The sequence below is a fragment of the Synchiropus splendidus genome, chromosome 14, assembly GCF_027744825.2.
Source record: "Synchiropus splendidus isolate RoL2022-P1 chromosome 14, RoL_Sspl_1.0, whole genome shotgun sequence".
Taxonomy (NCBI): Eukaryota; Metazoa; Chordata; class Actinopteri; order Syngnathiformes; family Callionymidae; genus Synchiropus; species Synchiropus splendidus.
The window spans coordinates 18,833,233-19,301,292 of record NC_071347.1 but is presented as its reverse complement, the minus strand read 5'-3'; the positions used below and the strand labels follow the sequence as shown (position 1 = coordinate 19,301,292).

The window sequence follows — 468,060 nt, the reverse complement described above, 5'->3', positions numbered from 1 at the left end:
TGGTGCGTCGCGAGGTTAATTAACATGAACCAAACAGCGAGTGATCAGAGAGAGCGGCAAATCTCCAAGGTTAAGTGTCACATGGGAAAACGTGTTGTCAGACAGGTTTTTTTTTTTTCCTTCCCGGGAAAAGCATGGAGAAGAAGAAGACATTTGTCGACACCTTTCCAAGAGTCGGTGGTGCAGAGCTCTGTCAAGTCAAAGCTGTAATTTGGTGGTGAACAAAAGAGCTTCACACTCGACACTGACTCGTCTTTAATTCACTCCCGCGCCGCGCCGCACCGCGCCGCGCCGCGCCGCGTCACAATAGTTGTTGACGGCAGAAGAGAAACATCCATCACGGAGGTAATCACTGCTTTTAAAGACCCACTCGTCGGAATTGCGTCTCCTCTTGTTTTATCCCTGAGGAAAAACAGCAAATGACTTCATGATCCACAGATATCTTGGGCTGCATGTGATTCCTGTCGGTGATAATTAACACGGCTCCCCTTCTCCCCCCCCGTGGCTCATCGCTGACATTTGGTTCATGCTCGAGTGTCTGCAGAGCTGATTTCAATCTCTTGCATGAAGGCGATGTCTTGTGTGTGTGTGTGTGCATAAGTCCGGCGCCGGTCACTCACACACACTCGCACACACACACACAGCAACAGCGCTGAAGGGATTAAGCATCATGACAATATAGATTAAAGATCCACTCAGTTCTTCCTCAACAGTCCGTACGATCTGTCACCGGCCATCTCTTTTCTGGATGTGTGGAGGATTCACCGGACTGAACTCAGACTGGAAACAGTGCCACAGAGGTCCACTTCACTCAGCCGCACAGTCCCCATAGACCTAACCATGAAGAAGCAACCAGGTTGTTTCAGACTGTGATCGTACGTTCTTTAAGACTTTCAGTAACCAGAGTCTCCCTGACCTCTGTCAGGATCTACAGGTTCACTTCCTCACTTATCAAGAACCCTGCTCCTGTCTTCAATTCCGCAACTAAGAGGAGCCTCAGTCGCAGGTGGAAAGTGATGTTTGTGTCCGGCCTACTCATCAGACTGGATCACAAAGGGCTCCTTAGGGTGGCTCATATTCCATATTCCTCATGAGGCCAAAGCAGAGCAGAGAATCCGTTCATTGTGAACAAGGCTCCTGCATTTGCAGATTGAACCTTGTACCTCCGTTCTTGACTTTCTTGAGCAGTGGTTCTTAACCACAGGGCCGGGGCCCATGGTTGGGCCACGAGCGCCCCCTAGAAGGCCACTGGAACTTTTCTGTTTTGCACCTTTGGGCCGTGAGACGCTCAGTTTTAATACATGAGCCACGTATGGTGGCAGTAGTGCAAATTTGTTACCAACTATGGAGAAGTTCTTGAAAAGAAAAAGAAAAGAAAGTGATGGCGCCCCCAACAGTAAAAACTGTTCACCTGTTGGAGCAGTTTTTAAAATGAATTTGAACATTTTATGGCGATACTTTCATTTACACTTGACTTATATCTTCTTGAGAGTTTGTTTATGAGAAAGAAAATATTTAATGATATTTTGACGTTATTACATTTATTTATTTTTGAATTTTATTCGTGGCAGTTTTTCCAATTTTCTCAACAGTTTTCATGAAGGGCATTTTTTCTTTAGTAAATTCGATGGACATAACTTGTGCCTGCTTCTGCTGCTGGTTGGACTTTTCCATGACAAACGTCTTTGCGCTGATCACACGGTTTCATGTCATTTCACAAGGTTTTGGTTTGTTTACATGTCAGGTGAAGAACCCCTGCTCTAGAGGATTCAATCGTCACGTTTGGCGAATCTCTCAATATATGTTCAGCTTCAACAGCCAGACTCCGGTCTGTCAGTGACAGAGTTTCCTCTTCAGATACGTGTTTCAGACTCTCTGATGGTTTCTCTCAGAACAAGAGCGATCGACTCACTCGGATCCTGAACCTGGGACCAGTCATAGGTTTGAAGCCCGGAACACAAATGGGTCTTGTGTGTTTGCTGAATCACATGACCGGTCGTTTCTCACCCGGTTCTGAACTGTTGGCCCAAATTTATCACTGCCACCTTGATACACTTGGTCTGTGATGACACAACACGCTGATTTACGTCGCGCCGTGACGGAGAAAACAACTCAGAAGTGGCCTGCCTTATTTAATATTATTACATTACGTATGCAGGCGCGAGCCTAATGGATGAATCGGTAGCAAAGCAGTTTAATTACGGAGCGTCGTTCTGATGCAGCCGCATCTCATGAGTCCAGGCGTGAATAAATATGTCCGCCTGCTGCAGCTGCTGCGATGTTGCTGCTGTCCACTGGTCCCAACAGAGGCGGCGGCGGCGGCGTGTGCAAACAGCACCGGAGTCGCCGACTAGGGCCAAATCATTACAAGCACTTGGTGGGGAATTAGCTAGTGCATCTGGCGGGGGGCCACGGGGCCCCACCTGGTGTTGTGCCTGAACTTCCTGTCTTTTGCAAAGTTCAGGATTTATTGGACTCAAAGTTGGATTCTGTCGAGCCACTCACTTGATTCCTCGACAACTGACTTCCGCAAGTCTCTGTCCTGTGTGGCCATCTTTACGAAAACATCTACGCTTCATAAAAGGCTTCAGACTCTACTGTTTTAGACGATTACTCAGACTTTTAGCACAATCTGCCTTCATTTCTACTCAGAAAAAAAGGCTCACTTTTACTTTCTGCCAAAGCTTTCCTGCCCTCCTCCCTCCCTCCCTTCCCCGCAACCCGCTCTGAAGAGTTCAGATGAATTTAGGGTGAAACTTGCTGGCATTGAAAGTTTGTCGGAGCTTGCTAAACAAACAAAACAACAACAATAAAAACACTCTTCTTCCTCACACAAGTGTTGCTGAAGAAGACCCTTGACACATGCCTGTTTCAAGGACTAACCCAAGTTGACACTCTGCCAGGTCCCTGATGCCTCTGGAGTGGTGAGCGCACCTTGGTCCTGCTCTCTTTTAGATTTACTTCACTGTTTATTTTAGCGCTAAGGAAAGGCGCATCTGGCTCCGCCCACTTTCTGTCCGCAGCCAGAGGACTTTAAAAAGCTTGTCAGACGTCCAATGAAATATTGCTCATGGAAGAGCTGCAGTTCCAATTCCAACCAGCAGGTTTTCATTACACGTGGAAACAGAACAAAACCTGCTGTTCAAAAGCATCATATTCCTTGTTCCGTCGATCCATGCTTCACGTCAAATCCAGTCGATCTCAGCAGTCTGCAGGGGTCTCTGAAGACCCTCTGGAGGAGGCCGAGGGGCTCCGGGACGTAAAAAGGTTCATCACCTTCTGGCTCGTGCGCCTGCCTTCATCACGAGGGGGTGAAGAGGAAGAAGCTCGGGGCGCAGAGAAAAGTCAGCAGGCTTCTAGCCTGGAGCCAACTCTTCTGCTGACGTGATCCGAAGAGCTGCGCGCCATCCTCAGGCGTCTTTCTTAACAGCCCGGAATGTGATGCTGAACAAATAAGACTGATGTCAGGCTCGGTGAGACTTCACCAAAACTGAGTTGGACTTCGGGATTTTACCCTTGACTCCAGTGAGTTAGAAAACTCTTCAAAATGAAAATAAATATTACAACTCAAGAGATTAGTGATAAGTTCATTGAACCTTTTTTCTGAAGAATAATGGTAGGAGACTCCTGTAGGGGTCAGTAGAGAGCTCTGACACGCTGGAGGAGAGCAATGACTGGGAGAAGTGTGCAGCTACCGACTCGTGCAAGTCCGTCATTTTCAGGAAGTAATGCCTTCACTTTCATGATAACTTCACCCGAGTGACTTGGGTTTGACCCGGGGCTTCCTCCCGCTAGATATGAGCACCTTTTATGTTTGTAAAATTCATCTAGATGCAATATTTGTATCACATTTCCAGATCAAATATAAAAGCTCCTGCATCGACAAGTACACACATCAATGTCGACCGCAATTAAACACATCCGTTTAAGAAGTTTGCCAAAGAAAATCACTTTGAAAAAATGCGAAATAAACTCTTCCTTTTGATTCTTCAGCCATCAAACCCTCGGCAGAAGCTTCCGGAGAACATTTTCCGTCTCTGGATGACTGAACTCTTCAAAGGCACAGACAGACAGACAGACAGACAAAAGCCCTCGTCTGAACTTTCCCGCGTCTTTTTTGGCGGACGGACGGTTGCAGCCAGAGAGGAGACGTTGCTCTTCTCCCTCCTGTGTTGTTTCACTCAGCCGTCTGCGCTACAAAGGCTGGAGAGTGATGGCACGACGCGCTGCTCCGCCGCCGTCTCGGCTTCAGTGGGCCTGACGGTGCCAGAGGCGAAGGAGCCGCCTCTGAGGTCTGAGCCGGGGAGACAGCAGCAGCTTTAGAGGGAGATGTCCTTCAGTGCCAAGTCTCCCTGGAGGCGGCGGCGGCCTCAGCCGCGGCCCGGTGCTCACCGAAGACCGGATCTGTGCGAGGCCCTAATGAGTGTGTGTCGCAGACAAAAGGCCACACTTTGACTTAAGAAGCCGTGGTTTTGCTGAATTGAAGAATGATAATTAAGAAAATATTAATCAAACCGGCGCAGCCGCGGTGGCGGCGGCGGCGGCTCTCGCAGCCTCGCCTGTAGGACTCTCTCATTTGGAGAGCTGCTGCAGCGCTGCAGGCGAGCGCACACAAACACCTCGCACAATTAAAAGCAGATCTTGGTGGCCTCCTACTATATAATTCAACACCCTTTGGCGCCGCGCGCAAATAATTCCTAGCCGGGTTCAAGAGTGTCACTAGGAGCCGAGCGAGAAAGTTGTGTTGGATGAATTAATCACAAGCACAAACCCAAACCTTCCCGCCGAGCTGTTTCTGTCCGCCAGCGGTTCCACAGATGTACGGTGAAAGTTTAATGCCGCTGGACGCCTGCAGCGCTGCCCGGGCGCCGTCTCACGAGGTGACGGGGCGGAGTCCTCCACATGTTCCCTTCCACTGGGACGGGACCAGACGACGACAGGTGCCAGACCAAGAGGTCATGTGACCAGTGTGTGGCGCTGGTGTTGCAAATTAGCAAAAACGCCAACGCTAAACCCTTCAGTTTGTATTCAGTTGAATGTGCGATTCGCCTCTTGCCTGATGGAGCTAGCTAATAGCCTAGAACAATCACGAAGTATGAAACAGAAAAAAAAGTTTTTAGTGTTTCAAATTTTTTTGTTTTTTTTGCAGCACTTCATTGCCTCAATGGGAATTGCGTTGTTCCTGCACAAGGATCCTCTCGAGGGTCACAGGCGTTTCACAAGGAGGTAGCTATCCTGTTTAGCATCTCTGCGATGTGTGTGGTAAACAGTACTAATGCATTGAATATTTCTGCACTCCTTTGCACGTTTTATTGTTTGGGGCATCAGCAGTGTGTGTGTGTCTGACCTTTAGAAATACATACACCCTTAAATCGTCATGAGAACAGACTCAAACATCCTGGCGAGCTTAGCGGACCTCCATGAAAAAGGATGCTCAGACCTCAACTCTTCATTTGTGTTGTGTTGTTTGTACACATATTTAAACGCAGTCGAAGTTGCCGGCCGGAAAAACCTGTCCAACACCCCGTAGGTCACGACACCCATTAGAAGTGATGCGTCCTTTAGTACACTTTAAATCAGTGTTGAATTTGACCAAGCTTATGTGGGCCACGTAAAATCCCTTGCTCGGCCAGATTTGGCCCCCGGGCCGAGGCTTTGACACAGACCAGTTGGCGAGTTAAGCACTTTTAACTCATGATTGTCGGACGATCTGCTGAGATGTTTCGTTTGATCTTTCATGTTTAACAATGTTCTTGCTTTGCCTTGTTGGAACATACGCAGTAGTGTTTGATGTTCCTGTCAGTTTTTGAGTCAGCCCCGTTTTTAATATTATAACTCCGATTTTTTTTTGGTTGTGTTTACAATTATTCAGCGCTTTTTAGCGCTTCAATTTTTGCCGACTTCACAAATATATTTTGAGATTTTTTTGTGTGCTATTATTTGTGATGATTTAGTTTTTTTCCCCATGTTTTCCTCTCGTGGCCAATGTTTGGTTGGGCTCTTCAGTGAGTAATTCCCGTCTTCAACTGGGCCAGTGTTTTACCTCAGCCGTTTCCTTAGTTTGTGTCCTGGCGTCAGCCATCTTGTGTTTCCTGGTGACAGTCTTGTGTTCATGCGGTAACAGTTGTGTTACGTGAGGAGTTTGTGTGCGTCATTTTTACAAATTGCACTTTTTTTGGTCTCCATTTTCCACACGTCTCCTGAAACCTTCAACCCAGGAAACGCGAAACTAAACTCCAGGCTATAAAAGAGTGAACACAGTTTGGGAAGACTGGTAAATATTGGAGCCGGCCCTGGAGCCCTGGGCTCCTAAATCATGGGAGTGCCGTGTCAAATCCCGCTCTTAAATTTGGGTGATTACGTGGCATTATTCCTCACCTCCGTGGCTGGCGAGTGCTTGTCATTTGGCTCTAGTTGTTATGGTAATGCCAGGTAGTCCGTCTCCTTTCCCGGCATGCTCGCTGTTTGACATTCATGGGGTTAAAGTCCTCTGAGTGATGAAGTGCCGGCGTTTGGGACAGTAAATTGACTTCCCCGGGTGGTTGCTGGAGGTCCCGGCGGGACCGGCCTCCAGCCGAACAGCATGTTCTACATCCTTATAAAAAAAAAAAAAAGGAGGGAGCGCGAGAGAGAAGGAGGGAAATATGGCGGTACTTTCCTCTTTACGGCGCGGAGATGAATCTGTCAGCGTACTCCAGCGTAAATCTGCCCCGCTCTTGGAAATACCGTTTCAACTGACTTTCTGGTTTATTTTCCCACTGCCCATAAACATCACAAAGCGCTAATGTCCTCATCAATATCCGCACAAACCGCCGTAAATCCAGCGCCTTGTTAAAATGCTCAACCAGAGGAAATATCAGACTTCACCAGCGTCTCATCTGCCACAATAATCGCTTCTGTTGAGTCGATTATTCAGTCGGCCTCTTCCTGCCTCGCCGTTCCCGCCGCTGACTTCGCCTTTTGGGGCGTTTTTTTTTTTTTTTTTTTTTTTTTTTTTGAAGAACTTCAATAGAAACGCCTTGACAACACGGCGGTGGTGAGTTCATCCTGAGAGACCGCAAACTAAACAAGAAGTGTATAGACGCTTGTTTGGTCGTATGCAAATGCTCCTCGCTGGAGGGAAAATTAACATTTTTAATGAAAATATTAGCGCCAAACAAACACGGAAAAACACACTAATGATTAAATCATCCGGACAGAACCGCGCCGTGGCTCGGATTCCTCGCAGTGTCTGTTGGGTCACCCGAACTTGGGACGTTGTTAGAATTGAATTCTTCGTCCGGACTCAACACACAAATTTGTCGTTTGCGTCTTTCATGTTTTGAAATTAAATCTATTTTAAATAGCTAATTTAAATTGCTGACAGCAAAATGTGATCGGGAAAATGAACGCATTCTAAAACGGTATAAATAGATGACTTACAGCGTGATCACTGCTGAATTCTTCCATGTAGCAATCACTCCACCTAGCGGACAAAGACGGGCACTACTCGGGAGTCAGCTTTATTTTGTACATCAGGTGCGTGTGTCACGTGTTTGACATCTTCCGCTCGTGTTCACTCAGGTCCACACAGGCCCAGAAGAACCTTCTGATAGTCTCCCTTGGTGTGTTCCTGTTCAACGCAACACATGGACAGCATGAAGAAAAATTAAATACATGAATTACTTTTACTGATATTGAATATAACCATCAGCAGCAGCGTCCTTCACCTTAATATTTCCATCCATCATCCTCTGGTCCCACCCTCCTGAATGTCTTCCTCTCTGCGACTCTTGGTCCAACACTGTCCCTCCTCCTGGTGCCAAACTTCTCCTCATGTCCCTCTGATAACCTCATGTCTCATCTTGTCACTCCCTCTGACAACCTCTTTATCTTCAGCCCGGACTCTTCTCACTATGACTCCGGAGTCTACTATGACTCTAAACCACGGCACCAGATTTCCTGTCAACAGACTCGTCCATTTTGTCGTGATGGTCTCGTGAAGCTTCATGAAACAGTCTCCAACTTCAGAGCTCACTAAATGGTGCTCTCTGCTCGTAAATCTATGGATTTGAACAACCATTCCAATGACACCTTGCATTGTTATCAAACCGAGAGCGCCACCTACTGAGCTCTGAAGTTGAAGACACCGCTTCATGAAGCCTCATCAGTTTAAAGCCTATAGTTTCAGGCTCCAGTGGGCCTCTTAAAAGTGACACCGTGGGCCTCCGGTTTGGCACGTGACCGGAGCCAGAGACACCTTGTTTCTAAAGTCTCAAGTCACTGATAGATGCGAGTCAAGTGCGAAGCTGACGCAGACTGGAGTGCCTGTCTCTGCCTGGAGCGTGAGACCACACCAGTGAAAGTGGACGTCAGGTTTTTCACTCCTCCCTCTTGCGACACTTTAGCTCAGTCAAACAAGTGGCGAGTCATACCTGGATGGTCTTCTGCAGAGACTGTCCGTAGTGGGCCTTGTACTCGTCGCAGATCTTCTTCAGGTCCACTTCACAGCGCGACACGACGATGCGGGTCACCACCTTCTCTTTGGCGCCTTTACTCTGAAAGCACAGGTTCTGTCAGGATCCGAGTCATCCGAGATCCACCACAGGATGGACTTCACCTTCATGGCCTCGTGCAGCTTGTTGGCAAAGAAGAGCTGCTTGTTCTCGAAGCACTGAACTGAAGAAGAGAGAGGGTGGAATCAGATGCTTCGATGCGGCACCTGAGAGGGGAGCGACGTACCCAGGACCAGGAAGGACATCTGCAGGTCTCCCTTCACCTCCTTCACGATGCTCTCCGCCATGTCGTACGGGCTGTAGCTCTTGTACCTCTGGAACACTGCAGCGCAGACCAGCTGTTAGTCGGAGGCTCACGCTCACTTCTCAACCTGACGCTGCACCTTTCTGGAGGTGCGGCACGCTCCGCTCGGACATGATGGAGATCCAGGTGGGCACGTCTGTTCCTTTGATCTTCACTCCAGCATCGTAGAGTTTCTGAGGGCGAGATCGTCCAGGTTCATCTGACGCTCTCTTCGGCGACCCAGGAAGAGCATCCACTTACTTTGGCGTCATCATCGATCTTCTCGTAGTCCACCATGGAGGACGGCTCGGCTCTTTTGGTCTGCACGACACTCAGAGTCAGCCTCAGAAGCTTCGCTGGGCGGCGGAGGAGACCTCACCTGCACCAGAGCCAGCAGCAGCTTCGCAAAGTTCCCCGAGGTGTCTCCGGCGACGTCTTTGTCCAGGTCCTTCTTGAACACTGTCAGGAGCAAAGTCACAAGCGGATCACGATGGTAACGTCCTAGATCCAGCCCTGAAGATCTGGGCTTGACAAGTTTGTGTCCTCTTAGCGGCTTCTTCTGCTTCACGTCGCTGAGAGTCAGGACTTGATCTGATTTAACTGACTAACATGCCACACTTGACCACAGCGCGTGCTGCACAGCAGCAGTTCAGTTCTGACTGAACCATGGAGCATCAGTTCAGTGAAATGCTCAGGTTGGTTCCTAAAATAAGGAAAACAAGAGGAACCGACTGAGCGATTCCCCACTCACTTCTGTGACGAAGAAACAAATGCAATACGACTTTGATGATGATATTTTAGAACTATGTTTCTGAAGAGAGGAAAAAAACGGTGGAGAAAAAAGGTGGGGAGATGAGAAAGTGATGACGAAAGAGTAGAAGAGAGAAAGAGTGAAACACAGAGGTGGAGCGAAGGAAGGCAGGACGAAAGATTGACATGTGAAGAGGTGGAACATGGCAGATGGAGAAGGAGAGAGTGAATAGATAATGGAAGAAGAAAGAAAGAGCCGGTCGTGAAAATGGAAAGAAAGAAGAGAAGAGAGAAGGAGACAAAGACAGAGGAAGAAGGAGATAAAGGAAAGAGAATATCTGAGAAAGGAAACAGGCAAGAGCAAGAGGGAAAAATGGGAAAAGGAGGTGAGGAGTAGGGCGTAAAGGAAGACAGAAAATAAAGGGATGGAATGCAGGAGAAAGAAAGGTGGAGAGCGTGATGAGGTGAAAGAAAGTGGAGGGACAGATGAAGAAAGAAAGACGAGGCAATGGAGTGAGAGAGTGTGGGGTGAAAGCAGGATGAAGAATGAGTGAGAATAAGAAGGAAGGATGAACAGAAAAAGAAAGACAAGAAAGGTGGAGTGGTGCGTTCAGGCACCAAAATAAGCCTCAAGATCAAGGTTCAGAAAGTTCAACCCAGTGTCAGTGATCAAAGCACCCACATTCCTTGTAGACCTTCTTGATCTCCACCAGCTCCTCGTTGCTGCGTGAGCACAGGATCTCGATCAGCGTTTCCTCGTCCGTCCCCAGGCCCTGAAAGGCAGCGAGTCGCACAGTCAGTCACGAGTCAGTCGCCCTGCAGAGGGCAGCGCAGCCTCTGTTCAGCACCAGCACCTTGATGGAGCCTCTGATCTCCGAGGCGTCAAACTGCACCGTGCTCTTCATCAGTCCCAGAACCACGTTCTCCAGGGAGCCGGAGAGCGCCCCCTTCAGGGCTGAGATCATGTCCTTGACAGAGAGTAAAGGAGCAGTGAACAACTTGTAGAGGGAGGAAAACCAAGTGGAGGCCAGGCCCACCTTCTTCGTCCTCCTCTCATAGGCGAACGCGATCTCCCGCCTCTGGGCGTAGGTGCACCTGGTCAGGACGTCGATGATGGTCTGCTCGTCCACTCCTGAAGTTAGACGCTGCTCTCATTAGAAACGTGAGGTGAACGAGTGCACAGAGTGGAGAAATGAAAGAAAACCAGGTGGCCAAACACGCGGCCTGTGGGCCACATCCAGCCTGGAAAACAATCCCATGCGACCCATGAACTGATTCCATCCCAACACTCTTCTAGAGCAGGGATTCTTAACCACAGGGCCGGGGTCACATGGTTGGGCCACGAGCGCCTCCTAGAGGGCTACTAGAAGTTTTTTGCTTTACACCTCGGGGCCGTGAGACGCTCAGCTTTAGCCACATATGGTGGCAGCAGTGTGTCACTGCATTGACTTGACAGCTGCAAATCTGTGATAGTTACCAACTGTGGAGAAGTTCTCGAAAAGAAAAAATGATAAAGAAAGTGATGCCACACCCCCAACAGTAAAAACTGTTCATGAAAGCACCTGTTGAAGCAGTTCTTAAAATTTAGAAAAGATTATGGCAATACTTTCATTTCGACTTTACTTATATTGTCGTTCAAGTTTATTTCAATATAAATATATTTTTATATTTATACATACTTTTATTATATTATTACATATTATATATATACATTTTATTCTGAATGTTGTTTATGACGTAGAGTATTTTACATTTTTCTCAAGTTTGTATCAAGCGTATTTTTTTTTTCCTTTTTTAAAATTTGATGACTATGACTCGCACCTGGTTCAGCTGTTGGTCGGACTTTTCGATGACAAATATCTTTGCACTGATCACATGGTTTCATGTCACTTCACAAGGTTTTTGTTTGTTTACGTGTCAGTAGATTTAATATGGTTGTTGATCACAAATGAAATCAAAAGTAATGAATCAGTTCTACTGCTTGAATGGGCCCGGGCCCCACTTGTTCTGGGAAAGTTGGGCCCCCAGATCAAAAAGGTAAAGAACCCCTGCCCTAAATGATAATTTCAAAGTTGCCATAATGCATGAGAGGCAGAGGTTCCGGGGGCAGCGTGAGGCAAAGAGGCCCAGGCTAACCTCGTATGCTGGGTCTACCCCGAGGCCTCCTCCCAGACAGACAGATGCCACCACACCTGACATCTCCTCACATAGAGGAGGGGTCTCTGGTGTTTACCACCAACGTCCAGTTGAGGAACATCATCTTTGTCCCACTGGTGGGAAGCGGTTGCTGTCAGAGTGATGATTCAGGTCCCCACCCTCAGTCAGAGAGTCCTGGGATGGAGCCCAGATATGCTGCAATAACAGCAGAATCCGGTGAAAATGACTCACCAGATTTCACTCCAACAGGATATGATGAGTGACTGCAGCTTTGCTTCCACAGTGTTTTGTGCTGCCACGTGAACTCGTGTTTTCAGGGAGGAAGGTTGAGAAGCTTGCTCAAGTTTTCCGCCACAGGCAGGCCAGACTTGGAGGGTTTCCCAGCCTGGCCTGTTAGTTTAAGCCACAATCTCTCACTTCCAAATACCAGCCGCTCACCAACGGCGCTGTCGCCATTTTCCTAAAGCTTGCCTTTGGTTTTGATGGCCGTCTCGATCCTGGCAGCTTCCCGGTCGGCGTCGAAGTCCACCGCCGGGAGGACGCTGGGGTACTTGGGTTCATGAGCCTGAGGTGCAACAATGGAGTTTTAATGTCGCAGACTCGGAGCACGTGCACAGAGAGCAAGTCAGTACCGCAGGGTTGATGGACAGCTGTCCCAGGAACTCGGACACCAGGGCCATTTTGGGTTCCTGTCAAAGGTGAGCAGTCTTTAATCACGTCATGGCAAACCTCGACCGGCTCCATCCCAGACTCACATGACCCCTCCCCCCACCGACTTGTGCTTCCTAACAATCATCCGTGATCACATCACTGTCTTGCGTTTGCAACACTCTTGACACACGTCCAGCAGACACGCCCTGGAAAAGCGCTCATCCGCACACACAACACGACACTCTCACAGAGAGTGAAAGAGAAGAAAACTTTGACTAGTACTGGAGTATTCGAAACATTCTGACAGACTTACCGCAGCTGCAGCACACGAGTGGATCCTGGTAGAAGTGGAGTGGGTGTGGAGCTTTAAACAAGAGCGAGACTTCCCCTCTCACCTCCCTGCGCGGGGGGAACAGAAGCCACCCCTTCTCACCCACGGATGACTCCACCCTGTCAGCCAGGCAAAGCTGGACGCTCAGCAAGTTACACTTCACTCCTCTCTGCCCCGCAGTTTTTTCCCCCTAGGGAATTCCCAACTTTTGCCACCAACAAATACAGCGACAAAACAACTTTTATTTTTTTTATACAAACAAAACACCCTGATAAAAAAAGAACCTACTGTGGATATTTATCCTGAATCCTGTTTCCAAATCAAACAGACTTCTGAACAAGTCTTTTAATGTAGTTTTTGCGCCTGGCAGCGCGTCCCTTTTTGTTCTTGTTGCCTCCCAGGCTGAACTTGTTCTGAGGCTGCCGTCCTTGGAGGTTCACCGATGGCCCAGCACCGTCTTTCACCACCTGTAATGGAAACATTGAGACCTTTACACCGCGAGGATTCACATTAGCAACTGAAAGTTTGACAAGTTTCACAAACTGTATTTGTTCTGCGAATTGAAAGCGAAACTGTGACGCAATTAGAATGAGTCCTCACACACACACACACACACACACACACACACACACACACACACACACACACACACACACACACACACACACACACACACACACACACACACACACACACACACACACACACACACACACACACACACACACACACACACACACACACACACACACACACACACACACACACACACACACACACACAAGTGATGGTTGATTGTTTTGGTGTGACGTGAGGCATGTGGTGTTTTACATTGAAATAGCAAAAATAAAATTCAGCAAAATACAATTGTAGATGTGCAAACAGCTTGGAAGCCTGGATCTCTCTGGCCTGAAGTGGAGCAGACTTCAGTGTTGGTTTTCAACATGTGTCCTTGCTCTTTGTCCATCAGGCGTATCTATGACTCCCATCATACAATGCGACACACACACACCTACTTCAGGAAATGGCAGAGAGAACAGTGGGCGGCAGGTCATGGTGAACCGTGCGTGACAGACTGAATCCTGAATCACTTGTGTTTGCTCCAGCATTAACCCCTGACAAGCTGCTGCTGAGATTTGTGTCTTTAGTGCTGCGTGCAGTTTGGTTTAGCCACTCAGCGCCGCTGGTTCGTCCTGTCGGAGGCGACGACAGCCAGAGGCCTTGTTCGACTTGTAAACCGACTTTAAGGAATGTGAGGCACGTTGGAGGGCGGCGGACACACACCTTCGGCGGTGGCGGGAAGGTGCACGGGACCCGCTGGTGCGTTTGGTGGAAGGGCAGCACCACGACTGGATCCACAGGTATCCAGGGGACGCAGCTGGGGGAGGACGGCTGCGGCGGCCCGCTGTGGACCTGCAGCAGGTTGTACTCCCCCCGACCTTTACCTTCAGCTGCCTTCAAAATGCTCACGAAGGGCTCCCCGGGCTTGTGTGCCAGCAGGTAGCTTCCCTCTTCTAACCTGAAACACAGAGCTGAGGTTGGGAAATGAAACTCCCACTGGAGTGAGCAGCAACTCGCCATTTCCTGTGACTGGTCTATTGGGCAACTGCCACACAGATACACGCCGAACGTCCTACTTCAGGCATGTGAACCCGAGCAAAGATTACGACACCTGTCGCCAGCGGAAGCTGAATCAAAGAGGAACCCAACCCTTCCTAAATATTTAACTTGAACTCGCACCGGCCAGGGATGTCACATGGGGGTGGAGAGGATTAACACCAGCGACACATTTTTCATAATCCAGTGTGTCCACAACAACTTACCGGGTGAGCTTCTTCAGGAGGTGGTGCAGGATGTTCAAGGACTTGGACGCCCTGCGAACAGAGGAGAGGGTCACTGAGTCCATGAGAATCATGAGGTCAAACATCTGAGTGCAGCCCTCTCTTTTGGTCTCCAAACCTTCCTATACATGAGCTGTCCTCTTCTAACTCCCGATGAGAACCTGAGCATCTTCATCTCTGCTGCTTCCTGTCTCTGTACCAGAGCTACGGTCTCTCACCCACTCATCATGCCAGGTCTGACTAGTGTCCTCTTCCCACTGTCCTGGCACAGTCGTCTCCACCCTGCCTGCACTCTCCTCTTCGAGTTTTTTAGGAACATTCAGATTCCTAGACACGTCCCTCTACACACCACACATTTCACTCGGCCCTAAAACATTTTCCAACTGACGACAGTGTAACTCTTTTGGAATTGTGATGGAATTTCACCACCACACAATCGTGTTTGTTTTCCCCCTGAACACATCTTCAGATGCCACAGTTTTTTCATCCTGTGTGCAGTGAAGAGGATTTTAGTGTCGGCAAAATGGAACCATTTAATCCGACAGATTATAGAGGAGACACTATTATCTTCAGTAATGCTGCAGGTGTGGTTATATGGTTGAGTGTTCAAGCATCACCATACTGAACATACTTTGTGTATCTTCAAGCATCACCATACTTTGTGTATCTTCAAGCATCACCATACTGAACATACTTTGTGTAGCTTCTTGCTTCAACAGGATTGAACCCGCAGTATGATGTGTTTGGTGTTTATATTGGAGTGTTTCGGTGACTCACTTGAACCCGCAGGTGATGCTCTGCGTCCAGTCGTCGGGCAGCTTCCTGAGCAGCGCCACTCTGGAAGTGTGAGCGTCGATGTGAGCTGCAGACACCAGGGGAAGACGAGGGTCATGAGTTCTGACAGGTCAGTGTGTCATTGTTGGGACACTTCTGCGTCCTGCTCACTTCTCACTCTGATCTCCAGTTGCTTCAACAGCACATTCCTACACTTTTCTCCTGCCAGGCAGCGATCGGAGTCATGAAAACACAAATAGACTTCACCACATGATCCACCGCATGACAACTACTCAGCCAAGAGGGAAGTCGGTTTGGTGCATATGCAATCACGCCACCTTGCCAGGCAAACCTCAAACTGTTCCAAACTCATCTTTAAAGAAAGATGGCCGCTCTAACAACATGACATATAAGAAGGTAGTTAAATGCACACATGCAGCAAAGAAGTTCCAAACAGTATTTAACTGAACTTGTTCCCTATTGTGTCATTCCCGGGAAATAACCCTGTCTCTGGTTGTTATGGCGACAAAGTCAACAAAGGCCACGTCATGATGTTGAGTCATCTGGTTGAGCCTGAATGGGAGGAGCCACAGGTCACAGAGGCTTTTCTAGCGCAGCATAAATGCTGGTTTCCGCTGCTCCTGCTTGTTTCAGACCAGTGAGTCACACACAGAACCTACCTATGTATGAAACAGTGCTGGAATGCAGAGCGGCTTCAGCCCACAGCTGGCAGGCCTCGCCCCGGCTCAGACGCTCCACGCCGTAGCTCAACTGGTACTCGAGTTTAGGCAAGACCTGCACCGGAACGTGCTGCCAGGGAAGAAGGCAAATGTCAGGCCGAGAACTTTTTGGTGAGCACGCATAAGCAGGAATGTGTATTTAAACACTGAAAGTGTTCGAAACTGTGTAAGCAAATATTTTAGTTATTGTAATTATGAAGAATGATTCATATTTTTTTCATATTCAATATATATATATATATATTTATAAATATATATATATATATATATCGACTAGGTCTTGTGCCCTCCAAGTCTTGGTCCTGAACTTGGGCTGTGTCTGCTCTGATCTGGGTCTTGGGTTAGGCGGTCTCGACTACAGCACTATTTTCAAAAACACGCAACATATTTTCCTACCAAATGCACTGCTCAGCCCCCGCTGACGTTCCAAATCTGATCCCGTGAACACGTTTTCTTCAGGGTCGAACCTAACTGTACGTGATGGTAAGGTTGCGACCTGCACACACTGGTACCTGGTTGGTGCTGCTGCTGGCCACTCTTCTGGTGTGAGTCAGCGAGACAGAGCTGCGCACCATCAGCAGCAGGTCCTCCAGACTGTAGAGCTTGTAGAGCAGGTTGCCTTCTTCAGGAGCCTTGTAATCCTGCTCATCTTCAGCACCAGCCTGCAGCTCCTGGGACAGGATTTCTGCCCGAGGAGAACACAGACGTTCATGACACGCTGAAGTCAGGCCTGAAGACTCACGCTAGACGGATGCTCACTTTTTGGCTCCTTGTGGTCACCCTGAGTGAGCGGGACTGTGGAGACCTCAGGAGAGTTGTCGCTCTTGGATCTCTCCAGATACGAGGTCACACAAGGCTTCACCAGAGACACAGGGTGGAACGTGGACTCCACACGTTTTGGGGTCGACGGGGCGTCCTGCGTCGTCGCGGAGCTTTCTGTGGCATTAGAGCTGAACATGTTTGTCTGCATCTGCAAGATCTCACTCAGCTGGTCTCCAGAGACTCTGGCTCTTTTCTGCTGCCTTATCTGCTTCGTCACTTTATGTGGGGTGGATGATGATGATGAAGATGATGATGACTTCACAGAGGGAGAGACGCTGGGCTCAGCTGTGACTTTAGCTGGAGCTACAGACGGAGACAAACAGTCATCGATGACCAATCTCTCGTCCTCTGAGTCTCCAGTGATCATCTGCTCGTCGGTGCTTTCAGGGTCGGAGTTCAGGCCCAGCTTTGGATTCTCTTCAGCGGCGTCACTCACAGGCGACCCGGGCTTGTCACCCGTCGTGTTCTGATCGATGTTCGTCGGGTCATGTGATGCCTTCCGACCAATAAGACTTGATTTTCCAGCTGTAACCACACATGTTGCTGTTGGAGTCACAACTTGAACATCCAGCTGCTTCAGCTTCTTCGGTGACTTCGGGGTTTTAAAAGCTGTGTCCCCAAATGTCTCCAAATCGGTGAGGTCAACGTCAAAGTCAAGAGCATCGCTTTCAAAGGACACCACATTTCTTTGTCCACTTTCCTGTATTAAAAAAACAAACAAAAAAAAAAAAACAGCATCAAATAGAAGCCCACATTTGACAAAAGGCTTCACGCTGGCCTCGGCACCTCTTTCAGCTTCTCGTCGTGAGGCAGTTCTGTCATCACACTGAACACGTTCTGACTCCCGTTTCTCTTGATTGACAGCTTCAGACTCTCTTCATGGAAGAGTCGGCTCCTCTCTCTCACTGTGACCTCAGTTTTGGGCAGAGGTGAGTCCACATACACCGTCCTCTGTTGAAGGCTGCCTGTAAACAAGTAATTTGTCAAACAGTGCCACCAAGCGGCAGCTCAGCGCGACTACACACAGACACAACGAAAACCAAACAGTTGGCGGGAACACAAAACCATCCTCCATCCTATTTGCTTTAAAATTTTCTGTTCATCAGCGCAATTTTCTGTGAAGGTTTATACACAATTATTTGGAACAACTATTTATATTTCTGTCCATGAGTCCGAGACCTTTGATCGAGCTGCGATTAAGCACTTATGTTGTGATGAAGATAAAACATTTTTGAGGATTATAATCCAGTTTTAACATCTAAATAAACTCAGAAATATTACCGAATATTACCGTATAGCTCACGAGCGACAAAGATGTTTTTTCATCTCAATTAAAAAATAAAAGCATAGTATAATAATAATAATAAGAAGAAGAAGAAATACAAAACACAATACCAAAACACAACACACACGTTTGATCAGAAGCGAAATGACAAGTCGGTGTTTAAATTTGTGAAATAGTAGGAAGCAAAAGTGTTTAATCTTGAGTTAAAAAACACTTCCCAGTAGATGATCACAAACCTTTTCGAGGGTTTGTTTTAACCACCACAGGCAGCTCCCATCTCTCCGCAAACTCCGGGCTGTGGTTGTCCAGAAGCGTGACCATTGCATCTCGAGTGAGACAAACGTGGGGCTCGTAGCGTGCGCACAGCATCTCGGCGTTACCGTCGCTGCTGATGGCCTGAGGAAGAGCCAAATAAGTGACAACCGAAGAGAGCAAAACTCTTAAACAGCGACACAAGCTGTGGCATCAGAAACATATTTTTTTGTGAAACAACACCCTCTGGTGTCTACTAAGAAAACTGCAAGAGCTGAATTAAATTTACAAGAGACCTGCGGTCATGAATCCTTTTCTAGCAGTGAAGCATCTTTCAGACTTTCTTTACGGGAATAATTAAGGAGGCGAGACAATGGCTTACAGCGTGCATGTCTTTGGCTTTTTTAGCTGGAGGATTCTCTGATGAAACACTGGGATAATCCGATGCAAGCGGCGCGTCAGCAGGCACCATCTTGTGGTCTGTAATATCCACTTTGCCCTGGAGAAACAGATGGTGCAAATGTCGAGATGAAGAAAGTACATTGTTGAAGAACTTCAGAAGAGTTGACGCTGAAGTTTAGCAGGTTGGAAGTTGGCGTGGCACAAAACAGGTGAAGTGAGGAGTCAGCGTTTTTACATTACCATGATGAGCAACTGTTTTTCAAAGGAGAGAGTCAGAGCAGGGTTGAAGGTTCCTCCGGTCAAACTGGTCATCTCATTGATCCGGTAAAACTGAGGCAGCGTCTTTACAAACTCGGCACAGCAGCTGAAGAACTCCTTCAACACAGGAAGACAGTTTAAGATCCCAAGCTCGTATTCCGGAATATTCCGAGAGAGTCTCTGCACCTCTGAGTACTTCATCGCGCCTGGTGTTATGAAGTTGTAGTCTTCAGCACACACTTTGGCCGCGTCCTGCAGATACCTGGTGAACTGCATGACCTCGTCGTTCACTCGAGCCATTAGGTTCTGGAACATTCCAACATAAATAAAGGTGAGATCCTACAAGGCAGGAGAGAATCCAGAACTCACCTGTGGTGGAATTTTGCTCTTGTTGCTGAGCAAAAACTGAAGATAGGCCCTCTGATCTTTGGAGGTCAGGATGGAAAAACAGGGATAAGGTACTCTGGGTTCAGGAAATGGAGAGAGTGCCGCCTCTTCTTTGACCTTCACAGCCACGTCCGCAGCCGTGTCTGAAGAGGGACCTTCATCCCCGTCATGACTTCCCACCAACGACTCCTCGTTCAAAGTGCCATCAGTATTAGGAACATCTTTCATCTTCTTTTTCTTCTTCTTCTTTTTTTTTTTCTTGCACAAACCATCACCTTTGCTTTCCGTATTTGGACTTTTTTCAGGGCTGGAGAGGGGTTTACGTTTAAGAAAGGGTTAGACTCAAAGAGTGGGAAGTTAGCTGACACTGCAACTGTGTTCAGTTGGTCCTCGAAATAACAAACGCCTTCCAGAAGATGTTAGGAATTACGAGGCCATTTCCCCATCAGAAATCACGGAAGGGGAATGAATCCACTCCCGGTACGGACATCACAATTTTGTTTTTATGCAAAAGCAAAGGAGCAGGATATAACTAAAATTACAAATACAAAAACAGTGTTGGATTAGGATTGGATTTCATTGAATGTCTGGTCACATCAAAACAACCTGCAGTGTTGGGTTCACAGCAGTGTCAGAAAGACTTAAACACTGTGGCAAAATAAACGTTAATAGACTTTTACTTACAGCGACAACACACGCCATTATATCCCATTCTGCAGCTCTCATTCCTCATATGATTTATGAAATTTGTTAGAGTTTAGGGAGATTTTCAGTTCAAAGTTTTTCCAGTTTCCCTCTTCCAGTCAGGAACAAACATACCTTTGCAAAGACTCCCACAACTCTCGGATCGTCGGGGCCAGGGAATACTTGTCGTAAGCCTCTCTGGTGAAAAACGGACTGTCTGGGATCGGAGGATCCTCCCTTGAAAACAACCAATCATAAAAGAAAGCAAGAAAGCAAAGCATCATTGAAGGACGGAAATCTCTAATTTTTTTAATCCATAGAAATTTCGTATAAACATATTATTTTGGAGATTAATGGGACATAATGTACAATTTATTCAAACCAATATTATTACTATTATTTTCTTTTTTGGCAAAAGGAGACATAACAATCTTTCAACGTTGCTATGTATCTGCATACTACTGAAGAAGAAAAACTTGCGTTGAAAACGACTTCAGCTCAAACAATATTCATATTCATATTTCATATTGCACACGACTATAATTTTTCATAAACTCGTCGCATTTGTCCCAGAATCAGTCGCACGACAGTAGCTGCAGGTTGTAATGTAAACACAATTTTCAGCGGACTGCGTAAGATATTTAAATACTTTTTAAATCAGTCGTTTAAGATACACATCCACACAACGTCACGTTTGTTTAGTGTAGTGTGTTTGTTAAGTGTAGCGGTGCAAGTCACAGTTGTCTGTCAAGTGTACCGCGTTTACTTTGAAGTGACGCGGCTATCATTGGTACTTTTATAAAGACACTTTACTCACCAAACTATCTCCATCACTGGCAAAGGTTCGGTGCAGGAAGAAAGACGGGAGATTAAATGACATGCTAGTTAGCTTTAGCAGAAGAGAGGCGTGTCGAGCTCCTGCTTTTCTTCGGATGAATAAATGCGGTTGACTCATGCGCTTTGCGAACACGACTGCCCCCTGCGGTCGCACAACTGAGTGCGATTTTATTTTTAAAAAGTTGAATTAGACTTTACATTTAAATTTGAAATAACATTTTTTTTATAGGTTTAATTACACATTTATAATAATGTACTGCCTCACTATAAAATATATATTTACAGACTGAGAGGAAATGTGTGACAATAGTTCCTTTACATTCAGCAATGGTTGAATACTAATGTTTATTCTTATGTTTAGTCTCTGTTTATGCAAAAATATTTCAGTGTGGGAGGAAACCTGAGTGCCTGGAGTGAACACACACAAACCCCTAAATCGATGAAATATATTAGAAGTTAAATAATTAATAAATAATTGAAGATATTGTTAAAACAATTTCAATAAATTACAATAAAATAACCCTTTTCCATTAAAAAATAGTATTAAATGCAATGTCTGAAAAAAGTGTGAGTACAGTGGAATATTTTTTTTTTTTTACTTTTTTTTTACGTTTCACCAATCAATGCGTGTGTATGTGAATGATAGTCACATGTGCTGGATGCTTTGTACCAAGGTTGGGCCATTGAATCCTCTATGGGGCCACATCAGCTGTTGTGAGGGGCCAAGAGCCAGGAGGACAGGAGAAAAGGAGTCAATTTTACTCACATTTGTTGTTATAAGATGCTATATTTTATACAGCTATATTTTTTTTTTCATAGAGTTCATTTAAAGATTGTCAAAATAAATAATAAATAAAATATTAAAAAGGTAAAAATAAGATATGAAGACACTTCATTTCTCTCTTATCTTGAATAGCTTTTTAATATCTATCAATTTATTTTTGGAGTTTTGTGCTGACGTCATGAAGGCCTCATAAATACAGGCCAAGGTCCTCATGTGGCCCCCGGGCCAACACTTTGACCACCTCCAGTGTGTACAGAAGGCCGTGACGAAGGGAGCCGACAGACAGAAAGACAAAGAAGAAGAGGCCATTACAAGCGGTAAATTTTATTATGGGATAACAGCACATAAAGCACATCTAAAACCGATGTGTCCAATGCACTTTTAATAAAGGTAATATTAAAGGTACAGTTTCTAAGTACAATATAACAACATTCATATTAGAATGAAAAGTATTTAAAAGACAACATTAAATTTCTTATTTTTCTTTACAGCCGTATTTACAAAATGAATCAAAATACTTAATTTCATATTTAAGAATCAGACGAGAAGGAGCAAAACTACGTTTGTGAATTGACTACCTGCTAAAGAGAGTTCAAAAGAGCTGGATTCAAAAGGTACATGATCATCCGCACCCCCCCCGGCCCCCCGTTTCAACATCAGTAGCAAACATGTGACTTTGTGAGGAGCACACACTGGTTTCCCACCATCGGCCCTTCCTCCCTCCCTCCCTCCCGCCACGTCACCCAACAGACTAATGCACATTGAACACAGAACAGTAAAGAAATCCGGATGTTTAGTTTGCATACAAATACTTAATATACAATGCTTTTATGAAAATTGTAGGAAAATAAAAAGCTGATATAAAAAATGTTTTTTTTTTTGTTTTTTTTTTAATTCTAATGACAGATGATTGACAGTTATTTCTCTCTGACAAGGTGAAAGTGGTGACTTTACATGGAAACCCTTAAACGTTGCATATCGACCCACAATTCATAATGGAACTGAGAAACATGTCAGAATGTAAGCTCATCCTGTGGTACAAAACACACTTCACATTTGGAAAAACCACGACAACAACAAGAATGGATGAAAAAAAAACAGAAAAAAAAGACAATCGAAACCTTTTGAATGACACCGAGAGGCACTCAGTGTGATATTGCAAGCGTATTCTTTCCGGGAATTGCTACAGAATGGTGAGAGAAAATACCGACCCTTGGACTCTTAGTGCATGCCACCGCTGTGAAAGAAGCCTAAAACGTGGAATTAGAAAAGTATCTTTGCTTATCACTTGCATCAGAAGACAAGAGAGGTAAATATTAAGTAGCTTACTTAAAGCCGGACGAACTATAGCCTCAGTAAGTTCAGTTTTTTTTTTGTATTTTTTTTTTACAATCAAAGAAAAAAAAAAAAGGAAAATCACAAAACTGCTTGTTCGGTTTAGCTAGTATTAATTCCACAGAACCTTAATTCGCAGATAAACGTCAGAAGGAAATAAGTGCCTTATCCCGCGGCCACACACTGATACAGGCGCAGCGCGGGTAACCGTTAACCGCTATTCATTTATCGAGTCCTAATAAGACAAGAATATGCATCAACAGAATTATTGGACTTATAGGGCAGCCAGGCTGAATTCATGGATACATCGTTCACAAAATTAACTGACCTAGCACCACACGTCTGGGCGACACAAAAGAAACACACCCTACCGAACTAATCCTAAAACCAGGGAGCAGAACTAGAATATGGCGTGGGGCAGGCCTTGGTAGCGTGTTTTTCATCGGACACAATGCTACTTTTGTACAGTTAAATATAAAGGTGGGGGGGGGGGCGAGAGAAATGAACAGAATATACAGATGAAACATCAACTGATAAATAAGAGGTGTATTTACATGCAGATGTTCAAGGACTATATGCACACAAATCCAAAATCATATACACACATATATTATTGCTTGACATTCAATTATGGCTAAAAAGTTTTTTTTTTTTTTTTTTTTAAACTATCATCTTAAAATCTTATTATCTGTGCTTTGGAACAAAAGATGGGTAACACACTCCAGCACTAATCGAAAGCGTGACATAACACTACGGTCAAAAAGCCTCCCGCAAATGTGCGTTACGTCCTGCTCTTCATCATGGATGGATGGATGGACTCTTAAATAAAAACCTCCTTTTGTAATTATTAAAGCCTTGTCTGGGGTTGTTCACACACAAACACACACACACACGCACGCACTATTGCTTTGTACAGACAGACAACAGAGCAGAGACAGAAGGACCAGTACTACACACTGAGAAGGACATCGCTTCACAGGCCAGTGTGCGAGTTGGACTCATATTTGAGGATGAAACCACGACATGAGCGAGCGGAAAAGGATGACGCCTGCACTGTATAGAGACCCGTAATCGTCAACACAAGGCATATTGCTTGTTTTGTTTATTGAAGTACACAATTATGAGCCACTCGTGTGGAAAAAAAACAACAACAATTTGCTTAAAGACAAATCGGCGGTAAAGGTGAATCCAGAAACGAAGAGAAAAATCGGATGCTTTGCAACTCGCCACCTGTTCTCCGCTGAACCCGCACCTCCCTGAGCGTTCCATACATCGTCTTAGCTGTTGTCCTGGATTGTCTAGTGTTTGCTGGGAGACTGAGGTTTGCTCGTCGTAAAAGAAGGGCTTTGTGCATATCCACGAAACAGATCGCTACAGCATCAACACAACAGGTTTCGTATTGCATAAGAATATTTGGTTTCTCCAACAAAGAGGGTTGTTATTAAAAGACCCTGATGACACCTTGATTTTGACGCAAATCCGATGGTTTCAATTGGAGCAAAAAAAAAGAAAAGAAACTCGGGGGGGCGCAGTGGTCTTGGAGCGGCAGTGATGTGGGACTCATCCCTGAAACTAAACCTAACACAGGCTTGCTCTCGGACTGGCGACGCAACTCTTCCCTGAGGGGTGACAGCACCAGGCGGCGACACCTGGAGCGGATTGCACGGCAGAGGAATGATCCAACACAAGGACTTCACGGGGAGGGGGCGCCTGTTGTCATGCTTTCTAAAGGGACAACCTTTTTTAAGCTTCTGCCTATATGTATATATATATATATTTAAAAAAACAAACTTTTTTTTTAGAAGCCGCGACTGCTGGAATGTGGAAGGAATCCGTTCTACAAGCCACGTATACTGTTTGGCACGTTTTTTTCTTGTTACTTTTTGTTGTTTTTCTCTTTACAACCACACTGACAAGAAAGACACACGCAACAAAACAGAAGCACAACAACAAAGCATTCTGAAAATAGCACTTGTCCCAACATTTTCACCCCCCCTCACCCCCCAAATCACACAAACCGCAGCTAATCTAATTATTGCAAGAATATAGTTAAGTGCTACCTGACATCTTCTTTTTTTTTTTTTGGTTCCCCTTCTCTCTCGCCCTCTAAGTTCAGTCGAGGAACCGAAAAACATGTTACAAAAATAGAAGGTTTACACGACCAGACAAGGCTTTGAATATTCACTTTCCCTTCATGGTGTTGGTGAGGGAGCGGGGGAGACATCGGACTGCTGTTCCTTCACCTTCCGCTAGGTGGAGCAGTGGGACCGCTGTTTCACACACGCGCGCAACTCCAGCCGGAATTTCGTTCAAAATGAGCCGTCGACATGCGTTTTATTGATCGCGACTCGAGCGAAGACGTGACTTTGCAAAATTTCAAAACAAAAAAAATTACGGTTCTAATATTAAAAATAATATCTGAACTCCAATTTTCATCCTCTCAAATTCAAATCGAATGTCACATGATTGTGAGACTTCCATAATGAAATAATAATATGCCAAATATGCCCCGAGTGTCTCACAGATGTCAGAGCTTCTTAAATGAATTGGACACACTGGTTTACGCTGCATGATTGAGGATAATAATAATAATAATAATAATAAAATTAAAATGTTGTTGATGTTTTTGGCCTAAAAAGTATATTCCAGTCTAAAATATACCAAACAGTGTAAATAAACATAAATAATAAAGTAGAAGTAAGTTGAGGAAGATAAAGAAAGAATAGCAGTAATTCAGCTTTCCACTGTATCGTTGAATAAGTTGCAAATATTTGATGGCAAATCCCAATATAACACTGTCCTTGGATCACTGAGACTTCAGTGGCTTGACCTCTGAGACAGGCAGGATGAACCTGCTGTTTCCTGCTGGTCCAGGGGTTTAGTGAGCCGCTCTTCCTGTCTTTCCCCAGATCACAGACTTACACTCTTCACTGGGGGTCTGGATCTTTACCCTTGCAATAATAAGGAGGCGACTCACCACACTTGCTAGCCGTGGTTTTAAAAACAAAAATGAAATTGAATAAATAATTTAAGCAAACTAAACCTTTGTGTTTAGTATTAGGAGTGTGCCGCTGTTGTTTTCAGCAGATCTTCATTCAATAAGAAAACTACTGTACAAAACAGAAATCTGTTGTTGGTGAATTGGCATGTCGTTTGCCTCGACTCATGCTCAACCCAGCTGTGATAAACATCTTGGAACTTTCATTTCAAGTTCAGTTTCTGAAGATCCGAAGCTCCATTATTCCTGTGACGCACTGCTACAATTTAACTGTCTGTTCGACGGCGATCTTTCCCTCCCTGACTCTTCCAGTCGTCCAATGTCTCCACCCGCCTCCTCATCCAAACTTCCTCACCTTCCTTCACCAGCTCAATGACGCCCCCCCTCCCCGCCCCCTCCCCGAACTTCCGCTCCCAGGACAAGCCCCTGTGACGATGGTTCAACTTGTATTTCTTGTGCACATGCAACACATCACTAGGTAAATATACAAGTCTTAAATTAACAAGGAAAAAAAGGTGTAAATAAAAGTGCCTTATCAAGTCAACATTTAAGAATGGTCTAACTACTATTATCATACATGTTATTTAAAATAGATTCTATAAACATTACTTCTTCTGTATAGTAAGTACTTATGACCATATACCCTGTAGTACATTATAAAACAGGTGGAATGGACCCTCGTGGGCGCCCCAGCGTCGGCAGGGCTCCCGTCCAGAGCAAGGATTAATAGCAGATGGCCTTACATGATTTCACTATGCAACAATGGTGGATGGAGTCTTTGACAACTAAAATAGTTTAGAATTACCAGAATTCTCTTTCTTTTTTCTTGTTGTTCAACGATTGTCCGTGGAGAGGCGGCGATGGCATGTCGACACAGCCTCCCTCGAAGCCGCCGCGAGCGCCCAGAAATGCGTGGGAATCTGAACACGAGGGGAGAAAGGAAGCCGGACTGGACCCCGTCGGAGATCGGGGTGAGATGGAACAGACGAATTCTTCTGTCGGATTATGACTGGACAGGAAATATTGCTTCTCAAATTGTGGATAGTTAACAATGAATCGACGTCGCTCGGGTCAGAAGCCACCTCTCAGTGGGGTCCGGAGGCGGAGAACCAAAGTTGAGTGGGACGTGAAAGAAGAGGAGCGCGACGTCTGTCCGCTCTGGTTTGTGCAGGCCACCTATAAAGTGTCTCAGATTCCTCCACCACATTCCCCTACGGTGGGCACCAGGCCGGGCTGCTACCCGTCAACGGGCATGGACTGCTCAAAGTCTGATCCAAACAGCTCCTTGTATAAGGGGGGGAAGTGGGCCCGCACAATGTCTGGGTATATTGCTTTGAATGCTGTGAGCTTCTCTGTATGCCTACTGCACAGCGCTCGCAGCGTCGACACTTTGCATATCAACTGTGGAGAGAGAGGGAGAGAGAGAGAGAGAGAGGGAGAGAGAGGAGACAGGCGGTTTAGGCGGGAGGCAAGGACAGTGAGCAGTGCTGGTGGAAAACATCGCTGCCTACAGTGGATTCGCGCTCACATGGGGGCAAACAGACTTGTAAATATTGAGACAGGCGCTCGGGCGTGCGGAAAAACCTGACACTTTTTACTCTGCAGCCTCCATGACTGATTGGCTGACACTTGAAGTTACACTTCAGATCAAGCAAGGAGGCGGGTTAAACACGGGGCCGCGTGAAAATAAACCCACAATTAAAAAATAACTAAATGGTTTTCAAAACAATGAAACAACAATATGTATTTTTTAAATTTATTTGAATAATTTCTTTAAATATTTTTTGTACTGTTTGATATTTCACATTTTATATATTATATATATTTATTTATATTTATTATTACATATATTTTTTATTTTACAATTTAAATTTTGGGACTTAACCTTTATTAAGAATCTAAATTTTGCAATGAATTTTCTGTCAACTATTATGATCTATAAAACACTTTATTACACCTCTAAATAGTTACATTTATTTGCATTATTTCATTATATAGTATTAATATTACAATGGTGATTATGTATTCAAGTTTCTGATATGAAACCATGAAAACTGCAAATCAACTTCTGTACAGTTAAATGATATATTCACGTCACTTTGGATGAAATCTCCGCTGGGGAGTTTATGAAATGTATTCTGACTTGGATGCATTTCTCCAGGTGAAGCCAGACCCACCAGCTCTAGAGGAAACTGTGGAATAGATGTGAGGGCGTTTCTGCCGACCCTACCTTAGTTAGAATACCGTCCTCTCTGTGGTTCTTCTGCAGCACGTGCTGGAGCGCCAGTTGGATCTTCTGCTGCAGTTTCTCCACCTTGACTTTCTCCTGGAGCCAGGACCGGTCTGAAAGAGCAGGCGAGACAGCGGTGAGTCTCAGGTACTTCAGTCATTGAGGAATGTCAAGTTATTTGCATATATTTCAGTACAATTAAAACACATTTTGCATTTGTTATTCACTTCATTCGGATTTCAAAACACTGTTTTTGTCCACTGTTTTGTTTCTTATGTTATTATAACTTTTACACTTTATGCTTATGATGTTTATGCTATGAATTTGTATTTTGAGACCATATATGGACACAGTGATATACAGAATTTAACAACATTTAAATACTATATAACCACATAAATCATAGTCCACGTGTGTTATTTTTGTGTATTGACTTTCACATTGATTCTTTTGATCCACATCTGACGAAGAATGACAGTTGGAGGAACAAAACCCAGATACACTTAGTACGGAAAATAAATACATATGTAATTATGTACTCAGATGACAATCAAATGTGACGTTCAAATCCATTGATAAACTATACCCTCCACTTTCAATATGTTCAATTGAAGCGGGACTTGAATCAAGAATTTAAAACAAAGGGGGTGAGTCACTCCGGTTTCCTCCCAAGGCCCAAAAACACTGACTTGATGGCCGGTCTTTGTGGTCAAAAATGCTTTTTTTTCCATATTGAAATCTTTTTCAGCGTCAGAATATTTTCTCATTTTTAAAAGTTTCACTATAATTATTATTATTTTTATTATTATATTATTTATTATTTATTTTTTCTCCACGGTGATTCCCCCCTAATTTTTGGCCAAGCTTATTCCACTATTTTTTTCGATGACGACCTGAAATACAGCAAAGCGAAAGACAACAAAATCAAAGTGAAACCAACATTGGCCAACGTGATGTAGTGGTGTTGGCACTGTCATGACTGATCATGAAGAGCCCATTAAAAGCACTGTACACAGCGGGGGAACCTTGAAGCTCCTGCTCTAATAATTGAGAAGAGGCATAAGAAGGTGTGTGAATATTGTTTTGCCGGCTGTATTTGCCGGCGCTGTGAGTGACACCTACCAGCAGACATCAACACAAAGGCGGAGAACAGGGCGATCTCATCCTCAGACAGGTGCATAGAACACAAGTTTTTCCCAAACTCGAAGACGGAGCTGATCAAGTCGTCACAGCCTGCCACAGCAAAGGACACAGAGAAAGAGCTGAGGAAGAGGAAGACCAAAGAACAACATTCCCTCTTGATCTTTATTGGGAGAGAGGCGCGCGGGGAGGGAGAAGGAGAGGGGGATCGGAATAAGAGGAGAAGAAATAGCAGCATGCTGACAGCACATGGGCGCGTGGTAGGCAGAACCGGCGATGCTTTTACTGAGTTGTGCCTCCCAGACAAGTCACTTTTGGCAGTTGGGTGGTGTTACGCAAGCAGAAATTAGGTCACTATTGAGGCTTTTAGTTAAATCAATTATCTGGCAGAGAGAAGGACGGGCGGATGCCACCGCCGCTCAGGAAGCCCGTCACTCCCCTCGCTGGAGAATACGCGGCACAGATGCACACGTGAGAGGAGCACGCTCGGCTCCTAACAAACTACGGGCTGCAGCAGAATTTCCTCCTCTGCCTCAGCCACGACTTCATCTCATGACTGACGGCAGCGTTGGTTCAGAAAGATATGGGAGAGGAATTCAACTCAACACGCTAACATCGGAATAAAGGTCGTAAAGATTTATTTATCTGCAGAGAAAAGCGTCCCATAAACAGACACTGGCCCTCAAAAGATACTATCAGCTATGAACCCAGTTGTGTTGCGGCGCTGAGTGGCGACTTTCACTGCGATGTCACTGTTACAGAGGCGGAGGTGGGCGGAGCCAAGCAGTGATCGCAGTGGAGGAGCAACATGGAGGCTATAACGGAAACCGAAGTCGAAGCAAACCTGGGAACCGAGGCGACCACAGCGCACCCTAGCTGTAAGCTTTTGTTAAACATAAAGTTGTGCAGTATGAGCTTAAAAATAGCCATGTTTGTACCTAATTTATTGAAGTTATTAAAATTAAAAATGAATAAAATAGACTATATAATAGCAATAACCTAAAGGTCTCATCTCTAATGCATTACTAGTATATACATAAGACTTATTAAGGTATTTATAAGGATTTTACTGAAGACCTTATGATCAGTTTGTAATCACATATGCTACCTGTAGCACGGTTTCACAAAGTATTATGAAAGATGGACTTAATAATGCTGCATTAATCCATAAAAGATGACTAGTATTTCCAGGATTATGCTCAATATAACTACCATAACCTAATATACTTATAAAAAAGGAAGTAACTGACTCTATGTTATTACATTTTAATAACACTTCATTTCACTTTATGAATGCATTCTGTTCACCCCTGAAAATATGTTATAATGCGTGTCACAACTTGTCATAAACAATGATAATCTATCATCACTTATAAATGCAGTGTAATGCCTTGTAATGTACAGTACAGAGAAACCTGTAGCTCCGCCCACCTAGAGCTCTGTAACTGCTGTTCTGAAAGATGCATCCGGGGTAAATCAACGCGGTGGGAAGACGCAACACAACTGCCTCCGACATAAATCGGCCATGCTGCTAAAATGACTCAAAAAAATCTAAACAGAGAGTCTGATCCCGACTTTGTGTCAGCATTAAAGCCCATTTATGCTCAACGTTACGGACAGAGCCTCTGTCTTCGTTGTTTCCACAAAGCTCACGGCGACAGACCAAACAAAGCAGTACCCCCAGAAACCATGGGGGGCAGCGCTGCTGTTACTGCCCAATACGTAGCTCTAATGAGACTCAAAGAAGACATAACAATGGCGGAAATTCTCCGACCTCCAGTCGCGAGATATTTAACGGCCTCACCGACGACTGCCTCATCTTTGTGCAAGAGGTAATACTTTTTCCACATTCGCAATGTTTGTTTTGGAGTTTGTTGTTGTCATAAACTTTTGACTCTGAGCTGCTCCCCCTGGTGGATACATTGGTGAACAGCAACACCAACGTAAAGAACGAATCAAAGCGTGTGATCAGTGACGGTAAGAATGTTTGAAACAGGCAGGTACAATTTCGTACGTAAAGGGAGCATGAATGGGCCTGAACTCAACGTCCCCTGACTGGAGCAGTTACACTGTAATAACAGACACGCGAGGCTCATCATCTGCTGCGTGTACAACAGTAGATGAAGCGTCGACTCCACTTACCCAATGACTTGAAAACATCAGGTCCGGCGTACTTCCCATCAAAATAGACTGTGTTGTTTTGTGAGTCAAAGGCACGGCACATTCTGACAAACACAACCTCCAAAGAGCCTGCGGAGACAGACAGGAACAAGACGGTGAGTTCTTCTTTTCTCTCTCTTCTCCCCTTCTTTCTCTTCCCCGCGCCTCAGTCAGGCAAACAAAAACACATGATTGTGCTTTGTGATTTTCTCCCACAATAGACGACGCGCACTTTGAAACAGCTGTCAGCGGCAGAGACACAAAATCACCTTGGCAGATGATAATATCACATGCAGGCGGCGATTTACTCCAAACGCTGCCTAATTCAGCGCACTTGTTCATTCAACCTTTCACAGCGAGATAAGTAGGAAATTTATTTTATCCTGCAATTTGTAGCACTGTGGGAGCGGATAAGAGGATCAGATGGAGCAGGCGCTAGCACTGTCTTTTAAAATGTCACGTCTGTATATATGTATATAATATATATATACTATTAAAGACTTTTTTTGTTGTTATTTTTTGTCATGTGGGTTGTCATGATTAACAACCGTCACATATTTTTTGGTGGTTTTCTTTTCATTTTAACATTATCTGTTTAAAAATATAAACGTGCTATACATGCAAAAAAATTTTGACAAACAACAAAAACTAAATAAATCTGGAAAACTGAAACTGAAAAGAATTATATGGACATTTTTTTAACTTCAAAAGAAAAATATATATTTGCAGAATGAAAGTAATGAAAGAATTCACAATGGCCAAAGGAAAAACCCCAACAAACAGCTCAGATTACATGGAGCTACTGTGCTATGCCTCAGGAGTATTGTTTTTCAAGTAGCTTATTGGTGAAGGTAAATTCCAGCCTGGTTTTATTGTTGACTGAGATATTGAAGGGAATTTTGAGGATGGATGAATGTGGTCTGTGGCGGGACAGTTGGTCACCACGCTAGCTAAACACACGCTCAGATTTCAGCTATAATTTGAGAAACAAGTGAATGTTTCTGCCCCGAAACAAACAGAAACGACGCCCTCGTAATGGCAGCGTCTGTGTCGGTCGCTGCAGGTCATTAACAGGAGCTGGAGTTTGTTGAAAACGATGCACAGCAGCAGAGAGAATAGTGTAAAAGCGAGTGGCAGGGTGGTGGGGCGACAGAGTCTGTGCATGTGAGGAAGAGGCTTTGCTCAGTCAGGTCAGCTATGCCCTTGTGACAATGCCAGTGGGGGCGGAGTGGAGGGGGGGAGGTGAGGGCGAGGGTGGGCGAGCCTGACAGCAACAGGCCATGTTGACAGGCTGTCATACCTGCTTTCAGCAGCACTATCTGATCGTTCTGACACAGCTCCATGAAGCCGTCGATGCGCTTGGCGAACTCCACCACATACTGAATGGCCTCTGTTATTTTGATCGCACACAGCTGCCACATGACTTCCCGAGGCTGCGAACAGATAAGACACAGAGTGAGTTATCGGCCGGAATAAAATGGGATCGGCCCGCTGCCGCTGCTAATGTGACGGCGGCGTGGTTACCTTGCTCTGGTAGTTCTCTACCTCCTCCTGAAGAAACGCCTGCCAGGTCATCTGCTGCAACTCCTCTCGCAGGTACTGACAAGTCTCCATGTGTGACTTGGAGATATTCTGGGCCAAGTGCTCTGAAACATCACACCACAGAGTCACTCAGACTGAGCTCTGGCCGTCCCACTGACGGGGGCTTCTGGGATGAGCCGAAGTAGTCACTGACAATAAAATATCATTCCAATGTGAAGTAAATAAGACTGAGTTCTGTGGCAGCCTGTCAAGAAATGTAACAATAACAATAAAAAATAAACCAATTTACAAACCTTTTGAGTTCATTTTTTCTGATACATATATAAAAATAATCTTGATTTTTTTTCAAGCAAAAAAAAAAAAAAAAGAAAAAATATTATAAAAAATATTTTTGAAAAATTAACAGATTAAGTTATTCTTGTTTTTACAAATAACATCGTAATTATATATAGTATATATCAAAAACCCTTTAAATTAAAACATGCGTTAATGATTTATTATTAGAATATATTATTTTTATTTAGATTGCTAACTCGCCACAAAGATTTTTTTATTATTATTATTATTATTATTTATTTTTATTATTTTAAAAAAGTTGATATTAGATTGCTGAACCAATTATTTCTTGTTTTGTAAAAAAAAACAAAAATCTTACTAATGTTTGTGCACACATTAAATAAATAAAAATACTTTGAAAAGAATGTGTCAGTGTGCCTTTTTAAATAAATTAATTTAGAAAATAATAAAAATTATTGTTTTCGGTGTACATTTTTTCCTTAATTCTTAATAAAAAAAAAACTAAAATAAATAATTGATTTAAAAAAAACACCATTAAATCTTTTTGTAAATATATTCAATAAACTTTTGCTTAAATCCGTATTTTCCATCACATTGCAGGAGCTGCGTTACGACGACCCACAAGGCTGCGCACGAGACAAATGATCCAGTGAATCCAGAATAACAGGCAGGCGACGTCGCAACACTTGTATAATGAAGACCTCAGTGATGAAACGCGCTACTGTAAAAGAAGCCCGGGCGAACCCTGGTGAAGGAGCAGATCTGCGTGGGCTTCTTTTGAGTGGGAAAAGGCTTGTTGACATTTCCTCTCTCTGCCTGCAGGAAGCTCAAAGCTCGACGTTGAGGCAAAGCCAATCTAGTTATGACACAAAAGCGTCGGGGGGAGGGTGTGTGTGTGTGTGTGTGTGTGTGGGGGGGGGGGGGGGGGTCGCGTGTTACTCACTGAGACAAAGGTCACATTTTCTCTCAGAGAAACAGTGAGCACAAGAATTTAAATGGTTTCGAAAACACATCTGGTGAGAGGAGTTCCTGGGCGCAGGGGAGTCTAAAAAACTGATTTCCCCTGACGCCTGCCCTGCTGGATCCCGATTGGCCCTAATTAATGGAAACTAATTACAAAAAAAAAGAGGCTCCTTTAATGAGTGCTGGAGATGAGTCTCTAACCTTCTGCTATTTTAAGCAACCTTTGTGTGGCTTGCCCCACGGTTGAGTTCTTCCCCCCCTCCTCTGTCTGTCTGTCTGCCTGCCACGTACCTAGCTCTGCCATGGACACGGTGGGGGAGCTCTCTCCGTTGGTGAAGGAGCAGTACGGGAAGAAGCCCGAGCCGGGGGCGAAGTCGCAGATGGGCTCCGGCTTGATGCCGTTGATGTCCAGGCCCGACTGGTCCGGAGAGGGTTGGATGTCCAGGTAGAAGCTGCTGACGGCCGAGTCGGGCTTGGCGCCGTCCGGGGTGTGGCCGTCCATGTAGCCGCTGAGGTCGTCGTGGAGCTCGGTGAGGCCGTTGGCCGAGAGGCCGTAGCTGGGCGTGAGCGGCTCGGCCTCGCCGGGCTGCTGCTGGTGGTCGCGCTGCTGCTGCTGCAGCCGGTGCTTCTGGACCTCAGCGTACAGACTGTCCCGCTGCTTCTTCGACATGCGGCCGAACTTCACCGCTGCCGGGCACAACACACCGCGGTAAAAAACAAGAACAGAGCGCGCTCGCTTCAGAACCACAAGCACAAGAGACGGTGACATCACATTTAAAAAAAAAAAATCCCAGAACGCAAAGCCATCTCCCACGTTCCCTCTTGTTCCTATAAATCCCAGACTAACAGTAGTGCTGAAGAGGCGACCTCTTGGCTGGAGTTAAAGGGGTCTGGCAGTCTGTCAGCCATGTCTGCGCCTCTACCTGTGTGTTTACGTCTGTGCAGAAAGTGAGCAGTGCAACGACAACAGATGGCTGCAGATATGTTGAGCGAAGGCAAGAGTCACCTTCGCCTGCCCTTCTCACGAGTGGGTGACTTTCCTGTGCTCACTCCAACTTCAACATCTCGCTTCTATGCTTAATTCTGCTCCGTATTTGTTTAGAAAGTCACATTTAACAGGCCTGTCGACGAGAACGCTTGTCCCGCCAAAGCTTTTAATGTCCATCATGAAACATTTTGGGGTGAAAACAAACATTTTCAGGCCTCCAATCGCTTTATTTCCAATGTCTGGGCCCCGAAAACCATAGCACATGTAGCTTAGCCATTCATTTCTTGTTGTATTAGGGTTAAACTTCATTTCCGCAGCTGTAACGGATGACCTCAGTTGAGCAGCAGCAAGTTAGAATACATGGCTGCCACTTTTATATATTGTGCTTCTGCATCTCTTCCCTCTAGAATAATGTTGTTTTCTGGTTGCCAGACACTGATCTTGGAGCCGAGTCCTTCCACTTGGTTACTGTCTGAACAGCAGAGACCGACATCACCACTGAGGTGAATTAGCATTGGGAGGCTCAGACTCCGAGCGGGCACCGGGCGACACGCGCTCTGACTCACCATCTCGGGACATGCCCACCGCCAGGCACTTCTGCAGCCGGCAGTGCTGGCAGCGGTTGCGGCTGGTGCGGTCGATCAGGCAGTTTTTCTGACGCGGGCAGGAGTAGGCTGCATTGCTCTGCTGACTCCTCCTGAAGAAGCCCTGCACAGGTGAGGAAGCACTGCAGGTGACTGGCAGGAAGCTTTTACATCAATAAACTACAGTGAAAAATAACCGACTGATCCAAACAACACAGATTCATCGCGTATAAACTTGCCCCAACTCCAGCTGCGCCCCATTATATATGAGCTGATGCTGCAACCTAAACATCCATCATGAAGGAGACTGAACACTGACACTTTTGTTTTGTCCCGTGCTCTTCACGCAGCCTCCACCCTGATGCTTAAGCTCAGCTTAAATTTCATCCCTCTGAGGTCAAATATTAAAACACAACAAATCGCAATGAATTCATCGTCCACCCTCATTTTTAATGAGTTTTAATTTAAACAAAATAATTCATCTTTCTCACAAGCAAATGGGAAAATATATAAAAACAATTCATGCTTTTTTTTTTGTTCATCTTTGTGCCCAAAATAAAGAGTGGAGATGCAAGCGCTGAGGGTTGTTTCATGGTGCTCCACAGAAATTATTTTTATTTAAAATCCAACCAAGGGTTGTAACTAGTGAGGGGCTCAGTAGGTGGCGCTGTTGGTTAAAAAAAAAACTGTGAGGTTTCACTAAAAAAAGGTTTTTGGAGCAGAGACTGCCCTCTAGTGGGCAACACAATCGTTTCATGAAGCCTCATCCCTAGTTGTAGCTAATATACAGGGCTTCAGATCAATGCACGGCCCTTTTTTCATGATGAGAATTGAAACATTACCTTGAAAAACAGATACACTTGTATGTTTTATTACAGTCACACCTGCCTCAGGATTCAAATCCCAATCTCAAAAGTAACTGTGATCACTGATGTCAGTCCACTTCCTGAAATAGAAACGCTCCGCTTCAAAGAGGACAACAAAAATAGCCGCTTTCAAACGCCACTCTGGAGTGACGGACGCTGCGGCGGCGGCGGCGGCCGGTGGAATCCATGGCTCTCGCCGCCGGGTTCTCAGTGTTGCAGACTGGATCCCTCATCCTTTGACTGAATGAATTGACTCCAGCACATCATTAACAGGCCCTACTCCGCTGCTCCGTTCACATATGTCTTCATTAGCCGCTCATTGGCTGTTTAATTACAAGAAAACAGCTGACAGCTGCCAAGTTGCTGTATAATGGAGGCCATTATGGCAAGAGAGAGCGCTCTTTAACAAGCCTCTGATTTATGGTCCAAACTTCTGCACGCAGCGGTCAGGAGCCCCTCCGCCTCATTGGAAATCACTGCCGACGGAAACACGCGAGGTGGCACAGCCATGCTAACTAGCGGCGGCACAAGAACGCGCTCCAAGCACCAGCGAACGCGGCGGCTGCATTTGAACAAAAGACAGCATTCAAAGTTTTCTGCTTTTGATCATTTTGTTTTGAGAGGAGCAGGACGGGGAGGAAAACGTGAGCACAGAAACAACTTTGTCCTGATAGCTGTCTGCTTCTGTGGTGGTGGCTGACCAGCGCCGCGTCCAGATTCGCCTGTGAACTCACGACGCACAGTTCCTACCTTGCAGCCTTCACATGTTATCACGCCGTAATGGATGCCTGATGATTTGTCTCCACAGATCTTGCAGGGAATTATTTCGATTTGAGCTGCGGAGAAGAAAAGAACACACCGTCAGCATGGATCTATATTGGGACATGAAAGAGTAGCGAGGTGTTTAAAAAAAAAAAATGTTGGATCTTCACAGAGAAATAGGGATGGAGACCTCTTCAAGTTCAAAGACGCAACATTCCAGTGCGAACACGCCGTCGATTTGCATTGGAAACGTAAGGTACATTAGGAGACGTTGACATCAGACAGAAGCCTCACCAGCAAACATAATGGCTGCAGAGATGAGGTCAACAGTGGGGAGACGAAGGTGTGGCTCGGGGGCCACATACGCTCAGTAGGTCAGGGTCAAAGTGAGCGGCACTGCTAATGCTAATATGCAAATGTTTACTGCTAAAGTGAGTTACAACCAAATCAACTGATCCATTTATTAAATACTGTTTTTAGAATGTTATATTCTATAATATATATATTATAAATATATATATATTGCCTTTTTTCCATTTTTATTTATATACAATCAATTTTTATTTTTACATTTTTAATCTCTGCAGATATTAAAATAAATAATAATATTAAAAGGTCATTCAATTACTGTTTTTTGGGGGGCTTTATAATTTTTCCTTATTTATTTTCTAAATATTTTAATACATTTTACTTCAGATATTTTGACCTATACTTTATTCACTGACTTACAACGACACAAATAAATCTCAAAATATCATTCTATATACTGCATTTCAGCTATTCTCTTGTTACATCCTTATTATTAGACAAATAAATAATAACATTCAGAAACCAACTCTGTGGCAGGATTTATTTCTATATTTCATAATTACAGTATATGTGTGGCCCCAGTGTAAATATATTTCCCAGCTATAGTGTTGAACCCAAACCTGAAGAGACCCACCTCACAGCACGACACATAAAGTGAGTCACAGTTGCAATTGTGAGCCATTTGGAACCTAAAAAAACCTCAAATAGAAATATTTTTCAATAACTGTTTATCACAAACTACAGGCTTGGGGGCCAAATTTGGCAAGTCAAGACATTAATGTGGCCCTCAAGAGCTAAGAAATGAAGTGGAATTGAAGCTTCACTAAAAACACAAGCCACTCTTGAGCTTACTTTGTAACCAGTGGAACACATATATAAAGCCCACGATCCAAATGTAGCAGCCGGCGGCAGGAAACCGGACTGTATTGAAACCTAAATAAGGCAGGCGGGCTTTGTTTCCCGTCCATCGGAGCCAAAGAACCAAAATAATCGCTCATGGTTTGAGCCCTTGATATGGCGTCGTTGGAACACTTTCTCAGTCAAACAAAAGAAGGACCCACAGACAACGTCGCCTGAGATTTATGCACCCGTATCTCCGAGGTGATTGGAGTGTTGACAGGTCCATGTCGAGGAGCCTTGAGCAGCAGGCCACGGGCCAACCAATCCCAGCAGAAGCGGACAGAACACACAGACATGGGAGGCACAGAACTCCCAGCTTGTCCCGCCGCTCTCCGTTTTATCAGCGCAGCCACTGATGCAGTATCCTTCCCCACCTCCACCTCCCTCTGTCTTCTCCTCTTTCCCTCAGGAGATCTCTATCTCACAGCCCTCCTCCACATCTCCAGCATCTCAGTCCCACCATCCCTACAGTACAGTGCCGCACCAGACAAACTCGGCTATCTGATCTAAATCGAGGAAAGATAACCGAGGGTTATTTTCTCACGATGTCATGGTTTTCCCCAACCAGCCGCCCAATCACGGCGGCTGGAGCTGGTGCAACACTCGTCCAAACTCATTACGGAAAGAATATTATGATTTTTCTCTTATTAAAACGGAGATAATTAAGAGGAGGCGGTGCATCGGTGGTGTCTAACAGTTACATCAGCCTCTGCCCTCCAGTAATGCCGAACTGAGGAGACTCCAAAGCCTTGTCTTGTCTTCCTACATCCCCTTCACACCTCAACAACCGACCTCTTTAGAGTAGTTTGATCACATCAGAGGCTCCTTCAATCCCTGCCGTTTGAACCAGCCGTCTCCAAGTCGGTAAGGTGTCGCGCGGATCATGTCCCCGTCCCCGAGGTCTGCCCCCGAAGGCAGAGCCTCTAATCCACTAACCCCGGAGCCACACTCCATTCACTCGGCAGTCTGCGCCCCTTCTCCTTGCGCGGCTGGAGTCAACAAGAATGGCCGTGTTTACACGGAATTACCCTGCATTTTAGCGCCACCAACAAAAGCCGCTCCACAATTAGACAACAGCGCCTGTGATTTCTGCTCCTCACATACAATGGAGGCCACTGCACCGCGTCGGGCCGGATTATGGGGAGCTCCAGCAGGAGGGCGGTGAAAACCTTAATTTCTAATTAATCTTTTTTTTCCTTGCTGTGAAGGGCTCCTCTTTAGATGAGATGGGTCTTTCTGTGTTTGAGCCATTGTTTGTTTCTGTGTTCCCCCTCGTGAGCATTCGCCGAGCAGTGTGTTTCGACTCCTTTAGCATTTTCAGCCTCATTACGTACATAATTTGTTCTGACATGCACTCATGACCGCCGAAGCGTAGCCTCAGTTGTGACTGGCTGGGGCGATAGACAGGGTGTAGCGAAGGGCTCCCTCCATTAGGTGGCAGTGCAGGGCTGCTCCTTTTGGCTCCCGAGCTGAGCCAAGCTTCCACCCACCCTGCACAGCCCACAGGCTTTTGGCTCTGAGCTCCAGCCTCTGATAGCTCCAGGCTTAGGTTGATGCTACTACCCCCACCCTGGAGATGCCTTCATCTCTCCTGGAGGAGCGGAGCCGGATGGGCACTCGCTCGGGCCTGACAGAGGCTGTGCCACATCAGGTGGAAGTGGAGACGGAGCGAGGGTGCCAGGACAGAGCGAGCACAAAGCCATATCTGCAGCAGAAAGACGGCGATTGCACTGCGCCTCACCAGCTAACACCCTATCACCCCACCGCCGCTCAAGCCTCTGGATGCTCAGAGCAGTCAACAGTAAAAAGGGTTTGTCTGTGGACCGGCGGAGGAAAGCTCTGTGGCTCCATGGCCTCAGAATGAGCAAATTGTTATTTCCACACTGGGATAAGCTTCTTTCATTAAACTGGCAGGGGTTGAGTGGAGGTCAAGACGAGGAGTCGACACTTATGGGACGCTCTTTGATGCCATCGCTTCACGCGCAGGGGAAAATAGAAGCATCTGGACCAGTAGAACATGAACAGGCTGAGGCAACTTGGTCATCAGCAGTCAGGGTTTCCATGAGAAAAAAGAGGATTTGCTTTTGTGTTTTCGGGGAAGGATCATTCATCAGGAGTTCGGAGAATGAAGCAGAAATTCATGACTCTTCTCCACAAATGAGAGCATGTTCATTCAAAGGCATGTACTGAACAAATGAAGGAGGGAGTCAGAGACAGTTTGTTTCTATCTGAGGATCGGCTGTGTTTGTTCGTAAAATAACTCAAAAACAGAAGAATGGATTTGACCGAAATACTGAGGAGATGTTGCCACGTGGACAAGGAAAAGACGCTACCGACTTGGGGATGCACCGATCCCCACTTCTGAACCCTATATCTGAATTTGGATTCCTGCCAATACCGATATCTTTCCCAATCCGATACCAGAGATGTGTTTGCTTTATTATTTTCATCATTGCTGTTGACAGCGTTTTAGAAAAGGCAACTTGAGGTCAGGATAAGACCAGAAAAGGAACAAGGAATCCGAGCTGGATCGGATCGGATCCCTACGAGCTACGACACCAAAATACCCCGTCAATAATTGCTTGTACAAATAAAACCAAAGTCGACCAACACAAGGTAAAACTGATGAGTATAAGTACCCAAACTTCATGCTGCATGACCCTTACCAAAGAAAGGGCAGCAAACCCTTTGGTCTAGCATGGCGGGAGGGACTTCCTAGCTCAGCTGTGAGTCGTGGTCAATGGTCAAGTCCCCATGCCTCAGTTTGGACTTTGACATTGAGTGGAATTGAACCCCAGTGGGAGTCAGTCAGACAAACAACAGCCTGCTATCGTAAGCGCTCGTGATCTGGCAGTCGATATCTATTGACAGGAGCAGCGGCGTTAACTACCTCTCGGTGTGAAGCAGGCAGCTGCTGGCTCGCCCGAGCCTGACCAGCGCGCTGCCACTGATCCCATTCACCGCGCCTGCCTGCCTGCCTCCTTGCCTCCCTGCCTGCTCGCCTCCCTGCCAGCCAGCCCATCCTTCCCCGCTCGCGACATCAAAGCTAGGCACAGTCAGCCGAGCGGCCATGCTAAAGCCCATCCCTGCAGCCCCACTGCTCCTCTCAGCACCGCGAGATGGCCTCTGTAAGCAGACCACTTCAAAGACACCTGCTGAGCCGCCGAGATTATGTGGAAATCATACCCCAAAACAATCAAACCACGCGCATGAGCACGCAGGGGCCGGACGACGGCGGCTCCCGTGCGCCTGGCGTGGGTGTTGCGGACAATGGGCACGGCAGACAGAGGAGACGGTTGGAGCCGGCTCTTTGTCTGACTGAGGCTGAGCAGTTCAAGGACACTGATTCACCACACTCACGGGGCCTTTGAGGGGATGATGTGTCACTCGGAGAACATGTGCAAAAGGGCAGCGTGGCCACCGCATGTTCACCCGCCGCCCTTCACGGTCTGCTCCGACCATAGTGCTGCAGGACGTTATCAGAGACCTGGACACTGAGGCCGTGTTCGCACGTACAATAGCTCATTCCTCCTCTTTCTGCGTCCAGCTATGATGAGGGGAGAAATCCCGTCAGCAGGGGGCGATGAATGAAAAACAGTCAGTCATGGACCACACAATAAAACGGTAGACTTCTGAAGAGCTATTCATTAGAAAATAGAAACTTTTTTTTTTCTTCGCACATTAAAGCAATTAAGATGTTTCTACATACATCTTCTTTTTTTAGATTTATATATATATATATATATATATATATATATATATATATATATATATATATATATATATATATATATATTTCTGCAGAGGTGAAGTAATTTCCTTTTATTACATGTTTTTCCATTTTTTCTATGGATTAATCTGAAAAATCATGAACTTTATTTTGATCAGATTTAAAAAAATAATTATTTTAAATACTTACTCTAACCAGATTTACAAAATAATATTTTTATATTATTATTATATTATTATTTTTATAATATTTTTATATATTATATTATTTAATTTATTTAACACAATTTTTTAATAATTTATTTTTTAAGTTTTCACTTCACTGTATATTCCTGTGCATATTTTTTCCCGCCCATTTCGTCTACAGTCATGTGTAGCTGCGTTATTCCCCCAGATTAGACTAGATTAAGTCAGAAAAAGAGATCATAGACGGGTTCACAGCTTTATGAAATTGGGTGAACTTGATGTTAAAGGGATCACAGCCTTTCACTAGGCTTCGTCAGCAACAACAGAGAAGCCTGACTTCTGCGTACAGCCAGTGCTTCTTTGACCTAATCTGGGCCGCTGTCATGAACAGTTCTCTTTTGACCCCATGTCTTGCTCCGTCACAGTCACCAGCCCTTGCTAATTACCCGTCTCTATGTTCAACAGCGCAACTATCGTCTCACTGTCTTCAATGAGCGGCGATCGATTTCAGTTTTCAGGCCTGACAACATCAGAAGGGTCATGTTCAAGGTCGCTGGAGGAGCTTGAACTGCCACAGCCAAGTGTAACACAGCACCTGACCTGCCAAGTTCTCTGGACATTCTGAAGAAAAATCCTCCTCCAAAAACCATTGCTTCATCATCACGGGAATTTCATCTTTGTTGGGAAGCGACTGAAAACAAATGTGCAGTTGCTGGGTCAAAGCAGTGTAATGGCCCTGTCAAAGCAGATCCTTAGAAACCGTGTTATTTCCCTGAAACATGAGGAACTTCCTCCACTTTCTCCAAACTGTTTCCACTGAACCCATGAACTACTGACATAACATCCAAGGATTAAGATGATCCCTGACATTGCAGCGCCACCGTCATAATGCCAAGAGCTTAACCCATTACTGGATTGGAGCGGCGAATATGAAGCCATTGCTCCTCTGTTTCTGCTCTCCAAACATTCGCCTGTTACAAAGCGTGTTTGAGGAAAACCGCCCTGTGTGTGTGTGAGTGTGAGTGTGTGTGTGTGGGAGCCATGTTGTGTTGACAGCTGTCATTGACAGAGTGACGCAAGCCAGAGCGCTCATGTCAGAGATTATATAAGGAACTGGACGAGGTACAGCAGTGTGGAAGATCTGTCACCAATGTTGTGTGTAATTACATTATCATGCTGTTTCACCGTCCCAACAAACAAAGAGGAAAGAGGTGATTATTGCTAAAATGTCAAGGATTCAGACATTTTTGCAGCAGGCTGCACACTGTTAGGATGCTGGAGTAGTTTGTAAAATCGGAGGGATTTTGTTTGATTGATCGATGGATGCCACAATGGGGACATTTTTCTGGATCAAACTCTTAATATATTAAGAAAAAACAAACATAGTTATAGAGAAGCCGAGACCCCCAGAACATTTGGGGAAATAATCCTAATGTTTTAATAAAAATGCCCAAACAGAAAAAATAAATAAGAAAGAAATGAAAAAAAAAAAGAAAAATATTTTCAGTGAAAAATAAATTGCACCTTATTTACTCAAGGCAGAAAACTTAAATAAACTAGACTAAAGTAATAATAATAATAATAATGGCAATAATAAAAGTGCAAAATCAGCAGGGAAATTATTACTTCTTGAAATAGATATATTTAAATATTTAATAAATAACTGTTACGGGACAGAGACCACTGGAAAAATTAGGAAAATTATTCTAATGTTATTAAAAAGCACAACAACAGAAGTGAAAAAAGTCATTTACCGGGAGAAACCTAAAGCCAACCCCACTACAATAAATAAATAAAAAAAGAAAATAAGAAAAACATCCAAATAAACAGCTTGTAGGGACTAGAGCCCACCATAATAATGATAATATTGTAATGACAGCATAAAAAAATGAAAGATTATGACAGTACAAACTTATTTACTTGAGGCAGAAAGTTGTATAAAGAAATATGAGCTAAAATATGCAGTGGATTTACTTAAACACTAACTTTGTTATTTTAAAAACTCTGCCAAAGTAACAAAATAACAATGATGAAAACAAAGCAAACAGGCGACACAGATGAGGGGCAGGTTTGAACCCTGACCATATTGATCAAAGGTGAGTCGGGTGAAAACGGCAGGTGAACTGCTGGTTCGCATGGTGAACTCACACGCGTGCTTGGTGTCAGCCTGATAATGTGCCGCTCCAGGCGACACCGGGGCAGCAGACTTGACTGATTTCCGAACACTTCTCCATCATCTGTCTCCATCTTTGCTATGCCACATGAACTTGGCATTTGGCAGAGAAGATCAGCCGCCGACTGATATCCACACTCTCTTCCTAACAGATACCCATGGCAGTCAGATCTTGCTGTAGAGAGACGACAGCCTAACAAGAGCTGGAATCAGAATTCCTCTCTCTCTCTTTTCATCTGCCGGGGCTCGGCGCCCCGCATGTGAAGTTGCACTTTTTTCCCCTCCGTATTCCCACATACACTGCAGAAGAAAGGTTATTTGAATGTCAGCAGCAAAGGACAGTCGTGCCACCGAACACAAGCCGAGGAGTACAAATGTGCTATTTGTTTTTCGGGAAGGGAGACAGTTGGCATATTACCTAATGGTATTTGTAGCACAAAGAAAGCGCACGGTGAAAAAAAAATCACCTGCAGACTAAAATACCGCATCATCATTTTAATCCGCTTCCATCCAACCTATAAGCATGCTGAAGTCATCAGGAAACATTCTGACCAAAGGATTTGGGGCAGAAAGGGAAGACAGAGCAGATCTATGGTGATGTCTCAATGCAGCATCTTCCCCCAAACGTGTCACGCTTCACATCAGACCGGCCACATTTGAAGTTCCTCTGCAGAGAGGAGCAGAGCGGCTCCTCTTTTCTTCCAGCGCAGTGACTTTGCTTCAGCTCAGGTCTGGACCGATGCCCTGGGCTGCTTCAGGGATGAACCCATGCGTACGTCTCTGTGTGTGCGTGCGTGTTTGTTTGTGTGTGAGGCCTATTAATATTTCAGCGCTGCCCAACTGGAGATGCCTGTACAACAAAGCCGCGCTTCTCTCCGCACGTCTCCCCCTGTATTTACTTGACTGTTTTTTTGAAGTGCATTCTGACACCATCTACGAGGGGGAGGTGAGCAGGAAGGGGAGACGTATTCCCAAACCGCGGCACAAGACATCTCCCTCCATGTCTCTTTCACCAGTAATTTGGGCACTAATTTATGGGCTGCTGTGGCAGAGATTGACGAGCTTCCTGGCTGGGAGTCTGTTCGCCGGCACTCAGGGGGGAAACAACAAAAGGGTTTTACCGAGCAGACGATGGAGGGGAGCTTTTTCCCTCCCATGTCTTCCCCACCTGAAGTCAAATCCCTCCTCACCAGCCACTATCCCACTTTCGTCAGCTGCCACCTAAAAACATATTCCACAAGACGGTGTAAAAGACTGCGTCCGTGCGTGTGGCGAAGCTTCACTTAACTGGAGAGGCGTCAGAGGCTCTTGCATTAGCGCGATCAGGACAAAAGAAGCGCAGATTAGCATCTCATCGTCTATTTTTGGATCCTCTGATGCTGTTACCTTCACTGTCATTGCCATGTCCACAATGGCTGCCAACCCAGAAGCAAAAATCTACCTCCTCATCTTTGCTGTTACTCTCAAAGCGCAGTGAAAAGGAGAGAAAGAGGCGACCGTAACGTGCATAAGACGCTAAAATAATAGTAATAATAAGTGAGAAGTATTTGATAGTTATCATATATGATCTGCTGATGGGAGCGTTTGTGTATGACTTAGATCCCAACTGAACCTGAAGGGGAAAACACGACTGCAACATAACAAACATGGCGTCTTTTCAGGGGCAGGTTTTAGCCTTGTTCTCAGGATCAGGGTTCATAATGGTTAACTTGAGAGGATTATTTTCCAGTTTAAGAAATTATAAACATTTGAAGGTCAAAGGGTTCAAGGTTAAACAAGGTCTCATAAATTAAAATATTATATTGAAGTCATTCAAAGATGCTAATAAACGCGCAAAGCTAGCTAGTAGCTACTAATGCCTCAGAAGTATTTGTGTTTTCAGGATATTCCAGGGTTCTTTTATGATACTTTTTGTATGTAAGCATAGTGTAATTTCTAAACAAATGTACAAATAATAAACTATGAATAAATACTTAAGATTAAAGTTGACTTTTTTCTAAGAGAATATATTAATTTGCTATAGTATATTATATTATTTGCTATTTGTATATTACTATAGAATATTAAGAATTAAGAATATAATATAAAATATACAAAAATATTAAGAATTTTTGTATATTTTTAATGTGTGTAAACTAAAAATTGAATTAATTTAATTTGTCAAATCTTCAATTTGAAGGGGAAAAACAGAGCTTTACATTTGGCAGCACAGTAGGAACAAGTCTGAAGCAACTCTAGTTTCCTCCCAAAACACAGTCGATCCTACAGTTGCTGGTGGTGTGTGGAGTGGTTGCCAGTCTAGACGTGCGACCTGTCCAGGAAGTCCTATTCCTCTCGCGCCAAGTAGCGGGATGCAGAGGGCGCTGACCTCTAGTAACCCTGCTAGTAATGATGTAGCAGCATGGCAATGATGAACTGTTGAAGTGAAATAAAAACAACGCTGCATCAAGAGGAAGAAGAGTGGTGCTATGAAGTTCATAGCTTTATTCATGTTAGATATAATACTGAAGGCGGCCTTGAGTATCGTGCTCAACTCAACCATATCCCTCCTCTTCACCAGTGGAAGGCGTCAGTTGTTTGCTTTACTCATTCATCGCGCATACAGGCGGCGGAGAGCACAAACTCCAAACTCACTCAGGCTGAAATCGCACGGGGCCGACTGACTGACTGACTGCTGGGCTGCTGCCGTTTGAATTCCAAGTTTTTTTTTTTTCTTTGCCGATCGGCGTCAGGTCCGAGCTAAAAAGCCGGTGATTCGGTTGCGCGCCTCTTAGGTGGAGCACCTCTGAACACCCCCGTCTCCCCGCGGGGACAACAGCCGCCTTGGAAATACACTGGAATATATAAATAATGAAGCTCCCAAAACATCCACTCCAATTACATGCAGAAACCTTTACATAACAACAAAGAGCCGTGTACTGTTGCACCGGGGAATTCGCCGCTGCCACACAGCACAAGTTCCTTCCTCCTGTAATTGCTGTATTAGTATGCGTTTCTGTAAGACAACCACTATTTCAACTGTGGGTTTTTCAACCGGATCTAACTGTAGTTTTTTTTTTTTTTTTAAGGCACAAAGAAAACAAAAACTTGCTCCGCGATCTATTTAGCCTTAAGAGTGACACTGTGCGTTTGTGTGTTTTGGGTTGTTACAGTGAGGAAGGGGCGAGGAGGGAGGCTGGAGGTCCCGTCTCATGCCGCTGCTCAGGGTCAGTGGGTCTTCGGCACGCGGCCAGAACACACACGGCAAGCTTGGTGAGCAGTTGAGCTGACAGTAATTGTCCCTCTGTGGTCTCCTTAGGAAAACATGTTTCCAGACAAACACTGGCCAGATCGTGATTTGCCCCATTTGAGAGGAAATCTGTGCTCCGGCCTGCAGATGGACTTGGATGACGTCAGTGTGACAGGACACTACAATAATAGAACAACACAGAATGATGGTTTTATGGTCGTCAGTTTAACTCAATACGACAGCACCAACAGTGTTTATCTTCGCTCAGGGACAAAGTGACGCGGCAAGCGCCATATTGTGCCGCAACAGTTAAGATTTCCGATTACACGCCCTCTGTTTGAGAAACGCCAACAGATCGCTACAGTCGCTACTCTGGGGGAAAATAATGACGAAAAATGGTGGCTCCCAAAATGTACCCCTGAAATCCCCAATCTAACGCTACAACTCGGAAAATGTACATCATCAGAAGGTGCTCCATGTTGGTTGTGGGATTACACAACAACGGTGGCTACAGGGTTCGGAAAAAGAAGCTGTTTGTGTGGAACGTCGGTAGCAATGTTGCTAAGAGATAAGCAAACATGCTAGCAAATGATTGCTAACAGAACCGTTTTTAAAAGATGCAACCAGAGACAAGCAACAACATAGCTAACAACGCTCCGGAAATGCTAGCGCTCAGAATTTGATGCAAAGGACTGTGGTTTGAGAGGTTTGAGATGACCCAGCAGGAGCTCCTCATCTTTTCAACTACTAGCTGTGGTTCTTTATCCACACAGACAAAAGAAAGGCACCTATAATAGTGATGTGCGGATTGATCCCGAAATATCCATACCTCCGATACCAGATCTTGATTCTCTAAAATCGAGTCTCAAACCAAAATATCAATACTTTCGATACTTAAGAATTTTGAGGTAATGTATATTCTTAACAGGAACACGAAGAAAAGTGACTGAACTATTGAGATCCTGTCTAGACATGTGGTTAGTGGGGACTACCTTTCTTCCGCCCGTTGTGTATAGGCAGGCAGGCTATATCCAGGTATAATAAATAAATATAATAAAATATATATAATAAATAATAATAATAAAGTAATAGTATGTGTATCGCTGAAATAATCTCACCCATCCTAACTTAAGGCTAGATTAATTCATGTGAGGTAGTTCTCCATTTAAAGTAGGTCTCTTCCTTGGTGAAAAATGTCCAAGAAAAGATTAATAAAACACAAGTTTAGCTACCAAATACTGCATAATTTTCAATCAAACTTAAACTGTTAAATTCATATATATATAACTTGAATTAATAATTTATGTTGGCATTATTTGTTGAAATATTTTACTAGCTATTTCAGTTTTGAGTTGCCAGTATAATCATTTTTTGTAGATAGTTGAACCTAATATTGGTATCGGTATCGCCGATACCACCCTGAATATTACTCGGTATCGGATCGAAAAGGAAATCAGCGGAATCGAACATCACTAACCTATAATAATAAACTTTCTTTATTACGTCTGTTGTCACCCACTTTTCTCAGCTGTAGCGGAGAACGTCTTCATTAGCATACACTAGCTAAATTTAAAGGAACCTGACTCTTCCCACTTTGGCGAGTCTAGTTTTTAAGTCACAAAACCTTTCTGGGTTTCTTCTTCCTTCTACTCTTATGACGCAAATGAATTTCTGCGATTAGAACCCTCAGAAACTGGATACAGGATAAGCTACGACTAGCATGCGGTGAATCTGTCTATCTATTTGTTCCAGTATTGATAACTGGATAGCGTCTGGACACTGGGCATAAACGGCGCTCCAGGAAAGCACAGAATTTCGAGTGCCAGTCACACCTTGAGAGAGTGGTAGCCTGGTTACATAAATTTCTCTAATAGACGGAGATGAAATGAAGTCTAATAATATCTCTTATAACAACATGTTTGTTCTGCACGAGCCTGTTTGAGAACGTCGGAGCCGTCTGCTACAGAGAGGCGCAGTCACAGGACAACAAACCGCTCTTGTAGTTTAAAGAGCTTGTCTGATGAAAAAAGAGCGCAGGTATTTTAATAGTGACAGAATCTTCTCCATCTTAAATAGAATCTGAGCCGCCGCGCCGTTAGTCAACAGTTTTAGCTGCCGGGCCTGAGAGGAGCACTTTTAAAGCAAATCTGCTCGAAGGTCTCAGGGTTTTAAGAAAAAAACAAAACAGAAGACAAGGACAGGGAAGATGAATGACATCAATGACCATGCGATACTTCCAGGGACGTGTGATAGAGACAAATGAGGCTTGTTACTTAAGATGGGCCACTGAATCCTGCTGCAGATCCAGCGCTGGATAAAGCTGAAACCAGAGGCTCACAACCTTTCCACGGAGCAGCGGTGTCACAGACTCACAGAGAAGACTTTGTTGAGTCTGGGCACATTTGTCCGCGGGCAAAACCACACAACAGTCGACTCGCTGAAGCTGGTTGTAGCTGTAATTGTTTCAAAATATCAGTGATGCAGATCCAATGATCACGACCTTTCCCCGACACTCTGTTTTCCTCCCACAGTTCAGAACCATGCAGATGTTGACTGATGACTGGTGTGAGTGGCTGTCTGAATACGTGACCTGTGGTGGACAAGTGACCTTAGACTTAGACTTAGACTAGACTTTATTGATCCTCCCTCCAGGAAATGTACATTTCCAGCAGCAATAGAGGCAAGAAAGGGCATGCAGTCAGGAAGAGCATCACACTGAGAATAATAATACATAATAACATGTAATAATAATAATAATACCAATAACATAAAAAATAAATAAATAAATAAAAAATTAAAATTAAAGTAGATTAAAATTGGTTATTGCACCAGAGATACGGGTATTGCACATTGAACAAGTGTCCATTACTATGTAGTGTAGCGTACCCTGCTACTTCTTCCCCCCAAGTGAGGAGTTGTAGAGTACGATGGCATGGTGTACATGGTGTACCTGGCAAAGCTCCCAGTCAGTCGTGTGAATGAATATAGAGTAAACTAATAGTGTGTTCCCATAAAGGCAATTCTTGATTCACTTGGGAAAAAATGATTGACTACTGTCTTTTGCAGCAAGAATTAAACACATCTATATAGCGGAGCAATGCTTCTGACTCAGTAGAGTAGTTGACAGTTGTCGACTACATGTTTTTATCTACATGCTTTAATGCTAGTTATTCACAGTACCTCAGTTGGGAGGGTGGTATCTGAATAGTGTTAATTTAGTCATGTTTTAGTCGACTAAAAGTCACAACAATTTAGTCTGGTTGTAGTCAAATAACTCAAAAGGTTTAGTCAAAATATTTTAGTCATTCTTTTCATTCCAGAGATGATTGTTTATGTTTATTTATTCCAATTCACTTAAGTTCCAAGGCTTAAATATAGACTAAAAATCTGGAATAATAAGCATCTTGAGTAAACTGAATGAATTTGCAATGCAGTCTTTGCTGTTGGTGTTTCGTAAAAAAAAAAAAAGAAAAAAACAATCAAAATAATCCTCCCTTTGAAACTGCCCCCCTTTGCATCCCTCTCCTTTTCACAGTAAATGGAAATATCATGTGGTAATATTGAAGTTTAAAAAAGGAACCAACACACGTGGTTGTCTGACTGTATGTCGCTCTTTTACCCACACAGCAAACTGTAGCGACAAGTTTTAACTGAATCAGCAACACACGCGACTCAATATAACATACCCTGCTAAAAAATAAAATAATGTTGCCAAAATGATTGCTAACTTTATTTTAAGGCTATAAGACTGTTCTGCTACTTTGCCATAACCCCTTGCGAGAGAAACAGAAGTTGACTTTACTGACTTACAGGCTGTAAGACTGGCTTTAAGTGCCGTCTTAAGTCCTACCGTCTTATAACATCAGGTTTTGTTCTTCAGGTTTCAACATCTTTCTTTACTAATGACCCCTGGAAACCCCACCCTCCTCTGGGAGCGTCCCAACAGTAAGGCCATGGAATCTGACTCTGGGAGGGACTTGGAGTTTATACATTCAGCACCTCATCTCCGAGAAACTTTTGAGGGAATATTGAAATGTGCACAGTGAAGGAGCTGCTGAGCTGTCACCCTCTCTGTCCTTCGCTTGTGAAAGGAATTCTTCCACCGCAGTGAGGGTTCACGCGCTGTGTCTGTGTGTGTGTTGTGTGTGGGGCGAATTCCCTCTCCACTCGTGGAGAGTCCCACTGGTCCCACCACTAACACTGGCCGGGTTCATGCCCAACATGGAAGGATCATGCGCCATTCCCCGCTCAGATGCTACCTTTTGGTGAACTGGCGTCGCTTCTGGTGAACACGCTGCAGCGCTCTAATCCCAGGCAAATAAACAAGTGCCAAGATTAATGATTGCATAAACACATCCCAAAAGCCCGGGAATAATCAGCTCTTCAGCTTGTTCTGATTCCATGGAAAGGCTTGGGGAGTCAGCTGACAGCCAGAATATCCTTTCTGCCGGCAGCAGCCAGGGATCGTCCCCGCTCTGTTGCGTCATTCACAACAGGAAGCTGTCAATATTTTCCACCCCGTCCGCGATCGGACACCGCAGTGAGAAAGGTTACGTTGGTTCCCTCGAGTCTTTGTCCGACTGAAGTCAAAACTGCGCCGTCAGAGAGACAGCAGAGGAAACCAGCCGATCGGAAGCGCTTTACATAGCTATATTCTCATCAGTTCTCTGGAGTACGTCCCTCCTCAGTTACCAATTGTCAAGTGGAGTTTTGAATTCAGCCAAAGACTGGCTTCCGATTGAATCGCATTTCCCTCCCACAGCATTTCCGGATGGTACTGAACTGTCCAACAGCTCCACAAAGTCAAAGTCAGGGAGGTGGCGTCCCTCAAGGTTCCACTTTTGGAGTGCAGTCTCACTTGGTAAATGCAGCACCTCCTGCGATCACAAACTTGCCTCATGCTGCTGAAAAGTTGGCGAGCTCACGGTCACATATGGTACTATATGTGCCAACATCATGAAGCGGAACAATGACCATCACTCCGAAGCGTCCTCATCTGAACCCAACTGCTATTCTCCAACGTCAAAAAAATGCTGTGGGAAACCTTGGACCCTCTTGAAACACCTGTGTATCAACATGCCACGCTGGGTTCTGCTTCAACAATGGACAATATGTGACGCCTTAGAAGTAAGAATGAGTTGATTAAATACGTGTCCTCACAAAAGAACTTTATTTCAACATATTCAATATTTTCAAACTTAAAATCTATTTCCTCGCACACAACAGCTAAATTTCCACGAAAACCTGACTCTTCCTGCTTTGTTGAGTCTTGTTTTTGCGTGACAAAAACATTCTAGGTTCGTTCTTTCTTCTACTCCTACGACATAAACTAATTTCTAACCCCAACCACAGAAATTGGATGCAGAAGTTACTACTCTCAGCTGCTCGTGTACTGTTACTTACCACTATTGATAAATGGGTAGTGTCTCCACACGGCTGAACAATGTTTGTTATTGTTACTCTGGTACTTTTTTACTTGCTCTCTGTACCTCAAACTAGTCGCCATGATTTTAATATTTACAGCCATGATTGTGTCCTTTTGCAACTCTGTACTATAAGTCAGTTAGGAGCATAACTGAAGGAAGGTGAAGAAGAGAGTGCAGGCAGGGTGGAAAATGACAACAAGTCATGAGTGATAATGGAGGTGAAGATGTGAGGTTGAATAGAAGGGAGATGAAGGGACATGAGGCGTTTGGAGAGGAGAGTGGAGAGGAGACTGAGAATGTTGGCGATAAGAAGAGGATGGCAACCCATGAGGTTCATGAGGTATGAGCACATGAAGTTGGAAGACTTGCTGTGGATTGGAGGGGCAGGTGGTAGTAAGGGAGGTGAGATGGTTTGGACGCATAGAGAGAGATGAGACCAAGGAACATGACCAGTGAGGTCCATGGATACAGGTGAGGTCATCAGGGGTGTGCTGTGACCGAAGAGCTAGTAGAAGATGCTTCATTGAAGACTCCACTGTTGTACTTTATGTAGGGGTTATTCGTGTTTTTAGGCGGTTACACTAATATCCACCAGCTTTTTAATGAATTTTTAACCATAAATGCATTTTCTAAAAATGTGTTGTAGAGGCACTGAATGCACCACAGCAATACTTATACTCAAGAGATGATCTATTAGTTTGTTCAGTTACGTCCTGATGTTAAACGGACGGCTTAGTAAGTCATCGTGTTAAAACACAAATATATATATATATATGGAGGAATTTGCCTGGTGGCACATTCCAAGCCCTCGGTGATACATCACACTCACAACAGAGCAAACAAGACCATTAAAATGTCATTAGGAGTCTGAACTGTCCTCTCATCCCTGGTCTGCTGCAATAATCTGAGCTGAGATGGAGTCAGAGACACCGAGGGCGAGGGGGATGAGAGCGAGAGAGAGCGGCGAGGAGTGGTCCACCGGTGCAGGGCAGGAGAGCGTGGGACGCTCAGATGAGATGGGAGGCCCCTCTCCAGGAGGTTGCTCCGCAGCATGAGGGGAGAGGCAGCACCCTGCCTAATGAGGGGTGAAGTGGAGCCCCCTGTGGGACCCCCTCAGGCACATTCATTAGGAGATGAAAAAGCGTTTCCTGCGGCGGAGCAAGTGCCCGCCGCAGCTCGGACATGTTTCATTTAGGGCCGGGCGAAAACACCGGGCCACACCGGGCCAGGTCCCGTCCACACGCGGCGAACTGAAACATTATCTCACCCTCGCAAAAACTCCTTTATTTCGGGGGGGGGGATACAGTCTTTTAAGATGACACACTCGGATTATTAAAGGTCAAGTGCGCCTCCTCCAGCGGTGGGAAGGAAGTCACTTGTCGACAGGCTATTAGAGGGAAAATGTGCAGCTTATCGCAAGTTTCATTCGCTTCAATCCCATTGCATTTTGTTGCATCTTTTTGGCTGCGGGCGAAAATAATAGATTCATTTAGCCAGTGGTGGTTTATGGAAGGGAACCAAGGATTATGGTAATGCGGCGTTCAACGCTGCGAGCGAAATACAGTCGGAGAGAAATCGCTGCAGTCGGGGGAGCAAAGACGAGGGGTTCGTCTCTTCCTTTAAAGGTGCAGGTGAAGACATGGGCGGCAAGAGGAGGGCGCTCACGCTCAGCACCACCACGCTTCAGTGTGTCACCCGGCCTTGTTCGACGCGTACAAGCAATCTCCTGTAATTAGCACTTGCTAACCTTTGGGGTGCTAATCCCCCATGAATCGTGGATTTGTACATCAAAGCCCCCCACTCTCTCATGTCGCTGCAGCTTGAAATGATAGGCAATTTTTAAAACCTGCAATTATTTGTATTGCACGGATGCAAACTCAACCTCTTTTATGTGTCTTGGAATCCCGTGGGTTTCGCAGGAACGGATCCTTAATCCACTCCGGTCCAAATATAGAGTGGTGAGACTCGCACTTGAGCGCACGTACAGAGAAGGAAGTCAAGCTTCGGCTCCTGATGCCATAGGAAACAAAGAGCGTGGCCACGGGCGGAGAGGGGCGCTTCGGCGAAGCAGCCCGGCCGCACTTGCGCTCGCCGTCCACTCCTGTTCACGGGCAATAATTGGAAGCTAATTCAATAATCAATGCCCTCGCTGCTTTGTATAATTTAATCACATGGCCGGCGCTGGAAAAGGGTAAGCGATCTGCTGTTTAGAGTCAGGCGCAATTTGTTCTCGCTCCCCTTCAAGGCCGAGCTAAATCCATTGTGCGAGGAGGGAGAGATTACAGTGAGGGAAAACAAGCGCGGTAGCTTCCCACACACACACGCGCGCGCGCACGCACGCACGCACGCACGCACGCACGCAGCACTCGCTCCAAGTTGCTGCTTTTGCAGAGAGGACGCCTGAAGCGTTTATTTTCTTTAATGAGAGACATGAGACTCACATGTGTCGGTGATGCACAGCATGGGAACAATAGCACGGGCTTTAGCTCCATCAATCTGCCGCGTTTATCCCAGAATCACATCAATACCTGTCAGTTAAGCTGGAGGAGATGAATCATGTCAAGCCGTCTGAGTCAAGGCCACACTCCCCTCGCTGAATATGCAGAGGAGCACTGCTTCAAAGAGCCGCCGGAAACAATCGGCTCTCATTGTTAACTAATGTTTACAGATGTGAGGTGTGACTTGGTGAGTCAGTCGCCGCGCCACACGTTTTGCTGTTTCTGTTTATCCTCAGAGAGGAATTACCGTGAACCTGGACTCGTGAACGTGCGGCTCGGACTCACCCAATGATGTTTGGGTTGTTAAAAATAAATAAATAAACAAAAGCGGTGATTCTCAACTTCTTGGGTGGGATCTAAAAGTGGGTGGCGAATCTGCTTTAGGGTTAATTTTAACAAAGCAAGTTAAAGATAAATAAATGAGAAATGCTGAAGAAACCTGTTTCTTCACTTTATGTGGTCAAATAAAGTTTTGTGATCAGTGTCTTCAATAATTATTTTTTCTATTTCCCCCCTGCATGCCTCAATTTCACAACACATATATATATATATATATATATATATATATATATATATATATATATATATATATATATATATAAATTTCTTTAAAAAATATTCTCAATTTTGCTGTTACCATCCATTGGAAAGGGTTATTTTTTTTGTAAATTTTTCATAGGACGTCTGTATTTTGTATAAGAATAATAGTAATAGTTAGTTAGTTAAAAAACATATTTAATGTGTTTTTTTTATTGGTATTTAATTGTCTTTATATAATGTTCTCCATTTACAAAATACATTCATCTGATCTTTTGGCCGGGTCTGAAAAAGATTCTAAAAAAAGGTCTAAAATGATTGCTTGCTTCTTAAAGAAAAAAAATAAAATTCATTTTCCGTGCACGCCTTATTTATTTTTTTTTTTACAATTTTTTCTTTTTAACTTAATGGAATAGCCTTATATTATTGTAATTTGATCGTAATAACCCATCATGTATACTTTACATTTGCAAGTGAGCATATATACATACAGTATATATATATATATATATATATATATATACATGGATGTTAGGAATATTTCTCTTTTATTGTTTAGCTTTTTGAAAGCTACAGTATTTGCAAGGAACTTTCCAATTTGTCCTCCTCATGGCAGCCACTTTATCACCAGGCCTATGGATGAGATGATCTCGGCGAAGACTCCAGCATATTTAGAAACAAAAGGTGGAAGAGCTTTCCTCATTTCCAAGCGTATGAACAAAGCAGATGAGAGGACACAGTCCTGTCAGATTAACTAAAGCCACTCTGCACTAGTAGGTGATTAGGCCGCCATGAATTAGCCATGATGTTGTTGGGTACCAAGCGGTCACTCGACACCGCCGCCGCCACCTTAGCCCTCAGTGGAAACCTCCTCACTCCCCTCACTGTGAGCAGGATCCTACCATTACAGAAGGCGCTATAGAATGACATGGAAATCCTGAGTCTGTGTCGAGCGTGCAATAACATGAGATTTATGGCGGGATAGAGAGGCATCATATCAAACATTTCATGGATTGGCTGTGAGCGATGGCAATAACACGGTAACCACCAAATGATGATTTATGCAGTTAGGCTGGCGAGTGCACGCCGCCGCCGCCGCCCAGCCCTCCACTTGAGAAAGACTTGGAGAGAATACATTTTGTGTGAAATTGCTTCATCTGTTTACAATTTCATTTGGAGTTTATGAGATCGACAGGCAGGCGCGGGCTGATATATTGCCCCGGTGTCACGGCGTGGCAGCAGCATCCACACAAAGATGCATCTCTCACTTAGAAGCCAAATGATACATCTCATTTGCTGCGAGCACAGTTATTTTTAACCTCTCCGGCTGTCAAATAATGGCGCTTCACTGTCAGCGCCGAGGTGCGCCGGCGTGTTAAAAGGTTGCACACTCTTTTCAATTTACCGCTGCCTTTGAGTGAATTACAAAATGCACATTCCCATTAGTGCACTTGATTGACATTGATTGTTTCTTGTATCAAAGAGGAGTTTTAAAAAGGAGGCAGTGCTGGATGAAGCTCCTCTAAAGGCAGCTAACTTTGAGTCGGTGATTTTGATGCCTCCTGAGTTCCAGCAGGTTGGCGGCGGATCGGAACACGACTTCAGCAAATGATTAAGTGGCTTTGTGCATGATGAAACGTGCGTCTCTGTCAAGTCAGAGTCTCGGCTTGTTTGTGCACGCTGTTGCACCGCTGTTTGTCAGGAGAACATGCAGACACGAATGAAGGGAGTCAGCTGCTCAAAGGAGACGTGGGTGCAGTGCAAGAGATCGCACCTCTCCATCTTTATAAAGCACAATGTGGCTTTGGCTAAAGGACGGTTCAGTCTGTGGTGAAACCTGAATCTAGCTTGACCAGTCCATGTCTCTACTTTGAGTTCACTTGGTCACAAATGTACTTTGAATGGAGAGGACTCCATACTTTGAGGTGAAAACACCTCAGAATGTACATCAATTCAGCCTGTAAAACTGAATACATTAAAAGTGAATGAGGAAAAACAATAAGAGATGGTGTGGTGCCGACAAGTCTCTGTGTCAAGACCTGGTCTTAGCCTGGTGCCGAGGGCATCCGCTTGAGCTGGACTCAGGACCAGTCGATTCACTGTTCAGTCCACTTAACTGTCTGTCTGTCTATTGCTTTGTTTTGAATGCTGATGCTTTGTCTTTTGTCTTTGATGTTGTGTACCTTTAATGTCTTTGATTTGTGCCAATGTCTTTGTTGTCATTGGCTGCTGTGACAAGTTGAATTTCCCCACTGTGATCTATCTATCTATCTATCTATCTATCTATCTATCTATCTATCTATCTATCTATCTATCTATCTATCTATCTATCTGTCTGTCTGTCTGTCTATCCATCCAACCATCTGTTTATCTATCTATCTATCTATCTATCTATCTGTCTGTCTATCTATCTATCTATCTGTCTGTCTATCTATCTATCCATCCAACCTTCTGTTTATCTATCTATCTATCTATTTATCTATCTGTCTGTCTGTCTGTCTGTCTGTCTGTCTGTCTATCCATCCAACCTTCTGTTTATCTATCTGTCTGTCTGTCTGTCTATCTATCCATCCAACCTTCTGTTTATCTATCTATCTATCTATCTATCTATCTATCTATCTATCTATCTATCTATCTATCTATCTATCTATCTATCTATCTATCTATCTATCTATCTATCTATCTATCTATCTATCTATCTGTCTGTCTGTCTGTCTGTCTGTCTATCCATCCAACCTTCTGTTTATCTATCTATCTAGTCCGTCCATCTTTCTATCTATCTATTCATGCATCATTCATCTATTCATCCATCCATCCATCCATCATTTATCTATTCATCATCCATCCATCCATCTTGACTCGATCTCAGGAGGTGGTCTCGACTGCTACAGCACCAGTACATGAGCATCATCAGTAAAATTGCCAACAATCAACAATATAAACATGTGATGTTATAAATATATGTCGAAACAGGAAATAAAAATCGATATTCTACATTCTGCAAAAATAATAATAATAATAAAATATCAAAATAATACAAAATATAATAAATACCAAAACAATAAAAACTCAGCTGTATGTATATAAAAATAATGAATACACAAATACAGTGAATAGTAGTGAGAAAATACACACTAGGGATCAGACTACTATCAACACCATGGTTGTCTTATATCTCTCGATGCCACCCTGCAGTGCTCACGCTGCTCCTGTCAGCGACCAGAATTTCCTTTGTCCCATTAACCAGCTGACCTCCGATGTTTGCTAACTCCAGCTTCGCTGTTACGTAAGAGAAGTGAGGGGGACGTGCGAGGGCTGATCTCAGAGGCAGCGTCCCGCCTGCCTCTCTACATTATAGCACTCTAGCAACACACACACACACACAAAAAACATGTCATGTTCTCAGTGGGCAATAACACTTCACATTGATCAGGTCCGACTTTCTCGCCGAGGTAACTGAAGATACAAATCACTGCTCTGGCACATCCCCAGCTGCTCTCAGCCTTGTGCTTACATGACCAGACTGGAGCTCAAGTGAACCATTATAGAACAGTTCCTGACCTCGGTGTTCCACTGTAATCTCCACGTCTTATTGCCAGTAAATCTCTCAGCAGGGGAAGCTTTTGTATCATCACTCTAACAGTATTAAAGCAATAAATTCCCACCTTCCAAAAACACACGGCGGAATCCTCGCACCTGGCGAGTTCGCTGCTGAACAAAACGCTCTGGTCGAATGAAAGGGCTTCACTGTTATTACCGCTGTTGCAGGAAAGAATATGCAGCGTGAGTAGGATAATACAATAGAGAGAGGTGGTTCATCTTTTTCCGCCTCAAAGAATCACGCTGAATCAACGCTGACGTGAAATAAAGAAGGAGCATCGCCGGCGTCGTTTCTGGTGTTTTCCTTTGTTCACATGGCCACAGACACACAACATCCGCGCTCTTAAACCATCATCTCATCGGCACAATTTTATATTTTGTTGCAGAGTAATATACTCCACATCATTGTACTCTTTAATATATTTAGTTTGACTTTTTTAAAAAGCTTAACTTAAGTTTCAGATCAATGCTATCACCAGTAGCTTCTATCGCTATCAAACTAACACATCAAATATTTGATATTTTTAAGATATCATTGATATTAAACACAAGAAAATACAATACAATACAATACAATACAATACAATAGCTAAATTATGATAAGAATTGTATGATGCCACTTTATTTGAAAACTGCTGGCACTATTAACCAACAAATGAGTCGGAATTAGCCTTAGCTTAGCACGCAACTCACACCCCACCTCAGGCTTTTAGCTAGGGGGGCGTCAGGGCGTCTGCAAAACATGAAAAAATGGACGCCCGATTCTCGACCGTAGCTTGGCCGCCATATTACGCCAGTATATTGCGGACAGGCCACGGTCGAGAATCGGCCGTCCCCCTAGCTAAAAGCCGCACTTCCTCAGCGGCTCCTCCTGACCAGTATGTTTCAAACAATCTCAATATTTCTGTCGTAGCGTTACACTGAACAGGGCCGAAATGTCGCAACCTTATTACAGCACGAGCCTCTTTGTGGACTGAAACAAACCACATCCACCCATTTCTCTTTCCCTCTGTGACACACCAGATCCATTTTTCTGCCTGTTCACCGGCTGCTATAACATCTCACAAAAGAACACAAAGCTTGGGGAATTTTTCTCGAAAACCCGTTGCAATCCTCCTGCATGCTAGTTACATTACAGAAGCAGCCACAGCAGGGGAGTTTGGACACAGCTTCCACTCAAGTGCAGCAAATCTCTCGGCGGCGGTTTGTCAACACCGCGGCCCCGCCGTAATCGACATAATTGTCAGGTTGGAGCCGCGAACCAACCGGGCGTCCTGTCGGCGAGCGCGGGGCCGTGTCATTTAATGGACATGTTTCTGGAGGCGCTCCCGGGGACACGTAACACACAAGCATGTCGCGGCGACAGCTTGCCTGATAAAATGGCTGCCTCTTATCTCCAGCATGCATATGAAAGGCTTATGCCTTCTCCATGACAGATTCTACTCCTCATCACCACGGGATTTGCCCAGATACACCAGAGCAGAAGCTCGGAGAGAAACAATGTATCACATGTACAGCCTCATCTTACTTCAGCGTCAGCTAATGCGCGAGCGTACGCCTCTATATCTGCGATCAAGAACACGCAGCCAACACCACAGTTCTGCCTTGATAACAAAAACGTGCGCTTCTCTCCGGCGCGGCAAATCCCACTTTACTGGCAGCAAAATGATTTTGGAAATCCTGGAGCAAGCTTCAATTATCGCGCTAATCTGTCATGAATACTTGATACTGTAATGATATAGTGTGTATAATTACTATGATGAGGTGGGGTGGGGAAATAATCACCACTGCTGGGTGGAATCATTATTCATCTGACAGCACTTTGTTTGTTTCCACCGACTGCTCTTTTACAGCCAAAATAAATAACGGCGCTCCTTTGAGTTGCGGCGGTGTAATTTGTTTGAACAGCAGCCGCATTTATCTATAAATTTATTTTCAATTTGAGGTGAGCTGCACTCATGAAAGCTAAATCGCTACCAGGGAGAAGATTATTCTAATTGCTAACCAGCTGTCGCGTGTGCGCGGGATGTGTCAGAACACACGGCGCCCCGTAATCAGTTTCACAGAATTGTCTGAGCATATATTTACATCTCCTGCTAAACGCTAAACATGAAACCATCTTGGTTTGTATGGTAATGTCGCTGAAACTGAGCGGCTGCCGTGACTGAAGTGAGGAAACCTGAATTTTACGCTCCATTTGCGACGCCGTCTTGAAAGGCGTGTTTCTCTGATGTGGTTTTGTTTCTGGCTATTTGGGTGGCTATTATTGACCAGAGCGCAGCAAGTCGTAAGGGAATTACAGGCTAAAGATGGACATGGAGGGAATCGGAGAACAAGGCAGTGTCACTGTTCCGTATCTGAATCAGGCGCTAATTCTTCAATGACGTACAAACCCCCTTCATTCCTCTTCATGGTGAACCTTCAGTCATGGTCATCGCTAGCTTCCGTGCAAACTGAGGGACGCCTCGGACTTAGCATGCAGACATCAAAGTTATACAAAAGCAATGCCAGGTCGTCGAAAAACAGCACGACAGCTTTCTTGTTCACTAATGTGGGAAAAAAAGCAAGCTAAACGTCATTACGAACGTCTTCGTAACTTCAACTGAACTTCAGCTTTTCATGTGCTACAAAAGCTGAAGAAGTAGAAGGATATAAATGAAACAAAGTTTTGTGTGTAGCATTATTAGCATCTCATTGCTAAATGCAGGGTACCTGTTTGCCTTTTTAGCATTTGAATACATTCGCATGTATTTGTTTTTCAGAGTATACGCTAAACAAAACTTTGTAACAGACAAATATAAATTAAGGCAAAACTGTGCTCTTAAACACAGCTTCATTTGTATTGCATTTTATGGCTCAGTAGCATAATGAAACAAGCTAGCGTCCTGAATGAGCCGGAGTTGCAGTTTTTACAGTTGAAATAGTTGAGTTTACTTGATGACACAAACATTTTTGGATCAATTTATTATCAGGATTAAACTGATATCACAGCTAGTCCATGCCCTTATGTTTGCTAGTATTATTAGCATTCTGATGCGGCATAAATGTTAGCAAGTGTATTGCCACTTTGCCAACTTCGGTCACTGGAACACACTGAACTCGGCAGTGAGGTCACTTCCTGGCTCCGTGTTTCGATGTAACTGGAACACACCTTAAGACTCACTACCTAGAGTACACAATCCAAGATGGCTTGCCCCAACATAAACAGGAAGCACAAGGGAAACAAATGTGTGTTTCCTCTTCATGCTGCCGTTTTCTTGTTGCAAACGGAACATATTTCTCAAGAAGTTGCTTCTATCTGGACAAGACACGTGTGAGTATAGCTCTAGTGGATATCACGGTCTTGTTTACGACTTGGATAACTGGAACACACCGAAGTCGCCTGTGTTCATCAAACAGCACATATGGCATTCAAAAGCCTCGAGGAACGTCTAGTTGTTGTGTTGAAGCACAGTACCTTTATTTGATTTGACTTTTTATTCAGTTATAATGATCACACACCACGAATGCTCAGGGACAAAAAAAAAAAAACAGAAGAAAATGGCTGACATATTTAAACAGTAGACTCCGATATGGAAACTTGACGCAGGGCTAATAGCAAGTACCTGATCCGAAGCCGGCAAAAACGAGCCTATTTTTAATTCCCACACTCTTTAAGAACCTGCTGATCGTTTTTTAATGTGCGAACAAAAAAGAACCGCTCGCAAATTCGAAATTCAAAACGGCTGCGAGTTCTTGAACACCTACACTGTGGGGTAACAAAGAGCGACGTCATGAATAACAATACGGCTCAGAAATAATGGCAGATGGAGGTTAAACAAAGCAACAAAGCTTTTTATACACATTACACACTCAATTCTGCTTCCATCAAAATTCCTCCTGCAACTCCAGAACAAAGAAAACTGTTCTCGGGGGGAAATGAAAGACAGACACCTGTCAATCACTCGCGACTCCACATTTTCGCGTGTCAGAGGCGGCAGGATGGAGAAATGTGCAATATTCAGATAATATTTCATGCAAACTAATGCAAGTCAGAAGACTTCCCTGCTGGCCAGAAGGAGGGGAAATGAGAACAGGTAATTATCGGATTGCCTCCAGGCAAGAAATGATAGAGATTGCAGAGAACGAGGATATTTAGCCCAGCTAATGAAGGCCCATGGTTTGGGCGCACCGGGAAGGGGGGGGGGCGCCGAGGGAAGCTGGGCTGCTGCTCACAGCAGGCGGGTACGGCTGATAAGGCCGTCTTACATAACGGCCACATCCATTCCTGGCTCGCCGTCCCTCAACCTCATTGACATCCGGTCCAGCCGAGGCCAGCGTGCATTACTGGTGGGCCGATTCAAATCTCAGGTGTCTCCTAGTAAAACATCGGGAATCAGGCTGCTCTACTCTGAGTCTCTGGCTGGTGACTCAGCTTCCCGCCATTTGTAAAGGATGCTTGGTGTGATCATTTACTTTGATGATGCTTCAGGAGCGTAGACATTAGCACAGCAATGCTAACGCTAATAGCAACACGGTATGTTGTGTTCCAGTTACTTCAGAAGTGAGAAGTTGGTGAGGGGAGCTACCTCAAAGCTTGATCAAAGTTGGAACACAAGATCATCCACAAAAGCTATTCTCGAGTGTTGTGCCTTGTTCGAATGTAGGCAAGGCTTTGATAAATACGCACCCTGTTTGCAACGAGAAAACCCACCAGACGAATCGGCTTATTTCTTCCTGTTTTATCTTTGGATTGTGTACTCAAGATTCTCCGATTTTCCGATGTAACCATGCGCAGTGACCGGGACTTTATTTCAGTTACTTTACTTCAGTACTTAAAAAAAACAAAAAAAACAAACAAACTGTGGTTTTACAGTGTAGGCATTAGTGCAAGAACGCTATCTAGCTCAGTGTTTTCAATGATTACTGGATGTCACAGAGCTACCTGAATAGCGATATATATCATACCAGTATTTTACTATCGAGTTTGACTTAAAAGACGATCAAAGTGAGTATCACAAGAGTTCCGACTGAGAGAATGCAAAACATTCTTTTAATCTTTGGTATGTGAATGTATTTAGGAACATTTCCAAAATGGTAAACTCAATCAGACATGGGGCCAAAAACACAAATACAGTCCAAATCACAGGCCAAAAACACAAACGCACGAAGGAGGCCAGCTAGTTTTTAGCGCTTAATTTGTAACAACTACATGTATTTAAAGCTCTTGAGAGTCACATACGATGACTTGGCGGGGCAGATTTGGCCCCCGGGCCTTGAGTTTGACCAACATCTCAACTCCACCAAGGAATACCAAGAGTTTATTAAACTAAACTGACGTCACGTGATGAAAAAAAAATCACTCCAAACACACATCTATGTAGCAATAACAGGAAAGGGGTCGAGCCGACAGATTCCGCCATCCTCCGCTTGGCCCGGTCCATTTAACCTCATTGAAGGGTTGATGTTTGACAGCCTTCCTTAAAGTGCTGAAGATAAAAAAAAACCGCGATGACTTATTTTGTACATGCAGCACTTCCCCCGGACGGACATGAATGTTTAATGGCGGCATTAGGATGCACAGGCATTCCCCTGCCAGACTTGCTCGCAGACATCAGAATTGCTAATTCCGTGGCTTGCCCCGAACGGCTGGCTGGTCGGTGAGACGGCAGGAATGGAAACAGGAGTCTGATTTGTCCAGATAACCTTGAACCCCGACGCTCAGCTTCCTGTGGATGTTCAGAGCTCAATCAGTCTCCGGTTATCGTGTTGATCCGAGGCGCGGCGTCGCCGGCACAGCGGCGCGCTGCCTCTTACCTCGCACTCACACTGTGTGTCATCAGCCAAACTCACTTCCTGTCCAAGCCTTCATTTAAATATTGTGACTGGACGCGAGGCACCTTATAAGACACCAGGCTCACGAGCAGCGCCGCCATCCAGCCAAAACAAAGGATTGTTTTGTTTTTTTTTTTTTTTTTTTTTTATGACAAAAATCTGTTTAATTGCGACTCACATTGGAGCCTGAATAATGAATTCTAATATTGCCTGAGAGGAGCGTCCACCAGGGGCACCGACATGATAAAGAAAAAAGGTCCTGACAAGGTTATGAGTCAGCAGAGATGTGAAATTCAAATTGGCCAGGCTAAGCAGTTTGGAGCTGACGGTGATGTGAGCGGACTCACTGGTCAGCCCTGCAGTACAGTAGAGGAGCCCTGGGCGCAATGATGGCGGACTTACTCATGGACGCAGGTGCTTCCTCAGCAGAGCGCGGGTGGGGGTGAAGCAGGAGGAACGCTCTCGCAACTTAGGGCAGCGAAGGAAAACAGAAAATATCAGTGTTTTATTTCACGCGAGGGTCAAGACATTGATTATTAAGATGGTGAATCGCTTCTTCTTTTTGTGGTTTTAAAGCTCAAGTTGGTGGTGGATTGCGTTTCCACTGCGCAAAGACGGCAATGACCTTTCCTCTGAAGTGCAGGCTGCTGGATAGTTGACAGGCGGTGGAAAGAAGATGGTTCTAACCGTAGTCGTATTGAATGGAGAAAAAAAATGTCTATGTTTGATAACAACAATTTCAGAGGAGAAATATCAGCCACAGTTCTTTTTAGAAATAGACAACAGGCCTGCAGGGCAAGTTGGCTGGTTAGTCCACATCACTCGAGGTGACTCCGATCTGTGGAGTAAATGTAATGAAAGGATTATTTCTATTGATGCTGTGTATTAATGGGCGTCACTCGAAGAAAGTCTGAATTAACAGTTTAGATCAAGACGAAACGTGGACTAAGTCTGAATTCAAAAGGTCAGAAACATAACAAAAGTCTAGATTAAGAAGATATGTGACTAGAGTCTGCAAGAAGAAAGTCTGAGTTCAGCAACTCTGAGTCAAGAGGGAACTCTGAATTATGGTAATTTAAGTTTAAAGTCATAAGACATTAAGTAGGAATTAAACTCTGAAAGTTGGAGGAAGTCTGAATTAGAGTCTAAAACATTAAGAAAGTCTGAATCAACAGTGTAGATCAAGACGAGACGTGGACTAAGTCTGAATTCAAAAGGTCAGAAACATGACGAAAGTCTAGATTTAGAAGACCTATGATAACAGTCTGCAAGAACAAAGTCTGACTGAAGCAACTCTGAGTCAAGAGGGAACTCTGAATTATGGTAATTTAAGTTTTAAGTAATAAAACATTAAGTAGGAATTAAACTCTGAAAGTTGGAGGAAGTCTGAATTACAGTCTAAAACATTAAGAAAGTCTGAATCAACAGTGTAGATCAAGACGTGACGTGGACTAAATCTGAATTCAAAAGGTCAGAAACATGATGAAAGTATAGATTAAGAAGATATGTGACGAGAGTCTGTAAGAAGAAAGTCTGACTTAAGCAACTCTGAGTCAAGAGGGAACTCTGAATTATGGTAATTTAAGTTTAAAGTAATAAAACATTAAGCAGGAATTAGAGAGTTAGAAGAAGTCTGAATTAGAGTCTGAAACCTAAAGTCTGAATTAACAGTCTAGATCAAGACGAGAGATGGACTAAGTCTGAATTCAAAAGGTCAGGAACATGACGGAGGTCTAGATTAAAAAGATATATGACGAGAGTCTGCAAGAAGAAAGTCTGACTTAAGCAACTCTGAGTCAAGAGGGAACTCTGAATTAACGTCATTAAGGTCTGAAAGTTAGAGGAAGTCTGAATTAGAGTCCAACACATAAAGAAAGTCTGATTTAAAAATGTCAAACATTGGGAATATCAGAATTAAGAAGGTCTAAGACGAAAAAGAAGGTCAGAACTAAGATGCTACACGTGAAGAAAGCTTGAATTAAGAAGAGGAAAGTCTGAAATCGGAAGTTCAGAGACACACAGACAATAAGAATTCAGAAGATTTGAGTCATAAATGCCAGGATAAAAATCCAAACATCTTCACATCAAGTGTAAAACAGGAAGTAAATGCAGAGACTCTAAACTCCTTCCTCAGCCAGGGTGCGGATGCAGCGGCTGGATGTACAGTTCCAGCCCCATCTACAGCCGTTTCTCTCTTCACTTCAGTCCAAATGCTTTCACACGTGCTTCGCCAAGACTGGTGAGCGAGTTCATTTTAAGTAACACACACACACACGGGACGACTCACAACCTGCCACTAAAAAACACGAAACACCTCACATTAAAACTCACATCTAATTTTCCAATTGAGAAAGTGACTCCAGCATCCCGGCGTGGGCCGAATCCCAACAGGAACTTGATATGATATCTATCATCGGAGGTGAAGGAGAAAGCAGCAGGCGCGAGAGTCTCACTGTTTCCTGTCACAGCCGCAGCAGTGTGCGCCCCATCTCGTGCACACGGCCATTTTTCACTCCGCCAAATGCTTGCCTCCGCGCCCACTGTGCCCACCAGGCCCAGGCGGCACACACACCTCTGCCAAACATCCATTTACTCCCTGCAGGACTCCTGAAGTGGGCCTGTCATGGAGACTTGTTTAGACTTGGCTGCACAGGCTGCCAGACATGCAGATGAGGGCCTACAGTGTGTGATGGAACGTTGCTGTTTGACATGAATAAAGACTTGTTTAAAAGTGCTAAGTGCAGAACACTGCAGCCTCTTAAGGAGAAATGCACTACACAGCGGTTCCACTACAAAGACGCTGCTGGTTTGACTCCAGCCAGCAGGGGGCGACAACAAATGCTTATGTAATGGCATGCAGAGACCAAGTCCAACACCAAGACTTTGAGACTTTGAGAGCCCAAGTTGAGTTGAGAGTTAAGACCAAGACCAAGTAAACAAACTTACAGTTTGGAGGAAAAATACTTCTTTTACAGCAAGGAATACATGTGTGTCTATATGACTAATAGACTGATGCTTTTGCATTCAGTATTCAGTTTGGGCTTGACCCCCTCATTGGTCTCTGTCTTGACTCGGACTCCCGTCTTGATGACAACGCTACAAATGAGAGAAAGCAAAACAGTCTGTAACTCAATTAAGAGCTGAGCCATAAGGTCCCTTTATGCACAACGTTACGTATTGTACATCCAGATCCGGACAGAAACTTCTGTCCATGCTCTGCGTTCATTTCCTCCGTATTTCAGCACGTTTCCACAAAGTTTACAGATGCTGACCAAATGAAGCAGTACCACCGGAAACCATGTGGGGCAGAGTTGCTGTTACTACCCGACACGCAGCTCTATTGAGACATGAAGAAGACGTAACAATGCCGGAAATTCTCCGTCCTCCAGTCGCGACATATTTCACGGCCTCACCTCCTACAACGCTGCCTCCATTTCCTTGTTTGAGCTACATGATCGATACTTCTTCCACAGTCGCCGTCTTTGTTTTGGAGTTTGTCATTGTATAAACCTTTGTCTCTTGGCTGCTCCCCCTGGTGGATATATTGGTGAACAGCAATACTGATGCAAAGAAGGCATGGCAGCGTGTGACCAGCGACACTAACATCGTTTGAAACCATTTTGTTCGTAACCGTAATAAACATCATGAATAAAATGCCCAAAACAAGTTCCTCATGTCGCTGGAGTTTACTCTTTCTCCAGAATTTCAGAGCCACAGCGTCGAAAAACATTGGTTCCACAATGTAAACTTGGCTTTGTCTTAAATATAGAAGTACACTTTGTATCGGACAAATCCCGATAGTAGGTCCTCGTCTACGAAAAGGTTCCGACATCACATTGTAGGTTGGATTTTGGTGCCACTCACCTTTTGCTGTGCTGTGTTGCAAACACATTCACATGACGCAAGCACATAACAAGCATTAGCATGGACACAGAAAAACAAGAAACCAAGAAAGCGTATCGAAGAACATGGGGCGCCACATAGCTGATGCATCTTCTGCTAGTTTGTGAACTGGGTCCCTACTTCCACCAGAATTAAATTGTCACTAGCAGCATAGCTAGATATTAATGAACTAACTTGGAAGTACTCTCATACCATTTGAAGTGTTACTACCCATCAATAGCATTTGTATGCTGCGCTGTAGGATCCCGAGAAGTGTCCTTTTCACCTCGGAGCTCATGATCATGAAGAGAAATGAAGCGTCGAGCCCGCACCGTGACCCGACCGTCAGACGCGCTTCCCCGCCCCCGACACCGCCGCTGGGGCGCAGGTTTAGCGCTAACCCGCGGTTGCCGTCTTTGAAGTGGCGAGACGGATGCGACGGAACAGATGGAGATGTTGGATGATTTGGAGAATTATTAATGGCACACTGTGATCCCCGATGACCTTCAGCAAATACTCTCCAAGCACCGGCGTACACATGTAAACATCAGATTCCATGGTCAATGAAGAATGAGGGAGCCTTCATGACTGGACTCTAATCCAGTCAGGAGAGGCTTCTCCAAGGCGGTGCACTGGCATCCAATCACATTAAACACAATCGTAGGTTTCAAGAATAGATTTGAGATTTATGCGGCGCGCACACACACAAGCGCTAATTCCGTAAAGCCCAATTTGTTTCTCCCACAATGGGAACCATACATGGGAATTAATCTGCAGAAAGCCTTTCCTGTAGTTCAAAAATAAACCCCTCATCATTGCAGGCTTTGAGGTTGCTCGAGGGATCCGCTGTTGTGACATCGCATCTGTCTTGCGACCATAAGAGCCATAAAATATCTGTTGCCTATGGATAACATTCACCGCCGGAGAGAAACAAACGTACAAGTGCTCCTCTCTATGTAATCCTGCCGGAAAGTCTCTCAGTCCTGCAAATATTTATGGAGAAATTGGAGTTGATTCTTACGTTTAGTGACGAAAACAAAGGATGATTCACAGCGTTTCACACACATTTAACGCAATAATGTGTCAGGATGAATAGATATAGCCATGAAATTATTGAGTTTCAATTCAATTTCAATTTTAACTTCATACTATTTAGTAACCCTGAAAGTTAGACACTTTATACAAAAAAAATCAAAATAAAAGTGAAATGTAAAAATTCTGTATAAATTAAATGATTATTAGATTTGATATTCTTTATATAACAGAGTTTGAGAAGATTTATATTTAATGTTTTTTCATCCGTAAATCCTGACTAAATATATTTGACAACACTTTCTCATAATACTGTGGAAAAATATAGAAATATTTTAGATAAATAAATGAGAAAAATCAAATTGTATTTTTGAAGAAAAGACAAAAAAATACAAAAAATAAAATTACTACTGAAAATATGATCATTCATTGAGGCCATTTCAATTGTTTGCAGGTGACCTGAAGTAAATGTAAAGAAAAATAACTAAAAAAAAAATCACAAAACTGCAATAATAAATATAATAATAAATAATAATAATAAATAATAAGTAATAGTAAAGAGACTAAAGTTGAAAAGAAGAAACATCACCTGCTGCTACTTAAATAAAAAAAACTGTTAATACATCTGCAAAACAGTCAGAAATATTATTTTAACTACACTATAGTACCATTACTTCAGGCACCTTCTTATTTAGAGTCTGAACTAACCTCAACAACATTTGAGACACGGCTGTTTCAGAGTCAAATGGAGGCGGAGCCTCTTCCAGCTACTCCGGGCAGGAAGCAGGGACACCCTGGAAAGCTCTTATTAAAAGTCATCAGCACTTTTGGGGAGCTGGGGAGGAAACCAGAGCGAAAGAGAGTTGCCTCACGCTGGGTTCGAACCGTCAACCATCATCAATGTTTCAGCCTCTCCGCATGAACTTGATGAACCATGCTGCAACGTTTGTACAGTATTTACAAGGCCTGCAACCTGCGCCTGCACCTCCTCTAATAAATACTGTACCGGCGCGCGCTTCAAAGCGCTGCTTCTCAAGGAGGAATTGATCACACACGCCTCTCACAGGCTGCAGGAGAAAAGAAAGGCATACATTATTCGCACCGTGTCCATCTCCTTAAATACCAAAGCCTGTAATGAATGAGCTCAGCGCTCGCTAATGAGCGCGCGCAAATGAAGACAATGTTCGTCGACTTTGCATATCGTGTTTACTCAAGTTTGCTGAGGTCTAGGAAAAAGAAAACTCCCAAATGTATAAATTAGAATAATCCCACATCAAGAGAAAGAAAAAACACAGCCATGCTGAGATCAAAGCGCGACGGGCCGATGTAAACACGTGTCAAAAGATCAAAAACACAACTCACTTACTCACTCAAGGTATTTCAAACCTGCTATAGTTTCACTCTGATCATGCTCATTTGGAGAAGCGCGTGCCGCACCGATCCAGCTCGAGAAAATCCCCCTTTACCTGGCCTTTATCCAGAGTGACAATTGAAGCGTGGCGCCGCAACAAGGCTGCTGAATGGAGCTCCGTCCAATGAGGTATGTATGTATGTACGTTCTTTACAGCGTGTGAAACCGCCAAACTTTTTATTTTTTATTGTTTTCACTCTGGTGGCCCAAAATGAAAGACTGAAGAATGAAACATGACAAGAGAGCTGAAAAGTTGATGCCGTCGGAGAGGAATTCAAAGACGCTAACCACAGAGACGCTAAAATTAGCTTTCAGCGATGAAGCACAAGTCTGACTTTGTTTGCTTATTTCCGGTCGAACCGGGACAGATTTCAAAAAAGGCCACCACCAACAAAAATCTGAAGAAGTCAACCTGTAATGTCTCAGTTTAGCAGTTCGCTTATTGTATTCTGCCGACGCAAATCTGCTTTGCCAAGAAAACGATAGTAAATATGCGTTGAGTGATCTGAGCCGTTTTACTCTTTGACAGAACTGATTCTAGAACAGATAACTGCGATTCTGGCTTCACTTCAGTCACTCAAGCCTGACGTCCTACTTAGAAAGTAAAACTGCATTTTAAGAAACCAATCCCTCAACACTGTGCAATAAAAAGGATGAAAGGCGACTGCATGTATGTGAAATAAGATGACTCTTCTAAAAACTAAAGTAGAAGAAAGAAGGGTCATAATCGGTTCACTGACATGTACTTCTCTTTGTTCTTATTTGACCTCCAACAAGTGACTCTGATCCACCAATCCACACCATCTTTCTTTTCTTTAGAAAAGAAGTGACAGGTTTTAATATAATAACCCAGTAATTAATAATAATAACCCTCATAACCCAGTACAGAGTACGGCAAAGTTTGGCCCTATGCCTGAATGTACGCAGCGCTCATGACATCAAAGCAAAGCTACAAAGGAAAATACAAAGGAATAAAATGGATGTAACTTCAGTTCTAAGAGTAACTCTAACGGACGTCGTGATTGGTTTAATCCTTTGAGGCATCGCTGCCCTAAAAAGATCTTTATATACTCTCCACTCCTCAACTAGGGGAAGGGCTGCAATATGAGCCAACATATATGATATTTTATAAAAAAAGATAATAAAGAAAAAAAAAGGAACGGAACACAGACAGTCCAGAAGTGATAGAGAAACAGGGGGGATGTCTTTGTCATTTAGTGAATAGGTGACACTTCATGAGAAGTAAATCTGCCCCCAATCCAAGCTGTCCTCACGCGACCCTTGTTGTCCGACTGGAATACGCAAATTCGAGTTCCGTTATTCAGTTATTATGAAGTTTCTTTCAGTATTTTTTTCGGGAAAAGTCAAGACTGGTTCTCTTCCGACCTTCTGTCTTTTGGCTCGAAGGCCCCTCACAACAGACTGAGTTTCTAAAGTGGGCCCCTGGGAAACGTCATTGGCGCTGCCCTGATCCAGCCAGTCGTCTGAGACACCAAACCTCCTCACCCGAACCTCAGCATCCCGACGCTAGCGCATAGACTCAGCCGAGGCGTATCACGGTCGCAGCTGAACAACGTGCAAATCTCCGCCTGCCTGCTCAGCCTAAGAATAGTAAAACAAGTGTGTGTGATGTACTTGACAGTGTGAAGTCATTAGCGGAGGGCTGCAGAGCTTTGATAGTAATTGAGAATGCTCTGTTTGGGCAAACTTGTCTGTTGCCCCGAGTCACACATTAAAAGCTCGAAAATACCCATCAGCACACACTTGGAATAAGACCGCCTTCCCATCCCCTCCAACTATTGACAAAAACAAAACTTGGAGACGACAGCTGCTGATTTGCAGCTCTGCGACAGACCCCTGCAGGCGAACCAAGCAGCCGTACTAGTCTTTAACCGAAAAACTGACAGCAATCCTCTAAACCTTTAAAAGTTTACACGAGGATACATTTTAAGCACCTCTTTTCCACTCCGTTCCAGCGAAGCTCTGTCTCCCGTGCGAGCGCCTTGTTCCCTCGCTACACCCGGAATAAAGACCCATTTTGCCCAAATGAAGCTCCTGTGAGACGGCTATCATAAGCAAATCTGGAGAGTCAAAGCTGACGCTGCCGGACCAGGCTGAGCCGCGTCTGACAAGGACCTGCGCTCAGCACTCGGAGAACGCTCTCATCCAGAAAGAAGAAGCCCAGGGGAAACGCAGACAACAACACGCCAAAAAACTTGAAAACAACAGAGCAAGCCCAAAAATTCCTCCTCAAGAGTCAGAGCTGGGTGATTGCCAGCTGCACTCAAGATTACTAGAGACTTTCCGCGGCATCCTTCATCAGTCGGGGATGGATGACGGGGAAACGCCTCAGCGTGATGGAGAACAAACTCATCATCAGCAATCAGGTATCTCACACTTGTCAGACAGGTCAATGATCTCTCCCGGCGCCGCCACCTCTTTGTCTCCGACACCTGAGTCGCACAATGGGCTTCTTCACAGCGTTCCTGCCTCTCGCCACGACGAGAGCAAAGTTGCAAATGTGAACACTCCAGAAGTTTAAAGTGGGCTCCATTAACGCGCCATGTCCCTGAATAAGCCACGTGCCGCGCCTTGAAACAAAGTTCATTGCCTTGCACATTACGCTCCCTTTCATCTTTGTAATTAGCTCTGAAGCAGCATTTCTTTTATTTCAAATGTATGCACGGGCATAAAAACCACTCTGAAGCTCCAGCAAGGCTGTTTGGCTTTGTTATTTATGATGATGGGATTCCTTTTTTAATTCATCTGAGCCAGGACGGGAGCGCCTCACGCCTGTAACCTTGAGAGGGTGTTGTTAGACTTCCGCCGGCTCCTCTGGGAGTCGCTCCTTCACGTAGCTTACGGTGAAGATGTTACGCTCCACCCGCGCTGAGAAGAACAACACTCTTATCATTAGAAGAGGTTTGAGTTGTGAGGTCTGTCCCTGACTCTGGGCCACTTCTCAAGTGGGCTTTGTGGCAGTTTTGCATACATTATCATCAGTACAAATGCAGTCACTCACATTTTCGTTGTCGCGATTACGATTTTGGCAGCCACGATCAAACGATACCGAATGTCTTCAGTCTCTACATACGCAGGCTTCAGACTGCCAGGAAATATTCATGTTTTTGCCAGCATGAAAGATGTTCATGATCTCACGTTGTAATACATTTATTATTACACATTTATTACACATAAATACACATTTATTACACGGGTCCTTGGAAATCAAAAATTCCAGCCTCATTTTATTTCATTACGTTACAAGCTAAAGCAACAACTTGTTTTGATCTTAAAGATGGTCACTACATAAAAATAAATATATAAAATAAATAGTTTTTTGATATGATGCATAGCAGACTCACACTTTGCTTGAGTGGTGCACTCTAGTACTCTAGTTTCCTCCCATGGTTGAGTTTGAAGCACATGCAGGTACATGTTTTAAATTCATGTTTAGTAATTTAACAGAAATAATTACTCATTTTATTTACTTAAAATAATATACAGTGTGTAAACTATGACTGACTGAAGTACTGTTTTTTTTTTAGAAAAACTTGTCTAAAATATGGAGAAATGGAGAACCAGGATGTTATTGCTTCACATAAAAAATAATTTGCAATTGTTCATGACTTCATTCTGTAATAGGACATTTATTACAATGAGGAAAACCCACATTTTCGGTGATTTTATTTTGAAATGAATTAATATCTATAGTTTCTTTTTGCACTGAAAGATGCTGACATTTTATTTTCTAAGTAATAATGAAGGCATTTTCCTTTACATCATGAATAATTGCGACGATAATTTCGAGTAAAACAACCGTGATCATCGTGGTCGTAATCGTGCAGACCCTGACGCAGAGTACGATTTCTGATCTTGAGCAACGTCACAGGACGTAACGTAAATGATGTCATCAGAAAAGATCATTTCAAAAGCGCAAATCAAGAGGCTTCTGCGCTCAACGTTAAAACCAAATGACAGCTATCGACGTGTGACTCTTTATCAAGGTAAGTTCACCATGTAGCTAGCTGTACATCTCCAACGTTTCCCCCAGGGTTTTGGTTCTACTGCAACACTCGCGCTGAGACGGCGCTAGCTATATTGCATAAAATAGAGCAAATAAAAACAAAAAACATTCAGTTTTTGCTTCGTAGATTTTCATCACCAATGAAACCTCTGACTTGACCAATTTATTCAGCACCCCCTAGTGGTCTGGGGGCCTCCCTGGTTTGCTGTGAGAGCAGATGAAGCTGTCCATCCAGTAGCACCATCTAATGGCCTCTGCTGGGAAGCGTAATCGAAAACACTCCTTTAATAATCAAGCGCCATGTTGTGAGGACCTTTGTTACGACTCCCTCAACTCATCAAAATTCCATCTAGCTCTCATTTTTCATCCCCCGCTGAGGTCCCCCGATGCATTCCTCGCGGAGCGGAGGGAGGGTCGCGCCTCAACCTCTGACCTCCTTCTTTCTGACTCCGCTGCGCCGGTGTGCTAATTAAACGTCATAAAAAGTCATTTCTCACTGCAACATTCATCCTTGTCACCCGCGGATTTCACTGCTAAAACAATCGCAGTACATCTGAAATACTGCTGAGTCAGCCGGAGCTGCTCTCATTCACAGCTACTTTGCAGTCACCAGAGGTCAAATTAACTCCTGCAACACACTCCACTCTCATCATGTCTGACACAGGAGGAGGATAAAGGTGATGAAGCACAGAGACGCCGCTCGGCTTCTTGCCTGACACCGGCACAGCGGGCGGCAGGATCTGGTTACCGATGAGAGCAAAGCAGATTGGTCTTCCAAAGGAAACCAGGGTTCGGTGGTGCAGTCGGAATCTTAACACGTCTGAGCTGGTTGAACATAATATAGAGATCCACGCAAGAATTGAAACAATCATGAAAAATAATATGAAGAAGAGCGATGGGAAAACAACGGGGCAATACTCAAGCAAAAATGCTGCAATATTAGTACTAAAACAAACACCATTAGCAAAATATGTATTTATTTTAATGCAGAAAATATGTACGAGAACACCTTGTATTCATATTCAGATGAATAATTATGAGCCAAAAATAATTTATATGAATTATATTTATAAACATGAGGAATAAACATAAGCAATAAGCCCTAAAATGAAGGGGTTAAAAATATATTGAAGGAAGTAAAAGCTCAAATTTAAATGTGCTGAGTTAGCAATTAAATGAATTACTTAAAACTGTGATAAAATTAAGATGCGTTAAAACAAAGTAGAGCAAAATCACGTCATATTAAAAATAGAAATAGGAATGTTGCAGAGGACAGAAAAAAAAAATATATGTATGTCAATTTTTTTTTTATATATATATATATTTTTTTTGACATATATATTTTTCTGTCCACTCTCTCTCTCTCTCTCTATATATATATATATATATGTATACATATATATATATCGTCCAATGAGAGCAGTAAGGAAGCCTCATCTGTGTGAGACGCTTCTGGTTTGACCTCTGAAGGTCAAAAGAGCATCCGCGTCCCCGGAGTTTGAGCCTGAAGTCTCAGGTCACCGACTCCCTCCGGCCTGGCTCAGAAGAACCGAGCTGCAACACCTTGAACTCCTCGTATGTTTCTCTGTCCTCGTGGTTTGAGTCAGACAAAACGTAAAATCAATAATGCCTTCTCTCCTCCATTTCCTCTTTGATGGCGCTTCAAACGGCCAGCGGACAGACCTCCGGAGGCCGGCAGAGGTGCGGAACCGAAAACACTGCTCACTTCTGAACCCCTCCCCGAGCGCGCCGGGGGGCACCGTGACAGCACGCCAGGATCCTAAATAACCACAGATCACGGCAGCAAACATATGCACGCTGACAGATCTATATTTAGAGAAGAAGACGCCGAGAATAAAAATAAAGTGTGTGAATATATTCACAGAAGGAGAGCAGCTAAACGGCGCGTGACAGCGACGCACTTCAAAGGATCTATAAGTGACTGCAGGTATAGTGTGCGGAAGTAGAGACGGGAATCAACCGTAACCTGGCTGCGGAGCCGCTGCTGCTGGGGAGAGCGTCACCTGGACTGTCAGGAGGTGAGACTGACAAGATGGCTGCGGGAGCAGAGATGCAAGATGATCATTCATCACTATTTCATGTCACAAAACAACTTCACTCTTTCGCTGCCACAACAAAAGTGCGTCTAACCAGCAGAGATTTGCTGTCTGACACTGAACCTCTGTCTCTGCAACAAATCGGAGCGAACACAAAGATATCAAACATTTTTTGAGAAGCGACATCACGGGGTGGGAAGTTATTCTCTCTCCCTCTCTCACACGTTACAGAGCAAAAGCCCGGGAACAGGCAGTGGAAGGCCGTGACCTGGGGCAGGCCGGGGTCAACAGCAGAAGTGGCTGAGCAGCAGCAGGTCACATGACGTGGCCTGAATTCTTAGAAACACAGGGTGTAGTGGTTTAACCTCCGTCACGTTGCGCCTTGTGACCCCCGTCCTTGATGAAAGGGAGGCGGTTTGGAACGGGCGACCAAGTCTGGCACCTCACCTAACGCCTTATGGGTCACATGGCTCAATGGTATCACAACGGACGACAGATTCACACCATAAAAAACGACACATTCATGAAGCTCTGAAGCTTAGTGTGTGTGTGTGTGTGAGTCCTAATGCGACTGCGTGATCCTCTTACGTGACTTCAGTCTCTCTGCAGTCACGTGACTCTGGTCAGTGCGTTGCTACGTTACAGCCTGAAGCCACCGTTGAACTTACAGTTCACTTTCACCTCATTGACGGAGACTTTATGAACAAAAATAATGTATAAATTGTGGCTTTTGCGTTTGAAGAACAACATCATGGCACTTTGCATGTGCAGTGTACGCTCCAGTTTCCTCCCACAGTTGAACACACATGCATGTACAAGCATTCAGCTCAAAATATACTCAAGTAATTTCACAGAGGTAACTTGTTTTTTTTTTTTATTCTAAACGCAGTTTAAAGGATGGCTGAATGAAGTACTCTTTACTTCGTGTATTTGTCTAAAAACAGACAGGACATTAAAAAAAAAGCGAGTTCAATCCACACTTCTTTTCTCTCACACGCTTTTCTGATGAAAGTGCATCGGATTCATTAAACAGTCTCAGAAGAAAGTCCTGCTCTCTTCAGAGCCGCCAAATCAAAGATCCATAGCTTCGATGGCCAGTCGATATCTCATTAAACAGCCGCTCGGCCAGGTTGTCCGCCTCGACGCCGGCGCTTGGCACACTTCGCCGACCCTTGGGGACGCCGGCGCACTTCCGCACCGCCGGTCCCTTCAGCCCCAGCGCCTCCTCTCCAGCAGAGCCCTGCCTTTCATGCTCAACCCTCGCAGGTGCTACGTTTGCTCCCCTCCTCATCTGTGGCCGTTTCTACTTCGGCCCTTCGCGTCCCCTCTCTCTCTCTAACTGGATGATGGCCAATCTTGTTAACCTCTGCTTTAATGTGCGGCGGCCCGCGGCTCGGCGGCGTTTCAATCAGCCGCTGATAGAAATAGACAAAGACTGGCGAATCCACGGCAAATATTTACAGCCTTGTTAGCGTCGCCTTGAAGCACCTATCAAGAGCCATTTGGCTCCCTCCGCAGCACCACATCATTCTTTCCAGTCTAGTGAGCACTCGGGCTAAATCACATATTTATGTGGCGTCTGCACGCGCCGCCGCCGCCGCCGCCGCCGCTCCCGGGATCTCAGGCCGCTCTCTTTAATACCAGGTTAATTACACATGCGGCCACTCTATTTCTTTCTTTTTCTTTTTTACCTTTTCCTGTCGCCCCACACTTCAAACAACTTTCTTTAATTATGTAACTGGAATTTTTTTAATTGTGCTGAGTAGGCCGACTCATTTGCATGGGCTAATGAGAGGGATGTTTCCATTACAGGTAATTAGCTCCTTGAGAGGCAGCGGCGTGCTGGAGAGGGAGGCGGAGGAGGCGGCGGCGGCGGCGGAGACACAAAGCCACACGGAAGAGGCTGGCTGTAGTGGGCTACGGTGGCGTCTCCGGGAAGGAGGCGGCGTCTTGTGACAGAAGTTGCTGCAGCACAGTGGATGAGCCGCTGATAACCTGCTTTTATTCGGAGGCAGGAAAAGCTCTCCTCCTCTCTCCTTTTTATGAAACACCCGCCGTCCTATTGAGGGTGGAAGGTGGCCTCATATCGGGGCGCCATCTCGACCCTTGCTTCTTAATATACAGTGGGATTCTGATTAGAAAGACAGGGTCATGGTTTCCTGTCGGAGAGGAGCGGTGTTTCTCCTGCCTTGTTTCTAACATCAGCTGGCAGGTGTAAAAGCAAGGAAAGAGCAAACGCCAAGCCGGATGACGGTTGAAACTCTCGGCGGCTCATCCAGGATGGCAGCCCGTGTTTAATTGTATCAGGAGTGCATGTGCGCACATATGTTGGGATCCCCCATCTGCCGGGGTGAACACATGATTTAGCGTGCGTGCGTGTGGAAGCATGCATGAGAGACGTGGATGACAGCACTCTCCGGATCGGTCGGCTCTGATGTGCGTGCGCGCGGAGGGGGGCGGAAAAGTTGGAATTTGGAGAGGATCATCATCAGAGTCTGGGAGGACCTAGCGCGGCCGCACATGTAAACCCGGCTGCCCCCCCCCCCAAAAAAATAGGTCAGTGGAACACAACACGCTCAATTATGAACACACATACACACGCACGCACCTCTATCACGTCAAAGAATCTGCGACTCACAACGCTGCCACGCACATTCTCCCGCGGAACAGACACGTCCTCTGGACTGGAACAACAGGATTAAGAACTGTGCGAAAAGGAGTAGCGACAGGGACCCTCCCCCCGCCCCCCGCCCCTCGGTGTGACCTCTGATACCCTTTAGAGCAGCCGAACTTTGAAAAAAAAATCCATATCCTGAAGACAATTCATGCGATTTTCCTCCAATAATTCTGATCCTAAAGGATGAAAAAAGTACGGATAAGACTCTTGTCCTCAAACAACATGAATAAGTGAGGCGGTCCCGTCTTCAGATGGATGAATTCAGCACGGCGCCCTCTCCATCCCTCCGTCCCCGTCCCTCTCAAGCGTCTCATGCAAATGAAATGCAAAGAGTTGGCAGGCTCTGAATAGCAAAGGCTGCACTTCCCGACTTGTTACTCCCGCATGCATGTTCTCTTACCTTTCATAGCTGAAATCACAAAATACATCATTGAGCGTCGAGTCCATAAGAGAAGAACTATCACCAGCGCAAAGCCCTCCACTGCTGTCTCAGCAGCAGCTGGCCAGCACAGCTCTGCCTCTCAGCCTCCGAGCATGACCACACCAGAATCCATGTGACTGTGACATCAGCGTTGATGTCTGGCTGCTCCCCTCCCACCAGCCTTTGATTGGCACAGCGTGCAGCCAGTGGGGGCGCTGAGAGCTCAGGCAGGGGAGCTGGCCCTCTTCCCACTGACTGCAGACACACGAGTCTCCTTCGCCGGGCTGCTAGACACAGCACACGCTCGCTATCTTATTCCGAGGCTTATCTTTCGGTGCAAGGAGGGAGTCAGAACCGGTCCGTGCAGACCGCTGTTTTCATGCTTTAAGGAAGAAAAAAAAAAAATGCTGCAAGTCAAGGGTATGGTTTTACATGGGGAGAGAAAGGGGGGAACAAAGGGAGGCAGATTCGGAGGCAGGTTATTTACCCTGCCTTTTATTTCAAGCTCAAAATGTTCTTCTTCAGAGCCACAGATGACTGAACACTCGTCCCCTTTAAATTCATGTCGTCTATGGTGAACTTTTATAGCAGAGGTGGGCGATAACATTTCCTGAAGGGCCACATTAGAAACTGTTGTGAGGGGCCATCATGAAAAGAAAGACAGCGATGACTACAAAACATACGGAAAAATATCCAAAATATATCCTGAACTAACAAGGGCAAGTTGACCTAAAAACACTAAATGTAATAAGGATATTAAAAAGTGTAAATATGCGCTGAAAACTAATGAAATATCTCATTTTATATGCACTTCATTTGAATATAAATCAACATAACTACGACCCAGAGGTTCAGGATAAAAAGGCAATTCATTTAAAAATATATATTTCAATGTTCCTTCATTGCATTTTGATGAAAACACACAAAAACGGCCAAGGAAAAGAAGAAAATATTAGTCTTGAAAGACATGCTATAGTTACTGCTGAAGTGGTGGTGGTGACTAAAGGAGAAAGAACAAAAAAAAAGGCAGAAAAATTACAACATATAAGCTATAGTTATAGTCTGACGTTAAAAGGGCCACAAAAATACAGGCACCGGGCCGCATATGGCCCCCGGGCCACGCTTTGCACAGATCTGTTTTATAGCCTTTGTGAGTCAAGTGCTCTGATGTCATCGAAGGATGATTTTCCCGCCACCAGGATCTAGCTTGTGCTGAAACAACTGTCATCATCACATGACAAAATGGATGACAGTCGTGTTTGCAGTGGTTCACGCTGAGGCGCTGACATAACGTCAAAAGAAGAGAATGGCTTCTGCTGCTCATTCAATTATTCAATTCAGAATGAGACAAGTGCAATGCTATCGATACGTCGACGTCGGGTTAAGCTGTGGTGACTCACTTATTTACAGTCAAGAGGTGAATTTGTGGCCAGAACTCGACATAGAAGAAGACAGGGATGAGATCGGATCGAGTTACGTACGGCCTTAACGTAAACAAATCCCACTTCGGCTGAGCAGTTTGGAACAGATATCACGAGGAATTCCTGCTCCAAAGTTATTGTTTTTTAGTCCCTCATGAAATGCCCAGCTATTTATTAGCGTGGCTCTACTCTGAGTCTCAGATGACCAAGCTACTCCACTGACAGCCATCTTTGCCAACCTTCTCCCTGTGATCAGCGCCCAGCGCTCGCGACTGACAGAGAAACAGAATGAATGAGCTATTGTTGTAGGAACACGCGTCGGAGAACAGTTTCTGCCAAACTGAACCGACGTTTGCCAAACGCCGAGGTATGTTGGACGCAGACGAAAATCAAAGCGGATGATCAAAAACTGCACGGCGATCGACTGAACATATTTCCCCAAATGCCGCTATTGTAATGGCAACAGTTTATCATAAATGGATTCACATTCCCACAGTAACGTCTGCAAAATTCGCACTTTCACGTGAAACTCGCAAATACGGAGCTGTTTCGGGGAGCGTAACCCTCAGCTCCGTCCCCTGTCCTCCAAGACTCCTGCTCCCTTCCATCCGACACACACACACACACTCTCCGACGGGCCTCACACACTCCTTTGACAGGTGAATGAGGGGAGATAGTGGCACGAACTGGGGGTAGATGATCCCCTCCACCCCACAGCGACTCTGCGATGAGTTCCTCGCCCTCATCTCCATCCCGCATGTCTCTCTCTCTCGCTGCCTCTCCATTCCTGGCTCTCCCCCTCTCTCTCTCTCCTCCCCCTCCCCGCTCATCCTCGTATGATAATCTGTTCTGACTCCTAACCAGCTGCCTCTCTCTGATACAATATTCTGGTTTTAGTGCAATCCAGCCTTGGCCAATAACCACAGAGCATTTGGCATTTCCATGAATAAGCTGGAGCTCATAACATCTTGTCTCAAGACCAACATCACACGGCATCATCTTCACCGGTGCATTTTTTTCATCTAAAAATCATTAGGAAAATATTTTAAATATATTTTTATCATGTTTTAAACAGTGCTAGACAGACGTCTCTGCGTATGACTACATTTGTATTCATGTGGAGGTCAGTTTTTTTGCCTCCATTGTCAGGAAAATCTATTTCTTTTATGATTGTGACTCGATCACTGACACGACCCACACAACATCATGTCAGGTTCTCTTTTATATACTGGAAAATAATGTAGTGAGAATGTGTCTCTCATTTATAAACACCACCTTGTGACACAAACAACGGTTGTTATACAGTTATTACTACTCAAATACACAAGAAAACCCAATTCATCTAAAAATCATGGCCGAACCCCTCAAAAACAAAACAAAACAAAACAAAAACAACAAACAAACAAAAGATGGAAACTCAACGTGTCAGTGCATGAGACTGAAATAAACACTTTTCTTAACATGAAGTAGTAATCTAAAATAACAATATAATTAAAAAAATACATCAAGAAATATATCAACAAAAAAAAAAAATGACGGCCGTATTTCGCCCCATGAGCCCTGAGTTGAACATACAGAGTTGCTGTGAATGTTTTCAGTTGTGTATCTGTATGATTTTTTTTCTCCCTCACATTTCTTCCTGACAGGAGTTTCCCCTTTTTAAGATTAAAAAAATCAATAAATTTACAAACTATTCAACACACAATAGCAGCAACACAAAGGCGTAAGCACCGACTTGTGGGTGGCTGAATTACAGCATTCTGGCCTGCAGTTACACTCCACAAACACAAGGGGCGCTGTGACCACTATTGTGACCAAGGTCTTCCAGTGAGCTGGAGGAGAAGATGCATCGTGACAGTGATTAAAAAGCTATTGTTACGTCATTCATGTCTAACAGATGCAAATGTGACCGGGGAAGAGTTTCAGCTTTGTTGTTATCAGCAGGTTGCTCAAGCCTGACCAGCCCTGCAGAGGCACCATGTTTACACTCCAGTCTCTGCAGAGACCTGTGCGACGTTACCGCTCACACCAGAAACATGTTTCAGCGATCAGAATTAAAATGGTAACAACTGAAAAATGGTATGTGAATGACAGAAAAATAACTGTGATCCAAACACATAGCTGTTTTGGATTGATTCATAAGTAAAATGTTGGGAATTTCTTTTCTGTCTTTTAGGTTTTAGATGAAGAAGAGCTCAAGCTTGTAGTTGTTATTGTAGCTCAAATATTTTTATTCCATTCGTGGCCACCAGGAGGTCTAAATCAACCTCACTTTTGAAGTCAGATATGGTTTCAATAGGTTATTACACATGAGAATCCATATGAATTTGCGGGCTTCTGTTTCCCCTTCAAATGCTGCACCACCAACAGATTGATACTGAAGGATTAGGACTCTCTAGCCAGGTGCAGACGTCCACGGTGACCAGCGGCAGAATGTGTAATTCAATGCAAAAGTCCATTGGAAGCCAGGAAATGAGAAGTCAGCAGCCTGTGACACAAATATTCCCGTGACAATGTTTCATTAGAACCTCTATCATCCATTCGAGACACTAAACACATTAAGTCACGTTGTGTCAACACCGGTCTCATATAGCGCGGCGGCTAATGAACAAAATATCATTCTGCGGCTGATAGCATCAAATGGAGCGTGCCCTGGATACAAATTACATCCACTCTGGTAAACCATTCAAAATAATGTGATGTCAGCCATTGCACTTTTCACCACGCTGTCGACGGCAAAGCTCTTCGGCAGATGAGTCACGTCCCGGCCTCACACGGGGAAGGCACCTCGCCGCCGCAGTGGACAGTGGAACAGTTCAGTGAGAGAGAACGTGGCCCACGACATCGCTGTCCTCAACAGTTACCAACCTCTGAGGTCGTGTTGACACGGAAAGATAAGTACATATCGAGGGCATACATGCATATATATATATATATATATATATATATATATATATATATATATATATATATATAGTCCGTAATTTCCGGACTATAGAGGGCACCCGTATATTAGCGACACCCACTAAATTTAAGAAAGACAATAGACATTGTTCACACATGAGCCGCAGTGGTCTATAAGCCGCGGGTGCAGCGGTGCTGTCTGCACCGTAGAAAGGTCGACTTAAAAATGCACAAGGATCACTTCCAAACTAGTTTGGAAAACGGGCTCCAGCATGGAGACTGACTCATGAAACAAACTCTGCAATGTTCGGAACTTGAATCATCAGCTCCTCACAGCTTTTATTGACATTAAAAAGGTTGTCGGTGGATGCTAATTTAATCGCGATTTATTGCTCGACAGCTGTAGTTAACTCACGATGAACCACGAAATAATCTGTTCTGTTCAGACAACTTTTTAAAACAGGGTCCAGAGTGACGATGCCGACTTTGTCACCATGAAAAGACTTCTTAAAACTTGATGCGCCTGGGTGGATTTGTCAAATGTATGTATCGTACAGAACATGTCACCTGATAGAAGCGACTCATTCAAGTCACCTGTGGGCTTCAACATTCATTGACATTTCAATCATAAAACAGTGCTGACTTGGCGCCTTCATATGAATATGAACGAACTTTGATCCAAAAGTAAAGAACTTTTTGGACAAAAACTGACTCTTAGACATGAGGTGGTGAGCAGGATTAGAGTTGAGATTAACTCACTCACATTCCTTTCAGTTTTAAGGGGCAAGTTATGCATCACTTCTTTCATCAGTATTGACACGTTTATTCTCAATAACACCACAGCAGTCGTGCATCTGTTACCAGCCTCTTACGTTACGACAGCTGATAGTCATTATCATACACGCAGTATTTTCCCGTAAATAGTAAGTTGTCTGTTTATTATCAGTATTGAACAACAGGTGTTGTACTGTCATGAGGAGGTGGGCTTGTGACGAATTATCGATAATAATTGTATATACATGAGAAGGAATCACCTTAGTGCACGAGCCCTGAATAACAGTTTGATGTTATTATCACGAATAACGTATGTAAGTATGGGAGTGCTGGAATCTTGTTTATGAAACTATTGAGTCATAAATAATTTCTTGATTCAACACCCCAGTTACTGGGGGCCAGAGGCAGGGGACACCCTGGAAAGTCCACACTGGGCGCCTTTACAGTCACCGCTTCATTCCTTGACTTGCTTCTATTAAGAATGCTTGTTTTCGGACCGTGGGAGGAATCCGGAGTTACTCGTCGACACCAACAGAAGGGACTGTGGGTCACCGATACCTGTGGAGTCTTGTTGCTGGTTCCATTTCCACTTTTCACCCTCAGCAGCGCCGCACATGAGATAAAACGTCGCAACAGTAGCAGCTTCTAGTCACTCGTCCAGCTGTCTAGAATCACGGTGCAAATATGCATCCTCCCCTGAGGAGAGCGGTTTCTGACTTCATTTGCTCACGCTGTCCTTCCACTGCTCCACATTAGGCGTGACAGATCGCCGATACGCCGCTGATACATGTTCATTAGGCCATTGATTAAGCCACAAAGGCAGCGACCGTCTTCAGGCATTAACCTGTCAAACCGTTTCATCAGTTTCCGAGCGATGGGGAGGCATGAAGGTATTCTTCTCGCCTCTCCTCGTGGATTTGCAAATGCCTTGTAAACAGGCCCTGTGGGGTTGGATTCAATTGAGATGAAGCGCAGGGCGTCCACCGCTGCCCCCGGAGGATAACGGAGGACCAGAACTGATACTGGCCTCAGTGGCCGTCGTGACTCTACGTGACTCGCCGTCCAGCTCCGAACCTCACCTGCTCCTCCACGCCCTCCGAAAGCTTCTCTTTCCAGCGCAACCTCAGAGCTCAGGAATCAACAAGCTCGGGCAGCCGCTCCACGAAAACAACACCGATCCATTTAATATAGATGCCAAAGAGAGCAGGGCATAATATTCCAGCCATGACGGCGGCAGCCCACACCACACAATCATGAACCAATTTAGGGCCATTCCAGGCAATATCCTGGGGGCTTCCACTTGTGGGAGGACTTCAATAAATCACACAGACAACAGAAGAGAATATATATTTCAGTGGAGGTGGAGGCTTTGCAAAAGAGGAAGCATTTAAAGGCAAATTAAATAACACAAGTCAGACCTTTATGTGTTGAAATATCACGGGAGGATGTGGCTATGTAATGCGCCTCACATTGAAATGAAAGGAAAATATTCTTCATCCGATTCTTGCAGTCACGGTGGGATTGAGTCTATTCCAGCTAGTGGGAGGTGGGGGACACCCTGGAAAGGTCACCAGGGCATCACCCACATGGACCAACTCGCACTGGAATTGGCCTCTTAGCCTCTGCATGTGATTGGATTGTGGGAGGAAACTGGAGTGTCTGGAGAAATTCCACTAGACAAGGAGAAAAAGGTTGTCGGTGGACGGTGATTTAATCGCGATTAATCGCTCTACAGCTGTAGTTAACTCACGATGAACCGTGATATAATCTGTTCTGGTTTTAAAACAGGGTCCAGAGTGACGGTGCCGACTTTGTCACCGTGAAAACACTTCTTAAGACTTGATGTGCCTGCGTGGTAACTGCGCTCACACACCAGGTCAATAGGTTCAGCAAATAACTTTGGCTCCTTCTCGAAAGAACTGTCTGAACTCGCCATCCGAAGAAACACCGGCATTTCCCTATGGAAGAGACGGCGGGGGGTTCAGGACGTCCACCCCGCGGAGCCGATAAAATTCATTTCAGTTAATGCATATCGTCCCAATCGAAGCACATTCAGAGAAGAACATCAACTTTACATCTAGATATTAATGGAGCTGGTTAAAAATGCTATTTAAAAAAATCGATTCAGTCAAGACGTGTCGTAGCAACCCAAGATAGGAGATAATTCTCAAACCTATTTCTTGTTGAAAACCTAGCGACTTGGGGCAAGGCCTGGACAGGACTCCATTACAGACTGGCAACCACTTGTTACGGATGATTTTGCCATCAACTAAACTCTGAACTCTCTCTGGTGATCGGTTGCAGCCTGCCACCTCTTCAGGACCTGTATGTCTCCAGGACCCAGAGACGTGCAGGTCGGATCAGAGCCGACCCTTCTCACCCTGGACATGGACTGTTTGTTCCTCTTCCCTCTGGCAGGAGGCTACGGTCCATCCAGACCAGAACCTCCCGTCACAGGAACAGCTTCTTCCCCTCGGCCGTCAGACTGTTGAATTCGTGAACAGCTTTGTTGTTATGTTATTCTATTTATTTTATTTTATTTGTTCTTGGTTGCACTTTATTCCAAGACACTTTCCTAGTTAGTGGGCTCCCCACTGACCATGGCAATAAATCTGATTCTGATTCTGATTCTGAATATTTTTTAGAGTTAAACTAGAGGAACATCAAGGTGGTGAATGATATCACCGACACAGCACAGTATATCACCAGAATTGCGATTTCCATTTGCAATGATTTGATGATTTAAAAACTCACGAAATCGATTTTGAAAAAAAAAAATTGTAACTACGCTTGACGTCACTGCACAGCCCGTTCTGGACGCACACGCACGGGAAGTACCAAAACAAAGATGGCAGGGGAGGAAACCCGACCAGCTCCGTCTTCGCTAATGGTGTCATTTTGGGTTTTACCGAACACCTGGAAACACTGAGCTGGACAACGCAAACAATGGGCAAACACTGCCATAGTACCATCAAGCACAGCCCGTACGTTTTTCCCCAAGACATCTGTCCCACAGCTTTACCAAAAGACCGGTCCCTAGTAAAAACCCAGGAGCTGCTGGAGTGGCCATATCAGACTAAGATCTTGTAAACTCCAGCTAATATGTTCGAGGATCAACATCACTCGCTTACAGAAGACCCTATTACGACTGCACCACGTTCACTGGAGACGCGGCAAGGATCCGATCTGCTGAACTCGCCGGTGAATTCCTGGCGGGACTCTTACTCAGGCGACGGATAGTATTTACTGCCCTTCATCCTCGCCTCGCACGCCGGACCAGCTGAGCGCTTCTCTCTCTGCCTGAGTGCTAACACACACAAACACAATATTTTTAGAACGCCGGGTCAAAAGCAGGAGATATGAAAGCGAGCCGTTCCCACATAGGTGCAGTGTACAGCTGTCAACTGTCATGTAGTCAGAATCAACAGCAGTGTTTATGTGAAACGCTGTGACAAGGCGGCGACCTTCCATCTCAGCGACCCGCTTATTTTTAGAGAAGGATGTAAATCCTGTTTTTTCAAGGGGAAAAAAAAAATCTGTTGGCTCTTAAATCTCTCTCTCACACACACACACACACACACGAGTCAAACTGACCATCAACAACCATTGTGATGTTGAGTATCATAACTGTTGGCTAAATAGCTGGCGTCACACTCAAACATGGAGGCATCAAGACATATATATTTTTGGAAATATTTTAGAAATATTTCCCAACAGGCAAGTAATATTATAACTTAGTCATGAAATATTCCAAATATGTTTCTTTACACTATGTATCATCACTGTTCAAAACAAAAGTTCATTTATTTAAAATAAAACATGAGTGATAATAGCAACATCCAGTTTTTGCTGCTCAGCACATTCAAAATTTGAGCGAACTCATATTTCAAGTTGTTGAAAACCAACCAGTCAGTTATTATTTTGGTGTACTTCATTTCACCACTTATAAACAATATGTTAATACAGAGCCACTGTACTGATCTTTACTTCACTAAGACTTTTGTTACACACTATGTTTGGAGATTTTTTTGTCATATTTCTTCCTAATATTGATTTAATGCATGATATATTTAGCAATATTCATCATCCAGCCTCCTGCAGTGTTTCCCGTACTGTTTAATATAAAATACATTAAAAGTAGATTAAATATCGCGGCATATATTTCCCTGAAATTGCATTTGAACGTTATTTAGTTTCATCATTATTACTGTACTTACTTTGCAGAGTAATTTCGTTTTTTTGTCCTTTCATTATAGTTTTAAAAAATATTAACATTTAAAAATATAAACAAATAACGTCCATGAATGAAGTTTTGTAATAATATAACGGTATGTATATATATGTTTTCGTATTTGTATTGTGTGTCTCGCTGAAATATGATGTTTTCGTTCCAACTCATCTCGAACAATCAAAACCAAAAGAAGTAAATAATAGTTAAATAATAAACAGTGTGTTACTCGTGTTCAGTTGCATCCATCCAACACAAAACCATGAGAGAGAGAGAGAGAGAGAGACCACCGCTGACACCAGCTGTGGAACCCTGTGAATTGTAATGAACTGGTAACTGGCTGCTCAGCGCCAAGCAAACAGAGCAGGTCATTTTCCCCGTGATAATTATGGCTATAACCAGGCATGAGGGATTGGTAATGGTCCTGCTTATTCTTCATGGCCGGCGAAGGCCAGCGCGGCGCCTGTCGAGGTGGGGAAAGCATGATGATGAGCTTTTTTTTTCTGCTGCTCGGTGACTCTGGTGAGAGTTGCGAAAAGGGCAGCGAGGGAACTTGGCCTTTGAGGGGGAAGTTAACGAATGAACTTCATTATTGAGGAGCAGAGCGGGGAGACCCCCCGGAGTCTGTGATGTACGAGCGAGCTGGCGCTCTCCTCCCCGCCCCGCCTCACCACCGCCAATAACAAAGACATCAGGGAGGAGGAGAGCATGTAAAACAGTTTACCTGGTGCCTTCAGGAGGAAGAGTGAGGAGTGTGGAAGCTGAAGACGGAGCCCTTTCAAAAGACCCAGCTACCCGGGGTGGGAGGCAGGGGAGCCCCGGTACAGGCTCTTATGCACACCTACAGACTATTAAGCTAGGTATAGCTTTGGTCTGCGGGAGGAAACCAGAGTGCCAGATGGTAAGAAATGGCCGTCAACCTGGAATCTTGCTGTGAGGCTGCATCACCAACCACTACCCCACCGTGCTGCACCACATGTAGCCACACTGTTTAAACATGTGTCGTGGAAATTAAATAAATCCAATTCAGTGTTTATGTACAAGAGGAAGAGGGGACTCAAAAGAGGTGTGGCCACTTTCAAATGCAGCTTCCAAAAAAATGTGAATAATAAATCACAAAGTCACCAGAAAAAAAACCCACTCTCATTACTATTATTTTATTTTGGAATGATCCGACCACAAAAATAGCTCAATGTTTAAAGGTATTGCTTAAAGGTAAACATACAGTAAGTGTCCCACAGAGTTAATGTAATGTAAGAACTGCACAGACTGGCTGGGATTGTTGCTGCTGTCTGAGCCTCCACTTCCTGTGAAGTGCTCTTAAAAATACAAGAAATTAATAATGAGTAGAAAAAATGTGAAAATAAGTCAAATAAATGCCAATAAATCAAGAAAATTTATGTATTAATTCACATTAAAATGGAAGTTATTTTAGTGCTATTTAATCTTATAAAATAATAAATGAATTTATTAAATTATGTGTTTACATGTGAGTTAATGTAATGAAAGTAGACGAAAGCATAGGCAACAAGAACAACAATAGTACTGTTAAAACCACATATGAGAAAGAATGTGAATAATGGAATATGCATGAAAAAAAAAATCTTTTTGAAGGCACTTGAAGTTGAAGATTAATAATAATAAAAATGTAAACAAGAAAATGTGTGAAATGACCCTGAAACAGATGAACGTATCAAACCGCAAATGTGTGATGATTTGCATTTTCAACGTATGTCTGACTTCCGAATACCGAGCCCGATTTCTGTCTCGCGAGCCGCCTGGAAAACAGAGCTAACAGCGAAGCGGCGCTCCAGACTCTGGTCCGGTGAGACGGCGCGGTCAAGATGACCCTCATTTATTACAGCGCAGCTCTGTTCAAGCATGAAAGTAACTTTTCCTGAGTTCCTCATAAAAACAAGCGACCCACCGCAGGGAGTCTGTTTTCCTCAAGATTGAGGGAGATCTTCAGGCTATGTGTGATGCGCGCCACTTAGCCTCCCCGGCCCTCTTCCTCAGCGGCCGGGACGGGGCTCTCTGCGCGGCGGACAGCGGCTCTTTTCGCCGGCCGCACTCTTTTACTCTTGACTTATGAGGATGCCAGGGGTGCAGGGGAGTGATTCATCACGGGGTGTGTTCCTCTCGCACCCTCACACATTAGTAATGTGGTCCGCCGAGGAGGAGTCCTGTCATCAGTCTGTACCTGGACCCTCGGAACAAGGTAGGTCAACAGGAGGCAGCGGCAACTGGCCCACTTTTAGTCTTTCACAGCACCTTTAAGTTTCCTTCAGCTGTACAGCCTGACTGACACATGAGACCGAGCGGGGTGGGAGCGGCCTCTCTGGACCCTGCCGTTGAGAGATTCAGGCGGCCAATGAAAGCGCTCCTCTGTGTCCAAACTACAGCAGGGACGAGAGTAGGGAGCCGGAGCTTTGATACACCGAACAGGGAAGAGCTTCCCTTGATCCATGGCTGCTTGACTGTTTCCAAACCATAGTTACAGTCCAGCTTCCCAAGGTCTTCCAGCATTATTGGATGAATGCTGGAAAATGTCTTTAAAAAGGCCACTCAGCTAAATAGAGGAATAGATCAGTCAACAAAACATCAATACCCAATGTCTTCCTTGACTTATTTTGTACGGCCACTTCCTGTCTTTCCGCGATGTTGCTTCCTGAACTGGTGTGTGTGCAGCCAACCGCGTCAGCCTCTTCTTCGCTTTCAGACTTTTGGACTGCAAAGACTGGCGAGGATTTTTGCTCTTGTCTGAGCCTCCACTTCCCGTGAAGTGCTCTTAAAAATACGTGAAAAATAAGTCATAAATAATGAGTAGAAAAAATGTGTGCAGTTCACAAAAAGTCAAATAAATGCCAACAAATTTACATAACTATTCATATTAAAATGGAAGTTATTTTAGTACGATTTAAGCTCATAAAAATATATGAATTTATTAACTCAAATATCATAAGAAAATCTTGAGTCAGGAACAGTTTTTAAGTTTGACAGCTGTCAATGACTTCATACACTCCACCATTCGCTGCTCATTTATGGAAAACTCTCAAACTCATATTCTCAAAACAAGGTGAGTTATCTTTAGCCACCAAGCCAAGAGGGCATAGCTCAGAGCCACGAAGTAAGAAGTGACTTCCTTTGCCTTTTGCTTGTCAGTTTTGTTTTATTTCAATGACATTTTTCCATATTCTTCTGTCGCCTGTATCAGTATCACTGAAATTGTTATTGCTGTTTTGTACCTACTGTACCGTACTGCTACACTCCTCAAGCCAGGAAGGCATATTCAAGGTGTGACTCACCTCAGCTGGCAGGACGTTTAAAAGCGTGGCGTCACATGTTCACCTCCATCACATGACCAGAAGGCCCATGAAAAAGTTATCAGAAATGAAGACTTCGCTGCAACACAATCATGTGACCAGGACAGCAAGACAACCTCGCGAAGCCAGGTGTGAGTGAGCCACCCAGCGCAGCCTGTTGTGGCGTGAAATAAGGCTTTAATACACTGTAGCAGCCCTCAATCTTTCAGCATCACACGGCTGCGTCTCCTGCTGCACCAACACCAGTGGCAAACGCAAGATCATCTGCTCTTTCATGTATTATAGAGCCACTTTAAGTCCGTGTAAGCCTTTGACCTTAACATCGCAGGTAATACACGGCTAAATACCTACCTCAGTATTCATGTTTGTCATTTTACTTGTGAAGATTAGGTGCGAAAAAAAAAGGCTATTTGAAACCAAAACACAGGATTAAGGGATAATGCTGCTCTGTGTCTTGTGAGTCGACCTTGATTCTGTAATCCAGCACAATACTGAGTGGAGAACGGCGCATTTCTCCCTCTTGAACGTTCAACAGTGTAGAACAGCTCACACTGATGTAATGGCAAAAGCTTCATGGCACCACGCCGAAGGACGAACTCATCTGAATGAAATGAAACGGCCATATTGGCGTAATAGGAGTGGGAATAGTGTTTGGGGATTTGCACAAAGGGAAACATTGACTGTGTTTACATGGACAACAATTACCGCCCAACTGACTTGATTCGAAATGAGATGATATTGTGATTACTGTGTGTATGTGAGGTCCCCGCAGAGCAGTGTGTTCATCATCCAGTTTAAACCGAGCAGGGCCAGGACTCCCTCGCAAGCTCAGTAGTCCAGCGTCGTGTCACCGTCAAGTGTTTTGTTGTGTTGCAGTCGCCTTGACAACCTACTGACCATTCTAAGGGAAATGATTTACAGAACCTCACAAACTTGAAATCTTTATCCATTCTTGATTTTGATGAAAAGTTTGGAACGTTACGACGACACCTTTGCTTTTCATCCCATCCACTAACCCTTGTTGTACTGCACCTTTCCTGTTTGCGGAAGATGCGGACAGCAGGTGGCGACTCTCTGGTCAACTTTAAGCTATGATCTTCTAAGGACATTTTTGAGGTTTTTGTATTGGAAAACAGCAGCTAACACTCTTCTTCTTTCCTCATTTCCCATCAGGTGTTGCTACTGCAAGTCCTCCTCCCTGGTCAGACCTGGTCATGTCAACATTCAACCATGAACCTCAATAGTCTTCTCATCTTCCATCTCCAATATTCTTGGTGCAACACTGTCTTCTATCCATGTGTACAAACCATCATAGTCTGCAGTACATGTAATGAGTTTGTACTCAGACTGTATTTAGGGGATCCTAAAAACACACTACAATCCATGTACAGAATTGTCAGATGGATGTGGATTAACAATCGATAACACAGATAAGATCATGGCCTGGTGCCACCTTATACAAATGCAAAAATTCAAACAGCATGGTACTTGTTGGTACTTGCTGTAGCAGCAGACTTACTCAGGACCAAGTTTGAGTGTGAATTTGAGGGTTAAATTTCCATTATTGTTAGTTGATGTGGGCTGGTACCGACACAACAGCGTGACTTGGCTCACCACGCTCATGTCTGGTTCATATGACCTCAGAGGAGTTACGTCATGAAAAGTCGCAAGAGGTGAGGTGAAAACTGCGGCAAATTCCCGTAGAACGCAGCACTATTTCGGAGTTCCTTTCGGCACGGTTGTAGCACCGCATTCTCACTCTGAAGCCGTCAAATGCCGACTTTCTTCAAGTGACTTTGGCATCCTGTGTTGAAGCGGGAGGCAGATTTCCGCGTTGCATGTTGACATAATAAGCTTTCAACTGAGGCACATTCTGCGGCACATCCTGACGCCATGGGTAGCGTGTCACTTAAAATAGAGACAAACGGTAGGGTGAGCCATGGGATGGCGCTCCTCTCGCTCTGTATTCTAAGATGCCTCTCTTGGTATATAAAGCTCCTCATATGGCCTCTACGGCAGCATCAGTATGGAGCCTCGGAAGGCGCTATATGGTAACATCCAAACAGACGTAGTAATGGCAGCTCCCTTTCGTCCTTTTTGGAAGGGGAAGAGAAAATTGAAACACCTATGTGTCAACATGACTTTGGCGTCAGTATAGGACGCAAAAGGCACTTGAAAATAGTTGCTATTTGGCACCTTGGGAGTGAGCATGGGTTGGTCACACCATATTAAGTCCATGGGTGACTGGTGCGTCCCCCTCTAGTCACGTGCACGATGGAAATGAGAAGAGGACTGACCCCGATAAAAGACAATAAAATAAAGGCCCACATCACTTGTGTCGTGAGGCCGCGCTCTAATGGGGTGATTTGTTCGCGGTGCGTCACACTTGATATTAAAGAGGGTCACTGGCTGGAGGGGAATGATAAATAAACAATTTGATTCGGATTACGCCGACCAGCACTTTGCAGTGCTGAGAAATGGACTTGATCTTTAAAGTCGGCCGCGGTATGATTACGCGCCGCAACACTTCATCAGACAGGACGCCAATTAAACAGGCGGCTAAGTACGCGGGAGGAAAACACGTTATAGATGGCGCCGTGTCACCCGCATCACCAGCAGGTACACACTCCGTTCTACTCTCCGGCTTATTTTCCTGACTCCATGGCTTTTTTTTCCCTCCTTCCGTTTCTCTTTTTTCCTCCTCGGCGCTGCAGACACAGTAGAATGAAAACCTGCCTTTGATGTCTGGGATCCCATAATGCTGAGCAGTAGAAATCCGCATGCCTGTTATCTGTAGAATCTTAATGATGACGGCTAACTTCACAATGGGTTAACTGCGTCTCTCTGTTCTCACACTGTGCAGCCACAGAGACACAAATTAATAGCAATGGAGGAAAACAGCGGTTCTCTAATAAAGCAGATTCAACAAAACATGCACGACGCGATCAGCACAAATGTCAGTGTATAATATCACCAAAGCTTTTTTTTTGCCTGAGCACTTCTGCTTTCTTCTCTGCGGATGTAACTTTGTTTTTCATTATTTATTTCGCAGCAGAATTTGTCAGAGAAGCAGCATTTCAATCCAATCACGCCGAGCATTTGATATTCGCCGCGCAAACACCGCGGTGGAGGGAGCGTCATTGATCTTGAAATGGTGCTTACAAGATATTTCAAAGGAACAATATTAGAGGGGACGTCTTACTCATTGTATGGTTTATTCAACAGTATTCCTGTGAATTATTCAGTAATTAAATTATATATGTTAATTCCACCCACGGTAAGTCATGCGTAATATTGCATCAGGATCCTGAAATAATGCATTATGGAATATTCCAGACTCCTTTTTTTTTTTTTTTTTTTATCCCTCACCGCTTCCCTTCCGTCTGGAACCAAGACTAGGGGATGGAACATGATGTTACACGGATGTTAATAAGAGAACCTGCCCGATTTCTACTCAAGTTTGTTTATCATTGTGTTTGTTTTAGACGTAAAAAAGTCACGTCCTGCTCCCGTTCCACTTTCACTTGTCTCTGGGCCGTGTTTCTTGTTGCCAGTATTTAGAATTAGAATTAGAATTAGAATCAAATTTATTGCCATGGTCAGCGGGGAGCCCACTGACTAGGAAAGTGTTTTGGAAAAAAGTGCTGACAAAAAATAAAACAAAATAAAATGAAATAAAATAAAATAAAATAACAACAAGGCTGTTCACAAATTCAACAGTCTGACGGCCGAGGGGAAGAAGCTGTTCCTGTGACGGGAGGTTCTGGTCTGGATGGACCGTAGCCTCCTGCCAGAGGGAAGAGGAACAAACAGTCCATGACCAGGGTGAGAAGGGTCGGCTCTGATCCGACCTGTACGTGTTTGTCTTTTTACAAGTATCTCCCTTCTTGTGTTTCAGCTACGTTTTGTTTGCCCTTAAAACTTCTCAAAAAGACATCAACGTGACACATGCAAACCATTACTAGCTTTAAGAAAACACATACAGTCAGAAACACTTTTAACTGCATGGCTAACACATTCCACCGCTGTTACACAAAGGAGCTAGTTCAAGAACGAGGGGTGTATTTGCGATGTAAATCTGAACAGCGATTCAGAAAACCGCAAAAACCACAAAGTCGAAGACATTCTTTTGGTCTACCTCAGGTCCCTTCATTGCAAGTCACGACCACTCGTAACGCATCAAACAGTAACTACTCACAAGTGGACTCATGCGTTGACGGCGAAGTCGGCCTTCTGCGTTGCATGTTGATGGATAGGTGGTTCAGTGGAGGCCACTGTTTTCACTTGCCGTGAGGTTCATAAGGAGGGGTCGGGGCTAGGATCTGCGGGGGGTGGGGTGATGCTCTCATTGCTGTATGACAATATATATTTATCGCACCTTATGTGGCTACCATTCTGGCTGGACATATGAGGAGACGGACCGTGTGAGGACGGCTTGGATCGGAGAGAAGTCTTCCTCTCAGGATTAAAAACTCGTTTTACTTTTATTGCATTCTTGGTGGAAACATACCAAGTGACATAAGTGTATAAAGGAGCGTCCCCCAACAGCTTAACCCGTAACCTCCCTCTATATTGCGTCTAGCGTGACACAGAGGAAAGTGAAAGGTGCTTTGATGGCGCATTAAGTGTTTAGATTAGCGCGTCAACATGCAACATGGACAGCTGACTTCCGCTTCACTCGGTGACTATTCAATGACTGACGCCATGGAAGTGAGAATGTGTTGTCCGTCTTCCTCTTATGACCCCAGGCATAGTCACTGAGGCCCAGACTTGCCTCTTCCCAAAAACCTCCCAGGTCAACTGAGACAAAAGGGTGTCCTGGGTCAGCATGTCCATGTCCTGGGTCAGCATGTCCATAGAAATAGTTTCTCTTGAATTGGGTGGGGAGCAGTGCGAAGGAAACTCATTCTGAATTCATTCCTTGTAGCTGACAACGCACCCCAGCTACGTTGGTAGGGGATCCCTAGGATCTGACGCCATGGGACGGAACAAATGACCACCTGCTCACCTGTCTTCTGAACCCTCCTGGACTCTGGTAGTAACCCCAAAGACAAGACCCTTGTGCAGTAGTATACAAAACCTATGTGTCCAACCGACTCCGTAACGACAGCACAAAGACAAGCGCTCAACATAAATTCATCAGCACCATGATGTGGAGAAGCGCCACGACCTCTGCTTCCGTTGCTCCCCATGAATCAAACCTCTCATCCCGAGCTGACAGCGTCGTCCTGCTCTGAAACACCACAGGAACGTGGCGGAGGGCGGGATACCCGATGAGTGACGGATAACTCGCGTAACGCCCGACCCGCTCTCTCTGGCGAGCGCCGCCGTCCCAGCACACACCCTTCCTCCCTCACCTGGGGCGACAGACAGCCGGCAGACGAGAAATCATCCGCAGCAGATGGGACCACTTACTCCGACTGGCCCATCCGAGCATTGTGTCCTTGTCACATGTCACTTACTCTTGTTTTCCACTTTGACAACACTTCAACACAGGCCCTTTTCAGTTGCGGGTGACGCACAAAAAAAAAGGGACAGGGCGAGAAAAACGCTGACAAGGCGTCTCTTTGCTCTGGCTGAAGTTCTCTGAAAGAGCCGCCACCAAAAGAAGAACCAGATTAAGAGCCAACAAAGGCAGCGCACACTAGGGCCCACAAAAAGCTGTCATTCACCCCCAAGACTCCTTTTTTTCATTCTTCTAAAACACTCCAGGCCCCCAGGAGGCGATAATAGAAGCGTCCCTTCTTCGAGAGACCGTTGCATGGACAGAGAGTGGACAAAGGCTATTTGCAATTTTTAGAAAATGAGTTTGACGGAAAGTAAGTGGGTGGAAGAGCAAGGCAAAGGAGGGAAACAGTGGCCTGGTTCACGACAAATAGATAACTCTATTGATTCCCCTTTTACGCTGACTGCCCATCCGTCACTGTTGTGATTACACTGACCCATTTCAGGAAAAAAATGGCCACCTATTTCAGATTCAACTAAAGGACAAAAAGTGTTTTTTTTGGACAGCGGACAAATGGAGTGAGACGGACGAACCAGACGAAGGACCGGGGCGTGTTATTTCAGACTGTTGAGGGAAGCAACAAGTCGCAGAACCACGTTGGGATCAAAACAAGTCAAGGTGATTTCCCATCAGAGAAAGCGACTGAACTGAATTAAAGTGAAAAAAAAAAGTCTTTTCTGCCGACGATGTCGCGTGTGTGTGTGTGTGTCAGCGCGGCGTCTCACCAGACTATGTCTGTGTGCTGCTCAGGGGACTCCGGCTGGCTGATCTTCATTATCAGCCCGAGCTTAACAGTGTACTGGATGCACTTCCCACATGAGCGCAACTAACAAATCCCCACAGAGCTGAATCAAGGCAACAATGTGATGAAATACCTTCAAACAACATGAGAGCATGGAACACTGAGCGATGCAGAGACGACGCCGTCGGCTCCAGGCGCTTCCACAGGAATAGCCAAGCAAAATTAGACCGCAACTGCGACATATTATTTCCCTAAATTGGCAATGGACAGCGCTATCAAACACCATCTTTGGACAAGTAAAACTCCACAACTTCCACAGCCAATTCCATTGCTGCTTCACCACCCAGGTTCTCATGTAAACACAAACCGCTATTTGGATGAACAACGCGCTTTGTTCACTGTGGAGCGGGAAGAAATGTGCTCAAAAGGAAGCCCGCGGAAACAGGTTTTATAACTGGGTGTCACTGACTGAGTTTCAGCCGCAGCAGAATCTAAATCATCCACTAAAGCAGATTGGCTGCTCTGCGCGCTCCGACGAGAGAAACTCAATACAGACCCGACCGGATAGATGAAGATGCAGCAGGAAGCCCATGTTTCTCAATCAGAGTGAGGAGTCTGTCACCGGAATGGAGATAAATACAGAGGGAGCTAAAAAGGCCTGCACATCTGTCTCACCAGAGCTTTTTCCGGATGAACGTTTGTGCTGCTGCCCCCCTCTGGCCGTGGGCGAAAAAGTACTGCAAAGACCTGGACAAAAAAGAATCATTGCTAATGCTATGGTACATGGTGCTGTTATAGTCCAACTATGGACTAGCTGTCTGTCCAGGGTGTCCACTCCTGGCTGAAATGAACAACAGCTACATCTAAGAAGGAGGGTCTATGATTGACGCCGTTTGGCGTCTCTCTTCAAGTGACTCTTGCGGCCTATGTTGTCTTTAAACTCAAGCACATTATCTGTCATTGGTGGGTAGCACGTCATGTAAAGGAAGGACGGAAGTTGCCGTTAGCTTTAGCCGCTCCATCCACTCTGTATAGCACGGTGTGTCACTTGGTATATAAGGTGCCTTGAACGACCATGTGTTTCAGTCGACGGCAGCCTCAGTGAGGGGGTTGAGCCTTATGAAGTGTGATGTATGGCAAGTGACATGCGGGTGCAGTGGTGCTGTCTGCACCGTAGAAAGGTCAGTGGTGCACCCGGCTTAAAAATGCATGAGAATCACTAGTTTGGAAAAGGGGCAATGTTCTGAACTTGAGTCACAAACTCCTCACATCTTTTATTGACATTAAAACACTTAAAGTGGACTCTTTTCGCCCACATTCCGACACCACAGCCGGTCTCAGCTGCTGCTTCTTGTCTCCAGTCCTCCAGGAGGTCGGCTCTGTGGGCGGAGCTGTGGACACACGGGCGAAAACAGCGCATTTTTAGGGCTTTAAGGTCAATAAAACGCCTGTGATTTGAGGTGTTGATGCTCAATATTTTGGCAGCATGACGCTCTTTAACCTGTAAAAATCCATATATTGGCCACGTCGTTGTATAAGCTAAAGTTGCAGCTTATAGTCCGGAGATTACGGTAGTTCCTTCCACCACGGAGCTAATGTTGTCTTTGTCAGGTTGAAAACTGTTTGAAGATATTTATACCCTCTCAAAAATTTAATATATTTTGCTTTATTTCAATGATGCCTTTATACATTCTAGATAGATACAGATTTGACTTACACCTAAATCAACAGCAACAATCGACACCACCGTCAAAGCAAATCAATGGACAACAAGATGGAACATGTAAAAATAATAAAATCCCTCTGCCTTCAATCAGCATCTGCAAATGTGTGAAGGAAATGGTCTGGAAAAGATCCACACTCCACAGGAGAGTTATAGCTCAAGCACTGAACAACTGGGAGTTTGAAAGAAGTGGAGTCCAAGAGAGGAAAGAAGGTCCAAGTTCAGAGCGTAAATCTACGTCAGTCATGAAGCAGACGGAACGCCGAGAGGACGCCATGGTCATTGGCGCAATGATTTAAGTATCTGTTTTCATCAAGAGCACTTCATCTTCTGTCTGATGGCTGGATGATTCCTCGGGTCGGCTGGATGGGAAAGTGAGGAAGAAGAGAGGAAGGAGGAGAGAAGAGTGCCAGCGAACAGCTGCCCCTGTAATTTATATTGATGAGGGGACTGGCATGGCGAGGAGCTTCCAGCAGTTTGATCACTCAGGCAGAGCGGGGGGAGTTAGCGAGAGCCGGACCAGCTCTGCGGCTCCGCTCGGACTCTGAGCGCAGACGCAAACTTTTACAGGCTGCGATTCGATTCAGGATCAGGGTTATGGAAAGGCTGAGGGTGAGATTCTGTGAGGGCACCGAAGGCCGGTTGTTGGTGAGGATGTTAGCTAGTTGAAGAACACACCCAACATGAGTCTCAACATGGTAAAATCCTGTGTGGAATCATCCAATACTGGGAAAAACACCAGGGCCATGACTTTTAAAAGGGTATTTGATCACACAGTGTTTCACTTTATTGAAAGATGTTCAGCATAAACCCTGAATATCTTTGAGTGATACATATCTGGCTAACGTAACTCTGGGCGCAAATATTAAAAAAAAAAAAAAGGTATTTTTTTCAACAGCTTTTATTTTTTTATGTTGAGGTACAAAAACACGGTTAATGAGCAATGAACACCTAAAAGAAATAAGATCAACTTAAAAAAAATATATCACTCGTCCTCCAAATTATTCATACCCTTGCTAACTCTTGTGATTTTTTTTATTTTATTTTGTGATGAAATGAATGATTTTTTTAAAAAATGGTGTGTCAGTTATATGTGGCCAACAATTGAAAAAAAAAAAATCTTTTAAAAACATTTATTTCTGGGGTATTTTATTTCTGGCGTCCCCAAAAACGCCATGTTCAAAACTATTCATACGCCTGACAATCTTTCAACAAAAATGTGCCAAATGTGGTAATTTTTTGTCTTGTACTAACTTAACACAATGAAGTAAACATTGTTGGCCAGAACAGAATAAAAAGGGGGGAAGTGTTCAGGTCCTTCTTCATTCCTGGTCATCATGGTCAAGAAGAATGAGCTCAGCGAGGACCTACGTCAGCATCTTGTTTGTAGCCACACTGAAGGCAAAGGTTGCAAGACTATTTCCAAGCAGTATGACGTCCCTGCTTCAACCGTCCAGAGCATCAACAAGTACAAGCGGTTCGCCACTGTGAAAAACCTCAGTGACCGTGGACGGAAGCGTAAGGTGTCCCCCAAACCTGCGAGGAAAATCTGCCGAGAGGTCAACACCAACCCACAGAGGACAACCAAGGCCCCAATGGAAACACTTGACCAGGCAGGGACAAAGGTGTCACGCTCCACCATTGAGCGAGTCCTGCACAGAGGTAATTTGTTGATGGTCCCTAAGTGATGTCGGGTCGTAGCATTAGCGCTGCCGGTGAGAGTGTGTCCGCGATCAGTGAACCCTAATGGGGACGCGGAAGAGGACGCCGCCGCCAATACCAGAGCGGAGCTCCGTCCGATATCCAACTATTTTCACTAGCGCAGCAGGAGACCAGCATGTGTTGATGTGAACCAAGGCGACTGTGTCAGAGAACCTATGAGGACCCCTCCATCTAATAAAATAAACAGGGATCCAGAGAGTCAGAGTCGACCAGTGTCATGATCAAAGGTTCCCTGGATTAAAAATAAGTTTCAAACTACGATGGTGAACCAAAGTCCACCACACTCTCCACAACTGTCACACGGCGGTGTCGGCTGTCAAACGCCGCGGAGCTGGAGACCGCGGCGCGCCGTTACGCTCTCGTCGTGTTCATGTGTGCAGGTCCTATGCAGCCAGTGAGACGCGTGTTTATCGAATTTATCGTGAGATGCAGGATTGTCATTGCGGAGATTGCGACGGTACGGCCATCCCTAGTCCAAAATAAACCCAAACACTTGGGCGACACACTTTGAAAGACCTTTCCCTGCTTATTTAAACAGACTTTTCAAACCAGGCAGCCGGTTCTTGATGTAGGGCATCATGTTCCCCCTCATTATTTCTCCACCGTCATGTAATGACCAGACTCCTTTATGCAGAGGAGACCCTCCCTCAACCGGCCCTTGAACCTCCTCCTGCCGCACGCAGCCACTGCCGCTTCCTGTCTGCCAGGCACAGCAATCAACCACTTGTTAAGAGGGCTTTACTTTGATATCCTCACACGGACATGATTTGAATATTTCCCAGTGAAATGAGACAGAAGAGTCCGGTCTCTGCCCAGGGCTTTGAACCCAAGACTCCTAAATCATGCTCTTTGATTTGAGCCCCCTTCCGGTGAAGAGGTGCTTAGCGGCAGATTCATTAAGATAAGGAGGAAGTGGCTGGTGGGTCTCCCGCTTTACCTTGAAGATATCTGGACACGTGAACGCGCCGACAAGCAAACAGCGGAACGCTCTCTCTCTCGAGCCGCCGCTGCTGTTTGAGCAAGCTTTCCGGTGAGTTAGATCAAATCCTCTGCCCCGCCGTCTGATGTAAGAGGGAGTTTTACAGGGCGAAGATGGAGCCCTCACTCCAGCAGAAAAGCCCTCTGGCCTTCTCTCTCCACGAGTTTCATCACACTGATCAGAGTGAAAGGATCGGCTGCAGGGCACGAACAGACGCGCACGCTCACACACACACAAGCAGAAAGGCTTTCTTAAACGCGTTTTTGATTACACTTCACGTGTGAAAACTCCGAACAAAACTCTGGTGGAGCGTTGAGGTTTGACTGGCCTTCAATTCTTAATAAGAGAAAGTGTCAAGACTAGGGGGCGATATAGGATCCTGTGTTTCCCGTAATGCAGCATCAAAAATGCTTCATCTGTCTGGCGTTTCTTTTGCAACAGATGAGTGTGCGACATTGTGTTGTGCGACATTGGCGAAGGTGTCATACGAGGAAGACTGAATGGCACAGTTGTTGGTCAGGGATCAGAGGTGAAGGAAGTTTGAAACAGTGGTTGTGGACGAATTATGTGAATAGATAAATAACAATAATAACAGACTAAAAACAACAGTAATTCAGACTTCAGTCGAAGTTAACTGGAGGTTGAACACAAAGCAGCTGTGATCTGAAGCCTTTTCAATATTTCATTCAGTAATTTTAGTCCAACATTTTTAACAGAAAAAAAGTAAATGAAAACAGAATTTTTTTAAAATAGAATTATTTAGGATATACAGTATATGGCTTCAGTCAAATGGTATACAAATACAATTTCTGTATCAATTTTCAAGCTAAAAAATGGAAAAGTCATCCTAATCTGTCAAAAGCATATTAACATTTTTATTTTTATTTTTTTCAGCTGTATCATAGTTGTCAGCTTACCAGCAGTCTGGGGGTTTTCAGACCTGAGTGGTAGTTTGCCAGTAGTTTTGTTTGGATGAGAGTTCGACAGTCTGCTTTCCATGACTTAGAGTGGAAAACAGCTCAGCTCTATTTAGAGCGTCACTTGATTTGACCTCTGACCTTTTGTGGATGTGTCTCACGCTATTACAGTGTTATAACAAAATATATATGAGAGGAGTGTGTGTGCGTGTCAGCGACACTAAGACGTCTGAAATGCGATGTCGCCACTAGACCACCAAGCAGGCGCAAAGTTTCCAGAGGAACTTTGTGGTTATTATACTTGTTATGACTGACTATGTGACTTATTTTGCACGGTCCCTGTTTGCCTGCACTAAATCACATTGTTGTTTCAGATGTGGTTGGAGTGAAGCAGGAAAAACTCAATGAAGCACCCGGCACGGCACAGCGTTCAGCACCATGGACAGAGGTAAAGCAGGAGACTGCAACATTTGTCACTGGGGAAACATGAATACAGCAATAGTCCAGGTGCATCATTGGCACCTTCTCTGACTTCAAGTGGAGCATTGAATCGACAAGAGTTGTTGATAAAAAAATAAAATCTTCTCGGAAATACAGATAAAAAATGTTTACACTCTTTATGTGTTCAATTGAGACACAAACTTAGTAAAAAAACAAGTGAGTATGTTAACTAGCATCTCTTGGAAATGTTCTTCTTGTCTTGATAGTACATGAATACATGCAGGGCAACACATTTTTAGCCATGCTGGGTGTAAATGTACTCACAGGTGTGTGTCTTCTTTGTTACCGAGATACCTGGAAGAGAGAAACACGCGGTTAGTGACTCAAAATCCTCTCATCATGACCAGAAAACGTAAGCGAAATCTCAAATGTATCATTACAAACAGCATGAGGAATAAGAGTGCACGCGTTAATGATGGAAGTGTGTGACTCAGAGGCGCAACTCTGACCTTTAAAATCCAGAATTTAAGAGACGGATTCATTAAGACACAAGTGAGTATTAAGCAGACTCTCATGACTCAGAGCTGGCAGAGGCAACGTTGGGGCCGCTGTCGCTAAGTCAGTCTGTCCTTTTAAACCATCGTCTCATGGAGTCGACCAATTGGGTTCACGCTCCTGCAGCGGCTGCATCTCAATTCTGCAGGATTGGACTAATGCCCCACGAGCCTGAGTCGGGCGAGCGCGCTGCCAGCCGAGGTCCCCAGCGGCCGCCGGATGCTCATGCTTTGCGGGGCGAGAGCACACTAATAGATCCCACTTGTCATGCGGAAGCAATGGCTAATTTTTCTACAGCTTGCGTTTGAAACTCTGGGGACGGCGAGTTGACATGATTCAACGACTCCCTGTGAAAAAAGGCGTCTGGCCAGAGATAACAATGTTTCAGACATGTTTGAGGCGAAACAAGTCAAAGAGCAACGAGGGGGAAAACAAATAAGCCCTCCAGCCTCCTATAGGCAGAGTCACACACACACACACACAGAAACACAGGACTGATATGGAGTCCAGAGAGGGGGCGAGGGGAGACAGTCGCTGAGGGGACGGCAGTCTGTGATGGAGTTCCAGCGCTCGGGGCCAGAACCTTCCAGCCTCTACAGCTGTGACTTCCATGAGGAGGAAACAAACGGTCATCCAGTCACATCACACAGCCGATTTCAGGAGAATATTCAACAATAATGTGGAGCTGAAAACACAAGCGGACTTCACTTTCATGTGTTTGCGATGAAACTATGCCCATTTCCAAAGGACAATGCATATCTGACGTGGCAGCAGTAGAATGAAAACGGAATGCTGAAAAAAAGAGTGGAGAATTGTCTTCCTCAACTGTAACCTATTGTTTAACCAAAAATGATGGTGCAATATCAACTATTTAAATTACTATTTAAATTTAATATGCAAATGATCATTGTTTTAAGGACCATTGAAAAGGAAAGTAAGATTAATCTGCACTGAGTAAAATAAAAATTAAAATTAAAATTAAAATTAAAATTAAAATTAAAATTAAAATTAAAATTAAAAATTAAAATAAAAATATTTTCAAGTCAGAGCAAGGACTTTAATTTTCTTGTTCAAACAATCAAATATGTGTTAAAAATAAATAAATAAAAACTTTTTTTGATTACAATTTGTATTTTAAAACCACATAAAAAAACTTATTTACAAGAAAAAAATATGACATAATGTGAAATACCCTGGGCTGAATGAAGCATTATATAAAATGGAATTTACAATGAAATTATGAAACAAAACAGACATATAAAAACTGAATTATAATTATGCTCAATGAAAATGTGTCAAAAAGAAAACAAACGAAAAAAAAGCCAAGAGACAAGAGACAAGAAAAAGAAATGTTTCTCCAGCACGAGGAGCGACATTTGAACAAGTCCAAGACCCAACAGCAAATGCTGATCCCACCAGGGAGTGTACGTTGGCCTGTGAACTCAGTCTGATCCAGAATCACACAAGACTAACCACCAGAGACAGAGATCGCCGGCTTCATCAAGCCTTACACACCATGCAGATGACAAGGATGTGAGAACCCAGACTGTGTGTTGTTTTTGCTGTTGTCCAGCAGTCATCGACTTGAAAGTGCTTTTACAAGCTGCAGCCACTATGAATATGTAATAGCCACTCTCTGTAGTCAGCAAAAATATACATCACAACCAGCGTCCCAGAGGTGCGGCTGTACCACCTCATAAATAACATAAGGAAACTCAATACATCACGCTCCGCAGTGCCGCCGCTGGTGAAAAATGACACTGCAGCCTAATGTTAAAAACAAATGGCATGACAAAGAAATAAAAAATGTTGTTTCATTCTAACACAAGTCAATTCCACAAGGCCCACCAGTGCTTTTAAAGGTGCATGTCGCAGATTCATGGATCAGTTTTCTCGCTCAGCACAAAGTTGCTGGAACTGTTTAAGGTAGATATAAAATCCAAGTGGAAAATAACCTGATTCCAAAATCCATCTTTTAATGATCTGTGGCTGTACTGTCTCCAAAAATGAGAACCGAGGTTCGCGTTCCTCTTCCTCCTCCAAGTGTCGTTCCGCCGCTGCTGTTGTCAAGGAGAAACGGCCACAAAGCCAATAAATGAGTCAGAGGGTACGAAGGATGCAGTCGGCTTCGGGCTCTGACACTGGCAATAGCTGCCAGCTCATATCTTCTCCAGTGGATGGCAGGTTCAGAGGTCAGTCTGGAGGTGACAGTCTCCTTGGCTCACCAAAACAGGCTGCTCTCAGGCTACCTGAGTCCAAACTATTCTTTAAATCTATCACAGCTACGTCATTATTTTTGAATATCTTGGACTAAAGCAGTGTTCAAATCATCATTTCAAACTGAGAAAAATCTATTAAAAACACAGATATGAACCATGAAGTGAAACTCTATCACCAGCTTGTGTTGTCCAGTCCATTTCTCTTTTTGCAGCAGATTGAGTAAAGCAAAGACCAAAGTCGAAGGAATAAGTAAAATCCAGCACTGAAAAAGTTGCCATCCATAGAGGGCGACCACCACAGAAGAACATTTCAGAAGATGCGTTTTCTTATACTGCGAAAAAATATGGTTCAAGGTGTAAATTCTGCAGGATTCATAAGCATAACATTATCAGTTTAATTGTTGTATTAAAGGAGGACCTGCTGAAGAGAGGCATCAAAAGATGAAAGGAGTTGAAGAGGACAGTGCAGGCAGGGTGGAACTGGAGGATCTGCAACATCAAAGTAGCAGCTAGAATGAAAGTAAAGATTTGTAGGATAGTGGTGGTCACTACCAGGATGTTTGGTTTAGAGATTCTCGGTAGTCGGAGACGAAGATACTGAGGTTGTCATTGAAAGAGACTTCAAAGGACATGATCGGAAATGGATACTCCAGAGTTTGCGGAGAAGTTTGGAGATAAAAGTCAAATGGTTTGGACAGTGTTGGACCAAGACCGGTGGACGGGAGGACCACCAATGAAGACATGAAGAGGATAGGCATGACTCAAGAGGATGACCGATGACAACCAGAGGGACTTGCTGTGACAACCCTCCATCACAAGACAAAGGAGAAAAACATTTCAAGAGAGAGAGTTTTGAACTCGGCTGAACTGTAATTGAAGTCATAAGACAAGCAAAGGTTGACTTTTTGGGACACATTTTCTGTACCAGTGGAATCTGAAACTATTTGTGAGATGATCCAGTGAAACACCCAGGTCTATAAGTCTATTCGTGAACACGTGTTGTTGTGTGTGAGTATTAAAACAACTGCGTTGTCGCAAACTTCCAGCTAAACTGCGATTTGTTCGCGAGGCGTGCCACAACAAGAGGAGGGACACTTGTCACGATGTGGCCTTTGATCAAACACATTTGCCTTTGCCTCGGTAAACAATCCAACATTTGATCTCTTGAGACTCCATACGGGGAGATGACTAGCGGTTAACCTCCATCACATCTATCTGTGGGGGGCACACTTCCTGTAAACACGCCACTCAGGAGTCAAGTGTAACCCAGAAGAAAGTCTGGTTTGGCAGCCACTTTTCTCCAGCTGCTGGTGGAGCATCGCGCCATCTCCAGCGGCTCAAAGTGACAGGCCTGTAATGAAGTCGGAGGTGCGCGGCAGGCCGTACGTCATAATTTCAGGTTCCTTAAAGCCTGACAGGGAATGATGATCATGGATGGTTATTGTCACCCTGCCTCCCTCGGAGACGACGCCTGCTCTGAGGTTGTTGCACCGTGACATTCAAAGTTACAGTCTCCTTCATATAATGGAGCTGTCCTCTCAGTGCGCTAATGGGAGCGATCCATTTAACCTGTGCCAGAAACACACAGACGAGGAAGTTCCTAATGCGAGGCCTCTCCCGTGGGGACGTCACACTCCCCCCCCTGGCGGCTCCCTTCCTGCTGCTTGATTCATTGACTGGCGCTCCTCACTTATCCTCATTCACTGCTCAGTCTGGGGAGACAGGGAGGTGCGCGTTCTGCTTGGTCCTCATGCTGTTGCTGCACGCCCAACGCACACAAGGACACTTCAAACACGACACAAGCCAGGAAACCAGAGCAAGGCGGTCAAGATTATTATCCTCTACCTTCAAACTGTTGTGCCGTGCAGTTGGAGACCGCAGGAACATAGACGTAGCCCTCCTGGTTTTTAACTTCGGGGGGGCTAATTTTAAGTTGCTTCTTTGGTGAGCGTGATTGACGGTACGTCACCGTCTTGCATTGACAAGTAGCCAAGGTCCTTCGAACTGAATCACTGGGTGTCCAAAAAAAAGGTCCAGCTGTCATCAGATGAAGCCGAGATTTTCAGACTTCTCACAAACTTCTCAGAGCTCTTTTGGGGAAATATTGAGGCGTCATCTGGTGAGCTGAAAGATGGAATCGGGAAAGTATCGCAGGGCCCTCTCCAAGCTGGAGATGCCTCGAGAAGTGTGTCTCTAGGGAGGCGTCCAGTCAACTAAGTCAGACACAAAGAGGCTGTACCCCACCACGTTGCTCCACCTAAGACCCAAAACGTTGATCGACCAGTAAAGAGAGCCATGTCTTTTGACTCATCTCCACTCACTGACAATAGACTATGAGTGGGACCTTGGCAGGACTCGGGATCAGTTGCCCAGAATAGCTGGGTTTCTGAGGTAGCAGTCTTTGATTCCACTACTGCCTGATCAACCCGATCGGAACAAAAAAGGTCGAGTCCCAGACAAGTCCCTTTTCAGTGTTGCCGGAAAACATGCAGTTCTAGGCTGCTAAGACATAGACATCACTCTGTGCGTAGCCCAAAATCCTCGCACGAGTCTTTTAAACCTTCCTCCCATCTGCACTGACACACTTCCTCTTATTAGCCATTAGACCGCTTTGCTCCATGCACGTATGACTGTAATGATTAAAGTGATCCGAATCAGCTGCCCCCTAATATACTAAAACTCTTCATCCACGGAGAGTCCAACTCCCCGGAGGGCTCAACTAAAAAATGACTTCTTTGTCTCTGGGCGCTGTTATTTCTGGTCATTTCTAATTGGTTTTAACTAAAAGCAACCGCCCCATGACTCCACAGGTTTCACCAATGCATCGCTACGGACTTGTCCCGAAATGGAAGCTCTGCACCCGAATTAGTTCTAGAGGACACCGCAACTGTCACTCACAAAAGGAAGGGGCGGGAAAGACATTTATACTAAGATAAATATATACTTGTCTAGATATATATGCATATCCTTATCAAAATGATATTCAAATGTCCTCAGGATCAGAGCAGCCCCTCGCTGACTTGAAGTATTACATGCAGCTACAAATGTCTACCACGCTCGGGCACAGTGTCTCCCCTCATGTGGTTCTGCATTGCTGGACCGGGAAGTCTCCAGGTGAGCGCTCAGCGCGGTTTGGTGGCTCGTGAATTATGCATTGCAGCAGAGGAATTGACGTGGCCCAAGAGGGCCGAGAAACAGCAGGCATGGCTCGAAGGCAGATTGAAGGCTCTGATGGAATTTTAATTGTACCTCAGGGAGCGCCACGATAAATGCGATTGTTATTGGTGGGACATGGCTGCACAGGATCACTTTGTTTTACCGCCTCGCACCTGCATCCGGAGCGAGGTTTGCCATTGAGGTGGTCACACGTTGTGACAGAAACAGGGTGCTCCTCGCTTGTCTCCAGTGAAATTCCGAGCAATTTTCCAACCTCTGACGTGGAATTCCAGTCATGAAGAGAATTCAGATTTCAAGATTGAGTTCCAGGGTGTGCAGTATTCTGTCTGTGACTCGAAAAATGTTGTCTTGTACAGTAATAGACTGAAATGAAGGGTGATGAAGAAGAGTGATCGGGACAGGTGGAACACCTGGAAACGATAAAGTTCCTGACGCAAGGTTGAAAGCGAAGATTTATTGGATAATAGCGGTCAGTAACACGGTATGTTTAGAGTCCCTGAACGTAGAGTTGCACGTTGAAGATACTGAGCGTGAGTGAGAGTGACATGAAAGGACTAGATCAAAAATGAGGGTATCGGGGGACAGATGGTCTGGACATACAGAGAAGATAGATAGTGTTGGACCAAGAATGTTGGAGGTGGGAGAAGAAGACGCCCAGTACTCCACTTGAGGGGGTAAACAGGCGGTGGTATACAGGCGGGTGGCTTCTCCTCAGAACAAAAAAAAGACTGAAACCACCCCCCCTTTTCATCCCACCCCTAAAAAAGGGAATCAGTATGAGTGGATGTCTCACATCGGTCCACCCTGCATGGCAAATTGTTGACATCAGTCAACTCAACACGGCAACACAGAAAAACCGGCACAAATCACAAAAAATATTATTGTTGTTGTCACTGAAATAATGAACGATAATGTATCTATTGCAACAAAAATATGTTGCGTCTCCACGTGTAACCTTTACAGCTCATTTACATACAACTTGCCATGTGGTTTGCAGATACATCACCAGGAAGCGAAAGGTTAATGGCGAAAAAAAATCACAATCCGCCCTGAATTATTTTTAGATCTCGACCACTGGCGATAACCAATGACGCTCATGTATAAGGCAAGGAGGACATGGAGAGGTGTGTGACTAGGGAGGACGACCGAGATCGGTTAAGGTGGAGGAAGATGGTTATGGCGACTCTGATGGGAAAATGATGTTAGCATACGGTCCCAACTGTGGGGTTTATCATGTGTGCCTTACTTCGTCTACACTCCAGTGTACAAACATTAATACTCACATGAAGGAGTAAATATCCTTGTGGGTATAGGACAGGCTTTCCAGGGTGTCCCACAATACTAGAAACAACATCAAAGCAGGCGCTCCGATAAACGCAGGTGGATGGGACAGTGAACATGGCATTGGTTTTGCCAGAAGAATAAGGGTATAAAGCTAATCCAAATATAAAGACACTTACTTACTCATCCTCACCCAAGAACCCACACTTCACTTGTCCATTACCGTGATCCTTATTGACATTTAATGTCTCCCCTTTCCCTTGCATTTGTAGCAACACATTCCCGATCTGCAGTTGGGAAATGATATTTAAGAGCTATCAAACAACACAGTACAACGTAATGCCTGTGATCTGTTTACGCTGATCCTGACAGCCTGCGCGGCACAATGGTTCTTATTCGAGCGAGAGACAGTCCTCGGGGGCTTGGCGGATGCAGGAAGGCCCAGGACGCTGGTCAAAGCGAGGCCAGGGGCAGAGGCAGGCCTCTGTGTACTCTCTGCGCTGGCAGTTCCCAGCTCAGTGGTAATCTCTCCATGATCCAGCCTGAACCGCACATGAAACCCAATAGCCTTACAACCTGCACCGTAAATAAAGTCCAAACCGCACTCACCGACCACCCTGGATTAGCTCCTGAACAGCAGCTTGTTTAGGCCACCGCAGGGCATGTTTGCACAGCCTTTTAAACGCACAACTTAGAATAGATTGATTCTCTGCACACCGTTTAATCCGATAGGTGCAAATTGTATATGAAAAAAAAAAAATCACCTCTGATGCATCTGAAAAGCACATTAGCATTATTGCAATGTTCAGGTTACAGCTGTGGTTTTCGATTCAAGAGAGAAATGCATTCCCCAGAGACAACACTTGTAAGCTCTCGGGTTCTGAATTGACTCGGAATTTCCAAAAATCCTGGCGGATAAACTGAGACACTGGTAAAGTTGCTCAGTCACGACGCAAACTCAAGTTTGATGTCTTCCAGAAAGATGGACGACCAGGTAATGAGGACAAAAACACAGCTTTATTAAGATTCAGTTGGAGAAAAAGGAAAATAGAATGTTTCCAAGGTAGAGGAGCGTCGGAAAAGAAGCTAACAAGCAGGTAAAAACAAAAAAGGTTCCTCAGTTGGACCTCAAACAAACAAATAACCAATGAAACACTAGGTTCAAATATAACCTAAACATTTCCGAAATATTTTCTCCTTAAGTCAGACAAACTTTGCATTAGCGAGTTAGCTAATGTTGCAACGCTGCATTCTTAGCAGCGTTACAGCCTTGAATAGATGGCAACATCAAAGGAAGAAACTTACCTTCACCTCATCACCATCAGAGAAACTGGTAAAGGCCTCATCAGACCCTTGTACTGTACAAGTCAGGCTGACACTAGCTTTAGCAAAAAGACAACCTCTAACAAAGCGAGGGGGATTGACGCCATGCGCACTTCTGTTTTCCAAAATGTGTGGGAATATAACATCAATAAAAAGCAAGTTGAACTTAGAACTGACTCAAATAACTCTATTTTCTTTACCGCCACTAGAGAAAGAAGAAAAGCATCAAGCCCAAGATAACACATTATCATCAGTACATTAGCTTGTCCTCTGGTTAAATCACGAACCTTTAACTTAGAGTTTCAAGATTCCGACCGGTACGTGAAGAAAATTCGGAAGCAACATTTACATATTCATCGAATCTGATTGTGTTGTTGCAATTCCCCCCCCAAAAAAAACCCTTCACGAAGTTGATGTTGACTTGGAGAGTTTGAAGTAAGAGAGGACGCAGGCGACTCCCATCCGCATCATCTCTCGGGGCGAAGGACTTTGATGACAAAATAATGTCAGCTAATATGAGCGAGGCAAGGGCTGACTCAGAACCATATTGGACGCCTTTCATTACCATCACTCATTGACAGTCAGAATAGTCACCGCCAGCACACGTCTAATGAACGAGGGTCTGCGGGGAAGGCGGGCTCCACGCCAGTGTGTTGGAAGTAAAAGGTCCCTCAACAGTGGACTTGTGGCTCTGCTGATAAGGACGCGGCTGTAATTGCTCAGGAGGGAGGGAACGGCAGCCCCATTAGGTCTGGACTTGGCACTCGCCAATAAGCCAAACTGCCCCTCTGACGCCTCCCATGTAATGAAAACTTCCTCTGAGATGAATCACATGTATGTCCCGGCCGATAATGAATATCATGAACATGCCTCTTTCGGCTTTGCCGACTGAACCAAACATTCGCAATAATTCACTGGAAGACAGAGCGGAAGAAGCAGCAGAGGCGTGAATCACTGCAGTCATGGTCGGCACTTAGTGTGGCATCTATATTTCATGCGTTTCCTGATTAAAACCTGGGAGTTCTGCGAGTCCTTCACGCCCCACGCAGATCAAAAGCTAGTCGCATTAGCAGGGAGTTCATCAGCAGAGCTGTTTTTCCTCATCCAGCCATCGCAGCCAGGCCACGGCGCCGGAAAACTGCATTCACACGTGACTAACTCGAGTGAACCGCAGTCACATTTTCAACCTGTTTTCCAGCGTGAACGACCAAAACAAGTCGTCTTACAGAGTTGATCTGAGTCGACAAAGTCATTCACTCGAATGAGACACTTTCGCAGACTTCCACGCCACCAGTGACTTCCTGTTTCTGCAGTAGAACCTTCCGTGACGCCAGTTTAATTCCCCTCACCGTTAGAGCAAAAGACGACACCCGGTAACCAGCTGGAGTGTCTTCACTCCAGTCGCACACATTCACGCCAATGTGTGCGATTCAGAGATTTCTGGAGTTTAAAGCAAAGCTATGTTGAGTTGCAGGGACGAACTTGTGCGATTCACCAGTCAGTCTGAATTTGTTCCTGAAGAGGTTTGTGAGAGAGAGCCGATGTCTATCACGTATACATGCGTGCGACGCATTGACTCGAACTGTCTGGTTCCTCGTTGTCACTCAAAACGTCTAAATCATATCTGTAAAAACATGCTTGAAAGCAGGGGTCCTGTGGTTTTCCCTCATGTTACTGGTCAGTTTGCCTCATCTGATGTTGCTATTCATTTACATTAAAATATTTCTCAGCATTTCTCAGCACCACAAACACTGCAGGACTGAAAGGTCTCACTAGCCTCCTTTTTTAACATTCTATATGGATATCATCTGGTCATAATGTTTAAGTCAGATGTGGTGACGATGGCAGTGTTTTGATGATATGAATTGCATTTCATTTATTTGGTTTAGCACTGTAATAATTTATTTGTCATTTTTAATTTACACTGTTTTGTAAGAATCTCACTTTGGACCAACAAAACTGCATCCTGAGCGCCACATACGGTCCACAGGCCGCAAGTTTGAGACCCCCGCTTTAAAGGGACTCGCTTGGATGTGTGCGATTCAGTGAGCTACATAAGACTGTCCACCTCTTTCTTGTACGGTTTTGGCAGGTCATCGACGGAGAACCAGTTTCAGTCAAGTCATTTTTAAATGTCTAAAGTAACGTCGACCTACATGATGTGTGTGATCTATAAAGCGCCTGCAGAGTTTGTCAATTCAGCGAGTGGAAATGACTTGATATATGAAGAACTCTCTCGGCATCAGGGAGCTGGGAGTCTTCAGAGAGGATCAAGTCAGACCAGGCTCTGCCGCTATACGCAGCGTTACGTGTTCGACCTGAGAATCAGAGCCAGAGGAGTTGAAAAAGAAAGAAAAGAGCCGAGACGTCACATGTGCACCAGGTGTCTCTCACTTCTGTCCTCCCTTATCAGAACGTTACAGTGGAGGCTGGGCTGTGAAGCGACCTGACGTTTCCTTCAGCGGGGGGGGACATCACAGCGGCAGACAGACGCACAACGTAATCAAGTGAGAGAGACTTGTTTTTCTTATTTATGTGTCCTATTGACTGCGCGGTAACTGGATACCGCGGGACAGCCTGTCGAGATGCTCGGCCTCAGAGAGATTCTTCCAACCAACACGGCAGCAGCCATCTGATAAACACGCAGCCAGTCGATCTCCTTTCATTTTCAATGAAAAAGTCTGTAATCGCACACCACAATGTTGTGTCGAGAGCAAACTCAATACCCCGAGGAGAATCTGCTTAGGTTACTGTCTCGCTGCAAAGATGTGTTCCCTGATATCAGACAGAATTGTCAACTCCTTGCTTTCCATCTTTAGACCGACTTTGGCTCGGCTGATTTCCGGGGGGAAGGGAATTCAATTTTCCCTAACCAATCTCCGGAGAGTGACTTATCTGCTTAAATTTGATGTCATTTTAAGTCAACACTGATGGCACGCCACGGAAAGGGAGCTCAAGTGAAGGAAAACAAAGTACAACGAGGGAGGCAGCCCAGTCGCTGAAGAGACAGTAAACTTCAGCAGGTGGCTCCGCCGCCCACAAACTGTAGACCGTGATATGCACTTTCAAAGCAGGTGGACGTCTCTATCCACTATTCAAATGCCTTGCTGTCCACGGTCTGACAACCATTAGCGTGACAGCTGGAGTCAAGCTACACAATTGGATTTACTGTTCGACGGTAAAAGCTAGGCACAGCAACTACATCACGAACGTATATACATTAAAAATATTATATATATAATTTATTTATTTTAATTTTATTATTTACCATATATATATATATATATATATATATATATATATATATATAACATGGGCGTGGAACATACTTGTTTTGCCGTATTCAAATATAGTAGTAATTGCATATCCACTCATGATTTTATTTATTTATTTATTTATTTATTTTATTTCGGGCAAACTGATATAACGTTATTGCTCTATATTACTTTCTTTTTTCCTTCCCTATGTTACTTTCTTTTTTCCTTTTCTTTCATGTTAACAAGGATTCAATGTTATGCAGAGGTGTACTTATAATATTTTTTTAGATAAATGGCACTATTTACTATTTTCCTGATGTGTGAAAGTCGACCAAAAAGAAAGTAGCGCCGACAGTGTCTCGAACTGAACAATTATGAGAGCGGAAGCATAAAATCAAAGGCAGGTTCCGGAGAAACCACAGACAGTTGTAGTCCATTACATAGAATTCTTTTCAAGAAATTATTAAAAAAATTGCAGTTGAAATGATTCATCATCAAAGTGGTGGCGGTGGCTTTCCAGAACTCGCAAGAACACTCAAGAAAGAGGGTCGAACTGCTGCCAAAATGGCGGTGACCATTCAGAGTCAGTTGGATCCACATTTCATTTCAATCCTATAATAAGTTTTCCATTTACTTTGTCAACGGACTGAGAAATTATCGCCATGCTAGTGGAGGTAAAAAGGTCCAACTGAAGGCAAGTTCACCGGCATGTTTGTGTGTTCAAGTTAGCATATAGCAATATTAGCTGTTTTGCTATGCTAGCGCTTATGTTTCATCACCGTGTAGCCAGAGCAACTGAAAAAGAGGATAATGTTCGTGTATCGCTCAGCAAAACAAAAACAAAAAATACAATACAATTAACAGTTAAGATCGGAACATTTCTATGTTTATGTCATTAAAATAAATAAAGAAATAAACCTCCAGTTACACATAAAAATACTCTAAAAAAAAGTCTATCCTAAAATCTGAAAAAAAAAAAATGTCACTTTAATAAACCACCAGCACATAATTTCATTATGTATTTTAGGACGATTACAATCTGAATTCAAAGCCATCGTGGCTTCCTGCTGTCAATGGGGTTATTCTTCCGTCATTGCGTAACAGTGTCGGAGTGTAAACTTGCGGTGAAGTCATATGAAAGAGGGGCTATTATTAACCCGCTGAGTACACATAGCGATTGTTTATTTTCCCCTGCTAAAAAAAAAAAGTAGATAAACAGCTCCACAGCAAGAGTCGGAAGCAAAGCGGTGAACTTCCTGCGGGTTCTCCAGGTCACGTACAGTTCAGTGGTCCAACAATAACAGGAAAAGCCTTCGGTGGCCAGTCGCAGGATGACACTGCTCAGATTCATCCATGATGCTGGACAGTTTAAGCTTGGATTTTGACTCGCACATCCTCCCTCCAGGGTAAACACGCAGGGCCAGAGTACTTCACCATGAGTAGGAAAAAACAACGATGAGATCTTTGCAGGAACGCTAGAGGGAGCAGGTGACTTGACTGATACGTCATTTCAAAACATGAAATAGATAAGAACATCACCAACTGCATATGTCTGGGAGGTGAACGTACTCTCCGTTGGGAGGAGTACATGGTTAACAGTTTCACAGAGTTTTTGTCAATAAATAATGTGATCTTGAAATGATCATTGAATAACTGAAATGTGGATGAGAAGTATATACCTAGTACACGAGTATTATACACTGACTGAATACTTGAAAGTATACTTTAGTGAACTAAAACAATTTAGCTCGATGAAGTGTAATAATAGTATACTTACTAGTAAAGTACTTGAGTATGGGCTGGAGTACACTTGTGTACTTACACTGATAGGCAAATGTACTTTATAAAATGAACTTCAAGTGCTCTAGTTTTTGCTAAAGCAAATGGAGTGCAGCAGAAGACAAACTAATGTCCTTCATTTTCAGGAAGAATAATAAAGAATATTGGGCTGGAAGCAGCCTCGAGGTGTAACAGCCGCTCGACCCCTGAGTGGACATACGCACAAACAAAGACAAGGCCAGCGATAAATCTGACTGTACGATGAGGAGGTTTCAAACCAAACTGCCTTTGGTGAAGTGTTCATCCGACTGTTTTCTGACTGTCAGGCGGATCATCTACCTCTTACTGCGAAGCTTTGATTACGTTTTAAAGAGGGCGTCATCCTGTCTGCCTCTTCTTAAGTTGCTCTACTTTAACTTTTACTGCATTCAAGACATCTGATGCGATATTTATCTGACTCAAAACTGAGAACAGTCTATCTGGACGATGCTGAATTGCATTTCCGAGTCATTCGCTGTTGCTCTCTTCCATGTTTCACTTTCATTTTCTCAGTATTAATGACCTTTAAAATGACCTCTGCGAGGCACACACCGGTTTCGAGGGCGACTCCGGTGAAGTAGCGGTAGAAGATGAATGAAAGTGAGTGAATGACTAAAGGTGGAATCTGGAATCCCTCTTCAATAAATGAGTGTGTTCTAAACACATACTGCGACGTAGACAGTCTGAGCAGACGGAGCTGGAAAACATATACCAGACAGCCCCCGACGCCGAGTCCGGCCCGGCCCAGCGCTATAGTGCTGCCGCAGCCATACGTCCTCAGCGATGTGAAAGCTTGCAGCCGCGGTCGGCAGTAATAATTAATAGCATAGTCTATAAGCATTCCATTAGGTGCAAGCAGCTGTCATAAACATCTTCATTAATTTACAAAGCAAGCAACTGGGGAATTATGGCGACGTAAAAATCTGCTTCCCTCTGCCGCTCCATAGCACTGGAACAGATCGGGCTTTTAAATTTTTAAACATGCCTTTCATGTTCTCCAGAGCACTAAAAAGCCTTTGAACAGTCAGGTTGTTAGGAGATGAACCTAGTCGCCCAAAACCTCGTGTTTGACGGCGGCCATTATTTTCTTAGGGTGACAAGAGGTTTGTTTTTTTTTTTTTCAAGGACTCTCTCTGCACCAGTGGCATCACGAAAAAAAAAAATCTTTGTATGAGGAGTCGATTATAAGTGCCAGAAATCCCTTACTTAACTCAGTCCAGAGGTTGTTGTAACTGTTTCAAATTCAAACTACATATTTTTTCATTGCAATTTAGTCAAATATTAAAAGTTCTATTTTAAATTTTACAAAAATGTAAAATGATACAATGACTATTACATTGAGTATTAATCAAAGGAAAAGCGAAACATTTTCATATTTTTTTTTCCTTTGTTGCAAATCTATATATATAAAAAAATATATATTTAATACAAGCAAAACATATTTTGATGATGAACATGTGAGGTTTTCCAAATTATTTCACTATATTTTTTGGGGGAGTGTCACAAATGTAATGAAGTACTTGACTGAGTCATGGTCACGTGAGGCAAAACTGAACTGACAGCGAGGGTTTACAACCACTCCTCCTGCATGTCCACAACAGCTTTTGATGGCGTGTGTTTTGATGTGCCACAGCACAGGTCAGTCGGTACAGACCTGTCCTTAGCTGCTCCCTCCCGCTCAGCGAGGGCCAGGCTCCACTGTCCGCTCCGTTATAGCAGACAGCTTCCAGGGCTGGAATATCAGCAGCTTCTGACACTAAGCGCAGCTGACCCATCACCAAGTCCTTCACACAAACAGTGGCCAGCGTGTGGCACCAACATACACCAAACCCTGACATGCATATCCAATACCTGCAATCGTGAATGTACCAACGCGCAGCATCCTCACTATGTCTTCTGCTAAGTGGGCATCGAATTTGAATGGTCTCGTTCCTCTCCGATGACAGCCAGGCGTCACCATCCCAACCTGACTCTTCCTCTGCCGTCTCTCTCCATTCCAGCCCCTTGCCATATTTGCCTAAACCAGTCAGTGTGACAGCACTCAGTGTTAAGCACTCCCAGGGCAGATGATCAAAGTCAGCAGTCAATTCACATTACAATGCATCGACTTGATGTTTCCGAACCTCCCAGGCCTTTTCTCTCATGCAGCCGAGGACCTCGAGGACACGCCAGCGCGCGCCGCGCCGCGCTCCCCAGCAGCCTCAGCCCACCTTTGCTAATAGAACCGTCAGCCACAGTGTCATTTGAGTCCTGTTTTAACGCTTTCAAAACACAAAAAAAGCCCGACAGCAATTCAAACCAGGCCAAACACTTTTCCTCCGCGGGCACCGTAATGATTGGCCCTTCATTCACCTGCTGCTTCTGGTATTGTTCGGAGTAAATCACTCCCTTGTTCTCATATACCACACTTCGTTTGCTTCTCATCACTTATTCATTTGCAGCGCTTTATTGAGTTGGCGTCTCTGCTTTACTGGGTAGCGTTTCCCTCTCAGGGGCTGTTGCCTGCACTTCCACGTTTGATTCAATTATGACACGCTAATGTGGTGGAGAGGTGCGTGCGGAGAAGCAGGCCTTACTTCACACATATGCATTTTGACTTTGTGTTGACTCAAATAAACAAAAAGACCAAACACATGCGCCCCCCCACCCCTCGCTCCCTCCCTCCACAGACTCCGACAGGTGAATTAAGGACACAGCCAGGCCGCGCATCCACATTATAGAGCTGCTTTTTCTTCCTCTCGGAGGTTGTTGTCATGTTTGACATACTGACCTACAATCGCAGACCAGAACTTCAATCTGCTGTGAGAAACACTGATGCGAGAACTGTGATATATATATATACATACCGTAATTTGCGGACTATAAGCCGCTACTTCCTTCTCACGGTCTGAGCCCTGTGGCTTATGCAAAAGCGCGGCTAATATATGGATTTTTACAGGCTGAAATCAGATTAAATCAGAGGCTTTTTATTGACCCTTAAAGCTCTCAAAATGCGTGTTTTTGCCCATGTGTCCACAGCTAAGTCAACAGAGTTGATCTCCTGGAGGTCTGGAATTGAGAAGCAGCCGCTGAGACCAGCAGTGGTGTCTGAACTTTTTTGGCAAACAACGCATTTTGAGGGGTTTAATGAGAAGAACAGATGTGAGACGCTGTCTCAAGACAAAGCTCTTTCGGGTCAAAATTCCAACGTGAACACATGCGAGTCAAGGGTTTGGCCGCTGACTTGATCCCGGCTGGAGAGCTGCACCTTGTCTCGGGGAAACTATCCACAGGGGGGAGCTTCTCGCCTCAGGTGACTCAGCACTAGATGGCGGAAACTATGTGTACAGTGCGACTCCACACAAACACGCATATATATACAAACATTATACTACAAATCAATGGAGAAAGTCAGATGTTTCCCACTGGCAGGAAATGATGTCACTTGGTTGCTCTAATAATATCAGCGATATCAGCTTGATTTTGCACCAGATTTGTCGCGGCCGACGCCTTCACATCATTGGATCGGATTTCGTACAGTCAAGCACGACACTGACGGGAGAGAGTCAGTAATGTGACATACTTCCCGGCCTGACATTTGTCGTTACGACCTCCAACGACATCTCAGCGCCCCGGGTACTCGCCAGCTGTCACCATGGAAATCATGAACGCGTCAAAGAAGTACTCATGTTACCATTGTGAGCGATAATGGAGCAGTGTGTATGTTGCCTAATTAGAATGTGCCTCAAAACAAGGAGTCATCATGTGTTTAATAGTGGTTGAATAAAGGCAGAGACCGCTGAGTTCAAGTCCAGTCACAGTGGACTGGCTACATCTGTGTCTGTAGCGGTCTGTGGGCGGATGCCATTGGAGTGTCAGTCGACATGTTTCTGTTCATGAATCCACCTAACAAGAGACTTTCGTTATGTCCTTGATAAGCCACCGTAGTCTCAGTTCGCTGGTGAAGACCAATATCTAACAGCTCCTTCCTGCTTTGCTGATCAACACATTTCTGACTACATTGTTTTCTGAGTTCCTTCACATGACCAGTGCCAACTCCACCCTCCCTCCCCCTCTTTTCGTCCCAGAGTGAATAATCCTATGCGGATATGGAAACCCTTCTCCGTGTAGACAGCCTCTGCCTCGGCTCTCTCCCCGAATCAGTCCCACAGGCTTGTTGTGCTCTTATCTTTCGCTAGAGCATTACAGCGCCTCTACAGTGCTGGCATAGCTACTACATAGTTTCTAACCATTTTAGCGGATCCGTGCGACGGCAGAAACAGCTTCTTTTTTTACGGAAAATGTACGGCTCCATGTGGATATAGCCTCAGTCTGTGATCCGGGTCGAACGGATCCATACCTCACGGCCACAATATCATTAAAACACAACACCATAACATGGGTAACTTCACTGAGCTTGAGGACTCCCAGTACTTGCACTGCAGGGAACTTCATCCTGATCTTCGTAATCTTTTAAGGACGTGTTTATCTGAGGAACAACAACCGATATAACCTTGTTAAAATTAGACTCCCAAAGTGTCGCCTGTGACCTGCCAACAATGGGCTTAAAACTCTCAGAATAGAGACATGACCGCCTTCCAACACCCTTTATAGCTAAGCCACGCACAAATACTCCACTCACTTTAGGGAAACAAAGCAGGAACACGCTATGAAATATTCTTAGTTAGATAAAGGACATTTTGCGGCACACCTTTCTCTCAGGTAACGACCCCGTGTGAGGGTACGGGGTGGTTCATCTCAGGCCAGATATGGACAGACACCCCGACACTCACCCCGACACTCCCCCAGTCGTTTCCCTCATACAAACCCTGTGCTTGCTGACAGGATTTGCACCTTCCAATGGTCAAAACAAGTGCAAGAGCGAGAGCGGCTTTATGCTAGCAGCCACCAGAGCCGACGGCCCATCTGGTGAGGTCTTTAAGTGCTACTCAATTGTTATTTCATGAGGACGTCTGTGGAGTTTGAGAGTTGGCGGGCGAATTCCCCAGCATGGCAACACAATACACAGACAGCACATTTAGAGATGTCAGTCGTCTAACTGGAGGAAAAGTCGGCGAGCTGAACCCGCTACCCTCGCGTCTAGCCGGGCTGCTTCGGAAACCCCGGTTAAAAATGCATTTGGTGCGACTGACGCTACAGCGAGTCGTACCACTCAGCGTGGTGAGCGGGAGGGGGGGCTCACGTGTGCCGCTGCGAACTCCCGGTCGGTGAAATGCCACTGCTGTTTGCCTGATCACCGCTGCTCCTCCTGGCACTTACATAATTTACAAAAGCAAAGGGAAGAGAGGAGAACAAGAAGGGGGATGGGTCGCTTTCCACGTGTGTGTTTACAGTGTGTGTTTGCGCCGCACGGCCGGGGGTTGGGGAGGTTAGCTACGGGAACCTAACGTCCAATTGCGTTTGGCCATGCGGAGAGACAAACGCGGCGGTATGTGGGGAGCTGATGCCACAGCGTGCTCTGATGACTACATGCTGAGACGCTCCTATGACATGCTGATAGAGCCAAGACGGAGCCCACCCCTCCTCTGCATTCACAAAGCCACGCGGAGCACAGACGCAACAGGAACAAGGCAGCGAGTCTCAGCACATTAGAGGTGCAGTGATCCACGACCGTGGCATGCTTATTTATTAATCAGCTGAGCTTAGCTAACTGCCGGCTCCGATGACGTTCAAGTGCAGGCTTGACATCGTGCAAGCCAGATTCACGGTGCCGAGGCCTCAGATAATGATGATAATTCTATTACCAGACAGGATCAAGGAATTAAGGGCGAGCGAAGGCGTCAGAGTGGGGATGAAACCTGAACCGTCTTTTTTTTTCGGTTCATCGGGTGGAAATTGGAGAACAGATAAATGATCAAACTCTCACCTTTGGATTGGAAATTGAGAGTCAAACTTGTGCCACACTTGGTTGACATGACTAAGTAGGTAACATATTCTCTCGCTGTAGCTTCCTTCTCCTTCTCAAGTGGATGTTTGAGTCAGCCGTCTGTGTTGCATGTTCAATGCCGTGTTCCGGGCCATTCAATTCAAGCACATGATTTGCATCCCTTGGCGGTTCCTTACGCCGTAGGCAACGTAAAAAGAAGATGGTTGTTGGGGGTTAGGGTCAAGCCACTAGGTGGGGTTCCTTCCGCTCTCGATATTCAGGGTCATGTCACTTGGCACCTCACGTGGCCATAAAGCAAATGCCACATAGGGTACGATCAACGCCAAGTCGCATGTCCAACCCCTGTCCCTCCAGTAAAGCCTCACTTCGCAGCGGAAACATTTCACTCCATCGTACGTTCAAGTCCAGTTGAGACTGTCGGCTTAAGAGTGTTTGGGTGCTGACTCGGTTCCGGTATCTCCTTTACGTGTGTTTTTTGGAGATCCTGACAGCGCTAGTGAGCGGGAAGTGAATCCTAAAATTCGGAAGATTTTTTTCAACCCTAAACTGTATGTGTTAGAACACTGACTGTTTCATCATGGTAACTGAAAAAGCCTGAAGCGGTTTCAAAATGTTTGGATAAAGAACATAAATTTCTTGTACGAATTGAAACTGCATTGAAGGGTGAAGAAGTGCGGGAGTTATGGCGCTTCCTGAGCCACTGAACCATCATGTTTAGGCGGAACTATGGTCATAACCACAACAGCAATCTTATTGATGTGCAATAACAAAAAAAGAAAACAATAAAATGTCTTCTGTTTAAGAGCTTCACGGCTGGGATTAGAGAATATAACAGAAGGCAGTGCGTTTTCCTCATTTCTGAGATGTAAACAACACGAGTATCACTCTTCACATGAATCATAACTGACAGATATCACCTTTAATGAATGGTATGTGACATTGTCAAGTCATCCAGACACACATTACACAACACACACAACTCTACACAACTCATCCTGAAGCTGCAGACTGGGTGAGAGAACAAAATCTGACGGTGAACAAAAGAAAACCGAGCCGCTATCTGAGCTGACTATAAAAAAGAATATCTGATTCAAAGCAAATTCTGACAGAATGCACATCAAACAAAAAATGTTTGCCATTTTGACAATTATTCATCTCGGTAGGGCGAAGCGTATTGATGTGTATTAGCATGGCGTTGTCAGTAAATATAGCCTAACATACACAAAAATCACTGCTTTCATATCGTACTTTCGGAGCGCGCTGTGCACGACAACACACTTCACTGACACTGTTTTTTGCCAATTTCAACACCTCACAGTTGGGGTGTCAGCACATTGAAAATGGAGTTGGGAAACATAGCCTTTTAACTGAGAAGAAACGTCTCGTGGTGGAAAAATGAAGGGTGGGAGAAAATAAAAAACAGAATGGGATGCAATTCTCTGGAGCATACCCCCCCCCTCATGTCTATCCCACTATTGTTTTGGCAGGGAGGGTAATACACAGTGAAGCCTTGGCACACAACATTCCCTCTACCAGAACACAAAGAGGAATGGCTCACCCTGGAGTTTGGGCTTCAGAGACTTCCACCATGCTTACACGTCCACGCAGGGAAAATAACGCTCGCCTTTTCATTGGTTTTACATTCTGGACGCCTGGACGCCAACTGGAAATGATTTAAAATGTTTGAGCTCCATCGACACCAATGCTACTGCACGCTTCTGAAAACCATCAGTTCATATCAAATTGACTACCGGATGAAGTGATGAGCGTCAGAAAAGGACAGAGGACACTGTTTGGTTAAGCTACATCAATGTACGACACAACACCTGAGCAGGTAGCATGTGTCCTGCAGCAGGATTATTATTACTATTATTTTCGTATATTTGATCGGACACACGGCGGCTGAGTGGTAAGCACCGACCTGGACGTCGAGCCACCGTTCTGCATGGGTTTTCTCCGGGTTCTCCGGTTTCCTCCCACAGCCCAAAGACATGCTCACTAGTTTAAGTGGACACTCAAAACTATTTCCCTTGTGTGTGAACGGTGCGTGATGGACTGGCGACCTGGCCACGATGTATTCCCGCCTCTCGCCCAATGACTGCTGGAATAGGCTCCAGCTCTCCCTGCAACCCTGACCAGGACTAAGCGCTGGTTCATTGTCAATGTACGTGTGTATGTATGAAGTTTGAGGATGACATAAAAATAACTCAATGAATTACGGCATGCATTTTAAGGAGGTCATCTCTTTGGTTCTTTGTGAGCTATTACTGTAACTCCATGTAGCAACAGTTAAATAAGCCCTGGGATGAGAATCCTGGAGGGTAATTCACGTGATCCGTATGTCAAGTGGTCAGTAACAGCCTTCACTAGCTGGTAGCTGCTGACCTCGGGACACATCCTCACTCCCATGGCGTCGTATATTGACATTGGGAAGTGGCCTTTAGCGTCGTATACTGACGCCGAAGGCAGCCTTCCGCGTACCATGTTGACGCATAAGGCGTTCAACTGAAGCACATGGTTTTTCTGACACTGTAGCCAGGGTGTCACGCAAGAGAAAGACGGAGGTTGGAGTTAGGTAAGCCATGGGGTGTCGCTCCTTTCGTTCTACATCGAACAACATCTCGGTTGACATCGACATCACCGGGAAGGAAGGGAACGTGTATGAAGGCTTTTAAAGGAACTTAAACAGCAACTGACATGTTAGACTTTCTTCATTGTCATTGCACAAAAACATATCACTATATTATGGCAAAGAAATTTCGGTCTGAGGCCTCCAGTTTCCAAAAACAAAACTATTTGTCCATAAATAAATAAATATGAGATAAATACAAATCAGAAAGATGTACAAAAACAAATATGTACTAAATATAAACAACCTCACCCCAACCTCCGTCGTTCTTTGATGTGACGTGCTGCACACGGTGCCAGAATTGAAAGCCTAATGCGTCAACATGCTACGTGAAAAGCTGCTTTTGGCGTCAGTATAGGACGCAAAAGTCCACTTCCCCAACGTCACTATATGACGCCACGTGAGTGAGGATGAGTTGCAAGTGGTGGGACACACGTGCCAAAACAAATATTGACTCAAAATACATCATAATACGTGACATTAATTCAGTTGAGAAAAGCACATAATTTAAGTTACGCTCTTTAGGAAGTATCTATGATGAGAGTGTGACTCTGTCACCGATAGAAAAAGATGAACGGATGAATGAAGTCTCAGCGGAGAGACGTGGTGGTGGGGAACTCTCGGTCAGTGGCTTTGGAATAATGCAATGATGGGAAATAGGACGGGCGTGGACGTGCGTCGGGCTGGTTTTGATTTTGTGCGCGCACAGCAAACCACGTCTGATAAATGTGCCTTTTCAAAACGTCTCCTCTGACTCGGACTCATTTGAAGCGCGATGCAAAAACACATCAGCAAAGACAAGAGTGATTACTCTCAGAACCTGCTGGAACATAAAAAGGCCATCTAAAGTGGAGGCATCATTATTTCATGAATTCAAATGAACAACACAAAAAGGATATTTCAAAGAATTTTCACATAAAAAAGATGGAGCAGAAATTATCTCGGGGCTTTTTTTCCCCCTCCTCTTTCTTCAGACTTCAGAAAAGAGAAATTTATTTCTGCCTTCATCTCTAAATTGGATGCAATTTATTGCCTCTCCAAAGCTCATTTTTCACTGGCGTGCAGGATCCATGGGCCGTGGCAGGCAATGCGTATCTGCCCACCTCCCCTGGCCTCGGGTGCTAATATGTGGAAACTGGCCTGGGGATATGGAGCCCGACCAATGGAAGAGGAAGCGGGGGACATTGAAGAGAATCAATCCCTAATCGCTGAGGAGGAGGCAGTGAGATGAGTGGGGGAAAAAAGGTGGCAAAAAAAAAAAAAAGACACAGAGCAAGTGTGTTTACCAGCAGACGTTTGGGTGCTGTCAGCTGACTGCAAGAGCTCTGGGATGTCAGAGAAAGACAAGGGAGTTATATAACCGGGCTGTAAAAGCCAGGGGAGAGAGACGGGCAGAGTGAGGCAGAGAAAAACAACACATCGCCATTTAAAGTGACAGCATGATCAAAGCAAACAAACAATATTCCGCCCGGCACAGACGTTGGGCCTTCGACTACACGCTGACCTCCAGCCATTGTGGGTCAGAGCACAGGTCAAAGGTGAACACCTCTTTTTAATTTCCAGGTGTCCCACCAGTTCTTGTATTAAGCCCACATAAATTTACCAAAAATAAAAATAAATAAATAATAATAACATAACAAGAGCAACAATACTACTGCTACTACTACTAATAATAACCTTTATAATTATAAACATAAAAACATAGACTTTAGCATCAGAAACTCCCATCATGCCTTGCAGTCACTCATCCAAACGCAGTGCCAACATGTCTGCAAGTAGCTGTGTACGGCTGCTTGATCATAACAAACACTACATTTGAGCAAAAGAAAACTCCACAAAATGAAACGCAGCAGTGAATGTGCCATGAAGCGACAACGCTGTGTGATTTATGTTTGTCCCTCTGTTGAGGGTGTATGATGGTTTATTTTCCTTTTCCATGTCTGTTTTCTAGCTCTGGACTTCAAAGTGGCACAGAGCGCATCAAGTACGTCATGAGAAATACTGGGACTTTCGACATGTAAATGAAGTGTGAAGTCACTCCTGATTTGCGAGGTGTCCTTGAACGCAGCACGGTTGCTCACACATGAATTCTCAAAGCCGGAAATAAGAGCCTTTCTTTATATATTGTGTCGGTTTCTTCTCATGATTCGTGGGATTACAATATTTCAACGACTGCATGAGAGTTTTTTGTCTCCGGCTGTCAATAGATTAAACATTTTAATCTCAATTAATCGCACTACAGCTGAGTTAACTAGCGATAATTGTATGTACGATCGCCTCAGAAATAATGAGAGAAAATATAAGGAAATATATGTATTGTGCATGTCGGCAAAATAGTACGAATAATAAAAAAAAACTTTTGATTAATTTTATAGACAAATATATAGAAAAAATAATAATAATAACAATAACAACAACAACAACAACAACAACAACAATAATAATAATAATAATAATAATAATAAATCACAGCAATTTTCAACACCTTGATCGTGTCTATTTGATTTCCAGGGTCCCACGAGTTCCTGTATTAAACACACATAAATGTACCAAAAATAAAAATAAATAAATAACAATAACATAACAAGAGCAACAATACTACTACTACGACTAATAAAAATAATAATAATAACTTTTGAATTATATACGTAGACTTTAGCATCAGAAACTCCCATCATGCCTTGCAGTCACTCATCCAAACGCAGTGCCAACGCGTCTGCAACGTGTCCACATTTGAGCAAAAGACAACTCAACAAAATAAAACGAAGCTACAAGGCTGTGTGATATCGAGTGAGTATGATGATTTATTGTCCTTTTCCATGTCTGTTTTCCAGCTCTGGACTTCAAAGTGCAACAGAGAAAAGATGGAGAAGAGGAAAACAGTGTTTAGCGCATCAAATACGTCATGAGAAATGAATGTTAACAAGGACACAAAGTTATGCAGAGGTGTACTTATAATAATTCGTAGAGAAATAATAATAATAATAATAAATCCCAGCAATTTTCAATGATACTATTTACAGAGGCGACGGAGAGTTGGGAGGCGTGAAACTTCTTCCTCGGGGGGACGCAACAGAAAATCATTGAGAAGCACTGACTTAAGCCAACAATGGCCACCAATTGACTCCCATTAGCGCAAACGCTGCGGTGGATCAATGTGTTGTGAGCTTGTAACATCAATTATGTAAGAGGCTAATTTATGGGTGAATGAAGCGGCGGTCGCGCCGCGCCGCGCCGCGCCGGGCCGCGGCGGGCGCACACTTGGAGTACAGTCGGCTCAGGGAGCACCGTGTCCTGTGACCTTGCTGCTGCACTTCCACACAGCAATGAATAACTATCGCATTTCTTTGGCTGACAGCTGACACCACGAGGCGCAGGTGATATACGAGACATGACAAGTGATTCTAATTAAATGTGGAGCTTGTGGATGTAAAGTGGCAGGAGGGGAACAAATCCGGTGCAGGCAGCGAGCAGTGCCATGATGAGCCGGGCTGTCAGAGCTGCCTCAGCTGTCCTGTAAACCTGGGCCCGGCTCCCGAGGGGGACTGGCAGGTTTCAGCTGGAGGGGAGACGGCGCGCGACAAGCCTTCCGCCCTTACACCACAACAAACACAGGACACGCAAACAAGCCAAAAAACGCACGCCATGTGGAGCCAAAACATTTGTCACGTAGCTGTGTACTAACAAGGTACAAAGCAAGTGCTCCGATTAATTCAGTCATGGGTGGACCGAAGGCTGTTCACTCCGCTTCCTGCCTACTTGTCATGTGTGGAGCAATTTGTCAGAGGAGCAGGAAAGTGAGGAGAGCGTGGAGCGGTGTGGCTAGCAACATTAGCAGCTGGAGTGGAAATCATGAGCAAACTCTACACTGTTTTCAAAACTAGAATAGGATGGCAAAAAAAAAAAACTACTCACGCAGCATTTTACCAGGACTGTGCTAATGGCTACAGTCAGGAACCAGCATCCCTCCAGAATTTTACCATTTTCATTTTAGGGTTTGAGACGGTCTCGTCCAACACAGTCTCACTCCAGAGGCGTCACATATCGTCAAGAGGATATGTGCGGCCAATGTCGACGCAGAAGTCAGCTCTTTCCCCTCCAGGGTGACATGTAAAAACAGGCTACTCATGTTTGTCGTCACTTGGTTTTTAGCTCCTTATGCAGCTTATGAAGTGCCAACTAGCATACACCGCGACCAAAGCGCATGGTCATTTTGAGGCGCTGCATACACCACGTAACATGATCTTGAATTTCGGAGGCAAAAGGAGAGTCACCACATGGCTTAGCCCTAACCCCAGCCACCATTGTTCTTTCAGGCATTCCTGAAACAGAGGGCAAAAGAAGGGCTTCAATTTAATGTTTTCCCCCAGTGCTCTAGCAACGTTTTGGGCGTCTACCATGGGGTTTTGGTCCCCTATGCCATCGCTTCTCAAATAGTGCGATCCCGGTCTGAAATGATCACGGACAACCTTCAGGTCAGCACCTAGTGACCACCACCACCAGCTCATATCAGTTCACAGCTGTGTGTTAACTGCTGCAATGCTAAACTCCGTCATGCAAACCAAAGGGTACAAATTGTAGCCACGATATGAAATCCTGTTGCGGATGAACTATCCGGGGATCTCCTACTACTACTTCTCTTCGGTAACGTCCCGTATGCTGAGAAAAAACCTCTCTGTGTCAACCTGCATTGCAGATTAGCAGTGAGAATGTGTCGTCCTCATGTGTCATATCCATGAACCTCAACGGTGGTCGACCTCTTCTCCTTTTTCTTTCCATCTCCATCCACAGAATTATTCATCTTAAATGTCCGCTGGATTAAAACTCTAAAGTTCGCACACTTGTCCGGCGACCCCTGCTGGGAATCTTGCACCAGCTTCTGGTTTGTGTTTCCAGATGTGGCACCCGACCCAGTGGAACTCCTAGCAAACAAGAGTATGTGGCTGTGTGACACAGAAGTGCACTTAACAGAGGACACTCTTTCCGTTCCCAATCACCCCCCCCCCCGGAGACAAGTCCCACCAAATCAGTTAACCTTTGACACAGCTCAAACAGCTCGGGCCCCGAGAGTCACGCTCAGCCAGGTGGAACACAATGTACATCATTCTGTTTGGGAGCGACGGCGGACGTTCCATCGGACGGCATCTGTCACGTCCAGGAAAAAGGAGGAAGAGCAATCTATCATGGGCTCATCGGACGCAAGTCGTTCTCTGACAGGAAGTGAAAGAAACAGAAGAGAAATGCCCCAAATCTGCCGATTTCTTTGTGAACGCCCTCTAAGCCGACTGATCACAAACATGAATGAAAACAGCATTCACCATATTCACGCGTCCCCCTCTGCATCTGCCTCTTTCTTGCTGCCCCCAGCCCAACTCCATTCTTCAGACCTAGGCTCCGCCCACTGTCCCGCCCACACGCCCTCTATTTTGGGTGTCTCACAAAGCCGCTGATGTGATTATTGAGGACGATGGCTGCGGTTGCATAAGAGAATCAAATTCATTTGTGTTCTGAAACACAGAAGCAGCAGGAAATCACGGCAGGCCTCACATCGCGGCGTCGCCCAGAACTTCCGGCGCATGAGCGAGGAGACACGCCCCTGTCATCTCGCGGCCCCTCCCTGCAGTCAATTAAAGTCACCACGAGGGATTAAGAGGAAGTAGGTCAGTGGAGCGCTGCTGGGGGAAGAGGAAATCAGGAGTCAGAGTCTCGACCTTGGGAGACACAGACGGCTGCCTGTGATCTTCTCGGGGTCCGACCGCTTCTTCACTTCAAACCCAGCAGACCACGTGGCGCCCTCACCTTGATTTCTTTTCCGCTCGCAGCGCTTGTCCCGGAGGGCCGCCGGGGGAGACGGCCTTTGGTGTGGGGACACGTCTGAAACTCTGTCTCAAGTCCCCTAAACTCTGAAAATGCTCTATTATCACTTGGCCACAGGCGAGGAGTCCCAGCTCCACCACAGCCGGCAGGCAGGAACCTCGACCTCGACCGCGTAATAGGTGCCATTTGTTTGTTTGTTTTTGTCTGAAAGGCTGCGATTTACTCTTTGAAAGAATGTAATGCCACAACTTTGGACCCTCTTTATTTTACAACCAACAACTCTGGACTGGGTGTTGCAATGTTTCCACAACAGTTTCCTGTATTCAAGATATTTACCGTCCTATTGTAAAACACGTTATGAGATCTCATCTCCATAAATATCAGTTTAACTTCTAAAACTGTTGAAATTTATGGCCAGTTCAGTGTATATGTATTTTTAATGCATACTGTTGAATATATTAAACCCCAGTAAATAAATAAATATTAGTAGCTGCAGTCTGTAGTATTTATTTGTAATTATCCAAAGAATAAAAAGAATAAAAAGTACAAAAAATCTGATGTATTATTATTATTATTATTATTATTATTATTATTAATAATAATATTAATAATAATAATAATAATAATAATAATGCTATTGTTATTATTATTACTATTGTTGTTATTGTTATTACATGAATAATTTAAATCAAAATAAATAAACAAACATTGACGCATTAATTCTTGGGGAAAATGTTTAATTTTAAGTAAAATTACAAAGGAAAAGTTAAGGTGAATAAATCCATTTAATTCTCATTCGCTAACATTGGAAAATTCCCATGAAATAAATAAAAAGTAAATTCGAAAAAAAAAATCTAAAAATCTAGAATACAGTTTAATAAGTGCAAACAGATTGTAGGTAATAAAATAAAATAAAATCTAATAATAAAATAATATATAAAAATCCAAATCATGTCTCTCTGGCTCAGGGGTTGAACTCCCCCACGCGCCTGGTCATGATCCCCGTCGTCCTTGAGCAAGTGCTCGAACACCTCATCTCTTCCTGCGTCATTATGTGGCCGCATTGATTAAAAAAGAAAAAAAAATCCCAATTAAGGATTAGTATTGTGTTAATATAACCATGTAATTGAACACGCTTCTCAAAAAGCCAAACATAATTGGCAGAAGATGAAATTATTTTGGTCAAATTTAACACAGACGGGTCGGTGGGCCAGACATTTTGGAAGCAGCCGCCATGTTGAAGTGCGTCTGTGCTTCAACATGGCAATGACAGGGGGCTTTTTCACATGAGGCTGCACTGGAACGGTCCATCTGTACCAGGGCTGCAACCATCAGTCGACGTCAACGATAACGTCGACAGAAAAAAAAATCTGTGCAGTAATGCGTCGTGTTGCTGTAACACACACGGGCCGCAGGATGGGCATGGAGAACTGGCTGTTATTGAGAAGCAGTGAGAAAATATCACCCTCTCTGGAATCATTAAGATGCATTAGGTATGTTCCTTTCATTGCTTGCTGACTGAGGTCCGACTCCAACTGGCCGCCGTCGCTGAGCAGGCTCCGCGTCACCACCTCCGACTGACCGCCTCGGTCACGGAGGAGTTCGAGCGGCGACGATTCGTAGTTTTCAAAAGTGTAGCTTTGTTTTGTTTGCGACTCCTTCGACACCATGGTAGAGTGATGAAAGAGTGTTTGGTCTGTGACGCCACACACCCTCGAGCTAACAGCTAGCATGTCGGTTAGCATGGAGCTAGCTAGTAGTGAAGTGTCCTCTGTCTTTCTCCTCCTACTAATAACCAGAACTGAACTAGGGCGCTACATTGTTATTATTCGAATAAGACCTTTTGATGTGGATGTTGATCAGATATTTTATATGAGATACATATGTGTGTAGTGATGATTTGAAATTCTTCTCAAGGACCAATAAAGACCTCTGCTTTAAAGACCTGGAGCTCTCTGTCAACTGTTTTATGCTTCCTGCTTCACAGGGTTCATACATGTTCCTGGATTGTGTCTCATTATTTTCATATACTTGTTTCATAATGTATGGTGTCTGAGTATCACAGTGAGATGATTTAAGCAACTTTAGGTGAAACAGAAATTCAAAATAGGTCCAAACAAAGGTCAGTCGACTAATGGGAAAAATATTTTTTTAGTCGACAATGAAAATAATCTGAATTCCTCAAAGGCTCCTTCACCTTCAGGGATCAAAGTCACATGTCTGTTAGGGGGAAACACTGGAGAGAGGTCAGTCTGCTTGGGAACAGCAGGCCATCGCACCAGAAGAGCGGGATCAGGTTTCCAGCGAGGGGGGGATGTGGGCCTCTTTAGATCGGCTGCTGCCTCTGCGACCCAAGCTCAGGTGAGCTCCATATTCACTTGAGCTGTTGCCCTGAGCAAGAAGGACGTTCTACATCAAGTGGCTTTACTTAAACTGCGACGGTATCGAATGCAGCGAGTGACTTCCTGGATCTGTGAAAAGCATTCGCGAGACGCCGCTTACAGCAGACGTGAAACCGTTTGCCGGACCTTCTGCTCTTGATTCCATAGATTGCGGCCTTTGTAGCGCCTTCACTCTGCCAGGAAACATCTGTCAACAACCCATAAAGCAGATTTGCAGCAGCGCGCTGTAAAGATCCGAGGTGTCGGCAGACGGGCAAAGCTGCGGCCGCAGTAAAGTCGGAGGGATTTGCGTCTAATGCTCCCAGATGACCACTTAACGGTCTCGCGGGAGGACATCAAATCTTTTGGGCAGAAAATCTGAACATACATGCGCATTTAAGGAAGTGGAAGAGGATGTGCCTCATCAGTTAAATCGCTGGAAGTTATTTAAACAAGACTTTCAAGAGCATTTACGCCGGATAATCTATTTAAATAATTCTTTTTAATTCGTCTCCACTCGAGTGTTCTGAAAGTATTTTTGAAATAAGCTTTTGCCATAAATCCAGAAAAACACAGACAAAAGAAGCACATTTTTGTTCTCCACAAATCCTCGGAGAAGACGTTTCATCATGCGCAGACACTAAACCAGCCAAAACAGAATATTTACTCGACAACAAACATGGATTTATGTTAGAAACAGACCGTTCGGGTGTCGTGTTTCTATACCACAGCGGCGGATCAGGATGTGTTGGCGATGGAATGCCGCATTTAACCGGATGTAATGAGTCTCTAAACTTTTGTGGATGGAAGTTCTGGATGCAGCCAGTGTGGGGGTGTTCAGTTTGGAGGTTTCAGGAGTCTCAATGTGGTCCTGGTGGACCTGTGGTTGGACCGCCAAGTGTCACCGGAGCAGCTCTGAAAGTCTGAGCCCAGGAAGAAGAGGAATGTCCAGTGGATCTAGTGGCCGCCTCACCTGAGTCCAAGACCTCTGAGAGGGGTGAGTCCAAGACTTCAGGGGCCCGAGACTCTTTTGGTACCAAGACCAAGACCAAAGTGAATACAGAAGGTTTATTAGCCAAACAGAAGAAGACGTTATTTGTAAAAGAAATTAAGAATAAAATCTAGAGTCAAGAAGAAAATAAAGAATTCAGTTTGGTCTCAGTCTTGGTCTCTGTGCTCTGGACTACAACACCAGCGCAAGGGAGCATGATCAAGCTAGGTGCTAATGTGGAGTCTAAGCAATTCTTTACAGCAAAACACAACAATATTTCAGGCTGGACTCATGTCAACGAAGAGTCCAACGCTGCTGCTTCTGCAGAACGTCCAAGGTTGGTCCCAAAGTTTGCAAAATATTATTCAAATTTTCTTCACAGAAACACATGAAAAACATGTTTAAATGGCCGCAAATACTTATATCATATTGTCCAAACTTATTGTCACCATCTTCAGTATGATCTATGAACTCACATTTCCTCTCACTTTACTTTTTCTTTAGACAATATCCGATCCGATATTTGACATTTTAACCTTTTTCTGAACTTGTTTTTGACATGATCAGATGTAGTCGATGTAGCGGCCGCGTCCCCGAGTGTGGACTCTGCCAACGTTCACTTGGCACCAGCCACCGAAAACTCTCCACCAACTTCTGCTGAAGACGGCGAAGCGCGGTCCTCCGCTCTGGCGCGGGGAATGTTTTCCTCGTCTATCAAAACATCATCAAAGATATATTAAGTCCCCATTTTTCCCGAGGTGAACATGAATATTGCTGGCAAGATGAGCGGCTCTGACCCTCCGAGGAAATGGCTGTGACAGTGTGAAATTCCACAGACTCGTCACTGCGGGGATGAAAGTGGGAGAAGAAGGAAGCAAAGCTGCATCCCTGAAAGAGCCGGCTGCTCTAATCTTTGCATTGTGAAGGCAAAAGACGAGTGAGTCAGATTTACGTCACTATTTGTTTGCTCCTTTTTCCACCCACAAATGCCTCTTCCGTCGTCCTCTTTCAGACTCGCCTGGAGCAGATGAATCGTTTTACACTTTAGTTCCTCGTCGAAATGAGGTGGGCGGGATGTGGGGAGGGGATTTTAATCACTTATATAAATATTTGCATTCACTCGGGCTGACCCTCGCGATGGAGTATGACTTCATCTCTTTCAGCGCTGGGCCCCCACCTCTCACCCAGACACGCTTATTTACCTCTTCTGCTCAGCCATTCAATGAGAGCCCAACAGCCCGCAGACATTAGCATAGCCACCGCGCCGCGGCAGCTTTTTTGTTCTCGCCTTTGTTCCGAGGCGAGGCGCGAAGGCTCCGACGCCACAGCCCAGGAGCGGCCTCTCTTTCTGCTTTGACAGCACGTAATAAATTGATCAGCGCTCCGGACGAGACGGCGTCCTTGAGCGCGAGGTGGCCACAGTCCTGAGACTCGACAACAGTGATCTGGGATGGATCTCTGAAGAGACAGGGGCTCCTGCATCTCTAATTGTTCAGAGGAATAGAGCCTCATCACAATTATAGAGCATTCAAGAAGCCTCCAAACTCATTTAGCTCTGCTCTGCTGGGAACAGAAATCCACTAAACACAAATTCCTCTTCTGCCGCCGCCGGCAAAAAGCCTCCTTTTTTTTTTTTTCCTTAAAGATTAATAAGATAAGAGGTTTAAGAATATCCAAAAGACTGAGTGAAAAGACTCACAGTTGAGAGTCTCAATGTCAGGGAAGATTCCACAACAGGCCTCCGGTCGGTCCGACAGTTACATCTGAACCGCCAGGCCACGACACTCGTGACAGTTTGGAGCGAAATCTTTGAAATATTTAGCTGAGACGTCGTGTTTACTGGGGGAAATACTCTCAGAGCGCCGGAAAGACAAAGAGGCGCAACACAAACTGCAATATTTAGCTCAAACAAGCCCATCAAACCGCGAATTATCTTTCAGATATATTCGGTGGACAAATATTAAGAAAATAAATGTTAAAAAAAAAAACATTTCACTGATTTTTTTTTCATGTCATATTTCAGATCTATCTATCTATCTGCATATATATAACTATAACTATAACTATATATATATATATATATATATATATATATATATATATATATATAACTATCTTGTCTTGTCCCAAACATTATACTGTACATTATACTATACATATATACAGTATATATATATATATATATATATATACAGTATATATATATATATATATATATATATATATATATATATATATATATATATATATATATATATATATACAGTATATATATATATATATATATATATATATATATATATATATTCATACATACATACATACATATCATTTTGTTTAATTTCCTTTGTTTATGACTTCTAAAATTTCTGCAGATTCTTTTCATTTTTTTTTTTTCCTTCTATTTTATCGCATCAAACACTGGGATTCTGTTGGAGTAGCATATCCAAAATAACGTGGGGTCAATATCTTAAAAAACATAAATGACCTTTTCTATTTTAAGTTAGCTCTGATAATTACAAATATTATTTGTCATTTAAAGAAAGGGGAATGAGACATATATTTTTAAATAAATAATAAACATAACAGGGTAAGAATACAATGGAAATACATTGAGAAGGGCTGAATGACTGTGTTTAAATGTCTTAGCTTAAATGTGCTATTACCCAGTAAAAGAGAAACAAGCAAATACTGCAAAAGTAAAAGTTTGATTTCAAGACAAACATGACTACAAGCCTCAGTTACACTTTATTAAAATGAATTTTGTTGCTTGAAGCAAACACAAAAAGACACTTGCGGTGGTGTTGCTCCTGACCGGGCCAGTCACAAGATGGGGGCAGGGGTCATGTGATTTAGTCAACACTTAGTTCATATATATATATATATATACACACCATAGCTGTATGAGCAAAAGCATTATGGGATGGATGTCCGCGGGTCACCAGGGAGAGAGCTTTCTCAGGCTTTGTGTTGTCGTCAGTGCAGTTCTGCCGTGAGTGACAGAGCAGAGTGTCCAGGTATCAACACACACACACTTTCATATTTTGCCCCTTCCAGCACTTCAGCTTTCAAGGACCGGGAGTGAATAAATATTTGAGGTTAAGTAAGAACCTCTGCCTTTGAGAGCGCGCCTGCATTTTTAATGGCGCCTCCACTTTATTGTTCTTTTTAAAAACGCAGAAATTGTTATATAAACTATTAAACACAGTGTTTTATCGGACATAGTTGCCCGGAAAGCCCAATCTACAAAAACAAATAAAGCCTGAATGTCCTGCAAGAGGGATCGTCCCCCGCCAGCCTGGCAGACAGGGACGGGCTCAGAGAGTTCCAGGTCCCGGGCAGAGATCCACCAGGTGGAACGTGTAAAAAAGAGAGATACATACTACATCTGCTTGATTATATTCATTTATTCAAACATATTTATTTAAAAAAATGAAAAACTGAAAGGGTAAATTATTATCATTATTATTATCATTATTGTTATTACTATTGTTGTTATTTATTCATTTTTTTATTCCCCCAATTTGATTTTTTTTTCATACTATATTTTGTATTTACATGGCTATTTTGGGCTTAAATTATTTTAATAACAAGGTAAATAAAATGTTATGTCTTTAATTTCTAAAATGTAAATATTAATTATTTCACAATTTCACATTTACTATGGAATTTTCTGAATGTTTTTTATTATTATGCTTCATTTTATTAGTCAGACTTTCAGCACATTTATTTTTTTTTGTCTTTTCATATTTCTTCAATTCCTTTTTCCTACTGCAGCAAAACTTTTCATTTATTTTTATTTAAACTGAATTCAAATAAGCATTTACATAATTTTACCTTTAATTTAATTTTATTTTATAGTAGCACACAGTGATTCTATTGTGAGGAAAAAGCAAAATAATGTCATATTTTATTCACTCCTCTGCACCAATAAGCATGAATCCTGTGTGAAAGGTTCAAAACAGAGGGGGAGAAAGACGTTTCTCGTGAGCCATTGAACAGACTGAAGCAGAGACGGGCCTCTAAATGTTGAAGTTCAATCTTTTACGTCCACTCAGAGTGAAATTCTAGCCACCGAGGAGCGGCCCATATAATCCTGTAGAGGGCGTCGCGATGAGTGTGAAGGAAGTCTGCTGTGCTCTAAGCCTCGGCGGCGACCACAGAGCAGAAAAAAAGACGGAGTGAGCACAACTGTCACCACGGAGCAAGTCTCCTCCTGCGCATCACATCCCCCTCATCACCGCGCTTTAGTCATCATGGTCACATGAGGCGAGTTGGGGAAAGAAGTGACATCATTTCCTGCATTCCAGCACATCTGCCCCACATCTGACGGATTGAGGGAGGTTTTGTTCCCCCCCGCAGAGGAGATTGTAAACAGAACATTCAGCTCATGTTGTTGGATCAGACAAGTCTGTGTGGGACCTTGTGGAGAAGCTGGACTGAGGACACTTCGAGCTCTTCATACACCATTATCTGGATTCAGTGGTTACTGAAAAAATATTTAAAAATAAAATTAAAAAAATATATATTGGCGACTTAATGTGTGAAGAATGTCCAGGATTGAAATGGCAGCAGGACGCAGCTATTACTATTGTAATAATATTTATTCTGCAGATGCTCCAGCAGCAAGTGTATTCAAAGGAGGCAGAAGCCTCGTGGTGAGGGCTTCTCCTGTACTACACTGTTCACATTGGCTCATGAAATAAACCCAACTGCTGTTGCACCAGTTTAGCAAGTTAGCTTCTTAGCTCAACACAGCTAAATGCTAACCGACTAGTCGACACTTTGCATTTCCCAAAGCCTGACCCTGTTCGTAGCAGTGGCCATAATAGTAGTAAGGTAAAGTTTTCTTAGTCTTTTTACGTGTTGTTAGTAGCGGTGGCTAGTGCGCTACTGTACTCCGAGCTAGCAGCGTTTAGCTCGCTATCATAAGTCAAACATGTTTCCTCGTCCGTCAGCCCGATCAATTTGTGAACAGCCCTAGCTGTTTGTGTTTTTTTTATTTATTTATTAGTGACTTATATTATTATTATTTAATTTTATTCATGACTTTTTTCATTTACTTTTTATTGTATTTTGTTTATTATTATTATTGTACTATTATTGTACCAAAGCACTTTCCTCGATGTGGGGATCCTCACTGACCTTGGCAATAAAGCTGATTCTGATTCTGACTCTACAACTCCACCAAGACTGTTTGGGAAAGTTTTGAAAATAAACAGAATACGATGAATTCATTTGTTTTTTCCCCCCATTTTCAGATTTTATTAGACTGGTTAGTTGTCCACGTTTGTGTTTTACTTGTTAAAACATTTGAATGCCATTTTTTAGTTGTATCGAAAATGGTATCAGTCATCCATTATCTTCCAGGGTATTTTTTTTTTCTTTGTTTTTTTTTCTTTTCAAGCAAGTTTAAACAACCATGTAAAATTCCCAAGAAAAATTCAACTGATGTGAACTAGACCAGTGTTTCCTCAGGAGGTGACAAAACCTGAATCCTCAGATTCGCAAATGGCATCAGGAGTGGGATTGTAGCTTTGTGAGTGGACAATTAAACCTGTCATTGATGGACCCAAGAGATGGTGCCACACAGGGTGCAAGTGATAAGGCGAGTGCTGGTGAAAACTGAAGTCATATTATTTACCTCAAACTATGGAGTGTAATACAGGTTAACACACCAGCGATAAGAAGTGAACTGAACTCCAGTTGTGTCAAATCATTTAAAGGAAAATGTGTATGAGACTCATCATGCAAAAGCATGACTAAAGACTCAAGAGCATGTCAGAGAGACAACTGATGCAGAGAGGTTTGAAGAGACCAAGGCTGCAGGAGAGGACGGTACCAGGAGAAAGGAGAGGAGAACCAAGGTGGTGAGGACATGAAGAGGATCGGTGGGACAAACAGGAAATGACTCAAGACGAAGGAGAGGGCCGTACTAGCTAGGTCACCACAGGAGGAGGAGAACCCGAGTTGATTCATAGCCGTAGAGAGAACAAACGGGAAAGAATAACTCACTCAGAATCCCATTTGTATTTTCAAGACGAGTCCTTCCAGACAAAGGTGTCGCGGCGTGGGTTTGTAACGCGGCTAATCTCACACAGGAGATGTTGTTAGACGACTGCTTAAGACCTTTCATTCACTTGCGCCGCGACTGGCAGTCATCCATTCCACCGGCATCATTTAGCAGATAAACACGCTGCCGGTGACAGGTATCAGAGCCGCACTGTGGCATGTCCTCATCTATCTCCCTCCCCTCAGAGGCAGCACTCCCAATCAGAATGGATAATACCCAGTGGACCAACTACATGGCTGTGCAGACAGAGGAGCACTCGGGAGCTAAGAAGAAGAGACAGGCCGGGCCCATTTAGCATCGGCGTGTTGACACTAATGGACACACTGGCTACACCCTCATGTTTGGGAATAAGGACATTATGCAGGCCTTTGCTTTCCACCCTACAGCAGGGTGCTGGCGGGGGAGACAATTGGTTTCATGGATGGTGTGGGGTATCTTTGGGTAAAGTCCCCCTGTCTCTGCTTCTGCTTTGAGCGCTCAGCTTGTGGAGTTTAAGAGGAAGGGGTATTATATCAGACTCTTGCCAGCCCAGTGCTCTCTCTCTGGGATAATGTTCTTATTGGGCACGATCCTCCGACTGCAGAAGTCATGCTGTCTTTACTCAGAAACGCAGGAGGGGGATTCGAAGTGGGTGTCTGGCTTCACCCCAACCACAGAGTCCGCTCACATTCGCCTGAACTTGTGGACAGCATATCTCCAGCCCTGAATTACTGACGCACATTATCACGTAGACGCCTTCGTCCTTAGCGTTTGCATCCTTCTGGTCCGGATTAACGTTGATCTTTACCATTTGTTCTCCTGATTTCCGTTTGCCCTCTAATCACTCCATAATTACACGATAGTGTTTAGATCATCTGTGCGCTTTTTGTTTGTATTGGATGCAAAAACTTCCTCAGCTTCAGTTCTGCTACACAATGTGAGTACTCGGATCTTTTTGGAAGCACAAGCTAATGCCAGAGGAAAATGGTTCCAAGTGTCTATTTCCAAGTTCAAGGAGGGGTTTTCGGTGTCACTGTTCCACAGCCAAGAGACACACACTGGTTTTAAACTCTGACCCACGATTTCCACCAAGTTCAGAAGGGGTCCTAACCCTAACCGAGAGTTGTGAGGAGGGTTTTCAAAAACAATAATATCCTTTCAATGTGTCGATGTCCACTGCTCCCTCCGCTTCAGTTCAGCGACATTTCTATTTCTGCGAAACTCCGCACAGCACCGCAGCGGAGAGACAGCAAAAGACAAAGCTCTCGAACTGTGGGGTGTGAGACTCATCTTAGAAACACTGCTCCTCTGGTTCAAGCATCTTTCTAGGATGCCTCACTGGTGAAGTGGGAACTGGGAGGCAACCCAAAACCCGAAACATTTGCCCATAAGAGCCAAAGGAAGGTGTGCGTGGATAGGTGGATGGATGAATGGATGGATGCATGGATAGGTGGATGGATATGTGGACGGATGATGGATGGATGAATGGATGGATGCAGGGATAGGTGGATGGATGGATGGATGGATGGATGGATGGATGCATGGATGGATGGATGGATGGATGGATGGATGCAGGGATAGGTGGATGGATGGATGGATGGATGGATGGATGGATGCATGGATGGATGGATGGATGGCTGGATGGATGTATGGATGCATGGATAGGTGGATCGATGGACAGATGGATGGATGGATGGATGGATGGATGGGTGCATGGATGGATGGATGGATGGATGGATGGGTGCATGGATGGATGGATGGATGCATGGATAGGTGGATGGATGAATGGATGGATGATTGATGGATATGTGGACGGATGATGGATGGATGGATGGATGCATGGATAGGTGGATCGATGGACAGATGGATGGATGGATGGATGGATGGATGGATGCATGGATGGATGGATGGATGAATGTATGGATGGATTGATGGAATGTGGACAGATGATGGATGGATGGATGCACGGATAGGTGGATTGATGGACAGATGGATGGATGAATTTGTGTATAATGCTATAGTGTCTCAAAAGCACAATGGCTGCGGTCAGCAGATCTTGTTCTTTTGTCCTGTAATTTCTGAAGTTTTAACTTTCAGGTGATCTTTGGAACATTCCTTTGTTGCCAATGATCCACTTCAAAGGATGTTGTTCACCCGTTAAAACAAACCACTCCAGGGGCCACGAGGAGCGAAGGGAAAACGCTTCATCTATTCTCTCCGCACAAACTTTGAAGAAATCTTTTAAAGTGAACCTCTGTCGACAGTGGGCCCAGAATGTTACAGGATGTTTGTGGAAGGCCCAGGGAATGGATGGTGCCATGAGGGCACAATAACAGGAGGAGAATAAGAGAACTGCCCTCTCGTTGTTCCCCACTATAGTCTTAACATCTTAACATGTTGCGGGGCGAATATCTATTTCAGCTCCACACCTGGCTTCCACGGGATTACAGAGCGCCGCCTCCTCAGGATCAGATAAAGTCCATCAGCTCGCAATCAAAAGATCAATTTCAATCTGGAGACGTGGCCGAGCGACAGTGACAGTGTGTCTCCACAACTGTAAACACACAGTGTCATGTCCCCAAATGACTGATGAGAAATGATCGCAGCTCCAAACATGCATTGATTCCGTTGCCTTGTCTCTGGATGTGCAGCTAAGTCACACCTGGAAGGAACTGCGACTGCAGGTACCCTGAGAAGATGGAGTCATTTCTGCTTAAATCAAAGACCTGCGTGTGATCTGCCTCACTCCAGGGCTGATATATACATGTATTTTTGGACACACAGAGGATAAGGACAGAGCTTACATCGATTGTTCTGCACCATATTGATTCCAGCAAAGCTCATCGCACAGATCGGAACTATGACTGAATGCTGACCGCTTGCAACACTTTACTTGGAAAGAAACACTTTGTAAACCAAGACCACAAGGACCAATAGTGAAATAGATAAATAAAAAAAACATGGAAAAACACCTCCTTATATATCAATTACAGCATCTGTGTCTTTCAGAGTAGATAGACCTGGACGCTAGTAGCTTCAAGTCTCTATAGTCTCTGTACCAAGCGTCATGCTGCCATAATATTGAGCCCTGTCACATGAATCTGATGAAATCACAGGTGATTTATTGACCTTAAAGCGCGCAAAATGCGCTGTTTTCGCCCGTATGTCTGCAGCTCCGCCCACAGAGTCGAACTCCTGGAGGACTGGAGACAAGAAGCAGATACCAGCTATGGTGTCAGAACTTTGCTTTAATGTCAATAAAAGATGTGAGGAGTTGATGATTCCAGTTCAGAACATTGGCCAGTTTGTTTCATGAGTCAGTCTCCATGCTGGAGCCCGTTTTCCAAAACTAGTTTAGAAGGGATCCTCATGCATTTTTAAGCCGGGTGCACCACTGACCTTTCTACGGTGCAGACAGCACCACTGCACCCGCGGCTTATAGATGAACAAGATCTAGTTTCTACTTAAATTTAGTGGCTGTGGCTCATCGTCTGCTTCGCACAATAGTCTGGAATTTATGGAATTTCCTCCTTCAGGTCGCCTGTGGTGGTGTCAGACTACAGACTCCGTTGTCACAGTACCTTGGTCCTAACACATGTGTGTGCATTTTTGCAATGTCAAAGGCTTTTCTTGTTCCTGTGGAACTTTGGTTGGGCTTCCTTTGGAGGTCATTGGCGCACTATGATGAGGTCCAACATTCAGGTCCAACATTCAGGTCTGTTGACATGATTCCTTTCTTTCCTTTTGACCCTTTAAATTTAGCTTCTTGTTGCTACACACACTTCTTGTTCCTGACTGATAAGCTCTTGGTAGGAAGCTCACACCACATAAAATGAGACACAGTAGCTACATCAAGTTGACATGGATGGCTCCAAAAACACCTAAAAGAACGAGTCATTTCAAAAATAAGTTGCAGTGTTTTCAGGCCATTCACAGCGAGAATGAAGTAACTTTGTCACAAGGGTCAATTCAATCGCATTAGGAGCAAATTATAATTTTCATATTGGAACGAACGTTATCCTGAGTTGAACATTACTGTCATTTCAGTAACTCAATTATTTTCCACGACGATACGCGACAAACACGTTATTTAGGAACCTGGGCGCCGGTGGCCGTGTTATCTGTGAGTCCGGCTGTGCGACTCTGCGCTTGGCTCCGGCGGCGCCGGGATCCTCCCGTACCTCTCCAGCACTCCGCTTCTCCCCTGCGCTCTAATTGCCTCCATTACTGTATCTGCAGTCAGATAAAATGCTAATTTCACAGCACATTAATTTCTGCGGGCTGAACAATAAGCAAGACAAAGCCCGGGCCGCCTGCCTTTGGCTGGGCAGGCACGTCCGCAGCGCTGGGCTCCGTCCCAGTGGCGGAGGAGTGAGAGCACCATTATGCACAGGTCAATGAAATGAAGGAAAAATCCATCGATTCCAGATTTGAAAAGAAAACACAGGAGAAGGGCCGGGGCCGGGTGATTTATCAGTCTGAGAAGGAGTCTGGCACTCGCAGAGGCAACACGCTCCATCCTCAATGGCCCCTGGCCGAGCAGTCGCTCGCTAACATCTGTATGAGAAGATATGGCGGCCGAACTTGAATCAGCAACGTGCAAGACACTTCACATGATTCCTTGATAACGTTATGTAAATGTGAACGGCGCTTTGACCCCGTTTTCACCTCTCATTAAACTGTTGACCGCAGGGAAGTCGGCAAAACGCAGCCAAGACGCATCCAGACCAGCTACGATCAGATCTGTGAGGCTGCAGATAAGAGTCGGGGGGGGTGGCATGAATGAAGAAAGTCAGAATTATTGCCTGTTATTGATCCTCTTTACGAGCATCAAAGTCATGAAAAGCCTGCTTTGCCCCTGTCCCCGGATTCGCCGCACACTTCGGCAGACGAATCCAAACTACCACCGCCACACTTGATTTATTCACGGCACTTTAATAAGTCATTATTGAACTCTGCCTAATTCTATTCAGCCCCGCAGTTGTGCAGGAGCAGCAGAGGAAGCGCTGTTCAGCCTCTGCGAAAAAATGTGTCTGCGTGTGCATGTGTTTGCGCCGGCAGCCCAGCCAACCCCGACCCCAGGACACTCCTTCTTCCTGGGAGAGGCAGATCTGCACCCCGGAGTGGGGCTGGCCTCCACTCTGACTGATAAGCTCTTGGTGGGAAGCTCACTGGAGGGCTCGCTCTAGTGTTCGCACTCATAAACACATCAAGGCGCCAGTCAGACGACGAATTATAGCTCTCTTTTTTTTTTTAAGTTTGTGTGAGTGAGCCGTTCTTGTGTCGCCTCTCATTCATCCAGGAATCTGGGATCTGACTTGCCTGGTTAAACTCTAAATTGGCAGTCGAAGATGAACTTTAAATAACCCTGTGTGATGCCACCAAAACAAACGGCAGAATTCGAATTCTGACTCTGGCAAAGAGCGGCTCAGGGGCCACACGCGGCACCGACGGATTGGTTGGTGTTCTGACGCCTACTGTCGCGATATTAAAACAGCTACAGTTATTTTACAATATGACTTTATCAAGACTGTTGTGAGGGGCTGCAACCCATCCTCACTACCACAGTGTAATATATTGATGATGGGGAAAGTGGACTTTTGCGTCCTATACTGACGATAAAGGCAGCTTTCTCTGTTGCACAGACATTCTAAAGGATTCAAAGAAATAAAGTTTAGCTTCCGGTCTAGCGTTGCAGGTGAGGGGTGTGGATTGTGCCTTGCTCTGTTAAGGAAGGACGGAACATGTGCTTCAATTGAAAACCGAATGAGTCAACATGCAACATGCCTTTGGCTTCAGTATAGGACGAAAACGTCAGAAGACAGAACGGAGAAAAACAGACTGGAATTTAACTTGTTTTTTTCTTACTTTCATGGCATAAAACAAGAGGAAATATGAGAAAGGCTAATTATGCACTGATATTACATGCTTAAAACATGTTTTTTGACACGATATTATTTTACTTTAAGTGAAAGATTGTCAATATAAATCATAAATATCGGAAATGATGCATATCTTGGTCACATAACTATGAAAAAAACATGTAATTCTCATCTGTTTTCTTCTTCTTTCACCCTTCCTGGACTGGTTTTCTGTTCTGTGTGTTTTTTACTGAACAGTCCTGGTCTGTATTGATCAAGTTATTTTCTCATTTTTCCCACCATTAAAATATTTAGCCAACTATGCCCTTATTATTATTATTACAGAATAATACTCTATTTTTTTTGGGCGACCCTTACACTAATAATAATTACCACTAACATCCATTGTAATGACACATAATAACGCAACACTGAGCTGGTTTGACAGTATATGAGGTGGAGCAGGGGCCTGTGCACTGTGTGGGGCCTTTTTCCTGTGCACATACAGTACGAGGTAATAATTGCAGTGTGTTTGGTGACGTTATTAGCCTTGGAGTAACTTGGTGATTTTGAACTGTATATAGAAGCACTTGCTTTAACACTTGTCACCTGGCCAGGATGCATTGCTCAGGCTGGAACCATGAGTACAGATGACAGCTGCGTCCACCAATACATCAGTGGGGTACCTGCACCTTGACTTTTAGGTAGGTGTTTCTGAGGGGAGTGAGTCACTATATTGTCATGTCTTGGACAGAGAGGAAGTGCGCCGTGTCGCAGCCTTCACAGCTGCAAATTTGAGAGCCCAAAATTTAGGGAACCGTATCACGTTTTGTTGAGCAAACCACAAGACTTGAGAGTAAAACACTTCAAGTTGAGCTAAACTTTGGAGGGTGTGAGTTTACAGTGAGTGATCCCGCAGTCGTTCACACACATAAATGCCATCTGTGTGGTATCACCTCATTTAATTTAGTTTAAAAAAAAGCAGAGCCTCGATATAAAGTATCGCGTTCTCCTCCAAGTTTGACGCTACTGCGGCTCAAATGGCTGCAGCATAAATCAAGTTTCCAGTTTTGGCCTGTGAAAACAAAGACTCCCTCAGCACAGCGGCACAATGAAAACATACTTCCTAAATGTTGACCATCCCACTCACGGTGAGGAACATAAAACCTATTAAACCGCGGTGAATGGCTGAACGTGTGGCGGTTACATCACCCTGAGCCAAGCCGCCCCTCGTCCCCGTGCGGCGGGTTGCTGTGCGTGCTCGCCCCTGTTTCCATTCAGACACTGTGAGTGCTGTGGAAGTGTTGACAGACGGAGCACGCCTGCGCCGGCCGGCTGGCAGGGGGCTGGGCGGGGTGTGGAGGCAGCGTGCCGGAGGACCAGGCATCGACGGCCACTCGCGTGCTCACGGAGCCATGAACAGACGACCTCTGTTGACCTGCAGCAGCAGCCACTGTGTCGGCAGATTTCACTGCAGTTGTGTTCATCAGAGAGGAGAAAGAAAAGGACGACACAAATGAACAGCAAGCCTGAGTCACTGCAGGCCTCAGTCGTCCTGACATGAAAAACTGAGGAGCCATCTTCTTCAATTTAAGGTCACGTTGAAAGAGGCCCAGACTACGACCTCCCGAGACACCCCTTCCTGCTTCCATGAGGGAACACAGAGGGACCTATCCTTCTGGTGCCCAGGGCCTCCATAGGTAGGCCACTTAATATAAGCTACATGACATGCAGAACGACAAGCTGAGAGGGCGCTGGACAGAGGGCGGTGTTGCAGTACGATTCATTGAATGTTGATCACATTAGAAGCATTTGGAGAACCATTAGATCCTAGCGAGAAGACTCATTCAGGAGTGTTGTTTAACTGTAACAGAGTGAGAAGGCCACCAGGCTTCACCGCCCTACTCACAGGAAAGTCCTCTTATCAAACTGAACTGCAGTAGTGCAGGAATTAGAGTTTATTATTGTCAATAGATCAGACAGCTCAAAGTCTGGATCAGTCATCTCCATGACGTTCGTACCAAATTTCCCTTGCAATATTAAAGAGTGCAGCCCCCTCATAACCAGAGGTTCTCCAAAGAAGCAGTGGTTCTACTCTGAGACTCTCCTGGATGACCAAGCTTCTCAACCAAATGGATTTTTGTTTTGTCTAGTTCCGTGCCACGCTCACCTGATCCAGCAGTTAGTTTACTGTATCCATTGCTTTGATTTGGTCTTCAAACTTTGCAGGAAAATGCTCCCGAAACAAGACTAAAGCCCCGCCCCAATACCGCCACTAACCTCTTGTGTAGGGTGTCCTGTTACTGTAGGGAGCAAGAGGGAGTTTGCCCTTCTAACCAACCCTCAAGAGTCGTGAGGTTGGCTGCGGCCTTCAAGCAAATGACCTGACCCTACATGACAGCTAGTAACCCACGGTGTTCCTGATGAAAACAGCAGTTTGCAAGGTCGACTTGCGTGTGACGTATGTCTGTGCTACGTTCCCTGCACATGTTTTCATATAATGTTATCCCATTTTCACAGGGAAAGATTTGCTGTTGAGGACATGTATTAGGGAGAAATGGGGGTGGGACCTAAAGAATGATGAAGAAATCCCATACATCCAAATATACCCATCAGGCTTGGAGTAGTACTGCAGTACCACTAGCACACTGCGCTAAATGTTACCCCCCAAAATCAGCACCATAATCCAACAGTCGTCAAGAAGTCTTCTCCTTCTGGTATCATTTGCCAGGGCCGCAGAAATCTCCCACCTTCATTCAACTGCATTGTTGGTCCTTGTTTCACCTTCATCTTCTTCATGTCATCTTCCTCATCGACCTGAACCCCATTGGTTGTCTCCTTCTTCTCCTCCATCCAGGTGTCACCATCGCCAACATTCTTCGGCTGACGCTCCTTTCCACGTGTCCAAACCATCCGGACCGACTTACACCCAACTAGGAGGTGAGGGACACCCTGGAAAGGTCGCTAGGGTTCATACTGACAGACAACCACTCACACACTCTAACTCAAAGGCATTTTTGAGCAAGGGGAACACCTGAACCCAGAGCTGTTTCAGGAATAGAAGACGATACCGTCTTGCCATATAAACACCACAGATTGTAGCTCTACTTGCCCTTCCTTGTAAAACGACCTTGTTTACAGCATAATCTAATTTTTTAAGGGTTAAATCACATGACCGCTTCCCGGAAAAGACTTTATGATCACACTCAGGAAGTAAGCATTTCACTTCCTCACTTTGACAGACCCCGCCTCCTCGTCCAGATAGTTGCTAAACGCCTGATAAATACGTGATGGCAGGTGGCGCCCCCCTCCCCCCCCCCTCTAATTAAACCATTACTGCAGGGTGTGGAGACTTGGAGGGGATTACATAACGCACTCTAGTGTGCAGGAACGGTCCAGTCCCGCTGGAGAGGAGGACAGACAGAGAAAGAGTAGTGGAGAGAGGCGTTTGAGATTAAGTCCCTTTCATCTTCAACCAGACTCATATTTCCTAAAGTTAAGTACGAGATGAAGTCTGCGCGATTACTCTCTCCCTCTCCGCCTGGCTCACTCTCTCCTTCTCTCTTCCGAACGCAGTCATGGTCTGTCTCTCTCTCTCTCTCTCTCTCTCTCCAGCTCTCTTGCACATTCAGAAATGCACATTCAAATGCCTGTGGACGACTCAGGCTCCCAATCCCCAGCACTAAATACAAGAATTTCTAAGAATCACAGTTCAAAAAAGGAGACACTTAGTTATCTTCTCTCACATTTCACAAGAGAGGCAGAGTCAACGGGCGACGATGCTGAGCGTGGAACACCTGAGAGGATGTTTTAGAGCTTCGGATGTGGAAATGAAGTAAGTGAGTATTACAAATGATGTCTGGTATCCACTCGGAAAACTACTTTTTCCACTAATGTCATCAAACAGCTGGTGGAAAACCTGATGGGAAATGCTATTTAGCAAGAGGAGGCACAGTCATGCGCTGGTGTGTGACTTGCTTTACAAAGAACAGATGCACTTACACATCCTTTCAAATATTCTGGCTGGAAAAACACAACAACGTTCTGGTGCACAGACTGTGTTTGTTAACCACAAAACATTTCGCCAATTTGGAAGTACAACGATTCAGAGTGATTCAAATGTGCTAGTTTAGCCTAGCGTAGCTTAGCCTAGCATAGCTGAGCCACCGCTCCCAATCTTTTTTCTGCAACAACAACAACATCAAATGACAATAATTTTGGGAAAAAAATAGCCATGGCTTCAGATTTTCAACACTCTCATACATAACTGACTATGTGGATAATTGTTTTTAAAGCTGGATTTTGGATTCTTTTCAAACATGCTTTTCTTTAAAACCAACCTCGACTCAGGTAAGACAACACACAGGGAGTGAGTAACCTATGTTTATGTGGTTTGATATGTAGAATGTAAGGTTGGATAAAAATACACGGTTGGCACCGTAAAGCAATTTCCGACGCTTTTTTTGGGGATTCTGATTTGTGAACGTTGGTTTTATCTTCACGCTACACTGCCACCTACAGTTTTGGAATGTCCTCGCACCAGACAGGCTGGTGCGAACGCAACGTTTTCTCAAAACAAATCCAAGCATTTGGAATTATTTTGGAAAACGGAGAGGGTGAATGTCTGTCAGGGTTAGAGCCAGGGTTCGGTCTAAACACGGCGGAAAGTCAATGAGATGTAAACACAATGCTTCCTTTCACATTCGCTCTGTGCATAAGCATATGAGGCAAAGAGAGGGCCGAGGCCCATGGTTGGGTCACGACCCCAGAGGGCCACTAAAACCTTTTTTGTTTTACACCTCTGGGCCGTGAATTGCTCCGTTTTGATACACTAGCCACGTATGGTGGCAGTAGTGTGTCATTGAATTGATGTGACAGCTGCAAATTTATGATAGTAACCAACTATGAAGAAGTTCTTGAAAAGAAAAAATGATAAAGAAAGTGGTGCCACTCCTGACAGTAAAAACTGTTCACCTGTTGGAGCCGTTTCTGAAATGTATTAGCAACATTTTACAGCGATGCTTTCATTTACACTTGACTTATATCTTCTTTAGAGTTCATTTATGGAAAAAGAAAGTACTCTATTGTCTTTAGACATTGTTTTATTGTATTCATTTTATTCAGAATTTTATTCATGACGTACAGTTTTTCCAATTTTCTCAACAGTTTGCTTCAAGGGTATTTTTCTTCTTTTTTTCTTTAGTAAATTCGATGAACATGACTTGTATCTGCTTAGGCTGCTGGTTGGACAAATATCACATGCTTTCATGTCATTTCACAAGGTTTCGGTTTGTTCCCAGAAAGAGAAAAAAGGCGAAGAACCCCTGCCCTACAGAACAAAGCTCCGGCGGGTTCTCCAGACGCTGGATCTGCGACTCCCCTCTCACGTGTCGCCAGAGAGACGCCGGGGGTTTAAATCACAATGATTGTTCACAAACAGCAAGATGCGGCAGAGATAAACTGGAGTGGAGGAGCTATCGCTCAAGCCTCAAGAGACGGCGCACTCCAATCCGCTCTCAGCGCCTCCTCTCACGTCAAGTGGGTGTGATATCTTGACTGGGAAAAAAGGGGCCTGTTCTCCGCTCCAATCACTGCAGCCCTGGTGTGATGATAGCGTTTAGGAAATCAGGCTAATTCCTGGTGTGTGCGCGGCGGAGAGCAGCGGAAGGGTGCGGCGTCTGGACTCTGGATGGGATCACTCCAGCGGAGGCAGCAGACGGCGTCTTTGCCAGCTGTCTGCCAGGCCGCCGTGCTCCACTCTCCTCTCCATTCGCTGCCACGAAGGCTGTCGGACGCTCAGGCCCTTGTTTCCATAACAGCTCCGGCGCGGACGGCTGGCACAGCTGTTCCGCCGGTCCCCACGGCCTCTTAAAAAGGCAATAAATCAATCCAGGCACTCAATACAGGCGGGAAATTGACCAATTAGAGTGGCCCAAGATGCTTATGTTCGCGCCGACGATTTTACAAATTGGCTATCTATTTATACCAACACAGGCAGTCCGGAAGAAAAATTCACTCGCCGCAGTCGGCGCATTTAGGTTCTCGCAGCCGACACCGGATCACTGTTGTTTTTATTTGGCTCAGCTGCTTTTCCACACCACCTTGATACATCACAGCCAATTTACAGCAGGTGGGTTGTCGCGCGGGGCACACGGACAAGGAGGAGGAGTCATGAAACAAAGTTGTGGACAAGTTTGTTTTTTTTTAACATGATGTGTTCATGCACATCTACGAATGATCCACGAAGATTTCCCTTGATTTACAGTCGTACTAGAGATATCCAAACCATCTTTCTATCACTTTGTCCTTCTTATACTTACAGGTTGAAGGAGAAACACTTCTAAAAAGTCAGAGTCAGACTAGCCTGGTGTCTTGCCGGTCCTGGTCTTGACTCAGTAACACTGGATGAGAGCAGTGAATTCAGCATTTCAATATTCTTTCAACATTCTTTCCAGTCTACCGAGACAGTAAAGCACTCTAGTTTCCTCCCATCATCCAAAAACATAGGTGAAGCCCCCATACAGAAAACCAGTTGAAGCAAATAAATGTAGCTTAACTAGCTTAAGTAGCATCAAGCTAGTGCTATGAAAAACAGCTAACAGCAAGTAGTTTCGCAAATGGGATAAACAAAAGTTGAAATGTGCCACTTTTGTGTTTCATTTACACACTAGTAAATCGGTAGTGAAACAGACAAAATGTTGAAAGTCGTGATCAAGTTATCCAGCTAAGAAACTGGTGCAAACAAAGAAGGAAGTGAATGGTAGCGCTTGATTTTTCTGGACTCCACACACTGGAACCACAGTTTTCCCACTCCAACCTGATGTTTCATCACCATTATAATTCATTTTTCGACAACTCTACTTTCCTAAAAGCCATGACAGACTAGCTTGACTTCTAACATTCACACCAAATGCCATTTGGGGGACCCTTGCTGCTGGCGTTAGGACGAAATGAGAAGAGCAAAAGGCGCTTTACACATTTCAGAGGTTCTCTAAACAAAAATACATGCAAAAAAGATCACAGCTGAAATGTTCTCGCTGGTTTTACCAGCTCCACGTGCAATTCTGGTATGGTATTTTTCAGTTTGGTGGTAAGAGAGAGCTTCAGATTGGTTCACGCGACTCAGCTTGTTGTTTCATACTACAAGTGCGACGGTAGAAACCCACGGAAGTCGCACCTCCATATTGACTTTACCGCACATAAATGAAGAAGCCACTGGCGACACATACGTTCCGTGTGGTGTGAGGCGGCGCTGACGCCCGCGCTGGCTTCACAGCCACAGGTGCTCCACCGACTGTCCAGGCTCCAGCGCATCACTGGGACGTACCTCACTTTGATAGATCACCCTCCGAACCACAGGCCACAGCCTCCTGCTGCTGCATGTGCTGCTCACACTTGAGGTGGCGCTGCGTTAGCATTCATCCCCGCTGCTGTCTGATGCAACGCTCGGGCTGAATCAAGCACAAAATCCAGATACAAGAGACAATGGTGTTTTTTTTTCTTCTTTCCTTACGCTGCTGGCAAAAGTCTAATTAGTGCGACTCCGTAACAAAGTCCACCAACTGTGTTCCAAAGAATGCCATGAGCGCGAAAAGAAGTCCCTTATGTTATGCTAAGTGGAACTCCTGAGCATCATTATCATTCACAGTCGACTTGCCTGCAGACTCATTTATGCTTACATGTCACTTTGCCCGCGTAGATTCCAGTCAGCCGACACATGCACGCGCGCACGTGGCCAAGTCTCCGAAAGGTGGCTGCCCTTAAACTCCCCGCGCTCCAGGTGACTTGAGAGAAAACAGGAAATGAAAAGACGACATAGCTTCGGAGAAACTCCCCCCCGTCCCCGCTCACGTTACGACTCCATCCACTCACGCCGGTCATTTTCGTGGCTTCACTCTCGAAGGGCTATTCAGGCACATTGTGGCTCGACGAGGGGAAATATTTAAATAATAACACTGGCTTCAAACACTTCCATTCTGATGCTATCAATTACCCTCTTTATTCCTCAATTCCAGCTCCTTAAATATTAATATGATTCCATAATGAGGCTGAGTGGTCGGAATCACTCACTGTCCCTCCAGGCAGCTCTGCAGTGGACGAGTGCACAGACCTCGCCTGATGAATAAAACCATCCTATTAAGCTACACTTCAGCGCTGGCTCGCTCGCGCGCCTCGCTCCTCTGTTGTCGCGGGCGGGAACGGAGAGCAAGGTGCAGGTGCTCCTCGTGTGCAACACACGTTTGAAATATCAAGCAACAGCGTAGTAAAAATTCCACGAAAGAAAACTAGAACCTCTTAAGAGTGACTACCTCAGTTACGAGGGACGAAAGTCGGTCTTTTCCCTTGAATGATCGGAGGTCAAAGTTCACTAAAATTTCTGCCCACAGAGTGTTGCACCGACTGATATCGCGTATATCAATTTCGTTAACGTCAAAATTATAGAATTTTAAATCCAGGAATGCTGCTGCCACCTGTTGTCCCGGTGAGCTCATTGCATCCAATGTTATTTCAAATGCTATAAAAGGTCTAAATAGAGAGCTGGTGGTTCACAAGTTTTAAATTCTCAATAAAACAGAACAGAATTTCTAAAGATCAACGTACGACAAATTCAAATGGGGCGACCTCATCGGCGCGTCAGTGGAGCTAAAAATGAAAATAACGGACTCATTCAGAAAAGATCGCAGCTGCACAAACATTCACGTTAACTCGCTTTAGCAGCGTTACGTACAATTACGACAGTAGGTTTGCTTTTGGTGTTTCTTTGGTTTTCATTCAAATAAAACATCGTCATGTGGATGTCTTTGCTAAACTATAGGAAATACAAGAGGAAGTCAATTATTATTGCGACGTTTTCAGACACAATAGAGTCTTATTAGAGTGTTGCCCTTGCAAACTTTAAAATGAATATTTGATCCTGGAGGAGACCTTAGTATGTCACAGAGTCAGAGTCACAGACCAGGCTGTGGAACTAGGCGTAAATATGCAGGATGGAATGGTCATATATTGTCTGCTGAACAAGAACCTCTAAATTGTAAAACTGAACTGAAACACACACATGCCTCAAGAGTCGGACACATCCTGAGTGCAGGTAAACAAGCTCTTCAGTCTCAGCAAAGAGATGCCGAACCGTTGCCGAACGGCATCTGGAAGTTCTAATCGGCTTGGGTTGGGAAAGCAATACCCACAGGTTCCAAACGTAAAGGAATATATCGTCATTGCAACGAGAATTGTCCGGAAATGAGTAAGTTGCTTGGTCGTGGCGGACCCATCACCACTCAAGCCTGTTGGGGGCCACAACAAAGAGGCCGAAGAGCCTCCTGCTGCGACACCAGACATACAGTTTATAGCTCCTCATATGACTCACCTCCTCTCTGATGGTGCTGTTGAATCACCTTGACTGAAAAATCATTTGAGGGGCTTTATATATCATGTGACACAATGTCGCACGATGAATTAAAGGAGCGCCACCCCATGGTTGACCCCCGTCTTTCTTTGACAGAATGCGCATGCGTCGACATGCAACAGCGTCTTGACACAGCATCGGAATCCCGATGTTAACATATATTACGGCATGGGAGTGACAATGTGTTTCTCTAGTTACTCTAAAGGAAGTTGGTGGTTAGCTGGGCGTCAAGTTACCCTGAGTTGCCGCTGTAATCGAACAGCTAGTGTAAATGCTACAAAAACACTTCCAATACATCCTTCAGTTCTACGTTTATATGGAGATATTGTGTGACGGCGAGTCAAGCCTGCAGCGCAGACCTTAAGCTGGGCTTCAGACATGTTTAAAATACAGCACTTTCTTTTTCCCGCACCTCCTGATGAGCTTTCGTCTCCCCGCCACTTTCCCCCGAATGATCCTTGTAATCGCTTCTTGAGGGTCAATGGTTTACAAGAAAGAGGCTTCTTCTTCTTCTTTAGCGCCTGATGAGGCCCGGCGACAGCCGAGTGCTCAGGCTGACGAATGAGACTCTTCAGATCAGTGAAATTGTTACATTTCAAAAAGCAATTTCCTTAAATTGCTGAACAAGTTAGTGAAATCAGACACCCAATTAGGATCAGATTTTTGAGGGAGGAATTAAGAGAGTGGCTCGGCGATGGGCGCCGTCTGGGGCCCCGCGCGCACGCGCCCAGCCCGGCTTTTATGTTTAGCAGCGGCGTATCGCGCAACCAACACAATCTAATTAGCTGCTCTCAATTAGACGGGCGTTGGGTTTGAAAGAGTGAAGGAAGATAATTCTTGGGCAGCTGTTATTGTCGCATTTATCGACAGATCCTCCCTTTCATGTGTCCTGTGAAAATGAGCAGCCGTGCTTCTCCAGCCTCACTGTGATGTCAGCCGGCTAATACGCTGTGAAATGAGCAATAGTTCGCCGTCATGGAGGGAAATAAACGGCACTCTGAATAGAACACGGACTGCGCGTGAGCGCGACTTCTGCAACACAAAAACTGCGGCAGTGGAGTGTGGAACTGAACGCTGTTTATCAAACACACCAATGGATCAAGAGACAACAAACAAAGACGTTAAAGTGGCACTGCACAATGAGAGCAACTTGTCAATGAAAACGACCCTAGCCACAAGACTACACCACATATTTATCGGTCTAAAATGGAGATCACACAATGAAATGTCTGAACACAACGCCGTCTGATATCGTCTCGAATGTTACTTATTGAATACTCCGAACTCTGACAAATGACTAAACACATACTTCAACCCACCGCCCCCAACATTGAACAATATTAACACAACATTGTAGGAGATGCTCACGTATCAACGCCGCACCATCAGAAAAATGGTCTCTTTTTAAAGATTGAAATCTCAAGTGAGCAAATGTATTTGGCAGAAACATCGGAACCAGTGGGTAACATGTAAAGCACCATGGAAGTGGTGATGAACATGGTGGTTTTCAATGTGTTTTTAACTGAAAAATCCAGGAAGAAACCTCATCATGACTTAAGTCTGTCGCTCGAGGAACTCCAAAGTGTTCCGGTCGAACATAGAAGAACTGTGTTTTTATTGTCAACAATTCAGTAAAAACTCAAAGCAACACTTCTTGACTGGCTGCGTTCTATGATGGTTTTTATTTATCTATTTTTTGGGGGGGCGCATGCTCACCCCCCTCCCCACCTGCAACCCTGCAAGTAATAAGACAACAAAAGGCAGACAACCATAGCACACACTTATCACTAAATACAACTTAAAATGACTAAATAACACACTAAACCACAGTTGCCATCACAACATGCAGCAAAACAAAGGACAAAATCATTAGCCAGAGAAATACATGACCAAAAACAATGTATCAATAGAGAAAACTTTTGACGCCTCATTACTAAATACCATTTAGATCCACAAAACAAATCACAAAACACAACACGAAACAGCGAACATTTTTGCTAAAATAAACTCAAATCAAATTCAGATTCTAACCAAAAAAACGCAACAACGCCATCAGATTTCTTACTTCTGAACATGACAACACATTTCTAAACACAAATGAAACATATAAAACATCATAAAATATTTAACGGTACGTTCGCATTGCCAAAACAAACTTCAGATTCTATTCTATTCTTTTTTTTTTTCATCATTGTAGTTTGTTATTGTTGTATTACAGTATATTAAAGGCGCATTGGACTGTGTGTTGCAGTATTTAAAAATGCAACCTGGTGTTGATTTGTCTTTCACTTCAGGGCTGATTAAAAAACGCAGTGACCTTCTACTTGGGGGGGAAAAAAAAAACAGAACATCACAGCCTCATGAAAGAAAATTTGCAACGCAAAAGTCACTGGTTGTTTAAAACATGCAAACACATGCACATACATAAACACCAGCATACATTTCCATGCATAAATAAATAGATTCTATGTGCACATACGATCTAATAAACATGTTTATATATAGACAAAAGGCCAATTTATAAAAATTAAAAGGCATTGCTGGCGCATGTTTGGAGGCAGGAGCACGCACAGTCGCAGCCAGGCGCCCGGCGGAGCATGAAACGTCTTTATCCGTCTCTGTTCCCATGGCAACAAGTGAAATCATATTCCTTTTACAACTTTTCTCAAATATGTTTCCATCTGCTAAAAACATACAGTCACTGAGAAAAGTTATCTGATAAATATTTTAGCGGCTTCGCTCGCGGCTGCAGGCGTAATGGTCCCAGGCCAACGTCTCCCTTCAAGGCAGAAAACCGCCACGTTCTCCCCCCGACTGAGGGGGCGCCGTTCTCCGCGCCAGACTGAGATGTTTGCAAGTAAACAGGCGTATTGTTCCTCCTTCGCTCTGACATCAAGTCAACCAAAGGGACGCTGAATGACTCCTGCGCTACAGTGTTTGTTCAGTGAGCCGCAGTCATCAGACTGTGATCGACCTAATGAAAATAACATTTTACACCTGACTTGACTCCAGCGTTTCCCTAAAGCATAATTAACGTAAAAAAAAAACCAACAACAGCCTAATAGGAATTAGACGGAAGTGCTCTCTGCCATCTGCCCAACCATGAAATGATCTGTTGAGCTTCTCAGTGGGCAAAGCCTTTGTTTTGTTCTCCGCTGATGTTCGACAACAATGACACTCTCTTTTCAATAAATACCTCCAACTAGATCATGTTGTTTGGTACTCTGAACTCATGTCTACAAGCGAAACGCTGACGACATTGTTACTATTAGACAATTGATATAATATTTTGCAGGGACCAAAAACACAACAGTGGTAAATGATCTCACAGTCAAACTCAAAAGACCCATTCATTTCAAACACACCAAGCCAGGAGGGCATTTTCCACAACTCAAACTAGCATAAAACTCGGGCTGAGAATTGCAGATTTTTCAGTGCACTGTTTACAGGTGGACCATACTCTACAATGTGATGTCACAGCCAAAACATCCATGATGAAAGAGGGTCAAGGAAATTGGAAACTTTAAGTTTAAAAAACTTCAGGAGAGAAACTCACAAATGCTTCATGCAGCTAAGTGTTCGCTCATCACTGTCACACTTCCTGATGTTGAAGTGTATGTGCAGAGATTAGGGCTGAAAGTAGCGACTATTTCGAACGATTTGTCGATGTGCAGATGTTTACGAATACACCAACACGTCCGATTGTCAGGCATAAAACAGGAACTGTAAAAAGAAAGGAAACAACACTGCTGCTTTGAAATTGGATTATGTTATATAGGAACTGCTCAAAATGCTCTGTAAAGCTATGTGTCCTTTGATGTGTCCTCCTTTGATGAAATGCTCTCTTAGTTTTGGGGTCGCGATGGTCTCGTAATGTCAGCCTACTGTGCTGAGAGTGATGACATCACAGCTCGAAACACAAAAGCAAGAGCCCAACTGTCAAATGGTGCTGCCTCCTCGCGCTTCCAAGTTTGTTGTGCGTTACTCAAAGCAACATCCCCACCACCAGCCCTCTTCCGTGTGGGCGATAGTTCGGTTCGCGGGACTAAAAAGGTCAAATAACACAACTCTAAATGGACTACATTCTTTTTGAGCAACAAAATTGGCACTAGTTTTCAACTTGACGAATGTGAATGATGTGTCACGACTATCACATCATGAGATTCAGCAGACGTTTATCAACCTTCCCTCGGTACAAGCAATTCCTGTAGATGTCTTTAGCTAAATGATGGGCTTCAAGAACAAGTATCAAATGGAGCTCCATTTTTCTCAGGTCTTTTTCGCCTACTTTGGGCAGGGACACCCTGGAAAGGAAACCTTGATACATACAGACACAAAACCATTCACACACCTGCTGACAGTCTGTCAGCTCTCCTTTGTACATTTGTGTGCAAACCTATTCATATGAGCTTCACCAAGCTTGTGTGGACCTCATCATCAAAACATGACGGAGGGACTTTGGATCTGCAGACCAGCCGACACATGGACCAGAGCCAGAGAGCCCTGCTTCAGGTTTAACCCGTGTGTGCACCAGCTAGCAAGCAGCTTGTGTGGCGCATCACAGGTGGAACAAGTCGCCGCTGTATTACGTGCAACATCTTTAATCCATAACAGTCAGCGTTGACAGGCGGCCTTTCCATATTTCAGCTCCAATGAGGTCAATTTCAAGGAGTTCAAAAAAGCAGCTGCTGGAGAGATGCCAGTTTTTTTTAGCAGCACGTGACGCGAGCGATTATTTATCCCACCGCAGCTGCCAGAATTAATGGCTCCCGGAGAGGTAATTATCTAGTCTAATCTGGATTATAATGTATGTTCTCGGCAACAGTTCGGGAAGCATATGCAGCCAGTCGGAGGTGTTCTGCTGACCTCTTGTCGAAGGCTCTCCAGAGGGCCCACTCTTACAACACCAGATGGAGGGAAGAGTGAGCCAGTCCGCATAAAGCTGCGTGGTGAATTCCTGTACGACACAGTCCTTTTTTCTTTTTTTTGAGGAAGTGGTCAAGAGGAAAACGAGAGCGGGTGAAGTTCGACCGCAGACATGTAATAAGCGGCACTGTGGGATTCTAAGTTCATGTTTTACTTGGGAGAAATTGCTGTTCCTTCTTTGGACGCTATGAAAACGCTGATTCTGTGCAAGCTCACCGTTTAAAAAACATGTCAAAACTCAAACTCGGATTCGTCGTTTGCGACTGTTTACGTTTTTTTACTAGCTTTAACACTGTTTTACGAGCTGGTCAATGGGTCTCCTCTCCTCTTCCACGGACGTATTGGAAGGATACTCAACTTTATGAGTTGACTATGTGAAATTACACAAATAAAAGTGATGTTACGTGTCGTCTTCCTCCACCTTGCAATGACACCACTTCAAGGTCGAAAGTGGGAACTTTTTGCGGAACGCTTCACTGGAAATGATGCCAGCACTGAAGACATGTCACCTACTCTAATGATTCTCAGCCATGAACAAAGAGTTTCGGAGGAACACGATAGTACACTGCCACTCAAAGTCCAGGTGACTACAACTATACGGGACAGTCGCAGCACACATGCAGTTTCACTGGCTGTGACTTTTCTCCCATTGAAATCATTTTCGTTGCACAAATTTTGTCGTCATCTAACATCCAAATCAGTTGAAAGTAAATGAACACGAATGGTAAATTCTCAGATTCGCCGATTAAAAACAAAATGGTGGCACATTTTGGTGTCGGAATGAAGTTGGAGATGATGCCACTCATTTTTACTCATGTTTAGATTTTTTTACAGACTCACTCCTGAGGCCATAAAACGCCCTCGCCAACTGTTCAAAGCAAATATTTCAGTTCAAGCTTCGTCGGCATTCACGTTGCCACTTTACTTACTCGCTGAAATATGGAAATCGGATCATGAAATCCAGTTAAAGGACAAATACTCATCTTTGTTTTCAGGTCTGAAAAGGAAAGGAGAAAAGATTTTCCATTTTGGCATCGACACCGATCACTTTGGACAGAGTTCTGACTTTTGCAAAGTGGTGAGTCACTGCTGTTGTTTGGCAGGTGCAGATCTGAGGACTGTGGTGGGCTTGAGCTCTTCAGCTAAGACCTTCCTTCACTTCTCCAAGCTCCGAGAGACGTCTTAAAGCAAATCTCACCGCTGGCCTTCGCCCATTTCCACCACTCTGGAGAGCGCAGAATAAATCATCTGGCACTTCAGGCCCCGTGAGGAGGGCAAGTTCTGCCGGTAAAATAATCACAAACACAAGTGAAAACCTTCCATTTTGAACAGCATGCTCCCTAATGTAAAAGTGGCAGGTGGCATATTTCAAGTGGGCTTTGATTGATCCCCAGCTGTTTGTAAAATTGTCTGTCGTCATCGAATTGAGGTCAGAGTGATAAGCACCGTGGGCACTTCCACCCCGAGTCGTGCTCACATGTTCTCATTCAGAAGCAGCCGGGACGGGGCGGGTCGAACATTCAGCACACGCCAAACACTCGGTGAAAAGAAAAACTATTAGACTGCGCACAATGTTACGGCCATCAATAATTCTTAAAATTGTGAGGCAATTAATAAGTAAGAAATCAAGAATAATAATAAGTGAATTTCCTCATACTATAGAGATAAATAATGATATTCACATATACTATATATTGTTTTATAACTTGCGAAAACACCATGAAATATTATTGAAACACACAATTAATGTATCAGATATTTATTGCTGCAAGATATAAATATATATGAAATATAAACGTATTTTACTTCAGCTTCATATTATTTATCACCATATATATATATATATTCTTTATTTTTATTTTAACACTCACTTTATTCAAATTATATATATATATAATTCAAATTATATATATATATATATATTTATATATATATATATATATTATTTGAATAAAGTGAGTGTTAAAATAAAATAAACAATGTGGAAGTATAATATATATATATATATATATATATATATATATATAATATAATTTGAATAAAGTGAGTGTGGAAGTATAATATATATATATATATATATATATATATATATATATATATATATAATTTGAATAAAGTGAGTGAAATAAAATAAAGAATGTGGAAGTACAATAATAATAATAATAATAATGTATATATATATATATATATACTCATTTAATTCAAATTATATTTCATTAATATTGTCTAAAGAATTATTATTATTATATAACTATTTCTTAAACTACAGCTATATTTTTTGTCTTTCTTTAAATGGCATTTTAATGTACAGTACAAACAGGTCAACAGAAGCATTTAAGAAACACAAACCCTAATCCAGGTCTTTTCATTTCCATAAAACACGCTGCGATTCTCTAATAACCAAGTGCATTGCTGTGTTCTTTCTGAATAATCTCCTCCATTCACACGTATCTGAGGAGAGTTCTCACAGGAAGGAGCTTCAAAAGTCTCCAGAAGAAGTTGGTGGCAGACAGAAGTTTGTTGAAGGAAGTGAAATTGCAAAGGCAGACAGGACAGTGTTACTGCAGGCAGATTATACATCTCACTTCTTCTCTTGTTTTGCTTGCTGCCAACCTGGCGACTAATCAAAGCCTCCAACAAAAGAGGGGTGGAGGAGGAGGGGGGGCATCAAATGAAATAAAAACTACATGAGCAGTCACACATTTCTAATGGGACTCTTTTAATCTTGCAAGAGACACTTTCAATTGTGAATTACGCTTTTCTTTTTTTGATATGACTTTTAACGCTTCCAAGAGAAATGTATGCAAATCTCAGCCTAATGCTAACAGCAGCCACAAAAGGAGCCACTTCTCCTCGCAACACTGAGTTTACGGCGGCGCCGGAGCGCAGTGGCCGGTTTAATACCAGACCTCGGGAAGGATTTAGGAGGAAAATAAATACATGGAGGTGAGAAGATTTACATCTTGTCGCAGGCTGCACCTTTGGTGGAGGCTTCTCCGCGGCTTCTGCTAAAGCCTTTTCGCTACGATTATGACCTGCTGCTGCCTTTTATTTATTTATTTTTCAACAAATAAGACACACTAGAACTCCAGAGCAGACGCCGAATATTGAAGGGTTGTTTTGATGTTCAGGAAAAACCATTGTTATGATCGCAACATATTTGTCGGGGGTGTGGCAATTCCTATCTGAAACCAGGACTTTACCATTACAACAGACCACAGCACTTCTGCAGTAGTAGAAGTAGAACCGTCCAGTGGTATGTGGCATGCTCATGCCATGTCAACTAACTAACTAAGGGGTGTAAAACTCGACTATATACTTCTGAAACATATTATTGAGACTTATTGAACAGTCTACGACGCCCAAACTCAACTTGTGCTTGGGATAAACTTTCAAAATAAAGCACTACTTGTTGACTCCATATGTCCTGACATGACGGTGGAGCTTGCAGCACCAGCACCAAGCCATCCGACCGAAGAGGATCCGACCTGATACTTGACACCACAGACAACAATGTAGACTTGCTTATTTAGTTACTTATTATACATTAATTACAAACATCAAAATGGGGAAAGCAAAATCAACAATATTCAAAACAGTTCTACTGTAATATTGAAATACTTTAAAGCATGGAGAACCATAGAAGAAGTCGTGCACAGATACAGACAGAGTAACCTTTTCCCAGGACAGAGGTGAGTCACTGGTGATGCTATTCTCACCTGATTCTATGAACTGATGAGGGCGCTGTTTCCTTATCACGCCCTGGTGTGAGTCACAAAAACCTGTCTGGGGTGAGGCTCCAAACCAAGTGAGGAATAAGTCATCTGGAGGCGAATAAAAGCCAAAATAATTCCTGTGTTTTGTGTTGGAATCATCATCCTTCACCTCCAACTCAAACATCTGCATCATTTTTTTTGTGTCAGATCGATTTAAGACCATCAAGTGACCTGAACAGCCTGTTGAGTGTTGTATTCTTCTTATGTAATGATCACTGGCATTCAAGATCTTGTTGTTTTTGGTGTATTGCAATTGAAAATCACTTTGTAATTGAGCTAGCTACATGTTTTGGGCTGCATAAAATGATTTTGGCGGGCTGCATCAGGCCCCCGGGCCTTGAGTTTGAGACCCACATTCACAGAAGGTGGAAACAAAGAGTTGAAGAAAAGTTAGAATGTAGTTTTACTTTGGTTAGAGAGCTAGTTGAGCAGCGTTGCTTCCCATGTTTATAACTGAATTATAGAAGGCCAACATTTCCCATGTTATTACCTGGATTAAAACCTGCATTTACCTGTTTCCACAAAGTCTTTTCACAGCTCTAGAAACATACAGTCCAAACATGGAGCTGCCGTCACTGAAGGGCGACCGTGACACGCCACGTATGAGACACACCGTGAGATACGTGGACGGTAGAAGTAACCTCATGCTTGATGTCACGTTCAGCAAATGGTGGTGAAACATGAAAACCCTGCCTCCACGTGAAGCTCGATGACACACGGCCTCTTGAAATGCATCCATTTTGATTGGAGCGTTTGCCTGGCAACGTCTAAACATGGTTAACTAGTCGAGGCAGCTTTAATCCGGTTATCTAGATCCCTGCTGCAGGGGATCCCAAACCCTCCGATTAAAAAAAAAAAAAAGAAAAAACGTGGGCAATGAACAGTTTAAGAATCGTGGGCCCTAAACAGATAAAGGCGGAACATCTTGTTGCTATGGCAGTGCATATGGAATGACTGGCGAATGTTCCCTCTTCGTCGCTCAAATATATTCACATTATTTATGAAATATTTCATAAGTAGCATAGCAAATGCTAAATATAAATCCCAAGGAGGTGCCGCGCGCCTTTCCAGCAGGAGCTATGGAATGCCAGCTGCCCGTGTTACACAGCTTCTTCTTTGGATGTTTGCTCGCGAGCTTTTGATCCAGCCCCCCATCCTTCTATGTTCTTCAAAAGTCAAAAGAAATCTTTCTTTTTTTTTTACAGTGGCAGCTCGAAACCATGAACAAAAGAGACAATTTGATCTGCTCATGTGGGAAATCAGATTCCCGTCTGAGATTTATCCAAGGCATTCCAGGAAGAAGAGAAGAGGCCGAGGAAATATCCCGGCTGAAATTCACAACACCAGGAGTTGAAAGCGACGCGGAGCGGACGCGCGGACTGGTCCTGGCCCAGACAAAGCAGGACAGCGGCGGCGCTGCTCCTCCTGTCAATACTCTCCCAGCATCCATTTTCACCTGGCTGACACCTTTTACCGGTCAAGGGATGAATAAATCACACTTAGTGTTGTCCCCTGGTAGTTTGACTAAAAAAAGGGATGTGAACATGAAGGAGCACTGCAGTGTTTCCCTGCCATCGCCGCCCCTGAGGCGCGGTGAAGAATCACCGCTGATAAAACACCATTTTTCAAAACGCCTTATTGCTCTTTTAATCCGGGCGACACAATGGATGGCTTCTGGGATGCGTTTCATTTCATCTCAACACAAACAATCTTTCAAAAGGCTTAATAACAGTTAGGCAAATGAGGGTCATTAATTACCCTCTAACGGAATAATAGATGGGGCGTCCAGCGCCGCGCCACCGCTGCACGAGGTGGAGACAAATATCTGTGGTTGGGCTTCATTAGCGCCACAGTCCGACACGTGAGCACACGTTGGTTCGCAGGACATTATGGAGAGGAGGAACGAGTCATTCATTACGACCTGTCCGGAGTATAGACTGAAGTAGTATTGATATTAGAAGATAAAATATCAAATATCATTTCCATGTCCTTGTTCATCCATGAACCTCACCTTCTTCCACCTCCAACAGTCCAGGTCCAACTCTGTCTCCCCTCTCCACAAACCATCTGGTCTGGTCGAAGTCTCCAAACGTCTCCACAAGTCCCTCAGATCAGCTCCTTTCTGACCTGGTCACACCCAATGAAACCTTAAAAGTATATTCAACTCTGACTCTTTAACTTCAAGTCCAACTTGACCACAGTCAAAACTGACTAGGATTCACAGTTGAGTATGTTAACCTTGCGAATCGATGAAACTGAATGTCAGATAAAAATGTTTTCAAGTTATCAAGTGATGGTTTTTGAAAGTCAGTTTTCCGTCTCTCTAATACATCTTTAGCACAACATGAATGGGGATCTGTTCCCAACTCAAGGTTCCGGCCAGCAACACTATCATTTCCTCTTTGTCTCGTGTCAGTTTCTCACATTGGTGAAGCGTGATTCGGCCACTTGACTGACTCATGGCGGCGAAGACGGAACAATGTGCCAGTTCAAAACATAACAAGTGCATGCAGTGAGGTCTCATAAACTGTCTGGAACAGAACTGAGTCATTTTTTTCAATTTAGACTGGTTGTTTGTTGATGTTTTCGCCCATTTTTGCTGAGGATTCTGTTTGTAGCATTAGCCACCAAGCTAACCGGTCAGATGTCAGTTGCTGTGAGTCGACCTCCACTAAATACTATTTTATTTTTTTTATTTAAAATGTCCTTGCACGATATTTAGTTATATTTATCAACAATGGAGACTGTTCCCATGTTCTTACAGGATGACATATATTTTTTAATTGAATTTACTTTGTTGTTTGTTTGATGTCTGTTAACTATTTTAAAAAACGTTCTAAATTCGCATTACAGATGTTGATTTGTTTATTTACAGAGCAGTAAAGATGGAAAACAACGGAATTGTGCCATATCACCCACCATTACTACGCACTACTCCTACAGTATTTTGGCGTCAACTATTTGGTAAAGCACCGGAAACCTTCAAGTTAGTGTTTGACATGACGTGTTTGATATCACAAAAGAAGATTTACCAGGTATTTTATTGATACCGGAACAGAGGCTTCACTTTAGGTGGTGGTCTGCATTATTAATGTTCTTTCTACTAGGTTGTGCGAAAAAGTTCTGGAATGCTACTGCCACCTACTCATTTGACCTGGATATTTCAAATGCCTTGGTGCAGTAAGTAAACACAGATGAAACTCATAAAATAAGAGTCTAAGTGGAAATGAGCTGCTGGATTTTAAAATATAATGAAAACTAAAGATCTAAGGGACGATATCAAAAAAGCTCTACGCTACTTTAAAATGCATTCATTTCGTGGCTCCCTACATTTAGGAGCGAGAAATAAAACCTGAAGTGTTTCTGCGGCTCGTCGGCTTCCAGACAAACTCCGAACTTATCAAATGGGATCTGATTGATGTGACGCGCTGGCAGTGAAACCCCCCATTAATCTCCCCGCGAAGATCACAAAATAACACAAGGGTATTTTTCAACCTAACTCCACTGATAACGCTAACAAATAGAGATGGATTTCGGGCAGAAAGCAGTGGTTAATGAATGATGAATTAGAGAGGAGAGGGGAAACATCATAAAGTGCGACAGCGCGTTGTTGTCGGGCGGATGATAAACAGCATCGGCGGGTGGAATCTGCCTCTCGCTGTACCTCTCAGACAGCGGCTGCCACTTTATCTCCTCCATCCTGCTGGATTACACCTCCAGGGTTCAGGTGGGAATCAATCATTGCTATTATTACCTGAAGTCACACGACGCATCTATCACCACTAAGGTTACCATAACCTCAATATTAACGGAGGAAAAAGCCCTCTAATAAACAGCAGAAAGGATGGGCGAGCTGCTGGGATTTCATCTTCCTTTCACTTTTAATAAGGCACTCAGAGGAATAAAGATTACAGGCCATATTTAGCATGCAGAACAAATCAGGCTCTTCCCGGCTCTTCCTCTCCTCCACTTCTCATTCTGGTTTAGTCATTAAGACGGAGGAGAATAGGGAGGGGGTTGCGGCGTGGAGATGTGTTTCTTGGTGCAGCGGGGATGCTGCCGCTCTCTGTGTTCTCCCACAGCCTGCAGCTGCTGTTAATAACACTCATCTGAAGTCCTGGATGTGTAAACTTAGCATCCAGCCTGAATGTGCCTCCACAAGCCCGGTCGGACCTCTGAACCGCCGCGAGTCCCCAGGACACGAGTCTGCTAATGTACATCCGCTTTTATTCATCACCATTGCACAATGTAAGACGCTGGGAGGATCTGGACGGGTGGCCGAATAGGAAAGTGTTTTTTTTGAGGATTAATGGAAAACAGTCGAGTGGGAGTCGGGGAGAGCATCCGGGCCGCGTACGACACCAGATTTTTGAGTCATTACACCTCACCATCCAGCGAGTTGAGCGGACAAAATCGGCAATATAAAGTGAATCAAAACAATTCTAGGATTTTTCTGCTGCTGTGTTTATGGCGACGTCAACAACATTCAGTAGTTTTTCCTCGATAGTACTGTCCTAAAAAAGTCTAGATCGGAGCTCATGCGAACATGAAATCTATGATACCTTTTATGTGACTTGCCAAACATTCGGTCATTATCTACCGCTTCTTTGCTTAAAGGCCCATTTAGGCTCAACGTTACATATGGATCCGGATCCGGGCGGCTCCTTCTGTCTGTGCACTGCCTTCATTTCCTCTGTATTCCCCCACATTTCCACAGAGCTCACTGATACGCACCAATCGGAGCAGTGCCATCGGAAACCATAGGGGTCAGTGCTGCTGTTACTACCCGAAATGCAGCTCTAACAAGACATGAAGAAGACAGAACAGTTGCGATATGTTTAAGGTTCTCACCGACCACCGCTTCCTACAACACTGCCTCCGTTTACTCTTTTGTGCAAGTGGTACGTTTTCAAAACTTCCACAGTCGCCATGTTGGTTTTGGAGTTTGACGTTGTCATCACCTTTTGACTCGAGGCTGCTCCCCCTGGTGGACACATTGGTGAACAGCTATACCAACGTAAAGAAGGCATGGAAGCATGTGATCAGCGATGGCAACACGGTTTGAAACAATTTTGTAGGGAGCATAAATGAGCAGTGACAAGGTCACATGGGGCTCAAGTCCATTCCAGATACCTCAAGAGGTCAAGAGCTGAGAAACACCCTGGACATTTACAGACAGACAACCATTGTCTCTTCATGTTTTACTGCGTGTCCTCTGAGCACCCTGGTTTCCTCCCACACTGAAAGAATATAGAGAGTAACAAAACAGCCAGTGCACACTACACGCTGTGACCCCGGAAACCTTCACTCATGGAACATCCTCATAAAGATGTACTTTTATTTTATCATCATTTTGTTATTCTGTTTTGCACTTTACTTCACTTACTTGCGCTTACTTTGCACTTAGTAGTATTTGTTTTGCACTCTTTAGTATTTATTTTGTATTCAGTATTTATTGTATTGTTGTAAGTTATTATTATATTATTATGATGCAAGTATTATTATTGGAACTGGAAGTCAAGCAACGACATTTCGTTGCCAAGGTCTCACTGCTGTGTGTAAGTCTAAGTCTAAGTCTAAGTCTAAGTCTAAGTCTAAGTCTGTTTTCATTTGGTGTGTGTGTGTTCTTGGCAGTTGAAACACTGCAAATGAAGCACATTTTGTCAAAGACATTGCAGCTTGGAGCTTTTTTTAGGCTAAAAACTGACAATGATTTTTTACAAGGGTCATCGTTTCCTGTCGTGTTGTTCCTGAACCATCAATTGTGCAACTTCCACCGCATTAAAAAAATAAAATAATAATAATCTGCCGCAAAATCAGGCATTATTGGCTGCAACAATCAAATAAATAAAAGATTTTAAAATACATTGTGCAACTCAGACAATAAAAATATTAAAAGTCTTCTTTGTATTACATGTGTCTGACCCACCTCGTTCGGTCTCATGGTTTTGTTTTACAATAAAACTCACTGGTCAGTTCTGTCTGAGTTCAGTTTTTTATGCTTAGAAAATAAGAGTCAAACAAGTCTCTCGTAGAAACCCTGTTGCGTACGTAACCTCACAGACAGCGGGGCATAAATTGTGGCAGAGTGAGACAGCGACTCAAAGATTTGGGTCGTGAAAAGTTACATTACCATCAAGGGGCTTGTTTTCGGCACACATTGTGTGGGATGAGTTATCGTCCATTCCTAGTGAGGCGACCTCTGACCCCAAGTAGGTTTCGAGCAACAAGTGGAAATAAATATTGGCGGTTTGAATGTTCACAAATACTGAAAGAGGAAATCAATAATAGCAATAAAGTCATTTGAGCATTCACCAAAACCTCAGTATCATGCAGTAACAGCTGCAGTGATGATGCCAGGGAAGGGGTCAGTTGAGGGCACTGTAATGGCAATAACAGAAGCTCCATAGAAGCTCTGAGGGTTCTCATCTGTGTTTCCGGGAAACCAAAAAATAGCTGAAAAACATCCCTCTCGCTTCCTGAAAATGTGCGGCATGATTTTCCCATTTCAAAGAAAGACGTTTGAGCTGGAAAAAAAAAATGGCTAATGGAATAACTACAGATAAAGATTGAAAGCTCCAACTGTGAGCCAACATAGTTTGGATGAATACGATGGTTTGTCAGGAGCGTCCACGTGATGCAGGGTCGTATTTTAGCTGCAGCAGACCACAGCTAAGGCCGACACCCGCTGTCTGTTTGTAGCATTAGCCACCAAGCCTGATGTCAGTTGCTGTGAGTCGACCTCTACTGAATCACATTTTATTTTTTTATTTCATTTGTCCTTGCGCTATTTATCAACAATGGACACTGTTCCCATGTTCCTATAGGATTATATATATATTTAAATTGAATTTACTTTGTTGTTTGTTTGATGTCTGTTAACTATTTAAAAAAAACGTTGTAAATTCGCATTACAGATGTTTGAAAAAGTATCATTTTAAAAACACTATTGATTTGTTTATTTACAGAACAGTTAAGATGGAAAACAACGGAATTGTTTTCAGGGTCGTATTTTAGCTGCAGCAGACCACAGCGAAGGCCGACACCCGCTCATCACTTGCATCAAATGAGTAAAGCAGCGCGAACATCATTCGGTAATAATCCACCTCCAACGAAAGCCTGATCGGCTCCTGATGGTAGCTTCACTCCAAATCGCTTTGAAAGTGGCCTTGTTATTCCCCTCGACATCCAACACCAGCACTCATTACCGCCGCTCCCAATCTCGCAGCCTCGCCACCGTGTCAATATTTAAAAGCCCCACAAATATATAAATATTCATTTGAGGATGATTTGACGCGCTAAATAAATAATCCCTTGTTAAATAAATGACACCCTAAATAAAACTTTAAAATCAGCATGGGGGGCGGGGGGGGGGGGGAGCAGGAGATGAATCGGAGGAGGGAAGTGTCAGCTCTCACGCCACCGCGCCGCCAAATCCTGCTGGCAGCCATGAAAACTATTAGCTGTAGCTATCTTAGCTTTAGCTACATGAAAACTACGAGCTTCAGTGGAGCGGGCTGGTCAAGTCAACATTATTCACAGGGATCCAGAATAGAAGAGGAAACCCACAATTTATTTGAATGTAAAATAATAAGAATGTGGCCGGACATGAAGGAATGAACTGTCTACATACAGTATATCTTAACAATGAGCCTCAGAGATGCAGAGTCAAACTATGTCACACTCCTCTTCTGTTCACTCCTTGCTTCCTCTACACTTTAAAGCAACTGACAGTGAAGTGTTATGTAGTGGCAACACGTCTGCCATCTCACAGGATGAGGGGCCCTTATTTACGTGGCCCTCATGAGTTCAAAGTTCAAGCTAGCTTTAGTGTCAATTCTGCAAGAGGTATGACATCCTGTGCAGAGAAGTTACCTCACTCAACAGCCTCGTGACAAAACTATGTGACTATGAAAAGTTATTTTTGTTTTTCTTCATAGCCGTAGCCAGTTTAATTTAAATGTTAAATTCGATTATTTTAAGGACTAATGCTGAATATAACAGCATTTCCTGTCCTACAAAAATAAAATAAAATTATACGTATAAACATAATATATTCAGAAAATGAATTAGAAAAAAATCTGTAGATAAACAATATAAGAAAAGAATGTTTTAATATAACTGTACACATATTTGTATATTATATATATATATATATATATATATATATATATATATATATATATATATATATATATATTAATAATAACAACAAGTATGATAATAATTATAATAACAACTGCAGAGGAGTGAAACTATTTTCCATTTTCTCCTAGATTTAGAATATTAACTAACAAATTCCTCTGTCCGTCTGTCTTCTGGTCGCTCACCGTACTATATAATGTGGCCCCATAGCAGATGTAGCTGCCCACCCTTGACCCACACGCCACCATCCAGTCATCCAACCAGCCACTCATTTATTCATGAGCGATCCTTCATTAGATAGATGTGTCATTAACCTGATTAATAATGTATCGATTGAGAGAAATTGAAGATTGTATGAAACCGCATTCATGTCCAGTGTCACATGGGGCTCTTTATTCAATATGTGAACGGCTGCATGTGGTCACCAGAGGTAAATATCAGAGCCTGAAAGAGAGTTGGGTTCTACGGCTGCTGTGGGCTGGATGACCTTGATCACGGACCCGATTGGCCCCTGAGCCAGGCTTTGGACACAGCTGAAGGAGACTTGATTGAGAAAAAATACAGATTAATTGTTTAATAACTATTGAGTCGCAGTGATGCCTGTACACGTTACTTTAAACATCAGGTTGGAAGTCAAGCATGAAGCGCACAGAACTTGGATCTGTCAAAGTTTTCCTGAACTTCAAGTTTCCTTCAGTCAGAGCAGTTGTTCAGCCTCCTTCATCATGGATCTTTTGGTTATGACTTCACATGGTTCAATGCTGCGCCGCTGGAATTTGTGAAGTGAAAAATAAGGAGGAAACTTCACACACCATTCACCTGTATTACTGTATCGATGAATGACTTCAGCCTGTGACTATAATACAAGTTGGTAGTTGGTTTTGCTACAGAAGATCAGCATTAAAGCTTGCTCACACACACACCAGCATGGTCCTCCACTGTAGCTGACCAATCTCAGCCTCCTCTAGATCAGTGATTCTAGGCCAGAGGCCAATGGTTGGGCCGCGAGCGCCCCCTAGAGGGCCGCTAAAAGTTTTTGTCTTACACCTCTGGGACGCGAGACACTTTTACTCCACTGTTTTAATACCTGAGCCACATATGGTGGCAGAAGTGAGTCACTGAATTGACTTGACAGCTGCAAATCTGTGATAGTTACCAACTATGAAGAAGTTCTTGAAAAGAAAAAAACGATAAAGAAAGTGATGGCGCCCCGCCAACAGTAAAAACTGCTCACGAAAGCACCTGTTGAAGCAGTTCTTAAAATTATTTAGAAAAGTTACTTTGATACTTTCATTTAGACTTTACTTCTATCTTCTTTAGAGTTTATTTTTAAATAAAATATACACACATACATGCATACCTTTCTTATATTTATTTTCAATTGCATTCATGACGTACAGTTTTTCCAATTTCCTCAACTGTTTCAAGGCTTTATTTTTCTATATTCTATATTTTCTTGAGTAAATTTATTGAACATGACTTGCACCTGGCTCAGCTGCTGGTTGGACTTTTCAATGACAAATAAAATAACTCAAGAGTCATGAATCAGTTCTCATACTTGAATGGGCCCCGGGTCCATTTGTTCTGGGAGCGGTGGGATCAAAAAGGTGAAGAGCCCCGGCGCTACACTCTACACCCCCTCTGTCTGTATCATTGGCAGAAGGACGTCGGCATATGAATCGGATCGGACTGTAAAGTCGTGTGAAGGGGAACAGACTCCGCGGACCTGGCTCTCATCATCGACCCATTACCGTTCCGTCGCCCTCCCTCGCGGCTTGATCCCCTCCCGACCGCTCCTACAGGCCTGGTTTGTCCCCGCGCAGTGAAGGAGACATAATCTTGGGTGTCTCTCGGCCCATTCTGGCCGCCTCTCCAGAGAAGCGGGGCCTTTATGCCTGGGCAGCCCTGTCCTGGCGCGCGCCAGGCGGCGGGAACGGCGCTTTTGTGATGGCCGTGATTACTTTTTTGTGTGGGCAGGTGGAATTAAGATGAAATTCTACAGGCAGTCATTGTGTTCCTATCTTCAGGACGCTCCAAGAAATATGTTGCTTCTGAAGAGGTGAAATGAAGCCCGCGGGGCCCTGGCAGACCCGGCTCTGTGGGGAAATACACAGTGGGAACACAATGAGAACAATCTTGTCCTTCAGTTTTCTTTTGTGCTCTGCTGAACCTTAGTCAGTGCTGCCCATTTAGCGCAGCCTCGTTTTCACAGAGCAGCATTGTCTCACCCCAGTCTGCTTTGCCTTCTTTTTTTTTTTTTTTTTTTTCCTTCTCGCCAGGCTTCTGAAAAAGACCCGAAAGCTGATGAGATGACAGGCGCGACTTTGCCAGGCTCGGCAGGACCCTGAGGGTTTATTACCCGCGTTCCCTCCAAGTGTTGGGTATGCAAATAAAGTTTGGGATGAAAGCCTTCATATGTGATAATTATGGATTTATTTGTAAGCTGTCACTTCGCTTAATGCTCAGGGACATCAAAATAAGTTCAAATGCAGCCATCAGAGAGGATCACATGAAGCCACGACACTCTCATGACGCCAAAGGTCTGTCAATAACCACTCATTCAGACAGCCGTGCGCTTCAGAGACCCCCGCCAAAATATTTACATCTCCTCATTTGGTTCCATAGTCAGACATCAAGGTGCTTTCATCAGCGCGGAAACAAAGACGGAGAGCACATTTTAGCGCCACCTCATCCCTTGAAACTGACTCCTCAATTGAGAAACCGAATCTTCTTTGTAGCACCACTACTAACCGTTACGTCATAGCATTTCTTTCATGCACTTTATTCATATTTGAGTCCTTTTCTAGAAAGACAACAAAGTGCTTCATGATGTTTCTTTGTCTCGCGTGAAGTGGAGATTAATGTGGGGGGGAGTAGGTGAGAGCTTCCAGCTGCTGCTTCAGCAGGAGAGGAAGCGCGGGGCCGAGCTCCTACCTGCACATCGCAGCTGAGCGGCCGTCTCCTCGCAGCACACTCCTCCGCCAGACGCTGGGAAAAACTCTCCGTCACGGTGTAAGTGCACATTAAGAGCTAATAAAAACTATGAAACCAGCCATCCGTCTTGATTTATCAGCGTTAGTGAGAGTGGAGTGAGAGCTCTGAAAAGCCGCCAGTCAGTGGAGCCACGGAGGAACAGTGGGTGCTGTAACGGACGCACGCCACTTCCCAATATAGAACACTAGTAGGCACACGCCGCGCTCGCGAGGAATTCTCAAATTCAAAACAAAACAAATTCCAAAATGTAAGGATGAAAAACGGATGAAAATGAAAACATAACTTTAAAACACTCACCTTTTTGAAGACCCCAACGCTTCAAAGCCAAAAATATTCTGATCTTACAAGCAGGAACACACAATATATATATATTGCAAAGTAAAGAAGAAAGTACAGAAGAGCCACTGACAAATGTTATGTGGCGGCTCACGAGTAAGAACGTGTTGGTCAAAGCATCCAAGGTCCGTAAGCCTCCAGCGATCTTCCATTGCAATAGAAGATAATATGTTTATTGACTGAGCTCTATGCTGTTTTAAGTTGTCATGAACTTCTTTTATTGTGTTTTGATTTGCAACCTCGACTCCCATTTCCTCTCCTCTCCGTCTCTACCAGGTAAACGGCTGGAACTCATTCCTCAGTAACAGTCCAGGGATTGGTTCCATGCCTTTGTCCTGCCCTTATTTGTTGCATTCAGTGAGTGTGTTCTGACCACTGCACAAGTCTTTTGTGTTCCAGATTCCTTTCTTGGTTCATTCAATCCCCGGCTTGAGGTTGTCTTGATGTTGGACATCCTAAGATCTGAGATGTGAGGCTCTTGATAATCTTTGGACTTGTTTATTGTGAATGCTGATAAACATTCTGTGATGTCAGAGGATTGTCTGAGATTCACCTTTCATTATACATTTTTTATTTATTTATTTTAAATAAATAACGCAAAAACATTTATTTATTTATCTATTTTTTACAACTTATTTTGCATGTTATTTATCTGTATGTTATATAAATAAAAAAAAATGGTGCTTTCAAATGCATCAGAAGATTCCTGTTTTTGATTGAAATGAGCGGTGAAACTACAAAAATGTTTATTAATCATTAGAAAATGTGATTTTTTTTTGCAAGCTACCTTCATGACAAAAAATCCTCTTGATTTTGTGTGATATAATTTCATCATACTTGAACACTCCGACGAACAGAAGCTAGTGTGTGTGTACGGTGACAAACGCTCAAGACAAGTTCAGTTGTTATTCAAACGTTGAAAAGCAAAAAAATTCAAAAGCTCGTGCTTTGCTGTTGTAGTTTACTTGAAGTGCACTGCTGTATACAGGGATTTGCTGCGGCTAATGTTTCACACCATCGGGTTCGAGTCACCCACTTACCGTGCAGAGTTTCGTGAAAATGTCGAACCATTAACTCCACAAAAGGGAACTTTAATACAGAAAAACTAGGGTGTGTGTGTGCAACATGGAGACAGAAATAAAGTCCCTTACCTTATGGAGCAGAGCGGCGCCACAAGAGGGTCACAGCACCGAAAACAAGAGAACAAACAGTCAACGAAACAACTCAAAAAGTGACTATCAACTGAATCTTCACCATGTTCAGGTGTAGCACACTTTGTCATCAGTTTTAAAAGTAATCCTTTTTAACATAATCTAGAAAAGTCATTTAAAAAAAGGAAAGAACTCGCTGCAGTTAATGACTGCTGTCACACATGTAGAGTGTCAACACAACTGCACAAAGTCATGAGGAAGAGTCACATTATAGTCACATTACCGCCAACGGAAGCCATAGACAACAATAAACTTCTCATGTTTTATTACATATGAGCTCAGTGTCTTGGGAAAATGAATATTTCACAGGCAGCTGAATGGACATTGTTTGTGTCCTGACTCCAGGTGTGTGTACTCTAAATATTTAACATATTATTTGCAAGACTGAAGCCGCAATTGTTCTTTTTTAGCTTTAGAGGTCCATGCAAGTAAGATCACTTTAATACATTCAAGATGGCTAAAGGTGTGGTTGAGACAAGATCCATTTATTAAACTAATAGAACAGTTCAATATCACAGTCCATTGTGTTAGGGCACAGCTTTTCTTCATCACTGTAGACGCCCAGTTTTTTCGGCAGCGAACCCCTGGTCAACCAAGGCCAAGAGGTGCCATAACAACATATAACCAGTCAGCCACAGTAGACAGTTCACCTGCGTGTGGTTTTGGACTGAGGGAGGAAATCAGGGTCCATACATTAACCTCCATCTTCAATTGAAATTGTACCCACAATCCTTAGCTGCTTATTTACTGTCCAATAAACTGTGCTATATGAACAGCATACACAGAAAAACACGGCCACACACTTGTATTTCTATCCTTGTGGGGACATTGTGAGGTTTCTCATTGACATAACCCTTTCCCCAGCCTCTCACCCTAAACCTAACCATCCAAAACACATGGCTAAACCATGTCTTAACCAGGGCTCTGAACCAAACAAACTATTATAATGGCGCAGTTATTTTGAAGCCTTCATCCTCAAATTGAGGCTTAACCTTGTGAGGACCGACAAAATGTCCCCAGAAAGGCATTAACCAGGACTGTTAACCAAACTCGTGCCGATTATAATAAACTACTTTTCCTGACGTTTTAACCCTCTAAACCTCATGAGGAAAGGCCAAGAAGTAGCCCTGTCCAGACATACTTCCAAGCATGGCAAAACACAGTCGATGTTCTTATGTCTTGTGAGGACCTCTCATTGCCAAAAACCCTCTCCCCAGCCTCTCACCCTAAACCTAACCATCCAAAACAAATGGCTCACCTTAACCAGGACTCTGAACCAAACTGAAATTGAATGTAATGATCCAACTATTTTGTAGGTTGCAAGTAGGTGTTTTTCTCAGAAAAATCTGTCCCCACAAGTGTTGCTACAAGCACCATACGCACACAGCAGTTTTGTATTATCTGTTACCCAACTTTTTCCCAGGCTGCGGCCATTGTAGACACTTCACACAAACAAACAAAAGATCATTGTAAACAAATATTAATGACTAAAGAGACGTGGCTGCGGTGCTGTTGTGGCTGACTCCAGTCTATTGGACACGCGCACGCACTTGCGCGGGGAAAGACAGAGCTCACACACTGGCACACACACGCTGCGTCTGCCGCTCTCTCGGGGCTGTTTGACTGTGGCGATGAGCTGCCTCAGAGCACATTCTATCAGCGGCGCCAGATAGCATCTGATGACTTGTGAGATGTAATTGAAGTGTAGATTACCATCACTCATGTGCTCGCAGGATCAAAATAATAAAAATGCACAGAGCGGGAGCGAAGACCGTGTGTGTGTGATGGTGCCTGAGTGGGTGCGTGTCCACTGTGGCACGGTGGAGACAGACAGAAACTCACTACCCCTCTCAGGGGGGCGTCACGCCACTTAGAAAATGGCGCCCCTCCCCCCCCACTTCTATCCAAAAGTACACTCCGGAGGAGTGTATGACAGGCCAGGACGTGTTACGGGGCGAGATAGAGGGCCGGGGTGCGGAGGGACGGCAGAGTGTGGGAGGACACGGGCGTCGCTGAGACTTGACGGACAGCGGTGACAGGGCTGAGATGTCACTGCCAGACGTTACAGTGGACACATTTCAAGGGCAGGAAAAGAAGCACAGCAACCTCCAGACAAACAACAGCTGAGTGTGTGACCTTTTCAACATCAAGCAGAAAAATCAAAACAAGAGTGGAAATCCCACTGACACGAGTAAACAATGACAGCTGCGTAGAACTAGTGCCAGTTGCATAAGGCCAGGCGATGATGCGGTGATGCAAAACGGTCCAAACAGTGCCTATATACGGTCGGTCAAAGGAGTTTTCAGGAAAAATGTGTCACTGAAAACGGCGTAGTACACATGACAGGCCAGCATGTGGTGCTGTGACACGCCTGCAATAAACACAGAAGATGGCAACCACAGAAGAACAACACAAACACGGAGGGCTGAACGCATCGGATGAGTTCAAGACTATCCCGGGTCACGCTGGACTACAGTTCCACCAAGAGAAGGAGAGAGGTGTCCTTCCAAGTACTGACACAAGAGAGAGGCTCGGCACTAACATAAGATAAGATCGACTTTATCGATCTCACAAAGGAGAAATTTACCATTACAGGAGCTCTTAAGTTGTTGGTGCAAAAGCACAAATAGGTAAATGGTTAGTGCGAACAGGTAGTTATGATAACATATTTACAAATATAGAATATCGTGGTGCAACGTGGGGTGGGGTGTTATGTACATTACACAGTGTCAGGGTGTATATATGATGATGGTTGGCTGGAACTACACAGTGTTAACCACGCAGTAGAGTTGTGCAGTCAGACAGCAGTGAGGATGAAGGACCGTCGGTAGTGTTCCTTCCTGCACTGAAGGAGCAATGACACCATCACTGACTCTACGTTTTGGTCCGATAAAGAAGTGAAAACCGGTGTTTTCTATCCACTCGTCGATGAATAAAAGAAGAGCGAGAGCCTGCTCACTTCCCATCATGATGCGGCTGATACCACACAATGATTCATCTTCAGGATATGAGGTCACCCTCAGAGCTGCTGATTCCTGAGTGACGCACATTGATCTTTGTGGACCACAACATCTGTGATGGACTGGAAGAACACAGTTCAGACAGGAAGCCGTTTCAGTCAAGGACGCTGCTTTACAGTACATACGGTGCGACATGTGTCTGCATCCGCCGCCTGGTGATGATGTCACATCCTGCTGTTAGGATCTGAGTTTGGAAAAGTTTTTTTTTTTTTTTTTTTTATGACTACATTATACTGCTACTTAAACACCTAATGAAGGATTTATGAGGACCTTCTACCACGATCTCACTCTCTCTCTCTATTTATATAGATATATATTTATGGTAATAAAAGTTCCCTCATCCGAACTGTGACCATATATATATATATATATATAAATAAGGTCACAGTTCGGATGAGGGAACTTTTATTACCATAAATAAACTACTTCACACACACGTATTCACACACAGCATATTGGCCAGTGATGAATTATTATAAAATATTAACGTCTTGTTAATGTTGACTAGCTTGTACTATGGAACAGTCAAGGAAAGTTTACTGTAGACAACACCATAATTCCCTAGTATTAACCGTGAATAAGCAATTGCTTTGTTTTGTTCGTATGTGTTCCCCAATCTAAAGTGTTGCCAAAGAATAACATCAAGCCAATTCAAATGGCCGTGGTCACATGACTACAGTTGGGCCAATCAGTGGCGTTGTCATCAGACCAGGAAGTAACTGGCACACATTCTGAAAGGTTGAAAATCCTCTAGTGTTGATGCAAATGTTCATGTGTGGAAGTAACTGCCCTCAAAATCTTGATTTCATTCTGCAAAAAAATAAGATGGTGAGGTGATGTCATCACTAGGCGTCAGCACAAACCCATTAGGTACCCGCACCGCTTAAACAACGTAGTTCTGCGAGGACCCCTGTGATCAGATCTACAGTTTCACATCCAACATTTGCTTTGGATCGAACTGTACTGGTGGAAAAGCAGGACGTGGCATCAGAACTGGAGACGGAGACGAGCAGCAGGTGAAGGAAGAGGAAGAAAAGCTGATGAAGCGTCTCAGAGGGCGCACCAAAGTACAGAAAATAAAAGCGAGGCCACCAAATTCGCGGTGGAGGAAGCCCTCATTACCACACCTCTCGGGCACTCGTGTGGCCTTTGAAGTGCTTTGAGGTACATCATCCCACAGAACCTGCCGAGTTAAGCCACTTGTTAATCAAGTGTGCTCATGAGCTTATGTCTGAAGCCGCGCGTTCTCCTCACAGCCTTCAAAGAGGGGGGGAATCACAGGCAAATATATATATACTGCACACATAGGATACCCTACCTGATGGCCAAGAGCTCCACGGCTGTTTCCCTGAAGCTGGATGTGAATTTGAATGCATTTAAAAGTGTTGTTCGTAAAGCCTTGTCAAGATAAGCATCGGCTCCAAGAACCAACACGGGATTCTACTCCTTAGCCTCTTGTATGCTAGCTAAAATATTAAAGAGGCAAATGGGACGGGGCTTGTCTTCCTCTTTCATTCCTGACGAATGGCTTATCTGCGTCTCCCTCTACAGGAAACAGGAAAAAGATGGAGGCGAGAGAGGGGACGGCTGCCTCCGTCTTAATCCCTCCATCGCTCTCCCCGCGAGCCTGCGGGCTGCGTGGCGCTGCCCTACCCGCTGTGCCAACACGTCTCCTTTTCACTTCAATTAATGAGCCATAAATAACCCCGTGAAGGTGTCAACAAAGAGCGCTATTTATCTGGGCCTTCGCTAACTCCGCTAACTGCGGCCCAAACAAAGACAATGCAGAGATTTATTCCCGGACAAACATTCCAACCTCAGATTCATCTTCGGCTTCACAGGTGCGGCGCTTTGACAAATACGCCGGGAACAGCAGCCCTGCGCTTTTGTTAGATCTCCACTGTGAGACTATTTATACAATTGGTCAAGACATCGCTGTGATTGTTCTCCCGGGGGGCTGCCACGGCGGCGCGGTGGAAACATTCCTTACTGTCCCTTCAGGTAGTGGATGACAACTCGGGTCCTCCTGGGTCGGCTTCCGTCTATTTAGCGCATTAATAATGCATTGTGGGTAAATAAAACACGTTATTTACTCTGCCTGCGCCTTGTTCCTGCAGTTACACACAGCTGCTGGGATCACTTCAGTGCGTTACGTAGTGTTTGATCAAAAATGAAGTTGTTACCTTCATTTTAAGGAGCCAAAAAAGGTTACAGGTGTCAGGAGAGCGAGGGGCCGAATGACGGCAGGAGGGCGAACAGTAAAGTCCGTAAACTTCATTACTATCCATGTGCGTTTGTGCCAGGTGCCGACGGTCGCATGGCTCTCAAACAAAATTTTCTTGTTCCTTACTCCGCCCTCTTTTTTTATTAACTCTGTCACCTTCGTAACAGTAGGTTATAAATATATATTGAATGTACTGCAACAGTTGAAACTCTTTTCACACTGCAGATTTTGTCTCAGGTGACTAGAGTCTGATTCGCCCCCTGCTGTGCAGCCTCGCACCTCGCAGTTGATTTTCTCTCTTCAGCTGGGGGCGCTATGCGCAAAATAATTGCAAACCACAGTGGGGCACGTATTCGACAAAAAAGGGATCTGTCAAGTTATGTGGCAACATTCAGTGTTGTCAAGTTAACAGGACATTGTGGGTTTTACCTGCTATTTCTTCATCGAAGTGAGAATTAAACAGTTTTGTTTTACAATAAACACTTTCACGTTATTCACTACGATTGTTATTTAACAGGCAAAAATCGGTATCGGCTGGTTGGGACTTCGGTATTCATTATCGACTGAAAAAATGATCGGCGCACCCCTTATTTTCAGTTTATAATGTCGCAAGTAATTACATTTCCATTTATGTTATCAGATTTCACTCACAAAATTGAATATTGTTTTTCTTCTGTCCTTCTTTTTTTTGGCTTGTCGGCCCCTCATGTTAGTCACAGGAAATGAAGTTGTCCCTTTAAGAAAATGAGTAATGAGTTACTTTGTGTTTATATGGAACATAAGTGGGTGAGAAAAGTTCAGTTCTAGCTACATTTCTAGTTTCTAGGAAACATGGACAGCAGCACTGAAGGACATCCAAGGTCCAGATATGAAGAATATAATTATTTGTTGTGTTATTTGTTGTTGTCTTTTCAGACACTTTTTTCCAAAGGTGTTCGCCGAAGAGAAGCAGGAAGACTCAGTCCGCTCAATGACTGTTGTTTCATTTAAACAAAAAAAAAGGGGGTTAAATAAGTGGAAGCGACTCGCAGACCATCCTCCAAACAGAGAGACCCTCCTAGAAACACGCAATAAGTCGAGGTACAGGACTTCACTTTAAGTGCTCGAGAGGAGAGATGACTTCCTGAATAATATATGACAGCTTGGGTTTTGAATCAAACATTAAAAGTGAAGTACAAACTCGGCCCGCCTCATTTGGTATTCACCAATCTCAGGCATTAGACAGTAAATAGTCTGCTTTCGCCGCCTGTGCGTACACGGGGAAAACAAACACTGCCTGGCAATAACAACAATAAAGAGATTTCAAGTAAATCTTTGTTAAGATGGTATATGATCCCACTAAAGCGCTCATCTTTGGGGAGGTCTGGCTTCCTAAATAATAAAACAAGATGTCCTCCATGCACCAGCAGCCCAAACTCATTGTCTTATAATCTCAAACTGTCGTCTGGAGCTCGCTGCAGATTACAACTCGTCGGTTGTCTACAGTATGACTCAAGGATTTCAATATTTCATGCTGTTTGGGGGACTGAGGAGTGTTGCTGTTGTCACTCAAGAAATAGCTCAATTCCGCTCTTGTTTTTTTTTTTAGATTTATATTCAACATTTCTGCCAAATACAACCAGTAAGAACTTTCAAATTTTCTTTTCTGATATCATATCTGACAAAATACAAATTGTTTTATCTTTCTAGTTATTTCATCAATCTCCAGCTTCATTCAGGAATTCAGCTCATTTTTAATGAAAAAATGAATCATTTAACATCGAATCCACATCCAACCTGCTGCTTTGTCGTGTATGCATGCGTGAACACGCGCCAGCGTATCGTAAACATGAGATTAAAGTACAGCTAAAACTGGCTAGTAAATCGATAAATGACTCATGTTTCAATCTGTGAAAAAAATCTTTTATTTGGTTGAAATGTAGAAATAAAGTAGATAATAATAGTAAAAAGTGAACATGGCAAAAAAAAAAATCCTCTTAAACACGATCACCTTCCGTAGCGTTCTGAATTTAGTTTCGTCTGCCTTACACCTGTACTTTTCCTTAAAAACATCAAACATTTCCACAACAAATCCATGAAAACTGCATCATATAATCCAGCAAAATGAAGTTATAAAGCTGCAGATCACTGCCGCTAATATAATTATTACACATTTTTTGTCATATTTTTTAAATTTCTATCACTGGATCCTCCACCATCGTAACATGAGACAAAATCTCTCTCGCATTATCTGTTTCGGTTTGCTTTATATTTGTGAGGAAATTCCCAACTCCGCCCGATCGGAATGTGGACAAATTCAGCAAGATGGCGCCCCCTCACGTAAACAGGAAGTTTAGACACATTCTGCAAAAAAGTGTTTTTTTGTTGTTGTTGTAAACAGAAAGCATATTTGTCAAAAAGTTACTTACATTCGAACAACGCATGCTTGAGAATAGCTTTTGTGCTTCATGTGCTGTATGTGGAACTATACTTTATTACAGATAACTATACACCTCAAAAGGGTGATGTCACTGAGTGGGGAAACTGCAATGCACTGTGGGCTTATGGGTCATCTGGAGAGTCTATTTACAACACTAGATCTGCTTCGGGAAAAAAAAAAAATGCTTTGCAATCCTTCTTTTTCCTGAGTGGAGGAAGAGCGATGTATAAGCACAAACTACCCAACACTGTGTGCTCTGGATATGACACTTTCCACCCTCATATTAGAAGTTTCCTTCTGTTTTTTTTTAAATCATGGTGGACTTCAGCGAGGCCATGTTTGTTATGCCGCAGGAGCAGTGCATACACAACAGTGAGAGATGTGTTATTTGCATCACAGCTTGAACCAGCCCCTCAAAAATCATCGTTCAATCGCTTCAGTCACCTGACGGACCTGAGTGCAGACTTTCATTTTTTACACAAGTGAATGTGTTTTCAGCAGAAGGCAGGGGAGAAAAGGTAACAGAAGAAAATCCAATCCATTGGAGCGAAGGCCACTATCGGAGAGAAACATAGAATCTGTGCAATTCTTCAAGCCACCCCGAGTGATATAAATGTCCAGCTACTATAATCAGTCTGGGTTACAGACATGGCCAGGAAGCCACGATAAATGACATTTCCTAAAATCACGCTGACATTTTCCTCTTATCGAGCAGCAGGCACCGGCATGGTGAGAGCGGGCTTGTCAGTCAGAGGCAGACAGGCCTCACACCTTATCACAAGGACACTCAGCCTCTCTGGAGCTAATGCTAAGGCGGCGGATGGAGTTCGGAGCCGGGCAAAGACCAAAGAAAAAAAAAAAAAGGGAAAAGGGGGGGGAGCCAAATCTGTAGCCATACCCCTGAAATTGAAAAGCAGAACCACACTGCGCCTTGGATACTCTGGTGTTTCGCAATGGGAGCTTGGAAATGAACTTCAGATGGAGCCGATGCAAAAAACATTGCAGAACTTCTGCTTTGGTTGGAGCCGACTTTAAAGCAGCGGATGCAGATAAGGCAGACGCACACACTGAGTCACACACACCATGCTCATTTGAGCCGGTCTTCCACTCCCTCGGAAGCAGACACAGAGCGGAAAATTAAATATTTAAGGTTGATAATGACGCTCTTCATTAACATGTGATTCGGAATAAAAAAGTGGAATACATAAATAAAGAAATAATAGAATGCCTATAAGAAGACGTGTTGAATGAATTTTGGAGGCGATAAAGCGGCGGGAGCAAAGAAAGTGATTGAAGCAAAGAGGAAGAGATCAGAGGAGCTGGCAGCGTGTGAGAGATGTGAACATGGAGCCAGTGTGCTTTACTGATTGACAAAGTTTCTCTTTCTTCCACTGAACTCTGAGGGGAAAGTGCCCGCCGTTTTTGTCGTGGGTGTTTCTGTGTCAGCGTTGGTGGACTAGTTTTTTGTTCTCTGTCATTTTCACAGTCATGTTTTTATTGTGAAAAACTCAAGACAAGTTTAGAGGACTGGGACACTGCTTGCTTTTTTGATCGTGACTTCCCACCGTCGGGCCAAATACCCCCCCTCTGAGGCACACAGGCGGTTGTGTTTGAATGCAGGGTCAGCCGTTCGGTCCGTGCTTGACCGAATAAGGCCATGGATTTTGATGGAATTTATTGAAGTAGCCATTAGCATAAGTGTAACAGATCCCCGTTTCCTTCTTTTGTTGCGTGTGTAAACCTGAGTCCAGTCCTTATAAAGCATGTGCTATTTAACTAAGTACTATAAAAAGCTCAACCTCTTGCTTCTGAATCACAAGTTTAAAGCGTTACTCATTTTATTGTCTTAACTTTGTATTTTGTCGTGCTGCTCTAAGATCAGAAAATATGAATGCAAATCCAAAAAAGCCCAGAATAGTATTATTTTTAAAATTGTGCTATTGTTCAATACTAGAATTTCAATGACACTTTAAACTGAGAGAAATTTGCAAGTACACACTGAAGGAGAGGATAGTTTCACGTACAAATTTGCATGGACAGAGTAGTGTTTTGCGCAAGGCGCTAGCTAGCAAACAGGGCGCTTTGCTAAGATTGCTAGTCTCATTTCCCACCTTAATGATGCGTTAGCTAGTTGGATAGCGACTTGTCGCTATCTCACTAGGAGCGTTTTGGATCATGTGAATGGAATCTACATAAATCTGAATTTTAAAAGATATATATATATATATATATATATATATATATATATATATATATATATATATATATATATATATATATAATCATTGTTAGCCCTAGCACGATCGTCCCTCTGTTACGTCCTTTGTGTAACTTTTTTTGTTGTATTTTCGAGAATATATCTATATAGAAGTCCATCTAGTTGAGTTCTTTTTGTCATTGTTTTGCTCCAGTGTTGCCCCTCTGCAAACAATGAAACAGATTTGCAATCTTAGCAATATATATATAAATTGTTGGAATCACTTGTTAAATCTTATTTTGAAACTTCACATTTATCTTCTCAAAAGATAACGTGAAAGGTGTGTGTCTTTGATGTCCTATGTCGACTATGTCGATGAGTCGTTGCAGCTCTAGATGCTACGTGGGAGAAAACAGTGATCAGAAATGAAACTACTATTTGCTCATTTAGAAGATTCAACATCTCACTACAATTACAACTGCAGATGTGAGAAGGTTTTACTCGCACACGTTTGCGCCTGCGTATAATTTCTTAAAAGACGAAGTTTCTTGAGTGCCTTAAGGTTTGATGACTCACTTTCGATGAAGTGATTTGCATGGTTTTTTTCGCTTCAGCAAACAGCAATCTACGTGTTTTAGTTGAGACCAAGTGCCACGGAGTCGGAGTCACGAACCCAGGTCGTCTTTATGGTGAAGACATTTGTCATACCGTAGATACCGTGAAGCCAGAGAGAGAAAGACTCCCGCCTACAGTGATGTCAACTCCAGAAAAATGCCCGAACCTGTTTCACCTCAGACGCAAGGGGAGTTTCATTTAGTTCAATGAGAAATGAAACATCTTTTTTCAGAGGAAAAATAGCTCATAAAAAAGGACAAATTGTTGTTTTCAGTTTTTCCAGAATTAGCCAGATAAAGACTTGAGGGACAGAGTGCCTCCTGTGTGACACTGCAAGCAGTTGGAGATGTCTGCAGAACAATCGTGGCACCGAGACAATCCAAAAAAAGAGAGAGGGGGAGAAAGCCTCCATCCTTGGCAGCACATGTTTGAGTCGGAGCAGTAGATCCTGCTAAGCTTCAGTGACTCACAGCGCAGCTCACAGTGCAAATCATCAGCTGTGTTCCTCTGATGTGTAGGAGCTTTTCAACAGAAATCAAAAGCAGCACTTCAGGAATTCAGGGTTAAAATCTGCATGAGATGAGAGATTAAACACATAAACACAAGTGTTTATGAAGCCTGCGCGTACAAAACATGTTATGAGAGGATGGAAGGATGCGAGCTGGATGTGTTTCACCCCCCGAACAGAGGTGATGGATGAGTTAACAGGGAATGAATTAAATAACAGCAGGTAAACGCTATCGAATCATTAGATTCCTGCGCTGCCTTTCCCCGATGTGTTGCCACGGTAATGGATGTTCCACCGCTCTGACAGATACTTTCACTTCGCCACGCTCATTGAGATCATTTACTCTCATGCAAAGTCATAGTCTCTCTGGACGGGAAACAAAACACGAGGCATGAGCCACCACACGCTCACTTCCTAAACATTGGCCACTTGCCGGCGCTAATGATACGACATTTTCAATTAAACAATTAACACATGCTCACTCATAATTCATCAAATATCGTGCACTTTCACGTCCAAGACGCATTAGGCTTTCAGTTAAAGCACATGCTCAGCCGTCTGCTGTAAGCCGCTACGTTTTTCTCGCGGCCTGAACCCTGCGGCTTATACGACGCGGCTAATATGAGGATTATTACAATCTAAAGAGCATCAGGCTCCAAAAATAAAACGAACCTGTTTTCCAAACTAGTTTAGAAGTGATACTCATGCATTTTTAAGACGGGTGCACCGCTGACCTTTCTACGGTGCAGACAGCACCACTGCACCTGCGCCTTATAGACCGCTGCTGCCTAGGTACTGTATGAACAAGATCTTTTTCCTTCTTAAATTCAGTGGGAGGGGCTAATATTTCGGTGCACACTATAGTCTGGGGTGAGGGTTAAGTCATGGCAACCCATTCTCACTCCCAAGGCAACAAATAGTGACTATTAATAGGGACTTTTGCGTCCCATGTTGAAGCAGAAGTCAGGTTCCTGCGTTGCATATACAGTAGATATATATGTACAGTATATAGCAGTGTCAGGATATGCCATGGACGGTGGAACATCTGCTTCAAATGAAAGCGTCAACATGCAACACTGAAGGCTTTAACACAGGAGATATGACTGGAATCTGGTCGCCATTAACATGTCACACTTGTTCACGGCGAGGTTTGGACTTCAGGTCACCAATGTCTTAGTTGACCTCATGTCATGGCTGCTTTTTGCAGAGGACGTGGTGCTGGAAGTGAGGCCCAAGTTCAATTATGTTGGGGTCCATTTCTCGAGTGAGGAATGGATGGAGCGAGATGGATAGTCATGTGGTAAAAAGAGCTGCGCTACAAGACAAGGCTCTCAATTGTCCAGAGGTTCGTACTCTCCTCAGGTTGTGCCTACAATGGGCTTTTCCTCAGAGGCCCTTCACACCTTTCTATGGAACCAGCCCACGTTCACACAAGTTTAAGCGGAAATGAAGTGGGAGGGCCCCGTGAAGAGCTACTCAAGTGGAAGCAAACAACACACAGGCAGATTCATGAGTCACAGTGTTTGTTGCTCTGCTGAAAGCATTTGTTTACAGGACGTTTACATCGGAGGCATCGGGTGTGTAGCAGGTGTGTGTGTACCGGCTGGTATATCTTCCTCAAATACAGAATATGGCACGCCCACTGATGACACCACGCTTGGCAACACACCTTTTCAGGAGCATTTTCCCCAACTGAACACTGCATGCCTGCGGGAGAGGCCTGTCAGAGATAGGCTGGGAAGGTTGGCAAACCAGGAGGGACTCAACGTAGAGCCACTCTTCCTTAGAGAAACTGGTTGAGGCGGCTCCTCCATCTTGTCAGGCAACGGAGGGAATACATCTCGTAGATGTTGGTCTGAAGTCTGGGCCTCTGCTGCCCCCACGACGCAACCTTCGGTGGAAGAAAATGTCTGTATGTCGACAAATGTGACAAGAAGCTGTTCCGGCTCGTGGAGTTTGAAATGTAAAACGTCACGAGATGAGTCATATATAGCCAAACACAACTTGGCGGAGACTTCCTCACTGAATTCCACAACTAAACCAGGGTCAGAGGGTCACAGAACCCACATGTAATGAAGGCAAATTCCAGAGGATTGAATTGCAGTAACGACCCTCAGTAGCGAAACCCTCGGCTCTGCAGCGCAAACCCAAGTTCATAAACAAAATAATTTGTTTACTTGCGCTTCTCTCCGGTTCCGGAGACACCGCTGTGTTTATGTTCCACTTGTGTCACTGTGATTTAATTTCAGTCGACGGTCGGCACAATTACTTTACAATTATAAGTGCGATGGCGCTGCAGTGGCGCGCGGAGGAAATGCGGCGGCGGCTTCATTCGCCGCGTGATTTTATGGCCTCTTGATTTCTGCAGTCGGAGCACTTCTGTGGCAGCAAAGAAATAACAAGAGAATAATAAGCCGGGGTTCTATCTTCGACCGGTAACAACAGCCCAAAAAGAGTTAAACGCGGAGAGGCAATTGTTTTGTTGTTTGGGATCCACTGCCTCCAGTGAAGTCATCATCCCAGGTAGAGAAAACAGGAGCCGACAACACCAGGACCAAATGGGAGTTCTTCACATCATCCGGAGAATATGAGCTGCCATTTCTCTTTACCATCTTCATGAAAGTGAACTCTACCAGTCTATTAAGTGAGACGGGGCAACTCGGAACCCCCAGCCTGCATGCAGGGGAGCCGCGTGGAACACTGCTCCTATTTATTTTCCCTTTGACATTTTTTCTTCATTATGTAGCGCTGCGCCTCCAGCCACTGCGTGCTGGCTGTCCAGTCCCCTCTAAATTGGAGCGACTATCAAGGCGAACGGAGGGGGGGGGGAGAACGGGTTCAGTGGCGAAAACAACAAAAAAAAAAAAAGTTAAACTGGCCGGAGCATGAAGATTTCATTCCAGACCGCATCCACGTCGCTCACAGGGAGAGAATGAAGGAGCCAAGAAGTGAAGGGTAGCGCTCATTTTTCATGGAAGATATGTGACGCCCTGCACGCGCTCTGATCAATATCTCATCTGGAGAAATAAATTGCCACTGTTTGTCTTTCATCTTGCAGGAAATGCATACGCATTCTGACAACAGCGTGGAAGAGCATTCATCAAATAATGATTAAGAGAGGGGGAGAGAAAGTGATATTCACATGACCTCGCTGCGTTGACTGCTGCTTGTTACTTCGCCGAAGTGGCCGGGAACTTTGGCAGAGATCATCTCCACTCGCTGTCACACAGGCGAAGCCACGAATTGGATATCTAAGAAAAGGTATCGCTCCCTCGTGTGCGTTGTGAATAATACACGGTAAGATGCATGGATGTCATACACTTGTGCGTCTGACCTTCCTCTATGTGACAGTAAAGAACTCCTTTTTTTTTCCATTTATTCTCAGCCCCTTTCTTTGCAATTACCATGTTCCAATCTCACCGTGTCCCCACAGTCACCCGCAATACCCAGAAGGATCGGCAGTCCTTCTTCTGGTGCAGCAATTACTGCCCCTATCTCTTTGAAACAAAAAAAAAAAAAAAGTTTGGTGTAGGATATTAGAAAATGTCAAATTCAGGTTATATTTCACTTAAGTCCAAAGGCGACGCCGTGTGCTCTCAGGAAACAGTGTTTTCGCGGCTTCTGCATTATACATGAAGCACGAGGTCCGTCCTTATTTCCTCCGTGGAGACGTGTAGAACAACCAAGCTATTGACAGAAAGTTTTACAAGCAAATCTCAGGAGCAATTCTTTATTAAAAGTTGAGTTAAAAAAGCCAAAAAAAAAAGTTGCCCCTGCACTGATATGCATGAACTGTGGACTCTTATCACCATCCTGCAGGACAGACTAATCACATTCCAGTATTTCACCTGCATGCTTGACATGCTTTGCTAGAGCTCATGATGAACCTTCTCAGGCAGGCATGACACCTCTCACCGGCGCCGCGCTGCCAGACCGCCGTCTGCAAACTCCGCCGCTGCCTCGGCTCCTTCCACTGCCTCTAATAATAATATCATTTATTGAAATTATCCACACTTTTCCCAGTCATTATTTTCTCATCGCATCAACCTATCAGAGCGGATGTCGGTGCGAATCATATTTTCTCCTTCTCTTCTTGAAAAGTTCTGATGAATCCAAAGGTTAAAATGAGTTCAGAATTGATTGGGATTAGAAGATGTCGTAAATAAAATCATTGTACTTCCAGACCCTTTATGTTCCACTTGTTGCGGTCTATGAATGAATGAAATTTACAGGGTATATATATATATATAAAAGTTCTGATGATATATATATATATATATATATATATATATATACCCTGTAAATTTCATTCATTCATAGACCGCAACAGTCTATAAGCCGCAGGTACAGTGGTTCTGTCTGCGCCGTAGAAAGGTCAGTGTTGCTTAAAAATGCATGAGGATCACATCTAAACTAGTTTTGAAAACAGACTCTGACTCATGAAACAAACTGGGCAATGTTCTGAACATGAATCTTGAACTCCTCACATCTTTCATTGACATTAAAGCGCTCAAAATGTGCTGTTTTCTCCGGCATGTCTGAAGTTCCGATACCACAGCTGATCTCGGCTGCTGCTTCTCGTCTCCTGCAGACACGCGGGTGAAAACAGCGCATTTTGAGCGCTTTAAGGTCAGTAAAACGCCTGAGATTTCATCGGTTTGATGTGAGGAGGAGTTCAAACCCCTCACTACTGTCACAGTAGTTAGCGTGGCCCCTTCTCCTTCTCTAATCCAAGGCCCCACCGCTGCTCCATGAACACCATGTAAAGGCTCAGTCTATCCACGCTCACTCCAGCGACTATCTTCAGGTGATTTTTCCATCCTACGTCAACACCAAAGTCAGCGTTGCATTTTAGCAAATATGTATTTCAGTGGAGTAAAAAGATGGACATCCATGATCCTTAGTCCTCATGTCAAAACAGATCGACAGTGATTCCAGCGTAGACCTTGGACCCGCTGTCCGACCTGTCAGTCACATGGCTATGGAGAAGGTGCCTGAAATAAAATCCTGTTTCTTGGTCAATTTAATTTTGTGTTTGCCTTTCTTCAGACCTACCATCCCACAGACCACTGAACAGGTTCATGTTGACACGTCCATGTCACACCTATGAGACCTTAACTTGCTCATACAATCTTCATAAATCACCTGTAAGCAGCCCCAGTACATACAGGGAGCCTCGTAAATCTGACCCTACTGTAAGTAAGAACCTGCAAACCATGTGACACTGCTACACTAAGGGGCGCTGTTTTAGGACACAGAGAAAAGCTCCCTATGAGTCGTGGAAAACTTGCTTGCTTCCAAAATGTTTCCTCAAATCCTCTCCTGACTCAGATGTTGCTCCACAGGGACTTGAAAATTCTTTCTCTGCTGACGTAACACAAACCAAAAAAAGCCCAAAACCAGCCTTGCAGACCAAAGTCAACCAACTTGGTAAACTGTGTCGGGCCTGAAGGAGAAGTGGAAAAGTCTGGTGATGTAATGTCACCACTCCCTGCCGCTTCCACCTCCTCTGAAAAACGGCTTTTCATTGTCCATCCTGCTGTTCGGAAACAGGGGAAGCGCTGAGCCTGAAAAATGCCGGCAACAAGTTTCAAAGATGAGGTCACTTCTCATCGCAGAGACGTTGATGAAGTGTTACCACTTAAAAAAACACTTTCGGGATGGATCTGGCGTCCGACACTGACATCTGTTTTCTGCTAAATTAGCAACTCTAAGTTCAGCCTTTGTTAGAGACGTCGCTATGGAAACAAAACAGGATGGACAGTGTTGTAGTGGCTTCAGTGGGAGGTCTGGGAATGATCTCGCTTCTCTCTGCCTGGAAATTGGAATCATTTTGAGCTGAAAAATCCCGATGTCGTGCTTGTTTAACCTCTGTTGGGGAGGGGCAACACCCGGTCGGGACGAACCAGGACAGAGAAGGTCTCGGCGGGGAATCGTCGGCCCAGGCAGACGGCGTTGCTCCACTTTCCTTTAAGTTCAAAAACAACTTTTTCTTTGTTGAAAACAAGGTAACCAACAAAAACAAGTCACTTCCAATCCAGCAGCGAGCTGAGAACAAAGCCGCTGTAACACCAGACCTCTGTCATGAGAAGTCTTTCTTAGTTAATGCATGTTGGATTTGGACCGGACCAGACAGAAATTCAGCCCATTTTCAACTTGACTTAATTCAGCTTTCCTTCAGCGAATCCTCGCGCCTCTTGTTTTCTCCCCCCCCGCCCCCCGCCCGCATCCATCCCCGGCTCCTGACTGTGGAAGCGGGATTTACATACCGCAGGTAGACTGGGGAATAAAGAATGCAGATCCAAATAAAACTCCAGGGAGCTAATTAGTTACAATTAAGTTTCTGCTTCACTTGTTGTGTGGGATTATTTGGTAAACACCTCCAGAACGTTGAAAGAATCTTGGCCTTTTCCCTGAACTTAAGAGGCACTCTCATCTGACGGTCGCCTTTGAGCAGATATTTCTTGAAACGTATTTGTTAATCGGAGAAAGTCCTTCAGTGAGTTGCCGCGGTTCAGAGGAAAACAAAAGAGAATATACTGCTGCCGAGCGATTACGACACGACGCGCTCGGATATATGATCAATGGAAAGTCGAGTCCGACCCGGGTCATTGGACTGTGAGTGGCAGAGAACAAGACGGGGCCGTGCCTTGTCTCTATTTGGGGATAAACATCCAGTTTTCTATCTATATATCACATATTTTTGTCATGAAATACGTCATTTTCACCTACTTTTAAATGAGTATTTGGATGGATAACAGCAGAAATACACGCATGTCTAATGAAGCATCGTGAAGTTGATACCGTAGGGACGTTTTTCTGGCTGTTATATCTATAATAACACAGTCATAACACTGTTATAACACCCAACACACCACAGACAAGAGCAGACAAAGGCAGCCAGGAGTCACAGCAACAGTGCGTCTTCTAAATCACATTTTGTTTTCAGAGACGGTGCCAGTATGACCAAGCAGAAAGTCATCATGACAGCTAAATTACCAGAGTAAATAGTGGAAACACACTCAGGTTCGGGCTGGAAACCACAAGCTGTTTCTGGCAACGCGGCATCACTCGTGATAAGTGGACCCATTGTTGATGTGTGCTACACCGATGAGGAGGAATGAGCTCACTGGAACTGACTGTGCCAAAGTTACGGTTTTTATTCAAAGATCGTCCAGCATTTTTAGAGGAGCACTTGGGTCTGCGGCGCCGCTGGACCCATTCCACCAAATGTATTTCAACTTGTAAGGAAACTAACTTTTAAAACAACCAGGATGTGTCAGAAAAGCGCAACAGTGTGTGAGGTTTTTCACCTGCTGCCTGTGCACCGGCTCAGTCATGTGACCACACCATCGATTTTAGCCGGTGGCTCAGTGGCGAGAGAGCAAACCCTCCTGCCAACTAGACTCATTCAAATCACAATCGCACAAAGCAGGAGACTCACATTTAACATAAACTCAACACGTATTGTGTTGATACCTTCATGTCCTTGACATGACTGTAAAAGTGACCTGGTCTTGGATCCTACTATTGTTGCTGTGTGCGCTCTCCCCATGTCCGGTGGTGAAGTCAGGACTACAGACTGCACTCCTGCGACACTCCCCTGGGTGGCCGTCTGGATGTTTCGAAATTGTGGCAGAGCCCTTCCTCCCAAAAAAAGGAGTTTCACCCGGTCCGACACTTCATACATCTGTCCAGTTGCGCTGCAAAAGTTCCGCTAGCCAGGGGCATTTAGTTATTAAGGCATTTCCTTCTGGATTTTTCCATTTAAAACGCATCAACACCCACCATGATCACGTCCGCTTCCATGATGTATATGTGTTTTCCACATTATAATGTGGAGGTGAGCCCTGGCATTGTGCCAGGACCATTGACATGTCGCAGAAACTCTGCTCTTACAATAAAGAACAACTTTATTAACATTGTTTTTGTCTTTAAGAGAAAAGACTTCAAGTGCATCAATTTGCCTAAAACTAAAAAAAAAAAAAAAAACTATTTGAGAAGGACTGGATGTAATAATGTATGGATTCCATATACAATACCCCTCACTGAAACTGTTGTATCAAGTTTGTATGCGCATCTCAAACCCCCTGCACAACCAACCTCCCTGAATCTGCTTCACCCAAAAACTGCCATCTCCAGTGGGACACTGTTCAGGTGGAGATAATGACTCAACCAACAATGACGTGTGCTGCTTTGTTTTCTTAATTGAAAAGCCAAAATTTGACAAAAAAAAATGAAACTCTGTTTCATGTTAAACCATGACACCAGAGAAAACCCCGACACAATAGCAAATATTATCCATAACAGGCAGATTACAACCACAGTGAGTCCCCCCGCTGTGCCGGGCCTTCAAAATGTCACAGGGAAAGCTCTCCGGCGTGCCGACGGCGCTCGCCTCCATTATCGCGGCGCCAGGGGAGACGCGCTCAGACTGACAGCTGGCAGCCAAAGTGGCAACTCCTCGGATAGTTAAGAAGAGAACCCAGAATGAAGAGAAGTGAGAAAAATGAGTTGGGAACTTTCATTGTCCGGCGCCTTCCCTCCGCGCAGATGCGCAGCTGCAGCTGGCCGACTGACAAATGGGAAAAAATAGTCCAATTTGAGCTGGTCGTTAGCAGTCGGAGCGCGGCATGGCAGATAAATGAGCAGCTGCCTCAGGTATGGCAGCAGATCCTCCTGAAGCATTCCTGGGAGAGCGGCCGGTACCACGGCAAGCCCTTAGCCAAGCCTTCGATCCGACAGGCCCGGCCGGCGCTGCAGCAGAGGTGACCTTGCAGTGTGGCTCCTGCCGGGCTTCTTATTTTTACACTCCCCTTCTCTTGGCCTCCGCTCTGCGCTTTATTTTTTTCATAATCCCCACTTAAAGAGACAGCGTGTTGCTTCCATCATGAACTTCCCGATACGCTTTGTCGAGCACCGCCATCCATCTGGGCTGGATCCAGGGTGAAGTGTGCCGGGAGAGCCGGCTCCATTAGAAGTGTCTATGAGGGCTCGAGCGGAGTCAAACACTCAGTACAGCTGTTTGAACTCAGACGCTCCCCCTTGTTGACAAGTCTGCCTCTCCCGCCACCTGAGCGAACACCGCCGTGTGCCAGCGCGCTGCGTGCTGCCTAAATATATACGTTTCAGTGCCAGCTGCCAAAGTGTGGCTACTTTCCTCTGCAGAGGATCCGTGGCCCGTGGGACCGCTGTTTTCCTCGATGCCACGCCGCTTACATTCAGCCGGAGCCGTGAACAGAGGAGGCCAAAAGAGCGGACATGTTGAATTTTCTCTATTTTGAGAAAAGGGCGAAAAAAAAGCCTCAGTTAAAGACCATATTTAGACTCCACCACATCAGACCGTGTTGCGGGTGTAAACCGTCTCTTCGCCCCTCAACCCCTCCAGGTGAACTAAGCAAGTTTGTGTGGCTAGTACATATCAGAACTACTTTAGAAGATTAAAGGCACACAATATTCCATGTTTAACCTTCTCCTACTTTTTCCTTCAGTGGGATGAGTGGTGGTGATGGGGGGTGGAGTCATAGAGACAGACAACGACTCACACACACATAAAATGGATTCAATTTTTGTGGGGTCTATGGGAGGAAATTGGAGTGCCAGGAAGGAAAAGCAAGTGCCACGTAAACAGGTGAGGACAAGAAGCAGTAAAACTTGTAGAGTTTCCTCTCTTGTTCAAAGGTGTGGCAGTGCGAAGCCGTATCCTGGCATAAAGCATTTAGCTGTGCAAACAAAGAAGTCACATTCAATTGGAACTGAGTGAGAGTCAAAATTCTGAGAAGCTTAACTCCCACGCTCAACTGTGTGCGGATGCGGCCACATGCTGTGCGACAATGAGATGTTTCCTCAACTTCTGAACGAGTGCATGGGCGAGACAGAGATCATTGAGACTTTGTTGTCACGTGATCTCCACTTCAACTTCCTCAAATGAGGTGTTTTTAATTCTATAGAGTTTTAACAAATACCGTGGAAGACATCAAGGACTTCAAAACTGTTTTTTTATTTGGTTGTTTCAAATGAAAGTTTTGTTTCATTGCCACCAGGTAGATGGTGAACGTGGTTTGAACTTCCACAACTTTCCAAGAGGCATTTTTTCAAGAGAAACCTGGACCTTCTCATCTCAGAATCCAATAAAGGCTTGTAAAACAGTTTCCAGCATCAGGGCCAAAGCCATGGTTTTTACAAGGATCTCTGTCGTCTGGTGATTTTGGTAGAGCCACACATGGTAAAGTGGTTTCAGAGACGTGGGGTTTGAGGGACAAGAAGAAGCCCTACATGTGGCTTAGCATCATCGAAAAGCCTGTGTATGTTTTTAGCCGGTGGGAGGACACGAAGAAGCACAGAGCAGCAAACTTGGGGGAAGACTAGACACAAACAGTTACAATGACTAAGACAGTTGATAAATGTGAGCAAGGTGGTTAGCAACAACTGTTAGCATTGTTTTTCCTCCCTGTATTTTACAATACTCAACACAACTTCTTGGTGTGTCTTACATTAAGGCCGCCTTCACACGTTGACACATCTGGCTTTCAATGGAAGCACATGTTCTGCCTTCGGCGGGTTAAGGTTCGCCATGGAATGGCGCTCCTTTCACTCTACATGCAACAATGTGTCACTTGGTATATAAAGACCCTCCAAATGGCTGTGAGTTTCAGTCACTTATATGTTATATATTCATTTCTATATATAGCCATATATTGTCGCCAATAACGGACACAGGAAAAAAAAAAACGTTTTTACTACAATGAAACACAAGCAACGCAGATGTGCTGTTTCCTAATGTCAGTATATTAGGTGCAACAGGCGACCAGATACTGACCTTGCCGTTCAGACACCATTTTGCACCTTACGCAGTGCTTTGTTTGCATTTTTATCCACTTCTTTTTATTGCAAATTTTGATTTCTATGCCAGAACACAAATTTATTTTTTTTAAAAGCATCAGACTGGCACATATTGCGTTTATAATTCGGTAAATATTGAGATAAGTTTTATCAGTGTGGCTACTGCCAAGCTATCAGTGACTCACTTCCGCTGCTCTTTCTAGCTGACCAATGACGCTGCTATTCATTTGGGTGAGAGCAAATCACAGTTCACACAGCCAGGCAGGTGCTCACCCCTTCGTGTGTGCGAATACCTAATGTCTACATGAGGTCTTCATCACCAGGCCTCAGTCCGCCTCGCACCACTGTTATCACATAAGTCCCAGCAGGACTCAGAATACAGGACCCGACACCTCCAACATCCAACTGCAGACGTCCAAATCCACCGTATTTATCGTTGTTATTTGCTCCTCACGTTCCCAACATCTGCATGTTTCCCAGTCTTGGCTGCGGTTGAAATAAAAGCCCGCGTCTCTGCGGACACTTCGCCTCTCATCCGCCTCTCCACGCTTCACACCACCACTTCCTGACGGCTCCTTCATTGAATAAATCATGACTATTGATTAGCATGCGCACAACAGTCTGCACGGAAACATTCGGAGGTTTGTTTCTTGAGTGCCAAGCTCATTTAACATGGCTCTTTTCATGTGAGTAATTGTGTACGCTCCCAGCCATCTACTTCCCCCCGCCCCACCCCACATGAAACAGAAAATCCCACGGCCATTTCTCCCACTGAAAAAAAAAAAAAAGGGATTGTGATGAGGCAAATTGAATCAATTATTGCCTTAAGATCACAACCCATTAAAAACATTTCCCCCCGCTGCCATCAATTATCCGTTCTGATGTGTGTGTGTGTGTGTGCGCGCGCGTGTGTGTCCTGCTTTGGTTCGGAAACACCTTTCGGTTCGGTGAGGGTTTGTTTGTCCTCTTAGCATGAGTGAATGCTTGAGTGAAGATCATGCCAGTCGCTCGCCACGCAGTGAATCATTATTTGTTTTGGGGGAATGTTGCAGTGATCTTGTTCGAGTCTGGATGTCTGTCACGAGATGACGCAGGAACACAGCTTTGCACTTCATCGCAGCGGGAACCGGGGAGTGAAGCACAGGCCGGACTTGTCAGCAGCACGAGTCGACACACAAGACGTACAAAGTGCTCCGTGACATGGACCCCGATATTTATATTAACCCTACCCCAGTCAATGTGTGGTCCGAGGGCCACATGAGGCTTCAGTTTGCTGCCCATTATGCCAAAATAGAACTTAGTTTAAAACGCAGATATATTAACCATACATTTCGGACTAGAGAGCACAGCGGAATATTAGCTTAAGAAGGAAAATAGACATAGACATAGACATAGACAGTGGTCTATAAACCGCAGGTGCAGTGGTGCTGTCTGAGCCGTAGAAAGGTCAGTGGTGCACCTGGCTTAAAAATGCATCACTTCTAAACTAGTTCTGAATTTTATTTTATCAGACAAAATGTATGCTTCTGTCTTAATAATGTGATAATATAAATATAATAATATACAATGACAATATAAATGTACTTTCTTCCCAACAATACCCAATTTTGAACTAGTACATTTTTAAATTTTTCATTCTGCATGGATCTGTGGTGTACTTTTCACTCTTCATGATAACCTTAATTTAATATAATTAATTAATTATCAGTCTTTCCCTCCTCCTCCCCCCGACAACCAGTCACTGACTTATGTGACTGATATATTGTTATTCATTTTAACATGAACATGTAAAGGTTTTGAGTTGCAAATGCAACTCGGTACTCTTTTGTAGAACATACGAATGAGTCAGTACATTGTGTTTGAGTATATAAGTTTCAGGCTTGACAGGAAGGGGAGTCACGAACATTTGAGTCAGTGCCTTTGACTCATGTCGCTGAAGAGTCTGGTGATGTCACCAAGCTTATAGCGAAACAGCAGTGGGTGTGAGATGCTTTGGTGCCTTCCTCAACATGCGAGAGTCTCTCCACAACATGGCCCTCGCCTGTCGGGCTGCAAAATTCATCGGCGACACAACTTTGGCTGCCACGCTGAAACACTGATCGTCCGAACTGCGACCGACTGCTGGCTGACTGTTGAATTTCAAACCTACTCCTGCAAGTCCGATCTATTTGGCCGAACATTTCACCAAGGTTTCTCATTAAACAAAGCAAGACTTTGCTTCACTCACGTGTAGCGGATACAAACATGTCAGTTAGATACCTTTTCACTGAGCCTGCTAATTCACACGCGACATGGTCATGCTAGCGTGACATGCCGAGGAGAGGGACATTACAAGTGAATTCCTTCCTGCATTCTGTGACGGTTTCTTTCCCTCTCTAATACCACATTTAACCCGAAATTCTTGGGTAGTTTCATTCATTGACTTTTTAATATTGTTCATCAGTTATTCATATTTAAATTTTCTCAACATTTCTTTTCATATTTCAACCCAAAATGCGAATTTACCATTACATTTTTGAGTGCAAACAAGAGCGCTGTTTTAATGTAAGATGAATTAAACTTTTAAAAGAAGCTCCCGTCACAAGGTCCTGCGGCAACAGTCATGTTATATTTGCTCAGCGATTGTTTAAATATAGATATTAGACGAAGCCGAGGTGCAGGAAAAGCTCCGGTTGTCAGAGCCGTGAAGAAGAGAAGAAGAGGAACCCGGAGACGAGGTGCGCGCAGGGACTCGTTGGGTGACCTCCGAGTCGCGGCACGTATGTAGATCCCATCAGCCATCGCAGCAATCCCCAGGCCGGCCCGTCCCGCTCCCTCCCCAGCCGACAGTCCAGCCACCGACACGCTCATTATAGGAAGGATGTACATTTGTGAGGGGAAGGAAGGACCAGCAGGACCTCCCTCCCTCTCCGTGTCTGCTGGACCAGCAGAGGAGGGCGAAAGCATCTGGATCCTGACCTTTCCTCAGGCGCGCTGAGACAAATTAAAAGCAGACATCTGATGAGAGGAGACTGAGGAGACCTTCCAAGCTGCTCCGAGAACAGCCGCGGTGCTTCCACACTTTCAAGTCACTGCACAGAGCCCAGGTTACAATGTCCGGCTATTTTAATAACAAGCCGGGGGGGGGGACGCACAGGAAGTCACACTTTGATTTTTCCGACTTACAGGACCACTGCAAGGAACGCGAACAGAGGGCTCTGTTTTCAAATGTCATCTTGGATATTTAGGAGGCTGAGGACCCAATGTGGTCTGCGTCAGAAACAAAATGGCTACATTCACAGAGAAACTGATCCAACTGGGGTGCGTTCACACGCTGCTCGGAAAGGTGGCGCTTTTCGCAATGTGGCGTTCAAGTTTCACGTAAAACTATATGTAGCGCTGCAAGCTGAATGAGTTGATCAAACTCAGTTTTGACTTTATCGTCACTCATTGCTCATACAAGATCCATAATGTACTGCAGCAGTTGAAGAGAAGCTATCAAATTTGAATTCTTTCCTGATCTTTTTTTTTTTTTTTTTAAAGTAACAGATCTATTTAGGATTAAATATAGGATTAATTATATATAACACCTTTGCGATCCCTGAATACATGTTTTGTGAGATTGTACTGATACCTAGACAAATACAGAGCACTACCTTCAACTGCTATCTTAATTTGTCTGGAGTTTTTCATGAACAATATAACAAATCAAAGTAGGGCTCTTTTCCGACGGCACTCGAATGCACCATCAGGGCTCAGTGGGACATTTTAATCAAATTTAATGTTTTATTCTCTTCTAAAAATAAAAAAAAATACTTTATTACTTTACTTTAATACTTTTTTTTTTATGTATTATTAGTGTTATTTGTAGAAAATGGCAAGTCTGATTTTTGATTTAAACATTATTATTATTATTATTATTATTATTATTAGGAACAAACGTCAGAAGGCTAATTCCAATATTACAAATATAGCAAAGGCAAAACTCTGATACAGATATTTTAAAAAAGTAATGACATTAATATTTATGATTAATAATATAATATAATATAATATAATATAATATAATATAATATAATATAATATAATATAATATAATATTTAGCAGAACAAAAATAAGGTAGTGTATATACATATATATATATATGTATTTTACATTTGAATACATTTAATGAAATGAAATTTCAACTGAGTATTCATGTTTCAAAGTAACGTTTAACAGTCAACATGTTGTTATCAGTACATTTTAACAGTGGTAAGAGAGATATCTCCCTGATCTTGTTCATGTTCTCTCTCTCTCTCCTGTCGCCTGTCAGTTCACGGTGAGAAACAGTGAACTTTAAGGAGCAGCGCCGGTGACGCAGCAGAAGCTTAAAGTCACAGTGAAACCACACAACGCACCACCTCAGCTATGGAACTAATTGTTTCCATTTCAAAGCCGATTAGCAGCCTGGGGGAAACTCTGACAGTCGGACACCACAGAACCAAACATCCAAGAAGACGGAGAAGAGTGTGGCTGCGGCTCAAGCTGATCAAGCAGCACATCTGCTTCTCTGCACTTTGGCTCGCACAAAAGCTCAGCGAGCAGCACAGTCTATCGCAGTCGGAGCGTCGCACATTACACAGCGGCCAGACTAAATAAAGCCTTCTCCCTGTGGTTGAGGCGGAAAAAAGGGCTCTTGGAAAAGTTTATTTTCTCGCCGTGTTAATTGCTGAGGCACTGGGAAAGACAAAGAAGCCTACAGCCAGAGATGCACTGGACGCTTCGAGGAAGTCACTGTGTTGACGTCCACATCAGGCAACACACGCGACGAACTAGGGGAGGTGCACAGGGTCGCACTCTTGTGATCACAACGTTTAAATAGAAAATGAAAAATACAAATATTTAGTGACTGTATCTTAAGCTTTGAAGGTTAAAGCTTGTGTTTCTGCAATTCAGTAAAATTTGCGTTAGCTGTTGAGGATATGTCGCATGTCATTAACCTGTATGAACATGATCCAAAAACCAATATCATTTAGCAGGTTATCTATTATAGATTTTTTTTTCTGACTTGCCTTTTACAACACTTAAACATAAATCAGAGTTTTTATTTTTAATTATGCCCATTATTGATTGACTTTAAAACCTGATATACATATATATATATATATATATATATATTTTTTTTTTTTCATGCTTGATATAAATTAGTATTTATTCATTATTTTTACTTTATTATTTTTGTAACTTATGTATTACGTCTGTCATTGGTTGACTTCAAAACCTTATGAGGAATAAAAAGGATGAAAAGAAAAAAATATATATATTATAATATATATATTATTAAAATATATATATATTTCATGCTTGATATAAATCAGTATTTATTCATTATTTTTATTTATTATTTTTGTAACTTATGTTTTACGTCTGTCATTGGTTGAATTCAAAACCTTATGAGGAATAAAAAGGATAAAAAACAATAATGAATGATGATTATATATAGTTTTTTCTCTTATTAATATTATTCCATTTGGAACTTGAAAAACAAGCATTTCATAAAACAAAAAATAGTAACAGCACACATAATCATAATGATGTTTTTAAATGCGTTTAAAAAAAAAAAGAATCATCTCAAAGGCGGCAACTTCATTGAATGACTCATGTTTGCTCTGATGATAATTGGTACAAAACAGTGGCCAGGTCTTGTTTCACACACACAGTGATGTCACACTGAGGATCATCCACACTCTGCTCCCACTATAGAATAAGGCCCCAGTAACTGCGCCTGCAGCGAGAGCGAATCAAAACGGGAGCCGTTCAGAGCGAGTGTTATTGTGCGAGGCTTCACGACTGGTGATGAAACACCTTTTCCAGTAAACTTCGGGTTCATTTGTTTGGAAGTTGCGTGGAGTCAGGAGAGGAAAAGTCTTTGTCACCAGGTCTAATAATGAGACTCAAGTGTGTGAGGAAGGGGTTTAGAGCTCATCAAATGAATAACTGAAGAACACGTGACGTGCAAGATATACAGCAGAAGAAGTACAAGTGTCTTACCTGACAGGAGGCAGGCGGAGACGTCGGCGAGGAGTCGCATGGAAGGGAAGAGAAGAGAGCTTTGGTTAGGAAACATACTTAAATGACAAGGTTTTGAGACAAGAAAATTCATATGTGAAGGAAGGACGGACAGCCGGTCCAGGGGGTCCCCAACTCTCTGTAGTGGCAGGGGCCATCTAAAGCGCTTCTCAATGATATTCTGTAAAAAAAAGTAAACGTTTCGCACGTCTCCGCTGCCTCTGTAAATAGTATCATTTGTCTATAAAATTCCCATGAGCGCACTTCTGCATAACATTGTGTCCTTGTTAACACTCAGGAAAAGAAAAAATAAAGTAATGGAGATCAACTTACAATGAAGAACAACTTTATCAACATTGTTTTTGTTGAAAGAAAACAAAAGAAAAAATCATAAGTGGATGTGCAATTACACTTTACTCTAGTGCGGCAAAAAAGTATGTTCCGAGGTCACATGGCGACTGGTACAGCTCCACTTACAGGGAACTAAAGATCATACTAGCTACTCTACATAGGAAACAATATCACAGTATAAAAAGAGGTTACGATCGTCACCCCCTAAACCTTGCGCTTCCTCATGCTAACACACGGCGGGGCACGACACAGTTTGAAACCCACTGTGCTAACACCAGCCATTCTTAGCAGTGGAGCCAAAAGTCCACTTGATGATGGTTAATATGTTTTGCCTGAGGAGTGATGGCAAGTTATGAGTGGATTAAAAAACATTCGTAAGTAGAGAGAACTGACAGAGACGTGGAATGGAGTAAAACAAAAAGCACTTGACGGAGAAACAAGGGAAACGTTGGGATGTTTATTGATTTTATGACGATAAAAATGCTAGCTTTTGATCCTACAGAGTGAATTTTAAACGTCCAGGCGTGACTCTGACTTTAGTTCCAAGATCAGCAGTTACGTCCCTGCCATTTAGTCATACGGACTTTCTCATTGCGAAGTATCATTCCCCTTTGGCCTGACCATCGCACTATTTAAATGTCTCGCGGTACAGATTGGTTCGGAGAAATGGTGCCGACAAGCTGTGTCTGACTTCAGTGCAGCATATCCAGCCAATGCTGCCTTCAATAGTGCTATCCAGGGCAGAGCAGCATTGGTCCCATCGCACTCAATAATAAAGTCAGCTGCGGTGACCTGTACAGTTCCCATGATGCTTTGCAGTCCAGTCAGCCAATCACAGAGGTTGATCGCTACTACTTGGCTCCGCCTCCAGCAGCGTGGCGCTCCGGGAACAGAATAGAAGTGGGAAGAAGTCGGAATAAATATGGACCAAGACTGCACTTTTTGCACTTTAATGTCAATAGAACGCCATTATATCATGATCCATGACTGTGATTGGTTGACTGAGCTGCAGAGCATCATGGGAAGTCACTGTTACTGAGCTTATTGTTGAGGTTGATGGCACCTCACCTGCTACTTAAATTTACAGTGGCTGCTTGAGTCCTCACAAGGTCACGCAGTAGGACAAACCATTGGTCACAATTCGTTCATACCGGAAACAGACATACCAGGAAGAAGGACAAGAGGGAAGACCACCAATAAGGCTGGTGATGAGGTTAGTGAGAAAATGTATTTGTGATGATGCTCAAGAAAGAAGATATAAAATTATGAGTCGCTCCAACAACAGGAAGTCGCTGAAAAAAAAACTCTAATGTGGCCTCAACTTAATATGGATAATCTACTGAGACAGGGATCCCCATGTGACATCAAAAAAACTGTCACGCTGCGCGGAAGTTTCACATAAAAATAACAAGTTTACCCAACTATTTTTTTTTTTATGATGGTAAACAGGTTCAGGCTGAGTTCAGACCTGGTTCAGGGTGAATCTGGGTCATTACTGTAACAGGATCTTGGTGCATTATTAGCCAAAAACATACACAGAAAATAATGAATCCATGGATGTGAACTAGTGGATGTTGGAGTGGCAAGCTTTCCAGGGTGTCCCCTGGGAAGCTCCGATTGGATTTACATTTAGACGTCATTGATACGGACAAGGCTGATGGCGGCGTTGAAAGGGTAAACAAAAAGAAGTCGTCTTTGGAAAGATCCCGGCGTGAGACAAAAGGAGGGTGAAGCAGTAACACAAGGAGAGTCTCCATCCAGCGCGGAATACTGATGCCTCTGACTGATTGCCACGTCTGCGGGATCTAATTTGAAAGGTGGACAGTGATGAATGTCTTTCCTTCGCTCACTGGCCGTCTGATGTATTATGCATCCCCACCTGATCAGAGAGGCTGATGAGGCGCGGGGAGACGAGGGGTGTCCATGTCCGACGCACCCTGACATTGCTTATATAAATGACTTCACCTCCACGCCTTTCATTTCCCAGCGCACAGGTCGCAGGAGGAGCTAATGGGGGCGCTGTTAATAAGAGATGACTGACTTCAGCTGGGGCTGCCGCTGCCTTTTTTTTTTTTTTTTTTTGATGGTCTACACGTTTGACAATGTCTCTTAACACAGTGGCTGAACCGTGCTCCCCTGTCAGCCAGGAGTCTAATTGTCAGAGACACAAACCTGGGCAGCGCCTGCAGGATAGTGATATCAACTGCCCGACTGTGATCGTCTGTCTGTATGGATCTGGGCTGGGTGGGAGAAGGGCGGCACTGTTGTTGGCAAGAAAAAGCTTTTCATTGTAACAGACTCTGAGATGAAAGTACTACGATGGGTCCTGGGTTGTTTCTTTTGGTTCCATCAGCAGAACGATGAAGAAGATAATGTGGCCGGGACTGACACTATACCACGCATATATGACACTATACCATTGCAATGTATCGGGGCATTTCTAGATCCATATTTGTGACTTTCCATCTGCATGGCGGTTCTGTTTACTGGGCTTCATATTAAATAAAATAGCACTGCGGCTACATTTTAGTTGACCCCTGGAAGCTTGGCAACTATCACTACACCGAAAAGAATGGTGTTCCACTGCTACTGTTGCTCCTCAAACGTGACTTTGCACAGATCCCATCGTTTTAAAAAGAAAGCTTGGTACAGCTCTTGAGTTTCATAAACTTGCTTGTTTAGTCCAAACAAACAAAAAAAAGACCTATTGGAGGTTTAGGTCTTGTCTTCAGTAGGGATGGACTGATCCAACTTTTATGGACCTGATACCGATACTGACACCTGGGCTTAGGGTTTGGACTGATATCAATATTTAACAATATATTTTAACAATATGCCAGTGTTAAACTATTATCCTTCTTGCCGTGCTGCTGGGATAACACTGGCCAGCTTTCAGCATATTCCTCAGGTGCTTACACATTGGTGGAGTTGAACCTTTTTCACCGAAAATGTGAAAAAGGTGCATCTATGGTTTTTAGTCTCAACTTCAGAAGTGATTGTCCTTGACGGCATCAATTCCTACTTCAGTGTTTTCATTGATTTGTGCATTAAATAGCTCCGACAATGATACATTTTACCACTTGTATCGTCTTCCATCCACCCTGAAACGTTCAACTCTTGGCTTTGCAATGACCCTTTGAGGTCTTGGCTTTGCTTTGAATTAACGCTTCAAAAGACCAATAGGACCAAGCCAGTGACTGCCATTACGTAGAATCCTGTATTTCCTTGTCCACCTCATCCCAAACTTCGCAGTGTCTTCACTGTAACTGCAGGCTGTTCACCACTTAGTCGTCCCAGTCTTTGGTACGAAAAGGCTTGTCCTGGTCTCACCAGCTTTGAGTTCCTGTTTTTAGATTTCATCGTCCAATATGACTAACAGAGACGTCTTAGTCTTGACCACAATCTTGAACGTACACACTCCATAATGGGCTTGTATGTTTGTCCCAATTCAACTCTCAACAATTCTATTTTGCTTGTGTTTGGGCCTCCTGTTACCTGGTCCTCACTCCCTCAACAGTTAGTCTTCATTTCAACTCTTGACCTAACAACAACAGAGAAAACCCCGGATATCAGCACTGACACCGTAGCGGACTTTATCGGAGTGGGAAACCTATTAGCCCTCAGGAAAAAGCTTTGTTCCTCCCTCAGTAAAAACAGGGCTGGTAATTGCGTCTCTGCTGAGAGAAGCCAACCCGCTCATCTTTGTTTAAGTGTCCACCAGGAGAGCACTCTCTGACACCAGCAGGGCTCCTCCGCGACCATCAACTCCACATTTTAATGTGCTGAAGCCATCTTCACCGCACCAGCAAATAAAAAACCCCCAGCCCTGGTGGGGCACGACGTGGGCCCTTAACCAGTTTATGCCCGCCCTAATTGAGCCATTTTCACATCAACTGCTGCTTTTTCTGTCAGATCAGGATTTAAGCTCCCACTTCCAACTGTGACTCTTTCTCTCCAGCCGGCAGCTCGCCGCAGCCGTATCAACCCGAGCACAGCGAAGGTCAATGTTTGCACTGGAAAAGCATTTGACAGAAACACAGAACAGCATGTTTGATTGTTTCTCACAGCTGATAGAACACAAAGAGCCGTGTAGCCGATTTCCTCTCTGGCTTTTCTATGTGAGGAGAGTGAAAAAAAGTCATGATCACAAGCAATACAGACCCGATTGTTACTGTCCTCATCACTGCTTCAATCGTTACATTGCCTATATAGTGACACAGTTGGTTTGGCAAGTAAGGTCCAACACTTTTCGCTTAGCGGGATTCAAACCCACAACCTGCAACACCACTGAAACAAGCCCATATTGATCGCAATATCCATTTAAAAATCTGCTTATCTTACACAGCCCTCTGAATCTTAGCTGGCAGGACACAGGGAATATAAAGAAGACAAAGATGGCAACTTAGAAGCTGCTGTATATTGGTGGTGAAGCATTTTGCTTTCAATTGAAATATTTTTACAGCTATGTTGGCGTACAGTAGCAGTGGTTCTAGAGATGTCGGTTTAAGGAATTAGCAAAAACAATGTGCATGATTGAATGAGACAGGAGTGACGCTGGAAAGGGCCCGGCTGAGGAGAGCCAATCACCAGTTTAGGAAAAAGATCCACTGAAAATGGGAAGAGAGGCAACCTTTTAAACTGACTGAGAAGGATGCCAGAATACACATAAAGACTCAGGGTAGCGATGTGTGTGTACTGAATGCAGTTTTCCCTCAATGATCTGCGTTTCAAAATCTTAGGCGTGTGACAAAACATGGAAAACATTGCAACAAATATCGCAATACTTAATGCCGTGATGTTGGCACCGATATTTTTGCTGAACTATCGTGATACTTCAAAGTGTGACATTGTATTTCTTAAGTTGTCTGAATCAGTATTTATTTCATAGATATTTGGATATGTTGCTGCATTTGTGTGGTTAATAGAATAATCTTTTCTTTCTGTACACCGGAATTATTTCATTGATTCAGGAAGCAGTTCATTCCTCTGTTGGCCTGAGAAACCGGACTAACATTATAACAATAAACTTGTTTTCACACACATAATATTGTACTGCATTGTCGATTTTTTTCCCACTTAAAATAATAGCTCTTGTTAACAAACATCACCGTATATTGTTGAACCTACAGTATCGCATTGTGTCGTATTATCACTCCCGGGATACGGATCACATCACAAGATACCTGCCAACAGAAAATCTGACAAGTAGAAACCATTGTTGTTCACACGTGCACATCTCATCATCTGTTGGCGCAGTGCTGTAGTCAATAGGAGGTGAGACAAAATTGAAAATAGAACACACTAGTAGGTTGATCAATGAAAGCAATTCAAATCTTGATTTATTTGGAAAAAAAGACCATTGTTTATTTTGCAGTAAGAAACAAATGCCTGTGTCTATATCAATTCATAGATAAATTCTGAATTCTGTGTTCAGTATGGCCATCGTCTTGGTACGTTCGGGTCTCGACACGGTCTTGACTTCAACACTACAATCGTGTGCCTTCATGAAATTGAAATAAAATAACAAAATACAATGATTTAACACACACTAGCGAGAAAATAATGGGGACTAAAAAGGATTTAAATTTCAAAACAAAATGTGGAGAGCTCTGGAGATGCCAGACTGGTTATGTCGTTGAACGTGTCGTACAGAGCGAAGACAAACCACCCAAATTTGGCAACAATAAAGTGCTCGGAGAGCGGAGGTAGACGACGTCACGGGGACCGGCATGCTAGTCTCAACACTCCGCCAGGCGTACGTGGGTGCCCTGCATTTTCCTGTGGCTTCTTGGCTGTTTTCTGGATTGGGCGCCTCTGGTGCTGGCACCGACAGCGCCAGAGAAGAGAGTGTTTCTCCTATTCATTTCGCCATCATCCTGAACATTATCTTAATTGTGAATTTCAAACCATGGCGCTCATTTGTGTATGCTGATTATGCAGAAATGTTTACCAGCCACAGAGAAGAAGGGATGTCATCTTTAATTCATTAGAAAAACACACTTTGCAGGAAGGCTTGAGCGGAGGCTTTACATTGGCGCTCTAATGCATGCTGGGTATGCAGAGTGGGGGGCGGATGGTAAAGCGGCGAATAATAGGTGAAAAAGACTGGGGTGAAATTCAGGCCTCCTCCAACCAGCCATTAATTCCAGCTGAAGGAGGTGAACGGCGTGTTGAGAAGCTGAGGATTCTTCATTAGTCAGAGCTGCAGACTGGTCATGCACAGACTCAAGTAGCCGCCCCGGGCAGCACCAAACCCCCGGGTCTGACACCGTCCACTCATGTCCCTACACGGCACAGGCGGTTACTCTATTTCCTGCGGGGCCAGGTTATACATCGTGACCACTGAGAGGGGCCGTCAAACCCAAAAGAAAGGAGGCTGAGAGAAAATTGAAAATAAAAATGAAGTGACGACATCCTGTGCGATGATGAAATGACACTTTAGAAAAACAGAAAATGTTGGTTTGTTGTGTTTTATTTCATTTAAACCACATTCCATTTAAAGATTCTCAACTTGTCTCATACATTTCAAAATGTACTTTATTTTATAGGAACGAGAAACGGAAAAGACGAACCATTAAGAAAAATGATCAAAAGAGAAAGTTGTGTTTCGGTTGCATCATCATGAATAAAAAACAATGCACAAGACAAAAATGTCAGAGACCATGTCAGTTTTATAGTTTTACTCTGACTCCAGCTGCCATTCTCCACTGGCTACCTGCTACTTTTAGAATTGATTTTAAAGTTCTTCTCTTTGTTTTTAAAGCTCTAAATGGTCTCGCCCCTCAGTACCTAGTAGAGCTTTTAACCCCCTATGTTCCTCCGCGGTCCTTGAGGTCAGCTGACCAGATGCTACCTAAAACTATGAAGAAGATGAGAGGTGACCAGGCTTTCTCAGTCTGTGGCCCCCGGCTATGGAATGCCCTTCCTCTCCATGTTAGACAGGCACCATCACTGTCCACTTTCCAATTCTTAGAACGCAGTTTTACTGTTACCTGTTTCAATTTTATGTATTTATTGTTTCTAATGTTTGTTTTACCCTGATTTTACAGTTGTACAGCACCTAGTTACGATGTTGTATTTCTTTTTTAAGTGCTTTATACATAGATATGGTGTACGGTATGGTAGGGCCACATAAATACAGTCAAAGGGCCGCATGTGGCCCCCGGGCCGCACTTTTTGCAGGTCTGCCACACGGTGTCAGCGCTTCCATCCCCGTCTTTGACACACAAGCGCTTTGATTTAAAATACATGTGTCCCATTATGGCGTATCTGGCCCATTCTAATGAGATGACGGGAGCAGATTTCCTGAAGAGGCGCTGCATGTGATCTAATTAGCATTGTATTAAAGCGCTAAATCAAAGTAGGAGCACATGCGCTTGTGTTTAAGGGTTCTTTCATCGTCGGCGGATTGTTGTAAAGATTGTTGGTGCCATTAATCTCTCGTCAGGACGTTAAATGAGACGTTTATTAAGAGGATGATTGGCATGTGGTCTGCGCCACATACTTGTGCTTTAAGATGCTCTGGCTTTTACTCGTGAGATCAGAGAAGTACTCGCATGACACAGGACAGTTCCTTATCGAATCAACTTCAAATATGGAGGGAAGAAAGAGTTGCAAACTGACAGACAAACAAAAGTATATCAACTGTTTCCCGTTGCCATTGACGCTGCAGAATTGTTGTGTACGTTTCAGTAGCCACATGTGCTACGTTGTGTCCCCTGAATCACTGTTAGCATGCAGGGTTCTTTTCTAGGGGAGGTCAGATCGTGACCTAAGTTAGCTTTGGCTGCCCTGTAAATTTGTTCAAAGCTTGTCAAACTGAGCCTTGATGTCTGTGCTCTACGTAATAAACGTAAAACAACTGATTTCTCTATGACTTGCTTGTCTACTTTGCAGTCGTTCCAATGTAATGAATCCGGCCAATGATGGACAGAGACCAAATGGACGGATTAATTGTGACAACCCCGGACAGGAAGTGCCCAATGACAAAGGAGCAGAATATGGTCACATTGGAATCTTCTCTGAGAAGGTTTTCATAGTTTCTTGAATCTGCAGAGCGCAATACAGCCAAACAAACTCAGTGGAAACAAACTTATGGCCAGTTTGTCCATACCCTGGTGGAAAAGGTAAAAGGCCAATCTATGCACCCTTTACAAGCAAAATTGTACCCCTTAATTTCAAACAATGTTGCCGTCGCTGGTGGTCGGTGATGCCTTTAAATATATGGGGACTGGAGGACAGATTATTTCCACCATGTCTTCTGTATGTCTCTTTAGAGCTACGTATTGGGTATTGACAGGAACACTACTGTCAATACCCAATACTACTGGTTTCCGGTGGTACTGCTCTGTTTGGTCCGCATCTATAAGCTTTGTGGAACTGTGCAGAATTACAGAGGAAATGAACGCAGGGCACAGACAGAAGGCTCCGGCTGTATCCATATTCATAGGTAACATGCGCAAAAATGGGCCTTAAAGCAAACAGTCTTCATAACTATTTGCATTTGTGAATTCCTGGACACTTCCCAGCCATCAAGAACCACTGGCCTTGAAAGGAAAAACCATGGGCTGTTCTTCTCGCCTGATCCTGGCAACCAACCTCGTCTTCCATCCCTAAAACTGCTTCCTCTAGGTGTGCGTGTCCTGCCCACCACCCACACGTATCACTGCCACAAAACAATTCCTTGAAACTCCTCTAAATTCGCAGCCTCGTCGCTACATTAAAACAGTCAAACCCATAATGCACCAGGTAGAGTGACATGCTCCAGAGGAGTTTGTGTCGACAGGGGCGTCTTCTCGGTGTAAAACACAGCCTCTTATACAGAGACATGCACAGAGCAGGATCCGGAGGAATATTTGACTCACTGATCACCAACCCACTTGTTTTTCTTTAACCGCGTATTTACTCGCTTCCTGTCGTGATCCGCTCGTAAGTGGCAAAAAAGACCAAACAGCCAAAGTAGGAAAACAACAGCTCCGTCGTCATTTAAAGGAAGTCTATTTTAAGTCAGGGACAGCTTCTCTCTCCGTTACTGAATTAATCAAATCCAAAGGACATCATCTTCAAACTCGACATCCCCCTAAAGGCAAGCATCTCATTCGGTATGCAGCGGAGGAAAGCTTCACAACATCCTAAAAATACAGTGCTCCTGGAAGAGAGGTGCTCTACCAGTCTGAAGGGAGGCATGAAGAACTAGCAGGCCCATGGGGATAGACATTGTGATTAGATGCAAAAACTCGGCTTTCATAAACAGCATTAGTTCATGTTAGACAACCCTCCCTCCCATGGATGCAAGGCCTCGCTTTAACAGGGCCCTTATTTTAGCTCCCTTTTCATCCTCGGTTGACGCCAGCGGACAGGCTCATGTTTGGACCGCAGCGTTCATCACTTCATTCTCCACTGCTAAGTGTGCGACTTTGAGATGTCATGTGACCTCACACTGCAAGTTTTACTTATGTAGCCCTCATTGTTTCTGTGGAAATTGAGTTCACGCTTTACCTCAACTTTGCACCAGCTTAAGCTTCTTATATTGATACGCTAACCCCGGCCATTGAGCTAATTGATTAGCATTTGGCGAGAGGATAAAACTATAAATAAACAAAGCATGGTGGTCAAAACTATTTGCTTGCAAGAGTCCAAGAGATTATTTGGCTTCTTCATATTCTTGGTTTAACTGCCATGATGATTTAGTCACTTGGAAAAGACATGTGCTAACTGTAGAAATGAAGTGTCATGTTAGCGCCTCGTAGTTGGCACTGCAGCCTCACATCAAGGTGATCCCTCTAGCTGGAGGCAACACTTAGTTTATAAGGTGAAGTGCCAAGTTTGTACATTTCTTCTGTGCACTCCAGTTTCATCCCACGTTACAAAAACGTACAAACTCAATGACTGTAAATTTTCCCCACGTTTGAGCGGTTCGGTCCATATGTGCTACGACCAGTTCCGCTTGCCCTTTGTCAGCTAGATGAATGAATGAATAAACAATAATGTAACAACATATTCAGAACGAAGCTAAAGAAACAAAATAATATCTAAAAACACTTGGCTGTTACTTTAGCTACTTTAGTTTGGAATACCATCACTTCCAAAAGACGGGGCATGGATAATACAAATACTGGAGACGCGGTAGGTCGAGAAATAAAACACAAAATCCAGAACTGACTATACCAACAACGAACAAAATCGGAGTCAAAATTAAAACAAGCAAGAGACTACTGACCAACAAAAGTATAAAACATGGCCGACGCAATGACATTAGTACTCACTAACATTAGCATTCAATGTCGTATATCAACCTTTTTCAAACAGCTATGACACACCAGGAGTCAAACTACGATGCTCTTCATAATCTCCTCTGTTTTGTGAGCGCTATTTGAACTAGCCAGCTAATTAGCTTTAGGAGCTACAAAAAATGTTTATGTCTACTTGTTTAGAGTCAACACAAAGGGCGAACAACCTTCTGAATCTGAATTCCAAAACAAGACGGAGGCTGTCGGTTTGATCGGTACCATATTTGTCATGTTTTGCTTCAATAAAACACAAAATTCAACTGCTGTAAGCCCCGAGGTGACCGTGAATATACATGCTATCATTCACTTTGAGCCTCGCTTCTAAAAAGAAAAGATAAATAACAGGAAGAGACACTTTTGTAAGCCATCACTCAATGTCAGCACTAGTTATCAACAAATTTGTCTTTCTGCCGGGTTGTCAGTCTCTGGACTCCTCTATTACTCTTCCGTCGACATACAAGGGAACATATAATTCCAGAGGAAAGTGACACGGTGAATCTGTAATGACAACAGGAAACATGACAGATGATAGGACACCTCTTCAGGACTACATGGCCCCGGAGAGAACAAAAAAAAAAGGCTTGGAATCCAGTGTTGCACAGATTTAATGGTATCTATTTTAAAACAGTGATCTGCGGGGAACTATTTAGGCAGGAAAGAATTAATAGGGACCATTTAGCATTGGATTTGAGGCTGATTTATTTGTCAGGTAGCAAGCAAACACACGCTAGCGTGAACAGAAAGTGAAGGCTCCACGCTACGTTATTTCAAATAGACGTTAGGTAACCTGTAATTACAAGGTTGTTGTTCAAAAACAACAAGTGGTGGGGGGGGTCGCAAATGTGGGCGTTTTGTTCAGCAGTTAGGGGAGTATGGAGTGGCATGATTTACTGGTGGATCTGCACCTGAACTCATCATTTGTGGAGGTGAGCTTTGGGCAGAGAGTGAAAGAACCTGAGCTGAAATGAGGTTTCTTAGCAGGGTTTCTGGACCCTCTCAGGAGGGGAGGAGCTCAGCCATTCAGCGGGAGTCAAAGCAGAACTGACATTTCCAGAGAAGGCAGTCAAGACGATTTGGATGTGTTACTATTTTAAAAGTCAAATCAATTGATTGAACAGACAAATGCTACATAAAACTATTTACTGATCCAAGAGGGAGCACTGCTGTCAGTCAGTCAGTCTGTGTATGTTGTGCAAGCTGGTGTTCTACTCACCTACAGTCACTTGAGAACGAGACCAAGACCAAACGGAACATGCGACAAACTACCAGTTGGTCCCAATGAAAAATGACTACTGTTTCTTCCTTCTTCACTCCAACCATTACAACTGATATCAACTGAAATGTTATCAGTTCTCCACTGGAGCAACTGAAGCTAATGAATCACCGAATAACATAGTAATGATCGTGACTATTATGTCTATACAGAGATCATTCAGGGTTTGACAGGACTTTCTGAAACCTTGGCGGAACCCACCCCATTTTCCTCTTCACTCCCCTCTGTCTATCGGAACGGAACACAACCAGCTTCGACATATATTGAATTGATGACAATAAAAACTAGTAATAATTCTATTATTGACAGTACGCTGTTGAAAAAGTACATTTATCTCCAAACACAGCGCTCTGTTTCTTCATATGCCCAGAGAAACTGACCTCTTCCTGTCATTTATTACGGTGTTTCTTTCGGGATTTTTGTGTTAAAAACGCATAGAAATCCACTGTAACCAAGTGAATTCCTGTATAATTCTTTGTATTTCCTGCTTTGTTTTAATACGTTTGATCACGTGATTTCATCTTTAAGAAAGAGATGATTCTGAAAGCATCTCTACATCTCTACAAGCGTCTCTGCATTCTCTGGTCTTGGTAACCAGTTAGGTGGTCTTGACTACAGCACTAGTGCGAGCGAGCTCCAGGACACTACTGCCATCTGCTGACCAACTGAGCTCCTTGACTGTTGCTGTTATCAGTGAGATTTCAAATGCTTAAAAAAGGCAGATGCAAGACAAAAACCATGAGTGGAAATGAGCTGCTTGGCAGAGGTCAACACTCTCTGAGCACTTTCCTTACTTTATATAATATAACATGACATTCCACTCCAGGCAACGCTTTTTAAGAAAGATGCGTACGATCACCAGTGACACTTGAAGAGCGTTTTTCCTATTTCGATCAGGGCTATAAGGCAGAGCGCCTGGAACAGCCAGGAGGGAGACAAATTCAATTATTAATGTCAATGTCGATTATAATTTTTCTTCGCTAAAGTTTCACCGCCATCGCCTCAAATGAAGCAGTTAATTTGCTCCGATTGTATGTTGACTCATTTCCACAGCCCGCAGTCAGTAAATACATTGACAACATTATTTTTGAGGAAACAATTTAAGGTGAGAATGCTTTCCGCGGCAGGCCGCGCACAGTGTTTCCTACTCCACAATAAGACGGGCGAGAGAGCCGCCACTTTGAAGTGTGCGATCCATCAGAAGCCCCAGACAGATTTGAAAAAGACCTCCGAGGGTGATTGAAGTGTCAACCGGACATGAATATTTCAGTGGGCTTGTAGGTTCTCGGACTGTTGGGAACATTCGGGGGGAAATTTATCAGCCATTACACGGAGATGTTGCTTCAAAGCAGTGGAATATCTCCAAAGTGGACTCTGGATGTTTTTAGCTGATGGTTTAGATTTTTAAGTGCTGTGATCACAGGACTTTTGATTGTGTTGTCTTGTGAGTGTCTTGGGTCCTTTGTGAGGCTTCCTCACTGATGTCATTTCCTCCTCCCATCCCACTTTTGTTCAGTTGGTTTGTGACAGACACTTAAATATTTTCACTCTGTATGAATTCATGCTGTAAAAAAAATCAAAATAAAAAAAGATGCCACTTAATTTCAAGTTGAAAAGGTAATAACTGGAATAAAATAAACCAAAAAAAATGTGTGGAAATAATATACACAAAATAACTGGAACTCCAGCAGGAAAAAAATAAGTACATGTTTCCGCATTTTATACGATTCTGGATGGGTAAAATACATTGAAAAACTCTGTATGCTAGGGTAGTAGCTAGCGCCATATGTGCCGATCCCATGGGTGTGTCAGGACTAGGGGGGAGCAAAACATTTTTTCCCATTATACGCGGCGACGCTACGATACCACACTGCTTATATAGTGTTCTCAGTGCAGTCAGACTGTGTCATGGTTCATTATAACTCCGCATCATTACATTTTGTCAAGACTCAGGTTTCCAGGTTGAAAATATTGACCACAACAAACACGAAAAAACTGTTGTCCCTGGCTAGCGCTACCAACTTCCAGCTTGAGGCAACCCTAGTGTGAAGTTTGGCCCGGTACGGTATGGTTTAGTGCTGGGCACTCTGGTTTCCTCCCACAGTCCAGAGGTTAATCGAGTCCTCTAATATGTCCTTAGGCGGGTGTGAATGGTTGTTTGTCTAGTGACTGGTTCAGTGTCCCCCTTGCCTCTCGGGCCAAAGTAAGTGGAATCTGAGGAATAATATAAATTAATTCAGTGAAACTAGAACATGAGAGAAAGATGTTCATATGAGGTGTTTATATACCAAGTGACATGACATCCAATTCACCTGCCAAATTCCCATCTTTCTCTTGCGTGATGTCTTCCCACTGCGTTTGAGGTCGGCAGGTGTCGCTCTTGGACGCAAAAGTCCAGTGAAAATAGTCGCTATTTGAAGCCTTAGGAGAGAGACTGTGTTGGCTTGGCAAAGGTCTGCGCTCTGTGAGTGCTTTTGCAGTTAATAAGAACTCGTGCGGTTGTTCTATCCACCCTTTCTCTGAGATGTAAACACAGACATTCTGAGAGCATCTCCTCTGAAAATAAGATGCATATAAGGTAATAACATGCAGGGAGGTTTTCCTCCGCACCATGAATGAGTCTGGCCTGCCGTGGGGAGCCAGTGACATGATTGTGATTGGACGAGACACAGAGAATCCAGATCAAAGCCATCTCTAGTGTTTTGGCCCCCAGCGCAGTGTAGCAGGGGCCCACACACATACACACGCGGACTTTAAACACACCATATACCGACACTCAAGATAACTTCTCACTCTCATGTAGACCTGCGCGAGGTGTCACACTTTCTTGCATCAGTCTCCCTGTCTTCCCTGACAGACGCACAGGCCACACTCCTTTGATTTGGACGAGGAAGCAGAGAAAACCACAGGAAAAGAAGAAAAAAAAAATGGATAAAACCTCGCGCCAGTGCCGAACAGAATCTTGGACTGTAGCTAATTACACAACTGGAGTTGTAGCAGCAATGACGCACAACGCAGATTGTGTAATTTTTAACCCACAAAGCAGTTCAGTTCAAATGTTCCGTGCTGACGTTTTCAAACTAGCGCTTTTTTTCCAGTCAGTCTGAAACGCCTGTAGCTCCACTTCCTTATACACATAACCAGTTTGACAGCATTTATCATCCATTATAACCGATTACTGAATGACATCGGTTCTTCACTGCAGTGACTGAAGCTAATGAATCACTCTAAGTAATGATGCTGACTATTATGTTTGTACATAGATCATTCGGGGTTTCTGACAGGATTTTCTGAAACCGTGGCGGAACCCACCCAATTTCCCCCCTCACTCCCCTCTGTCTATCAGAATGGAACACAACCTGACATTTATTGAACTGATGACAATAAAAACTAGTAAGAATTCTATTATGATGTTATGATACGCTGTTTAGAAAGTGTGAATTCTGTCAAGTTATCTCCAAACACAGCGGTCCATTTCTTCTTATGTCCGGCCAGATGTGCGACTTAGTTCTGGGAGCAACTGACCTCTTCCTGTCATCACTGGGAAAACCACCATAATGATGTGAATTCTTCCATAATGCTTTGTGTTTCCTGCTTTGTTTTAATACGTTTGTCACGTGAGATCCTTAAAATGATTCCGAAATCATGCCGTTCTCGTGCGCCACGATCGAGTACAGGTAGAAAAAACACTGTCGTTGACAGTGAATTTAACTGTGGAATGAATTGAATCAAACATCATGAAAGCATCATTGGTTTCTGGTCTACGTCGGGCGTTAGCTTAGCGAATTAAGCTAACACCGAAAAAACCTAAGGTGTGTGTGAGTCAGAAATTGTAGAAGTTCTTCTTCCTCCCGTCAAGTCACTTAGGAGCGTAGATCCAAGAGGACACATGAATCACCGACCGACAGAAGTCATTCGAAGGACATCTGAGAACCTCGTATTAGACCTGCGACTCAAAGAGACTCAACCGAACAGCCAGTTCTGCTCAAGTCATTGTGTACGCGGTCAAATAAATATCGGTTCTTCTGTGACTCGAGCATGACCACAAACAAACACACACATATCAGAGAGTGTGTCTGGTTTTTAAAGCTTCAAAAGATGACAGAAACATGACCCTTGAGGTTCCAAGACCCGACATCTTATTTCAGACTTTCCAGTGGCGACCAAATGGACATTTTCTCTTCCCTCCTTCCCACCAATGCAGGCCTTTATTTAATTGCTTTCATATGGTTAATCCAAATTAAGCATGTCCACAAAAAAGATATTCCATCTCATTTGGATTGATGGCGAGTCCCACAAATCTCTCCCTTCCTGCTCCCTCCATGTGCGCCCAACAATAGCGGCTCATGTGAATGGAGAACTCCACATCTTGGAAAAGTGTTTGCGCCAGACAATCCCAACGTATTGGTCATGGAATGGAGGCTCAGCGTCCGCGGTAGCTTAGGAGAGAACACTCCTCGCGGAAATAAAAGTTAGCTAATTGAACCAACTGGTGGATTGTGTCGCGTTTATATTCTGAAGAGGAGGAAGAATGACAGCATTATCGCTATTCACGCGATAAGGATTCAAGCGTAACCAGAGATGAGGAGGGAATTACCGCTTCACTGCAGAACATTTAGGCAATTTTACTCAATTTCTGAGCTCATTGTTCCAGAACAGAATGCACACTGAACGTGGAGAAAATTGCAAGTGTAGTAGCTTTATGATATTGTCATGTATTTCATCAATTACAATTAAAAAAGTGAACTCGGATGGCAAAGAAGAAACCAACACTATTATAGTGGCTATACTACGTTCATCGGTGTGTGGTCATCTGCTGCAACTGTCTGCTGTCCAGGATGCTCCAACTGCCCCCAAGTGGCAGGAGGCTGCAGTCCTTGGCAGCGTTCATCATACAAGGCTGTCCCTGAATGAGCTTAGTAAGAAGTCAGGCTATTATATAGTATCTCATGCACAGAAGAAAAGAGGACCTTGAATGTCTCCCCAAAGTACCAACAAGTCCTCTCCAAATTCCTGTGCAACCACAGCTGTGTCCTTGTACGGAGCAATAAATAAGTTTAAACTAGAAGAGAGAGTGGTATGTTCCGTTCTTGGAGACACTTGGGAATAGTTCTGCGACTTACCGCAAGCTATCTTCATGCAGTTGACACTTTAATGGAAGGATTTAGATATTTAACTTTTTATTTATGTATTCATGTTTTTTTGTTTGTTTTTTTTTTCAAATTGAACCCAGCAGCAGAAAACATTCAATTCATTCATCAAGACTCAGGTCAACCTCAAAGTCTGGGGACCTTTAAATACATACAGTCGACTCAAAATCCAATAAATAAAAGGGATTTCAAGTCCACCACCAACCAGAGATCATGACCCACAAGGATGACTGGACTCAAGCGTTGAGGTCCACCAGCCGCTTCTGTGCCAATCCATCCTCAATCCCATGACATACTACATTGGGAAAGTTGCTTTTTGCGCTCTATACTGCCGACAAATGCAGCCTTAAATGAACAATGAAAAGGATATCAACATGTGACACCAAAAACCTCCCGTCACAGGAGTGCTATTGTTAGACAGTTCAGTATAGTCACCTTCTGTTTGGACATGACTCGGACTTTACATTTTACACCAGGTTTGACACCCCTGACTCTGGGAAATTTAACATTTCAGAGTGTTGATGATCACATTTTTAATCCAACTGTAAACAGCATTAAAACTAAACCTAGATGTTGTTGTGCGTCGTATCAAAGGCGAGACTTTAACTAGCATAAGGTCAACACATGAACAAATGCCTTCTGAGGTGAACTGAATTCCAAAGTGGGAGATGCTAAAATAGTGAAAAAGTTGAGCTGAATGTCAGACTGAAGAGTCTTAAGATTCCTTTTCAGGGTGTTTACAACTCCACTGCCAAGATCTTCCACAGGCAAGGCGCACAGACTAAATCCCACCTCCCCATTCTTCTTTATCCTTATCCTAGAAAACAACAATTGCCCAGAGTCATGAGGATGAGATGGATCTTGAGGAAATTATTTCTGAAATTAATTCGTAAGGGGGAGCTAAGGACAGGGGAGATCCCTCCTGGTCTCACTGCTGTCTGAACGATACAGCGGATATTAATCATCATTGTGGGTGGAGGCAAGAGGAACGGAATGGAGTTGAAGGATGTTTGAGGTGACCGGCTTCAGTCCGGAGCACTGAACTATTGGTATTAGTTCTGCTGTCACTTCTGTATTCACAGCGTTCGCCAGAAAGAGACTCATTTTTCTCCGCGCTGTGGAGGTCTGTCACACCGGCAGAGCCACTGGAGCTCAAAAAAGGACAAGGCCTTTATGTTGAGCCGCCATTCCGCTGGCCTCTCCTCTCACGGCTTCACTCCTGATTCCGGCAACAATCATGTGGCGCAAAACAGAGACCCTATTCTTGAACGTAACCTGCTTAAAGACAGTAACACACTGGGCTGATTTTGAGGAGCCGCTGCTGTCACAATATAATCCCTCATATTCAGTGCAAAACTGCTCAACCGTTAAATCCCGCCTCTAGGTGCAGACACTATTTTTACAGTTCAAAGTTAAAGCTCAACAGACAAAATAAAGCTGACAATCTTTATCTAACACGAGCTGACGTGTAGAGTCGTCACTCTTCCGTCTGACTGTAGCAAGTCTTTCGTGCAGACGAGGGGGGGGGGGGGAAGCACATGAGTCAGTCTGAGGGCAACTCGGTCTGCGAGTTCACGTCAGGTCGAGCTCCCAACAGCTGTCTCCACGGGAGCTCTTGTGTAATTATCAACAGAAGGGGAAAGTGGAGGAGAGGCCAAACTTTTAAGTCGTCCAGTCCGACTTGACCGCAGCCAGTTCCTCCGTCTAAAATAAATACACGTCGAGGGCACCACGTGCTTCTCCGGGGTTGTTGTGTCCAGAGATGACAAATAAATAGTCACTCAATAAGGAAGTGTTTAAGAAGGACTCAATATTGTTGGGTCATATCCGCGCCAGCGTTCATGCCACCGCGCAGACGAAACAAAAACACGCTTGATTGATTGCGTATTCTGTCAAAGTGATCGGAAAAATAGTCTGTGACTCAGGGCGAACGCTTGGAAACTGGAGCCGTCCAAGAAGCTGGCGAATACGTACAGTAAATGTCAGTGAGCGCCGAAGTTAAGTAATGGTTTGACGAAATGGCTGGAGAACGAAGGCTTAAGTCAGTGTCGGGAAATGACTGCGAGGAAAAGGGTGCGATTTGTCAAACACTGGTGCAGGAAGAAAACGAAAGGAATAAAAACAGATGTGCTACTTTGAACATATTTGAGTCTGTGTTGACTCTGGTAATGAATTGCTCGTAGTTTTCGTCAACACACCGAAATACACAAAGTATTATGATCATTAGGTTAAGCTATATCAAAGCATGACTTCCTGTTCCGTCTGGTGGAATAGCGTGAGGCCTAGGGGCCAGAGATGGCCCTCTGACTGCACTTGCTTGGTCCATAAGAGTTAGCAACCACGCTAACAGCTGCTAACATAAAGGCAACGTCGTCTCCTTAAACCAGCAAACACCGTCTAATCTTGTGGGATCTAACGAAAAACACAACCTGGCTGAAGGACGTTGAAGACAAATCTACCAATCATCGTCGTCACGAGTTACAAAACACAGCTGATGTCAGGTTTGTTATGTGTTCACCGCATACATCGACTAGGACAAAGGAACACACATACTGCATCAGGTTACACACATGACTTCTCGACTGTATAGAAGGTTATTTCTAGGAGTTTGTTTACTTCCACTGCCGAGCTGAAGCTAACACCGCCACACATCACCCAGTCATAGTGGAGCCACTCGGCTACATGCTAGCTTAGTCCAGCTACTAACCGCAATATCCAGGTTGTGTAGTACGAAGACTAAGAGACTAAGAGAAATTCAAATTTCACTTCAGTAGTCAGACTAAGCTGTTTGCACAAATTTTAAAAGTCCGAACTCAGCCAGACTAACACAAAAATTTGGTTTTCTGAGCCGTCATGTGACTCATCCCCATCATTCCTGACTGACCAGACCAGTTCTTAAAAATTATTCTTGAAAAATATTTTTGAAAAAGAGCAGGCCAAAAACGACATTTTAAGCAGAGCTATGAGTCACTGTAAAGCATTTCCTAGCTCTGGCAATTTGGGTTATAATATATAAATATAATATATAACTGTAAACATTAGCTATTTAGCTAATGTTTACTGAGCAGAGATAGAAAAAAAATGGCTTCCCAGCACAAGTATCACGTTGGTAGTTACACATAAAAAAGTGAAAAAAAAGCCAAAATACTGACAGGAAAAAAGTGGATGGAGACCAAGCAGAAGTTTGGAGAAGCTCATCGCTGTTATCTGCAGAGAAGAGCAGCTGCTGTGGAGGGAGAACCTGAAGAAGTGTCAGGGAGGATTAATGCTCCGCCTTAAACCTGAGTTAATAATAAATGGGTTGTTTACTTGAGCAAGTGGGAGGCCGTAGATAACAAACCCCTCCCCTTCCTGCCAAAAAGATGGATTCCGGTTAAGTGGCGACACGTCTGCAATTCGCCCTCCGGTTCCCTGATCGCTGAATAATTTCAGCGAGTGTCACGGACTAATTTAAAGGTCAAGTTTGGTGCTTTGTGTTTGGCGACCTTGCTTGAGAGCTGGGATTTGAACCCACGACCTCCCACACTGTTGTCGCCACGGCTTGGTGGTTCTGTGGTCAGAATTTCATTGTCCAGCACATGGCGCTAGGAACTCAGATTTCCTCCCAAGCTTGGAAGATATGCACCAGCTAAACAAGTGATTAGTTCTACTTTCTAACGGATTTAAAGTTCTCCACTGCAGCAGAGTGAGGGTTTTGTGCGACTCCAGAGCCACAGGTTTCAGAACCTTGCTCTCCAACGGTGGTCTCACCCTGTAGCTCACCACAGACTCCGTCAAGTGAGTCCCACGCGTGTCTTAAAATACCTTTTGCACACAAAGACTCTTGTTTCTAGATGGTCACCAGCCAAAGTGCACTTAAGTTCTGAGGGAATTTAGGCTTGAAAATCGATTCCGCGTCATGATGTCACCTCCATGCCTCGTGCTCATCGGAGAATCAATGGAACGCTCACTCAGAGTAATGATGAAGTGATTCATGAACATCAGTGTGACGATCAATGATGGTTACACTGCTGTGTCTCCAGGCTTGAACTCTGAATGACCCGAAAAAGGGGACCAAAGATTCAAATGGATAGAACTGAACTGTTCGCTAAAATGGTTGTGAAAGACAGAGGTTACCAAAGAGAGGGTCAGGATCACAAGCAGCACGTCGGGGGTCAGATTTGGTGAGCTGTGACGTGGTTTGATCAGGGATGAGCACCAAGTCCATCAGCAGAACAAATGCAAAGCGGCGACCAATTGGAGATGCCCTGACAAAGTTTGTGACAGTGGTCAAGTCCATCCACGCACTCATTGTCACAGTGCTAAATGAAACACATCCCAGTCAAATGTCTAGCGACTCCCCACTGGTGAGTTATCTGATCACAGCAGGTGTATTCAGTTTGACCACCGACGCGGCAGCCAGCTCTGCGAAAAGCTCCAAGAGAACGCTGAAGGCGGCTTGAAAATTGGCGACGTGCATCACCGTCTCAGCTGCTGATGCATGCAAGAAAATGTGGGAAAAAAAAGCCTGAGAAGAAGTCAAAGAAATGTCTCCGTCTCTCCCCCTCTCTCCTTCACTCCTAGAGGGCTGCATTAGCCCACGGTGGGGATTTGACTAATGAGCCTAGCCGCTCTCCGCTGAGGGCATCCCAAGACGGCCTTTCTCCTACAATTGGTTCCAAAGGGTTTAAATGCACCGGTCGCTGCAAAGCTCTACTCAAGTCCAGGAGATTATAAGGTAATAAAATAGATGGAGGAGATGAAGCAGAGGAGCAACGTGTCACATTATTTGCTCTGATGATGACTGCAGAGCAGGAGGGCCCACGGTCGATGATTCACAGGATATATGATGGACTCTGGCTGAGAACATTGAGAGTTCCACCGGAGTAGCAGCCATTTGGAGCATCAGGTTTTATATTTCAATACACAGAGACAACGCTAAACAATGAGAGGAACTGAGTCATCCATGGGTTTGACTCAACGGAATCTGTGGATCGAGGATCACCAAACCCTGATATTTCTCACATGACTACGTACACCATGAGTTATAAACAGAAGGTCAGGAAAAACTGCCTGTGCATCCTTATGTGTTTAAAATATCAGGCTCTACTTTATTGCTACATGAGCTCCTAAGTTATAATAATAAATCAACAGTGGTGCAAGTTTTGGTGATGTATTGGTCTGTCCCTGGGCCTCCTCCCAATTCCCACTGTATATGTGGTTTTTATATCGGCACCGTTTTTTGAATATAAAAATATTTTTCCCTAGAAACTAAGTATTACTTTATACAGGTTATTGAATCCATCTGCAGTGATGCTGTCTTCTGTTGCGTCTGAGCATCTCTGTTGAAACCCCCACATTTGACTGACAGCTGTCCTAGCAACATTGTTATTGAACATGAAGCGATTTGTGTATTTATTAAGAATTCATAATACTCTTTATAAATACACAAATAACCCTAAGGTCATGACCAACCAATTTTCTGCAGGAAACCCGTATGTGAATTTTTGCATTGTTTTTTTGTTCCTTCTTTTTCTCAGTCATTTATTACCTCAGTCATCGCATGATTCAACTTTTGTTTTTAGACAAGCAAACTATTATGGCAATAATCAACACTATGATATCGCTGCAGGAGCAGTAGAGCAGTAGCTTATCTGAATAAAAATAAAAAATATATCATGCCATCCCTGGTACAAAGCATTGAAGATCCTAATTTCTACATGTCATATGCTATTTATTTTTCACTGTTACTGTGATTCTACTTTGGGTTTTGCTACCTGTCCCCCACATCCACTGTGTGTTTCGTTGTATTTCACTTTTTTGTTTATAACTGTACGGAACTTTTAATACTAAGATTTGAAGCTCATTGAACCCAACAGTGCGTCGCCACACACTGCCCTCGGTGTAGATTTACACAACTGTCCGCAGCACTGTCGATATAACTGATCCACCTCTTATCTACATGTGTCACTTTAGAATGAGCCTCCAATGGGATTCAATCCTATTTTTCTTATCTTCTTTACAACATAATTGTCTCTACATGCAGCTTAAATTTTGCTTTCCTGCATCTGATATGGCCCCTCGGGTGATAGTGCTGACCATCTATGGTACCACAGAAGAATAGAAATGTTCTTTTTGAATACTACATCTGATCCAGTATTTGAAGACAGTAGAAACAGCAGTAAACCCAAGGGTTATCTCTGACTGTAAAGGACTCTCCCTCCATCATACGTCCAGGTGGTTCAGAGTGTTGAGTTCCCGAAACACATGACGAAGAGACAGGGGATTAACTGTTGCTTTTTAAGGTGTTCTCTACTGCACCTTTTGGCACCCCACCAGGGAGTCAGGCGTGGCAAGCAGCAGGTTTGCATGTAGATATTCTTCAGCAAATACTAAACACTACAGTTTGCCAAGCAGGAGTCTGAACCCTTCTCTTCCTCTACTTTGCGCTAGGTTATCCATCAATTCTATGAAATATCTGACGGACCCAGTGGTCCATTTCGAGGGCGTGGATTGGTGGAATGTCCATTCAAGCGCTTTGTTTTCATGACAACCGGCGATAAATAAACGTTGACTCAGTCCTCGTGAAGCAGCTCCACCTAAACATGACGTTCATACCTCTGATGCGCAAACAGCATTCCGGCCACAGAACACCCGACGTCAGAGCGAGGGCAGCTCCAGCCCTGCAGCTCCTCTTCCTCTTATTAGGCAACAGAGGAAGGCTCATTTGCAGCGTGAATATCACCCTCAACTGCTAATTCTCAGAGGTCTCCGTGGCGGTATAAATCATTAAGACAGATGCTCCTTGGAGATGCCGTGGTGGTCATACACCTCTTGGGCCAAAACGCATTTGATTTCATTTGTTCTGCGCTCAGTCGTTTGCAAAGCACATAACAAGCGAGGTGATGTCAAACTTAACCCCTTGTTGAGATCATTTGCATTGCTTTCAGCTAAATTAAGCCGGTAGCAAGATCTGTGAAAACGTTTCTAGGGGGAGTCGAGCCAAGGACGATAAATCAGACGGAACGATACACTCGTCCGTGTCATTTTGAAGATTGATGCACAAACGGAGCTTTGTTGTCTCGTTTCAGTGCTTATAGGTGAGTCTAGCATCTGAGGCAGATACAGCCATGCGCTATATAGAGGATGTTCATTGTGCCGGAACCATTGTTCTAGTGCTAATCCTGGCTCAGCTTCTCAACCAACCAGCACTGGAGGCTTAAATGCAGCAGCCCCTTTTTAATTCTCCACTTTGTGCAGCCGTTGTTGGGCTCCACTCGTAAATAAAACCAAGGGGCTCAAGAAACAAGCCGGCGATTGAATATGAAACACGTCTGTAGAAACGGCTTGTGACTTGCAAATTGAGCTTTATATTCTTGCAGCTTTCTTCAGCGGCGGCTCTTGTCGCCTGCCAGGAGATGTGCGGTAACACGGAGATACGACTCTGGTGTCGAAGAGCACATCAAAAGACAGGGCCTAGGAGAGGTCGACTTTACCTTTGAACATAGAATAGGATTGGAGGCTGCGCCAGCTCTCTGCAGGCTCGGCTCAGACTGATCAGAGGCTGCCCAGCACAGCAAATGCAGCAGCAGTGGGCACAAACATTCAGACTATACTCAGTTTCAAAGGAGCCCTCTACCCACCACTGATAGCCTACACAGAGAGGGAGCGTAAGCTTCAGCGCAGAGGGAAACTGCAAGTGATGCCAAAGCAAAACATCCTACAGAGCCCAAGCACCGTCTCGTGGAACAAAGTTACAGCTGCTCCTTAATTCTGCATTTCCCCCCTCGCTAAGCCAGCAAGAGGGAGGGAGGTAAGTGCATTGTTCAATTGCTGGAGCTCAATGGAACCTCGCAGGTAGACACACAATACAACCAAATCAAACATACCTTTGTTACTAGCCTAAGGGGATTGGATAGTCCAGATAAATGCAAGTTGTGCGTGTATTATTTTTTTCAATGGGGTGGATTAAAGTGTTGCATTAGCATAATACCTCACACATGTAGGAGATATCAGTGACAAGCGCTGTGTCATCTGGAGACGGCGACGGACGCTGAGCTACAAAACAACGTATGTAGCATCTAGCCGCGTAGCATCAGCTGACAACACAAAATATTTAATGCTCATGGTAATTAGTATGTGGTGTTTTTGTGATACTGGAGAATGGTGGAATACTGAACAACCGATGTGGTGGGAGTGGCAACAGGAAGATTTGCAATAGAGCAGACGAATGCAGACATTAAATGAGCCATATAAACTCTGCATTCCGGTTAACTCGGACGCGGACAGACAGAGCTCGGATTTACATCACAGCTGTGTTTGCGTTGCACTGATCTAAGTTGGACATTAAGCTGCACAAAAGCCATTCCAACTTTTTAAATACAAGTCTCGTATGTGACTAGAAAACCCACCAAAGTGTGCTAGTTCCTTTCTACTTCCTGTTTATGCTTGGGGCAGCCATCTTGGATTTCATATTTTCTGACTTTGTGAGTTGGAAATCCCACACCTTGTGACATCATCGGGGTAGGAACTTGGAACTACCCAGTTCCAAGCCAAGCTGGAACGTACCCTTAAAAGAAGAAAGGATACTGAAAAAATAAATGGCAACTTGTATCCAGCCATTTTCTTCCGCTTATCCCGGGTCTGGTCGCATGGCCTAAACAGAGACCCAGACTTCCCTTTCCCCAGAAACCTCCTCCAGCTTCAGAATAACCAGATCTGCTCCAGAGACTCTTCTCTGCTGGACATGTAGAACACCTCAGTAGGGACACGTCCAGGAGATTTTTGAGTCACAAGATGATGAATAAACTCAAATTCAGTGGTGAGAGCAGCGCCACAGAAATGACTTCACTATTTAACTACCATTACGACAAAAGCTGCTGACAAATCAAAACATCGTTGTTATAAAACACACTACTCTACGGAGCTTCACGTTGTCTCACACACATGATTAATGGCACGAACCTGAGTCCACTCTCTTAATTGTTTAGCAGCAGAGCATTTCAGAGGGCCACAGCTGAAGCCCGGGAGATGGAAACAGGATGGAGAAGGGGGTGAGGCGTTGGGAGGGGGGAGGAGCTCTAATGCGTTTCCACTGTCAGTGGGCTGTAAAAGGCAGATGGGACACCCATCATGTGTTGCTCACTCAGTGAGTAACCACCTTTCGGTCTCACTCAAAGTCCATATTCATTCACAATTCATAGAATTCATGTCAGCAAACCTATATTAATTGGCTCCTCGGAGCCAGAAGCCGCTGGCATTTAAGTCACGTTTAACTGCATTAGCCAGTAAATGGTGGTAAATCGCTCCGACTACATCGTAATTTGCTTTCAACAGTATCATCAGATGTGTAATTACGACGGATCTCCGCTCAGCTAGTGATGATTTCAGGAGCGATCCGCTAAATGATCGGCTAAATGATCTAAAAAAGAAAAAAAAAAACCACAAAGCTGCGTGGGCACCAATGTGTTTATCAGGTTAAGAGGAAGAAAGCTGTGAGTTGGCAGTTTGCTTGGTCCGTAATCTCCCATATCGATATAACCAATTTAGTGTGGCTCACACCACCCAGGCTGGAGCGCAACAATTAAACTGAGAATTATGCAAACGTAGCCTTTACCAAGTCAGCGAGTGGGCAGCGCTGGCAGCCAGGACTTTCAGTAGGAGACTTTCTTTGTTGCTATATCAGGTGCAACTCATGAGCTGAAGACAGAAATCATGCCCGCACATTAGGGCTGAACGATTTTGGAAAATAATCTAATTGCGATTTTTTTTCTCTCAATATTGCGATTGCGATTAAATGTGCGATTATTTTTCGAGGTCCTCTTCTCATGTATTTTACAGCAAACACAACTAATATATCAAACCATATGTGATTCAGTATATATAATTGTTCTTCCTTATAGGCTATTCTTATGTTAAGATAAAGGCAAATGAAGCATGAATTAAAGTGAAAGATGGTTTATTTGTCTACTTCAGTTTCAACTGTAGACTTACTAAACTGATAAATCACACAAACTAAAGTGCATATTACAACAATAATGCAAACCAGCAAACACGTCCAACTCTTCATGTAAACGTAGATTGCACTTTTTAAGCACTGTCTGAACATAAACAGCCCATAATTAGTAATTTTAAAAAAGCCGATTGGACAACAGACGTCACGTGACTACCGGGAATGCACACGCATACGGATCGTGTTCTACTTACGAGTATGTGGAACGTTTTGGCGGTGGTTGAGGTGGAAAACTTAGCAATGTGTCACAATTGCAGTTTCAAGAGCTCATGTTTAGCCACGTGTATCTGTGCACTTAGAAAATGAAGGCGAAATTACTTTTCGTGTTTGTATGAATGTACAAATCTTCTTTTTACACGCACGTGCCACGGCGTTTACGGATGCAAATGTGCAGTTACGCGTATCTGCCTCTGACGCATGGATACGAGTCTTGTGTTACGGGTATGTGCCACTTTTGCACCCATTTTACCTTCATAAGCTAAAGCCGTAATTTACAGCTCAATGGCTAAAGCTCACCGTTGCGCTGCGCCACCAACGTGAAAGTCACGTCAAATCTTTTGCGGTTAGAAATTCACGTTTTATCATATTGCGGTATAATCGCAAATGCAATTAATCGTTCAGCCCTACCGCACATTCAACCATCCTCACTCCCATAGAGCGATGTTGGGAAAGTGGAGTTTTGCGTCCTGTACTGACGCTGAAAGCAGCCTTTTGCGTTGCATGTTCATGCATAACTGTTTCAATGGTGTAAAAAATATTCTTCTCGTATAGTGTTCCAGTCGATGGTTTGGAGAGGAAAGTTACCTAACCCCAACATCTGTAAAATTTTCCGTGTCATGCTGCCCATGGTGTCAAGATTTGCCGCTGAGGGACAGAAGATGTGCTTCAAGTGAAAACCTAATGTGTCAACATGCAACGCTGCCTTCCGCGTCAGTATAGGATGCAAAACTCCACTTTCCCAACATCAATACATAACGCCATGGGGGTGAGGATGGGTTGGTTGGCACATGAGCTTTGATTATTGCAAGCAAGCTGTGATTTTGCAAAGATGTAGGCAAATGAAGACGAGAATGTGGGCAGGGTGGAACAGCTGAGTTGAAGATAGTGTGGTTGCCGTTGGGAGCAACTATATAAATGAGTATATCAGAGGAAGATGTGGAGGAGTTTGGTGACAAATAACGGAAGTGGAAAGAAGAGAAGGTGTTGGACCAAGAATGTTGTGGGATCCCAGGTAGAAGGAGGAAACAACCAAATAAGTTTCATCGATGCTGTGAAAGAGGACATGATAGGTAAGATTAGGTGGAGGACTAGTTTCATAAATTCGGAAAATAATCCAAAATAATGAACATAATTCGCCTCTAATCTGAGTCAAGGGAAAAAACAGAAGCTGGGTGACAAATAAAAGCAAAAGAGAACTACTGTAGGATGTCAGACGGAGCCCTCGGAGCATGTGGTGCCGTTCGCCATGCACATCGCAAAAATATGGAAAAGACAAGACCTGACAGGATTTCAATAACAGGAAGCAGCCACAGTGTGGAGGGAGTTGGAGCTGGTTGTGTCGGCTCTGTAATCTCACCTGCCGAGGCGCACGCCTGAGTAAAAGTTCGATCTCTGCATTCTGCTTGACCACATGTCAACCCACTCGATGAGCTGCGGCCCGGGTTTCAAGTGCTCAACAAACACATGCAATTCCATGAACGGTTTACATATTTCATGGCTCCGATTGAACTATTCAACCACTCAAACTGAAAATCAAATGAGTGGTGATCCGTTGTGTGTCAGGCACTCAACCTTGCTGGGAGACAATGCACTTCAGGTGTCAACTCAATATGTCCTCACAGGAGCTTCTAAAAGGCCCCATGTGTTTCCGTCCACAGGGCGAGCAGACTAGTGCTTAACCGCAAATCTCCAAACAAAGGACTGGGACCATGCAGGTATTTCCTTTCTAACCACGTCCCTCTTGGGAGGGCGTGTTCTCGTCACCGAGACACGCTGCTCTTTAAACTGAGAGGGCTCACTCTGCAGCTTCCCTCTGCTGCACATGTGTTTGTTCCTCAGTGACTAACTGAGGGCTGCTTTCGCCTGCGGAAAAGACATGGTGAAGCTGACGTGTTTGGATTGGAGAGCAGTCAGGCCTGTCTACATAGTCGCAGTGAGGCAAAAGAGGGCTGCCATGGAGCTAATACTAAGGGAAAAGAGTTGAAACCACAAGGAGCGTGATGTTTTCCTACTGTGGCAAGGTGCTCATGGATACTGGGAGGAAAACAGATGCGTTTAGCTTGACAGGAACTTGGCAGGACTCGTAATTGTTACCAAAGTGAACCCGAGAAACGCTTTCTCAAACTCACTGTCACAACAAATTACCTACTTGAACATTTGTCAGCTTTCAATTTCTGCTTTTAAAATCTTATTCTAAGTGCTCAAGTTGAAGCTCGTCTTTACGAAAACAAACGTCACTTAAGGTCAAACTGCTTTGGTAAATTGTCCTTCAACCCAGATGAATGATTCATGCCAAACAAAAGAACAAGGGAAGCTGTTAAATAATGACTCCCTTTCTTTCGTCCACCGACTTATGTTACACAGTCTGGCAGCATTCTCAACCAGAAGAACGTCATAATTCAATGTTATATAAAGCATTATTGCAGTTATACCCCTGTTTTGTCGATGGTAAACTGTCTGCGAGTTGAATGATGATACACACCATATTGAAAAAACACACTGGAAACTTAAAACACATGAACATATGGACATTGAAGCTGGAAACATATGGTGCTATAACGGCTTTGCTCACTGCTCCGCGACCTCTCTTGACCAGAATCATCATCATCAAGATCAAATTCAAAAGTAAACTTGGTCAAAAACACACAGCTTCTCTTCCTCCCGTCGCTGGGACCGGGCCTCGCACACTGTCACTTCAAATTGCTGTGAATAAGCTGCAGAAAATGCAACTGTGTTACATGCCAATTATAATATTGAGCGTGAAGCTACACGACAAGCGGACGATAAAAATAATAAAAAAAATCTTTCTCCCTGTTACCTCACCAACACTGCATGACAATCACGGCACTTCAGATGTTAAAAGTTGGGCTGCTTTCACTCCAGCACTACGTATCCACAGGCAATCTGCAGAAAGACACCAATTACACAGAGTTTTTAAGTGTCTAATTGAGGCCCTTCAGTCTGAATATGTTATTGCCAGTTCTGATTCAAGGATGAAGACAACATGCTCGGCTGCTGCCGCTGCTGCTGCTGCTGCTCACTCTTCAAGGGATATGTGATGTTAATAGGATGGATGCTCAGCCTTTGGTTCGGCGTCCTCCCACTGAACCAGCAAGCCGCGGGGTGATAATCCTTATTTTGTAGCACTGGCTTATTACAATGTGAGCAGTCAATTTTGCATTTAACCACCGGCCCTAGCTGCTTGATGTCAGAGAGAGCACCATGTCTACAGCATGACCAGATGACCTCCAACACAACTGTAAAAGTACTTCCTTTGACTATTTGCAGGTACTAAAATAATGGTCTTGAATCACAACTCGGCGGTGGCAAAGTGTACTTTTTTTGTCCAGTAGTCTGTCAGCCTTCCACGTTGCATGTTGACGCTTGAATCAGTGCCACATATTGGACAGGTACCATGTATTAATACCCATCAATAAGATCAGAACTTTGAGAAAGTCAAAGTCTTAAACCATCAGTTCATTGAAACCAAGTGAGAAGATGACGTGTGGATAGATTTCCAGGATACCACAGTACTTTATTTAAAAACAATGTTGGATAGGACAACAGGGACATTTTAGTAACAAGGACTACTCTACCGTTGACTTTCTCTCGTATCATACGTCAGCAACCGAAATGTTCTCCTGCGTCTGACAACCTGAATAATACAACATGTATGTACAACAGTATGGTTTTTATTTCTTCTTAACAAACAACAGTGGGCTAGCATCCAGGCTAACGTTAACATCATCATACCGCTTCGGCTCCACCCATTTATTCTCCGTTGGTTCACCAAGATGATTAGCGCAGAAGCAAGAGGTTGCAAAAACGTTGGAGCTAGCGTTAAAATCAAAACGTCTCCAACACTTGATATGCAGGAAACAAAACACAGCACGTTGTCTTTACGCGTGACGCCATGAAGTGTTGTCCCAATTGTTAGGGACGTCACTTCACTTGGTCGTGGGAGGGCACTGCATAGTGGAGGGCACTCCACCAAGTGCGAGTGTTACGGGGGGAAATGGGACACAGGCAAAGTGCAGTGTATCAAAATGCAACACAGATTTCTGCGTCATCATGGGACGAAAAAGTCCACTTGACAACCGTCCGTATGTGATGCCTTTGGACTCGGGACGGGCTACGAGTCCCCATTATCCAAAATGGAGAAGAAGGAGAGCAACTTGAGTCCATCAGTCAGACAGAAAGACAGAAAAAGATGTGCAGATTTAACTTTTAACCTGGTCTCAAAATAGTAAAATACACGTCTGTGATGTATGCAAGAAAAGTAAAATAAAATAAGAACATATTTAAAGTCCAAATACTGTATGAGTTGGGATGAGCTCTCGCTTCACTTTCGCACCACTCCACACACTTGGTCCACAGACTCGGGTCATGCTGATTTCCAATCCTCCAACTCCAAAAACAGCCACCAGACTCTCATTAGGGAACCCATGTCGGAGAACATAAATAATGCAGCACACTCAGAACAGTGGCCAGCGTCTGTACATTCACCAGTGTGTTTGATCTTGTCAAGTTTAGCTCACATTTCTGCATTTATTCTGCGGCGTTCAACTAAGCAAGTTCCTCCGGAATGCACACAAGGGTGTCACAGGCAGTCCCCTGTATTTGATGGCTATAAATACGGGAGCGTTTGAAGATTAACCCAAAAGACTAATGCCGCTGTAACACTTGCAATAGTGCAGGGGAGCTAATGAGAAGCCAGCCCTGGTCTTTGGCATCATAAACATTTTTTACCGAATGTTTTCCAAATCCCCCTGGAGAAGCGTCTCCAGAGTTCTTCCCCACATGCACCAAACTTCCTCTCATTACTAGATGGAGTCAAAACATCGGCAGGAACTTTGAAGCCGCGTGCGCCGGAGAGATCCAGAGAGCGCAGAGGTGAGAGTGGGCATGCTTAAAAAATAGATCGACAGAAAACTTGAAATGGAGCACTTAGGATCCACCCACCGAGACGTGGCGAAAATAAACTACAAGTGTTGGAAAAAGCCGACTTTTAAACTGGATTATAACGTGTGGAGTGGATTTAGGAGGGAGACACATCATTTCACCTCCTACACTCCAGCTTTCTGTGTCTTTTGTGTTCCTTTCCCTGACAATTATGGTGCTTAAAACACAAAAAAACAAGCCCCAAAAAGCCCTCAGTAATGTTGAGGAGTGGCAGGACATTGGAAACAATAATTAAAATACTTATTTTGATGTAGTGCTCATTTGGACAAAGAGCTGTAGCAACGACAAGCTAAGAAGCAGCAGAGGAAGAAAACAAATGCAGTTATGGAGACAGTTCATTCTAGTTCAGTCGAGACTACAAGTTCTTCCGGTTGAGTGACTTATGTATGTGCAAAAATAATTTCACTTGTTCTTAAATGTAATTTTACACTTGCTGACATAACCAACATTACATTTACGTCCGTGATCCATTAGTCAAGACTGTCTGAATGCAACAGGAAAACACAAGATGCATCATAGAAATGGACACGATCACAGAGGTTTTTGGTGTTTTTAAATGGGAAAAAATGCTGCAGCAGATAAATATTTACTTCCTTGTCATGATTATAAGCCAGTATTTTTACTGTCATCAGAACAAGAAGTGGTCAGTTTTCCCCTTTGCTTCCTTTTTTTCTCAATGAATAGAACTGATTTTGTAGGAGGAAAATTAGCGTGTTTTTTTTCTTTTTCCTTTCAACGGAAAAATCCGTATCCAAACAACCTGTACAGCTAAAGTTGTCCTACTCTGAGGACAAGTTAAGAGGTATTTGTTGGGTGTTTTGTTCCTTTCTTGTTTACAAATACTGCAATATGTATCACCGTGCTTATAGTATCATAACATGTCATATTGTCGCACCTGTATCGGGATACGTATCGTATCCTGCCAACGCAAAGCCTGGATTCAAATGTCCCCAGAGTTTTTTTCGTTGATAGACTCCATGGGATATTGCACCTTGTCTGAGGGCATTTATTGGGATTAAAACAGCTTCTTTCTTCCAAACGCTCCTTCAAATAAAAGGACAGATTCAGCAATAGAAAGATGAAAGAAAGAAGAGGGTCATTGGTGTGGCGAAGGAGGACATGACGAAAGGTGGAGCACTTGATCCTTTACGGGAAATAAGCCATTGGAATCGGCGAAAATATTTTGGTGGATCAATACGGCGCTGGGTGTGTGAGGACTGATGAGCAAAAATAAATGATGGCAGTTTAAACCCGCGTCATAAGCCGATGATCCAAAAAGGCTGCAGCCAAAAAGAGGGTAAAATCGGCATGTCAAGCTTAGCGCTATTGAAGGTCAGTCTAGCCCACTTGCAGTGTGGGCAATCTTCCCCTTAAGTCATTTAGCTTTAATTTCCACATCTGATACCACAAAACCTGCTCCCTGTTAAAGGGATAAGCTTAGCAATGGCCGGAGCTAAAAATAATAAGTCTTGGATGTTAAGAGACCAAGGTTTGTTCTCCCAAGTCATTAGCTGCGATAGCCGCTATAGTGACTGGTGCTCCCCGAGAGCAGCGCAGGAGGAACAGCTCTCGCCTTCAAAGTCATTCCAAAGAGTTTGGCCTCCTCGCCATGAAATAAGATTTTCTAAGAAATATGAACCCCAAAATAAAATAGAAAAAAAAGCTGACCTAATAAGGACCTTGTGTCTGATTTACTCGCCGTGTCTGTTACCAGTCACTTATTTGCGAGGCGAGCGCGAGCCAATCAAGTTAATTTAATGATGATTATCAAGTTAGATGACAAGCTGCATCAGCTGCACGGAGATAAGAGCATCTTCAGCGCACGCTGGGAGATGATATCTGGGTATTATCAAATCCCCCTCTGAAAGGCGAGATGAGAAAGTTCAGCAGATTTACCAAGAACTCGCGGAAGAACTCAATTACAGTAAACAAGAATGGCTCATTTGTTGCCAGAAGATCATCAAACTGGATTAGCCTGATAAAAAAAAATATGACGTTAAGGTACTGTGGCAGGGAAGTGGAGCGCGGCAGCCAAAGAGTGTCAGCCGGCTCCTCCTCTGAGCAACACATCGGGACGTTTGATACACGCTCACTCATCCTGCCCCTCTGACGGCGGCGAAGGTACAAAGTTAGAGGCTATAAAAGTGATATACATGACAACGGCATTTCATCATGTTTTGTAGCGGCTCCCAGATACTGGCTGTTAGCTGGGGACCCAGAGGAGCTTCTGTATCTCCATGATAAACTCATCTGGCATGATTTATTAACGAGTGAATCAGACTCTTGCTCGGTAATGCAGACACACACACACACGCAGACGCAGGGCTATACGGCTTCTGCGGAACAGTAAGCCTTTCCACAGGGACAGCCAAAGTCATTAGCACCTCCAAACTTTCTCCATGCTAATTTCAGCTTTGATATACTTGCGAGCTCATTTAAACGACAGTTCAGAAAGCCAGCGTTTAAAACTTTCAACAACTTCCCCGCTGCCTGCCGAGAAGAGAACTTCTCCGCAAATTGGTCAAACATCAATAGCACTTTGTCGAGAATACGTCCTTTCAGTTTCAGCCTTTAAAATAATCATGACCGTCTTTTTTTTTTTTTGTTCAACTCATCCATCATTTTGAGCATCTTCCCGATCCTCGGCAGAATAACCTTCAGCAGGTTAAAGCGGAGGCAGCTGTCTTCTGGAATTGGCCCTACAGTGGTCTGACGCGGTCCGTCGAGTCCACTGCTGGCACCGGACGGCACAAAAGAGAATGCTGGCATCGTTTTATTCTTTGAGCCTCCATCTGCCACGACTCTGACCGAGGGGCTACTTCTTATTTTAGCCCGTCTATTCACATCGTGTCCGTCACCCCCGTCCCACTTAGCCCTCACATCCACTCTTCAAAAGAAAACTTGGGGTCCCAAAGCGAAGCAACGGCGGAGCTCTATGAAATAGACTGGAAATGTCCTTCCCCAAAGTTTGTCAGGTGAAGGGCAGCGGTTCTGCTCCGGCGGTCAGAGGAGCAGGGTCCCACTGTTGCACAGCGTGTCCCGCTCACACACCAGAGCTGATCGTTTCTCCACCATCTCCAAAGCAACAGATTAGAAACTGGCTCAGAAGCGCAGAATTGTCGGAGAAAATCACAGGACTACCGACCTCCAGACGGGAGGCAGGGGACACGACGGACAGGTTGTCAGTCCACCTCAGCACTCACACAAACAGGCAGCCACTCATGCACACATCCACAGTTTTAGACTCCCAAATTAGCTTGTTTGTGGACCCACTCTCACCACCAAGAGACGCCGGTCCTCGATGACCAGCGGATTTTTATGACACCTCAGACCACAAATCAGTCATCAGTTTTCTCAACAGCAATATTACAAAATTCAGACCTCAGTACCTCGATATTTCCTCGGCACGTCACCACAGACTTAATAAATAAACAGTGCTCACTGAATTCGGCAAAACATGAAAAATAAATAGCATTTCTTTATAACCAGGATCTTTTCGACTTCATAACAGACGGAATAATCCAAATATATCTTATTAAATCCAGCCAGGCGGAATAGAATCATAATGCATTCCCTGCCTCGCCGAATTTGTTCTGTCGTTCAAGGAGAGTCGGATTCTTACAGGACACGAACTATAGAGGTTTAATTATTACCTTTTTTATACGGTTGATTTCTTGTTTTATCTGATGTGCTGGGTTGCAAGTGTCATCCGACTCACATCGTGAGGAAATTCAGTTGCGATCAGATCTTACAGGTCAGCGACACGTTACAGAACTACAGCCCAGATCGAGACTTACCAGTCGTAGGCAAAGCGCGGTCCGGGGGCCACATGCAGCCCTCAGAATGCATTAATCCGGCTAACTAACTAAAGTAAAATTATTTTGTGTTTGGGCACTTTCAATTTCCAATTTAGGGTTTTCTTGGCAGAAATTATTCACGACTATTTTTCATATATTCATGGAGCTTTAAGTTGTTTTTTTTTACATCCTCTCTTACTTAGTCTTTTTAAAGTCACTCCCCCGTGTTTATTTTCTATTTTTGTTTTTGTTTTTTTTATTACTTTATTCAGTATGAACATTATGGGAAATATTTCTTGTCTGCATTATTATTATTATTATTATTAGCTATAATCTACACACATTCACATCACACACACATCATTTAGACCAAAAAAAGACACCTGAGAAAAGGAAATATAGTCCAGTCCTCAGTCATTTCAAGGCGGAGAACGCTGTCTCTTTCACACCATATGAATCCGCGCAGACCTACAGACACAAATAGTTCATTTCGGAACGGCATTGGATTTCACGACTACTGTAACCGTGTGACGGAACAGACCACAACATCTGCAGTGATGGATGGCCTTCATGCTGAAGATATCGCTCATACTCCAAAAGAAACACATTAAAGTGACATCCATGTATTATCAAGGGGAAATGGTTGCACATAATTGACTTCAGATGCCGGCAGAGTGAGATACGGGGAGCAGCTGACGGCTCTGGAGACAGCAGAAATTTTACACACTGTAGACTTTGCTGGCGACTGAAGGACTGCGAGGGCCCAGCGTTTAGCAAAGGACATCAATATATTTCAAGTTCACACTGCAACTGTTGTTTCGAAAGCCGACACATAATAAACATAAGGCATGACTTCATACAGCATGGTTTAGTCAAGTTTAGTAGTGTTTTTTTTGAAGGTGGTGTAAAATGAATAGCATAAAACTGAAGGCTGAAATTCAGATGAAAGTCCACAAAGACTGATTCAGTGGTGAAGGATTTATATATCACATGTTAAAGTGTGGAATGAGGAATGAAAATAGCATTGATTATATCAGGATGGAATTGGAAATAAGACGTGGCTATCAATCTGTTATAATGCATTTAATAAATGAAGTTGGTATTTGATAGATGAACAAGGATAGTGTGTCACACTGTCATGGATTTCATGAGTGCTTTGGGTCGCGATCTGCCACTGAAATGCATGTGTTTCCGAGCGCAAGTCACACCATGTGCAAACTTTCAAAGCAGACTGCACCCCTAAACAAAGAATGTCATCCATCCATTTTCCAATGTTTATCTGAGGTTGGGTCTCTGGTGGAGCAGCTGAGGTCCAGACGTTCCTTCTCCACAGAAAGCTCCTCCTCTTTCAGAGGAACATGGAGGACGACTCGCAGACCTCTATAATATTTATGTGTTTTTTTGTTTTTTGTTTTTTTATTAACTATTTTTTTGTTTTTAGGAACCAGTACTGCATGTATTAAATAATTTAAATTCTAGTTTTTATTTAAAAATTAAATAAATCAAAATGACTATTTATTTATCTATTTATTTTTTATTTTAATATATAAAGATTACTATGTCAGGAGGAGATGAATATGAAATTTCAGCCAATAATTTGATTAAAAAACTGTTCAGACTGACTAAACTGTGAAAACTTTAAAATAAAGAGCTATTTTCCCAAACGATATTTCCCGTCCGACGTTACTGCACCACGCAACCATGCAAGTGGGATTACACCCCCCTTCTTCTCACCTGTTTTCCCTTCAGCAAAGCTAAAACTCGAGACCTGAAGACTTGCAAAACTACCTTGACTACACTTGACCCAGCTTGTTTATAAAGCGATTGGTGCAACAATGTACTGAACATCTGGTGCTACCTAAAACACACCTCCGTTGGGATATACAAACTTTCATCTTCCCTCCATGACCTCTCCATCTTGAACATTTGGCTTTTCCATCTTCTGTTTCCAGCGTCCCCCGGCTGCTCCGTGCCAGTAGCCTACATCGCCCCGTCTCTAAGAAGACATCGCTTTGGTGAATCTGAATTGTATTGTGTTTAAAGATTACTCCCCGGAGCGAGCAGCACGGGCTCCCAGCAGTTTGATTCAGAAACTGAAAGAGTACAGATTAATAAATCATAATCCTGAACCCGGCATCCTAAGTCACCTTTTTTGTTGCATCTAACGCCCCAATTCCCAGCAGGCCGGGCACAGACAGGCACGGAAAAACGGAGCTGCTGTGGAGGAGCGAAACAAACAGGTGGCGTAAACCTCGACGGGCCGACATCTCCACGTGAAGCCTCCCTGACTTGGTCCTATCAAAGCAGCCTGTGACACCTTGCTGCTAGTCCCGTGCTATACACACTTAGTTGCCTTTGGGAAAAGCACTCCAGGTGCTCATTGACTTGCATGAAGGCTGGCTTTGGTTCTCACGCTGGTGCGTTCGAGAGACTGATGAGCTGCTATTGATCTGTAGCAGAGGAATCCTTTTCTCATGCACAAAGACCATTATATAATGGCAATGCCAGGACTTTTAGCATTTATCTTTTCCTAGCTACAACTCACCTCTAACAGACATTTGAGAAAACGATTAGCATTCTCTTATTATCAACGCTGAAGACATGAAGTGAATTTACTCATGCACGCAGTCGTAGCTCTTACAAGACGGCGTTTTCCTTCAAGGACACTTAAGATCCCAAGGTACTTGTTGAAGAGGAGGAATATTATTAACCCCAGTGGCACAGCCTTCCATGTCTTTATATTTCACCATCAAACCAGCTATATTACGTTTCTTTGAATGGTAGGAGCTAATTTGACTTGAGGAAAATTGTTCAGCGCAAGGTCAAAACAATGCCACAACAATGGCGGAAATGGGGCGTTTTAAAAATAGCTAAACGTGGAACGAAACTTTGGCAACACAAGCTGTTCTTTTTTTTCTGGGACAGTGCACACAGCTTGCCATGACTAGACACCTGGCTAAAAAAAACTGCCTCGACTTCAGAGAGAAGATCACGGAGGATAAACGCGGCACTCGATTGAAAACTCTAAACTCCTTGTCGCGGCCCAGCAAACAAACCAATCGTGTTCAGTCGCACATCTCTATGAAAGCAACTAGAGGGGCACTGACCTTTATAAGATCCCGACTCCCGATATCTTCGTTCATGTAAGACGCAACTGTATCTGTGTTCAAGCAGAGTTTCTATTGAGGTACTTGATGTGAGCAGTGAATGACCTACTGGGAAATATTTAACAAGCGATTCCTCCATGTTCATGGCGGCGTGGCGGCGACAGAACAAGAGAGAGGCGCCGGCGTGACTCTCACCGAGCAGGTGCGATTTTACTCTTATCTTCGCTGTATAGAACATGGCAGGATGACAATATTCTGTCTACCATCCTTAGTGACACTAGACTCGGGAGCTCCCCTATAATTAACCCTGGCGGAGCTCCAGCCCAGGTAGTGGAGAGGAGTAGAGGATGCCAGCGTGTCTGGCAGACACCATCCATCCCCCAAACCTGGAAATGATCCGGCTCAGGAGACAATTTGACACTCTCGAGCACATTCACAGAGGACTCAGCAGAGCTTCAGCCCATCTGTGGTGCTCAGTATTAGATGACGGCACTACTCTACTCGGTAATGCTCATATCTGAATGGAAATCAACTGTTTTAGTAGAAGTATGTTTGCGGACTAAAGCCCAATTCCAATGGCAGAGGTTAGGCAATGACAAAAATGACCTGACGGTGCCTGAACCCCATGATGGCGGTAAACACGCCTGTAGATTTAACATGAAGACCATCTTTGTCATCCACTGAATTGAACAGTATTTGAAACCTGTGTCCCCAACAAACTGTATTTGAACGGAAAAAAGTTTCCTTCCATGAGCATGGACAACAAAACTGACATCACAAAACTCATCACTATTTTGAGGACACAAAAGCAGGCACAACACTGCCGTTCACAATGGCTGGTGTGACTAGCAGATGCACAGGCTACAATTTTTTAGGTTGCGCGAGTGTTAGACACTGATTTCAGGGTGTAGTACAGCACACACGAGGCAACATCATCATAAGCTAAAGGGAGGAGACAATGGTGCCGTGTGTAGATCTACCCCTCCCCCCCAGCGACGGTTCTAATCCAGTGCGAATCGACCGTTAATATTCCCAGCGTCCCCTGGTGAAGTGGATTTACCCGACATCCCCAGACAAAATGAATCCAATCGGAAGAGTTCTGCAATCCAGTAATTCACCACGTGGGATATAGAATTAATATATTTTGCTTTGTTGTTTTTTTTTTCAAATTGTAATTGTTTCTGTGCTCTTTGGGACTAACAGTACTTGCTGATCTTTGTTTATAGACGTGATGAAACTGTTCTGTTAAGGGCTGGCTGTGTCTTAGTTACAGGCTTTTAGCTAGAGAAGCGCCAACTGAAGAACATGAGAACCTGGACAGACAATTTTTTCAGCAGGACGCCCTAAGATTTCTGATCATAATAGTGCCCTAATCGTAGTGCCATCATACTGCTTCCCATCGAAAGGGTGGTTTTCCACAGTAATCTCGTTGTGTTAGACTGAAATTTGATTCTCGTGCCTTCGTGGATTCTCGGCTAGATCTGTTTTCGGGCAAAATCTTGTGGTTATCCACATTTCGAGAGTTGTGAGACTAGTATTTGATTGGTCAATGCGGCATGGTAGAGTGCTGTTACTGGTTGGATGTAAGATGGGGGGCGTGCCTCCAGAGACCCTTCGAGGGATTGTGACTTCGGTGCTCATTGCGCAGAAACCGCCGCGCCATACATAATGATCAAATAGAAAATTGTGACACCCGAACCTAGCTTAAAACCTTGCTTGAGTTTGACATGTCTTATATAGAGGGTTAGCATGTCGACTGTAAATGGTATCACTAGGTTGTTAAGTACGATTGAATCCAATCGGGCTATTGAATTTGACATGGTAAGTGGATTGGTGAAGGGTAGACTGGCACCCGAGATACAGGCGGAGCCTCCATGGACGTATATGTTTGCTTATGATACAGCGATCTGTGGTGAGCGTAAGGAAGGAAAGTCAGTAGAAGCAAGAGAAAATAGTGTACATGTGTGAATGAGAGAGAGGAAGAAGGATACCTTAAAATTCTGTGTTTTACACATAAAGCTAAAATGCTAGGCAAGAAGGAAAATAAATCTCAGTTCAGCTAAACAGGCAGCTCAGAGTTGAACATATCATCTCCATTATAGCTGGATAAAGACATTGTATAAGCCCCTCATTGTTTGCAGTTTGACCAGGTGCTTGGCTCACAGAACCCTACATTCATCTGCCAAGAAAAGTTGGCTCGCACACAAGACAGCAATGAGCTCGTCTTCACAACAGTAACGAAAATACGTTTGTCATGAAACCACAATGCTGCAGAACCAGGAGGTAAATTCACCAGGAAGAAAGAGAGAAAATATTAATTCAAATGAACAGAGAGAAGTGTAGCTCGGGCTTCAGTGTATGAGGGATAAATCAATCGCGTCTGCTCCTGTGTTGGAACGGAAACAAAAGTTTGAAAAGTGTCTTGAAATGGAAATGAACTCCAGAACTACCCTCTTGATGGAAGAAAAATCAATTAATATTTAACTGGCTTGCAAATTCAATATTGAGAAAATGATGCTTGCATAACGTCCTTGCAAATTTTAATTAAATCCATTCCAGTTCTTCTTCAACTAAAGAAGTGCTTTGTACACTTTTCTTTGCAGTTTGAATTGGAACCGTTCTGATGAGATGTGTTCAGCTGGCAGTCACGGAGCTTGTCTGATGAATCGACAAGAAACCAATGGACTGATCGTCCAGTGAAGCCATTGCAGACAGAGAGGACAAAGACATCACGTACTTGCTTGTTTATCGTTACCTTAAATACAATGAACACATAGGATTGGAAACATTACTTAATTAGCATTGGTGTTGACCTGTCGTATCCTGGTCTTCTCACCCTCTCAAAAAAAATTCTCACCTGATTTTGTAACGTTTATTTTGTGGTATTTTTATATTTTTATTATTATTGTTATTATTTATTTATGTTTTTATTTTAATTTTTTTCCAGCTCTACCCAAGGTTTGCACAAGGTTCCCAGTGCAGTTTTTCTGACATTTTAAAAGAAATAATTTATATATTTTTTAAAAATCAAAAGCAGTATGAATGAATCAGTTCATGGTTGATTATCCCAACATGGTTTTGTAATAGCAAGAGAGCAAGAACACCTTCTGCCAAAAATAAAGGGTGGCTGCAAAGGGTTTTCCGATCTTATCCATGATGCCTTCAAGACACGGAATCAAGGCGGAGCGACTTTGAAGAAACCTTTGCAGAGAAAGAATAAGAAAAGAGGGAACTTGAAATAACAGAAATGGTAGTTGTTTTTAACTGCCCAGACCTACTGAGTAACAATGGAAGCCATCTTGGTTATGTTGTAGGAGCAGGATAAACACTTGTGCAGTCCGTTAAGCAGCAGATTTTTCAAAATTGTTTCTGTTTTTATGATGATTAATTGCAAACATTTATGCACATTAATTCACCATCCATGTTGACCAGCCATTGCATGTTTATGAAAACATGGAGCCTGATAATACAGGCCTTTCAGAAAAAGCTCAGTAGAACAGTTTGCTGTAACCTTGTTGTCACGTATGATCTACCATTGTCTGACATGACGTTATAACTTTTGGTCCAGCACCAGAGCAGAGACTGGAATTGATCATTCCGCGGAGTGGATGGTTGCACCTGCGCTGCTGTTCGGGGTCAAGAAATATCCAAATGTGTGACACAGGTTGAAACCACCCAGAGCTCCGCAAATCATCTGGGCACGAAATACCCTTCTGTTCCCTCTGTCACCTCCTGGTACCTTCACGCTTCCTGGCTATATGAGGGAGGAGGATCGCGGGTGGAAGGGGGAGGGAAGCGGCAGCCAGAAATCAGGGGGCTGAGGCCGTGCAGCCGGGATAAATTAGCCAAACCACTTAGGTGATTTCCACTAAAATTAGCAGTGCTGCCTGTGGGCTCCATCAATTCTGAACTTGCTCAAACTCTGACAAGCATAGGGGAACTTTTCCCCCCGGCCCCGCTATCCAGGAGCCCCCACTCCTCGCGCTATCCTATCCTCTTTGGATCCCTCCAATTAAGGCTCTCTGCCATTTTGCATGATCAGAACAACATATGGCATGTTTCTTCTTCATTTCCATTCACATTTAACTCACAGCTGCAGCATTATTTCAATTACATCTGCCATCGCTCTCATTTTTACCACAATTTTACAACTAAAGGCATCAAAAAACACAAATATATGGTGAATCCAAACATGGAATATTTAGCACAGATCATGTGAGTGTCTGTAACATTTTCTTTTCACAGGCCTGTTGGATCAGACGTGGGCAAGCTAGGGCTCGGGGGCCACATGCGGCCCATTGCCTTGATTTTACAAAAATAAAAATGTTCTTTTTTCATCGTTCTTTTTTTTTTAGATTTTGGTTTTGTGAGTAAAAAAATAAAGAGTATATTTTGTCAGCTAAGTTATGACTTGTTACACAGAAATGTTACATGGAATCATAATAGTATTTCTTGTCTCTCAAAATAAATAAATAACAGATACTGAGCAAATATTTATACAGTTATTTACATGTTTTACCCATAGTTCTATTACCAGGATATTCAATCTTCCAGTATTTGTGATCCATATTGAAAATAAAACGTCATTCAGACAATGTGTTGGAGTTTGAGGGTCGGGGCAGATATACGGATGACAGAGCGGATTGTACATCTTTCTTGGTCTGGAGCAGCACTTTTGTGCAAGAGGTACATTATCAGTCGTTGGTCCAGAGTCGCCATGTTTGTTTGAGAGTTTGTTGTTGTCATAAATTATTGACTCAGGGCTGCTCCCCCTGGAGGCTATATTGGTGAACAGCAACACCAACATAACAAACGCATGGAAGCATGTGATCAGCGACAGTGACATTTGAAACGGACGGATACTATTTTTGAGTAAAGTGAGCATAAATGGGCCTTTAAGCCATGGGGAGAACCCTGTTATGATATCAAGACACTTTATATCATAAGACAAACACAAGGTTATTGTTTTTCCTCAATATTTTGGGGTGCACATTCAAATCATTTTAATTTAAATAAAGAAAAAGAAAGGAAACAGTATGTTTGAGGTTCAACTTTACACTTGCAACCTTCGCTGGAAAAGTCATGTGATCGTCTCACTCTTGATGCCAAAATAGGAGAAGTCATCTGTTATATCGCTGGCATATAGACATGGGATGGGTGAATGAACTGGTCTGCTCCACTTGAAATGGATGTGCAGCCATCACTGCCTCCTGAAACAGACTTTGTGAGGAGGAGACGGGGATGAGGATGGTGTCACTGGAGCTGACCAGGATAGTGTCATGGCTCCATTGAAGTTCGCCACTCAACCAAAAACCAGACATCACGACCGACTCATCACGACAAAGTGATAATCATTGTGTGTTCACAGTCTCTAAACTTGATAATGAGCTCAGCGCTTCGGTCATTCATCGACATATGTACAATTACCATCAACACCTGTTTGTTTCCTGGCGCTGCACTTTGGCTGCTGGCTGGAAGTCAACCTAAACTGACAGGTGGTCCACTGGAATTAAAAATGCGCAGCACTCTCCGCAGCCTGAGCGTGTCAGCGTCTCTCCGGACAACATTTACCAGCAACATTAGATGTTTCATGAAAAAGCCCTCGGGCACTTGATCATTCCGAAACAGTAAACAGGACAACAACTGCTTAGCATAATTCGATAAGCTAGCAGTTCAGGCATAAACGTCCCCAAAATGTTTGATAAAATCTACTGATTCATGTAAACAACTTAATAATGTGAACAAGTGTTTTTGTTTCTCTTAAAGCTGCAGGCTGAGCAGTGATTTACGACCACAAATCAGACAGCAGCTGATCCGCAGCCAGACACACACATGATCACGGCACGCACACACATGTTCCAGCTGAGCACAGAAGCATGAAAAACCCACACACATGTTCACAGAAATGAAAGGCTAAATAATACAAATGATACTACAATGACTCACGAAATGTTAAATCAGATACATCAACACGCTTTAAAAAGTGTCGGATCACATTTTCTGCTCCGGTGACCGCAGAAGCCCGAAAGAGTCTCGGCAGATGAAGTAAATTTCATTGGAGGGAATTCACGACGGCGACCAGCCAAGCACGCCAAATTGACCTATTCTTTAATCGTTTTTAATGAAGACAACGCGAGCGCCGAGAGCCGGCGAGACGGCGGGTCTGGTGCAAGCTGCCACACGAGCAAACACTAGACCAACAAAAACACAGAGGCAGATTTTTAATTTTGGGAACAAAAAAAAAAAACAGTGATTTCCGAATCTTCTTTCCGGAAGATTACCTTTCTCCCAGAAGACTTTGCTCCAATTTGTCAAATTAATGGGAATAGTGTTTCCAATTAAAATGTCACATCGAAATCATTTCAATTAGAGATAAATCCTCGGCTGACGGCAGGATCGTCGGGTGCAGGAACTGAATCCGACAAATTAGAGGGAGACAAAATGTAGAATGCAAAACACGAGTTTAAACGTTCAACATGGAGGGACTGAAATATTGCTTACATATATCACAAATAATCTCAGGGTAACTGCCAATGACTACCTTTGTTGACCAAATAATTTGCCAACATGTTTGCCAAATAATTTGTCAAAAAGGTATCTAATTCCATCAGTAAAATAATGTGCTAGGACTCAGGACAACATGAGCCACACCAACTGAATTTGAAAAGGAAAACTTGATCTTGATCTTGTTGATCCATTAGCCGCTGGGTGCAGTGGTGCTGTCTCCATCGTAGAAAGGCCAATGGCGCTAGTTTTGGAAACGGGCTCCAGCGTGGAGACTGACTTGTGAAACAAACTGGACAATGTTCTGAAGTTGAATGATGAACTCCTCACATCTTTTATTGACCTTAAAGCTCAAAATGTGCCGTTTTCTCCCGTGTGACCGAAGTTCCGACACCACAGCCGGTCTCAGCTGCTGCTTCTCGTCTCCGGTCCGCCAGAGGATGGGCTCTGTGGGGGGATCTGCGGACACGCAGGCTGAAACGGCGCATTTAAGGTCAATAAAACGTCTGTGATTTCATTGGTTTGCTACGACGGGGATCAATATGATGCCCTTTAGCCCGTACAAATCCATATATTTACTGCGTCGTTGCATAAGCTGCAGGGTTCAGGCCACGAGAAAAAAGTTTTCCACGCAAACTTAAATCCAATGTCCAATTTGTGTCGACAACAAAACCATTTCAGCGACATCAGATTTTAAATTAAACCTCAGGGTACATAGCAGAAACTACTTGTCGATTGCGCCACCACAGCATGGATTTAACTCAAACGTCAGGGCTCCTTTAATAGAGGGTTTTTAGTACAAGACTCAACGCTTGGGTCACAATGCATCACACATGCTAGTACACACTGTTTCCTGCACGATTTGAGAGGCCAAGTGGAAACCAAATGTGACACAGATGAGGGTCACTGTTGACAGAAGGCTCAACCAAATAAAGACGACATAAGACATGGACGTCTGTCGCAGCGAGGGAGGTTTGGAAGCTACACGCCTGACACTGAACAGAGAAGTGCACTTCATGGAATAGCAGCCGCCAACCCGCGGAGCTTTTTTACCTACATGTGGATCATGTCAAACAGGACGTGGAGCAACGCAAAATTACAGCTGAGTGCTTCCAAGCAAACCCAGACTGGAGCTGCCAGAGGGTTTTGCCGAGGAGAGGACGGAAGGAGCGAACAGCTGCAGCACCATGAGCAAGAGTTGCAGGAGTAGTTGGACTCTAAATCTTATCAGATGACGTGATGACTTGCTGGAGTGGTAATGATTTCAAACTATCTTTCAATCTCAGGAGCGAGGGAATGAGATGAATGCTGTTTGAGTTCACCTTTTGTCATCACAAGAGCCAGCTGCTTTACTTTGCATTACGCAACTGCAACATCTGCTCCATCCACGTTCCATGTGTTGAGCAGTCGAACCGAACTGAGCTACACTATGAAAACAACATCTTCGGTTTCCCACGAAAAGCAACAAAATCAGGAGAACATTTTCACGGATAAAAGTTGGGAACAGCCTCCCTGGAGGAGTGCGCTTTATTTGTTTAATAACTTAAATGAATTCAATTCTTCCTTCAACCCCACCCCCCCAACGTTTCCAACGAGGCCAAGGCTGGAGAAAAAAATGTTTACAGACAAATGTTCCTGTCTCTTCTGGGACCGTCTAGCAGAGGACATTTCTCTGGGAATACATGAACATTCGTTATTCGCTGTAACGTCTCCAGCGGAGCTATTGTTTGGAGTTGACAAGGTGCTCCACGGAAGCACATCAGCTCTTATATCAAATTCGCCATTTTGACCCTCGCCCCAGTTTTCAAGCGGAGGGGGGAAAGAAGGAGCGAAGTGAAGATGGGAGAAGTTAGAAAGCGCTTCCCAAGGACACGTTCAACTTCCTAATAAAGCACAAAGGAGGTGGAGAGTGAGGAGAGAAAGAAGGGTGTCAATGACCTCTGACAAACACGGGGTGTATCAGAGGGGCGTATGGAACATTTTAGTTTAAATATAAAAAGCAAAAATATTGATTAAAAATAAAACTTAGTGATTGTTGGAATCAAAAAAATTGGGGCTATATTACAAAAAAATGTTTTTAAATGCACAGTACAGAAAATATAAATAAACATGTGGCTAAACCTAACACTTAAAGGAAGAAAAGAATTGATGAAACAAAAATAAAATTAAAATGTATGAAATACATATGAGGAAAAAAACGAGTATTAATGTGTTGGTTTTTTTTTTTATTGCAGGGCCGCATAGGCTACCGCACACGGCCACATATGGCCCACAAGCCACACTTTTTCCCAGGGAGGACAACAAAACAGATCATAAAATTATGTTAACTACTGAAAGGTCCGAGTTTTGCGACTGTCAAACTAAAGGAGACAACGAATAGCGAGGAACACTTTGTGTCCTACGCCCAAAATTGGTGCGGCAGCTCGCTCTCTCGAAGCTGCAGCTCAAAAAAAAAATCTGCTTCTACTTTTATTGGTAAATCATCAACTTTTATTTGAAAGCGAAACAAATGACAGACGTTTCAGCCCCTTGGCGCACCATCATGTGGGCATGAGTGCAAAGCCAGGCAGCCTGACGAATGCCCGTCCAAGGCAAGCTGGAGGGAAGTAAAAAGACCCTCTATTGGACCCGTCGAGCGTTCAAAGACGCAGCCATTAGTGAGAGCTCATCAAGCTGGAGCAGGGGCCTCCCATTTCCCCGGTGAAGGGGAGCAAACGCGAGGCCACGGTGCCTGAACGGGAGGAGGGAAGCGAGATGAGCCCTGGACCCAGTGGTGTTTCAGAGCGGAGTCAAGCCGTACCATCAAATCCCAGCCCAACTGTCGCTGCTGGCACTCAACGCAGCCCCTTCAAGCACATAATCTGTGGTCGTATGGCTGTTAAACACCACACACCACAGTCCTCCCCTCATCCCCTGCCACGCCATTGTTGTGTCTTTCTCTCTATTACTGAGCCATTAAAGCATTTTCATGGAGAACCACTTCTCAGCATATGGCATCTTGATCAGTAACATGGCAACTTGAGGTGGAGGATTGTCGGCAAAATTAGGAAATTATTTTTTATCTGGTCAAGATCATCTCTTACCACGTCATTTGGTAGAAATAGAAAATGTGGTTGCAGCTAATCTGTCCAGTACGACCACTTTAGAGTACAACAGGGCTGCAGTTTTCTCTGCAAGAATATTAGACTGAAGTACATGAGATGCAGAAGGCAACGTTAAAGAGGGGGCCATTAGGTCAACTGGGAAGGGAATGGTGAACAACCAAAACAACATCATAAGCACAAGGATGAAAAATATTTCATGCTTCTCATAAGAAGACATTATTCAACAATGCAATCTAAACAAATCTAGACCGACAAAACCTTCTGAGTTTTTTTTTTGTACTTAACACATGGGAGTCAATCGGAATGGGCAGAAAAATGTCAAGAAATTCTTAGTCATGAGACAATCAAATTGCTTACTATAACTCACAGAGAGCATGTCCAAGGCTTTTTCCAAAACACAGGAGTCCTGAATTAGATTTAAAATCGAATGTAAAGTTCAACGTAAAGCTGCACGGCCACATGAAACGACTCAGCCGTCCTGCTTTGGCCCCCAAGCCAGAGTTTAGCACGTCTCCAAACACATCATCCCATCACTTCCGTAAGCCGCGTGTCAACAACGACACGAACAATTCAATTCATCCAAGACACAAGTACAGGCAGAGCTGCGGCATCGATCGGCACGGTGGGGTTTAGGTTGGCACAGTGCCATGTGGAGATTCCCCACTTAAAGCCCGATGACAGAGCGATAATGTCACAAGGGTCCAGGTGAGTGAGAAAAATATCAGCCTGCGTGACGCTCAGCCGGCGGGTTTAATTGGCTAAAACAAAGTAATTTGAGAGCAGTATGGGGGCATGCGAGGGTAAACGATGGGACAGAAGGTCACTGCTTCTCTTTTACTCGACGGCGTGGCATCTAGCAACACTCTCAGCGTGAGCCGCGCTTAATATTGAGCTCTATTATACGCCGGCCTTTCACCATCTGCTGACACACTGAGACGCCGTGCTGCACACGGTGGTGCTGGATATTCAAGGCTACGGCGACGCAGCATCGGCCGACAGGCTGCGTTTAGCTGGTTAAAGCAAATGTTAATGCTTGATGGTGAGATCATGCTAATGATGCAATAAATGGACATCGAAGGAGGTTTTCAAAATCAAAGGAGTTTTGTGAAAATGATGTCGACTGAGTTCAATGATGTAGAACGTATTCATCTTTAGAGCGAAGGCTGTTGAATCCATAGAAGAAGGCAGTGGAGTTTAGTTGGCTTAACCACAGAGAAAGTGCTGTTTGCATGTGCTGGTCTCATTTCCTGTTCTCCTTTAAAGGTAGATTCAATGAGTTTTGCGATTTTTTTTTCACTTTTTGGGGTTGAGTTTCACAGTTTACCATCCAATGAATGGTTTTCCATGATTTAAAAATAAAGTGTGCAGCCATTTATTTTCTTCTATTTTGTGTTGTTTGTCATTGTTCAAATAAATGTTAGAGACTTGGATAAAATTTTAATTCCCGTAGTGTCACTTTAATGACAGGTAAATTATGTTCCCTCAGGAGTTTCCACTTTTCATGTTGAGAGTTATACTGTGTACAGGCAGGTATCTAGCAATACAATACTGATCCCGATACAGGAGTAGCAACACGATACATTGCGATATACTGCGGTACTGTAAGTTCAGCAATATTTTGTAATAAGAACCATCACTTTAACGGGGAAAATCAGGTAATGAAGTACAATATCATGTGCATGAAAACAGGTTTATTGTTACGTCCGTCCAGTTATACTTTCAGTAAAATTTCTTCAACGCTCCCAGAACTAACAAAACTACTCCAGTGTGCAAAAAGAAAATGTTACGATTAAAAAATGCAGCAGCTTATCCAAGTATCTATGTATGAAATAGCGATACTTGAAATATCACAACAATATCACACAACCAAGTGTCGTGATATTTCCGCAAAAAATATCGATACAATATCGCGTAATAAAGCATTGCGATGCATGAGCATTTCGATATTTTCTTACACCCCTTACCATAAGCTTTCATAGTTGCGAACATAGCTCATTTGGGAAATTCAAAACACCACCTTCAATTTAAGCTAAAACGCCACTTAAAGCTGATAAGTGTGTGCCTATTAGCAAACCGTCCACTAAGCTCAAAACACGGTAATTGTACTGCAGGCACACACACACAGGCTAATAACAATCCTGTTTGTGTGCATGAGTCTGTGTGTTTAAGAGCTACATGATGCACCTGTGTTAAACAAATGACCCTCCTGCCGGTGTGTGTTTCTCTTCCAGGTGTAGCGCTCACATGGATCATGTGGTACAGAGCGCTGTGGGCCGCATCGGCGCAATCGTCCTGGGATCATCTCTGAATTTGCATTGAGTGAAGGAACGGTTCACCTCCTCGCCACAGCGCTCCACATGTCTAGGGTGCAGCCGAGGAGTGGGCCGGACCAAACCCCTGCAGGCGGAATCAGCGGTTATCTGTCTGACTGGGGATGCCGCCATCAATCTCTCCTGTCCACCTTCCTTTGCACAGAATCAAATCAGCTCACGGTAATACATCTGCCGAGACGACACTCTGACAAGATAAACAGTCGGGTGAAGCTAAAGTTTCTTTTTTTTTTTTCCAGAGCGGTCGTGCGTACATCACTATTAGCTCCATTTTTTTTGCGCTTCTTTAGTCGTAAAATCCATCCTGACCTTGGGCTTTTCTGGATGTGACTTGTGAATAGACAATCTTCGTTCATCGGAATAATTCAAGAAACGTTCAACGTTTGTCAGTTAACCTTGGGGTTGGATAGAAATTGGCAAACACAGGAGTTATTTTTCTGAAGGTTCATTGGATTCACCAACATCCAATGGATTTTTTTTTTCTTTTTTCTAAGTACATTGGTTGCCCCAGACAGTCAGACCAGCCCCACTGCGCTCCGCTAGTTCATTTTGACACTAAAAATACAAAATACACATAACATCTGGATGAATTGAATGATTTTCTGTAGCTGGCAATATGGAAAAATATCATTGGACCTGGGATCCCTTTATCAAGTACATTGGAATAGACTCATAAATTCAGCCAAATTGCCATTTTGGACTCCGCCTATTTTGTGACGAACTGACCCTTCCTTGGACTTTTCATCTACGAACTGAATGTTCCATCTGGCTGCTGTCGTTTTTTATTTATTTATTCTTAGTTGAATTCTGTTTGATTTTGTTTTTATTTTTGTTTCTGTTGTTGTTGTTTTGGTTTGGGCCTGGTGCTCTTTGTATGTTTGTTGAATATAAAAATGCATAAATAAAATATAAAAAAATACAACATACACAACAAAAACAATGAGCGATCAATAGCTTAAAATGCCAATTATTGCTTCTAGTTTCGCTGACTTAGGCGCCAGTTTGCATGTTGTATTTTGCACATCAAATCCACATTTTTGAACCATAGATTTTGGCTGATTTTTCAAGACTGTAGGATAAAAATAAAAACACCTCTGGGGCCACAGATTTCAATCAAAGCGTGTCTTTCATGCTCTGTCTCCATTATAACATTTAGCACTGTGACAAAAGACCTGTCACGCTGAGTCGTCCAGTGACTCGGCTTGGTACCACTTCTAATCGCTGAGAAGTGATGAGCACATACACAACTTTTTTACAAGCAAAAGTCGACAAGTAGAGGCATTAATTACTTCAGCTGGCACTCCAGATGAGCAAGGCCAAGTGCAGTCGACGGGGGAAGTTGGGCTCGGTTATTATAATCAAACAATGAGCAGCTCGGAGATAATTCTGGATTTATGTTTTAGTCCTCAGGAATCATATTTATTATCGCATAGTTAAAAAGCTTGCGTCAAAAGCTCGGCTGCATCAAAGGCCGATCGCTTAATACATTTTGAATGCTTTGCTTTGCTGTAGTCCCAAACAATGAAAGCGTTGTGGCAGATTCTCTTTGCTGTGGTTTATTGTCACACTTCAAACATTGCAAGTGCATCTCCACGCACCATTTTTAAAGTCTCCTCGGAGCATCTCGGGAGGGAGGCTGCGGTTGATGAAGTTTATTCTTGTCGGAATTCCACAAAGGTGCTTGCATAACATCGATGCTGATAAATAAACCCTGATATGACGCGATGACATGACAGCGAAGCAAGGTTCTCGAGGAGTCACTTAAGAATCACATAGTGAAGTGCATCAACAACATACAGTCAATTCATGAGGAGGTTACTGCTGCGTATCATAACCCTCTATCACTTCCATCACGCAAGAAGAGCCACACTAGACCGATCGAGTAGACCTGCCTGCATGGATCTAATGGTTCAGTTGGCCACAGTGAGGGACCTTAAAGGTTACAGTGATGTGATACTCACTGTGTAGTTAACGCCACTCATACCACGTTACACGGAGTGCAGCCCTCCACCTGAAACTGCCACTCAGGGGGTCCAGGAGAAACTATGAAACTATAAATATGTAAAAATCTCTTTAAAAAAATCTATTTTGAATAATTCTACATTGTTTTGTTGGTGTTCTTACTGTAATTTTTATTTCTGTATTTCAAATTTTGAATTATTCCATGATTTGTCTTTTCTTTCAACATAAAAAAAAAAAATCATAATATTTCACCTTCATATTCATTTATTTTAATATTGTTCTGGAGATTGTTTTGCCAATTTTTTTGTTTTGTTTTGTTTTCATATTGGCGTTTTAGTACTAATTTGTCTATCCACATGAAAGAGTTAGAAATAAAGTAAACACAAATATTACAACATTAAAAAAAAGAAAATAAATTTTTTTTTAAGGTCAATACTTGAAAATGTTAAAAAGCCATATTTACGGACATAAAAAATGATCGAAAATAGAAAAGCACTAAGAGAGCGCAAACCTCAGTCCACCTTAACACAATTTCCCATTGCCAAAAAAAACTCCTGGGTCCTAATACCAATCTGGAACAAATGGTCGAGCTGCATCGCCTAATATTGAAGAATCCTTAAAAGAATTCCTGGATCCAGATGGTGATCCGAGTCACTCTCAAAGTGGGATCATTTGTTCCTCCTTTCATTTCAGACACTTCCAGAAAGACTCATCCAAACCTGTGCATAACTTTTCTAGTTATTTTGAACAAAGACAGAGGGACAACCAACACTATCAAAAGCATAACCTCTTTCACGTTTGCTGTCAGTATCGCGTCACAAAAAAACAGAAAACTAAATCAAATTAAAAATGAAAAAAACTGTTCCAGTAAAGAGTCAGAGTCAGTAAAATTGTGGGCGGCCATTAACACAACGGCCATGCGCACTTTGATACCCAACAGGTGGGCTGTATCCAGCTGTTTATCTTTGCATGATCGCTCCCTTGTGGCAGAAAATACACTTGTTCAACTAAAATTGAAATTCAATTGCATTCATGGGAAACGTGAGATGCCGGCGTGACAAGAACCAGGAGACGACATCCCACCTGGCACCTGGCTTGTATGATAATATGAGGGGAGTTTGAAAGGCACTTTGTCCAATGAGAAGTTTGCTGCGAATTTCCACCTGCCTCTGACAGAGATGAAGTGGCTCTTTGAGCGAGACACTGTGGCTCGCAGCCAGCCAAGGGAGCTGCAACACCGCAAGTGGAGCAAGCCGAAATTAATGAGCATAACAAAGCACACTTGTTTAACACAAGATGACATCAGATGAATATTCCCTCAGACTATCGCATGGCATGTTATTTCAAATCCACCGACCACTTTAGGGTGAAAGGAAGTGGCTGAGCGGACGGAAGTGGATTTTATTTACGGTGGATCTGTGGACACTGAAAGTATTATTGAATTTGAAAAGACTTGGTTTTCGCTCAAATTAACACAGAACTTGAAAGCAACAGAAGACATTTGTAATGCAAATGACGAGGAATGAAATCACAGCGATACGTCGGCATCAACATGGTCCAACCTTCATCTTCCTATTTCTGTACGTCTATTTCTGTCTTTCACATTAAACAGCCTCCCCTGGCGTTAATTATCGCCTCTTTAAGTGCTGCATTAGTTAAATAAAGCTGCAAATATTGATTGATCAGGCAGATTAGATGTGTCAGCGCGCGAGAGAGGGATCGGAGTATCACACCAAGACTCACTCTGTCTCTCCATCAATGTCAGGAAAGCAGCCTGGGAGCATTGATTGAGCCCCGTCGTGCCGCACTCTGTCTTCGCGCTCCTCCTAAAGCCATCAATCCACAGACACGGGCCACATCCAAATATTCATTAGAGACTTATTCATATTCAAAAGAAGGCTTTTCAAAGTAACAATGGGCGCGGATTGTCTCTGACGGGCACATTACAAAGAGAGTGTGACAAACTGCGTGCGGCGGGAACAATTGTCATCATCTTCTATTATTTTAGGACGCGTGTTCATTATTGTGCACATGAAAGAATGTTGGCGATCGAGTGTGTTGAAAGCCAGTTTCACTTAGTGCCTCTTCGTCCGCCCGCCTCGTCGCACACATCAAGGCTGTCTTGGTAGTTCTTGGGTGGCAAGCGTTGGATCTATTCAGCGGTGCCTCGAACACACGGCTGTCGTCGCGTGTGGTGGCACCTGACCAATGACATCGCAGGTGACACGTTTACTGATCAATACAGATTTGATTTAAACCTGTATTACTGCGATAAGAACTGTTGCAGCGCATTATGGAACTTTATCACCAAGAGGCCCTTGATGCACACCATCGTGTTGCAACATCCGGCCCAGGGGCCATTTGCAGCCCTGACGTGATTCCCTGACGCCCAAATATGTCACTAAATGTTCTAGTTGCGGCTCAAACATCGCAGTTGTCCGTAGAATATCCATGCGCCGTAGAACCTTGCAGTGTCCACAGACTTTGTTCATTTGATTTTAGGGGGAAATTATGGTGAGTGCGAACAAGGGGTGTGACTGAAAGCTCTGACATGTTGGTTAGCAGAAAGTGCTATGTTTCTATATTCATTGGTAGTTCATAGGCGACCGCCATTACCATATATTGCTGTGGGAAAATGCATCACTCTTTTAATGTCAGCTTGAAATGAAAAGCAGCTTGATGTTTTGGTTTATATGGTAACTTGACGCATCACCATGGCTTAAATGAGAGCTGCCACGCCATCTGCAAAATGATCTCTTTTGTAGGTTAAAATGATTCAACGTAACAAAGTGGAAACATCGAAACAAGCTGCTAACATATAACACATCATGGAGGTGGAGGTGGACATGAACATGATGATTTTCGCCGCGCTATTCACGGCACTGTTTCAAAAAATCCTGGAGGAAACACTGTGAGAGTCAAATGAAAGAAAGTTGTGCGGATAAAAGTAGAAGGATAAGTGCATTTATTTCAATTTCCAAACATGTATGCCTGTCGTTCAGTATGAAGAAGTGTGTTGGTCAGCGTAACATGGGCTATATCTGTGTCAGACTGCACAACGTTGTTTACCAAGTTAAGAGCCACAAGGGCGCAACTTCTAAATCACGCTGCGAGTAATGACTGATGGAAGCACAAGAAGTGAGTCATGACTGATGAAATTACGATGAAATCAACATTTCCCCCCCCCCAAAAAAAAATTGGGACATTTTATCATATTTTTTCCGTGCTAAATCAAATCTTGTTTTCGAGTTTCAACAATGCATTATGTACTTACTTAGAGTGGACAGCACACAACCAGCGTCTACAGAGCTGCTTCTTCGTTTTTGACGACATAATTTCATACTTAAAACACGTTTATTTTTAGGGATAAACAATGGAGTAGTCGATCCACTCTTGTTCTGGTAAAAGTTTGCACTCCTACTGTTCAATATAATTATACTGCCAAGCTGATGTCATCATCAAGCACCATAACACTCTCCTCTTCTGCTCTCCAGTAACTCACCCGGCGCAAAATTCAGAAGAAAACATTGCCACCGGTTTCCTGAGTCACAATATTGCACAATAATATTCCAAGATCTCCAGAGGTTTTTTATCATAATACGTTCAGAGCAAACTGCTACTGAATTAGTGAAGTATGATTACATTTAAATACATGTTTAAAAACGTGTGGCGTCAACATTCCTCCCAACAAGACCGTCTTCTTGTCTTAACCTCAGTAACTGGTGAGTTGAAGGGAGGTGCGCTCACCAGCCAAGGGGAAATGAGAAACTACGGACGAGAAAGATGTGGCTCAACTCGTGTTGTAATGGTGTAGGTCACTAACTATTTTTATACATCACAAATGACAACATTAATTCTTGCAAACTCCTCACAATGAAGTCCATATTTATAGGAGGGTCAAATATGCTCTACCACTGACACGCCACGTGTCTCATCACCAATAAAGGCCATTTTCTTCCCACTCACTGGCACTAGATTCTACGTGAGATCAGCTTCCAAACTTGTCTTCATGACTTGTCAAGAAAGAACTCAGCTCGCTATAGCATCCTCACCTCAGTGGTTGGTTCATTACTGCTGTTGATGATTTGCTGCATATTATTTCCACAGCCACAAGCCTCGACGTCCATCCATTCCTCGCAATCCAAACAACAATAGAGGCCCGTCACACAATTATTGTTAGCTTTTTATCTCAATGGACGACTACGATGACCTGCTGGTGAACAGGTTTAGCAGGCCGAGTCAGTTCTTCACGTATTCTTACAGTAACATCATGTCCTATTTAATTATATGCTCTGCATGATTACAGTGCAGATAACAATCAAGAGGGCAACAGCACGCGACATAGCTAGTAGCGTAGCCTTGGCCGCGTCAGCACAGCTGTGTCTCCAGCTGTGATGAAAGCATTGATGGAATTTTGGGAAATTTTGTGTTACTCCTGGGACTTTTCTTCAGTGTTTACAGGGCAAAGAGTTGATGCATCACTGGTTTTACTGAGCTTAACGTGACTTATTCCTCACAACATTCTGTTTTCACTAATAATTCTGGTGCTTTAATGGGGTTGGGTTTCCCCCAAAATTATTGTCTTGGTAATACTGTGCCACAAGGAATATTCATCCTTCGTCAACCACATCTCTCACTTGCTTTTGATCAGGAAGCAGACCAATGGTCCAAGTTATCCGGGGCTTCCCTTATATGGCCACATTACCATCAGAGGTTGCTACCTGAGATGCTTATTAGTAGGGCTGTGTATTGGCAGGTACCTAGCGATACCATACGTATACAGGAGAGGTGATAAGATATATTGTAATATGTTGCGATACTGTACTTCAGCAATATATTGTAACATCTGTTAATAAGCCATTATTTTAAGAGGGAAAAAAAATCGGATAATGCAGGACAATATCATGCGCATGAAAACAAGTACACAAAGAAAATGTTATTAGTATTAAATGCATGTCACAAAAGCAGCTGCATATCCGTGTATAAATGCATTAAATATTGATATATGTATATCGATAATACCTCACAATAAAGTATTGAGATATTTCAGCAAAAATATCGATACAATATCGCGTCATCATCGCTGATGCTAAACAGTTTAGCCGTTAGCATGCTTTTCTATCAACATCAATGAGCTCAAACTCCAGGCTGAATCCAAGTCATCCAAGAGCTTCATATTTAGCTAGAAATTCAACAGGAGTTTAAAGTTCATACGGATATGAAGACTGCTGGACTGAAGCTTCGCTATTTTCTACCGTCATGAATATGAATCATGGCTATCAATGGACTGAAACTGAGCGGAGCGCAGAGATACGTTACGCTGAAGTTAGCCTCCAAGAATTAAAACAGATGTTCTGCTTCAACTCCTTTTTTTCCAGGTTAAAGACTCGCTCATGAAGACTTTCTCCAGGCCCGGACTTGGTCTGTGTTCAACATCGGGTGATTGAGTTTGACATGCCTGCTCCAGAGGCAACCTCCAGCCCAGTTGTTTGGAAGCCAGTAGTGGCACAAGATATGGCAATGGTATCTGCGTGGCTTGTGTAAGCCTTCTGGTTGTTATGGCAACGGTGTGAAACTGACCTGAGCAGAAAGAAGATGGCACTTCGGCTTGGATGGCGACGTCTTTTTCTCGGGGCTAAGACACATTTGTTCGCCATCGCTGCGTGTTGTATTTAAAATAAAATTTACTTTGAGTAATTCGAAAAAAAATCGCAGCTTGAAATAAAGCGAAAGAAGCGACTGCTTTGGCGCAGCAGGATTCCAAAGGATGAATACGTATTTGTACGTTTAGCGACTTGATTACGTCGATAAGTGCAAAGAGAGACGGGCTTTAACAATTAGCGGCCGCTCTGCTCAAAATAATATTCCGTCCAATCTCACCAGATTTTAATCAAAGGCTGAAAATAGCAGCTGATTGTAATCGGCACTCAGAAGTCACCAGGGGTGTTTGAAGAGCCCGTCAAGCCTGAGAGTGGAGCTAATTCGATTAAGTGGCAGCGGGTACCTGGAGGGGACGGATCCGTATCGCTCCCTTTTTTATTTATGAGATTAAGTCGCGCTTGTTATTCCAATATAAGCAATCAAGCCAACAGAAATGACACTGATTTTCAAGTTGTTTTATCTCCCATGTCTAACAAAGTTTTTGTTTATTTCAGGTGGCTAAAAAAAAAAAAAAAAAAAGCTGTGATCACTATTGCGAAAGTGACGATGACTCTCGCTTCATCAAAAGTGGAAAGAAAATCTGCTCTCGCTGCTCTTGTCTGAGGGTGGAAATAATTCAAACAGATTTGTGCAAATTGAAAGAAATTCATTCCAACCCTGTAACGCTCGCAGAAGAAAAGTAGTGCACAGAACCCTCAGCGTCTAGACGCTTCCGTGTTCCATCGAACATATTCTGAAGTCTGCAGACGCCTTTATGACTCACGTTATTATGAATAATCTGCATCAACTACATCTTCCTGGTGAGGAAAACTGTTTCACAGCAAACATCTCTCTTAAGTGCAACATCTGCTGTGTAATAATGGAAAGCTCTGTTACACATAATGAGCACGGAACACTCGGTCGCATAGGTAGGTTTCATCGTCTCTCTTTTTCTTTGGCCACCAAACGTCTCCACAAGCTGTTCTTCTGATAAGCTCATTTCTGGCCTTCCTCTTTCCAGTGAGTCCCAACAATAACCTCAGCTTCATCACCTCTGACTCTTCTAACTCTGAATCCGGAGTCTCTAAAGCAGTGATTCTTAACCATAGGGCCGGGGCCCATGGTTGGGCCACAAGTGCCCCCTAGAGGGCCGCCAAAAGTTATTTTGTTTTAGACACTGAATTGACTTGACAGCTGCAAATCTGTGATAGTTACCAACTATGGAGAAGATTTGAAAAGAAAAAAATGATAAAGAAAGTGATGCCCCCCCCAACAGTAAAAACTGTTCATGAAAGCACCTGTTGAAGCAGTTTAGAAAATTAATTTGAACATTTTATGAGGATACTTTCATTTACACTTTACTTATATGTTCTTTGGAGTTTAAGTAAAATATATAATTATTATTTTATGATATTTAGACATGGTTTTATTATATTTATTTCATTCAGTTTTTCCAATTTTCTCAACAGTTTGGATCAAGTGTGTTGTTTTCTTTAGTACATTTGATGAATATGTCTCGCATCTGGCTCAGCTGCTGGTTGGACTTTTCGATGACAAATGTCTTTGCGCTGATCACACGGTTTCATGTCACTTCACAAGGTTTTTGTTTGTTTACGTGTCAGTAGATTAAATATGGTTATTGATCACAAATGAAATCAAGAGTAATGAATCAGTTCCATTACTTGAATGGGCCCCGGGTCTATTTGTTCTAGGAAAGGTGGGCCCCAAGATCAAAAAGGTTAAGAACCCGAGCCCGAAACCATTACAGCTGGCACAACAGACCAATAAAGCTTTAGTCTAGCTCTTACTCTGAAACTAGTGGTCTCCTTCCTTCCACCCTGCCTGCACTCTTTTCTTCACCTTCCTTCATGTCTGCGACTAAGTTAAATAAAAGACTTTAACCTCTCGGAAGTCATTGATTTGTGACTTGGAATCGAGGCAGTAACTGACTGTTGTTTTAACAAAGGTCACTACAGCATGGCCACAAGTCGAGAAAGCCAGGTCACCATTCACAAGTCAAACCTGTTCAGTTATTTTTAGTCCTTGAAAAGACTGTTTTGCAGGACAGGGCAATGGAGCAACACATAAATAAATAAAATAAAACCAAAAATATGTGATCTTGATTTTTAAATGTTTTTAAAATGCCAGTCTTGAAACATTTTAAATGAAGATAATGGTGTAGAAACTTGAGTTATTAAATCATTTTACTCACATTAAACAAAGAGCAAATTTGGAAAAATACTAGTACTGCAACTAACAATTATTTTATTTTGATGATTAGTCAACTAGTTGGCTAACAACGGAAGTATGTCTCATTGTAGTCTCGTAAATAAAATCAAAATAGATAGAAATTAAAAATATGGATGTAAATTGAGGGAAAACGTATTTTGACTTAACTTCTCAAAATGTGACGTGAAAGCTGTGTGTCCTTTGATGTGACCTTTGTTGTATGGTCCCAAACATTACTGTGGATTGTACTAAGAGAACGATGACATCATGACTCATCACAAATAATGAACCTGTTACATTATAGTCAACCATGTCGACTAGTCGCCCTGACAAAATACGGTACATAGCGACAATATAAGGACATGAGCACAATCTTCACTCTTCTCGAGCCGCAACAACATTCAGAAACATTTGCACTGAAGGAGCTGAAGCACAGGCTCTGTAGTTAGCATAGTTAGCATTTTCGTCTTCCGTCCAAAAAATAAGTAAACATCAGGAGAGTTAAACACATCATTTTCATATTAATTTTCCGCATCAATCTGTGGTCAGAGCATAGATGTTTGTAAACTAGCTGTTCTCGCTACATGCAGCTAATAAGCTACATGATTTGGACTACACTTTTTGGTTGCTAGAAATATATGCGCAGGTCAACAGAGGTCATATTGTGGGCTACAATTGTAATTATTCTACATTGTAAATATCTGTGGTTGCACTGGAATACCTCATTTATTTAATTGTAATGATGAGCTGTGAACAGTTAACCCTTGATTCTTAGAAAATGTGTTTTTTTTTAAATGCGATGGTGCAACATTGTAACTTCAGAATTGTTATGACAGTCGTAAACATGTGATAGAATGAAGTGAGAGGTTTATGGCGCAACATGAATAGCATCCATTCATGTAAAGACGAGTGACCGGAGCCTTCACTCTTCACCACATGAGCCGCGGCTAATGTTTTCCAGCGACGTCAGATGACTTCTTCCCCGTTCAAAGACTCTGGTCAAAGTTGAGCCTGTGATATTCCGAGCGCTGCCGCTCACCTGCCTGCGAGGGAGCAGCGAACCCTCCGCGCAGTTGGAGACGTGACATTCTTGGCCCTAGATGTGACATAACGTTTCCTCTGAGTGAGCCTTCACCACCCTGGCCACCACCGGGCCTCCTCTAAAGGGGCCCGTCTCACATCACAGCCACTCACAGCAGCGCAGAGCCAAGCGCCACAAGTCCTCAGGTCGCTGTGTACTACATTAAATTTAGATTCCTTTAACGTCCTCCAATAATGCATCTGGAGTATTTCCGGTCATTACTATTCAGACTTTTTTTTTTTTTAATTCATACAAACTTCTGAAAATGGGCCAGAGATCTGAGCTTCTCATCGCCACTGGAGGCTTCTCATCAAATCTGGTGTCTGTCACCAGCTAAAACTTTTCCCTGCCAGCTCCAGTGGAGCCACTGGTGACTGAAACTCCAAAATAAACCACCCAAAAGGCTTTTATATTTGGTGGAGGTTGAGTTTGATGTATTTCTACTCTTTCCATCCACACACTATAGTCATGTACGATCAGCTGCTTCAATATAAGGCAGCTAACTTTGAGGAAATGTGTCAGAACTGAGCATACTTGGCGCTGGACAGACCCTCATGGACTTAACCACTGGTGGCCGTATATGTTTAAATTAAGAGACAGGATTTCAGGTCGAGTGTTCACACTCTGGATCCAATGGCTTACCACATAGTGTAGATTCCAGACTATAGAGTGCCCGGGAATCTTAGCCCAACCCACTACATTTAAGAAGGAAAATAGATCTTGTTCAAACATAGGCCGCACCGGTTTATAAGCTGCGGGTGCAGTGGTGCTGTCCACACCGTAGTAAGTAAGTAAGTTAAAAACGCATGGGGATCACTTCTAAACTAGTTTTGAAAACAGGAGACTGACTCGTGAAACAAACTGGACAATGTTCTGAAGTTGGATTATGAACTCCTCACATCTTTTATTGACATTAAAGGGCTCAAAATGCGCTGTTTTCACCCACGTGTCGGAAGTTCCCACACCACAGCCGGTCTCAGCTGCTGCTTCTCGGCTCTGTTGGCGCAGTTTATGACAATTTAGTAAAAGGGACCAGACTACAAGACTGTTGCTCAAAAAATAAATGTAAAAAAACTATACTATACTAAACTATGTGTAATGGCGCAAGTACTTGATATCGGTGAGTACTCAAATGCAAGTAATTGTACACTACTAGTTTTGGAAAAAACAAGTGCTGGTGCAGCCCTATTACATTACAGATCAAGTTGTTGAACCGTAGAACACTGGCAGTGAAGATGGACAAAAGAAGTGGAGGAAGAGAAGCAATGAGCTTCATGAATGTGGTGAATGAGGACCAGAGGAGCGGGGTGACAATGGTGGACAAGCCAGACAGCTGAAGAGTCGAACCTTTCACAAGCGTGAAGACATTTTTGTCAAACTATTTCAGTTATCAAGACTTGATGCAGAAGAGTCTCTTGAATGTTTGCGCCGTGGCTTCCTCCTCACACAGTGACACACAGGCAAGCGGAGAACACACAGCCGCTACAGGAGGAACAAACAACGTTGTTTGTTCACTTCCAGCTCTCAGTTGCATAATGGCTCTTAAGTTAATTACAAAGTCCAATTTCATGTCGAACTGAATGTAAATCTCAGACTCCAAGCAGCCACCGCAGCAGCTCTCACTCCAGTGAAAGGAAATATGTTTTAAACTGACTGATATGAGTGTATCCGTCCAAACTCCGCCAATAAAACACTCCATGATTTCAACACCTTTAAAGACAGTGCCACAGAAATAAAGCTCAATGGGTTGTTGTCGGCAGCCGGCCAGAGCTGCGGCGGGAGTCAATCCCGAGTCCTCCTGCTCGCCACAGACGCCTCGTGTTGAATTTGAAACAATGACAGTGACGCAACAACGTCACACCAGCACGCTTGGATTTCACGTACAAGAGTCTTTAAGCATCTGTGTCAACAGCACGTCCGGCCAAAAGCTCCTATTTCTGCTCCCAAAATAAAACCGCTGATCAAAGTCGGGTCACTTTGACACATTAAGGACGGTGGCGCTGAAAAGAAGGAGGGAGGGAGCCTCGGATTCCTCCATCCGTCCAACTAAAGCTCACACGGGGGAAGAGGAGCCGGTTCAACTCATCCAGAGAGTGAAGCGACACGGGCAGGTGGACTCTGGTTTCTTCCCACAGTCTAATCGTATATAATAAATGGTGAACTCAGATCCTATGTTTACAAAAATCCTGATGACTTTTGAGAAAAAACATGAGAAGAAAATCAATGTATAATTTATTATTTATTTAATAAAAGAATGTATGAAAACAAATTGCAATGGAATAATTACAGAGAATGGAATAAGGTAATAGAAAATACAAGCATACAGTATATGTATGAAATTATAATAGTTAAAAAAATACATAAGAATAAAATGTCACATTAATGGAATTAATATTTGGAATTTAAACATGTGTACATATGTCAGAAATACATGGGTAACAGCAAGAAAAAAAACCCACAAATTTGTACAAGATCAGAAAATATGTCAAAAGAGAAAGAAAATATAGCAGAAGGTAATATAACAAGCAAAAAGAAAAGTTAAAATCCAAGTTTAAGGGGGAATTGAATTGTTTAAAAAAATATACTATTTCAAAATATAAAGGATATTATATACAATAATAAACAATTTAAATGTTTTTTCAGCAGCAACTTAAATGATTTAAATCAATAATACTTTACTATCGTTGATAGTAAATATGTAAATGTGTGTAATAGAATCTGTGATTCCCCTGAGGGCCATAGTACATTTATGAATTTTCATATCTGTGTCCCTTGAATCATGATGTCAAGGTCCCTTCTACAGCCACATGAGGTTCCAAATCAACTTGGACTCAAAGTCGCTTCCAAGCCAGCGGGACTCAGCAACACCTTCCGATCAACCCTGAGCAGGTCTGAGTCGCCCAGAAGAGCACCCCTCCTTACATAACCACGCCATTAATATGGATCGCTCCCAAATTTGCCAACCAAAGGAATCCTGAGGAAAAAAAAACAGCATTTTCTCTTTCCAGTAACGATCTCCACAGCCCTCCGAGGTCTTTTCTCTGACCCACTCACGGCACTGCTGAGGTAAGCGCTTTCCACTTAAAAGGTAGTAGAAGTCGGGGTTAAAACAGCTCGGGACCAGGAAATGTGCATCCTCGGGAAGAGTTTGGGAAAGAAACAGCACGAGGTGGGGAAGTCTGCGGCCGCCCTGGATGCTGATTTGAAACATAGCGCTGCAAACCACAGTCGTGGGAAACGACAGCAGATCTGAACCGGCCATTCCTCAAGTGTGAAACAGCTTCCTTTTATCTCGTCATTAAAGAGCATCAGATTGTATTCATTAAGCTAGCACTAACTGATTCCGTAGCGCCATCACAAGCAGAGTTGAGTCACGCGATGTGAAGCGTATCCCTTGAGTGTAAGCTGAAACTATTTCAATAAATATACATTAATACTTCAAATAAGTTAGAGTCATATATCGAGGGATAACCTGACCCGTATCACCTGTTACCCTGCACATGGGGCGATGAGTCACATCCAAGGTCCACAAATGCGACCCCAAATCCAGTTTCCAGCCCAGAGAGCCTGTTCTTTTAAACGTACGTAACATCTAAAACAATGTTTTCGCTTAGGATATTTTGGAATAATGTCATATTTCATTGGTCAAGTTCAGGGTGTCAAACCTGCCAACACAAGATGCCAAAACTTGATCCACCAGCCCACAACCGTCTAACAGGAAGTAGAAGTTTAAATAAGTCCGTCTCCATTTTATTGAAAGCTAATATTAGCCTGTGTGTGGTTCACCACCGCCTCAGAAAACAAGGCACACTGTCTTCTCCACGAAACACCCACGTCACAATCTTTCATCGAATTCCCTTCCATCTCCACAGATCGCTTCCTGATGAACTGTTGATCCAGACAACAGTCCTTTTCAGATCAATGTACTGACAGCGCATTTTGGGACACTTGACGCTCGTATTGGGTGGAGTTGGAGCAAACTTTACGGCTGTTCTGGGCCATGTCAACAGACTCTGACCCTCAGACCTCGAGTTCGACCGATGAGCTCCACTGAGATTGATAGTCATTTCAACTACCATTCTACTCTGTTTAGACTGATATTTAGAGGCAGCAAAGTCAGAGCGACTTCGGGAGGGAAAACAGGAGCAAGTGCCCGTTTACTTTTCTGACATAATGAGGAGACGCAGCATCCCAGTTTAAGAAGTTTCAACCACCGCAGTGCGACATTCAAGGAGTCCAGTCCTGTTGACTCGTAGTGGAAACTTAAATAACTGTTCTTTTCCTTCACGAGTCTTCAAGTTCAGTGTGTTGTCTCAAAATTAACTTGAATATTATCAGCCCACAATCATTTTTAATACTTTGTAGAGTCATTGCAATGTTTATTTTCTTGCATTCTTGCAACTTTTTTATCCAAATTTAATCAACTTTTTTTCTGGTTGTGAGCACTTAAATTGAGATTCATTTACAGTTGTACAGCTCATTTTTTTATTTATTTAATGGACGACTGAACACCAGCACCACACAATTATGGAACACAAATTGTACAGACTTTTTTCACTTTTGTATCGCAGTTTTTGTCCCAAATTATGACTCCAATAACTATTCAAATACATTGTACAACATTTTCCAGATTGTTCATTCAACTTGTCTTCTCCTCTACATGCCAACCAATTTTAACAACTACTTCCTTGTTATTAAAATGTCACTTAGCTCCACACCTGTTTGTGTTGGTGAAATACATTTTCCAACTTGAAGTTTTGCCTCTGAATAGATATTTTTTCTATAGTTCTACAACTTCTTTTCTGATTTTTCTATTAATTAATTCCATTTTTTAATCCTACTTGTCAGCTAAACTGTGCTTTATTTTTCAAATGTATTCCATTTTTTTCTGGCAGTGAGAGCTTAAATTGTTACTAATTTACAGTTATACAGCTCAGATTTTTAGGGTATTTAGTCGACGTCCAAACACCAGCACCACACAATTATGGAACATAAACCGTACAGACTTTTTTCACTTTTGTATCGCAGTTTTTGTCCCAAATTATGACTCCAATAACTATTCAAATACATTGTACAACATTTTCCAGATTGTGTTCCTGTTCGTTCAACTTGTCTTCTACTCTACATGCCAACCAATTTTAACAACTACTTCCTTGTTATTAAAATGTCACTACACACCTTGTTGTGTTGGTGAACTACATTTTCCAACTTGAAGTTTTGCCTCTCTCATAGTTCTACAACTTCTTATTTTATTGATGAATTCCTGCCCCGATACTCTCCAACTTTTCACAACTTTCTTCTCCGTGTTTGGCCACTTTAATGACCATTACTCACGGCGCAAAGGTTCAACAATAAACCTGTTAAGTAGACAAACTGCTCTCCTGCAGCAGAGGTTGTCCTACTGAACATGGTTTTTTTTTCACCCATTCAGCATTACATAACAGGAGCAAAGGCGTTCTTTTTCCTGTCTTTCTCTCGCAGACACACTTTAATCCTGTGCATAAAGGGGTGGGGTGGATATAGGTCAGCAGGTTAGCAGTGTCTCAAAGTCAGACTTGTCAGGAAGGAAGAAGAAAAAAAACAAGGAGAGAAATCAATCCCAACTACCTGTCTGTGTCTCCTCTCTGGTTGCTATTACATAAGAGCTGTGGCAGAGCCAAGTCACACACTGAACAACAACAGAAATCATCAACTGGATTTGTGTGTCGACTCCAAGGGTGATCATAGTTGAGCAGATCGGACGGTGATTTCTGCTCCCTGTGTCTCTCCCCGCGCTCTGTTTATGGCTAAACCTGTTACATAACCAGCTTACATTCCACATTCACCATATCACACTCTAAATATACCCTCGCGCGCAGGAGCGCGCGCGCGCGCGCGCGCCCCCCCTCCTGAAAAAATAAAGAAGCATTCCGGTTCTTGAACGCATCATTCAAATGCATCGATTGGCATCAGAGAGCGAAGAACTATCTTTTAGTTTGAGTTGTGCGAGTGTGAGGCAGGCAGAGAGGGGGGTGTGGTTAACTACTGTCTGTACTGTACAACATGGACGGGACGCGGTGGATCGATCCGTCGGTGTGCAACGATTCTGGGTGCAGATGACTGACAGCGTGGGGGGGGTGAGGGGGGGTCGTTATAGGTGACCAGGAGGCGCTAACCTCCGCAGACACTCCCGGGCTGTCGCCTCACACGGACGTGCCCGCTCTCAAACGGCATTGAGAGCTGAAGCAGATCGATAAACAAACTTTGCAGCACTTTCGGGGCGCCCGCCACCTTTGGCCAGTCCGAGCCGCGGCTCCCCAAGTTTGTGACCGCTTTCCCGGCGCGCTGAGACCCCGCGAGCCCCCGAGCTGTCAATAACCGAGCAGCCAGACATGACGGGTTCAAGCGATAGATCCGGTGTTTGGCGGGGGGGGGGTGTGAAGCGACGGCTGGATTCGCGGGGCTCCGTCTCCACACCAGCCGCCGCGATTTCATTCATTTTTTAACTTTGATATTTTCACATCAAACGTTTGGCCTCCGAACCCGACGCGGTTCGCTTACCTCTGTTGGTGCTTGAGCAGGTCTGCCTTCGAACCGGAGCCGCGTGGTCCGCTTTCCGGAGCGTCTCCAGGCTGACCGGGGTTTCCCTGCGCGGGGTAGCCGGCTGCGAGGCGCTGTTGCCCGGCTCGCTCGCTGCATCAGGCGGGGAGTCCATGCTGGGCGCTTGGCTGGCTCGCGGTCTACAACTACACGCCGGTCACTTCAAACTAATTCTACACGAGGTGTGAGCCCCGACCCAAGCGCGTCGGTATCTAATTTAGAGCAGAAGTAAGAAATGAGAAACGCGAGTGTGTGTGGAGGAGGGTGTGTATGTCTGATTGTCCAGCGGCGGCGCTGTTGAGTCCGGCACACAGGGAGCGTCAGGCCTGGAACTAATCCGCGGCGAAACGGAGATTAAGTTCGAGTTGAAATCACGAAAAGTATCTGATAAACCTGCATTGTGTGATTACACGAGAAGAAAACATCCCACCTTTTTAGGTTGTTTAATAACTTCTTCTTCTTCTTCACTTATTAAAGCTGAAATTTGAGGCTGTTACTGAAATTATTCTGATATATTGAATCAAACACTGAATCTGCTGTTGAAGTTCAGTCATGATCCACGGGTCATTCATGTTATGGGATGGGGCCGGAGTCCAGCCCACATGGGATGGGAGTCAGGGGACGTCCTGGATGGGCGGACAACCAGTCACACACACACACACACAAACAATGGCTACAAACTCTTGGCTCACACTGGATTCTAACACCCACCCTTCCTGAACGCAGAAGATGAGTGTTCCGCACCGTATAGTCAGAGAAAAGATTTTAAACACTTATACTCAATGCATTTTCTTCCACTCAACTGAAGTTGGGTCGCAGGTGCAGCAGCCATGGTAAAGAAGGCCACACTTCTGTCCACCTGGATTATAAATTTAAGTTAAACACTATTCCAACATCCCTTAATCATGCTGTTACTGGTGAATGTACTAAAAGAGTTTATCTGTTCAATGACGCAGTGACGCTATGTGCATTGTGTTAGTGTGACTTCTGCGTTATGTTCTTTGTTCAAGCGAAACAAAACAAATCAGTGTCACAGTTGCCCACTCTCCACACTGAAAATAAATTAGTACATCACACGCTCATCAAGTTAAAAAATATTAATAAATATTTACAACACCCCCAAATATGGAAATATCGACACTTAGTGCGGACAAATACAATGAGACAGGATTGCACAAGATGAGACAATACACACGAATTAAAAGTGCAAGATGGCAACAAGTACAAAACGTGGTCACGCACCGCTTCAATAAAAAGGGAAGCTGCAGGGGACAGATACGATTTAAAGCTAAAACACACGAAGAAGAAATACATAGGAAGGGCAACACACAATAGACAAACAAGAAACCAGGCATAACTAAACTATGAAAATGGAGAAAAATAAAAGTATTTTTTGTAATTGTATGGCAACTGTTACACTCGCCTTGTTGCATAAGCACAGCACGGATGCAGAACTGAACCACTGCTGTTATTTTAAATTCCATGGAGAGTTAAGCTGTACATTAAATTTCAGTCCATTTCATTGGCCAACCAACTCGCTCATGTCTTCAGTTTGTCTCTTCAGACATGTGGAAAGTGATTATTATTAACTGAAGGGCAATGGAGAGTTTTAAATGCCTGTGTTTACACCAAAAAGGCTGCAACATATGAATGGGAGATATTTACCAGCAATAGAAAAACAAAAGGTATTTGCATGACACATTTCTTTAAAATATATTTTTTATTTAAAATAATCAATCCAAGAATCAACTTTATATTATCACAACAAAATAAAAGTCATTTAACAGAAATGTAATCATATTAAAAAAATAAAATAAAATCATGAAGCGATTCACGTCATGAAGCAAAGCGCCTCCCGTTGCGCAGCAGCTACAAGCAGCACGACTCACACACGTGACGACGAGGCTAAGCCCCGCCCCCTTAAAGAGAGACACGTGGTTTTTGACAGGCCACTGCTGCCAGAAGAGGAGAAGCATGAGTTCGGTGACTTGTGACGAAATTGTTTTCAAAATAATTCTCATAAAACTATTTGGAATATTGATTGTTTTATTTTTAATCGCCAATAAACATAAAAAACATTCAATAAAACATTGAGTTAAACTGTGTTTTATCACTGATCACTTTGATCAGGAGCTGGAAAATACAATTTATGAACCTTCAGATCTATTTTTGTGTGTTCGTGATCCATTCTAATCTCTCTAATTTTACCTTTTAAATTGTACTTTTAATTTTAATTTAACTATTTCCGTCAGGCACTCTGGTTTCCTCCCACCACAGTTGCATGCATTGAATATCAATCACATGGTGCTGGTCTTGTAGTCTGGTACATCGTGTCACTTCACAACATGTCTTTACAAACAGCTCTTATGGAACAACTTTTCCTGGTAATTTACAAAGCGCCCTTCTAAACCGTCACTGAATTGAGGGATTCATATGAAAGTTTAATGACCTCACATGGTTTCAATCGAGATCACTCATCTCTTGTTCACTGTAATGAAGTCTTTCTGGCTCACATGGGAACATCACTGAGGCTGAACAGTTTTAAGCTTTAGTTCTTCAGGCGCTTACAGGGGTCAAACCCAAGGCCGGGGGGCCAAATCTGGGCCAGCCAAGCCAGTTTATGTGGTCTGCAAGAGCTTTGACTGAGTCACAATAATATCAAATTCCACAGATTGTTTTCAATCAAACAACTATAAGCAATAAAATGTACTTAGTGCAATTTTAAATTAAATTAAACAAAAATATTATGCAAAAGGTTTTGATGAAAGACTGGAAATAATAATTGAAAGGGAGATTGGAAGATGACTTGTAACAACACGAGGCAAAGACGGTGACCTGAGAATATGTAATAATATACAGTATGTAATATATAATATGTAATACATACAGTATATTGTGCTATTTTTCCTGAGTTGCAGAGAATCGTCACTTAGCTTCCGGCTATAAATCAGCGCCACCAAAAACATCTTGCATTATTTAGGTCAAGAACATAAGACCAGTTACAGCAGTGTCTCTAGCGCAAGCAAAAATGTGTTACCTGAATGTAGCCGTTAGCACTACAATGCTATCAAGCAAAGCGACTTGTAAGCTTAAATTGTTATATGGCAGGTTGGTTTTCATCATGTGACCTGTTGTGTGACCCCAGACTTCAGGACTTCCTGGGTTCATGACACCATGTTTACTCCTGAAAATGACACCAGAATTTTTGTGCATATGCTGAGAGGCCCTCGGGCGAATGATTCCTGTCAGACCTGTATCTGCAAGACAGCAGATGCGGAATATCGTTTGATGTGACGTGGTCGGCTTATATCTTACCAATCACTGCACTCCATTTCGGAAATGGTTCGTAAAGATACGATTATAACGGTGCTATTATAAAGGGCTCATAGTTTGGTTTAAGAAAATAATCTTTGTCTTTATCTAAATGTGGCTTCATGTTACTAAAAAAATAGAAATAGAGGGACGTCAGTTGCGGTTTGGCCGTCTGGAAACCCTTCTCTCTGTCTCGCATAATCTCTTAAACTATGAATGATTTACTGAATATTTGTCAAAAACTCTTGAAAGTGTGCTTGTTCGAGTCTCTCTGGAATGACGGAGCAGCTCTCCCTGAGCGAGAGTCCAGCTGGCCACAGGAGAAAACTGTTTTCAGTTGCCTGTAGTTTTGTCTCCCACAAAAGCTCGTGACCACGGGGGAGAGCTGGAGCGTCGATCTTTCGTCACCATGACAGAACTGGAGCGTTTGCAAGGAGAAGGACGCCACTCTGATCTACTGTATCTGTTCATTTCACCCTCCATCTTTTAACCCTCATGAAGACACTCCACCTGGGCAAGGACATCATCTCCAACCTGAGCAGAGCTTCCCATCGTGCTCCAACTGAGACCCATGGTGTCAGACTTGCAGGTGCAGATCCTCATGTTTGGCTGTGAACTGTTCCAGAATTTGCATGAAACCACCCCCATTTCTCTCTTAATGGATTTGAAGCAACTTGAGGAGAGATGCGGAGGACACCCTGGAAAGCCCAGCAGTCTATCACACAAACACCTGCACATGCTCTGGAGGAAACCCACGCGAGCACAGGGACAATATAGGAAGAGCATAACAGACGCTGAGATGAATTTCAACTCCATGTTGAAAGGAAACGCTTGATCACTGTCTCGTGTTTACAACAACAAAACATACAAGGACAAGTTTGATGCTGTCGGCTTAATTTCTGAGATAAAATGAATTACGCCGCTGTCACGTCGGGCGGAGGGGGAAGGATGGGGCGGATGTGAAGTGTGTGGCGTAAGCATCCCTGCCTGTGTTTAAAAATGATTGATTAAGCTGACATCGGCTCAGGGGTGCAACGCCGCGCTATTTTTCTCCCTCATTATGTAAGGCGATATTTCAAATCAGGAGTGCACTGGAGGAAGACACCAGCGAGAGCGGAGAGGACACCCTTCAAATAAAAAGTTTATCAGACGACAGCCAAGGAGAGGCTCCCGCGCGGTTGGTTTTCGTCCTGGCGCTGGATAAGTTTGACCAGTTTTGCCACCAGCTCGGATATTCACAATATTTGCACTGCGGCTTAAAAGTAAATATTTGTTTGGAGCGAAAGGAGGAGTAACTCTGGGCTATGAATCATTAATAATTATTTTTCCTCAGAACAAATAAGTTCAAGCCGTAATTAATTCAGTTTCATTTCAAACAGCCGCGCGGTGAAATAACCTCCTTCAGAGGCCGACCGTTCCTCCGGATGCTTATTATTTCATGTGGGCCCGGTGACGCCTTTGTTGCCTTACAAATCGGACATCAGAACCGCAGCGTGGCGAGCATCATCCCATGCTCATGCCACGCAGAGTGTAATGAAAGAGACATATTAATAACCTCTCACTTATTCATGTGTCGGAAATGAAGGGGCGCAGTCGCACTTTTGAAACAGTTGACAGAATCAAGCGGCAACATTGGGGAGCTGATAGCGTTTATGATATCGAGCTGACAGATGAAGGTATCAAGAGAGTGAGTGAGTGGCACTCGCCTGACAGTTCAAAGTGTTAAATGGTGTGATGTATGGCAACAAATCCAGCACTGGCTCTTACATATGTTCTCACTTGAAGACTCTTAGCTGCGGGAGAGCAGGTACTTTCTGACACCACTCCCTGCACCACTAATCTATCCAGTACGTTGCTGCTTATTTTACCAATAACTGCCGTCAATCATCGGCACATTTAAGCATCTGTCTGATCTCCTGGCTCAACGGAAGCAACAGCACCACCTAGCAGCCTCACCGACCGCGCCGTCCGCACTCATTACTTCTCTGTTTATACATGAAGGGATGTTTCTGTGCATGCAAAAATAATGAGTGCATTAATTGAATAGACGCACTAATGAGAGTCTTATTCTGGATCGTATAAATAAAGATGCAGGAAGTGGTTGTTTTACTTTGGCTTTCATAAACAGACTGTACAGCAGATCGGGACGGTCTGACTGAATCCCCCCGGGGGCATGGTTCCCCCCCCCCTCACCCTCCTCGCTGCGGGTCACATGAAATACATCTTCATTTAATAAGCCTCTATCAATTTCTGCACGGATCTGTGATACTTCTAACGTGCAGCCCATTTCAATGTTTGAGCTGAACCCTGGTCTCTGCAGCGGCGGCTTATGAAATGAAATGAGGCGAAACACTATAAAATAAAGATGAGGAATCCTCATATTAGATAAACGGTTCAACAAAGGTGCCTCTGTCAGGAGCAGAAACCGTGGTCACACACCAGCTCAGCTGCGCACCAGCACTTCTCACAAGCCTTCTGTAAGAAGTGTGTTTATGTTCATAGGAACAACAGCAGTGGAGTTGCAAGATTTGGACGACAGATTCACTGCATTTAAATTGCTTTTATCACCTTTCAATTGTCTTTGTCCAGTATAGATTAGTGATAAACTGAATAATGAGGTAATCCATGTAGAATATATTGAAGATATGTGAAGAAGCTTTGGTTAACCTTCACATATCTGAAGCAAACTGGCTGGATATTGAATTCAAATTATACATTTACACAAGGTGCTGGATATTAAATAACTTTCTGGATCATTTTTCCTTTCCCAATCTCATGAATCCAGCTGAGACTTGTTTTTTTTAGTCCTCTATAGGCCACTGTAGTAGAGACTGCTGATGGATCAGTGTGTATTGAACTGCTACCTGCTTCACCTGCAGTGAGGCACTAGCTAACGGAACCTCACCTCGCACTGATAGCGCTAACTGTGTTGCTCGCTCTGCAGTGAAACCGTTTTGTCTCCCTCTGTATCTCGCTATTGAAATGCACAAACCCCTTGCCAACATGTCAGTAGTTAAGCTGTCAGTCTGTCTTTCGTTTGCAAATGTCTGAAAGCTCAGCAAGAAACAGTGATATAAACGGCTGCAAAGTGAGCCGCGCAGTTCCCCTGCCTCATGGTAGGGGGCAGATTCTTCTTGCGACTTCTCCAGTGTTGCCAAATATTGTATAATAATATATAATATATAAGTCTCATATTTGGCCCTCTGTATGATCAACAACCCACGAAAATATCTGATACATACAGCAACTTGATCATATTGTGACTGGCTGTTTGTCAGATTTTGTTTGTGGACTCTGAAGGCATCTTAAGCTACAAAAGTTGATGGCAGACCTTTAGCTAACTAGCTGTATGAAGCTACAAAATGTTGATTTGTGAGTCAGATACGACGAGTAAAGAAAGCTGATTTGAGATTTTGACATTTCAAACCCTGTAAATCTGACTCATGTCAGTGCCTCATCGCGCGCCGTTGGTGTCAGACAGCCCCCCCTGCCCTTTTGCTCAGGGTAGACGTGGATTTTGACCAATCGCCCCTGACTTTAGCAGGGAAAAAGATGAAGAAAGCAAGAAACCGCAGTTCCCTTCAAAGAGCCGGCTCTTAGAGCCTGTATTTGCTGTACGTTCCGCTATATTCTGCGGTGCCACTCGCTGGATGTTCTCTTTAGCCGTGTCCTGTCTGGCAGGTGAAATGGTTGAAATGCGTGTGTCACACGCTGAATGCATGAGACTTGAGAGCCCTGACGCTCACATCATTGCTAATGCCATGGATACCGCAGGCCCCTCTTATACGCTCCCCGGTTACAGTAGCGGTCTCTGAAAGGCTGCCGTTGCTGTTGCCATCACAGGTCGCATCACATTTCAACTCACTCATTTTTAGTCAAATGAATCCACAGTCTTCTCTGTCAGTCAGAGCTTGAATGGACTCAAAGTGAGCAGAGTTCACCTGACCGGGGACCCGAGTGATTTTCTGAGTTACAAAAATCAGAGGGTGAAAAATGGTGTGGTTATTTGTGCCTGACAGAAGTTAAGAGCTTCTCCCCGCGGCCCGCCGCCTCCCCACTGACCGCCGGGCAGCCTTCTGCTCCGGCATCCTCTCACCTTGTGAGCGGCTGCCGGGGCGGCACGTCCCTCCGCGTCGTCGGCGCTGGTGAACTGTTTGTGCAGAAGTTTCTCAGAGCAAGTGCAAGGTCAAGGTTTTGTGCTCGTGTAATTAGCAGTGTAATTACCGCCCAGTTCTAAGACTTATCAGCAGATCCTGTGCGCCACAAACCGGTCCCACAGGAGGAGATGAAAGCAGCGTCTGGGGAAGGAGGATCTCCATTAGAGTTTATGTTTAAAAGGTTCAGAGGGGGAAAACAATCCCACACTCACAAGGTAATAATTCATACAGACGTACAACTTCACAGAGAGATGCTAATTAATTAACCTCTGAGCGAATGCAAAGCCCGAGAAGCTCAGATGAAGCAACGCACTGGACTCGTACTTTTACCACTGTGCTGATGATAAGCTTTACATCACTCATATATACAAGTAACATCTGACTTACGACCTGCTCGACTTAACTTACTTAAGATCAAATGCTTTTTTATATTTATTTCAGTGTCTGCCACCGCAGCACGTAGCAGCCCGGCAACGCATACGGCAATTACGGCAGACAGCTTGCATCGTGTACGACAGTAACCGCTTGCTTTATAATACTATTCAATGAAAAAAGTTGCTTAAAAACACAACAGATTGACATGATGTATCCTATACAGTAGTACCAATAACCCTCGCGTCGGGCATTTTGAATGGAATTCGACATCCAATCTGACTTACGACTGGTTGGTCGGAACCGATCCAGGTCGTAAGTCGGATGTTACTTGTATTATATATAACGGCTAGTTTGGCTTGTACGCTTGTTATACAGTCTGTGTGGAGTGTGCTATTGAAATGGCGCAAATAAAGTTTGCAGATGGTGGGATGCCACATATTCTCACCCCAAAGGCACCAAAGAGCGATATATTTCAAGTGGACTCCGGCATCACTCTGGGACTGTCAAAGACCGACAGAGGCCAGAGTTAGGATGGACCCATGGGGTGGCGATCTTTTCCAAACGGTCATGCATTTTTGTTAGGGTGACTTCTACAATATATAGGTAGCACAGACTCTAAAGTAGTCAGGAGAGCACCCCAACTCACCCTTTTGGAACGGCACATAAGTGGGAAAACCCTTGAGATACTAATGCGTCAGCGTGCGAGACAGAAGGCTGACTTAAGTGTCAATATAGGATGGAAAAATCCAATTCACGATAGTCAACGTGACACCTTGGGAGGGAGTATGCGTTGCAAGGGACATCACCTCAAAGGAGACCAAAGACCGTTGTCTTCAAAAGAATTTTCCAAAGTCCAAATTCAATATTTTCATTTGATCACTGTTGTTGTTTTTTACTAGCAAAGGAAAGGCAGAGAAACACAACTATTGCATTGAGAAAGAAGATTTTTGAATCTAGGACTCAACAAAGCTCCCCGTCATATGTGGAATAATCCTCTTTATCACATATGTAACAGTTTGAAATGTACCCAATCGCCTACCACAGGAGTCAGTGACCAAAAAATGAAATCTAAGCAGAATTAAGTGAGATCAGAGAAAGCTTGAAGGGAAAAAAAGGTATGTTGATGGGGTTCACAGGAGCAGAAGATGAGGCCGGTTGCTGGGGATCAGAGGAGCAGCTGACATCAAAGAGAACTGATTGATACTTTGCTGTCATCTAATGCAAGTGGGGCTGAATGTGAAGATAAACCAGACAGAGGCAGCACTGACTTCCTCGTACAAGTGCGATGCACCATAACACATGAGAGCATGTCTCGATCTAAAATACTTCAAATGTATTCAGGCTCTTTTAAATCCTTTTTTCTGGTCATCATAGAACATGGCACTTGATCACATTCCCGTCAGCTGTTGAGACTGGGACAGGCTGTCTCCTGACATTGGCATGAAGGCTCCGAAATTCAGCCCTTGATATGATGTTGATCAAGACACTGTCAACAGAAAATCAAATCCACAGACCCGACGCTGAGGCGAACATTATTTTGACTCGTCAGTCAACAAAGCGTCGCAGTCGCCAGCTGATGCTGTGGCATGTGCTGATGAAAACCAGGCGGCATCACTCCCGCCTGATCTTATGTGACAACGCTCGCCCGTCCAACATTGACTGTGCGGTCGCTCTGATGTTGGACGACTGCTAATTTAGCCTTTAGCTCTGTGGTACCGTAAATCACAACACTCAGGAAGACAAATGTCAGAACACATGTTGCCAGACCCCGTCTTTGAGCTGCATATTCCTTTAATTGGGTGTGCAGGGACCGGGTCCAATCCCCTGTACCCTCCTCTTCTTCTTCTTCTTCCCTCACTCGCCGTCTCTCCTCGCCTCTCCTCGCACTAACAAAAGGCAGAAAGATGAAAAAGACGGCGCCAACCCACCCTACTTTGTGCCATTATAGAACAGACACACAAGGGGTAAAGAGGTACGATGCTCAACATCAAGCCAAGCTTTATATAACTCTCTTTTTCTTCTTCCCGTTTCATGTTTATTTTACTTCTTCAAGCCATCATGTCTGATTGACACCCCGCGCTGTCAAAACAACTATTACCCGTTGAACCAGCTTATGGAAAGCAGCGATAGCTTCTGGATATATTTGTCTGAGTTTAGCAAAATGTGTAAAGAATCAAAAATGCTCTCCAAAGTATGTTGGGTGTCATCTCATCATCAGTGTTATGATTCCACTCTTCCCCTTCCTCCGCTCACGCTCACTCTGAACTTCAGCAGAGGGAATAGAGATCATAAAGAATAGATATTCAAAGGCTTTCACACAAAAAGCCTTTCCTCAAAGCCAGCCTTCGCCAGATCCGCTGGGCTGGGGAGGGCGAAATGTCCACACAGAGAAATCACACGGCTCCAGTCGTTTTAACAAAATATTGTTCAAAATTTAGATTTCGTGCCATTTTTGTCTTGTCACTCGCCCAAAGACATGCACTGATGCAAAATGTACCCTTTTTCATCGTTTAAACCGTTTTGTCTTTCTGCACCGCTCCAAATTAAAAAGAGCTGAGCCAGAAGGCAGCGCCCTCCTCTGGTCACTCATTATTTGATGCCTGAGATGATGATAAATCCTGTACCAGACTCTTGGTGTGTGTATGGCCAAACTTAGGTCCAGAGAAACACGCTTTAATGGTGAACCTCGAACCTTCCTCTACCTACTAGAGCTTCTTCCCATGGTCCAAAAACAGAACTGGATTCACCGTCCAGGTAATTCCTCCTTGCGTCCACGGTATCCTCATTATCTGACACCATTACTCTAATCCAGGGAGTCAAATTCAATCGCATATTTATTGGACTGTCCATCCAGCAGGAAAGATCAGTGTGTCTTCCAGTCACTAAATGCTCAGTGGCTGGTTAATACATGACACAAGAGACAGTCAGATCTGTCTTCCTGTAGTGCAAAAACATTCATTCACATCCCCTCGTTCATGAAAATCCCTCTAACCTGTTGAAATATTTCACATTTACAGACAATAGTCCAGTTTTTTGGCCACTTTAAATTAGTTTATTGGCAGCTCCTGCCGGCTGCATGAAAGAACTTGGCGGCCAGATTTGGCCCCCAGGCCTTGAGTTTGACACATGTCCCTGAACTCTAACTGGCACTCAGAAACAGGCCCAAAGAAAAATCCGAATTGTAATTCAACAGGAAGAAAAATCAGTCCAGATGCCATCGAGGTCATCTCACCTGTCTGCCACTCTCATTGACCCTCTTCTAGTTCACAAACTTCTGGCCCATTATTCAATTGGAGACAATGCAAACAAGTGTCTCAACTGTACCTGAGGAAGAACCTGGTAGAAGTTGAACCTGTCCACTTATGTACCTCATACAGCTGCAACTGTGCATCGGCAGGAATCTGGCGGTATGATACGGCTCCGATGTATGATGATCTGACGGGTGATAAAATGATATATCATGATATACTGTGATACTATAAGCACAGCAATATATTGTAACATTTGTCAATGAAACCCATTGTCTCCTAACTACACGTTCTACATTAGCTGTATTGCTACACCTGAGCAGCACTGTTGGCTTATTATTCTATAAGTATTTGACTCTAGAGTGGCACATCTAACAAGCCGTACTGCTCTTATCTCTGCTGTCCTCTGAATGCTGCGGCTGTCGGCTTGAACAAGATCTCATCCCTTACAAGGAGCTGAAAGGGAGAGGCGCCCATAAGCCTGAATGCAACTGAAAATAACACAAGCATATGCATGTATTAAATATCATTTCAGAACATTCAAAGTATTGACACAGTGACACGTCATCAGTAACCATTACATTTGGTGTATTTTCTCACACTCCGGCTGTACATGTGATCCAGTGAATCAATGAGTTTGACTTGCTACCTCAGGGAGTGTCTCGTGGCATGGTAGTGACACAGAACCTTCCTCTGCTCGCACATTAGTTACAAGCGAAGGGATGATTTCGGATGCCATTCTCTTTTATGGAACGGCTGAAGTGACGCAGATAAGAGAACGTGGTTGATGGTTCTATAAAACTGAAGATGTTATTCAGCCTTTGAACACGCTTCAGAATAAATGAATCCTACGGTAGTTTCCACAGCTACAGGTTCTGCAGTCTGCCAGCCCAAGTCTTGCAGCAAAGGCCTTTTAAAAGCAGCGAGTGTAACTCCTAATGCAAATTAATTATGCACTTTTATTTTTCAGTCCGGTGCACAAGAAGAAGAATCTGGCTGCGGGCTGTAAAACTCAGCAGGTAAACACGAGTTCAAAAGCAAATTGAATATAAAACAGGTGAAGTTGTTCGGGAGAGAAACTCTGTTGTCACGTACAGTATATTTTTACACCAGCCGCAAACCAACCACCTCTGGAGTCCCAGCGGCTTCCAGAGATCAGGAAGGCAGTCAGAACTTCCTTTTCATGAGAAGTGTTCTTACTGAAATACACGTGTTTAATTCCTAGCATGTGCACTGGTCTTCTTATTGTATCCAGCATATTTTCAAATTATGACCAACTGCAACAACCATGACTGACAAAGGTGAAACGGAGGTCCAATATAGTCTACTTTATCTTCCTCCCAAAGAATTATTCAACATCGTATCGCATCATGTATTTCATGTTTTTATCTCAAACACAGATAAAAACCCTGAAGTTCTGTAGCTCCATCTGCTGACTCCACACACTCTCTTCTGAGTTGTGCTACTGCTACCTGCTGTCTCAGCCAAGCCATTTGACTTTTAGAAATCAATTAATAATTCAAGTGCTAAAAGATATTTATATGAGAGATTCCAGTTAGATGAACCATTTCTAAACAAGCCATGGTTGTTGTGTCGCAGGAGCAGCTCCTTATATTGCTTCTGTATTTGTCTTTATACAAGGGCAGTGAATAGATTTCATTTTTTTAATCTCAATTAATCGCACTAGAGCTGAGTTCACTCCCGATTAATGGCAAATAAATCACACATTTTGTAACTGCTCTTAATGTACCTTGAAGGCAGATGCGATTAATTGAGATTTACATTTTAATCTATGGACCGGCCTACTTTCTATCTTATTTTAAGACTAAGGCTTTTGACATCTGTACAACAAAGGAATGCTGTAGTGCTGAAACAAACCCACAAGAAACAGCAGCATCCATGGCATTTTCTGATTGGCCAGAGGAGCCGTCACAAATGAAGCTTCACACAGACTGATGGACCGAAAACAAAAGAATATTGGGCGGCTCCTAAGGCCAGCCCTATAGTAATGGATCTACGGTAAATCCCAGACTATATAGTGCACCGGAATATTAGCCACAACCACTAGATTTAAGAAGGAAAATAGATCTTGTTCATACATAAGATGCGGGTGCAGTGGTGCTGTCTGCACCGTAGAAAGGTCAGCGGTGCACCCGGCTTAAAAATGCATCACTTCTAAACTAGTTTGGAAAACAGGCTCCAGCATGGAGACAGACTCATGAAACAAACTGGTCAATGTTCTGAAATTGAATGATCAACTCCTTGCATCTTTTATTGACATTAAAGTGCTCAAAATGCGTTGGTTTCTCCTGCGTGTGCTGAGGTTCCGACACCACAGCCGGTCTCAGCTGCTTCTTCTCATCTCTGGTCCTCCAGCACATCGGCTCTGTGGGCAGAGCTGCGAACGTGCAGCCATTTTGAGTCAATAAAACACCTGTGATTTCATTGGTTTGATGTGATGAGGCTCAATATTTTGGCAGCATGACACTCTTTACTTTGTAATAATCCAGATATTAGCCACGTTGTTGTATTAGCCGCAGGGTTCAGACCTGAAAAAAGTAGTGGGTTATAGTCTGGAAATTACGGTAAGTGTTTGTTTTCTTGTGGTAATATGTTGCTCTGATATCTACTGGAAGCCTTGAAATGGCATTTGAGGAAATGAGAACCTCAAACTGGACCTGCTAACAAGGCCGACCTTCAGTGTTGTTCGCAGACAGGACACCAGAAGAAATGAGGTGTCAGTTGACCCAAGACACCGGAGCAGGTGAGCAGAAGAGTCAGAGAGGTTGTCAGTAGGAGTCCAGACAAGGTCAGAAGTGAGTGTGGAGAAGTTTGAAGGCACCAAGGAGGTGCGTGGATGAATGAGGACATCACAGGACGATCAGACGAGGTGGAGGTCAGGGAGAGAAGAAACCGCCTCTGAACGTTTTCCCCCACTACACTGGCTCACTGCGATGAATCGATGTATTTTGCTGATTGTCACATGAGTCTCATAGGCTTCACCACTTCATGCTTATCTCATCATCGCATCTTCCACATCAATCCGGTGGATGTTTCCTGTAACCGTGTGACATGTGATCCACATTATCTGTATTTGTTTAGGCAAGACTGCGGAAAGCTGTGGCGAGCAACGGGCCGTGAGTTGCACAGCACCACTCTAATGAGCCGAGCTGGACACAGACAAAGAGATCCTGGACTGCGTTCAGGTTTCTTTGCCCACCACTGGCTCAGCTCCAACCCTCAGGAAGCATTTCATGTTCCTCATCCCGCGTGTGAAGGAGAACGGTTCCTCACGAAGCTTCGCGTCGACATTCTGCTGTAGCTGGTTACTGCTTTATTTTCTACACAGATATTCTCACGCTTCTATGCACTCATTATTTCAAGCGCCGCTCCCCTGAACACAAGAGAATAACAACCCAAATATTTCCATGGGTGTGAGATGATTCTCCATCTGACACAAATGTGACCCTGTCGCACCGAAAAGTGTTACCCTGCGCTTTGTTCACCCTCGCGTGAACTCGCTGTCACTTCTGTCTGGAAATAAACTCTTGCTCAGCACATTCTCTGCCTTTAAACGCTCATACAGAACAGCAAATAGTGAATCATCTTCTTGAAGGGAAATGTTGTTGTCAGAAGAAGCAAATGAGCACGAACAAATATTTACACGTCAGCAACAAGGATGTGCCATAACGGAGCGTGGAAAAGATGGAGCAGCATGAACAAACCTTCCTATATCAGTGACTGCTCCCTAATATGAATCTCATTTAACATTCTTAAGGCATATTTCAAATGAATATCATACAGAACAATACATGTGTAGAGAGCTTGGTCACATGACTGTTGCCCTGCCCACCACCATGTCATGTGATTGGCATTACACACATCTTATGTTACACTGAACCAGTTACAATTGAATTCAGCATTAAACAGAAGGACTGTGCAAAAGTGTATGACCCCTACTGTTCACCTGGATGGATCTTGGATTCAACCCTCCACTGCAGTTTGGCTGCAAGTGGTCTGACTGCAGGATGAAGTCGTGAAATCCAGAAAGTAAATCAATGGATAAGAACAGCATCAAAGAAGAACACTTGCAAGGATGGTCAGAGATTAACAGTGACATTCAGCAAAATTTACTTAGTAAAATTCAAATTATCCTGAGGATTGTGTTTGGACGTTTCTGAATTTTTACATTCATAACAAATTATTCTTGGGCCCTATGATCATTTCAAACATGTTCTGATACTATTTTAGGTGTTTTGTTGTCAAAAAATTACTGTAATCTGGGTTATTCTGAGCCTCATTGCCATCTATTATCTCTCTTATGTCTTAACACATTTAAGGACTAAGTGGAAGTTTAATTCAGGTTCAGAAGAATTTTTCCGGAACCACTGCAGCTTTATCTGTTTTTGTTTGTTCACTTTTAGATAAATGCAACTCATGGCCGTCAATGTAAAATGTCAAATGTTTGTTTTCAAAATTGAATCTATGGAATTTCTCTGCATCAATTTGTAACTATTATTATTTAAATTCATATAAATGAGCTTCAAAAGTAAATCAGAACCACAGAATAGACTTTGAAATGCGGTCTCTCCATGGAAGCAATCGAGAATTTTGGATTACTTTCCATCCAAAAAAAAAAAAAAATGGCAGGTGATGCGTCCGACGTGGAGAGAGGAGAGGAGGAGATTCAGGCTGGTATTGAGAGAAATTGATACATTCTATTGGGATCTTTTTAGATTGTTCATTGTTTACTAAATAAAACTATATATATAACTATATAAAACTATACAATAAATGGCTTTGTTATACAGTTTGATATTACGAACTGACTGACACAGCCATGTGAACCAAGAGGATGCGTTCGAGCCACTATACTACCACAAAGTCATGTGACCTGGAGCAGGCCAACTTACCATACCTCAGCGTCGCTGCCTCTGCACCAAATCTGAAGCCACCAAAACCACGTTCTCCATCTGTGTGTGGAGCAGAAGACCAAACCGTTTAAAACATGTATTACAAAGGCAAGTGAGACATCTATCAAAGAGTATCATCAAATTCAAGAAAGAAAAGCAATCGCTGAAAGTCCAAAAAATAATAACATGGTTATTACTTCACTAATGAAAGAAGGTTGTGTGAAAACAATTGCACTGTTATTGCAGATTTGTCTTTGTCATTGCATTTGTACTTGTTATTTTATCGTACTTCTTTATGTATTTAAATACATTTATGTCACTATATTTATGAGACATTTGATTTGAATATATCCCACTACTGCTGTCTTCCTCCGTGCACGGATAGTTACCAGGCAAAGTTTGCAGAAAGTGTTTCTCTCAAGCGTTGGACTGACACGAGTGGAGAAGTCACTCAGGACTCGAGCAGACAGCCTGTAAAGGAAATTACCCAGACAACAACAGCCAACGCCGTCGCTCTCCCGAAAGGCTTTCATAAGGTGGAATTGTTCGCAGTAATGTTTGTCTTCAACAACATAACAAGTCTCCCGTTTTTCTTTTTTTTTTCTTTTCCACTGTGGGTTTTTTCCCCCCGCCAGAGCCCACGGTGAGCAGCAGGCACCTGGTATTGATCAACACAAAGTCCCAAATAAATGAGCGCAGAATGAGAGCTATGCTCCAGGGAGCGCAGGGGAGCAGGAGCTCCATAGGTTCCCATCAATTTTAATCACTGCGCTAATGAAGAGGCTCCTCTCTGCTGGACGTCCATAACTCACCGTGCCAGAGCTTCCTCCACTGCCTCAATCACATCGTCGCCGCGCAGCCTACTTCTCCTCACCACTCTAATGACCTTTTCAAAATAAACAATGTCTGCATTAAGCAACGTGAAAAATGCTGCCGCGCGAATAGGAAAGTGGATAAATAATATAGAATAAAAGATTCCATTCAGTATTTACTGAAGCATTTGCTTTTCCAATGGTCATTTAAAGCCACGAGCTTCTGCTTTTTACTTGCTAAAGAAGTGCAATTTTACAGTCATAAAATCAGGACTACCTTTTTGTAAATGTAAAATTGAAATTCATTATTGTATAATTTAGTTTCCCTCTCTTCGGAGAGCGACAGCTACCTACAGCAGGTTACAGCAACCCTAGATACCAGTGGCGAGGGGCGGGGCCTCGCTGGACGTATCACCGGTCAACTTGTCATCGATTGACCTCTGACCATTTTGGAGGGAAACTCCAGACAAAGACAATTCAAATTTAAAGAGGACAAGATGGATATGAGCCTTTGTGTTTAAGCAGCTACCACACTTTAAGTGCTGCTGACAGAAATATCTTTTCAATAACAAAAAATATATGATAATAATAATAAAAAAACAATGGTGTCTACTGTATGTTTGGCTGAATTTTATGGAATGAACAAATCTGAATAGGAATTCTCAGTTGAAATATTGACATTTTTGTTTAATATTTAAAACAATTTTTGGATCATAAAATGTGCCATTAAATGCCAATATTATCATTGATATTATTGCAAGAAAATACCAGTTCTTTTTCAATAATGAACATGCATATCACATACCAGACTGAAGGACGACTTCAACACTGCTTCTTAACTGTCTTTCTAAACAGTGGTGGCCAAAGCAGGTCAGAGTCCCACATAGTCTCACTTCTCGAGTCACGCGTCTTCTCCACTTTAATGTCGTCTCTAACTCTCTCCTGATATCATACTTTAGCTGCTGTTGTCCAAAGGTGCCGTGACCTTGCCACATTGAGACTCTTGTACTCACCACATTAGCGAAGCAAGTTGGCCTCAACAGACTGAAATTTTTTGTAGCGCGGCCCCACTTTTTCTTTGTCCTCTCAAGTTTTGGAAACTCCAGAAGGCTGAGAATATTTCGTGCACGTGCTCTTTACTTATAGTGACATCCAAAATCTGGTTCCAGCATCTGCTCCGTTCGTGTAAGGCGAAAAATCCATCACCTTCCCTGTGGGTTTGCGAGAGCCTCTCAGAGAGGTGGGTCACAGACTTTGGGCTATTTGTTGCCACGTTCTGGGATTTGACCTGTCTTCTCTCATTTGATGAGTGAAAACTGCTGCGGAGTTGCTGGCAGAGGTGAAGGTTCGATTCCGGGTGATGATGAGCTATTCTGGATACGCGCAGAAGCGTCTATTACTTCCATACGTCAAAGGAACGGCAAGTCACTTTCATGTAGAGGTGTGGAGTGGCGTGTGCAGCGAGCCAAACCCGACAACACTCGAGTCCACTCAACTGGAGCACATTCACTTTGCTGTGGTTAGCAGCTTGCTCCATGAGCCTATGGTGAAGGCTGATGTTTGATCTTTCAGTTGTGATGTGGCATATGGGCGCTCTCTTGTGCGCTGTTGTTGGAGCCAGTGGGAGAGCTGTGATGTGTGTGTCGAAGGCAGCGACCAGCCAAATGGACCAGGGATCACTCTCCTCTCAGCCACTGGTCTTAGATGTCCATGCTAAGGTGTAATACTGTATTGATCCAAAGCAAGTGTTCCCTCTGCACTAGCTTCGGAGGAACTTCTTAAGTAAGTCAAGACATTCCTCTGTCACCTCTCCATGCTCTGGTGTTTGTTGGTGTCTTCCCAGGAAGGGAGCCGATGCAGGGCTGTTCGTGTTGCCCCCAAACCTGAGATGGAGTCCACACAGAGCATACAGAGATTAAGGCCCAATCCCATTTCTCTCCCTTAATAGTAGCACTTGGTTCTCGATGAATTCCCCCGTGACGATGAAATGACAAGTAATTGATGTCCCTAAGAATTGGTACAGCACATCATGACGTTACGCTTTACTTAGGTCACGCGTACAGACAACGTAAGCATCATGCTGCCGTGTTGTGTTTGGTTTACTGTACTGTATATCAAGTGTTTTGGAAGAAGTTTTGGAAATGCCAGCTCCAGAGTTTCTGCAACCTCTTACTCTTTGTTCGGTGAACCAATGGACAAGAAATGGGCGGAGCTGAAGCAGGCCGCTGTTTTGTGGTGATACGCCTGGATGCTAGCCAACTGTTGTTTGTTAAGAAGAAATAACAACATACTCATCAATGTTGTAAACTCAATTTTGTCGGACAGGGTCGACCCTTTAACCTGTGATAAGAGGAGAAAGTAAACAAACAGAAGAGTAGTCCTCGTGACTAAAATGCCCCTGTTGTCCTATCCAACATTGTTTTTAAGTAATATTATTCAATTCACAAGTTGGAATCCTGGGTATCAACCTGCACTTCATCTTCCCAAGTCTTTCAAGTCAGCTCCGGAGCTGCCTCAGTTTGAAGGGATCATTTCAACTGATGAAGTATTAGGACACACCACATGTGAACGTACGAAACCGAATGTTAGGGCCAAAAACAACTGATGAGAATTGGGACAGGCCCAAAGTCCCGAGAGACCCGTGACGGGTCTCGATATTGGTCTCACTCCTCATTGGTCAGGGTCTCGACTTGTCTCTGTCTTGGGTTCAATAGTATTGACTATGACACTAAAGGTGATGCTCTCTTTTGGACGACTGATGTGGTGGGGTCAAGACTGCAGACTGTAGGTCTTGGTCTCGTACTGTTCCCTGGACAAATATAAAATCACCTCTTTGTCCTGATGGTTTTAGACTCTAGGGAGGAACTGAAAGTTCTTCAGGAGAACATACTAAGCAAGGCTTGCCCAAAACACAAGGTTGTCCCCAGCTAGGATGCTGAAAGCAGAATTAACCCATTGGGCTTTGAGTTTTTTCAATGAAAAATTCAACTTTTTATCATCACTGTCGTTCACAGCAGGAACCTGAACATCACTGCTGCTATTCACACTGGATTTTCTCCTGCGGCTTCTATCGCATCTGCTGCTATTTCTGTTTATTTATTTTGAATAATTTTTTTAGCATCCTTTGTCACCGTTTGACTGAGCTTGTGTTCTGATTGGACTCGCGTAGTGACTCCTCCCCCTACATTGCTACTGGCCTCACTTGTCTCCACACCTGCTGGTCATGTAGAACCCTGCGCTGGTTGCCTGGTTATCATGCTACAACCCAAGAAGAACAACCCTCACCTCACTGTCACACGTGTTCCTTCACCATACCTGCTGCCCCCTAGCGTCAGCACTTGAGTGACACCATCGGTATTATTTCAATTCTAACAGGGCTTTGAAAGTTTTATCCCTCCTGCGCGTATCAACGGCATGTTAAGCTAACCGCCGCGCGCTGACAAATGAGCTCCGTGGCCGAGACGTCAACGTTAAGATGCGCTTGTTACGATCGATCAAACCAATCAACCTGATGAAGCCGACTGAAAGTCACCTTGATGTAATTCCGACTATCAATCATTCCGGAGCGCGTGGCCGTGGCTGGCAGTGCTATTAGCATCGGCAGCGCATTGTTTGGTGAAGACGACGGGGCTGTTCCGCTGTGATTAACACAATGAAGAATCATATCCTGCTGTCCCACTGCAAAGGCTATTGTTTCCCATTTAGCTCAGTAATCTCCCCGGGATGCTGCGTCTCTGCATTATAAATATTCCAAACTGCTTCGTATGTCCGCTGGAAAGTGTCGTGTCTGCAAAGATACAGTACGTTTGCCCGTGTATTTGTGTTTTTAAGCCTTTCTTTGTTGAAGAGACGTATCACAATAAGGAAATCTACCGTGGATAATGAGCAGAGAATGAAGACTCAGAGAGGCAGGAGATTGCTAAAGGTTTTATTTTTTCCAATAGACCTCTTAGAGCTTTTCCCTTTTTCCTTTTGTAAACAACCGTGCACGTCCAAATGATGCTTGAATGGAATATTTGCTGCTTTCAATTCAGTCTGGACCAGAAACCACAGCACGTTTTTTCATGACATGAATTTATACCTCAAACTGGCACAAGTTTTGGATCGACAGAGTGTTGATATTTATAGCGTAAAACTTGTCTTAGAATATCAGACAACTTTCCAGTCCACCGAGTCAAATCAAAAGGGAAAGAACCATAGAGGGAAACAACATCACACACAATCGTCACATGCTTGTGATGGAGCTTCTGTAACTGCAGCTTGGATCCAAATCAAATCGACTTCAAAGTCTTGCAACATATATCGTGCTACATTTTGGTTATGTAAAAATATTTATTATTATTTACCTTAATGCACTCAAAATGGCAGCGTGTCCACAGCTCCGCCCGCAGAGCTGATCTCCTGGAGGACCGGACACGAGAAGCAGCAGCAGTAGTGTCGGAACTTGGGACACACAGGTGAAAACAGCGCATTTAATGTCAATAAAAGATGTGAGGAGTTGATGATTCCAGTTCAGAACATTGCCCAGTTTGTTTCATAAGTCAGTCTCCATGTTGGAGCCCGTCTTCAAAACTAGTTTAGAAGTGATCCTCATGCATTTTTAAACTGGGTGCACCGCTGACCTTTCTACGGTGCAGACAGCACCACTGCACCCGCGGCTTATAGACCACTGCAGCTTATATACGAACAAATTTATTGGTTAATATCTGCTACGCTCTATAGTCTGGAATATACGGTAGTTCTACATTGATACATCATAATGTTTATATTTAATATTTCAAATTTGAACCGTAAATTAATTTTAAAAAAAGGAAAAAAACATTTCTTAAAAGAACCCATTAGCAAGCTAACTAGCTCATCTTCTTGAACATACTTCTTGCCTCCAGTTCATGAAGTATGACCACTATTCCATTTTTCTCAGCTCACAAAGCAACACAAACACAGCTCATGATTGTTGGAGTTGACAGTGTTAGCACACGAGGAGCGAATGTTGCATGTGACCGTGATGGCCAAATCCAAACACCAGGACAGGTCCATCATTGATTCATTGATAAAGACGTTTTCCATGTGACATCCTAATGCGCCAACAGTCCCTTCTCTTCCAACAAATGATCTGTTTGCTCTTGTTCACGAGGAGCAACACCTGGTCCGGGGTCAGGGAGCCGCAGGGGTTCACCTCTGGTCCCACAGTTGGAAGCCAGCTCTGAAGGTTCTGGGTGACATATGGCTTACCCTGGTGTCATCTAACCCCGGCACCCTCACCATCTGCCCGGAGGCCCAGGTGCGCTGCGTCCAACTGGATCCAACACCTCTGGAATCCCCTCTTTCCAACCCCACCACCATATCCTTCCCCTTGTTCCAATTATGAGACACGCACACGGACAAATCAGCTGCATTAATATCTCTGGAAGCTGCTTCTCCAATTAGACTTGACAGAGGAGGAGCCATCAGCTTGGTGTCGGTGGGAAGACGGTGTGTGTGTGTGTGTGTGTGGGGGAGACAGTCCCGGCCGCCGTTTGTTGACACGAAGGCCCAGCGCAGCGCTCAGGCAGGGAGTTCACGGAAAATAAATCATAAATCATCTACCCTCGGTGACAGGGAGAGGCCCGGGCAGAGCCCATCTCCTGTGTGGCCGGTCTGACTTCATCACGTCTCTTATTGGACTCATGCTAATTCCGCTCGGAAGAGGAACTGATTTGCATGGACCAGAGCACGAGGTGCCGCCGCGTCCGTAGCAGAGCTGCGAAGCCCACTCTGCCTTGATGAATGCATCATCAAACTCATTGCCGCGCGTTGCATCACTGGCACGTATTGTCCAGTCGCGGCAGCCGGCGTGAAACAACACAAAGTTTGAACAACTGCAGCGTTTTGTCAGAGAGCGAATCGCACCAACGATGTGCTGAAAAACATGTTGCGGGAATTGGAGTTGTGAGGCTGCATTCTAGCTGCCATGAGTCTTGTATTCCATCATCAGCTGTTTATAAATCCGTGACAGTGAGGTTATTGATGCATGTAGGCGTCAAGATGAGTCTGATCTGTGGGGTTGTTGGGCCATTTTCTGTTGTATTTACTGTAATTCCCGGACTATATTTCTAATGGTCTGAACCCTGTGGCTTGTACAAGGATGAGGCTAATATGTGGATTTTTACAGGCTAAAGAGTATCATGCTGTCAAAATACTGAGCCTCCTCACAAACTGATAAAATCACAGGCCTTTTATTTAGCTTAAAGTGTGAAAACAGCGCATTTTGAGTGCTTTAATGTTTATAAAAGAGTTCAACTTGAGTTCATGATTCAAGTTCAGAACATTGCCCAGTTTGTTTCATGAGTCAGTCTCCGTGCTGGAGCCTGTTTTCTAACTAGTTTAGAAGTGATACCTGACCTTTCTACGGTGCAGACAGCACCACTGCACCCGCGGCTTATAGATTGCTGTGGCGTATGTATGAACAAGAGCTATTTTCCGGTCCAGAATTCACAGCAGTTCGAGTTGCATCATGATGTAAAACATGTTTTTGTGTTTAACTGTTTGTAGTTTGATCAGTGGTGGTTGTTGATGTCTTCATTTTAAGCATGTTCCTACCTCCAGTTGCAACAGTTAACTCAATGGCGTTTGTCTCTGGGCTTTTATCCAGTCTTTAGTAATGTGTGATATCAGGTGGTGTTTTTGTTGATTTTGTAATTCGTGATTTAGAATTTGTTTGTTTTGTATTAGTAAATAATAATTACTTTTCTAAATGTGTTGTATCTTCCACTCACTTGTGTAGTAGAAATTGTATTGACCATTGAAGTTGTGTTTACTATCCCGCTCGTGTTAGTGAGTCGTTGCTGCATTGACTGCGATTCTCTTTATTTACTGACTTATTAGTAAACACAGTGGAGGCCAAATGTTTGGACTCACCTCTCATCCAATTTGTTTTCTTTATTTTCATGACTATTTAGACTATAGTTATGAACGCTAGTGTTGTCAATAGACCACTCTTTTATAAAGTCCTCCTTTGTTATTTTTAAAACAGATAAAAATGTGATGAATTTGCTATTAATCGCGAGTTAACTCAGCTAACTTGTGATTCACTGAGATTAAAAATATCAAACTATTGACCCATGGAATGATGCGGTCAAGAGAAAAGTGTGAAACGACTCAAAAGCATCTTCACCGTCTGCAATGAGTGTGCGTTGCACGCACTTCATGAGGTCTTCACCTGAACATGCACATCATGAAGGTCATTAAGAGGGCTCAACAAAGCAAATGGCAGCTACCTCTAGTGAAACATAAAACATATTTTGAGATATTCAATGTTTTTTCTTTGCTCCATAACTCCATATATCCAGCTTCTTATATTTGATGTCCTCAGTACGGACGTACAAATCCAAAGGTGAGTCATTCGCAGTTGTGTTCATGACTTTTTTTTTTTTTTTTTTTTTTGGTCGGGACTCAGTTGGAAAACAATTTGTCTTTTGTTCTGGAGTTTTCAGGAAGTGGCTCCGTGTTCTGTGAAGAGGTTTGTTTTCATTTAGCGATTCATGGCTTCTCAAAGTGATTCAGTCTGCAGAGCGATTCATGAGTCGAATGATTCATTGTTTACAGACTCACAGGTGCCTTTAGAGATCCATTTTTGTGATAAGCCATTCACGAGTCAGTCAGGATCACTCGCGATTTTACTGATCCGCGTCAGGAACTCACTCTGAATGAGCCCGACCTCTGGGTCTCCTCACCAAGAGTTCAGCGGTTCCCACGATGCAAGCTCCTTCCCAGAGGTGACTGAACCGGCAGGTCCTCCCTGCGGGATACAGCGGTGGGAGGTGGGAGCTGGCTTTGCATCCCAACTCCTGACAGGCTGGTAGTCAAGAGTGCAAATGCAGCAAAAACCAACAAATGTAGATGCTTTTATAAATATAGTGCATCCAGTCATGTGATGGAGCCTTTAGTAAATATTGAGCACAGGGGTGTCCCAGCAGCGTGGTCTGCAGTTTTATCTGTAGAGGGAGGAGTACAAAGATGAGCTCCCCCGGGGATCCAGGGAAAGATGGCGGGTGTTTGATCAGCCATCAGGTGTCAGCGATGTTTCTGCTGTTAAAAACACAGGAGAGGCTGCTGCTCTTGTTTGTGCCAAGCACATCTCTTCAAAGCGCCTCTGAGGCTCTGCAGCGCCTCATTTAAATGGGAAAGTTTCTTTCAGCAGAGAGCGAGCGCTGGTGGATCTCCTGTTGACACCGGGCATTTCCCCCCCCCCCGCTTGTAAAAACACACCTCGGCTGTGTGGAGGTGATTAGTTGTTGTTTTTTTTATCAGCGCGCCGATGCAGCTGAGCAAATCAGAGCTCTAAACTATTAAAGATTAGGTGCATCACGGCGCTATGACTCCTTCAAATCCATGCTGAGAACTGACAATATCAGGGTGGAAAATAAAAATAAAATAGATCCATATATATTATGTTAGGGTAAATGTTAGCGGCTGCACTCGGTATCACTCTGCTCTATATGAAAAATAGTTTGCTATTTTGGAAGCCCCTGGCAGCCGTAGTGGATCACCACAGACCCAGAGCTCATTTATCTTTTGTCAGAGATGAAGCCAAACTAACGCCATCTCCCGAAGCTGCTAAAGAATGAGGAGGGACGTTGGGAGGGTAAAAATAAACCCGCAGCTCAGGTAGCTGCACAAAGAAGTCACTCGACAAGTAATGGGTGGCTTCTGAAAGTGGAACTCTTGTTTGGAAGTGTCTGAGCACACGGAGACGCCGGGGTTTGTTCGCTCTTCACTGTTTGCTGACTTTTATGAGGTCGCAGATAAGTTTGAAACTTCGGAAGCACAGCCGCTGGCAATTCATATTTTACGCTTGAATTTGAAAGCAAATATACATCTTTAATAATTTAACTGACTTGTTTAAAGTGATATTTTCAAGTGACTATTCAATACAGTTTACAAACATGAGAGGACTCAAACTGAATATGCTCCCTTTTTTAAGATTAGTGTTTCAGATTTAGTGTCATTTTTAGCCCTTCAGGTAAATATTGTTCATGAGTAAAGTTGGCATCTTTCCCAAACATCAACAAAGTAGCTATTAGTACAGCTGTATTTACCCTAAATATTTTAGCATATCTGATATGTATTTCATTCATTCATGTATCTATTCATTTATTTTTTTAAGTTAGCTCTGTCCTAAGGTAAATTGATTTCTTATATTTCTAAATATCATATTTTTGTCCAGCACAACACCGACTTAAAAAGAAATTATTTTTTATTTATGAATTATTTTGTTCATTTATTTATTATTTATTTTACGTACTTATTTATTTTTAACTGTGCAAATGTTGGATCAGTGCCATGATAAAAGTTAACAATTGATAGGGGAAAAAGTGAAACTGTATTATGAAATATATGCAGAATTTTTTTTCATATTTTTATAAATATAATCGTAATAAAGTGCTTTACAGGCAGACCAGCAGAGAATGTTGAATGTGCAGAACTAAGAAAAGATATCAAGGAACTGCGAGCCTATAAAAGTGGGGTTTTAGCAGAGTTGGATGTAAAGATGGATGTAAAGTGAATGAATGAATATGTAAGGACTTAAAGGAGTAAAATGCACGAGGGTAAATTGAATTACAAATGAAAACAGTCATAAGAGAGAAGATTATTTGAAACAGATATATTAAGGTGCGTGGCTCTGCTCTGAGCCCGAAGGAAAAAAACATTCAGGGAGTCGTGGATCACTGTAACTGTTCTGTCTGAATTAAAGCAGTGATAGACTGGTGAGTGGTCAGACCCCACGAAGGGAACAAGGTGGTCGAAAAAGCATGTTCCTCATATACATTTCCCCTTCTATATGTCCACGTGCATGTATTTAACAGCAGAAATATTAATGCCGGTGCCTGTTTCTTGGTCATAACTGATCACATTGTTCTCAGTTTGCTTGCTGCACTTGCAGTCTGCCTCTCAGCGGCTGCACCAAGTCACTGGCGCTAAACTAAATGGTCCAGAAACAGAAAGGTTTTTCTCTCGTATTTTTTCCCTTCAGCCTGCAATGTGTTGTATCGCCATCATCTGAGCCTCTTTGCCCACCTCGGCCTGACCAGTAAATTATCATCCTTCCACAGCGCACGGTTCAAGATACACACCCGAGCGGCGAAGACATCAAACGCGTTTATACGCTCAGAGATAGCTGGATATCAGCCATACTAAAAACCTTGCTTGGCTTTTGCTGTTCTTCCAAAACCTCTGATACCCTGTGAACATATATCCGTGTTTCCATGAATAAGCCAGTTAAAAGAATATTCTCTACACCTGTGGTGCCCCAGATAGAAATGGTCTGCCAAAAAAAAAAAAAAAAGGCACAGCCGCCAGCTACAGCCTGCTTTTTGACTCAGCTTTAGTCGATTTATTCTATTACAGAAAAAGAAATCTTTGGGTATATTAAATTTTCTAACCAGCAGTGTGGTAATAATCAGTATATTTTTGGTATTATCAGCTTTAAAACCGGCCTTTTTCTAAAAAGTGTGAGGGGAAAAGTGGTCGTCGTAGAGGGGCATGAAGGGGGAAGAGGAGTGGAGGGGACGGGGGAAATTGGTGAAGGGCCAGAAGACCTCAAGAGGTGTTGCAAACTGAAAATGTGTGTGTCAGAAGCAGACCTGGAGATATGAGAAAGAGGGGCGTGCACACCCAAAGTTGCAGACCGAGATGAGGAGCATGGGCTGAAAAGTTGAGGGGTAAAAACCAGTTTGCAAGTGTGTGGCAGTCAGCCATGACTTTCCAGAGAGTTTACTGTTCACGTACCGCAGGTGAAATAACCTGGCGTGTGTGTGTGTGTGTGTACCGGAAGTGACATGAAGTACTCCAGCAGCGGTGCCTGAACTGACTCAGTCAGAGGTGGACGTTGGCGAGTCAGTGCATTAGCAAGTGTGTGGGAACTACAGGAAGACTCTGGACTGGATAAGGGGCAATGATGCCTTGCTTAAAGGAAGAAAGGGTCATTTGACTGAAGGTAAATACCTCATCTGCAGCCCAACCTCACTCTCATAGCCTAATATGCTGTGGTTGGGAAAGTGGACTTTTGCGTCCTATACTGACGCAGAAGGCAGCCTTCAGCGTTGCATGTTGAGGCTTTAGGTTTTCAATGGAAGCACATGTTCCGCCTTCCACGGCAAATCCTCACACCAAAAACGGAGGCTGGTTCAGTCAGAGTGACATCCCAGGACTGCCACATAAGGCTTTCATGACTAGCAAGTAAGAGCCAATGTATTTCAGTGGAGAGAGCTTCTGAACGTCTCGTCCCGGGACTGGGTTGAAAATGACACTTTTAACCTTTTTGACTGATGCCACAAATACCTGCATTTTAGGAATAAATGAGCAGTGCATTCTCACATCTAAGGTGTCAAGTGGCACCTATTCTCAAGTGGACTTTTGTGTCCCTTTGTCTGTATTGCCTGTCGCAGCATACGACGTTCACTTGAGGCGCATCTCACTCTCACTCAGCCATCTACCACTGCAGTAGGACCTATAACCCTCGCGTCGGCTATTTTGAATGGCATTCCACTTACGTCCTTACGTCTATCTGACTTACGACCAGTTGGTCAGAACTGATCCGGGTCGTAAGTCGGATGTTACTTGTATAGCAATCCTAGGGTGGTGGCTTTGATCCTGGCTTGCAACACCCTGCCAAAAACTGATCTTCTAAACTTAACCAAAATGTTTTATACCCTGGTGCGTGGGGTTGAACCTGGGGGCGGGGTTGGACCCGGGGCAACCCCATGCATCAGTCCAGCTGGGAGGAGCACTTGCACCTTCCACTCCAGGTATTCGTTCGTGTCACTTTGTTCAGATACCGCCTTCTGTAACCTCCTTTTTCATGTGGAGGGGTAACATTTGACTCTATTGATACTGTAAGCCTGTGTGTCAACACGTAAGTAACCTTGGAAAACAGTCTGCTTTGTTGCCTTAGGTGTGAGAATGTGGCCACCCACTAAGTCCATTCAGTGCCACAGTCTTCCTTTAACCAGAGCTGACACCAAAAAGAAAGGCTAACACGTTGACCAGATTATACTTATCAGTGCTAAACATACATATCTTGAGACAATGCTTGAATAAATATGCCACCGCAGCAGCTGAATCACCCCGTGTATTGACGCTATCATATCCTCGGCTCTTTTGATGATTGAACAGACAAACCTGAGCCGTAAAGAAACATGTGACAACTCAATGTCGGAGCTCTCCACGCCGACAGGAAATTACCCGGCTGTGGCCGCGGTGCGGACAGTATCTCTTCCAGCGTGGCAGGGCTTGATAGCCGAGGCAGCTGAGGCGACACATAGCTTAGAGATGCAGTTGACCGCACACCATATGTGAGACTCGACCGCCGTTTACACATTTATATGCCGCATGTTTGGCGCGACACGACGGGTAGAAGGAGCCGGCATCGCGCGCACCCACTGGGCCTGTCATTGGGGGAGCACACCATGACCCCATGGATGTGATTGCCTCTCCATGCCTGATGTGGTCTGATGATGGCGCGTCCATTGCCCTGAAGATTGAAGGCCAAAGCCGGGACGCTTTAAATGAGAAATCTACTGGCAATTGCTATACGGTAACCGGAAGATAATAGATGCACCGGTGACTTGTCATTGAAAGCAGTGATATATCATCTGTGCCGTGATACACATGTGGAACCTGCGGGTGGTGCATGGAAATCTAGTCCTCCTCCCAAATCACCACTCTATTCTTTGCTTATTTACGATAAATAGCTTGGTTAGCATGTTAGCTTATTTTTATCACACATGGAGACAGCAGCAAACAGTAAAGGGACCTGATAAAGGCCATGAAAGACATCAGGAAACCTGTGTAAGAAGAGTGATTTGTCCTAAAAGTCACAAGTCCCTCCTCACCCTCGACAGTTCGACAGTCTATCAGAGTCCGACCGTGACATGCAGCGGTGCAGGATCCAGAGCATTGCAGTGAAGGATGAAGGAGCGGGAGACTCCTACGAGAGGAAGATCAGCAGGAGAAGCGCAAGAGACATGACGGTGCCTGCTGAAGCCTTGGCAACCGAAAGAAGAGGAAGGTGATGAGGAGCGTGAAACTCAGACACGTAAAGGGCCAAAAGGAAAAACAGTCGCAGGCCGAAGAGAATTTCTGTCGGTTGACTGGCTTTAAGAGGAAATCTTAACAGGCGGAGTGTGACACCAAACCGTCACAAAAACCTTTGCCACTGACTTGACTTCATAGCACAAGACACCGCCGTTTGTCTGCTAGAAACACCAAACATACATCCCATATGTCTTAATCTCTGTTTGCTGGACAAACCTGAAACTCGAGCAGGATATTGACATGCATTGGAATACATGACTTGGCAGGACAGGGTCGCAGGGTGCAGCAGGTCTGATGTAGACCTGTGTTTTCACTCTGGTAAAAAACAGTCAAAAGTCCAACCAGTCTATGTGCGTGAGCCACACTGCAGACCCGAGCACCTCAAGTTGACTCTCCGCTCCCCGGAGTTCAAATGACTTCATGGTGGTGAATAATACACACAATACATGACACAAGTTTTGCTTAAATCATAATAACGTGAAACAGTAAACTCCCTTTAAATCCTGTTGATCATGGATCTCATGATCATCCGAGTCTGAGGACCATGAATGAAAACTGTCATTAGCAGTGAATAAATCCAACACTAGGGGGTGTGGGTGCGTGTTGAACACGATTCAAGGAATTTGAATAGAGTTTTTTTCATCGGAAGTACCTTAACTTTTTTGAATGATTTCCTGTATGCTAACTGCAACTTGACCAAAACAACAGCAGCTTGCCGGAAAAAACAGAACAGAATTCTGTTTCATGAGGCAGAGTTTGGCGGCTAGCGGTTTGCGGTTTGGTGCCAGTCTTCTGTGAGTCATGGGTTTGGTGGTTGCGGACAAGTGTCCTTTGCCAAATGCCCTTTCCTCATTCGCACATTCTCCTCTACCTCAAGGTGTCAAACTGATCCACAAAAGGGCCACAGTGAGAGCGGGTTGTTGTTCCAGCCCAGCCCATGTAGGTTAACCAATCAGGTGCAAGAAGCACCAGACCCACTGTGGCCCATTGAGCGCCGGTTTAAAGCAGTGATTCTTCACCATAGGGCCGGGGCACATGGTTGGGCCATGAGCGCCTCCTCTTTGGGTCGAGAGGGCCGCGAGACGCTCGGTTTTAATACATTAGCCACACATGATGGTGGTAGTGTGTCACAGAATTGACTTGACAGCTGCAAATCTGATAGTTACCAACTATGGAGAAGTTCTTGAAAAGAACAGTTTCTACTGTTGAGGGGGAGAAGAAGTTCTCCCCCTCAACAGTAAAAACTGTTGATGTAAGCAACTGTTGAAGCAGTTTTGAAAATGAATTGGAACATTTTACGGCGATACTTTCATTTACACTTTACATCTATCTTCTTTGGTGTTTAAATAAAATGTATTCTTTTTATGATGATATTTAGACATGGTTTTATTATATTTATTTTATTCCGAATGTATTCAGTTTTTTCAATTTTCTCAACAGTTTGCATCAGGCTGTTGAACCACTTCAGATGTCTGGACCCCAGTCTCAGGACCACCTCTGCCTGACCACACACACACACACACACACACACACCTCCCACGGTGCGGTCACGAAGCCACCCTCCAGGACTTCAACTCTCCGTTGGATCGTAGCTCCTGCCGTGTAGCCGAGGCGAGAACACGTGCCTCTGCGTTGCCTTTGAAATGAATAAAGAAAAGTCTCTCCATACTGCGCGAGTTCTCCCGCCTGCCTGCTGCAGCGTCTTGTTAATTATAAAAGTGCTGAAGCAGACTGCACGCATTGTTTAATGTTAGACTGTCATTTTCAAAGAAAAGTATTTTTCTCTCTTGCTGTAAAAAGATTTCATCACATCTGCAGTGCTCAGGAGCCGTTTGATCTCAAGCTGGCTTTTTAATCAAGTTCTAAAAGGACGTCTTCATTGTTGGCGGCTGTGGCCAGACAGCACTGGGAGACATATGCTAAGTTTATCTGCAGCAAATAGATCAGTGCTGCTTTAATATTTTCTGCTCCATAATGGTCTGCCTTCCCATTGCACTGGGCCCATTTGGCATTATTTGCTGCTGGGCATGACTTCTTAATAGAATCGGAATTCCAATTTGACTCTCCCGCTTAGCCGCCGTAATTTGAAGACAGGCCGTCCAAAGTCTTGGAAAGAGAGAAGCAGTTACTTGCACAGACCCCACCCTCACCCCCCGCACAATTACCGGCGCTGCGCTAAGTGTAATTCCTTGTTCCATCTTGACATTAAAAGGACGGAAAATTGCTTCCTCCAGTTTTAACATCTCCTCGGTGGATTCAGTGATATTGGGCTGAGATCTGCGCGAGCGGCCGTTCATGCCTGGACCCCCTGCGGAGCGGTCAAAGTCCAGGGTCAGCGGCGGCGCCACGGAGCCAGGCTTGGTGGAGATTCATACTTTTGCTCAAGGACACTTCAGGTGGATGGATGTGCTCTGTCAAAGAGCCTGAACCATAGCACCTTCCAGATGAAGGACAGTCCAGTGAAAACTTGAAAAGATCAGAGCACATCTGACCACTCATCTTGTGGACTTCAGTCCAGTTCACCATCTAATCGTGTGTTCCAATAAGTTCGGTCAGTGCGGGTCATTTCGTTCATGGCATCTGTTTCTCTTCTGAGCTCTCACACATCGACTGGGCAAATGTAAATTCGGGCCTCGTCTGTGTGGTGTACATTGTATAATGTGTCACCTTGTGGCTCAAGTTGACTGCCAAGGCTGTCAGAAGGAGCTATGCATCCGTTACAGACGACGTCTGGTGAGTCATGTGCTCTGACATAAGTGAAGTGTCAGGGTGTCAGCAGTCGTGCTGTCACAAATGAATAGATTGATAGGTTAATGGATGTATGTTGCAGGATTTATGCTGCTCTAATTCCATCTCCCACTGCTTCAACCTTTACTCATGCTGAACTTGGTGGTCGGACGTTTGATGGGATTATTTTGGTGAGGCGTTAATGCCCTCACATTTTTGTCTTTGAGCACAAATCAATTATAACAACTATTAGTCATCTGTACAAGAAGGTAAGTCACATTTCACATCAAAAGGTAAAGTCATATCAACCAACTTTAAATACCCTAATTTACAGACTATAAACTGCTACTTTTTTTCTCGCAGTCTGAACCTTGCCACTGATACAACGGACAAGCTCTCAAAATGCGCTGTTTTCATCTGCGTATCCGCAGCTCCACCCACAGAGTCGATCTCCTGGAGGACTGGAGACAAGAAGCAGCAGCTGAGACCAGCTGTGGTGTCAGAACATCAGACACACGGGAGAAAACAGCGCATTTTCAACGCTTTAATATAAATAAAAGATGTGAGGAGTTGACGATTCAAGTTCAGAACATTGTCCGGTTTGTTTCATGAGTCAGTCTCCATGCTAGAGCCTGTTTGCAAAACTAGTCTAGGAGTGATCCTCATGCATTTTTAAGACAGGTGCACCACTGACCCTGCAGCACAAATTTAGTGGGTGTGGCTACTATTACGGTGCACTCTATAGTCCAGAATTGACAGTTAAATAAACAAACTCACGGCTACATTTTAAACTTTTACAATTCAAAACTGCGGCAATAAAACAAGCAGAAAAACCTCCAAATGGTGGCACAACATTTAGACCGCGAAGGAAAATGAATCATTTGGTGACTAGGAGCAAATAAGGAGCTGTTATTATCAGATCAATAGGCAGGTTGAAACCAGAGCGCAAGAAGGAAGCATACAAGCTCAGAGCGCTGCATTCCAACCTTCTAGCTGTGAGCTGCAGCACTAGCCACCTTGCAGTTCTCAAATACAGTGGTACCTCGGTTCTCCACCACAATCCATTCCAGACGGCCGTTCGAGAAGCGATTTGTGCGAAATCTGAATCGATTTTTCCCATTACAATGAGAGTAGAGTAGAGTGATGTAGAGTGAGTAGAGAATGTAGAGTGTCTGCTGCAGGTGCGCTGTTCCTCTATGTGTGTGGCCGCTGCATGTGGGAGGGGTTGCCGAGTGAGTGAGGTCTCTCCAGAAGTGAAGAGGTGCCCGGTGCGTGTCCAGCTCTGAATGTGCGCTTCTGTGCAGTTTGGCTGTGACAAAGTCATAAACCAAGTCACGCTCTGTCCCAGACTGGCCTCATCCCTGTCCCAGCTCCAGCCCACAACAGGACATCAAACCCTGGAGTGTGGAGAGCGAGCACCTCCCCTGTGACACTCTACCACGGTCCATTGTGGAGACAGGAAAGGTTTTACACCTCAATATGAAGAAAAAACAGTCAGTAAATGTAGCTAACGGGACACGTCTGCATACAGAGGCTGCGTTATACACAATAACAAAGCGCGTCGTGGGTCAGCTGATCGGTCACCGCACGTTATGTTTTTTCCGGCTTCTTTCGGAGGCGTTCGAGTTCTGGATTTTCGTTCGAAATCCGAAGCAAAAAAATCTCGAAATTTTTGTTTGAACTCGATTTGTTCAAAGTCCGGGACATTTGAAAACCAAGGTACCACTATATTAAATGTTTGGGGGGGATCCGATCTAACCTGAGACACAGGAGGACCACTCTCATCGTGTGGACATCAATAATAAAATATCAGCTCTGAGGCTACAGACACAAAGAAGCAGCTAATTGAGTGCATCATTACCATAACATGAAGGAAGGCGCAGGTTCATTACAGCGCTAACAAGCGTGCGGACACGTGACACGTGGCTCGGAGCAAGTCGTCACCTCCGCGCCGATCAGACTTTAAAATGAGAGAAACAATATGGAGGGCTGTATTTCTGGAACGTTCCGTCAGTCGTGTGGCGCTGCACATCAGCCGAGGAGCCGTGTGTAATGTGGATGGCTGAACAGAGAGGAGGAGAGAGAGATGAAGGGAGCGGCGGCTGCCCAGACTGCTGGCACTCAGACCCAGCTGGGTTATTGGGAGGCAGTGGCTGCCTAATGAGCCTCTTTTACCCCAGAGAGCTCACCCCTCTCCTCCCCCCAGAGCATCTCATATAAGGATGAAGGACTGCACACACTCCATCACCATCACATGTGTTGCTTCTCCAACACTCGGTGGGGGAGCCGATGAAAAGGCAATCTTTGTATTAAACAGAGACTCTGACACCTATTAAAACTATTTCTCACCAGCGACTGGATCAGATGGATCAATAGGAGGTTTGGTGTTTGGATTTGAGCCTCAGTGGACGCTGCTTGTTCCAGTTACACACAACCAAGAAGACTTGGAGAGTCTTAGTCTGTGGACCTCACTGCCAGGAGGTGTTTTTGTGAGGGAGTCAGACATTCGTCATAGACGTGGAGTCACTGTCACAGGCCTTTAATAAACGTGCAGTGATGCATGGGAACATTACGGTCACTCAGTAACTTAAAAGGGACTTTTTTGTCACAACAGTGCGAATGCATCAATCGAGTACAGTACTTGTTTACAGCTGTATTTCACTGGTAATAAATTCCCATAGAGTGCGTCGGACTATGAGCCCCACCCACTAAATCTAAGAGTGACTCATGAAACAAACTGGGCAATGTTCTGATCTTGCATCATGAGCTCCTCACATCTTTTATTGACATTAAAGCGCTCAAAATGCACTGTTTTCACTTGCATGTCCAAAGTTCCGACACCACAGCAGGTCTCAGCTGCTGCTTCTCCTCTCCAGTCCTCCAGGTGATCGACACGTGGGTGAAAACAGCGCATTTTGACCGCTTTAATGTCAATAAAAGACCTGCGATTTTATCAGTTTGATGTGACGAGGAGCAATATTTTGGCAGCATGACGCTCTTCAGCCTGTAAAAATCCAAATTTTACCTGTGTCGTCGCAGGGTTCAGACGATGAGAAAAAAATAGGGGTTTGTATCCCGGAAATTAAGGTACTTGTTATGCCACAGTCTAGTTAGCAGAAACCATTCAGTCTTGGCTGCTGTAGACTGCAACTCGGCATGTGAAACACTTTTCTGTAGACAACATCCTTCCATGTCACAATAAAAGTGTACAAACTGTACAATAAAACATGATGTTGACTGAGACCATAGAGGACAAGTGGATAAGGTTGCATTGAAGCTGACCATTTGCTGATAATCCGTTGAAAGATGTACCTTTATTTCAGAGACTTTTAAAAAGGGGTGGATCGGCTGTACACAAATAGGTAGCAAAAATACGGTGACTGAAATCTGCCTATCCGATAAGTTGGAGTGGCAATCTGAGCCAGTTCTATAGCTGTGGCCAAGCAGCGTAGCAGGATACGAACACCATCCAGCTCACTCCGTAAAAACTGTCAACGCATGCTGGCTCATCTTAACCTGTGAAAACTGAATGAGCGTTGTTACTTCGGTGTTTTATTTTGATCATTTGAGCAGCTGCATGTGTTGATATGGAAGCCAGCTACGACACAACAACGATAGTTCGGACGAAACCACTGAAACCAGAGCAAGACATTTACAACTGCCTAAAATGAAAATGGACTTTGGACATGTTTGATGAACAACAAATTGTTTGAAAGCCTCAACATCCGTCACTGCCTTGTTAGCAACCGCTCACACACCCAGCGCGATTACGAATAAAGGCACCTCAATAACTGTAAATAAGCGCAAGAACACGGTGCTAAAGGTTTAACAGCTCTATAAAGACATTTCCTTGGCAGGTTTGAGATTCATGGCTCGTCCATTAAGAGCGTCGAGCTTTCCCGAGCCCAGGTTTAATGGCCTTTGCTTTGTAAGGCCAAGCCATAGTTCAACTTGTGCGGAGGAAAAGTCCCCAGACGGCTGTAAATTCCAATAAAAGCTCCGTGCCAAAGTGAGCGTGAGTGAGTTATTCTGTTAAGGAGGATAGTGGCCGGGACTCTGGAGGGCCGTCATTCCATTACCACAGCTCCCCAGCGCCTAATGGTCAAGGCCGGTCTCCGCTGGGTAAATGTTTACTCTCCAGTCGGGGAAGGAGAGGATCACCACAAACAGGGACTGAGAGGGCAGCGTGGTCAGCGAGATAATGAGCCGCTATCAGCCTCCCCGCCTCGACCCGAGCCCGCGCTCATTAGATCCCGGCCGATAGGCAGGAGCGCCGCTCGCGCTCAGTCGGGAAACCTGCGCGGATCTTCGCTACGACAGAGGAAGAATCAGCAGAGAAAATATTTGAACAATCTATTCAAACACCTCGTGGATTGTATCGGCGGCGCCCGGCCAGAGAGCAGTTGTTGAGAATGGGCAATGAAGGCATGGCGAGGCGGCGCAGGCATTTCACTGGCGTCTCTTTTTGTCATGGGTTGCCAAAATGGCTTTGATTTACTGAGGGACCTATTGATAATTAATTGTATCATCTGTTTCCTCCGCCGCTCGAGCCAAGAAAAGCTAAAATCCCAACTCTGCATCAGAGGCCCGGGCACAATTCATCCCAGAGAGGGCGATTGAACCGAGGCAGACTGCGCAGGCTGTCAGCAGATGGCAGCGAAAACTAAACACCTTTCACTCTCAGCCCCGATGAGACCGCAGACTCCTGAACCCACAACTTTGCCAAGGTAGAGAAAGCAGTTAGAGTGTTTGAAACTCTTGCCTAAAGTCTGCACTGCATCCTCTTTGAAGCGGCATCTCCAACCAATCCTCGCCACAAGTGATGAGGCTAGAAATAAAGCCTCATACCAACTAAAGATGGCTGCGCAGTCGATGGAAATTTGTCCGTGATGGTTAGTATAACACTTCATTTTGAATCAAGCTGGACGAGAACACGAAGCTGCTCCTTCTTTGAGTGGAAAAACATTCTTCACTAAACCTGTCAATAACTGACTCAGCATTGTTGAGGACCCACTGAACAATGTTTCTGAAACACAACATGTAATACTGAACTTGAATATGTGGATATTATCCTTATAGAAAAAGTGCCAGTGAGTTAATCTACGGTTTCCATATCAGTACATGATAGAAGTTATATTCAGTTCTTCTGGGCACTCTGGTTTCCTCCCACGGTCCAAATGCAATGAGCTGTGAGTGGTTTTGTGTTTGTATGTTTCCTATCATGGACACATGCCCTGTCTCAGGAGCCTTAGCCCCCTGGTAGCTGGGATTACTCTCATGATGCCAACGAATGGATTAGATTTGGGAATAAATGCAAAATGGATTTTATGAAATTCCCAGTAATGTATTTCTGAGAATCAGTTTTGGGATTTGAATGGATTTGTAAAGCAAAAAAAAACAAAATATAATGTTTTGAATATAATCTGAATTTTAATAATATTTATTTTTATTTAATAAATAATAATAATTACTCACATTGTACTAATGATTTCATTGAACCGTTTCTAAAGTGTATTCATGTTTAAGCTTTGTTTTAATATATATACATCTATACAATATATATGAAAACATGTGGTTCATGTTTTTAAATAACCAAATTTGACTTGCATTATAAACAATACAAGTCACGTGAAGGTAAACTGGTGAATATTCTTCAGGTGAATACAGATGTGGGTTTGTCCACTGTTACATGTCAAACCCGCTGCTTCACACAAACACAAGGGCTTGGGTGTAGTGGAGGAGGGTCCGTCCTGGGCAGGCGAACAGAACACGGTCGTATAAAGAACATACTTTTAGCTCAATAATTCATCATCTTGGAGGGATGCTGAATAATTGACGTGAACTTGGAGGCCTCTCAGTTCAATGGAGCTTCACATGTAGCTGATGGATCTGTGGGATTCCATGCGCATTACGGGAGGAGAGGGGGAAATATAGTGCTAAACTGTGTTTCTGTTTGCGCCGCACATTCATTGATCAATTATTCAGCCGGGCCCTCAAACTGTGACCTGCAGCGCTGAGAGGAGGCCTGAGACGGGTCTGACGGGGTCGGCTTCTCCCTCTATTGCGTTTCACCTTCCTGGCAAAGGGCTTGGATTCCCACCCTTCACACGCCTGTGGTGGGCTGCACAGCTGAAGGAGTGGATGTGGAGCGGCTGCTGAAGACACAGCAGAGTCACTCAAGGCCTGCTGGAATTCAGCATGGGGAAAGTGAGTCGTCTATGTCTCCATCTTGAGCCTCCCAAGTCTGAGTGATGCGTGTACGACTCAGACGTGTGCTCCTTTGTCAGACTCATGTCCCGTAATTTCTGGAGTACAGAGTGCAGGGAAATATTAGCCGCTAAATTTAAGAAGGAAAATAGATCTTGTTCACACATAAGCCGCACCAGTCTATAATCCGCGGGTGCAGCGGTGCTGTCTGCTCCGTAGTAAGATTAAAAATGTGTGAGGATCACTTCTAAAGTAGGTTTGAAGATGGGCTCCAGCATGGAGACTGACTCATGAAACAAACTGGGCAATGTTCTGAACTTGAATCATTAACGAGTCTTCGAAGTTGCTATTCCATTCTTCCCACACTACAACACACAACAAGACAATTGAGCTCCTCTACCTGAGGACGGTACGGACGGTTCTCATCTTCACGTTGGCTGCCCTTTCTGAGTCACTGACAAGCTCTGGCATCAAGGAGATGGACAGGATTGGTGAGTGACTCTTACATGGCAGTTTCCATACTTATCCAGCGCCCAAGGCACTTTACACTAGGTCACACAACGCAATGCACCATCGGGTCAAACAGGGTTAAGTGTCTTGCTCAGGGACACAATGACACAAACACGTCTGGAGTTTCGATTGAACCTCTCAGTCACATGCCATCTCACAGGTCACCGTCCACACAAGACTTGTGAGGTGAATGAAAACACAGGGTTACAGCCCACAGAAGACCAGCAGAATAAAGACCCAAGAATTCACGGTCCGGGGGAGATGTGAAGAGTTTGACAAGATAGTCCCAGGAAGACCACGGGAATACACAAAAACAGCACTACTTCTTTTCCTTCTGGCTTCTCCCTTCACTGGTGGCCACAGCGGATCATCTCCCTCCATCTCACCCTGTCCTCTTCTTCCTCTTCTCTCAAACCTACAAACCTCATGCCCTCCTTCACCACCTCCATCAATCTCCTCTCTGGCCTTCCTCTCCACCTTCTGCCTGGCAGTTCCAACCTCAACATCTTCATCTACCAATGTCATGGCTCTCTCTCCTCTGTACATGTCCAAACCATCTCCATCTCGCCTCTCTGACTTGGTCTCCTAAACACCTGAGCACATGTGCTGTCCCTCTGATCCTATCATCATCCTGCTCACTCCCAGAGAGAAGCTCAGCATCTTCATCTCTGCTACCTCCAGCTCTGCCTCCTGTCTTTTCCTCAGTGCCACTGTTTCCAAACCATACAACATTGTTGGCCTCACCACCCTTTTGGACACTTTCCCTTTCATCCTTGCTGACACCCTTTTGTCGCGCATCACACCTGACACTTTTCTCCAATGATTCCATCCTGCCTGCACCCGCTTCTTCACCTCTTTCTCACACTCTCCATGGCCCTGGACAGTTGAGCCTCAGTACTTCAAACCCTCCACCTTCTTTATCTCTACATCCAGTAACTTCACTTGTCCACTTGGCTCCCTCTCATTCACACACATGGATTCCGTCAACACAAAAATAGCATTACAAAAATTTGTTCACCATCCATGGAAGAAACTAGCAAGAATATTGCTCATCCTGCAATGACCGTGGAAAACAATCAAGGCAGAAAGAAGACTTAAAAACATTAGAAGAAGGTACAAAAGACTATTTCTCACTCACAAGGAGTCCAATAGCGACAATTCCAAGAGTGGTCTTGCGTCCTATGTTGACGACGAATGGTGTTTCAGTGATGTCAAAGGTTTCCCACGCAAGTGACGCTCAAAAGATTACTGAAATACGTGTCGGTCCAGAGAAGAGTACGGTGGCCCTGAAGGGCAAACAACACACAAAAGAAAAGTACGACTACAAACCAAAAACAGCATCGCAATTACAAAAACAAAATCGCTACCCGCAAAATCACAACAGTTTCGATTTAGATTTTGTGCATTTTGTGCATTTCGGTTTGTGGTCCTACTTTTCTTTTGTGTTGTCATTTGCCCTTCTGGGCCACCGTGGAAGAGTGCTGAAGAACGCTATTAAAAATACCTGGGTGCAATAAATCTAAACTTCATGACTACCTTGTTATGTTGCAGGAGCCGAATGCAGTTTATTGACAGCCGTCTACTCTCTACCAACACCTAAAGGCGAAACCCGTTTCACCCACTGTACTGTACTTTGTAACGCAAAATTGCACCGTCCGATTTGTCCGCGGTAGATTAATGGTCGCACCACTTCTGTGCCGTGAAGTTGAAGCATGAGACTGAACTGTGGTGTTAAGTTGGTGAAGACTTTGCTCTGAAGCATCAAATCTGTTAAAGGAGGCTCCTTCTATTTTAAAAACCCATGAAACCAGATTGTTTGCGATGCAGACGGCGCCCGTTGGGATTAAGCGCGCATTGTTCGGCACTCATATGAAGTGAAGCTATCGAGGCCAGAAGACTTGCACGCAGAATCAGAGTAGCCTGATATACAACCGTTTAGAGGTCAAGCTGAGCTTTGTCTGCGATGATTTATGATCCACTTGCTCACCTACAGCTGTAGGCGAGAAGACATGTCATATAACATTGCTTTGTTAGAAAAACACAGTTTGATACCGCTTTGATAGATGGATTTGAAGTTGCCGGGGCTTTCTGACATGAGCCGAGCTGCTTTAGACAGAGGTGTTTAATCTTCATCCTGACTGCCAGGCTCCTCACGTCCCCCGAGCGCCTTGTTTTCCTGTATTGATTAAAATCTGCCCTCTCCACCTTCCTGGTGTAAGAACTCCTTCAAAGAAGCCTCTCTGGGATTATACGCTGTGGAAAAACTTGGCCCCGTCTTTGTTCCGCCGCTTGATCTACCTGGTTCAGTTTGTCGAGTCGGCGCACTGCGGGAGGATATTGGTTATGAACGTGAAGGTTGTTATTTTGAATACCTGGTGATGGATCTGTACTGTCAAGGCGAGCAGGTACGAAGTGAGCGCTCTTTTATTAACACTACGCTGAGAGGGACGGACGGAGGTGGGGAAGACAGAGCTGAGCCACGAGCCCTGCAACGGAAACCAGAAATTCATGTGTGATGTATGAAGCAGGACTCGGCAAGAATTTTTGGAAACTCCACCCCCCCCACTTGAGAAAGAAAAAAAAAACGGAAGGGAACGCAGTCAGTCAAGAGGCGATGGAGAAACAAGGAAGCAGAGGGGAACGTTCCACTGACTTTTTACTGAATAGGTGACAATAAAAAAAAGTTTTCAGTTTTATTTGCGCAACTTGAGTTTGAGCCATGTTGAGCAATGGTTGTTTTTGGATTTTTTCAGGACGGACCAAGTGGTGCAGGCAGCCACGAGAGGCTCAAAGTCGAGCGTGTGATGCACTTTGAGTTGAGGTGACTCCTTTCTCATTGATTCCAATTTCCCTGGTCCGAACACATCAGCGTGCGGCCAGTCAGGGCGACCCCCCGATCTAAAGGCGACCTCAGGGAGCGGCAGTCAACCTCCCTGATATTTCAGTGCGACCCCGGGTGCCACAGTGTCACCGAGGAGCGCACTGAAACAAGGGATTAGTCCGGGAATGAGCCCGGGCCTATCTTTGAATACGGACAGACGGCCGCTTCGCTCTTATCTCGCCTCATTGTTGCCGCAGCCGGGGAAGCAATTTGAGCGCTCACGATCTGTGGAAGTGTTCTACAAAGGTATGATGGCAACAACCACTTAATTTGTGATTAGGGCTTTATTCAAAGGCGTGTTTATTCTCCCAGGAATTCATTAGATCCAGAAGCTGCTTCGCTTCTCCCTCCCTTCCCTGCGACTCTTTCCCCCAGTGAGGTGATTTAAAGCGCGTCTCTGGGTGATAAAAAACTGAGGAGCATGACCACAAATACACTGAATACATTAGCGCTTCTCTCCGCACACAAACACAGAGAAGGTTATTCTATCATGCAAATGAGCCCGCGCAACATTCCTCTTGTGTCTCGTTCCGCAGACATCAAATTATTTTACTTTAGTGCCAGGTGACTTACCTGTAATGTTCTAAAGTTGCCACTGGAAGAAGGGAAAACAACTTTGGAGCTTTTGGCGGAAGATTAATTTGATGCACAGCTGTGAAAGTAAACAAGACTGAAGTTAAAAGTTAAGAACAAGCGGCGGCTCCGAGCTGCTTGTTTGGCTCAGAAAGAGGCCTGCGCCGGGTCAGAGGCGGCTGGAGGCCCCTGCGTGGCCCTTCTGCATCAGAGATAATCTCCATCAAAATGCTGCACTTCAGTTCGATCAAAACCACACCGTGAAATATGTTTTGGCCAAATTGAAAAAAAAAAATCATATTATAATGTAATATTATGATCAAGTCCCTGATATAATTCATTTTCATTCTACATAGTCAGTTGTAAACCTGACAGCTGTTCAGGGCATTTCAAAACTAAAGAAAAGGGAAGAAATGTACCTTTAAGATGAAATATCACACTTATATATATATATATATATATATATATATATATATATATATATATACAACCTTTCTAGTGTTTCATTGCTCCGTGAGCATCTATTTTTTTCTTTTATTTATTTAATTATTTTTCATTTATTGTGTACTTTTTTTATGAATTTCTAAAGCAGTATTTTGATTATGATATGTATTTCCTTTCCCTATTCCAAAGTTCTATCTGGGTTAGTTCTCTCTTTTGTTCAGTATCATCTTTTCTTCAGGGGGTGTCCACATCAAATGCATGTCTTTACCTCTAAATTCCTGACATTTATAAAATGATTTACCTCTCACACTGTCCCCGAAACATGATCAATATAAAGGCTTGACTTGCCAGTCTGAACAGCAACACAACAAAGTGTGTGTTTCGAAACCTTTGAAGGCCTGGTCTCTGCAGTGAGACTTTCTGACCACATGGAAAATGAGACTCTCCCTGACCCTAGTAGACACCTCTATAGTGAGGTGTTCTGCTCATGTTCAACTGAGACCGGCCCCGGGGCCAACCACGGAGACACTGGAGAAACTTTGAATCCCAAAGTAGACACAAAATGGCAGATTCCTTCAACGCTCACGACTATATCAACATTGGTTTATGAAGTCTGAATGTGACAGAATGTTGCGAGCACTGACGGCCCAAACCTGCGCTCCACCATCTGTCTCCGCCGCACAACTGTTGCTGGTTAAATTAGCCACTTCCATCACGGTGATGCATCAGTGGAGGAGCGTGACCTTTCCCTCCACCACCACCGGCTCTTTCCTTTACTAATATAGATGCAAACTCAAGTAGGTCAAACTCCAGGTATAAATCTTCTTTGGCAACGGCTGCAGCGCTCGCCAGCTTCGCTCAGCGGGCCGCTGTGACGGCGGCGCTTCGGCTCAGGCGTGAAGCGGACGCGCTGTCGCTGCTGCCAGACGGCCGGGGTGAAGTCCGCTCGCGGCTGAAGGCTTCGACTCCACGGCAGGTTGGTTCAGCATCTTTCTAAATTGGAATCGTGCTGATGCTTGCAGTTTGAAAATAACTCAACACTCAAGCCATCAAACGCAGTACCTGGTATTAACAGTAGAGGGACGAAATGATGGAAGAAAATCGTTTCTAAATTAACACTGACAGTAAAACATTTAGTTCAAAGAAGATGAATATTTAAACAACAAAATATTGTTTATTTTGCATCAGTTTGACAATAGCACAATAAATCACGAAGGTGGCTATATTCAAGTTTTTATATCACCTTATTTAAACTAAAGCTCTTTTCATGTCTTGAAAATATTTGTACAAGAATTTCAATTTTATAAGAATTACATTCAGAGTAGTAGAAACCCTGGCCATTGTGTAGTGAAAAACATCCCTGAACCAAAGCAAACAGATGCTTTTGTTTGCTTCTGTTCAGGGATGATTCCTCCATGTTTGTTGTTGTTGTTCTCATCCTAGCTGCCACGTGTCTGGTGCATCACTGTGACAGACAGACAGACAGACAGACAGATAGATAGATAGAGAGACGGACAGACAGACAGATAGATAGATAGATAGATAGATAGATAGATAGATAGATAGATAGATAGATAGATAGATAGATAGATAGATGGATAGATGGATAGATGGATAGATGGATGGATGGATGGATGGATGGATGGATGGATGGATAGATCAGCAGGACTCAAACCCTCATCCTTCTTGCTGAGAGGCTTCAGCACTAACCGTGACCTCACCGTTCTGCCTTGTTTTATAGTGGTTGCTTTTTTTCACCATCCCTTTGTCATGATTTCCATGTGGACCTCGGTCCTCTGACCCAGTCCAGCGCAGACATGTCACAGGAGCAGGGGAAACTGCTGAGGGGCATGTTATGATATTAATAAGGCCAATGCATTAGCATATAAAATATTTAGACCCGATCTCAATTAAGTGCTCTATATGAACATGAGTGTAGGCTTTGAATATGAAGAGGCTGCTAAACGGAACAACTTCTCAAAGTCAAACACCGTAAATAATACAGTAAAAATTAATCAATAAGTGAATATGTTTAAGAGTGGAAGATTGTTTCACCCATGCGACGACAGATAATGGCGTTATAATGACTTTGACTTAGCAACGTAAATGGGTTAAAACGTCTTCATCTGAATGGCGGCGCAGGTGCGGAGGAGTCTATTTTCGAGGCGTCCGAACTTCTTCAAAATGGAGCAGGCAAACAAATCAAAGCGGCGGAGCGAAGTGCAGCCACACTTTTGGGAGGTTGAGGAGAGTGAGCGCAGGTCGTCGTGCTTAGCCGCTATAAAAAATGAAGGCGTGTGCTGAGTTTGTGGGCCTGCAGCGCCAGGCTGCGGTGATAAATCCACCTGTGAGAGAGCCAGTATCAGACAGGCCCAGGCCACTGGCAGATAAATGGACCGGCCCGTGCCCTGACTGGGAGAAGCACCCCTGTGGGCTCCCCTGCCGCTGAGAGTTATATTTCCAGCTCTGTCCCTCGCAGGTTGGAACAGCGCTTCGGGATAAGAGCCAGCTAAATGAAACACTAATGCACCAAGTTGCCCCATCAGAAATTTCCATAATTCATTTCCACACGTTTCCTTGAGAGCGCACGGTGGGACTGGAGGGAGGAGCCCGGAATCTAAATGCGGCAGCGGTGAGTAAAGAAGCGTCTGATCAACAGCTCGCTCATGTTGAAAGCCGCTCTGACCTTACAGGTGTATCATTCTGCGAGAGGGGTTTATCAGTGTCAACACACTTTGTGCAGTCAGAATCTAGCTCCGAGGGAGTTTTCAGGGAAAGTATTTTGTACCGCACTTTTCAGCGGAAATCTCTTTGAGCCACTTGCAACGCTCTTTTTTTTCCGACTCAAAAGGAGCTGGTTTTCAATGGCTCAATCACAGCGCTTTGAAGTCAAGGTTGCCGCGGCAGGACAGCGTCATGCTAATGGTATAGTGCTCAGGCTGAGGTCCGGCCAACACTTCTCGGGTTAAGACTCGCGTTACCCCCGTGTCCAACAAAGGGGGAAAGGAGTCGCTAACCTCAGCGCTTGCCCTGGTGCAGATCTGCGTTTGTCAGGAGTCTGGGGTTGGGTTTTATTACGAGGGGGTTCAGTCGGTTTTATTTGATGAGAGATGACTCGAGTGCTCTGTATTGAGTATGGTGTCAGCCCTGGACTTGGTCTCGCCCCTCGCTGGTCTTTGGTCTTGTCTCAGTCTCGGTACTGTATGCTCTGCTCTGGACTCTTGACTTGGAGGTCTTGACTCCAACACCGGTCAAGTCTATTCCGAGTGAAACCATAAAGCACTTCTGCTCCCTTGAGGTTCATGACAGAACAAAACAAAATGGCAACTTCAATGTTCAGTGGAAACAACATTTGTGGATGTAGCCAGGTCGGGATTCTTCACAAGGACATTGTGGCACTAGTTCCGACTGACTTGCAAGTCCATTGTGTTATTTTATATTAACTCTGACCTTGTCACGAAAAAATTCAACACCAAATTCAAACTAGAAAACAGAACAAGAAGGGCCCGAAAGCCTCACATTTCCAGTTCAAGTCCAAATATTATATTTTGAAGGCTCGACACGACACATTAAAGATGCATGTAGGCCACTGAAAAAGAAAAAAAATAACACCCTCCACCGTTTACCGCTTCAGTTACTCCCAGCGACATCTTACAAGAAAACAAACTAGAAAGATTAAATGTTACTTTCCTGTAATTTGAAGCTGGAATACTGGAGCAGTAATGAGAGGCGAGCATTGTTGGACGGAGAACAAATGATTTGTACTAACAGTGTTTAGAAACAGAAATAGTCCGAACACCAGGTGCTGCAGAACAATATTCCCCGCAGTGTGATGAATTGGTCGACTAAAGAGGGTATTCATCCAAGGGCACCGCAGCCTGCTACGTGTGATTGCTAACCCTGACAAAGTCTTGGAGGAATGGAAAAGTTCTCACCACTTCACGTGGAAGATCCAGCGGAGAGTTTATTCACGGTAAATGTTTTATAACCCATAGACTCGAAGTGTTGTTGTTGTAGGTGTTTTGTTCTCCATTAAACATGGTGAACATCTTGAGTCCTCTAATGTCCCATTGTCTGGAAAAGAGCCTAATAGTCTTGTTCCTTCGCAGAGGACTGAGAAAAACAAAGCCAATCCTCCGGGGGAGCCGTCTCTGCCCGGGGTGAGACACAGGTGGACGGAGCCCGGAGCAGGGTCGCGCTCAAGATTTATATTCTAGGTACGGAGCGAAGAACAGAAGAGAAATGGCTGCTCGCGCAGCGTCTCAGTGAAGCGAGCGAAACAGCTGTTCACGGAGCGAGGAAGTGGTCAGGTAAGACAGGCCTGGAAATAATAATCACAGGCCCATCTGCTGACCTGGGACTGCATGGCCCCTGGGCTCCCGGCACAGGCCCTCCGTATGGAGCGCAGCACAGCCCTCGCCCCGGGAAAGCTGGCCACGCTCACTAGGCTGCTGACACTGCCACATGCTCGCTTTCTGCGCGCAGTCTGGTCCGGAGAGCCGAGCGCGTGTCTCCCCGAGTGCGCTAAAGCGGAGGTGACGCGTGAGTGGAGGTGTCGCAGCGGCGAGACATTTACATTCCCACTTCAGACAGTGATGCACTGATCCCGGAGTCTCCAGGTCCGCAGCCTCATGCGAGTGGCTCACCTCACTCAAATAAGATTCCTTTGTTTCTCCCGGCACAGACGGGTCGCTCAATCCGCAGACCAGGTTTAACCCTCGGAACAACGTCAGAGATCAATTCAAGGACACCATAAAGCTAATATGCTGAACTAAACTACTGCACTTCACACTGCTGAGATCGATGGGCCTTGTTGATGTCACTTTTCTAAGCCGATCTGAGTCAATAATACTGAACACAGTGCACCGATCATCACATCCTATGGATCCTCCAAACCTGCTAGATACCAGTGTGCCACAGGAAAAATCTGCAGTATTTTTGTACATGGCGCTGGAGTCACGTACCGCCAGGAGCACATCAATAAATGACTATATTTTGGATGCGTGGCCCTCTATATATGAAAGAAAATCAAATAATGATTATTATTATTAGTAAAAGCAGAAGTATTTTATAAACAAACATAGACAAAACCCCAGAAGAAGAGTATCAGAAGGTACAAAATATGACTGAGAAACATTGAAATCATAACACTAAAATAAATATGAGGAATTAATAACACAATTTTATAAACAATAGCAACTAAACAAATAACAGAAATAGAAAGAAATGATGGGATCAACAAAAATAAAGGTGCTTTTATACATTATATATATATATATAATGTATATATATATCGTACAGTCTCTGCAGTGGCAGAATGATCGATCAATTTTCTCCTTCATGGTGACCACGCGCCGCGATGACACATTCATAATCATATAGTCCTGACTGCAGAAGAGAACCAAGTTCTCCCGGCGGCACGGATCACGGCCGGTCGTCCCTCCCCACTGCCACACCAGGTAATTCCCCTCATTAATTCAGTGACGGATCGCAGTGTGAGGCGGCGTTTTAATGCAACGCTGTATTAAAAGACATTTATCACATTAGTGTGCATATCATAGCATTTCCTGCCCGCGCATCCTTTAGCAGGAGCGAATCGATACTGGGCCGTAATTGAGCGATGAGGAGGTTGAGGAGTGTGAACAGCCTAATCATAATTAAAGAGCGAGCGGCTCCGGAGGAGACGGGGAACTGCACCACCAAAAGTTTCTTCACCTGAACTTGGACATCGCGGTGGAAAGTTGACTTTCGTTTTAAACAAAGTGAGGATGAGGTTTGTTTTGTAAGGAGTCCACGTCCAGGGTCTGGACACAAACTGACACACTCACACACAATGTGCTCTTTCTGTTGGTGTTGCTGTTCACCAATATAACCACCTGGGGGAGCAGCTCAGAGTCAGAAGTTTAGGACAGCAACAAACTCCAAAACCAACATGGCGACTGTGGAAGATGATCACGTAGCTCTTGCACAGAAGAGGAAACAGAGGCAGTGGTTGGTGAGGCCGTTAAATATATCCTGACTGGAGGACGGAGAATGTTCCGACTTCTTTGTGTCTCTTTTGAGCGACGTATAAGGTAGTAACAGCAACTCTCACCCCCGAGGTTTCTGGTGGTACTGCTCCAAGTGGTCGGTGTCTGTGAACTTTGTGGAAACGTGCTGAAATACGGACGAAATGAACGCATAGCACGAACAGAAAGCTTCGTCCGTATCTGGATCCGTCCGTAACATTGAGCATGAATAGGCCTTAAACCTTGCCACCAAGCCATTTCAAGTCAGTGTCGACAGACTCTGACTCTTGTCTCAAGACTTGCTACTTGGAGGGACTCCTCCAATCCTCCAAATCTCACACATACTGTCTAATCTCCTAGTAGGATGAGCAAAATAAAGCTACCTCTTTTTCTGACTCTCGAATACCTGCTGCAGAAACTGTCTGCTTCCTAGTCGATTCAAAAAGTCGTCTGCCTCATGAAGAGAATTCCTTTGAAGATAAATCAAACTCTTCCTGTGTGGCCTTCGTATGTTGTCGTGGGCCCCTGTGGGCACTCTGGTTTCCTCCCAACAGCTCAAAAACATACAGGAGGAATCGCCTCATCTCTTGCATATTCTCAGCAGGGGCTGCAAGTCAGTTTCCCCCACCTTAGCTTTTCTTGTGCATCCTCCTCTTCAACTCCTCCTTCATCACGTCCATAAACCTAAACCGTTGTCTTCTCCTTCTTTTGCCTGGTACTTCCATTTCTAACATTCTTCATCCGACATGCTCCCAGTCTCTCCTCTCCTTGTGTCCAAACCTCCATAGCTTTGTCAACAAACCTTTCCACACAAGTTCCCCTCCTATATCCTGGTTCTTACCCTGCATGGTTACGGCCAATGAAAACCAGAGCAACAGCATTAAAACCGATGTTTGACGGACTGGTGAGCATCATAGTGGTTCCCCACCTCTTACATAGGATGCAAGGGGGGGGAACTCTCCCCCGCTGGGATTGACTCCAACCTTGAAAATGAGTCAAAAGACTCATTGACCTGAGCCACGTCACAGAAATGAGTTAGAAGAGATCCCCGCCCTGAAATCCACTCTGACTCATTTCCAGTGGATAGCTGAACCCCAACATTGCGCTAACAGACGCGAGCTCGACAAGTGTTGCACGGCAACGCACATTAACATTCGGTGACGTATGGTGATCGACTCGTCTCTCCACTTAATAGCGGCAGCGCTCCAAGCATAACGCTAATTTGTCTCAATATTCACCGCGCCGTCTGAAATATGAGCTGCTTCCTCAAAACCCACCTGCTCACACCCTTGAAGAAGAGGCGTCTGAACAAGGCTCCACTTAATCACGCTCTCTTGTCTTGTTATTGTGTCTCGCTCGCGCGCACACACACACTCTTTGCTCTGTGACATGCCGTCAAAGCGCGCCGCCACAAAAGCAACCTTTAATGTATTGGGAAAGAAAAGTGGTAAACAGATTTGCATCAGTACCTCAAATGATCTGCTGACACCCTGAAATGATTTGTTTTATGCACACTTGGCCTTGAAGTTCTGCAAGCAGCTTGTCAGTGATGATAGAATTGAGGTAAATGGTGTAGACGCCGAAGACAACAACTTTGCTGAGGTCCTCACTTTGACTCGCAAACTGCTTAACGCCAAAAAAAGGCAAATTTAATTGTATCGATTCAGCCATACAAATGTAGAATCCCTTTTGAAAAGCGTCGCCGTCAGCACAGTCTCCGTCTCATAATGCCGCCGAAAAGCAGCTAGTTTATTTCATAAAGCCCCTCCAACCACGGCGACGGCGCACAATCGTAGATGGGGTTTTAGTTTCGCATGATCCAACACAATGCTCCAAAGTTATTTGAGCGGTGAAAGTGTGGATTGTTCAGAGCCGTTTGAGCAGCATTGCAAAAAATATATAAACAGCAAGATAAATCATTTTTTCACTCTCGGTGAGGTGCGAAAACGTCAAGTGGCCCTTTGTTGGCCTTTTTAATAGAAGAGGAGGCCGCGGCTTTGTCGGCACACAGATGAGAGCGGGGCTGCTGGACGCGCCACGCTGCATGACAAAGATGGTAAACAGCTGGACGGAAGCGCCGCGATCAATGGGCGCTTTTGTTGGGAAGGATTATAGGATTCATCTTGAAGTCGGCCTTTTTTCCTGCTTTTATCACGTCCGAGATGTCGACCTGTGAATGGCTCATTGTGGAGATTCAATCACGGCAAATGAATGTCTGGAACCACGCTGGTAATTGGGATTCAAACAAGCAATCAGACTCAAGATAATCACATATGATCTACTTTTCTGTCACTGTGGTGTTTAATGAGTCTGACGGAAGACGGGCGACAGCTTCTTCACTCGGACTTGGACGAGACGTACCAAGTGTTTGACTTTTTTTTAAGTTCATATTGCTTTATGAAGACATTTTGTCCATATATATGACGCATTATGATCGTACAGTTGATGCTCAACGTTACCTACGGAGCGGAGCCTTCTGTCGGTGCTCTGCGTTCATTTCCTCCGTATTTCTGCATGTTTCTACAAAACTCAAGGCGGGCTTTTAGCTAGGGGGGCGTCCCGTGGAAAACATGAAAAATCTTTCAGACGGATGCCTTAAATTTTTTTATCAGTGCCTGCGTAATGCTCCAATCGTAGTCTCATCATATCTCCGTGAAAAGTTTCCGCGCCGTATTTTCACTGAATATGATAAATTCCCCGCGTCTCAACCTTGCACTGGCACCGGAACCTTGGCCACTGCAGGCACTATATTTGTTTACGGGCCAGTTATTCACATCTCACGAGTTGCGACACTCGCATTTTCATTGGTCGACGTGGCATGGAAGAGCGACGCTATCAATTGCCTGTTTGACACTGACTACAAGAGGAAAAGCCAGGTAAGTTCAAAACTTTAAACTGGGTGTGGAGTTATGGGTTGGGGGCGGGGCATGTGGGCGTGGCTATGGACGCCCTGTTTGAAAATCCTCTCTACAAGCTTGGCTCACGGATATGGACCAAACAGAGCAGTACCACCGGAAACCATAGGGGGCAATGTTGCTGCTACTACCTGATATATACAGTAGCTCAATGAGACAGGAACAAGACAATGTCGGAAATTCGCAATATATTTCACTGACTCCCACCTCCTACAACGCTGCCTCCGTTTCCTCTTCTGCGCAAGAGGTACATGATCATTTCTTCTTCCACAGTCGCCATGTTGGTTTTGGAGTTTGTTGCTGTCATAAACCTTTGACTCTGGGCTGCTCCCCCTGGTGGATATATTGGTGAACAGCAACACATACGTAAAGAACATCGCTTGAAACGGACAGGTACAATTTCGTACATAGAAGGAGCATAAAAGAGTCTTTAATGGAGCCAAAGAACATATTTGGTGAACAACACGTCATGATGGTGTCAATCGACTGCTGATTTTTTTTTTTTTTAATCAGTCACTGTACATTTGTCAACACTTCATTTGTAACTGTTAAAGTCGTTTTTGGTGATTGTTTTTCTTTTCTTTTTGGGGAAACTTTGACAAAGGAAACAAAAATAACATTTTCACACCTGAATTTAGGGCAGGGGAAATTGTCTGTGTTTGTAACAAGTCAATTTAACAACAAAAAATGCATAGAGAAAAAGGCGATATGCAAAGAAAAGTTGCTAAAATGGTCTGTACCAATTCCACTGTCTGACTGCCAGACAGCTGTTTAGTACTCTCAAACCTTTTGTAAATCATCCCGACTCCTCGCCGCAAATTTCAGAACTTAATTTTGACCAGATTTTATTTTAACCAGAGCAACATCTTTATGATGTTCCAGCTCCAAGAGACCTGCGCCCCCCATCAAATCCTTTTGACACCAATGCTGGCTCCTTTCCTTCACCTCACTGCACTTCAGTTTTGAGACTGTTTCGCAACGTGGTTTCAAATGATTTATATTGTATTTTGAAGCTCTGATTTCAACTGAAGCAGATGCAATGTGCTGAGCGCCAAAGAAGATCTTGTAACTTCAAACCTTCACGCTGATATTTATATTTTTTATAACAATTTTCTACACTTTCATGTACAACAGCTCAGGGTTTGTCATCACAATGCCTCACTGTCACTGCTTTCTTATGAAATGACTTCGTAAAAAGTCGGAATGATATGTGAAGTTTCATATTTACTGCTCTCCATTTCATTAACTGGGAGTGATAAACATTTCTAGTATGCAGCCACCAGCGTGACAAAGGTATCTCAACGCGTTTCCTCTCCGCCTCCTTCTTCTGTAACTCGCTTTTTGAAGTTGCATACGAGTGGATGATCTTAAAGCTAGTGGAGTCTCACAACCCACTTCCTCCCACAGGTTTGCTTCCCACAAAGAGGCTAAGCCAGAAGGATGATTCCATGAAGACATTAAGAACTTTCTTTAAAAGATTTATCAAAGCAGCAGGTGACAGAATCCATCCACTGAACGGAACCAAAAGTAGCTTTATCGTATGTCAATTTCCTGCCTGATAGTCAGGATGTATTCTGGACTGTAACATAACACGAGTGGGACAGGCTCAAATTGACTTCAATACCAATTTTCCACCCATTTTTCCAGGCTAAAGAGCCTCATGCTGCCAAAATATTGAGCTCAAAATGCGCCATTTTTGCCCGTGTGTCCGCAGCTCCGCCCACAGTGGCGACAAAAAGAGAAGCTGAGACCGGCTGTGGTGTTGGAACTTCGGACATGGGGGAGAAAACAGCACATTTTGCGTGCATGAATGTCAATAAAAGAAGTGAGGAGTTCATGATTCAAGTTCAGAATATTGCCCAGTTTGTTTCGTGAGTCAGTCTCCATGCGGGAGCCTGTTTTCAAAACTAGTTTTACTAGTTTTTAATTGTACTACGGCGCAGACAGCACCACTGCACCTGCTGCTTATAGACCGCTGTGGCTAATATTCCGCTGTGCTCTATAGTCCAGAATTTACAGTAGGTGAGACTGAAGAGAATTGAGGTAAACAAAACTATGCGTCTGCTATTTTAGCTCACCTTCATCCTTGTCTCCTCTGATGTGCTGAAGCTCACGAGGCCGGGACCGTCTTTGTTGGGCCTCAGACTAGTGTCGGGCTGACAGACCTGGTGTGATGGGGATGGTCATTTCCCAGGTAGAAGGGAGAGCACCATGAGGGATGGCTTGTGCGCGCTTGTCACTACACGTTACGAGACAGCAGACAGCGCTACACACACACACAAACCCGGCGCAGGCCTATGAAGATGATCACATTTGATACACAGATGACAGTCTATCCCTGCCGCGACAACACAGGCTCATTTTTCTGCGCCGACATCCGTCGCCGTGTGGGTGTCATTCCAGTCAAATCTATCATTCTAATGGAGAAGGAGTCAGACCTGAGGATTATTTGAGGGATAAATATATCACGGTCTCTTTGGCTGGGTATCGACCCCGGCGTGGAAGGAGGACACAAACAGCAAGCGAACGGCGGCGCCGCGCCTGGGCCCTGATAACAGGCTCTTTAACATAACCACAGAGGGATAATGAAGGGGGTAATTATGTGATCCTTAGCGCGCACAAAGAAACAATAGACCCATCAATTAAAGCTCCTCAGGACGGCTGCTGTTTAGCGCCACCACTGCAACAAAGTGAATTGTCCGCCGCGATTTCACCCTCTCGCAAACTGTCTGCTGCTGATGAAACAATTTGCCAGTCGGCGAATGCACCAGGGCACAATGGAGTATTCCTGCGCAGCGCTCCGAACCGCGGCCTCTGAAAGCACCGCTAATTGCATGTGGGATTTGGTTATCCAATCCCACAGTGCATTGCAGCAGGGCGAAGAGCAGGGGGGTGAACGGGAGGCTGGCGGGGTGAAGCTTGTGCTTGCTGAAGCCTTGACAGTGCTTTGTACTGAGTGATTGTTCTGCAGACAGCTGACGGAGGTAGCGCTGCACACCAAGTTGTTTGAAAGCCCACAAGGATCCGCGGCTGCATCATCAAAGTCCGGCAAGTCTTCCATGTGTCAGGCGGAGATTAAGCTCTTCCAGCGAGGGTAACGCCTCTGATCACTCCATTCAATCGATGGGATTTGAATAAAGGAAGCGGCAGACGTGGTTGCCGCGCGGCGCCGGTGACAGACGCCATCAATCACAAGTTCCCCGACGCTAGTTAGCTAAAGTTGATATTAGCCCTAAATAGGACACATCTGTTTGTTGCTGCACAGCCTCTGACTTTAATTAATTCTCCAGTCATTTTATTTTTAGGCTCCGGCGTTTTATTTGTTGCCGCTCCTGTACGTGTGCGCAGAAATGTAAATCGCAGCCTTCCTTTGCTCGCAGTGAGGGGCGCGCGCATGCACCGGGAGGTTGCAAATTAGCGCTCGCGCGCGGGGCGGCAGCGGAAACACAAACAATGTGAAAGTCGCGGCGCAAACAAAGTTTGCCGTGCCGGACCGCTCAGCCTCATTCTCCTGGCTGAGTTCTCTATCGCCGCCCGGCGTCTCCCCAACACAGGCTTGTCAGATAATAGCTTCCCCTCTCCACTTTCTGAGAGTGAATGAGTCTATTCCCTGGGAAGGGAGTTCAAGGGCAGGGCTCCGTGAGCTGGAGATACGGAGACTTGCCAGGACCTTGGTTTCGGATCCCGGACATCGCCTCTCTCTCCTTTTTTTTTTCAGATTTCAGGCAGCACTGACCAGCCAACTGATCCAGATAAGGAACTTGGAGCGTCCTCCACCTCCAAGTCTCACCCTCCACTAATTGTTCTGTCTCCCCCTTGCATCAGAAAAGTGATAGTTTCTCAAGTTCCCGCACTTTCTTTTCCTCCCCTTTCTCCTCCACATTATGTCACGCAGTGGGATGTCATTACCAAAAACATGATTCTCTCCGTTCTCTCCTTTCATCGGCCCCTCGCTTCAAATCCTTCCCCTGGTCAGATGGTCAACGCTGGAGGGGGAAACGTCACACACGCATGGGCACAATGGTCGACCGACTCTGCCTATCGGGGAGCAGGTGCCTGTGCGGCGCCGCCATTTGGCTCCTCTTCAGAGAGATAAAGCATCTTCATCTCCAGTTGTGGTAAACAATTGTCGCCTAATTATGACTTTGCAGAGCGGCTCTGATCCGTGGACGCTTCTGTGGATAAGCTGGCATCAGACCAAACGGCGGACGGAAGTGTGAAAGTGAAAGAAAGTGCCTTAGCATAGCCTTTCGTCATTATGATGCTGGCGCCAGATAGAGAGGATATTTTTGCCCGTTGAGCCGACTAATGATGTTTTGGAGCGCTCGCTGAGAAGAACATGCGCCGGGCGTCTCGATGTTAAGTCTCTTTTTGTTCTGGAAAATGAGCTGAGTCTTATTTGGACTCACTTAACTGCTCAACTTTGATTCATATGGGAGCAGTTAAACACCTGAGTTTGCTGTGAGAGTCGACTCAAGTCAGTTCGTCTGCGATGATGTTAGAATATGAGCTGATCTTTGACCTGTCAAGGTGTTGTGCACAAGGACATCAATTCCAAAACAACACAGAACAAGTCATGAAAGATGCAGGTGCAATGGCACCATCAGACCCACCAGGTCTATTCTGGATTAAAGGGATTAAAAATATATATTTTTATTTCAAACGCAATTAGCTGTTTAGTTAATGTACATAAAATGTATTGGTTTGTTTGAGTTTAAATTCTTTTTTTGTATGTGTTTGTTCAGAATTTTCATTCTGAAACCGTAATTTCAAATGTAAATAATTTCCAAAAAAATAAAAGGGGGAATTCAGACATTTTTAAGTGATTGAAGCCAGTAAAATATACTTCAATATCCACATGTCACTGGTGTTTATCAAGTGACAAGGTGTATTGTTCATCTGTTTGGTAGCAATATTTATACTCATAATAAAAGGCTTATTTAGCTCTCACTACTTATGTAATAAAAGATTCATGTTAACCCTCGTACAACGGTCAAAGTCATCTTCTGTTAGTTCCAAACAGGACTGAATCACTCTTTGCTTTAATAAAAGACGATGAAACTTTTAAAATCTATTTGAATATGTAAAGAAAAATACTTAGTTAGTACCTATCGGAGTTCCTTTGCTAAGCTGCTACAGCAATAGCCCGATAAATGAACTTCTATCAGTCGAAAGTGGAAGCGAGAAGTGTTGAACTACAGACCTACATGGAAAAAGAAGAGCGGAGAACAGTTGAAAATGAAATATTTAAACTTGACTTATCACAGTGAAACGTACTCATGTGATAAAAGCTGAAATGCTCTCGAGCAGATCTGACAAACGTATTTCAGCGGATGGTCTCCCACTAACCTTTCCCATCCTCCTCGCTGGCTATTTGCTCGTCTGTTTGTGGGACGGAGGGTGAAGGTGAGGCTATGAAGAGGAGGCCTCTGCGGGTCCAGGCCGCCTTGTTTGCTGGATGAGAGCATCAGGCCTCTTTACTTACAGCCGACTGGAGCCGTGGGTCGACACTCGCACCTGAACCCTCCTCAGCACACAGCCGCCCTGCAGACGAGCAAAAACACAGAGACGCTGACCTGCGCTGACCTCTCCTCTGCTCCCCGGGCCCTCAGGGGACCAGAGGAGAATAGGCTGCGAGACCTTCGGAGACCTCTCTGTTGGCTCGCTCCGCCCCCTCAGCGCCGCACGGCAGCGCATGACTTACTTGAACCGCACACAGGCTTTAACATAGTGTCTCATGCGAACACAGTCGGATACACACACGCGCAGGCTGGTTGTGATTCTTTGTCTGTGTAACGTGGCGCGTGTTAGACTGGTGAATATCTCCATCTTGTGGACAACATGAAACACCGAGTGGCAAGACCGGAACTGTGATTTTCATGGCTCAGACAAGTCGCACACAGAAGAAAAACATCCTTGTTGTTGAAGAGGGCCGGTGTCGACTATATCTAGTTGTAGTTTATTTAAGTTTTGTATCATTCAATATTGTTGCCCAAGACTCTATTTCCGTTGCTGTTCTTGTTGTTCCGACTCTCTTGTTGTTCTTGTTGTTTTTTCATCCATGTCACTTTTTTGTTTGTCCTTTTTGTCCCCTGCTGCTTCTCTTACTGTTCCTGTTCCAGTTGCTTGTCTCTGCTAACGTTCCTGACCATGTTGTCCCTCCGATTTACTGTTTGTTTTTTCAGGTGTTTGTCAGTGTTCTTGTACCTGTCTGTTTGCCTCCGTTGTTGTTGTCTTTGACACTGTACTTTTTCGTTGCCTGCATTCCAAATCAGAATCAGAAAAAAAAGAGAAATTTTGTTCCTAACTTTACATGCTCCTTAAACAACAAAAAAAACGTAAACATTAAATGTAAAAAAATATATAAATGCAAAATCTGAAATACTCATTTTTTTAACAGACAGTGTTGTTTTCGTTGCTGCAGATTTTGTCCGTTGTTGGACATTGTATTTTTAATTTGTGCAGCCCCTGTAATTTACTGTCAGAGTCATTCACATTTTTTACTTCTTTATTTTTTATATATATATTTAAAATAATTTTACAAAAGAAAAAAGTTAATTGTTGAATGTCGGTCAAACATTCGGTTGCATAAAAATATCTGTGTCAATATTTGAGACTGTTTATTGATACCAATGAAAGAATAAAGTTCAAACTGTTTACATTACTATTATTAATAATAATATTTTTAGTCATATTGTTCTTCCAGAACAGCGTGCACTACTTCCAAACCCTGCTCATTCATCAACCACCAATAAATCTATTTATAATAATTCGCCACCTTCCAGGGTCAGACGGGCATCAGGGTGACTTTCTGTTGAATGTCACTTTGTTTTTGCTTGGTTAGACAGCGGCCTCTCTTGGTTTGCTTTCTCGGATGAAGGCACAGGTGAGGCCCGCGGAGGAGCAGGGACGCCGCTCTGCAGTGTTTGCTCCGTGAAAACAGCCCCACATCTTCGTATGCAACATCTGTGCCGGCGAGAGCCTTTCCAAAATGGCTGCTCCTTGGAGGATGACGACAGAGTCTGCTCAAACTTGGGGTTGGGGCATGTGGTACCATGTGGTTCCGCACAGATGTTGGGATTCGCAATGTCACCCTGTCCTTCGCCTGGACGCCTGCGGGGGAGGGGGGCTATTTTAGTGGCGAACAGAGTGAGTTCTTTATTTATCAGAGACACTTTGGTCCAGACTCATCGATACGACTACGTACAGTAGACTGGATGGATGACACTTCAGTCCTGCTGAAGCTGCACCTGAAGAGTTCATAAAGCCGAGAGTTGCACTTCCCTTTTTGTCTTCTTCATGTTTGTGTCAGCTTGTCGCCTTTTTTCTTGTTTCCTGATAGTTCCGTAACAGTTTTGACGTTTTTTGCAGATTTTTTGCTCACCGTTCTCTTGGTTTTTTTTTTTTACATAGCTCTCAAGTATGTTGATGCTCCCTCAGTTTATCTCTGTGGCGCTTCCTTTCATTTGTCATCATTGTTTGTTACTGTTGTTGTACTTCCTGGTTGCTGTTCTTAGTTCTAGTTGAGCGTCTTGTTCGTCCCGTTCCTGTTACAGCCGTTTGTTTCCGACTGCTCATGACCTTCGGCTCCATAACTCTTTCTTTCCCTGTTGTTTTTGTCGCCTCTTTGGCTCTGGGTTTGTTGGATGTTTCTTGTCGCTTTTCAAGTGGGCCACCGTCACACGTCTCATCTAGTTCATCTCCATGACTGTCCTTGACATTTGCTACAGCCCTTGCTGTTCCTTTGTGAATATTTTTCCACAGTCATCTCGTGTCTTAACATTTGACCTTCTCAGCACTTGGCGTTTGTCGTCTCTCTCATATGACTCCAGTCATTTTCTCATTTTATTTATCTTGTTTTTCAAGTCTAACTTGGTCCTGTCACAACGTACTAGAATCTTGTTTGTCTGTTTCTCACGACTCATGTTCTGAAAACATGTTTGTTTGTTTTGTTTTGTGTCAAAACTCATTTCACCGTTACGTGTCTGTTATTGTTTTCCCTCACAGTCCTTGTTGCTCTTCTTCTGCTCGTCCAACAGTCTGTATCACTGCTCTCTTGTACTCTGGTCTTGTCATCGGTCCGTCGCTGTTTTCCATGTTCTCATCACAAATCTTGTTTACCTTATTGTTTACCTCTATCATTTTTTTCCCCATTGCTTTTCTTCTCATTTGTCTTCTTCAGTGCCTGACGTTTGTCTGTTTCCAATGGTTCCAGTCTGTTGATTTGTGATCATTCTTCCACGTCCGTCTCCATGCCCTCTTCATCATATGGTCCTGTTCCTTCAGTCTCCACCTCTGTGACATGGTTCCTTGTTGCTTTGTGCTTCTGTCTGGTGGCCTGTTGCTGTTGCCTCTGTGGCCCTCAGCGTGTGGCTGTCTTTCACCTGGATGACTTGCTTTTGACTCTCCATCCAGCTCCTCTTGTTTGTGTCCATTGACACATCGTGTGGCCGTTTTCCCGAGTCTTTTGTTCTCATTTCCAGCCCTTCTCGTTGGGTGATGTTCTCCTCCTTCTTTGTGCGGAGATTGAAAGGCAGCGTTTCACTCAATGCAGGTCTGTCAATCTCAAGGATGTTTGTGGACTCCTCTGGACGGTCCGCTCTCTTGGAAGAGCATTAGTTCAGTGTGTGAAGGCTTTGTGTTGGTGCTACTACGCTCGCACAAAGAATGGAGAATATTTTCCAAACAGAGATGCCATGACCTAAAGGCTGCGTGTCACTCGCATTATTCAATTGATTCTCAGACTTCAGACATGGCTGCAGAGGATGAGGGCGGCGAAGAAGGGACCTCAGAGAGGAGCAGAGGAAAACACAAGAAAGGGACATGGCGGCAGTGGCGGCGGCGTAATGCGCGGCTTTCACAAAGAAGATGTTCATATTTAATGCTCATCATTAAGGGAGTGTTTGAGCATGGAAGGCGCTTCTGTTATTTTCCCACATCCCTTGAGCCAAGTCCTTGTGACAGCCCTCCACTGCATCCCGGCAAATTATCCGCATGAGCTGTGGCGAACAAAAACAGCCCAGTGCGGGGGAAGCGAGGGCTCCGCTCCGCTCCTGTGATGAGGAGACGCGTCACTTTGCATCAGCTCCAGCGCTCCCCACCACATCATCTGCAAGTGAGGAGACGGAGGAGCAGGACCAGATAAGAGAGAGGCATGTTTGGGAGACACGCTGAAGACTCCATCAAATGCATTTTCCCCTGCGCCACGCAGCCTGAACCGCCGGCCGCACTTAACCATTTGACCTCTGTTGCCGGGTGAGGAGTGAAATTCAAGATCATCCTCAGCTTACCTCAGATTTATTGCAAAATGCAGGAAAGAAGAAGCTGGGGAAAGGCATATGTATGCAATATAGCATAGAACTAGAGATGATAAAGTAGAGATACTATAGAAGTATAGAAGTATATGCAGTGGTGGGCTGTCAAGCTGTATATACATATATATATACACACACTATATATACTGTATATACAGTAGTACATATATGTATATATAATGACTATAAAAATGAATAATGAGTATAAAATTCATGCAATTTTATATTCAATAAACATACAAAAAACACCAGGATACAATGAGCACCAGGCCCAAACCAAAACAATGACAACAAAATAACTAAATAAAAATAAATGAAAGAAAATAAAAAGTCAGGTGAGTCCAACGGAGGGTCAGTTAGTCCTCAATGTTCACAAAACAGACAGGGTCCAAAAGGCTCATTTTCCAAAGTTCATGAGCCTCTTTTAATGTAGCTGATAAGTGGATCCCAGGTTGGATGATATTTTTCCACAGTGCCGAAGCTTGGAAGACTTGGAGCTGCTTTCACTCAGTTGCCGCAGGTGCGCAGCGCCCTCTCCTGGACACCAGTGAGGCCGCACCTGTCTGCTGAGACTAGACAGTGATTTTGAATGTTTGGAAAGGTACAGATGCTTGTGGCCTCTTTCTCAAGGATGAAGTCCGACGGCCAAGGAGACTTGAGGAAAAATTGGTTTCCACCAAAATAAACCTGTCCACCAAGATGCATGTGCACGCAGCTCAAATTGGCCTATTTAAAGGCAAAAGCATGGACGGCGTCTGAATAATATTGACTTGCAAAGTGTGCCGAGGTCAAGGACGGGAAGCGAGACCACACTGCCTCGCAGTGCCGGAGAACAACAGCTGCCCTTTTCTATTTATACGAGGCGTGGATTTTTCAATTAATACTTAAGCTGCGCAGAGGAAAACACTCGACGCGTCTGTGTCAATGATCTGCTGCGGCTCTGCAGTCGATTACTTTGCTGGTGTGGAGCAGCCGTCTATTTTTATTTGCTCGTCTGATGGCGAGAATTATGGGCTTTGCAGCAGGATAAAAATATTGCAATAAGCTGCCAAACGCCGACGTGAATCCCTGTCTTCTGCTCCCTGTTAGCTGATGTGTAGCTGGATGTGATGGAAGAGCACACTGCCCCACCAGCCGCTGGACCCAGTGAAGTAGCAGAGCGAATACTTCTCACACTGCCGTGGTGGAGCCGGGGACGCAGCACAACTATCCATCAGTGGAGCAGAGCACCTGCCCCAGAGACAACTACCAAAAGTTTTCTTTTTCACAAACAGTGCTGACGCCACCCTAACACTTGTACAGTGGTACCTCGGTTTTCGAACGTCCCGGAATTCAAACAAATCGGAAACAACGATTTTTTTGCTTTTGCTACGAACTCGAACGCCCCCGAAAAAAGCCGGAAAAACATCACACGCGCGAACCGATCAGCCGACCCACGACGCGCTTTGTTATTGTGTATAACGCAGCCTCTGTGTGCAGACGTGTCCCGTTAGCTACATTTACTGACTGTTTTTTCTTCATATTGAGGGGTAAAACCTTTCCTGTCTCCGCACTGGACCGTGGTAGAGTGTCACAGGGGAGGTGCTGGAGCGCTCACTCCAGGGTTTGATGTCCTGTTGTGGGCTGGAGCTGGGACAGGGATGAGGCGAGTCTGGGACAGAGCGTGACTTGGTTTATGACTTTGTCACAGCCAAACTGCACAGAAGCGCACATTCAGAGCTGGACACGCACCGGGCACCTCTTCACTTCTGGAGAGACCTCACTCACTCGGCAACCCCTCCCACATGCAGCGGCCACACACATAGAGGAACAGCCACCTGCAGCAGACACTCTACATTCACTCCTACAAAAGACTATTTTAAGCCTTGGAACGCATTGGTTCTTTTTCCATTCATTGTAATGGGAAAAATCCATTCAGATTTCAAACAATTCGCTTCTCGAACAGCCGTCTGGAACGGATTGTGATGGAGAACCGAGGTACCACTGTAAAACAAACTCAGATCCGTAGTTGTTCAGTTTGTGTTTTCTATATCAAAAGGTATACAGTCAGTACTGGCTCCTGACTGGATACTGCAAGCACTAGTAACACCAACGATCCAGGAATGTATATCCATACTTTTATTTATATGACAACATTGATTTATTTTCTATAAATTGAGTAAAATTCCTCACAGTTTGCTCATGAGGATCGCACTCTTCACTGAACCCAACAAACGTGTTCAGTACAGTTGCGCACAAAACCACTCTCAGGGATCCAAACATGACATTTCTACTGGCTATAAAACACCCGTCCACAGCGCATCACACGCAGCCTGTGCTCAGCCTGTCTGTCTGAATCACTGCCGCACAGAGCTCTGTACAGCAGCTTCCATATTCATGTGATGTTTGCCTCAAGGCATTGGTGTCGACTAAAAATAGCCTGGTGAGAGAAAAGGCCTCACACTGTGTATCCCAACATCCGTGGTGGTAAACAAGTGTCTGGTTGCTGCGATGGAGCTGAATAAACAGTTGGCTGATCATCTCTGGAGGCCGGAGGAGTGAGATCCCCTCAGTCACCTGACCCCAAGGGCCTTCACATTCATGAGGACGTCGCACGCCGCGCGCTCTATCTGGGTTCGCACGTGCGTGCCCGTGAGTGCGACCTCAGTACAACACTGAATATGAATGCTGATAAATTATTAGTTACTGAACAACATTGTCTGACCGCCTGACAATCGAACATGTTTTTCAGAGGACGTTCTAAAATTGACCAGAAGGTGGCAGCAGAGATCAAGTTGTCGAGTGAGTCTATTGTGGCGTGAATCCTGCAGATGTTTTTTTTTTTAATAATTGAAATTATACTCAACACAGCACACAAAAAAAGCTACAAACGTCTGACACAACCATGATGCAAAAAGAAGGTGTTCAATGTTATAACACTGGACATCTTTTAGAGAAAAGAAACCGCAATTCTATGATTATAATTTCTAATATTTTAATTGGGAAAACCTCAAAAGTCACCATGAAGTAAATAAAATTGATCATCAATTTCCCTTGTTTAAATTGTAGATTTTTTTTTCCAGGACTCGTACAATGATGAAAGTGACAAGTTAAAGTTAAAAGCAATGTTAGTGAAATACAATCACAAACCTCAGTGTCACGGGAAATCTATAAAAATCTATAATAAAAACACAAGAAGGTGAATAGATTTGTTTGTGAAAATTATTAAAATATTTACAAAACGCTTCAGTAGTATAAAAATGTATATAAATGTGTTCATTCATGCCAAATGACTATATCAATACTTCGACTGTGATTTAAGTAACACAAGCAAACTGAAGGCAATGAGAAGCCGCCAAACTAAAGTCAACACGGATGCATTATTCCAGACGGAGTCTTGCTTTGTTATTTCCAGCAGGGTCAGGAGGAAGCGTTCGAGGCGTGTGCTGGCCCGTATGAACCAGTCAGGGATGCGGGTCACTTCCTCTTGTGAGCGACTTCAGCCCCCGGGGTCACGCACCAGGGCTAAAGACCGGACGTGGAAAGTGTGACAGCGTGTGAAGCTGGAAAATAAAGAGGCGGTTGAGTGAGCAGACGATCGGACCAATCATGGCCGAGAAGGTCAAGAGGGGAAGTCATTCGACAGTGGAATGAAATCACGCCGCCTTAAATTCCATCTCGAAAGAAGATTTTCATCAGAAAATTCTACGTCTCACTTGAAAAGTTGAGAATCTTTAGTGCTCTATCGTAGAGCCCAATGGAGGCAGGAGGCAGAGAGGAAGCACAAGTCCACCCCCTCCACCTAAAGCCATATGGTGCTCTTCACATCCTCAGATCACATCTCTAAACATCACCTTGTCACATGTCCAACATGTCTCCTCCCACATGACCAGTCCCTCTGAAACACTCCACTCTGACGCGTCTGCTTCTCGCCTTTAAGTCACACTCTCTAAAACTTTAAAGCAGCTCGCTCCTCTCTTTCTTTCACAGTCCTCTCCACCCTGTCTGCACTCACTTCTTCGACTCCTCGATGAGACCTTATCTGGCACAGACGAAGGAGAATCAGACTGGGAACCAGAGGACGAGGGCTTGGAGGAGGACAGCCTCCGTGGGCCTTCCTCAGATGGGATGCTAACTCAAGGCCCTCTGTGGTAAAGAGAGTCTTGCTGAAGTCAACGGTCCATGTGTGGTACATCAACAGTGGCGCGGCTAACCCTGTGCTCCTCACTCACACGAGTTGTGGTTCTCAGCCGTCACCTGTGATGAAACAAAAAGCTGCCGATGGTTGTGTCATCGCATGGACATGTGCACCAACACATGCCGCCTCACGCGGTGGGAGACATGCTCCGATGAGACCTGAGCTGTGTGGCCTTTACAGAACCACTCTGGTCTGACAGCATGAGTCAGCGCCTTGCTGTGACGGAACAATAACCATGTGTTTCCGACCAATATCTTCATCACTACATCAGGGTTTTGTGTTGAGGAGTTGAGGTGAAATTGAAAGAACAACTGCAAGGTCATTAGTTTTGTTACGACTGGGATCGGTTCCGACCAACTCACAAGTTTATAGGTGCTACTGTAGTGGAAGATCGGGACATTGTGCTGCCGTAACTTTCGTACACGATGACGGGCTGCTACGTGCACAGACATTGAATAATAAAAAAAATAAGCAGCTGCTGGCCGTGGCTTGGACGTAAGTCAGCAGGTCGTAAGTCAGATGTTAGTACTCTCCTTCTGTAGCTTTCAGCTATGACTCAGTTTCAAACCACAGGTGTAGGTCATGTAGTGCTGTCTCACAAAGATTGTGTCCTGGATCCAAATATCAATCTGAGACAAATTCCATAAACAGTCCTACTGACGTTAAATCCTGGATCCAAACGGTGATTCGGATTACTCTCAAAATTGTTCCTTTCTAGCATTTCTGGACTTTTTAAATCCAAATCCATCCGTAACTTTGGGTTATTTTGGTCAGAGACAGACAAACAGACAAACGCTGTTGATAGTTCATTATAAACAGGGTAAAAGGGTGGAAAAAATATCGTGCATAAATTAAAAAAAAAAATCTTTGGATCTTTCAAAATGTTTTCTTCATTTTAAAATGTAACATTATTCAGAGTAACAGACTATTTTTAAGCATGAATAAGATATGTAAATATGGAAAAATGCTAATGCAGATGCAGTCAAAGGGTCAAAGTCCATCCACTTCCTGGGCGCGACAACAGATAGTCATGTATAAACATAAAACACTGCAGACCAAACCCGTTCTATCCTTTCATGAAACCATTGTATGACTCATTTCTGTTCGAAGATATGACTCTGTCACGGTCGACAATGCGTGACACACACTTCATTCACATATCAGCCTGTGAATGTGATCAAGCACGCAACAAAATCTAGTCAGGGACAGAAGCTATAATGACATTCACACAGCCTCTTTAGAAGCAAGTGCAGTCTTGACAAATGCATGATCCAGACTGATCTGCTGCTTATTTTAGCTTCTCGGAGGGATCAATTGTCGCCAGTCTTCTGGAGGCGAGCAGCTGTGCGACCGAGGCCCAGGCGCATCTGGATCAAACCGGCAGCTTCTATAAACTGGTGTGGGAATAAAAGCATCTCACACATGAAAGGCCGGATCTCCATGGTTTCTCCTGGTGCCGGGCTCGGTTGCCATGGGAGTGTGAGGTGCTATCGGAGGAGACAGTGTCGTCTTTCCATCTCATCACTGTTTATTATTGCCCCGCGTCTTATTCTCCACAGCTTCCTGTTAAGTTCAAAGGAATATAAATACATGTTGTCTATTTGCAGTTTAAGATCAGCTAAAAATAAAAAGTGGCGTCTGACATCACAGGACGTGGGTCTGTACTGCAGAGCCTTTGATTTAATGCAGTGTAATGGAGGCTTGTGCAAACCGGGTCGAGCTTGAACGCAGCAAGTTGTGTAACGCAGAGCAGGTGCAGACACAAGTGAGAAAGAGTGAAAAGCTCCTTGTGTCATGGGAAGTCCTGGTGTGACGCTCCTGCCTCCTCTTCTCGGTCTGAACAGGAATGGATCCCTATAGTGTAAAACCGCAGCTGAAAATAAATATTCTCCTAATGAAACAAATTCTGCTTAGCAGTCGCTCAACGGAGCCGAAGAGAAGACGCCTTTCAAAACTCGCAATTGTGTATGTGGAGGTTTGTGAAGTTGCCACATAAGCCAACTATACAACTACAAAAATAAGACACACCAGGGACTCTGTTTACTGTATGCTGTATGATAGGTTCCTGGTCTTATCTGGGATCGTCTACTCAGATAACTGGTCGTGCTCATGAATGCATCTGTCAACATCAGAAGGTCAGTCTGACACAGAGAAACAAAAGTCAATATACTGCACGCCATTTAAAGCAAGCCAGGCATAAAAATGGTCAGTGGTTCGAAATCTGAATCGATTTTTCCCATTACAATGAATGGAAAAAGAAATAATGCGTTCCAAGCCTTAAAATAGGCTTTTGTAGGAGTGAATGAAGAGTGTCTGCTGCAGGTGCGCTGTTCCTCTATGTGTGTGGCCGCTGCATGTGGGAGGGGTTGCCGAGTGAGTGACGTCTCTCCAGAAGGGAAGAGGTGCCCGGTGCGTGTCCAGCTCTGAATGTGCGCTTCTGTGCAGTTTGGCTGTGACAAAGTCATAAACCAAGTCACGCTCTGTCCCAGACTCGCCTCATCCCTGTCCCAGCTCCAGCCCACAACAGGACATCAAACCCTGGAGTGGCGCTCCAGCACCTCCCCTGTGACACTCTACCACGGTCCAGTGCGGAGACAGGAAAGGTTTTACACCTCAATATGAAGAAAAAACAGTCAGTAAATGTAGCTAACGGGACACGTCTGCATACAGAGGCTGCCTTATACACAATAACAAAGCGCATCGTGGGTCAGATGATCGGTCCGCGCACGTTGTGTTTTTTCCGGCTTTTTTCGGGTCGTTCGAGTTCTGGATTTTCGTTCGTAAGAAAAAGCAAAAAAATCTTGAAATTTTTGTTCTAACTCCGATTTGTTCGAAATCCGAGACGTTCGAAAACCGAGGTACCACTGTATCATATAATAATATCCTTCTGTCATACTGATACTGAGCTCCAGCCATTGTTCGGTGGGCAGCAGTCAAATACAATAGTTTAATACAGCAATACAAAAATACAACAAAAAGCCTCACCAAACCGGTGGACCTGTAACACCGACGCGTCGGCGCGTGCGCCAAGCTCACAGAGCAATCCCCGCGTCGAATCACGTGACTGTATCGACTCTGTAAAAACGCGCCAAACTGTGTTCATAAAGAAGCGCGTCTGTCAACAGGATGCAACTGCTTCAATCTTAACCCAGTTTGTCTCAAATTTTTTGACTTGTCTTGGTCCATTCTAATTCAAATTAATTCCAAGCTATACTTTAATTTTAAAAAAATTAAACATTGGAATTTTTTTTTTAGTACAAATTTGTGAAAACAAAAACTCCACAAGCATTCTCATCCCCATCGTTTCCACCTTACACATTATGATAAATGCCAAATGATTTAAAGATATGAAATAACACAATATAAAGGCAAAGACTTAAATGACATTATTTTACACATCAGATCACTGTCAATTCCATCTGTCAAGTCGGTTGCCTGCAGGGATTTATAATGTCCAGCAGGTGTCAGTATTCGGTGACACAGTATCAACACAGTGTGTCGTCGTGTCGAAACGCTTCATGATGCCTCATTTACCCATCACTACTGGCTGGATCTCCACATGTATGTGGCTCCGACTGTAAAGCTCAACATACTGGATTCCATGTTCCGCAGCTCACCTCATGTGATGTTTCTCCTCTCCACGACATCCATCCCTCTTTATCCAGCGGCCATGTTTGACTGGGGACACAGCCCTAACACACCAGTCCGCTTCCCCCTGGTGGCACATCTCTCCCATTACAAGGTGCTCAGCTGAGGTAGCCTTCTATTTATATTGAGACCATTGTTGTTTTTTATTAGATCATACGGCCTTTATCAGTCCCACAGTGTGGAAATTCAATGTCAACTTTGACTAACCTACAGCGAGCCATAACATATGGACCATATTTGTAGAGCAGGCCATAAAGAGCCATGTCATCCTCCTGGACAACAAAGATGACATCATGGAATATCTGGATTTCCTTGTCAATTTATCTGACAAGGTTGACACCGTTTCACCTGGTGACGTCAGTATCTCTTAGCTCCATAGTAAATGTAATTGATTGAAGTAGTTGACTTTGTGTGGGTGGGTTTCACGTGAAAAACAGCAGCTCTCAAGCCTTAAGTCATTGGGGACACTCCCACTCCACATTGCGCTTGTTTTTGTCGGAGTTTAGGGCCTGTTCAAACAAGATAAGAAGCACTGAACGACGTTGTTTATGTTGGAGACTGTCAACAAACCAAGATGGCAGAGGAGTGAATTTCTTGGTTGTTGACCTTCACCACGATTGAAAGACGCGATGTTGTCGTGCGAGCAGAACGAACCGTCAAAATATTGAATCAGGGCAATAAAATGTCTAAGTTTGGCCCCAGTCAATTCCAGCTCATTACTTAGCCAGAGTAAATGCACATTAGAGCCGAGCAGAAGCATCCAAATGAATGGAGGTAACCAGGCAACGGCCGTCGGCTGCACTTCCCCTTTGTGCGTTTACATTCATGATGCAAACACAGCCTCGCAGGACTGATGGTCCCCACTGATAGGAGGTCAGACGCACGAAAACAAGAATATGATGGCTCAATATTAGCATCAGAACTATGAATTAAAGATCACTCAGACATACGTGGCGGTTGTGAACAACTGGGCTTGAAGCGCCGATTCTCAATGACCGGTTTAATGGTCAGACTGTATTTACAGAAGAGACCTTGGACTTGTAGAACTGTTACAGCAGCTTCGATAGTTGTAGTGCAATATGGAACTCACTTTATGAATCGTGGTATTTCTGAAATACAAAACAGTCACGACAGTTGCCTACCTGACTTCCTGCAAAATTGAAAATCTGCATTCTACACTTCTGCACTGGCAAACATATTCCACACACTGTCTCGACTCCTTTTGCCAACAGTGTGATGTTATATCAGTGAAGCAACACCGTGACGAAGTTAAACACAGCCAGGGTTCCTTCCAGTCGGTATCACAAGACATCAAGCCATGCAAGTCTAAATACACATGGCTGGTAGAGTGAAACTGCACGTGCCTCTGCCTCATGTGACCGTGTCTTCATTTACTTTCATTTACTCTGAGATTAATTTTATTGGTCAGAAACGATCATTTTAAAGGAAAAAAAAGGCTAAAATTTCAGTAGGAATGCCCACAAAATATTGAGCTACGAAACAAAAAAAAAAAATCTGTCATATAAGATAGACTTTATTGATCTCACACATTCACTGTGACAGGAGCTCTTAAGTTGTTAGCAGTATTAAGTAAATATAAATGTACATATATATCTCAAGAAGGTGAAAAGAAAACCACTATATGGCCCCTTGGTTTGCCATCCCATCTCTAACCAGAGAGGGGATGTTTTTTAATAGTAGTCAAGCATATCCCAGCTCTACATGGGGCAGGAGGCAAGGAACACCCTGGACATGTGGCCAGCCCATTTCACAGCACCTACTGTATGAGCTGACAACCAGGAGCAAGGTTTTAGTAGCATGGTAAAAGTCTCAAAATGGGGCCTTCAACTTCGAGATATAGCCATAACAAATAGATTTGAGTCAGATTTACTACCTTTGAATAAAGCTTTTAAACCGACCCTCGAGGCTGTGATGTTATTACTACCTTCTTATGTCTCCAGTGGAATGGTGCTTTCACACAGTTCACAAAGTAAGACCTGCTTTATGTGACAAAATGAGATTTCCACACCTATTTAATATCAGTATCAAGCGCAGAGGAACTCCCTTCTTACACCCTTTTATAGCCTCGAGAGACAGCAGACATGGTGGAGTCCCGATCGCGCCGCCAGTTACATAAAGCGCCACCTCTGCCTGAGCATTGATCAGTGGAAATCCCTCTAAATCCTATCTCTGCTTGACCAGCGCGGAGGGAATCATGTGCAATTCACTTTTACTGCAGGTCATTTCACAGCTGAGTCAACACTCCACACAAAGGAGTCCATCAGCTTCCTCAGGTTGAGAAACCACGTCACGTTCTGTGACGTGTTGAGTCTTTACTTATAAATCTCCAGTCACGTAAGTCAGAAACAGGGAAATGCAGGTCGGTGGAAAAGCTTTTTTTCTTCTGTTGACACAGTCCAAGCTGGATAAACATTTGCATTACAGCGCTGGTCTCGTGATTTCTTATGAGTTGGAAGAGAACATGCTTGAGATGACAGCAGTTTCTGCCTAACCACCGTCATGCGTGTGTTGTTTGACACCGCGTCTCCTGTCGGTGTGATAGCGGCGCCCATTAATCTTTAACCAGCCGCTCTTGTGGCAGCAGATGCTTTCGACGCTGATAGTTGATCCAAGAGCAACAGGATACAGTGGAGGCGCAGCCATCGTGCGCGTGATGAAGAGTCACATCGCAGCAAAAGCAACACGGAGCCAGAAAACAATTACGCTTGAATTTATGATCCCATTAATGCAGAGACATCTGAGAGTCTGATGATCAATGCCATTGAAATCTCTCTCACTCCGCTTTAAAACAAGGCCGTGTTTACATGACAAGCAACACCCATTACAGTGGTGAATAGTCAGTCGCTCGGGAATACACCTTTTAAAGCTGTGTGTTTCATGAATCACAGGAAAGGTGAGGAAACAACAGGGTTTTTAAGACACTTCAGATGACCCAGATAGGGGGTCAATAATGCAGCAAAAGTGACGTGGTATCAATGCAGCAGGGGTTGAGGCATCATAGAGGGGTGAACTCCCGAATACAAGTAACATCCGACTTACGACCAGGATGGGTTCCGACCAACCGGTCGTAAGTCAGATTGGATGTAAGTGGAATGCCATTCAAAATAGCCGACGCGAGGGTTATAGGTCCTACTGTAGTGGTAGATGGCTGAGTGAGAGTGAGATGCTGGGATACTGTGCTGCCGTCACTGTTGTACATGATGCCGGGCTGCTACGTGCTGCGGTGCCAGACATCTGCTGGCCGTGGTCGTAAGTACGGGTGGACGTAAGTTGAGCACGTCGTGAGTCAGATGTTACTTGTATTGTTGTTTGTTAGCAGTTCCCTCTAAATTTTAAAATTCTGAATGAATTATTTTTCAGCAAGTATAAAGAGTACTACATCCTAAGTCATCCTAAGTCGAGAGTGCCCACTACATCCTTCTCGGCAGACACGCAGAGTGCTTCTGGGCGACCATGACACCTGAACTGCCTTCACTCAATTTGGAGGAGCATCGGTTTGTACCAAGCTTCTCATCATGTCTCTAAAGAAGACCCACTTCGGGGTAAACTTCCCTGCCACGATCTTGCCCTTTCACTCACTACCCAGACATAGGACTTGGAGTAGGAGAGAAGGAACGGTAGCCGAGTGTGAAGTGGCTGGGATGAAGATTAGTACCTTAAAATCTAAGGACCTCAACTGGAAAAACGCCCTCTTCAGGTCGACTGAGTGTCCCTGCCTCAAGTGGAGTAGTTTACGTAGGTAAAGGCACTTGTTCTTAAGTGAGGGATGAGGGGAACGTTAGCTTGGACAGACGGACCGGTGCAGCGCCTGCAGTGATGCGCCGTGGTGAAGGCAGAGCTGAGCCAAAAGGCTAGGCTCTCAATTTACTGCTCAGTCTACGTTCCCACCGTCACCTACAGTGTAGGTCATGACCAAAACAACCAGGTCCTGGATAAGAGCGATCAAAATGAGTTTGATGCGCAGGATGGCTGGCGCTCCCTGGGAGACACAGGAGGAGTCGCATTGAGAGGAGTGTCACATTGTGAGGAGTCAGCAGAGGTGGCTCGGGCATCTGTTTTGGATGCCTCCCGGGGTTCCGGGCATGCCCCACAGGGAAGAGACCCCGGGGAAGACCCAGGACTTGTTGAAGGGAATATGACACTGGGTGGCCTGGGAAGGCCTCAATGTATCCCCAGAAGAGCTGGAGGAGGTGTGTGGGGACCGGGAAGTCTGGGCATCCCTGCTCAGCCTGCTGCCTCCGCGACCCAGCCCGGGATAATCAGGAGAAGAAGAGAAGGAAGAGACTTCATGACTGAAGACGCTGCACTATCCTTCTCTCACTCATGAACAAGACCTTAATATACCAGAAGTCCTCCACCTGGGGAAAGACCTCTTCAGAGCAACGTCATCCCTTTTGTGACAGAGAGGTCATGATGTCCTCTTAAACAAAGTGGCTATGATTTGTAAGTAGCTTTCATAGCTGTGTAAACATCACATTATTGCAACACTTCACAGTGAGTGTTTCCACCTTCGACCTTCACTCATCTAGTAAAAGCAGAATATCAAGAAAGAGGGCGTTCAAAGTGTGAGAAATAATGAACAGACAGTGAGGATGTTTTACATAATTTAATTGTTATAAAAACTCATTTAGAAAATGACAAAATAGAAATAAATAATTTCCGACATAAATAAAAGTTGCTTCACAAAGAGACGATGTGAGAAAGGAGCAAGTCACAGTCACCCAGGAGATAGTCTCTCTTCAGCGTGGACATCTTGTTCACCACTTTGAAGCGGAGGGAACGCTGGCTCAAGTCTTCTTCCGAAACACAGTCGAAAAAGAAATCCTCGTTGAAGATCGGGTTTCGGCTCTTTCGGATGACGGTGCTGCGTTGCTTCTGGAGCTTTCCGGGGACCAGCGTGAGGCTGACGCTGCAGTTGATCATCTTGGGGTCCACGGATGGAGGATAGAGCCCCTCAGCGCTGATCAGTCGGACTCTGAGTCTCTGGTTTTCCGGGCAATACTCCGCCGAGAGTCGAAGGCGGCCATCTTTACCGATGGGCACTTTTGTCTCCTTCATCACTCTCTCTCGGTGCAGAGTCAGGTCCATGGGGAAGATAGTAGGTGGCGCTAGATTGACGCTTCTCGGCAGACCTTCAGCCTGCGAGGCCCGCCTCATGACGTGCGGGCTGTTGTCCGTGGAACTGCCTTCGTCCGTGGATAGCGAATTATTCCTGGACACCATGGCCTTCCGCATGTTCCTTGACAAGAGAAGTTCATGGCTCAGAGCTTTGAAGAGGGAAGATTTTGGGGGGCACCTGGCCAGGAGCGGGGAACTGAAGGGTGAGGACTCTGCGGACGAAGTGGTGTCACTGTCCTGGGTGAGAGGCCAGTTCACTGCACTGCTTCTGGGCGAAAGTCTTCCATCAGTGTGGGTGAATGTAGGGGACGGGGACGGGGAGGGGGAGGGGGAGGATGAGGGGGAGACCCTGGTGCAAACATTGGATCGACTCCGAGGCAGCAGCAAAGGAGAGGAGCTTGGATCCGCGTGGAAGAGCGACTCCTTCCGCCTCGTATGGGGACTTTCCAGCAAAGTACAGAACCCATAGCAGGTTTGAGCCTTGGCTAGATGTGGGAGAGACAAAGCTGCTTGGCTTTGAGGGTCCGCATTAGTGGTCTCTTCGTCGCTGCACCCATCACAGGGGCTTTCATCCACACTCTCCACCTGGATGATATGCATATTACATGGCTCATGTCCGGAAACTTCCGTCTCAGCCGATGCCTTCTCACACAGCGCCGACTTGGCGGTGCGGCCGAACCGGTTCTCCTCGAGGTTCCGTGCCTCCTGGATGGAAGGGATCGTCGGGGGGATGCAGAACTCCGGGATGTTGTCCGGGGTGATGACATTAGGGCAGAGGGCGATCCTTTTGGGCTTCTCAGATTTATCCCCAAACAAGAGTTCGCCTATTTTAAAGCTGAATTCGGAGGACGGTGCAGGAAGGTGCGAGCTGTCCATTGACACACGGATCTTCTCCACCACCCACATGGATGTGCTGGATTAGAAAAAGGACATGAGATCCTGAATGAACGGTTAGAGATCAAAGATTATCCCATAATAAACACTCTCACCTGCAACTGGAGGAAGAGATGAAACTTACTGTGGTAGCTCCAGTGAAAATCTCTCTCGGCGTGTCTCGCGGCTGGACCTGCACTTCTGTGGCTGGGTGAAGGACGAGGGCGGTTTTAATCAAACAGGAACCTAGTGCCAGCAGGACACACCTCCTCCTTCAGGGTCCTCCCTCTAACACTCGTTCCCATGGGAATATCTAAACCAAAACAGAGCAGGAGCCAGTGCCCACTTCTGCCAAATCCACTTTGAAAGTGAACAGCTGGCTGGTGTTTAGTTCGCTTTTCTTATCTACATCAGCGTTGTAGCAGCGTTGTCATCGATCGTGGGGAACTTGAGATGTATGGCTCTGCCTTTAGGGAGAGGAGAGACTCCTTGTCTGTTTCAAATGCACTGAAAAACTGCATGGCAACACTGGCGTCAACCAGACATGCAGAGGATCGGCGTGAGATCAGAGGTCACGGTGGAGAAGGCTAGTTGGCTGTGGCAACGCCTGATGGAAAAGGCGAGAGACAATGAAGTCACTAGGTTTATTGATGCTCAATTCAACCAAAAAAGCAAACAAACAAAAGTAATGACACCTTGAGATGACCTCATCACCTCTTGTTTGCTTTACTCTCATTTCACCAACCTTTCTTTTTATTTTTATTTATTTGAAATTGATCACCCACTTAACAGTAAATATATCAAAACTGTGCGTAAAATCTACCGTTTCTTAAGTGATTTATTATTATGCACTGAAAAACATGCTGTAAAACAGCGATTGTTATCGTTCATGAAGCTTTTAAAATCATTTAAGTGGCCCAACAATTTATAAGCAAGGGGCGTCTGCGTGGGTGTGGGTCACTGTATTTTGGTCACTGCCTCCCTCTTGTGGTAGCAACAGAGTTCATGTTGTCATATTGTTATTATGCTGACACAATCTCAACAGTGCAGCATGGTGCAACAGTGCAATCCATTTACGGACCACTACTTTAAAAGTGAGAGGAGACTCTCACTGAGAAAAAGAAAAGACTTTAAAACTATAACCCAATTTTTGTGTTGTGTAAAACTGAGAAAGAAACTTGAAACTTGTTAAACAAAAAAAGATGCACTTGTTTAAAGTAAGACCGTTGGGCACTTACAGTAAGTCATTCTTAAAGTAAACCAAACATATCTTGTTGAAACACAAGTCACCATGGGTCAAGGTTCAAGTGGCCCACCCTTTGTATCCAGGCGCCGCAGGACAGTCTGACGCTGACAATGTACCAGACCGTTTCATTCGGGAAAATTCGGAGAAATGTTTTTGGGCACGAATGATGTCACAAGTCCATTGCCCGGGTCGATTCCAGCAAGAATGAGAGGGTTTGTGGAAAACCCTGAATGTGAGTTCTGTGCTTTTCATGCTCGAAACAATGGTGAATTCAAGAGCAGAGATTTTCTAATGAGATGAGCAGAGCAGATGAGGGGGAGCGAGATGATGCAGGAATAGGTTCTGGCTGGACCACTTCAGAGATTGGGGATCAGATTGATATATATATATATATATATATATATATATATATATATATATATATATATATATATATATATATATATATATATATATTATATTCAAACTCATCGTAAAAGCACTGCATACAACCATTTTTATGCCTTAAAACAACAGGCTAAGTCTCAAAAGAGGTGGTTATTTTGGTGTTTTTTTTCCTCTCCCTGCAACACCAGGCTACAACTAAGCTGCAGAAGATGCTTGGAGTTTGACCCTCAGACTTGTGATCTACCAACACATAACTTAATAAGCTTCTTCTTTTGCCTGATATTTCTAATTGACAAGAAAATAGTTTTACTCTTTTGAGTATTTACTTTCTAAGTAAGCAGCAGGCATTTCTGTTCCCAGCAATATAGAGTTGTTTCTTTCTAAATGCATAATATTTCTCAGCATAAATATGATAAACAAGGTGGAAGTGAATTACAGCATGAATTCCAAACAATGTGATTGATGCCATTATCATAAAATATGATACATGAGCGTGATTTGAGGTTGAGTGGTAATACAGTATGTGACTGAAATAACTTCAATGACTATGACTTAAATGAAAGTAATACTCCTAAAAAAGGAAGCAAATAAGTAACTAAAATCTGTTTGTGTTTGCCTTCCTGATAAAAAGAACAGTTTGAAGACAGCAGAGTGCGAACTCTCATACGAAAATTATTATTATAGACATGAAGATACATAAATCAATATGAGAGTAAACAAAATTGTTCTGGAATATGCTCCTACTAGAGCTGCACCGGAATCAAAAGCCTGTTGAGAACGAACCGTTTGTTTTTGCCTGCTTCATCTTGTGCATTTTGACGTCCAACCTCTAATTCTGTTGCTTAACCTTTTGCTATTCACGCAATAACCAATACGTCTTAAGGATGAAATAATGGATGCTATGCGAGGAAATTGTCAAAGTAAGTGGGTCTTCATCTTTGTCATGTTTGTCTTTTTCTTTCTCTCGAATAAAAGTTAGATACATTGAGTATTGGTTGAAAATAAGTTACCAGTTCAGGGATGACTTGCCAAAACTATTAAGCCTGACCACAAGTATTTGCTTTGTGTCTTTCAATTGTGTAAAGTCTGTAAAGAAATATCCTCAGGGCAGTGTTCTCTCTCCATGGCTCTTCTCCCTCTACACCGTCTGCTGCACCTCCAGCCACCAGTCCATGAAGCTGATCAAGTTTGCGGATGACACCACCATCATCGGGCTCATCTCAGATGGAGATGAGTCGGCTTACAGGAGGGAGGTGGAGCGGCTGGTGTCCTGGTGCAGCCACAACAACCTGGAGCTCAACGCCCAGAAGATAGTGGAGATGGTCATGGACTTCAGGAGAGTCACAGTTCCTCCATCCCCTCTCATGTTGGCTGGTTTATCTGTTCCTATTGTAGACTCCTTCTGCTTCCTAGGAGCCACCATCACTCAAATGGGAGGGTCCCTCATCAGGAAGGCCCAGCACAGAACGTTCTTCCTGAGGCAGCTACGAAAACTACGACTGCCAACAAAGTTACTGGTGGAGTTCTACACAGCCATCATCCAGTCCATCCTCACCTCCTCCATCACTGTCTGGTACAACAGCTTCACCTCCAGGGACAAGAGCAGACTGCAGCGCATCGTACGTTCTGCTGAGAAGGTGGTGGGTTTGCCACCTCTTCAGGACCTGTATGTCTCCAGGGCCCAGAGACGTACAGGTCGGATCAGAGCCGACCCTTCTCTCCCTGGACATGGACTGTTTGTTCCTCTTCCCTCTGGCAGGAGGCTACGGTCCATCCAGACCAGAACCTCCCGTCACAGGAACAGCTTCTTCCCCTCGGCCGTCAGACTGTTGAATTCGTGATCAGCCTTTGTTGTCTTATTTTATTTTATTAACAGCACTTTATTTCGAAGCACTTTCCTAGTTGGTGGGTCCCCCACTGACCATGGCAATAAATTCCTGTCCGAGTATGATCCGGAGTTTATTGCAGTGCCTCCACATGACCACTAGGCCGCAGTAAATCCCTACTTTCGGCGAGCGGTTGAGGCATATCCTTAATATAAAGAGCCAAAATAGCCCCAGAAGGTTTGAACCCATTTATATTGAAGTTATAGTTAGCATTTACGCGACACGCTTTGCTCTTGAAGTCACAATAGAGTCGACTTCTGTCGCCGACCAACGTGGTTTCCCACGATAAACCGCTGGATTGGTCAGAATTCGACAGTGAGAGCGAGGTTTTTCAATGACAGAACGCGCCCTGACGTCTCCGTATCTGGGCGCTTATCAGAGGCGCGCGGGAGAGTGTGACGCTGCTTCCTTTCCTGTCGGCGCACAGATATGTGCTGGTCTTTTTTTTCCTCCTCCTGCCATCTCCCTCGCTCTCTCTCTCTCTCTCTCTCTCTCTCACTGTACGATGAATGAGGAGGGGCTTGGTGCCGTGGAGCAGCCAGAGCTGACCCGCTTGCGGTTCGAGTCGAGCAGCGAAGACCCGAGTTCAGCTCGCATGCGGTGAAAAGGGAGCGACATCAGGTAGGAGGCTCGAAGGGACCGTGCGCGTTTGTGCTGTTTGCAATGGAGGGCGCCGACCCTCCCGAGCGGAGGAAACATGTCATGAATCGTTGTGAAAGCTCTCGATCGCTTCATCCGTAGCGGCGTTCGTCACGCTGACGCCGTGGACTCTGACAGGTAAGATGGAGCTCTCCGTGACCTACTTGTTTCCCGGGGATGCTGCTGCGCGGTCCGTGGACGCGCCAGCATCCTTGCATCTGGGCTGTACAGTAACTTGGTGCTGACCTGGATGTTCTATCTGGATCCGAGACGCTGGTGGTGGGTGTGCTCGGCTGGCTGGAAATGTAGATGGAGGCAGGAGGATGGTCAAGTTTGTTGAAGCTCGTCTCAAGCCTTGACAGGAGGAAGGGAGATGTGTCGATTGGATTGTGACGGATGCTTGCAGGGGTCAAGGGTGCAGCCCTCCTACCATCCAAGGACGTTTTCAGTCGGATTGGTATTCTGGTGATCGGAACACTCTTCTAACGCAAAGCTGCTCGCTCAGTGTTACGTTATGTCGTTTATATTGTCACGTTATTACATGTTACTGAGCACTTTATTTCTGCTTGTTGTGACTTTATTTCTGGAGACCTACCGTGTTATTTCATATTATCGCATTATTTCATGATATTGTCACATTATTTTGAAATACATTATTTTCTGGACTCTTCATCGTGTTATTTCAAGATAGTTTTTTTCAGGACGTTATGTTATTCTGAGATTCTTACTCACTTATTTCACTATATTATCACATGATTCTGTGATGTTTATCATGTCACTTCATGATATTGTCACATTATTTTGAGATACATTATTTCTTGACTCTTATCGTGTTATTTCAAGATGGGTTTTTTTTCAGGATATTATGTTATTCTGAGAATCTTACTCACTTATTTCACTATATTATCACATGATTCTGTGATGTTTATCATGTCACTTCATGATATTGACACATTATTTTGAGATACATTATTTCCTGACTCTTATCGTGTTATTTCAAGATAGTTTTTTTCAGGACGTTATGTTATTCTGAGAATCTTACTCACTTATTTCACTATATTATCACATGATTCTGTGATGTTTATCATGTCACTTCATGATATTGACACATTATTTTGAGATACATTATTTCCTGACTCTTATCGTGTTCTTTCAAGATAGTTTTTTTTTCAGGACGTTATGTTATTCTGAAATTCTTACTGACTTATTTCACTATATTATCGCATGATTCTGTGATGTTTATCATGTCACTTCATGATATTGACACATTATTTTGAGATACATTATTTCCTGACTCTTATCGTGTTATTTCAAGATAGTTTTTTTTTCAGGACGTTATGTTATTCTGAGATTCTTACTGACTTATTTCACCATATTATCACATGATTCTGTGATGTTTATCATGTCACTTCATGATATTGGCACATTATTTTGAGATACTTATCACGTTATTTCATGAGAATATTACGTTATGTTGCGATTCGTATCGTGTTCTTTCATTTACAATATTTTTCATGATAATGGGTGCTACAATATTGAAGTCATGACCAAGGCAGATACACCAGAAGCAGGAATGACTATGACGAGGAGTGCTTGGAAAATGAAGTCTTCAGAAGTCACACTTCGGTGGGAATGAACTTTTTATAAATTACAGTTACAGTGCTCTGTACCAGACTTAATTCTATTTTAAGATTCATGATCGGATGTGACATACTTTGTTTTTTCTTCGGATGTGACATACTTTGTTTTTTCTTCGGATGTGACATACTTTGTTTTTTCTTCATTGGATGGAGGTGAGTCATGGTTTAGATACGTCTACTGTAGTTTTGAAAACATGCCCAATATCCTCAAACACATGACGGGTCTTTCTATTGTATCTTGGAAGTAGTCCTTCAAGTTATACTCCCAGTTCAGTATTCGCCATGTCTTGCCTCTCTACTGGCTGCTATTCAACGCATTGTACATGGACATGCAGTGACCTCCAGTGACAGGTGCGAAGTCAAAACTAAAGGTGTCAGTCAGCCACTTATAGTCACGAAGACTCCGCCGCAAAGCTTGACGAAGTTTTTGCCCACAGTTTCACCGTGAAATCTACTGCTACACCTTGTATTTACCACGTTTTCAAACTCTGTGAGACTTCTAGTATTATTTTTAAGTTTCCCACAGGCAAGTGTGGATGACATCACTTAACGTGTCCCTTCTGGAGCGTTCGTGTTGGCCATCACTTTGACTGTGGCCCCCTGGTCCTGCAAGATCTCGCCAACCAACGCACCCAGTACCACAATATAGTGTGATACTGATCCACTGAGCTTCTGTGCGTCTAACAGCAGCACCTCTCAAACACATTTCCCTTCCTACAGTAACCTCAACCTGGATTTGCAATACGAGATTCTTTCTGGTTGTCTGGACTGGTCACCTGTCCAGGGTGTCCTCTCTCTTTCATACACTTCTGCCCCTGACATCTCTGTAAAGGGAATAAACAGAAGACAGTAATGGCTTCATAGCGATCCCCAAGCTAATGATGTTTGTGCTCACACAGCAGGGCTGCCATCACTGGCCACAAACTCCTGCCATCTTTGGGGCTTCTGAGCCGTACTTAGCGTTGCGTTCCATGCTGTTTTGTGTGATTCGTCATGACCTTTATTCGGGGAACAAAAATTGCAACGAACGTTTTTGCAATGGAATTGTGAAGAAAATCGATGGGACTGAAATAATTCCTGTCAGAAACTCGCTCACCTGTTTGGAAGCGCTTCATTTGCTAACTCTTGCATGGATTTACCTGTCACAGCTTCAGCTGAGACCTCAGAACACACACACACACACACACAGGATCAGCATTCAAGACAGTCATCGCTCAGTACTTCAGCAGGTTCTCAAACAAATAACCTGTTTTCCGAGCGTCAGCAACATCAAAGAACTTAACTAGTCGCCGAGCAGCAGACTTCCTCCAGTCATACCAGGCATAAGTGTGCATGAATTAACCCCAATCTTCCTCATTAGAGAAACCCACATCCCTCTTCTCTCAGCCCAAGAACAGATCCTGTTTCATTGATCCGGTTCACTTTCTACACCGCATTGCTTCAACCTCTCCAGCGTCTCCATTTGATTCATTACATATCGATGCACGACTTCCTGGTTTTCCTCGACGGAGTGGAGACTGAACCAGGACTCCACCAGTCAGAAGGAAGCGGTCCAATATATTGAGCGTCTGTGTAAGAGTATAGTTCTGTCATAAAATAATATCTGGTTGAACATGTTGAATATTTCTGTGCCTTTTCAAAATGGAACTTGTCCTGTGAAGTGTTGCCGCTGCAAGGCAGCCTCCTTCACCTCAACCTATTTATCGAACAGAACGTGAAGGAGAAGTGCTGAGCAGCCATGTTGGAATTGGTTTTCGCAACTTCAACTCATTCACCTACCAAAACTGAGCTTTTTTTTTCTTTATACTGCCGTTTTTTTATTTCCTCTTTAATTTTTTTTCCTTGCAGTATTTGTCTTGTTTTTATCGCTTTATTCAAAATATTTTCTTTTGCTTACTTTGAGTACTACCCGTAGCATGTGTCATATATTTATCCATAACTAGTCTCTGTCTTGTCTTGCGTGTTACATCCACACTCGAGTGAATCTTCTGGCTTTCCCCACTTGTCCTGTGCTGACGTCATAATTTTCCTGATCATGTGATATTTGCCTCTGGATTTGAGACTCAGTTGCAGTTTCTGATTTGGTTCCTGAGGAAGTGTAATAGTACACTTGTGCCTCAACTGATGTTTCCTGCTTGACTCAGGATGAAAAAGACTTGAGGCACAACTGGAACAATTTAGTCACACCGTGGGAGACTGGTGCGAGATAACGCGAGCTTCAATAAGCCTCCATTAAACACACGTGGGGATGTTTTGTGTTGCGGCTCGACTGGATGAAGGAGGCGCAGGTGAAGGACGTGCCCTGCGACGCTGCTGTTCTGAGGTGCGGCTCGTAATGAGGGAGATATTTAATGAGGCAGTGATGTTGCTCTGGAAGGTGAAGAGCCGAGAACCCGCTGTGAGCAGGAAGCGCACTCTGTGTCACCAGTGGTTGTTTTATAATTTACCTAGGGGCTTGAAACGCCACGGCTGTGATGTGACGCATCCACAGACATCTTGGATGTGAAGGGTCACCTCAAGGGTACCGGAGCCACAAAAGGGCCCGGACTGGTGACGCAACTAGAAAGCTGTCTCAGCATGAAGCAGCCAGCTGTGATCCTGCACCACCACCACGCCGCCGACGTGAGCTATGCACATTCATAAAAGACACATTAGAAACACATGACCGAAAGAGAGCCTTAAACAAGCTCGCAGCGTTTACATAAAGCGCTGCTGTGACGTAATGTTTCCAAACAGACCATTTCACTCTGTGTGGCAGAGGAATGTAAGATGGCTGGACGCCAGATCAGCAGTTTTCTGTGCATTGCTTCAGACCTCGCTTTTTTTCTTTCCCCCCCTCGCTGGCGATAAACAGGTGTCGACATTAACGTGAGACAGCAGTCTTTAACAAGTATGATGTTCGCTGATGACATTGCAGTGAGAGACAATTGACAGATGGGAAGTGAAAGTCAGGAGGAGCAAGATGTAACGTGGACAGCTGGGAATCAAGCTGCTGTTTACTCGGAGTAAACAAGTGGGATATATGCCTAACTGTTTGCTGTGTTTAGAAAACCAAGTGAAATATATGAGGCAAAAGGCATTGAGCGCGTGTCACCATTTAAAACTGCCTCTATTGAAGTAACCACCAGCAGGAGCAGGTTTGTGAATTTGTGATCAATATTCAGTTTAACATCGTGTTTTCCGGACTATAAATCATAATAACAGGCAAACACAAGACCTAGCATTGCAATGCACACGAAGATGGTGGCTTCTGTAAAGAGGACAAACAAATCCAGAGCCAAATATCATCAGCTAATGACCGGAATAAAACCGCTGCTCGTGGAAGTTTACGTGTGCAGCCCAGACACCTGAAGAGATGGACCAGTGAGAGCAGCTGCAGATGAGCGATATTTGTTTACTAAGCGGTCATCAGTGCAAGAAAAAAAAAAATTCCCCTCTTTAATTCCTTCTTTCTCAGTCGGCTTGCTTTCATCGAGTTCCACATCGTGTTGGAAGCGTGAATGTCAATGACAATTATTGATAATGATAGATCTGATCTGCTGCACTGACTGGAAAGACAGTGTTTATCTACTGCTGTGATGGATGTTACACTGTGTTCCTCTCTTTTTAACAAGGCAGGGTAACTGCTAACTGAATTGCCCTCTGGGATTACTAAAGTTGTCTGAACCTGAATCTTATCCAATACGCTTTTAGCTAGGATTTTGAGACAGGGATTCTCAGTCCTGTATTTGGGGACGATATATGGCGCAGCGCGACTTGCCAAAGCCACAAGCAAACTCTATTTTCTGCGTTTTCAGAGGCACATTTTGTCAACAGAGTCAGACATCCCACCAATAACACCTCTCTGCGATGCTGCGTTGGCCAATCAAATGAGAGTCTTGCAACACAAGAAATGAGGATGACAGTGAGATTTCGCCCGGAAATCTATAAAGGGATGTGAATCTGTGAATTTCGAGGGAGGGGAGAAACACCCTCTTCATGGAAACCAGTGTGATGGCGCGACGAGTATGGCACGACACTGACACTGATGATTGGGAATTATAGGACGTCCTGCTGAAAAAAACTATTTCTCATGTTGTTCACTTCAGGGCGTCTCCTGATGCCTCTCTAGAGAAAAGCCTGATGCAAATGCAGCAGGACCTTCACCACGTCATGCTGCTGCTTTTGTTCAAATAGATGCCTCCTGAAAGTGCCACTATAATCCAGTTTTTTTCTTTTTCATGATGCATTTTGTGACTGGTGCGACTTACACTTGTTATCCAAAAGAAATATGGATCTCAAGAAGTAATCACCCACCGACCGTGATGCCTAACATGACTCTTTAAAAGTCATAGGTAAGCGCTGTTGAGATGACTGGATTATCAGGTCTGCGGTGACGCCATGGTCCAGTTGGACGATTGCAACATTTCATGCTAGTTAGTGCTCCATGGGAATTGAAGAACAACTAGCTTTGAGGGACTAGGGTTTAGTTATTGACCGTCCTATAGATGTTTGTGTCCACAGAGTTTTTTGTGCAATGATAGTTAGAGGTTGAGTCAAATGTGAATGGGGTGAAAACAGTTCCACTCACGTGTTTATCTGCCATCTAGCATGCAAAATTCTTAACTACAAAAGGCGGGTGGGACTCGTAATTTACAGTACGGCTTGATGAGTAGCGGCAATGTTCAGAAGTCATCCCGCATTGTTCCGTTCACATCCATGTGTGATCGCTGCAGTCTATTTCTGAAGCGCTGTGTCTTTGTGATTTTTTTTTTCCAGCCCATCTCTGACAGGTTTATATTGTGCATCTTCTGGCGCTGAGCCCCAGAGGAAGATGCATACTATTTCAGAGAAGGTGGAAGCCCTTGACATGTTGAAGGAGGGTGCGGGAAAGTAAATAAAATATAAGGTTTCTACTTCATGTTTTTGACTGAAACGTATTAATATTGAATTTCAATTAACTCACAACCCGCCAATAATCTCAATTTTAGTTGTTGTCATTCACGCCTTGGTGCAAATATGCCTTTTTTTTCCCTCAGTAGAGACAGAAAACCACTGAGCCGCACTGCAGAATGCAATATATATCATCTCTTATATAAAGATGCATAAATCTGACTGCAGTATTCCTGACAGAACTGTGTCGACCTTTCATTACCTTTTCCCTGAAGCACATCCCACTCCAGGATCAGCCATCAAGACAGTGTTAAGTGGAGTAAAAATAAAGCTGTTCCTTGCTTCAACCCTCAGGATCAGTTCAATTTAGATCTTATTGTTTGTATTTATTTAGGGATTAAATCTGTAAATTTCTCACTGTTCAATAGCTCATATGTTTATACGAATTTAACTGCTCAGCAGATGTCACTGGAATGTTTACCAGCCCTGGTTGAGAAAATATTCCCCCTAATCCTTATTTTAAGATAAAATAACATAAAAAATAAAAAGGAAAAACATAATAAATCTAGTATGTATTAATTGAAGGAGGAATGATTGACTTTATTTTCTTAATAAAATAATTGAACATGTTACCTAGGGCTGTGTATTGGCAGGTAGCGGTGATACGATATATACATTGCGATATATTGTGATACTGTAAAACCAGAGAATGCAGTACAATATTATTTTCATGAAAACAATTCCATTCTAATGACACCAGTCCAGTTAGATTTTAAATACATTTTTGCTGTTCCTCTATGTGTGTGGCCGCTGCATGTGGGAGGGGTTGCCGAGTGAGTGACGTCTCTCCAGAAGTGAAGAGGTGCCCGGTGCGTGTCCAGCTCTGAATGTGCGCTTCTGTGCAGTTTGGCTGTGACAAAGTCATAAACCAAGTCACGCTCTGTCCCAGACTCGCCTCATCCCTGTCCCAGCTCCAGCCCACAACAGGACATCAAACCCTGGAGTGAGCGCTCCAGCACCTCCCCTGTGACACTCTACCACGGTCCAGTGCGGAGACAGGAGAGGTTTTACACCTCAGTATGAAGAAAAAAACAGTCAGTAAATGTAGCTAACGGGACACGTCTGCATACAGAGGCTGCGTTAGACACAATAACAAAGCACGTCGTGGGTCAGCTGATCGGTCCGCGCACCTTATGTTTTTTCCAGCTAATTTCGGGGGCGTTCGAGTTGTGTATTTTCGTGCGAAATCCGAAGCAAAAAAATCTAGAAATTTTTGTTCGAATTCCGATTTGTTTGAATTCCGAGACGTTCGAAAACCGAGGTATGTTTACAATATTCATGTAGCAGACTTAAAATATCAAGACATCACAGAATCAAGTATTGGAAATTTCTGCAAAAATATCAATGCAATATCAAGCAATCAAGTATCGCGATATTTGAGTGTATCAATATTTTCTTACACCATTCATTGTGAACCGTTTCCATGTTCCTTGTCATGTTTCCAATACGTTCATCTGCAAATATTAATTATGCAATGTGCTATAACGGTAAACCACAGTAAGAGCCGATATCAAAAGTCCTGGTCCAGAGTGTTTAACTTCCGCCCGCCCTCAACTGACTGACTCGTACTGTCGACTTTCCCACGACCAGAACAGAGATTTCCTTAAAACTGGAGTCACATGCGTCGCCTGCAGCGACTGACAACTCCATCGTGAAGCACAATATCCTATTCAGAACTATTAAAGGTCAAGTGTACATCGAAGAGAGGGCTTTAAATATAAATGTAGTCTCCTGCAGTTGTTAAAACAGAGAAAATCGCAGCGGTAATTCAAGCCAATCATGAGTTAAATAGAAGCCACACACGCTGCCGACTACTGAAGAGGCCATTAGCACAGTTATTGTGCATCATCATGGGAAGCTATTAAGCCTATCTCCAACTACTGGAGTTCACACTCTGAGCCTGCCAGTTAATTTACCGGCAACACAGAAGTGGAACATGCAGTCAAGACTGACGCGCACAGACCTCGAACTGTAGATGGGATTATGTGGCTCCGAGTGAAAGGTATTCATTATGTGAGGTCAGGAAGTGGAGTCACTTGAGCTTCAGTGGACTAGAAAGTGTTGGTCCCTCTCAGCTGTTGCTCCGTCATGGAGAAGACATTCCTGGCTGGAATTCCTCAGGAAAGGTCCAGGCGCTGGGTGGGAAGCGGGCGATCGGAGAGTGGGACTGTTGAGCCATATTTAATGCATGAGTGTGTAGGAGGGAGGAATGAAAACACACCCCATGCTGCTGCTGTGACCCGGCTTTTGTGTTTCGCGTTTAACACTGAAACCGATCCGTCCTGTGTATTTTCCCCCTCTGCTCGTCTTCACAGGCTCTGTCGAGCTTGGCTGGCTTCCAGAGCTTTTATCTTTCACAATAAAACAATCGGTCGATGGAAAGCAGCCTGTCAATCTAGCGTCTATGGTTCTACTTCTATAGGAATATGTGATTGTGGCTGTGGTACATGAAAAGAGCCGTAACGAACAGATGCAAGAGACATCCGTCACTTTGAAAATGCTGCTTGCACATAGTTGAACTGCATTCAAGTGAAGTTATCACGACAGTAGAAATCCACTTCTGTGGACTGTGGGAGGAAAACGGAGTACATAGAGGGGAGCCGCGCAAGCACAAACATACAAATGGCACTCTGAACAATCTCACCAGACTTTCTGTAGCAAAGTAATGACTCTACACTCCAAATGAGGCTCTCACCAAATGATGCTAAGATCTGTAGAAACAGTGGCGGAGCCCAGCTCTCCGTCTCTTTATATGTCCAGCCGGAAAGCGTGACTTGAGTTCGGGGAGCTACAAACTTCAGTTATTCTGATGTTTCTTTCTGGATTTTTCTGTTACAAACATGCTGAAAACCACCATAAACGCTTCAACGGTTCCACTTCTTTTGAATATGTTAGATCATGTGAGATTTCATCCTCGAAAAGAGACCTTTTTTCTGACAGCATGGCCTATGATGTCTGTTGAAGATATAGTGATCTGTAGTGAGAGTGAAGGTGGGTTAAGAGAGAAGTTGGGACTGTATTGTCTGCAAACATACTTTAGTGTGTGGAGGCTGCTCCCTAGTCTTGTCTGTCCATAGTTATAGCAAACAAGAACAGGCTGAGAACTTATTTATATTTTTTCATTATAATAAAATGTAAAAAACACGACTCAAAATATTGGTATTTCCAAACAAACAGGGTATTAAAGACGACGCGTTCGGTGTTATGTCACAAATTTCGGGGGTGAAAGGTTGACACAGCAAGTCGCCGTACCAGAAGTGTGGAAGTGCGAGTCATGTCAGCGGACGCAGGATCGTAGCAAGAGGGTAAATCTCTGTGGGCCATGATCAAGTAGCGGGCTGTGCTGCAGCCTCACTGCAAGAGGGTTGCAAGTTCAAATCAGACTTGAGGCGACTCTTGATCTGAGACAAGTCGTGCCCTTTCTTTGTGGCGCTGCTTGAAAACCTGCAAATGTGAGAAAAGACCAGAAGGTCCGGCAAGCACAGCCGTTAAACAAGAAGCGGCTCTTCACTGAAGGATCTCTGGACCAAGACGCTGTGGGCCCCCCAAAAGGCTCAGCTGGTCCCTTGTGCTGTCAGTAACAAGCACGCTGGTTTCAATAGTTTTTCCCCAGTAAATCGATTCTTCAGTGTGATCAAAGCCTGTCCATCAAGATACACCACCAAAGCAAGACAGTGGAATATATCTATTAACACAATAAGAAGGCAGTATAGACTCAAATATAAAAATATTAATTGTGAAGAAATTAATATTAAGTATTATTCTGCTGTAGTTGACTGTCATTCGGCGCCCGACATCACAGATCGGGCACCAACCCGATCACCAGATTTGCCCCAAGTCTCCCGCTTCCCTCCCTCACCGAGCTGGTTACCAATAGCGTACTTAGTGTGTATTTACAGTAGCTGCGGCTTAAACTGATGCAGCTGTGCTGGCGATGCACATGCGGACTGCAGAATTAGGTCAGTGGATGCTGGGGATGGTGTGAGTTTAGGTCACAGGCAGTCGTGCGGCCTGTGGCTCTTCTCATCCACGGATCAAGTGGGTTGCCAGTGTGATGCAGCAGATGGTTCTGCTGCCAGTCGTCGAATGAAAATAAAGTTGTCTGGGGTTCACGGAGCATGGAGAGATCAGATTCATTCAATGGATGACGTCCTTGTTCACGCCGGTCGCGTTATTGTTTTCACATTTACCGATCTTAAAATTCCCGATGACATTTATGTAACCATGTACATGAGATGGCTAAAACAATTTCATATCGGAACCAATATTTGAACCGTGTATATGCAACAAAATATAACACATTTTCATTAAAGAAGGTCATTTTTTGCCACTTTTGTGTCCTGACCCCCCAGATTTACTGGTACGTTATACAGTACACGATACGGTCAGTCGTGCTGAATAAAAGAACGTGCTGTGCTAATGGGAATATTGTGATGTAACAATAAAATGTATTCTTTATTTAAGATACAGAAACCCCAGCAACATCTGGTACATGCTGAATCTGACTGATTTGAAGCAATTTCAATTGAAAATGTTGCCTGACAGAATGGCATTTTCAGTCAATGGAGATGGGACTTTTTTCTTTCTCGACACCTGGAAATTGGAACAGCTGCCTCCAACTGTGCCTCTTTAAATCATTTATTTGTTTCCCCAAAAGAACGGTTTAAAAACGCTGATTCAGAAATGAAGGCCTTCTTCCTGTGGATTCCATTCATAAATATCTTTCCTGCAACCAGCCGGCTTGCAGTTGCAAATAGGAATAAATGGTGCCTCAAAATATAGGCCACAGACAAGCAACTCCCTCAAGTCTCAAGTGTTTGCTGCTTCTTCTGTTGTTTCAATTGGGTTGGCGGTAGATTGAATTACACATGTGGAGCTGATGGTCTCCTGTTAAAGAAAATATCTCCCGTTGCGCTCCTTCAAAGCAAAGTACTTTTCTAATGACTGGATTCTTTCAAAGAAACGGCGTCAGATTTGAATGGATTGTTTGTGTCTCCTGCTTGGTGTTGGCTCTTTATCATCCGCTGTTCGTTGGAACCCTGCAATGCTCCGTGCAGAGTTGTCACCTGTTGTGACTGCACAACTATTTATTCAAGCTGAGTTTCTTTGAGGTCAGGGACCGTCAGTCAACTGGCCTTCCTCAGAACAAGGACGTATATTGGCTCAATCTCTTATATGCAAAAGTTATTTATAGCACTGTGACAGGTCATGCTTGCTGAAAGTAGCCATTAGCTTGACATTGCTATCAAGCGTGTTGCTCACTTTTTGTTCATAAAATTACGTGTTCAAAAGGTTTGAAACTTAGGGTCACAAAGGATCATCATCTCAGACTCTAGTATGCACTGTTCTCCCTCCCAGTATATACGGTTCCGTAGCATCCGATGCAGAACCACCAGATTCAGGAACAATTTCGTCCCTGGTGCTGTCAGGTTGCTGAACGTTGGACAATAGCTGCAGTACTGATTATTTGTTTATCCATATATATATATATATATATATATATATATATATATATATATATATATATATATATATATATATTTTTTTTTTTTGTTAGTATTTATCTGATATTTATTTATTTTCGATATATAGTTTTTGTTTTTGGAAACCAGAAGCCTCAGACCAAAATTTCGTTGCCATAATACAGTGATATGTTTTTGTGCAATGACAATAAACAAAGTCTAAATTCTTTTTGATTGACAGCACGTGAGTCCTATGAAGTGCGTTGGGGCTGCGCTCGGCTGGCGGCGCCCTCACGACAAATAAAGATGGTTGACTAACTGAATGGGCTTTTTCTGATCAGCAATGGAGTCTTGTCAACCAATGGGCTGCTTTCTTTGCCGGTCACTGTCACTGTATTTGTGCAAGCAAACCTGAAGCCAGAGTTTCAGGTGTGTAGAACAGTGTGGACATGTATTGAGTTAGTGCAGTATCAGCAACTTAAAATAACAGTGTTGAGCCCTACTCAAGGGTTTTAGCGTGTTGCCATGAAGCAAGTATTGATATATTGTGAGGTCCCCGTCAACCACTCAATACATCACTGTCAACTATAAATAAGTGGCAGAACAGGGTTTGATAAGATACTGCTCTAGCAGGCAGCAGTGTATTCAGGCCCAAAGGTGATCGGCACTGGTAAAGTAGAGAGCCCAAACTACCGCCACCGATGGAATAACGCAGATATCAGCAGACAATGATTTTGCTGATCAACCTCAGAGCTGATCTTGTTTGTGGGGAAACTGACGATAAAGGAGTTCCACATCAAGGTTATTTAGCAGCAGCTGTCAGACCGTTTTTCTCTCCGTCGTCTTTGAAATCAACGGTATCTCCCGCCCTGAGCCTTCAGCTGACTGGGAGAGATGCTGACCCAGCGGATGCGTGTGTCAGCACCTTTGATTCTCAGAGAAGTGTGAAGTGCTCCGACAGGAATGGTTGTCACGCCGTGGTTTGAGCAACACAATGACTACTACTTTATGTGTATTTGGAATATCAGCACTATATTGACCTTGTGGCTAAGTGAAGAAAATACATGGTTACACTTTCAAGAACAAGAATCGCTGCTCTATGTTATATTCCCGAAACTGACCCTCATTGAATATCCATATTAGTTCCATTGTTATTCTATGGCATATTACCATGTTGCGTTATTATGTTATGGCACCTCTGACATATGAATAGTGTTTATTTATTTCAAAATATTGTAGATATACATGACTGATCTACTGTAAACCTAATATACGGCACACAGCACACACTTCTTTTGGGTGGATGAATGAATTAAATCCAGCTGTGGTTAAAAAAAACCTATTGTAGTCATCATGGCTGCTTCAGTTCTAAGTAGTCGATGCTCACTAAAACACAAAAGTAAGCTTGAGACTCCTGTCAGTTTAGGGTTGGCTCAAAGTTGTGCATTGGCAATGACTCATGCGTTACATCACTGTGTACAAAAGTAGGGCCCGTGCCACAGTTTTGACAACCTGGAGACGTGACTCAGGCCTGTTGTGCAATGCCTCGCTGCCTGTGCTGAGATGATGGATTTAGAACAGCAAATGGTGTTCTTATAATTGGCGTCTTTTCCTGTCAATGTTTGTGATGTTCTATATGTTTCAAACGCGACAGAGTTTCTGGCCACCCTCGCCATCTGTTGAGGGCCGGCTATGACAGCTGTTGGCATCATTCTCCATCGAGTCTTCAGTTTCATCATGCGACAGATTCACGGAGCAGTCCAAGTGATGGAACCAGTGAAGTCCCACCGTCCCACAGTGGGTGCTGCTGCTTGGCTGTATCGATACGCACTCATGTCTGTGTGTGCTGGGACAGTATCGTGTTGCACTGACTCTTGAGTATTAGTGATGCTTGTTTTGTTTCCTTCTGTGACGCTGGCGTTGCCCAGTGCAGAGGGTCAAAATCCCAGCGTACCAACCTCTCTTCTCCCATCTGACTACCTCTATACTGAGAGACTTTGTCCCTGCTGCCACCCATTCTGACTCACCATTCAATCCAACTATTGCTTTTGTGGCATCACCTCTGCCTCCAGTGAAACTGAATGGGCTACTTCTTTTACCTTCTTCCACCATTGGAATGCATTTTTGGTTGAAGATTCTCGACTTCAGAAAGCCGCAATGTCATTTAGTTCAAACACAATAGATATGAACCCCGATTTGCTCCGACAACTCACCCCCCTTTATGTGCTTGATATTTTATGAATCGCATCTATTTGCAGCAGCGTGTGCTTTTGCACTTCTGCCTCCATCGGTTGGAGATTTTAAACTGGGCAAACACGGTGCGATTTTTGGACCATTTTCACACAATTCTTCACTTGTGCAACTATTTTGGGAAGCGGGCCGACTTGTGCATCTGGCATCGAGTCATATATGTGTGGTAAAGAGAAGCGATTCACACCGTAAAACCACCTTCTGATCGAGGGGATGAAAAGCAAACCGGTTTAAAATCCTGCGCGAACATACGGAAATACAGAAGTATTGTGCATGACAATGAAAGCCACCATGCCTTAGATCTATGATCTGGTCTCAAAAGACGAAATATCACATGATCACACGTGACAAAACAAAGTGCGCACAGGCAGAAAACAATGGAGGGGGATATGATGATGGTGGTTTTCACCATGTTTGTAACGAAAAAAAGGAACATGCCAACTCCCTGAGGAACTAAAGTTAGGCATCCAGACATACAAACAGATGGGCCACGTTAAGACGGATACAGAATGGAGTGATATTCACCAGTCATGATTAGAAACCAGCATTTCTATTGTCTTCAATTCAGTAAAAGTCAAAACTGTTCCCTCTGTTTCCTTGTTTCTCTGTCTGATCACTTCCTCATTGGCTGCGTTCTGTGGCAGTTTCCAGTTCTTCTGGCTCCTACTTCTAGGTTGCAGTTACAGATACTAGACTCTGCTGTGTCATATATGGACGTACGGTGTCGGCCTTGAGTGTGAGAACAGGAATCGTGTGGTGCTTGATTCACTTGTTCTGTATGAGCTGCAGCTAAATACCACGATAAAAAAAAAAAAAAAACGCAGTGTATGGCCAGCTCTGAAACAACCAGTTTGAACACAAGACTTGGATGCCACGGTGCCCTCAAAGATCACTGTTATTTTGCAAACATTTGCTGGAGTTGGCAGCATGATGGCGTGAGTGGTGACCACTGACCTTTTACAAATACATGCAAACATGCTCCAGCAAGTATCATAGCCATCCCTTGGAACCTCAGACATCAGACTCATGTGTTTATGGTACGTTCCTTTACTATCTATTACCATTGCTGCCTTGACTTGGTGTACGTGAATGACCCACTAAAATGGAGGTTCTTGCCAGGTTGTGCCGCACTCATGCTGACTCCTGTGGTAAACCACACTGATCAGGTGTTTGGGACGTACAACAGCGGGAGACCTTTGATATGGTTTTTGATAAACTGAAGATAAGACGGAGACGATGAAGGCCATCAGCAATCATCTGGTGAACAATGATGTATTGACATTTCCACGTTATCTGTCCCAGCCCTCCGTGTGACCTGATGCAGCCTCTCTCGCTCTGGTGAGATTAGAATGCTCATCATGGCAGCCGGCTCTCACCCTTCCCGTAATCCCAAATCAAATGTAGTGGGGGATTATTGACGTTGTTATTTAATGACTGTCACCACTTCTGGTATTTATTTGTGATCGACGGTCTGTGTGAGGAGCTCATGCGGGCAAACTTGCGCTAAATTCGCAGTTTAATTCGATTCCTTTGTGCCGGGGAAAAGGCTGTCATAAATTACAGGAATTTCGTGAAGTGAGGCGGCGCGACTCCTTACAAATCCTCCACGGGGAGGGGAGAGAAAATAGTGAGTGGAGGAGAGAGTGCTCTGAAAGAGTGATCTGTGTGCGACTTCTGTGGGAGACAGCATCCTCGACACGTGGCACAAGCTCAGAGGCATAGCTCACGATGTGACTTGTTGTCATGTACCGTGGCTTGCCGCGCTCTCTTTCAGCCTCAGCCCTCCTGAGCCGCTCTGTGAAGATAAGATTCGCGGCGAGTATTTTAGGTGGAACTGCTCTGCGCTGCTGACTACATCAGAATAAAAAGCACGGCGACCAATGATATGCTGCCAATATCTCGCATTCCACTCCGTCCCAGATCTCTCAGCGAGATGGATCTGTCCGCCTCCCTCCGGTGCAGAACTGTAGGACTAATTGAATTACACTTCCCCCTCTTTAGCTTCTCTGTCCCATGGGAGGCTCCAACTAATCATTTGGATTTTTTTTTTTTTGGTGAAGGTGCAAGGCGCAGCAATACCAATGAGCCACAGAGTGTATGACTTTTTTTTTTTCATTTTACTCTGTATATTGGCAGCCAGAGGAGGATGTGATCTTCCTCAAAGGTCAGGAACGTATTGACCTTAAAAGGTGGTTTCCACACAGCTGGTGACCAGATGTAGTGACATCAGGTTCTCTTGTAAGCCATTAGTCGATCACTTCTCCCAGAAGGCCACTGTTTGACACGAGGATTGTCGCTGCTTTTATTCAATTAACCATGCAAACACTGTTCATGAGCTCTTACTTTGGGCATTTAAATCAAGCAAACCTGAAGGGAAAACATGTTCAGGAAAATCGCATGTATTTTTTTCCATTTTTTTCATGTTTTTTTCCCCCACCTTAAGGGGTGTCCCCTAGTCTTGCATTCACTACCACACCAACCGAGAACAACCATGGCAGCAAATCCCGATTCGACCCAGTCCGACACTGAGACAAGACCAAGTAAATAATGCATTCAAGACCAAGACGGGTGTCGTAGTTTAACAACAGGGATAGACAAAAGCAGAGCGCATCGAACATCCTTCAGGGCCCTCTTTAAGGAAGGTCCTTCTAAGGTCTACCTTAAAAGGTGCTGCTCAGCTGAAGATGAGGAAGCGCTGACATTACAAGTCATATTTCACTGCAAATGTGCTGGGATTTTCCCAGTCTAGGGGGCCAGAATCTCTGCATATGGGCCCCCCAATTCTGCCAAAGTGCTGGGGAGAACCCTGAAAATGAGTTTGAATGGTAGTAGAATTTTAGAGGACGTAAAAAAAAAGTCACCCTAGATTTGTCGCACATTCAGCTGAAAAACAGATTGAAAAATACTGTTAAATTTCACTCTTTTTTGCACAGACCAGGAATCTTCTGGCAATAATAATTAAATTATTAATTTGAGTTCCTAAAATGATTATTTTATTTGCATTTATTTAGACTTACCGTTCTTCCTAATGATTATTAAAGCAATTTATTTGAATTATTCGTGGCCATTCTGACATAAAAATGCTGTTGTTTGCCCACACTGATGCATGCACTTTAGCAACACTGCTGTAGAGTCTGTAATGTCCTCGCCTCAGCACTCCCTTTATATACCATCCCGGTACATGCGCTATAAATAGCTGCACTTAGCGTCTGCATGCAAGAGCGTTGGCCAGCGGCTGAGTGAAATAACTCAGATGCTGCTACGTCAAAATAACTTCAATAAATATTAATAATCAAGCAGTGATATATTTTTAAAAAATGAACTGCATGTCCATTCAATTCACAGAAAGGATGTCGTGGACACAACTAAAGACCATCACATCATCCGTTTTATGAAGCGAGACCGCCGTGGCGGAGGGTTGAACGGAGTTTAGGGAACAGTTGGATGGTTTGTGCTCTCAACGACCTCGGTGGATGATCATAAGATTTATGGTTCAGACCATAATTTCAGCCACACATCTATCCTTTCACTTTCCAGGGGAGGTGTTCAGGATCCAGGACAGTTTGCAACAGTCAAGCCTTCAGGTTGTCTGTAGTTCAGTTGTGGGGTAAGCAGAGGGGCTCAGATTTAGGTCACTGTATCGTCTGGTGAAGTAATAGTCATAAGCTGAAAAACTGCTGTAGTATGGGTTTGGTGGTATCGCTGTCCATGGTAAGGGTAGGAATACTCAAGCCCAGTATCGGTGCATCCGTAAAAAGTACCAGGAATCCAGTTTAGGCGTGAAGTTGTGATGCTTGCTCTACAATTCTTTGGTGAGGGGTCCAACTGGGAGGAGGACCCTGGGTAAACCCAGGAGACATGTCCCTTGAGTGGTAACTCCACAGAGATACAAAAACTGGACTGCAACTCACAACTCTTTTAATGCTAGACTAGTCACCAACGGTAAGTGAACTGGTTGGTATGTGACATGTACAGGTTGATGAACACTTAGACTTGTGTGTAGTGTTGTAAACAGCCGTTAGAAAATGAAAAAAAAGGATGTAAATTGTCATAAAGACCAGTTACCTGTAAAATTAGAACCATATAGACAGTCGAGTGGTCGTGACTATTTTAGTGACTCGTGAATTGGATGGCATATGATGTGTGCGGGTTGACAAATGCACGAGTCGTCTGATCGTAGCGTTTTGAAACATAACATTTCAATTGCTCGGTAGTCTGGATGGTCCCGGAACTTCAGCTGCTGTTGAGTCGGTTATAGTCACTCTTCCACACTTATGCATCGTCTTAGAACCTTTCATTATCTCATTCACCATTCATGTTATTTCTTTCATTAAATGCCCTTTATTCGTACGTTTTGTTGGACGTCGTCTTTTATAGTTGTTGTGGGAAGGAACTAGAAGCCGACTACCATCTGTCATTCCAACACAACACCATGCATCCATGTGCTTTTCTCGCATGTGAGTCCATATCAAAGTGAAATGTTTTCCAGATCTATGTGCAGCATGTAAAAATAAATGAAGGCGCTGCTGTAAGATGCTTTATGGCACTCGCAGTGAAGAGCAACGTTGTCATCTTCTCCTGCCACATACATCTCTCCGTCTGTCTGAGATTTCATTATCACGCTTTAATAAATCAGTTTTACCGCTGCTAATGAAGCAGCATCCAGTGGAGCCCTGATTTCATTTTCCCAGCCTGGTTGGCGGACGGAGATTACATGACAGTGCCATAGGAAAGCAGAGATTAAAGAGGAAGCATCCAGCTGGAGGCAACAACGCTTTGCTCCGTTGGACAATTACCAGCCGCAGTTAAGGGCAGGAAAGTCTTCATGGGTTTCACTTAAGTTTCCGCAGACCTGTGGAGCGTAGCTTTTTTGTCTTGTTAACCCCAAGTGCATGTGGAGGTTGGCAGGTTCTTTTTCTCCCCCACGGCTCTGCCAATAAGTCAGATGATACTGTCAGAGAGGCCACAATGAAATGGATGGGTTGTCTAGTTATTATAGAAAGGCGGATCGCACAATTCATTGGCTGCCTGCATGCCTGCCTGCCTCCACGCCTGTGTCTGAGCCCGTCTGTCTCTCAGTGCTCTGACGGAATATAGAGTGGCAGCGAGTAAACACCACCACTGTCAACAACAAACTCAACTTTTACTTTTAAATTGGTTTTTATTTCGCTGGGAAATATGTCTAGCTGTTGAAATCTCACGGTGAACCCAAACACATAGCAGCTGGTGATCTCCTGACCTGGCATGGGAAGCATGTGAAATTTTTTTATCTTGTGTCGAAAACCCTATGTTCACGTGATGTTCAGTTGCATCCGTGTGTGTCAGTAAAGCCTGAATTTAAAGCTAAAGTCCAAATTATCAGCCAGCTAAATGTCCCCACATCACTAATGATACTTTTGTCGCCACTAATAAGTAAGAGTGTGCGACTGTGACAGAATTAATTCCAGCTATTAGCAGCTCTCAGAAGTGTGACTCTCGGAGGCAGTTTGCTGAGCTGCACAGTTGCCCGGTCACTCCGGTCTGACCTCTGACATGTTGCCGTGACGGCGGAACATTTTGTGTTCATGCCAGCTCATTGATATTATTACGGCCGAGACTTGTATTTTTTATCAAGTGGGCAGATAATTGGCAGAGTTGAGTCATCAGTTAAATCGGAAGTCAGGAATGGTAAGAGTCGGTTTTCAGGCAGAAGATAATGCCACTGAAACACTTAGCTGGAAAGCCCGAATAAAAAAGTTCAAATGCGTTGTGCCAACATTTCATTAGATGGCGGAGCAGAAGTAAGTGATGCATTTTAGGATAACAGCCCCGCTTCTATGATGACGGAGCATTTACTACCACTCAAAACTCATGTTTCTTGTCACAAAAAATGTAACTCAAACAATGAAACGATAGGAGATGTAACGTAAAGCAAGGTCTGTTTTTGTCTTTTTGCCGCTTCTGAACAACACCTTACTGTCCCGTGTGACAATCATAAATGTGTGTATGAAGTGAACAAGGATGTTATCCTGCCTGCGGAGAGCCAACTGCTCCAGCTAGCAAGGTAGCCAGTCAACAAGCAAGCTGACTGTATTTTGATTTTTTGGATAGCAAAACACTTTGAATCCTCAGGAGTAAATCGTGCTTCCATCTGACTCCGCCTTCACCTGGTCTGTCTGGGTGTGACTTTTACGTTGGTCCAGTGAGCAACTGTTCCTGGGTTAAGGTATTACAGGGTACTCCCTTGGTTTTTTTCTCCCCACCATCAGGGGTGTCTCTGGTGGGAGGGTGGGTGTCATTTGACAGAGGAGAGAAACAAAAGCAGAGTGCATTGGGCATCTTTTTAAGGGCCCTCCTTAAGGTCCTTTTAAGATCTACAGGTACCTTAAAAGCCGGCATCTTGCAATGAGGGAGCACTCTTCCAGTGAGTCATATATTACTACATGTTGACTGAAAAAAACAGAAAACTTGGGAGGCCTCTATGCGGCTAAAGTGCTGGGGAGAACCCTGTAGTCTGAGTTTTATTTTCAGATTTCTCCATATTACTAGTTATAACGTATAACATATAATAAAAAGTTATTAACTTTTTTAACTTTTTTTTCTGTTATAATTATTGCAAAATGTAAGTGCTAATGTACAGGCAAAATAATAATAATAGAATAATAATAGAAAAGACAATTTGTGTGTGAGTCTGTATTTAGCACAGCTGAATAGAAGGGCATTTTTGCTCTCACTGAAGTCTGTTTGAAACAGTCAACAATTGCGCAGTGCCAGCTAATATTTATATACAAATGTTCTTTTAAGTGAGGACAGCGTCGCCCTTCTGGTACAAGAGACTAATGGGGTGTAACCGAAGGTTAATTCTCCCTGGTTTGCTTGAGGAGACGATTAGCAAAATGTCTAATCGCTGCGGCAGTTTCACCTTCAAACCTTCTAGTTTCATCTGTTTACATCATGACGTGTCCCCAGCCGGCGCAGTATCCATGTCTGTGCTGGGCTATTGGGGACTGTGGCTGGCAGGGAGAGTGAGTGAGTGAGCGACTGCAGTCTGTTTGTCTGCTGCAGACTCTTTAGATGTTGTGCATCCGACGGTCGCTAAGCTCATTACTGTAATCAGGTTAAAGAGAGGGGAACTGTGCTGCCGTTGGCCAGGGGCATGTTTCCTCCGCGCTCCGCCTGCGAGACGGAAAAGCTCTCGTGGAGGTTTTGGCGGAGTAGCTGGAACCCCAGCCCTGAAGAAGCCGCCTTCTAATGATCGCCTCCTGCTGGTTCTGTTTGTATGAAGCCCACCCGGAGATATTCGGGGATGCTGTCATAATCGCTCGCCTGTTAGCTTGACATTCCAGTAGGATCCAAGATGGAATTGGATTCTGCAGTTTCGCTTTGACGTTGGAATATGGACCTGTAACCATCCCAACGTATACATAGTATTGATAAGTGATGTGGCTTCAACGTTTATGATCAGCTTGAGCAGAACAGGCTACCCTCAGGGTCAAGGTCAACTTGGTCAGCCATCTTGCCCAACTGCCGATCTCTTGAAACCCGATTTCAGAGTAAAACATTATGAACACTGCCTACTCAAGCATGGAAAATTGAGTTGAACCTTTGGCTGATCTTGTGGAGGGACTTCAATTGCTGTAGTGCATGATGGGTAGTTTGAGTATAGACAGTGCTGTGCTCCTATGTAAGCCACAAATATAGCAGGATGGATGAATTGTATTTGACTTTTCTCTCTACACGAAAAGCTTTATCCAGAGTGACACAAACATGAATTTTTCCACAGTCAACCGTACTATCTGATTGGGACTTTATTTAACTGCTGAACTTTTATTCCAAATTTTACTGACTAACAGCAAAATAAACTCTTCAACATGAAAACAAGTCCCAGTCGGTGACATGGTGCCACACAACCACGTATCGCCTGGGACGCATTCATCAAGGCTTTTTTTTCCCCCCTACAATTATACCCCAAAGTCACTGCTTTTGTCTCCGTGTTGAATAGGACCTCAGTAAATTGAAGCGCGAAGAAAGCACGTCTTCTTCACATTCATTTAGCCTCCAGGCAAATTTGACTTTTGTTACTCATTTTCTTTTGTGTGGCAGAATTATTTTTGGTTGTCAAAAACCGCACCCCGGTGGCATCATGTCAATCCAAACCCGGTGTCACCAAAGACTCGAATTGATCTACTCTGTTATTTTGTCTTTCATTCATCAGTGAGAAGAAGCCCAATTTTTCCAACGCTTCTGACTGAAAGCCACCTGACGGGGAATTGCCCAAAATCTGGGTTGCCATGGTAACCAGCAGATGTTGCGGATGGAGTAGTGAGCCTGCGAGTCCTTAACCAAGCAAGGCGTCCTTAAAGAGCTTCATGCTATAGGATGCTGAATAGCAGCCCTTCTATGCATGTGTGGCATCGACAGAGGTTCGCGGCGAAATGAGCATCACACGTTCTGCACAACACAGGACGGTTTTTCTCCAGGATGAAGGTTTATTCATGGCAGATGGAGAAATAAGGTTAAACAAAGGCCTGGATATTTATTTGTGTTGCAACAGAACTCATCTTCCCAAATTGCTCACAGTGTTAAACTGAGAAAACAGTCCTCCTTTCCAAATCCTTGTTTTTGGAGATAATATGTTGCTCTAGTGAAGCACCATTTGTGAAGAGAAAGTGCAACAGTTATTGTATGTTTTACGCCGGTTACGAGAGACTTGGCAAGCACTGGTTAAGGCACTCGTGTTACCCAAGATGATGATGTGTTCCTGGCTGCTTGGCAAATGCACCTCACAGCGTTAAATATACACTACATCCCTGAAAAAGCCATATGGGGGAGTACTGTATCATTACAACTCCCAAGCCTTTTCTTCCCGCCACCATCACCTCAGACAGCATCTTAAGACATTCTCAAGTGAGCACCCATCTGGTCCTGGGTCTAGACTGTAGCGTCCTATTCAATGGATGCCCTGTGAAAAACAGTCAAGATTTGCCCTCGATTCCTGGTGGATGACTGAGCTCACCCCGTCATTACTGGGGTGTCAGCCAACAGTTAATGGGGTCTCCCATTTCCTACTAATGGTTAAGGGAGGATTTTGAACACATTGAAAACAAGAGCTCAATTCCCATCCAGTACAATAGAGAGGAACCACTGCCCATCCTGAATCTCCACTTTCGTCCCTCTTGAATAAAGTACCTTCAGGCTGCCTTACAGGCAACAGCTTCTTTGAATTACCTTCTTTTTCCCAATGAAAAAACAAACAATAAAAGATGCCTCTAAACTAAGGTCATCTTCAATTAAAGTCACATACTACCCAAAAACTAAATAGCCAAACAGGCTGATCTTAAAAGTGCATGGAGCCATGTGTTATTGTTTTCCTAAATGGTTGAGAGTGATCTCTTAAAGTCCATGAATTGGTCTGTGAACTTTGTCCTCACAAGAAACGTTACAAGCTTTAATAGTCATCTGGCCACTCTACAGTCCACCCACACCGTCTGTTGTGTAATAGCATCACACCCAAAGAGCCATCATGACTGCGTAAAAGTCTCCTTCTCAGAGCAGCATGAAGTCGTCAGGAAACGCTCTGCTTTTGTGTCCACAGCCACCACTGATCCCAGGATCATGTACTTGGTGAACAGATTCACTGATTTCAAATAAGGCTTTTATCTGTCAAGCAGACACAGTTAGAGCTGTTTTTTTCCCTCCCTCGGTTGCATGACTCTTCACTCCTGGATTCGTCCAAAAAGGACTCTCAGCTACACTGTCACAAGTACATGGAGATGTTGAGCGGTGAAGGAGATTGAAGCGGCTGATTCTGATGTGCTCTGATGGAACGTGTCTGATAAATGGAACTGGCTCTTGTTGAGTGGCGCTGCACTTTTTACTTTACCTCTGTCTGTACTGTATTGAAAAGGTGACATGTTGGGCGAGTTTAAAACAAAAATAGACAACAAATGACTCAGACAATAGTTCAACCAGAGACTTTGCTGTGTTTCTGGAGAAGAAAAACAGTCGAAATGAGATAATAACATACAGTAATTTCCGTACTACAAGCGACTACTTTTTTCCGGTGGTGTGAACCCAGCGGTTTATACAACGACACAACTGATATATGAATTTTTAGAGGCAAAAGAGCTTCATGCAAAAATTTGAGCCTCATCACATGAAACAGATAAAATCACAGGTGTTTTATTGACCTCAAAGTGTTCAAAATGCGATGTTTTCACCCGTTTCTACGGCTCAGACTGCACCACTGCACCTGCGGCTTATAGAATGGTGCGGCTTATGTATGAACAAGGTCAATTTTCCTTTTTAAATGGGTGCGGCTAATATTCCAGTGCTGTCTATAGTACAGAATTTCCAGTATTCCAACACGGCTGTGTGTGACAGCTGTGAGACTGCAGTGTCCTTTTGTGTGACTGTGTTGAACAACCAATTCAGTGACATAAAAGCTTTACTCTGCTCTTTCATTTTCTGGATGTCTTGACTGATAAAAAAAAAAAAAGCCTCTTGCAACCAAATCCAACAAATAATTTCCCAACATCCTCATAAACAAGAGAGCCTGCGAATCCCAAATGCCAAAATCACTAAGTGAATGATCCAAACACTGTCAACAACTTAAAAGCTGCAGAAAAACAAAGAAATTCCTCAGAAAGTCTCCCACTCCAAATAAATGGTCACTGCTAGTTCCTGGCAAAGACTGTTTGAGGTGGAGTACACGGCATCATTCTTAAAGAAAAATGACATCGCTGGAGCCGCCTGGTGCTGCTCCTCGCCCTTATATGTCCCGGAAAAGGTGGGCAGAGCAGCAGCCATGGTAACTGTGGGCAGAGTCACTGATCTGGAAACAATAGGCCAAAAACATGGCCCTTCTCTGAACCTCCCCTCTGACAACAATGAAGTCGAGTCACTATTTCTTTTCTCATTGTTGTAATTATTGATACAATAATGAGTGAATACCACACTTCATTTAATGGATGGCCAGCAGATACTACACTGGCCCCTGCTGTTGCCGCTCTTAGCTAAATGCTTGCTTGAACAGCCTGGAAAGTGATTGTGTACCAGTTTGCGTCACGTTTTTTTTTGTTGCCTTCCCTTCACCGGAGGGTGCGAAGCGCTGAGAATCCCTGAGTGGCTCGCACGTTGGAGTGCAGCCAGTGTGTGTTCTGTTCCACTGCTCTTCATACTGTAATCAGCATTCAAGTGGTATTAGGCAGCTCGATATTGGGGTGTGAGTGAGAGAGCCAGAGAGAGAGGAGGAGGAGGGGGAAGAGCTCACCCAGTAAATTGCAGTCACCTGATTCACGGGTTGTGAGAGTTGAGGCTGAATTTACTGGTCGTGGAGAATCTGTTCTGGGACAGGCAGATTGCCGTGTCGAACTGCACTGTTCGTAGACCGGAGCAAATACTTCCTTTAACCGTTCAAGAAGTACATAAATGCATCGTCATCAGGAGATGAGCGGCACCGCAGGAGTCAGCTCGATTTTTAAATAAAGATCATCTGGTTAAGAAGAACACAGTTGTCCTTGATATCCTCTTTGATGTTACTGTGTGTGTCTGAAGGCCCCAAACTTCAGGATTGAAATGAGGTTTCTTCCACGGGCCTTTTCACCACCAGTGACTTCACCTCCAGATGTGGTGCAAATGATTTCACAAGCTGGTCCGTCCCTGCCCGACCATATTCCCCGGCTAATGACTGTCAAATCCTCGTAATCGCCGGTCCTACATGTCCTCGTGCTTGTCTGCCTGAATGTGTTACTGTATCACTTGTACATAGTCGTGCAGCGAAGGAGGATGACTGTATTATAACTGGCTCTTACTATTCAACTGGGTGGTAAGTCCTTGTTGTTGAGGATATAACTTCACTTGATCATGCTCTTACGCGCGTTTATCTTGGTGCTGGATGTGTTTGAAACATTGGCTAATGATGTAAAAATAAAGTGCAGTGGATCACTCTGCAGAGAAGGTGACAGGCTGCCCTCTTCGCACCCTGGACATCGCCAGGATTCTGAGAAGCGTTGGTCTGATTGCAAGCTAACCCCTGTCAACCAGGACATCGCACCTTTGAACAGCTCCCCACCGGCGGACATCATTAAGGACCAAAACCTCAAACTTGTAGATCAATATCTTCCCGTCCGCTGTTAAATTGGCAGTATATGCCGTGCAGGGGGTTTCCTCGGCTTTACCTAATGAACCCAGGCTTGGCTCCAGTGACCCGTGACCCTGCAGTGTCAGCACTAACTAGTATCTTAACCATTTCAACTCAACGTCTCGATCCACAGTTCGAGGTCCTATTTTAAAGTGTCGAAATAAATTGCACTTTGTTTGCTAATAACACTGACAGTTATCCAGCTTTCAAACTGTGCTAGCTTATTGACGCAATGATGATAAAGTGGCTCATTTGTACTTCTAGCCCACATTGAATTCTTGTCATAAATCCTCCCCAGATAAGACAAAGAAAATCACTGCAGGAAACCAAATGCAAGGGATAAGGCCAGCTCAGTCGTGTCAGATGTTGTCCTGCTCAAGCCGGTACAAAAGTCCAGCTGAGGAAAAAGAAAGCAAACTCTTCCTCTAAATTCTTCTGCTGTTTGATAAACACCACTTCTGCCAAGAGTGTCTTTTAAAAGTTCCAAAATTCACAATGAGGGGAATTATTGCTGTTGCTGCCATTACAAGTGCACATATCAAAAAAAAAAAAAAAAAAGAAAAAGTTTTTTTCTGTGCATCATTTACGTTCATGTACTGGAGACTACGGCGCCCCACATCATCTGTTGTGGTCCTTCAACAGACCAAAATATTTAGATAGACTGTCTGCTGCACATGTCACCACAAGGTTCTCCATTTGGTGGGAACCATGTCGCGGTCACACATGCGTTTGATGAACCTCGACCATGTTGCCCGTCTCCAATTCCCTGTTTACGTTACGTGTTATACGAGTTCAGCTCAACTGTATTTGACAGATGTGACATTTGATATGAAGGTTTAATCCATGAGTGAGACCAGGACTCACGTGAACTGTTCCTGAGATAACAAAGTACTACTGAGTGACCCCAAAATATTTCATGGCTAACCCCACGTAGCCGGTGGATTATGGCTATCCATCTGGACGCTGTTACAGCTCAGCTGCTGTAATCTCTGCAAGTGACACTTCAGATCATGTCTTTCACCTTCACCACTCTGTTTTCTTGCAATGGAAAATGAAAGAATATTATACTTATATTACCATGTTATTATCTGTCAACTTCCTCATTGAAAGCTGCCAAAAGGGAGAAAGGTGAGCGACACATCAGTCTACCTATGCATGCTGGCAAGCTTCAGGAAGTCAATAAAGACTATGACCCAGGACATTTACCCTGTTTCAGTGTCTCTGATCAGGAGGGTGGGGGCAGCGATGTGTCGGATTTTGACGAAGGAGAACACAAAGGCAGAATGCACTGTGCATTCTTCACTGTCCTTAAAGGACATCTTAACAAAAAAAAATGCTGAAAACTGCTCCCGTGATGGGATTTTGCCAGAGTAGGGGTGAAACCCCGGCGTCGAAGGCCCCTATGCTGCTGACGCAACGGGCCCACAAGGTTCTGTGGACTCTGAATTAAGCAAGTAGGTTGAGATGGCGCCCGCATCTTGTCAGGATACCTCATTGGACAACCCATCCTCACTCCCATGACGTCATATATTGATGTTGGGAAAGTGGACTTTCGCGTCCCATACCGACGCTAAAGGTAGCCTTCAGCTTTGCATGTTGACGAATTAGGTTTTCAATTGAAGCACATGTTCTGCCTTCCGCTGCATATCCTGACGTTACGTAAAAGAGAGGCAGAGGTTGGGGTTATATAAGCCATGGGACAGTGCTCCTTTTGTTCGACATGTTTTGTACTACATTGAAAAGCCAATGCATCAAGATTGCTCCGCGAAGTTGGCCTTTGGCGTCAGTATAGGATGCAAAAGTCCACTTTCCAGCGTCAATATATTACGCCATGGGAGTGAGGAAGGGTTGCAGCTGTGTCTCTTTCTAAGGTGTTCTAGGCTTGTTCTGCTCCCGTCCAGGACACACTCGGGAGATCATGTGTCCTGTTCACATCATTGCCTCAGTATTTTGGGGTTAAAGTTAAATTTGGGCCTTTTCATATCGCAGCAACCTAGCCAACAATTCTCAGGCCCCAAAACTGAAGTACCACAGAGTCTGTCTATGTATTGGAAAAGCAGAAGATATGCTGATGGGACTCCTCCCTTTCCTGGGTCAGAGGTCTGGGTGTTGACTTGCTTTGTGCCACAGTGCCAGGTTTTGCCAGCAGCAGGGTCAGCACATATTTATCTGGAAGTCCCCCCCACCCCCACCCCCCTATCCCCCCTGGACTGCTGCTGTCTTACATCTGCGATTACCTTTCAGCCTCAGTGGCCTTCGCTTAAACAACATTGACGATTCCCAAGGTTCACTCTTAACTTTGCTTTAAAAATGCCTCTCCTCGCTTCCTGGAATCGTCCGCAGGATGAAATGCAGCTTCAACTCAATGCGCCTGTCTCTTGGTTGTTTTAAATCTGTCCCTTTCGCCTAGAGTTATGTTCTATGATATTTCTTAGGTGCAACTTAGGGGCTTACGTCTGGAACTGCTCTCAACGGGACCCACAGGGAACAGTATTAGTATCGCATAAACCCCTTAGTTGATACTAAACCGTGCGTCGTGGTTTTGATTTAAGCTATAGGAATCGATAAAGACACATGGTATGCAAGTACACGTAGCTTTGTTTGGGTAGTTCATTTTCTGTGGATTTTACTTGCCACTGATCTGTAAAACGCTAAGCATTATATTTACTTTACAAATTCTGTCACCCTTACACGTTGACTGACAGCTGAAATGCATCGGACCATACATGCTAATGGCTAGATAGTGTGATGAAGTAGGTGTATCTGCCAGAGACTTGGAGTTGAGCTGCTGTGTCGGCATATCAAATGCTGCAACTTTGATTCAGCAGAGATAGAGCTCAGATACGCTCCTCCGAGTTTCAGCTATTAAACAGCAATCTTGGGATGTTTACTCCAACTAGGGCACAGGTCTCATGTGGCTTCAATCTCTCGGGTCGTGTCCACTATTTTTGGGCCACAGAAATAGGAGAAGTAATGAGCCACACATGGCTTTTTTTTTCACCCACCCTCACTTAAAACCACATCCATTGTCAATACACATTAATTATTATATTATTATAATATATTATTATAATTATTAGCTGTTATCACTCAGACAATCTCGCCGGGTCTATAGAGAGAACCAGTCTCATAACTACCTCGCTGATGTTTTTCTATTGACTGAGGATGTATCTTCTGCCTGCATCATTACATCAGTCAGTCGAGGAACCAGCCGAGCACAGAGAGCTTTGTGAAGCAGATGCCTATGATTTATAGCTAAAAAGGCTTTCTGCAAAGCTAGTTAAATCATCATGGATGGCCTCTTTTGTCGTCTCTGGCAGATCGGCATCCGTCACTTAGGGACTGGATGATATGGTTGAAGCGTAGCCACGCCCCTACATGACATGACAACCGCCTGTTTGCACCAACACGCTCATTGGATGAGTGGCTCGAGCTCGTGGGCGGAGCGTCCCTCCTCAACGACTCCTCTCCATCCTCAAGCATTAAAAAGCTCATTTGTCAAACTCTTAATGGGAGGTTAGGTGGTACATATTGAATCAGTCTGTGTATTGTACGGCTGTGCTCGAGACTTGGAAGCGCTTAAACAAATAAAGTCTCCATCGCCGTGCCACACTATTATATTTCCTTTGCTCCTCAGTCTCCTATTTAGCTGGTAAAATGTACTGCATCGTCCATCACTGCTGTTTATGGACGCGCTTCTTGGCTTGATATTTTTAGTATATGAAGAGCTACTGTCTCGTCCCAGTGACAAGGACAGAGTCATAATTTGTCAGTATCTGCACCATGAAATTGGTGAAGCCCAGGAGCGAAATCTGCAGTCCAAGTAGGTCATAGCAGAAATGCTATTGCAGCACAGCATGAATAAATACATGGGTTTGTCTGCGGAGAGAGTCGGTGTGAATTCATTCTGTTGTTTGTCTTCTTTAAACAAACACTGCTCACATAACGCTGTTTTAAAAAATGAGACTGCGTGTCCCCCCCCCGTGAAATGAGCGCTTGTTCATAGCGACTCTGCTGAACCTAAAATAGCTGCGGTCACTTCAGCTCCAGTAGCTGTGAATCATTAAATGATGAAATACACATGGAAAGTGATGAGGATGGACGTGCGAGGGAGAATGTCAATTATGGATTGTTCGAGGCAGTCGTCGTGCTGGGATCCATATTCGATGAGTGACACTTACAGGATTACCTTTACAAGGACGGGAGTACCACATGACAAGCGGGACGCTGAAACAAAGAACCAATATGTTGTCTAAATATTTTATTGAAGGTGATGGTTATTTTGCTGGGAAATCGGGAGAGAATGTTCTCATTAGACAGTCTGCTTCAAAGTCCTGTGGAGGAATATGTGAGCAGTTGTTGGACTTCAAAGGTACAAGAGCAACGGTGCTTGTTATTGGAAGAGGAGGGTGGAACTTTATTATACAGTAGAAGGGGCTACTTTTTTTTTTTAAATATTAAGCATTCCGCTGCCAAAAATGTCAATGTTGAAAGAATAGCATAAAAGTGACTTGTATAAAATGAAACTGTCATGACAACTTCAACTGAAGTAGTACCTTCAGGGTGCAAATGGCAAGGCATCCCAATACAAAAGTGGTGATACGATACATTGTGATATATTGCGATACTGCAAGTTATATTGTAACAAGAGCATCATTTTAAGGGGGAAAATCAGATAATGCAGTACAATATGATGAGGTGAAAACAAGTTCATTGTGACAATGTCAGTCCAGTTAGACTTTCAGTTAACTTTCGTACTCCAATGAAATCGCTTATTAATAATATAATGCCAGAAAAATGCAAATGCAGCAGCATATCCAAATATGTATGTATTAAATATTGATTTAGCCGATATAAGATCAAGACAATATCACTCAAATATTCCGACATCAAGTAGCTCAGTCAAGTATTGCAACATTTGAGCATATCAATATTTTCTTACACCCCTCATATGTAGTACTATGACTTGTAGAATAGTAGCACATTTCTGAAATTAAGTCAAAGTACGTGTACAACAATATTGCAGGGGCCAAATGTGACTCCCTTTTAGGAACCTTCTCTATCATGGAGGCATCAGAACCTTGGTATTTTCAATCAAACCAACCCCTTCATACAACTTTAGGCTGCTACACAGTATTGCCCAGGCGGAGGTAAACAACACGTCGGCAAAATGATAAGTCGCACTGATGTTCTGAAAGCATTTTTTCGGAGCAATGACTTTCAATGAGGAGGAGACATGGATGACAATAACAATGGCATCTTGTATGGAACAAGCGTGTGTGTTGGTGTCGGCCAATACATTTTACATGTTGTAAAATGCAATATGACATGCCCACACATGACGTTGCGGTTTGTGAGCTGGTACCAACTTTTGCAAGTTCCACCTACAGTATGAACAAACCTATCAGGTGATGAACAAGTTTATTTTTTTTTCTGTCTGAGCACAGTGACCGTTTCAAAATTATATCTAGGAACCGGAACATAAAAGGGGAAAGATATCTCAGGAGAAGGTAGCTGGTTCACTTCTGGTCTGTTGAAGACTGGTATTTAACATATGAAAAACAGTCATGGACTTGTTTGAAAGTGTTTTTGATGGAGTGTAAGAATAAAAAAAAAGTGCTTTAGGACGAGGTACCAGTCATTTGAATGTCCTTGACGAAACTGTGACGCTTTAAGAAGATGAGCATGGACGAATATATGATATGAACATTGAAAAAAATTCTTTTAAAGTCTGTGTCAATCAAGATTTCAATGATTCACCCACTCAGTTCCATTTCATTTCAACTGAAGTCGTGATTGGAGCCAGAGGATCTTTGAGGAGCTGTAGTTCATTAATAAAAGGGAAATACGAGAGCAATACCTCAGAGTGCTGCAGCGCGTTCAAGCTCTTCATTCTCACTTTTGCATTTTATAGTCTGAGCGCAGTTAGATGAGGTGTAACTCAGACCCTCTTTACAGGTAAGTGATGCTTTGCAAATAAATAAATCCATAATTGTCATAAGCATTCGCAAGAGGCTGCAATGTGACTTCATAAATACACCTCAGTGTTAACAAATACGATGTAAAAATATTGAAGTTGTTATTGTTTAAAAAGAAAAACAGTTGTAAAACAAGAGTTCATGTGCAAATGATTATCTAATGTATACATCTAACGCAGTTTGCCGCAGCGTATGTTGATATATGTCGGCCTGTTACACCTAAGTTGGGTCTGGAGTGCCAACCGGAGAGACGTTCATTTTTCAGCATAGTATGGATAAGTGGTCATGAGCCATTCGTCATCCTTCCCTTGGCAGAGTGGAAAGTGTAGCAACTCAGCAGTGCAAGGTCTGAATTCTAGAATTACATTCGGCTGGAATGATGTAGATGATGTCGGGAGGGATTTTTTTTTTTTTTGTAAAAGCGTGGCTAATGAAGTCTGTCTAAAATAACTGATCTGTTGCGTGAAGGTCACTTGAATATTTCAAACAGCCAGAATTACAATGTTGTAAACTTTGTTTCCTCTGGGCTTCTGGTCGACATGCTTTTATGGTTTTATGGGAAAAAATAAATAAATAAATCATGGTTAAATGGTTAAATTCCAGGTTCCAGGAGGTTCATTCTTTGTGTAACAATTGCTATGTCGCTGCACGTTTTAGTCTCGGTGACTGTGCCACGAGAGAGAGAAAAAAGCAACTGAGATTCAATATGATTCCGTGAAGAGAGCTTCAGTACGTTTCCCTGTCCCTCGCACATGTTTTGCCCCCAGCACGTGTTGCTCCTTGTGCTCCATGATGTTAAATCCACACAACCACCTGGAACGCTACACAGGAAGTATATTTTTTTCTCTCCTCACACTGACTAACTAACCCGCCCATTTTGTTTTCCAAGCTGTTTTTAAGGCAGGAAAATATTCAGCATTAATATGCCAAAAATATGTATGTAAAAAATGCTGCAATGTCAAATTATTGTGTTTATGAAAAGCGAACGATAATGTGTTTAATAGAACGGAAAAAAAACATACAAGTAAAATATTAATAGCAGATAAAGGATAGCTTATTTAACAGTTTCACTGAAAAATAATTCTTGACATGAAATACCCTTCATGGTGCCAATATTTCATTTACTTTATATAATAAAGTACCCTGGTCCAGCCACTTTTACTTAAAAGAGCTATAATACATTCAGCTCTTTATTATCACATCCTATCAACTACGTAGAAAAAGGAAAAAAAAAGTAGATAAGCTACAGTCCTGCTGCATTTGTCCCACTCTCCTGCTAAATAATGTGTGTAATAAGGGTAATGTGAATGAACTACACACCCAAGTGACGCATGCGTGTGCAGGTTTATATTGCAGCATGTTTCATACATTGTAGTGCCACGGATTTTGAATACCAGCCACACAATAATGCAATTTAAAAAAGAACCTGCTCCCACTGCCCCCCCGTTTACTCCGCTGCATACAAATGTTTTGCTTTTCGCATCAGCCAGCGGTAATTATATTCTCCTAATGTTATTAATGTGGTACAGGCTGCCTGACAGAATGATGTCTCTGAGGCCTCGCGTGTTCTCTCCATGCATAAATTCCAGCCGTCTCCACCAAACAGACATTTTGTGATTGGCCGCGCGTTCCCCATAAATCACCCGTGACTCATAAAACGTGTATTTATGATTCAAGTTATGACCCAATATCCAATCAGTTAAATTGAAATGGCTGTCAAGTGTGATCAAGAATAACTCACCTGACCTACACGTGACACGGTTGCCCATTGATTTTCCTGGAGTCGGACGTACGCACATGAAAACAATGCTTTGCGATCCTTTTTTAGCCATCACCTGACCACCCTGAGAGAGCGCGTGTGTGTGTGTGTGTGTGTTCCAGTAAAGCCGTGCTGGTCCCAGGAGAGCAATGATGGGTGTGCAGGAAACTAACCCTGCTTTCACTCAGAGTGGGATAAAAGCTTCTGTTGTTGTGTCAGGGCGTTAAAAAAGGGGGGAGAAAAGTAGGTGAGGGGCAGTTTCGCCTATTAGCATCACCAGTCCACACACACTTTAAGCCTGCTGCTCTCAACAGAACTGCTGAGAGTGGAAGTACTTACAGAGCTCCGTTCAATGCCATTGACATATTACATGCATACATTACACAACATTAATTGCCTGCAAGGCTGTGAAATATGGCATCATAAAGGCAAACGTTTCTCTGTGCTCTTTTATTGGTCAATTCCGTTTCAGCGTGGCGGTCCTTTGCTGTTGTGAGTGTGAGAATTGCGACCGCTGTAATGTCACCCCAGTGGGACAGTACATCTTTTCTAAATTACGCAGTCGCTGTATTTACAAGTCGCGTTTTCTTACGCCTTTCCCTGGTGGCTGCTACGTCAGCATTATTGCCTCTACGTGCAGAGAGAGAACTGCGCCTTTCATTTGGGCCGCTGAAAATGTTGTAGTTATTCAGAGAATGATTGTGGTCAGCTGTATCTATGGGATGCAAAACATAGTTGTACATGACCCATCTTGTACTTATCTGGAGTTGAGGACCCATCCTGAATTCAATCCCTCCATGAACCCTCTAGGTGAGGATCAGGGTCTCGGTCAAAAACCTGCACCACCCCAGCCTTTTGTAGAGTGGTTTGCCCACTCCTGCTCTGGGTAGAATATCCGCTCCCCTAAGTCAGAGACCACAGTTCTCAGTGGGAAATCATGTCCAAATGGAGATGATTCCTTTGAGGGAGGAGCTCGAATCTCTTGGGATGAAGAAAATGTAGATTGACAAATGCATCGATTTGTGGTGGTGAGACAAGAGCGGAGCCAAAAGACAAAGCTTTTTATAAACCACTTGGTTCTAAGATCATGGATTCTAGGCATAATGTTTTTCTCTTCAGGGTGTCTGACCTTCCCAACTGGTGGTACGGGCATCTTCTCCTGATGCCTCCTGGACACCATCTTGGGAGGGCATGTTGAGCTGGGAGGAAAATGCAAGGCGGACCCAGGACTTGCTGGAGAGATGATGTGTCTCTCTCTGGAATACACTGTTATTGCCCCCAGAGAGGTTGCAGGCCAGAGGGAAGTCAGGACCAAACTGTCCTTTGGTTCTGCCTTCAGACAACTCAATAAATGTTATACCTAATAAGCAATACAGGAAAACATGCAAATTTCATTTTACACCTTGCGTACCTTTGGTGCGTTTGGAGACTTAAGTGCCTTCAGGAGAATCGTAGCTGCTAGTAAACAGCTGTTTTGACTCCAAATATGTGTTTATTTTGGGCCATTTATTATTTATTTTTTCCTATTTAATGATGCCCTGAATTTATGTACATAATAAAAACACTTTTTGGAGCAGGACAGATTGAATGTTTTCTCTTCTCTGTAAGCGATCCATTTACCTAATTAATAAATGTGATATCAGTATTGATCCAAACGTAATTTCAGGGTGGTAAAACAATTTGCTGATGCTCTGGAGCAAATTTATGGTTCAGGGATCGAATTAAGAATCTTCTTATCGTGATGGATTTTGCTATGTTACCAAATTGTAGCTTTTATTAACAGTCCTTTAAAGCTGCCTACACTGCTTGGGAATCCTGCTTAAATCCACTGCGGCAGTCATGAATGTTAATAATGCTTTGCTGGCCTGCAATGAAAGTGGCATGAAGGTCGCATGTAGGTTGAATGTACAGAGCCTTAATTATCATACGGTACTCTCTTGATGTTCACATCACTACCAGGAAGCTCTCCAGTTACGAGAATGCCCAGCTTGTTTTGTCTTTTTTTTTAAAACAGAAATTCAAAACATTTTTTCATGCTTAAGTCAGTATTCAACGTAACACTGTAAATCAACTATTATTGGCCTCTTGTATATTTTGCACTCACTTTATGACACTATATTTCCATGGAAAAATGCAAATATTTTCCTTAAATGTTGTTATTTATTAAATCCATTTCAATACTGATTTGTTTAAAATCATCATAAACATAAAAAACACGTCAGTTTAAAATGGCAGATATTTAAGAAAAAAAAAACATGTCAAAACATGTCACATCTGAGTCATCAGCGGAAATGTAATGATTCCAATAAAACAGTGAGAGAAAAACAAGATGGCTACTAGTTGTGTGCATGCATGTGCGGTAAAGTATATCTTTGTCCACAAGGGTAGAAAAACCCTCTCTCTCCTCATTCTTGCTGACATTTTTCCAAAGGTTTCCTCACACCATGATGCATTTCCAGTGCACCTGTGTGCATATCAGCCGTTGCTCACCTCTGACTCCAATTGGATGTCACTTGCTCGCATGGGCCAGTGACTGGCCAATCTACTTGCCCTGCGTGTCCATTTACTGGCCCCGAGCCATGTCAGTAAACGCTTCAATGACACCTTAATCTCCATACATTGCAAGTCACACTACTGCCCTATAAATCACCCCTTCCTGATACTGAAGCCACTGAGCCATCCACCTTTTCCACCCAGCCTGCACCCGCTTCTTTACCTATTTCAAAAGCGGCGTGTAAGATCACAGTCAGTCATCCTTTCTCTGGTTTGATAAGCATGATTCGAGGGACGTTCGTAATGAAAATGAGTATCAGAAATCCAGTGGCCCGCTCACGCCAAGTCCTTGTATCAGGTGTGGAATTCCCTCTGCGCTGGCCTGGCCCTAAGTAAATGCGTGGATAATAGTCAGTGAAATTCATGTGGAATTGGAGTTGCAGGGGTGGTGCCGAGTTTGTTTAGCTTGGTTTAGTGGATAAAAAGGGGCTGAAGATAAAGCTCTCAATTTCCCGTCCATTTTCATTGCTGCCTTCGCGTTTGAGAAATTACATATCCACTATAATGCTTGGGAGAGTCTGGCCCCTGCTCCCCAAAACGAATTGTAGAGGAGGTGTTTATTTATGCCGAATATGAAATAAACAGACCCGTCGTGCTATAGTGGATGTTGCTTCTTTCTAGGTTGTATTTGTGTACAACGTTTCTAAACGGTTTTAAACAAACTGGCTGGAGCACATGAACAGCGCTTGAATCTCCAGTCCTGTTGACTCGGTGAATATTGTGTGACAGACTGGCGCACTAATCAGCAGTTGTTGCTCTCTGGATCTGCAGCGATGCATGAATTACACGCCGTCATTAGAGCTGCATGTTCTCCAGATGGCTCCGTTCTTCCTTGGTCTCGATTGAATTGTCCATGTTCTCAATTTTCAGAGGGTTTCTCCCCGGCCAGTCTTAATATTGTGGCGTAAGCCAAGACTCCTTGGAGCTCAAGGTCACGGTGGCATCAACTACTTTTAATGTGGCCGTCTGATCGTAACAATCAATCTGGAGCATTGATCACAGTTTGTGTGTGAAGGACGAGCAAATGAGGAGGCCCTGCTTGTTTGTGCGAGGGGTCTGCGTCCTCACACTGCTAAACAACGAGGGATTATAATCATCCACCGGGGATCCTTCATGCCGTCTGCAGTGCAGTGAGTGATGCTGGAGTTAAAGATGCTATTACAGCGCTTGTTAATACTGTCGTCCAGGAGGCAAACCTATAATTTGGCAGAGACAGTCCTTTGTGTGTCTGGCTGGGCGCCGTCCTTCGGATCTCACACTGTTTGGTGAAATAGGAGCATTTGTGAGATGAAGAATGACAGGACACAGTGGGGCTTCCCCGCCTGCACATATAGCAGAGAGAACATCCAGCATCATTACCCAGACTACTTTGTGGGTTTAGCTTCCTTCTGGAAGGGAGAAAAACCCAAGGACAGAAAGGGGCAATGGAGCGGAATTAATGACTGTGACAAATCCACTAGAATGCGGGCGCAGTCAGAAAGTATTGTTCTCGCAGAATGCGTCCTTATCAGCATTTGAACCGATAATGTATGCTAGAATTAACTCTAAAATTGCATCACGAGTTGCACCGGTTTTCAACCCCCAGCTAGACGTCAGGGTTTCTGCTACGCGATCATGGCGCACCGCCACGGCATAAATGAGAGCGGCCACGCCTTAAGAAAAGATGAAGGCTCGAGTGATCAAACGTCTTAAAACCAAGTGGAAACATCTAAACATCTCAACGCATCATGCAGGTGGACATGATTATGGTGGTTTTCGGGGGGGTTAACTGAAAAATCTCAAGAAGAAACAGAATTCCGTTTGGACATATGAAGAGACAGACCACTGCTGACTGGAGAGAGACTTACTTCACATGTCTAACAAACAGTGTTTTTGTTGTCCCCAATTCAGTAAAAGTCAAAACTTTCCTACTTGCTTCCTTGTTTCTCTATTGCATTGGTTTTTGTTTGGGGGGGGGGGGTGTTTGTTAACCAACCCGGCTCCAGACAACCCCCTCCTCTTGAGAACGCTGATAGCCACTGTGATCTTGTCCTTTCTTGTTATAAACTGAAATTAATATTATCAACACAACTGAGTTTTTTCGATGTTGGATTAAAACCTTGAAAAGAAGCCTACTGATTGTCAGGGACCGCTTTGTCATGTCTATTTGTATATAAACATTTTTTAAATAACAGTCATTAATAATTATGTCAAAGGACTAAGACAACTTCTCAGTCAGTAATGAAATATATTGGAATGATACCTTATATCCTGCACAACTAGGTCCCACATAAGATGCCACTTAGATCACCTATGCTACAACGTTTCTCTTTGCAACTTCATGAAGCCAAACACCTCCCTGCTGACCACACCACCATCAGCTACTATTCATTTGTCAAGTTAAATAAAAGTCAACATTAGGAAGTCACTGCTAGAGTTGTTGCACATGGGTTTTTACAAACACATGTTGCTCATGGCTCTCTCAAAACAAGTTACCCATACCACAACCAGCCCAAATGCAATGCCTTCATTTCATTTCATTTAAAAACTCCTCCCTGCAAGTTCTCCCTATGAGGAAATGGTTTCTGCATGTTGGCAGTCAAGTTCGGAGGGAGTATTGTTTTTCCACTTTTGTTGGGATGATGCAACACCAACCAAGCCTTAAATAGCTCATATTTGGCTAAAGAAATCTGAAAGTCATGACCTTGTAGATAATGTTTTCACCACATACCGTGGATGGTCTGATGTACAGTTCACCTCCAAACATATTTAAAGCTATAGTTTGATCTATTTCTGTCGCAATGACCATGCCAAACCCAAGGACTTGTTTTCCTAAAGTGTGCCTCAAAGACAAGAGCCTCTTGCATTAGAGAGCCCAATTTATCATCTTCGGCCCTTTCCTGCACTGAAGCCAAGGTCATGGAGGAGGAGAAAAAATCTGCAGTATCACTTTCCCTTTTTTTCGTTCCACTGAGACTCTGAATTGAATCATCACAATTGCAAGGATGTGACAAAACACAGAACTTGACTTCACTGAAAAGTAGATTTTTTTGTCGAGTAATGATGCAATGGTGTCATTTCATCCGTTGGCTCCGGGAATCGCTGTTATTACCGTGGTTTGCCTTTTTTTCTGTTGGAAGGTGATGTTGCTGTTCGGTTCAAGTACCTTTCTCCGCTGCAAACGCTATATCTATAACCCCACGATATGTTAACAGCAGGAGGAAACACTTTGCTGAGGCAAAGGTTCATCGGCCGAAAAATACCCCTGGGGTGATTTATGTGTGTATTTTACCACCCAGACGTTTCCATCATGCTTCCACAAATGTTTGCCTCATGACGACATGTTAATGACGGCCTGCGGTACCTGCCATTATAGTGGGGCTTCTATGCAGCAGATTTGTCAGGGATGTCATTTACATTCTGAGCTATAATGCCCCTGCACTCATGTCTTCCAGGATTGTAGGTCGCCAAGGCCACTACACACCTTCCAAGATGGTCGCCTTGTCGCTGAAGATCTGCGTGCGTCAGTGCAATGTGGTGAAGACGATGCAGTTTGAGCCGTCCACGCCGGTGTATGACGCCTGCAGAATCATTAGGGAGAGAGTCCCGGAAGCCCAGTCGGGCCAGGGTTAGTAGGCGACTTCATTTTCATGATGGAAATCCAGAGAGATCCTCATTTGCATGTGTGTTTCAGCTTCAGATTACGGCCTCTTCCTGTCAGACGACGATCCCAGAAAAGGCATCTGGCTGGAGTCAGTGAGAACCCTGGATTACTACATGCTGCGGAATGGAGTAAGAATTTGTATTTTTTGATGCTGCTCACATCAGAAATGTGAACATTTACGGAGGAATAGCGGATGGTTATTCGTCCTTGTTGCTGTGAGCGACTGCCTGCTTTCGTCTAGCCCAATTAGTTTCATGATGTCTGTGGGTGTCATTGTGTTCTCTCTCTCGCTTCTCGCAGGATGTTCTGGAGTACAAGAAGAAACAAAGGCCACAAAAGATAAAAATGCTGGATGGAGCAGTGAAAACAATCATGGTGGATGACTCAAAAACCGTCGGGGAGCTGCTTGTCACGATATGCAGCAGGATAGGCAAGTCACACTTATCGCCTTGTGCTGCTTGCAATCTCAATCTGTTTGCAATTATTCCTGTCTGGACGGACAAACCGGATGAGTTTGTGCTGAGTAAAATGCCTATTTTAGTGATCGCCGACGCTGTGCACCTCCTGAAATCGGATTGATTCAGAGCCTCGCTGTGCAATAACCAATTCGGAAGCCGCGTTTTTCCCACCTATGCATGTTCAGGTTGCCGAAAAGATGACACATTTTGGACGGTTGAAACAATCTCATTGCGGCGGTGCTGCGTTCATGAATTATTTAGCTCACATTTATGTGTCTACTGGGTTCAAAAACTGCAGTTATTGAAACATATGGCAGGCACACTGGAATGTCAACAAGGCGTCCTCTAACTAAACAAATTGCCGAGCACACAAACAGTCCTCCCCAATACATTTTGCGTGTCTCAAACCTCCATGAAGTGGAGCAATTTTAATCTTACACTGACGCCATGTTGAGTGAAATTCATGCAATATTTGAGGGCAAGTTCCGATCAGTTGTCAACTTTTGAAAGAGGCATATTTTTCTACGGCGGGAGAGACGCAGAGCTAGCCGAGGACGTTACTCCTGGTCTTCTTTGTGACTATGAAATACTTCTTTCTTAAAGCGGAGGAGGAAAAACGCTTCAATCTTTTCAGGAATCACCAACTATGAGGAGTACTCCCTGATTCAGGAGGTGCCAGAGGAGAAGAAAGAAGAAGGGATGGGAACGCTGAAGAAAGACAGAACTCTGCTGCTTCGAGATGAGCGGAAGATGGAAAAGCTCAAAGCCAAACTCCACACAGACGACGACTGTAAGTCTAGCGTGCTTATCTTCATTGTACCACATTTGTCGTGAATCTGACTCGACAGTGTCCTCTAGCAACTGAAGAAATTACTTTTGTTTCGCCTCGCAGGGCAGGATTTGTTTCAAATGTCCCACAACATAAAGCTCTTGCTTGCTTTATTCCCGTTTTAAGTGCTTGAAAACATAACTGCAAATTCATGTACGACAATGGCAATGACTTTTCTCAGTATTATTAACGCTAAAGTTGCTGAAAGTGAAAACAATCCAACAATAGTACCAATAGTTGCAGCTGCTTACTAGCCAACATAGCGTCCACTGACAGGACAGTATTCTATTATGTAAGATCCATTCTCATACTTGTTCTGAAACATTTTGAGTGTAAAATTCTGTTTTGTCCAGTAAACTGGCTGGACCACAGCAGAACATTCAGAGAACAAGGAGTGGAGGAGAGTGAGACGTTGCTGCTCAGACGCAAGTTCTTCTACTCCGATCAGAATGTGGACTCCCGAGACCCCGTCCAGCTCAACCTGCTCTATGTCCAGGTACGCCTACCGCACACGGGTCTACAGGTCATCTCACCTGACAGGACATTTCAACCCTCGTCGTCTGGAATAGTGGAAACAATGGCAGGGCTGATATACAGTCAGTCCCATGCCACAGTCTTGTGCAAGTACAGGTTGACAAAGCAAGAGCAGTAATCAGATTGGAATGTGCTGAAGTGCAGAGGTATGCGCCAACTAAGCACAGCTGTACAGAGCCAATATTACATCAATCTTTTTGAGGGTTTTCAAGTTAAGTCCATTCAATTTGTAGGAGCCAATCAATGACGGAATGCTGTGCATTCAATTTTATTGTTTCGTTTTGTTCCAATTCATTGATACATAGTTTATCTTTTTAGGTTTTTTTGTTGTTGTGTTCACAAACTCATGTAAGTTGTGTTTATTATTTAGAACAGATGTGGGGTTGATAGGGTATTTCATGTTGCCCTCTGAGCCACAATAAAACTAACCTTAAAACACTCTACCAAGAGTTTGAAATAACCTATTTTTGGCCAGACATATACCATGAGCCAGTAAGTAATGCAAAGGTACGGCTTTAAAACCAGGACTGAAACGGTTCAAAGCAGCCGTGACTGAAAGTTGTTGCATCTGGCTCATTCCATTTCAGAGCAGGTAAGTTCTTGGCCAGCACATTGTCACATATTGTACCGATTAACATCAAAGATTCTTGGATGTCAAAAGACAGCTCCGACAGCGGAGGGAACTGCAGCAGATGTTGTGTACTGTGACATCATGGTTTGGTTACCGTTGGGTGTAACACAGACCCAGGGAGTTCCAGTGGAAGCAACAACACACCCGTTCGTTGGTCACTTATTATGTAACCACTGTCCCTCTCTGGTATGGTTGTATGATATGAATACAGATCGCCTTTATTATTTCACAACTTCAGTTTAAGATTATTCTGCGGTAGTGTGAAAGAGAAATGCTCAGTTTGGGTTTGCACTAAAGGGCACTTCTTGTCTGAGAGCAATTCTTGTCCTCTTTGTGTGAGTGACGGGGCCCCTGCTCGTGAAGTGGAGTTCCCTGAGGGGAGGTCAGTCATGTCAGGCTTCACTAGACAGGGTTTGCTCCATGCACACATCACAGAGTTTACATTAGCCTCTTCTGGCAGGAGGTGGAGGGCTCCCCACAGACACCTTGAAGTAATGTGGGCACCCAACTAGGCAGATTCATTGGCACCTGCGTTTGATATCCAACTAGGCATTTTGTCGTTCAACCCCAGCTGTTTTCTCCACTCATTTTTCTGCCCCTTTTTTACCTTTTGTTTCCTTCATTTCTGCTCCCCTCTGCACACTGACATAATCACAAACATCCACACCCTGTGGCACACATTGCAACACATTGGATATCATGCACTTTTCTCTCATCTCCTTTTACAAAAGCAGCCACGCCTCCTACCCTGGCCTCGTTTTGCCTCTCAGTTGACCCTTTCCAATCCATCTTTTCCCTCAACCCTCTCAGATCGTAGTACAGCCACAGCGCTTCTGGAGGCATTCAGAAAAGCTCACTGAAACACACCCCCGCCATGTTTTCAAGCCCGCTGCCTCCAGTTTTAATTTTGAGTGCATAATAATCCACTGGAATCACAACCTCTCATTTTCTACTCACACTATGAACAACGTTCTCTGATACCCAACACCCCCCCCCCCCCAAACGGCAATGTAGATGATGTAACTTCAATTTGTCTGGATCGAGTTTCATGACAAAAGCACCCAAATAAGCTGGAAAGAATGATATCAAGCTGTGATCGCAAAGTCCTCCCACACAAATGAACAAGCCCGCCAGTGGGGTGACTACTTCACCACACCCTCTTTGTCATGAATTAAAGCGCAGAAAAGTGCCAAACATTTGGCGCTGCATCACCCTCATTCCAGGCCTCTCTGCTCCTCCAAAGGCTACGTCATAAAGAAGATTGATTCCCTTTTAAACACCAATTTATTAGCCTCATGGCCAAACAGATTTAGAAGCATGAGCTGATCCATATTTCCCCTTGTATCATTTGTGGCCAACTGTTTGAGCCTGAGGCAAATGGTCACAATTGCTACACTACATTTTTATAGATGGGTACAGCCGATATTTTCTATTAAAATGTCAGGAAAAGGGTTTGGTTTTCCATGTGCAAACTATCGCTCATGACGTGACTTTGCGCTTCGAGTATGGAAATTAATTATCAGCTCATTTGAGGTGGGATAACTTCATTAATGTCTGAAAAAAGCAGATTAAAATGTGAACTTGATGTGTGATTTGTGGAGTTTTAGTGCAGTGTAGTAGGGCTGCAACTAATAGCTACTTCAACAGTCAACTGGTCACCAATTGTCTTGGAGACTAGTCAGTCAGCACACGACAGGCACAGGTTGACAAACAGTGCTGTAAATAGTGATATTAAAACAGAAAAACACTACATCATACTAAATATATTGGTCGTCGAATATGGAAAATGTTGTTAAATGTGCGACTCGACTGATTGTAGTGTTGTAATTAAACACTTTTATAGTATTGAATGTTGTTTGAAGAAGTAGCATTTTAGTAGCTCAAAATGTGGTTTGAATAGTTTGTCATGGACCTGGAGCCTCAGCAGTTAGTGACAAATTGATTGTTTCACCATCATTTTTTGACAGAAAATTAGTGTTGGAGTCAAGACCACACCATTCAAGACCAAGGCGTCATCAGGACTGGAGAGTATGGAGACCGAGTCAAGGCCAAGATATTTAGAGGCTGAGACAAAAAAAAAAAGACAAAACCAAGAGAGCTGAAACAAGTAGCACCAGACTGACGGTTATAGTCATCAGACACCTGAAAAACCAGCACCCAATGTGGCCCTCATGTGAACCAGTTTTAGAGTGTTAAATATAAAAGAAAAAAAAACAAAACTGAGTACTTATTTTACCATTTATGCTAACCAGCTTTTTCTGCCGGTCTCATCCAGTGAATAGAAGTCTAGAATCTGGCCAGTCGGAGACCGTGACCCTAAAAAACCAGGACCTATCTCAAGCATTACAACACCACCTTAAATGTTAACATACTCTAAATATACTGGAATGACTGGTAAGATGTCTGATTCTACATTGCACAGTTGAATTTCTAAAGCTGTGTGTGTGTGAGTCGTGCCGATTTTCGAGTGCTGTCTAGTGTTTTGTTGAGGACTTGTGTACTCTGCTGCGAATCACACGAGGGAAAGAACTCGCCTGTGCGTGGAGGAGATTGTTGTTCTCATTACAACAATGAGCTGCTGCTTAGTTTCCCATCGATCTAATGGGACACAGCACCGAGTAAGGTTTACAACAGATATGCTAATGCTAAAGGACTGATGGAGTCATTCTTTCTATCAGTGTGGCCTCTCAGCGTTTAGGGCCAATAGTTTTGCAGCAGTAAACACAAGACAGGAGGCGGAGAGTGAGACAGCCGTCTGCCCCTCGGAGGAGCAAACAGCCAGCGCCCACAAATCATTTAAAAGATGTCAGCGAAACCTTCATTCACCATTTCTATCCGTCCAAATTGGAAGGATGATTGATATAGCTGTGTGAGGCCGCGGTATTTATTACTCTTCTGCTGCCTAAATCAGCTTTACACTTTTTTTCTTCCAAGGTATTTAAAAAGCTCACGTTGACTGGTTCTCCAATAGTGACAAACTGAATAGATTTTTCTGTCAAAATGGATAATTATCATTTATTACAATTCTGCTCTAAAGGTCTGCTGAGTCATTCATGTAAAAGGCTGTCGCAGTCTGTGGCAAGAGAGCAGTGAAGTTCCAGCTCCAGCTGTGGGGTTACGTTTAGATCTTTCCCCTGCTCTTTCCTCTTCCTGACAGGGCGGCTCTACCTTTAACCAAGACCTCCTTTTCTCCATCTTTCTGCCAGGCCCGGGATGATATATTGAATGGATCCCACCCCGTGTCCTTTGATAAAGCCTGTGAGTTTGCTGGCATCCAAGCGCAGATCCAGTTCGGAACCCACGTGGAGCACAAACACAAACCTGGATTTCTGGAGTAAGAGTTTTTTTAACCCTTCGGATTGGACATTCTTTTCCCAGCTGCAGTCTAGTTTCCCTGTTTGAGCGTGAACTGTTGTTACTTGAGGGATTTCCTCTAGTGGAAAACTCAGGGGTGATGTCAGCTGTTACAACTGTTTTCTGATATGTAGACAGCGGGGCAGGCATGACCTCATATGTTGAGGTATGTTAATAGAAAGGGAAATGCTTGTAGCTCTGAACCTTAAACATGTACAAATGTCATTTATCCCCCACAGCCTCAAGGAGTTTCTTCCGAAAGAATACATCAAGCAAAGAGGCTCGGAGAAGAAGATATTCCAAGTATGTACATGACAAACACTGTTATACTGTTGCAGGTGTAGTTTTTATTTTTTAACTGACGCCAGGATTAATTCATTTTTCACTTTTTATGGGTAAAAAAAAATAATAACAATCCTGACGCCCCCCTCCAATTTCCACTGGGAACAGCAGCAGGGACTGAGATTTCATAAGCAATATTTGCTGCAGTATAAGAAAGTAAGCAAGCCTCCTTCTTACTGTATTCTTTGTGATAAAAAGACCAGGTAAACACAGCAATCATCATTCCAGTCCCGCGTACTGCAGTGTAATTTTTTATTTCCACTTGGTGCGCAGCGTCGCAGAGCGGTAGCTCTCCACTCGGTCACCCGAGAATTGTCAGTAGAACTGTACCTCGCGGATTGAGGGCCAATCCCCTGCCGAGAATGAATTTGGCCAGTCCGACCACTGTGTCTGACGTTTTTGTTCTCTGTCCATCATGTTCAGTTTCAGCCCTGGCTCTTTCTTTTATAACGTTGTCTTCATGTTTGTGACGGGTGTCATAAAGAATGGACAGACGCTCGACCTTCAACCGTCATCTATCTTATCAAGAAGAAAGGACCCGCCATCGATCACGCTCCTCGTGCGCCAGTTTTGATGTAGCGTTGACATCGCTCTTTCACTGTAAAAAGCAACATCATAGTGTTTTATTTTGAAAATTATCCGGATTCCCATCACTTTTCACGTGCTGATTTCCTGTCTGTTTGTTTCCCTCCACTCCAACTTGACGCGGACTAGACCAGACTAGAATCCTTGCCACTTTGAAGCAGTGGTGCAGTAACATGCATTGTTGGTGGAAATGAACAGATTGAAAACAATTCATTCTTTTTCAAAAACTACGCTGCTACATTGCAGTTGCTGTTATGCTTTCAGTGGAAATTGGGGGTAAGATAATGGAATACACCACTAGGTAGATCGCATTGTCTTTTACACTGACCACAACAATGCCATTACAAATGTAAATTATGATGTGAAAAAGTCTGATAGCCAGTGCAAATCACCATATTTCAGTGAGGAATAAATTAAATGCGATTCATTTTTGGAGGCTTTGTAATGTGCCAAGAAAATTACACCAGACCCTGCCATCTGGCGAATCGCGGTTAGGTCGCCACAAGTTCAACAACAAACAGTTGGTGGCCACTTCTCAGAGAAAGCACTCCAGGTGGACGGAAATTCTACATTTAAGCCAATCTTCAGCATTGACGGTGAAGTGCCATGCCTTTTGCCGGAATGAGTCTCTGCACAGTGAGATGAAATAATTTTTTCAAAAGTGCATTGCAAGGAGGCCACTGGGACTGAGATTTAATATTTGCTCCTAGTAAGCAAGTCTCCTTCTTACTGTATTCTCTATCATAAAAAGACTAGGTAAACACAGTTACAGAGCAACCATCATTCCAGTTCTGCCCGTCACCATTAGAGAGCTGAGCTTTTTGTGTTTGTTGTTTTTACTGTGCTGCTCACTCAGACACAAGGGGAAAAGGTTTGGAAGGCAAAACCAAAAGTATGCGGTCAATCGCTATAAAAATATTACCAAAAGTAGTTTTTATTTAGAAAGTAAATGCAATAAAATCCTGGTATGAAACGGTGGTGATAAAAAGCTAAGCTGGACCAAAAAACAGTGCGGCGAACATCCAACATATTGGAGATATTTTGGGCTGAAAGTGTGCCAATACTAAAAAAAAAAAATGAATGTGTTTGAATACACTGCTTATCAATTTATTAGATGCAATTTTTTGGCTTAAATGTGTTGCACCACAGCACATTTTTCTCTGTTAAGCCAAATCTGTAATAACCAGTGTGATTATGTGCCCACTCGTGCGCCCAGGATCATAAAAACTGTGGGGAGATGACAGAGATCGAAGCCAAAGTGAAGTACGTGAAGCTCGCCAGGTCGTTGCAGACATATGGAGTGTCCTTCTTCCTAGTAAAGGTAAGGAGTCCTTTGGTCTTGTGCACACTTTACACAGAAATTCTAAGCAGGGTACATGCTATGTGCAGGGATACAGTAAATTATTAATTCGTCTGTGAAATTCAAAAACTGGCTTCAAGCTTTATGAAAGGTGATTAAATTGAAGTTGGTGGTTGTGGAGGTAAAATCCAGATATAGCATCGATTGAATAGCGAGCTGCGGAGCTGGAAGCAGAGAAAATGTCTGTCTACTGTACTTATAAATCATCACTATAAACATCCTCATATCAGGTAGTGAGTTTGACAGCAAATACTGGCTGAACACTACAGGTAATATTTTTTTTCAGTGACGTATTCCACTTTAATGTCACTATTTCAAAAGGTTGTGTCTTTAAAACTATTAATTAGAAATTAAGGCATACTGTAAAAGAGAAGAACCTTGTTGCTTATTGTGACATGAACACCACTGGTGCCATTATCCACAGTGTACTTTCTCCCCCAACTTTTAAAGAATCAGCTACAGTATACGCTGCATGTGGACTGTCAAGGTGAATGGACACACTGTCACTACAGCAGAAGCGACGTCACTCTCTGTCATACTTTACAAGTGACAATCTTCATCACAGGATGAATGTTCCTCTTCAGGAAATGAATCAGTCAAATCCACTCTCTACAAACTACATAATTAAAACGCTCATTTTCAAACTGCTTTTGGCTCAAAATTTTGATGAAAACATGCCACCTTCTTGTGCAAAGTAATAACTACATCAGGCACCATACTGGCAGTTGGCTTGTTTAAATGCAGCGATGCTGCTGGTCACACATTTTGCCCCTTAAAATAAAATACAAATAATTGATGGCAAATTAAAGAGATACAATATTTGTAACGTGTACTCAAATGTTTTAAAAAAAACGTTAGTAAAATATAAAGTAAAGTAAAATATTGAGCAGCAACTCAGAAACATCATCCCTTTTACATTATAATTAACGCCAAAATAAATCAGTTTTCATAAGAGGAAGGATAACTGCAAACATAAACAAGATTGCGTACAAATAGTGTTTAGGGTGTATATTCTGGTTGGTGTATGGTCTGCGATCCTCATGCAAGTTTTAGAATTTTTCCTTGCCATCAGAGAACTATGACCACAAATACATTTCATTATTTGTTGCTGAAGGAAGACTATGTTTAAGCTTAATTCAGCAGATGTATCAAAGTATGAAAGCAGTGTTTTATATTAACATTGTGCGTTGACTTTGGAGAATATTTAAAAACCAATTTGAAGTATCAAGAGAAATGCTCATATTGACATTTGCGTGCGTCTCCTAGCTTTCTGACCTGTTAGCTACATGGTGCTAGCATGTACCTGTTATGAAGAAATAACATTATACTGGCTGTCAAAAACATGTTTATATATCCTTATAAAGCAAGCAATACCAAGCCAGCCCTGACAAAATCATCTGTTAAAGTTCATTTCACTCAGTAGCTTCAGCAAACACCATGATGGATGCTAGCGTAGCATCAGTAGCCTACCTGTGTTGCAGAGTTGAACCAGATCAGTGGGCCGGCAGCGCTGAGTCAGTCCAGCAGTCTGGAGGTACTTTTTTGTTGTAGTCCGGCTGAAAGTGAGTACATGAAGCCAGGACTTCCAGGAACTGAACATGTTTGGCAGGGAAATCACTTCAACACACCTGGAGGTTGATTATCAGGAAGCCTGCGTTCCACTGGTGTTTGGAAGGTGAGTGCTCTCCCAGTTTACAGTGGAGCGCTGAGGGAAAATACTGGCTCAAAATTCAGAATTCTGGGTGTCGGTGTGTGTTTAGTGAGATGCTAAAAGCAAGCTGACTGTAAAGCTAACATGTACACATACATGTACGTGTACGCTTTACAGTCAGAGCAGAGAGATTTAAGTTCTCTGGCTGTTAGCATTTTGAGTGTGTCTCATAGCTTTCTGACCTGTTAGCAACATGGTGCTAGCATGTATCTGTTATGAAGAAATAACATTATACTGGCTGTCAAAAACATGTTTATATATCTTTATAAAGTAAGCAATACCAAACCAGCCCTGACAAAAATCATCTGTTAAAGTTCATTTCACTCAGTAGCGTCACCAATATCCGTCTAACGTCACCGCCGTAGCAGCGTGTGAGAGATCCAAGCTAAAGTCTAAAGCTATTGCTATATGTTAAGTTTTCATTCAAAACTTTCAGCTTTTCTGATCAGAAAAGGGTGAAAACGCTGATCATATTCTGTATTAGCTAAATGTACAAATGATCATTTTTGTTGTTTTTGTTTGCATTAGTTAATAAAACAAAAGCAAGTAAAATAAAACGGATGCAGCTAAATAATAATCAGTTTTTCTTGCTATTTTTCTTTCTGTATGCAGTAACTTGAATTTAGTTTGTTAATAAGCAATAAAAGCACGCAGAATTTTAAGAAGTGCCCTGGTTAGTGGAGTCTCTTGCTGCTGTCATCTACGCCCTACATTTAAATCTCCTCAAAAGTTTATGATATCCATGAAGTTCAAAAACATTATAAAGCCGAGGCTCATAAATCTGCAGTGGAGCAGCTGTGCCTGCAGGTTATTCTGAATAGGTAGCTTGAAGAAAAATGTCTTCAATGAAGAGTCATAGAAGTAAATATATGACTAGTGTAAAATGAAATAATGAAGCACCTTGTGCTCATTCTCATGTTGTTTTTGATTTAACCGTTAGAACACAAGGTCAGTCTGAGGTCCACACGGTGAGCCAGGGATTAAGCGTAAAAGAATTTAGCTGGGAACATCTCTGAGTCATTGACCCCAGAACACACCGCAGTTTTAGGCTTTGGAGTTTCCCAAACGTGGCCCTCACTGATACCAGTAAGATATTATAAACACTGTTGGTGAAAGTTGTGCTTTTCGTAGAGGTCTCAGGAGCAGTTCCAAACACTGAAGCCTTGAAGCAGCGGAGTGAAGTATCGTGCTGCTGGGGTTCAAACATCGCTGAGAAATACCTGTGACAATATCAATTGTGTCTGGTTCTGCTCTGAAGAACACAAAGGTGGAATGGAATGCGGCGTGTGAACAGTATGAAGCCACATATTGTGGAGGCAACGTTCAGGCGGAGGGAATTAAATGAGAGTGCAGTTTCCTTAATGGACACTTAATGGCTTTGACTCGTGCACGTGAGAGTGCACAAGCATCTGCTTTTATGAGGGCTGTCAGTCAATATGGCATTGTTGTGATGGTGATTTCAAGAGTGTTGAATAATTTAGAGCTGACGTCACTGTGTTGCCGACTCTCAACGTGGGTTTATAAGCCGGTACAAGATGTTGACATGTTTGTCAGTTGGTGATGCTTTTGCTGTTGTTTATCTTGAAAAGTTATGAAGGGATGAATGAAATTTTCAGGTAGTGATGAAACTGTTGAGGCCCCACTGGGTTGTGTGAGCAAGTTCCGAAACACTACTGCCATCTGCAGTTCCATTAAGCTCCATTTAATTTGACTATTAATAATATGGATTACATTGCTTTGTGCTGCATATGTATCTTTTTCACCAGAGTTAAGGTGGCCATCTTGAGAAAAAACGCTACCTATATAGGATACGTTCTGGGGGGAAAAAATAACAATTTTGATCCTCAAATATTATAAAATTGAAAAGTGCAGTCATATTGTTGATAATTTGTCAACATAAATCGTAAATATTTATAGATTTAATTAATATTTTAATGTATTGTAGAAGCTATGTGTCTTTCATGTTTTAGTAAAAAATATAATATTGTAATATCTGTATTAGATTAGAAATATATAATGGTAAAAGGAAAATAAAGACCTGGAAAAAAAAACTTTTTCTTTTCTGTTTATATCATACAAGCAGGAAAGGTACTGAATGTAGTGAAGGATACTCTTAATGGAATCAATATGACGCTTTTATTTATATATTTATTGCCATATCACACTTCCTGTAAGGATTGTGTTGTTCACGCTTCATCATAATGAAAGTGTTTGTTTGCGGTTATCTTAAGTCCTTGAAAAGGCTGCTCATGCTTCAGCTCCCTCGAACAATAGAGGAGACATTCCAACATATTTTACCTTCACCATCACCACAGGCTGCAGATTGTTATGTTTCTGTGCACCCCTGCGAACAGAAGAGTGTGGGTTCTGTGTCTCAAGTGAGCTGGTAAAGATTTGCAGTGGGCAGAGGAGCGGGTCAGACGGAGCGCTGAAGACGCTGGTGTCCTGACAGTGACTAAAGCCTGTGGAGACCCTGCTCGATAAAGCCGCGGTTAAATAAAGCTGAAGTCCGTCGGGTCACTACACAGCTCACCCCCACCTTCTCTATTTGAAGCTTTAAGCCAGCAGCGAGTGTATTCACAGCAGAACCGTCATGATTTTCAGTTGAAGTGATTCACTATGAGTGGGTGGGCTCTTTTTTTTTTTTTTTTTTTTTTTTGCACGAACATGAAAGTTGCCTGACGCTTTCCTCTCTGACAGGAAAAGATGAAGGGCAAAAACAAACTGGTTCCGCGGCTGCTGGGGATCACCAAAGAGTCGGTGATGCGTGTCGATGAGAAGACCAAGGATGTGGTGCAGGAGTGGCCCCTGACCACTGTCAAAAGATGGGCCGCCTCCCCGAAGAGCTTCACCCTGGTACTCCTTTATTTCTGCTTCATCCTTTAGTCAATATATCTGAGTGCCACATTAAACCACACTTCCCTGTTCCATTTCAAACAGCATTTTTTTTTTTTTTTAATCATCCCACCGACTGATTCATCTGACAACAGTAAATGCCGGAGAAGGAATGTGCTGATGTGGAATATATTATTTACCGCTTAGCAATTTCAATTTTCTCTTTCCGCTGTCGCCAACAGGAATGTCATTTTCATCTCCATGTCGCAATAACCACTCCATTAAGCGATTAATAGAATGGCAAATGGTAAAAATAACCCAACCCTGTGTTGCCACCTTCTATTTGAGCTAAAAATAATCCGAGATGCTTTTTTTTAAAGTTATTTTGAAGTTCTGTCTGAAGATTTGTTAGCACAGTGCTGTCTGGGCGAATGAAGCGTAGATCTCAGGCAAAGGCAGATTATAGTCAAGTTAACATTGAAAATATATTGATACAGTATGACAATACAAATAATTATTGGCACTTTTTGTCGTTGTTTTTGCAGGGTTTTTTATTTCTGTTTTTTAATCTTTTTTTTAATGAAAAGTTTTTTAAAAAATGTAATTCATTCGTTGAAATTTATTTGCAAGGTTTTTGTTCGTGTGTCTTTGAAGTAATTTTTATTATAATCTTTGAAAATTTTAAAGATCACTTTTCTGTCACTATAATAAGGGTCTTTTTTTTCTACTGTGCTGGTTCCAAAAAAGGCAGTGAAATCCATTTTAACTTTAATCTATATATTTTAATTTCTGTATCAGTTCTATTCTCTCATCAATTATCATGATATTTCAGATAATAATAATATGTTGACGCTTTAAAATCATCACCTCTTTCATCACAAATCCTCCAATCATGATCAAACACATTCCAGTTTATTTCCCCTCATCATTTTTCGTTCTATTCACGAGAGCAAGACATCCCAGAAATTGTCTGATAAATCATTATTGTTTTTCTGGATGAGTAAATGGAGGCTGCTGCTGATTTCAGCTTGTATGATAATCCCACAATGTCCTGATTTTGACGGAGCCTCATGGGAAACCGCCGTCCCCCGCCAGAATATTGGGGCGGACGTTAATATCTTTACTCTGGTTTTAGGATTTCGGTGAGTACCAGGAGAGCTATTACTCAGTCCAGACAACAGAAGGAGAGCAGATATCGCAACTTATTGCTGGCTACATTGACATCATTCTCAAGAAGGCAAGTTGTGGCTCACAAAATTACAGTAGATTTTCGGCATTTAATATCTTTAATGAAGCTTTGTGGTCTCTATTTCCTCCTGCAGAAGCAGAGCAAAGATCGTTTTGGCCTTGAGGGAGACGAAGAATCCACTATGCTGGAGGAATCTGTTTCCCCGAAGAAGTAAGTCTTATTTATCGTGTCGATTTTATTGCCTCCGCAAGCACGATTCAGTTCTGGGGCCTCATTTATTAAAGCCAGAAATGGCAAACACTGAAACAATATTTGCTCCCATTAAACCTCTGTGTTTGGGAGCCACTTCCGATGTTACGTTAATAAATCACCGTTCTAGAACATACACAGTACGTCAAGAATACTGCCTTAATTGTACTCATAAATGATGCCTGGTGCTTTCTATGCAGCGAAGACAAGAAAAACAAATTCAAAGTGATACGTAATTTAAACAAGGTAATGAAGAAATGTCATAAATATTGTGTCCCTTACAGCTCTGATTATTTTAAACACTGTATCTGCTTTCTTTTGAAGCTTGAATCATCGCTTTGTGACGATAACAAAATACTTAAAATAAAACAGATGCAACAAAATAAGGTCACAATTTATTTAATTATTAAATGAAGTATAAATGTGCACTCAAGAAAGATTCTTTAACATGGACATAAAGCTCGGAAAAGCTTTTACAACCGTGAAGTACGGGAGTGTTGAGCGCTCTACAATGGCTGTGAAACTCGCTGTCAACCAGTCTGGTTCTCCGAGTCACTAAACGACTTGCCAATCTTTATTTGCAATCCTTCCGACTCCTGACTGAAAGAGGAAGTCCACGGTAGCAAACACTTCTCAGCATCCTCCGGCCTCATCTGAACCTTTGTCCTCTATGCTCCTTGTCTGACCTCTTTTACAAACATCATCTCTCAAAACTGACCAGAACATGAGGGTAGAATTTCATTTATTTCTTATGTAAAGAAACACAGCACAATCTCTTTTCTCCATGACACAGCACAAGCTGTCTGAACTTGAACCACATTTTCAAAGCCATTTTGCTCAGATATAAAGTGAGTATAAAGCAGGAGAGTCCAAACGCTTCCAGAAAGGGTCGCAGTGGGTGCAGGCTTTTGTTCCAACCCATAAAGTACATGCAGGTTAACCAACCAGGTGTCAGCTGAAACAAGCAGCACTTGACTGACAATAAACGGATGACAGTCTTTAGACACCTGATTGGTGAATCTGTGTGCATGTGTGTCTGATAGGTGGGTTAGAGCAAAAGCCTGCACCCATTGCAGCCTGTGAGGACCGGTTTGGTTGGACACCCCTGGAATGAAGGGAAAAGGAAGCAATGAAATGATAACCTCCTGTTATGTCTTGATCTGAAAGCCTATTCTGAAAAACCTGTTGCTCTGCCAACTAACTGGTGGTGCGGGTGGGTGCTACTTCATTCTCTAGCACTACATTAACTGTGGATGCTTATAAAAACATGTCCGTTTAGCACAGAGCGGATCGTTCAGGCCTGAAGTCAGTCAACGGAAAATAGTCCCTGTGCACCCCTAACCCTTTCTCTTAATACTTTTGTCACCTGACTCGGCAGCGGTGCTCCTTTTCTAGTAGGTAACAATTAAGGTAGTAATTTCCCAGATCTTGATCTGGATTTTGGATCTGGATCTTTTTTATGTGCTCACTCCTCTCCCCCATCCCCCAGAGATAGTGGCCTTGTTCATCCCTGCTTGTGGTGACCAGTAAAGAGCAGAAAAGCTCATATGGGGAGGTTTGGAGACTCGTGAAGAGGAGCGACAGTGTGGGACCAAGAATGTTTGAGATGGACATACAAAGTCCTGTAAGAGGAGAGCAGGAAGAGTGAATGAGGATTGTGGATGTGGTAAAAGAGGACATGACTAGGGAGGATGATCTGGTTAGGTTTAGGCGGAGGACCTGATTGAAAATGCCGGAGACATGACGGATGTGGTGTGGTAGTTGACAGAATACTCAGCATGCCAATCTAAACAAAATAAAGCTAATCTTAAAGCGGCGTTCAAAATATTTTTGAGTATGAATTGAGTAAAGGTCCAAATGTAGAAACTGCAGTAGCTTTTCACCCGGTGCATCATTACCACTCTATTTTTGCAGTCGGCCTAGAAACCGACCTAAATGAAAGTGGTTCTGAAGGTTGAACGCCCTGTGATCCGAATGTTGGGACTCCACTCTGTACAACGGCAGATCCCTGCTGCGCTCGTGCTAATTGAATCATTATTATGGTTCTCAGCACAAAAACATAATTGTTGCCTCTTTAAAAAAGGGAAGACATAATTAACTAATAGATTCAGCAGCATCTGTTGGGCTTGGCAGATATCTCTGTTATTTCTCTGTGAATACTCACTCAAGCTTGCAAGCAGTTGCTCGCCTCATAATAGCATGAGTTACAACGTTGTAATTCAAATCAAGTCTCTGCCATATTCTAACAAGCACGTGTGAGGCAGCCACTCGAAGGATCTCACCGTTTGGCTGGCTGTCAGTCATTATTTTGAAGCAGATGCTAGTTGAGATGTTTTTTTTTTTTATTATTATAATACCCACCATTTGTTTCATGATCAGTGAGCTTTAGTGCTGTTGCAATGTTTGGCACGGGGGCCATTCCTGGATTGAAGCTGATAAGGACCGGGTCGGGGGAGGAGCTCTCTGTGGTACCGCCCTATCAACCAGGCCTCACTCCCCTGGCGTGATATATGGATGTTGGTAAAGTGTGTCGCATGTTGATGCATTGCCATTTCAATGGAGTAGAAAATATTTGTGGCTCTCCTCTTCACTGGCAGTGCTGTCAGACTGAAACACAGGGCCTTTTGAGGGTATAAGGATTTAAGTAGCGATTGACATTGTTTCCTTGAAATGGTGCGCCATCCCATGGTTTACCTAAGCCCAGGCTCCGTCTTTTTTATGTAGCATGCTGGATATGTATATGCCATGGAAGGTGTAACGTGTTTAATTGAAAGTCTAATGCATCAAACATGGAACGCTCAAGGCTGCCATGGGCGTCAGTCACTTTCCCAACGTCAGTATATTACACCATGGGAGTGCGGATGCATTTGCTCAATACCAAGTTCAGTTCCGCTGATTCCAGCTCTTATTTTTCTTAAGTTGCCAACAAAAAGTCCTCTCCGCTGGCCCTGAAGCACTTGCTGGACCTCGTTTTCAAAACTAGTTCAGAAGTGATCCTCATGCCGCGCGCACCACTGACCTTTCTACGTCACAGACAGCACCACTGCACCCGCGGCTTATAGACCGGTGCATCTTATTTTGAGCAAGACATATAGATATTTTCCTCCTAAAATTTAGTGCGTGCGGCTATTATACCGGTGCACTCTATTGTCCTGAATCATCAAATTGCGAATAATGGCTAACCCACCAGGAGGCTTGTTTCCGCATCCATAATCTCCAACTCTGTCCCATCCATCCCCAATTCCCTCTATAGGCACTACGTGTTGAACTGCCGAATAAGATGGCCATTGGCTTTCTCATCTTGGAACAATGCTACAGAGTATCTTAGCATGGTGCATGTCAACTGTGAATGGTGTTGCTCAAATAGCTGAGCTGAGCTCCAGTCACCACTACAGAATGAGTGAATGTGTCATGTTTATGGTGTAGCTGAAAAATACTGTATAGCGTCTTGAAACTGTTGCCTCCTACCTGCTGTCATCTCTTCAAACCTGGCCTCTCTGAAACAATATATGAGCACATCTGTTACAAGCAGATACAAATCAAGAGTCGTAGGAGAGAGAGGCAGAGACAAAAGGTGGTTTGTCTGAACCTGCAAGGACTCTCAAGATGTTCCGTTCAAGCGCTTTAGAAGCAGCCGAGGAAAAGAGCAACGTTGAGGACCGTAGGTGTATGAAGCACAATGCAGCTGCTGAGAGACGTGCAGCTTCCGTCTCTTTGAAATTCTGCATGTATCTGAAGTGACTTGAACTTTGCACACGTATACTCTTAAGTGGAACAATTGCAGCTGCACCACTGAGGGGAAAACAGGAGTAATAAAAAAAAAAGGCTTGTGTTCTGTGCGCAACTATGAAGATCTGAGATTTTTCATCTGGGAGAATCCTAAATGATGAGATATGCATCATCAGGAAAGGAGCTACAGCCTCAGCCAATGAGCTGCCTTGTGGAAGAGAGAGGCGCCCCCCACAGAGCCCTGATCTCACAATCATTGAGTCTGTCTAGGAATGCATGAGGAGGCACCCTGCGTTCAGAGGGAACTCCTGCAGGTTCTCCAGGATATTTGGATTAGAGAACAAGCTGAGCCCCTGTAGAAACTGTGAACATGTGTATTCTTAATGGCTTCTTGTGAAATGTTGTGGGGAAATACTCGCTGCCAAGCTGATGCTGATCATCGCAGTGTTGCCCTTGAGCTATTATTTCCCTCCAATAATCTCATTCATCATCCTTATCGTAACCTTCCTGTCACAGGTCCACGATTCTGCAACAACAGTTCAACCGGGTGGGTCGCGTGGAGCACGGCTCCGTCGCGCTTCCTGGTATTATTCGCTCAGGGTCTGTCGGTGGCCCTGACAACTTCAACGTGGGCTCCATGCCCCAGGCCCAGCAGCAGATCACCACAGGCCAGATGCACAGAGGACACATGCCCCCGCTGGTGAGTGGCAGACTTATCGTGTTGGGAACACAATGTTGCTGATGTTCAGCCGGTCTTTAGCCTTTCTGAGCATATGTCAGACTCTACGTCAACCAAAGACATGTAGTGCGGCTGGGAGACATTTATGACGTCTGTTTTCGTGCCTTTTTGGATTATCCTTTCTGTTTGTTGCTGCTGGTCGTGGACATTTCATGGAGAAGGACTGGTGTGAGATGAACAGTCGCAGAAAACAGATCAATTTTAAGTCTATACATTTGTGACCTCATGCAGTCTGAGCAACAGCTCCACTATCATTTGAATTCTGAATCAAACCAGAAGTTTATATTCTTCTGAATTTGATTCTTTTAATGTAATTGCAATGCCCATTTAAACAACTTGTTTTCCATTAAAATAAATAAAAATACTGAAGAAAACACCTCGTGGAGACGTACCTTTTTGAAATCATATTTCCATGCTTTACCCAGAGGTCTCTTCCCAAAATATTCTCAGCTTAAAAGGGTCTTCCATTATTTATTATCTATACTGAAAATATATAAATAAAATTGGCATAATTATGCAATTACATGTAATTACAATTTTTCCTGTTCTGAATGTTTACATTTCTGTTAACTCTTGTTATTATTATTATTATTATTTATTTATTTATTATTAATGTCCTTTTGCTGTGACAGCCCCCCATGTCAAGTCACAGCAAATGATGTGCCCTCTTAGTACATTTAATTGGCCCTAGACAGACGGTCTGCACATCCTTCTAGTAACTCACCTATGAAGACATTACCACAGGGGTATCAAACTCCATCAAGGTGCCAAAACGTCAAACACAGACGGGTTGTGGTTTTCTATTGTCCTTCATCACCAATGACTCAGAACACAGGAGAGTCTCAGGTTTTCTTTTGGAAGTGCAAACATTCCTCCATGTCTCCTCTTACTTATCATTTCCAATCCAACACTTGAAATCTATAGGTCTTTAATAACAACATGCTTTGTTTGGTGATCAAGTTATTGGTGCACTTTAAATTTATTTTAAATTAGATTTCCACTGTATGTATTCCCGGCCCTATAAAATGACTTGGTGGGTGAGATTTGGCCCCAGAGCCTTGAGTTTGTCGCGTTAGTTGGAGTCCGTTCAGTGTGTTGTGGGTATCTAATGCTTTATGAGACAAACATAAGTCTCATATTTAAATGTAAGGCCTCATGTGTCGTCTCTCTTCTGTCATCAGAGCCATGCTCAGCAGGCCCTCATGGGAACCATCAACAGCAGCATGCAGGCGGTGCAGCAGGCCCAGTCTGAACTGGGACACGTAGATAATCTCCCTCCTCTGGGCCACGACCTGGTATGTCCTCTCGCCATTATATTCACGTCCTGTGGAGACAAGGCTAAATCAAACTCATCAGATTAAGCATAGCTGAGGATCTGGTCTCTGGTTATCTTCACCAACCTGCTTCAATTCTGGAGGAGCATTTTCATACAAACCAATCTCCTGCTGTGATCAAAGCCAATAAATCTCACGTCTTGATTTCTTTCATCTGCTCTTTTCCCCTTCGCCGACAGGCATCCAGGGTTTGGGTTCAGAACAAAGTGGATGAATCCAAACATGAAATCCACTCTCAGGTTGATGCCATCACTGCTGGAACGGCATCTGTGGTCAATCTCACCGCAGGTCCGTGGAACCTTAATCAACTTGCTGTGTTAAACGCCGATCTGTTGGTTTTGCAAAATACCTTTTTCATGAATAGAGTTGAAAGTGAGTGAGGCACACGTTCAGTGACGTCCCGGCTGAGTGTTTATCAGCTTCGGCATCTGTCTGGCTGCGCCGACCTCATCCGCCATGCAAAACAAAGCTTGTCTTCATGGCCACCCGTTCGATCAACACGCTTATCGCTGTGGAGCCGTCTGAAGGACGCTCCAGTTAGACCAGTGATATTAGAATATCAAGTCAGCTAAAGCGAAGTCAGTGCAGCCAGAGGAGTGTAATGTAGTGTGAGTGTGTGCATGAAATTGAAGAAGAGCTGATTTAGAGAAGGCGTTGAAGCAATTTTTTTGTTTTGTTTTAAGAGTGTGTGTGATGGTATGCGTGTCTGATTTGAGTATATGTACTGCGTGTGTTGGCCTGGTTGTGAGGACACACTCTTTTGCAACTGTGAGGTAGTGAGTCCATGTGTAAGTTGTGTATGTGTTTTACATCTATATGTGCATTTTGTGTTCCCTTGATTTTGGCGTGTTTGTCTTAAGGCCCATTTATGCTGCCCTTATGTACAAAAATGCTCCAATGCTCCAACGTTTATGACAACGACAAACTCCCAAACACACAAGGCGACTCTGAAGAAGGATTGATAACTTGCCTCTTGCACAGTAGGGACACGCAGAGAATTTTCGCCATTATGTCTTCTTCGTGTGTGTATCATGTAGTTACAGAAACACTGCCCCCCTCCCATGGTTTCCGGTGGTACTGCTCCGTTTGGTCCGTATCCATAAGGTTTATGGAAATGTACAGAAATATTCTTTTGGATTTGAGATTCTTTTATGTTTTGAATGTGTTTTTCTCGGGCTGTGTAGTAGTGCTCAATACATGTACTAGGTTTGTTATGGGATTTGATGTGGCTGTAAGGCCTTTGTGTAGGCTTTGTGTGTGGGTGTTTTTTTTGGAGAATGTGTTGTGTTCCAGTGTTGATGTTTGTCAAACGTTTTGGCACTAAATTTGTTGTTTTATTGACACTGCGTTTTCTTATATCTCGTATGTTTATCATGCTAAAGTGTGTAGTGCAGTTTCACTGAACAGATGGAGAGCAAAGTTGTCACTTGGTGGACCTTCCCTCTGCAGGTGAACCCACAGAAACAGACTACACAGCAGTCGGCTGTGCCATCACCACCATTTCCTCTAACCTCACCGAGATGTCTAAGGGTGTCAAGCTCCTGGCAGCATTAATGGAGGACGAGGTGGGCAGCAGCCACAAGCTCATGGGCGCTGCCAGAATGTTGGCGGGAGCCGTGTCTGATCTACTCAGATCTGTTGAGCCCGCAGCCACTGAGGTGAGATCCCCCCACCCCACTGAGTTCAGAGCTTCCACATCCAGTCGTCTGTTTTAGATAATTCATGTCCGCCTCAGAGCGAACAAGCCAGGGCTGAATAATAAACCCTGATGATGTCATCTCCTCACAGTCCAGACAGACCGTGCTGACTGCAGCAGGAAGCATCGGACAAGCCAGTGGGGACCTGCTGCGTCACATGGGGGAGGGCGAGACTGATGAGAAGTTCCAGGTTGGCCGCCACCCACTCACTGTTTCTAGGACACTGCTGTCAAACAGGAAGATACACACAGATTCCCCCTCAAGTCAAGTCAAGTGAACAAAGCACATTGATTTATGGTCATGTTGACATTTACTTTTTTGTTACGTTCCAATGTGAAATTAACATATACATTACCCATTGAAACCTTCAATTGAAATTCAGGAAGAAAGGGTCACATGACCATTATCAGCATTTTTTGTGAAAACAAAGATGCTGAAAAATATATATATATATATTATGTTACTTGGACAGTCATGTGTGTTCTAACACTACCTCAATGCAAATATAAGCTCAAAATATACCTTGAAAAACGTTGACTACATGAGCAATAACCCATTTCCCACTGCTCTGTTTTCCTTTCATCGATGGTACAAAGGGATTTAAGCAGAGTATTACAGTGATATATGTTCTTCAAATGCTGTTTGTGTATCTTTTTTATAGCTCTTTTTGCTCTGCCTTATGATTTCACTTCCCTGAATAGCAGGCTCATATGTCATCCACACTCCTGGTGTCGTGCCAAAACTGCTCCCCTGCATGCAGATAAGACAAATTAATTATCCTGACGCAACACAAATATCATTTATTAGCAGCGGCCTAATCTCCCCGCTCTCCATCAGCCTCTTGTCTCTGCTGTTTGTCGAGTTTGGCTGCTTTTAATAGTTTTATTCTGGCGGCAAACGTCTCAGTGAACAACGTTTTGTTCCTCGCCTTCTTAAGTCTGCAGCTGTCTGTTGAAGGGTGATGATTCATATGTTGCAGGAGACCCTGATGAATCTGGCCAAAGCAGTGGCCAATGCAGCTGCCATGCTGGTGCTGAAGGCCAAGAATGTGGCTCAGGTGGCTGAGGACACCGTCCTGCAGAACCGGGTGATCGCGGCTGCCACTCAGTGTGCCCTGTCCACCTCACAGCTGGTCGCCTGCACCAAGGTATTTATACCAATGTTCAATTTGTATAGCAGATCGCTTCAGGACAAGCTAACATAGAGAGTGGGGACTTCTGGAGGGACCCCTGCTGCGCAGGCTAATTCACTATCTACTTCTGGTTTGGAGAGTCCCCTGCTGTTAATGACTCTTCCTGTAATGAGACTAAGATCTCTTGGAGACACTCAACTCATATGTCCAGACACAAATTAAATATATTGAAGTACTAAATATATTTGATCCAATCTGTATCGCATTCTTATATGAGGGGTTCAGTATGACAAGTCTAAAGAAATAAACGTTTAATTCAGAGACTCTTTAAGAAGATACTGTAGCTATCATTTGTTCAAAATGTGGTTTATTTTCACAAGTTCCTTATGGGAAAAGAAAGAAAAAGCCTGGGCTGTTTTAACATTACCTAAAATGTATGATAAGAGAGGTTTCAGTCCTGCGACATTCTGCAGTCAATATATTGTCTGAGAATTTAACAAGAATTGTGGGATATGATGCTGCAAATTCAGTGCCTCTGGAAAATATACTAATTCAAGATATAGTGAAGCACTTTTGAGCCAGTAAAGTACTGTAAATTCTGGACGACAGAGTGGATGTATTCTGGGATCTGTTCCAGTACGGATCCGAAATGGATATGAGCCTGAAGAATAAAAATCAAGTTAATAAGTGGCCTGATGTGGCCCGGATTTGGTACAGATCTAGGACACATCGGGCACAGATTCGACTGGGATCTGGGACACTCACTGATACAGTACTGGGCTGCGATCCGTTTTTGTCAGTTAATGTTAATTTTTTGCAAAAATAAATTGAAGTCTTAAGTCAGTAGCCCACTTATTTAGCTTGACAAACAATCACATTCTTGCATTGCTAAAATGCACAGGCAGCCATTTATACGTCATCACAGCGCCAAAACGGTCTGTTTGCAAGTGATTGGTGAGCACGAGATTCCAGCTCGTCCAATACACGGTTACAGCAGCACACAAAATAAAATGTTTCACAAATCTACTTGTCAAAAGCTTCTGCCTTATTCTTGTCAATTCCAGCTCTCTCAAAGCAGAAAAATGTTTTTGAAAAGGTCAGTTTTCTCTTTCAATAGAAAGATATTCAGGCTGCTTCTCTCTTTCACAGGTGGTGAGTCCGACCATCAGCTCCCCGGTGTGTCAGGAGCAGCTTGTTGAGGCTGGGAAGCTGGTCGACCGCTCCGTGGAGACCTGCGTCAAAGCTTGTCGCTCGGCCAATGACAACGGCGAGCAGTTGAAGCAAGTCGGTGCGGCGGCAGGTGTGGTCAGCCAGGCGCTCAGCGACCTGCTGCAGCACGTGCGACACTACGCCAGCTGTGGCGAGCCCATTGGCCGCTACGACCAAGCCACGGACACCATCATGAACGTGACTGAGAACATCTTCACCTCCATGGGAGATGCTGGTGAGTGCAAACATCTCTCTCTGCTTTATCAGAATTTAATTCAGAAGCTGAACACTATAGTCAGGATTTCTCTGCTTTCGATTTTGCTCTTAAAATACCCCCCCCGCTCTCAGTTGAACTCTCCTCCCTGCACTCTAGCCACTGTCTTCACGGATCAGTGTGCCGAGACTTGGAAACAGAATAGAGTGTCCTCTTTGGTCCTGGCCAGTCACAGAGGAGAGGCAGTTTCCATTCTATTAATAAACCCGCAGTCATTAGAGATTTCAAATTATTCATTCATATTGTACCTCTTGTTCATACATATTTCAGGAACAAAAAAGGTGTCCAATACAGCAGAATATCAGGAAACTGTAAATATGCTACAGCATCAATTGCATTCAGTTGAAATGATACAAATGTTACATTTTTTTTAAAAAGGTGGATATTAATGAGAATTAGACAAAGTGGGTTGAAAAGGAAATGTTTAAAGAGTGTTTGGCGCTGTCACTCTGTATTATGTATTTAGACCACCCACTTCTGAAGGAGCGAATTGTTCATTGATCAGGAAAGATTGACTCAAATGTAAAGTTGGGAGCGCTTGAAGCTCTCATGGTAGAAGGACAAAAGATATTCAGTCTCTCTTTACTGCGTTCCTAACAGAGTGGACATGCCCTTATATGGTCATACCCTCTGCTCCTTCACTGCTTTTATAGTTCTTGTCAGCTTTGAAGCAAACCTGCTGTTATGTCCAAGAAGATGGACAAAGGAACACTTACAGAGTAATGACTGGCAACAACTCAGAAACGGCAAACAACATAGAGCATTCAAACTTCTTAAAAGGGTTGTGGTCATCTGGTACTCAATATCTGGCGGTCAGAATGAGGAGATGAAATCACATGGAAAAACACAGCCATAGGGCATGTTATTGTTTTTATTTTTATGTGCCTCCATTAACATCTTGATCATTCTTCCTAGTCCACCTATTGTTCTACTTCACTTCATCCATGAAACCCAACACTCTTGGTTCAACTCCCTGACTGTACGTTCACACCAATTGCTATTTAAGCTGCGAAAGCAACATTTTCAAGATTTTCAGATGATATTTATATTATGAAACACTCTTATCTCTGGCGACAAGTCGTGGCACTGTAAGCAACCAGATTCCATAATTTATTCTTTTGTATATTATATATTGCTGTGGTACATGCCTCTGCTAGCGCCTCTAAAGGATCTAATAAACCCAGAGACAACGGTATTAGAATCTTGGTTTCACTTTTAGTAGACTGGTGCAGTCTACGTCATGGAAAGGCCAGTGATTTCCGCGTACCATCTTAAAAATTGTGGCGATATGTTCGCCTCAGAACAAATATAGCATCTAAACTGATGATGAAAACAAACTTGGCGATGTTCTGAATGTGCATCATGCCACCAGTATAATTGGACTTGTCTGGTGATCTGCACTCGTGCTGATACCAGCTGTGGAGGCGGAGCTGCGGGAACACCAGAGAAGTGCACTACTACACATGCGCTAAAATTGCATGAGCGCTTTGATGTAAATAATATGTCTGTACTGACGCAACAAGGCCGTCAATGCTCCTGCGTAAAATTCAATATATTGTCTCATCGTTGTTTAAACCACAGGGCTCAGAGCGTGTGAAAAAAGCAGTGCCTTATAGTTAGGGTAGTTTGATGACTTGTCAAGGCCGCCAGGTGGTGAAGATCCCAGTCTTTTCAGATTCTTACTGAATCTGTTATGCTCCTTTTCATTTGCTAATTAGTTAGCAACAATTCCGTGAAGCCACTTGCTACACAACTGCACTCCAAATTTAGACTTGTTTACATGGGAGTTCTCATTTCCTTTGTGTTTCTGTTCCTTGTGAAAACTTCTGAGCTGTTTATCAGATGTTTATCTTTGGAACACAAAACACATGTTCATAAAAGCTATTACATGAAAGCCTATCAGAATAGCTCACAACCAGTCCGGAGAAAATTGAATTTATATCTGCAAAGACTTGCTTCTGCTGCTGCTTTTGTTAGCTTAATCACTGCAACGAACCAATAGAATACGTTTGTAAGGATGACAATGGAGAAATGACAAGGATGGAACTGTTAGAAGAACACATTCAAATCAAGAAATATATTAGTTCAGAATTCTGGCAGTGTTTTTTTTCTGGGAGAGTGTGAGTACAAGAGTTCAAGAAAAGGCAGGAGAATTATGCAAGAACAGCAAGTTGCGAGTCCAAACACAGTTTTCAGTGCAGAGACAAGATGCAGATGCGAGAGAAGAAGGCAGGAGAGCAGTAGCATTAACCCATTTATGCAGAAAGCTGCTTTGTTATATGTGGGAAAGTGAGCAGTTTTGGTTCCTGCTAAATGAAAGTAACTTCAAATATTTCTCTGTTCAAAGTGAAAGAAAAAACGCACCACTGAACTTGATCTGTTTTCACTTAGCATCTGTGAAGCTTTGAAACCGAATAGAGATCACAGTGTTATCAAACTGAAAGTCGTCTTGACTTTGCCTCCAAACCTGTGTCGTAATTAGAAGACACCTCAAAGCTGTCACTCATCGAGTCATAAAGAGTCATGATCGGTGGTTGGAAGAAAGTGTCTCTCCGGGGCCAATGGATGTAGGTTAGCAAGCAGAAGAAGGTCTCCCCAGCCTCACAGGGGAAGTTATTTCCAGCTGCGTTGTGGGCGTGAGAGAAATATTGTGCCTTTTTGTATTGCTAGTGCGCGGAACAGTGTTACATATGGTATATTCCTGAGGCTGAAATGTTTATGTGTGAGTCACTACAAGAGTACAGGATGGTGGAATACGTGTGAAGAATAAGGGTTGACCTTCAGGAACTGCAGGAGATGCCTCAACGTTTCCAGTCCAGACATTACTACCAAGCGAAAATTGACTCGTCTGATAAATCAGCTTCAGAGTCTTACTTGGATGTTTCATTATCACACTTTAAAATTAGATGAGATGCAGATAAGGAATTCATGTTTCACTTGCTGCAGCATTTAGCTATAAAAAAGTGTGGCACACTTCCTGTTTCTACAGGAAGTTATTGGGTCTTTTGGAGGAGGGATTTCTTGGATAGGATCTGTCAGGTTTTATCTTATATTCAGTATTTTGTAGGTGACTTAGATTGGTGTTGGTGGTGAAACAATTTGAGTCTACTTCCTTAGCCACTATTTAAGTCACGAACTCAGCAGCAGCCCCAATCCACTTATTATGTGAGGCAGCTAGTTCATAAGTGTCTCAGTCAGATCGCATGTAAACATGTATTGCTCCACAGAGGTCTCCAGTGAGCACAGACAGACAACGCATACTGTATATACTGTCAGCAGGAACTTTAGATAAACTTTAGATATTATTTGTGCTAAAGCTTTTCAGTCTGAAAAAGCTGAATTGTGGCCCTAAGACTTAGAAGCTAGCGCTCAGTTAACTCCATGAACGGGGCTTTCGTCGCATTGGGTTGCAAACAGAGACGATGAAAAATATGACTGAAGTTACCCTGGAGAAGCTGGGGAGGAGGTGGGTTGTGAGTCTATGGCATGTGCCCCCTATGATATATTTATTTCTTTTTTTCTATCTAAGGGTCTATCTATCTCTCTTTAGGTTATTTTATGTTAGGTGACTCATCAAGCACCTGAATTATGAAATAAATCTCAGGCCTTTTCAAGTTTGTCCTTCCGTGTCGCGCTGCGAGCGTGTCAGTGTGTGTTTTGCACTACTGCTTCCTCTCACTTCCTCTTCGACTTTTTTTTTAAATGATAAAACATTCAAATTGAATCAATTCTAGGTTTTAACCGACACTTGCGACTGTAAGGGATATATACTCTCATGTTATGCACCACACTGTTTCTGGGTTGATGTCTGCGTGCTGTAAAGATATCATATCATATCAAGTTAAAAATTGAAAAGCTGTGTGGGGTCACCTCTTTTTATTCTGGTTTCTGACTAAAGCAGGTTGCACCTTTGACCAATCACAAAAAGGGGGCGTGGTCAGTGGGGAGAACAAAAGCTAAGTCGGCTAACTCGTCGTGGACTTGAAGTGAAAGCGGTCTAAGTCATAAAAACATTAAATTTGTCCTTTCTGCCACTGAATCAGAGCTTTTCAATTGATAAGGCTTAAATGAGCAAGAGGCAGGGCCAGTAAGTGAAGTAGTTTGCGGTTTAAATAATAAGACTTGTTGAATTTTCATGCTGATAGAACAGATGCTTTGTTATTTTTAGCCGCATACAGCTCTGGGAAAACGTATATAAACCCTCTGTTAGATGTCGACATCCACCCACATCTGTCAGCGGTAATGAGCAGCTGCCAAAAGTGTCCGTGCGAACACATCAGTGAGATGACAATGCCGTCTTGTTTTTCTGCTGAATTAGGTGAGATGGTGCGTCAGGCCAGAGTTCTAGCTCAAGCCACCTCCGATCTGGTCAACGCGATGAGATCTGACGCTGAGGCGGAAGTGGACGTGGACAATTCCAAGAAACTTCTCGCCGCGGCCAAACTGCTGGCTGACGCCACGGCTCGGATGGTGGAGGCGGCAAAGGTAAGATTTGGTATTAATGATTTAAATAAGCCAAGCATGAAGGGTCAGGCTTTTATCCCTCTAGCTTACTACACATTAGGTTAATTGCCGTCTCTATTAAACAACAGTTGGAGAGAGAATACTCTCTATGGGGGACGTGGAGGAGAAGCTGGAGAGGTGGAATGAGGAGAAGTGAAAGTCAGTGGGAGCAAGACGGAATTGAATTTCTCATCACCTTGGTCTGCTCTTCAGGTCTTGCGGGCCACATAAAACGACATTGTAGCTGGTGAACAGAACGAGAGACCCAAGAGCGGAACCAGAGATACTGAAGCAAATGAGTTCAAAGGCATTTTACGTGGACCTATCTTGTATTTATGACGTCCAAATGTTGAAGTCTTTCTCTGCATGATGTAGAATGTCATACCAAATGAATATCTCCGCAATGTCATTTTCTTAATACCAAATCTCATCCGCTTTCTTAAGCCTCCAGATATCGATATCGGTATCGGCTTTAAAAACAGCATATCAGTCGGCCCCTAGAATAAAGTCAATGAAGTCCACACTTGCCCATTCCCAAGTGATCCCAAACATGAAACTAAAAATGACTTCTTCATGCGATGAAGCTCCTTATTCACCGGTAGTCCTGAAAAGCAAAAACAACCACAGAACCAGAGTCCACAGGGCAAAACCAAGCGGGCTGGATTTGACTCATAGCTTTGAGGTTCACGCCAGTGGACTAGGGTACTGGGTTAAACTCCGACCTCCTAGTAGCATCAGTGCTTGAAGTGGCTCTAGAACTTGTGCATCTTGGAAGATACGATTCTGTGTCTGTCACAAGTTCAGAGGATGAGGGTGTACAGGAGGCACAAGTAGCGGCAAAAAAAAAGAGCAGGATCAAAAAGCAATAACTCTGAACAGAAGCGCTGGCAACACCAGGGAAGCCAAAATACGCACAACTCAAAATTATCAGTAATATCACAAACACAGGCAGGACGACGGCTGCTGGCTGTGGCGATGCGTTCATGGACGCCTTGTTCCTTGAAACTCTCTGCATAGTCTTGATTTGGAAATTGCCTCCAGCCGGTGCGCACCCGCTTCTGTCAAGACAAAAAAGAAAACACAAGCAGGAAACGGAGAGGGATTTCAAAATAAAGCAGGAAAAGAGATGTCAACAGTCATAGCTGTTGCAGCAATGTTGGCTACAAGTTAGTTAGTCATCACAGGTTTCTGCTTTGTAACCTTTTCAGCTACATCTCTGTGAAAATGTGTTCAACAAGCCAAACTTGTATATTGCTTTCATTTCATGGACCAGGCATTTCTGGCATCATTGTGTGCGCTCGCTATCAGCATTATTTTACATCCAAAATGAGAGTGCAGCATCAGTGGCTCTTAATAAGCCCCTGGCTCTGTACTCCATTGCAGGATATTATCAGCGTGAAACGCCTCGGCAAGTGAATTGCCGCGTTGGGTTGTTAGATGTTTTTGATCCGTGACACATTAATCACCACATCACTGCCATTATCAAAGAGGAAGTGGGAGTCTGGCATCGACTGTTTCCTTGGAAACTTCAGACAGAGGAGCTCAGAGCCTCGGAGCATCTACTGTACAACCAGACCGGCTTATCAGGCGCGAGTACGACTGTGTGCTGATGACGGTGGGGGGGGTGTGCGCTCACCCGCAGGGAGCAGCTGCCTACCCGGAGAATGAAGACCAGCAGCAGAGACTGAGAGAGGCGGCCGAGGGGCTTCGTGTCGCCACTAATGCTGCAGCTCAGAACGCCATCAAGAAGAAACTGGTCAACAGGCTGGAGGTGAGTCACAAGGGGCGACATCTCATCTGACCTTGATCTAAATTAAACCCCTTGTTTAGAGGCGAGATTCAAACGTCTGCCTCCAGTTGCACTTTGACCCGATAAACAAGGAAAATATGACAAACTTAAACTGCTAAAATTGTAATCTAGTCTTGGGCAGGAAGTTGTCATAACACAAGCTAATGTATGGGTTTATGCTTCACATAAATGACCCCTGACAGACATACCAGACTTAACCTCCTGATAGAGGTGCTGACCTCTGCAGAGGCAACACAACAATGGTCCACAATACCATAATATTACTGAAGAACTGATTACATACCTCTGATTCTGAAATGCCTCTTTCAGTCATTTGTGTATTTGTCTCTGATGTTTTGTTCCTGTCCTGAGGCAGTGACTTATGAATCCCATTAGCGCAGTGAGAGCTCTATCAGAGAGTACAGATCTGTGTTCAGCCTCTGGTATCAGTTCGGCCCTAATGACTAGACCATCTTTACTCCAGATATCCTCCATAAATCTCAATCTGCATCCCCGAATCAGACAGTTGCTGCAACAGAGCTAATAGCTGAGGAGAGCTGAGCAGATATCACTGAGAATTCAAAGGAAGCCATAACTTGTGATTCCGATGGCAAATGCACACACAATTGGTTTCACTGTTTTTGTCCCCCACACTTACTATAATTAAAAATGTTATCACAGAATATATCATGATGTATAGTAATTTTGTATATGTAAAATTTTTACGGAAAAAAAAAATATTACAATGTACAGTATATATTTATATATGAACTGTAATTTAGCATCATTTTTCAATACGTGTAGGGGACAAAAACAAATGAAATCAATTGTCTGTGTATTTGCAAAATTCCTAATACAATCTTAAGCTGTTAAAAAAAATGTTTCCAATAGAATGAATCCAATATATCTGCCAAATGAGTTGAGAAAAGTATACTGAGGAAATAATATTTTTTTCCCAAAAATGTATTCATAAATGAATCATGTGAAATGCTTTGGTAATGAAATTACAGGAAATATAATAACAGGACTTGTGAATGAAAAAAATTAGATAACGGATTACATTAAATTTTCTAAATTGTATTTTAAATGAAAAAAAAGTTATAAACTCTCGAACTAAAGAAAAAAACACATCACATAAAATAGTTGTGTTCCATAATGATCTTTGTTTATTAATATTTACCAGGTGTTTCTGATAAGACTAGGTGCTGTTTTATATCACGTCGTTCGTCTCTTTTCTCCGGATGCAGATCGCAGCAAAGCAAGCTGCAGCAGCTGCCACTCAGACGATCGCAGCCGCCCAAAATGCTGCTGCCTCCAACAAGAACACGGTCTCTCACCAACAGTTAGTGCACAGCTGCAAGGTACGGCCCTCTACCTTGTTCTTCACGGTGCACCCTGAGATGTAACAACTGGTCTGTGTGGGTCTCGTGAAGGCTGTTGCGGATAACATCCCCCAGCTGGTGCAGGGCATGAGGAGCAGCCAGGCCCAGCCCGAGGAGCTGGGCGCTCAGCTCACCCTCATCATGGCCAGCCAGAGCTTCTTACAGGTCAGACACCGACTATCAGTCAAATATGAGGCATGGAGGCTGTGAATTTCTAATGCTTTAAAATCCTGCAGCCGGGAAGTAAGATGGTGGCGTCTGCTAAGTCAGCAGTTCCGACGGTGACGGATCAGGCTGCTGCTATGCAACTGGGTCAGTGTGCAAAGAACTTAGCGACCTGTCTGGCAGAGCTCAGGACTGCCACGCAAAAGGTAACCACCAAAACACCATGACTGGTCTTTTACATAACTCCAGCCAGAGTTTCGCGCGGATGTGACATGACAATTCATGAGTAAGCTGCTGCTGTCTGTGTGTTCCCTGTAGGCTCATGAAGCTTGTGGCCCCCTGGAGATCGACTCGGCCCTCAAAACTGTGCAGACGCTTAAAAGTGAACTTCAGGATGCCAAGATGTCCGTCATCGACGGTCAACTCAAACCTCTACCTGGCGAAACGGTGAGTACAGTTCAATGAAGCTAGTTGATCTTCTTGATGGCCTTTACTGGCAATTCAAGCAACAAGACCAAATATGATGATAATGATGAGTTATTATATAATTATAATATTGATATTAATAATGAGTTGATTAACTCTGCCTATCATGGAGGCGTTGTTGCTTACGGAAACCCAGTCATTTCTATTATGCGCCGCTGGTCATGTGACCAACTTGACAACTTTACTACACAAAACACAGTTGAATCACTGAAATAAATTGAATAAATTGATTTGCCATGTGGATCATAGTTGCTACTTAACTATACTGCCACCTGCTGTGTGATAGATAATATATGTGTAGGGCAATAATATCTTTAAAAGGAATCACTGTGGGCGTTTAAATAAGATGCTGGGCAGAGGTGTGTGTCGTCCTTGTGCCTGTCTAGTAAAAGATCAATTTGAAATAATTTAGAAAATGTAAGATTAATTTAAATTAAAAAGTAACTAAAAAATGTAACTTAAAAATCTTGAGAGATACTTAAGCCTGTCACAAACATAGTTGAGGTTTTTAACAGCTTCATACTTTCACGCTGACCTCCTGAGCGCCGGATGTATTGAGCCACAAGTGCATCCCATGCTGCCCAGACCTGCTCTTGACCTTCAGACTTGTACTGGAATTTAAAATGGACATCTATATTTGTTGAGTGTTTCAAAGTCAGAAAGTAATGTTGACTGCTGTTGCTGCTCACACAGCTGGAGAAGTGCGCTCAGGATTTGGGGAGCACGTCCAAGGCGGTGGGATCGTCCATGGCCCAGCTCCTGACTTGTGCGGCGCAGGGCAACGAACACTATACAGGTGGGATGAGTGAAGTGCTCCAGTTAGCAGTGAAAGATATGGACCAATTGCTGAAACTATATTTATGGTAAATTATCGAACTGTGCTCATAACGCGGGACCGAAGCATGCTGGGGATATTATGAGTCATTTTCCTTCCCTATCACTTTTCGCCTGAAACTAACCTCTTAGGATTCCGCTCAGTTTAAGTGATTTGCCTTCAATTTTGGCTCACTTCACAATCCGGAGGGAGCAGAGATGAAGACATAAAGAATGGCGTTTCTAACAATGAGGGCTCCCGGGCAGCACTTCTCTTGGTGACTCAGGGTGCCGGAAGCTCCTCATTAATCCCATTTTCACTAGATTTAACATTCCATCAGCACACGGCTCCACTTGACTGTTTAACGCAACTGTGTGCAATTTGCTTCTTTCTCCCTTCAGTTTTACATAGAGTAATTTAAGAGCAGCTCGTGTGGAGGGTCGTATTAATTACATTAAGTCATTTGTTTAAACGTTTTTGCCCTGTTAGCTCGTCTTGCGGATTACGTTTGATTTAATAGCAGGTTCATCACAAAGGCTTCATGTGTTTGAGTGATTTATTTTGTTCTTCACTGGGCTGTTTTGAGATTGACACGGCATTATGCAAGGTAGGAGCAGAAGGATAGTGGGATTTATGACTTCATGTTGGGATTTGACACACTATATTTTGGAAGTGAGGATAAGGATCTGGTCCAAGTCCAAGACCAGGGCTGGAAGGTGAAGAAAAAGCCCAATTCTTTAATATATAGTTAGTTCTGCAAGTCACAAGGGGCAATGTCTAAAGCAGAGTTTTTCCACACAAGCAAATGATCCACTTTCACCTCATTTGTCCGGAAATAGCGTGAACAATTAAAACATGTTGACAATCTACCAATGTGAAGAGATCACATGGATTCAGTCACATTCTTTCTATACGCCATAGATTTATGCTGATGCGTAGACACGCAGTGTTTTCTTCGCACACGCTCTCACAGTGAAGAAGCTGGTCAACTGTTCAGCAGGTGTTTTTAAACCTGATGTCTTGACCACACACCTCCATGGCAGAATGATGGTGTGATCCTTGTAGGAACCCCACCGCCAAAGACTGTCTGCACCGCTGAGCTCGCAGAGCTAACAGCTAACATGACGTCTCACTCACAAAACTTTGAAGCGCATAAACTACTGTATAAAGGTTTGCTTCAGTTGTCTAAAAAATAATGGTTACTGAACGTAACATCAGTTCTATGAATACGTGCGGCGCAGTCCAACCAAAATACAGAACCACATTAAGGCACTCCAAAATGTGAAGCGAGAAAGAATAATTATTACCAAGCTGAGGCACAGAATGTTAAGGACTGTATGCTAGTTCCTCAAACTGGAGTAAAATATTTATTATGATAAAATCTTAAATTATTTATAGTAAAGATGTAAATCATGATATGTTTTAGCTCACTGCTTTATGAAGATGTTTTTCAACAAATACATTTTCTGCAAATAAAATGCAAAAATGGCAGATATCGGTCAAGATACACTGGTCATCGTCTGAAGTGACTTTCACTCTGGAGTGGAAAGAGACGAAGCTTTTGATCGACTTGTCAAGCTGCGCTCACCTGAGGTCACAAGCTTTGGCTACAGAGTCAAAGGACCAAATTGTGGGCCCAAACAGTCAAGATAGGTTTTGTGGCGAGACTCGTCCTTCGAGGCAGAAATGGCTGATTTCACTCACTCTCCTCGTAGGCGTTATTGTCGGCCTCTTGTCTGGATGTCGCCTGGATGCCTCCCTGGTGAGGCGCTTGATGGCATGTCCACCTGGGAGGAAACCTCGGTCAAACCAAGGACACGCATTTGTCATTTATAAACCCTTCTGTGCTCCCACTGAAGAGATGGAGGGCATTTTGGGAATGAGGGACATGCAGGACTCTTCAACTTGGACTGCTTCCCTTGAACTTGCATATAAAGGCGTTCCATGTAAGCTATGAAGAAAGGAAATTTAGAATCATTTCATCAGCAGTTACTACTTCAGAAACCTTGCTTTGTGTTGTGGAAGCTGTTTACAAAGACAGTGCCACGGCTCCTCTGTCCACTGAGATAAATGTGTTGGCGGACCAACACCTTTATTTCCCGTTCCTGTTGGGACAATAAAGGTTACTATTGTGTGGTAATTGCTTGCTTTTGTGTGACCGCGCCGCTGGTTGTGTTCAGGTGTTGCGGCCAGGGAAACGGCTCAGGCTCTGAGGACGCTGGCTCAAGCCGCCAGAGGTGTCGCAGCCAGCACCAAGGAGCCGCAGGCCGCCGCTGCCATGCTGGACTCGGCCCAGTGTGTGATGGAAGGCTCCTCCATGCTGATCCACGAGGCTCACCAGGCTCTGGTTCATCCGGGAGACGCTGAGAGTCAACAGAGGCTGGCACAGGTATCCCAGTGATTTATATGCAACGATAAAAATGTCGCATTCCCGTTTGTCTCGTACAGCCATCTCTCTACTGATTTGTAAACATTTCAGTCTCCCCTTCGGAGCACAGCTATTTTCACTCGCCTCGTATTCTCCTCTCGAGAGAGCCGAGGTAAAACGGCTCACTCTCCTGCAGCCCTTCAGGGGATAAACATATTGTTTGGCATATATCTCCGACAGCTGCATGAATTAGTGGCATTGCTTATTGCTCCCTGCTATAAGCACAATTTCAGTGCCGGGTCTCTTGCTGCATCGCGACGGGACTTGGTGTCGCGTACCACGTTGTTAGAGTGACTGATAGCAGTTCTGTGACAGGGTGTCGTGTTGTGTTGCAGGTCGCTAAAGCCGTGTCCCACTCCCTGAATAATTGTGTAAATTGCCTGCCGGGCCAGAAGGATGTCGACATGGCGCTCCGGAGCATTGGAGAAGCCAGCAAGAAGCTCCTGGTGGATGTTGTGAGTCTATATATTTATGCTTCATATACAAGCCACAAACATTGTTTGGCACTTGCATTGTTTCTCAGAAGGTGCATATCCCTTAAAGGGTCGGCAGCACCTTTTTAGTTTGTGAGAGATACAAAGTACTTTATTCATGCCAACAAACCTTTGAATCAGAGACGTCACAAGTGTGATGTGTAATCGGTGAGGTGATTCATAATGTATGTAAACGGGACGCGAAGACCCATGATGCTGATTCAGCACTTTTTCAGGTTGGAAATTGTCTATGTTTGATGGATTTATAGATGAGTAAACACCGGAATACAAGTGTCATTAGTTGACAGCACTTTTGATTTTTGGTTTTCCCATCCACTACCAATTTAGCCAGGCAACTCAAATCTGGTTATTCCAAGAGTTGATGCTGCACACCTGCGCAACGAATCTGTAATTTTTAGAAGCATCAAATCCCTGGAGTCTATGTTTCAGGAATACTTTTACCACTAAAGATTTGATCTATTTTTGTCTTCTCTGAATGGTAAATATGGAAACACCTCATTCTTATTTTGAAATTTCAGAACCTGCCTTCTGCCCCTCCTCACTTCTCCACGTCATTGTATTAATTATAATGCAGATTCAAATATTGACAACTTTAATCCCAATACAAGTTTGAGTGTTGCTTATTCAGCTTCTGCACCCAGGAATGTATTTTTCCCTAGATACTCTTTTACATTATTATATATTAGTTTATATTTTTTATTTTATTTTATATTAGTAGGAAGAGTATTTCATATTTGGCTATTATTAGTATTATTCTTTTAAATTTAGATTTAGGTTTTTTTTTTCTTTATATTACATGTGTGAGTTCAAAGGTCGGCTCAACCATTCGTTTGAGATGGCTGTTTACTGTTGGTAAACTCACTTCATTTTTGTATTCATAAACTAAAGACTATGTACTTCAATTTAAAAATAAAGAAGAAGTATATATTTATAGTTTAAATGCACTACCATTGGTAACGGGTATTATTTTCTATTAGAATGTATATTTTGTTAGAAGCTATAATTTAATGAAAACAAAGACAAAAGCAGTGTGGCGACCTTGAGGAAATGTGATTTGTATCACACTATTTGAACATGAAGTCCTTTGATGTCAGCCACTCTGGGTGACATTGAAGTCTTTTCATTTATATTAAAACCTCAGAAAAATAATTGAATAATTTTAAATCAATAAAATGAACTTCATTTTATCAACTATCGCTTTATAAAATTGTCTGCGTGTTCAGCTCTTATCTCTCTGCTTGTGTTTGACCTGCCCTTGATTGTTTACTTGAGGGAGAAGCGTCTCATCAAACATCTGAGACTTTGAAAATGGCTGATGTTCCAGTACAGCAGTGCAGTCTAATTAATGTCTGTCCTGTCTTTGAAGCTGCCTCCCTGCAGTAAGACATTCCAGGAGGCCCAAACGGATCTGAACCACACAGCAGCTGAACTGAACCACTCTGCGGGCGAGGTCGTCCATTCCTCTCGTGGAACCAGCGGCCAGCTGGCTGCGGCCTCGGGGAAGTTCAGCCAGGACTTTGATGAGTTCCTGGATGCTGGAGTGGAGATGGCGGGACACACTCAGGTGAGACTCATCCTTGTTTATCCATGAACCTTGAATGGTTCCTCTTCTCTGTCTGCATCTCCAACATCTCTCCATGCGTCCAAATATTTACCCCCCGAGCCCCTTCTTTGTCTCCACATGTCCCTCTGGTGTACTCGTTTTTGATCCTTGTCCTTTCTAGTCACTCCAAATGACAACATCAGTATCTGACTCTGCTTCCACTGCCCCTCTCAAGATGCTACTGTGACATCACAGTGGGTGCCACCTACTGTATTCTACTCTGCCTGTGCTCTCTTCCAGAGCTGTGTGAAAGGCCACGTGTTTAGCTTATTAAGAAACATTTAAAAATTAATGAAATAAATGTATGAAGATGAAATTCGAGTTGTGGGTTCATGCTCACATGCTAGCTTTAAATCCTGTTTGCCAATGGCTGCAGCCCTTTTCAGCAAGATAAATGAGCGCTGCTCCAGCCCTCAACTCAATCTTATCTAGCATCTGAGAGATGTGCTGGACAAGCAAGTCTGCTCCATAGAGGCCTCTGCTCACTTGCTCTCGCTGTCAGTGGTCATAATTTTATGGCTGATCGGCGTATACCTAAGTCCCCGATCAAATGACATCCCCGCTGAGAATGAACGGCGAGATGTAATGAGCTCTCGTGATGAAGTGAGTGGGATGTAGGAAGGAATCGGGGTCGTGCTGAGTCAGGGAAAATGAGGCTGTCACAGATACATCGGTCCTCTCATCTGTATGGATGATATCTTATTTTCTTCCGTCTGCAGAGCAAAGAAGATCAGATCCAAGTCATTGGTAATCTGAAGAACATCTCCATGGCTTCCAGTAAGCTGCTGCTGGCCGCCAAGTCTCTGTCTGTGGATCCCGGCGCCGCCAACGCCAAGAATCTCCTGGCTGTGGCTGCAAGGTGCCTACACTTCTTCTTCCTTATGTCCTCGTCTGAAGGGATTTTGATGAGCTGGTGTGCCTGAGTTGGAATTTCCACACTCATTTTTATTCCTCACGATGACTTAACATCAGCAGCGCGAGGAGACCCAGCCAATTGTCTCCTGTGGTTTCTGAACCATTGAGTCATGATTATGCTTTAACTCTCACTCGCCGCTACAGTCTAATCGCAACCTTGGAATTATCTCCATCCTGATACATTCAAATTCTCCATCAATAAACTTTCCTGACTTGGACCTGTCAAACTGGTTCTAGTCCTCGTTGGTTCAGTAACAAGGGAAGCAGTTCGGACTTGTTAAAATTGTTGCGTCACACACATTAACAGTGAATCCCCATCACTATTTAGTTGAAACCAAGTACCAAATCTCGGACATCGGCGGCCACTAGATCCCTTCACCCTGTAAACAGGGGTGGACTGCGCATTACATTTAGGGATGTAAAAAAATATCAGTACACTCAAATATCGCAATACTTGGTTGCACGATATTTTGATTACGTATTGCAATTCTCGATTGTGCAATATTGTCAATCAATATTTTAAGTCTGCTACATCATTTGTTTTTTATAAATGCTAACAACATTTTCTTGTTTTTCATGCACATTATATGTACACTTACAGGATTGTTATATATCGCAATGAATCGTATCGCCACTCCTCCATCGGGATACGTATCGTATCGCAAGATACCTGCCAATACACATCCCTAGTTACAGTGACTTGATATATTACGCAAACGGATATTCATATGTAGTTAGACATTTCTAACCTTCGTCGTCGCGTCCTCAATTCATTTTAAACCGAATAAGTACAGACAAGTGGCCGTCTATATAATACATAAGTGTGATCTAATGACGGTGTCGAGACCGCAGCATGCAGAGGCTGGGACCAATGAAGAGGGGTGAAACTAAGACCGTGCCCGAGACCAAACTGAATACAGAAGCAGAAGTGCACTAGCACAGTTTCTTCTTACTGTTAAGGAAATGGTGGTCATGTTTGTACTGCATTCAGTTTGGTCTGTTTAATAGGTCTGGAAATTGTTTATTAACTCTGAGTCAGATCATTTCACAGCACCTGTTCCAAGACTTTTAGATTATTTTGTGTGTGTGTGAGTGGTTATGTTTTCTCCCCACTGTGTCCTCTGCATTCAATTTAGTTTTTAATTTCAGAGAAACAGTGCAGCGTCATCTGTGCTTGGGTCTAAATTCCGGGTGCGATTGCTTCTTTCCAAACGATGCCTTCACTGTGTGTTGTATCACCCCCCTGGTGGAGAGCTGTGAGACAGCCGGCCCCTGTGGGCTTTGGGCCTGGCTGATTCTCCCTGTCTAATTAGGAAGATGGAAGCTTTGGCTGGAATCTGTCTGTGCTCAGCAAGGCTGAACACAAACTGCAGGCTCTCTCCTCGATCCCCTCTCTCGCAGCCGAGCCGGATCGCGTGTGTGTGTGTGTGTGTGGAAAAAGAACTGTACGCTCTTACGTTTCAGGGCGGTGACAGAGAGCATCAACCAGCTGATCACGCTCTGCACTCAGCAAGCTGCGGGACAGAAAGAGTGTGACAACGCTTTGAGGGAGCTGGAGGTAGCCGTCCTCACTTTCATGCTGTCTCTTATCGCTGGTTTCATCTCCTAATATGTTTCCCATCAGCGGGGATTGGTCTTTAGATTGCAGCGGCCGCCTCATCCATTACAGATGGTCACTAAATACGACGCTGCTGCATTAGTGACATTGGTTCAGAGCATCGTTTCAATTACACCGATGATGATGACGGTGCGGTGCATTTAGAGGCCGTCAATACAGCAGTTATTTTACCGCCCGGTCTGTGAAGTGTCATCAGAGACAAAAGAGCCGACGCATGCTTCTGCAAGTGAGAGCTGCTTTCATGCCGCCCATTAAAGTAGTCGGGTATATACTGGGCGAGGAAATATAGCGGGTTCAGTCAGGCTCATATGGGGAACGTGAAGTACAGCAATTCAACACTGCGTTCAGTATATTAGTATATTAGCATTTACAGAGACGGCAACGCAACAAGCTGTTACATTACCAGCTCTTTAGAAGTTGTGTTGAAGCTTATAGAAGTAAAAAATGTGTACTGAAGTTTCCAATTTACACCCCGAAATTGTGTGGCTTGTTTGTTCATTCCTTGCGCATAAAGCTTGTACTGAGGGTGCAGAAAAGGTGGAAGTTTTGGGGAAATAATAGTCCTATAGGATTTGGTTACAATATGGAGGATGGAGGGGTTAATGTAAGAAAGTGCTTTCAGGAGAAACAGAAACTAATTTCATTGTAATAAAAAGTATATATTTAAAAACAGTGGATGATAATATTAAGACAGCATTGTAGTAGAAGGTTGAAGAAGAAATTAAAAAATCTTATATTATAAAATATTTTAGATGAGGAAATTTGTTTTTAAATTGTGTAATATTTAAACAGTAATGCATTAAGAGAGAAGTTACTGGGGAAAATGCAAGGAAAATATGTATGATATAATAGGTCCACACAATAAAAAAAATCAGAATGAAGTAAACGCTTAAAAACACAATAACATATGAGGAAACATATTTTTGGATGAAATACATATGTTTGTATTTATTCATTCATTGATTTGCTAGTCAAATTCTTTGGAATTACCCTTTTTAGTGGTGGTACAAACTGTGCTGTCGAGACTCAGAGAGCAGCGCTATATCCTTAAACATCTTGTGATCACGTGTAGTGAGAGTAGAGATGGTTATGAGCTGTTGTCCTCCTTCAGGCCGTCAGAGGTCTCCTGGATAATCCCAGTGAACCCATCAACGACTTGTCCTACTTCGACTGCATCGAGAGTGTCATGGAGAATTCAAAGGTTGGAATTATTTCCTCACTAATTTATTTTTGAGGTCCACTGATGCAGCAATGTTTTGTCCATCGCTTCAGGTCCTCGGCGAGTCGATGGCAGGCATCTCCCAGCACTGCAAGACTGGCGATGTGGTAGCTTTCGGGGAGAGCGTGGGCGTAGCATCCAAGGCTCTGTGTGGGCTGACGGAAGCAGCGGGACAGGTGTGATCACAGATTTCACGTGGGGAAAGAATGCAGTGAATATTTTTATCTCTGTTGACGGAATCAGGGTTTGTAGTATGAGCAGGATTTTAACTCTGTATCATCTGCTTCTGGTAGCTGCTGTGAACACAGGGGGAGCTCCCACAGATGTACATGACTCTTTCTCGCTAAACATGTCCTCCTCCAGGCTTCTTATCTTGTCGGTGTATCGGATCCCAACAGTCAGTCGGGTCACGAGGGGCTTGTGGATCCTATTCAGTTTGCACGAGCCAACCAGGCCATTCAGATGGCATGTCAGAACCTTGTGGACCCAGCCAGCAGCCCCTCGCAGGTAGGAACCTCAGCGGATACATTCTTTTTATCTACATTTTCCAAACCATTAAGGCAAACAAAAGAGGCCACTGTTAGTATATCTGAATATTTCTCCTCACAGGTCTTATCGGCAGCTACCATCGTAGCCAAACACACGTCCGCTCTGTGCAACGCCTGCCGCCTGGCCTCCTCTAAGACCTCTAACCCCGTGGCTCGCAGACAGTTTGTCCAGTCGGCCAAAGAGGTGGCCAACACCACCGCCAACCTGGTCAAGACCATCAAGGTCAACTCCCCAACTGATCAAAACGTTGAGTGTAAATTTGTTACAAGAATCTATTCACGCCACGTGAGGAGCTGCGGTCAAGCCGCCACCCTTACCGTTAGAGTGCGTTTGGTCCGGTGCTCACATGGTGCTTGCTTGGGTTTTAGGCCTTAGACGGTGATTTTTCAGAGGAGAACAGGAACAGATGTCGTGTGGCCACCGCCCCTCTACTGGAAGCCGTGGAAAACCTGTCGACATTCGCAAACAATCCAGAGTTTGCCAGCATCCCTGCCCAGATCAGCAATGAGGTGAGTATGAATGTCTCCACTCCACTCATGACCCTCTTATAATAATATTCACAAGTCGTCTGAAAGATTTTCTTTCTTTTCTAAAACTTCTACTGAAAGTGAATTTACTATCTTAGATGTCATTTTATAATGATACATACTTATTATGATACATGCTTATTTAATGTTCAAATTCCAAACTAGTGTCAGCCTGACAAACTGTTTTGTTCGCTTGAAATACGCACATACGTTCAGGCCTTGCTCAAAGGTGCAGCCAATCAAAAACACATGTTAAATATGTACGACGTTTATTGTTGGAACCAAATCAACTAAGTTCAGGCAGTGTATACCACAAACTCGTACAAGGACCCACACACTGTAGATGATGCTAATTGTGGTTAGCTACGTAATGCTAACTTAGCTGGAGCTGCTCAGTATCGGTCTATTTAAACCTTATATTTATTTTTATTAATTAAATAGTTACTTGCTAATTTACGGTTAATACTAGGTAATTACGGTGTTGTTTAGAGTGAACTTTCAGTGACTATTCCTAGGTACAATTTAGTCTGTCTTATCAACACACTCATCAAATCATACTTATACTTATAATGGTTAACTACTGGCTAATACACTGCAAATACACATATCAATAAGTAGTTTGTTTAGGGTAATATATGCTCCCTAATCCAAAGTTTGGCCAATATTTCTTTTCACACTGTTGGCGAAATAATATTTCTCCCTGAAATAATATTGATTATTTTTCCGGTCAACTTTTTTAATTCAACTGTCCTCTAATACAATGTACATATTTTATGTTGCATATAGTTCCAATTGCATTTCAGTATATATTTTTTTACTAAAATCATTTTTTATAGCTGCATATACACTACCTTCCCAAACCATTGTCAGCCAAAAGTCTATATCTGAAGTCTGTATAAAGGTCTGTAGGCAGCATTCTTCTTTCCATGAATTAGAATTAGGTATTGGTTCTGCTTGCACAAATGTTGACCGGATCGAAATGAAGCTCTACCCGACGAGGGACCTCAGGATGGCATGTGAAGCTACAGCAGTGAGCCTTCAGTGCAGAGCCATCAGTTGATACCTTCCAGTCAGTTATGTGTCACAGTGTCTTGCTGCCTCTCCCACCGTGTAAATAAGCACAGACAGAAATGGTTCCTGTCGTCAGAAGAGTCCTGGCTCAGACCTCTCAAAGCTTTACGGCTGTAATCTGTCGGAGGGCAGCGTTTAACAACGCTCTCGCGGCTCTAATCTTCGACTTGTTAATCTAATTGTCGAGGGGGGGATCGGGCCGGGATCATAATGACTGAGGGTGTTTCTCCCCGTGTCCGTGTAAAGCTACTCCTATAATCTAATCCCTCTTCAGCGCAATAGAGTGATATTAACAACTGAACTACAATACCAGCATGGAGATGTTACCTGAGGTGCTCACGTGTCTTCAGGGCTCGGCCTCTCAGGAGCCGATCGTGCGCTCGGCTCGCTGCATGCTGGACAGTTCCACATACCTCCTGGAAACGGCACGCTCGCTGGTCCTCAACCCCAAAGATCCTCCCACCTGGTCCATCCTGGCCGGTCACTCCAGAACCGTTTCCGACTCCATCAAGAGCCTCATCACGTCCATCAGGTTGGTCAGATTCTTTGGTGTTTTCAGTGATTTTCAGATCATCATGAAACTTCCTCCTACTCATCCGAGGTTTGTCACACAGGATGAGAATAACATAAAATTAGCTTGTCACGGGGTCCCACCAGGATTTTTTCTCTTCCTCATTCATCCTCAACAGTCCTCCTTAACTGCCTTCCTTAAGGGGAGGAGCCTGTTTCAACTGACGACAAAGGACAGCAGAGACTTCCCTCCAGAACTAGGGCACCCTGTTGCTGCTGCTGATGGGTAGAACCCTGTTGTCCTCACTTTAAATCAGGGGTGGGCAAGTGAGTTCCCTTTGGGGCCACATTACATAACCAAAAAGTCAGAGGAAAGTCCTAAATTCAACTTCAATTTTGTGATTATAGTGTTATAAAGCATGAAGAAAATATGGAAAAATGTAATTACACCATGATGTCTTCTGTTTAAAATACATTATTTCATTATATATTGTTTCATTTCATGTAAAATTATAGCTTTTATTTTAATTTAATTATATTATTTTTAGCAGCATTATTTAATATTTAGCAGACTAAAAACCAAAAACCTAAAAATATAAGATTTATTTTTTTATTTTTGCAATTCAAATATTGATGAAAATATACAGGTATTTTGATCTGACTTCAAAAGGGCCGCATATATGAAGGCCGCATGTGGCCCCGAGGTCTGGTGTAAATTAACCACACTTATCCCAAAAACGAACCATTTAAGAAAGGTATTTAGTCCCTTTCTCTTACATGCTGGATTGGAACCTACAACTTCTTCCAAGCACTTAAAAAGTATACATCTTTGTAACAACAGGGACAAGGCACCGGGACAGAGGGAGTGTGACTACTCCATCGATAACATCAATAAGTGCATTCGGGACATTGAGCAAGCTTCCCTGGCCGCGGTTGGACAGACCCTGCCCTGCAGAGATGATATCTCCATGGAAGTGAGTTTGAGCCCCCATCAGCCCTATCTTTGCTCCATGAACAAACTTAATAGAATCTGCAGTCTCTCCCTTCTGCATTATCCATTATACCTCTGTCTTTGTAACTCGCCAGGCTCTCCAGGAGCAGCTCACGTCGTCCGTGCAGGAGATCGGCCACCTGATTGATCCCGTCTCCACAGCAGCCCGAGGTGAAGCCGCCCAGCTGGGACACAAGGTGCCGCTCTCACTATAAATCTTTTCATCCTTCATGGATTTAGTCGGATTTTTATCCTGTGATCCAATTCTCCCTGAGACAATGCCGCGCTGTAAAATTGTTTTCTCAGGTGACCCAGCTGGCCAGTTATTTTGATCCGCTCATCGTGGCGTCCGTCGGCCTGGCTTCGAAGCTGCACGACCACCAGCAGCAGATGACCATCCTGGACCAGAGCAAGACGCTGTCTGAGTCCGCTCTGCAGATGCTGTACGCCGCCAAGGAAGGTGGCGGAAACCCTAAGGTATAAACTGAATTTTAATGTTGTCGTAGTAGAAGAACTGTTCATTGTAGTAGTCACCAGTGTAGCGAAATGGAAGGGCTATTTTGGATGAAAAAATGAAAGGCTAGGCCAAAGCACAAGGCTTTTTCTTGCCTAGTTGTTCTCCCAAAGGTATGTATGAACCTGGAATCCTTACTGCAGTTTATGCTTGTTAAATGTGTTTCATTTTGAGTCATTTCTCATAATGAACAAAGACCCACATAACCTCAACTCCTGATATGAAAACACTTTCATAATTTACATCCTGTAATATTCTGAGTTGCCAAGCTTAAAAATATCTATCTACTTCAAACTGCAATCACATGTCCTCAGGCGTCACACACCCATGATGCCATCTCTGAAGCCGCGCAGCTGATGAAGGAGGCGGTCGACGACATCATGGTGACCTTGAATGAAGCGGCCAGCGAGGGCGGCATGGTGGGCGGAATGGTGGAGTCCATCGCTGAGGCCATGGGCCGGGTGAGTTCAAGCCCGAGGAGGCTTTCTAAACTACTCTCAGATCGCAGTTTACTCGGTGACTCTCCGTCACATAAATACACTGTCGATGCACTGTGTGTCCTTGTTGGGGACTCTCACTAGTCCAGGGGTGACAAGTTTAAATTCCAATGCCTGGTGGTGACATGGAGCTGTCACTCACAGAGCGGGGGGACGCATCACTGCTCTGACAGCTCAGCTAATGATTAATGATGGTCTGCATGTACGGTGACGCGCAAATATATGCAGCTTGTTTCTTACTGTGGTGCTTTTTCGAAGTTGAGGCCATTCTCATGGACTTTTAAATGTCTGCAGCTGGATGAAGGTACACCTCCAGAACCCGAAGGCTCTTTCGTGGATTACCAGACGACAATGGTGAAGTTCTCCAAGGCGATAGCCATCACTGCTCAGGAGATGGTGAGCGGTCTAACAAACTGACATAACTGAACGAAAACATTTAGGTGATGAACCTGTTTATGTCCCAGATGACAAAGTCAGTCACGTGCCCAGAGGAGCTGGGTGGCCTGGCCTCTCAGGTGACTGTGGACTACGGTCAGCTGGCCCATCAAGGACGCCTCGCTGCTGCCACTGCTGAACCGGAAGAGGTGAATCCACAGACCGATAAAAGCTCTCATCAACATCTCTCATATAATTTGAGGTACTCTGCTTGTTACCATGGCAACAATGTACCTCTGGAGGCATAAGAGTCTTATAGCGTGGCATACAACGCGGTACCACCCACCGGTGAATCTGTAGTCTGGAGACTAAAAGTGAGCTCATTCCCTCTGTGAGCGTGCTTGGAATCGTTGTACTGCTTCTCTCTGTTCAGGTGGGCTTCCAGATAAGAACACGGGTGCAGGAGCTGGGTCATGGCTGCATCTACCTGGTCCAGAAGGCGGGGGCGCTGCAGCTCAGCCCGACGGATAGCTTCTCCAAGAGGGAACTCATCGAGTGTGCTCGGGCGGTCACGGAGAAGGTGAGTTTGCCTTGCTGCAACAAGGAAGTGAATGGTGTATATCTGAATTTAATCTCATAGTCTTGTCTTCCTCCATTCATGAGAGAGGTTCACTCCAAATGTGAGGCGACTAAACTTGATAAATGAAAGGCGGCATGGTGGCTTCTCAGGGGGTTTCGTTTCTTACTGAAACAGACATACGACCGATAATAGTGTTGTCAGAGTCTTTATTGTGTTGCAGATACCTCTGGTCTCGCTCATCGTGTGGTAATAGAAACCATTCAAACCTGTTTTGATATTTCAAATGAGCAGAGAAAACTGGCTTTATTTCATAAAGTGCTGCCTGTGCAGTTCAGTTATCTGGAAATGATTCGGGCGCTGATCAAATGTGTTTCTCTAGGTGTCCTTGGTGCTCTCAGCGCTGCAGGCGGGCAACAAGGGCACCCAGGCCTGCATCACCGCAGCCAGCGCCGTTTCTGGCATCATCGCTGACCTGGACACGACCATCATGTTCGCCTCTGCAGGAACGCTCAACCCAGAGAACGAAGAGTCCTTCGCAGATCACAGGTGAAGCCCATTTATTATCAAGAATACAAATAAAAACACTTTATTTGAAGTAGATGAGCTGGGATTGATTCAGATGTCTGAGAAAGAAAACGCGGTTAATTCTAAAAGTAAGAGATAAACAGCTTCAAATCCTGTGGCTGACGTTGATCATGTGCTCTGGCTGGATGTGTATATTAACGATGGAAGCATCACCTTTCACTCATAAAGTTTCACGCAACTGAGTGAGTCTGACTGACCAGAGAAGGAGGTGGACTGGACAAACAATTGAACACGGGTCTTCTCCTACATCTCAGTCGCTCGGTACCATGCCATATTGTGAGGCACAAGTCAAATTGGGTTTGCTCACCATACACCACATGGTGTGTATATAATAAAAAGCTGGGAAGTGTCCTCACTGAGGGCAACAAAACAAGATTCCGCTCAAACTACAAGAAACCCTGATCGACAAGAAGATGACAAAACAGCCGGGGAAAATAATGACCTGAGATTTTGCTTTGCACCTTTAAAGAGGAAAAATGGAACTTAAAGAAGCGTTTCGGAGCATGTATCAATCGATACATGCTCCTAAAGGACTACCAAAATTGGACGGGAAATCTTTTTTTTTTTTTTTTTTTTTCAAATAAAAGCACAAAAAAGTGCTTTTATATAGACGCACAGTCATAACAAATTTTGTGTGAAGTGTGACCTCATAGTGACCTCGAAGTTTAAAGCGGGTAACGGCACAGTTTTCCTCGTCTTCCAGGGAGAGTATTCTGAAAACAGCCAAAACCTTGGTGGAAGACACAAAACTGCTGGTGGCAGGAGCTGCGTCCAGTCAGGAGAAGCTGGCGCAGGCAGCCCAGTCCTCGGCCAAGACCATTACGCAGCTCACTGAGGTGGTGAAGCTGGGAGCCACGAGCATGGGCTCCGAGGATCCAGAGACTCAGGTGATGACTGATCACTCATGAATTCATGCTTCCCATTCTTATTTACTCTTTCATGAGTGCCCATTTGAAAGACCTGAAAGTACTGCCGGCTCTGTTCTGTGTAGTTCTCCTGATTCGCAGCACGCGTTCAGACAAATTGTAGACGGCGCGAGCATTATTAAAAACATGTTCTCTTGTTATCCTGGCAGCCTGACGTAACCCTGATGTCTTCTCGTCTTTCCTCTGAAGTATCATGCATGAGTGATAACAGCCTAATCCCCTGCCCAGACTCGCACTGATGCACCTTAACTCGGACCATTGTGTTCTATTGATCCCCTCTCTCCTCAGGTGGTTCTGATAAATGCAGTTCGAGACGTGGCTAAAGCCCTGGCTGAACTCATCAGCGCTACCAAGTGTGCCGCCGGCAAACCCGCCGACGACCCGTCCATGTACCAGTTGAAGAGTGCCGCTAAGGTGAACCTCCTTTTCATTTCTCCCCAAGGTTTTCAGTCTACGGTGTGTATTTTAGCACGGCATAAGTGAAGTGAAGATTTTATTCAAGCTTATGCTTTTGAACAGATTATGAGATGTTACTCTAGAGTCCATTGAGAGCAGTTGAAAACCTCCCACTGTCGTTTTGATCATTCAAAACGTTCCAAATCAAACAGCACAGCAGTGACTGGATGAAAGACGACCCGTTTGGCAAAAACAAGGGCTTTTTTTTTTCATCTTTTAGATGCTCTATTTTCTTATCTTCTCTGGGACTGTTATCATTCCGCTAATGTCACTTATGGCTACTTGATATTCATCTAGATAGAATGCACGGCCACCCACAGACCTGATGGCTCCAACAGATTGCTTCTACTCCAGCGACATACGGCCACCCCAAATTTTAGACCCTGGAACTGTTGGCGTGATCAGATTACTGACCCGATAGTGTCCACTTTGCAGAATAATGCAAAAGCAGATGGGAGTAATCAAGCTCAAGAATTGAAGCTTTTGTTAGTGAGGAAAAAGCTGTTTTATTAATGTCATTGTGTTCTTTTGGCAGGTCATGGTCACCAATGTGACCTCTCTGCTGAAGACGGTGAAGGCAGTGGAGGACGAAGCCACTCGCGGGACGAGGGCACTGGAGGCCACCATTGAGTGCATCAAGCAGGAACTCACAGTGAGTCGTTTGGACTGACCAAACTTTCTCCTCCCCCTCATCCTCTTCCTCCTCCATCTCCTCCTCCTCCTATCTTCATGTGCTTCATTTAGAACAGTGAAATCCTGCATCAGTCACTGAATCTAGTCTGAATCAGAACACCAGGAAATGAGAAGTACAACTGGAGGTTTATGATGCTCTTCGTTGCTAAGATCGTCCACTACTCTGCTGCAAACATTCCAATTGTAGCATCGTCTCCGTGTCCTGCCCTTGTAGCTGACATTGTGGCTGAAAACCATATTGTTATCTAAACTCTTGCTGGAAATCAGGTTTTAAATGTGAGCAAAGCCACCCCAAAACAATAAAAGGACATCAAACTGCCACTTACAGTAACATCAGATGTCCAAAGACTGTGTTTCTTTTCGCATCCTTCATCACCGCGTGGTACTCTGCTGCAACTGTTACCACGCCACCTGGGCATCAATGTACACAAGTCAAGCTTAAAATTCCTCTTTTAAACAATTATATGTTCGTCCCGGGATATGCCTGGGTTTCTGTTATTTCTATCTGCTGCAGCCAAGTCTTATTTTTGTGGATTATGTGTTTCACAGTGATGGATAAAAACTGACTGCAATTTGTTGTGCTTAGATTTAGATGTTTTATATTCCAGTGTGTGGAAACCTTTTAAGGTAAACCCCTCAAGGAGCCTAAACACTCTGCTGTCTGTGTTTTCTCTCAGCTGTTCCAGTCCAAGGACGTACCGGACAAGTGCACCACACCCGAGGAGTTCATCCGTATGACCAAGGGCATCACCGCAGCGACAGCCAAAGCAGTGGCCGCAGGAAACTCTGCGCAGCAGGAAGACGTGATAGCCACTGCCAACCTGAGCCGCAAAGCCATCTCGGATATGCTGACCGCCTGCAAGGTGCTAAGTCCCACCGGCCCGGTCCTTGTTCCAACAGGCTGCTGAGAACAGATAGGACTTGAGAGTCTTTTTCACTTTATGGCTCAAGTTCAAGCTGCTCGTGACTTCAATGCCTGGTGGCGGAGCATCACTCCAGACACGAGAGTGTTCGGAGTGTAGAATAAGCATATTGAACGCTCAGTGTTTGAAGATGAAGGCTTTTTTCTTACTATTGTAATTTGGAGCGTTTGTTTTTCAGAAAGCAGCGCATCACTCGGAGGTGAGTGAAGAATTGCGAGGCAAGGCTCTGCAGTACGGCTCCGAGTGCACCGCAGGATACGTCAGCCTGTTGGAGCAAGTGTTGCAGGTTTGAAAACCTCATCGTCTATTGTATGACTGAGTGCACAGCAGGACGGCCTCGCCACCGGTCCTTGCTGTGTGGAGTTCCCCGGGGAACTCCGATCTCCTCCCACTGTTTGAAAACAGACAGAGGTTAATTGCTGGCTCGAAATTGTCAGCTGCTGTGAGTGTGTGTGAGTGAGTGATGAGCAGGCCAAGGCGTCCCCTGCCTCTCGCCCCAAGTAGCTGGGCCACACTGCAGCCCCCATGATCCTCTAAAAGAAAATACTGAATAAATATATTTTCCTCATGAAATATTGTTTTTTTTGTCTTCAGCATGGATGTTGTATTTATATTTTTGTCTTTTTTGCTTCTCTACTTTTTTAATACATTGGATCACAATTCTGTCGTCCTTTTTACATTTGTCAGATTTGCATTCCTCAATGATTCTTCTTTCAAAAACGCACTTTATTTCCTCTTTTAATGTGTTTGCGTTGTCATCCTCAAGAGATTCAATTTGAGATTTTTGTAGCACTTTAATTAGTTTGCTTTTCCATCCTTCCAAAGTGATTATCATATTAACTTTGTTAAATTAGTGTCTAAATATCTAAATATTTTATTGCATCTGTGTTTCATAATTTTTGCCATCTGCTTCTCATTTCTTTTCTAAATATACTGGATCTCACCATGTTAGTTTTGCTCCGACGAAATATATTGTTCACTTTCCATTCAGATTCATTTCTTTTTAGTAACATTTTTCTTGAAATATTTGTGTTCATTTTGTCTCACGATCTGGAGTCATTTGTCTGCTCCATTAAGGATTCCTCTTTGCCTTCTAATTGATGATTTAAGCCGCCAGTTTGTTGCACAGAGTGCGTCTCCATGTTCTCCACAGTTGTGTTCATGTGTGTGTTCAGGTGGTGCAGAAGCCCACGCCCGAGCAGAAGCAGCAGTTGGCCGTCCACTCAAAGCAGGTGGCCGCATGTGTAACTGAGCTTGTCCAGACGGCCGAGGCCATGAAAGGTGAGGCCACTCACTCCCCAGACTCTCTCACGCACAAAGTCAACTCCTTGGGAACACTTTCACCCAAGATGACAGGGATGCAGTGGTATTATGAATTAGTTGGTGGAGCTTCAATCTGTCGCGCAGGCTCCAGAGCGCAGCCTTGTCCTAATAAAGACGGGTCATATAAAATCGCTGCTGAATATTGAAATGATGCTGCAGAGTGATAGCTGTGTTTATTGGTGCAAATGAAGCTCCGAGCCGCCGTGATAGGAAACTCTCTGACGGGTGTCCCGTGGAAGCAGCCTCTGACAGGGGTAATAGATTGTGTTTGGGTGAGAATTGGATTTCAGAGTCCAGCCTGCGACCCTGAGGGGCTATCTACTTCAACTCTCTAATGTCCCCTGTGCTCTCTCTCCCTCTCTCTCTCTCCTCGCTGCCGTAGATGGAGGTAAGTTGGAGACGGCGGGTTTGTGTTCCTCCAGATCACCTTTCATGTATGGACTGAGGAGGGTAGGCATTTTAGACGGGGGGCTGGGGGGTGCTGCACAGATTTCCCAGGAGCTTTCTGTAATCTATGGAAGCTTTGCCCCATCTGCTCACCAAGCTGCTCTCCAGCAGCAGCACTCTAAACACTTGAGACAGTAAATCCGAGGTGCGTTTCCGTTCTTGCTTTCTCTTATTCGCTCCTTCATTAGTCGAACTTGGTTTTACTACAAACCGCTGAACTCATCTGATGGATAACCACAGTCCAACAGTGCAGGACAAGACCTGACCTCAAAGGGTCCACATGAGGATAAGTGTTTCCAGGCTCATGTCGTACGACAAGACTTGGAATGTCTGAGAAGATTCAAGACCAGGCCAATGATGAGGGGGATCATGACCAAGACCTAGTCATGACCCCAGTGTGTGAGCAGGATTTAAACCTATACCAAGCCTACTGAGGAGAAGAATGAGATTAGGGTCGAGATCCTTCAAGCAGTCAAGACCTTTCAGTACTTTTAAGGGTGCAGTCCATGACAAGACTAAGCTACAACTAGTATCAATCATGTGGTCAGGTTATAAGACTCAAAAGAGTCCAATTGCAGATCTATTTTGCCACAAGACACAAAAGATTACTTGTAAGAGTCTTGGGAAGACTTTTAAGGATCAATTGTGGAAGGCTGAGTCTTTTCAGAAACTATTAGAGGATAAGCCTGCAACCAAAAGACTTGAGTCAAGGTAGGCCTTCCTTGTGCAACGTCATGTGGGAGGGGAAAGATTTTACTCCATTGTAACACCTATGCATCAGCATGCAACGTGCAAGGCTGACTTCAGTGTCAACATTAGATACAAAATTCCACTTGAGAATAGTTGCTATTTCATGCCGCGAGAAGGTCTTGTTTTATAGCAGCCAGGCAATGTCCGTGCTTTGTCAAGGAAAAAGCAAGACCATTTTTAACAAAGGCAACAGCTGACATGAAGGGGTCAAAACTTATTTACCATACTCATTCTTTACTGCCGTCATAGAGTTGCCAAAGCAAGTTGGCGTTCTCCACCTAAACCTCCGCTTGGCCACACTTGTCTTCTGCATGTCTTCCTTTATCACATCCATGAACTTCATTGGTAGATCTTTTTTTTTACCTGGAGCAGCCACCACATGTCCATCTGGCCTCCCTCCCCACACATCTCAACCCTAGCTGTCCCTCTGATATACTGTACTTATTTAGAATATAATTAATGGCATGAACATTTTACTAATATTCAGTTTAGCTTTGAGTTATTCTGTTTTACATTTCAGAACCTTTTATGGGTCTGAATTGCATGTTAAACTGAAGTTTAAAATTCTCCCTGTGTCCATGTCCAAGCCTTTTCAAATGGAGCTCAATAGTTTTTCATAAATCACAGCGAAGAGTGTGTCTACCTTTGTGAACTGTGCGACCATTCCTTTCAGGCTCAGAGTGCGCGGACCCCGAGGACCCGACTGTCATCGCAGAGACCGAGCTCCTCGGAGCAGCGGCATCCATTGAAGCAGCCGCCAAGAAACTGGAGCAGCTGAAACCGAGGGCCAAGCCCAAGGTACAAGTGCCCGGCTCGTCTCTGTCCACCCACACCAGCCCACGCACCGCTTTGTTGCTGTTAATCAGTAGGTGGGCCGTGTTGGCCCGGGGTAGTAAAAAAGTGACTCTGGCTTTGAAGCGGGGTCTGTTTTTCCAGGGCTGAGGTGGAATCTTAATGTCATTAGAGTGGAGGAAACAAACACTCCGGTGAGCTCACAGCCAACACTGAAACGTTTTCTTCAAAGCAGCTTGGGGACGTTATTTGGAGTTGTGTTGCCAGGAGACTTCATTGCACCGCTGGGTCCTCCAGCTTATTTTGGAATGAGTTCAGATGTGTGTTGAACTATTGTGACCCCTTTGTGAGGCGGCCCCCCGTGTTATTGAACTTATTTCCTTTGTTTTATTGCGCGGCTGCTGCCTTTCTAAACTTAGGCCAGCGGAAGTCTTTAGAAAGTGGTGGGGAAGAAGTTAGTGTACAAATTAGTCATTTTGCTCTGATATGTGGAAGTGAATATTGTTATATATTGTTATTTTTTTATTCATATGATTGTCATTTATTTTTATCCCTATGTAAATTAATCTATACATATATGTATTTAATGTTCATATTTAAACTATTTAAACTTCGCATTGACTTCTCAAAATACACTTTTTTAATTTCATCCATTTAGACAAATGTATTTAATATCATATTTATTTATTATTACTTTTATTATTTGAATTTTATTATATTTCAAATTATTAATGTATTATTTAACATTGCTGTGAAGTGACTGTAAACGTTTCAACAAAAATTAAAAATTAAAAACATTAAAACAGATCAAATTAAAGCTCAAAAACAAGGATGAGAGCTACAGCAATACACTTTGAATGATATAAATATAAAGAATATATTAGCGTAGTAACTTTCTGTATTCAAAATAAAAGCCAGTCGTATAAAATCAATGCTTTGTTGCCAGTCTATCTGAAGGCACATGCAGCCTCTGTAAAGAAGATGGATGATGAGACGAGTGAAAAACATGGATCAAATTTCAACACTAGAGTCGGCTTCATACTTGCCTTTGTAGTGTTGCCATTAATCTCGACCTTATTCGCTGAAAGACGAGGGCCCATATGGTTTTCCACGGAGGGGGGTGCTATATATAAAAGAAATTATTGCCGGAGGGACGTGGACTCGCTCTGTCATGGATAATCGATTGAAGATGAGAAACGCAGTTTCAAACTAGACTCTTCTTGCTTGTAAGGAGAACATCATTTGCCTTTTATGGTGTGGGCTGTCAAATATATGTAGAATTTAGGTAAACACGCTCTAAAATGTTTATGAATCTCTCAGAGAACTCGGGCGGTTGATGGGCCCAGGAATGTTGATAGTTCAGGGGAACATGAAGGACTTGTCAAGTTAACGTTTGCCGTTTACTTGATGCTTTTCATACCTGGCTGGCAAAAAGAGGCAGAAAAGCGAGAGGACAGATGACAGTCAGGTAGTGGTGAGTTGAAGGCGCGACAGCCTTTCAGGGAAGAAGGACAAGGCTACCAATACAGTCAGCAGTTAAAGACTTTTTAGACGACTGGGTCACACAAAACAGGACCAACAATCAAGGAGAAATTTTGTTATGTTCAGGACTGCAGAAAAGGCAAGGGTATCTGGACGAACCCAAGGACATTTCGAGGTAGCCAAAAGGAAAACTTACCCAAACTGGAACTCAGTTATAAAGGGAGATATGCTCCTAGGATGAGACTGAGCATTCAAGGCCAAGACAAGTGCGAGTCTATTAGCGGATCAGTTTGAATACATCACAAAGGCCTTTAGGGATTTCGCCGGAGGGGGGATGCAGTAATACTTTCAAGGGTCACGATAAGAACACTGATATTGTTCAAGTCTAGTGGAGGTGAAGACAATGAGAGGAAGAGAAAGAGAATATACAGTCCGGTCAAGACAGGTCTGGGAGTTGGGAAGTCATGATCCAGAAAACAATGGAGCAGAGTCTAAATTGGCTTTCACACTGCAGACTTCGGCCTGAGGGTCACCAAGTTTGATTCACCGTCATGCTGATCTCCTCATTTTTCCTCCCTATTTTGTAATGCTCACCCTTACCAACAGGGGGTGGTATGTGCTGCGCAATTCTCAAAAACACACACAGCTTGTGTCTCTTGTCGAGTTGTTGAAGTCCAGCGACAAAGCCCTTTTGCCCTGAATTGTGTAGTGTGAAAGACCTCTTATGAAGAAAAAATATCCAGGTTAAAGGCGGGAAATGTGCGGCCAACAGGAGCCACATAAGGACCCTTTACCTGTATCTATGCAGCCCTCTTGAAGGCCAAGTAAATATTCACCACTTCAAAAGATCTTCCAGTGTTCTAAAATAAATGAATATATAATCAAATAACTTACTGTAGGCATATAAAGCCATGGCATAATTGGACTTTTGCCTACTATTTGCCTTGTTTTTTAGCAAGATTTTGGTTAAGTTTTTCATCTGTCTTTTGTCTTGAGGGCCCCTCACAACAGTTGAGAATGAGCCCACCTGTAATCTAGGTGGTGCAGTCTGATAAATAATCCTCTCAGAGTCCTCTTTTTTTGAGTTGTTTTGCTGTGAGCCGACCATCACTGAACCTCTTCAAAAGTCCCTGAGCCTCAGAGGGCCACAACTGACAGAGGACTTTAATTGTTGGAGAGCATGCAAAAATAAAATTGCTCGCAGTCAAGACAAAACTTCCAGAGACTACGAAGAGTCCCTGTCAGGGCCACGGTGATGAGAGAACCCAAAAGCTTGTCCGTGAGGCTGCAGACTTGCCTGACCGATTCCTTGACTTTGAGGTGCAACTTTGTTCCCTGTGGTCGTGATGTGTCACCGCATGATTGTGCTGTTCCGTGCCTTATCCTCCTCTGGAGACTGGATCATTCAGTTTTCCTCCCTGTGTGCCTTCTGAATCCCTCCCTCCTGTCCAAACCTCCTCCTGCTCTCGCCCCCCTCTGTCTCGACACCAGACTCATTTCACCACAATATCCAGAGGATCATGCTCTGTCTCAGACTTTAATTCCACGGTTTAGACAGATCATCTTCATACTTGAAAATAATATGTGGCGATAGACTACTATTATTCTTTAAGTGAGTGTCTCCCTCTAGTGATAGGTATTTTTCACTCTGACATTCAGGAGAGCCCAGCTCGGAAAGAGATCCATCTCACAGAGAGAACTAATAAGCTCTTATCAAACATACTCCCTCGTCACTCCTCCTCTGTGTCTCTTCATCCCTCCCGCCCTACAGTGATGGGGATGGAGGGGGTCTCCTGCCCCAGCATGCTTTCCTGCCTCCCACTCTCTTGAGTAGACCCGGAAGCCTTCTCTGCAGGGCTCTGTCTGATATGTTTGATATATTAGGTTGTTATTCAGTCCAACTATATATCAAACATATTCCTACAGTGTCCCGCCCTGTCTCCAGCCACGTGTGCCTCGTGTGCGTGTGCGTGTGCGTGCGCGTGCGTGTGTGATGGATGATGCTCGCTCGTGGTGAGCTCCTCAACTGACGCACAGTGCTTCTCATGCTGATGCTCAGTTCAGGACCGGTGCTGTTGATGGTTTTCATGTGCCGTTTGTGCAATATTTACTTCTTGGCTGGATCCGTAACTGCCATCGCACCAGCTGTGATTGCTGGATTATAATGGGCTCCCACAGGCAGCAAATCTTCATTATTGTTTGGATCGTGTAACGCAAGAATCACAAGTTTTTGAGCAGCAGAAGCTGAGAATGCACTGGCTCCAAAGGAAACGATTGTAAAGACAGCAGGGGGAAAATGTGGGCCACATTAAAGTGAGAAAAGATGGAGGTGCAAAAGTAAAATTAAAAATACCACTTTATTTTTTTTGCTTTTCTATTTCACCAGAGGTTTAATTAAATTTGAAATATAAAAATGTGTTGCCTATGCATTCTGTCTTATTAAAATTTTTAAAAGTTGGAGCTCATTATTCTGGTGCACCAAAATGAAATGAAATGAATCATTTAACAGACTAAAGTTCACTTTAAATCATAAACAGAATGCACCATGAGGTGTAGTCTACTTATTTCATACTGTGTTATATTATATAAGTATACTTTTGTAGGTCATTACTTGTCTTTTTTATCATAATTATTTCATATACTTTTTAAATAAATAATTTTAAATAAATATAAAAATGAATGTCATCCATTATAATTTATCATTACAAAGCATTTAAACCTTTCTTACTTTATTCATAATTCATGATATGTACCACATACAGTTGATTATTTCTTTGTGTCAGTTTCAGTCCTGTTGTGTTCCGTGAGAAAACACTTGGTATTGCATGTCAGTTCTGTTTGCTTCAGTCGAATAAAGCGTGGAAACACGTCATGAAGTGTTTTGTTGTCATGACCAAATTCATGTGGCATCACTTGTGTTCGAGTCTCATTCCGGGGTTCACTTTCATCCTCAACTTTGGTCGTCTTTATTTGAATTCCGGGGGCTGGAGAAGAAAGTCCTGTTAATATCTTGTTTTGATGCTGATTTCAAACGATGGTTTGTTGAGAGCTCAAGAGTTGAAGCTTGAGTACCACATGTTTGAACCACAAAGCATCTCTGCACAAAAATGTCTGTTTGGTGTTAAGTGAATGAGTGACTACGGAACCATGAAGTATATGGATTTGTATTCTTATAGGAAGATTAGGAGAAAGTTGTAGAAGTTGCTATGGAGTGAGTTCTTGTTCTCCAAGTGTGTGTAACACAAAAACTCATGAAGTTCATGTCGTGAAACTAGTCAGTCACTGACCTCATTTTAACATTACATTTCCTGGCTCTAGCTTTTAGGGGTGAGACCAGCACTGCTATGATTCAAGTCTAAGATAGGGAAGCGCAAGGATAAGGACCAAATCAAGATGTTTCGTGGGTCAATTCCAAAGTAGCACAAAGCCAAATTGATGGCAGTCAGTTCTTACCCAGGGCAAACACAGCTGTGATTTGAAGATGGTTAGCAGTGCAGACAACCAGAAGAGAAGAAGTGTCTGGGCCAAGTCCAGACCCAAATATTTAGCTGTAAAGTGAGATCTGGGATCAGGAATTTGGGGAGTCAAGAGCAAGAAAACTGAAGTCAGAGAAGTAGGACAAGACTTGTTGGATTCATGAAGCTAGCACGAGTGAATCGGGTGAATGAGTCTAAATAAGAGCAGCACTTACCCAGGTCCAGTCAAAGAGCAGGTGCTGCTGCTAGTTAAACTAGCCATAGCTAGACCTTACTATGGTGGAGACCAAGACGAAAAATGGCATATTAGGTTAAGACTGTTGGAAGTGGAGGTCAAAACAAGTCGCTCCGTGGTCAGGACAAACAGAGGTCAGAGAAAAGACACATTCAAGACCATGTCATGATCTATCCAAGTCCCACTTCCATGTGTGGAACTCCAACATCCACAATCCATTTCGATGTCTCCAGTACGGGTCCAGTGAAGTCTGCGATCTGATCTGCTGTGCTCTTCCCTCCAGCAGGCGGATGAAACTCTGGATTTCGAAGAGCAGATTCTCGAGGCAGCCAAGTCCATCGCTGCAGCCACTAGTGCTCTGGTTAAATCAGCATCGGCGGCTCAGAGAGAGCTGGTGGCACAGGGCAAGGTGTGTGTCCTCACTCACTCACCCCAGAAGGACTGGGATGGATTCAAACGGAAGTTTTTGTGATCCTGCCTCAGGTTGGGTCCAACCAAGCGAACGCTGTGGACGACGGCCAGTGGTCGCAGGGGCTCATATCTGCTGTGAGTAGCTGGTCAGGTTGCTGAGGTGTGAAACACGCTGAGATGTGTGATTCCCGCAGGCACGTATGGTCGCGGCAGCCACCAGTAACTTGTGCGAGGCAGCCAACGCGTCAGTGCAGGGCCACGCCAGCGAGGAGAAGCTCATCTGCTCGGCCAAGCAGGTGGCGGCGTCCACTGCTCAGCTGCTGGTGGCCTGCAAGGTCAAGGCTGACCAGGACTCTGAAGCCATGAGGAGACTCCAGGTGCGTCTCGCCAGTCTGTGATGATCAGATCATGCTGGTGCTCATGGTGTTCTTCCACCAGGCGGCCGGTAACGCAGTGAAGCGAGCGTCCGACAATCTGGTGAAGGCGGCGCAGAAGGCAGCGTTCGACAAGACGGACGACGACAGCGTGGTGGTGAAGACCAAATTCGTGGGGGGAATAGCTCAGGTGAGGGCCGACGTGCGGCAGGCAGCCAACCGGAGCTGCTCCCACGTTCCATTATAAACCATCATCTTTCATCACATAGGTCACGTTTGCATCTTCATTTTTCAGCCTTGTTATCCGCCTGTCTTGGTTTCCCTAACATTTAAGGAGCGCCTGATAAATGAGTTTGGACAGGAGGCCTTTCTGTCTCCACCTGCTGTTCCGCCCCACTGCTTATTTTCAGATGCAGTTACAACGTGACATTAAACCACTGCGATAACAAACCTCATGGAGCTTGTTCTTCAGCTTTTGCTGAGCCATCAAGATTTTGAAATGTCTGCTGTCAGACCTTAAGACTAGTGACCTCCTCCACCCACTCAAAGCATTGACAGCAGCTAGTTAGTCCACTGGGCATAGTGATGACTAGAGAGATGTAAGTCACAGGTTCAAATCCCAGTGAGGTAATCACTGTCCGCTCCTGCTGTTTCATATTGACACTACACGTCCGTCAGTCGCAGCTGCTCTCCTCTTCCTGCACTTACAACAAAGAACCTGGTCAAAATGCGCAAAACTTGTTATGCCTCTGACTTGACCACACACCGTCACGACCTTCATGATGGAGCGTTCATTGTCAGTCCCACGACGCCAAAAACTGCCTGCACCGCAGAGCTAACATGACATCTCACTTCAAAACTTTATTGACACTCGAAGACCATCAAAGTGTCAAAGCTTTGTGGTTTAAAAGTGGGCTAAGAACGAAACGCAGAACCAAATAAATGCGCTCCAAAATGTGAAGAGATAAAGACTCATTTGAAGCTGAGGCAATAATTCCAAAAACTAGAATAAAAAGATTTTGTGATAAAGTTGTATGTTATTTTGAATATGTGTATTTTTGCCATATTGCCCACCCCTTTCTGCAGACATTTTTAAACATACATTTTCCTCATATTTGCTGAAATATCCAAGTGTCAGTTGCTACAATTTTTCACAAATTAAAAGAGATTTTCTGCAGGTCTTTCAACTAAGCACAATTGGGCTTTTTCCTTTGAACTAAGTACGCCGCTGCTGCTAAAAAAAAAAAAAAAAAAAAGTCTACAATAGTGCATCTGCAGTGATGACTTTAAAGCAGAAAATGTCAAAGCAGTGATACTGAGTTTGAAATGCATCCTGTTTCCTGTCCCCCTCAGATCATCGCCGCTCAGGAGGAAATGCTGCGGAAGGAGCGCGAGCTGGAGGAAGCCCGAAAAAAGCTGGCTCAAATCCGACAGCAGCAGTACAAGTTCTTGCCCACCGAGCTGCGGGAAGATGAAGGCTGACAAGCGCCGATCGCTGGCAGCGCTGATGAGACCCGCGGAGAAGACGCCGTCCCTCGTCGGTAACAGCGCCTCTCGTGTGATGTGAGGAACGTACAGCACTTGAAACAGGCCTGGTTGGTGAACAAACAAGTGCCTGTACTCTGTTGTGTATTCGTGAATGTGTGTGCGTGGCTGTGTGTTTTCAGACTTTAATATAAAGACGGCGGTCGCTATAACGGAGACTCAAGTGTATGATAAGTGTATCATTGCTTTGTGAGTGTAACTGCATCATGAGCATTACTGACTGTTACAGGAAGATGTTGCCGATGCTGAAACCCTCCATCATTGAATGTTATTATATCATTTTATAGAATATCAAGAATTCTGCGACAACATTGAGGGAAAAGTTTGGAGAAAAAACAGGCAGAAAGGAGGCGTTTGTTCCATCACTGGCTTGCATGCATCATGTTTTTACATGTCAGCGCGGCTACTAACCAGTAGAGTAGTACACCCTAACAGCACCTGCATCATTCTTCCCTTTTAGAAATCCGTAAAAAAAAAAAACGTAGGATCTGATTTGATGCTATTTTGAGAAGTCGATTTTCTTCATCTGACATTCAGATCATCTGTGACCAAATATGATGCTGCTTGTCCCATTTGTTGTCCCCATAGCTAGTGTGAAATAAGCAGGGGTTCAGTAGCTGACAAGTGCGGTTTGAATTTTGGAAGTTTTAACGTTGAAATCTGAAAAATTCTAAAGCAATTTTCTTGTCCCCAGTAGTTTCAGCTACAATAGTGGCTACACAGGCGATCAGAATTAATATTGGGGTGAACCACACTCCCACGCATTTATAACACACGCGCTACCTCGCAATAACAATGGTTTCCATTCAGGGTTTGAAGACCATGGCCGCACCAAGAAGCCACTAACAGGAAATATTAAAGCAATTCTAAAATGTTTTTACCTCCCATGATGCTTCGCTCCACCTCATGTCTCAAAGCTGAAATAGTCTAACTTGCCTGCAATACTCGTGCTGACTCACTAGATGGCGCGCTCGAGACACTGGTGCTTTGTGGGTATCACTCTTCTCTGCGCTGTCCTCTGAGATGCGCTGTAAAAAGGGGCAGATCGGAGAACAAAGAAGTAGAAGGTAAAGTGCCTAGAGGGGTGTCCAAAGGCCGGCCCACGGGCCATCGGTGGCCCTTGATCCGATTCCACTCTGTAGATTTCTAAAACTGTGATTAACGTCACTTCCACTCTATTTGACAAGATCCCAACAGTCCACTCCAAAGTTGAGTGACTAGATGATGACACTATATCAGAGACAACAGTAACATTTGTTCCCTCTTGCCGTGAAGAAGAGTTGAATAGTTCATTAAAGCAGCAGTGAACCGCTCGCAAATATTTGTTTCTTGTTCCTCCACTGTTAGGACTGTGTAATTGCACAATTTAATGGCGTCTGGCGTAATCTGATATTTCAAATTTACTGTACGTAGTCCATGAAGAGTTCAGTGCAGAGTTGTGTGACACATAGAGGCGCTTGTTTTATCCACCAGGGCAGGTTGTTTGCGCTCAAGTGAGTTACACTTTTGTATCGTCCTTTATTTTGTCCTGCCAACAGTTTTGACTCAGAACGAAGAGTGAGAATCTGCTGCTGTGAAGTTGTGGCGCTGACCGTGTCAGAGAGGGTGGCGCAGGTGCATGTATCAAACAGTTTCTAGTGTCAACACAGCGTCAGTGCTGTTGTCAGTCGAGAGAGACCGAGGCCCAGTCCGAGATCAAACTGAATACAGAATAAACTACTTGTTTGTTCCAATGATAGTGTTCGGTTCCTGATTTATTTTGAAGAAAATGGCAACCCTTTCTTTTACTGTTAGAAATATATGTGTGTATCTGTTCTGTTTTCAGTCTGGACTTGAACTTGGTCTTGGTCTCAGCCTCAATGGCCTCGGTTTCGGCTCAGTTTAGCTGGTCTTGACAACAACACTATGATTCGGGCGGCGGCGATACCACCATCGTGTAGATGAACGCAGCATCAGACGCTAAATGGTGGCGTATTTTATCATTTTCATCTCCATGGAAACGGAACTTCACGACATGGCTTCGATGCACAACTGCACTGGTCATGACAGTTAAAAGTGAAACTAATAAAAAAATGTATATTTCATGTTTATCTGAGAGATTGTTGCGCATCCTGGAAGTTCATTTAACCTCTTTTCCATGGACAACAAGTCCAGCTGCTGTCAGTTCAAAGAGTCTGTGCTGAAGCAGCCGGCCCCTCCATCATCTGTGAGAAGGGTCTGGACAGCCCTGCTCCAGAGGCTGTTCTCCACAGACTTCAGATTCAGTTCTAAAGCAAGTGATCAAAGGCCCACGATGGTTCTGCATCTTTCAGATTTCAACCTCAAACTTCCTCCACCACCTTCAGCACTACTGAAACCAAAACAGCCAAACATCATCGCCAAACTCGACCTCTTGCTTTCTCCACTCCGAGACTCACAGCTTTAACACAGGAGGGTCCAGCGAAATGAAAATACTTATCGTGTACAATCTGAACTTGCAGTCATCAAAGCTTTGTCTTATTTAGTCACTGTTACTTTAAGATGATTGTCGATAGCAATATACTGTCTGTTTTGTCGGTTGTGGTTTCTGGAAGGACCAACTGATGAAGGCTTTTATGAAATTAATCTTTAATAGCTCCCATGTAGGATTCATATAAGAAGCGTCTCTTCACGCCAGTGTTGCATCTGCATTGTGTACTAGTGCCTTACTTGTGTGTGTGTGTGTGTGTCGAGCACTTGAAGATCCGACTGGGTCAGACTCCTGTTCTCCACCGGTTTCTGTCCAAACCGTCGCCCAGTCCTTCGCCATACAACACAATGCCTTTGCTGGTGAGCTCATGCGAACAAGGGGGGACCCCGGGGTTTTGACACCACAGATGACTGCGTTCTCATGAGCAGATTGTGTTGAGTGAAGTTAGGAAATATTTGTTGTTCTCAGTCGCGTCGAGTGAACGCCTGACCACCACACCGTTTAGTTTTTATGAATAAGTGTGTGAATTATCCTGGAAAATAGTGTCTACTTTGTTGGTTTGTGCCGAGGTGTGTCGCACCGACACCGAAATAAATCAGCGGCTTTTTGATGCTCCGTTAGATTATCGTCAAAAGTAGTTAAATATAATGTTAAAACAGTCATAAATTATTGAATTATTAAGTGTTGCCTTATAGTAAAAATAGTTTCATTTCATTGTTGATTTCCAATTGACTTTTAGTTTTATTTCCATTTGCTTATTCTATATTTTTAAGAAAATCATTTCATGACGCAAAATGAATTATTTTTAAGAAAGTAAAAGTAATATTTTTAACTTCATGTTTAAAATTCATTGTAAAATGCAACTTGCTTTTTGAAGTGCATTTCATAGCAATATTTAAAAAAGTCAGTTATAGATATAATCAGAAATGAATCCCAGTGTCCTCAAAAAAACGGATTAAATAAAAGCATCTGATTTATTTGGACAGCTGCTGCTCACTTTGGTCCACTTGAGTGTTTAAGAAAACATATTCTCCCTGAACTGAATTGTTGTTGTGCTTTGTTGAAAAGACTGCATTTGTATGTAAAATATTTATCTGGTCACAAAAATATTTTTTGTATTCACCAAAAAACAATAAAGCTATTTCAAAAAACTACAAAAAGTTTAAGCGCTATGTTCGTTGGCTTTCCTGCCAGTAGGTGGCAGCACCGACTTTGATGGCGTGGGACCCCTGGCGGTCCAGTCAGGCCAAACAAGGTCCTGTCGATTCTCTTTAGTGTTGGGCGGTGCACGCTCTCGCTCACCCTCGTGTGAATTAAACAGCCGTTCCAACACACATATTTGGTTTGAATGGAAGCAGCAGGAAGTGTGGCTGGGTTTGTGCTGAGGAATAATAAGGTACAGACAGGAACACGATGTGAGCTCAACATCAGCGTATCCTGTGAAGGATGCTGGCCGTGTGGATCCCTGCAACACTTCCTCATGACGCCCTGGGCCAGTTAAGCTCTCATGCAGACGTGCTCACAGTGGAAGTGGGGAAGGCTGGGAGTGTCCACCCAAACTCCCACGCGGTCCAGAGGACGTGACTGAAGTTAGTTACGGTATTCCGAAATGTTGCAAGAAATTTCGTTTTCATGTGACAAACTTGTTTTCCAGAGTGTGTTCCAGTTGTGCTCTTCACAGTGGCGTCACCCGATGTACAATTTCCAAGTCGGAAAGTCGGTTGATCCTCACCAAGTATGCAATCCAAGATGGCTTCCCTAAAACAGGAAGTAGGAGTTTTGAAGCAATGAATTACCGCGACTTTCAAGTTTCCTTCCAACATCCATTGTAACTGGACTGCAGTATAACAAGAACCAGAATTGTTTTTGTAGTATCCTACAGGTAAGAAAAATCGGAAGCCTTTCTAAGCCTGTTTTTATAGAATCCTGCAGGTAAGAAAAATCGGAAGCCTTTCTAAGCCTGCCTCAGTTTGGGAGCCGAGAAGAAGGAGCTGGTCGAGAGACATGGTGAAGCCGTTTTGTGGTGCAAGTTTGGACCAGAACCCTCTGGGTTAAAGGCCCATTTAAGCCCAACGTTATGGACGGAGACATCTGTCCGTGCTCTGCACACATTTCCTCCGTATTTCTGCACTAATATGAATCAAATCAAATCAAACTAGTACCACCAGAAACCTCCGGGGGCAGTGTTGCTGTTGCTACCCGATACATAGCTCTAATGAGACACGACGAAGACAACAATGGCGGAAATTCTCCGTCTGCCAGTGGCGATATATTTAACAGCCTCACCGACCACCGCCTCCTACAACGGTGTCTCTGTTCCATCTTTTGTACGAGAGGTACGAAATCAATACTTCTTCCACAGTCGCCATGTTGGTTTTGGAGTTTGTTGTTGCCATAAACATTTGACTGTGGGCTGCTCCACCTGGTGGACATATTGGTGAACAGCGATGTAAAGAACACATAGAAGCGTGTGATCAGTGACGGTGACCTTGTTTGAAACAGACGGGTACAATTTCGTACGTAACCGAACATAAATGGGCGTCGCAGCGACATTAGCAGCCACTCTGTTTGGGAGGTGACTGGGGCTACACATTTCAAGAAAATTAAATGGTGACTCAAAAGGAGCCAGAGTTTTTTGCCTCTGAAGTCTAAAGGTTTGTCTAAAAGATTTCTTCCAGTACAAAGACATATTTTCACCCGTGTCAAACCCAAGGGATGGGGGCCAAGTCCAGCCCGCCAGGTTGCTGTATGTGGCCCACAAGTGCTAAACATATTCAAAATCAGTTAGAATTTTAATTTTACTTTAATTTAAAGTGCATCATTTATGTACGTAAGCGAGCATAAATGGGCGTTGCAGCGACGTTAGCAGCCACCAAAAGAGGTAGCGTAAACTATCCCATTGAGGGTCCTAGAAAGCAGCTCCTGGAAGGAAGAGTCTCTATTAGATCCCTTATAGGTTTGACAGTTATTTTTACAGTGATTAAAAGTACGACTTCCTTTTTGAAAAGTCGTACGAAGATAGACGAATCACTGTCCTCCAACCCAAAGCTCCTTCGCTCACGTTCCAGTTCCCCTGACGGGTCGGACGAGTGCAGAGAACTGTTTTTCTCACCCTGATCTAACACAGCTGGCAGCGATCACTCAAATCGCACACAGCTGCTCTTACTTCTGTCGGATTTGCTCTGACACAGGTCACGCTCAGAGGCACTGGTCTTGGTGGCCCTCGAGTTCCATCATTCACTGGCTGCTTAGTTTGCGATACGAAAGGAGGCAAGAGGTGCAGACGTGAGCCGCATGACATGAGTCATGGATTTGAAGTTTGAGACTCTGGAATTGTAATGAAGAACTTTTAATATTGGTGACGGAATGTGACCAGGAATTGAGTGGAAACCTGTCCACGATTGTCCCTTGTCTTGCCGCCGATCCCCCCCTGCCTTTTGCCTCCCGACCTCTTGACCTGAAACTTAGAGGCTTTGACTTGATTCGACCCAACCGATACTTGTGTTTCCACCTTGTTGTGTCCCCCAAGTCGCATCATTTCCCCCAGTCTTCCCTCCACAAAAACTTCCTCAGGGTTTTCTGGGTGAAGACTGAGGTGCTCCCTGGTAAAGCAGTCATGGCCAGGGTCTGCCCCTGCTCCAGGGTCTGTCCTCACAAGAACACCAGACCGGGCACACACCCAACAGTCATCTTCCTCAGCTTCAGCTCCTTTAGTTCTCCTCTGAGCCTCTGCCCGACGACCAAGCTCCGGACTCATGTCTAAGGGAGAGTTCAGACACTGTGTATGACTCATATTAGACTGTGTTTCTGCTGCAGGTTTGATGCCCCAGTCGCCCCCCAAACAGTGTTCCAGGCAAAACCGTTTCTTCATAAACCTGATAATAATTTCCCAAAAGAGCCTCACAACCCTTGGAACTTCAGGCCATTACCCTGAGAGTGATCTCCCATTAATTGTTTTTGCTGGTGCTGCGCCTAATCCCGCCGGCCTGGCAGCCATTAAGGTCGGGCTCCGGTCCACCATCAAGTTCGAAAAACGAAGCCGCGCTTGTGTTCAGCCATGACCGAGCAGCAGAATCATGTCTGTGTTTCGTCTGAAGAGAGTTTCAACCTGGTGCCACTGCGAGGACGAGGAGCTTCAGTTTCATCCCAGAGCAGGGAGGTTCTGTGGCGGCCATCTGCAGTCAGCATTTCCTGTCCCAGTTTTAGCCACGGCTTCTTTTGGTGGACCAAGAGAGAGAAAACCACACTCAAAAAAAGAAGTTGCTCCACTTTTTGAATTGACAAACGCTTTTTAGTCTTGACCAGAGCGGTGACGACTTCATCTGTTGGAAGGAACTTCTGAACGCACCAGGAACCTTTGAAACAAAAAACAGAAGAAGGATTTTCTTATTCACAGCTTTTATATATTCACCAACAACCTTTGAAATTACGAGGCAACATATAAAATTAAGGCGTGACAGTTTGTGACTTGCCTATTTTAATTCTAAAAAGGTTGTCACCTTTTATAAGGAAGGACGAGTGTGGCTACACATTTCAAGAAAACTAAAATGGTGACTCAAAAGGAGCCAGAGTTTTTTGCCTCTGAAGTCTAAAGGTTTGTCTAAAAGATTTCTTCCAGTACAAAGACATATTTTCACCCATGTCAAACCCAAGGGCTGGGGGCCAAATCCAGCCCGCCAGGTCGCTGTACGGGGCCCACAAGTGCTAAACATATTCAAAATCAGTTAGAATTTTATTTTAATTTAAAGTGCATCAAAGGCTAGCATGCTAAAATCATAACCTGCACAAATGACTGCGTTTCATCTTTCACTGTCTGACACTAGCTGTTTTCAGGCATCCGAGGGAGAAAAAAATGAGTCTGGGAAAATTCCAAAAATCTAAAGTAAATGCATTTGGAAGGGAATGTGGTCAAAGTTGGGAAAGCAGATTTATGTTTGTGCTTCCAGTGGAACCATCCGAGTGTTTTTGAGGTGAAGGAAAGTTGATGTGCTTTGACCACAGAGATGCTGTTAGCCATTGCTCGCTGCTTAGTCTCCTGCTGAAGGACTGCAACTAGAAACATTGTCCTGCACACAACTTGGACTTGTTTCAAATGTTGCATGATTGAGTTCTCACCCCTTGTTTAAGGGCATTTTGGGGTGAAATTTTTACTTAAAATAGGGTCCCGCCCAGAGGACCTTGTTATTATTATTAATATTTATTTATTGATCATGTATTTACTTACATCCTTTTGTTTATTTAGTTAATTCAAGAGACAGAACCCAGGGTCGAGTTAATACATTATAAATAAATAATGAAATCATACAGTGCAACCCGTGCCCCACGTTTACCTCGATCTATTCGTTCTTGCCTCCTGTGAGTTCAGCAATAATAATAATAATAACAACGCGACAGGAGGTGCGTCCTGGATGTGCTCTGAAACGTCACGTTGTTTTATTAACGTGCTGTTCCCAGTGAACCTGGGCTGGAGCCAGAGCCTGGGACCTTTCCTTACATGGAGAAGCTGCTTCCATTGTGATAGCACTTTATCATCTACACCAACTGAGAGGGTCAGCGACTCCTCCAGTAAACTCAAGCTCCTCGCCATGAACGTTCACTGTATTCCAGCTGATCCAAAGGAGAGGATGGGTCTGGAACATAGGACTATTTTAGGTCATCAACAATGGCAGCTTTGCCTCCAGCTCACAAAAAGAGTGAGAAACTTCAAGATAATATCAGACAAATGACCTGAATGTGTTGGTTTCAGCCCGATCCTGAGGAAAGGAGCGGCGTGTATTTGAAGGCGGTGAGTCATTTTTCAGCCCTCCCTCTGCTGAGTGACAGTGTTGGAGCTCCACTTCTCCCTGCAGCTCCTTCAGCCATCGTGTCAGCCGTCTCAGTATTTCCCAGTCAGCAATGACAGCAGGTCTATATTGGGCCCTGGGCTGAGACTTCAAACTCAGGCGCTAAATTTGGACGAGTAACAGCAGCAATATCTATTAAATGTTATCATTTGACACCAGCGCTTCAGTCCTTTTTCTGTAAAGTCCGACAGTCCACCGGAGTTGAGGTGCAATTTCTCTTTTCCCTCGGAGCGGCGGAGCAGAGGAGCCATCTGTCTCGGCCCGAGCTGCCGGCTCCAGCTGATCTGCGGCCTCCGCTGGGATTTAAGTTGTCTGGGTTGAAATGCAACACTCGAACGTCCAAACCCTCCGTCTTAATAAGGAAACTTTCCTCTACGAAGCTGGGCGACAGGCCGCGATCCTGCTGCTAAGAAAGTGCTTAGCTCAGTTTCACCCGCGGCTCCCCATCTTGCACCAAAGCTGAATAAACAGTGCATCAAGACCAGCAGATTCCTTTCAACGCCGATGCACTTTACTGTGTGAACAGTGCGTTCCAGTCTAATATTTTGACATTTTAGGAGCAGACGTTCATTAAACTTCCCTCTCAGCAGTGTTCAAGAACATTAAACAAACCCGTGCGGAACGCAGTGACTCTTTTTTCAGAGACTCTGTTTCTCCATTTGCAGCAATAGGATACAAGAAAAGCACTTTTTTTAAAGATTTAAATATGCAATGGCACCCATGCCCACTAGAGGGCGAATGGTTGCATCAGTAAACAATGATGTGTATGAATGGGCGTGGCACATTTTCGGAACAGTGTAGGACGGTGGAAATTTTATTGGTAAAACTAACTCACCGACAAGTCAAACTTAAGTCTGCAGTTAGAATATCGCTTTCGATAACAGACTAAGCAACAACCAGCCACATTTAGCGCTGAAAAATCTTTATTTTTCAAGTGAAAATACGTGTCCATGCAGATGGCGCCACTTCCACACTTTCAGAGGAGCTTATAGAGACAACATTTCCATTTACCTTTTCGGCAGACTTGACCCATGTATCCCAGTTTTAAGGAGCTGAAGACTTACCTGACCAATCACGGCAACACATTCTCACTTCCAACTGACAACCATCAATGTTGTAGCTGTTTCAATAGAACAAAACGTTTCCCCTCCTGCAGCAAAAAGGTGGCGCTGTGAGTCACACTCATGATCACATGAAGGTACTATATATTCCAGGTATCATGACAGGACGTTTAAGGAGCGTAAAGGTCCACCAGTCGATCGTCCATATCTCACACTTCAGGAGTGAAAAACTGTGTTGGTCTGCATGACATGAGTCGCCTGGCTGAACCTGAAATCACAGAGTCGATTGAAAGACAGAACGTAAGTCCATTACACGGAAGCAAGACTTGCCAATCTTATACACATGTTCTCCCAGCCTTTGGTCCCTTTTGGGTGAAGATATTTAACACCATATCTGCAGGTGTAGATGTGCCACCCACACCATTAACTGCGTTGTTTGGAATCTCAAACCCACCTTCCCTGTCCTCGTCTGTAAAAGACTCTGTAGACTTGGTGACCCAACTTGCCAGGAGAATAGTACCAGTAAAATTATTTGTTTGAATAATTCATTGGGTGAGAGATTTTTGTGTTTTTCCTAAAATTGGAAAAGATTGGACTTTCTCTCAGAAATTCATCA

General features: G+C 43.9%; 5 protein-coding genes and 1 long non-coding RNA gene across 17 annotated transcripts; 1 reads left to right on the top strand and 5 right to left on the bottom strand.

Annotated features, from left to right (window-relative positions):
• Positions 1-7,486: 7,486 nt before the first annotated feature.
• On the bottom strand, positions 7,487-12,755 carry LOC128770840 (annexin A2-like). The gene is made up of 13 exons (XM_053885747.1): positions 12,650-12,755; positions 12,318-12,374; positions 12,157-12,250; positions 10,566-10,660; positions 10,383-10,496; positions 10,211-10,301; positions 9,158-9,237; positions 9,040-9,099; positions 8,879-8,972; positions 8,722-8,817; positions 8,600-8,658; positions 8,415-8,537; positions 7,487-7,612 (listed from the first exon to the last, which is right to left on the bottom strand). The coding sequence occupies exons 2-13, from the start codon at positions 12,363-12,365 to the stop codon at positions 7,556-7,558; spliced, it is 1,011 nt and encodes a 336-aa protein (XP_053741722.1). The 5' UTR covers positions 12,366-12,374; positions 12,650-12,755; the 3' UTR covers positions 7,487-7,555.
• ice2 (interactor of little elongator complex ELL subunit 2) lies at positions 12,756-21,064 on the bottom strand. Of its 4 annotated transcripts, XM_053885744.1 has the most exons (16): positions 20,930-21,064; positions 20,248-20,349; positions 19,411-19,735; positions 19,228-19,347; positions 19,024-19,158; positions 18,764-18,880; positions 18,366-18,525; positions 17,631-17,809; positions 16,782-17,544; positions 16,535-16,707; positions 15,963-16,092; positions 15,286-15,370; positions 14,491-14,541; positions 13,952-14,186; positions 12,956-13,134; positions 12,756-12,872 (listed from the first exon to the last, which is right to left on the bottom strand). In XM_053885744.1, the coding sequence occupies exons 1-15, from the start codon at positions 20,941-20,943 to the stop codon at positions 12,988-12,990; spliced, it is 2,736 nt and encodes a 911-aa protein (XP_053741719.1). In that variant the 5' UTR covers positions 20,944-21,064; the 3' UTR covers positions 12,756-12,872; positions 12,956-12,987. The 4 variants fall into 4 exon arrangements, with proteins under 4 accessions (XP_053741719.1, XP_053741718.1, XP_053741720.1 ...); XM_053885743.1 differs by having other exon boundaries at positions 12,836-13,134; XM_053885745.1 differs by having other exon boundaries at positions 12,836-13,134; positions 19,411-19,466; positions 20,930-20,959.
• Positions 21,065-23,703: 2,639 nt separating this feature from the next.
• On the bottom strand, positions 23,704-276,913 carry roraa (RAR-related orphan receptor A, paralog a). Of its 3 annotated transcripts, XM_053886586.1 has the most exons (11): positions 276,611-276,913; positions 106,511-106,540; positions 37,587-37,672; positions 35,953-36,094; positions 34,690-35,085; positions 33,121-33,242; positions 32,897-33,029; positions 31,579-31,686; positions 29,419-29,529; positions 28,297-28,409; positions 23,704-27,467 (listed from the first exon to the last, which is right to left on the bottom strand). In XM_053886586.1, exons 1-11 carry the CDS (start codon positions 276,762-276,764, stop codon positions 27,303-27,305), a joined length of 1,560 nt encoding a protein of 519 aa, XP_053742561.1. In that variant the 5' UTR covers positions 276,765-276,913; the 3' UTR covers positions 23,704-27,302. The 3 variants fall into 3 exon arrangements, with proteins under 3 accessions (XP_053742561.1, XP_053742562.1, XP_053742563.1); XM_053886587.1 differs by lacking the exon at positions 106,511-106,540; XM_053886588.1 differs by lacking the exons at positions 106,511-106,540; positions 276,611-276,913 and adding an exon at positions 81,486-83,669.
• Positions 276,914-350,630: 73,717 nt separating this feature from the next.
• Positions 350,631-352,263, bottom strand: c2cd4a (C2 calcium dependent domain containing 4A). 3 transcript variants are annotated; one of them, XM_053886147.1, is made up of 2 exons: positions 352,073-352,263; positions 350,631-352,022 (listed from the first exon to the last, which is right to left on the bottom strand). In XM_053886147.1, the coding sequence occupies exon 2, from the start codon at positions 351,987-351,989 to the stop codon at positions 350,646-350,648; it is 1,344 nt and encodes a 447-aa protein (XP_053742122.1). In that variant the 5' UTR covers positions 351,990-352,022; positions 352,073-352,263; the 3' UTR covers positions 350,631-350,645. The 3 variants fall into 3 exon arrangements, with proteins under 3 accessions (XP_053742122.1, XP_053742121.1, XP_053742123.1); XM_053886146.1 differs by having other exon boundaries at positions 350,631-351,996; XM_053886148.1 differs by having other exon boundaries at positions 350,631-351,996; positions 352,102-352,129.
• A 156-nt stretch (positions 352,264-352,419) lies between these two features.
• Positions 352,420-406,304, bottom strand: LOC128771083 (uncharacterized). Its single transcript, XR_008416580.1, has 3 exons — positions 406,174-406,304; positions 406,016-406,101; positions 352,420-352,563 (listed from the first exon to the last, which is right to left on the bottom strand). It is a non-coding gene; the product is annotated as an uncharacterized LOC128771083 (long non-coding RNA).
• On the top strand, positions 355,935-461,717 carry tln2b (talin 2b). 5 transcript variants are annotated; one of them, XM_053886215.1, is made up of 57 exons: positions 355,935-356,096; positions 396,244-396,416; positions 396,483-396,580; positions 396,753-396,882; positions 397,545-397,700; positions 398,093-398,235; positions 402,111-402,238; positions 402,498-402,561; positions 404,402-404,506; positions 408,957-409,112; positions 410,227-410,328; positions 410,414-410,490; positions 414,775-414,958; positions 416,179-416,292; positions 416,511-416,619; positions 417,781-417,989; positions 418,120-418,218; positions 419,008-419,175; positions 420,310-420,604; positions 424,962-425,128; positions 426,789-426,917; positions 428,183-428,296; positions 428,369-428,482; positions 428,554-428,688; positions 428,801-428,929; positions 429,662-429,764; positions 431,963-432,171; positions 432,546-432,665; positions 434,071-434,268; positions 435,027-435,166; positions 436,687-436,780; positions 437,952-438,041; positions 438,113-438,235; positions 438,423-438,566; positions 438,669-438,830; positions 438,977-439,117; positions 440,557-440,738; positions 441,558-441,690; positions 441,803-441,904; positions 442,014-442,184; positions 442,536-442,682; positions 443,013-443,114; positions 443,183-443,302; positions 443,527-443,673; positions 444,053-444,219; positions 444,962-445,145; positions 445,473-445,598; positions 446,176-446,292; positions 447,011-447,196; positions 447,435-447,542; positions 448,432-448,537; positions 450,450-450,574; positions 456,045-456,170; positions 456,245-456,307; positions 456,367-456,549; positions 456,611-456,736; positions 457,900-461,717. In XM_053886215.1, exons 2-57 carry the CDS (start codon positions 396,281-396,283, stop codon positions 458,026-458,028), a joined length of 7,635 nt encoding a protein of 2,544 aa, XP_053742190.1. In that variant the 5' UTR covers positions 355,935-356,096; positions 396,244-396,280; the 3' UTR covers positions 458,029-461,717. The 5 variants fall into 5 exon arrangements, with proteins under 5 accessions (XP_053742190.1, XP_053742189.1, XP_053742187.1 ...); XM_053886214.1 differs by having other exon boundaries at positions 438,669-438,854; positions 456,048-456,170; XM_053886212.1 differs by having other exon boundaries at positions 438,669-438,854; positions 457,900-461,716.
• Positions 461,718-468,060: the final 6,343 nt, after the last annotated feature.

Coding starts and splice junctions, on each gene's coding strand:
- LOC128770840 (XM_053885747.1), bottom strand. CDS start 12,365: ATGGCCCTGGTGTCCGAGTTCCTGGGACAGCTGTCCATCAACCCTGCG. Junction 8,973..9,039: donor AGATCGATGATGACGCCAAA/GTAAGTGGATGC, acceptor TCTCGCCCTCAG/AAACTCTACGATGCTGGAGT. Junction 7,613..8,414: donor CTCTGCAGAAGACCATCCAG/GTATGACTCGCC, acceptor TGCGTTGAACAG/GAACACACCAAGGGAGACTA.
- ice2 (XM_053885744.1), bottom strand. Junction 19,348..19,410: donor AGAGCAAAATTCCACCACAG/GTGAGTTCTGGA, acceptor GGAATGTTCCAG/AACCTAATGGCTCGAGTGAA. Junction 17,545..17,630: donor ACGACGAGAAGCTGAAAGAG/GTGCCGAGGCCA, acceptor TTTTTAATACAG/GAAAGTGGACAAAGAAATGT.
- roraa (XM_053886586.1), bottom strand. CDS start 276,764: ATGGACTCCCCGCCTGATGCAGCGAGCGAGCCGGGCAACAGCGCCTCG. Junction 106,541..276,610: donor CTGCTCAAGCACCAACAGAG/GTAAGCGAACCG, acceptor TCTCTCTTCCAG/GTATCTCGGTAACAAAGAAG. Junction 37,673..106,510: donor AACAAAGAAGACACACACCT/GTGAGTACATTT, acceptor TCTTCTCCGCAG/CTCAAATCGAAATAATTCCC.
- c2cd4a (XM_053886147.1), bottom strand. CDS start 351,989: ATGTGGGTGGTGGAGAAGATCCGTGTGTCAATGGACAGCTCGCACCTT.
- tln2b (XM_053886212.1), top strand. CDS start 396,281: ATGGTCGCCTTGTCGCTGAAGATCTGCGTGCGTCAGTGCAATGTGGTG. Junction 402,239..402,497: donor CACAAACCTGGATTTCTGGA/GTAAGAGTTTTT, acceptor TATCCCCCACAG/CCTCAAGGAGTTTCTTCCGA. Junction 428,689..428,800: donor TCAGGACTGCCACGCAAAAG/GTAACCACCAAA, acceptor TGTTCCCTGTAG/GCTCATGAAGCTTGTGGCCC.